The following is a 456,903-nucleotide window of genomic DNA, read 5'->3' as shown; positions in this document are numbered from 1 at the left end:
CCCCAAAGAGCCGAGGGTCCATTTCTGGGTTCTCTATTCTGTTCCATTGGTCGATGTGTCTGTTTTTGTGGCCACATCTTCTATATCAATTCATCTCTCAATGGACACTTGAGATGCTTCCATAATCTGGCTATTTTAAATAATGCTGCAATAAACATAGAGGTACATGTATCCCTTTGAACCAGTATTTTTGTATTTGAGGGGTAAATACCCAGTAGTGTGATTCCTGGATCATAGAATAGTTCTATTTTTAAACTTTTGAGGAACCTCCATACTGTTTTCCACAATGGCTGCACCAATTTGCATTCTCACCAACAGTACAAGTGGGTTCCTTTTTCTCCACATCCTCGCCAACACTTACTGTTTCTTATGTTTTTGATTTTAGCCATTCTGATAGATGTGAGGTGGTATCTCAGTGCAGTTTTGATTGCATTTCCCTGATGATGAGTGATACTGAGCATTTTTTCATGTGTCTGTTGTCCATCTAGATATCTTCTTTGGAGAAATATCTGTTCATGTCATCTGCCCATCTTTTAATTGGATTATTTGCTTTTTCAGTATTCAGTTGTATCAGAGTTCTTTATACATTTGGGATACTAACCCTTTATCAGATATGTCATTTGCAAATATCTTCTCCCATTCCACAGGCTGCCTTTTAGTTTGGATTATTTCCTTCACTGTGCAGAAACTTTTGACTCTGATATAATCCCAATAGTTTATTTTGTTTTTATTTCCCTTGCCTCAGGAGACATAGCTAGAGAAATGTTGCTACAGCTGATGTCAGAGAGATTACTGCCTGTGCTCACTTCAAGGAATTTTATGCTTTTGGATCTCACGCTAGATTTTTGTGTATGGTGAAAGAAAGTGATCCAGTTTCATTCTTTTGAGGTAGCTGTCCAGTTTTCTCAATACCATTTGTTGAAGAGACTGTCTTTTTCCCATTGTATATCCATTCCTCTTTTGTCAAAGATTAATAGACCATATAATTGTGGGTTTATTTCTAGGTTTTCTGTTATAATCCATTGATCTATGTGTCCATTTTTATGCCAGTACCATACTGTTTTAATTACTACTGCTTTGTAATATAACTTGAAATCTGGAATTGTTATACCTCCAGTTTTGTTTTTCTTCCTCATATCCTGTAGATTAAGGACAAGATTAGGGCCAGACTGAATGGTTCTTCTGTCCTTTTACCCCCCACGGCCCCACCACTATTTCTAATGGTAGAAGTCATGGAGAGAAGGACTAAAAGAAAGGAAAGTGATTCCCCAAAGGCCTAGAACAGAGTTGGCTAAGGTGATCACCCCATGTCTCCTCTCCCCAAATACCACACTGGTCCATGTAAGCCTTTTCAGATGAGAATGTCTTCCTAAGTAGAAGCAGTTGTCCGTTGTTGATCAAACAAATAGACAGTAAGTGCCTACTTACTATATATCAAGCACCAAAAAGGACAGATATGGCCCCACTTCCTTCAAAGGAAAATAGACTTTAAACACAGAATTGCAAAATTGTGTAACAGATGTCAAGAAGAGTTAAGAACTAGAGACACAGGGGAATTGACCAGCTCTAGGCTATCAGGGAAGGCCACCAGAAGAAATGAGGCTTCAGCTGAGAACTTAAAGATGAGCCAGAGTTAGTCAAAGAAAAGAAAAAAATCATACTCTAGGCAGAGACCAGACTATATGGTAAGCTTAGAACTGAGAGAGACCATGTTAACCTGGAGAAATTTGCCCTAGAGGGAAGAAAGAAATGAGGTCTTCCATCCAAAACAGAGTTGTTCCGCCTGGGGAGCGGATCAGTAAGAAGCAAAGAGGCAGTGTCAAGCTCCACTCCTGAACATTCAAATGTTTATCCAACAACGCCCCACCACAAGCTCAAGACTTCGTTATATTTTGAGTAAATGTAACTCAAAAATTTTTAACAGAAATTTTCTCCTGTTTTTTACATCTTAAAAATATCGAACAGTATTTATGCTAGTGAAGATGTCAGAATTGTTACCTATAACGTCTGTACCTCATCAGGAGAAGTGGTAAAACATAACACAACAAGTAAATGTTCTGGAAAAATAACAGACCAGATTCAAATCCTGACTCTAACTTCCTGAATGTATGACCTTAGATAATTTGCTTAATTTTTCTGAATTTCAGTTTCCTTATCCATAATATGAAGATACAATGCCTCTCTCAAAGGACTGTGAAGATGAACTAAAACAATATGTACATAAATTGCAACTGATATTACTATTGCTGTGGTTTACTATTGTACAAAAAGGAAAATGATACATTTTTTAAAGGTCAACAGAAACTGTTTTGTTTAACCCCACTATCATGCTTCATATAGCTTAGCGATCTGCTTTTGCCTGAGGGAAGTGTCAAAACGTGACCTTAAGGATTGACTGTCTTTTTAAAACAAAGATATAACACAGTTAATTTTCAAAATTTGATTAAGATTCATGTCTGTGACTTTTTGCTCTTCTTATTACACTAAAACTGCTAAAACCCTAGCCTCTAGGAGCCTTCAGTAATATTTTTTTAAATGACCGTTTCTTCATAATTCTTTCAGAAAAACAAAAGGAAGATCAGAGACCATAAGCTAACCCTAGCTACCTGAATGATGTCCTAATTCTACCTATATCACAAAGTAGTAAAATGGCTTCTAATCACATATCAATCTCCCTTTACTGGGTGGAAAATTCACATCCTTTTTTAGTGGATAAACTTTTTGGGAATTGGGTATGAATGCTGTCTCATCTAGAATATAGGATATTCCCCAAGAGCTAGGCTCTTATTAATTTTTGCTTCTCTGTTTGCTACTTAGCACACTTGTAGCATACAATTTTCTAAGTATTAAATAATAATAAGTCCCTAGAAATCCTGGAGAAGCACACCAGCAATATCCTTGCTGGGGCTGTAAGCAGTCCCTGTGCATACCATTATGACCTCTTATGGTAACTAATTTGTATTTAGACAGTTTCCTGCCGGCAAGAATTTGTAGTTGTGTTTATATCCAACAGGAACCATCTACTGCACAAGTTCCACCAAAATAGCTTTGCAGATTTTTCCATGGTTCCATCCCTCTTCACCAAGACTTGTATCACTTTGGCAGCTGTAACCAGTTTCTGAGTTACCATGGGAAAAAATTCAGAATGTGTGCACCAAGAAAAATAACTATTTTTATGCTTATGCTGCACCCTTAGGTACAGAAAAGCTAAGAACTGGATGGTACAAATCTCCAACTTACTGTTCTGAAGCCGTTGACAGACCTTTTGATGGGCAGGCTTTCATAGAACACCTTCCCACAAATTACAGGAAGGTTGTCTTTGCCCTACCCAATCCAGGGAGAGACCGATTGTTACTAACTTCCTGTAACCTTATTTTTCCGTGTATTTCAGATTAAGACAGGAATGTGTCCTTGGATAGCAAGGGGTACATACCAGTGTTCCTCAAAAGAATGGGCATGTAGTAGAGAAACTAACCAAATACTCCTTTTTCAAGAATCTATAAGGGGAAGAAAAGTGAGTCATGCCTCTACGTCTCAGATACTCTGTTCCTTGTTTTGTCGGGAGTCCCTGTTATCTAATTTGCCTGCATGTTTATAAAAAAGAAGTTGGATAGCACTATAAAAGGAACATATAAAAGTATAAAATAGTGTACATGCCTCTACATGTTGGAGCTGTAATGCAGTCCCTATTACATTAAGAGGCATTGTTTTAATCTCCTAGAATAGAAGCTCATTATTTAGTAATATTTGTAATATAGCTAAAGTAGTGCTTTGTCCTAAATCTAATAAAATCAAATAATCACAAGGCTGGAAAGGATAATTTGAGGTCAATCCCCCGCCTTCACACAAAAGTCAGCACCACATTTCAACCTCATTCTGATGTTCTTTTGCAACTTACTAGAGGCTACTTTTACTCCTGGCTGTCATCTTAAATTTAACAGGGTTTTGTTTGTTTGTTTGCTTCTTTGTCCTAATTAATGATGTAAAGGTTTAATAGTTAACATTGTAATAACTCTAACAGAATGCCTCATCTAACTACCAAACAAAACACTAATACCTACAAAGTCACTAATTCTCCTAAATAATGTGAATTTGAGGATTAGGTGCAGAGAAAGGATAGCAATATGCTGTGGAAGGTCTATTGCCCCCTCTACTCAGAGCCGGTTCCTGATAGATCAGAGCTGGCCATGGTTATGGTCTTAGATACAGCTGTCTATGGAAGATCTTGAGATTGTAGAATGCCTGGGAGCATTTAAGTGATGATTTCTTTACTCTGGGCACCCACTAACAAGCCATGTGACCGAGATGATATTGTACTCACTGACAATGAAAAATCTTGTTAAGGTGAAAGTAGATGTCATCTACCATTTCCTCTTGGAGTTTTAGTTTTGCCATTCAGCCAGAAAAGTTCATCCTTGTTACACATGATTTGTTCTTTCAAACTCACGATTTGGGAATATAGCTGTTTTCTTTAAGATTTTGGCCAGTCGATTTTTTTTGTTAAGGTTTTTGTTTTGCTTGTTTTGCTCTGATTTTTTTTTTGTTTTTAGTTTTTATAAATGTTATATTTGAAAATCATTTTCCTAAACTATCTATTTTAGGTGTTTCCTGGAGTTTATGAAGTTTATGGTAACCAGCAATTTCAGTTTAAATTTTTTTTCATAAACCTTGAAAGACAACTATGACCAAAGCCTACAGATTTGAGTCAAGTCACTGCATTTTAAAATTGAAAAGAACATATCATGCCAGCTAATCAAATGCCCCATTCTAAAAATTATAAAAGTAAGGCCCAGAGATTAAATGATTTTTCTGACGCCAACTTACAAGTTAAGCAAAACTCTGACCCCTGACCTTTTGATCCCTAATTCTGGATTCCTTCTATTTCTGCCCTATCCCCTAACAATCCAATTTGGGTGTTGGATATAATTATAGCACTTACTATAATCATTGTTATAGTAACAGTGCCTAACTGAAGCAGGCAGAATGGTGGTCCTGCCCAAAATGTCTACATCCAGAACACCTGAATATATCACATTACATGGCAAAAAAGAGTTAGGCTTGTAGATGGAATTAAGGTTGCTAAGCAACGGAACTTAAAATAGATAGATTGGGCTAGATTGTCCAGATAGGTCCAACATGATCACAGCGTCCTTACAAGTGGTGGCGGGAGGCAGAAGAGGGGGTCAGAGCGGTGTGGCGTGCAAAGGACTCGAGCTGCTGTTGCCGGCTTCAAAGTTAAAAGAGAAGGGCAAAGAGCCAAGGTATGTGAGCAGCCTCTAGCAACTGGAAAGGACAGGGAGTCAGATTCTCCCCTAGAGCTTCTAGAAAGAAGCACCTCCCTGCTGACACCTTGATTTGAGCCCAGTGAGACCCGTATTGGACTTCTAACCTACAGAACTATAAAATAATAAATTCATATTGTTTTACACCACCACATTTGTGGTAATTTACAGCAGCCATAGAAACTAATACACTAACAAAGTACTAATGGCTGCTCAAGGAGAAATTTTCTTTCTACGAGCTAAATTTTTAAATCTTCTCCTTTTCCCTTTTCTTTCTAATACCACCTTAAGACAGTTAAGACCTTAAGACAGTATTTGCCTCTTGCTAGGAGGAAAATATCATTTAGTATTAATTTATTGCATTTTCCATAAATAGACACAAGTTCATTCCCAAGTTAACCAAATGAAGGAGAGACGGGGAGGGAGGTTCAGAGGATGTCCCTGACATACTTCATCAGAATGCCCTTGGGGCAGCCAGAGGAGAAGTAGACTTTTTGATGTGTGGCTGCAATTCTCTGTGTGTCAGATAAAAACATTTCAAGGCTTGACTGTGGATAACAGAAGTTTCTCCAAACTAGTTTCTGCCCATAATATTCACAATGCTGTGATCAAGGACATTAATGTTCATAAAATTTTGTCCTTTTGGAACATATCTTTCACTCAACAATAGCAAAGACAAATGAAGTCACACATGTCCACACCTTCTGGCCTGCTTTTATAATAGAAACTTTCACCTGGTTCATTCCCCCTTCTGTTTACTCCCCCCTTTCTTCTTCCCTTTCTTCTCCTACCGATCTTCCTACTTCTTATGTTCCATAAATGGGGAATGAACCATGAGAGACTATGGACTCTGGGAAACAAACTGAAGGCATCAGAAGGGAGGGGGGTGGGGGAATGGGATAGGCTGGTGATGGGTAGTAAGGAAGGCACGTATTGCATGGTGCACTGGGTGTTATACGCAAGTAATGAATCATGGCACTTTACATCAAAAACTAGGGGTGTACTGTATGGTGACTAACATAATAAAAAAATAGTATTAAAAAAAATAATAATAATAAAAGAAACTTTCACCTGAACAATCATTTATAGAAATAAGCAGGCCTCGAAGGTCTATCACCAATTTTCATACTACCTTGCTTCAGAACAATTCTTTGGTTACTTTAAAACAACCAAAAGACAAGCAAGCAGAAACTAGTTCTTTAAACCCAGCATTTTTTGCCTAATAAATTTTTAGTTTATTAATATTTCTGAATTTCCACCTTTCAAGATATTTTTCTCAAAACCTAGAGAAAGGCTCTCAAGTGGCCAACTGTCCCAGTTTACCTGGGACCAACTGGTTCCTGGGACATGGGACATTTAGTGCTAAAACCAGGAGAGTCCTGAGGAAGAAAGTCCACAGATAGGGCTCAAGTGCATAACTTTTGTGTGGCAGCCCAAGGCCCTATTCCAGAAAGCCCCAGGTACCAGAGGAAATCACTTTCTGAATTTAGGGTCCAAGGACACCTAACTATGTCAAGTTTAGGCGGAGAAAGGTCCAGCCCTGCTTGCACTCTCCAGTGATATATTCACTCTTTGTGATGAGCAGCTCGGGTTGAAGGGCATCAGGAACACTCAGAGGACACATGTGACTCCGTGGAGAAAGTATTGCACAATTTACTAAAGCAGTGACTCTGGTTTTTTGCATATGTTCACTGGGAAATACTCTAATGTTCACAGGAGCACCTCCTTTGGTTTATTGCAGGGTATTGATAAGCAACCTGAGATCTGCGTTGGAAGGTCAGTTTGACAGCCAGGTCCGTGCAACTGGACACAGTTATAAGAAGTACAACAGATGGAAAACGGTATGATGTGCAAATGATATAGACAGACATTGCTGTGGGAATTGAACTAAGAATGGCACATTAATCTACAAATGGTTGCATTGGTAGATAGAGGCTTGGACTCAACAAGTCACCAGTGAGAATCCAGACCTCATCTCTCGCAGTGCCATTGGAACCACATTTGAAGGACGCACTATGTACCTCCTCAAGGTAATCATTTTTACCCATGACCTTGCCATCTCTGAAGGCTTTTAATCAATGAATTCTAACACATTAACATCTGTTTCACAGACATGCTTATCCCAAACATTGTTATAACTCTTTCCCTGCCTATATGCCCCAGGGAATCAAACAGATTCCCCAGCTTCTTTTATCATATGTGGATTTTTAAATCATTATTTTGATTTATTCAAAAGGAAAATGCAATAAAATAAGAGAAGTCCTATAAATTTACCCACATTCCTGTAAGCAATGTAAATGATCACCCACCTTGATGAAATTCTTCTCTCCCAGATGTTGTTTGCAAATCCATTTGCTAAAGAGGTTCATAAACTTCACGTCTATCAGACAACATTACAGAGCATATCAACGATTTGTTTCTGTCGTCCTCTAATGCCATTTTTGTCATGTAATTCTAATGAAGAAAATAAAAAGGCAAGAAGTAAGTGAGGGAGAAGGAAAAATTCTTACAAGATTAGCAACAATCATGATTACTTCTAATTACTCATCCAGTTGTCTTGGTCATGTCACCTAATAATAGCAGCTGAAAATAACCTCCACGTGAGTACAATTAAGCAGGGTAATCAGCATCTTCTGAAAATATGAGCTTGTCAAGCTTAATAAAAATAATAAACAGCCATGTAAGCCTTCAGCTCAAACATTGTGTCTAGAGGCAAGAACACACTGTGCTAGTATTATGTTTTAATTTAATCATGGGATATATCTCTTGCTGCTGTCAAGTTTCACCTGTTGAATCCAAAGCCCAGAAGGGTAGTGAATGTTAACCCCTGACTGTGATGAATCACAATTTCCCTTTTCCTTTTGTTTGCAATAGGTTGGCAAAGCTGGACCAAATAAGCCTGCCATTTTCATGGACTGTGGTTTCCATGCCAGAGAATGGATTTCCCCCGCATTTTGCCAATGGTTTGTGAGAGAGGTCAGTATGTAGAATCGTTTTTGGCCGAGGGAAGTAGAAAGTATTTTGTTTATTTAAATCAATTTCTTATAATCTAGCTATAATAAAAGAGAATAAAAACACAAAAAAACCTCACAATTCCAAGTTCCTGTTTTGGGATATTAGTTTCAACTTTCACCAAGAGACCTTTATAAGGTAAGATTTTAAAACAGTTACCAAATTGTATTTATTTATATTTAACTCATTTGAACTTTCTCACCCACCTTCAGTGGAGAGACTAACCAGTATTATAGTAGATAGGTCATTTAAAAGTTAAAGATTATGGATAAGCCACCAGCTTGATCATTATCTCCTGAACAATAATCATTGATTACTTCAGAAAAAAAAAGAAAACAATACATAGCAACCCTACTGTAAATGATACTTTTTGTCATTCCTTATAAGTCTAATGATAAGATATATATGAAAGCCCTCTAACTGAAGTTTTTAAAAATCCATGAGATTGATGGTATATAGATACATTATTGATATAGATACATTATTCAATAAATAAATAAAAGGGAGAGAAGGAACATCTCTTTCTTAAAGAAGAATTACAACTAATGGATGTACAAAGAATGAACAAACTAGAAAATTATCATTAGAACACCATAGTAATAATCATTTCATGAAAGCCTATGTGTGTATGCAAAAATTAGTAAAAGTTTCAAGACAAATAGGATATTTGCGGGGCACCTGGGTGGCACAGCGGTTAAGCGTCTGCCTTCGGCTCAGGGCGTGATCCTGACATTATGGGATCGAGCCCCACATCAGGCTCCTCCACTATGAGCCTGCTTCTTCCTCTCCCACTCCCCCTGCTTGTGTTCCCTCTCTCGCTGGCTGTCTGTATCTCTGTCGAATAAATAAATAAAATCTTTAAAAAAAAAAATAGGATATTTGCAGTCTCAAAGTATCCCCATCCCCCCCAATATATGTTATTACATAGGCAAAGTTTACCGTGGAGAAACTTAGCAGAAACTACTTAACCAAGTGATCAAGGTTAACATCACCCATAACATCACCAGCATTAAGACATAATCAGTATCATATACCCCCTGATACTATGTACTGAAAAGACACATCATCTGTATGGTATTCTTCCTCAAAATTCATAACCTTCCTCTAATCAAAGTATATATATAGAGAGAGAGAGAGACAAACCCAATATATATATAGAGAGAGAGAGAGAAACCCAAATTGAGGGACCTTCTGCAAAGTAACCAGATCAGTACTCTTCAACTTTGTCAAAGTCACAAGAGGCAAGGAAAGACGAGGAACTCATAGATAAGAGGAGACTAAGGAGATATGAAAACCGGTGCAATGTGGGATTGTATAATGGATACTAGAACAGAAAAAGGATAACAGTGGAAAAATTGGTGAACTCTAAATAAAACCTACAGTTTAACTTATATTATTGCACCAATGTTAATTCCTTCACTTTGATCATTGTACCACAGTTAAGTAAGACAATAACATTAGGGGAAGCTGAGTGAAGGGTATATGGGAACTCCTTGAATTTGCAACTCTTCTCTAAGTCTAAAATTACTTCAAAATTAGAAGTTTAAAATACTGAAGTGTGAAACACTTCTGTATCTATTTGTGATGGTTTTGGTTTCTAGACATGTTATGTATCCAATTAGAACCATTTAACTTCAATGGATATCTCACATCTGCCCTCTAGAAGGAAAAAAACTTATCACTACTTTGGTTATCTCCAAGATTAGAATGTGGTTCTATGGCTCCTTCAGCCTAAAAATCACTTATTTTATCATGTGTTATTGTAATAAATACACATGTATAGAGTCACAAAAAGTATAAAAAAACTATTAATATATAGAAGCCTTAAATATTTTAAAGTCTATTCAAGAAAACCTAGGAAAGAGTTGAATTTAAGTTTAATATGATCCTGGGGCTGAGGAACTATGACTAAGAGAACATAATAAATGAGTATGAAGTCCTTCATTCATGGAGAAACGTCCACATTACTTAGCAGGGAGAACTAGTCTCCTTACAGGATTCCCTACTTAATATAGAGGAGTAAGAAGGATACTTTCATTATTACGCAGCCTGGAGCCTAGGTGACAGCCATCCAAAATCCATCAGTGTGAGCTCACTTCATAATGGGAGGCTTTCTCACTCTTCTTCCTTACTGGACACTCTCTCTAGTGAGACCATCTACAGGAGGTTTCACAAAACTTAAATAAATTTCTAGATGATATTGGAAACATGCACAGCCATCCGTAGACATTCCTTACTTACTAAGAATAGGTCTTACCCTCATATCCTACTCACTTTGAAAAAAAAAATTATTGCAGTATTATTGCAAAATAAGTGAATATATGTATGTTTCTCAAAAGTCTATAATTTTATTAAATCTTTGTTAATCTTTAAAGTAAAAAGTCGAATAAATAGTTATGTGAGTTATATATGGATATAATGGAATATCCTGGAAACAGAGAAGAATTAAAAACAACTATTTTAGGGGCGCCTGGGTGACTCAGTCGTTAAGCATCTGCCTTTGGCTCAGGGTGTGATCCCAGCGTTCTGGGATCGAGCCCTGCATCAGGCTCCTCCACTGGGAGCCTGCTTCTTTCCCTCCCACTCCCCCTGCTTGTATTCCCTCTCTCACTGGCTGTCTCTCTCTCTGCTAAATAAATAAATAAAATCTTTAAAAAAAATTAAAAAATAAAAATAATAAAAAAATAAAAACAACTATTTTAACCAAAACTATGGGTAATAGTTTGCTAACTGCCTTTTAAATATTAATAATGTCTACCTCAATAGAGGACATGGCTTTCATTACCAAAGTCAATATTCATCCAGTCTATGTAAATTTTAGTAGCATCACACATTTCATACTTACATGAAATTCTCTTCCTAATTCATACATAGGCTATTCGCACCTATGGACAAGAGATCCAAATGACAGAACTTCTCGACAAGTTAGACTTTTATGTCTTGCCTGTGTTCAATATCGACGGCTACGTCTACACCTGGACCAAGGTATATGAACCAATACCGAGAGGGCCTGATGAAATTTAAACCAACCCACTTTCTATTATACTTGGCTAACCACATAATCCACTTTCAGAACCGAATGTGGAGAAAGACCCGCTCCACCCAGGCTGGAACTACCTGCATTGGCACAGACCCCAACAGAAATTTTGATGCTGGCTGGTGCGGTAAGTATCTGACTGACCATTTTGCAAGCATCTGTTGGAAAGCACAGGAGGAAAAATAACACAGGAAAACACAACAGTGTCTAAAATAAGAAAAAATGTAAAGTTTTATATTTTAGAATTCTAACTTTCTGAAAGCACAGACAATAAACAGTTTATTTATTCACTCAAAAAAATGTATTGTGTGCTCTATTGTGTTCCCAGCTGTGTTAGGTGCTGGAAACATAAGACTGAGCAATCCAGACATAATCCTACTACATCAAAATGTATAATCTAGAAGACATAGTCATTAAAGAATTATTTAAATGAAACTGTGATATAATCTTAATTTTGTAATTTAACTTTCAGAAAATGATTACAGTAGTAAGGAAATTTCTCATGGATATTAGTTTGTCCACTACTTATTAATTTTTTTACACTATATTGATCTCATTGTATATTACTACACAGGGACACACTGATGATTTCACATGCAACTTTTACCCCATTAGCTTAAAAACATACCACCCTAATCTTATGACTAAATGCATGCATGCTTTATAATATGTACATACATACATTATCACAAGGACTCCTGTGAAAACAGCTTATTTTTAACTTTCTAATTTGAAAGTTTGAAACATGCCTTGTGATAACTTCAGTAGGTGACCATTCCATTAAAAACCTATTTTTCTAGAACTCGGAGCTTCTCGAGACCCCTGTGATGAAATTTACTGTGGACCTGCTGCAGAGTCCGAAAAAGAGACAAAGGCCGTGGCTAATTTCATCCGCAGCAACCTCTCTTCCATCAAAGCATATCTGACAATCCACTCATACTCCCAAATGCTGCTCTACCCTTATTCCTATGATTATAAACTCACAACGAACAATGCTGAGTTGGTAAGTAGTCATGGTAGTAAGTATGGTATTTCACTGTTGAGATTTTTAAAATCCTATTCCTGAGTAAAAATTATAAGAACAATTTCTAATGATTCCATTATTAATTTTTGATAGTAGAAGCAAAAAAAAAAAACTTACTACAGATTTACAAGGAATCTGGAATTGGCTAGATAAATTAGCTAAAAGAGATAGGATTTTGATACAGGAAACAGTTCCCAACATGTTAAACCGGTTTAGTCATTGGTACAATTGGACAATTTAGACATGTGGTACATGTCATTTCAAAATGTGGTACATGTGGTATTGTCATTTACAATAGGTACACTTATTCCTTCACCACAATACTAACTCACATGATGATTTCAGATGCCTCTGGGATCAACAAAGTAGCTTCGTCTCACACACAATAAGAAAGTCAATTTTGTCAAGTTGCCTTGAGCTGGATTTGACATAGGCAGAAGCATGGCAGGTGTCACTAGGAATCTGGGACATTTGGTTGATACTAGGTTAAGTGATAAGATCTTAAAATTGCTTATATCACAATTTGATTAGGTGAGACACAGAAATAAAGCAATCAATGAACAAATGATATGAATGGGTCCTTACTATATACAGGAAACAATGCAAAAAATTTTAAGAATCCATGACTCAAAAGATTAGCAATCTTGTTAGAAAATCATGGTATAACCACATGAAAAATTAAATAAAATAAGAGTTTTATAACATTCACATTAACAAACATCACATATCAATGCATAATTTTTTTTAAATCAGTAGGTTTGAACCCTTCGAACAATATTTTTTTCCTAATTTATGAAACATCTGGCTGCCAGAAGTTGGGATTGGTAATCTAAAAGAACAAGTGTAAGATTTAAAGCATTTGAGTTATGCAAAAAAAAAAAAGTGTTCCACTTAGACAATGACATAGATATTTGGCTTACCTAAATGCATAAATTTGAAGACCCAGTTACTTTAACAACTGGAAATTGTTGCTTGTATTTTCAGTCTTTCAGGGACCAAATAAAACGTGTAATGCTATAAATATTTTGTGAAGAGCAAAACGGAAAAATGACTCAGCCTCTTAGAAAATTGATAGCTAATAGTTGGCCAGGTCCTTCTCCTTTAAAAAAAAAAAATGCTATTTTTCATAAAGCTTCCCATTTTCCTTATCCAGAGCCAAAAAAACAAAGGAAAACATCATTAGTTGGAACCTTTAACTATTTCAGTTTTCCAATTATGCTCCATCTGTTGAATGTTCCCAGTGGGTGCTCACAGTCCTGCTATCCCAGAGATGGGTGTGGTCAGCTCCTCATTTCAATCCCTGATTTCAGTCCCAGAGGAGAGAAGGTGGAGCTACGTTGTTTGCTTTATTCATGTGAATATGTTTAAATTGTACCACATCAGAAAAGAAAAAGACAGAGCCATAATAACTAAGCACTAAGGAGTTAAAAAGTAAAATATTAAAACTAAATATATAAACCATATTAAGTGTAACAGTAATATATCCAGTTTGCTTAATATAACTAGTTTTAAACACGAATTCTAGAAGACAAATGCTAACAGAAAAAAAGTGTTCTCTGGAAATGAGCTGCTTCACAAGTTTCAATACCTTTTCCTATTTGGGGAATAAGTTCATTCTAATTAGCAAAGAAGTGGAATAAACAGAATTATATCACAATAAAATATTCATAATCTATTCTCAACAAAAGCACAAACCATAAAATAATCTTATCTTGGATGTTTAATTTTATATTCACAAAACTAATAAATTCAAGAAATACATGCTACTTCTTATCCTTTCCAAGCATGATAAGATAGGTGGTTAAACTACAAAATTTAATTGCACTTATATCACGTTAATTGATTTAAAAGTTACATTAATTTCCAATAATTTTTTTCTATGATTAAGCTTTTGCTTAGCATCTTAAAAGAAATATTTAAATCCCACTAGTGAAATCTAAGGTGAATGTTAATTTGATTAGTTGATTCACTGGGAATCTGAATTTAGTTCAGCACCCCAAAGCAACTTAAATCTTTTGAGTAACTAGAGATCCTTTCAATCTTTTTCTTATTTTGCATAATTCCAATTCACTTACTTCCTAAGCACGTTTTGCTAGAACTCATAACCTTAGTGTTAATGAGTATGTGTGTGCGCGTGTGTGTGTGTATATATATATATACACACACACATAGCCAAAAGAGAATTTGAGTCTCTCATAAAGAAAAATATTGGCTTTTTCATGGTTTTTAGTAAAAGTCTCGATCTAGGCATGATAAATGTTCCATCCAAATCTAATGCTTCTATATGAATTTTCAGCTAGAAAATTGTGACCCTGCTGTAGAAAATTGAAGGTAGGAAAAGATTTAAGATGCATTCTTGGCACACCACATTATGGATAACTCAGAAGGTCTTAAAGTAATGCAAAGTGGGCTTTGTCTTATCCAGAATTCAGCGTATAGACACAGATATATTTCTTATTTATCTCTACACTTATAAAACTTTTAAGATTATATTTGTAGCAAAAAAAAATGCTTCAAGGAGACTAAGACTCTAAACTGAAGGAAATTATTCTGTACTTCTATTAGGATTCTCAGCCCAAATTTAGGACATACATAGCAATCTTTGATATCTGAGTCATGATAAAAATGTATGTGGCTTCATTTCTGAAAGATCTTACATGCAGACTGCCTGAAATTATTCATATCATGAGACAACCTTCAGAGGGAAGAAAGGCAGAGATGAGAATGCAAAAGACCAATGAAGTAAAAGAACAGGAGAAGTAATAGCATGGATTACAAAGAAAGCTACCAAAAAATCTACGGCAGATCAGTAAAAAATATGAAAGATCATAAATATACCTTACATATATAATGCTTTTCAGTTTGCTAACTGCTTTTACACATACTATATTATTTAAAGAAAAAAATACAAATTATACTGTGAGTTTCCAATGGCTTCATGCACCTTCCAGTTCCTCAGCGTTGACTTCTTCAATATGAAGCTATCACTATCTTCAAAGGAAGTTTTAAGGCCCACAAAAAGAATATACTTTACATTTTCAAAATTCTGAAGGATAATGAAATATTGAATTGTATGATCTCTTTATTGTCAGATAAATGATATATTTCATATATATATACGAAATATACATATATTTCAGGATAATGAAATATTGAATTTTATGATCTCTTTATTGTATCTCCTCTTATCAAGGAGACTTAATTGAAAAGGTTCCCAAACCTATCCATATCTTTGCATTTATTGAGCATGGAAGAAACTCCAAATCTTGGTCTGCCTTCCCCACCAAAAAAAAGGCCTACATGGCACTGTTAATAATTATTATCATTATTATCATAATACCATTTCTAAATCCAAAAGCAGGAATGCAGAATAATAGCTGGTCACCTAAGTATCTGGCCCCCTTCCCCAGAATGACCAAATTAGAAGCTGATATGCACTCCACAAAGGTGCTGATCCAGGGCACACATCTCACGCCACATTTCTACATTAGAAGCACAGAACTTTACAGCTGGAAATCTTGGAATTTCTCTGGTTCTGCTTTCTCATTTTCCAACTGAAACGATGAAGGCTCACCTAAGCCAACACAGTAATACAGCCAGCCTTGGGCCTAGACCAATGGATCCTGAAGAATTTTCTAGACTTCCCCAATTTCCAAAGACACCCACACATATTTGTGTGGCCATGTTTTATGTTGGTACCCCATGTAGCCGTTTTGCAGAACATTCACCAAATAGTTTTTTATCCCACAAATACCTTATTACCTCTGTGCCTGGATATTGCTAAGTATTTGCAGTGGTCAGCTGAGATGCCTAACTTCTAAGGGTACAGTCTTTATGATTCTGGCCCTATGCTCTCGTGGGCATATATTCACTAACCAGGAGAAAGATGATAGTCTTTCTGAAAAATTATTAAACTTGACCAAAAGATAAGAATCCATTTCTAAAATCTAATACCTTTCAGTCCAGAGGTACCTCCCTATCTCTTAATTAAAATTTGAGTTAATGAGCCACCAAGATAGAAATCCACTGCTCCACCCAAGCATGTGAGCATAAAGCAAGACCATGATTAGAGATAAACATAAAAATCAGAGGGAAAAAACGTTATGATTAGAAGGTGGATAATTGCAGGGCCATGTGCACACCCAATCACAGCTGTCCCCATGTCCCTGCCTAATAACAAGAATAACAAGGCCATAGTCCCGCTGTCAAGCAGGCTACCAGCAGCTAAGGCAGACAGGACCACAAAATATCCACATCACGTATTTTCTCAGAATTTTTAAATTTCACTTATAAAATTGCTTTAAAAATCAGAGGACAACTGCAGAATTTATTTAATTAGAGAAACTGGTTGTTGATTTATCACTATACATTTTAAGAGACTTCTTGACCTGTTAAAATTGTCCTACAGAGCGCCTGGTCAGAACACAGCTCATCAAACAATTACCAGAAATTTCACTGAGTACCTATTAAGTGCTCAGCATAAACCAGGGTTTAATTATTAAGAATGTAGGATCTTATTGAAATGGTAAGACTCAGATATCAGAAACCATACAAGGGAAGTACAAAATTCGGAGTTTCAAACTAAGCACAGTAGTAGGAATTTAGGGCAGGAAATGGTAATATGTAATGAGGCTAGTCAGTGAAGGTTATAGAAAGGAGAAATCCCATTTATTCTGGGCCTTGAAGGATGAGCAGGATTTGGGCAACATAGGACAGAAGAGTGCATTTTAGGCAGAGAAAAGAGCCAACACATGTCCAACAACAGCACTGAAAAATGGGGAGGGAAGAAGGATCAACCCATTTCCAGTGTTGTTGTGCAGGAAGAGTGCAAGTGAGGAAATGAGATTACCGAGAGACTTAAATGGCACGATGAGTCCGATGAGTCCATGAGTCCATGTGTCATAGCAGGCCCTGGAGCTAGTAACCTGGCAAATAGGATTGTCAAGTCAAATACAGGACTCCCAGTTAGATGTGAATTTCAGATAAATAATAAACAATATTTAGTGTGTTGTCCAAATATTGCAGACTTATACTGAAAAAGTGTTCACTGTTTATCTGAAATTTACATTTAACTGGGTATGCTATATTTTTGGCAAGCTCTGGCAACCCTGCTAGTACAGGGATATTTTAGCAGCATTGACCTAGCAGCAGTGTTTAATAGACACTTGTACTATCATCAGCAAAGAAGACAGGCATTCAGAGCACCTTCAAAACGAGTTGTCTTCCTTTTTAATTCTTTCTCCAAAATACACTCATGTGCACCATAATTATGTCTTTTATCTGATTTCTTTCAAACGACTTTTGCCCCCTCCCCTACATCCTAGGAGACATTTGGCAATGTTGGAGAGACATTTTTGGTTGTTATAACTGTGGGAGTACTATAGGCATCTAGTGGGTAGAGTACAGAGGATGCTGATAAACATTCTACAATGCACAGGACAGCCCCCACAACAAAGAATTCTCCAGCCCACAGGTCAAGAGTGCCAAGGTTGAGAAACCCTGCTTTAAGCTAAGATAAGAACAGAGTCACATTCCTGGCTAAAGGCCCCTGGCTTTCACCCTCCTTACAAATAGTTTACAGTGTTCCGCAAATCTGAAGTGCAAGAGATCCAGTACATTCCCATTATACAGCGTTTATTTTTTAGTATTTATTTGGAAGAAGTACCACCTCCACACACACGCACACACAAAAATTCTCTAGACTTTACAACTTCAGCTGACTCACGTTTCACATTTTCCCTGAATTTTAAAGAGTTTAAAAACATGCATGCAGATCAGCCAAAGAAAAAAATTGCTTTACATCAGTGAAAGCATTCCCACACTCCCCAAGGGCTCTGCCAAAATGGGCAGGCCCTGCTCTCCCAAGCCAAGCCTTTCCCTAACTCCTTGCCTTTCTCTAATCGCAGGCTTTGCAACCAGAGCCTGCACTTGTTTACCCTCCTGTTTTTCTCAGAAACATATTTGTTTTTTCAAATCCCAAAGGGTTTCTCCTCAGTGCCTGCTTGTAGGCCTTGCGGGCTTCTCCTCTCGCATCAAAATTATAAAAGTTAAATTCCTCATTGGTCCCTTGGTGTAAGTTACCCATTATCACAGAACAGAAGGAAGGAAACCGCAGTTAAAGATCATTTTGATGCTTCCATTATCACATGTATTCACCCAGAGGAATAATTAAACTCAGAACTTCAAGTTAGAAATAAAGTTCTGGAGAAAATTTCCTTCAAACTGGCTTATACCCCATAGTCAGTTTGGAACTTTTGTTTTCTTGTACCGTAATAAGGGACCAGTGGAAGATTAGAAGAGGCAGCCCCCCACCTCCCATGACACTGGCTTGCAATGAGGACCGTGAGCACAGTCATGAGACAAGGGCTTCCTGGTCACATGTTACCGGAAAGGCAGATCAGTGGAAAAGAACACCCTCACCCTATTCATCTTACCAGCCCCCTGGAGCTCAGAGCCTGGGAAACATTACACTAGTTGGTCTTTTGTCTCTTGGGCTTTGAGTTAGATGTGACATTTTAGACTCTCTCTGTCTTTTGCTCTATGACCAAGGCCTCTTTTTAAGAAAACAGGTGACAAAAGAGAACATGCATAAGACATGGTAGGAAACTCATATCTAAGGATTAATAAAGGCTGGCCATGTTTGGCCTTGACTGAAAGCAAAGTTTTCTCTGAGGCTGATTTATATTTAGCTTCCTTCTGTTCTTTACAATTGGTAAAACCAGCTCCAGCAACACTTCTTTTGAAGTATTCGAAGGCCACAAGGAGAAGTGAAAAAGAGCACAGGATTTAAAGCAAGAAGAACCTAGCTCAAGTCAGCCACTTATGGGGCTGCATGCCCTTGGGAAAGTTCTTTTATCCTCTCTGAGTTTCAGTTCTTTTATCCGTAAAATGGGGATAAAAATATCTAGCTCTTATCAAGAGCTCTTTGTAAAGTCTAAGGTTTTATGTAAATGTTAGTTCTTATTTTGAACCCATTGAGCAAGGATGTAAGATGTCCCTCAAATGACAGGTTGTATAGAGGTGTCTTTAATTGGAGTTTCAAGATGTGGATCACACTTTCTGATGTGCTATTGCTTCTGCGGGTCTTTCGTCAGCTGTCTTAGTCCCTTTTTACAGAAATGTACAAGGGAAAGGAGTTACCACTCTAACATTTTAGCAAATGCAGGAATTATCTTTTACCATTCCTGGCTGGGGTCAGTCACCCAGCTTGGTTGGAACATTCCCACTGAGCGTGCTGCCCCACGTGGCATTCCATTCTGCAAGAAAATTCTATGCCGATGAAATGTGGACAGATAGTGTTGGAAAGATAAATGAGTAACATTTGTGAAAGTATTTGAACTCTTCAAAAGAAAAGACCCACACTGATTCCAGGGATTTTTGTTAAGATCATTGGAATTTAAAATATGATATTTTGGTCAATTAATCTCTGTTCTGATTTTTTTGTTTCTTGGCCTCAGAGGGGCAGAGAGAAAGGGTCTACAGACTTCATTTTTAAAAAATTTAATGGAAATAAGTAAAATGCACAGCAGAGTCGTGTAAATGTGGCAACCCAGCAACCATCACTACATGGTACCACCACCCTCCCCACAAACATCCCCCATCTCCATTCACAGATGTCACAGCCTTTGCAGAGCTCAGCGTCCTGCACACCTAGCCAAATCAGGCCCATCTGTAATGCACCAGTCCTAGGATAAGACTCAATCAACCAACCATATGCTAGATGCTATACAATCTGTTGAGAATCCCTTCCCACAAGGAGCTTGCCTGGGAGGCAAATAAATGCAAAAACAACTGATTACAGAACAGAGTGACAGGAACTCTAACAGTGATTTTAGCCTTCACAAAAGAGGGGGGATCGATGCCCCCTAAGAGACTTAGGGGCAGCTTCACAAAGAAGGTGACACTAAAACTGAATCTGGAAGAACAACAGTAATTCTCCAAGTGAACAAAGACAAGAAGAGGATTCCAACAAAGGGAGAAGGATACCCAAAGCAAGGGCGGTAAGGAGGGGCAGGAACAGGTTTATAGGGACAAAGTTCAGGGAAACCTAGCTCAGATGGAACAGGGAATGCACAGCAAGTGAGGCAGACTGAAAGAGAAGGGAGCAGCTAGCTCACACCCTTGACGCCAAGAAAGGAAGCTGGACTTCAAGAGAAGGTGAGATAGCCACTGAAAGATGTGGTGATGAGGTGACACTCAGAAGATGAGTGATGAGGTTGACATCAAGAGGACAGAGCAACTGAGGACAAGGAGAGCAAAGGCTAACACAAACTAAATGTTCCTGCAATGTGCACCAGTACAGGAACATATTACCATCCTTTTTAAACTAACATCAATCTTAAATATTGCGGTTTGCACCAGAGGCAGAACAAGTGCTTCCAGAAGATGCCTATGAAGTCTTAGAAAGCACTTGGTTATCACTTTGAGGAAAGGCAAACTGAACATTTTTGTGTGGCCCCAACAGTAGTTATGACTAAAATGATAAGTTGATTAAGTCAGAAGAGATAACAGATCACAAGTAGGCCCCTTCAGTTTTGTCAGATAACTCATATGTTATGTCACACCAATAAACATATTAAGAGACTTGCAGGTCAACAGGCACAGAGGAGTTTAACAGATAACGACAATGACCTTCTTGTCTTAAATCTTCTCTAGTCTTCATAACTGTTTATGTTTGGAACTAATCCTAATGAATCATACTTCTTTTTTTTCCCCAGCTTTATTGAGATATAACTGACATATAACGCTGTGTAAGTTTAAGGGGTACAATGTGATGATTTGATGCAAATAAATATGGGGAAATGTTCACCACATTAGTTAACACAACCTTTACCTCACATAACTACCGTTTTGTTGTTGTTGCTGTTTTGTTGTTTTGTTATGGTGAGAACATCAAAGCTCTACTCTCAAAGCAACCTTCAAGTATATAGCACGGTACTGCTAACCATAGTCATAATGCTATACCTTAGATCTCCAGAACTTACTAGAATTGTATTTCTAACTAGAAGGAATAATTCAAGCTTGAAGGGGAAACCAGAACAGATGAAAAGCCTCAGAATGGTAACCAGGGGAAGAATAAGAGTTCTTTAGAATCAGAGGTTCTGCCTTACAGAAAAATAACTACAGATGTCCTCAGATGAATGGCAAGTTAAAGAAATTATAGAATAGTTGAAAAGGTACTATTTCCTTACCAAAAATTTAGTACCTCACCACGTTTCACATCTCCACAAGAAGTTTTAAATCTATTCTGAGCACTATGCAATTGTTAATTGATTATTCTCATTTCAATCTGCAATAGGCCCTATACTAAAGGGTAGAGAGAAGACCTAGCTCTAGTTTGTTGGTTAGAATAAGATTAAGCAACAGGAACTATACGTTTCGATCACAATAGTAAGGATTCCATGCAGTAAGAGAAAGCACATATTAGTTTACCAGATTGGAGAAAAAGGGAAATAAAATCCTAAAATTTTCAAGTTACTGTTCTAAAACTCTAAAAACAATAAATGAGTTCCAAGAAACTGGTTATACCATTTCAGTGCACCAGACCAGAAAATCATGACTTATATTTTATAATTCTTTTTAAATTTTCTAATTTTCCACTTGGTTGGTGAAGCATTAACAATTTGGGAGCTGGAACTTTGAAGTTTTATAGACGTGGCCTTGTCAATTTGACATAGACACTATTAAACTGGTTTCGATATTAGAACAAGGACTAAAGGAAGTTGCTACTTTGTAAAACGAGGAGTATTTTGATTTCATCATCAACCTCATCGCTTTCCAAGCATATGTACAACACATAATTATGATCCCAAAGTATGAAATATAGCTAGTTTCATAACCAGAATGAATTATGGCTAATTCTCCTGTAGTAAACAATCAGATTTTCAAATCTGTATTCCCAAGACAGCCAAGTCAGGCCTTACTTTTCGAGTGATTCATTTAAATATGCAGTATGTCAGTGGATGTTGGTAAGTTTACAGCACAGGGGGACTGGGGATACAGAGCCCTTGTCCTTGAAGAGTTGGGGGGCAGGGAGGCAGAAAAGCAATGGTTCTTTTGAAAAAATGAAGCTGCTTCATAAAGAAAAAAATACACGTAAGCTAATACTTCCCTTTTTAAATTCTGGAATTCAAATGTTCTTCATTTTGAAATAGAGTAGATGTTGTCTAATTCTTCAGTCTAAAAATCTTCCAAGCTGGAACCACCCTCATCTCTGGAACTGCCTAAGTATTTCTATGTTGGCAATGAACACTGCATTGAGTATCCAATCATTCATATGTGTAGTTGTTAATACTCCTGCCTCAGCTCATGTAATTCTACCTTATCCTGGCTTTATAACCTGCCACATTTCCAGGTAGTTTTTGTTTTGTTTTGTCGGGGGTTATTTTGCATGTATTTGATTTTTGTTTACCTGTATTAGGTAGACAACCTCTTTGTACAACCACAAAGACTTCCTTTTCTCCTGCTTTTCTCTTACAAGCTCTAGAGACAATATAGATTTGCCAAACCAATCCTTACACATAACCTAATTCTTAATACACAGTGACATTTTACTAAATCAATAAATGTAATATCTGGGACAGTTACAGATTGCTATAGCCTCATTTCTCTAGCCTAAACTAAGGTTTAAAAAAACAAGATGTTTAACAAGCCTAAGGAAGAATATCTGAGAAAAAAGACACACTAAGTTCTATGTAAATAAGAAAAGAAAAGAAAGAGAAAAGAAAAGATTGCGCTCCGACTAAAATAAAAGTTATTGCCAGGACCCATATCTTACTGCAACAATGACTTAAAATGAATGTAAAGACCTAATTCTCAAATAGGATAAGAAGAGTGCTAATTACCCACAGAGTTCCAACAAATAGGTGGACAACCACTAAGTGGTAAGCCTTGGCCTGGACCCTGAAGACATGGAGATAAAAGACAGAAAAAGTCACTGACAACTCAGAGGCCAGCAAATGGTGTTGCCACAATATGACACACTCAGAGGGAAGCTCAGAGTGAGTGCCTGGAGAGGGCATTAGGGAAGACATATTTTCACAGGAATCGCTTGGATCATATGACCAGGTTAGCTAGAAAAATTGGATGGGCACTGAGCAGGAAAAAAACTAACCCAGATTGTGTCTTATATCTCTTTGATGTCTTAAAAATAATGTACAGATGTTTGTTTGTTTGTTTGTTTGTTTGTTTGGCAGTGTGTGATTTTATTTACTCACGAACTGCTGGTTCTTTTGCAGAATGCCCTGGCTAAAGCTACAGTAAAAACACTTGCCAGCCTGCATGGCACCAAGTACACATATGGCCCAGGAGCTACAACAATCTGTGAGTCTTGGCTTCAGAACTGTGCAGAGACCACATGCCTAAAAAGGCGACAAATGGTTCCCAGAGCCTTTCCTTTCAGATCATTTAAAGCATGTGGTTTTTGCCTGACAGTGGATTTTTTATACATGTCATCAGTTCTCTGTTCAGAAAAAATATCCCTTCCAACCCAAGAAAACACCTGCACTCAGTAAACATCCATTGAGCAGCCACTACTATGTGCCAGGTCCTCACTAGGTGCTAGGGAAGAAAGAAAGGAAGGATGGAGAGAAGGCAAGAGAAAAGGAGAAAGGGAAGTTGAGGAACCAGCACAGTCTTCAAAGAACCCACAGTAGGGCAGCAGGAAAACTAAATATAGGGGTGCTAGATGTTATGACAGAGGGTGCACAAGGAAAGAGCACACGCCAGCACCAACCAGCACATCCCACAGTGTCCGGTATGACTGCCCACGATAATGACACAGAAGCTTTACCTGGAAGGGCAACTGCTGAAGAAAAGTGTAAGAAGGAGTGTTTTCCTGACTAAACAGATTGCAGGTGTGAGGGCTAATTCAGGCTCAAGCCACTTTCCAGGAGTAGATACCAGCCCCACGGACCAGTCACTCAGCATATTCGAGCAAGTGGCAAGAGACACACAGTAAGAGAGTTAGGGGCTAGACCCCAGATTTCACTTAGATGCTACAGAGTTTAAATTTCACTGGGAAGGCACATCCTGCAGGCCCTTTTAAATTTCTACTTATACTTCCCTTTCCCTTTGTATGACTTATTTTTGGCCCAGGTCTGAAAGGACTAGAAGTACAAGGGAAAAGGCCCAGTCCTGTCATCACAGGGCCTCCCATGAAGTTGGAGAGGCTCCAATCCTGGGTTTTGTTTTGTTTTGTTTTGTTTTAAGTTTTCTGTAGAATACAGTTTTTTTATATTCTCATCCTTTTTTAACCTGCTCTGAATCACACAGGATATAGTGTTTTCCTAAGGGGATTCTAGCAGAAGTAGCCCACCATAGACTGTGAACTTCTATGTTTTACTCAGACTAGTTTGGTGAGGGTTCTTTTTTCATTATACTGTAAACCCTGGAGGGCAGAAGTCACATCTTTCCTTTATTCTAGCATCTCCAGAGGAGAGCCCACGGCCTGCTGCTCCGTTAGGGCTGTACACTGTTGACTGAATAAATAGATGAAAGAATGAATTAATGAATGAGTGAACAAATGACCTAGTGACTGAACAGATACAAAATCTACCAGGCAGTGACATCGTAACTGTAATTGAATGAAGAACTGAATGAGTGCGGAACCTCAGCCACACCATCCGCTACGCCCTGGGGAAACACAAACAAGGCCCAGCCCCGCCCTCCACGTGCTCCAACTTCATCAGTCAGTGCTGTCTCCTTGGGGTTTGGAGTTCTCTCGCTACCACCAGTCATCATGCAGCTTTCCCTACTTTCCTAGGAAACATTCTTTTCCCAGAAAGTACCTGTATCTTGTAAACAAATTACGTATGACATAGTTTTCCACTGCATACAAGCACAGTGAGAAGTTTATATTATAAATTACATACTTTCTGGGTACTAAACACATCATTCCCATTAATTAGGTTTAGGGGTAAGATTGGACTGATTTTTTTTAAAACAGCCCCCCCATATCTTTTATAATCTAGTTTTCTAGAAAATTGGCCTACCTATAATATTTTGCCCAGTGAAACAGTTGTAATTATAAAAGAAAGTTAGCTTTTTTTTAATTTCCTTCCTGGATTTAAAGTTTTTGGGGTTTGTTTGTTTGTTTCTGCTCTTTGCACATTTCAGATCCTGCTGCTGGGGGCTCTGATGACTGGGCTTATGACCAAGGAATCAAATACTCCTTTACCTTTGAACTCCGGGACAAAGGCAGATACGGCTTTACCCTCCCTGAATCCCAGATTCAGCCAACCTGTGAGGAGACAATGCTGGCCATCAAGTACCTTGCCGAATATGTCCTGGAACATCTGTACTAGTAGAGAATGCTGACAGCCTTATTTCAAAGTGCTCACTCTATGTTTCTTTTCTATCCTGAATTCTTACTTTTGTCTGCCTGGATATTTTCTAGATCCCAATCTTTCTTTTAAGCTTCTAGTCTATTAAACTACGGATCTTTTAATACTGATCATAATGAAAATGAATCATTATAATTAGAAACCTGACAGACTGTCTACTTCTTTGGGGGAAAAAAAAGAAATGATGTGAACCAATGACTAAGCAAGCCATCCAAAGGTAATGATGTGGATCAGCTATATAGGAATTAAAGTCCTCAAGGTATTTGTCAACACTGGCAGAGTGCAGAGATGTACAGGTTATACTGGGGGCTTATGAGGAAGATGACATATAAGGGAAAATTTAGGAAAGTGTAGTCTAGGTGACATATAAGGGAAAATTTAGGAAAGTGTAGTCTAGGTGTAGTCCATCTTGCTTTAGGTTTCATCTCAGCTTATTTATTCTGTGAACTGTCTATTTCATGTCAAACAATTAGGGACAGAGCAATGAAAAAGAAAGACAGTTCTGCCTTCAGTGGACATTTGGGAAGACAGACATGAAATAAATAATCAGCTATTTCACTAATTATTTAATAATTCAGGATTTAATTTATATTAAGCAAGTAAGTGCTAGAAAAATTACATAAAAAGAACATATACAGGGTCAAGGTCTGCCTCCCTGATGTGGGAGAGAAGGCTCTCTCAGGGAATGCTGGAACCTGGAGAATAAGTCACAATCATCTGGACAAAGGGAGTGCCCCTTCCAAGCCCTGTGAGGGTGCAGAACCCATAGGAAGAAAGGTAGTTTTCTATATTCCCTGGGGGAATTCCCTGAGGGAAGAAGGGCTGAGGGGGGGGGACTATCAGGCAGAGTTTAGAGCTTAAGGGTTTGTTTGGAACATTGGTATAAGAACAAGGAAGCCATGGAAAAGATTCAGTTCCAAATGACATGATCAGAGTTTTTAAAACATCAACCAACTAAAGTAAAAAGCAGACTGGAAGTAAAACAAGAGGGTCTCAGGAGGGTGTTACAAGGAGATTGTTACAGGAGGGTGTTACAAAGCAGATCGGAAGTAAAACAAGAGGATATTAGGCCTTAAACAAAAGAGGCAAAAACTACTCCATGACTTGAAGTTTCCCAGAATTAGAAACGAACATGCTAATGTCAGAGAGTATTATGCACAAAGTTCAAATTTTAAAATATAAGAATAGGTATTTAGTTACAATTCGGGGGCATCTCTTAATTTAAAATGTAGTACTCTATTTACTTTAAAATATGAGCTCACTGTTTTCTATGTGGATCCAAGGAAAATAGGATTCCAAATCTAGCAAAACATGTTAAAATATCTATGATAGTGTTCTATTCAAAAGAATCCTTTGAAGTCACAGTGCTTTGAAAGTTGTCAAGCCAAAGAATGATTAATTTAATCAATTGTCCACTAGATGGTAGCAGTGCAGCTGCTACAATTTGTCAAGCAATCATCTTCAAAATAATTTAGTAATACATCATTTAAACAGATACACAGACAGACACCTAAGTGCAAAAAGAAATTCCCATGATTCTCAAGCAGTATTGACAGTAATAAAAAAAATAGATGTAATTTAGCTAAATTATCTTTCCTTGTTTTATTTAAATTATATCCATGTTGGGAATTGGAGAGCTACCTGAGTGAAGTTATCTTGCTGGACATACATCATTCAATCCACAGATAGTTCCACAAGACATTCCCATACTTCACCTCTAGCAGGTAACATTAACTTCTAACTAAGAAATGCTGTGTGTGACCCAAAGTTCAGAAGTCTTGTGTGTAAACCATAAAGAGCTTTCCAAAGTCTCTAAATGCTTTAAATTAGAAATTAGAAATGTCTAAAAATTCCAAGGAATTTTTAAGAAAAATAAGGACTAGTAAAGTAGATATGCAAATATTCTCATTTAAAATCCCATGTATCCAAGATTTCTTACACCAGAAACATTGTTGCTGTATCTCTGGCCCACTTAAAGGAATGCCACTTTCCTGAGCTAAACCGAGAAAAAAACAGAAAGAGATGCCTGCTTTAGTCCTTCCCAGCACAATAATACCATATGACCTCCTTCCAGGCAGACCATGGACTGCCAAGCATTCCTGCCCAGCCTTGCCCACCCTGGAGCCTCTGACTCTCTTCCTCTCTCCTTTAAATTACTCCACACTGAGATCCCAGGACAGGCTCTGAGCCCTTCCTCAGTCCCAACCCTCTTACCCCCCAAAGCCACTAATTAACCAACAGCATAGAAATGGCTCCCTGAATCTTTCCTATCTCAAACGGTGTTGCTACAACATAGCAAGACTGGTTTTCCAGTCTGGAATATGAGAGTTCCTCATATCTAGAATAACATCCCATGTATTCACTTGCTTGTGCCAGCTAACCTATAAGAATTGTTCAAAGAAAATTTCAGACACCAAAGAAAGACAGAAGGAACCATGACAGCAAATGAAGTTATTTGGGGGCCAAATGGGGTCTTGATGATCCTCTTAGATCATCTCATTTGAGCAGGCAGTCACTCCCCCTCTGGCCAGGTCTGACACTGCCTGAACCACACACCCACATCTTTGTCCGGAAATGCCACCTTTCCTCCAACTAATGAAGACAAGTTCCCTGCAGCATTTTGCAGAGCAGCTTCATTTAAATGTTAAGAATCCAATATCCACAACTAAAGGCAACAAATTTTTCTTTCAACATATCCATTATGAGATATCTAAAGGTACTCCAGAAGTTTATTGGATTTGATTTGAAGATGGAGAATTATTTGAAAGACTCTAGTAAAATCACAAGAGAATCTTCACTTTTATTTTCTAGAATATCTCTTTTATTTTCTAGAATACCTTTTATAGTGATAATGTTGAAATATGCATAAAAATACAGCTTAAAAAATAAAGCAATATTTTATATTATTTTTTTTAAGTTTTTATTTATTTATTTGAAAGAGAGTGAGAGAGAGAGCACGAGCAGGGGGTAGGGGGCAGAGGGAGAGAGAGAAGCAGCAGACTCCACACTGAGCAGGGAGCCCGATGTGGGACTCAATCTCAGGACCCTGAGACCATGACCTGAGCCGAAGGCAGACACCAAACCAAATGAGCCACGCAGGTGTCCCTAAAGCAATATTTTAAACTGTGCCTAGACATATACTACTGCGAAACTCCTAGGAGTACAAAGATCCAGAAGGATCTTTTCTTTTTAAAGAGATTACTTTGACCTATGAAACATCACACCACCTTACAAAGTCAATCCTAAAATGATATGTTGTCCAGTAGCTATTCCTCCTATTCTGTACATATGCCAAGATCTTTTACAAATTTCAATGCAATAATACAGAATTGTTCAGAACTATGCCTGCCAAGAAATCACACCTGTTCTGAGAAAAAGCTCCAGAATACTCTTGAAATCCATCTATTGTATCTATTCCTCAGAGGCTAAATAAATTGGGGAGGAGTGGGAAGTCTTAAAAGCACCACATGATGATGTCCTATTCCAGAAACAGAGAACTGAAATATGTAACAGATATTAAGAAGTCCAAGATTATTTATAATCAGAATCTTATCCTGAGAGATACCACGATCCTTCACACATTCACCTAGATCCCCAACTAAAACAGAAGTGTCCTTCCTAGTTGGCCTGAAAAACAGACATACAAGCCTTCTCCACAGTTCTAAAACTAGTCACACAGGCTTTAAGAAAACATACAGGAATGTTAGAATTAAGGGTTATTTCTATTTTCTTCTTTCAAACTTTCTGTTTTTGCTAAATTATTTTCAGTAGGCATTTATTGCTTGAAGAATCAGAAAATAAAACTCCAAAAACAAAAGCTGTAACACAAAAAATTTTTCCTGAAGGCCACATTTTAAAAAAAACAGAAAGACATTTCACCCCTAAAGGATACAGCCACCACTTTATTTATTTGTCAGAGAGAGAGAGAGAGAGAGAACAGGCACATAACAGGGGAGGGGCAGAGGGAGAAGCGGGCCTTTGCTTCTTCTTGCAGGGAGCCCAGTGCGGGACTCGATCCCAGCACCCTGGGATCATGACCTGAGCCGAAGGCAGAAGCTTTACCAACCGGGCCTCCCAGGCACCCCCGCGGCCACCGCTTTAATCTGCCACATGTTACATGCTGATAGTCCAGTTGACAGTGGCCAACTGTAAGTCTGTTTGTAGAACCTGGCAATTTTATCCACTGCTTGGAGGGCACGAGCATATTTTTTAGCACGTACCATCCACCAAGTCCTTCACATCTGCTATCTCAGTTAGCCTTCACAGCACTTGCCAGAGTTCAATTTGCATCTCCATTTTACAGATGAGGAACCCAAGGCCCAGAATGACTAGGCAGCCTGCTCAGGGTGAAGGGGCCGCTCTGAGGTTACATGTGTCTAACTGCAACATCAAGCTCTTCCTTTTCCTTTGTCCCCCTACCAAATACAACCTCAGAAGCAATGGAGCAAACATTTGCTTTGGGAGTTTCTAGTGCTGATGAGCTTGTCCAATGTCAAGAACGTGAAGGCATTTGTAAAACCCTCCTCTCCCTTACCTGCAGGATTAGGGCAAGGGGAGTTCCCTGGCGGATATGTTCCAACACACACCTAACAGAGGAATGAAGCTATTGCTGCTGTACATATAACGTGGGCATCTCCCCCAATACTATTATTTTGATAATAAAAATATATAACAACGATTCTGAGAAGTTTCCTATAGGACAATCTACATACATTTGTCAATGTGAAGAAGTAGTTTTTAAAAGGAAATTCTAGTAAGTTATCTGATTAGCTAAATTTACTCACTCCGTTAGATTACCTATAATTCTGAGTAGAGGTGTTGCCTTCTCCCAAATAATCCATGTTCAAAATTAAAGACCCCTCAAGAGACTTATTTATAAGGGTCTATAAATGACTTTCATTAATTCAACTTTCTGAAAGCATTTATTGAACCCTGCATCCAGACCCTAAAGAGAGTAGCCAATGAACAAACACTTAAGCAACCATTAATTGTGCCTTCTAGGAGTCCTCAAGTTGCTTTAAAAATAGGGGTTATCTCTGAGAACAGAGAGAGGAGAAGGAGAAAGGAGCAGGGATGTGATTGTTTTAGCTCTTTCTGTAACATTTACTTCTTTACAGACAGGTACAGAGAAAATAAGGCAAAAGTACAAAATATAGATAGTGAACACATCAATATTTTTGAGATTATAGTATTTTTAGTATATTCAAAATATTTTGTAATTTACCAAGTTACAATGTAGCTTCAAAACATATTTTATGTTATTAAGGACCACCCACTAAGGTTCTGCAGCCAGATACCAAATTCATCTCAGGTTCCAAATGCAAATTTAAAGTCATTTCTTCCATCATTCAATTCAAACCTATGGAAAAGCTGCATTTTAGCACAAAGAACTGGGCTCAAATTTCAACTCTGTGAACATACTAGCTCTGTTACTTTGGGCAAGTTATTTCCTAAAAAATGAATTTGCCTGCCATCTGTAAAATGGGTATTCCCGATTGCAAAAGGGTAGCGTGACATTGCATCTGCCACAAAATGGGCATTTAGTGTTAGTGTTGCCATTCTATCCCTCCCTCCCCAACTAGAAAACACAGAGAGAAAAACATTTCATCCACCAGAACCCTAAGAGGAAATCAGCTGCTCCTCCAGATAAGAGCTGAGGCATAAAACTGGCAGAGCGTCTTGCGTCAGGCAAAGAAGAACCATGAGGTTCATCCTGCCTGTGGGTTTGATCGCTACCACCCTTGCAATTGTTCCTGTCCGCTTTGACAGGTAAATCTCACCGCCCTGCGTTCCAGTCTCTATACAGGAAGAGGATGAAGGAATGTTTCTTAACAGTTCACATGTTTCATCTTCTTACATTCTTAAAGGGAGAAGGTGCTCCGCGTGAAGCCCCAGGATGAAAACCAAGCAAACATCATAAAGGACTTGGCCAAAACCAACCAGGTAAAGCATTTAGAGGGTTATTTTATCTTTTCTTTCTGTTCTCCAAAAGCTGCCTCTTTTCTATTTTATTTTTCATGCACATGGAGCTTCCAAAGACAAAGATGGGGGAACAAGTAGCAGAAGCTACTCAGATAATTTAGTCAATCATCACTTTGGTGCTCCCCTTGTTTTTGTTCATTTTTTCCCCAAATTACCATTCCTGTTCTCCCTCCCAAAAGCTTTGCAAACAATAGCTTTTTCTAGGTGAAACTGTGAAATAAGGAGGTGGGCATTCTTGACACCTTTCTGGGGGCCTCTTTCCCCTCTCTGCTAGTGCCTTGCCTGCTCCATTCTCCTCCCTCCCACCCTGATCTCCACCTGTGGCATAGTTTCTCTTAAAAAAATGGTAACATCAAGGTACTGGTTAACTGGTAACATCAAAGTAATGGTTTAAAATATCAATATGTGACCCTGCCCAAGAGTAAATCCATTTTAAAAGGAAACTCTTAAAGTTTGATTACTCTTTTATTTTTTTTTTAAGATTTTATTTATTCATTTAACAGAGAGATAGACAGCCAGCGAAAGAGGGAACACAGACAGGAGGAGTGGGAGAGGAAGAAGCAGGCTCCCAGTGGAAGAGCCTGATGTGGGGCTCAATCCCAGAATGCCGGGCTCACGCCCTGAGCCTGAGCCGAAGGCAAACGCCCAACGACTGAGCCACCCAGGCGCCCCCCAATCACTCTTTTAAAAACCAGTGAGCTAACATAATCATTTTATCATTTATTCAGCTGTTTCAACACACAAGGCACACTGTGCCAGCCACCTTATATGTATCATTTCAAATTCTCCAATAGATTTTCAGTGTCAGTGGCATAATTAAGCCCAGTTAAAACAAAAGACTCAAAGTTCAAAGACAATAAATTAAATGACCAAGATGACACAGCAGACTTAAATCCAGGACTGAATCAGATTTATTCTAGTCCCTCATCACTACATCAAACTAATGGCAAGTTCTGCTCTTCTAATTTCCCAAATGTTTTTCAAATCCATACTTTCCTCTTCATTCCCTTGCCACTGTCAAATTTATGTCTGCCTTACCTTTTACCAGGACTATTTCAATAGCCCCTTATCCAGGGTTCAGGTTCTAGCCCTGCCTCCCACAAAGCCACGTCTGCACTACAGCCTGACTGCTCTAAAACTTGATTATAATATTCCTACATTTGAAGGTTTTAGTGAGAGGCAGCCTGGTATGGAAAGAGCATGGTCTTCAAAGTTCAAATACTAGCTCTACACTAGCTCTGTGGACTAAAGCAAGTTACCTAACCTCTCTGGATCTCAGGTTCCTCCTCTATAAAGTGAAGATAATAATCCTACCTACTTCCTAAGGTTGTTAAAAGACTAAACTAATAATTGGGTGACGCTCAGAAGGACACCCGGTCATAATAAGCACTATAGAAGCATTTTCTGTTGGTGGTATTGGTGTGACATCTGAAGTCCTTCATGATCTGCCAAACTGCCAATCTCTACAGTCTCTGCTCCTCCACCCTCTTTCTCCCTGTTCAAGCTCTATGAGCACCAAAACGCCTTTAAATCACACTACATCTCTCATGTGTCCAATTTATGCTGTAGCTTTCTGATCAAAATAAACCAATAAACATTAGCTGGTCCACAGCAGCCTCATATTAGCACATAATGGACTGACGTAGAGGTAGAGTGCGATTCAACTACAAAATACCCAGGTGGACTTAGACATGTCTACAAGCTTGGAATGGTGGGTAGGAATCGAACATTTCCTTCACACTTCCCAGGCTGGGGAATTGTACTTCATTTGATTTTACGATGGAGTATGATTTTGAAGAACAATAAGAATTGGAATCTTCTAAAAGTTATTTTTACTTCAATGTTATCCTTTTGGACCCATTCACCAAATTTCTGAAATTTTCAGCTAGAGGAAGAAAAAGAGCAGGGAATCAGCAGCTGTTAAATGCTTGTAGGTCCCAGAGTTCATACCCATTTCACAGTCTTTACAACACTCCAAATGAAGTCTTCTTAACCCTTTTAGGGAAAAGGACTGAAACTCAAGGAGTTTTAGTATTGTCCAAGGACATACTGCTAAAAAAATTACAGGGCTGGAGATTACTATGCCTTCTGTTGGACACAAACCTTCCAGGAATTTCAGAGTTTACAGGGGCAACTGGTTTTGAGGCCTGACTCAAGGGCAGAGGTGGGGGGCATATTTTTAATCTATATTCCCAATTAGAAACAGATTCTATGGCTAAATGAATTGTGAAACAACTCCAATCAACCCCAAGATGGTAGAAGCAAACAGATTAACCAAAACTACTCTTTTTTTTTTTGCATTTATAGATACTATCTATGTCCTGAAAAAGTGATCAGTACAAATGCTCAGTACAAATGCTCTCTCCTACTCCCTAATATTCAACAGTATATTTGCACATTCTCATAAGCTTATTAAGAGAAGGGTCCATACCTTAGCCACATTGAACCCCAAATTCCTTTTGTAGTATATGACACATGCGTTTCTTAAGAAATATGTGTTGGGTGAACAACTAACTGTGACTAACTTTGAACTCATCTCTGCAGCTTGACTTCTGGTATCCAGATGCCACCCACCACATATCTGCTAATATGACGATAGATTTCCGAGTTAGTGAAAAGGAATCCCAGTCCATCCAGTCTGCCTTGGATCAAAATAAGATGCACTATGAGTAAGTCCTATGAAATATTCAAATGTGTTAGACACTCAAGGTTTGGGGTGTCTTGAAATTAAAAGGGAAGTACTATTTTTAAATTGGGCCAAAAAAAATGAAAGCTCTATGAGAAAAAAATTTACAGTTACTTCCAAATAGACTATTACAGAGGTGATGAGATCAAACTCGGCCACTCAACTTCCATCTTTTTTTGTTCTGATCTTCAAGAAGGGCAATTACCTATGTCTGTCCTCTCCAAAATTCAGCTCCTAGTAAGGACATTGTGCACTTGTGCAGGCATGGATGGGTTAGCCACACTCATCACCTCTGACAGGTAATCAACACAGAGTTCAAGCACTACTGGTGACTACCGGCACCGAATTCTTGAGAATTTGAATTCTCCTGCTACATAAAAGGACACCCAAATAACTATGCTTATCTTTGAGTCAGAGATGTGGGAATATAAGATACATAATAAATAATTCTTTGTGAAAGAAATTCTTCCTCAGAGAAAGCAAAAGCAATGCAATAGAGTAAGACTTAAATCCAACAGGAGAGAATTCTCAAATGGCCAAAGATGCACAAATGAGTCATTGTGGTCCCATAGAGAAATAAGGGAAAATTAGAACTCATTGAGCACTAACCATGGGCCATGCACCGTCTGGGCCCTGGGGCAGTGAACAAGGGAGCCCAGTGATATTACAAATCCACACATAACATAGAAAACAAAATGTGTTGGGGCACCTGGGTGGCACAGCGGTTAGGCGTCTGCCTTCGGCTCAGGGCGTGATCCCGGCATTATGGGATCGAGCCCCACGTCAGGCTCCTCTGCTGTGAGCCTGGTTCTTCCTCTCCCACTCCCCATGCTTGTGTTCCCTCTCTCGCTGGCTGTCTCTATCTCTGTCGAATAAATAAATAAAATAAAATCTTAAAAAAAAAAAAGAAAGAAAACAAAATGTGTTTGATGTAACGAGGGGTTCTGTTTTAACTCTACCAGCCCTTGTCATCCCAGCAGTTCCCTTTACTGAGACCCTCACCATTCGAAACACTGCTAAGCACTAGCTCTTTCTTTTTGACTTGCTATTTCATGCCTCTGCTATCCAACATAGAGGTGTAACTAAAAAAGCCTTCTTATTCTGGCTGAAACATATCATGTCATATTACAGAGCAGGATTTACTGCTGCTTATCACGACTTGATTATGTTCTTATTGCTAGAATATCCTTAATAAATATAAACTCTATTGAAATTAAGGAAGGACAAATATAAGACAAGTAAAAAAAATTCTTGCCCGTGGCTTAATGGCTTAAAAAGTAGCAGGCTATTATTTGTGGTTGTTGTTAATGATTGTCTTTGTTCTTGCTGTCATTTCAAGAGGGTTGTGAAACAAATTTAGAAATTAATAATTGAGAAGCACATATTCAGAATTAATTTCTATCAGCATTTAACCCTTTCTAATTAATATATCAATGTGTGCTTTTCTATGTTCTTATAAATTGTACCATTAAAATTAGAAAGACACTTTATAAATAGACTTCCAAGATCTCAGAAACTAGTAGTGCATTAGAGACTCTCTACTTACACTAACATTCAGATGGTCTTCTTTCATCTAAGAAATCCCTCCTCCCCCTATATATCCTCTGCTGCCTGTGTCTCTTGATTCACTTCACTGCCAGTCTTCTTAAATGTGTGCCTCAATTACTGCACTCTTTATTTTACTACCTTAGTACAGACCGGAGCCAAATTCCTGTGATCAACTAATTCTTACAAAGTATCCAGCCCAAGCTAAAATAAATGTTAGCTCGTCAATTTTGTTTAATTTGATTTGAACAGCAACAGAAAAATAAAGTATTAGGTTTTCCTTATATTCTGGTAATGCAGACAAAAAGCTAAGTTACTTGATGTGAGTGTGGACAACAGAATAGATCACTGTGACAGAAGATAGCTAGACAGGTGGCACCTCTCTCTCCTCTTTGGACCTCTAGGTCTCTCTTAGGCTGAAACAATTCTGACTTAAACAGAGGTCTAAATCCAGATCCTCACAAATATAGTGTGTTTTTCACTTTGTTTTATGCCAAAATACTTCCTTGCTATCTACCTCAAGAACCCAAGTGTTAAACTACCAATAAAAATTAGTTTTATCTAATTAGAACATGATTTCTAGAAATTGGTCCAAATTAGCCACAGTTGTGGGAAAGCCACATAATTAGATAGTTACCTTCCTCAGAAATATAAATATGTAAAGTGATCTGTGCAGACAAGGACTATTTAAATCTTGTCTCCAAGTACTAATTATATAGATAATTTTATTTGCATATTAATTATATGTGTTACTTGGCGTCAGTCAGTAACAGTCTTCTGCGCTCTAAGAACAGAAACATCTGGTGGACCCAGGCACCAGTCTGAACAAAACCACATTAAGAGGCTGGTTTGACACAATGATTTACTTAGACACCCTTCATTAGACAGTGCATATAGACCACTATTTAGTTTAAAGTATCTGTGTGTGAATTTTTTTTAATTTTTAGGAAATTAAATTACTAAGATTTGATTTTAAAGTAGCATGTTTGCTCCATTTTTACTTACACTTTTACAAAATCATAAAAGACCAAGTCTGCAAAACAAATTAATACCTACATACCAACAAACCTGAACAGACTGGTGAATAAATGTCTAAAGAAAAGCACACCCACGGGGTGCCTGGGTGGCTCACTTGGTTAAGTGACTGCGTTCAACTCAGGTCATGATCCCTGGGTCCTGGGATTGAGTCCCGCAACAGGCTCCCCCTGCTCTACAGGGAGCCTACTTCTCCCTCTCCCTCTGTCTGCCACTCCCCTTGCCACTCCCCTTGCTTGCGCACATGCGCTCTCTCTTTCTCTCTCTCACTCTGTCAAATAAATAAATAGAATCTTTTTTAAAAAAAAAAGAAGAAAGAAAAGCACGCCTATTAAACTGAGGCTATAGGAGCAGACGCCATATTTAGATTCAGTAGTTAAAAACCCTAGTGTCTTTACTAATTTTTTTAAATTTTAGATATTTGTATTTCAGATCAATTTTAGGTTATCTTTTCTTTGATCAAAAGTTAAAATCAGAAAATAAAGAATTGTTAATGAAAGGTAATTCAGAAAACAACTACTAACATATATGGTATAACACATACAAAGCAAAACAAATGATACAATTAAGTGAAATCTTAGTAAGATGCACATAAGATTATACGGGAAATGCAAAAGAAATCTACATCAAACTGACCAATCTATATCAAATTGACTCATCGACACTTCATATTAATGTCTTATTACCCTATAATGATCAGTCAGACACAAATTCATATCCGAGTATATATACTGTCCTATCAGATAAGTATTCCAATCAAATAAATGATTCTAATGTCTTATTCCATTCATTTTTCCTTTTGCTCTACATTTTTATATATCACTTGCCCAAGAGTAAAACAGGTATGCTGATTATCTGCTACAAACTGCAAAGAGATGCTGGTGATGGTGGAAAGCAGAACAGTGTGGTAAATAAGAATGTGGGTTCTCGGTGAGGTTGTCTGGGTCCAGTCCCATTTAAACTACAAGTTAGGTATTTAAACATTGAAAATTTATTTAACTTCTCTTCACCTCATTTTCTTCATCTCTAAAGTGGTGTTTTGTAGAGGTTTCATGAAGACTGACTGGAACCACAAAATCACCTGGCTCCTTTACTTCTACTAATGCAAGTGAGGGAAATACTTATACATGTGTTTACATGAGTGCACGCACACACATGCACGCATACACACTCTACAACAGAGGATAACTAAGGGCTATCATTAGATGCTCCCTTTTCCTCCTAGTGAATAAATTAGTGCCTTAAAGTTTATTATTCAACAAGGAAGTGTGCCTCAAATGTTGGGAAATCCATGTCAGTAAATGCCAAGTTGTATACATGGTAACCCAATTAGGGAGTTACTGGGGACAAATGGGATCTTGTGGAAACTTGAAATCATGCTTTTTGAGTAGCCCCTATCCTGCTGGAATGTGGGCACAGAGGAGGGGACGCAATCCAGACTTACAGTTTATAAGACACCATTAATAATGATTCTGAATCCCTGGAACATGCTTCCCCATCACACACACACACACACATACACACACACACACACACGTGCACGCACACGCACACGCACACACACACACACACACACACACATATATATATACCAGAGCCTATGGCAGTCACATACACTGGCCTACCATTCTCCATTTCTCTGTTACTCTTTAAAAGCAACAGATGGAGGGAGCCCTGAAATTGTCAAAAAAGTATTCATCTTGCCTCTTCTCTGAACTTCTTATCTACTTCCTGACTTTGGGACACAGCCTTCCAGGAGAGCTGGTTAACTGGGCGAACTCTGCACAATACTCAGTAGACTAAGAAGACTACAGGTCTGAGGGCAATATCCAAGGATTTCACTCCTTGTCATTGGAAGCACTGTTGTATAATGGCTCACAACTGGAATGCGGAAGTCAGACACCTCTAGGCTCAAGTCCCAACTTCTGTATCTTAACAGTTGTGTCAACTTTGGAAACTTCTACCTAACATTTTGGGGTGCTAACGGTACCCAATTAATAATGATGATGTGAAGATTAAATGACAAAATATAAATACCATGCTGAGCTGAATTCCTGGCACATAAGAAAGGTTCCATAAACATTAGCCATTTGCATCATTAAATCCTCAGCGATAATTATTTATCCTTTCATCTACATTTAGGATTTTCTTTAACAAATTAGACAAATCTTGGAGTGCTAAAATAATATTTGGGAGAAAATAATTTGGTTTCATCTGCTTAAGCCTGGCTGCTGGTTAGTGAAAGGGCTCATGAAAATAACATCTGGCCCTAGTTCTTAATTTCCAGCCTTAGGCTTAATTTCTAGTCCCTATCAGCAACAATCTGGCACTATTCTGATGTCCTCATGCAGCTGCTTTATGGAAAGGTCGTATTTTAGCTCACACGATTTTCTTTTGCTGCTGTTATCACAAGAGCTAAATTGATATGTGTAAGTCTAAAAATATTCTTAGATACGAGCTTCCTGTGACTAATTAATACTGCCTCATGTTACGAATCAACCTCTGGGACCATAAAATTGCTCTTTTGCTCTACTTTTATAAATGCAGGTAAAGCAAAAGCCTCATACCCTCTTTAGAACTTAAAACAATTAATTAAAGGAATTCATTATGTCTATAGTGACCACCCAAAATATAATTTCTAACCCTCGCAGGCCTCAAGAGTGTTAGTGCAACATACCACACCTGATTCCAAATCTGGTGTCATAATTCTTCTTCTGAGAAATCCCAGATTCATCGTAAGTCAAAAAGCTAAGCACACAGTGAATTAGATATAATGTGCATAATAATGTGTTTGTCAGTAATGTTAATGGGAATCAATATTCATGAGTAGTACTTGGTGTCATGTGCTAAATAAACTCTAATTAGAAGTACACCTCACTTATCTTCTGTCTCCAAACTCACATCAGTCAATCAGCAAGAAAAAAGAGAGACAAATAGAGTGGGTGCTACGGTGTCACAGTTCATTATTGCAAGAAATTGAAGATATCAGAGTCAAACAACTACATACCACCAAGGCCTGGGTCAAAGACATGTTAAGTCTATGAAGTTGTTGTCAATTTTGTGACTCAACTTCACTGTCATACTGAGCTTCACTGGGCACCTATGGCTTGCCAATCACTTCCCACATTTCAATTCATTTCATCTTCACCACAATGCTGGCTGACATGTTTGATTCCACTGTAAAAGTGAGTAGACTGAGGCTCAGAGAGGCGGTTAACCCACCCAAGATCACATAAAGTATTAAGCCAAAATGGGATTGGAATTCAAGAATGACCACAGAGCCTCTTCCCACCAGGTCACTACTTCCTTTTATGATTGGGTTCATGGAGGTGAAAGAGTGCATGATACTATCCTAAATGATTAGAATGCATGTTAAAAAACAGGCAGCATCTTCCTACATAGGACTTACCGCTAACAGAAGGAAAATACATATGCATTCCATCAACAATACTAATGCTTTTTTTTATAAAAAGTCAATTGGAACTATGATAATCCAAATAAGGAAACTATTCAGTACAACTTCAAACAGTTCTTGATTTTAAATATTTCACTGAAACATTTCCATTATAAGCCATCAATCTCTATCCTGAAAAATAAAGTATAGCGAATACTGTAGTTTAATTTGATTGAGGAATTACCATTACCAACACGAATTTTCACACTGTGCTATAAAAGAATGACATCCTCAAGGGTTATTCACATTTTTAAAATATGCTGGGTCATTTGGATTTACACCAAAGGACCACTGACCCTTGTCTGCTAAATCCCTCTGTTGATGTAGTTTATTTTCCTTTTTTTTTTTTTGCTGTTAGCTATCACCTACTGATAGTATGCTTGCTTTCTACAAGTCATTTTACCTATGTCCAATGTATTCCTCCTAGATTAAATAAGCCTTTTATAATCTTATCTAAGATAAGATGAATGAAGCATTTTGTGAGAGTGTTTGGTTTTGTTTTTTTTTTTTAAGATTTTATTTATTTATTTGACAGAGACAGAGACAGCCAGCGAGAGAGGGAACACAAGCAGGGGGAGTGGGAGAGGAAGAAGCAGGCTCATAGCAGAGGAGCCTGATGTGGGGCTCAATCCAATAACGCCGGGATCACGCCCTGAGCCGAAGGCAGATGCTTAACTGCTGTGCCACCCAGGCGCCCCTGTGAGAGTGTCTGTTAATCTCTGATGGCTGTAACATTATATTTAACATATTAAGGAATCTAATAATAAAATTCAATGCAACTAGACACAATGGACAATAATAATTTGATCATATCAATAGATACCACCATATTAATCTCAAGTGGCAATCAACATTATATGTAGTGGTGAAAGACAGGTTTTCTTGCTAAAAGCAGAAAAAAATAGAATGCCCTCTTTCACCACTACTATTTTCCATTGTTCAGAGTTTAACCAATGCAATAAAGCAAGGGGAAAAAAACAGTTATTGGAAACAAAGTAGAATGTATAATTTTTTACAGAAGAAATAACTACCCTAAAACCATAAAAAAAAAAACAAAAACAAAAATCCTAAAGGCATAACTAAAAAATCATTAGAAGTGAACAGATCATTTTTTAACTAATAAGGTACCTAAATAGATAAGTATAACCAAAGCAATAAGTTTTTTTAATATATGAATAACCAGTTCAAATGTTTAGTGAGAAAAAAGCCACTCACAAGACTAATAAAAATTTATGAATAAACAAAAGATACAAAATTTTACTGAAGAATCAAAAAGACAGCTTTATTATGGTCCATTATTAATTAGATTCTTCTCAAATTTATTCCTAACTTAGTACAATTATTTTTCTAATAATTCTAATAATTTCCAAAATGATTCTGACCAAATATTTATTAAGAACAGGTAAAATTACTCCAAAATTTGGAAACAAGAATAAGAAGACACTACATTAAATATTAAAATTCAATATTAAAACTATAATTAAATATGGCTTGGTTCTTACACAAGAGTAGGAAAACAGATCAGTGGAGCACAATAGAAAATCCCCAAACAGACAAAATATACAAAAATATTTGAGTACATATGAGATAATGGCATTTCCAAAACATAAATCTTAAAGTCAAGTAAAGTTGCATTCAAACTCCCAACCCCAACACACACAAATTATGGGTATTTAAGCTTTCTAAGCAACAATGTCCCCATCTCTTAAAAGGGGATAATATTAACAAGATAAAAATAAAATAACATATGTAAATCAGGACCTGGCCCATATGAAACAAATGGATGTTCAAGTGAAAATGTCAGTTAGGCAGCTGGATGAACAAGCCGCCACCGGAGAAGCAGGAGAAAATCTAGGGGTGTGGGAGGTTCAGGGGAGAGTTCACAACTGTAAATGCAAATGTGGGCAACCATTAGAGCCATGGAATTCATTGAGATGAGATGACTCAGGAATAGAGATGAGAACAGAGATGAAAATATAGAAGAGGGTAGAGGTACAAGAGCTCTGGGTCCCCAATTAGCCTCCTAACAATTCTTCCTGCCTCTTATTTCACTCTCTCCAAATCAGCCTAACCACTTTTTAGCTCTGTAACTATGGACAAGTTATTTAAACACTTTATGTCTCGGTTTTCTCATCTATAAAATGAGGATAATAATTTCATGTCAAGATTAAATGAGTTAATGTACATAAGGTGGTTTAGAGCAATGACTGGGACATGGTAAGTACTAAGTAAGTGCTTACTATCACTGTTATTCAAATTTCTCCCAACTCTTAAAGTATGAAGTGGTATGGGATGGTCAGTAAATTTGTATTTAAGAGTATCCACTATTGCTTGTGTTGTGTGTATGTGAACACGTATGTGTTTGAAGAAAGTTAGAGAATGACTATAGATCAATGCTGACCAAAGTAGTATTAATGCAAGCCCCATGTGCAATTTTAAAGATTCTAGTAGTCACATTTAAAAAGTTAAAAAGCAGGGGCGCCTGGGTGGCACAGCGGTTGAGCGTCTGCCTTCGGCTCAGGGCGTGATCCCGGCGTTATGGGATCGCCCCACATCAGGCTCCTCTGCTATGAGCCTGCTTCTTCCTATCCCGCTCCCCCTGCTTTGTGTTCCCTCTCTCGCTGGCTGTCTCTATCTCTGTCAAATAAATAAAAAATAAAATCTTTAAAAAAAAAAAAAAGTTAAAAAGCAACGGGCAAATTAATTTTAGCAATATAGTTTATTTAACCCAGTATTATTACTTCAAAATATTATTTCAAAATGTAATGAATATAAAACTCATTAGCGAGGTGTCTTACATAATTTTTTATACAAAGTCTTCATAATGTTGTGTATATTTGACATAACAGCAACCTCTTTTTTGGACAATCCCTATTTTAAATGCTCTATAGCCATGTATGGCTAGACTATCACATTGAACAGCACAGCTCTAGATAAATGGGAAGATTTGAAGCCAGACACATGACATTTCTAAAAGAGATGGTTAGAGAATAATGAAGAAACAGGGCAAACTTGATCTAAGATAGAGAAGAAGGAAGAGAAAATTTCTGTAAATGAAAGATAACTGTGGGGTTTTTTTTCTCCAGTAAATGTATATTTTATCATTCCCCTGTCAAACAGAATCTTGATTCATGATCTACAAGAAGAGATTGAGAAACAGTTTGATGTTAAAGAAGATATCCCAGGCAGGCACAGCTATGCAAAATACAATAACTGGGACAAGGTACAGTATAAAGTGCCTGTACTGCAAAAAAAACTATAAACCTGAACATTTGTTCTCATTTAGTTTTTTGTATTCTAATTCCTCAAAATTGGTTTTGTTCTTAAGATTGTTGCTTGGACTGAAAAAATGGTGCATAAGCATCCCGAAATGGTCTCTCGTATTAAAATTGGAACCACTGTTGAAGATAACCCACTATATGTTCTCAAGGTAAAAATAATTCAAGAACTACTGATTCTTATTATTTTGGAAAAATATAAATTTAAAACGTACTTTGTGACACAACTAGTGAATTTTGAGACAATAAAAAGTTTTATATTTTTTTTGAAGAATATATAAGCTCCAAATGTCCATTCAAAAATAGAAGTGACAGATGGTTTTGGGTGGAACCAAGAAAGCTCCTGAATAAACAATCTGTGGGACACAATGGACAAACTCAGATAAATATCTTATCCCATATCTTTATTATAAGAGTTTATGATGTCCCTGGCATATAAAACAGTTTTCCATCCATTAAAATTCAGTGAAGGGGCACCTGGGTGGCTCAGTCGTTAAGCATCTGCCTTTGGCTCAGGGCGTGATTCCAGGGTCCTGGGATCGAGCCCCGCATCGGGCTCCATGCTCTGCACTGGGAGCCTGCTTCTTCCTCTCCCACTCCCCGTGCTTGTGTTCCCTCTCTCCCTGGCTGTCTCTCTCTCTCTGTCAAATAAATAAATAAATAAATAAATAAATAAATAAATAAATAATCTTTAAAAAAAATTTTTTAAATAAAAAATAAAATAAAATAAAATTCAGTGAAGCTGGTGACTAAATGTCATGAAGAAAAGAGAAGTTTAAGTATCACAGAATCATAGGATCCCAGCACAGTACGTGAGGCATTTCAACCCTATGTTGATGGGGAAATTCCCTTCTATAATGGACCTGACAATTACCCATCAGCTGCTGCTGGATTTTTCTACATCCTAAAGACAGTGTTCCCTGAGACCTACCCTTAATAACCGGGAAGTCCTTCCTTACCCTGAATTCCCCCCATCCATTCAGTCTCTCCAACTACCCAAAACAAATCTAAATTCTCTTCAAAATGACAGCCCTTCAAACATCCAGCCACTGTTTCTCCTACCCACTGCAAACACAACTACAAAATTTTTTCCACCCAAAGCTAAACATCCCATTTATGAAGCCAGAAAAACAAGGAAATGGCAGAAACAGAAACAACATATAATCTATTTCTCAGACCAAAGGATGTTAACAATAAAATAAGAAAAACAATATAAGTGATTTTTTTTAAAACCCTAAAAGCAACTCTGACGTTAAGAAAAATTTTTGAAAAAAATAGACTATGTAACAGATTATGAATTATGTATAGATATTTAAGGATATGTGCCATGGTCCTACCTGAAAATAATATGTGCATATGCAATTATTCAACAGAAGACAGGGGAAAGAATTGCTTTGAGAGCATAGGAATGAGGTGTTGGACAACAAAGGATCAATGTGTGACCTCATGCAAAATAATACCTCAAGTTTATTTTTAAATAGATTGGGAAAAGGGATGAAGGAAGAAAGGCTATTTTTATGGATTGTGGCATTCATGCACGAGAATGGATCTCCCCAGCATTCTGCCAGTGGTTTGTCTATCAGGTAAGTGAATCGGAATGCTCATACAATTCTCCTTTAATTGTCAAATCTCCAGCACTTCACTGAGTGGCAACACTCCTTTCCAAATGAGTGCAGTTTCACTTAACCAGAAGGGCCCACATTTGGTGCTGTCAGGAAATAAATGCTCTGGATTTTACTCATTGTTGGGGTTTTTCTAAAATTGACACCTTCCTTCAAACTTCTTGAATTCCAGCTGACAGTTTATAAAACTTAAAGAATTTGGGGGGGTTATGATATGGCCTCCCCTATAGCAAGGTATGGACAATCTGCAACTGTCTTAACATTACAATCTACGATCTTGGCCTTTCTTCAGTGAGCTCAAAGCACAGACCTTGAGTTCCTGTTTAGATCTTTAATTGGCCTATCACGCACTTGGAATTTTCATACTTAATTTCCTTTCCAAAGGAAAAATAACTCACTGTTTTTAAAGGTCAATTCAGCTTATGAGTTGTTCTTCTCATTCTATTCTTTTTTTTTTTTTTTTTTTTTTTAAGATTTTACTTATTTACTCGACAGAGATAGAGACAGCCAGTGAGAGAGGGAACACAAGCAGGGGGAGTGGGAGAGGAAGAAGCAGGCTCATAGCGGAAGAGCCTGATGTGGGGTTCGATCCCATAACGCCAGGATCACGCCCTGAGCCAAAGGCAGACGCTTAACCGCTGTGCCACCCAGGCGCCCCTTCTCATTCTATTCTATTCCTACTCCTACTATCTTTTAACTTTCTCTTTTCTGCCAGCTTTTGCATACAACAAGCTGATATAATACGCATGACAATGGCTTTCTGAGCATGGATACTTTAACTAGGAATGAATCTGCCAGTAGAACTTATTTATCCCTGCAGTTGTTTTAGCTCTTCCAGTTCAGGGCCAAGAGCTCTCCTTATTCAACCTATAAAGGAATACATGTGACAGGGCTAAAAGAAATCCCTTGGCTCTGGAACAGATGTACCTGGAAGAGATTTTGCAAGAATGAGAGAGGTTCTAGGTAGCCACAGAAAGTATAGATAATTACAGAAATTTCAATCTGATGGGAGAAAAGGAATTGGTCAATCTAAATGCTTGAGCTTTTTATTAATACAGCATTTTTCTTTAATCCTATTTATAATTAATTTATGAATCCTCTCCAATATTTACATATTCTTATGCTTACAAACTCAATCTATATTTACCTAAAGGATGTGAAGGAAAGAATCCACTTAAAGCAAGGTGTACTGCTAATTTTTCACTTGGCCTCCATTCTTCCTATAAAACCTATCTTGCACACTGTATGTGGAATGCTACACTCTTGACAATTAAATGATCCTTTAAAGAATAGTCAGTTTAATTAATTTCACTAGTCTGAATAAGTAACATGCTATTTAGGGGAAATATGTTTGAAATCATGTGACCTTAGGCAAATGACCAAAGGAGTGGTAGCTATGACTATTATAGCCACAACTGTCCACATGGTGATAAACTTTACACCAATAGCTTCATTTTTTCCTACTCCTACAGGCAGCCAAAACTTACGGAAAAAATAAAATTATGACCAAACTCCTGGACCGAATGAATTTTTATGTTCTTCCTGTATTCAATATTGATGGATATATTTGGTCATGGACACGGGTAAGAGACCATAGTCTCTTGTTTGCATTTGGACAATATAGTATTTACTGACTTTAATGCACATTGATTGTTATGGATTAAGTTTAAGGTTTCAGTAACCAGTTAATTCTAACTCAGAAAAATATATTTTTAAGAATCTCATTTCAGACTAAGACAAGCATGATTTCCTGGTTGCATAGGTGTCCTTGAAATAATAGGAAATTTTTGCCACTGAAACTAGAAATGAAAAAAAATGAAACAGAGCAATAATTATAAAAGAAATGTATGTTATATGATACACAAAAAGCACATTCTACCTAAAACTAAAAGTCAATTAAAGACATTCTGAACACTGACCTCAAAGCAAAAGTCACTGTATTCCAATCTATCTCTAATAGAATTTGATGCGGAATAAATGTATCAAAAAATTAATAAATAAATGAGTTACACAGTTATCTGTGTATCTGTCCTTTAACAGCATCCTTTTCTGACACATTGTTGCTTAATACGATTAATACTGAACTTTCAGACAGATACTATCACATTCAGTTCTTTTCTGAAAATTATGCTCTAACAGTCACAATTTGACCTGTTTTATATCTGAAATATATAAATGGTGAAGGATGTAATGAAGTTATAATTTAAATTATAGGTAATTTCAGAACACTATTGATCATTTTCTAGTACTGAGAACTAATCAAACAGTTTTTAAAGCTAACTAAATTATTTTATCAAGACCTTAAAATATTAACATAAAAAACAATGTTTCTGAAAATATTAAAAGTTATAGGAAAACAATATATTTTTCTTTATAAAAAGGAGCCTCAGGTTAACTAGGTAGATTTCAAATAAAGCTGTAGACACCTGCAGAGAGGATCTGAAATGATCAAACTGAAAAATGCAAACTGATCTGGTGTAAACACCTCCATCATTCAATCCTGCAGAACCGCATGTGGAGGAAAAATCGTTCCAAGAACCAAAACTCCAAATGCATTGGCACTGACCTCAACAGGAACTTTAATGCCTCGTGGAACTGTGAGTAGTACACGCGATCTCAAGGAAAATAGCTATAAAAGAGTGTCTGACAACAAATTCAGTTAAACCACTGACTTATTTCAGTAAAAATATGTATCTCCTGAGTGTTAATTTTCTAATCTAAAAAATAAAAGATAATTATCCCTACCTTAGAGATATTATGAATGTTTTGTTATATAGGAGGAAGTAGGGGGTGGGGTTGTTTATCAAACCATCTCTTGCTTAATATATCTAGCTTACTAAAAATCAGGCACTATCCAGTTGCACATAAATTCAGATAATCTGAAGAGAGGTCTCAGGTCCCTCCTCTTCCTGGTCTGATAAAAGCTGAGAAATACCAGTGGTTAAAACTAGCATACAGATAGTTTTTTAGATGTTTAGTGAAAAGAAACAGCTGCGGCAAAGAAAGTGAAAAGGTTTAATGGAAATGCCATGATAAGCAGAGGCCTGCTACATCAGATGACACTGTAGTTGCTATACAAATACGAATTCATCATTACATATATTGAAGGAGAAATTACCACTACCCCAATTCATAAATTTTTCTTTACCTAACTTGGTTGAAAATACCACCTCAGCTTTTAATTTTATTCTACCATAGTAATTACGATAATAGTAGCTACCCCTAAGCGAGTGCTGCCTGCTTAAATGGGTTGAAGAAACTCAGACTCAAAAAAGGTAATTAACACCAGTCCCCAACAGGTTGGAGTGGGTTGAACTGGAACTTGGGTCTATCTGGCTCCAGGCTCTGAGCTGCTTCTGGTGTATTATTCCTATAACCCTGGGAAACAGAGACAAAATAAACAAGGTTAAGAATATTCCAGTGGGCTGGGTCTGTCACATTCTGAGTTGTGTGTACAAAGTTGGTCTGCAAAGACTATGTACTCCAGAGACACTGAGGCAGCCCTGAAAACCCGGGAGATGAAAATTTTTAAAACATTTTGTGAGCCCATGTCAGAAGAGGCAGGAGCTTTTCTGATGGGGAGCAGACTGTCATCTCATCCATCCATGTCCACTGCAGCTTTTCTGAACACCAAGAATCCATGTGCAGATATCTATCGGGGCCCAGAACCAGAGTCCGAAAAAGAGACCAAAGCTGTCACTGACTTCATTCGAAGCCATCTGAAATCAATCAAGGCCTATATCACCTTCCACTCCTATTCCCAGATGCTATTGTTTCCCTATGGATATACATCAAAACTGCCACCTAACCACAAGGACCTGGTATGTAGAAAAAAGCCTATGATTATGCACTGACAGACACCACCGCTGACTTTCACAAACAACTGTTCTTTATGAACAACTGCATAATGTTGAAAGAATTTCACATTTTAATACCAAAGGAAAGAACTAAAAAAGTTTACCTAAGAGTTAAAAGTCATAATTCCTAGATTAATTTTTCATGTGATAAAAAGATAGAGATAAAATCTTTCAGTGTGATTCTAAGATAAAGCCAGTAAGTAACAATATCTAGGCCATTCAGACTAGAATTCCATTACTACACAGACTGTTATATAAACATTTACCATAGACATACTGTAAAACCACATGCAGCAAAAGTCTAATAGAACAGAAAGGTATCTATTTACTTCCCTAAAACACCATATTTGAGAAGATCTATATTTTTATCCTCCTAATCAACTTGGAAATAATATTAATTCTACTACTATCCAAAGAAAGAACATTATGAATGTTTGTGAAGCTTCCTCACTGAGAACACACTGCCTTTCAAGAACTAAGATCCAACAAGCATCCTTTTCCTTTGTATGAAAACTAATTTGGCTTAAAACAAACAAACAAAACCTTTGCATATGGGTTCCAGTGCATCACAAGAACCTGTAGTGTGAATATCCATAAAAAGGGATATTTTTAATTGCTGTAAAAGAAAAGAAATAAAGCAGATAAAGTTCAGTGTCCCAGATCCCATGTGGGCCTGATAAATACAGCACATTCAGTAAAAACTATGGTTCCAAAACTGCCTCATATTTTTAAAAATATTTTTTTTGAAAAAGAAGTCACAATTGTCATTTTGATTTCCATCCACTGTATTCAGCACAACAGCATTTAATTTCAGTTGCAGCAGAGATTTGAACCAGTCATTAAAACCATCTGTATATATACAACAAAGAAAATATACAAGCAATATGTGGCCCATAGTCATTTATTTAGCCAATATAGTTGAGAATCTGAACCCATGAGTTTGATTAGTTCATGAAAAGCTACAGCAATGTAATTTCAGTCTGCCCTTAGGAAAATGGCATTACCGATTAAAAATACAAATACACACAACAAACCATATTGAGTAAAGAGTTCTTACACAGCAACTAAATTAATTAAGAAAAAACTTATCTTTTGGTTATATACATTACACATACAAACTAAAAATCTTCATTGAGGGTACAAATATGTTAGTGATTATATTCCATTAAAATTCATCCCAATAAGCATTCTCATAGCATGAAGCACTAATGTGTATTAAAGGTCATGAAATGCATTCACCCTGGAAGAGAAATACTAATTTAACAACTATTTTAAAGAAGAGTCAACCACATTTCTTCCCTCAGCATGCTAAAATCCAATGTGGAAAAGTCCTTTGGCAATGTGGTGCCCATAAAAACAAAGGAAGCAGGAACATGGGAGAAACGAACTTTGGAAGAGACAAGTTATCTGCAGCCAAAAAGTATCTGAGAGGAAGCAGGACGAATATGTTTTTTAGAAGGAAGGACAAAAGGAAGAAAGCAGGGAAGGGGTGGGGGGATGGGGGGAACAATGAGGGAGGGAGAAAGAAGAGAGAAAAGAAAGGGTAGAAATCCAAAATGAGATATGACATTTCTATTTATAACTGATTTCACATTTAGAATTCTTCACAATGACAATATATCTTACCAAAAATAAATTTTTCATTTAACCTTTGATTTTATTTTGATCTTCAATTGCCAAATAACCAGTAAAATTTCCTTTTTTTGATTCCCAACAAATTAATAGCATTTACATAGTTCCCTATCATTCCAATTCTAACTTCCCTTTTTCTTCAGGCTAAAGTTGCAAAGATCGGCACTGATGTTCTAGCAACTCGTTATGAAACCCGCTACATATATGGCCCAATAGCATCAACGATCTGTAAGTTTTTCCTATTATTTACTGTGTTATTTTCCCTCTTTTTTTAAATATTAAAGAAATTTTAGAATTGGTAAATTAGGATTATAACATCTAGAATTGCTCATTTAAACTTCAGTTTCAATGAATGATTCTGAATTACATGTGAATCTAGGGGATATACTCTGCCCTTTTGTGGGGATAAGATTTTTCTAGAAACAAATTATACAGGGTTTACAAGGTCAGCAGAAATTGTTAAATCAAGATTAAGTTTTGGTTTAATTCATCCACCCTCCCATTCCCCATGAGCAACATTTATCCTCACGGGAACTAACAAGAATTAGTTGGAGCAAACTCAACAGTTTTGTTGTTGTTATTGTTGTTTAATTGGACAGGATTCCCTAGCTCCTGGTAGGAAAATGGGCAGGCCAAAAGTTACAGCCACTTTCATCACGTAAAACCAATTTCTTGTCCTTCTCACCCCCCTTTCCTATTGTGTTAAACTGAAATGTCTATGGCGGATTAAGAAAGAGGATGTAAGGGTTCTAGTTCTGTTGCTTTTGTTTTATTGTCCAAGTACCACTTCTAACTCTTCACTATTTTTTTAGACTTTCTTTGTCTTTGTGCATTTCTTTAATTACTGACAGATTTCTGACAAGTCAGGCACTGTGCTTGGCCCTTGATTTCACAATCTCAGTTAATCATCACAACATCCTATGAGGTAGGCTGCACTTGTAACTGGCTAAACTGGGATTTAGTCCCAGGTTTCAACAAAACCAAAACCCATGATCTTGACCATGCACATAATGCTTTCTCACTTGGTTTCCATAGCTAAAAAACCAGGTTTTCTATTTTTAAGCAATGAAAAGAAATTCATTTGATTTTTCACCAAAGACCATTAATTCAGACCTTGGGAAGTGAAATCATTTTTTCTCTTATAGCAAGATCCCACTGATCTTAGTTTGGAAATACTTCAGTAAAAATTGCCTTTTCTCCAAATCATTTATCAGTTTCAATTCTTAGAACTAAAGAATGGAAAATTCCCAATGAACTGCCTACAAAATCTTAACTTCCTAACAAAATTTAATTTCTCAAAAGCAAGGATTATACTTCAGATCTCTTCTCAGACCACAAAATATCTGGCGCAGTGCAAGGCATAGAACAACAGCAGAATTAACTCATAAACTTGCTCAATTAAAACAGCACCCTGACTGATCCAAAAAGAGTGAACGTGGATTGAAACCACAAGACTAGACTCCATTTAGCCTGCATCACTCTCTAGAGCCATGACATCCAATACTCTTAGCATGAAGACTGCTGTTTAACCTTTAAACATTTTTTAAAAGAGTTTATGTATTTACTTGAGAAAGAGAGTGAGTGAGAGAGAGAGAAAGAGCATGAGTGGGGTGAGGGGCAGAAGAATAAGCAGACTCCCTGCTGATCAGGAAGCCTGACACAGGGCTCAATCCCGGGACTCCGGGATCATGACCTGAGCTGAAGGCAGATGCTTAACCAACTGAGCCACCCAGGTGCCCTTAATTTTTAAACATTTCATGAACAACCCACCACCACCAAACACATATACTTATTTCCATTACACTTTTTAAATTTGTGGATTGAAAAGAAGAAATATGTACCTGTGAATCCATGGATTTCTTGCAATAATTCTACTCAGCCACACCTTATAAACTACTTCCCCAACCCAAGCTAAAAATATAAACTTGGAATTAAAGTCTGTACCCTCAATAATTGCTAATTGCTCTGGAATTCAAAAATGCCTGAATCATCACATACAACTTCTAGAGCCAACTTACTGGAAGCTGCTTCAGTGGAATTAGAAAAATGAACAAAAAACCAGACAAGTCCCATTCCCAGAGAACATTCATCAGCAATCACCTATCAAGCAGTCGTTGTTAAAAGGCTGAAGAGAAAATACAATGACACAATCAATCGCCAGTTCCCAAACAGATCTTTTGCTACAACACAGCCAAGCTAGAGATTCATTACACATACAAGTGGATGAAAATGAGATTTCAAAAAAGATGATATACTCAGCTATGTAAGTGTACCAAAAGTGAGCAAAGAATGAGAGGACACGCTAGAACACCAGTTTAAAATGGCAGCCTACTTAGTGAATATCGAGAAACTGCAGGACCAAACAAGCTAGATATTCTTGGCATCAAAGAACAAAGGGTTCCAAACAGGAACACACTTCGCAAATGGCAACTAGAACATCAAAGTATTATTGCTCTCACACTTTCCACACATATATATGCAATTTACATATATATGCAAATTATGAGCATACTAAAGCTATGCATGGCATTGTATCACAGTCAATTTAATGAGCAAGAATTTATGGAATGCCCCCTCACAGCCCAGAACTTTGGAGCTTTGAGGGGTAGGTTAGGAGAATTAAAACACAGTAACATTTTAACTGGGAGAAAGAGATAGCCAAAAATACCATGGCTCCAAGCCATCATGTATCACTTTCAAAATGCGAGGATAGGATGAAGAGGAATTACTATTCTGTACAACTTTGTAGCAGTATCTTAAATTTTTTAAATTATATTAAAAGATTTTTTAAAGAAATGCAGATTTAGGGGCGCCTGGGTGGCGCAGTCATTAAGCGTCTGCCTTCGGCTCAGGGTGTGATCACGGCGTTCTGGGATCGAGCCCCACATCAGGCTCCTCTGCTATGAGCCTGCTTCTTCCTCTCCCACTCCCCCTGCGTGTTCCCTCTCTCTCTGGCTGTCTCTATCTCCGTCAAATAAATAAATAAAATCTTTGAAAAAAAAAAAAAAAGAAATGCAGATTTAGAAAGAATTGCCTCTTCCACACAGGGCTGCAGCAGCTTGATAGATGTTTAAAATTTTTAAGAGTGACTGCTTTAATAAAGCATCTGATTGAATTAATCAAACATTCATGAGAAGCTGGGGGTAACAAAGTGTCAATGACTTGGTAAGAATAGAAAATAAGAGCACCCCACAATTAAAGTTTAGTCATTCCAAGACCCTGGTTGTCCCAGGACACAGGGAAAGCATCTATAGCATTTGCTAGTGGTTTTCTTCCTTTGATTTGATGGAGACCAAAGAAAAGAGCTGAGGGAACATTTTTAAACCCAAATTATGGAGAGAGCTCTGACCTCCAGAAAAAGTAAGTTTGCAATCTGAACCTAAGAAGCAAATACAGCAAATAAATAAAAAATCATAAAATTTGAAACCAGGAGGAAATCTAGGAGATGATCTAATTCATGGTTCTCAAGCCTGACTTCCCATCAGAATCATCTGAGATTTTAAAATATGTGGATGATTAGGCCCCACCCCCAGGAATTCTGATTTCATTAGTTTGTGGTGGAGGCCAGTCACTTGTGTTTTTTTTAAGTACCCAAAGTAGGGACGCCTGTGTGGCGCAGTGGTTAAGCGTCTGCCTTCAGCTCAGGGCGTGATCCTAGCGTTCCGGGATCGGATCAAGTCCCACATCTAGCTCCTCTGCTGGGAGTCTGCTTCTTCCTCTCCCACTCCCCTGCTGTGTTCCCTCTTTCGCTGGCTCTCTGTCACATAAATAAATAAAATCTTTTTTAAAAAATAAATAAATAAATAAAGTATCCAAAGTGATTCAAAGATTAAACTAGGTTTGAGAACCACTGGTCTAAACTTAATCCCTTACTTATAGACTATAAAAATAAGATAAAGAAATATTTTATCAATTTAGGGAAAAATAGGAACAAAGATCAGCATTCCAGACCAGAGTCAAATGGTATACCAACTCTTTGCCACAAAGCAGCAATATTTAGATGGCACAAAAACTGATGTAAAAGATTGTGAAATGTTTACATTTGTATACTGCTGACCTATCCAATCCTTTACCATCTTAGAAATAACTGAACATAGTACCTAGTTAGTAAGAACAGTTCACTGAATTGACAGAAATAGATAGCTTGCATCATTAATATAATCCATCTGTGAGTCACACTGTAAATTAAAAAGTTAATTTCAGAGTGCCTTTCTTATTGCCTCCTCCACACACCAAATTGCTAGATCTGCTCCTGTCTCTTAATCCGATACTATTTTCCACACTGTGTACCACTCTACATTTTGAAAAAGAGAAAATCAAGACCTCACATTTGTAGCTCACAAAACCCAATCTCTATCTACTAAAATATTCAAGCTGAGATTATATTAAGGGGCAACAAAAATGCAGAGAAAATATTTCAATTTATGCCCACATACCTCTAGCTTAGCTCCTGCTTCAAATAGAACTTTAACTTAGTATTGACATAAAAGTGTCGGTTATTATGTTTAATGCATGTCAATAATACTTTTTTCAAAAAACACATGTTAAGCCATCAGCATCATGTTATGTAGATTCCTGTGGGCTAAAACCAGATTCCCAGTTTGGTTCAGTTTCATTTTGACTTGTTTTGATTTTATTACAGTAAGTTCCCTTGCACCTAATGTGCTTTGAAAGGTGTAGAATTTTTTTAATGACAACATATTAAGAAAATGTTGTCAACAATAAAAAAATTATCTTGTAGAACTCAAAGGAGAGTTTTTATTGGGAGGACTATAGATTGACATACAGTGGGTCATATAGTACAATAGTTAATAGCACAAACCCTAAAGACATGCTCTTAGGTTTGACTCCTGACTCAACCATGTACTAGCTAGTGTCTTTGAGCAAACTGTTCAATTCCTCCAGGCCTAAATTTCCTCTTCTGTAAAAGAGCAATCGGTACTTAAATCCTAAGGTTGTGATAGGAATTTACGAAATGAGTTAAGATACATTAAGCACTTAAAAGGGTACCTGATATTTAGCAAGTGGTTATTGTATTTTATAAATACACACACATATTTTAGTAGGTTTAGATGTAGATAAATAAAAGGCTAAGTATCATGTTCAAAAGATTAAGTTCTATAAAAATGTATTCTTACAAGTAAAAAGCTTTCAGTGTTGCATTTATTTTATGCCTTATATAGGTTTGTTTGCAAAGTTAAGGTTTTGAAGAAACAAAAACTGACGTCAAAAAAGAAAATGTATTATACTCAGTAACATCACACAATTATAAAGAAACACAAATTGCATATATTCTCAATAACCACTACTAATCTTAATGAGAAATTTCACATAAAGCAAATTTGTCAAAGTGAAATAGCCATACTCTTTAACTCTTAAATCACAATAGTTTACTTAACTGCAAACGGGGAGCTAGTACAGCTAAAAATTGGCCAAGTTTATTAAAATGCCTAGTACACTCTAAATCACCATACAAGACATAACTCCTACTTACCCTACCTCTATTGCTACCAAAGTCTTACTTTTTTAAGCTTTTTTCTAATGAACTTAAACCCAACTCTAGCTAAAAATGACAGCCTTCTTGATCAGTTATCTCAGCTCGCACGCTCCACAAACTCCCTACAACACTGGACCCTGTTGATATCCCTTCTTCTTGCCATTCCTTTGCCTTTCTTAACAATGAATTTTCCTGGATTGCCTCCTCCTCCTTCTTTCCTACTCTATCTCTGCAGACTACCTCTAAAAGAAGACATTTAAAAAAAAAAAAAAAAAAAAAAAAGNACACTACACACATACCACACAGGGTTCTCTCTTCAGTCCCCTCCTCCTCTTTCTGCTTCTTCCTCATCAGGGAAGTGCTCTACCTTGCAGGCTAGAGCCCTCATTTGCCACCTAGAGGCACCAGGTGGCCAAGCTAAGGGGATCACCTTTCATCCATGTAGCAGTCACCTGCAGCAATCAATGGGAAGCCAGCTGCACTAGGGGAACAAACCAGACTAAATAGCCATGCAAAGATTTTGAAAACCATCTTGTCATTGGAACCACAAGTCACAAAAGAAGACCAGGGCCTGCACACTAAATCTAAACAGGATGAATGACTGCTAAAACAGGTTTCAGTTAAGATTTAAGATTTAACGTAATAGACAAAATGTCCAGGATACAAGGAAAAATCATTTGTCACAGCAAATATGAAAAAATCATAGCATGAATGAAAAAAGAGAATCAACAGATGCCAACACTGAGATGATTTACATGTTGGAATTATCTGATAAGAATTTTGAAGTCACCATCATAAAAATCCTTCAACAAGTAATTAGACAGCCTTGAAACGAATGAAAACACAGAAAATCTCACCCAAAAAATGCAAGATATAGAAGGAACCAAACGGAAATCACAGAACTGGAAAATACAATAACTTAAATTCTTAAAAACTCACTGGAAGGGCTCAATAGCAGAATGAATATGAGAGAGAAGAAACAATTAATTTAAAGACAAAATAAAAATAAAAATTCAGCTAAGCTGAAGAGAGAAAACAAATTGAAAAAAAGATGAGCAAAGCTTCAGGCACCTGAGGTGTAGTAACAAAAGAGCCAGCATTCATATCATCAAAGTTCAGAACAGAAGGAGAGTGAGAATGGAAAAAATATATGAAAAAATATAGACTGAAATTCATAAAATTTCCTAAAAACATAAACCAACATACCAAAAAGCTGAGTGAATGCCAAATAGGATAAACTCAAAGAAAATCACATCAAGTACATAATTAAAATTCTGGAAACTAAAGACAAAGAAAAAACTCTTGAAAGCAACCAGAGAGAAACAATCTAGAGGGAAAAACAATTCAAATGACAGATTTCTCATTGAAACCATGAGAACCCAAAAGGAAATGACAATATTTTTCAAGTGCTAAAAGAAAAGATCAACCCTAAATTCTATATTCAGCAAAAATATCCTTCAGAAGTTAAGGGGAAATGAAGACCTTCTCGGACAAAGGAAAACTAAGAGAATTCATCACCCAAAGACCTACCCTTTAAAAATGGCTAAAGGAGGCTCTCCAAATCAGAAAGAAATGTAACAAGAGAAGCCTTAAAACCACACAAAGGAAGCAAGAACAGTGGATTAGGTAATTAATGAATGAATGAATGAGTGAATGAATGAACAGCTATCTCTTCATGACAGTGGAACCACAAAATATAACTCCATTTGATGTGATCCTCAATGCATGTACAGAAGCACTCAAGACAATTATGTTTTAAAAGCAGGAAGATAAAAAGACCTTAAATGCAAGTTAGATTTCTATATGTCACCTGACATGGTAAAACACTGATATCAGCAGATAGTGGTAAATTATATATGGATAATGTAATACATGGAGCAACCGCAAAGAAAACTACACAAAGTAATAGACTCAAACATGCTATTATAAATACATCAAAATGGGGGCACCTGGGTGGCTCAGTCAGTTAAGCATCTGCCTTTGGCTCAGGTCAGGATCCCAGAGTCCTGGGATGGAGCCCTGTGTCCAGCTCCCCACTCAGTGGGGAGCCTGCTTCTCCCTCTCCCTCTGCAGCTCCCCCTGCTTGTGCTCTCTTTCTTTCTGTCAAATAAAATCTTCTTTAAAAATAAAATAAAAATTAATAAATATATTAAAATGGAATCTTTAAAATGTTCATTTAAAAAGAAAAAGTAAATAAAACAGAAATAGAAGAATGAAAAACAGATAGAACAAATAAAAATCAAACAATAAGATGGCAGACTTAAGTCCTATCAATAATTTACCTAAAGATATTAAATAAAGACAGACTGGCAGAGTGGACTTAAAAAAATACAATTGAACAATACACTGTCTACAATAAACTCACTTTAAATATAACATAGACAGGTTGAAACTGAAAGGCCAGAAAGAGATATACCATGCAAATGTTAATCAAAGGAGAAGTAGCCATATTAAATATCAGATAAAGTATATTTCAGACCAAAGAAACTTGCTAGAAACAAAGAGGGACATTAATAAAGATAAAAGGATCAATCCCCCAAGAAAATATAACGATCCTGAATGTGCACAAGACAATTTCACCTATAATGTTTCTGCCAATACCTTCAAAATTCATTTTCACAAGCTCCTTCCTAAATGTGGTTGATGCTAAACATCGTTTTGTCTTCCCTCCTTTATCCTTTCTTTTCCCCATCGCTATCCTCTCTGAGTTCCCATTTCTATTAATAATGTGTTGATTGTTTTCAGCCACCCAGACTGAAATCTCAATCATTTTTGTCAGATTTTGTGACTCTTCCATTCCAATGTTTCTGACATAAAGCCCTCAATGCTATTCCCAGTGTGGTGACTCTACACAAGTTCAGGCTTTCATTTCACAATACCTCCTGACTGGTCTCTACTCTTCCTAGTCCAGCTTAACTGTCCTAAGTGCAACACTAAAATAACTATTATTGCCTCCCAAACAAAACACCTGTCCTGATTTATCAGGTCTTCTGAGCTTTGCCCACAAACTCTGACTGCTCCATCTGTTCCAGTCCAGCTGGATCACATTGGTCCCTAAAAAGGCGTTCATGCTTTTCCATCTTTGTAGCTCACTAATTAGAATGCCCTTCTTCCATTTCCATTCAGAAGGTGGTATTTAGTAGGCACTGAGCACGAAATGTCATCCTCCTCACCAGACATACATAATCTTTTTTTTAATCTTCATAAGAGATTGTACCTTCCTTATGGTACTGACATATTCTGCCTTGTCTCTATCGATTTGCATCTTTGACTTCTCTCACCTAAACAGTAAGTTCCCAAAGACACCAATATCGTCTTTATCTTTGTACCCTGCACAGCCACCCTCCCCAGTGCGAAGTAAAGTGCACTGTGCATATTAAAGCTTTAGCAAATATTTGTTGAATAGTTTAAGAGCCAACCCTCTTTCTACCAAAATATTTCTTCCTTCTTTCTTCATCACAGCTTTGAATTTTCATCATTCAAACCTAAAATATTATCAATGAAACTCATTACCTGTCCTAGAACATAAATGATTTTATGTACAAGAAAGTAGTTTTCTTACTGTGCAAAACAAAATATACATAAATGCACTTGTATAAACCTTACATGTACATAATTTATAGGTGTCTGTTTAGATTTTCAAATAACATTTTTAGTATACTCTCATAAAAATTGACATTGAAAAATTGGATTAAGGGATTAAATGCATCCTTAAAATAACTGACTTAAGCTTTCTTGGTCTTTTAACTATAAAAATAGTTTATCCATGAGTAGAAAGAGACCTGAACTATTAGAAAGAACATACTTTTGCCTCGCTTGTATGCATGATTTTTCTGTTCAGTTTTCAGTGACCAGAGACTCATTCTCGGTTGGTTTCCACAGCTGCTTGCACTTGCCCAGACCATCTCCATCTGCAACACTGTGTGCCCGGGAAACAAAATCAATTTAGAGTACTGACCCAAACAAAATATAATTCTGAAAATGCAGCACATATTTAAAATGTGTGGTGGATCCCCAAACCATGATTATGTTTTACTCTACACTCTATACTATGTTGACCACTACCGCCATTCATTACTGCAATTAACTGTACACATAATTATTTTTTACTGCTAATTTTACACCAGTGAATTTTTATTTCAAGAAAAACATTAGCATTTGCTTCTAATTAAATATTTATTGCTTATGTTTTACAGACCCGACATCAGGTTCTTCTTTAGACTGGGCTTACAACCTGGGCATCAAACACACATTTGCCTTTGAACTCCGAGATAAAGGCAAATTTGGTTTTCTCCTTCCAGAATCTCTGATAAAGCCAACATGTAAAGAGACCTTGCTAGCTGTTAAATTTATTGCCAAGTATATCCTCAAGCATACTTCCTAAAGTGGCCTTGGTTTGGAATAAGTGAATTAATCCTTCTGTCTTTTACCAGAAAGTCAATCTTCAATTATCCCAAGATATAGCTTCCACATTACCTGATAGGTCCCTCTCTTGCTCACTTAAGTCCTAAAGTTACTTCTTTTTGCTTTTATTTACTCTTAATAGCACCTTAACAAACAGCTTTAAGTGAAAGTTTTCAACTACCTTTCTTTGCTCCAAATAAAGTTCAAACCCGGCAAGAAGTATATTTTGAGTATTTTGAAACATGATATACAGTGGGTCACAGAAGAGTAATGAGAACCTTAGGTTTCTCCAGAATCAGATTTTCCATGTGGCTTCATCATTTCATGTACTAATATAATAAAATAACTTGTATTCCAAAATGCGTCTTCTGTTTTTGATAAACTATACTCTCTTCAATTCTCTATTAGCATTAATAATCAAGCATTAATGTGTCTCTTGCAGTCTCTTAATAAGAAATAATATCTTCAATTCAAAAACATATTTTGCCTGCATATATATTTCTTTTTAGTAGAAGTAAATATTGTTTATATCTTCACAACAGCAAAAGGATGTCCTAGCAGGAAATAAAGTGGTTCATACAGAGATGAATATCAGTGCTTCAAACAATCAATCCAGTTCTCATCAACATAACGTACACTAACTTCAAAACAGTTTAATTTAACCTGCCATAATCCAAGGAAACTACCTGCCAAAACACAGTTACTAACACAGCCAAGACAGTCTGGTCAGCTGTGAGCCCTGCTGTCATAATGGGTGGAAAAAAAGCCTGGAAATGTAGTACAAGTTTAAGAGAGAAAGTCACATTGACTGAGGACAATCGGAGTAACTTATACTTTTATACTGCTTTAATCCTATTTAAGACAGAGTTACAAAATGTCTCCCCCCACCCTGCCCCCCACACCATCATTTTTCAATGCCTCATCATGTGTCTACAGCAGTGTCTACATTCTAGAAACCCAGAACACAGATGCCTGACCAGAATTTGACGGACAAGTAAAGAGTTGCTTGACTTCCTATAAACTGACTTCTCATTAACACTCTGGACAAAATTTTTTAAGATCCTCAAAGATACTGAGAAACCAGGTAAACAATCTGGGACATTCCTCATTAATCCTTTAGGTGTCCATAAAAGAAAGAATGCCGTCAAATCTACAAGATGATGAGTATTTCCGATAGTTATTGATGAGGGAACAGAAGGCTGGCTGAGGACAAAGCAGAAACTGACACCCCGCACCCCCCTCCATGGGATGTACGTGACATTCCTCTGGCACTCCTGGCTGCCCTAAAGGGCAAAGAAATAGTTAAACCTATAGATACCACAATCCTGCAAGACTTTTAAGTCTCCCTCAGATTACAAATGTTTTAGCAGTTTACAAGAATGAAGCATTTCTATCAATAACCTAGCTTCTGGAAGGAAATGTAGATACAATTAAATGCCCTTATAATCTGCAGGCTCCAGGAACTTCCCAAACATCTCAATGTTAAGTCCTTGCTAGAGGGAAAAACAACCTTAACTTGACAATGGCAAGCCCTCTGGTATCTTGCGAGTCTTCTTTAACATATGAAAGTATTTTCTCAACCTCCCTTTTTCCTTACCTTCCCCCAACCCCATGGGGCAGCAGCTCTTTCTGCCCATGGGTCCTGTCCCCGTCCTTTAATAAACCACCAATTTTGCACCAAAGACGCCTCAAGAATTCTTTCTTGGTCGTCAGCTCCAGACTCCACCCCACTGAACCTCACCTATATTCTACAACCTCATCAGTTATGAAATACGTAAAAGTTTCCCATGCAAAATTGTCTAGAGGAAACCAATATAAACTAACAAAATTGCTTTACAGGTACAGGGCGGGGGGGGGGGGGGGGGGGGGGNGGGGGGGGGGGGAAGGTGACAGAGTGAAGAAAGTAAAAGGCAAATCAGTGGTTATGAGATTACATTGCCTTTTATTTAAAAAAAAAATATCTATACCTAAATATTCAGCATCCAAAACTGGCTCAGAAAATGGGAATGTAAATTCATTCCATCAAACATACCATATGGAAATTATTCACTCATTCACACTTACTCTACTGAGAAAGGACTGAAAGAAGTTTTAACCTTAAAATTTGCATAAATAGTTCTAATTCCAGTGCGTCCTTAGGTGGAGGAAGTAAGAAAGATAATCCCGATTGTTGACTATCTCCTGTGTTCGTCTATTACGCAGATTATAAGACACAAAAGTTTTATATACCATTTTATTTGAGCTCTTATGTAGTTTAATATTTCTTTTCTCAATCAGAGAAAAATTATGTGAGTGGCTAAAAATCAGAAATCCTGATTAGACCATTCTTTATCGTAATTGGATAGTTTTTGTATGACATTTCAGAGTATTTGCTTCTTTGACTTCATATGAATTGTAAAAATAAATATGTGAAGAAACATATATTAAAATTTTAAAACTAAAATGTCGTTTTATTTATGGGACAGTCTGAGTAGTCAGTACTGTGATTCTTCTCTTATCATTTCTCATTTATCAGTAAAAGGACTTTGTACCCAAGTTACAAGTTGTGCTATCCCTTACAATATTCTTGACAATATGTCTCACCAAAAAAATCTTCTAAATCCTCATTCCTTTTCTAGTTTTAACTCAAGAGACATTGTTTGGTATTTTAAAAATTTATTATTTTATGTCATTGGTCTAGTGGCTAAGACACACATCTCCATTAAATGAGAAAATGAAGCATCTTACTGATTATTTTCACTCATGCAAATAAATGAGTTTCCAGAGGGTGTGATGCCAAACTGCTTTTAAAATGTTTTATCAGAGGTTCCCTCCCCACGTCCTACACAGTGTATGTCTTCTATAACTACGTAAGTGCTCACCGGCTAGGGAAACATTAGGTTTACTGACAAGAGTTTCTGTTTTTCATTTAAGACAAACGTCTATGCCTGATCTTCTTTAGATAAAAAAATAATTCCCAAAAAACTTATAACACATCACTAAAAATACACAAGTTCTCGCCATTGTCAGACTCTCCCCTAGCACCTTGCTCTCATAAAAGAGTGTAAATTATTTTGGTCATTCCAAATGGATGGATATTGGGCTTTCCTGGACATGGGAAAAGATCACCGACAGAGAACTCTTCTCGATTCCACCTCATGGTTCTCTCAGTACTATAAACTAATCTTTTACCATTAATATAGAAAAGGTAAATGGGAGTTTTTCAAACAAAGAATATGTATTGGTTCCAAAAATCTGCAATGCAATGTGTTAGTGTTAAATTAATGTCGGTTTCCCAAGATACAAATAACACAAAGCTGCAGCAGTAAGCAATCTATAGCTGAACACTCCTTTATTTGAGCAGCTATAAAAAACAGTGGGGTCCAGAAACTGTGCCTGACTTTAAAAACTTCTAGTTGTCCCCTAAAATCTATTCTTCCCTTTTCCCTAGTAATGGTCTCCTAATTCTGAACTGGCACATGGCCATTCAAACAAAGTCTCAAATTCAAAACTTCCCTTTCAAAACAAGGTGGCTATTGAACTGTTTCGGCCAGTGAGTTGGAAGAGCAAACATCATGAGGGAAAGTCTAGGCAGCTTACTTCAAAGACCTCTGGCATATACACTTTGGTCCTTCTTCTCCATCCCTCTTTCTTTCAGACTGAAATACAATTGTGATGATTGATGCTTAGCAATCATCTTGAACTATAAAATGCCCTTGAGAACTGAAGCAAAAAGTATGATAGTAAAACCCTATGCTCATGACAATTAGCATAACAGTTCCAGATGTGTCCTGGGTAGAAATCCTTGGAGAGTGACGGTGTGTTATATAAAATCACAGGCCTAGAAATCAGAAAGTTTGGGTTAGAATCCTGAATCTACCACCAAATGTAAGTAAGACACAATCACCCTTTGCCTGCCCTGCTTATCTTCTAGACTTTTGTTAGTATTTGAAATAATAAATGCTCACCAAGGTAAGCCACTAATTTCCATTTTGTTTGTATTTGGGACAGAGCACACTTACCTTAGAGAGAGTTGGGTCAGGTGGTTTCTAATTGAGGTAGGTGTTGTGTGGCACAAAAACAGTGGCACAACTGCTGCTCTCATGTGTGGTTCTTCCTCAAGGCTCTGTTATGATGGGAAGCAAAGTGACATGCACATTTGCATATGTACATTTTTCTGTATGCAAAGCTTTCAACAAATTTTTTACAGTCTAAGGGTTACTGATCCTCAAACATTTAAGAACAACAGGAAACAAAATCCAACATACTTTGATGTATGCAAAGTATTAACTCCAACTCCAGAAACTCAGAGTTTGTGTAGTAATTTGCTTCTTTTTTGTTGTTGTTTGTTACTATGGATTTTTTTCTGTTTGCTTAGCAATATTCAGAAAAAATATATAAAATACCTATTACATTTCCAATTACCAAAACCAAGAAAATTAAATATCCTAAAATTTAACAAAATTATTAAAGCCTGCCAATTTATTTGTTATGTGGAAGCCCAGGAGTCTAGTGGGGAAGTTCCAGCACACCACTGGAGCAAAAATATTTGAGTCTAGACACATTGGAGAGGGTAAGAGGAACAGTTTTACCCTACCCACATCATCTCTCCTGCAAGGTAGCACAGCTCAACCCAAGAGGGCCCTCTTGGCCTGCAATTTTTCCCACAGAGGAAAGGGATACACTGTGTAGGAGCACCTGGCTTCCACAGCTATGTGGGATGCTGCCAAAGAGGCCCATTTATCTCCTGCCTCCAGAGGACTGTCACGAGCTGCATGACTGGAAAGCAATCAGCAGTTGGGAGGATAGCAGCCAGGATTTGGAACATATCTAAGGAACATGGATGCTACTAACCTTATCAGGAACTCCATCATAAGCCCACCCTTGAGGTCATTGAGACACCTCACCCACATATGTCCCATCTAGCCCACAAGCACCACAGTGCTACACACTCATCATACACAAACACCCACACCCCATGGCTGGCTCCCCGTGTGTGCTCCCAATAGCAGTGAGAACAAGCTTTGGCAGGCAGATAGTAAACACGGGCCAAAAGCTGGCCTGAATCTGCAGGCCAAGGAGAAACCACAAACTTGAACATTTAGCTCTGCCCTTGTTAAAGTAAAAGGGAGCTAACAGCACCCACCCTGGTGCATTGCAAGATCAAAACAAGGCACATAAGCTTAAGAATTCTGCCACAAGTGGGAGCAAGAAATGTGGAACAGGCATATCCACAGAAAATCCAAAAAAAAACCTCAGAATCCCTAGCAGGACTGACAGAGGGTATTTCTTCCCCAAAGTCAGTCAATAGAGACTAGAGGAAGTGATTGCTACTTCACATGTGGAGACAGCAACATAAGACTTCAAGGAACATGAAAAATCAAACATGTATAACACTACCAAAGGGTAACAATAATTTTCCAGTAACTAACCCCAAAGACATGGAGACCTGCAATTTACCAGATAATTCAAAATAGCTATTCTAAGGAAGCTCAATGAGCTATAAGAAAATTCAGAAAGATAATTCCACCTCCCCCCCAAAAAACCGGAAAACACCATATGAACAAAATGAGAAGTTTAACAAAGAGACAGAAATTATAAAAGCAGAAAGTAACAGAAATTCTGGAGCTGAAGAAAACAATGAATGAAATGAAAAATACAATAGAAAGCATCAATAGAATACATCAAGCAGAAGGAAAAAATCCATGAAATAAAAGCTAGGAACTTTGAAATTATCTAACCAGAAGAAAAAGATTTTTTAATGAATGAAAAGAGTGAAGAATGCGAATTATGGGATACCACCAAGAGAAGTAATTTGCAAATTACTGGAATCACAGAAGAGGAAAGGGAGAAAGAAACAGAAAGCTTATTTAAAGAAATAATGGCTGAGAATATCCCAAATCTGGGGAGAGATTTGCCCATCCAAGTTCATGAAGCTCATAGGTCCCTAAATAAATTCAACTGTAAAGGTCTTCTCCAAGACACATCATAATAAAACTGGCAAAAATGAAAGACAAACATAGAATCTAAAAAGCAGCAAGAGGAAAGAAGCTTATCATTTGTAAGGGAATCCTCATAAGTTTATCAGCAGACTTATCCACAGAAAACGTATAGGCCAGGAGAGAATAGGATGATATATTCAAAGTGCTGAAAGAAAAAACGCCAACTAACTTTATCCAATAAAGTTTTCCTCCAGAAACGAAGAAGAGATAAAAATTCCCCCAGAAAAACAAAAGCTCAGGGAGTTCATCACCACTAGATCTGCCTTACAGGAAGTGCTGAAAGGAGTTCTTGAAGTTGAAATGAAAGGACTCTATTAAGTAACATGAAAAAATACAAAAATATACAACACACTGGTAAAAGCATATAATCAAGTTCTTAATACTCTAATATGGTGTTATATTAACCACTTAACTCTAGCTTTTAAAAAAGGTTAAAGACAAAAGTATTAAAAATAACTACAGCTACAGTAATTTGTTAATGAATACACAATATAAAAAGAGGCAAATTGTGACATCAAAAGCATATAAGATGGGGAGAAAGTAAGTAGAATTTTTGTATGCTATTGAATTTGAATTGTTATCACTGTAAAAGAGACTGTTATAAGATATTTTATGTAAGCTTCCTGGTAACCACAAAGCAAAATCCTTCAGTATACATAAAAGATAAAGAGAAAGAGCCAAGGCGCACCACTATGGGAAATCATGAATTTGCAAAGGAAAACAGCAAGAAAGGAAGAAAGGAACAAGGGAACTATAATACAGCCAAAAAAAACAGTAAGATGGCCTCAGTAAATACTTACCTATCAACAATTACTCTAAATGTAAATGAAGTAAAGTCTCCAATCAAAAGACACAGAATGGACAAACAACAACAACAACAAAATTAATCATATGCTGCCCATAAGAGACTCACCTCCGCTTTAAGGAACACACACAAGTTCAAAGTGAAGGAATGGAAGAAGTTATTCCATGCAAATGGAAACCATTTAACTCAAAATGTATTAAAGACTTAAACATAAGACCTGCAACCATAAAATCCTGGAAGAAAACATAGGGTAAAGGCTCCCTGACATTCGTCTTGGCAATGATTTTTTGGATACAACACCAAAAACACTGCAACAAAAGCAAAATAAATAAGTGGAACTACATCAATCAAACTAGAAAACGTCTGTAGGCAGAGGAAAAGGAATAATCAACAAAGTGAAAAGACAACCTATGGAATGGGAGAAAATATTTACAAACCACCTATCTGATAAGGGGTTAATAACCAAATATATAAGGAACTCATTCACTCGATAGCAAAAAAAAAAAAAAAAAAAAAAAAAAAAAAAACNAAAAAAAAAAATCCAGTTAGACTGAGAACCTGCACAAACATTTTCCAAAGACATACAAATGACTAACTAGTACAAGAAAAGATGCTCAGTATCACCAATCATTAGGGAAATGCAAACTGAAACCACAGTGACATATCACTTCACACCTGCTACAATGTCTACTATGAAAAAGACAAGAGATAACAAGGGTTGGCGAGGGGTGCCTGGGTGGCACACCGGTTAAGTGTCTGCCTTCGGCTCAGGGCGTGATCCTGGCATTAAGGGATCGAGCCCCACATCAGGCTCTTCTGCTATGAGCCTGCTTCTTCCTCTCCCACTCCCCCTGCTTGTGTTCCCTATCTTGCTGGCTATCTCTATCTCTGTCGAATAAATAAAATAAAATCATTAAAAAAAAAGAAAACAAGGGTTGGCAAGGATATGGAAAAAAGGGAATCCTTGAGCAATACTTGTGGAAACTGGAGCAGCCACTATGGAGAATAGTATAGAGTCCTCAAAAAAATAAAAATAGAGCTACCATATGATCCAGTAATCCCACTTCTTGGTATATACCCAAAGGAAATGAAACCAAGACCTCAAAGAGATATTTGTAGTCCTGTGTTCACTATAGTATTATTCACAATAGCTGAGACATGGAAACAACCTAAGTGTCCATCTATGGATGAACAGATAAAGAAGATGTGAGATACATATAATGTGGATGTGTGTATAATATACTGTGTGTATATACGTGTGTAACATACATGCATATATGTACGTGTATGTATGTGTGTAACATATGAATATCATTGGAATAACATACATACATATACATTGGGATATCATTCAGCCTTGAGAAAGAAGGCAATCACTATTTGTGACAACCCAGATGATCCTTGAGGCAATTACGCTAAGTGAAATTGTCAGACAGAGAAAGACAAATATTGTATGATATTACTTACATGTGGAATCTAAAAAAGCCAAACTCACAGAAATAGCAGAATAGTGGCTGCCAGGCTCAGGGTGGAGGAAATGGGGAGATGTTGGTCAAAAGGTACAAACTTTCAGCTGAAAAATGAATAAATTCTGGGGATCTAACATAGCGCATGATGACAATAGTTACCAACACTGTATCATAATACTTGAAAGTTGCTAAGAGAGTAAATCTTAAATGTTCTCACCACAAAAAAAAAAAAAAGACAATTATGTGAGTTGATAGAGGTGTTAACTAACTATATTGTGGTAATCATTTCACAATATATACATGTATCAAATCAGCAGGGTGTAACCCTTAAACTTATACAATGTTTGTGTTATTATAACTCAATAAAACTAAAGGGAAAAAAGAAAAAACAATGTGGCCCTTATAGATGTTTTGGTATTCTCAACTGCATGTGTTACAGTATTTTGAGGCAACTTTACATAGTCTCCCAGAAAAAAATGAACCCACTGAAATGGGAGAAGTATCACTTCGGGAAGAAAGAATTTAAGGGAAATTATATGAAGTTCAGATTAAGTCTAATTACAGAAGACACCTCTTTTCACTCAAATAGTGACATGCAGAAAATTATGACTGGAAGTCAAATTAGGAGTAACAAATATGTGCAACCCTCCAAATTAAAAACCACAATAAGGGGAGCCTGGGTGGTAGTCGGTTAAGCATCCCACTCTTGGTTATGACGCAGGTCATGATCTCAGGGTCATGAGACTGAGCTCCGGGTTGGGCTCCACACTCTGCACGGAGTATGCTTAAAACACTCTCTCCCTTTCCTTCTCTCCCTCCCTCTGTTCATTCTCTCTCTCTCTCTCTCTCTCGCAAATAAATAAATCTTTTTTTAAAAATAAAAATAAAAACCACAATAAAAGCAATAACGTTTACTAAATGGTGCAGCTAATATGAATACATAGCAATATTTCAAAGATTATGTCTTTATACTTCTCTCTCCTCTTTGACACAACTGTATTTTCATGATTAAAATACTAAGCCATTTTTCTGTAATGAGTAGAAATGAGTCATAATAGCATCTTGAAAATTTTGGTAGCATACAGGCTACTGTCAGAAATTCCTTAGGCAAAGCTTTTGGGAGACTCTCTTACATTTCATTGTCACAAAATCCATTATATCAGGACAGATCTCAGCCTGCCTGAGTAACATCGATCTGAAGGTTATAATTTTGTCATAAAAATTTATTCTCATATGAACTTAGCATAAAAGGTCTCCGTCCAGAAAATAGGAATTGAAATGGATATATTATCACTTGAACGTCTTTTTTGCTCACTTATCCTTCAATTACAAGCCTTAAGTTCACTGGTGTCAAGAGAGGTTAAACCAGAAAAAAATGTAAAACAATTTTTGAAATATGTGAGGGAAATTTGACACTTAATGTTCCAAATGCATTATTATTGCTGTGGTATCACTGAAGTGTGCTATTGATTCATTTTACATTGTGGATTAAAGGCTTAAAAGACTATTCATGAAACAAAGAAAAAAATCCATATGTATCATTTCATATATAAAAGAAACTGCAAGAACTGGGTTTTTTCTTATTTAAAAAGTCTCCAATTTCTTTCTTTTTTTTTTAATCTCTGCTTTGCAAAACTTAAATTTCAAGAGGTAATTAAATTTTAATGGGGGAAAGACGGGGAGGTGAGAAGGGTAAGTTCTGAGAACTGCAATCATACTGGCAGTAATGATCATATGAAAAGTAACATTTGCACAGCACTGGATAATTTAAAAATTACCCTACATGCATGTCTGCATTTGATCACAGCAACTCTAGGAGACTGAGTTCTGGGGAGGCTATCATTATCCCCATTTTATATATTAGAAACCATGGCTCAAAGTACTTAAGTGATTTGCATACATAAAGTTGCAAACTGAAACCAGATCTTCACACTTCAAAATTCAAATTCTTTTCATTACACCACACTGTCCAATGGTCATCACTTCTCTCAAAGGCAAAGAGAAAAAGAGGTTATCTGATTTCTGAGTCATCAGTTTAGGTTCTAATTCTCAAACCTTGCTGAAGTTATATCATCCTAATAACCCATTGGACACTCTTCTGGATGATCTAGACCAGAGGTTCTCACACTTAAACATGCACAGGAATCACCTAAGGAAGATCAAAGTACAGACTGTTGGGTGCCTCCACCAGAGTTTCTGAAACAATAGGTCTGGAGTGGAACACAATTTTCATTTTTAACAAGTTCTCAAGTAATACTGATATTGCTGGTCCAGAAGCCACATTTTGATAACCACTGATAAAGAATCATTCTAAATTATCCTTCTATTTTTCAATGATTGGGGGTTTTTTTTCAGAAATTTTAGTGATCTTTATTGAACTGTGCAGTTTATTTGCTAAAGTAATTTACTCATGGGTTTTATCTTCAATTAAAATTGTAGGCAAATCCAACAGATAAAATTGGGATATTTCCATTTCAATTCTTATCTTCTACAAAAATGTTTGTAAATAGCAAAATCATGCATTTGAATACACTTACACATTTCAAATCCATTACACATTAAAACAGTTTACAAATACATACACATAAATAAATAACGAAGGGTCCCTACTTTCAAATTTTGTTGATTCTACAGATTTTAAGATAACCAGCACTAACTTATCCTGTATTATTTATATTTTATATTGATGTATTGAATTTTTTAATGTTTTCAGTTTTTATGTTAAATGTCATATCCAAGTCCATTTTTAGAACCAAAAAAAAAAAAAAGTGATTTCCCCTGAGGCCCAGGTTCACTAGAGCTAAATCCAACTAAGGAAACTCTGGTTTGGAAACCACTGTAAGAATTCTTTCAGCAATAAGCAGTAGTTTTCCTAATAGTAAAACTGAGCAAATTCTGTGAGAAGTATTTGTAGAAGTATTTTTGGAGCTAAGAGCATTTGTTTCATGAAGACTAAAGGAAGGATTCCAGCTGAAGTGGTTCTCTGGCTGTCACATGAAAAGCTTAGACAGGGTAATGGGATAATATGAGGACTTTCTTATATTCAGGCATCCCTTGATGCTGCCACTTGACAAAGTGCACTTGTGTCCACTCCAATTAATTTTTTACAAAGGCAGAGAAATGAAGAAAGGTAAGGATACCTGCCTGGTCGTTCTGGCAGAAGAGTAGAAAGAAAAGGGTCAAGAAGTAAAAAGTAATAAAATCAGATTTTCCCTAGCCCCTTCCACAAACTCCCATCCTCCACTAGAATTATATAAATATTCGGCCACTAAGCGTCATCTTAATCCAACTGTACCTTTCACTTAGTCTACAAAAAGCAGACTTTGAGATGAGAAAGCAAATCCTCAAGATGAGTCACCTTTCCTCAGACCTTAGACCAGGGCAGCCTCATGATTCTTGCATGTCCAGTATATTCCGAGTTACCTATTTTTTATGAACTTTATGGAGGTTGAATATCTTGTATTCTTTTATGTTATTCTAAACCAAATACACTTCTGATATACATTTTAAAAGACTACATAAGAATACAGCAACAACATTTGATTGTACAACAGATGTAATAGATCATCCAAGGACTATGAAGTCACTCGAAGGCAGATTTGAATAGAGGCTTCACTACTTACTAGCCATAGCCTATCTGGGAAATTCAGTTAATGTCACAAGATTATTGTGAATACTTAAAAAGAACTGTATAAAATATAAGGGTGACCAATTCTTCTGGTTTGCTCAGAAGTGAGGGGTTTCCCAGGACAAGAGACTTTCAGGACTAAAACCACTGAAAAACCCAGTCCTGGGAAAACTGGAATAATTGGTCACTGAGTTGCACTGAAATGTGGCTCAGGCAAAAATAAATATATATTAGGACTCCTCCTCTTCCCTTCCAACTTTCTGAAAGCTATTTTCACCAGATAAAATATATATTAAAATTTATTAGTAGTTATCACTTTGCTATTAGGCATTAAATACTTAATGTGGGCTGTATCTGTTATCCTTTAAATGAACTCTTAGAGCTAAATGCCATTTTAATCATTCCCATGTTGACAGATGCCAAAATAGAGACACAGAGCAGCTAAACGTCCTACGCAAGGTCATAGGGGTAATAAAGAATACAGCAGGCATTTGAACCCAAGCAGTCAGATTTTTCAAATGTGCACACTAAGCTCTTTCTACTCTGTGTGGTCCTCAGACCAGCAGCCTTAACATCACCTGATACTTAGTGAAGGAAAGTAAAGCTGAACTGGAGTAGAACTTGCATCTCTAGAGGTAAACTTAAATACACCAAGTAAACTTGAAACCGAAACTCAAACAATGCTTTCTTACAGCACAGGTTTAGGGCGGTTTTCCTCAAAAATACCTACTTAGAACACCACCAAGACTATATCTTTTTTGTAATACAAATGCATCACAAAGCAGGAAAGGCAAAGACCAAAATATCAAAGCATTTTGAAAGAAACTTTGAGCTGATTTACTTATTGTGCTGTTCAAGCTCCTGGCTTTCACATAAAACTGAAAATAGGAGGGAAATTCATAATTAGGAGACTTACTTATGTTTAGCACAGATTTAGAGTTTTGAATATAAATATAAATTAACAAGTATTTAATGTTCTTTTCAAAAACAGGATCTTAGCAGTGATAGTCTATCAAGCACTCTTACCGAAAGCTGAAAGCGCAGCAATAAAATCTCATTCCCGGCTGAAACCAGACACACAAAGTCAGAAGTGATGAAGTCATTATCGTTTGCTAGATTAAAAACACTCAGTCTCAATAACAACTGAGACCCAGTTCAAAATAACAGCTTCAGTCTATCAGAGTAAATATTTTATGTGCCAAAATATGTTGGGTACACAGTCTGTACCAAATTATGTGTTTAATTAGCTGCATTTCATCAGATGCCTTTATACCAAGCCTCTCTCTTCTATATGACATAATTTTTTCCATATAAAGTGAATAAAATAGTCACTGGAAACAAATGCATTTAGGAAATAAGACCATAATTCTACGTTCAAAATTTCTCAGTTTAAATCTAAAGATTTTTCTCACTTTGTGTTTTTTTTAAATAATGCATAAACATATTATTTTTTCATTAAATTTAAATTGAATCCTTAAGGCTTTAGCTTCAGGTATCACAACTGACGTATCAGGCTATATTAGAAGGAAACTACATTTCTGAAGCTCCATGCCAGGGACTTTAATCATTATTTTATTTAATCTCCCAATGATGCTATGAAACAAATACAATTAACCACCATATAAAGGAGGAAAGCAAGACTCAAAGAATCCAAGAGAATCACCCATGGTTTTTACCAGAGGGGCTGCATCAGGATTTGAACCCAGGTCTGAGACCCAAGCACAATGCCTTCCAAAGGTGACCATAAGTCCTTGTAGTATGTCATTCAAGGCCTCTAGAGCTGAGACTGACTGTTTCATATCTAACAAGTGAAGTCTGGGGACACGATAGACTCACATGGAATGAAAAAACAAAATGAAGTTTTAATATTCCACCCAGCCACCTTAGACCCCCATCACCAAGCCACCATAACCCATGGTAAAATGTAACCAAAGTAAATGGCACAAATCTCCCCTAGTGATGAAAGGTGTTGGGGGAGGTATGCAATGGCTCTTCAAAGTGCAAGTCCACCTAGGATCTGGTCAGCATCATCCAACAAGCAAGGGACAGCAATTCCCCCCAGCAATTCCCCAGCACAGGTGACACAATGGCTTGGATCCAAGTGCACAGACCTAAGTATGTCTGGCTGTCCCAAAGAGCAAGCCACCAGGTTCTCCTCTTTATGGGTTCCACTGCATCTATGGCTCTTATCCAGAGGTGCCAGGCATTCCAGAAACTGAGCTTAGTAAGCCGCCAAGCCTCTTCAAGGACATTGCTAAATGTCAGTCACCCTCCTCTTTGGCAAACAGCATTTGAACCTACATCCAATCTCATTCCCACAATCAAGTTGCCTGCTTTTAAGGTTTATATACTTCAAACCACTTCTTGGACATTTGGTGATCAAAGAGGAATAAGATCACATTTTAAAATGACTTTGCTTGGGAATTCCAGCCTCCAAAAAGAACGTGTTCTAGGAGCCCTTATCAAAATTGCTCCCCCAATTCAAATTTATTACTCAGAACTGGCCCTCTCTGGGGGCCTTTCCAAAAGATTCCAGTCCATGCAAGCTCTCCTCTGTCTTAACAGTTCTGAGTTTGAGTTACTGCCTTGTGGAGAGTTATTCCTGAACATGCATCTATACTCAGCCACTATTGCATGGACTTCTTGTTTATTCCCCACAGCACCTAACACATCTATGACATAGTAAAGGATAAAACTAGTCCTGGCAGGCTGCTTCAACAGGGCCTCCTGGGATGGCAACGCCTAGGTGGAGGGACCACAGTGCAGAATCTGATGTGCAGAAATGTAATGAGGAGTAAACAAGATCTGCTAAATGAACACATGTCAACAGATTCACTAGGGTCTGACTTCCACATAAGATTGCCAACCTTTTCATCTACTATGGGCTGATAGGGGTTTGGAAGGAAACGGAGAAAGCAGAGTAGATACACTTGGGGTACACAGATAGCATCCATCCCAAACAGTTGTTAAAGAGGCATAAATGAAAACAGGCTAAGAGAATAAATGTCATAAGATCACGCTATGTCTCAGCTTTATGCATTTTGGACTAGCAAGTAACATGGAAAAAACAAAACTGGCATATGATTCCCAATAGCCAACTCTCAGTTTTCATCACTGCTCTTTCCCTTTATTCAAAACAATACGGTGTCTCTGCTCTTCTATGGAAGAGAAGCCTGGCAATTGGAGTATGGGGACAGTAAATGGCCCAAGGGTGAAGTTAATGGCCCTAGAAGGTCACATGCTTTCAGAAAGCACTTCCCTTTTTTTTTAAAGATTTTATTTATTTATTTTATTTGAGAGAGAGTGAGTGTGCACACTTGAGCAGGGGGAGAGGCAAAGAGAGAGGGAAAAAGAGAGAGAAACTCAAGAAGACTCCATGCTGAGCACGGAGCCCAAGATGCAGGGCTCGATCTCACGACCGAGATCATGACCTGAGCCGAAACCAAGAGTTAAACACTTAACTGACTGAGCCACCCAGGCACCCCATTTTTTTAAAAGATTTATTTAATTTAGAGAGAGGGCAAGCAGGGGGAGGGGCAGAAGGAGAGGGAGAGAGAGAATCTCCAGCAGACTCCCTGCTGAGCTCAGAGCCCCAAAAGGGACTTTAATCTCACAACCCTGAGATCATGACGCTGAGATCATGACCTAAGTCAAAATCAAGAGTTGGGCCCTTAACCAATTGAGCCACCCAGGCACCCCCAGAAAGCACTTTCTAAATATGCTCTCTATGTACTCACATCCTTATCTCAGGCTCTGCTTTTAGGCAAACGCAAACTAAGAGGGAAATCAAGACAGGAGAAATTGCCAAATCATCCAGAAGAGCTGAAAAGAGGCTTCTGTGAATAATTTATGTACAACCCAAGATTATCCTTAAGGCCCTAGGTATCAATTCGTCAGAAACTTTTTGCTGACTATGAACAGAAGTTACTTAATTGCCAGTAACCTATGATTGAACTGAGTAAATTAATAAAACCATTTGTTTCGTCAAACAGAAAATGCTAAAGAAACTCCAGTGCTGATACCATCACTACTAAAGATAACAACATCATGACACAGGTTATAAAGTAGCCTAACCCTGTAAAGCTATGAATAATTACCAATAACAAGATTATTTTTATATTTAATATTTCAATAGACTTTTCTAGATTTTTTAAAATGGTTTTAGGTTCACAGCAAATTGCGCAGAAAATAGTTCCCATATACCCTTTGCCCCACAAATGCACAGCCTCCCCCACCAATATCTCACACCATGGTGGTATATTTATTACAATCAATGAATCAACAGTGACACATCTCTATCACTCAAAGTCCATATACACATTAACTTTCACTCTTGCTGTTGTACCTTCCATGGGTTTTAGATTTAATTTTAAATTGCAAAATGGTATACAAAAATGAGATCTTCCCCCAAGATGTCATAGTATGTGCTCAGAAAACAAATGCATACCCACTAAGCTAGCTAAAAGTCTTCAGAATAGATACCTAGGAACCCTACACAACCCACTGATCAGTTTTTGATGCATTGCAGAAACGTGTGTCAAGAATAAAGAATAAGCTCATAGAGAAGTGCAGAACTTATGCTCACTCTCACTGGTATGAGTCAACCACTGCAGATCCTTACACACTGAATTGACAAACTAAGTACTCTTTGTGAATGGAATAAGAGTTGACATAAAATTAAGACAACGCCAGCCAAATTGGCAGAATGTTTGTTAGCAGCTTGGAAGAAAAGACAGTAGGTATTGATGGAGTACTCTTTTAAGAAATGATCCATTAGCAATGCTCCCAGTGCCTCCTCATGAGTGGAAAAACTCACACCAAGGACTCTACGTGGAAAAAATGATTCAGAAGAGCAAAATTCAGAATACGAAGTTATTTCAGGAATAACAGTGAATTTATTGTGCTCATACTTGCATTTTTATGTATGTACAACTGTATGTGCAGGTGTTTTAAAACCTATCTAATTAAGTCTAAAAGAGCTTTTTCTAAAAATATGGAACAAAAATCTTAGGGCTAAAAAATTTTTAATCTAATTAGTAGCACTTTTTCCTTTCTTAGTGACACAACTGATGGCATCTTAAACTCAATAAAATATAACAAGTGCTTACAAAATTATGGGAAGCTCTGGGGGAGCCAAGGTAAGGGAAAACCACCACTAGCTTTTAGAGGTTAGAAGGTTTAAGGAATCACAGAAGACCTCTGATAATGATCTCAGCTGCTGGCAGCACCAAAGCAAGTGTTTTTATAAAGAATGCCTCATGTCTGCCATTGCCCTTTACTTGCCCACCTGCTGACAGGTAGAGTGGACCTCCATGACAGAATGCACTCTTAGAAGGCACTAGTGAGCTGGTTCCTTCTCTCTGCCTACCACATGAGGGCACAGTGAGAAGGCAGCCAGACAGAGAGCTCTCACTAGACCCCAATCATGCTGGCACCTTACTCTGAGTTTCTGTGTGAAATAAATTTCTGCTGTTTAAGCTACCCAGTTGATGAGATTTTGTTATGGCAGCCCAAGCTAACTAATACACTGGGCTTCTCTCCTAAAATGCAGTGCAATCAGCACCTTTAATATCATATAGGGGATAGGGATGATGATGAGTTAACAAGAGACAGTCTATACAATTGCTTTGAGAATTATGATACATGGGATTATTGTTCTCAGTTCTTCACTCACTCCTTAATAAAGTTACACATCTACACTCTTTCCCACATGACTTTGCAGTGCCTTCCACTGTGGGCAAAGTATATATCCCAACCTACTGCAGTTGCACTTAGCCATGTGATTTGCATGGGACAACGGAATTTTAGTAGATGTGATTCAAACAAAAGTTTTAAATACGTTTGTGTGGTTTAGCTTGCCTACATATACTTCGGTTGTTTGCAATAAGAAGACCATGCCCCAGACAGCCACTGGCACTGAAGAAGCAGACAGGAACCCAACCCACAGCCCAGAGCCAAGGCCAGGCAATCTTGGAACACAGGAGAACCACAGACAACCCACAGACTAATGAGGGAGAAAATCAGTGTTTATTATTGTAAACCCCCAAGATTTTGGCTTTGTTTATTATGCAGCAAAAATTACTGCAAGGATTAAAAATATATCTAAAACAGTGGTTGGCACATACTAACCATAATTATTTCAGGAATCTTGTAAATTATATAGCATGATGTAAGTAATATGTGTAAGCAATATATTCAGAGTTTTTGTTTAAAGATAATAGCAGGTATGAATAGCAGGGCTTCAAAATGTAAAAAAATGTTACATTTTTACATTTTCTATATCAAATTATATCTAGTTTGAGCACTAGACATTAGGGTTGGCAACAAGTCTAACAGAAGCCCTTTATCCATCCCCCATCCCTTTCCTGCATGATACAAAACCCCCAGGACTTATATGGTTCCAAACAGAGAAGGAGGGCCAGACTTTCAACCAACTTGTGGAAATAAATGGATTTCAAAAAATATTTTGTACCTTTCTAGGACACCTAAGACCTCAAACTATATAAGGAATACATGCTCTCTATATTGCTAGAATCTAAGGGAGTAAATGTCACCCATTGTCTTAATTTATATTTATATTCCTAATTACTTAAATTAGAATTAGAATTAAGAGGATTTTACAGGGCTATTTGGAAGTAATAGTGGTTTTAAAAAAAAAAGGAGATGGTCTATCACCATTTTAATTTAATGTATCCTTAAAAAATGTAATCAGAGTAGTGTAAAAAGACAGAAGAGGATTTGTCTTAAGTGATATACAACAAGTTTCTGCATATGCAATTAAGTATACATCAGAATAAGTATATAGAAAACCATTCAAAGAATAGCATCATTCTTTGAAGGGCAATTTGGCAATACTTATCAAGAGCCATAAAGTTTTTATATCCATGGACCTTGTAATCTCATTCTTAAAACAAATCTAAATCAAAAGACAAAAGATACATTTATAAAGATGTTATATTCACCTTTAACAGTGAAAAGTAAAAATAACGTAAACCTGAGATAGCCTTGGTAAGTTTTGGTATATAATTTTTAAGAATATTATGCAATATATTAAAAATAAACACTGTAGAATCATAAAAATCAACAAGAACAACAAATCAAAATAAATACATTCAAAGTAATGTAGAGTAAAAAAAAAACCTGCACATAAAAAAAATGTGATTGCATGTGGCAAAAAGTTTGGAAATGGAACACAGAGAATTTGGGTATAATATTTTATATTCTACATTTTTATTTACATTCTAAACACCTTTTATAAAAATAAAACCATGAGAAAAACTATAGGTTACTTTGTGCTGAAAAAAAAAATGATGACCCCCTAAAAATAGTAGCAAAGGGTGGGTGGATCCATTTCCAGATCCTACTAGGCTAGGAAGGTGAATAGGGGATTGTTCTTGACTCTCATTCCCAAGACCAACCAAAGACACCAAGAAAGGTATGAGAAATCCCTGAGATGAAGGCAGAGGGCTATTTTGAACTGATATGGGAGGAAAAGACTGGCTTCAGGAGCACAAGAGCCAGCCCAGTAGACTGTAAAGAAGATAGAAAATAGAATAAAATAGAAAAGGTACTGTTGGGATAAAGAACATCCACCCTATACCTATAGCAACTCAGACTTGGTCCAAGTGATCTCAAAAACAAAGGAAAATCAATGGCAGGAGCTACTGTGACATGGAGTGAAAAGCAAAGTAATGACTCCAGTTAAGCAGCTGTGCTTAAGGAAGATCCCCACCTAAAGCTGCTCTTTCCTGAGGGGCAAAGAGCAAAGCCCTACATTAAGTTCTTTTTTTAGGGTGAGGAGAAATTGACTCAGTTTTTCACTGCCTGAGCCTCTGGACACCAGGGCTCAGGCATATACCCCATTCCCACCCCCTGAGCTAACTGAGGTGACAGAAGCAGGGGTCTGACCTTCCCCTATATGCTCTGCTTGACAGAATAACCCCAGGAAAAACAAGTCCATAAATCAAAAGGATAAGATATTTGAGGAGTACAACGATCTGGATTTTTCATATTCCATCAGAAACAAAAATACACATACCAATAACTTTAAATCAGCTTAATGAAATGTTTTTTAAAGGAAAGAATGCATCAATAGGATTAAAAATTTATTAAAAAGAGTGAAGCAGATATTTTAAAGACAAGATTATAATAGTTGAAACAAAGAACACAAAAATGATATACTCCAAAAACAACACTGCTCAGAAAAGAAGGGCGAAGAAATGAGAAAAAAAAAATCGATACGTATAAGGAATAGAAAAAGGAGTGCTAAAATTCAAATCACAGAAAGAAAAAATTTGAAAAGGAGTAAATATCTGAAGAAGTAATGTAGATAAATATTCAATTTTTTAAAAAATAACAGGGCTAAGATGGAAAGAGTCTGTAGAGTGGCAAGAAAGAGAAGAAAAATCCACACATTATACTAAAACTGAAGAATAAGAAAGATAAAGAAAAAAATTCTAAAAGTTAACAAAAAGAGGAAAAGCATATCACCTCAAAGACAAAAAAAAAAAAATTATTCAGAAGCAACACTGCCCTAAAGACTATGGAAATAGAATTTCAAAAGTATTGAAGAAAAAGAACTTAGAATTTAGAACTGTATATCCAGCCCAAATATAAATCAAATCTCAAGGCTTGATAAACACATTATCAGAAATATAAGGCCTTGGAAGGTTTACCATCCAAAGATCAATGATGACGACAGGGTGGGGAGATGCTTAAATAAAAAGGACAAACAAGAGATGCTCTAAGTGATATGTGAGTCAAAGAGTAAGTACCTTGGTTGCTATGCTGGAGTTGGTTGCTATATTAAAGAGGGGGAGAGAAAGAAATCTATTTTCAAAATAAAAGAGGAAACATAATAACCCTATTTAAAAGCTTAGATGCTATCAGTACGTTGAGAGGTCCTCACAAGGTATGTAAGAACTCAAACTGTGGTCCACTAAGCTAACCAGTCTGAACTGTTTGTCAGTTCTTAACAAGTTTCTTTTTTTTTTTTTTTTAAAGATTTTATTTATTTATTTGACAGAGATAGAGACAGCCAGCGAGAGAGGGAACACAAGCAGGGGGAGTGGGAGAGGAAGAAGCAGGCTCACAGCGGAGGAGCCTGACCTGGGGCTCGATCCCACAACGCCGGGATCACACCCTGAGCCGAAGGCAGACGCTTAACCGTTGTGCCACCCAGNCTGGGGCTCGATCCCACAAGGCCGGGATCACACCCTGAGCCGAAGGCAGACGCTTAACCGTTGTGCCACCCAGGCTCCCCATCTTAACAAGTTTCTTGCACCAAAGTATGTATCAATCGCATCACTAAAAACACTGCTTAGTTCAGGTAATATGATTTTTACATAAAGACTTTCTCAATGAAGGGAGTGGTGCTTATTTTAAATTCTAGCAGGAGTTACTTATCTCATTATGGATGAGTAACAATTCCCAGATGAGTATTTTGAGTAGTCACAGCTATTAATTTAAAGGAGAGAAGAAGATGAAGTGGGTGAAAGGAAATAGAAATAGAGAAAAAAAAACACAGAAATAATAAGTTGAGATATTTTGAACCAGTCCAAATATATTAATAATTAGCATAAATAAATATTAACTAGATTTTAAGAGAGAAAGTCACAGTTTAGATTTTACAAAATCTAATATATGCTGTTTATAAAAGATATTCCTAAAGCATAAGAATATACAAAAGTTAAAAGTAAAATGATAGAAAATTAAGTATGAAGTAAATACAATCAAAACAAAGTTGCTACAGTTATCACTAACAATATATAAAATAAATATCAAAGTAAAACATATTCTTAAGGACGGAGAATTCAATTCACTACTTAATGCAATTATCCAAGAAGACATAGTAGTTTTAAATACAAGGTTACTAATAAAATTGCTTGAAAGTATATGAAGTAAATTTTATAGGAACCACAAGGACAGAGTAATAAATCCACCACAATAGTGAGGGATTTCAGCACACCTCTCTCAATTACTGAGAAGTCAAATAGAGAAAAAAAACAGCAGATATGCAACATCTGGATGACATAACTAAAAAATGTAACCTAATGAACATCTGACACTTTGAATAAAAATATTCTCAAGTACAGATGACTATAAAAATTTATCATGAATTAGGTGATAAAGCCTCAACAATTTTACTCAAAAAAGTATGCAATTAGACATTAATAATACAAATATAAATTTTTAATTCCCACTTATTCAAAATTTATTTTTCAAAGCCCTGATGAATGACTCATGGATTAAAATAAGGTCATAATGGAATTTTTAAAATACCTAGAACAGATTTAAATTTTTTTATTTTTTAATTTAATTTAATTTATTTATTATTTTTTTAGCAGAATAATCTCAAACACATTTTATTGACTGGAGTTCTTTTTTTTTTCATCCAAGTTTTTATTAAATTCTATTTAGGTAACATACAGTGTAATATTAGTTTATGGTGTGGGACTTAGTGATTTATCACTTAAATACATCACCCAGTGCTCATCACAAATCCCCTCCCTAATTCCCATCACCTATTTAACCCACCCCCTCACCCACCTCCCCTCTGGTAACCATCAGCGTGTTCTCTATCCTTAAGAGTCTGTTTTCTGTTTTGTCTCTTTTTTTCCCCTATGTTCATCATTTTGTTTCTTAAATTCCACATATGAGTGAAATATGGTATTTGTCTTTCTCTGACTTATTTCACTTAGCATAATACTCTCTAGCTCCATTCATAAGTATACTCTTTTTTTAATTATTTTTTTATTAAGTTCAATTAGCCAACATATACTATATCATTAGTTTTTGATGTACTATTCAATGACAGAATTGATTTAAAAATTTTTTAAATTATGGGGCGCCTGGGTGGCTTAGTCGGTAAGCATCTGCCTTCAGCTCAGGGCCTGATCCCAGGGTCCTAGGATTGAGCGAGCCCCACATCAGGCTCTTCTGCTGTGAGCCTGCTTCTTCCTCTCCCACTCCCCCTGCTTGTGTTCCCTCTCTCGCTGGCTGTCTCTCTCTCTGTCATATAAATAAATAAAATCTTTTTAAAAAATAAAAATAAAATAAAATTTTTAAAATTATATGTCAAAATTTATGTGATTCAAGAAAAGCAGCTATCAGAGGGAAATTTATAGCCTTAAACAGGACTATTGAGGGAAAAAATTGAAAGCCTCAAAATTAATGAATTAATTGTCCGTCTTAAGAGATCAGAAAAGGAACAACAGCATAAAACTAAAGAAAATACAAGATAAGAGATAAATGAAAACGAAGACTAGAGAAGACTAACAAAGATAAAATGCCAAAATATGGCTATTTGGAAAAACTAACAAAATAAATAAACTTTGGTAAAATTAATCAAGATGAGTAGAGAAGAAACATAAATGATCTTATAAATTTTTAAGAGACAACTATTACCGGAAAAATAGGAGTTAAAATGATTTTAAAAGACTTCTACTTCCAAACAAGACAGAGAATCAGGGACCAGATTGATTCATCTGCCAGAAACAACTAAAAAAAAAAAAAGAAAGAAAAAGCCAAAATACATGGAACAGCAGTTTTTAGATAGTGATCATTACACAACTGACAGTAAGTGATGCCAGAGAGACAGGAAATTTGAGGGGAGCCCCACAATCACCCAGCAGCTTACTGCTTGGGAGAGTTTTCAGACTTCAGCTCAGTAAAGATCTGTTGTATCTGTAACATACTGCTAGTGGGAATATAAATTAATGCAACCACTTTGTTAAAGAATTTAGCATTTTATTCTATAGTTGAAGATTTACATAGCCTGTAGCCTAGCAATTCATTCCACTCTTAGGTATGTATCAGAAGAAACTCTAGCACATGTAGGATAGGATACATGTAAAACACTGTTTATATCAGTGCAGTTCACAAGAGCAAAAACCTGAAAACATCACAAATATCTACCCACAGTAAACTTGGATGAATGAACCATGCTATACATACATAGCAGGCAGAACTAATTAACTACACGGGGACTTGTTGCCATAAGGATAACTCCTATCAATATGATATTAATGTGAAAAAAAAAAGTCCCAAAAGAATAGGTTGAACATGATACTCTTTTTGTAAAGTTAAGCACAAATAAAGGCTATATTAGAATAAGTAAAAAGAGGGGTGCCTGGGTGGCTTGGTGGGTTAAGCTTCCAACTCTTGGTTTCTGCTGAGGTCATGACCTCATGTGAGATGGAGCCCCAGCTGTCTGCTTGCTCAGGAGAGAGGGCTTGAAGAGTCTCTCCCTCTCCCCCTCTCCCTATGGGCAGGAGCACACAAGCAGGTGCGCACCTCTCCCTCTAAAACAAATAAATAAATCTTTTTTTTTTTTAAAGATTTTATTTACTTAGTTGTCAGAGAGAGAGAAAGAGAGCACACAAGCAGGGGGAGTGGCAGGCAGAGGGAGAAGCAGGCTCCCTGCTGAGCAAGGAGCTGGATATGGGACTGGATTCCAGAACCCTAGGATCATGACCCCAGCAGAAGGCAGGCACCCAACTGACTGAACCACCCAGGTGTCCCACCAAATAAGTAAATCTTAAATAAATAAATAAATAAATAAATAAATAAATAAATAAATACAATTTATCCATATAAAAAGGAAAGCAGCTCCACTTCTAGAAGCATAGATGTATTTTTCTTTATTCTTCCCACTAAGTATTACTAAAAACCCTGCATATAATATATAAGACAAACATGCACATTACCTCCCCTAACTTACTTAATTTATAACTTTGTTTGTACTTTTGACCCCCTTCGCCTATTTCACATACCCACGATATGCCTGGAGTATTGGTTACCCCAGCCAACAAAGCAGCACCCAGTAACCTCCACCTGCTGGTTCTTACTGGTTATCATAGAATTTTCTCTTCACCTACTCAATCATGTCTACTTACATAAGCAGTCAGCCAAAGAAGATTTGTCTTTTTCCAGAGACCGAGAGATACAGTTTTGCCTGCTACAGTTCCTTCAGCTCATCCAGTCACTAAACTCACATAGAAGCCACCACTGTACCCACTGGGGAGACAACACAGAAGTTAAGAATGAAGGTCAGATTCAGGGGCCTCATCAGGCTTGTCAGCTGACGACGAAACCTCCTCCTGGCTGCGAAGAGCTTAAACATTGACAAGACAACCGAAAAGATAGACACTCTTGTTCATTAGCAAATCAGAAGGCATGGCGCCTATCTCTCAATCTCTAGGCTACGGAGGTTTTTCAAAGTCTGTACCTCCTTAAACAAGATGCCATGTCATGGTATTCCTGGTATTCCATTCCTTCAGAATGGAGGTATGATTCACAGAGGTGGGGTCTCCTACAACAGCGGCCCTGGAGACACCTCTGAAACATTTTCGGCGGACAGTGGTGGACGAACGTTATAACAACTGCGTAGACGCTGCCGAGAGGCGTCGAGATGAAGCAACTGCAGCGTACAGAGCTGGGCTCCCTTGTCTGTAATGGCAAACACAATCAGCCACAGAACTCATCGGAACGGTTTGCAAGTCTGTCCACGATATGTGGGTCGCGCGGCAGGGAGGCCTGCAGGATGGATGGGGCCGGTCCTTCGCACGCAGCTGCCCCACGGGTCCCACGCGGCAGCGGCGGGCAGGGGTGGCAGAGGCCACTGACGGTGCCACGTCCAGGTCCTGGTCTGCACCCGACAGAAGCAAGCGGCTGTCCAACTTCTCCCACAGGCAGTCGCGCTCCACACACTCGGGGACCCGCTGCGTGCGCACCTACCGACTGGCTCGGCCGCAAGCTCTTCCGGTGCGAAGTTCCCGCGTTGCGCCTCGCTGGGGTCACGGGACCCCTCTGGGATCGCCTACCCGCAGCCGTAAAACACGCCCTCCAGGGCTGCTGCCGCGGGGTGCCTCCGTGTGGGAACTACTTTTCTGAGCACGAATAGCCGCCGCCTTGCATGGTTTCTTCGTCCTGGAGTTGAGGTGCAGAGATCTCCTGCCGCCGCCGCTTCACTGCCTGGTGCAAAAACGCCTCTACTTTCCTCTCGGGGAGGATATTGGAGTCCCAGAGTATCTGGCCTTCCATCTCAAAAATGTTCTTATTCTAACAGGTATGGAGAGATATCTCATTGTGGTTTTCATTTGCATTTCCCTGATGATGAGTGACATTGAGCATCTTTTCATGTGTCAGTTGGTCATCCCTATGCGTTCTTTGGAGCAATGTCTGTTCATGTCTTCCGCCCATCTTTTAATTGGATCATTTGTTTTCTGGGTGTTGAGTTGCATAAGTTCTTTATATATTTTATCACATATGTCATTTACAAATATCCTCTCCCATTGAGTAGGTTTTCTTTTAGTTTTGTTGGTTGTTTACTTGGCTGTGCAGAAGCTTTTTATTTTCACGTAGTCCCAATAGTTTAATTTTGCTTTTGTTTCCCTTGCCTCAGGAGACATATCTAGAAAGATGTTGCTATAGCCAATGTCTGAGAAATTACTGTTCTAAGATTTTTATGGTTTCAGGTCTCATGTTTAGGTCTTTAACCCATTTGAGTTTATTTTTGTGTATGGTGTAAGAAAGTGGTATGTTAGCTACACTGGAATTAAAATTTAAATAAATAGATAGATAGATAGATAGATAGATAGATAGATAGATCTTCATAGATTGAAACTTAAAAAACAAAATTTCTCACCATGGCGGTTCAAGTGCAGGTTGCTGAGATAAGCTTGGATAGCATGGTGTACAACATGGTGACTACAGTTAATAATACAGTATTGCATATTTTAAAGTTGCCAAATGAGTAGATCTTAAAAGTCTTCACATAAAAAAAAAGTTGTGCAACTATGTATGGTGACAGATGTTAACTAGACTTATTGAGATCATTTCACAATATATAGAGAGGGAATCATTATGTTGTAGCCTGAAACTAAAAAAAAGTTACATGTCAATATACCTCAATTTATTTAATAAATAAATAAATAAGACAATCATTAGAAGACCCAAAAAGTGAAGAGAAAAAATAGACCATCTAGGGATATGTTGAGACCCACCGAAGGATATGCTGGTGAGTTTTCTGGGTTTTCTTTTTGCCTTATATATATATATACCACATATAAAGCTGGAGAAGCCAGCAACATAGAAACACCAATGGACACAGAGGACAAAAGCCCCAATAAAAGCCTACTCTTCCTAGCCAATGAACCAGGAAAGGGACAGCCTAGCAAGACGGAAAACCTGTAGGCAAAAACTGCTGTATTCCAGAAAAACACCACAAAAAACTGAGGCCGAACCCATGCCAGCAAAGACCAAGTGAAGAGCCTACACTTCCACCCACCCCCACAATCCTCCCACCCCCCACCCATCCCATCAGGTGGTGATAAAGAACTCCAAACCACCAACAGAGTGGTGACAAAGACAGTAGAGTAGAGAGCCAGGACTTTCATCTGCACCATGCAGTATTGAGGTCCCCCATGGGTTCAGGGGAGACAAGATGCGGAACCTGGATTTTCCCTCCAACCTGAGAGTAACAGGGTACTCTTTCCTCTCCACTGTGGTGGTGTGAGAGGAAGCCCTGGGGAGATTCAGGACTTTCCTCACCACCTAGTAGTTACAAGGCTGACATGGGTACAGTGGAGACCACATGAGGAGCAGTGATGAGGTATGCATGCCCCTCTCTGCCAGGAAAGTATCACTGGAGGCCTAGTAAGGAGCCAGAACTCCCAATCCTGCCCAGCAGTAATGAGGAACCCCACCCTCAGGTATCAGCAAAGACCAGGTAGGGAACCTGGATGTCTGCACCTACATAGAAGGCAGGACCCTCCCTTATTTGACCAGAGAGGTGTCAGAGGAAGCCAAATAGAACAGAAGGTTTAAAAAAATCCAGAATCTCATAATGTAATGTTGGAAATGTCCAGGTTTTATTTGAAATATCACTCATCAGACCAAAAACGGTAAAGATCTAAAACTGAATTAAAAAGATAGTTAGTTGAAAAGACAGAGATGAAAGTAATGTTAGTATTATTTGATAAACATTTTAAAGTAGCCATAATATAAAATGCACGTGCACAATTATGAGCACTTTTGAAACAAATGAAAAAATAAAAAGTCTCAGCGGAAAAAAATAGTATCAACAAAGAAGGTAATAAAAACCAATGGAAATTTTAGAACTCAAAAAAAATTTTTTAACAAAATAAAAACCTCAGTGGATGGGATCAATAGCAAAATGGATGAAGAAATAAAAAATAGAATAAAATAAGTAGAAATTAACCAACCTAAACAATAGGAAAAAAGCAGACCAAAAAAATAAAATAAAATAACAGACCTTTAGATGCCAAGTCTACAAAATCTCTTCTAATGAGAAAGCATAGAATAGAAAGGGAAAGGATATTTTCCAATTCATTTATGAAGCCAGTATTAGCCTGATAAAACCACAGACATTACCAAAAAAAAGAAATCCACAGGCCAACATCCCTGATGAACATAGATGCAAAAATCCTTAATAAAATATTAGCAGATAGAATTCAACAGTATATTAAAAAATTTTTATTCCATGACCAAGTGGAGCCTTAAAATTCCCAGAAGAAAAATCCCAGGATTATGTCAATAGATACAGAGAAGACATTTGACAATTCAATACTCATTCATTACAAAAGATATCAGAAAAAATAAGGAGAGAGGGAGACTCCCTCAATCTGATAAAGATCATCTTTATTAAAAAAAAAAAAAAAGCCTTCCTACAGCTAATATTCTATTTATGGTGAAAGGCTGATGCTTTCCCCTTAAGACTAGGAACAAGACAAGGGTATCCAATCTCACCACTCTTATTCCACATAGTCCTGGAAGGTCTAGCTACTGCAATAATGTGAGAAAATGAAATGATAGCATACAGATCAGAAAGGAAGATATGAAAGTGTCCCCTATTGCAGAGGACATGATTTTCTACATAGAATATCCCAAGAAATTTCCAAAAAAAACCTCCTAGGACTAATAAGTGAATTCAGTAATGTTGCAGGATACAAGATAACAGAAATATCAGTTAAATTGCTATACACTAGCAATAAACACATGTGGACACTGAAATTAAAAATATATCATTAAAAACTGCACAAAAACAGGTGTAAATCTAATAACACTTGTACAGGGCTTGTACTACAAACTACAAAACCCTAATGGAGTAAAGATTTAAATAAAAGGAGAGTCACACCATGTTCATGGATTAGTAGACTTAACAGAGTAAAGCTGTCAGTTCCCCCAAATTGATGTACAAGTTTAACACAGTTTCTACCAAAATCCCAGTAAGATGTTTTGTAGAGGTAGACAAAGCTATTCTAGAGCTTATGTGGGAAGATGAGGGGACTATCATAACTAAAACATGAACTTCACCAGTTGCACTCCTGGCCATTTATCCCAGAGAAATGAAGGTTTATATTATTAAAAAAAAAAAAAGCTGTACACAAATATTCATAGGAACTTTATTTGTATAGCTTGAAACTAAAAACAATCCGGTTACCATTTGTTGGGTAAATGGTTAAACAACTGTAGTAAATCCATTCCATGGAATACTACTGAGCAATTAAAAGGAACGAACTATTGGTACATGCAACAATCTGGATGAGTTTCCAGAGAATTATGCTGGGAGAGGGAAAAAACAAAAAAACAAAAAAAAACCCAAGCCCAAAATGAAGTGTTTCCATTTGTATAACATTCTTGAAATGACAAAATTATAAAAGTGAGAACAATCTAGGGGATACCAGGGCTAAGGAGGGAAGTTGATGTGACTACAAAAGTGCAACATTTAACCGATCCTATTCCTGATGGAAATATTTTATGTCTTGACTGTATCAATGTTAACATCCTGGTTATAATGTTATAGTTTTTCAAGATGTTGCCACTGGGAGGATCTGGGTAAAGGGCACAAAGGATCTCTCTGTGTTCTTACTTACAACTGTGTGTGAATCTCAAATTATCTCAAGACAATGATTGATTTTTTTAAAGAAAGAAAAACAATGGAACAATCAGTACAGTTTCAGGATGATGGTAATCTTGTGTAGAGAGTCAGGGGAGAGAAGTGGGGAAAAGCATTTAGTTAGTTGTAGGATTTTGTCAAGGTCCTTGTTCATATTTAGGGTAGTGAGTTTGCAGGGGCTTATCACCAGATTGATGATAACTGAGTAAATAATTAAAAGTAAAAATTTAAGAAACAAAACATAATGGTTTTAAATTCTGTCTCAGAGTCTCATGTTCTCAATAAAATGTGGTGGCTGGACAATACTATAAATTCACCAAACTCCTTAATTTTCCTCTTAGGCTCAGAGAAAGCTACATTCCCTGGACCGCTTGTGACTGTGATAGGATTTGTGATAGATAGGACTGTGTGACTGAGTTCTGGCTGGTGGTATTGGCCAACAGTGAAGTATACCACATTCAGAACTGGCTGTCGGGCATCAGGCTCCTCCACTGAGCCTGCTTCTTCCTCTCCCACTCCCCCTGCTTGTGTTCCCTCTCTCTCTGGCTGTCTCTCTGTCAAATAAATATAAATAAAATCTTTAAAAAAAAAAAAAAAAGAACTGGCTGTTGACTGACCATCCTTAACAATCTATCACCATCTTTCTCCTCCATCCTTATGGCGATAGTGGCAGAGCTGTACAATATTAGAAGCCTAGATCCATGAGTACTCTGTTTGGAGAACCACCCAGAAAAGCCTCCTGACCAGGAATATCTGCATTGGATGCTGCAGGAGCTAGAATGAAACATGGACTAGTTTAAGCCACTGCGATTTGCATTTTTACTTATTACAGTATGGTCTAGCCTACTTTGACTAATACAGATGCTTAAAAAGCCCCCCAGTAAGTGATGAGAACTCACGGCAATGAAAACTAGAACTGGCACTTAATTGCCAAAATTTGGAGAAATGGCCACTATTTGTAAAGCCCTTAGAATTGGATCGAGAAGTAGAATTGGTGATCCATGAACGTGTTGGCACTGCATTGCAGAAAACCTGATGGCTGAAAAGAAGGTGGAAAGATGCTTTGCCCCTCCCCACTGTCTGCCCTGGCTCAAATTGAGAAAGGCACTGCCAACCAGACAATGGAGCAACCACTCCTCTACGACAGTGAAGCTTCCAACAAGCCTTCCTCCCTCTGCCACTTCTAGCCTGTCCTCACCCCATGTGTTTTAAGTAAAAAGACATGATAGGCATATTTAAAACTCCTTGCAGCCTCCCCAGATTCTTCATCTTTCTTATTCATCTGCTCCGCATATGTTGTCTGTTGTTTCTGTCCACATTTTTATACTTGTACCATGTATGTATTTGTCCCAAAGTAATATATAAGAATGTGGAATGTTTTTAAAAGATTTACTTCAATACTAGCCTAGCCTGTGAATTCTTCTGCAACTTGTTTTTTCATTTAGTACCATGTTTTCTATATTTATTCAAATTGACACAACAGTTTGTTCATGTTAACTGCTATGTATATTCAATATACCACAATTTTTATCCACTCCTCTATTAATATGTTGTATGTACATTTTGTTAGTATTAGAAGTAATACTCCAAAAAACATTTTTGTGTGTCTCATTATGCATATTTGTAAGCATTCTCTAGGGCATATATGTAAGAGTATAGGAATCTTCAGCTATACTAAATGTAGTGAAGTTGCTGTCACTGTAATATACCAAGTTATGCTGCCAGCAGAAGGGTGTAGGTTTCTATTTCCCCTCATCTTCAATAATACTTAATATTTTGAGACTTTTTTATTAAGTTTTTTTAAATTAGCCAACATATAGTACATCATTAGTTTTTGATGTAGTGTTCAATGATTCATTAGTTGCAAAAAACATTCAGTGCTCATCAGATCACGTGCGCTCCTTAATGCCCATCACCCTATTACCCCATCCCCCACCCACCTCCCTTTCCACAGCCCTCAGTTTGTTTCCCACATTCCAGAGTTTCTCATGGTTTGTCTCCCTCTCTGATGATTCCCCGTTCAGTTTTCCCTCCCTTCCCCTATGGTCCTCTGCCCTGTTCCTTATATTCCACATATGAGTGAAACCATGTGATAATTGTCTTTCTCTGCTTGACTTATTTCACTTAGCATAATACCCTCCAGTTCCATCCATATCGATGCAAATGGTAGGTATTCATCCTTTCTGATGGAATATTTTCAGACTTTTAATGAGTATGAAATGTTCATTCTGAGTAAACTCATTTTTAAATTTTCAGTTTCCTGATTATGTGAGTTTGAGCATTTTTTCATATGCTTATTGGCCACCAGGTTCTAATTCTATTAATCTCTTGTTCATATATCCTGACGATTTTCCAACTAAGCTTCTTTTTCTTACTGATTTATAGAAAATTTTCTGCATAATCAGAGTATCAATTCCTCTTCAGTTATATGCTTTGAAAATAATTTCTCTTGGTCTATGGCTTTTCTTTTCACCTCGCTAATGAAATCTACCATGTAAAACTTATATACCAAATTTAGCAGGTAAAAATCTTTTCTTTTATGATTTGAACTTTGTGGGTCTATCCTACTGCTTTATAATGTTAGCTCTTTCATTTACCAAACATCTATATACACATGACAATATTTCTGGCTCTCTATTCTGTTGTATTGTCTGTTTTATTCCAGTGTTAATTACCATACCACATTAATTACTGCAGCTTTATAAAAAGTCTTGATATATGCTAAAGATATTCCCCAGTCCATATTCTTAAATTGGTTTAGCTATTCCTGTCCTATTACTCTTTAAATAAAGTTTAGGATTGACTTGCTAATTTCCTTTAAAAAAAAACTTTTTAATATTTAGAGAACAAACAAAATTTTCTTCTATATAATTATCTTTTCAGAATTAGTAGTATAGAAGATACTGAAAATTAATGCATGTCAAGAAAATTTTTTAAATAATTATTTATGTTATTAAATAAGTGCCTGCAGTTATCAGAAAAAACATGTATTTTTTCTATATGAAGTTCTTGGTAGAGGGCATGGGGGACTGCTGGGTTCAGAAGACTAGATGTGACCTCGCTTTTGTGAATCCCAGAGATTAGCAACCTATGAAAATCCCATAATAATTAAAGCTGTCAATCCAGTGTGTTTCATTAAATTTTTAATGGAGGAAAGAGGTAAGATATTTACATTCCTCTGAGATGCTGTAGACAACACTTGGATATTGTACTCTATTGATCAGAATTGATATTTTTTCTGAGCCAAGTACATTTTCCATTGCAAAAAAAAAAATAATAAATTTCCTTTAATTCTCTGCTGTTCAAAGAATTTGGTTATTGTATTGGTTAGGGTTCTCCAGAGAAACAGAATAAGTAGAATGTGTGTATATATGAAGAGATTTACTTTAAGGAATTGGTTCACGTAATTATTGAGGCTGGCAAGTCCAAAATCTCTAGAGTAGGCAGGGAGGCTGAATATCCAGGGAAGAATTAATGTTGTAGTTTGGGTTCAAATGCAGTCTGCTGGTAAAATTCCCTCTTCTTCGGAGAGGTCAGTCTTTTTTCTTAAGACCTTCAATTCATTGGATGAGGCCTACCAACATCATGGAGAGCCGTCTGCTTTAATCAAAGTCTACTAATTTAAACATTTATCTTGTCTAAAAAATACCTTTACAGCAACATCCACAAATGTTTGGCCAAATACCTGAGTACCATGATCTAACCAAACTGACACACAAAAAATTAACTATCACACGTATTCTAAGTAAATTTCATAAAATATGAAACTGTAGTTAAAATATTTCAGGAAACACTTTAAGCAACAGAAAAATACTGACACTGACTGTAACGGTAAATTCTGTAGTATAGGCAAGTAAAGAAAAGATAGCCTTTGTGAATGAACATGTTTTCTCAACATTCTAGATTACATACAAAAAGGGAGAAACTGATGAAATTTCATATTGCATATTGTTCTAAAGTCTCAACATCGAGTTGGGTTTTTGTCTCCTGAGTTTTCAGGGATTTAAGAATTGACTTTTCACTATTTCTAATTTTGCTAAGAGGTTAGCAAGGTCATCCATACCAATATCTTTCCCAATTTTTTCCATTTGAGCTAAATTCTTTTTTATTTGAATCTCAACTGAAAAATGTTGGTTATCTAAAAATACTGTAAAAATTTTTTTAATTGGATATAGAATTGCTTGCTTGTTCTAGTACTTCAAGAACTGAAAGACTGTTGAACACAAAGCTAAACTCCACCATCTCATGTAAACTCAAATGGAATCATAGTTTTATTGATGTTTAGCAATTATAGCTATTTTATTGCTGTCATATTCTCCATGTATTTCTTCTTTAAAAGGAAATCGTTTGAAAAAAGGAATCCAGTGACTCCATGCTTTTCCTGCCAATTGTCTAATTGACTATAACGAGGCTCTATGGGCTGTATGCATAATACGCCAAATTTTCAGACAATAAAGAATTGGACAGGTACCTCTTGTGTGTGTGCTGGTGGAGGGAGATGAGTAACACTTTTCAAGTTTCCCAAGGATGAGAAGGCTAGGTTCCCCCCCCCAACCCCGCCACCCCCTGCCACTGTTTTGCTCTGTGTCAGTAATTAGCAGACATCCTTGTGTATTTACAGGTAACTCCTCAAGCTAAGAGCTTTCTGCTTTCTTGGCTCTTTGCCCCATGGAAGACATCCCATCAACAATTTTTTCAACGACCACCTTGAACTTTGTGTGGACTCTCGCTGATTTACTTTGGACTGAGCTTTGTTTTTTGTTTTTTTCTTCCTGTCTTTCTTTGTCTAATCTTTAATTTTTTTGTCTTCTTTCTTTTTTTTTTTTAGTATTTCTTTTTAATTTTTTATTTCTTTTCTTAATCTTTAATCTCCTTTACTTTGATAGTCTAAGCTTTTAAATCATAGGTTTTAGTCTTTTATGTTCATCTTTTCTCTCTTTTATTGTTATTTTTTTATTAGAGAGAGAGCATGCACGAGCTTGAGGCAGGAAGGGGCAGAGGGAGGAGAGAGAGACTCTCAAGCAAACCCCACTGAGCCCAGAGCCCGATATGGGGCTCAATCCCATGACCCTGAGATCATGACCTGAGCTGAAATCAAGAGTTAGACACTTAACCAACTGAGCCACCCCTTTTTTTAGAGTTATTGATATATTTTTAATCATTGATTGTTTATGTCCTTATTTTAAACCACCTATTATCTATAATTTTAGCTCCTAACCTTTTGTCTTTATTGCAATTTGTCATATTTAGATAACATTGTTTCTTTTAATTTCTTCCTACATCTCAATTTTTTGTTGTAATCTCTTCATAGTACTTTACAGTAACAGATAAAAATCCTTCTGTTGCATGGGACAGAAACCCTCACAACAAATAGCTGGAGCAAAATAAAGGTTTAGATGGAGAGGGTGGAACATATTAACCCACATTCCTGAAAATATCAACTTGCAGGCTAGATTTCAGGCTTAACTAAATTAGAAATCTCAAAAACTTTCCCTAGGACCTAGTCTCCATGCCTACTCTATATTGCTACTACGATCTGGACAGGCTTCACCACCACTACCCACAGGGTGGCAAGAGGTCTACAACAGTTTCAGCCTAATGACATCCTTCCTCATTCAGGTCCTTCTGATGAGAGAGAGCACCTCTACTCCCAATCAGCTTCCTGACATCTCACACCACCCAGGCCTTAAATAAACAAAAACATTTTCCATTTTAAAATTCAATAGAGAGAGAGTGTTTATGAGCCAAGAGGGGTTGGACTATGAGTGCTTCTTTGAGGAGACGCTCTTTGCAACATAAGAGGCCTGACATCATCAGAGCCAGTGGCTTCAGTAAACAACAAGCATCAAATTAAAGCCACTGTATTCTGTAAGCTCCAGGGAACTCCTTGGAGTGTGCTCCTCAACAGCAAAGACTCCTTCTAAAATAAGGCAGACACACAGCTTTTACTATTTATACTACCGTTTTACAGTTTTACCTCCTTTCGTGCTGTCAATAGCAGAGAAGGAACTATGGCAGGCATGCGTGTGGATGAGTTACATCTCTTGCATCAGTCCAGCATCCAGTTTTGCACCTCACTTCATCAGAGCTCCTGCCCGGCCCAAGTCAGTTCCAGGAAAATGATAGGGTTATCATCCCACTCTCAAGCCAATTTTTGAGATGATTTTACAATTTTTATTTACTCAACACAACCAAGAATTAATCACGTATGGGAAAATGAATGATACGTGCATAAACTTAATACATGTTTCTACCTAAATGACCTCTCTCTCTTTAGTTCCTATTTTGCTGGAATCCCTTCCTGATATTTTGGGGGTGATTTCTGTTGCTTCAATGTATGTGTGAGGAATTAGAGCAAATGTCATTCACCAAATCATTGTGCCTTGCCTCTTGACTTAATGCCTTTCACAATTATATAAATCCCAAACCCCAAGGTTCAGCCTGGAGCCAAAAACATGCCACATCTACGTGACACAAAGGAGCTTAACCTTGAAATGCATCATACCAAATGGAACCCCATTCCTTGCCAAAAGCTTTGGAGGCATCTGTCACAACGTTTATCTCCCTTCAAGCCAGCAGCAGCGTTCACATTGGTTTCCAACACTCAAGCCCTGGCCCAAGTCTCTTCCCCTCCATCTTCTTCAGACCGTGTTCCAAATGCGTAGAATAGGTTTTCTCCTCCGGCCCAGCATGCCTCACCTTCTTTCTATTATGAGCTTCCCTGGTTCATCCTACAACTATTGTTCTCACTGCTAAGAAACTCCTTTAACATATACAGAATTAGCATGTATCTTTCGGGGCTATTTCTGAACTCAGTCTTCTTTTCATTAGTACTGTACAATTTTCACTACTCTAGTTTTTAATTGTTTGAAGTGTTTTTAAATAATATATGCACATGATATTTATTTTAAAAGTTCAAAAGGGTATAGAGTGAAAAAGTACATTTTCTTCTCATATTGGCCTTCATCGTAAGCTCCCCTTTCCAAGATAACTACTAAAAACAAAAACAGTTTGTTGTGTTTTTCAAGACACGCTCCTTTGTTTATATAGAGAGATAGCAATCCAGTTTATTGAGAAATATCAAGTGGGTAGAGTTTAAATTGTGATAGCATTATTTTCTCAAGCACAACATTCAGCTGAGCTCCAAAGAATCTCCTTTCTTGCCTACTTGACTTCTTCAGCAGATCCTAGAACTTTCTTGCTATTGTCAGTTAAATTTCATTTTAATTTGTTTAAAATTCCCACCTCATATCCAGTTTTAATCTCATCTCCTCACTTCTCCCCAGTGAAGATTGGCACTTGCCTCAAAGGAGTTGGAGTTGGGGAAGATGCTCTTTCGTTGTGTGGAGGGAGAAGGAGGGGGTCTGGTTCCTTTTCTGGATCAGGCATTTTGGATTAGGGGAAGGACTGGAAGCAGAGACCTTCTTAGATCACTGGCAGCCTGTGGGTCCTTGGGAGTCTCCCCTAGTCTTGCTCTGGCTCCATCTAGCTCCACCTACTCCTAGTAGCCTCTGAAGATAAGGAGGTCTTTCCAGGGGTGGGATGATTTTCTTGGAATGGTGTCCAGCTTCTCCATGCCTTCCTCTGTTGTTGAGAGCCACCTCAGAAAGTGGCATCTGTGTCTCCTTTCAGTCTCAATAAAAAAACCTAGGCCCCTGTTATGAGCTGAATTGTGTCCTGCTAAATTCATTTCTTGAATTACAAAATTCCAGTATCTCAAAATGTGACTGGAGATAGGGTCTTTAAAGAGGTGATTAAGTTAAAATGAAGCTGTTAGGGTGGACCTTAATCCAATCTGACTGGTGTCCCTTTAAGAAAAAGAAATTTAAGCACACAAAGAGATATCGTGGCTGCAGACATACATAGGAAAGACCACATGAGGACACAGCAAAAAGGCAGCCATCTGCAAGCCAAGGAGAGAGGCCTCAGAAGAAACCAAAGTTGCTGACACCTTGATGTTGGATTTCTAGCCTTCATAACTATAAGGAAAAATAAATTTCTGTTGTTTAAGCCTCCCAATCTTGTATTTTATTATGGCAGCCATAGGAAACTGATACAGTCTCCAAATCCTGTACACCCACTTAGACCAGAGGTTGCCTGGACAACCTCATGGCTTGTATCTCCATTCTCTCCTTTATGCTCTTTTACAAGAAGATCCAGTACCCTGTAATTTCATCTTCCATTTTTCCAAAGGACATGGAGAGCTGCAAGTGGGGGCTGCCTACTTCCTTTTCCCAAGCAAACTCCCCCCATCCCGTCTCACTGCTCTGCAATAGATGGCCCCTGCAAGGCTCCTTGCAGGAATCTCCAGATAAGTAGTCTCTGGGTTCAGGTTACCTCCAAACCACCAGAGCACCTGTTAAGCTCTCTCGAGAGGTAAACTCAATTCCAATGATAACACCACAGTGACCCTCCACATGGAATTGCCTCCAGCCAGGAGAGGAAATGTCAGCCACCCTCAGCACCTTCTTCCAGCAGCCCCCATCCCTGTGACTAAGTCTTCTGAAGCCCCTTCATTCTATCTTGGGAGAAAGCACCTTAACCTCTGGACTTATTCCTTAATCTTTTTACGTAAGCATTTGGGGAAGAGGTGACAGTTGAGGCGACAGTACTCATTCGGCACCTCTCGGTAAGCCCAAGTGGAAGTGTCTGATCATAATTGTGGGCAGCTCTCTTTAGCATGTGGGAACTGAACACCTTTTTGTTCTCAACTTTGAGCCTTATTCACCAATTTGGGAGAAATAGGAAAAGTATACCACCACATACATGTACATATTCCAAGTTTTTACTCAGAGGGGTAGTTTGTTTTGACTGTAATTGATCTGTTCTTCAACAGCAGCCCCCACCTTTGAAGGGGTGGTGGAACACAAATAAACTTCAACCTCTCTGGTTTGACACTTTATCTAATCCCTTCAATAACCCCGCTGAGGAAGAGTTCAGTCTCTTGGGAGAAATGCTCAGTCTTTTGCTACAAAAAACTACATTCAATGACTGTCAGTGTTTATATTGCTTTGTGCACAGATTCTAGGGCCACGTTATGTAGGGCTCTATAGCCCATTATGGGAATTTTGGCTTTTGCTGTTAATAAAATGGGATACCAATGGAAGGATTTGAGCAAGACATGTGACGTAATCTGGCTTCTGTTTTAAAATCTTTACTCTGAAGGTGTGTTGAGAAGAGACGTCAAGGAGTGAAAGTGAAGCAGGAGGCCATTGCAGCACTCCAGGTGAGAGACGTGGTGGTGCAGACCTGGATGGCAGGAGTGGAGGTGCTAAAATGTGGTCAGAGTGTAGCTATATTTTGACTGTGTGTGACTGAGGTTGCCAAATTGTCCCTCCAAGTGTTTGCAGCAATTTCTCTTCCCACCAACAAAGGAGACTTCCTGTGTCCCCACACGCTGACCAACGCAACACAGTAACAAACTCCTGAGGTTTCACCACACTGGTAAGTAAAAAAGCAGCAGCTCAGTTTGGGTTTTCTTTCTTTTTTTTTTTAATTGAATTTGTGTTTTTCCATTTGTGAGTGGGATAGATAGTTTTACATGTTTATAAAGTATTTTTTCTTATTACCTGTTCATGCATTTCACCCATTTTTCTAGTGGGTTTGTAACCATACAAATTGATTAGTCCTAACTTTTTATATATTAAGGAAATTAGCTTTTTGTTTTGTCTGCCATCCTTTCTCAGTTTGTCATTTTCCCTCGACTTTTTCTATAATATTTTTCCCATGTGGATACTTTTAATTTTTATATACTTAAAATTACTGATCATTTCTTTTAAAATAACTCTTGAAGAAAGCATTTCTTGTCCACCAACACTCCCTTTCCCAAAGTCTCTTCAGAGTCCAGTGGTTCTCTAAGTTTCCAAAAGAATGACCCTTGTGCTGAAAAAAATCTAGAAATGATTGTAACCCTACTCCCTTCCTAGAGACTTACCATAGTAACAAAAATCAGTAAAGAAATGTAATTCCTTTGCTAACCCTCTTCCCAAACTTACTGAGTCACAAACCACAGTCACAAATTCAATGGAACTGGTTTTACTTAGAACATGATTTTAAAATGCTACATTAAATATTCTAAAATCTGTACCAGTGTCAATCCGGCCAAGAGCAGTGATCCTGGATTGCATTGTTGTGCCTACTCTCTCCCTGTCACCAGTGAATGTGCATGGCCTTACAGCACATGTATTGTGTACCAGCCTTACTTTTGATTTTATCTGACCTTCCCAAACTCTCTCAGTTTCCTTTTGCCCTGCTTTCCTTGTCCACTTATTTTTTAAATTTTATTTATCTTATTGTTTTGCATTTATACATGCATCTACTTGAGACCCTCTCTTACATCCTTCCTGGAATAAGGCAGGGAATAAGGAAATATAAAGAAAGAAATTCCATCTATATAGCAGGGATATTGGGCTGACATATGAAGTGCTAAGGATATAAAGATAAGTCGCTTAAAAAGGAGGAGCCTGCCACAGTGAGTCTGAAGGTTGAAGGAGAGTGAAAGTAAGGATTCCTGACTTCAGCAGCATATCAAGGCTCAGGAATTGCATGGTCCTCAATAGCAATTGCCCCCTCCTGTCCTCACCTGTCACAAAGTGGGCTGGGGTGGGAGGGTCCACCAAAAGGCATGCTGGATCCTCAGCTGTGGGTCAGCAGAAAACGGGGGGAAAATTGAAATTGGAGGGGACCAGGGCTTTGAGAATTGGTCCAAATTAGGGCTGGTCCTCAAGGAAGTCTAGCAAGCTGCCCCATGACAGTGCCAAGTGGAGATCTAATTGAGTGCCATTGTAAAGGTGGTGGATTTCCACTGTCTGGCAATGCATGACCAGAGCAGTTTAAATAGGACTAAGGGTCACAGGTTTCAGGGGGAAAAGACTAACTCAGGAGATGCAGGAGAGTAGAGTGGTTAAGAGCAGGAAATTTGGTGCCACGTTGCCCGGGTTCAAATCCTAGTTCAGCCATTGACTGGTTGTATGGCCACAGGAAAATTACTTATCTTCTCTGGGCCTTAGTTGCCTCATCCTTTAAAAAAAGGAGGGGGATGGTTGGTTAACACCATAAGACTCAATGAGCTAGCATCCATCAGGAGCTTAGAACAGCATTTGGCATAAAGTAAGGACTAAGGGGAAGAACCCAGCAAGAAGCACTTTAGGCTCAGGAGAAAGCAAATGGAAATGGGGGGACTGAAGAATGCAAATCCCCCATGCTTTGTTTTTTGTTTGCTTATTTGGAATGATCAGCAAGTTGGGAGGAAGATCCTGAGTTGAAGCACAGCAGGACACAACCAATCTAGACTAATCATTTCAATTCAGCTCCTAAGACCAAAGGAGCAAAAGTAAACTGTTCAAATATTCACTCCACATCAGGGCCACTGCTTTCCCAGATGGCACCTTTTCACAAATTGGAGAGTGGGGTCAGGGGAGGGGGTCACTTGCCCAAGACATTTCCATGCGATTAGTGTCACAAATCTATGATGGCTCTGATGTGAACGGAGTCCCCAGCGCCGTGCAGTGTGCATTCTACACAACCACATGCAGCCTTTGGCTCCAACTGAAAGTTTGTTTTCTTGTCTTTATGCAGTATGTTGCATAATCTTTATCATAAAAAGTTTTAAACAACAGGAAAAAAGGAGAGTGGTATGAACCATGTTAATCTTTCCTCCTGTATGGTAGACAGGAGTGTTTTAATCCTTCGAAAATCTATTTCACTTGAGATGTGACTACTTCCAAATGCAATTTTTTACAACAGAACTTAGTTCAAAATGTTCAAGTTCTTTAAAAGTAAAAAAAAATAAAAAAATGTTGAATATGATCTAATGTTGGAAAAGCTGTGTTAGTAACTCCTTCATTTTGAAAGAAAGTTCTGGAGAAGTTTAACAAAAGCCGAAAGGCTTTAAAAACATTTCTGCAACAATTGAGGTCCGCGGAAGTATATGACAGGGCTTGAAGCAGTTTGGCTGAAACAAACACAAATTCAACTTCTGGTTTGGGTAGAGTTCCCCCCACCACAAATAATTTTCCTTTCATCACAAACTAGAAAACCTCTCTGTTTCACATATCCAGCTGTGCACCCATGGGCATTCATTCTGGTTTGGTCTCGGCTAAATGCAGAGAAACACAGTGGACCTGTTTCAAGTCCACGCTGCCAAGTCGTCATGAATTCATCACTATCCTGTCACAAATGTCCTCCTACGGTGTTTTTCATTGCCTGTGGTACCAAAAGAAAGGAGCCAGTATTGTTTATGAAATGGCTGTGAAACAGATATTTGATTCTTTTTTTCCCTTAGAATCTGTTATAAGCCATGGAAGCAAAGGAAGGAGGAAGAAAAAAAGAAAGGCAGTCACTTCAGTCATGTCAAACAGAGAAGAAGGAAAAGGGGAGAAAGAAATAGAAGGAAAGAGTTGAAAGAGAAAAGAAGAAAGCTAGAGGAAAAGAAGGGAAGGAAAAAGGGGGGAAAAATCTCAGCTCTCTGGGCCGTGTACCTGGAATATACACAGAACCTAATTTGGAGGAAGATTTTTTTTTTCACTTTTTGTACCTTAAATGATAAATGTCTACATCTTATTAAGCTGTGATCTCTATCTTTACTATGTTGTATAAGCCTCATAATCGTCTGAGACTTTCCTTCCCAAAGGTGTGCTATTTAGATTTTTATCTGAACCTTTGGGTAACCAAAATAGGAGTTAAGTTTGAAACTGTGTCAGAGGAACCAGATGTCCCTCTATCCTCCTCTGTGCTGGGGCCTGGACTAGGATGAGCAAGCCACACCCCCATCCACAGTAAAAATTTAAGGAGGCACCCACTCTCAGGCTGTGACCAGGCACCCACACAAATCTGACAGTGGGTACCTCCTTAAAACATAGTGCCCCAGAGGGCTCACTTGCCTCACCCTCTTCCTGGCCTGCCACCTGCTCCCTGAACAAGTGCTCCTGGGCCCTGGCAGTCATCTCAGGGCTCTTTCTCTTACTTCTACCTTAAAGCCAGTTGCCGCGGCTCCTCCCCCATCTGAATCTCACCCTGCGCCCCCACTACCTTGCCACACCACTCCAAGCCTTGCTCCCACCTACCTCAACCAAGCTGCTCTGGCCTTAGGAATCTATGGCTGAGTTTTGAACAAGCCTCCAAGAATTTTGGAGGTTAATGAGTAGTTCTGGACTTCAAGAAGAAAAAATCAGCCAAAGAAATTTCCTTTGTTATGCTGTGAAACTATGAAATCCCGTTTAGTGACTTCATCCCTTAGAAACCATCCAAACTTCTATCCAAAACAGATTTTTATCTAAGGAAAAGATAATGTCTAACTAAGAATATGGGCCTTTCTAGTTAGTTATCGATTTGATTACTTTATTAGTAGTATAAACCCCTGGGGCACATGGGTGGCTCAGTTGGTTAAGCATCCGACTCTTGGTTTTGGCTCAGGTCATGATCTCAGAGTCCTGAGACTGAGCCCCAGGTCGGGCTCCACGCTCAGTGCAGAGCCTGTTTGTGATTCTTTCCCTTTTCCTCTCTCTCCCTCTCTTCACTACTCTCCCACCCCCTGCTCCTGTGTGCCCACTCTCGCTCCCTCTAAAATAAATAAATAAATAAAATAAATAAAATCTTAAAAAAAATTAACTCCTGACTGAGATTTTTCTAGAGGAAATTGTAATATCCCACTTTCCTGCTGAGGGCTTGCTTTAATCACCCAGAGATACTCCTTCTCCCCACCCACTCTACTTTCCTTCTCCTCTACAAACAATTACACACTGCGGTCTCTCTTAAGAGTGCATCCTATCCCTCAGGTGCACTGAAAAGCACGGCTTTTGCTGGAGAGAATCCAGTGACTCTGGGGAGAATAAGACAACCTATATCAAAGCAACGAGGTTCGGGTGAAGACCTGCAGGCCGCCCTGGTGGGTGAGCAGAGCGGCGTCTTGGTCAGCGGCTCTTCTTCAGCACCCACCCCATCACCACCGTGGGGCAGTCGGCACCTTCCCCACTTCCCCTAGAAGCAGCCTCTGGATCCTGAACACAATTCTTCCTTCGATTCTTTTGATGACAGAGCAACCACAAAATGCTGTGGCAATCAAAACTGCCTAGAAACGGCATATTAACCATTCGGAGTTTTAATTGAGTTAATCAAGGAACGTCAGCACATCTGCTCTGTGCAGTTCTTCTCATGTAGATGAACTCTGGATGCTGTGTCTTGAGACTTTGCTCCTTCTCGCTGAAGAGCCCCTCTCCCAGACGGGATGCTGGTGTTCACAGGAATGACTCCCACACGGGATGAGGGCTGAAATGAAGATGTGCCAGTTATTTACAAATGCCTTCTCATTTCTGTTGCCAAAGAACCCTGCCAGACACATCCCAGTGTCATCACCTTGCAACTGAAATTGATACTGAGAGAAGTTCAGTGCCTTTTCTGTGGTCACTCGGTTAAGAAAAGGTGGAGGGGCGCCTGGGTGGCACCGCGGTTGGGTGTCTGCCTTCGGCTCAGGGCGTGATCCCTGCGTTGTGGGATCGAGCCCCACATCAGGCTCTTCTGCTGTGAGCCTGCTTCTTCCTCTCCCACTCCCCCTGCTTGTGTTTCCCTCTCTCACTGGCTGTCTCTATCTCTGTTGAATAAATAAATAAAATCTTTAAAAAAAAAAAAAAGAAAAGGTGGAATTAGAATTGGAACTCATGTCTAATCTTGTTAGACTTTACACTCTGTCTCTCTTCAGCCCTCTCCTCCACTGTTTCCTCCCATAATGCAATGCTATCAGTACTCCTCTCCAGAGCACAGTGCTTGGTTGACAACGTGGTTTATTTATAAGACCTGGGTCTTGGCCTTTCTTATCTGAGCTCCAATCATAGGAAATTAATGCTGAACAAATCTTCTAAAGCTGCCTCATGCAATCCCTTTAAATTATGATAAGAAAACTAAAGTGCAGTCATTTAGTTACTCTGCCCCTAGTGAGCCATTAAGTCAGTGCTTGGAGCAGGACCAGCACTGACCATCGCAGTGCACTGGCACCTCACCGTGCTTCCTAGGTCTTACAAGGAGAAACCCTTGTCCTAGATGTGGGGAGTTGAGTTCTCTCAAGCCCCCAACCTTTCTGGAGATACACATTGATAAGTGGTGAGATCTGGTGTGGTGGTAAGGGGCAGCATCCGTACATGTCAATCATATTTGGCTCCAGAGTTGGCTGTTTGTTTTCGACGGAGCAGTTCTAGTCATCTAAACCCATAGGGAAGACGGGTATCAGAGTGAACAGGAAATAGGGTCGCCAGCAATTTTCCAGGTGGATTCCTGCATCATCATCTTCTAGGACTTCCTGATTCTCTCATTCTCAAGCACTTGAAGGGATCCCTACAGCAGTACCAGACCTAAACTACTCCTCGAGTCACCACTACAACCATTACCACCCTCAATTCCTTGTAACCTATTTTCCAACATGGCCCCTCGGGCTGAGTCAACCCAGTGTATGTATACCAGCCCCACGAGCAAAGCCTCTCTACACAACTTAGCTGTTCTCAGTTCTGGTCCCATATTCATGCCCCAGCTCCTGGATGTCTTCCTCCTCCCTCCTGTGTCCTCCTCCCCCAGTTCCTCTAAGATGGGGTTGTAATCACAAATGTTTTTGAGGGCCAGGAAGGTAAGGGAAATGTGTGAAGTGCTAGGTGCACGATGAAGGGAATGGTGGGAAGTACAGCAAACTAAAAAGTGCATGGCCCACCTAAAATACAATTCAAATTTTAAGAGATTTAAAGTATTCAGTTGTTAAAGTACTTCCGCAGCCTGGATTCAGTAGGCACCCATTTTCAACCCATTTGCTCTCTAATCTGCACGCGTTACTTTCTTCAAATCCTGACTCAGAGTCAAATGCATTTCTCTAGTATTGTCTTTACTCATCACCACTCCTTTAAACCTGTACCATCTTCTCTGGCTTTTGTATTCTATATACGTTAAGGGCAAGAACAATTCACCTTTGTTTCATACCTCAACTTTAGATCAGCCCTGCATCAAATTTAGCTAACCAGAACCTCCAACAATATATAGTGTATAGTGTGCAAGTCTTATAAAACACACACACACACACACACACACACACACACACAAATTTTATTTGGTTTAAGTCCTATTCTTAAGTGTGTAGATTTGTGACGTTGGCATCTTTGGAAACTCCCTAACAGTGGGGCAGAAGTTAATTTTCTGCATCTCCATAAGTCAGAAGAGAGGGAAACATTCTGTTCTTAATTTGCACCAATACAAATAAAACATACGGCTTTCTGAATGACAGAGTCACCAACTACGCCTGGACCATTTCTCACTCATCTTCCCGAAAGCTGTCAACACGGGGGTGAATCTTAATGGCCCGTGAGTCCTTCTGTCATCTTCTGCCCTCTAGTGGATAGAAGGGATATAGCGGAGAGTGTGGTCCGGAATCCCGAACTTCCCGAGGCCTATCTTCAGAAGACAGTTGACAGTCACGTAGAAAAATCATCCCTTCCTCTGTGATGTAGAGTTGGAGTGATTATAATAAAAACAGAAAAAATTTACAGAGGCATTGAGCTATGGTTTTCTATTATGGAAGACAAAGTTTGTGTTGAAGTAAAATAAGTAGGAATCAATAACTCTTTGGTGAGATATAAAAAAACCAATGAGGCTGAGAGGAAACCAGGATGTGGTCTTCACACCATGCAACAAACACCATTTTTTAAAAAAATATCTTTTAGTGGCTTTTTTTCCTATATTATAAAGTATATAAACTTTATTGTACATGTTTTTCTTTGTTACACATGTATGTGTTCCACTTAGGAAGTATGGATGTGCAAAAAAATCCAAATGAAGTCATTCAGAAACCACCTTCCACTAAAAGAATACCACTGTCAATATTATGAGATCATTCGAGATGTTATGGAATGCATATGTAAATAGATAGAGGATCACATTTTGCATCCACTTTCACAACCTGCTTCATTACTGCCATCTTCTGAGATCATCAGGGTGCATGTTTTCTGAAGTCATTCCTTACCTGTGCTGTGTGGGCCAGCCACTCAGAGTGGGGCTTGTGAGTGTGCTATACCAGGCAAAATTACCCGCACGTCTCACCTAGCGCCCCCTCTCATCTGACTTTGCCAGCTGGCTTAAGCATGTGACTAATCATAGCATATCATTTTCTTTTCCAGATGGTAGTTAAAATAATAAATCTGGGCATATGGAAGATAAATTAACATTAATACTATTTAATGTAGCTGTATTTATCATGGATTTAAACTGTGTGGATACGGCATTTTAGTCCTGCTTTAATAAACACATTTTTTAAACGACATCTCTGAAAGATTTTTCTCCCAAAATTATGGGAGATATTTAACGCACTTGAGAGAAAATTTCAAATGTAACCAATCTGTACTTAGAAGCGAAACACGATCATTGCTTCTCCAGGCATGTGTAGTTTGCCCCCATGCAATAAACACAACAAGGAAAAGAACGGCATGTATTTAAGAGGAAGCCGTGATGGTGGAGATGAGAGACAGCATGACCAGATTTAATGTTAAAGCAAAACTAAAAACTCCAGGATGGCACTTAAGTGAGCGTGATGGGAACGTATTGTTTCCTTATAATGATTTTAAATGGAAATTACAATTCAATCACAAATAAAAGTAAATTGTAGACAGTGAGCTGAACAAATCTGTTTCACTTGGATTCACGGTGGTTATCAAGTTAGCAGCTACTCATTCACCACTAACCATTTTCAGTCGTCTTGGCCTCTCTGACAGCCCTGAAGTGCCGCTTCGTGGTGACTGCAATGCTGGCAGCCCATCAGGGCTGTATTTTAGCTGCGCTTTTATCTTCCCTGTTTTTCCTTTTCATTGCTTGCCAAGGTAAAAGTAAAAAAAGATCATTAGAGGAGTGAAAACTTCTGCTTGCACCTGTTCTTGAAAGTTGTGCGGGCCTAACATCTGGCTCCAGGCTGTCTCCCAACCCACCTCCTAGCAGTCTCCCCTCATTAACTCCACTCCAGCCACCCCAGTCTCCTGACTCTTTCTCCACACACCAAGCGGCATTTCTGCCTCAGGGCCTTTACACCTGCTATTTCCTCTGCTAGAACATCCTTCCCACCTACATCTGCAAACTTCACCCCCCCCACTTCATTCAGGCCTAAGTTCAGCGTCCCCTCCTTAGAGAGATTGGCCTTCCCCAACTGACCCTTCCTAAATTAGCACCCCTGTCACACTCTACTTCCTCAGTCTGCTTTGTTTTTTCTTCCCAAAACATCTATCTCTACCTAATGTAATATTATATGCCTACTTTGTGTTTTGTTATTGAATGAACCCAATATCAGGGAATTCTGACAGAATGTCCGGCATGGGTCTGGGAGTACATATATTGAAATCACCAGGACATTTTGACGTACGCCTTGGTTAAGAACCCGCTTTAAGGGACTTTATAGCTTTAGGAATCAGATGGTCTGGATTAAAATTCCAGCTTGACAAGCATAGGACATCACAGCTGTAGGCCCAATTGGAAACACAGTAGTAATAATACCCGTTTCCCAAGATAACATCAGGTAACAGATTTGAGACAACCTCCTGAAACAGAAAGTGTTATATAAATATTAGTTACTAGTGCACTATTTCTTCTCCGAGGGTGATTTCCTTATATTTTGAAGAATAAACATTTTAAAATAAGAATAAGATACATTTTTAATTAGAACCCCAGACGGTCTTCTCTGAATCAAACTATTGCTTCTATGTAAACTCTAAATTGTACGTCCATTTCCATCCCTGAAGGCAGTGCAAATGAGAAATGAATCGAATTTAGCCAATACGTATAGATAATCCCAATAATTCCATATTCCGAAATTCAACACTGCCAGCAGCGATTTTGCCAGGACCGCCCTGGAGTGGCCACGGTGAAGGGCCCACCTCCCGGGGCTGCACTTCACCTTGCGGTTGAGGAGTCGGCTCGCAGCGAAAGGTGGGAGCAGAGGGCGGGAGCGCGCGGGGATCGAGGACAGGCGCGGCGGGTGAAGGTGCCTCCCGGGGAGACCCGCAGACAGCACTTCTGGGAGCAGCAAGCGGAAACGTGGCATTTTGGAAGCACTAGCTCTAATCACAGGAGATTCCAGTGTGATCCCCCAAGGGGCTGGGTCCTGTGACATAAAAAACAATCGGTGAATTGAGGCTCTGACTCCAGCGGCCCCGCCAAAGAGGTCTTACAACAGAAGGGGCTGCGACAGGAATTAGTGCTCCAGAGAACAGAGGTACGGTCGCCTTTTATGACACAGATCACCAGGAAAGGACTTCAGAACATACAGGTGGGGACATGTGGTTATTCACGCTTACGTAACCAAGGAAATAAATGTTTTATAGTTACACTTCTATTTATAAACACCGCTAGCGGGTTTAATTGGATCAAGAGTGACACCTAGTGGAAAAACTTTGCTAAGCTCTGTTTTCTATCTCCCCCCCACCAAAGTCAAATTAATTTAGTTTATAAAATTATTCCACAATGTCATCAATGGGTCATAATGCCAATGGCTTTGAAAATTGCGTCCAAAATCCTGTAACATCAGGCTCTGTAAGAACAACGCCAAAAGAGGATTGAAAGCCTGGAACTAGTTTTAAAACTATGTACATACAAAGAAACTGGTAACGAAAGGCAACAGTAAAAGAAGTAAGACAAATCTTTGTCCCCAGTTTCTTTAGCATAGTATGAACATTTTCCATTAGACAAAGAGAACAACTGGAATTTGACTAGGAATCTGTGAGTAGGACTTTCTGGATTGGAAGCAGGTGAAAAACAGTGGCTACTACTTCTGGAAACCCTGCTGAGTGGCCTGGCCTCCGGTAATTGGCCCCTTTGCTTGGGGCCCAGGAATCCATTCTTGCCTCTAGTCTATGAGCTTCTGCAATTCATATGTCCCAACTAACACGAGCACAGCCATCTGGATGGGCTTCTATCCCCAGATCCTTTTCCCATTTTTTCTCACCCTACAATCAGGACATGTGAACTAACACCCAGTTGGACCATAAAACAGAGCCATTGAACCAAGGACTGCTACAAGAAATCCAAGATATTCGCTCGCTGTAACAACATAGATGTGTATTTGCTCTTTTTAAAAAAACATTTTTTTAAAACTTATTTTAGAGAGAGAGAGAGCATGCACCTGTGAGCAGGGAGCGAGGGCAGAGGGAGAGAGAGAGAGAGAATCCCAAGCAGACACCCCACTGAGCACGGAGCTGATGAGGGGCTTGATCTCATAATGCTGAGATCAGGACCTGAGCCGAAATCAGTCAAGAGTCAAACACTTAAGGGACTGAGACACCCAGGCACCCAAGGTGTATTTACTTTTAATGATTTCATTTAAAAAATGCATTCTACTTCCTAAATGGCCTCTGGGATCATATTTTCCTCTCCCCCCACCCCACACAATTATTGGCAGCTCTTCGGGAGGACTTTACCAGGCTTTCAGTGAAGGCTCTGTGCCCTTCACGTCCTACCTGCTTTCTCTTAGCTTTTGGGCCCTGCTGGCCTGATTGCAGCATTCCAGTTTTTAACCCCTCCTCTTCCCCACTCCTCTTAATCGCTTTCTCACTGGACTCTGAGCTGGCCCCAATGCAGGGTTTCCATCGAGAGTACTCCCACCCAGAGCCTCTGTCCCAGCTGCCTCACAATGATTCCTCTGAAACTCACTGAGTGAACATCAATTTGCCATGAAACAGCTCCCACTCGAGCATCTCCTTTCCACTAGAAATGTGCACTTTATTACTCCCATGCCTGGTCTGCACCACGCGGTTGGTCTGCTCTGGCAGCCTTGTTGAGCCTAATGGCATAATTCACTCCTGTTTGTTTAATTGGTTAAATCAGATTAAAATGTGTTTTTGGCAAGGGTATAGTGTGCTCACTTGTGTGTATTTTAATTTTCACACGCGCTCTCAATGCTGAGACCCAGAGGCACAGTTTAAAAATTAAAAGTTTACAAAGCCATGCTGATGACAGTCAACGACAGTGAATAGGCTTCACAGCCAGCAAATACTTGAAATAAGTTTATCGTTAAGAACTACTGCTCTTCCAGGCCCAAAGAAGTATTGTTACCTTCTTCAAGGTCCCGAAACGGCTTTATCAGCACCACCAGGAAAGCTTCATGAAAAGACACAGTCCTGGGCCCCATCCCAGATCTCCTGAACTAAAATCTCCGGGCAGAGATCTGGAATGTCTTTCCACAAGCTCTCAGCCAGCCCACATACTTTCAGTCCAATGTTTGGAAGCACTGCTCTGAATCACTGCCCAAAGCTCACGTCTTTCAGAAAGGTCTAGTAAAGCAACTTTTGCCAGTATTTCCCAGTCTAAACACATGCATATTGTCTTGATTTTTGCCATATCCATGTACCACCTACTCTGCAATTGACCTAATATGTGTATATCACTCGGCTCGCATTTTTGTATGAATGGATTTCATTTTTTTTAAAGTTCTGTCACTACCATAAAATCATGACTTTGATGTGTAGTTTTTCTAGCACACAATATAATAAATATGCAATATGCATAGTTTGTGTACCAATGGGGTACAACCTACCATACCTGAGAAAACGTCGATGGAAAGAAATAATCTCTGGTCCCACCTTTCCTTACAAAGAGGGCCCTGAGGACAATTATGAATAGGAGAATTTTGTATTGTTCCATTCTTTACCCATTCTCTCCTTTCTTTAATCAGTAACCAACCAAATCACTGGAGGTGGGGTCCAGGGATCAGTCGTTCTAATATAAAACCAGGGGTAGAACCCATCATGCCATTTCCCCTTCAAAAGATGTTTCTCCCCGTTTGGGCTCCCAGTACACTCTACCACTTCCATGGGCTACCTTGTATTCCCTGATAAACAGAGGATGAAAAAGCCACTTAAAACATTCTCACAAGTACAAATCAGAGCCAAAAAGTTGATGCCTTGACTCCAGAATTCCAGGGAATACCAACCTCCAGGGCTGTCCTGTACTAATGCTAGGCTGACACTCTTGTACCTTCACGGCAGCAGGCCCGGGTTTCTTTCTTTTTGTTTCTTCTTATTCTCTGCTTTTTCCTTTCATTACTTAAAAATGAATGATATACTCTTTTTGTTCTTACTTTGAAAATAAATATTCATGTAAGAAAAATTAGAAAGAAAAGGTAAGATACATAAACATTTTTAAAGGTCCATAATACAACTGTACAGATACTTTTAACCCTTTAGAATATATATATTCAGAACACTTTCTAGAATGTGTGCCGGATATTATTCACAGACTGATGTGTGCTGAGCTCACTGCTAGGAAAGAAGGAGAGGTGCTTTCTTCTCCTTCATTCCTAAGCCAGCACTTGATACACTTGAGTTGCAGAGCTGGAATGGAAGCTAGAAGGCACTAGAAGGCGAAGGCTCGCCCACCGGGAAGGAGGCCAGTGCGGAGAAGGAGGAGGTCTGAACCAAGACCGGAGGTTCACTAGGGAGGGGGCCAGTAGCAGTGTGTTTTGTGAAAGGGGAAGACCCAATGCCCCACCCCACCCCCAGACAGCCCTCAAGTAGTGACTTGGCTTCTGCAGAAGGGGGACTGAATCCCAGATTTTTGGCCTTATCCTACAGCATCATGTCCTTGTACCCAGCTTGGCAAAGGAAATGAAGCTGACATCTTAGAAAAAGGATAATGAGCACCTCAATGGCTCCCACGGAGACATGAACATTGTAGCCTCTCTGTTTGCTGTACACCATGTAAAACTCAACTGAGATGGAATTTCCAGCCAGTTCCGGGGGGGCAATTTATCTCCTTTAGAACTGTTAATGCTCCTTGGCCAGAGACCCCAAAAAGGGAGTTGTGAGGGGCTTTTTAGGGCATTTGGGCTTTTTATGGATACGTTTAAGGAGACATTGGAGCAGCAGGGATCAAATCTGGACTGGATTCTGTCCAGAAGAAAGGGAATTTGGTGGTAACTATCTTAATATTCACCTTGAAAGGAAAAAACTGAAGTGGGGGAGAGTTGTCATCAGTTTAAAAAGAAAGAAAGTAGCAGTCATCAGTGTTAGAAAAGATCTTTTAGGTTGTAGAGTGGCTTTGTCTTTATCTTGTTCCAAACATGGTCAGACTGGCTTTGTACAGCATTGTTTATACTCTTTAAACATTGTTAATTTCCACTTGGCAGCATCATGATCCAGCTGCCAGCAGAGCCGTTTTTTACTTTCCTGAACAAAGGACTGTATCATTTCTTAGACCAGATTAATATCCATTACATATGTACACAGTTTTGTTTTTTTTTTACAAATGTAGGAGTATACTGTACATACTGTTTGAGAATGTATTTTACCTAATGATACATCCGCAAGAGTTGTTTGTGACAGTATTCAACTGTGTCGTTTTAAATGGGAATAATGGGGTGCCATTGTGCAGATAAGCCATACATATTTAACTAGTCCCATACTGCTCGACATGAGAATGTCTTCCTCTGTGCATACAAGCCTGTGTGTATGTGTGTGTGTGTGTGTGTGTGTGTGTGTGTGTGTATGCTTTTGTAATCAATGTAGTAATGGACATCTCTGTATCTAAGATTTTGTGTATATCCACAGTTAGTTCCTTAGGAGAAATTTCCAGAAGAGGGATTGCCAAATTGAAGTGGGACCACGGTTCTAAGGCTTTTGGTAATATTGTCAAGTTGCCCTTGAAAGCTGTTACAATGTACACTCGCACAAAGCAGTGTAGGAGAGTGATTTTAGCCCTGTTTCCTTCAATGTGCTTTGCAATTTTGCAATGTCTGCTTTTACTGGTTTCACGTTTGGTAGATATATCTACTTCCACATGAGTTCAGATGGTCTAAACATGTTAGCGAGACCAAAACTAACCACTTGATTGCTTCCTGAGTAAGAGTTGTTATCTCTAGTTAAGTAAACAAGTCAAAGGAAATGTCCTATTGAGAGTAAATCAGGACTGGTTTTCATACACAAAGGGCAGCCTGTTAAAGTTAAGGTTTTTGCTGCCAGAAATAGCTCCTTGATTTGTATCTCAAGCATTTACAGTTTGGTACTCTATGACATTTCAATAAACATTTGTTGACTATCTTTTAAACGCTATCTGATCCAATTAGATTCTTTTGGTTGCAAGTGACAGAAAAACTCAATTCTAAATGGCTTAAACCAAGAGCAGGGTGGAATTTACTGACTCGTGTAACTGAAAACCCTGGAAGACAGTACAGCCACAGGTGAGACTTCATCCTGAAATTAAAGGCTGCCACCAGGCAAAGCTGCCTTTGGGCTGGCTTGATGCCTAAGCTCTCTGCAGTGGCCTCCTGCAGCCTCAGGCTTTGTCATCATAGTCACAGGATGACTGCAGGAAAATCAGAAGGAAGTCATCATTGATACTGGGCTGGAAAACAACAAACACCACCATTCTGACTCTCCTAGAATTCTAGAGCTAGTAGGAAATTTGGAAATCATCTAGTCTAATGTTTTTCAAAAAGTGTTTGTTTTGCTTTGTTTAGTTTTGTTTTGATGGATCAAAGATCTTTTGCTTTCTTGGGGCACCTGGGTGGCTCAGTCAGTTAAGCGTCTGCCTTCGGCTCAGGTCACGATCTCAGGGTCTTGGGATTGAGCCACGAGTGGGGCTCCCTGCTCAGTGAGGAACTGGCTTGTTCCTCTCCCTCTGCCCCTCCTCCTGCTTGTGCTCTCTCTCTCTCTCTCTCAAATAAAATTTGGCTTTTGCTTTCTTTACACAAGAGCATATGATAAAGCCACATACTTGAAGAGTTGCTCATGTTGAAACAGGGGTGGGGACCGTAAACCCCAAGTATTTCACCCCCTCTCTTTTTCCTCATCCTCCCTGAACCTCCTACAAGAAGCACGGATCACTCTAGTGTAGAGAAAATGAGGCCCTGAGCACATCCATGGCTGGCTCTAGGACACGTAGCCCATGAGTGACAGAGCCAGGGGAACTCGAGTGCCCTCACCCTGTCCCACTGTCTTGCTGCTTCCCTCACATCTGTTTATTTCTCACTGCCATTTTGAGTATTGTGTTTCACTTCTATTTTTGACTTAGCACCTTCGCCCCCACCAAAAAGAGAGAGAAAGACAGACAGAGAAACAGAATTGAAAGACTCAGTTGCCCACCATGTGTGTCTATGCCCAGCCCTCATTCCTCCAGCCATAGTGGATCACCAAGACAGGCTCAGAACCAAGCAGATTCAAACGTACATTGAGCTTCTGTGTTCCTTGAAGTCCACCTGAGGTTTTTATTTTAAATCACCAAGATGATGCCAGAAATCAGTGTTTCTCAGGGTATCACTTAAGGACATTGTGGATACTTCTCTAAGATCCTCTTAGGAATTCTTGAGTTTAGAAGATATTTTTGGACAGAGTGCACGGTGAGCAACAGAAGCAAAGGGACCCCAAACAAGAGTCCTAGAGATAGCTGTCTTATGAGAAAGGAAGATTATCAGTTCGACTTTAAGGGATAGAAACATTTTCTTTAGTACACAATTGAAAGTTAAAGCCAATATTGAGAAAGAAATGAAAAAAGATGACCAAATTTACACAACTGCAAAAAGAATCCCAAGTGGTTACAATAAATAGAAATAAAATAATAAACAACACCATCTATGTCTGGTGAGAATCATACCCCAAAATATCACCGTTATGTTTCATATCACCGTAATGATTTTCATATCACCATGACCACCATATCACCATTATGTTTCATTTGCCTTTATAGCCAAGAAATAGATATGAGGAGCTAATGTAGTTCCCCAATATATTCTCTCTCTCTCCACCCCCATCCATCTCTTTCTCCCAGTTTTACTTAAAGCTTTTCTTATGCAGCAGAATTGGGGCATAGAAAAAAACCTCAGAAAACTACATTAATAAATTTCCCAACTAAAACAAAATAAAAGGGTAAAGGTCTTGGGACGCCAGGTAACATTCAGAGCTCGATATATACAAGATCATGGGTTAGAGCCAATGGATGAATGTCACAGGAGACCAGGAACGGGGCAAGCCTCTTCTTCTTAAAGAGCAAATTTTGGAGGATCTCATTAAAGATAACACTCCCTTTATACGGAGGGAAAGAATTTCTATCAAAACTGTGCTTTCTAGCAAAACCCACGCATAACCTTTTTCATTGTACGCTGGTATTTTGCAATTAAAAGCAATACTTAACTTGTTGAAGCTAGAGAGGTAAAGTCTCTCCAAACATTCAAGTTATAAAAGGAAATTTTTTTTCCGTTTAACATAGAAGAAAAAAATTAGGAGAAAACCGAGCATGTACGTATATATCCCTTTCAGATCCAAAATCACTTTGTGAGATCAGTAACATAGAAATACATTAAGCCGGGGCGCCTGGGTGGCACAGCGGTTAAGCGTCTGCCTTTGGCTCAGGGCGTGATCCTGGCGTTCTGGGATCGAGCCACATCAGGCTCTTCTGCTATGAGCCTGCTTCTTCCTCTCCCACTCCCCCTGCTTGTGTTCCCTCTCTCACTGGCTGTCTCTATCTCTGTCAAATAAATAAAAAATCTTTAAAAAAAAAAAAAGAAATACATTAAGCCTCTCATGATTTGTTTGTGGAATCTTGAGGTCTAGGGCACAGAGAAATGTGATTGTCAGGAGAAATAAGTTGGTCAAGGAGGAGAAATAAGTTGGTCAGGGAGGCATTCATTTTTTTCACCTTTGGGTTTGAATAATCAAAGAAATTAATTCATATTCCCCTGTGACCACCCACTTTATTGTTCACACCTCAGGTTTTGGTCACCTGGTGTTATAATTTTATGTTTACTCATCCATCTTTCCCACCACCAAACTCAGCAAAGGCAAGGACTGTATCTTACTCATTTAGGATCCTGAAGGTCCTAGGAGAATGCTTGTTCCTCAATAAATAATATAGAAACAGAGGCAGAAAAGCGATCAAATGAATTGTATCAACACCCCTTCCATGCTATGATTTGCTTCCATTTTTACCCTTTTTCCAAATTAATAAAAGGTTAAGAGTAAATTCCAAAGAATGATTGGGTCAGAAGATTCAGAAACCATGACCAAATAAGGGTTAGGACTGTGGAAGAAAGTTCTAGAAACACTGCGTAAAATTAATTTATCCCCTACAATGCCTTTTGCTTTTTTCCTTTGCCAATTGAATGAAAAAGATAATTAAGCCTAAAAATGCAGCGTTGTCAGGGAAATGACTGTTGAAGACAAATAGGGTGTACCAGAAGAGGGCACTCTTACCACGGATATTTGCGGTTCACATTTTTGAACGTTTGCCCCACAGCAAGGCCAACAGAGAACACACGGCATTCTTTCCTAAGGAGCTCATAATTCTCCCAGCCAAGCAAGGAAAAGGAAAAACAGCAAGGGTAAAAAATTAGAGAAGAATGCCAAAGGTGATGACCATGCTTCCTGGCCATTGCAATCTGGAAGCAGAGCTTTATATGGTTCTAAGAGGACTATTTACCTCCTCCTCACTAGAGCTAAAAAAAAAAAAAAAAAAAANNNAAAAAAAAAAAAAAAAAAAAAAAAAAAAAAAAAAAGGCCAAAGAGGAACTATACCACTACACTGACCAGCCCACATTCTGGCCTGCATTAACCCCTCCCTCTGTATTGCCTTTCAACTCTTTTTATTTACATGTATTAAAACAAGTCATTTCGTTCTAGGGCTAGACCAAACCACATTTGCCAGAAGTCTGTAGTGTTAAGTGATAGCACTGTACTTTTTAGGGGAAGAGCGGCCACATTCTCCCTGATGCCCCGTGGAGAGTCCTGGGCTTCTGAGCCATGGAGAAAATGAACCCTTTCTGTGCCATCACGCATCTTTGGGACACTTACAGACTATAGAACTTTTGGTTCTCCTCCTCCTCTGACCGTTGTCATTGTACACAACTGAGCCAGAGATTGGGAGGTAGGTACCCCATCTCATGCTGTCCCCAAAGCCCTGTCTTCCCCAAGGCCAGCCCTCTTTGGGGATTTCATTTGTGTACTGGTCTTCCCTTCCTAGAAAAGGAGCTGATGCTTGACTCCTTCAATCTCAATGCCCATCATTCTTCTCATTGCTTACTCCAGCCAGATTGGCCTCTATGTTGTTCCGTGAACATAACTGGGCTGCTGCCTCAGGGCCTTTGTACTTAGTGTTCTCTCTGTCTAGAATGATATTCTCCAGCACCCACATGATTCATTCTCTCACTTCATTCAGGGTTGTGCCCAAATATCATGCCTTCCCTGACCGTGAGCATCCAAAGCAGCTCTGTGCCATATTACACTCTTTCCTCTTACCGCTCCTTACCCTGCTTTATTTTCCTTTACAGCGTTCATCACTCCCTGATGGTGTGTTACATATCTGATTATTTCTGTCAGCTCCCTGAGGGCTGAGACTTAGTTCTATCTTGTCCACAACTATATTTGCAATACCTGGCACTTTGGATGTTCCCAATAAATATTTGCTGAATTAATTAATTAAACCATGCCTTTCATCCACTCAATTCCTTCCTCCATCCCCTCAGGGACTCCTCATTCATTCCAGAATTAAACCAAACCCTCTGGCATGGCATTCAGGGCTCATGATCTGACTCTCCCCTCCTTTTCTGGCCCTATTTCCTATCACACTTCCCCCACCTGCAATGGACCTTGAACTGTAGTCAAACCTAGTGATACGTCCTCCACTCTCGTGCCTGCTCACCTGTGCTGCTGCCTATGTCCCACCACCATTTGCTGAAATCCTCCTAATCTCTCAAAAACCTTCTGACATGCCATCTCCCCGCAGTGGAGACGTCATCTCTATTCTCTTTCCCATCCCAGCCATTGACAGTTCTGTCCTTGGTATCAGTTTGTACATCTCTTAAATTATGTCCTGTCTTAAACGTTATTTCTCCATTTAACTTTCTCTATCAGTAGACAAAATACCAGAACTGGATATTTTCTCTTAACTCCCAAGCACAGAGAGCAGGGGTCCTCAAACTCAAATGCCGGCAGAAGCTAGGCACAAAGTGAGGGACATGTGTGTATCAGTCTGCTTGGGCTTCCATAACAAAATACCACGGAGTGGGGGCTTTAAACAACAGAAACTTACTTTCTCACAGTTCTGGAGACTGGGAGTCCAAGATGGAGGTGCCATCAGGATTGGTTTCTAGTGAGAGCTCTCTTCCTGGCTTATGGATAGCTGCCTTCCTCTCCCCATGTTGGGGTCTTTCCTATTCCTCCATAGACATGTGGTGAGAGAGAGCGAGCCCTCTGGTGTCCCTTCCCCTAAGGACATGGGTCCTAACTGCTTTTTTCTCTCTTTTTTTTAAGATGTTATTTATTTGAGAGAGAGAGAGTGAGAGAGAGAGAAAGAGCAGAGGGAGAGGGAGAAGCAGGCTCCCCATTGAGCAGGGAGCCCCATGTGGGGCTCCATCCCAGGACTCCGGGGTCATGACCTGAGCTGAAGGCAGGCGCTTAACTGGCCGAGCCACCCAGGCGCCCTATCTCCCCATATAGTCACACTGGGGTTAAAGCTTCAAAACATGGATTTAAGGGGACACAGTTCAGTCCATAACAAAAGGCCAGAGAGGGTTTAGGGAAACTGGAAGCAGCTCCCCATTCCTCTGGGGCAGCTGCTCAGCTCTAGCACCGGGTCCCAGGCCTGACACGCAAGCCTCATATCCCCCAACCTTCAGGATTTAAAAGAAGCTAAAAATCTAGATAATTTTAGGTGAAAACTCTTCGTTTTAAGCTGTCAGTAACTAGTTAAAACATATATTTAAGCTATGAGACCAAAACAAATGCCATCCACAGGCAAGATCCTGCCTGGGGACCAAGGATTGGCAGTGTTCCAGATGCCGGTGAAAGTACTGGGCCCATAGCAACACCTTGTTCAGTGTTTTGTGAGGAAATGGTTCACTGATGTCTGTGTGTGCCACTGTTTGGAGAACTCTGAAATGAAGATGACATGGTAGGGGAAAGTCTGACTTCAAACTTCTGTAAAGACTGCCTACTCCTCCCCCCATTTTCCGTGGTGCTTGTCCCCTAGCAAGTTCCGCTGGCCCTGCCCGCCTCTCTGTTCCCATCTCCCCTACCCAGCCATGCAAACCCGGGCAGACCCTCCCTCAGGGCTGCAGTTAATGGGGGAGAGTGAGAAGCTGGAGTCGGTTCATAGATAGCCACCGAAGGGATAAGAGGTCTGAGAAATAAAGATCAGGAGAGGTGAAAGGAACCAAGGTAATTCCACTCAGAGGTGAGAGGGTTACAGGGTTAGCCAGCAATGGTTTTCAAGTATTTAAAAGGCTCGTGCCCAGGACAGTAATGAGCTGTTCTCCCTACTGAGAACAGAACAAACAGAAAACAGACTCCAAATGCAGCATGGGGATTTGGATGTTTCTTTCCCTAACATAAGCATTTGTAAGGACTTTTGTGTTTGAATGGACCTTTACAGTGGAAAAGTTCTTTTTTTCATTCATTATCTCCCTTCTGGCTATAACATTCTGTGATTTTAAGGAAGTCCTGTTAGAAAAGGTTGTTCATAATGAATGAGCCATAAGGTGAAAGAAAGACTTTCATCTAGATATGGTGGTGATGTGATGTTTTTCAATGAAGGATATAGTATTTCTGTACTTACCTCTGACAGTCACTTCATACAGAAAGCAACAAAAATCCCAATGAACTTGGTAACATGTTCAAGGTCACAGACGACTATACACAGCCACATTTCCCCTCATATACTTTCCAGGGACATACCAGGAAAGGCAGGTTCTCTCCAGTAAATGAGGAGGGGTAAAGAAGATACATAAATAAATAGACCCCATAAGCAAACAAGCAACCTGTTCCTTAAGAAGTGCAGAGTCATGATCCTCCGGGACAGAGACGCGCTGCCCTCACAGGACAGCTGGACCTTTCCTAGGAGCCACTGTAGTGACTTGTATTTTCTTAACTTGCTAAGTGAAAGGAATAGCAGGGTGAGCTTTCGTCTCTGGAAACCCTGGCGAACCTGGAGCTGCAGTCAACTGGCCTCCAAGGCAGCCCTCGGCAGAACAACAAAGTTGATGAGGTCTTGGATGTTTCCTCTGTGCCTCCTCTCCCCGGGGTGGCCCAAAGCCCCCCTGTCCCCGGACACCTCCACCAATAGCCAGCTCTTTTTGCCAGGTGCACCCACAGAGAAGGCTAGTCAGACCCCAAAACCAGCCTAGGATCTTTCCTCACAGGCTCCCTCAGACGAGGACTTCCAGCCAAAGTGATATGGCCTTAGTCCTCTTTCGAAGAATGACCATTGTCACGTAACTCACAGGAATGCATCTGGAGGACTTCCAGGGTTTCAGATGAATGCATGCCCTCACGCAGGTAAAACCTGCCTGGCTGGTTTGTGGCATTCGCTCAGTCCTGAACTCCTCTCTCCTCCTCTTTCTGCCACTTCCCAAGATTTATTTCTTTACCCCGATACTGCCCAACTCTATTTTTTTTCTTGGTAGACTTTTAAACGCACTTGGTATCCTATTTTAACAGGACTAGTTACTAGTTAACAAGAACAAGAACGCCAACATTAAATCAAAGAGAAGTGTTTTGTTTTGGTTTGTTTCACGAGATAGGACCCTATCTGAAGGGTACAATAAGGAGAGGGGGTCCTATTTAATTATAGGTCATAAATTGTCGCTGGACATCTGGAATCAAGGATGAGTACACCAGGAATTTGAAAGGCTGACAAGCACGAAGAAGGTATTTGAGACCATGAATTCAGAACAAGTGAAGGGCAGCTTATCTTGTTGCTGGTTGTTCCTTCCAAAGGGGTTATGCTCAGTGCCACTGTACCCTGCCTGGCTTACATAGCATACAGATGGGGCGATGAGGACGCTGAATCTATTTTTTACGAGGAGAGATTACGCATTTGAAATTCTGTCACATAAATTTGGAGCCAGACAACCTGGATTCAAATCCCAGACCTGCCATTTGCTGTGAGAACCTGGCCAAGAAATGTCATCTCTGAAATAAGGACAAGAATACCAATCTCTAAGCTTGCTGTAAAAATTAATTTATATAAGAGACACGATACCCATGGCAGTTGTCAGCACATATCTTTTGAAAAGCGGTAACTATTATTATCATTAAAAACAATAATAATAATAACAACAACAACAACAACAGCATTTTCACTCCTTGTAGCTTTCTGGAACACACCTCTCTAGCTTCCATTCAAACAAACTTACCTTGAAAGCAGACATCAGCAACCTGGAATATTGTGGCAAAGGCAGCTCTGATATTGGTTCAGAGCCAGCGTCTCCCACTGAGGTACAGGAATGTGCTCAGTGTAGCCTAGGCAACCTCCCTCTTTCTATCACCCTCCTTCCACCTTCCAGCAAACCCACCCACCTCTGTCCTGCCCCGAGGCTACTCCTCTTCTCATCCTCTCCTCTTTAATCAAAACTCCTTTTCCTTCAGGACTGTGATGTTCTGTACATGCTCAGACAAAGATATCATCGGTTTCCTCCTCGGCCAACTGAAAGAGTGAATAAAAATCTCCTAACTACACTAGGTACTCAAGAGGGCTTGATAAATGGGAGTTCTCATCCCTCATGTATGAAGTGAGAGAGCTAGACGAGGTTACCTCTTAATTCCTGGGATTCCACAGAAATTCAAAGCCAATTGTGAAGCTGGTGTATATTTGCATGCTGGCAAGAGAACTTTTTAAAACCACCCACACCCCTCCTAGTTGAGACTAATCTTTGGTTGGTAGGTTAAGTGATATTTAAGGATACCCAGAGAAACTGGATCACCCCCAGCCCACATACAAAGGCCAGAACAGTATTAAGTTCCTCACCACCCCACTTCTGAATGGTGGCTGGCCCTCACTCTGAACACGAACATGGCTAGAGAATTAAAATTAAGGTTGCCACCTATTAGGAATGTTTATGGACAGTCCACGGACACATAGGTCAACTTTATCCTAGAAGGACCCTTTGATCAGAAGCTGTGACCTCAGGTTATCAGAAGCATGACAGGCTTTTTGAGCAGACTCTAAGAACAGTCCAGGCACCCCAGGCTTCCAGTACCTTCTACTGGATTCAGGCTGGGGTGACCCGAACTGAAGATGGCACTTGACATTAAGTCAAGTTTGGAATTCGATGGCTGGTCTGTCCAGCAGAGGACCATCTATGGGACTGATGGCTCCATAAGAGCCCAGTAATGAAATTATGTGCCTAGGATACACAGCTGGCAATTATACTCTCTATGGATCACTTGAGGCAGCAATAAAGATAAAGTGCTTTATAATGTATTCATTCATTTCAATGGAGTCAGTAGTGATGTTAGAAAGTGGTTCGTATCAAGAAAAGGCTGAACTGCATTTGAAAAGGAGAAATGTGTTTTCTTAATGGGATTATTTTGGAGAACAAAATGAATGTACATGAGATGCTTCATTAAATCATAAGTCAGTTTGGCAGGTGATCCTAATATGCTCCTGGCAAAAGTGGGAATTGGAGCAATTGAAACGGTGGAAACAAATGAGCTACAGGTGTGCCTTGTTTTTGTTTTGGGTCTCATTTGGATTATTATGGGCTTCATCAAATATATTTCAAAAAGTTTGTAGCCGATCATCCCAACAAACAGATTTCGAGTTTCTAGGAAGCCTCAGACATTTATTTGATGGGCACACGAGGGACAAAATGTGGTTTCTAGGATGTCCTCTTGGAGACTCAACGGCTTCGGGATAAATCCCCCTATTCCAAGGCTGTTCTCTCCCACCTCTCTTTCAGGGAAAAGATAAGTCACACAGGAGAAAAACTGGACCCTTAAAGTGAGGTGGAAAACACTGAGATAACCACCAGAGAGGGGCACTCTCCTGGAAGAGGTTGTTCTGATCCTCAGAAAGAAAGTAACCCTGTAGAGTGCCCAGCTGGGTCCCTAGCCTTGAAATCCTGCCCATCACCATCTAATGCGTTGTTTCTTCAAAGCTGATCCAGGCTTAAAGCTAACTCATCATCTTCCTTTTCTTCCCCTCCCCAAATTAGTTCTTTTATGAACTTTCCTAGTTCATTGATTTCATTAACATATCTTTATTGAGAACCTACTATGTGCCAGGCACTGTGTGAAGGGCAGAGGTAAAAATGAGGGATAGTCTCTATCTGCCCTCTCATTTTAGTAACAAACAAACAAAACAGAAAATAACCAAATGAATGACTAAATACATAACATATTCTTAGATGATAAGAAAAATCAAGGAGAGTAAGGGGAAAGAGAGGGATGGGGTAAACAGAGAAGGCCTCTCTAATGCGGGTACAGTTTAACAATCTCTGTGAACCTGCAAGAACTTTGGGGGAGAGTAATATTTTCATGTTTTGCGTACTGGTTGAAAATTCCAATTTTCCAAACCACAAAGGTAAAATAAATGTGCAGAGAGGCAAGATAGGGACTGAAAGTGGGGGAGCAAGTCAGGTAGGTACCTGGTCTTGTTCCCCTCCAGCATGGAGACTACAGGCGCCTTTTACTCCTCCCACCCTTTCCTATAATTGGTTTTCTTTTCTAAAGGACGATTCTCTAAAATCACCCTCTCCCTGCTTCTCTCTGATCTCTCACCCGAATTCAGGCTCCACTCACTTCATGCCCGGATTACTGAAGAGCCTTCTAACTGGCTTTCCAAACTCAGGCTGCAGCAGCGTCTATTGCTCTAATCATTTTACTCTAAGCTTCTAGGTTAATCTTCCTAGAGCATGGCTTTCATCATGTCTCTCCCTCCCTTGCATAAAATGGCTTAGCGGTACCTATAGGATAAAGCAGAAGCTCCCTAGCATGCCCCTCCTCCACTCCTGCCTCAAGTCCGGCCTAAACCCCATCTTTCTGTATCTCTGTTCCCACCTTCCCACCTCCAGTGACCTGCACCCATCATGCCGTGTACTCGGAGTCCTCACCCTCAAGCCTTGAAGCCTGGCCTACAACCCACTTTAGCCTCCTCTGAGTAGCCCATCCCGAAAAAGATTGCCTCCTCTCTGGAACAGCTGGTATACTAAGTCATGAATATATCTCCAATTCACTGCTTAATATACAGCAGTATATAAGGCCCATAGCCTTCTTCTTTAGTCCTAGCCCCCAATTAGACTAAATTCATCCAGGGTGGGAACCATGTGTTCTACGTTCGTTACATCGTTAGAGTGCCATGAATGTACAAGCTGTATTGTATATTACGTGTGGACAAGAAATACAAAGAAAAAGCTCTGGGTTGTTAGGCACTGAATTGGGTAAGAAAAAATAAAATAAAATTATCCTATTTTATCAATGAACCCATCCTTTTCTGCAGACAAAAGGGGCTATTCAGGGCAAGGTCATCTTCTTCGTAATATGAAGGAAGGTAAGCTCAGCAGCATGATCACAAAAATTTTATTTTGTTCACCCCCTGTATTCGGTAACTAGCTAAGTCATCAGATAGTTCCCGTATTTGTGTTAAGCATTGAGTATACGTAACTACAAATTCTCTAGGGAAATGCTATCAGTGTGATTGAACCAAATGTAAAAACTGTACACACCTATGTGGACTTCTAGTAGGTAACGCTAGCAGGTCTGAGGAGCTTTATAAAAGTGAGAAGATACACTCCTTCAGTCCTCAATAGCAATGGCAAAGGCTGGACGAGAGCAATATTTTTCCCACACAGAAAGCTCACATGGGTGCCAGTAAAAACATAGGCAAAGTTTATAAATCTTGCATTGTGATGGAAAAAATGTAAAAATCTCATTCTTAAGTAGCAGGATTTCCAACAAGAAATTAAAGTAGAATTTACCTTTGTATTCTCTCTGAATGCCTGATGGCCTTGCAGAGCGTTGCCGGATGGAGCTGAACTGTCTGGACAGTGTTTTATATGTGGTCTTTGAAGTTAGCACCTGCCAGGGCCTTTGAAGTCCTATATTTCAAAATCATAATAATCATAATTAAGTTAAAATTAAGAGATGCCAGAATTCTGTACTCAAGTCATATTTCACCTGGTTTCAGCAAGATGAAGCCCTTGACGGGAAGGGCGGGTGTGTAGGTGGATGGGAGGGGATCGGTGGCAAATCATTAACGTTGCCTTTCCTCCTCCCTGTATTCCCGGAGAGCCTGCCGCTGTGGCTACACCATCTGTGGGGAGGCTCCGGACGAGACGGGCTCATAGTGACAGTAGGCAAAGGCCTTACCTGACACGGGACGCAGAGGCCCTGGGACCCTCCAGGTCTTCTCATCAGCTAAAGCCTGGAATTCCTTTATTATTGGCTTATTGGCACAGCTTTCTTCCTTCTCCCTGAACCTGCAGGAATTTTGAGGAAAGATAATCCTTGAAGCTGTCATGTATCTCTGAGGGCAAAGGTTGAAATTCCAGGTTTACAGGGCCAGGCAGGCCTAAGACGGGACTGAAGCCAACAGCTCCAGTGAACCCCAGCGGCGTGGAGCCCTGCAACGCGGGCCCGCTGCTACCAAGCCTTCTGACCTTTCAAAAGAAGCCAAGAAGCCCCATCTTTATGTGAAGTACCCCTCACCCCCCACTTTCTGACACGGACACCTAACTCCGGCTTGATGCAGACCAGACCAAACCCACCCGCAGGCCCGCAGTGAAACGTGTCAGCACGCTGGTCTCCGGACAGTGCAGGGGGGACGTGAGGAGTGAGGGGAGAGCCCGCAGCAGCCGCCTGGTAACAAAGGCAGAAAGGAGGGGCGGGGCTTCCGAGAGAATCCGAAGGTCTGAGCGTGAGCGGCTCAGCCAAAGGTGGGCTCTGCGGCCGCTTGCCCGGACACGGACCCGCACGGGAAAGGAAGGGACCACACACGGAGCCTCGGGAAGGGTTTCTGAGCAGCAGCTTGGGCCACAGCCTGTCTGCCTCTGCTCTACCCTTCGTCCAGGCCCACCTGGGATACTCCCGGGCACGCTGAAAAATGTATCAATTACGGCTATGCCAGTATAAAGACAAATAGGAACCAGGCTGGATTATTACTCATGTTTTGCTTCTGATTTTGAATGAAATTTAAAACTTTTCTTGGGCCCCTAAAAGTATTGTGGGTCTTAGGCCATGGCCTCTGGTGCCTAAGGGATAAAGTTGACCCTGCCTCCAGCCCAGCAGTCCTTGGACTAAATGCTGGATGAAAACTCTTTGTTACTGGTGCCTGTCGCTGTAAATATGACAAATCAGTAGTCCTGTTGGGAGGCGGCTAGATGATCGTGGACACAGCGTAAGCCATAAAAACGGACTGCATTGGTTCAAATCCCAGCCCTGCCATTTACAATTTAAATTATATTAGGCAAGTCATTTGACCCTCTCTGTACCTTGATCTCCTCATCCATGAAGCAAGAATAATAACAGTACCTACCTGAGAATTGCTGTGAGGGTTAAATGGGTCACTATATGGAAAAAGCTTAGGAAAGCACCCGGAAAAAGGAAGGAAGAAATGTTAGCTATTATTTTATTCTGTTGTCTTCCCACATCTGGCTGGCTTTATGGTTCTGGATATTGATGAAACTACCGAGTTAACAGGTAAAAACTCTTGAAGGACCAAGCATTCTCTGGTCATGAAGGCAACAGCTTTACATGATTTCCTAATGGTAATTTAACTGTATAAAATTCAAGAGATAGATGAGTATCTATGCAGGCTTGCCTTGGCTAATTTTTAATTGTATGTTGTCTTCCTTCTATCAGCTTCCTGATTTCCCCCATTTGTCTCTAAAAGAAGTTCAAAGTGGAGACTTGAACTTGAACTTAGACATGGATTGTGTTTGGTATCCTGAAGACATAGGTCTTTTAATAAATAAATTCGCCTTGCATTCATCAAGTGCCTAGCAACTTTCAAAGCACTCAAATACTATACAATGATAAATGATATACATTCGAAGCAACTAAAAACAAGGGAGAATTTTAGAAAATGTCATGCCACTGGGAGGACCCAGAGTGCCAGTCTCCCCTGTTGTCCTGGGATAATCATCGGCAGTGATTTCTGTTGTTGTCTGTAGGGTCGTAGGGCGAGAAGGAGCCTTGTAAGCTATCCGCCCATCCTTCATTTGGTGAGGACACTAAACAGACAGCTGTTTCCTCACGGTCATGTTGGTTGGTCTCAAGCTCTGTGTGTCTAGTCTTGCCACCTCTGTCATCATTTTGCATATATTGCTTATTCTGAGTCCTTTTGTATGAATTCGTACCTCTTAAATTTTTTTTTAAAGATTTTATTTATTTATTTGACAGAGATAGAGATAGCCAGTGAGAGGGGGAACACAAGAAGGGGGAGTGGGAGAGGAAAGCAGGCTCATAGCAGAGGAGCCTGATGTGGGGCTCGATCCCATAACGCCGGGATCACGCCCTGAGCCAAAGGCAGACGCTTAACCGCTGTGCCACCCAGGCGCCCCTGAATTCGTACCTCTAACACTAGAATTGTTGCAGCTGAAGACAGTTATAGACTTTTGTGCAGATTTTAAATTCCTTTGGTGGAAAAAGAAAATGGTACTCAAAATCCTTGCCAAATGAACGAATGAAAGTTCTTTAAGCTTTCATTTCATGTTATCTTGTGATCTCTTTGAATTCCTCACCATCTTATAAAGCAGGAGGAGGAAATAGAAACCCTCATGTATTATCTGTTCTCAGCCTACGTGTAGATATGGTTCATAACCACATGTGGAATGAAGTATTTCTATTTCCAAATGTTTATAGATACATTAACATGAGTGCTGTTTGATTTCAAAAGAGCTAACAACAGTGCATCCAAAGCCACATGATTTGGTGATTCCTGAAGACAAGAGTAAGGAAGGTCATGTGGAAATGTGAGCTAAGCTGTGGCTGTATCTCTTGCTCTCTCTACATAATATACCTTTAACTGCTCAAACTACAGAAAGTATTTATTCTCATCTAATCCGAAGGAATGGCACGACTTGGAATCTCTTACATCAGCCAAAAATTAATGCAATTTTAAAGATACATCTTTACTATAGTCTAAGAGTTCCCTTTCCAAAAATCCAATCAACAGAAACCTCTTGCACATTTGCAAAATACTTGAAAATCAGTAATTTCTCCCAATAGTATTATTGGCTCACTTTATAGTGAGGTGCTAAAGAAAGTTTGAGACGTATTATAGAATTTTATATAACTCACATTCTGTTCAATTGTTGAATCCAGTGAGCCATGCTGTGCTTCTAATGTTCAAATAGATGTCCAAATCTTTCTTTGGGCCAAAATAAACCAATTGGTTGCATCTGAAATAGCTGTTTTGTTAAAAACCAGAGTCATTTATAAACAGAATGGTGATTTCCTTATAGCAAAAGAACAAAACCCGTTACTAACCTATGCTCACATATGACGTTCAGCTCTGTGGGCCCAAATGCAATTCCTGCACATAAGCCATGTCAGCATTAAGTGCTGAATACGCGCTAATATATGGGCTCTTTTTAACTGGACTATTAAGTCCATTAACATTTAATGAAACAATTTTAACTTTGTCCACAAAAACACTCACAGTGCCTTTCCATCAACTCCCTAAAGGCAAAACAACATAAATTTAAAAGAAAAATAACCATGAAGCTTTGCTAAGTGCAGATGATTTCCATAAGACAGGTTAAATCCTGGGTTTCTGTCTCAATGCAGTCTACATTTGATTTTTACTACAAAGATAAACTCAAACTGGCAATTACCCTTCGCTAACCCAACCAAATAATCTCAGTATGAAAACGCTGGCATTTTTCTTACTACAGTGCAATGTATGGAGAATTAACTAAAGTAATTTCACCGAGAGTCTTAGTAATCCATTTCAAATTTATGCTATGAAACATTATCTTTAAAAATATCATGTTAATGACTTTCCCTTTACAGCAGGCTCAAAATAAAACTACATTCACTTTCACTTGAATGATGAAGACATAGAAACCAAAGTCCTTTACGAAGATCCACTGTCCTGTTGACCCAGAGATATACGTGGGACACGGGGAACTCAAGTTGTTCAGTCAGTTGTGCTTTTTCCCCTGTTACCTTCAACACATACATATGCTAGTTTAAACTTACGTTTGTTCTGAACCTAAGTCTGGATATTTTTACAAATATGTTTTTCCCCCAAAGCCTATTTTGAAACTTCTAAAGTAGAGAGAAGTGAAATTGGTCCCCTTATTAAGCTTTTAAAAAAAATCATTAACATACTCTTTTTCATGTTTCTTTGTGTGATGCTACTATCTGGCCAATGCTATAGACTTAACAATTCTATATCCACTCCTCCAAATCTGACCCCTTTGAAAACAGCTCTCCCTCAGTTAAAATAAAATAAAATAAAATAAACTACAAGCATCCATGACTTAGAGTCATATTTTTGGCAAACTTATTTAATAGTCTAATGATTTAAAAATAAATCATATTTTTTTCAAACACCTGTCTTGAAAGACCTCACATAGCAGCTTCGGGGATTTGAATACCTTTGAGAAACCTGAACATCTAAAGGAGTTAGTGGGACTGAGGCAGTTGAGGCATTGAACATTTGACATGGCAGTTGTAGGACTTGTAAATGTACCACAGTAGGAAGCAGCTTTCCATGGACTTCAAAGCAAACGGCAGTTAATTATCTAGCTTTCAGGAGCAGCGTGGACTTACCGTGACAGCTGTTAGGCGAGGACACATGGGCATCTCCGCAACTGAACATCAACGCGTGTCATTGTCTGGCTTGGATCTCAATGGAAAGAAATGCTTAAGGTCTCAGCTTGGTTCAATTCAAATTAGTCTAAGAGTTTTCCCAGATGGTTTCTCAGCACAAGCTTACTTCTCACCCCAGAGCCTGTGCTTCGCCCTCACCTCAGATCTGCTGTCGACATGCTGTTTGCATATGCTCAAGTTCCATTTTTAATGCCATGCATGGGATTTACCCATTTGAACTTTCTCCTGCCTGTTATTATTGTGAATTCAACCTGGGGGTCTTGTAACTTCGGTGAGAAAAGAAATGCTTCTGCTTTCGAATCTCTCTTTCTTTCTCCCTCTCTCTGTACCCTCCCCCTCATCCACCGTCCTCATTTTTTCACTGATGGAGAATATCGACTGTTTCTACCTGGTGCCTAGCAGGTGGGATGTCTTGGGGTGTTCTTCATGGCTGGCCAGATGTAGTGGGTCCAACCGTTACTTGACTTGCACGAATCCTAGCAGGGCCTGGCTTGTCCACCGTTTCCCAGAGCATCAGCTTCTATCTATGACCTGATCAGCCTTCAGATCAGCCATGACAAATGCCCAGAATAACCAAGCTCACTCTTGGCCTCTCCTAACACTGCCTCCCAGTCGAGGGCTGTGGTCACAATTGTGCACTTGCTGCAGCAAGTGTTTAGATCCACCGTATTTAGATCCAGACCTCATCCTTCTTGAACACTGTCAGGTCGTCCACAAACACAAGGGATGTGCCCTCAAGGAAAGATAGCAAAAAGAAAGTAAAGAACATATTCCTTTGATTAGACCTGCTGGAGATAGGGAAGAATAAAATGTGAAGGGGAAAAAGAGAGGGGCGGAGTTATTGGGATCAGAAGCTAATTAGGAAAGAGTTGAGAAAAGGAAACTTTTCAAAAAAAGGAGAAAAAAATGAAATACCAAACTGATAACTACCTAAACTCACTTCATCCTTTTTAGAAAAATGTCTCCCTTTAAGTACTCTAAGTTAGTGAGGTCTTGCTGTTAAACTTGAAAAGTAAAAAAATAGCACTTGAACAAAAATCCTCAGCAATTGCTGACCTCTCATTGCCATTCACTTCAATCAGCCCCATACTGTTTCTTGACATGTCCAAAGTCCCAAATGAGGCCTTGCTGATTTCAAGCAGTTGGTAACTATGTGCAATATATGCAGAATCATCTTCTGGGGACTCTGAAGACCTAGGACTCTTCCAGTTCCTCCACCTCCAGGAAACAAATATCAAATGCTTTCATCTTTCTAGTTTGCAAAATGTTTTCAAGCTGCCTGTAAAATGTGTGCTGTGAGTGATTTGACAAAAATATTATACAAATTTATTATCTTTAAACATGTTTCTTTGCAGTTTTCAGTTCATCTTATATTATTAAGTGCTGAGCAGAAACTGGCTTTGTTTCTTACAGTCAAGTTACACAAGATGCATAAATCTTTAATGTTCTCGGTTTCCTTTAGAGACTTTGCTTTCTTCTAAAAGTGTCTGAATACCTCTGAAATGCATGCTGGATAAATTCCCAAGATGCCAGGCTGCTGGCCAAAGTACTCCAAGGTGATAGGCTACAGCTGCTTCCTTCTTCCTAAGGAAAATGGTGCAAAGATGCGGGTCACTGGATACTTGACAAATGTGTGATTGCCAAGCATTCAGGCCCTGTCTTCTAAGGAGATGCTGAGTAGACCATGTGAAAGCAAACTGTTTTATGTGGAGAGTACATAGTTAACCAAACCTAGGTTTTCTAGTCTAAATAGGGTAATTGTGACCAGTGAATCATAAAAGTTGAGAATGGGAACGTACTTTAAAAATCACATGTTTCTGGGGTGGTAGGTAGGTGGCTCGTCGGTTAAGTGATTGATTCTGGATTTCTNTTTTTTTTTAAAGATTTTATTTATTTATTTGACAGAGATAGAGATAGCCAGTGAGAGGGGGAACACAAGAAGGGGGAGTGGGAGAGGAAGAAGCAGGCTCATAGCAGAGGAGCCTGATGTGGGGCTCGATCCCATAACGCCGGGATCACGCCCTGAGCCAAAGGCAGACGCTTAACCGCTGTGCCACCCAGGCGCCCCTGAATTCGTACCTCTAACACTAGAATTGTTGCAGCTGAAGACAGTTATAGACTTTTGTGCAGATTTTAAATTCCTTTGGTGGAAAAAGAAAATGGTACTCAAAATCCTTGCCAAATGAACGAATGAAAGTTCTTTAAGCTTTCATTTCATGTTATCTTGTGATCTCTTTGAATTCCTCACCATCTTATAAAGCAGGAGGAGGAAATAGAAACCCTCATGTATTATCTGTTCTCAGCCTACGTGTAGATATGGTTCATAACCACATGTGGAATGAAGTATTTCTATTTCCAAATGTTTATAGATACATTAACATGAGTGCTGTTTGATTTCAAAAGAGCTAACAACAGTGCATCCAAAGCCACATGATTTGGTGATTCCTGAAGACAAGAGTAAGGAAGGTCATGTGGAAATGTGAGCTAAGCTGTGGCTGTATCTCTTGCTCTCTCTACATAATATACCTTTAACTGCTCAAACTACAGAAAGTATTTATTCTCATCTAATCCGAAGGAATGGCATGACTTGGAATCTCTTACATCAGCCAAAAATTAATGCAATTTTAAAGATACATCTTTACTATAGTCTAAGAGTTCCCTTTCCAAAAATCCAATCAACAGAAACCTCTTGCACATTTGCAAAATACTTGAAAATCAGTAATTTCTCCCAATAGTATTATTGGCTCACTTTATAGTGAGGTGCTAAAGAAAGTTTGAGACGTATTATAGAATTTTATATAACTCACATTCTGTTCAATTGTTGAATCCAGTGAGCCATGCTGTGCTTCTAATGTTCAAATAGATGTCCAAATCTTTCTTTGGGCCAAAATAAACCAATTGGTTGCATCTGAAATAGCTGTTTTGTTAAAAACCAGAGTCATTTATAAACAGAATGGTGATTTCCTTATAGCAAAAGAACAAAACCCGTTACTAACCTATGCTCACATATGACGTTCAGCTCTGTGGGCCCAAATGCAATTCCTGCACATAAGCCATGTCAGCATTAAGTGCTGAATACGCGCTAATATATGGGCTCTTTTTAACTGGACTATTAAGTCCATTAACATTTAATGAAACAATTTTAACTTTGTCCACAAAAACACTCACAGTGCCTTTCCATCAACTCCCTAAAGGCAAAACAACATAAATTTAAAAGAAAAATAACCATGAAGCTTTGCTAAGTGCAGATGATTTCCATAAGACAGGTTAAATCCTGGGTTTCTGTCTCAATGCAGTCTACATTTGATTTTTACTACAAAGATAAACTCAAACTGGCAATTACCCTTCGCTAACCCAACCAAATAATCTCAGTATGAAAACGCTGGCATTTTTCTTACTACAGTGCAATGTATGGAGAATTAACTAAAGTAATTTCACCGAGAGTCTTAGTAATCCATTTCAAATTTATGCTATGAAACATTATCTTTAAAAATATCATGTTAATGACTTTCCCTTTACAGCAGGCTCAAAATAAAACTACATTCACTTTCACTTGAATGATGAAGACATAGAAACCAAAGTCCTTTACGAAGATCCACTGTCCTGTTGACCCAGAGATATACGTGGGACACGGGGAACTCAAGTTGTTCAGTCAGTTGTGCTTTTTCCCCTGTTACCTTCAACACATACATATGCTAGTTTAAACTTACGTTTGTTCTGAACCTAAGTCTGGATATTTTTACAAATATGTTTTTCCCCCAAAGCCTATTTTGAAACTTCTAAAGTAGAGAGAAGTGAAATTGGTCCCCTTATTAAGCTTTTAAAAAAAATCATTAACATACTCTTTTTCATGTTTCTTTGTGTGATGCTACTATCTGGCCAATGCTATAGACTTAACAATTCTATATCCACTCCTCCAAATCTGACCCCTTTGAAAACAGCTCTCCCTCAGTTAAAATAAAATAAAATAAAATAAACTACAAGCATCCATGACTTAGAGTCATATTTTTGGCAAACTTATTTAATAGTCTAATGATTTAAAAATAAATCATATTTTTTTCAAACACCTGTCTTGAAAGACCTCACATAGCAGCTTCGGGGATTTGAATACCTTTGAGAAACCTGAACATCTAAAGGAGTTAGTGGGACTGAGGCAGTTGAGGCATTGAACATTTGACATGGCAGTTGTAGGACTTGTAAATGTACCACAGTAGGAAGCAGCTTTCCATGGACTTCAAAGCAAACGGCAGTTAATTATCTAGCTTTCAGGAGCAGCGTGGACTTACCGTGACAGCTGTTAGGCGAGGACACATGGGCATCTCCGCAACTGAACATCAACGCGTGTCATTGTCTGGCTTGGATCTCAATGGAAAGAAATGCTTAAGGTCTCAGCTTGGTTCAATTCAAATTAGTCTAAGAGTTTTCCCAGATGGTTTCTCAGCACAAGCTTACTTCTCACCCCAGAGCCTGTGCTTCGCCCTCACCTCAGATCTGCTGTCGACATGCTGTTTGCATATGCTCAAGTTCCATTTTTAATGCCATGCATGGGATTTACCCATTTGAACTTTCTCCTGCCTGTTATTATTGTGAATTCAACCTGGGGGTCTTGTAACTTCGGTGAGAAAAGAAATGCTTCTGCTTTCGAATCTCTCTTTCTTTCTCCCTCTCTCTGTACCCTCCCCCTCATCCACCGTCCTCATTTTTTCACTGATGGAGAATATCGACTGTTTCTACCTGGTGCCTAGCAGGTGGGATGTCTTGGGGTGTTCTTCATGGCTGGCCAGATGTAGTGGGTCCAACCGTTACTTGACTTGCACGAATCCTAGCAGGGCCTGGCTTGTCCACCGTTTCCCAGAGCATCAGCTTCTATCTATGACCTGATCAGCCTTCAGATCAGCCATGACAAATGCCCAGAATAACCAAGCTCACTCTTGGCCTCTCCTAACACTGCCTCCCAGTCGAGGGCTGTGGTCACAATTGTGCACTTGCTGCAGCAAGTGTTTAGATCCACCGTATTTAGATCCAGACCTCATCCTTCTTGAACACTGTCAGGTCGTCCACAAACACAAGGGATGTGCCCTCAAGGAAAGATAGCAAAAAGAAAGTAAAGAACATATTCCTTTGATTAGACCTGCTGGAGATAGGGAAGAATAAAATGTGAAGGGGAAAAAGAGAGGGGCGGAGTTATTGGGATCAGAAGCTAATTAGGAAAGAGTTGAGAAAAGGAAACTTTTCAAAAAAAGGAGAAAAAAATGAAATACCAAACTGATAACTACCTAAACTCACTTCATCCTTTTTAGAAAAATGTCTCCCTTTAAGTACTCTAAGTTAGTGAGGTCTTGCTGTTAAACTTGAAAAGTAAAAAAATAGCACTTGAACAAAAATCCTCAGCAATTGCTGACCTCTCATTGCCATTCACTTCAATCAGCCCCATACTGTTTCTTGACATGTCCAAAGTCCCAAATGAGGCCTTGCTGATTTCAAGCAGTTGGTAACTATGTGCAATATATGCAGAATCATCTTCTGGGGACTCTGAAGACCTAGGACTCTTCCAGTTCCTCCACCTCCAGGAAACAAATATCAAATGCTTTCATCTTTCTAGTTTGCAAAATGTTTTCAAGCTGCCTGTAAAATGTGTGCTGTGAGTGATTTGACAAAAATATTATACAAATTTATTATCTTTAAACATGTTTCTTTGCAGTTTTCAGTTCATCTTATATTATTAAGTGCTGAGCAGAAACTGGCTTTGTTTCTTACAGTCAAGTTACACAAGATGCATAAATCTTTAATGTTCTCGGTTTCCTTTAGAGACTTTGCTTTCTTCTAAAAGTGTCTGAATACCTCTGAAATGCATGCTGGATAAATTTCCCAAGATGCCAGGCTGCTGGCCAAAGTACTCCAAGGTGATAGGCTACAGCTGCTTCCTTCTTCCTAAGGAAAATGGTGCAAAGATGCGGGTCACTGGATACTTGACGAATGTGTGATTGCCAAGCATTCAGGCCCGGTCTTCTAAGGAGATGCTGAGTAGACCATGTGAAAGCAAACTGTTTTATGTGGAGAGTACATAGTTAACCAAACCTAGGTTTTCTAGTCTAAATAGGGTAATTGTGACCAGTGAATCATAAAAGTTGAGAATGGGAACGTACTTTAAAAATCACATGTTTCTGGGGTGGTAGGTAGGTGGCTCGTCGGTTAAGTGATTGATTCTGGATTTCTGCTCAGGTCATGATTCCAGGGTCCTGGGATCGAGCCCCACATTGGGCTCTTTGCTTAATGGGGAATCTACTTGAGGATTCTCTCTTTCCTCTGCCCTTCCCCCTGCTCATGTTCTCCTTCTTTCAGGTAAATAAATAGATCTTTTTAAAAAAATCATATGGTCCAGAGATCTAATCCAAGAATACCTGCTATATAGTCCTACCAAGTGATCATATGTTTGAACACTCCTGGAACAGAGAATCCACTCTGTGTTAAAATAGTCTCTCTATATACACACAATCGTAATTCATATCAGACAAATGGATAATCTCCATAATATGTAAAGAGCTACAACACTTCACTAAGAAAAAGGCCTATAGTCCAATTAAAAAAAAAAAGCAAATGGGCAAAGGATATAGAAAGAAAAAGAAATAGAAATGATTATAAATTTAAAAAGAGATAGAAGAAGAAAGGCTGGGTGGCTCAGTTGGTTAAGTGTCTGCCTTCAGCTCAGGTTGTGATCTCAAGGTCCTGGGATCAAGCCCCATGTAGGGTTCCCTGCTCAGCAGGGAGTCTGCTTCTCCTTCTCCTTCTGTCCCACCACCCCCCACCCCATGCTTGAGCTCTCTCTCTCAAATAAATAATAAGATCTTTAAAATTTTTTTAATTAAAAAATAAAATAAAATAAGGAGAGAAGATATGCTCAACTTCACAAAATCAAAACCACACTGAAATACAACTTTTCAAATATTTCCTATATTCCTGATATAAGCATAAATTTGTATAATCTCTATAGAGTAAAATTTAGTCATAAAAGTAACAGATGCATATACATGCTTTTATTTCAACTTTTAGGAATTTTTAAATGTGTAGAATGGTTTACTTATATAGATAGCCACTGCACCATTATTGGTGCGAACAAAAGATGTGGAAATAACCTAATACCCATCAACAAAGATCCAGTTAATAGCATATCCATGCAATATCCATGCAGCTGTAGGTAATAATAATGATAATAAGGCAGCTCTTAATGTTCATAATAGAAAGGTCTCCAAACTTTATTGTTTAAAAAAAAAAACAAGGTACCCTCAGCAAACTAGGAATAGAGAACTTCCTCAACTTGATAACGAACCATTATAAAAAACAACAACAACAATCTAACATCATGCTTAGTGGTGAGAAACTTGAAGCTTTCCCACCAAAATCAGGAAGAAAGCAAAGCTGTCCCCTCTTACCAGTGCTTTTCAACTTTGCACTGGAAATCCTAGCTAATGCAATAAGACAGTAAAAGGAAATAAAGGTATATAGATTGGGAATAAAGAAATAAAACTATCTTTATTTACAGAGGACATGATTATCTATGTAGAAAATTTGAAAAATTGACAAGAAGAAACACTCCTGGAACTAATAAGCAATTATAACAAAGCTGCAGGGCACAAGGTTAATATACATTCCTATATACATCAATGAACAAGGGGAATTTGCTTAAAACACATAGCTGTTTACTTCTGCATCCCCCAAAATGAAATACTTAAGTATAAATCTAACAAAGTATGTACAAGATTTATATGAGGCAAACAAAACTCTGGTGGAAGATATCAAAGAACTAAATAAATGGAGAGATATTCCATGTTCATGGGTAAGAAGATTCAGTATTGTCAAGATGTCAATTCCTCGAAACTGATTTATAGATTCAATACAATACCACTCAAAATCCCAGAAAGTTCTTTTGTGGATGTTGGCAAACTGGTTATAAAGTTCATATGGAAAAGCAAAAGATCCAGATAACAAACTCAAGATTAAAGAAGAACAAAGTTGCAAGATTGACACCACCTGACTTCAAGATTTACTATTAAGTTACAATAATCAAGACAGTGTGGTATTGCATAAGTATAGACTAGTAGATCAATGGAATAGAAGAGTCCAGGAATAGACCCACCCAAATAAAATCCATTTATCTTTGACAAAGGGACAAAGGCCCTACAATGGAAAAAATTCGTCTTTGCCACAATCGGTGCCAGGTCAACTGGGCATCCACATGCAAAACAATTATTCTAGACACAAACTTTACAGTTTTCTCAAACATTAACTTAAAATGGATCACGGACCTAAATGTAAAACAGCAAACTATAAAATTCCTAGAAGATAACATAGGAGAAAATTTGGATGATCTTGGGTTTGGGAATAACTTTTTATTTTTATTATTATTTTAATATTTTATTTATTTATGTCACAGAGAAAGAGAACACAAGCTGGGGGAGACAGGCAGAGGGAGAGGGAGAAGCAGACTCCCTGCTGAGCAGGGAGCCTGATGTGGGGCTCGATCTCAAGACCCTGAGATCATGACCTGACCTGAAGGCAGACACTTAACCAACTGAGCCACCCAGGCACCCCTGGTAATAACTTTTTAAACACAACACCAAAGCACAGTTTGTGAAAGAAAGAATTGATAAGCTGGACTTCATTAAAATTAAACATTTCTGCTCTGTGAAAGACACTGTCAAGAGAATGAAAAGACAAGTCACAGACTGGAAGAAAATATTTGGGAAAGACATATTTGAAAAAAGACTGTTATCCAAAATATACAAAGAACATTTGAAAGTAAACAATAAGAAAACAAACAATCCAATTAATAAATAGGGCAATGGCCTTAACAGATCCCTCACCAAAGAAGATATACAGATGGCAAATAAGCATATGGAAAGATGTTCCACATCCTAGGTCATCAAGGAAATGTAAATTAAAACAATAATGAGATACCATTACCCATCTAGTAGAATGGCCAAAATTTAAAACACTGACAACAAATGCTGGTGAGCATATAGACAACATTTGTAGCGGGGATGCAAAATGGTACCTACACTTTGGAAAACAGTTTGATGATTTCTACGAAACTAAGCATATGGTAACATGACCCAGGAGTTATGCTCTTTGGCATTTACCCAACGGAACTGAAAACTTATGTCCACACAAAAACTGGCACATGGATGCTTACAGCAGCTTTATTCATAACTGCCAAAACTTGGAAGCACCAAGACGTCCCTCAGGAGATGAATGGACAAGTACTCTGTGGTACACAATGGCATATTATGCAGCGCGCAAAGGAAATGAGCTATCGAGCCACGGAATGACATGAAGGAATCTTAAAAGCATATTACTGAACGAAAGAAGCCAATCTGAAAGATTAGTGGCTGCCAGAGTTAGGAGGAAGGAGAGACGAATAGGCAGACGCAGAGGAACTTCAGAGCACTGGCGCTGCTCTGTACGATTCTGCCATGCTGGACACTTGTCGTTACACATACGTCCACGCCCACAGAATGCGCAGCACGGGCACTAATGGAAACTGGGGACTTCGGAGGATCATGATGTGTCTGTGTAAGGTTCCCTGGTTGTAACAAATGTGGCACCGTGGTGTGGGATGTTGGTGGGGGGAGGTTGTGGGTCTGTGAGGACAGGGGGTATATGGGAACTCTACTTTCTGTTCAGTTTTGCTATGGCCCTACAACCGCTCTAAAAAATAAAATTTGCTAATTAAAAAATAATAATAAGATACCACATAACAAGATATATAGGATGTTCCCTTTACATATAATTGGGGAAGGGATTACCTATATATTCATTTTTCTTATGCACAAAATTGTTATCTATGGAGAGCAGGACAGGAGTTGGAGGAAGGCTTTTCACCATTGACCTTTTTATACTTATTTTTGAACCATTAAAAAATTACTTTTCAAAAAATTAAATAACATAATTTAAAATATATGAAAATGGTCTGTTCTCTTTCAACTTTTAGCTGAAAACCAAAAAACAAAACAAAACAAAACCTCGGTATTGAAATACTGCCTCAAACAGTTAACTCTTTTTATAAATTTTTTTTAACTGACACCATCACACAATGGTCTATTTATTCTAGCCCTAAAAATTTGGACCCAATTTTCAATCTTCTTGAAACCAATAGAAGTATAAAGAAAACCTTATGAAATCTCCAAAAGAGAAAAATCAAATCTTAAAAGAATGTGGACTCCTGTGTGACCCTCCACCATTTTTTCTCTTATTCAAACTTAACCTTAAACATCAGCCATCAGGCTTGATTATTTACCTACCGTTTAAGGTCTTCACGTTTAAGCCTCCAATCTCAGCGGCCCTGCAGGCCGGGTGCGCACCGTGCTTTGTTCTGGGCGCGCGGCAACACTGGCCGTCCTCGGCAGCAAGCACGTTCTTCGGGAACCGCTAGTCGCAGGGCTTCTGGACCTTTAGGGAATTTTTCTCCTGACCTCAAAAAAACAACAAACAAACAAACAAACAAACAAACAAACAAACAAACAAAACCTTTTCTGGACAAATGCTATTTCTTTCAGAACTGATGTGTGAAGTGCCTGGGTGGCTCAGTTGGTTAAGCACCTGCCTCTGGCTCCGGGCATGATCTCAGGGTGGTGGGATCGAGTCCCACATCGGGCTCCCTGATCAGTGGGGAGCCTGCTTCTCCCACTGCTTGCAGCTCCCCCTGCTTGTGCTCTCTCTCTCCCCCTCTGAAAAATAAATAAATAAAATCTTGAAAAAAAAGAAAAGAAAAAAAACCGATTTGTGCAGGAGATCTGTCAAATTCCTGTAACCGGTATGTTTCATAAAAACTGTTCTGCTTGTCCCTCAGGTGATTAGTACCTTTCTTACAGACATGCCTTTATGAGATTCACATACAGTGGTCACAGACTTTCTTGAATTTGATTGTAGCAGGTGGCAGGCAGCTCCGCCTCGTTTTCCTTTGGGAGAACCCTCTTGCTTCCAGAAAGGGCTGCCCTCAGCTGACACTGACAGAACCTGCCAAAGAGTTCACATGCTGATTTTTGGATAGGCCTCGCAAGGTTAGATGCTATCACTGCTCTTAAGCTTTTGGCCAGGCCAGAAGCTGGGTGCATCCCAATGATGTACCATGACCAAACTGTTTGGGCTGGAGCACCCTGTTTGGCATAGAAGGGTGGGGTATCAAATTCTGGCCACAGCTTTCAGCTCTGTAGTATTCAAGGAAGATCCCGGGCTGCTGGAGGGATTTTCCTGATGCAAACTGGCAGTGAAAAATCTTCAGCTCAAGGTCAGTCCACACTGCACAGATTCAGCTTACCCACCAGCCCTTAAGCTATTGACTGCAAACCTGTTTCTGGAATATAGAGGTTAGCAGATGATAATTCCTCAATACTTGCCAATGACATTTAACGTGGTGGCTACTTTAGGACATTTTTAAAGCTATTTAAGTCCAAATAAAAAATTATCTCAATCATCCAACAGAACAAAACCTGAAATACTTTGGGAACCAAAGATTTATCCAGTTATCACACCAAAAATACCCAAACCCAAATAAAACAAAGCAAAAATGCAAAAATAAAGAACTTCAAACTTCATCAGAAGCAAAAGTGAAAACAGCCAGAAGCATATGTCTAAGAGCCATGTAACACAAAACAGAAGTGAGGAAGTATTTTAAAGCTCAAGGGCTACATTGATTCATGTGGAATGATAAAAAGTCTCTTCTCACCTTACTTTAAAAAAATACTTAAGGGGCACCTGGGTGGCTCATTTGGTTAAGACTCAGGTCCTGATCCCAGGGTGCTGGGATGCAGCCCCTCTCTTCTCAGGCCCCCTGCTTCTCCTTCTTCTCCCCTCTCTGGCGTTCTCTCTCTCTCTCTCTCTCTCGCGTGCGTGCTATCTTTGTCACTCTCTCTGTCTCTTTCTCAAATAAATAAACAAAATCTTCAAAAATAATTTTTAAAATGCTTAAAATACGTATTTGGGAAAAAACCTTAAATATTCCTTAAAAAATTTAAGTACCAGGACTGAGTAAATTTCTATTTCTACATAAACACCTCTTTCATTTATAAATGACCACGAAAGCACTAGGTATTCATGGTTCTAAGAATTATATGTTACTATAGTTGTTCTGTGTGCAAAACAGTGATACATCAACGAATGGATCTTCTGAAAATATGTTGCTTTATCTTAATAAAGTTTGGTTCGTTTTTTAAAAAAAGAAGTTTGTTTTCAAAAATCTTCAGTAATCATTTCAAGCAAAGCTGCACCCACAAACCGTATTCATGTATGACAAAAATACCCCTGGACACAGAACCTATTTACTGGCTCATGAAAGGCATATTCACACATTGAAGGTAAACGGTTTCTTAACCTCTCAGTCTCATCATTTTGTGTGCAAAATGGAGCAAATAATATTTCCGGCACAGGGCTGTCCAAAAGATTAAATGAGATTGTGTATGCAGTGCCTATTCCTTACTGTGCCTCATAAAACTAGCTCTCCAAATAAATGTATCTTCTTCAACTGGAACTTATTTTTTCTTTCTAATTATAGATGAAATATTTTGTCCTCTGTAAAAGGAATTTCAGACAGGTAAAGATATTTTAGGAGTTCCGGACACTCCAAGAAATCATTAAGCCTTTGTTCCGATGACCTCTCCCTGGAATGAGGGTAAGCAATAGGATCCATTTGAGAAGCTGCTTAGGAATTAGTAAGAGTGAAGTGACATATGTCCTTTGACTGCAGCTTTTTCAGGACCTTGGAGCCTTCTTGGCTCTTTTTCACTTGAACTCTGACTCCTTCTCTGCCTGCTTGTGGGCTAGAACCTCTCTCAGGCTGCTTCCAACATTCATCTCTCTCCTACTTTCTGCCCCTTTTTCTCTTCTTAGAGATTCTTCTTCAAAAATCCAATGCCTCATTCATTCCTCCATCTCCTCTGTTTCAAAAGCAGAAGCAGATGGGGAGAGATTATTGACATACTGACTACCAGAGTTGGCAATGAGTGTTTCCGAGGTCCCAAATTCTGAGGAATACTCTGATTCCCACTCAAATTCCAGGGAGGCAGAGCAGTTTAAGAAGACCGAGACACACCACTCTCTCGTCAAATGACCTTGAGCAATTTTCTAACTTCTCGGAGTTTCAGTTATATCATCTGTAATACAGGGAAAGTAATTCTGCATGAACCAAAGAAAGCCATTTTCACCTGGCGGAAAAGAAAAACAAAAACACTTTTTTGTTTCCAAACATTGTGATCAACAGACATCCCTCAACCTCACACTCACTTTGGAGGTTCAGGGCTGGGATCGGGCTCAGAGATCCTGAGGGACTGGCTGTAGTTCAGTAATGTAAGAGGGCTCAGGGCTCTGCAGGGTCACCTGTGACAGCCTTTAGTCTTGCTGTTAAGCCGGAAGTTGAATTCTTTAAAAAAAAAAAAAGAATAAAATTATTGCTAGAGTACCAGTGGCCTTGTGAAAATATCCTGTAACCAGCTAGATGACCTGATAGGCTGCTTTGAAGCTCAGGTGATACAATCCACGAGAGAGTATTTTCTATAATATATATTGGGCCCTAGAGGTTTGGTGACAGTGGTGTTCTCTCTTCAGGTAAAAGCTTGCAGTACACAGATCACTAAAACTCTGGATCGTAATGAATCTTGGGGTCATCTTTTCTAATCCTTCTCAAACTGAGCGTACACATGCTGGGCAGTTAGAAGCATATGGCATTGGCATGCTCAAGGGAAGTCATTCGTCAGTAATACATGTGGGGACTTTTGTCCCCTTCTCTATCAGCCTACTATGAATGGACATCAGATCATCTTAGGACATAACCAATTTTATATAAAAACAATAACTTAGTGATCTCATGCAGTTTTTGCAGTGAACTTTGGAAGTCAACTGCCATTCTCAGAAACTTAAATATACCATACCATACAATCCAGGAATCCTGCTCTTAGCACTTGAATATTCATGGAAGCTTTATTCATAAAACCCAAAGCAGAAGCAACTCAAATGTCCATCTGCTGGTGAATGGATAAATACATGTTGGTGTATGCATGCGAAAGAATTCCGCTCAGCAGTAAAATGGAATGAACCGCTGATACTCAGCAACATGAATAAACCTCAGAAGCCTCCTGCGAAAGGAGGCCAGACACAAAAGACTGCAGACCGTAGGATTGCATTTGCATGACATTCTACAAAAGGCAAATCTATATGCTCAGAAATCTGAGCTGTGTTGGCCAGGGACCAGGGTCGGGGGATGGGATTAACCACAAAGGCACTAGAGGGAAATTTGGGGGGGGGGATTGTGTTGATGATGGTTATATGATAGTATAAATTTGTCAAAGCTCATTGACTTGTACACTTTTATTTTTTTATTATTTATTTATTTGACAGAGAGAGAGAGAGACAGCCAGCGAGAGAGGGAACACAAGCGGGGGAGGGGTGGGAGAGGAAGAAACAGGCTTCCAGCAGAGGAGCCTGATGTAGGGCTCGATCCCAGATCGCCGGGATCACGCCCTGAGCCGAAGGCAGACGCTTAAGGACTGCGCCACCCAGGCACCCCTGAATTGTACACTTTTAAAAAGTAAATTTTATTGTATATAAATTATGCTACAATAAAGCTGATTTTAAAGAACAGATAACTAAGAGATTCTCTTAATTTTTAGTCTTATAACTCACTAATTTAAATGATTTAACCCACAAACTGAAAGGTAACAAATATGGTAACTCAAGTTTGAAAGGTGATATATATATTTGAAGTGTTCAAGGTTAGAGATCCTGGACAACTTTATTTTTGCTTTTTGATCACCAACATGTTGTTATCGTGTTACTGGTAGAATAAATAATAAAGTAAGATTGAAAGATCATTCAATTACTTTGTCTTTTTAACTAATCTTAAGCTAATTACAGAAGGTTATTCCCATGTCTGGGTCCGTAACCCTGCCTCTCTAATTTACGAAATTTTCATTTTACTGACAAACCACCACAAAAACCTCCAGAGTCACCCAAATTGAGCTGAAATTTCATTTTCTGTGCTCTACTCCCACTAGAAACCTCCGATCACTTAATTATTTACTAATTAATTCCACATGCCTCCCCCACTTCCAAAGGCTCTCACGCAACTTCATAAATCAGGCAAGCATGAGAATGAGGGTAAGTAATGCAAGTGGAGGCAGGGTGGAGAGGCTGAAGAACGACTGGAAGTAGCTGCCGATTTTGCCATAAGCTTCTCAGTGGACTGAAAAAGAGGGAAGCAGGTATAAGATTCAAAATGCCTATAGGATAAAGAAAAAAACTAAGGGTTAAGGAGATGCAACATTCTTTCTGATACTAAGACTAGGGTGAAAATTTTCCTGTGGATCCCCTGAAAGAAGAAATTGTGTGACACAGCAAATATCATCCACAGCACATTGGAAAAGCCACAGTGAGTTCTCTGTGGCATCCTTAGATCCACAGAAAAAGCTGAGAACATAATGCCACTTTACGCAGGGAACCATGGTGGCTGCAGGGAAAAGGTGGCCGGAGACTGCACACATCTCCTTTCGCAGCTTTTGTATATACACAACCTGCACACATAACCAAGCGCTGGTTATTGTACAGACTGGGAAGCACCTCCACAAATTACTAGCTGTATAGTGTTGGGTAAGCTCTGTGTCTCCCATCAATAGTGGGGATTAGAGACAACCCACTTCATTTGATTGTTGGTAAGGTTAAATGATTTAATATGAATAAGAAGCCTTGCATCAGGTAAGTGACAGCTATCACTAATGATAATGCCAAAGTGAAGTTTGTAAAGGTTGTCTTGTGATGGAACAAAACAATATTGTTCCTTGTATAAAGGTCAATGATAACCCTATTTTAGTCAAGAATATAAATTTAGAGTATCTACTAGATATGAAAATCAGATGCCTGTTGGTGGGAATGCAAACTGGTGCAGCCACTCTGGAAAACAGTATGGATGTTCCTCAAAAAGTTAAAAATAGAGCTACCCTATGATCCAGCAATTGCCCTACTAGGTATTTATCCAAAGGATACAAACATAATGATTCAAAGGAGCACATGTACCCCAGTGTTTATTGCACAATTGCCAAAATATGAAAAAATCCCAGATGTCTATCGACAGATGAATGGATTAAGAAGATGTGGTATATATCTACAATGGAATACTACTCAGCCATCAAAAAGAGTGGAATCTTACCATTGGCAATGACGTGGATGGAACTAGATGGTATTATGCTAAGCAAAATAAGTCAGTCAGAGAAAGACAAATACCATGTGATTTCACTCATACATGGAATTTAAGAAACAAAACACAGGGGAAGGGAAGGAAAAATAAAATAAGAGGAAAACAGAAAGGGAGGCAAACCACGAGAGACTCTTACTGTATGGAACAAACTGAGGGTTGCTGGAAGAGAAGAGGGTGGGGTGATGGGGTAACTGCGGGATGGGCATTAAGGAGGGAACTTGATGTAATGAGCACTGGGCGTTGTAAGCAACTGATGAAATCACTGAATTCTACCTCTGAAACTAATATACAGTATTATGTTAATTAAATTGAATTTAAATAAATAATTTAAATAAATAAATAAAAATGGAAACTACCCAAATGTTCATCAACATGTTTATTCATGAAATGGTAACTAAAATGTCATATATAATGAAATATTATTTGGCAATAAAATGACTGAAACGCCGATACATGCCCTAACATGGAAGAACCATGAAAACATTATGGTAGTAAATGAAAGAAGCCAGTTACAAAAGACCACATACAGGCAAATCCTTCTAGACAAATCTATAGAGACAGAAAGATTAGTAGCTGCTGAGGGCTGAGGGAAAGAGAGAAAGAGGAGTGACTGCTTATGGGTATAGTTTTCTTTTGGGTGATGAAATGTTCTAAAGCTAGATTGTGATGATATTTGTGCAATTCTGTGATACACTCAAAACCATCTAATTATATACTTTAAATGGCTGAATTTTATTATATGTGAATTACATCTTAAGAAAGCTGTTCGAGTTTTTTTAAAGGCATTGTGACAAGTCAACAGGCCCTTGCAACTTGTGGAGTCCAGCTTTCAAGTGAAGAATGAACAACTTTGGGCCTCCAAAGATAATATTTTTTGAATAAGCTTTCAATTGGAATTAGACAGGGTTGTGATCACTGGCAACAATTCCAGGTACAGATTTGGTGTGTTACCAATTAAGGGCAACATTTTAAGTATTTAGTTAACTAGTTAGTTCCTGTGTCTGGGCAGATGTGATATATCTATTTCATGGCCTGTCCGTGGGAACCGTTTGTCTTAGGCCAGCAGGTTGCCCTCTGCTCTGGAATATATTTCTAGGTCAGTGGCTCCCACCATCAATTAGTATGTGTGCTCAAGGGAATGCAAACTGATTTCAGCATTATCTTAAACAAAACATAATTAGGAAGGTAAGTATCCTGCCAAAAAATTACATAATGCATTCCAAAGCCAACTAAAAATGAATTTTGGACCAACCATGCTAAATATACACATTTAGCATAGGTTTAAATGGTTAATAGTCATGATAATACTAAGTTGGTAGTACCTGAGTAGCTTTTCTGTTTTAAACTTATTTAAATCTTTCTTTTAGGATTTAGAAATTCTGCTACACAAATTTCACTGGAAAAAATTTAATAAATGAAATTCTCAAACATCTGTCCCACTACAACATTGTATGTCTTTCCACTACGTCTAAATCCTGATAGAATGTTCAATCCAGAAGGTTCAGTCACTTTGCTATGCAAAATTGGTCCACAACCTGGACATCGCCAGGGAGATCCACTCCAAACTACTGAGTCGGAATCTGCATTTTTACAAGATTTCCCAGACAATTTGTGTGCACATTCAAGTTTGAGAGGCCTTGCTCTCATACCTCACTGAAACTCAATATAAAACAGCCTCAGGAAAACTGGGCAGTGCGTCACTATTAGTAATCTCAATTGAGACAATGTTGTAGCAACCTTAAAATGTCCCTATTTGATTAAGGTGGTGAAAGCTATAAACGTTCTCTTACTGTAAATGTGCACAAAACACAGGAAAGAAGGCTGTGGTGACCACTCTTACTTAAACATCCTAGAGGATGGAGCAGAGAGGAGCTTGTTCCTAAGGAACTTCTCCCTACTGTTCTAGTTGCCCCCAGATCTTCCTCCTGGCTTTGCCCTTTTGGGCCCAGCATCACCCTTTGTGAAAGCCCAGCCTGGACACTTTGCTGTGAAGCAGCAGTTGGTAAAGAATCATCAAGGGCAGGAGGGTTCCTGAGTGAAAGATGGAAACTTTATTCTTTCACCCACTTATCAGTATGGAAAGAAGCAGTTTAGACCTGGAGCACCACTGTTTTCCCTCTCCCAGGTAGGTACAATTCAAGCACACCCTTCATATCCCTTAAAGAGCATCACCTCTCCTAAACCCACAGGGTTTGAATACATGAAAACCCCTCCATTGTACGTTTGCCCCCACATTTCTACTTCCTACAAAGGAAGTTTATAAAGCCAAGTAACCAGGAGGTATTCCCAAGTGAATCAGTGATCTCCATGCCATGAAGGGGTGGGGGGAAGGGGAAGGGATCAAGAGAGTTGCCTGGAGAATGATAATTAAAATGCTGACTCTTGGGCTCCATCCTTAAGATTTTGATTCGGGAGGTCTGGACTTAGGACCAAAAATTAACATTTTAACAAGTGCCCGAAGCAATTTTAACATAGGTGGTCCAGGCCCACACTTGAGGAAACCGAGATAGTTGATTTAAGAATAGCAATCCCACCTTTGCAATAAAACACTTATTCTTACGCATCTATTTCATTTTTTGAACTGATGTTGTCAATTTCCTATTTGGCTTCCATTCAGCATTTACTGAGCAACTGTTGTTTGCAGAGAATTGAACTACCTGTTCCTTTCCTGGTATGTTTGGGCTGGGTGGAGGGGATGGGGAGAGAAGGGTGTGATCACAATACAGAGCTATTTCTCAACTTCCTAGCAAAATGACAAATTCACCTTTTCATGATTTGTGAAACAGATTAACCTAAACAACTGTATTACCCAACCACAGTTACCATAATTTGTTAACCTTTTCAGGGCACCAACGTGGCAGAGATGTCATGGCCTTACTGGTAGGAAGGTTAGTTCTATCAACCAAACTGCCTACCTTCTCCACTTGATGGTATGACCACAGGCAAGAAATTTCACCTTTCTGTAATTCAGTTTCTTCATCTGTAAAATGAGGCTAGAACACCTACTTCATGGAGCTGGTGTAAGGAATCAGTGAAACCCTGTCTAATGGATGCAGAGGGCTCCAAGAATCTAAATAATATAGTGCAGATTCATTTCATTTTTCAGTCAAAGCCACAAGACCATTGTGAGAATACTGAAAACTGTTTCCAGAGGCTGATCTGTAATTCTAGGTGAAAAGAGTGAAATTTAAACTTTATTTCAAACAGTTCAAGTGAATTATTGTCACTAGAGTGATCTGGGGTTTTTGTTTTTTAGGGTTCTCTAACTATTGGCTCTTCTTCGGGAGTTTGCCCTGCTGATGCCACGCTCGACCCCGAAGTTCTGTTCCAAATCCCCGGTTTAGGGGAGATGCGGAGGTGCGAGGTCCCGGCCAGGCGCCCCTCGGGGGCTGGACAGGAGCCCAGCCCCGGGGCTGGAGGGCTGGGAGGGGACGGGGGTCGGCCACCCCCGCCGGCCGCTCGGCGGGGAGGATGCCGCCGGGCGCCGGGAGCGTGCGCGGCCACGTGACGGCCGGTATAAGAGCGCTCCGGGCCCACGCTGGGCTCCCGCCGCGCCTCCTCCCTGGCCGCGCTCCCTCCCGGCACCCGGCTTCTCCCAGCCAGCAACCTGCGGCTGCGGCGGCCGCGCCCCCCGGCAGCACCATGACAGGTACGCGCCGCGCCGCCCACCGCCCCCCGGACCTCCGGCTCCTCGCCCCGCGCTGCCGTCCGCGGCTCCGCCGCCTCCCCGCCTCGCAGCCTCGGGGGAGTTCCTGGCAGGACGAGGACCGCCGCAAAGTTGCAGGCTGGCTGCAGTCGGGCGTGCCGCTTCCTGCGTCAGCCGCTGCCCCGCCGCCCCCGGCGCCGGAGCTGCGGCCGGGAACCCGGGACCCTGTCGTGGGGGGCAGCCTGGCGGCGCCTGGGCCCTCTGCCGAAGCCCCCGTTCCTGCTTCCGTCTCCGTGCCCTTCCTCCTGCTCTCACCGTGAAGGGCGGGCGGAGCAGCTGCGGCGGGGCCGGGTGGGGGCGGGGAGCCGGTTCCCGGGGGCGCCTGTCCTGCGCCCTGGAGCGCGGCGGGATCGCTCGGCGGCCGCCCCCGCCTCCCGCAAGAGGGAACACCTGGAAGGGCCGGCCTCGAGGCCGGGGCGCCGGCGGCCCTGGCCCGGCCCTTCTCTCGGCCGCCGGGGCGCTGGCCGCCACGCCGAGACTATTTTTAGGCCTTGGGAGCGGGGTTGCAGAAAGCTAGAGCTGGGCGAGCGCCCCAGGGGAGCGGGCCGCCTGCGGTGGGCGTGCGCCGGCTCACTTGTTACAGGGGTCGAATCTGCCCCGAGAAAGGGAAGTGCGGAGGTAACTGGTCCTTCCGATGTTGTTGAGGCTAATAGCGCGGTTGAGAGATCAGTTGAACTGCGGAAAGACTGCGGCTGTACCCGGAGTTGTTCTGTTTTACCCAGCTGTCATTGGTCTTTCCTGTTCACTTGTAATGTTTGCTAGGTGTTCCAGCTCATGTTCCTAAGCATTTGTCCAGTCCCTACTTCATCTTGGATAGCATCCATATCCTTGCTTCCTGAAATCCTTGCGTCCTCTTTACCTTACTAAACTTTTATCCGGGTTCCCCTGGAATCTGGACCTTTTTTGAGTTAAAACATTAGTTCTTTTCCCCCAGATTAAATACTCTTGGGGCAGACTGAAATGTTTCCATCTTATGATGGGTTGAGGGAACAAGTAAAGGCAGAGACTCATCGGCTTGTCAAATGACAGGTGGCCCTTTTCTGAGCTCTCCTAGAATGTGACTAGCTGGGAAGCCGGCGGCCCTTGAGGAGTGGGGAACACCAGTCTTTCTACAGCTTAATAGCGATCTTGTTCAGGAAGAGAGTCCAGCAGGGTGTGAAGATGCCCTCTGGTCAGAGGCTGGCACGTGTGCTAGCCCCCTTGACAGCCTACATCTTTCTCTGGCTTCTCAATGCAATTCACGCTGTCTCCAGCCTCCACATTGGAAAACCGGCAAAGGGAAAATGAGAAAGAGCGTGACTTCATGACAAAATGTCCCAACTCCTTGGTTGGGCAACAGTGCCCCCAAGTGACCCCTGCCAGTGTTTGATCTTAAGCATCCTGAACATTTGGATGCCCACTGCCTTGCTAAAATCCCCCTCAGAGATAGCGTGGACCTCAGACTCATTCCAGGGAAGAACTGGAGAAATCCTTGAGGCAGGGCTGGTGCTCTTGGGAGGGTGTGGCTTGTTCAGTAAGAAGAATAATCCGTGTGTTTGCCTTCCCTTCCAGCAACTGAGTGATTAGTGAGTGTGCTATGTGTGTGTGTTGAGGGGACCCAGGGTACAGGGTAGGGGGTACTGCTTGCTTCTCCAAGAAAGAGGAGGCAGGTTTGTTACTATTTTTGAAGTGGTCCCTAAATCCAATTAACACTGATTGGCTGCTGTTTAGATAGAAGCACTAAAGAGGGAAAGCCTGTCTATCAAGGTGATACTTGAGCAGACACTCAAAGTGACTGTTGAGATGTGGTGGGTGGAGTGGGTGCCTTTGCTCCAGGTTGAGGAAACGATGTATAAAGCCTGAGGTTTGGCAGAAGCCTAAGCATCAGAATGAAGAATCTGGCCTCTGCTTTCAGATGTTCTCGGTTGAGGTCATTAGTTGGATTTGTGCTTGGCTGAAAATACTTACAGGACACAAAGAGTACTTCTTCATTGCCACCTGTTAATTGCCTGAGGTCCACCTTCTGGTGTTAAGCTACTCTTTAGTCTGAGAATTTTGCGTGTTCAGACTCTAAATTGGGTTTAATTTTTAAAGCTTAATCCACCTGTTGGAGACTGCCAAAGATGTTTCTGCTTCAAAATGGTCTTGAATCATTCTTAAAGTGGGCACTTGGGTTCTTCCTCCACTCCCAGAGAGGCTGCTCCTTTATTGATAGAGCAGATTGATCTCAGAGGAGCTAATTTTGCCGAATTGGTCGCTGAAAAGGGTCCTGGAGTAGGTGTTTCCAGGTAGGATATTATAATGAGTGTGGTTTTTTTTCTTTCTCTTTGTATTAAGATCAGGCCTTTGTGACACTGACCACAAACGATGCCTATGCCAAAGGAGCTTTGGTCCTGGGCTCGTCTCTGAAACAGCACAGGACCACCAGGAAGCTGGCCGTGCTTGCCACCCCGCAGGTCTCAGACTCCATGAGGTGAGGACTTCCCTGCCTGTCTGTCATTTGGTGGGGTTCTGACATCCTTATCCCGTTTCTGGTATCACTGGGCATTGAGGCCATACACTTTCCAGGGGTTGAGCACTAGGTGGAGAAAGATCAGAACTGCTGAGTGAAGGATATCTGGATCTGAAACCTCTTCCCAGCTCTTGGGAGCTGTTCCAGCTGAGCTCCCTTCTGGAGGTGCTGTTCTGACCCAGCTCTTACTGGTTCCAGCTGTGAGAAGGACTCTCCTGTAAGCAAGCGCTCTAGGATGACCCGAGAGAACGTTTCAGTCCAGGCATTCCTTTTATGTGGTCACACTTCACTTGCATTCCTTTCCCAAAATGTGGCAGGGGCTACTTTGTTTCCTTTTTCCAATCAGGGAAAACTCAGGTGACTGAAAGTAGTTTTCTCCACTGTCAGCTGGCATTTGTAACCTAAAGATCTTTATCATTTAATAGACTACAATATTTGCCAGGGCTTTCTGAACTAGGGATTGTGCTAAGAGAGCACCCTGGGCGTGGGGGGAGGACACAAACTCCTTGTTGATCAGGTTAGTTCACTTTGATTTGTTGGTATTAAACTACCTAGATCCTAATATTACAAAAATATCTGGGCACACTAGCAGCTCTGTGTGGTGTTTGTGTTTTCCTACCCCTCTTAGAAACTGAAAATGCCCTTTCTGCAACTTTTTACAAGAACTGTGAGCACATGCCAAGGACCTCTGAAAAGGTTGCTATATATAGATAGAGATTTCTCACATACTAATAACCTTGTTTATAAAGGATAATTTAGGAAAATGCTAAAAAGACTGTTTCCCAATGTGTACATGCTAATTTGTAGTCTATTTAGTGAGGATGTGTGCAAGAAGACAGATGTAGTCTTAGATCCCCCTTTACTGTGGTGAATGGCTCCACTGACCATTTATTTTCAAAATGATCATGTTTACTGTGTGAATTGGAACATCTTTTTCTACAGCTTGGAGACCGATAATGTAATACCAGCTTTGTTCTGTATGTTTCACATTATAAACTTTCAGTGATGATGTCTTTATCATATGTGTTCCCGTACGGTGAGCTTAGGGTTTTACCTAAATATACCCCCATTAACCCACCTCAAGATTGCTTTCTAAAATAAACCTTGAGTTAATTTTGGGCCTGGAGAAGTATTGCACCTCACAAACCAAAGTGAGTCTCTCATTATGCCAGAAGTGCTAAGCATACTATAAGTGTTGGTTATATTCGATCCTAAAAATTGGCAACCGAATAACTGAGTCCTTTAACTTCCTTTGGGACACGTAGGTCTCTGTCAACTGCTTTAGCAAAAATGACAGTTATGGGCTTCATTGCAGGTGTTATATGCACTTAGCATCATTTGTAAAAGCATGCAGTAATCAGCAAGAATCAATTCTAATGAAATATTATTGTTAAATACATAGGTTGTTGTAAAGATGTGCTCTTTCCAAATGGGAGTCACATTTCAACAGGTGGTTTCTGTAATTTGCAGGTATTCAGTGATACAATAAAAAATAGAAAAGTTCTGCTATAATAATGTTTAACACGAGTCCTTCAACCTCACCAAAGCAATTTTTATTAGTGAATTTAGCTGCACATGCAAATTGATAGTTTGGCCTGAAGTAAATTAAGACCATCCATTTAAGAGATTGTACTATACCAAAGTAAGCAATTGCTCTGGTCCTTGATGGGTAGACTCATAAGAATACAATTTTACATTAGGTGGGTTACTTGTTACTTATTTGAAAGACACTAAGCTCTGTTTTCTGGATTTTATTTTGGCAGAAAAGTTTTAGAGACTGTCTTTGATGAAGTCATCACAGTAGACGTCTTGGACAGTGGCGATTCTGCTCATCTAACCTTAATGAAGAGGCCTGAGTTGGGTGTCACGTTAACTAAACTCCATTGCTGGTCACTTACACAGTATTCAAAATGTGTGTTCATGGATGCAGATACTCTGGTGAGTGTGGCTTTGACGACGGGAAAGATGTATATAGTAACTGAGACCAGTTAGGCATTTGAGGAATGCTCTCAAGACTTGACAGTCAAGTTCAGATAAAACCACTCATTGAAAGCATCAGGTGACGAAGGAGAGTAAGCCCAGGCTACCTTACAGCTGTCATCTGAATGGTTAGGATCAGCGGCAGATTGTATCTTTTGTGTTGGATAATTTAAGGAGAACTTAAGAATATGCTGGGGCAGAACATTTCTGTAACACTTTCCCTCCCACCCCACCCCCCTTTGAATTAGGTCCTAGCAAACATTGATGATCTTTTTGAGAGAGAAGAATTGTCGGCGGCACCAGACCCAGGGTGGCCTGACTGCTTCAATTCTGGAGTCTTTGTTTATCAGCCTTCAGTTGAAACGTACAATCGGCTGTTGCACCTTGCTTCTGAGCAAGGCAGTTTTGATGGTAGGTATCTGTTATCTTTATATTTGATAAGCTGTTAGTAACTTCTAGGGGCTGCTCTTCTCCGGGATCTAGTTGCTTTCATTCCTTGTGCCTGGAAGACAGCAATGAGTGATATGCAGCAAACATTTTCATTTGTGCTCTTGTTGGAAAGACTGTTGTGTGTCTTTGTGTGCATATGCATTTTTCTTCTATAAGTGCATAAGATTGAGCTAGGAGGCATTTTTATACACCTGCCTTTATCTCACTTTCTTGTGTCTAAATTAGAGTATGACAGATGAACCATGATTATTCAAGAATTCAAGAGACTATTATTAAACAAATCAAAACCTTTAACAACTCTCTTTAAATCTAAGTAAACTTAACTGCAGGAGCTAACAGGAGGACCAAGCATTGTTTCCATAGAAATTGGAGGAATAAACCTGGTACTTTGGCTCATTCTCTTGGGAAGCATTAAAAAAAAGATAGAAAATTAAATGATTAATCTCTGTCTCCAGATTCTCATTCCCTGTAAGGCTGCACATCAGAGTGGTATTTGCAAGGCCAAAGAGTAGAACACTGGCGAAGTTAGCATCCGTTTTCCATAACATAGAAGCAGCTCTGCAGCCACATGTATACGTAGAAAGGCTCTGACTACTCGTGGATTTAGGGCCCCACATCCTTTGGAGAAATTTGATCAAATGAATTAGGAGGTATGTTTCCATTTCAGGCCAGTCTCTGAAATAATAAATAATCCATTTTTTTTTTAACAACAAACTATCCCAAGAACTAGTAGTTAATGTGCAAAAGCAGCTTTTTCTAAAATTAATGTTGATGGATCTTTTGAATAAAGAAGAAAGCTAATTATATCAGAGAAGAAGGGTCCACTCTAAGAAGTGGCTCTCTCAGCAGGGACTTACTATCAGACACTTGACAATGTGGCAAAGAGCCCTGAGCTCTTTGCAGACCCTCAGCAGACCCTCAGCGCCAGGGGAGTCTCTTCCCCCTCTCCTCTGCAAGAGCAGGTCTGAGATTGCAGGGAGTAGATCTTCTGAAACGAGGGAAACGGCTTTCCTCAGTTGACCTAGGTTTGGCCCTTGGTGAATATAGGAAGATTCATTTCCATTAACTAGTTATCAAATTGAAAGTCATAATCTCAAATTTAAACGTTTTAAACTAAAAGATTAAAAGTTTGTCAGATTGCTGAAGTTAAAACCATTTCAGCTATATAGAAAACTGAGATTGGATTTTTGTTGTTGCTGTTCACAGGAAATAAATTCTGTTTGGTCACTTGACAAAGGATTTGGGATATGCAGCTATTGAAATATCATTGAAAAGAATAAGAACGTTTAAGTCTCCATCTTATGTCACTGTTTGGCTAGTGTAAACTCTGTCAGGAGCTCTCAACGTGGGGTTGATTTGGCTTCCTAGGGGACATTTGGAAACATCTGGAGACCAATTGGGTTGTCACAATTGAGAAGAAGGATGTTACTGGCATCCAGTAGGTAGAGGCTCGGGTTACTGCTGAACGTCCTACGATGCACGGGGACAGCTCCCACAGCAAAGGATTACCAGGCCCCAGTTGTCAATAGCACCAAGGTTGAGAATCTTTGCTCTATGCCAAGTCATGATATGCTCTAAAACATCAGAAATATCGGCACCATAATGGATGATGGCATCTGATATGAAGTACAGTCTTATTGTAGGCACCCTTAAATAGGAAATAATGTGTTGAGCGTTCACTGTGTTCAGGACCAAATGTAACTTCTTCACTTCACTGGCTTATTTTTTTTTAGCTCCATAGAAGAAAGGAAAGATGTATTAGTATTTGAGTTCAAAACACATACTCCTTATTTATACTACTATCCTAAAACCAAGACCTTTGCATAAAAGGAAGGTGAGAGTATTTTTAGCAGAAGTTCACTGTTTGTCTTAACCTTCCCGTCAAAATACAGCTTTCTTCACCTCCTCCGATCAAATTTGAAGGAAGTAGTGTCATGTGCCAGAAACACAGTGTAAATTGTCAACTCCAGTAAACAATTCATCCTAAAATAGACCCAGCAACCTGAAATCCAGATGACTGGAGTAGTGTAGAGAGAATCAATCCCAATTTCTAATCTAGAAGAGTACTAGATTTTATTGTTGAAAATTAAAAGTTTCGGTACCAAACAGTAGTATGCCGTGGCAAATTACCCAGGTTACAATTTTAGAATATAAAACTAATTGATTACCTAGTAGAGACCCCTCTGGATCATCTGCCTTGTTTGAGAATTAAGAGCTACTAGAGGAGTTGATGAATTCATTGTTAAGAAGCCAGGATGTGTGAAAAGTGCCCAACTAGAAAGCACTTTCTGCTTTTTCAGCCAGAATCGGAAACCACGGAGAGGTTCTCTGTGCCTGGTAGCACATTCCATGATTCAGCGGCAGGGTTTCCAGGAGCTGGTCTTTCTGTAAGGTGTTTGGTTTAACTGGCTTGTTGGTGGCGAAGGATTGAATTTTCTCCGTTAATAGAAATGCTTAATTGAAGGAGTTGAAAATTCAATTATGCGATGGGAGCTTATAGTTATTCTCAATATGTTGTTTAAATTCAACAGAAGAATAGATTAGCAGCTCCTGAATGAAAGGTAGTTTTCCCTTTGTGTTGATAAGCTTTACTTACCAAAGAAAGCTCACGACATACGGAAGGGAGCCTGTTCCACTCTGGAGAAGTTTACTCTCCTGTTGAATTAATACCAGCGTGACATAAAGACTTACTGGACTGACACTTAACATTTCGTCGTGAGCTACATCTTTTTTTCTGATGGCAGTAGTAACCTTGCTTTTACTTCAAGTTTTTGGTGCAGTGCACAATTTCGTTTAGATGTCCTGTTCTAGGCACTGAGATAGCAACATTTTCAAATGTTTCCTTTCACATTTTCTAATATCCAGATATTCGCCATCCCCCTTCACCCCCAGCTTTACTGAACAGAGGGCTTAGGTCCCAGTATTTTTAGATTGGTATTAAAGGAAACCCATTTGTAGATGATTTTATCTCAGTCTGAATATCTCGCAAGTCCTGCTTAATCTCTTGCATACGTCCTACAAAAATGAGGGGGCCGGGTGTCCACTGACAAGCCACACAGGCTGCTGGTGGCTGAGTGTTTGCAGCTGCATTTACAGCCCTTCTGCAGAGGAATGTGACTGGCAGGCCTGTAATCACCAGCCCTTTAGTTACTACCCCTCCCCATGCCTCTGGCCAAGAGAATAACCGTAGCATGGCCAGTCATGCTAGATACCTTGACTTCTCTCTTCCTTCCAAATATATGGAGTATTAGAATTTAGAACTAGTGCCTGGGCACCTCATTCATGGCTGAATTCTAATTTTCCGTAGTGAAGTATCTAAGTTCCTATACTGTTGGTGTTCGCAAACTGTCTTGACACTTACTTCATAACTGAAGTTACATGTTTCCTGAAAGTTGAACAATAGCTGTTGTGAAATATTTGCACACTAACATTTTACAGAATGTGACAAGATCAGGTTAATTCAGGGTTTGTTAGCAGTGAGAGGAAGAAGTCATATTAGATACCGATCATCGGTTTTGTGTCCACGAACTCATGTGCAACAAAGATGGTACACTTGGCCCTTGAGGAAATCAATCCGAATGCAAGTTGAGGTTTACTTTCTTTTCCTCTGTTACTCTAAAGTACCCTGAATTAAGGGTGCTGGTAGAGTTGAAGAGTTTAGTGTTCAGAATTGCTGTATGTTAAATTTTATCTATATGTGTTCGTTTCAAAAACCTAAGTCAAAAAGAGGAATTTGTATTTTCCAAATTTGGAGTGTTGGTTTTTTGTGGGGTTTTTTTTTTTGGTTTTTTTGTTTGTTTTGTTTTTAAGAATTTATTTATTTGTCAGAGCACAAGCAGGGGGAGCAGCAGGCAGAGGGAGAAGCAGGCTCAATCCCAGGACTCTGGGATCATGACCTGAGCTGAAGGCAGACGCTTAACTGACTGAGCCACCCAGGCATCCCTGGAGTCTTTTGTGGGTTTTTTTGTTTTTTTGTTTTTGTTTAATTGGGGATTTACTTTACTGTAACCTAATACCCTACAGTATTTACTGGAGTAGTGAAATTTTGGTCTGTGGTTGGATTTTCAGAAAAAATAGGCAATAATTGGTGATTGAATATTAGGTATGATTTTACTTTAAGCAGAATCCAGGACCTGCTGTGAGGTCCTTACACCTACGTGTTCCATATTCTAAGTGGTCACTGAGCCCCTTAAACCGTAAGATGTTTTTTCCTTGCTTGCAGATGTAGTAAACCGGGAGAGTGTAAGTTTTTAAAAGGATTTTTAACAGAAGAGATTTGGCTTTAAATTCTTGTAAAGTGTAAAGTTGACCCCACTGCTACCTCCTTTAATCTTTGTAGTTAATTAGGCTTCAGATCGGACCTGCCCAAGAAAGGAATGAAGGTGAGAGGTATTTCCAGATAACACTTGTCTTGTCCAACCCAAAAAGCTCAGAAATCCCAGTGCACCTCACTGGGTTCACTGACTTGGTGGCTTCTCCCTTGCTGGCTGCCTGTGGTGGGCTTGCCCCGGCGGCCTCAGCGGGAGGCTGCTTGTCAACTGCTTTGAAAATTACTCCGCTCTCTTGGATTTATATCACTTAGTTGATAGTACGAGTAGTAAGTATCTTGAATAAGTAAAAATGAAAAGCAAACGTCATAACATGTAACAGCAAGACAAATGAGCCCCCAGGTTTTTACCTCCTTGTACCCTTGAGTATTTAAGTTAGTCATCTGTTTGTCTCTAGCCTTGTAACCAGCAGAGATCATGAACCCCATAAGAAATGAAGAAGGGGGAAAGGGCCAACGTGTTGCATGTGTACAGGCTCTTAAACAGGTCCTCCTGCTTCCTCACTTCTTTCCCAACAGTCCTGGGTAGTCATCATTCACTCACTCGTTCACTCATTCACGTGTTCGTGTAGCGGGTCGTTCTTGGGGGCCTGCTGTATAACTGATACGAGGAGCCCCTGTCGTCACGTTCAGGATGGCAGCCTGGCCAGTGTTCCTTCGCTGGCGGCAGAGCCAGGGCTGAACGAGACAGCGTTTCTTGACCTTGTGGCTGGGTTGTGTGTGTGGTTTTTTCCTTCCCTCCCCATTAATCTATTCTGCAGCACTCACAAAAATGAATCCTGATCGTAATACAGGATGGAGGAGAATCTCTAGGACATGGCCCTCATTACAGATTAATTAAAATTCATTCCTCTGAGTAGAGAACAGCTGGTACGTTCCTCACCTTACAGATAGTAGACTTGGGCCTCCATTTCTCTATCTCTACAGCTTCCTGCTCTTCTGCCCGGAACCACGGTATCCAGAAGGCCTTTCCAAATCCGCTCCACAGTTAGGTCTTGCATTGTTTTCTGAGTCTGGAGATATTCTTGGAAATGTCATTCTCTACATTCTGTAGTCCATTTAGCATTTACTTAATTTTAGGTACTAACCTGGGCAAGATGCTAAGTTTAAAGGCCAGCAATAGACTGGTAAATAATTCGGATTTTTATACCTGCCTCTGTAAAGCTTATGAGACCTTACAGAAGTTTCATAAGTAACTATATAACTACTCATGTAATTGTGATTCTGATAAATTTAGAGTGCTAAGAGAAGCTAGACTAGGAGGACCTGCCTTAAATTGAGAAAGTGAAATTTAGGTCAAGAATAAATGTTCCCTTGCGTTTATATGTTATTTAATTAACATCTTAATGGTTAAAACCTTTTAAAAGAGAGATTCTTACCTATTTATTAGAGCACGCATGCACTGGTATGCACGAGTTGGGGGGAAGAGGGAGAAGCAGGCTCCCCACTGAGCTGGGAGCCCAACTTGAGGGAGGGATGGTGATATGCAGTGATAGTGAGACCCAAGCTCCAAGTGCCTAGATTTCCATGAGCCACCTGGGGTTCATCCAGTGATCCTTGGCAAACCTCATAGAAATATTCCCAAGATCTGAGCCATTCATAAACTGTAATCCTTGGCATGCTTGCTATAGACAGAAGCAATGGTACTAGTATATTGTGGAAGTCTAACAAAGCCAGACACATTTTCATTTCAGCACTTGCCTGTATCGCTATATAGTCTTAAGCATATTTTAAATTATTTGCTTGATATTTGCTGCTCTGTCCCTTTATTAGATTGAGAACCATTTGGTTAATCATATTAACCATAATGCCTATACCAAATTTATGTCACTTCAGACATCTTCTATAGAAATGACAGTGCAAGCTTCATTCTCTGGGGGGGGGGTGGAGTCATTCCCTTGAAGACTCTAAACCAGTGCTTCACATATTCTAATATGCAGAGAAACCACCTAGGGGTTAAAACGTGGATTCTGATTCTGTAGGTCTAGGTTGGGGCTTAATGTTCTGCATTTCTGTCAAGTTCCCAGGTGATGCCCATGGTGCTGAAACCTGGACCACTTCGAGTAGGACAATTCTAGAGGGAACATTCCTGTGGCTGAGCTATGAGGGTTCATGTGTAGCAGGGAGGGTGGGTCAATTCTGGTTTATTCACAGGAGGCAGGCCAACTGCCAACGAACTATGAGAGGGCACAAAAACAAATGCACGCATTTGAAAGACGGCACTCACCTCCATCTCTGTCTTATATCAGAAATTCAGTCTGTCTTGTAAAACACACCAAATTTCTGATGAGTGCTGTGATGTGTCTGTGGTTACCAGGTTCATGACCCTGCTCAGAAGACCTGGGAAATGCTGAGTGGTTGTAAGGTTCTTACTCGGGCAGCCAGGTGGAGGGATGATGCAGAATCTGATATTTGCTTTTGTTTGCAGAACAGGTGCCATGTGTCCCTTGTCCCATTTCCTTTCTGTCTCTCACCTGTGTTGCCACGCCCTGGCCTAATGGATCACAGCTGCTGGCCATGTCTCCTAATCATGTTTGTCGGTTCAGAGATGATTGCGATTAGAAGCGTCTTAACCTGTCAGAATAAATAAAGCTGCCTCCAGAAGTCTGGTTGAAATGTACTGGACTAAAAAGTGCTGGGAGTTTTGTAGTGAAAATTCAGCAGTCTTCATAGCATCCCTGTATGTTTCATGGCGCAGGCATGCTTAGATTTGTATTCTGCTTTGAATTGTGCTCTAATTTAGGGACTTCTAAAAAGACGGTATTGCTAACGTTACATATAGATTTTTCTGATGAAGTTAAAACATTTGCCTGACCTTGAAATGTGGAATTGTGCATTTGGAAAAAGATGTTTGAAACGCTAGACTTAAAAATTACGTAAAAAGCTACAGACTTTCAGGTGATGTTTAATTCTATTTTTAATCCACAATTTTGGCCTCAAAGTTGACCCTCGGTAGTCACATAATGAGGTTGGAGGCCATGGAACTTCTGTGCTCTGTGCTGTCCGCTCCAGAGGTCCAAGGATTTGCCGGTTGAATGTGTACGACTGACCCACAGGTCTTCCCTGCTCGTTTTACCTCTTGCTTGTTTCCTGTCCCACCAGTGCTGCTCAGCCCTGCTGTGGCACATGGCTGAGGGACCGAGGAGGTTTGTAGGGTACCTGAGGGTAGACGGAAACAGCCTTTGGTGGCCAGGGGCAGCTGGCCAGGGGCTTTGAGGGATCAACAGCTCTGACTCCTGTTTCCCGGGATCATCCTGTCTGATTGGGAAGTTCTGGTTTACAACTACTATTCTGACCTTCATGGAATTAGATTTCTTCATTGTCCTACATGTGATCCGTAGTCCTTTTCAGTGGAATTGCTGAATTTTGAAAAGGTCTTCTAATGTGGCACTAAAAAAAAATATATATAGAAAAATATATATAGCATGATGCCCAATTTTCCAAAGTTCAGAAACGAGTGAAACTATGCCTGTTGTCTGGGGATATGTGTGTGTGTGTGTGTGTGTGTGTGTGTGTGTGTATGTATGTGTGTATATATATATATACACACACATATATATGTGTGTGTATATATATATATATACACATATATATGGGAAAACCAAGAAATCAAGACCATTACAAACAAAATTTACCATTAATAGTTACTTTTGGGGGAGGAGCAGTGGGATTGGATGAGGGAGCCCACACAGAATTTAAACAGTGTTGGTAACATTTGAGTTCTTAAATTAGGTATTGGGTAGAGTTTTATAATTAATATGCTTTATAAACTACACATATATTTTTGTTTTGATAGTATATTTCATAATGAAAATTAACAGGTAAAGAATATTTAGAAAACATCTTGTCACAATGTCATTCTTGTTCCTCATCATTATTATTTTGAATTCTAAAAATAATTCAGCTGTACTAAGGAAAAGTCAGGGAGAGCACATCTGTAACACCAGTCTCCTTATACAATTACTGTCGTTTTGTTTATTTTCTTCCAGTATGAATGTTCATGTTTTTAGTTATGATAACGATGTCTGTCACTGTGTATCTTTATATTGCATGGCGGACTGATGGTCTTTATAGCTCTTAGTTTTAATGGCTAAATAATATTCCTACAAGTGGTTAGTATCATAATATACTAACCATTCCTCTGGTGGAATATTCACATTTTTTCACCTTTTCTGCTATTACAGAACATCTTCAAGTTTTTTGCATTCATTCTACAAGTAATTTATGTATGTGTAAGGCATTCTGCTGTGTGCTTAGAATTACAGTAGTAAGCAAAAAGCCATAGTCTCTGCCCTTGCAGAATTTAGAATCTCATGGCTAACAGTTCTTGATTATATTTTGCATTTTAAGCACATTAATCCTCAGACTTTCAAAATTTTTTATTTTTGAGAGAACAGTAGATACACACGCAGTTGTAAGAAACAATACAGAAAGTTCCCGTGTATCCTTCACCCAGTTTCCCCAGTGCTAACATCTCACATAGTTCTACAGACCAGAAATGGACGCTGATACAATCCATGAGCTTTATTCAGATTTCAGCCGTTTTAAGAGTTTTACGGTCATGTGTTTGTGTCTGCATGTGGGCTTTCTGTGCAGTGTTATTGCTTGTGTAGTTTGGTGTGACCATCACCACAGTCGAGACAAAACAGTTCCATCACGGGGACCCCTCATGCTACTCTTGTAGCTATGGCTGCTTCTCTCTGACTCGCTCCCCCTCCTTGACCCCTGACAACCACAGATCTCTTCTCTATCTTTATAACTTTGTAGTGTAAAGGATGTTATATAAATGGCGTAGTAGGACTGGATTGTTTTCACGTAGCATAATTCTCTTGAGATCCATCCCAGTTGCCGTGGGGAGGAGTAGTCTTTTCCTTTGTATTGTTGAGTGATGCTTCGTCGTATGGAGGTATCCCATTCCTACACCTGTTAAAGGACATTTGGACAGTTTCCAGTTTTGTGCTATAATGAATAAAGCTTCTGTGAACGTTTCCTCAACCTTTATTTTGATGATTATACGTGAAAGGAAATTAGTAAGACTTCGAGCCTCTATACCTCAGCCACCAGTGTTTATGCCCACATTTGGGGTGTCTTTGTAGAATCCAAAGTAAGCTACTGATGAATGGTACAGTGTTTTAGCTTTAATATTTAATATTTTGTCTGAAAATATGTTGTCAATATAGCTAAACTCTGTTTTTGTTCATGTAAGCAGTGGAGCACATCCTGCCACCGTCCTCATTGTCCTTTAGAGTTTATGAGGGTAGAATCTCAATTTTTTGTTGAGCTGTTTGTCCCTTGAGGAACGAGGACCCATCCTAGCCCCCTAATACAAAGAGGTTGCTCCGTAGACATTTGTTCAATGAATGCCTTTGATCCATGGGGTTGACTGAGGGTATTTAGAAAGGATGAGATACCCAGAGGATGGATAAAGTCCATTTGGACTTCAAACTGAATGCTTTGATCTTACTGCTTAGTTCCAAATATTAAATAATCTCCAGATTTTTAAAGTCTCTTTCAAAACCAATGAAAACCAAATAATAACGATAGCCAACTGGGCCTGTTGTGTATTTTGGAAGAAAACTGGGTCTTGAGGAAGAGGGAAGTAACTGCTCAGTATGTGTAAGCCTTACACTTGACAAGAGCAGGGTTCTCCCTACCTGCCATCTCCCATACACTGCGTGCGCGCGCCACACACACACACACACACACACACACCCTCCCAAGCTGCTGTTTTGCTGTGTGAAAGACTGGTTCTGTGCATGTTTTCTGAAATCTGATGAACCCAAAACAGAAAGGACATGGGTTATGGAGCACAGTATGTTTCTAGGTGGCTTATCGATCTGTTTGGTTACTTGTGTGTTTATGATTTAGGTTAGACACTTAGCTGTTTAGATTTTTATTTCTATTTTTTTTTTTAATTTCTTTTGAATGAATGGCCATGGCTGTCACTTTCCAAGGAAGGCCTAAAGATCAGGAACCCCAAGGGCTAAGCAAACACTGTGTTGTGTGGTTGTGTCTGACCTTGGTCCCAGTGATGACTGACCTGGACCTGCCCAGAGGCTTGGTCAGTGGTAGGAGAATGCACCAGGGTGATGTGTCTTTCTGGGCCTCTGTCGAGCCAACAGTTAGGGGCTCTGGCAAACTATTCCATTATCCCAGTTTGCTCTCTCATGCTTTTTACCACCCCCGCTCCTGCCCCTATAGCTTTTAACATAAAATCTAAAATCCTTAACTGGGGATAAAGCCTGTAGTCTGAACCCTGTGTGGTCTGGTCCATGCCCACCTCCCTAAGACCCACCCAGTGCCATGCAACCCCTTCCCCCATGCCACAGGCCGCGTTCACAGGCCTCCTTCCAGCTTCGTGTTCCTGCCCACCTCACATCTTTGGTACATGCTGTTTGTTCTGCCTGAAACGCCATCTGCCCTCCTCCTCTCCCCCTGTATTTGTCAAGCACTCCTGTATACCCCTCCAATCTTGGCTTCAGTACAGCTTCCTCATGGAAGCCTTCCCTGACACATCACGTGTTCTTGAGCCATTTCCATGTGCCTCGTAGCGCCCAGCCCTTCCCTGCTCTCCTCTCCATCTGTGACGATGCTTATTGACTTCTAATTTGCTGGTACCAGTGTATCCCCCTCCTCCTGCCCCGTCACTCATCAAGTGATGACTGTTTCTTAGCCCCCTGTTGACTCTTCGGTGCCTGGCGCAGTGTCTGAAACATAGCAGCTGCCCAGTAAACATTTGTTGAGTTCGCGAATTAACTCAGGAAAACGGCCACCCCCTAAAATGTCCTTGGTAGGGTTAACACAGAATTTTTTATTTTAAAAATGGAATCTGTACCTATTTTTAAAGATCCGGTTATGTGTTTCCATGAAAATTATTGACCTGTCTTTGAAGTCGATGACTGTAATTCTTTTTTTTTTTTTTTCCTTTCAGGTGGGGACCAGGGTTTACTAAACACATATTTTAACAGCTGGGCAACAACAGACATCAGAAAACACCTGCCATTTATTTATAACCTAAGCAGCGTTTCTATATACTCCTACCTCCCAGCATTTAAAGCGTAAGTGCAAATGGTTTAACTGTTGTGGGGGGTGGTTAGGGCAGGGAAGTGGGATTTAAAATTTGTGGGGGGTTTCCTCATTGTCATTCTGAGGTCAATAATAGGTGAGAACTTTGAGGGTAGTCTTTCTCTAATGAGAAACATGGCTATAGTCGGGAAAGGCCTTGATGTTATCAGTTACTTTGTTTGGAGTAACCCAGAAGGCACTCAGCCACCTTATAGAAAATGGTCCCCATTTGCTCCTGGGGTGCCACACCCTCTGATGAATCGTCCCTGTGTCATGGTCATGAATCCATAGTGGGCACAAACCCGCCTTCTGCTACACTTCAGTTCCCTTCCCTCCAAAATGATGTTAGCAGCTTTCCCCGTGGTTATTGTGGAGATGAAGCAAGGCGCTGGCCACAGTGTGCCGTCCCCGTCCGGAGCCGGGGCTGTGGAGTCGGACTACCTCAGTCCACAGTCTGGAGTAGCTTCTTCCTGGTTGGTTACTAGTCACTGAACTTCTAGTTCAGGAGGGGTTAGACTAGTTACTGAACTTCTCTGTCTCCATGTCTTCTAAAGCTCATTGTGATCATTAAGAGAGGTAATCCTATGAAGTGGGTGGAAGAGGGCCTGGCCTACCCTTAGCACTCAGTAAACGTCAGATTATTAGTCCTTTTTGTTTGAGAGGTGGTCTAGCAGTAAGCAGGGATCTCTGAAGCCAGAAAGGCAAGGTTTGTGTTCTCACTCCGCCATTTACCTACTCTGTGGCTTAGCCTCTGTGCCTCACTTTATTCATATGCAAAATGACAAGGAAAATCAGACCTACCTCGTAGAGTTGTCATGAGGATGAAGTGAGTTCAGACAGGCATAAAGCGCTCAGTGGACATCTTGTTTTTGGCAGTATTACTCGTTTGGCACTCCCGCTAGTGTGGTTCTAATTCAGCAATTAATACGACCTAGTTGCAGGGCTGGTCTCACTGAACAGGGCCCAGGCCCTGTTCTTTAGCCTCTGACTCATTTATGTTGAACGAAGATGATGATTCAGGTTTCTTGAACGGAGGCCAAGCTGTCAGGTTGATCCTGAGACACAGCCGTGAGCAGCAAAGCTCTTCATTGAGTTGGGCTCGGCTGCAGTCTCCCGCATGGGCATTCCTGAGAGAGCAGAAAACAAAGGGCCTTTCACTCCTCATATTTCATGTCTCCCACCACAATAATGAGCATGTCTGGCTTTTTGTGGCAGAAGTGTTTCCTTTTCTGTTCTTTTCTGGGCAAACTCTGTCAACATTCCCCCAGATAAGGATTATAAGTGTCTTGTGTTCTTTCCTCCCTAACTGTTCTCTTGGCATATGTCTCTGATGTATTATAGCCTCTTGAATGTCTTCCCTCTCTAGAATGAAACAGGCAAACTCTCAAATATACCAACTGTCGCCCGAGTAACACAAATAGAACAGGATTCACTATCAAGGGGTGGATTTAGAGAAACTTTTTTTTTTTTTTTTTTTTTTTTTTTTTTTTTTGGGCCTCTCTGTCCTTGGCCTTGTCAAGTACCAGCCTGTCTTGCTGGAGATGTGGGCCTGATTCTTTTCATTCTTATTGCCTCATAACTAACCCTGCAGCTTTGAACCGTGCTCCCACAGACCATGATAGTTTGATCCCCTGGAACTGAATTTGTGATAATAGGGCAGTTGGTTAATGTAATCGACTAGACTCCTTTGAGCAAGCAAAAAGATGGGAGGGAGAAGGAGAAAGAATGATTAGTAGTAGTGTGAGCAGTTCTCCCCACCCTTCCACTTAATTCTGCTCAGTGAGCACGTGTCCCGGGATGAATGTGCTGGGGAGACGTGAATCTGATCTCCTTCCAGTTGGTCTCAGTTCCCAAACAGAGTCAACCTAGTGTTCAGAGGTTTGTGTTTTTCATGTCATGTGGCCTCCAGTGCCTAGCAACTGTCTCGCCTCTGGTTCATTTAGACTCCATCTGATTTTCACCATAACACCAACATTGAACACACTGCACCTTTCAGTGATCGCCTGATTTGCGCAGACACTGCTTGCATTTATTTTGTTTGACAAAAGCAAGAAGCAGGTAGAGCCGAGTTCAGGTGTTTGGGGCGGGGCGGGGGGGAGATAGACTTCTTTGCCAGAACTAGGGCCTCCTCTCTCAGGAACCCAGTTTTTTATATTTTTATATCCTCTGAATGAATTTCCCAGAAAAACAGTTTGAGATTTGAATGACCAAAATGGTGAGGTTGGTTTCTTCTTCCCGGCTCAACAAATCAGTGCTAATTTTGGAAATCTCCTTGGTGTGCTGCCGTAACCGTAGAGTAGATGACGCACTGGGGAGGTCAGGAGCGGCCCCCTCCGTTGGCTGCCGTTGGCTGGCCCGGGGCCCCACAGGAGCTCCTGCTGCTTCTGGGCGGCCCGCCCTCAGGGGTGTCCGCTCCACGCTTCTGTGATAAGACTTTGCAGAGAGCTGCTTTGTCTCCCCCCCATCCCTGCCTGTCTGGGAATATTGAAACCCCATCAAAGAACTCCTTTTTCCTTTCCCTCTGCCAGAAAATGCTTTTGTTTTTCTTGCAGAGATCCATTTCTGGAGACATTTTTCATACAATTGGGAAGGGCTAAAAAGACAGTTCTATTCCTTTTTTGTTTCAAGTGAATGTAAAATTGTGACCCAGATCTTTTAAGCTGAAGTAGACGATCGTGGACATTTGGGCCGCCATAGCCACTCCACAGATTGCCCTGCGGACCCCTGGGAGCTCATCATGAATGTGGTGCTCCATTGCTGGGCTCAGAATCACCTTAGGGGTCTCCAGATCTCAGTGGCGTGCTGGCCTTCCCTAGGACAGCTTGTGGGGGGTGGCAGGTAGAGACCGTGGAGTGGTTCAGAGCAACTTGGGCTTGGCGGAACAAGTGAGAATGTGTCTTACCAGCTCCAAGCAACCACGTGCCACGAGGTCACCAAGGCAGTATTTAGATGCCGCAGAATCTTAGAACCGTGGATATCTTAAAACACATGCTGCACTTAGTGTAGCATTGCTGTTTTATGTGAAGATTTGCTGAAGGATGGCCTCAGATGAATCTTATGTGGCATGAATTTGAGCCATGAAGGCAGCATTTCTACTGTCTTTCTCTACGTACCATTTTGATAGAACAAAACCTTAAAGGAAACACTTAATAGTTCTGTCACTTTGAATGAATACTCAAACATTGCTTCTGAAAAACAAAATTAGTGCTGTTTTCTTTAATAGAAGAGCCTCTTTAACACAACCTAATTTGAGAGCTAAAATGCTTGGTTTAGTAACTTTTAAGGTAATTTGTGAATTGAGAAATTGGGAATTGAATTTAAGGTAATGTATGACTTGAGAAACAAGTTCATAAACGCATTTCTTAATGAAATAATATTCCTGAAAGTGCCTAGCATAATGTTTAGGAAATAGCAGGCTTTTAGTCAAACACTAGTTTCTTTTCGGTTTTCTTCGTCTAGAGGGCCTATTTTATTCACATAGCTTAGAATCTGGCTTGTGCGTAGTGCTAGGCAAAATCCCATCAGCCTTTTTTAAAATCAGTCATTTAGCTCCATTTTAGCTTTCTGTTCTACCTCCTGACTGAAAGCTGTGTACGGCGTTTAGCGCCATGTAAACTGGGCCCGAAGCAAAGAGAAAGAGTTCCGCAGTACCGCTTCAGATTGCCGTACAGACACTGAGTCCTGTTGATCGACAGCAGAGCTTGTTTTACCAAACAATTTCCAAATATTTTTACTTTATCGTTTCGCTTGAGTTCAGATATGGTCTGAGACCTGGCCTGGTCTAGTTTTAGAAAGTGGGTCTAGAAACCTAAAAGATGTGTCTCCATTTGCTTACTGCTTTAAATTCTTCTAAGGATATTTGTATCCACTGTTTCTTTTTCAGGAATGTGGCTTATTCACTAAGACCTTATCAAACCTCTTTAAAATCAATATTTTCCAAGAATGAAATGAGCCTTCCGCATCCTGAATTCTGTTGTTCTTGTGTGTTTCTGATTTGACTGACTTTTTTTTTTTTTCCTTGACCCCTGAGACGCCCTTGGGTCCAGCTCCCCACCGTGACTATTGTCACCAAAGCCATAGCCTGTGTTCATTACTGTCGCACTCTTGACATCTTCACCTAAAACCCTGAGGCCTTGTAGTTTGGATTCGTCTGATTTCCTCAGCCATCTGTTTGAACACTCACCCATTGGCTTGGTCGCAGGCCCACAGCACGCAGAGGGCGCACAGCTGAGTGAGGGAGCTCTAGTCTAATCAGTCCGTGACTTCCCACATGTGGAGGGTGGCCCGGATGTCACGTGGCACAGTCCATCGTGATTTGAGCGTGGGAGAAGAATCCAGCAGTGGTTGCCGGGCCATCTTGTTCTTCCTTCATGGGTGTCAGCAATGCCTGTTGGACCCCCGGGCCCCCAGTGGCCAGCATGGCCATCTGGTCGTTCCGACCTCCTCTCTCTTTATCAGGCAATGTGTCCTCTGTTCTGACTGCCACCTATCCCACTCCCTACCTCATCCTTTATCACCAAGGGGAAAGCTTCCGCGTCAGACCCAGCCCAGCCATTAGAGGCCGCCCTGACAATGGGCCAGAAGGGCACGGGGGTGTCTCAGGGCAGAGGTCTGAGTGATAGGTGCCCTCAAGAGGAGGTGGAGCTCGTGGGAGGGGAAAGGCGTGTGGGTTGAGTGGAAGACCTGCCTTCCTCTGGATCTCAGACGGGTGGGCTGCGGGCTCTATTTGCCCGCCACGTATGTTTTGTCTTCCTTACATAGTTTTCTTCTTTTTTCACTCAGGTGCCAATGCTTAAAAATCAGGGAATTACACGTGAAACCTAGATTTTCAACTTCTTTTGAAAAAAAATCAGATATTTGGAGAAAGATGTCCAGTGACTGTTACAGGTTTGGGACCTTAAGCAATTGGAGTAAAGGAGTTGCCATTTCCTAAGATGGGGAAAATGGGGGCAAGCAGGTTTGTGGGGGCAGGGTTTCACCAGAGATGGATTGAATGTATCCAGTTTGGGATGTGGTAAGTTTGAGGGGCCTGTGAAGCATCCAAGTGAAAATGGGGACTCGGTAAGTAGATGTGAGAGTGGGGAGTTGAGGAGAGAGGTCCGGGTGAGAGACCTATGGGAGCGTCAGCATGGAAGTGCTGTTTATAGCCATGAGACAGGATGATGTAACCCAGAGAGTGACTGTGATAGAAGAGTCCTGAAGACTAAGCCCTAAAACAGGAAAACGTGGAGCAGAGCCCCGAGACAGAACAGTAAGGCCAGAGGAGACCCGAGAAAGTGAGGTGCTGCACAAGCCAGCCAGAGAACACGTTCCCAGGGGGAGGGAGGGGCCCGTCTGTGTCAGAGGCTGTTGCGCATTGGCACCGACCTAGAGTGCGAGGTCACTGGGTGACCTTGACAAGAGCATGCCTGGTGGGGTGGTGGGAGCAAGCCTGATAGAAGTGGGTCCAGGGGAACGGAGAATCGGAGACCGTGAATGTAGACAGCGCTTCTGAAGCATTTTCTTTAGGAGGGAACAGAGAAACGGGCTGGGTTAGATAGGGATATAGGATCCAGAGAGGGTAGCGGAGGCAGTTTTTCCTAAGGTGGGAGAAGTTACAGCAATGGTATGTTGATGGGAATGATCGAGAAGCGCGAGGGCGAGCGCAGTAACAATGCAGAGAACTGGTCAGGCCGAGAGTAGCTGAAAGGGGACGTGTGCTGGTGCACAAGTAGAGGGGTTGCTGTCAGGTAAGAAGCAGGACAGTTCGTCTTGTCACGTGCAGGAAAGACACAGATGAAGGTAGCTGGGTGTATTTTTTGGTTGAGTGAATGAATGAGCAAGCAGTCAGCCAGGACGGACTGAGAGTGACAGGCTGTCCCCAGGAAAGTCTCCATGGTGGCCTGGAGACATGGGGTTTCCTTGGCCTCCTCTGTGAGGCCACCCTGGTAGGGGAAGCACTTGGCTAGGTCCTTGTCTAGGTGATTAAAGTCCATGTTTGAGTACCGATGTTGTTCTGATTTCCGGGGCATGATCGGGGAGGTTATTTAGCTTGAAAGGCAAAAATCAGGGGGGTCCCTGGTGGCCACCGTTCTTTGCTGCTGGGTAGCAGCTGCCTTCTGGTGATGCGACATGTACTCGCTTGTGCTCCGTGGTCCCGACCGCAGACCCACTCCTCCTCTGCGTGGCCAGCCCACCCCTTGGGCACTTGTGCTCGTGATCCTTAATGTAGACCGTGAGTGAGTGGGTAAGAGGAGGAATTTGGGGGGTGAGCTGGAAAAGGTGGCTGACTGGTGGTAGAGGAAGGGGCTGTGCAGGAGGTGAGGCCGAGGTGCAGGAGCGAGTGGCCATGCGCCAGAGAACATGAGTCACTGAGGTGGGGGAGGACGGTTGGCCACTGTGGCCGTGATTCCCAGAGAAAGGTCTCACAGGCCGTGCTGTGTTTCTTCTTGGTGCCTAATTGAACGTCACACACAAATTGCTTTGTGAGACGTAAAGTGGCTCCTGTGTGCGCTGTCACGGGGTCGTTCCCTTTCCATTCTGAGCACTTCTGTAGTCTTATCCACACGTTACCAGCTGCTGAGCTAGTCATGAAAATTCTATCTGATCTTTTGGTAACATCAGGTCACAGGGATTATTTTAACGGCTAACATAAGCAGTATTATTGCTGGCTCAGGTTCAAACTATGTCTTGTGATCTGGACGTCTCTTTTGAGATTCTATCAAGTTAAAATTAGAACACTTATTTTAAGAGATGTATGCAAGCTGAGACAAATCCCCATTACTGGGTCAGAATGAATGGCTCTTAGTAATTTAGAGACAATTGTAATATGTACCCAGTGTTGTTTTGTTTTTTGTTTTTTGTTTTTTTATTCCTGGCTGGTAATTTGGTGGATAAATCAGGCAGTGAGTCAGTGAATCTTCTCGTTATCCTTGTTCTGGGTCGAGGTCAGTTGAACTTTATCTTTTGACATCAGTATTTCCCTTTCTTATTTGTCTGCTAACTATTTTGCCTTTAGCCAGGCACAGCGTAAATTCTGGCTGGTACCTGTTTGTGGCCTTTGGTGAGAGAGAGCCAGAATGAGAATGATATCCCGAGTTTACCTTCTCTAAGGAATATCCCCGAATTTGCATTTAGGCTAAAATATTCTTTTAAGCAAAAAAGTAATTTCCCTTTTGTGACCTGTTCTCTTACTTATTTCGTTTTGATATGGTTATTTTGGATTTTCATAAATAACTGAGGAGTAGTTGGCGTGCCTGGGTGTGGCTCAGTTGGTTAAGCGTCCAACTCTTGATCTCTGCTCAGGTCTCGATCTTGGGGTCATGAGTTCAAGCCCTGTGTTGGGCTCCATGCTAGGCTTGGAGCCTACTTAATAAAAAAATAAATAAAATTTAATTTAAAAAAATTGAAGAGTAGAATTGATTAAAATAACAGAAAATGATTTTTAAAAACATTCCTCAGGGAGCAGGATTAAGACAAAAATAATTACATGAAATTCATATCTACATTAATTGAAATTGTACGTACAAAATCAGTGTTTGACACCTTTTGCTCATCTTTTTTGCAAACTGTTTTATTATGAAAGCTAATAGAGCAAGCCCTTCAGGCTGTTTTGCTGTGTAAATATATATTCTGTTTGTACAGTTAGAGTCTAGCTGCATAGTTTTACCCATATAACACACACATCTTCATAGAAGGTGGCCAGTGTTAGGCCCAACAGTACCCCTGTATCAAGCCAAGGGCAGCCCTAGGTGATTTCCAGAACTCATCGTGTATGACTACCTTATGCAAAACTGCAAGTCTGTCTTCTTTTCCCTCCCACCGTCCCATCAGAGTCCCATGTCTCCCACTTAGCAGCTGCCTTACTTTGCGCTCTGCCACCATCCTCCCAGCCTCAGAGGGCCTGTGGGCTGGCCAGAACCTTCCACGTTCAGTGACTCACCCAGGCCTGTGCTTCTCATAAAGAATCCTTGCTCTAAAACTTGTTTTTCTCCTACCCCGACTCATTTCCATAGATCGGTTTGGTGTGTGGCAGTTAGGTTAAAGCAACACCTTCATACCTTAAAGAAAAAAAAAAAAAGTTCCCATTCTTCACTGTGCAGAAGTAGGGCTAACCATGGCCTTGAACCCATGACCACTGAAGCCTGCGCATAACTACTGCATGGCCCATCTTTCCACTTCCTCTCCCCTGCATCTCTCTGCCCTCACACTCCTGAATCCTCATGAGCTCTTTCTGGCCTGCCCTCAGTACTCCAGCTGCAATAGAAACCTAGTCACATTATGCATTTGTTTTTGCTGAAATTTGGGTAGCTGTTGGGTGGTTACATCGCATCTCCACAATCCTGCCCACCCCTTGTCCCTCCCCTCATTTTGCACCAAGGAATTCCTCGACTTCGGGCACAAAGGGCAGGTCCATCCACATTTAGGAGCCCTTATGATCTCCGTTTCTACCCCAAACAGGCTTATCAAGGACTTTCTTCAAACTAAGACTGCCCTATCTACGAAAGGACTCTGCCGTGGACACAGTTTTTGTTATGATAGGATAGGTAAAGAAGGTAATCCTGAGGAACAAGGACCCGTCCTCTGGCCACAGAGGGGATCAATGATGTAGATTAAAGAGACACTCAGCGATCATGGCTTCACGAAGATGGAGCCCAGGCCTGAGCCACAGTGAAATGCAGGCTGTGGACTGTGACCAGATGGTGTTTCTGTTGACATGCAAGGGGAAGGTGTTGAGCCCCATGGGATGGTCTCTAACCGGAGGTTGCGGAGGCCCCTGAGCCACGTTGGGGCACAGACAGAACCAGAGGCCGAGGTGTCCACTCCTGCCGCCTGCAGAGATGGGCGGTCTGTGTCCCTGGGAGGTGTTTGCAGCTCTGCAGTGGGCTGGACCACTGTGCCCTCCCTCTGCTGAGCTTTAAAGGCCCAGTTCATGGAGTGAGGTGCTGGAGAGGAGCTGGGGTGGCCCTTAGACACTGTCTAGCACAGTCCACATAGGGGTCAGCCGCTGGTCCTAAGCACCACATTCCTTTTCTTGTTCTCCCCACCTTTCCCTTACCTTTGTGCAAGCTGAACCCTTCTGAACACAGTCTTTCTTAGGCAGTGCTAAGTCGCTTGCTTTGCAGCTTTCTTTCCTAATGGTGATTTTCTTGATCTGTCCTTGACTATATCTGGAGTATTTCCAGGGCTCATTAGACACATCCTTTCCACTTTTCAGACTGACCGTCTGTAGGCAGGGACTTAATCTCTGAAGTAACAGATGTCACTCTCAGGTGATGGCCTTCTAATTCTGGGAGTGTCTTTCAGTAACAGCCTAGTTGTGGTTAAGAACCTTGGCTCTGGAACCAGGCTGCCTCCGTGGAATCCCAGCCCTGTCACTCACCAGCCACGTGAACCTAGACAAGTTAGTGAACGACTTCATGCCTTGGTTTCCTCACATAGTTGTTTCGGAGATTAACTGGGTTATAAACCATGCAATTGTTAACCAGTGCCTGGTACATGTAAGTAGTAAATAGATGTCAGCTATTGCTGTGACTCCTGTTTAATCGTGTGCAAACTGTCGGGAAGCAGGTTAGAAAGGAAGAGACTTTATGCTGTATTCACATTTTAACGTATTGTAATTAGTACTGCTACCTCTCCTGTAACGACTGTAGGACATTCGTATTAGCTCTAGGCAGAATCATGGATTGAAGGTTACCGGCCAGTTCTCTTCTAGGAGGAGCGAGCAAGTAGTCTTGCTGCAGGCAAGATGAATCAGGGGGAGGGATGTCTGAGAAGGTGGAAGCATGTGCTCTGTTCCGCTCACAGGCACGTTTGTATTGCAGATGATGTAGTGCCTGCCACCCCCCAAAACTCACGCAAGTGTCCGGTCTCTAGGATGGGTTCCCCCATCACCACTAGAACGTTTGTCGAAGGCTGTTACCTTCACCTTGCCATCTTTCCCAGGTCCTCTGCCTGCCACCCCCCAAAACTCACGCAAGTGTCCGGTCTCTAGGATGGGTTCCCCCATCACCACTAGAGCGTTTGTCGAAGGCTGTTACCTTCACCTTGCCGTCTTTCCCAGGTCTTCTCTGCACCCCACTTCCTGCACAAAGCCTCTTCTGAAAATCCCCACCTGCACTAATTGCCTTGGCGTTTCCATAGCCCCTCGAGTCAGCATTGCCCTGGTAGCCTTGACTCCTTGCCCTGTTTGTGTTGCTGTTTCTTATTTTATGTTAGATGACTCCTTTCCCTGTTTGGGGGGAAATCTTTGGGGTCCTGCACTGACCATATGTAACAGTTGCTTATTTAATTAATAGCCCTGTCTGCACAAATCTTGAGCATTATCCTTTTAATGATGAAATTGGGAGTACTTGTGTGCATGCATGTGTGTGTGCGGGCGCGTAAAATATACAATGGAGAGTCCGCGTGGGGATATCCGGTGCCGACTTCATTTCCAGAAGAACGGCGCTGTGGTAGTGTCCATCGTCTTAGGAGGAAATTTACAGTAGGCTCTGTTTTTCTTGCATACTTTTGGAGTGGCAGCATGATAGGATTGGCAAGAGCGCAGGCTGCAGAGGGGCAGAACTGTGCCAAATCCCTTTTCTGCCGCCTCACAGCGATATGGCTCCGGTGACTCACTGGCCTCTAGGAGCCTCCATTAGTGTGTTAGTAAGATCTAACTTTGCCAGACCATTATTTTCCCAGTCACGTCCTTCAAATAGTTTGGGCTCAGGACGCCTGGGTGGCCCAGTCGGTTCAGCGTCTGCCTTCAGCTCAGGTCATGATCCTGAGGTCCTGGGATCGAGTCCTGCATCAGGCTCCCTGCTCAGCTCCTCTCCCTCTCCCCTGGCTTGTGCATGCTCTCGCTTGCTCACTCTTTCTCCCTGACAAATGAATAAAAAAAAAATCTTAAACAAAAAATTGGGGGTCCCAAATGTAGGAAGCTCTCAGATAATGATAGCTATGTAATAGGTCTCTGGCATTAAAACAAACAAACAAAAAAACCCTCCAAAAAACCCCAAAACTTCAAAAGATTGTTAAGGTTACGTGAATAGTTTGCATTATGTCAATCTGTACATCATGTTCAACTGCTTTGGTTGCCTATCGGATAAATCCACTAAAATCTAACACTCGAACCCAGCACCCAAAGATCTGTCCCACTTTTCCTTTCCCTATCAGAGTTTCCTCTTTGGCTGCAGTGGGAGTACCCTCGGTCTAACTCACATACACTCACCTGATACTTGCTCTCCCCCTGCTTAGAATTCTCTGTATCACCAGCTCGCCCGCTCCTGTCTGTTGTACAAGCTTTAAGTCTTTGCCCCATGGAACCTACCTTTCATGACCGCCCTGCCTTTGCATTCCCGGAGCACCCACTGTTCCCATCTTTCTTTTGGCATTTGTATTCACCTTTATTATTTGGTTTTATGTATATAGATTTCCTCCCAGCCAGAATGGGGCCACTCTTAACTTTTACTCTTTCTAAGACATTATTATGAAATATAGTATATATACAAAAGGGTAGATATAAAAAATGTGTTTTTTTTTTTTTAAATCCAGGTTAAGAAATGGAACATAACCAGTACCTTAGAAGCTGTCTTGTCTGTCCCTTCCTCATCATGGCTTCCCCTTTCCCCAGAGATAACCAACATCATGACACATGTTTTGATTACAGTTTTCTACCCTTTATTTTATTTTAAGATTTTATTCATTTGAGACAGAGAGAGCATGAGCAGGAGGAGAAGCAGAGGGAGAGCGAAAGGGAGAAACAGACTCCCCACTGAGTAGGGAACCCAGTGCAGGACTCGATCCCAGGACCCTGGGACCATGACCTGAACTGAAGGCAGACGCCCCACCCCGAGCCACCCAGGTGTCCCCAGTTTTCTACTCTTTAAACAGTACTTTTTTTGTTTTGCCCTATGTAAGTGGATTCATATATATGAATTTCTACCTCAAATTTTTCAGCATGTTTAAAAAATTCGTCCGTTTGCTACATGATGTGTGTGGGTATAGTTCATTTATTTTCACTGCTGTGATTGTATTCCATGATCTGAATATACCAGAAGTTGTCCTTTAAAAATGATAAAATGGACAAATGACCATAAAATCTCAGTGACATTCAACAGTAAGTATATATTTCTTGCTCATATGTTGGTGGATAGGCTGGAGCAGCTCTGATCATCTCAGCAAGGTTTGGAGCCGGGACACGGGTTTGATCCACATCTGCTCCGTGGGTCTCATCCATTCTTCTGCTGACAGAGATCCCTCAGAGAGAGGGACCAGAAACACGCAGGGCTTTTTATTTTATTTACTTATTTTTTAAGACACACTGTCACTTCCTCCCACGTTTCACCGGCAAAGGCAAGTTCTGTGAGCGTGCCCGATTATCAGTGAGGCCGGAACACGTACTCCTCCTGTGGAGATCGGGAGGAGTGACCGCTTGCTGAACAAGCTTAACCTACTAAGATACGGTCATTTGGGTGGTTTGTCGTTATGACCGTTTCAAACAGCGCCGCTGCCGTGAGCATTCTGATGAGCTCTCCCGTTGCACGTGTGTAAGGGTTTCCGTCGGATCTGTGCCTGGGAGCTGAGCTTCCAGGTCGGAGCTGTGAGCATTTGCAGTGTCGCTAGGTAATACCAAACGGTTTTCCAAGTGGCTGTGCCTTTCCTACCACCGTGGATTGGTGTTTTGGTTCTTGCACTGATCCACTGCTACTTTTGGATTTTTGTATATATTTAACATCCAACTGAATAATTTCAAAAATACGTCTAAAATTTTTTTCAGTGAGCTCAGGTTGTTTTCTAACCACTACTTCTCGTGGAAGGTGCATCGTTAGGGCTTCAGAACAAAGTGCCGCCGATCTTTTTGTCAGCGCTCAGAATCCACTAATGGTTTCAACTTGCGTTCTCTTGGCAGATTTGGTGCAAATGCCAAAGTTGTGCATTTCCTGGGGCGAATCAAACCATGGAATTATACTTATGATCCTAACACAAAAAGTGTCAAAAGTGAGTCCCATGATCCCACCATGACTCATCCAGAGTTTCTCCACCTGTGGTGGGACATCTTCACCACCAACGTTTTACCTGTGCTTCAACAATGTGGCCTTGTCAGAGACACCCACTCATGCCTAAATGTGGTAGGTTCTGTGTTCTTCTTTCAGGTAATTAGTGCTGTACTTTTTAAAACGTGGTTTACTGGCAGAAGTAGTATTTAGTGGTACTTTAAATGGAGATAAATAGAATTTGTAGGAAAAAAAATGTCCATCTTACAGGGAAGAAATACTGCCAGCAAAGACTAAAGCAGTAAATTTTGTGGCAGATTTCATTAGATCTGAGAGCATAAGGAAGGACTTTAGAGGGGTGGGTGTGTGTGTGTGTGTGTGTGTGTGTGTGTGTATACACACACACATATATATATCCATATGTAGTACGTATAGAATTCTTAGCCCATTGTCCTAAGATTCTGAGGTTATTCCTAAAGTAGAAAGAATGCCTTATTTCATGTTTTAGGAACTACAAACATTTAAATATACATATTTTTTTATTTTTGCCATCTGCTTAGAAGAATGTATTTTCAGCGAACATTATAATAACGTGCAAAATAAACACTTGCGAAAACAAATACTTTTCTAAGATTACTTTGGTTTGCCATGCTTGCACTCTTATGGTTACATAGAATCTTGAAAAAGAAATCTCCTCGTAAGAGGAGGATGACATTAACATTTACAACTTGCTTAGCCTCTTTCCTGACTTTAAATGTCTTCCTCTGAGGTTGGTTCTGTTGGAAGAACTGGAAGAGGATGAGTTGTACTTCTGTGCTACATGCTAATATATAAAGAAGAGAACCGAAGGGGTGAATTACAAGCAAGTCTAACTGATCAGTTAATTACCTTGTTATAATTATAAGAGGCTATAACGTTGTGAGAGATCCTTTTCTTTGCCATGGTAGAGATTTTAGCCATTTCACTTAGTAGCACTTGTACCAATATATAAAATGGAGAAAGGGAAAAATAACACTAACATTCTTTCTTTAATTGCTTTATATGGACCATGAAATAATACTTGTACAGTACTCAGAACATTGCCTGGCACATAGTAAGCGCATAAAGAAAGCTAGCTATTACTATGTAACCCTTACAACTACTCTGTCAATTAAGTGTTATTGTTAATATGCCCTTTTATATATAAAAATTAAGTGAGGCTTAAAGAAGTTAAGTAACTTCTCTTAGTTACATAACATACTCATCAAAAGCAGAACTGGGACTGAAATCTAGGTCTGCAAGACTGTTACCTTCTGAACAATATCGTGAAACAGAATTCTGGAAGAGCCTCCCTATATCATTGCTGTTGCAAGTGGAAGCAAAAGCAGGGGTAATCCAGGGTAAGGACTTATGTTGCTTCAGCTGTGAAACCACCCCATGGAATCTGCCCAATTAAGTGGAGTTCCAGTGTATTTGAACACCTACGTATACACAAATACTGACATACATAGCAACAAAAACCAGTAATCAAAAATTTTGTTCTCCCATTTTTCTGTTAAAAGCAATACCTGTATGCATTCACTCGCCTTCCTTTTTCTCTATTTCTAGTACCTTCTCACCACAGAGCTTTTTGAAGGATAGCTTTGATGTTCTTTTATGGTACAATTGAAGTTAATTGCCTTTCTAATAGTAATAGGATCCTATTTTAACATAGGGTAGGCTTGCTGTATTTCCTGCACATTTCCCTTCTTCCTTCCACGACCCAAGGACTGAGAATTACGAACCAAGGAAGGGTGATGGGAATTGAAACAATTGTTCAAGACTAAGCCAATTGACAGGAGCTACAAGAATAGATGATACTTGATAATAAGTTTGAACAGGCAGATGAGTTTGGTGCATAGTCTCAAACCATTTAGCCCTCGCTTTTATAACCTGACAACTTGTGTATGTGGTGTGGCTCTCTGGTTGGGTGCTTTCTGAAGCTTAGCCTCTGAGGTATCATTTTGTTTAAGTTCTCAACCTTTCAGAGCCCACACAGATGGAGAATTGATCGTGAGACTGTGTTCCCTTGTCCGTCCATCTTACACTTTCTAATGAACTGTTTGCAGCTTTCAGACTTGGTCTATACACTGGCTTTCTCTTGTGGCTTCTGTAGAAAGGTATGCAGAACTTAAACATTAACCCTAATTACTTTGTTCTCCCAATGTTTTCACTGAGTCAAGAAGTCTTCATTTTGTTAGGAATAAATCATATGACCCTTGTATTTCTGTGTCTTTTGTTTGTTTCATGTAATACTTTTCAGTTTTTGCTACTTTGCATGATAATTCATCCTGGCTTTTCTCACCTTCAACTTACTGCTTTTTTTTTTTTTAAACCGTCTGATTTTCAGCTCTCAAGAAGTCTCTGATTATGCTCTCCTTTTTAGGAAGGCGTCTCAGGAGCCATATCACATCTGTCCTTTGGGGAGATCACGGCTGCGGCACAGCCTTGTGTGTCCTCAGAAGAACGGAAGGAGCGGTGGGAACAGGGCCAGGCTGATTACATGGGAGCAGATTCCTTTGACAACATCAAGAGGAAACTTGACACTTACCTCCAGTAGAAACACTGCCATTTTCCCATGGACACATCCACTTCACAGGCACTTGTTTCTGATACTTAGTTATCTAGAGCTGGGTTAAGAAAGGTCTGTTACAGTTGCTAGAAGCTTTCCTAGAATTCATCAGATGAGGGGATTTTGCAGGACAACAGGTGAGAACTGGGCAAACGTTGTGAAGTAGCAATTCTGTTACGTGGACAGCGTTCTGCTTTTTAACCCTAGGCTTATTCATTATTCAGCTCATGTGTTGGAAATTCTTAATTTTGCTGATGGCCAACATATGTGGTAAGGGAAACTCAAGCTCATTAAAATGGCTGCCTCGACTCTAAAAATGTGCCAGTGCAGGCTCTAAATCAGTCTCCTTCAGACTGGGACAGGATCTCTCTCTCTTGCTTGCGTGTTGTACCTTTCACTAGACCTGCATTTTATTTAGAATTGCCCAGAGACTGCCAGAGTGATTCTAATTCTGCTTTCAGGTGAGGACAGCCTGTAACACTGCTGAGTGATTCATAAACCTATCAACAAATGGTGTTAACCCATTTTATTTCCTAATTGTAGTGTCTGAAATTGTTCACCAGTTTTCTGTGTACAGTAAAGCAGCATGCTAAAATGCTTTTGTTCGGTTCTGTGTATCTGTAAACAGCAGTATGTTCTCTGAAGGTTACCTGCGGGGGCACCTTGTATGAAAATAAAGACTTCATGCCGTATCTTGGTTGTCTGATTAAGGGATTCCCACTCCCCTTGAAAAAAATGTATTAGGTAGTTTTTCGTAATTTGTAGAATTTTTCAGTGTTTTAAAAACCATTGTAAAACTTGACACTTAGAATTGGTTTCTAGATACCTAGAAATATTTCCATCTAGTGTTGTCCAGTGACAGTGATGGATGTTGACGGAGGAAAGTGAGATCAAATTAATCTGTCACTTACATTATATCTCCATATCAAGTTGAGTATTCAGATTTTAGAAAATATTATAATGTTAAAATCATCATAGGTTCATTGTCAGTCTCTGGACATATTTGATAATCTTTTAGGATTGTTAGAATCAGTACTGGAACCAGTGACTTCTAGTGTTTTTATCCATGAATTGAAATGATGTTAAGTGTAAAGGATATTTATTAAATGTATAGATGATTGTAGGTTGCCAGGACGGCAAGCCAGGGAAGGGCAGGATCCAAAATGACCTTTTAAAACCAATGTGAGTAATCATTCTATTGGAGCGGGGGTGGGGGGGGCGGAAACAAACCAGGAGAGAAGACCATGACCAGAAACTCAAGAGGTTTAATTGGGCAGAAGCTGCAATGGCTTTTATGATCTAAGTAATCTTCAAGGTCGCCCTTCTTTATTTCCACGATATCCTACTGTTTACACAAGTCAGCCCTGTTCAACATGGGTGTGAATGAATACACAGGGATACAGAATCCTGGAGGCAAGAATGGTTAAGGGCCACCTTGGAGGCTGGTTACAGAAGAGCTCAAGAAGAACCTGAGGATTTACCTAAAATTGTAAAAGATCTAAGTGATTTCTGAAGATAAACTACAATTACTTGGGCTGGTGGAGGAGTTGCTATAATCTGCAAGTGCACAAAGCACTACTGGAGATTGGTGCCTCCATGTGTCAGGTGCTGTGGTGCCTCTTCTCAAAATACTCCTAAATCCAAGGATCTCCGCATTGGGGGGTTTATCAGGATGTAACCCTATCATAGGTCTCCTAAGTCAAGAGAGATGTGTATAAAATAAGGAGCTGGTTTCCTGCCATCCTCCAAAGGTAACCAAGGTGATTTGGGGAGATTGTTTTCTAAGCATTATGAATTAGTGAATTTTAATGTAGGTGGTTTCAATCCATTGCAGTTATTCTTAAAGATCTAATTGTTTTACCTTTGTGATTTACGTTTTAAGAACACTGCTTTTGCAGCTGGTGGAAAAGAGCTTGAATTGAGGACAAAAGAGTTGATGGGAAGGACAGTTAGTTTACACTGGTGGTCCTGGACAGAGACAGTGGTAATCTAGCACCAGGATGAAGGCAGTGAAGTTGCTGATGGATTGGATGTGAAGAGTGAGGAAAAAGGAGTAAGTGAAGATGAGGGGCTTGAGCAACTGAGTGAGTCTCCAACCTCGCTGCTCCCTAAAACATTGGAGACTTTAAGTAGTTTCTTATGCCTCATCACTTAAAAATTCTGACTCAGTAGGTCTTGGTTGAGGCCATAGGGTCTCTGCTCCAAGTAACTACCAGGCAATCCAAGACTCTGACCCAAGTAACACTTGTTACATTAAGGAGGTATTTGTACTGAATACAACAGGGAATGAGGTTTTTAGCGGAAGATGCCTGAGGAGGTAAGGTGGCTGTTGCATAGCAGGGGGCTCAACTTCTAATTAAAGTAAAGCCTTTCCAAAAGACAATCTCAGCTCTTTGAGTGATATAGAAAACATTACCATAAATAACATGTATAAATATATTTGTATAGTGTTTACCTTTTTAATGTCACTGAGACTTGAAGCATTAAGCTAAGTAACATTTGGCACATCCTTAAAATAGTCTGCTATGGTTTGCTTTTTTCTTTGCTTATTATTACAAATACACAAATGGATTATAGTCTTATTATACTTGGGTTATTTGATTAACTTATTTCTCTGGGTTTCAGACGCTGAAATTTGACCTCCTTTAAATAAAACTATGTAAGAAAGCATAAAGAAGAAAGTTTACTAGGCATTCACATCTCAGTTCTCCTGTCAATCCTATGATGTATATACAGTATACACATTTTTGCAGATGAGAATAAGGTAAATAATTTGCAGATTTTGATTCAAATTTTTGTACCCCAAAGCTATACTCTCTGCATTAAAAAGAATGTATGGTCAAAACAGACAATGAAATCAGAGAAACCTCTCTATATAACCAGAAATACAAATGCCAGAAATCTGGGGAGTAATACAATGTATGGTAAAACAAGAGCTTTCATTTTGCTATGAAGATACGGAACTTGGCTTGAAATAGGACTTGGGAGATACCTTTTACAAAGGCTTTCATTAAATAGGCTGCCTGAAATTATAATATAAAAATAAATGGATAAAACCCCAGGATAGAATTTGTTGTGAGTTTTGGCTGGGACTTGATTCAGCTCCTGAACATACACACATATCTTGTAAGAAGCTTCTATTATCCTGTTTCCTTTCAGTGGTTTTATTGGCCTAGAAGAGGTACAACTTCTATTATAGGACTGTGCTGTGATATTGTGATGTATTCAGGATTGACATACACCTATATGGGCAAAGGCTCCTTACACCTTATACAAAGCAGTTCAGTTCTTGTGATCTACTTACTCTGTATTCACTTGTTTCTTGATGTCCAGTCTATCAGCTATCATTTCTCACTACCGTTGGACTAGAATAAAAATAGGAAAAGAGTCAAATGTTCAGGAAAGGGCCTTTGAATGCTAGTCCTTTTCCACTGAGTCAAGTACAGCTGAACTTGAACACAGGTTGAACGGCGAGGGTACACTTACACATGGATTTTTTTTTTTTTATACAGTATAGTACTGTATTTTCTTGTCCTTACGATTTTAATTTTCTCCAGCTTTATTATAAAAATACAGTATATTTTATATTTATTTTTTTTTAAAGATTTTATTTATTTATTCGACAGAGATAGAGACAGCCAGCGAGAGAGGGAACACAAGCAGGGGGAGTGGGAGAGGAAGAAGCAGGCTCCCAGCAGAGGAGCCTGATGTGGGGCTCGATCCCACAACACCGGGATCACGCCCTGAGCCGAAGGCAGACGCTTAACTGCTGTGCCACCCAGGCGCCCCTAAAAAAATACAGTATATTTTATATATAAAGTATGTGTTGAGTTTTATCAGTAAGGCTTCTGGTTAGCAGCAGGCTATTAGTAGGTAAGTTTTGGAGGAGTCAAAAGTTGTATATGGATTTTCAAGAGCACAGGGGGGTAAGCACCCCTAACCCCCATGTAGTTCAAGGGTCGAATGTATAGGGATTTACTGAAGGCTACTATTTCAGGTGATCAAAGCTTTTTTGGCTCCTGGGTCCCTGGTTGAGATGAACAGAAATCCAGTCTTCAGACAACTAATACTGCCAGGCAGTATGTAATCTGAATAATTTAGTGTATTCTGAATTCTGTTATCAGAAGAGATCACAAAATTCATAGCCTTTTCTTTTTACAATTGAGAAAAGGTTATCAAAGCATCAAATTTGTGTGTGTGGGGGGAATCAAACATATCGACTTGGTGTTTTTTGTCTTAATACTTTTTGTTTCCCCCCCCTTTTTTTTTACATTGTATAAGCAATAAAGCTCTAAAGTGAAAAAGGTTACATAATTTAATATTCATTGAAGGCTATTAACTTTTGGAATCAAAAAGGATGACAAGTATACCATAGAAAATAGCATTTAATGTACAAAAAAGCATCCAGGTTAAGAGGCTGAGAAATCACTGAACTAGGCTAACAGATTTCTTTCCTTGATCTTTTCAAGGATATGCCTTAATTAAGGTGAAGTAATAACTTTTGCAACTATACCTCAAAATCTTTTCCAGGGAGTCTAAAATACCAAGGGTCAGCTAGTAATATGTGTAAAATGGCAATTTGTAGAAGTTCAATATATCATTTTTTTTAATCTTGTGAACAGTGGTGGATAGAATAGCCTTTTGCTGTTAAGACAAATTTGCCTACACAAAGGTCAGATCCATGCCTTTGGAGATTAACTCCATGCTTGATCAAGGTCTGTAATTCATGCCTAAAATGAATGTTTATCTTAACTCTCCTTCCTTACACCTGCAAGAAGCCTATTATGTCTCTTTCAGTAGAACATTTCTCATGAAATATTTAATTTATCTGTTCTTTACCAACATACTGATACCGGGGCAAATTTTCTTTAAAAACCTATTGTACTATTAGGGAATATCCCTTCCCTCCCCTAATAAAAAAGGTAAGTTAGGCATTCAGGAAGCTGTATCCCGGTTAGTTTTATCTGCTTTTATTCTTAATTAACCAGAATGCTGAAAAGACCACTAAGTTACTGAAAACCTTCCTGAAAGTGTTCATGTCTCTTCTTTAGTTAAGTGCAGCACAGACTTAATATTAATGGGGAAAGAAAACATCTGCTCACAAGGTTTCTAATCAACAGTTTCCCCTTTGAAATAAGCAATACTGCAGGGAAGCATCCCAGTCATTATTCACAGCTGCCAGTTTTCTGGCTCCTTTTATTCAGAAGTACCATACAAATAAGGTACCAAATTCCAGAATGTAGAACCTGGTTACTACATATTTACTAATGAATGAGGGAAATTTTTATTACACCTTTTGCAAGTATTTTAAATTTAATATGCTAAAAACTTAAGGTTAAACATCTGAGATATTTAGCCAAACATGATATTTGTCTGCATGTGTTTAATGAATCTTCCAAATCCTAATGAATGGAATTTTGGCAAGTACTATCAATAATGAAAAAATACATCAATGCCTTTGACTTCCCCAACAGAAAACATATGCTGCCTGAAGATAATTTCATTGGTACTTATTAGTAATAAACACAAGATATTTTCATGATTTAGTATTTCAATCCTAGATTAGGGCAAAATCTATGATACAGAGTGCTATTAATAGTATTATCACATCTCCTCTTTTTCCTGGCAGATGAGGAAAATAATTGGAACCAACGTTTTAGAAGATCAAGGCACTTAACTTTAAAAATATATACACTCTGATTTCTAAACAAATTCAAATTGAGCAAAATAAAAAAGATGGTAAAACTTGTTACTCACAGTACTTTTTATGTACTGTCAGTAAAAAATAATTGTGTAAAATGGGTATCTTCACAAGTGGGAGATTTATAAAAAAATTTTCTTCAAAGAAAAAGTCACAAAAATTATGGCACAGAAGAAGCTGATTTTTAAAACTTTTATTGATTTTAAAACAAAATCCAGTTTGAACCACAAAACTGTTTGAACCACAAGTGGGAATACAATGTCTTCAAGATACTAAAGCTGCTATTCTACATAATGATGAAACAGAATTAACAGGAGGATAATACGACCTTTTCATTCTGGTGGTTTATAGATTTTCTTAGGATGAATTAAATTTGTTTAACACCATGTAATAGGACTACAAACACGGTATTTTTTAAAATGCCTTGCCAAATTTATCATTATGAATGTTTAAAAACACAACTCTATAAATGGGTAAAGAAGCAAGCAGTCTTTTACAGTGAGTTTGCAAGGCTTTGCCTTTGTAAGCAAGAAAAGTACATATTTTTGTTGAAAATTCTTTTTGTATTTAATCTCACGGGAATATTGGTATATAGAAATCCACATACTATATTTCATGAGATTTTCATCAACCTGATTGTGTAATGCTAGTTCTACAGGGTAAAGAAATTCCCTATTGCTTCTAATGTTAGTTGACCAACCCCAAGTTGTTATTCCATGCTTATCCGTACAGAAAGGTCTACTGATCCTTTTAACCAGCCCTCCGCCTTACCTGCTGCCAAAGAGAAAAGGGGCTGGGAAGATTCTTGCTGTCTAATCCACTGTTCCCTTGGAGCAAAAGACCGCACAGGGAGGGGAGAATTTAGCTATTCATAGATCTAGCACACATCTAGGTGTATGCCCCAGAACACAACACTGCCTCCAAGCTCATCTTTAAGTCATTTCTTAACACTGTAAGTAAAATGAAAAGCGTTCTTAAGTCTGCATGGTCAAACAGGAAGCTTCTCCTGTTACAGTAATCTTTCTTTGGATTACAAAGTTCCCCTTAGGGAAAAACACCACTAACTAACGTGCTGGCCAAATGTAGAGCTTGTTTAAATGTGACTCAGAGTCATCTAGAATGCCATGGCAACCACTGTGAGTCTGATTATTAACAAAAAAGAAAAAGAGGACTAATTTTATAGATAAATGTAGGGTGAATTACTGAAGTTCCAAGATCAATGTCTGATTCTAAACACAGTAACAAAGAAATTTTTCCATTCAGGATTAAGATGTCTTTAAGAGTTGAAACGATTTTGGAGGTCATCCAGCCCAACTTCCATCCAGATATCACGCCTCTCACATATAGTAGTCTTCTGAATTATAAAAATTTATAAAGTTATTTTAAAAAAAAAGCTACATAAATAAAAATTATCTCTATATATAGAAATATCTATTCAGCAATTCCATAATTTAAATATTCAAATTAAACTGCGTAGAACTGGTTCCTTCTCACCACCACAAACTGTATTTACACACTAACACATCGAATTACATTTAATAGTACTACTTGACTAAAATGGAGAAAAATAGTATTCTAACACAGTCCCTATGTGAATTAGATCTCAAACTTAAAAAAAAAAAAAATTATAAGTTAACTTGGTAACCTGGACTTCAGTGTCTCATTTAAGGTTTGATTCTGGAATGCAAATACGGTTTTTCAAAGTAATAAAATCTCTTGTATATAGTCTATGTATTAATTGTTTACAAGGACTGTGAATCCATCACATCACAAATGGGAGGCTCTAGTGATTAACCAAATGTGTCCAACACAGAAAATAACTCTTTATTTGGTCAAAAGTATAAAAGGTTTGACCTTACTTGAAATATGAAAAAGCTGAGTATTTGAAAGATATATGAAAATACTCAGCAAAGACACTATGAAAAGCTGAATAACAAAGTAACTTTCTCAAAAAATTATTTTAGGCCACAGTATATAACAGAACTTATTGCTATTTGAAATATCATTAAAAATAGGTTCATATATAGAAGAGATTGTTTCAGTAATACTTTGCTAATATAAAATGATATGCTCCTTTTAAGAAGACATACTCTAGATCTCATTTCTAAAACTCTATTTTCTGATTTCCAAAATTTCCATATATATCTAATCAAACTGACCTTACCAAAATCCCACAAATTATAAATCAATTAAAGTTCTGATTTCATTAATTTTAGCTTGTTTCATTTCATTAGCATTTGTTTTTTTAGTTCCAAAGGCTCCAGCAGCAAGTTCTCTCTTTGTGTTTTGTATTTTCAGCATATTTTCTTCAACAGAATCCTTCACAATGAACTTGGGGGGAAAAAAAAGTACTTTTTTAGGTCACAATATTTAAAATCTTCAATGAAAAAAAAGAAAATTTAAGACATGTTGAAATGTTGGTCCACTATAAAGAAATCTGCTTTCTTACAGTATTACATAGATTATTGATTGATTTTGAAAGCTATTAGAAACTGGTTAGCTGTCCTTTTTTTCTCAATATGAAGTGAGCATATTTAGAATACGAGAGAATACCAGAGCTGAGTATTGCTTTCCCTCATCATTCAAAACCAATATATGGTTTTCTTGTATAAACAATATGGCTGTAAGGCCATAAGTTACATCTAAGAACAGCACCAAAACCAGCAAACTTTATAGGCAACTCGGTAAGTGGAATACTTGCAAAATAAATTTAGCATTATATTTAAGTAGCCAAATGAGATTTTCCCAGAAATGCAAGAATGTGCCTTTGTCTGGTTTAACTTATAACATGGATAAGTTAAAAAAAAAGACATCTTCTCAACAGATGCTTAAGAAGCATTTCTGATAAAAAACCTTGATTAAAAAAAAAAATCAACCTATAAATGTCCCTCAGTCTTACATGTATCCACTAGAAACTCACCAACAATGTACTCACAATGTAAAACAATAAAAGGAAGAGTTCAAGAATGATTACTATCACTACTAATAGTCAACATTGTGTAGAGGTCCAGTTACTGTCATAACTATGTAACATTACTGAAATACATAAAAGACCTAAATAAATGAAGAAACATACTAAATTCTTATATGGGAACACTCTTTATTTATAAGGTGTGTTTATATATTTATAAAGAAGACCATTCTCAAATTATTCATAACTTCAATAAATCCCAAACAAGATTTCTTAAATGGGATCTGGTAACCTAAATCCAAAAGTTCAAGAGTAAATAATTGTATTAGCGAATTTCCAAAAAGAGGGTAATGACAACACTGCCCTACTAGATATCAAAGCATACTTTAAAAAACCATAGTAATTATAAGAGTAATACTGTCCTGGGAATAGGAAAAGAAATCAATGAAACAAACACAGGAACAAAGTCTAGAAAGAGACTCATATTAATATATATAAATTACTTTATGATAAAGTGACATTTCAAATCAGAAAAAAATGATATAAATTTTCTGAAGCCTTTTCATGAAAAAAAGCACCTACGGTTCAAAGATAAGAGTTTGAAATAAGCCATTTCCAATATACATAACAATTTAAAATCAGAATGTATAAAGGAATCTTTTATATTATAAAACTATATTTGTACTTAAAACTGGACAAAAACAACCAATTCACAGAAAAAAATATTAACTCACAACAGCTAAGCGAAAAATAAGTATGCTCAAGGTCTTAGGTATACGTAAATTAAAAGAGCATTTTTCTGACCATCACATAAAAATTTACATCATTCTCATACATCATTAAGCCTATTTTGAAAACAACTTGAAACAGTTAAAAGAATCCTAAATCCAGAATTCTAGTTTTCTTTCTTTTTTTTTTTTAAAGATTTTACTTGAGAGAAAGAGAGCCCACAGAGGGCAGTGGGTGGGCAGAGAAAGGGAAGCACACTCCCCACTGAGCAGGAAGCCCAACATGGGGCTCTATGCCGGTACCCTGAGATCATGACCAGAGCTAAAGGCAGACACTTAACCAACTGAGCTACCCAGGCACCTCCAGAATTCTAGTATTCTTAATCCTAAAGAAGTACTTGTATGTAATATAATGCTCATTATGGCACTGTTTTTATTAGCAAAATATTAGACTGGCTAAATAATGGTTTATCTATATATGGATGTTAAAAAGAATGGGTTTGGAGAGTCATCAAATTCACAGAGAGAAAGTAGAAGGGTGGTTGCTGAGGGCTGAGTTTCAATTTGAGATGAAAAAGTTCTGGAGACGGATGATGCTGAAAATTGCACAACAGTGTGAAAGTATGTAATGCCACTTAAGTGTACACTTAAAAATAGATAAAATGATAAATATGTATTTTGCCACTATATAAAAACAAAAGAAAAGGTTTTATATGTACTTATATGGGTATAGTCCCCAAAATATACTGTTAAGAGGGCAAAGTATGTTGCAGAATAATAAAGTATGACCCCATTTACCTTAAAAGAAATTTTTTAAAGAAGAGATATGTACATACAAATGAATCTATGTAAACATCAAGAGAGACTTCAAATAACATGTAAAACTACTGATGGTGGTTTCCTCTAGAGGAGATTAAAGCTGACCTTCATATTTTGTTCTACACAATTCTACTGCAATCTTTCATAATATATTCATGCATTATTTGTATAATCTTAAAAACCTCATCAACCTAATTTTAAAATAGATGGCTTCAAAACTCACTTTTGTGATGATAACTTCTTGCTTCTGGCCAAGTCTATGGCATCTGTCAAAGCACTGATCTTCAGCAGCTGGATTCCAGGCCTAATAAGAATATGAATGCGTTGTTACCACCCTGATCTGTGAGTGTTCTGCACAAATCCTGTCATTTCAGTATTACTGATTTACCTTTTACTGACTCAAATTCTTCTGACGTAATTCAGATACTGACATAAATGCTCTGGGGAAAATAATTCACCCCACTCTGAACTATGACAGGCAGGTATTCTCCCCCATCATTTCACTGTACTGCTTCTAGTATCTAATACAGTACCTGATACATAGAAAGCACACAGCTAAGCGATTGTTAAGTAATCAAACAGTATCTTTTTCCATTTTAAAATTGACCTCTGTCTGCTTAACAAAGGAAAGTGTTACACATCCTCTTAAATGACCTAATTTATATCAGAAAAAATATGTCATTGGGTTCGTTTATGAAAAAGTTTTCTCCCCTTTTGCTGCTCTTTTGATTCTTTTTCTTTCACTTTCTTCCATTTGTTAAATAAAAGTACAAAAAAAGATTTCAGGAGTAATCAGAAGTCCTAAAACTTAAAGCCTTTGTTGATGCAATTTTCTCTATCTATATTTGAATCTGTTTAACTTCAAAGTTGAACTAAAATAACATTAACTCATTAAATACAGGCATTATCGTGGGGACTGTCTTAAAGTGAAGAATAAAACAATGAAGCACAGAAAAGAATAAGCAAAACAATAGAGAGTTCTTCAGTCTAGAAAGACAGGAGTCAAGTGGTTTGGAAATACTATCATGAACTATCAGGGTAGAGATCATTAAACTGTGGGATGATTCTTAAAGGGTGTTTAGAGAAAAGGAAACTATATATAAAAGTACGACCTGAAAATGCAACAAAATTGCAAATGCATATGTAGATGACAAGTTTATAGTATGATTCATACTCAGGCTATTATTTTCTTCTGAAGTTCCCTTGATGCGGTACCTGGGTGGCACAGCTGGTTAAGCATCGGACTTCTTGATATTCACTTGGGTCATGATCTTGGGGTCATGGGATTGGGCCCCACATCCTGCTCTGTGCTGAGCACTGAGTCCCCCCACCTCTGGCTCACACTCTTTTTCAAAATATAAATAAATAAATAAATAAATAAATAAATAAATAAATAAAATAAATAAATAAATAAATAAAGTTCCCGTGAAAAAGAGATTTTACTATGGTTGTAATTTGAGTACTGGGTGATTTTTCCTATAGAAGTCAGATTTTAAGAATATACTTAGCTTATCATTTTCTAAAACTGATAATCATATTTTGTGTATATTCTGTATTTCACAAATGGCTACATTTTGAAACCATTAAACCAAGAGCCCAGGTAAATAAATGTTCCTTTCTGTTGTCTCTGTTTTATCTAGGAACCTTCTAGTGAGCTGGCAATATACATCTAGTATGACTACCATGAGTCAATTTTTTTTTTTTTTTTTAAGTAGGCTCCATGCCCAGTGTGGAACCCAAAATGGGGCTTGAACTCACAACCCTGAGATCAAGACCTGAGCTGAGATCAAGAGTAGGATGCTTAACCAACTGAGCCACCTAGGTGCCCCTATCAGGTATCTAATTTATCTCATGATAATATAAAACTGATAGCTGCCATTTTCACCAGTACTGATGAAGGAAGGTAATTAGCTTTATCAAAAGCCAAAAATCAAACATTTAAAATACACCGTAACTCTAATGCAACATTCCATGAAAAGGTAAAATACTTTCATTAGTAAAGTTTTTTATTCAATCTTATTTTCCTGGGACCTGGCCTTCATTTTAAAGCTAGAAACATGTGAAATATTCAATGAAAAACAATTTACTATGAACTGCTAAAACATTCTAGAAGTTTTTTTAAACTACTAAAGAGTATAGTCTGTCATCAGCTTTATACTATATTTGGTATCAACATTTTCCTTATCAGATACTAAGATGAACAAAAGAAGCAAATAATTTGGGAATTTGTCCAAAAATCATCTTCTAAGATTATCATCAGGTTAGTTAATATGACTTAATATGCGGTTACAATGACTATTTTTTTATAATAACCATAAAATATTAAAACACTAGCAAAGATTTAAAACTTCATCCACATAACTAGGCAAGAAAATACAACAGACCACTGCCATCCATAACATTAATGAGAATCTGGGAATGTCAAAATACGGTTCTGGTTGTATTTTCTGGGGAGGTTACCCTCAGGTGAGGAAAAAGCCTTGGTAGCAGGTGTATGCATGAACTAGATAGCCTAACCAGAATAACTCAAATTTGTATCTCAGTGAACTTTGTTATGAAATTTTCTGAATTTCAGGTAACAAGCTAAAACTACAAATCTTAAATCTGTAAATCATAGAAATAGATAGGGTTGCCTCTAGCCCTGACAGTAACCTAGTGCAAATTAGAAACTGAATTAGTCCAGAGGGCCTACAGCTCCTTGTGTAATTAGAAAAAGGTGCTGCTCCTCTATGCATGCTTCTCTTAGGTCACAATTTGGTGAGTAAAGTTCAGAGTGAATTTTAGCTCCCACTCTACAGCTAGGTCTATATTGTACAACTACAAGTGACTGTACTGTATTAGATGCTAAAATTTATCCAAAATATTCCATTAACGGTATTAGTTCCTAAAACTGTGATGCTGGACCACCGCACCTGAATCACCTATGATCTATATAAAAATGCAGTTTCCTGGGTCTCATCCAGTAACTCCTTAGCTCTGAAGACAGAGATGAGAAATTACATTTTACCTAATTCTTTGCACATTAACACTTGAGACCATTAATATCACGATGGTAGCTACTTTCTCTACCTTGTTTATAGCCAGATTCCTGGTGCCTGTAAGACTCCCTGACACAACACAGAATCGCATTATTTGTTGGCCAAATAAATGAAGCCACTACACTAAAGCATTACAAGTTAATAGAAACTAATTCTATATATAGAAGTAGAAAACCACAGCACAGAAATTAAAAACATGGAATCCTGGTTTGCATATTATTGCATGATGTTGGGCAAGTTATTTTACATCTCTGTGCTTCAGTTTCCTACCTGTAAAATAAGGACAATAATAAAACCTCATAAGGATCCATCATAGGGATATCCTAGGGATGCTGTGAGAATTTCAGCTGATATATGTAAAGCACTTAAAAGAAAGCCCTCAATACACATTTACTAAGTTATTATCTATTTCTAAAGTCTGCCTAAGAATTTTCACAATCAGTTATAACTATGAAGGTATTTACCAAATAGTTTATTTTTTAAAAAAGTTTAATAACATACCAAAATGTTTACAGAACTACTTACTGGATCCATTAAGAACACTCGAGAAGCTGCAGAAAGATTCAAACCAACTCCCCCTGCTTTTAGGGATAGAAGCATTATAGTTGGAGATCCTGCTTCAGTGTTTTGAAAACACTGAATTGATTCAACTCTCTTCTTCTGTGCCATAGAACCATCCAAACGAGTAAACACAAATCCAGAGGCTCTAATGGAGGGACAAAAAAAGACAAGTAACACTTGTCCATACAATTTAAAAACAGGTTAAGTAATTACAAATCTCTTCATTCAACCAATTCTTCTACTCATTTATTTTGACAAATACTTACTAACCATCTACTAACATGTCATGCTCTGCAGTCGAATTTTTTTCTGATAAATTGCAGACTAAATCTTTAAAATCCTATGCTCCCAGGAAATATTCTTTGTGACTCTGTCATTTTAGATAGATGAAATGAATGTAACTGGTAAAACATAATTATTTTTTGCTATCCAAATCAAAACACATAAAATCCTTTTACTCAAAGTGAGAATCAATACTGAGTTTACCTGAGTGGTGTTTCTATTAAAGACAGGAATGTTGTAAACTGAGAAACAACTAAACTTTTTATGTTGGGGTTCTTCTTTCTTAAGTCAATCAGTGCATGCATTAGAGCATTAATCTGAAAAGGAAAAAAAAAATCAGGACATCCATTAGATTCCATTTTGAATGGGCAAAATACATGGAACTTTTTTTTATTAGGAAAAGAATGTTCCTGCCCCATTATTTCCCTAAAATGCAAAAGTAAAAGACAACTAATGTTTTTTAAAATTAGGACTGAAAGAATGCACTCATAAACTGAAGCTCCCTTCTTCTCAAATTCACTAGAAATAAAAATGTTAACACCAACAGAATTCAAATGATAGTATTAAATAGATAGATTTAGATAGAATTATTTTAAGACATGGTACCCTTATATAAACATAAAACAAATACTCAAATATTTGCCCATGTGTATTTTACCTTTGAACTGGATGTCCATTCCATATTAGACTTTTTCTCAGTGTCACACGCCAATTCTTCTGGAGGACATTCTAATAAATTGTCTCCATGTATATCATTTCTGCATAAAGGACATTTAGCATGTGGCTATACAAGAAAGAATAAGATATGAGTGAAGTTTATCAGGAAAAAATATAAATTTACCTAAAATCTTTAAAACGTATGGTAAATTCTGTATCCTTAATAGCTAGCATTTTATTAGACTTTTTATTAGATTCATCCATTTGAGATAAATCTGTACATGCTGAACTCCAGAGAGATGTAATGTTGTTATGTGTTAAGTAGGGCTGGGTACGAAAGGGAGCAAAAGTATGGTATGTGATCTTGACTACTAGCAGGAGCTTGAAACAAGTATTATAATACAATTTGCCCTTGAACATGGGTCTGAACTACAGAGTCCACGTATATAAAGATTTCTTCCCAATAAATACAATATAGTACCATAAATGGATATTCTCTTATTATTTTACTATTTTCTCTAGCTTACTTTACTGTAACAATACCACATACAGACACCCCAGGTGGGCTTAGTTGAAGGAGCATGCAATTCTTGATCTCGGGGTCATGAATATAAGCCCCACACTGGGTGCAGAGATAACTTAAATAAAAACTTTAAAAAGAATACCATATATAACACAAAATATTTGTTTAAGTTATCGGTAAGGCTTCTGGTTGACAGATTAGTAAATTAAGTTTTATAAGAGTCAGAAGTGATATTCACATTTTCAACTGCACAGGGGGTCAACACCCCTCACCCCTGCATTGTTCAAGGTGAACTATTTACAGACAACTTAAAGAAACCATGAATAACATTATCCTGAACCTAACTACAATACAGCACACTAGTTGGAACTGTTCATTAGAAGAAAAGAAAATTTCTTTCTTAATGGCTTATAAAGCTAGTCTAGACCTGTTAAATCCTATCAGGCTCATTCAAAGCAATATTTGTTGTGTCCATTTGTACCAAGACATGCTAATAAAATATCTCCTAAATAACTATATACCAAATACCATTACAAAAAAAAATTTCTGAAACTGAAATAATGTTAAAAAGTCAGTATAGTGGGGGGCGCCTGGGTGGCACAGCGGTTAAGCGTCTGCCTTTGGCTCAGGGCGTGATCCCGGCGTTGTGGGATGGAGCCCCACATCAGGCTCCTCCGCTATGAGCCTGCTTCTTCCTCTCCCACTCCCCCTGCTTGTGTTCCCTCTCTCGCTGGCTGTCTCTATCTCTGTCGAATAAATAAATAAAATCTTAAAAAAAAAAAAAAGTCAGTATAGTGGGGTTACCTTTAGGAAGGAGGGAGAGGGTAAAAGATTGGAAGCGGACACAAGGAGACCAGGGCACATGGATGTGTTTACTTCGTAATTCACTCAACTGTACAATCATGACCTATGCATTTTTTTCCTACATATATACCAATGAAAATGTTAAAAAAAAAAAAAACAAACAAACCTCTACCTCAGAAGAACTGCTCAAAGGATTATTCCACTTCAAAAAATTCTACCGAACGTAAGAACCAGACCTACCTTATCCAATAGCCAATAAACACACATGACAATTAAGCCCTTGAAATGTGTTGAAGCCAAACTGAGATACGCTGTATATGTACAATACCACCAAACTTTGAACACTTAAGTTAAAAAATCATGTAAATTATCTCAATAATTTTTATATGTTAGATATATTGGATAAATAAAAATGTCATTAACTTCATCTATTTCTACTAGAAAATTTAAAATTACCTTTGTGTCTCACATTATTGATCTGTTATTGGACAGCAATGATCTTAACAATAGAACTAGGATATTCTGATCATGCCTCTAAAAGTGTGCTGTCTTTTTATAAAGGCTTACTTATAAGAAATTTATCACTATGAAACACTGACATACATAATTAACCATAAAACGTGCACTAGTAAATCCAAGTGCAAAACTCTTTATAGTCTAACTGAGATTTCATTACACTCAAGACGGACCAGTATACCACTCCATCAAACACTGAATCCATACCTAGCATAAAACTAACCTGCTCATTTTGAATGACTTGGCAAATACAGGGTTTACAAAAGACATGTGCACAATGTGTTATGACAGGAACTGTTAAAGAATCCAAGCAAATTGCACATTCTTCATCAGAACCTGAGCTCAGAATTAACTTCATCTTCCTTATTAACTTCTTTCGTAGTTCTTCAGGTGTATCATTTCCTAAAGAAAAGGCTGAAAAATTAATTTCACAGCAAGATTTGTAATATGACTAGACAAGTTAATCTTCTTATATAGGGAAAAGTTTTGCTTGGGTATTCTTTATTTAGGCTTTTTCTATTACGAAAAGCATGATTTAAATTTAAAAATTCAGAAGCTAAAATAGTAGCTACCCCATATAATACACCTTACACAAAAGCAATATTACAATCTGCACATACTACCACAGAACAAAAGGCAGATCCAATGTGAAACAACTAGCTAAGAGTATCACTGGAAATCCTGGAAGACATCATTATTATTCCATTTCACTGGTAAGAATTTGTGAGTATATTCTACTTGTGTCCTATTCTAAAAACAATGTCCATTTGACAAATAAGACACTACAGGCCATATGAAAAATTTCTGATTCTGATTTAAATATCCCTAACAAATATAATTGTGTAAACAAATCACATCTACTTACCTGAGGGACCACTGGAAGACACCGCGTTTGTAAGAAGGTGAGTATGACAGCAAATCTGCCGCAATCTAAGCAAAAGACCCAGGACATCCGCATAATGTGCAAGGACAGTCCCTTCATTAAAATACCTAGAGGTAAAAAAATGTTCAACATTATGAAGGCCTCTAAACAATATTATTCCCTATTCTGAAACAGTGGGATAAAAATGGCATTGTTCTTTTCTTCTCTGGAAATCACTTCAAAACTACCTTTAATGAAACCACAAGAGATTTATAACCATAAAGCAAAATATATGAGAAATGGCTGCCAATTGCAATAGAAGTCGGATAGGAAGACGCTGAGAGGACTACAGATCTCAAACAGACCTGCCAGAGCACAATGCTTCAAAACAGATGGCAAGTCCTGAGGGGAAAATCAACATCTTTCATGTGCAAAAACAAAAAATAGGGTACATGGCTGTGGTCTGAACTTGCATGGACAAGTTTTACACTAAGAAGAGAAGGCAAGCTAAGTAAGGAAACACGACATACCTACTGTGTTTCCAGAAAAGATTATGGGCACAAGATTCCACATTATAAGGAACCCTACAGCTTCTGATCTTTGTTGTGTAAGCACAAATAAAACCTAAAACAACTGAGATATAACCCTGAAAATAATTAAATAGGGATACTTGCTACTGACCTGGGACAGAGCTATGCCCCATCCCCCCATTCATATTAATCTCTTGCAAATAGCTAGGCCAGAAAGAACATTCAAATATAAGTAATAATCAGCAAAGAGCAAGGGAGGAACAAAGGGCAGTGAAAGAAAACTCACCAAAAAAATGTTGCAATGGAGCAAATAAAAATTATGAGCAAGTTACTGCCATGATTTATCATCATGGCAAAACAACACAGAGATGAAAAATGAGGTGGTACAGCTCAGGAGTGTGAAAGAGAGAAGTGAACCATCAGAGAAATGAAAGCCACACTGAAACCAGCATAAAAGAGACAAACCACTGTGAAAAACATAGGAAAGAATGTGGGAAACATAAGAGATAAAAAGTAAAACAGACATAAAGGATTAGAATAATATGATACCTATGGAAAACAAAAAACATCCAACACATATAAAAATAAAATAATGGAAGAGAAAACAACATTTAAGGAACACTTTACAGGAAAAGGAGTCAAAAAAAGCCTGAAATCCACAGATTTAAATGGTACCATGTGTTCCAGAAAAAAAATCAACAGCCAGGTATTGGTCAAATTGTGAGACTTTAAAGAAAAACATTAAAATAAAATCAGGGGGGCGCCTGGGTGGCACAGCGGTTAAGCGTCTGCCTTCGGCTCAGGGCGTGATCCCGGCGTTATGGGATCGAGTCCCACATCAGGCTCTTCCGCTATGAGCCTGCTTCTTCCTCTCCCACTCCCCCTGCTTGTGTTCCCTCTCTCTCTGGCTGTCTCTATCTCTGTCAAATAAATAAATAAAATATTTAAAAATAAATAAATAAAATAAAATCAGGGTTTTCAATGGAAAGTATAGCAGAACAATGACAGTACAGGAAGAATGGATGATTCAAAAATTATACACTAAGTCTATCACATACTTAAGTATATTAAGGAAATAGAAAAATGATTAGGAACACAGACTCTACAGCTAGGAAACTTTGGGTAGGTTTCTTAACCTGCATCTTCAGCTTCTTCAGCTTTAACAGTGGCGTGGTAGTAATACATAGCTGTGTGACACAGTACAAGTTACTTAACTGCTCTGTGCCTCAGATTCATCTATGAAAATGTGGGTAATCATCGTACTGACTTAATAAGATTATTAATTAATACATACAAAGCACTTAGGGGGCGCCTGGGTGGCTCAGGTGGTTAAGCATCCGGACTCTTGGCTTAAGCTCAGGTCATGATCTCAGGGTCCTGAGATCCATCCCATATTGGGCTCTCCGCTCAGCACGGTATGTACTTGAGATCCTATCTCCCTCGCCCTCTGCCCTTCCCCCCACTCACACTTGCACTAAATAAATACAATTTTTTTTTTAATTTTTAAAGATTTTATTTATTTATTCGACAGAGATACAGACAGCCAGTGAGAGAGGGAACACAAGCAGAGGGAGTGGGAGAGGAAGAAGCAGGCTCATAGCGGAAGAGCCTGATGTGGGGCTTGATCCCATAACGCCGGGATCACGCCCTGAGCCAAAGGCAGATGCTTAACCGCTGTGCCACCCAGGCGCCCCCAATTTTTTTTCAAAAGATTGTATTCATTTATTTGAGAGAGCGAGCATAAGCAGGGGGAGCATCACGGAGATGGAGATGGAAAAGCAGGATCTCCGCAGAGCAAGGAGCCCAACGCAGGACTTGATCCCAAGACCCCAGGATCACAACAAGAGCCGAAGGCAGACACCTAACGACTGAGCCACCCAGGTGCCACTAAATAAATAAAATCTTTAAAAAATACATATAAAGCACTTAAATGAATGCATAACACCTAGTAAGTGCTCAATAAATGTTACTAAATGTGCTACATATTAAAAAGAATACTTTAAAAATAACCTATTTTCTAAGGTTTCAATAAAGTTATTCTTCTCAACCTTTTCAAACAGAATAATCTTTACAAACAGTCTATTCCCTGGCATGGTCACTTACTACACTAATAGTCAGCATTTCAGTTTAACAAATCTCTTTTGAGTACTAGATAATTAGAGTAGAAGCCTCCTCCAACCTCACTAGCCACTCTTCCTTGTTAGACCTGTTCTCTAACTTCACTCACTTTTGGTGATCTCATCCAGGCTCATGCTTTAATTACCAACTACACACAGGTGACTTTCAAATTTACATCAAGAACATTCCCGTGAATTCTAATCTTACATCTGACTACAAGACATCTCCACTTAGAAATCTCAGAGGCATCATGCAATCAATAGGTCCAAAACTGAACTTCTGATCTTCCCTGAAAAAACTCTGTTCCTCCCATAGACCTGTTTCTGCAAATGGTAATTCCAACCTTCTAGTCACACTCATGTGAAAAACCTTGGTGTTATTTTGACTCCTCTCTCTCTCTCTCCATACCATATCAATTAGCAAGTTCTGTTGGCTTTGCCTTCAAACTATAACAGAATCCAGCTATTTTTCACCCCCTTCATCACTACTACTACTGTAGTGAAAACCACCATGATCTCTTTGATTACTGCCACCGTTCTCCCTCATGCCCTTACTCCTAGAATATCAAACAACACAACAGCCAGTGATCCTTTTAAAATATAAAAAAGATTATGTCACTCTCCTGGGTCAAAACCGTTTCTTCAAGGTTTTCTAATCTAATAAGAAGTAAAAGCCAAAGTCCTTGAAATATGCCCAATGCCTTACGAAGCCATCATGTACTCCCAACTCCAATCTCTGACATCATGACATTTGCACGTATTATCCAGCCACACTTAACCTCTTTATTGTTCTTCAAGCTCACCAAATATGCTTTCAACTAAGGGGCTTTACATTTGCTACTTCCTCTGCCTGAAATGTCTCCCAACTCCATTCTTTTAGATCTTTTCCCACATAGAACATTCTCAGTAAGGTCTTCAGTGAATACCTTTCAGTTTCAGCACTCCCTATCCCCCAATTTTTTTCCATCCTATTTAATTTTTTAAAATTGTCTGTTCCCTCCATTAAAATATAAACTTCTTGAGAGTGGAGATTTTTGTCTATTTTATTATGCTATATATCCCAGTATATGTTACACAGGCACATATTAAATTTTGATTGAAAGAATATGAAGGAAATTTCAATCACAACTGCAAGATTTTGAACTCTGAAATCACTTGCTTAGTTAGAACAATCTTATTCAATCTAATTCCTGTTAAACCTCCTTTGTATTTCAGTGAAGTTCTTGAGTTTGAAGATTCCCCTATTTTCTCAGCCCTGTTCTGCCTTCACTTGTCTCCTACTCATTTTGGTTCCTTGGGCACTCACACCAAACATGTTCTTGCGTGGACTAGAATTTCTCACCTTCTACCAATCCCCGATCCCTTTATAATCTCCTTCAACAGTTCCTATTCCCAGATTTCACGTGTTGTTTGGAAAGTCATATTGACTTCTACATATATCCAATATTACATGAAACCTATCTACCACATTAAGAACCTTACAACTTTTTTTTTTTTTTTAAGATTTTATTTATTTATTTGACAGAGAGAGAGAGCCTGCGAGAGAGGGAACACAAACAGGGGGAGTGGGAGAGGAAGAAGCAGGCTCCCAGCAGAACAGGGAGCCTGATGCAGGGCTCGATCCCAGGACTCTGGGATCATGACCTGAGCCGAAGGCAGACGCTTAATGGCTGAGCCACCCAGGCGCCCCAGAACCTCACAACTTTTTATAATGGCTGTAAGTCCCGCTATCTTCCTCACATTCCCACCACCTTTCTCTGTAGATACCCTTGTCTCCTATTTCACTGACTATACTCTTTACCCTCCACTAGGCTTCATTTTTCTCTACCAATTTGCTTTATACTCTTCTCTATCTGTAGTCTTTTCCATGCTCTCTTCTAAAGGCAGTTAACCCAAATAAATGCAAAAACTGACAGAGCAACCAACTATCAATGTATCAGTCTTTCTTCTTCCTTTTGCAAACTTCATGAAAAATGATCTACCCCAACCTACAGCTGCTACCCCTTTGAAATTCCCTTACTCCTACAGTTTGGTACACACCTCAGTATTCTGGTGAAGCTATGCTAAGAGTTTACACCGGTAACTTTTTTTTTTTTTAACTTATTTATTTTTTTAAATTTATTTATGTGACAGACAGCCAGCGAGAGAGGGAACACAAGCAGGGGGAGTGGGAGAGGAAGAAGCAGGCTCCCAGCAGAGGAGCCCGATGTGGGACTCGATCCCGGAACGCCGGGATCACGCCCTGAGCCGAAGGCAGCCACTTAATGACTGCGCCACCCAGGTGCCCCTACACCGGTAACTTCTGAATCACCAAATTAAACAGCTTTTCTAAGTCTCTGCATCATGTGACACTACTGACCATTCCTTCTTTCTTGATTATGCTTTCACTGGATTCTCCAACAGTTTTCTTTACTTTTTTCCTAATCCTGCCCTTGACGGAATCTTCTACAGTAATTTCTCTTTATTCTCCTACTTCTTAAATGTGGACATTCCCCAAAGTTTTGTTCCTTAAATAGGTTTATTATCTCTTGCTATATATACTTCTCTCAATGTTTTTACCTACTCCCATGATAGAGAGCCAGGAATAGATGAAAACAAGGTCTTCTGACTAGCCACTCAGAACTTGCCATTTCAGGTAAACTTGTAATTTTTCCTAACTTAAGGAATTACTTACCTGTAAATTATAATACTATTTCATTTACTTCAACTAATTCGTAAAAAGGAATTTAAATAAAGCAGCAAATTATCTTTCAGTATACTTCAGATTTTACTAACATTTCTAAGAAATACTATTCAGTTAAATAGGAAAGAAAATAAAAATTATCTTCTAAAATGGCTTTCTTTTTTCCATACCTTCCAATAGTAGCTCTGCCTTCGTTTTTCACAGACTGATAAATTTTTCTCTCTTCATCTGAAAGTGTAATGTGCTGAATAAATACTTTACGTTCTGGTAACTCCAAAACAGGTTTTCCTTTAATTTTGCTTGTCTTTGTTCTTCTTAGGGTAATATTTTTAATTAGGGATTGTAAACGCCTAAGTCAAAATAAAACAAGTAATCACATAACTTTTTATTTCTATATAAGTTGATTCAACAAGAACAAAAAACATATTTCAATATATTACTGTTTTAGAACCTAAGTAAAGGTTTTTAAAAAAAAATCCCTTTGAGTCTTATCCAATCTGATAATCAGACACATATTCTACCAATAGAAAATTATAGCAATAATGCATTCATTGCCCTCAATTCAATACTTGCCAGTTTAATCTTCTTTTATCCTGTCTTTATTTTTCTTAACTTCTCCCCGTTTTTGTTCTATTCACTAACTTTTTTACTTCTTGCTTCTGTCAAATACATCATCCAATATTCAACATTCACACTCTTAAGTAGCTACACGAAGTGCAAGGCATTATACTATATATCATAAAACTATAAATATGAGGAAAGATTTTATCTTCAAAAAGATTTTTCAGTAATATGAAAATCAAGGTACAAAAGTAAGTAATTTTTACAAAGTGAAGATGCCAAAAAAATTAAAACATGATGTGACAATTCAGAAGAGAAACTCCTTCTACAACCTACAACCTTTATACTCCCTTCTCAATATCAGAAAAAAAGGAGGCACATCAATTCTTTAAGGAAAGAAAGGTTTTTAAGGAAAGGTTTTTCCTAACACTGAAATATAAATACCATTTCTTAAATCAGAATTTACATAATTGGTTCTGAAAATCAAGCCGTTTTGTAAACTAGGGTGGTGGCTTTTGAACCTTGTCACAGTAACCACAGTAAGAAACACATTTTATTCCATCCTGCAAACATATCTATAAAAACACATACACGTATAACAGAAACCTTTCACAAAACAATACTTACTATATGCAAAGATTTATATTTCTTTAAATCTTCTACTCTATTTCATTTTCTTTTATAATCCTAGCTGCCATCTTTATGATGATTTCACAACCTGCTAATGGATCCCAAACTCTGAAAACCACTGTTCTAGGCAAAAACCTTAAGCCACATATTAGCCTAGTAAGTACCCTGTGAAATGGCTATCACCAAACTGAATTTTATTATCTGTCTCCATGAGAAACAACTTTCTTCCTTAAACTCTTGTTGATACCAATGTATGTCATACCATTCAATTACCACTATATAGAGCTACATAAGGTAAACTGTGAAAATTTAATGCATATTAGATCCTCAGACCATACAGTTTTTCCTGCCATTGTTTAATCAATTAATGGTGATTTCAGGGGCAAAAGCAACACTCAAAGACCATAAAACTCTGTCTTTTCTTTCAGTTTGACTACAATCAAAGAAAGGGAAGGCTTATGTGTTTTAGTGATAGTTTGAAATCCTTGTCTCCCCAAACAACAATCACCAGATTCTAAGAGCCAAAGGCATTAAGCTATAAATGCTTTTGGAAGAAAGCCAACAGTGAAGTTAAACTAGTAATCAAAGTGACAATTGGTTCAAGCTGCTTACAGTTATTTGTTGCTAATATTAATCAGTTTTCATGAAATTACTTACCTAAGTCCTCCTTCATCTCCCATTGTGACAGGACGCTGTATTGTTCTATGCCACCATTCTCTATCAAGAAATGGTTTAAGTTTTAAAAAGGAAAGAAGAGACCACAAGTCCTTTAAAGAATTCTGAATCGGAGTACCTAAAAATAACAGAAAAGTGTTTTAACTCTATAAGTATATCCATTTAGAATATCCACCTAACCCAATCAGAGGAAACAATAGTTGAAAATGGGCATTCTGCACTGGGCACAGAGACTAACTATTAAGGTATAACTATAATCCATTAAACATAAACCCAATCTCAAAATATAGTTTTGCTCTAATTTTCAGCTCTCACTTGCCACACTAACAAAGAAAAAGACCGCAGGTCCAGTAAATTCAACTTTCTCCTTATCCAAGAACATGTGTTTATTTGGTTTTAAATTAGCAGTACTAGCAAGAAGGAAAAAGTGAATCTGAGTTTACATTCTCTTCCCCATTTTCTAGTAGAGGTGTCAAAAGTAGCAAACAGGCTTGGCTTCAATGTGAGAAATAGAGAAACAGAGATTCTGACTGGAGAATTAAAGTGTCTAATGAATCTCCGAAGTTTAAAAAAAAGCCTAGTGATTATTCCATAAATTGACTATAATTCAAATGTTGCCACAGCATGGGCAACTGTGAAAAACAAGTCAAAATATTTTATTAAATGACTTCTATGATTAATTACAGACAAACCTGAAGTTTACAAAGTTACCTCACTAAAACTTAATGATACGTATTTGAGAATTTTTAAAAAAATATAACATTTTTACCTGTTAATACCCATCTTCTTTCTGCTTCTAAATCAAGTACAGCTTTTGTCTGTTGAGCATTTGGATTTCGGATGGCATGTCCTTCATCCAGTATCACTCTTAGCCACCTTATGCTATGTAACGGACTATCACCTTTAGTCTGAAATAAATGTTTCATGTGAATTAAAAACACAGGCAAGTAAAAATGTTACCTCATGTAATTTGATAAATACAAGTTATTATTCTTTAATATTAACACTTACTATGTGGTAGACACTGCTTTAAGACTATATATATATTAAGTTATTGAACGCCGAAAAGCTTATGAAGTATTAGTATTTACTCCTATTTTACAGATGAGAAAACTGAAGCACCAAGGCTGGGAAGCATGTTGCTCAAAGTACCACAGCTAGGAAACAGCAGAGCTACCATTTAAACCTAGGTAGTCTAGCTCTCTACTGAGACTTTGGTTCAATACACTGAGCTAATTCTGCCTCAGATTAAAACTGTGTTAACAGAAAAATTTTCAGTTGTAGGAATTATTTGAATACAACCTAATTAGTTTTTCTTATGTTAAAGTTAATAATGTTCTTACCAGAAGACCAAAATTTTGACAATAAGGTATTCTGAAAAACATTTTAACAATTGGAATTACAGGCAAACAAACAACAATTAAACTTCTAAATTAACTGGGAAACTCATGAGCTTCAGCTATTAAAAAAAGGCTTATTTTTAAACTGAGATAATTATTAATCAAATCACTGTGATAGAAAATAGTATTCTAGGATACTAGAAAAAACAGAATTCACTTATAAACTGCTATATAAACTTAGTACAATTCCAATGTAAAACTGTAACTTCAAGTGTTCAAAATGGAAAATATTCATAATTAGCTGAAGAATGTTCAGACTTTTTTTTGCAGAATATTAGAAAACAATTTCCTATTTATTTCCTACATATTCTTTTTTTTTTTTTAAGATTTTATTTATTTATTGGACAGAGATAGAGACAGCCAGCGAGAGAGGGAACACAAGCAGGAGGAGTGGAAGAGGAAGAAGCAGGCTCATAGCGGAGGAGCCTGACGTGGGGCTCGATCCCATAACGCTGGGATCACGCCCTGAGCCGAAGGCAGACGCTTAACCGCTGTGCCACCCAGGCGCCCCTACTTCCTACATATTCTTAAGTATGTAGAAAGAAAGGAAGAGTATAAAGTCTGAATTTTAGAATGCTTTAGAAACCTGAAGCATATTTCTTAAATTCAACTTGTGAAATATGAGTCTCAGCATACTTACTCCATAGTCATGAGTTAAAATGTTGTATGTAGTCAAAACAATATCCTGTTTTGAAAGCAAGGCTGGGTCTCTTATACGATCAGGACCATAATAAACATAAAAATTCAAGTGCACATCTGATTTTATATGTTGTCCAAACTGGTCCTAGAAGAAAATTAGAAATATTTAAAATAATAAAACAGATTAGTGTCACGTTTGATATAAAAAACTACTGTCCTGTATACAAACCAGACTACTAAAATTACATAAAATCAAGTTTCCTGCAATCTAAACTACAATAAGGAATGATAATAACAATACTAATTATTTTACTGTCAGGAAAATGGATATATATTCAATAATAATAAATTATATAAATTTTGTTTGGCTCTACCAATGAGCAGACACTTCATTTTTAGGAGGAAAAATAACCAAATTTCTTTAAAACTGTAATTTTTAAAAAATTTTTCAATATTTTAACAGAAAGGATCTTTAATGCTTCCAGTTAAAGTTTGTAATATCAAAATTAAACCGTAAAAGAGCAACCAATATTTTCAAGAACATAGGCAGAGATTTAAGCATGGTATCTACTTTCATTCATTTATCATAGACCTACTATTTGCCAGGTTATCAACCAGAAAGGTAGTATAGCTAAAAAGAAAAATAAGACCTGGTCCCAGCCCTCTCTGAGGAAATGATCTGTTTAAAACAATTGATGTTTTCTCTCAAATCTGAGAGATTCTGAGCAGGAAAAAAAAAATCATGATTAGCCTGGGGGAGGAAAAAAAAGGATACCAGAGAGGGGCTCCTGGGTGGCTCAGTCAGTTAAGTGTCTGCCTTCAGGCTCAGGTCACAATCCTGGGGTCCTGGGATTGAGCCCTGCATCAGGTTCCCTGCTCAGCGAGGAATCTGCTTCTTCCTCTGCCCCTCCACCTTTCCTCCCTGCTTCTGTGCTTATTCTCTCTCTCTCAAATAAATAAAATCTTTACCAAACAAACAAACAAAAAAAGATACCAGAAAAACAAAGCTGAGAATCTATTAGGTGAGAGATGGTAAGGCCTTAAAGTATCAGAGGTAAGAACAGAACAGGAAGGACAGGTGTAAAAGAAAGATACTAAGAAAAAGGGACTGACAGGACTTGACTAATTAAATATAGGATATGAAAAAAAAGGGAGAAGACAAGCCTCTGATACGTAAAGCGAGTGCCTAGAAGAACTGTATGATAAAGATATAAGGAAGTTTAAAAAAAAGAAGGGAAAAATGGGTATAAAAATGAGAAAGAAATGGGGCACCTGGGTGGCTCAGTGAAGTGTTTGACTTTGGCTGGTTCAGGTCATGATCTCAGGGTCCTAGGATCAAGCCCCACGTTGGGGGTTTGTGCTCAACAGGGAATCTGCTTGATATTCTCTCTCTCCCTCCCTCTGTCCCCCTCCCCCAGCTCATGCTCTTGCTCTTTGAAATAAATAAAATCTTAAAATGAGAAAGAAATAGTATTATTTCAGACATTTAAAATTCCTGGACAGTACAGAATGTCTTACTGGAGACGTATATTAGGAATATTTATTTATTTACTTTATTTTTAAAGATTTGAGAGAGAGAGAAAACGTGCAAGTGGGGGGATAGGCAGAGAGGGAGGGGTTTAGGGAAAGAGGGAGAGAATGAATCCCAAGAAGGTTCTCCACCAAGTGTGGAGCCTGACACAGCTCAATCCCAGGACCCCGAGTTCATAACCTGACCGACATCAAGAATTGGACAGTCAACAGACGGAGTCACCCAGGTGCCCCTACTAGGAAAAATTAAGTATTGGTCTGTAATGCAATGCGGAGATGGACTTCACAAAATTATCATCAGATAGTACATGAAGCTGTAGGAATGTTCTAAGAACATGCATAATGAGAAAAGGAGGTTGGGGCAGAACCTACAGAATGGCAGTATTTAAACAGTGGGCTTGTTTTTACTGGGGTAGTTTAAAACAGCAAAGAAAAAAATAAAAATAAAGCAAATGTGGCAGACTTTTGAAATTCCTGAATCTTAAGTAAATGCAAATCTCATTAAAAATTTTCCCAATATTTCAAAAAAGATACCATGCTTTAGGGTTGGGGGGGAAGGAAGACTAAATAGAAACCACGGGAGAAAAACAGTAGTCAAAAAGTTGGGGAAGCAACAAAATTTGGGGGGGGGAAGAAGAGCAAAGTTTAAAAAAGGAATACAAGGTTGATTTTTTAAACTGATAATTTATGTTCATTCCCTCTTTCTACAAAAAGGTTTAAAGATGGCTTACAAAATAAGACATAACAAAATGCTATAAAAAGAAAAAGAGCAGAGGAAAAGAAAAAGGTAACTCACTGGACACGGCAACAATGAGGTCACTGAAGGCCGTCACAGTTTCTATAGAGGGTGGGACCAAAAACGAGACTACTAGGGGCTGAAGAGAGAATGATACCTGAAATAGTAAAGGCAAAAATACTAAGAAAGAGAATAAAACACTAAAGAGTAAAAGGTGAAAATGCAGAGAATTTTACTAAGAAATCTGGTGGAAAAGGAAAAGAGAAAGGATTCAATATGAGAAAACTGAATTAATGTGCTGCCTTGAAATGGAACAGATTTGTGGCAGGATTAGACCGGAAATAGAAAAAAATTACCTTTCCTAGAGAAAGAGAATGATAGTATTGAGTTTCTAGTCACTATGCTTCAGTTGTGTGTGTGTGTGTGTGTGTGTGTGTACGTGTGTGAAAAAAATATGTGTTACTTCATTTTCTCTTGGGAAGATAACTTGTCCAAATATCCAGAATAAGTATGTGGTGGAAGTGGGATTCATATCTTACACCTTTAACTGGACTCTCCCCTATCTGAAGACAAAAAAAGGATAAGGTAGTTCTAGCCTGCTCATTAGGGTGCCATGCCATTCACTAGGAGGCTATGAAGAGAGTAGCTTATTGAGAGACTGAAAATTCTAAATTTTTTTAAGATTGTATTTATTTACGCACACACGCACGCATGAGCAGAGGAAAGGGCAGAGGGAGAAGCAGACTCCCCAGATGAGCAGGGAGCTTCACTCAGGGTTCAATCCTGGACTCCAGGATCATGACCTGAGCCCAAGGCAGACGCTTAGCTGACTGAGCCACCCAGGCACCCCACAAAATTCGGATTCTTGATAAGGAATCCATATATGCCCAAACATCCCTCATTCCTTTAAAAATCATTTTTTTCCATAATCTCATTAGGCAAGACTTTGCCAAGGTTTCCTTTCTGAAGTTTTTATTATCTTACATTTTGTTTTTCACATATAAAGTTATATATGAAATACTGAGGACCCATTTTTAAAATACATATCCCTAACCCAAGCTCTTAAAGAACTGTGCAGAGTTCTACTTTTTATACCACCATTAATACTTGTAAACCTCACCCTGAAGCTATCATTCTGGTACCCATACACTGGCCTTCCCAAAATGCACTACATCTCAAAAGAGAGAGAATACTTTCATTGGAATAAAAAAAGAGCAAGAAAGAACCAAACCTCACTCTGGTCCTAAGAGGAAAAATGACACACTAATCAGAGGTTTAATTTTTAAAACATACACACACCAAAAATTTAAAAAGATGAGAATCAAAGAAGGCAAGAGTACATAAAAGTCAAAAACAAAGTAAAGAAGCATAGAATTTGACAATTAGACAATACTAATCTTTTCCAAAGCAATTTAGAGGAACAGGCTAGGTTATAAGTAGTAAGTAAAAGCACAAAGTGGAAATTAAACCCCAAAAGGTATGACAGCAAAGGAAAGGATAAGAGTAGCAACTTAAAGATGAGACATAATCAAGAGGAAGTATTTAAAAATGAAAAAGATCCAAGTATGTTTCATGAAAGAGCCAGTGGGAAAAGACTAACCAGACAAAGAGAAAAATAACAGATAAAATGCAAAGGTGGGAAGAGATGGAATCCAAAGTACAAACTAAGGTAATGGTCTTACAAAGACCAAGACCTCTTCCACCTCTGAGATTAGAGGAGGAAAGGTCAGGAGAGATGCAAATAACCTTGGACGTGGCAAGAACAGAAGTTCACATCCAGTGGTCTTTATGTTCACAATGCTTCTAATAGAGTCATTATTTCATTATAACATGCAGCTTGAAGCTCAAACTGGAAGGGAAACACAACCAAGCTGCTCTTTACAAATAATACATCAAGAGGTTCTATTCCAATGTAATGTTTTAGGATAGAAAAGCAATCTGGAAGGGAAAAAAAAAAAAAAAAAGACAAAATTTTCTGGTGGGTAGCCTTAAAAGTACAGGCTCTAGAATCAGAATGTTGGGAGACTTTATCCTAACTCCATTTATTAGCTGGATGATCTTAAGCAAGTTACCTGATTTCTGTGTATTTCAATTTGATCACCAGGAAAGTGAGAATAATGGTTGTGAGGACCAAATGCGAAAATCTATGAAAAGAGCTTAGAGGAAAAACTGAGCACATAGGAGCTCACTAAATGCTACAAGTTGTTATATACACGTAAGTTAGCATAGTTCTTAGAAAAGAGTTTCCAATAATTTGTAAATATAGCAGTCTTAAATTGTCTACCTTTCCCACCTTGTGGGACAGAAAGGGCAGAGGAAGAAGTACAAACTTATAACAATTACTGTTTCCTTCTCTACTATAAATCTTCAAAGAATTACTTCAATTCAGCAAATAAAACCCCAATTCACCCAACAATTATTTTAACTTAAACATAAAATGCTGACCAAGCATATCTTTCCCAATGAATGACTCTAACAGAATATTTTTTATCATACAAGACTAAAATACAAATTATGTCACATTTTTAAAAGGCTATGATGACTTACAATCCAGTTGCTTAACACAGAAAGTGGGCAGATGATCAGTGTTGTTCTTGGTCTCTCTTCAACATCAGTTTTCTTTGAACCCTCCACTGCAGATGCTCCTGAAATACATCAGTTGAAACAGTCTTAAGTTCTCTTCTCATATATATATGAAATCAATAAAGAAATGCCAATATGTGCTTTTATGAAAACAGGAAGAATTAAAATGAAGTAGATAGACTGTTGTTTCTAGCCATGATGGAAGTAACAGGAACTAGATTTTACCTTGTCACTTTATTATTTTTTACCTTGTCACTCTAAACAACTAAAATCCAGACAGCAATTACTTATGCGGTTAAGTAGAGAATTGTGATTGAGAGGGGACACCAAGGAAAAAGTGTGGAATATCTCCTGATATGTATTTAAGTTACTCATAGTTATTCATTAAGATAACATTTGTTTTATGCAATTTTTGGAATCTGTACTATAGTTAATATGGTAACCAGACTGCAAGATACCCACTTTCTGACAGTCACAACCTCATATAGTCTCCTCCCATACTCTTACTAGGGTGACAAATAGGATATGGAAAAAGTGGTGGTATTTAACTTCTGAGATTAAGTTATAAAGGATGCAGTTTCTGTCTTGGGTGCTCTCTCCCTCTCTGATCACTCCCTTTGGAGGAAGCCAGCTGCCATGTTGCAAGAATACTCGGGCAGCCTATGAAATGACATGCTGTAATTTTATTTTCCATTCCCCTATTGGACAGTAATTACTTCCAATATTTTTCTAAAATAACACAGGAGTGAAAACTACTTTTTCATGTGTCCTTCTACACATTTAGATGATATATCTATCTTCATTGTATTTGGCCTAGTTGCTGTTCACCATGGTAATTTATACTCCCATCCATAGTGCCTATGAGTTCCTGTTGCTGCACAACCTTGCCTATATATGGCACTGTGAAATTTTTAAATGTTTGTAAATATAACGGGTGAAATGGTATCTGTTCTTTAATTTGATTTTCCCAGTGACTGAATCTGTACAGCTTACCCTACATTTACTGGTTATTTATGTTTTCTTTCCTTAGAGTGTACATTTGTATTCTTAGTGGCTATTCTCTTGCTAGATTGTCTTTTTCCAAATGATTTGCAGAGGTTTCTTTTACACATTTTAAATATTAATCCTTCGTAAGTTACACTTACCAGAAATATCTTCTTCAGTCTTGTCATTTTGCACCTTGTATTTATGTTGCACTTTGATGCATGGTAATTTAAAAGGTAGTAGAATTTCATCTATCTTTTCCTTATGACTTTTTGTGTTTTATTTAAGATAGCACTATCATTTCTGTCCACACTCACTGATTTTTGTTTCTATTCTGCTTTTCTTCCAGAAATGAGCTTATTTTGTTTTTTTCACAGCTATGATTTTTTAGTTACTTTTCTTCTATTACGGCTATGTGCTGCAAGAAGGAACTTTTTGACCGTGAACTTAATTCTATCTAAATTCTATCTCAAAAGAAAATTCCATGTTTCTTAAAATTTCTAAAATTAGGGTCAAGAATATTCTATTTAAAATGCCTATATTTTCAATTCAATTAATTGTCTGATTCTTAGACCAAAAGTTAGCTCTTTTTTCATCATTCTGTGTTGGGTCAAATATCAACTCCTTTAAAAGGTCCCTTTCATCAATCTTTATTTCACTATCCTCCTTTATTTTATTCACAATGCTTATCATTTAAAATTATGTGTTCATTTGTTTATGTGTTCCCATCATTAGACCATAAGCTGCATGAAAACAGACTTCTGCCTGGTATATCCCCAACATGTAAGATAAAGGGGACTAAGTAACAGAGATAATTTGTCCCAGATCTCCTTAGAGTTCAAACTCTTTCATTCTCAAATATTTAGATTCTTACACAATGTTTTCCTCTGAACTACAAAATACAAAATTATAATAAATATCACTAACATTCATAAGTGAAAACAAATTCTACTCATACCAAAAACTGAATCTTTATTACAATTTAAATAACTTCAAATTAAATTAGGTTTTAAAGAGCCATCAATTACTAGAAGAAAACATTTCTGCTACTCAGATGAGTAAAGGACCTCTTTTCCATCATATTTTTGACCTAACTAAAATAAATAGAGTAAGAAAAGGTACTAGGAGAACACAAAAACATGCACCTCCAAGAAAAATGGGATTATCTTTTTCTTTACTTTTGAAACTTCTTATACCATGTTCTCATAACTTTTGTCATTAAAAACTTTTTACACTGAAAAAAAAAGCTAAAAAACCATGAGATTTACCGACCCTTTTTCAACATTCTCCTTTTTGTTGTAGGGGTAGATGAAATAAGTGCACATGCAAACTCTGCATCTTCTTTAACCTTAGAAGATCCTGCTGAAATAAAACCACAGAATCATTAAAATATTTGAAAACTAATTCTCTCCTATGCTTAGGTACAGGTGCCTCCTGGGGATAGGAAATAAAAATAACACTTCCATACTCCAAATCTTAAGAGTGTATATTATTCAATAAAAACAAAATATCTGGTGACCAAAATTGCCTGACACTGAGCATATCATTCCAGCTCAAAGAAGGAATGTAATCACTTGTCATAAATTGTTACTTCTTTTGAGGAAGAGATGTGAAAGCAGGGGCAGAAATATGCAAAGTGACCCGGCTTCCAGGTGGAAGAATATTTTTAAGGAAACAGGTGATTGACTTCTAATGATGAGACTGCCAAATTTTCATACCAGTTGGTGGTAATGAGTAATTTTCCAAATGCAATACAATTTCTCAAGTAATAAGGAATACAGTATGATCCAGTTTACAAGAAAAGAAAACAAAGAGTTATGTTTTAAAGATACAGGAAAAAGTAATGATACTCACTGGTTATCTTAACATCTGTATGACAATGGGACAGTAATATTACCAAGAAGGTGCTCCCACCCAACTTTTGTAATTGTAATTTATACATGAGGTTTTATTGGAGTCATTTTATTAGTAAAAATTACTTTGTTTCAAATTAGTTTAAATATCTCTCTTAGATTTTAATTTAAAACTAATCTTTCAATTTGCCTCATTCATTCAACACCCTTGATTAGTTCAAATGTAAATAGCAGTCAAGTGTAAGACCTATTACTAAAGAATTCCAAGCTAGAGCGATATAAACCTATGGAGTTTTACTTTAATAATCCTTAAGTGTAGATTATGGATACTGAGACTTATATACATACCTTTTACTCTTTTAGTCTCAGACTGTGTATTTTTCAGTTTGCCTACAACAAAACCAAATACAAAAATGGTCACACTAGGAAATTAGAATATAAGACACATTATCAAATCAAATTCATTTCCTATTATACCACCTTTCATTTTCTGTGGCAATTCACTTGTTTCATTTTCCTCTGAATCACTGCTTTCATTATACTGGACAGCAGCTTTTCTTCTAAAATAAAGTATACACAAATTTTTTATCAAACAAAAACAAAATGGGATATGAAAACATAGGTTTAATACATGCAGTACAAATGCTTCTGTGTTGCCTGTTTTTTAAAAAAATTTCAAGGGAAATTCGACAAATCGAAGTAAAATTTGCTAAAAGCATTTTTCCTTCATATGCAGATGCATTTACTATACAAAATACAGTACCATTATTAAATTTGAAAAAGTCAACCATCCTAAAGTAATATTTTTTAATACTGAGTTTACTATTTGGCAATTCAAACAAAACACCTATATAAAACTACAACTAAAAAGAAATAACTCTTATCAAAGAGAATACTTCTAATATAATGAAATGAGCAGCTAAGATGCAAAAATATAATTCTCTCACAATGAAAACTTTCATGTATTTTGTATAGCAACACTATATTACAGTGCTTAAGCACCTAAAAATAATGGTCTTTAGAGTCAGACTGCCTAGATTCAAATTTCCATTCCCCTACTTATTTGCTGTGTCACTTTAGGCTAGTCACTTAATAGTCTTCTATGCCTCAGTTTCCTCATTTGGAAAACAGGACTAAAAATACAATTCACTTCGTAAGATAAGATGTGTTACTATATGCAATGCCCCTAAAATAATGCCTGTTGCACAGTAAACATACATGTATTGACTATCATATGTGTGTTAATTAGTTTTTCCCCCACGTCCTCCTTACTATTTCCATGTCCTTTAATCTTATCTGGTCAACCTATCAGTGCTGTTCTCACACTCATGGTCAGTTCAAAGTTGTAAGATTGGAGATCTAGATGAGAAACTGAGGAGTCCTGGTTTTGTGCTCAATTTAGACAGGTATTGATAGAGAACAATTAACAAAGCCCCAGTTATGAGATATTTACTAGACTAGCTAATAGAGACTTAGATTTGAGATCACGCCTACAGATATTATGGGAGACAATACAACAAAAAGTATTTAGACCTACTTCTGAGGGTAAATGAAATTTGTAACGTAAACAGATTAAAGTTAAGATCAGACGAGCAGTATGTATTTTATTCAAATTCTCCCTCTAGTCTACATTAACAGAATACTCTCCATAAGTAACTTCATCACGTCTTATTTCTAAAGATGAAATGACAAAGAACTGAGATGAGCAATGAGTGCTTGTATCAAATCATCTAATAGTTGTCAGTTTTCATCTCCTCAAAATATAAAGAAAGCTCTTCTAAAATCAACAAAAACAAAAAACTCGGGAGCTAGATCTTAGTTCCTATGTGAAAGAAATAGAAAAAAAAAGTGGTAGAAAGATAGTGATTATTAAAAACTACCAATTAACTTCTTTTATAGATTAGTATTACTTTTCTTCACCTATAAAATGAGAACACCATCTGCCTAAGTCAGTGATTTTGGAAGTTTCAAGTAACAGAATGAATTTGAAAGAACTATATAACTGAGATAAATGGTCATATCTCTCTCCTATATATAAGAAAATGGAGAAAGAGTTTAAACAAACATTACATACAATCAAACCATAACAGAGTTTACCTTTTGGGGCGGGAGCTAGACAATTCTGACTTGGGATATTTATTCTTTCCCTTGACATCTGAAATACTGGGTTCTCCACTACATCTAGATCCTTTCATTTCAAAGAAAAGGACAAATATAGAGTTATTAGTAAATTGTCTTGACTAGCAGTACCCTTCTTAAAACCTTGGTTTTCCAAATCAATTTTTTAATTCTTCATTCTTGTTCTTTCAATCAGCCAGCTCCTCTCTCTACCCACTTACCACAAAGGTCTATACCATACTGGATCCTTTGCTTAGATTCTTAACTCCTTTGACTCCCAGATGATGATCTACTTTACTTCACAAAGAAAATCGAATGCTACCTAGTATAAACTCCCGATTTTCCTACCTTTTGTTCCCTCAATTATCTATATTTTCCATCAACCTTACCTCCTTTCCTTCTAATGCCAACTCACCTATCTATTCTCTTGATCTCACTGCCCCCACAGAGGGCCTACCTCTCTCTATGGTACCCAAAATCTCTACCTATCCATGGATTTCTTAACGCTCCCCTGTGCAAAAAGCCCCTCAATTCTGCCTTCATCTCCAACTATTTTTCTATTTCAAACTTGGCAAAATAAATAGCACACAACTGTTATTTCCAGTTCTTCACCTACTATTCTTATCTTAAAATATTTTGTTTTGCTCTGCTCTAACCAATCTTCAAAAATTAATTTTGTGAAGGTCATTAACTGCTAAGCCAGCTATGTAACTGCTAAAACCAAAGTTCTCTTCTCATTTCTCTTCTGACTTCAGAATTTGGCTCTAACCTATCTTTCTACCCTCATCTGCTGTTGTCCATGAACATTACATTATAATTACCATAAAATACTCTGAGGTCTCAGAACAAAATATGCTTTATATTGCTATTGTTTGTTGTACTGCCCTTTCATGTAATTTTTTTCTCAACCAAAAATGTTCCTCCTCAGCTTCTCTGACTGGTGTACGACCACCCAATTCCATCGTGACCTCCTTGATGAAATATTTCCTACCAGTTCTCATGAGATTCTTAGAAAAAGAGATCTTAAAATTTTTATATATACAAAGTCAGGGCTCGAATTACATCATCAAACTGGAAAATTTTAAATTAAACATGGGGTCATGTTCAAAAGTAAACTTTACCTTTGGTAAGTCCATCTGCCTTTTCACTGGTATTGTTTCCTCCAAGTTTCATAGATTGATCGTTAACATTACACTCCTGGATGAAAAGGCATATTTCTTACACAGCACTGCTGTCAGTTTTAAATAAACTTAAAATGCATCCTTTATATTGCTTTACTTTACAGAATAAAGATTACTTAGACTGGTACTCCATTCTGGAGCAATGTGGAGAGGTGCATTAAGTGATGAGGAAAAATAAACAAATAGATTAAAAAATTTTTTCACAGGTATCTCAAAAGAAAACTAATCGGTCTTTATCCGTTCAAAAGGAATACAAATAGCAAAACTGAATTATAAATGGAATATAATTACTGTAAGAAACACTGAACATGAAATGGAAATTTACTTTAGAATTAAAAGTTCTCAGACTACAAACTTTTAACCAAGAGTCCCTACTCAGTAAATAACTTATCTTTAATGAGGCTGCCATTGCCATCCTTGTTCTCCAGATTTCCCAGGCCAGGGTGGAAAGATGCAATAGTATAGGTTCCAGAGTACCTTCTACCATACTCTAGTAGGGATTTTCATGCCAAGCCTTCATGTATATCCCTTTGTTTCAAAATGCATCAATGTATATATATATACATGAATACCAAAACTTCTGTAAAAGTAAAAATTTATACTTCTTTGTTAACGTATTTTTAAATGAGTCTAATAGGGAAGGGTTCCTCTAATCTTTAATTCTTAACTTCATTCTGTAGGTACAAATGACAAATGCCAATTAGCTGAATTTAATTCTTCCCATTAAAAAAGAAAGGTAGGGGCGCCTGGGTGGCAGAGCGGTTAAGCGTCTGCCTTCGGCTCAGGGCGTGATCCCGGCGTTGTGGGATCGACCCACATCAGGCTCTTCTGCTATGAGCCTGCTTCTTCCTCTCCCACTCCCCCTGCTTGTGTTCCCTCTCTCGCTGGCTGTCTCTATCTCTGTCAAATAAATAAATAAAATCTTTAAAAAAAAATTAAAAAAAAAATAAAAAAGAAAGGTAGATGATTTAGCCATTATCGAGTGGAGATTAGGACTGGGGGTCAGAAGTACAAAGTAATTTTTGCTGAGATTGGGATAAGAAAGGATAATTTTAGTATTAAAAAAAAATAAAAAAGAAAGGTAGATGATTTAGCCATTATCGAGTGGAGATTAGGACCGGGGGTCAGAAGTACAAAGTAATTTTTGCTGAGATTGGGATAAGAAAGGATAATTTTAGTATTAAAAAAATACAATTTGAAACATAAAATCCCACCAGTTAAGTTTTACTGAAAATGTAGGTGAAAAGATCCATTCCCTTCTAATGGTATGAGTCTATATAAGCTGAAAATTTTAAATATAACAGATCTAGAAATACATAACTGGGAGTTATTTTAGGTAATTTTTTATTTGTGCTTTTTCAGAGCTCAGGATATTTTATTTTTATCAATGTAAAATATTTACATTATTTAAGACTGCACACCCACTACAAAATTATTAAATACACTGCAGTCCAAAGTTGCCATTTTTATTATAGCAGTATTAACACTTTTCTTTCCTTCGTTTTTTTTTTAACAAGCTAGACAAATGATTTTTTTTATTTTTTTTAAAGATTTTATTTATTTATGTGACAGAGAGACAGCCAGCGAGAGAGGGAACACAAGCAGGGGAAGTGGGAGAGGAAGAAGCAGGCTCTCAGCGGAGGAGCCCGATGTGGGGCTCGATCCCGGAACTCCGGGATCACGCCCTGAGCCGAAGGCAGACACTTAACGACTGCGCTACCCAGGCGCCCCAAATGATTTTATTTTTTTTCTCCAAGTTTTCATTTAAATTCCAGTTAGTTAACAGTATAATATTAGTTTCAGGTGTAGAATTTAAGTGATTCATCACTTATATACAATACCCGGTACAAGAAACTGATATTAAAAATGCTTTTCATCAAATGTTCTACCTAGTCTTCTTCAATAATTAGTACAACCATTTATATTAAACAACATGCAAAGAAGAACCTAAAAGTTTATCCACAAATAAAGGATGTCCATTACATTACTTTTATATGAAATGATTTTGCTCAGCAAGTTTTTTTCTTCAGAGTTCAAAATTAAACCTTCTACAAAGTCCAATCTATCAAGTCGTATTACACTCCAATCTAATGGAACTTAAATCAATGACATTTCACTCTGTAAGCTTGGAATATCTAAATCTATTTAAAACCGTGTAATATTTTTGTTGCAATAAATTCTAGCTGGAAATCACATTTTCAGCCTCAATTTCAATGAATGTGACGTACCAGATATACCAGATATACTAACACCTTCCTGCTATTTAAGGAACACTTAAATGCATGGCTGATTTTCAGGGGGTGGGAGGGAAGGCCTTACTGATAATAATTTTTTAAGCCGATAATTGCTACTGAAGCTGTAAGTAGTCTTAGGCAGTGTTCCTCTGTTTTAATAACAAAACGTAGGAAGAACAGGATGTAAAGTATCAAATTACTCATGGTAAGGAACTGAATCTCAGATATTTGACAACAGAGTTAAACTCCCAACAAAAGTACAAAGAAGGAAATGCAACCAAGGTGCATAAATTAATAAGACTCTTAATAAGCAGCCTCTTTGAAAACTAAAAAAAATCAGAATAGCAGTACAGAAAAGTCCAAAAAAGAGGTATTTTGCATATGCATTTTGCTCAGATATTTCCTACTTTAAGTTCTTGAATGTTAAGCTGAAAATGGAAAATAATCGTTTCATTCTAATAATTATTTTTCACATAAAACAAATTCATTTTTAATTCCTAGAAACTGAGTATAATAATGTTTATATGCCATATGTAAAGATATATATAAAGTATCAAGAAAGTCACCCACGTTATCATCACTAAGACATAATTATTACTATGTATGACTACATTCAGACTCAGACATACATAAATATGCCTTTCCAAAATGAGACTCAACTCTATTCACAAATGCATCCCTGGCCTTTTCTTTTAACTAAAAAATATCATAAAAATGTGTTCTTCAAAAATAGGATTTTATAGCTGCAATATATTAAATTTTAAGGCTATATAATAAATAACATAACTGTTACCTTATTGAGGCGTTTCTTCTTTGCCTTTAAATAATGCATAGGGGAAAAAGTTTGTACTTTTATCTCTGAAAAAAATGGATTTCTGATAACTTACTTATTTTTTTAAACAAACTTTTATTTTTAAATAGGCTCCACGCCCAGTGTGGAGTCCAACACAGGGCTTGTACTCACAATCCTGAGACCAAGACCTGAGCTAAAATCAAGAGTCGGACGCTTAACCAACTAAGCCGCCCAGGCACCCCTCTGATAACTTCTTTAGATAGTTTCTCTGAAATGGCATTACTGAGTCACAGAATACAAACATTTTTAAGATTCTTGATACATATATTACCTAATTACCCTCAAGAAAATAGTACCCAACTTTCACTCTTGTCACCAACACATAAGAGAGACCATTCATTTCTCTAAAAACACTTGTGTATTATCAATTTTCTGGCAAATTATTTTTTAATGACAAAATTAAAATGAACCAGAGACTTCGGAGAAAACACACTAATACTTTACCTTCTTCAGTTGACTTTTTTTAATTCTTTCAACAGGAAGAGGTTTGCCATCATGGAAGTTGGTAAGAATTACTGCAATGGCTGTCAGAGTTTTGCCCTTTAAAAATGGTTTTAAAAGACAAATGGTCAGATTCTGAAACCCAAATGACCAGAGAACATTCCAAAACCAATTTTAAAATCAAGTGGGCAAATATCATACAGCATTCAAGGCCACAGAAGCATACTACTATATTAAATAATCTATGTATTAATAAAAAGTATTTTGTTGATTAATGCTTTCCCACACTTTATTACTAAGAATTATTAAATGGTTTACTCCATAAAATACTATAAGCATCTGAGAAATGTCATTCTACTGAAAGATTGCTATTATAAGATTTTATGTTTAACCCTGAACTAATAACTTTATCATGAAACTACAACTATTTGCTTGCCATGTAGTTCAGAGCTAATTTAAAATGATTAGTAATTCCTGTATGCTCATGAGACAATCATTTTATTAAATTTCATTTAAAGATCACTGTAAGACTTAAAAGCTGTAACTTATCAACAAAGCATAAATGACATATTTCTTGTGCCTTTTTCTTAAATAGAAGCATGTAACTTTACTTAGTTGAATATATATTTAGCAACACAGAAATAACTCTTTGGCAATTTTAAAACAGAAAAGGCAGCAGTTTTCTAAGTGTAGCCCACAGGTCCTAGAGTTTCCCAGGACCCTCTCAGGAGTATGTACAAATGTATTTTCATAATATTGCTAAAGCCTTATTTATGTTGATATCTATAGTAATGCCACAAAAGGGAATTATGGGCAAAACTGCTGGTGCCTTAGAATGAAACAAAGCAGCTGGCACTACATCATACTAGTGGTCATTGTATTCTTGGCTGCCACATACTCACACGTTAAAAAAAAAAAATGCTAGTTTTAAGAATATTCTACAAGAATATTCTTGATGAAGGAGTACACATGAATTTTATTAAATCTTACCTCAAGTACACATGTAAATATTCTAAGTATAACAAGACGGGAAGAACACATAGAAATACTTTTGTTGCACACCAAAATATCAGTTATCTAGAGAAAAATTACTTGTGAGACAGAGGTTACAAGCTCAACTACCACCATGCATCACCATGCATCACCACTTTTACTTGAAAGAATAGCCAACCAGTTATTCATGACTGAGTGGCGGACTTTTTGAAAAATGAACAAAGTACAACTATCTTCAAGGGAAAATAACTGACAGATTTGTTGCAAATGATAAAATCTGAACTTTCATGCAAAAATTAGAATGTTGGAAAACGTGTATCTGACATCATGAGCACAGCAGCTGCCCAAAATGTAAATGCCTTTCAAATAAGATTAGCAGTAATATCAAAGAATATAAACTTTTGATACTATACAATGAAATGCATCAACATCTGGCAGATCTGTGTAACTCAATGAACTAATATTTTCCAAATAAGCAATGCCTGATGTTATAAAATCATGCATGAGTACAATATCCATTCAATGTGCAAGCTACACCAATGGATTTTAATGCAACACAGTACAAAAAGCTCATTGATACCATTTTTAAGTTCTACATTATAACTGTTAACCTTTAATAAAAACACTTGCTTAATTTTGTTGTTGTATCAAAGAATTATACACTGTTATCTAAAAAGACTATTAAAATACTCCTCCCATTTCCCAACTACATATCTATGTGAGAACTAATCCTTATGTACCTATACCAAAACACCTTATCACAATACACTGAATGAAAAATCAGTTATGAGGACTCAGAATTCATCTCTTAGGCCAATCATTAAAGAGATTTGCAAAAATGTAAAACAATGCCAGTCTTATCAAAATTACTTTTGTTTTGGAATAGTCCCTTTTCATTTAAAAATATGCCATGTATGTTAATAAGTAATGAGTTTATTAACTATTTTTAAATTACTAACTTAAAAATTTTTGTTTTAACACCTAATAGGATAAATATTGATATAACTCACAAATATAAAAAGCTCTTTGGGATTGTCAAAAATCTGTAAGTGTAAGGGTTACTGAGACCAAAAAGTATAAAAACAGCTGGTATAAGGAATCATAAATGTATTTTTAATACTCTGTATATCACAAGACTGTGACAGAATACAATTTTATGTAACATTGTTGTCTTTCCCTTTTTTTAAAAAGAAAACCCATGAAAAATAAGCTACCTTGAATTTCAAAAGAAAATTGAGAAATACGTTTATACATTATTGCTAATTAAATTGTACCTTAACCAAATAAACCAAAACAAAAAAAAATAACCTCATTTTAAGTGAAAGACACAGAGAAAACTGTTCTATACTGAAAGTGAAATCTAGTACCACACTGGCACCAACATATTCCTATCACTATCTACTTCAAAATTACTTTCTATAAAATCATAATTACAAAATAAAATTTTATTAACTCAAGGAAAAAAATAATTACCAAACCCATATCATCAGCTAAAATTCCTCCATGGACATTTTCTGGTCGGTCCTTCTCAGAAAAATTTGTTATTGTGTTATAGTATAAGTCACTTCGCTGTTCCCAAAATGGTGGAAGGTCTTTACTGTTTTCCCGTGAAACCATCCAAGCTAGAGCTTGTTTTTGATGTGGAAGCAGTGGTGTTTCAACAGCCTATAAATAAAAGGATTGTCTTAAATAGAAATAAAACCAGTCCTTTCTTTTTCTCCATGCAGATTCTGGAAAACACTTGATCTTATGGTAAAAACTGTACAAATTAACAGTGTGTTTTAAAACTCCAAATAGTTTTAAACAAAAAATACTGGGGGTGCCTGAGGGGCTCAGTCAGTTAAGCATCTGACTCTTGATTTCGGCTCAGGTCATGATCTTGGTGTCGTGGGATTGAGCCCTGGCTCTGCACTGAGTCTGCCTGAGATTCTCTCTCCTCATCCCCCACCTCTTCCCCTGTCTTGCACAAGCAAACTCTCTCCCTTTCAAAATAAATAAATATTTTTTAAAAATAAATAAATAGGGGCGCCTGGGTGGCACAGCGGTTAAGCGTCTGCCTTCGGCTCAGGGCGTGATCCCGGCGGGGGGATCGAGCCCCACATCAGGCTCCTCCGCTATGAGCCTGCTTCTTCCTCTCCCACTCCCCCTGCTTGTGTTCCCTCTCTCACTGGCTGTCTCTGTCTCTGTCAAATAAATAAATAAATAAATAGAAAATACTGGCTCAGTACCTCAGCTGGTTCCATTTCATGAGTTTTATCATCTTCTTTTAAATCTTCAAACAATTTGTCAAATTCTGTTTTAAGCTACAACAAATAGCAACAAGAAACACCATGAAACAAACCAATTAAAATAATTTCACTTAATTCAGAGTTTTCAAATCATTTAATTAACTAACACATTTGAATACCAAAAGGTACCTAACATATTCTTTGAGTTGCTACACTGCTCACTGAAGGCAGAATAGGTGCTTTGGGTATAAGAGGTAATTGTGTTAAAATCAAAAGAATACAGAAGAGATAAATCTGGGGTTTGTCACAGCTCTGTCACAAGTCTATATATAATACTGGGCAAGTGACTTAACCTTTACGGCCTTATACCTTATTCTTATAAAATGAAGGGGATAATTTAGATTTAGAATGTCTCTAAGGTTCCTTCTGCCATTGAAATTCTGTGATTCTATTAGTTGTATTTAAAACATTTTGTAAGATCCTACCAGGTAAATTTATTTGACTTTTTTTAATGTCGATGACCCTTCATTTACTATTTATTGCAAACAACCTGCTATGTGCTACAAAATATTGAGATGATTTTAATCTTACACTAATTTAGTTGGTTCTTTAAATTGATCTAATTTAATCCTATAGCAATATATATGTGTTACAATTACTTTTATAAATTAGCACATGAATACAAAGCAGTAGCCCAGAAGATATCAGGCCAAATCAAAAAAGTTAGAGAGGTAACCTGGGGTTTACCCACCAGACACAGGCTCAAGCCGTACTAATAATGAGCAGTAAGAGAAGAACCACAATTAGAAGACAAAAAGGCTAACAGAGATAGGTAGAGACAAAAAAATTGATGTATTTATAGACTGTCTCCATTAATTAATTTTACATCCCTTTTTTCCCCAAATTAACTCAGCCTAACAGTATCTTAGATTACAAATTAGACAAAGTTAAGAACTACACTAATGCCTAAGATTTGGAATTATTTTTGCATTCCACTTGCAACCTTATTAAAACAAAGAGTAGTTTCAAGTGTCAATTTTTTAAAATTAATATTTAGACATTAAAAAATCAAATAATAAAAAACATCAAAACATACTAAAACATCCCATGCATATACAACAATGCATGTGTTTTACTATATGTATGAATGTGTATGCATTCCTTATTACTGCTTTCTTTTCACATAAAAGTTTTTAATATAGGGGCATCTGGGTGGCTCAGTCAGCTAAGCATCTGCCTTCAGCTCAGGTCATGATCTCAGGGTCCTGGTACCAAGCCCCTTGATGGGTTCCTTGCTCAGCAGGGAGTCCGCTTCTCTCTCCCCTTCTGTCCCTCCCACCTGCTTGCGCTTGCTCTCTCAAAAAAATCTTCAAAAAAAAAAAAGTTTTTAATACATATTGTATAGCATGTTTCATAACTTAACATACCTGAAGATCACAAATACTAGCACACAATTATTTATCTTATTCTTTTAAACATCAATCGTCAACATTTAAAATTCACTTTTAGATTACAAAACAAAAAAGAAGCTTACCTGTTCAGTTGTCATCTGTACTGCAGCATGAACTGGCATACTATAGCTTGGTCCAGCTCTTCCAGAGCCCCAACTACTTTCTAAACTGAATCCTAAAGCTGTAATTTACAAAATGAAAAGAATAAAATCACCAAATGAATTACCTTTTAGTAACTTCTAGAACTTGTGTTCTAAATATATTTAAAAGATTTTTTTAAAAACTAAAAGTCATTAAAAAATACATTATTAAAATAATTCCACATTTTTTAACAAACTCTTGCCAAATAAATAATACTTCTTCATTCCCTATTGAAAATTCTTTTTGTCTATAATTTATCAAAGGCGAAGTTTAAAATCAGGGATTCCCAGATATTATCACTGGGGAAAGTTAGGGGAGGGAATACAGGACCTCTTCGTACGTATGTGTGCATGTGTATGTTCTCACAAACACTCACACCTCCTCCTATGAATCTATAATTATTTCAAAATAGAAAAAAAAAAATCAGGGGATTTCCTTAAAAAGATTCCTAAGAAAAGTTACAACTCAGAGCCTTCAACACAAATTAGTTTAGCTAAACAAACTCAAATTATTTCTCAAGAGGAGAAATGTTTTACAAATCTTGCATCTTACAATATCAAAATAATAGGAGTTTAAACTCAAACTTACTTTTTGGTGCAGGTCCCAATTTAAATCCATGTTTCTTCAACTGATCTAAAACCGCTTTTCTATTTTCTTCTTTTCCCCAAAAAGTCATATGGAGAGGCATGGTAAAGGCATTGTTTGCACCAAAAGGAACAACCCTATTATATTTAAGAAGGGAGGAAAAAAAAAAAGAGAGAGAGAGAGTGAAAATCAGAACTGTTATTTTTTACTTCCATTAAGAATGTGACTATTAAATCACATTAAATTATAAACATCACATTCAAATTTTGCAAGGAAGTGAAATAAGGAACTTTTTGGGCAAATCAGAAAGACAGAAAAAGTACAAGGAATAGGATCAACAACAATCAGTTTCTGTTACTCTGTTTTTGAAACAGAAAGCCAGAAGAAACTGAAAAGATGGAATAAAGCAGGATAGCCTATAACTGAGATTATAAGATAGGTACAACAGTAAGTTTAATTGAAAGGGTAGAGCTTTCACTAACAGAACCACTGAGAGTAGCAACCCATTCTGGGAGAATGGGGAATGATTTGCCAAGAACTACATCTGACCCTTAAACAACATGGGGTTTAGGGACATTGACCCCCTCTACAGTCAAAAATCCACATACAACTTTTGACACCCTAAAAACTTAACTACCAAAAGCCTATTGTTGGCCAGAAGCCTTACCAGTAACATAGTCAATTTACACGTATTTTGTAGGTTATATGCATGACAGACTGTTCTTAAAGTAAGCTAAAGAAAACATTAACAAAATCATAAAGAAGACAGAATACATTCACAGTACAATACTGCATTTATTTTTTTAAAAATCTGCATTTAAGTGGACCTGTGCAGGTCAAACCCACGTTGTTCAAGCATCAACTATATTTTTGATCCAGGATTCACTAAAAATTTATCCTCAATATCCAAAAAATTTAATGAACTGAGAATGGAGAAAACAAAGTGAGAGGACATTACTGAGCATTTATCATCCAACCTCACCTTTTCATATTCTAAACATTCCATACTTAAATTGACATCACAGACTAAATGCCTAATAGAGAAAAGCTAGTCAAGGAGACTGGGAGTTTTAAAAAAGGAAGAGGTGGGGGCGCCTGGGTGGCACAGCGGTTAAGCGTCTCCTTCGGCTCAGGGCGTGATCCCGGCGTTATGGGTTCGAGCCCCACATCAGGCTCCTCTGCTATGAGCCTGCTTCTTCCTCTCCCACTCCCCCTGNAAAAAATTTTAAAAAAAAAAAAAAAAAAAGGAAGAGGTGGTAGAACTAGGAGAGTTTAGGCCTTGCCTAAAGCAGCAGCTGCTACTCTGCTCTAGTCAACTGATGTCCTGTGAAAATGAAGGTCAGATCTTCCTCCTTTTGTCAAGAGAAATCTTCATAAATAATTTTTACATTAGGGAAAAAATTAACCTGTATAAAATGCAGAATATCCAGGTATTTGAATATTGGAAATAAATGAAAAATTATAAAACACTATGTAGGCAAAATGAAACTCACCTACATATGATCACAGGCTACCAGTTTACAACCTCTGATTTAAACAAACACTTCCAAACTCCCAAATCTATGCACTAAAAGGTTTGGACAGATGGTGTGGACTTCCTAATATTTGAGCCAAAGTCTATTTTTTCCATGGTAATAATTTAGTAGGAAAATAAGGGAATAGTTGTTCCACGGCTGGGGTAGTAGAGGCAGATGGGAAAAGAATTAACACATTATTGAACACATACTAAAGGCACAGTGATAAAAGTTGTCAGGACAACTATATAGCCTCTTAACAAATTCAAAGATCACAACTTAATATTATTAAAACTAAACTCTAAAAGTACATTACCCTTCAATCTGTGCCAATTTGTTGTCCATGATATAGGCCAAAGCAGCTGCAAGATCTTTCTTTAAATGGCCAACCTGATTTCCATTCACATTGTTTACTTTAATTGCATTCTTATCATAAGGGTTATTGGGCTCTCGTTGTAATGCAACCATTTCATTATTATTAACCTAATAAAATAATAAACATAATATTATAAATAACGTAATAGGAGCTTTCTTCATTAAACTTTATCTGGGATTTCCATTACACTTTTTTAGTACTTACTTAGTAACAGCATATAAGAAATGTATATTTTCTTGGACTCATATTTGTATAGTAACATAAAAAATATATTTTATAATGTTTTTTACAGTATTTTTTAAACTTACATTCACTGGGAAGTTAACAAATCCTTGATATCTGAAAGATACAATCAAAACTAAATAAAAGATTCACACTAAAATTTTCAACATCCTAACTTCCAAAAACAGGTGATCTTTATTGGATGCTTATTTGCCACTGTTTAAGTACATTACATAGATTTGACTTTTCAAATCTTCACAATTCTGTTGGTAGGTACTATCACTACCTCCATTTTACTGATGAAGACACTAAAGCACAGAAAAGTTAAGTAACTTGCCCAAGGTCATAAATCTATTAAGTAGCAGAGCTAGAATTTAAATCTAGACAGGCTGGTTCCTAAGTCTGATTTCTCCAGACTCTAAAGGGGGAAAAAGATATTAATTATAAGTCAGAAAGGAACGAAATTAAGAAAATATATCCAACCTTCAACTCATGCCATTCTGATTCTACTAGATTAAAAGCTGCCTGAGGGTGACATCACTGAAAATAGAAGAGTTAAGGACTTCTGAAATTCTCTCCTCTGTAATAGCAATGAAAAAAATGGCAGAAATTGTCAGAATCAATTTTTCCAGACATTTGGAAACCAACCAAAGGATTGCAGAAACCTGGAGGGTGTTAATTCAAGAAAAACAGCTGAATATCAGTGCCCTAGTCCCATCTCCAGCTTTTAGCTGCATGACAGCCTTTAAAAATAACCTGCTAAAATCCTTGGTGCAGTCTAGTAGTCACCAAAGGGAGTGCAATGGAACAGAATCTTTCAAAGATTCATTCCCAAAGAATTGTCATTATTTGACCTGTATGACGGTTCTCCAGAAGATCCCCACTTACAAAGTGATTTCTATTTGACCTCTGAGCTCACCCAATACAAAAAACCCTTCTCCCTTCGGTGGGTGTTTGTCAGAAACAATTTTATAGGCAGCAGGAAACAGCTGGGGCAAACAATACAATAACCAAAAGGATTAAAAGGAAAGCTGGGGACTAAGATGTCCATCAGGGCTTTGAAAAGCTCCAATATATTCCTGGGAATGTAGAAGGCCATATGCAAGCAGAGGGCTGTATGCATGCCTGGGGCTGTGCATATGATAAGGAAGACCTCAGAAGACCCTAAGCTCACAACTCTGGCTAAACTTGAGGCTCTGAACAAGCAGGACATGAAGGTTAAGGCAAGGCTGTCAACTGAAGGAGTGCCCCAAATGCATACAGATTCCCTCAGTAAAGACTGGTAGATTTACTGGTTCTGGTATAATCATAAGCTGACCGTTAAGCTAACCAAGTACAGACATCAGATTTTACAGGGTTAATTCAGGAAAATCACGAAACAAGCAACAATTACCAAAATCAGCAACAACAAACAACCCTGGAGAGGGAGAAGATTCTAATTTTTACAGCTGCCACATTATTTAAAAAGTCTACTTTTCAACAATAACAACAAAAGAGACATGAAAAGAAATGAGAAGGTATGGTTTACTCATAGGAAAAAAACCTATCAATTGAGGAAGCACAGATGTTTGACCCACTAGGAAAAAAATTTAAATTTTAAGTATGTTCAAAAACCTTAAGCAAACCATGTCTAAAAAACTAAAGGAAAGCACAAAACCATGTCTTATCAAATACAAAGTCTGTTGTCAAAAAGTATAGTAAAGTAAAAAAAATTCACTACAGAGGCTTTACAGCAGATATGCGGAGGCAGAAGTATCAAGGAAGTTGAAGATAGGTCAATTAGATAGAGTCTGAGAACAGTTACAGTCTGAGGAATAGAAAGAAAAAAAAATGAAGAAACATGAACAGGCCTCAGAGATCTGTGGGACAATAGCAACCATATCTAAGATACACATCAGTATCAGAAGGGGAGGAGAAAAAGGGGTAGAAAAAATAACTTGAAGAAATAATAGCTGAAAACTCCCCCAAATTTGATGAAAAACATTAATCTACATTCAGAGACTCAACAAACTCCAAATAAACTACACTTAAAGAGACCTAAACCCAGACACATCATAATCGAGCTGTAGAAAAAAAATGTTGAAAGCAGTAAGAAGAGCAACTCCTTATTTGTAAGGGTATCCTCAGTAAGATTAACATCTGATTTCTCATTAGAAAGCACAGAGGCCAGAAGACAGTGGAATACTTTTCAAAGTGATTCAAAAACAAAAAACAAAACAAAACAAAACAAACAAAAACCCACTAAAGCCAAGAATTCTGTATCTGATAAAACTACCCTTCAAAAGTATAAGAGAAATTAAGACAGTCCAGTTAAACAAAAACTGAGAAATCACCACCAGCAGACCTGTCCTACAAGAAATATTAGAAAGTCCTACAGGCTGAAATCAAAGGACTAGACAGTAACTTGAATCTACACAAAGAAATAAGGACTACAGGTAAAGGTAAGTAGATAGGTAAATATAAAAAGTATAATTTTTTTTGATAACTTTTTTCTCCTACCTGATTTAAAGGTGCATAAAACAATTATAAATCTGTGTTGATGAGCATACACTGTATATAAAGATGTAATTTGTATGCTAACAGCACAAAAGAATGGGAAAAGAGGGAAATGGAGCTATCTACAAGCAAAATTTTTGCATGCTATTGAAATTAAGTTGGCACTAATCCAAACTAGATTCTTATGAATTAAGATAAATTGTAATTCCCCAGAGCAACAACTAAGGAAACAACTCAAAATATATAGTAAAAGAAATGAGGAAATTAAAATGGCACACTAGAAAATGTTAACGCAAAAGATGGCAGTAATGAAGGCTACATCCAAGGGCCACATATTGTATGGTTCCATTCATATGCAATGTGTAGAGTAGACACATCCACAGAAATAGAAAATAAATGAGTAGATACCAGGGACTAAGGAGAGAGGGTAATGTGGAGTGATTTCTAATGTGTACAGCGTTCTTTCTGGACTGATGAAACATTCTGGAACCAGACAGTGGGGATGGTTGCACAACCTTGTGAGTAAAAACCACTCAAATGTATGTATACTTTAAAAATGGTGAATTTTGAGACACCTGGGTCACTCATTAGTTAAGCATCTGCCTTCAACTCAGGTCATGATCCCAGCGTCCTGGGATCATGTCCTGCATCAGTCTCCTTGCTTGGAAAGGAGTTTGCTTCTCCTCCCTCTGCCTGACCCTCCCCCTGCTTGTGTGCACACGTGCTGGCTCGCTCTCTAACAAATCAATAAATAAAATCTTTAAAAAATAAAAACAGTGAATTTTATGGTTGTAAATTATCACTTTTTTAGTTGCCTGAAAAAGACAAAGGACTGCTGCTTCAAACCACCACCAACATCTGTCTACTGATTCAAGATTCACTATAGCCTGACCAATCAGATTATCAAACAGATATTCCTCTCTAGCCCTTCGGAGATAACTCATAAGGCATAGCTCTGTTCTCTCCCAGTCCTATCCTCTTTGCCAATGCCTGCAAGCATGATCTTTTTTTAAACCAAATTATGCAAATCCCAGGAAACACATAACCCCAAAAAGTAAGGCAAAAAAAACTGTTATTTTTTTAGCATTTCATCTCAAACAAGAAAATTAGATAATTATCACTTATTAAAATTAGATAATGGTCATTTACTACAGATGATAGCTAATTACTGATAAATAGTAGATAGTAATTAATGATAGAATTTAAAATAGAATACATATAGGCCAAAATGCTAGAGACTATAAAAACAAAGAAACCAAGGTCCAAGTACCAAGACAAGAAAGGACGTATTAAAAAAAAGATTAAAACAAAAAAGAGACAATCACAACTAATTATAACAATATTTTTAGAATAGGAAAGAAATAATCTATCTTATTATAAAATACTTTTATGTGTCAAGAAATAAAAAATTTATCCATAAGCTTACCAAAAACACATTTAAAAAAAAAAAAAACATTTAAAAATTAGCAATGCCTGGGGGACCTGGATGGCTCAGTGGGTTAAGCCTCCGACTCTTGACTTTGGTTCAGGTCATGATCTCAGAGAGATCCAGCACCATACAGGGCTCCAGGCTCAGCAGGGAGTCTGCTTCTGTCCCGTGCTCTCTCTGCCCCTCCCTCTGTTCAGGTGCAGATGCTTGCACGCACTTCCCTCTCTAAAACAAATAAATAGGGGCACCTGGGTGGCTAAGTCGGTTAAGCTTCTGCCCTCAGCTCAGGTCATCATCTGGGAGTCCTGGGATGGAGCCCCACATTGGGCTCCCTGCTCCATGGGGAGTCTGCTTTTCCTTCTCCCTCTGCCCTCCCCCCCCACTGGTGCTCTCTCTCTCTCAACTAAAATAAAATCTTAAAAAATAAAATAAAAAATCTTAAAAAAAAAATAGCAACGCCAACTTTATATATCAAAACTTAGGAGATACAGCTAATACAGTACTTTGAAGAATGTTTAAAAGATTAAAAGCTATTATTATCAAGATAAAAATTAAGGGTTCAGATTGAAAATCTAAAAATAAAATAAAATAAACTTAAGGAAAATAGGATAACAAATATAAAACAGAAAACAATGATGAAAAATAACCACCATAAGAAAAATTCAAGAAAGTTTGCTTGAAAAGATGAAACATAAATTTCTACCAAGGCTAACTGATAAAAACTAGACAAAAATACATAACACAAAGAATGAACACAGTTAAAATATTTTCAAGTATAAATGTTATTAAGCAAAACTCTGTAGCAATAAATTTGAAAATTTAAATAGATGCTTTTCTTTAAAAATATAAATTGCCAGGGGCGCCCCGGTGGTGCAGTCGTTAAGCGTCTGCCTTTGGCTCAGGGCGAGATCCCGGCTTTCTGGGATCGAGCCCCACATCGGGCTTCTCCACTATGAGCCTGCTTCTTCCTCTCCCACTCCCCCTGCTTATGTTCCCTCTCTCGCTGGCTGTCTCTGTCAAATAAATAAAATCTTTAAAAAAAAAATATATATATATATATAAATTGCCAAAACTGACTCAATAAGTATTTGAATTATGCTGAATTTGAATGAAGCTAGAATTAAAATACATAGTGTATGATTTAATGCATATAAAACTCTAGAACAAGCTAAACTAATTGACAGCTACAGAAATTAGATTGTAGTTATTAGGGCAGGTACAGCAGAAATGACTGCAACAAGACACAACAGAACTTTCAGGGGTGATAGAAATAATTTATATCTTGACTAGAATGGTGTTTATCATGTATTTATCTTTGTCAAAACTCTTGGAATTATATACTTAAAAATGTGTACATTTTCTCACGTAAATCACATCTCAATAAAACAAAAAAGTTGAAAATAATAAGTATACAAAGATAAATACTTCAATTTTTTATTATATTTTCAACACAGTTATCAACTCCAAAATGCCCATCAATAAGGAAATTAAAAATACGATATACATTTGTACTGACCTGAAAAGATAGTCCTAATATTTTACCAGGAGAAAAAAGGGTGATCACTATAATATACATAATAATGATCTCATTTTTTAATACGTAATATGATTTCAATTTACATGCATATATTCACAAAGTAAAGTGTGAAAAAATAAAATGAGTAAGTTATGTTCCAGGATGATAAACTACAGGGAGATTAAATGTTTTTTCTTTTAGCCATTTTAAAATAATGAATATGTATTTCTTATAAAATAAATAATACGTATTTTGAAAAATAAAAAAATTAAGTGATGATTACTTTTAATGGGCTCAACATTTTTATTAGCTTATTAGTGTCACAGAAATTATTCTAAGCTCAACAAATATTAAATGTTCTAAGATCATTAACCATAATCTCTTATTTCACAATGGCTTAAAATAATTTAAGAAAACAATCTAAGTTTAGAAAAAAACAGCACAAATCATAAATAGGCAAGCTCAAAGATAGATATGAGAACTAAAGAAGAGATGGACAGGAGATAAAAACTGACAGATTTCAGGAAAAAATTAGAAATGAAAAACTATTTCAGAATTAAAAACTAGAAAGAACACAAAGTGCACAGACCTTGTGGAAAACATGGTAAGGGAATATAAATGATGAAAAAATAAAAAGTGAAAAAGTTGATAAAAAGGATTTCAGAGAAAGTAACAGGCATATATACAGGCACAGATATATGCAGAGGAGATCTAATACACAGATGGCAGAATGGAGTCCCTGGAAAAACAGCAAGATTTAAAACTGTAATTAAAGAAAAATTTTCTGAAGTAGAAGAAAATGAAGTTACAGGGCAATCATAAGACATACCCCAATAAAACTATCAGATTTTCAAGATAAGGAAAAATACCCTTTAGTTATGGAGGCAAACATTCCCAATTAAGTTATATGGGAGAGAAATCATATTGTCATCAGAATTCTCACCAACATTTTATGCAACATCAAAATATCATGGAGAGAAAAGATGGGTCAAGGACTTTATATTTAGCCAAACCGCCCTTCAATATAAATGTCACAATTAGAGACATAGAGAAACTCAGGAAATCTTGTTCTTTCCTAGGAAATCTCCTAGACAACACATTTCAGACAATTACAAAATAATCTAAGAAGCTCCAATATAAAGAAGATATGGGGGGGGTGCCTAGTTGGGGTGGCTCAGTCAGTTAAGTGTCCAACTCTTGATTTTGGCTCAGGTCATGATCTCAGGGTGGTGAGATCCAGCCCCTTGTGGGACTCCACACTTCATCCTGCTTAAGATTCTCTCTCTTCCTCGCCTTCTGCCCTTCCCCCCTCATGCTCTGGCTTGCTCTCTCTCAAAAAAAAGAACTATAAAAAGACATTTTTAAACAATCAAGAAAACTGATTATGGATTTAGTTATTAGCTGTAGTAAGTAATTACTAATTTTGTTAAGTGTGAAAATGACAAAGTCTGAATTTTTTGAGAGACATACTGAATTATATGGATGTAAACTGACACAGAAGAGATTTTTCGTCCTAAAGAACAAAAGAAAAAGTGATGAAAGAAATGTGAGAAAAACTTGTTAACCGCTGAATCATGGGTATATGGAAGTGTTATATTACTCTACTTTTATGCATCCTTAAAATATTTCATAATAAAGAATAAAACTAGTGACACATCATCCAAATAACACAGAAACATACTACATAACCATAACAAAGACAACTTCTCTCCAGATATAGTCATATACTATCTCTGTCTCTGCCACATACACACAATGCAAATAGAGATACAGAAAGACAGATGTAGGAAGAAAAACTGGGAGACAGGTAGTCTTACTACAAAAAGGGGGGGGGAAGGACCTAAAAATACACAATTCCTTTATTTAGTAGAAATTAATCTTCCTAAATTAAAAATACTGAAGTACAGAAATGTGCTAAGGGACAGAAGAGAAGAAAGCAAAAAACTGACTTGGATGTTATTCCACAAATGTACCCCTAGTATTTGCTTTTTGGAACAATCATCTAACCCTCCTAAGCTTCAGTTCTTCAGTTATAAAAAGGGGATAATAGACATTCTATCTACCTTAGAGTCATTATAGCCATCAAATGAAACCATATAGGAAAAAGCGCTTTGTATATTACAAGCTGTATATAAATGCAAAAGAAAATTAGTCATTAACTGTTATCTTTTACCCAGATACACTCTAATTATTTAAAGTAAAGTAAGTATTAATTGTACATATCACATTCAAATTCTTATCTTCTGGGCTAATAAAATAAATATATTTCAACTTAATATCTAATGTTATACTCACTACTCCTGTGTAATAGCGTAGTCCAACTACATGACCTCTCAAAGTTCCAAATAAAACTGAATCTAGCTCTTCATCACTAGTTAGGAAGTCGTCTGGAGGTATAATATCTTGGAATTCAAAACGAGGAAAGAAAGTTGGATATGAGAGGCGTGGAAAATTTCCATGGGCTCCATATTGCACAGTCTGCAAGTACTTCCAAACAGGATCTCTATTAAAAAAGAGAAAGCACAGGAAAATGATACAATATTTAACCAAAGGCCATATAATATTTACAGGCCGACTGTTTTCTCATTTTATTTCAACCTGTTAAATCTTTAGTGGGAACTGCTGTATAAAGATTGACAGAACGTTACTATGGGTAAACCAGGAATTGGAGTGAGTGGGGGAAGGTTTCCAGGAGCCCTACCTGTTCAATAATGCCTCTTCTACGCACCGAGTACTCAAAATAAAAACTCCAACAAGGGTTCACAAATCTTTCTCCTAGTGATGATGATCTATTTAAACTGAAATGTATACGATGTCTATAACTAATTACACACCGAATTTCAATAAAATTGAACTAGAAACTTGCAAATACAGAACTATTATTATATGTGAAGCCATTCATACGGTTACAGATAATACTTCCAGCATCCACTACTTTAATTCTCTCCAAACAGAACCCTTATTCAGGCATCCGAATCATGGCCATCATGGGAAGCTGACCTCAAGCCTCCCATTCCCGTTGGTTTAACGGTACCCTCAATCCTTTCATGGATAACTGTTCCAGGAACAGGCATGTACACCAAATTGGAAAATGAAAAATAAAGGGAAGCTTCCTCAAAGTTTCTACTCTCCTAAGAACAGATTGGAAGCTATTTCCCCGCGTCTTCCTTGTACGCCGCGCATACCTCTTTGGCTCCACTGCAAATACATATTTCCATGTCTGTGCATGCACCTAAACTGTGAGCTACTTGGGGACAAGGGATGTCGTAATTGGCCCTTTATTCCGAGCACACCGCCGAGCGCACAGTGAGCGCCTAACGGGTGTTCGCTGAATAAAGCTCAGATCAGGATCCCAGCTAAAGAGTGGAGCTTTGAACCCCAGGCCCCCCACAGCCCCTGAGAGAGATTTCCCCAAGGCCCTGGCATGAGGCTTGCCTGAGGAGCCTCCCCTCGCCAGCCAAGGCTATGCATTTATTATTTCTCCCGCGGTGATATTAGCCACCAGCAGGACGAATACAACCTGCACCGGGAACGCGAGGAGAACTCGAAGGGAATGCGGAGAAGGTCAGGTTCATTTGGGGACGCCGACAGACCGTTACCCCCTGCGCCCCACCCCCTACGCCCCCTTCACCTCTTGAACATCCAGGACATGGCGCTGAGCGGGTAACGAACGGAACGCTTGGGCGCCCCAGACAGCTCTCGAGCCGCCTCAATACGCCTCCCTCCAGGCCCCACAGCCGAGAAACACAGGATGGGTTCCGAGCGCCGGAGGAAAAGCACCCTACTAGAAGAGAGACGCCGCGAACCTAGTCAGACGTCGACGCCGTCGCCTTCTAGCTACAATCTGAGAGACCAGTGACGCTTTGTGACTGACACTGGCAAAGTCCAATCGCGAGGAGGGGGCCTACGGAAACGACCCAATCAGAGCATGGAAGGGAGGGCAACTCCGCCCCACGCAGGGATTCAAAGACTGTAGGGGGTCCAGGCTGCAGGGGCGGTTCCATCCGGGTTCTTCCCCGCCCCCGAGGCGAGCGCGCGGGAAAGCCACGCGGCCCTAAGAGTTCGAGCGGTGTGCAGGCGGTGTTTGCGTTTTCGGTTTGATTCCCAGCCTCAAACACAGGGAGACGACTCTCCTTCCCACTGTTTGCCCCAGGCCGTAAGTCTCAGCCCCATTTATCAGGCCCTACCTCATCCTTACCTCATCTGATGCGACACCTGTAACTGGATCTTCCACTGAATAAGCTCCGTGATTTTACGAGCCCTGGAGCTACCAACGAGTTACTTTCTTTAATTTCCTGGGGTGAACCTCGGGTGATTGCCCTCGAACTATTTATTTTATTTATTTATTTTTAAAGATTTTATTTATTTATGCGACAGAGATAGAGACAGCCAGCGAGAGAGGGAGCACAAGCAGGGGGAGTGGGAGAGGAAGAAGCAGGCTCATAGCGGAGGAGCCTGATATGGGGCTCGATCCCATAATGCCGGGATCACGCCCTGAGCCGAAGGCAGACGCTTAACCGCTGTGCCACCCAGGCGCCCCTCGAACTATTCATTTTAATCGTCACTAGCGAATCTGTGAGACACAACGAATTCGGAAGACTTTAATTGGAATTTAGATTTACAGAGCCCCCCCCCATATTCTTTTTTAAGGAAAAATTTCTAGCAGCTGGTGATTGCTGGAAGTGGTGAGCAGGACCAGCTTCACCTGAAGCACGAGGCTGCCCATGTGGGTAGGTGGGAAGAAGCTTGTTTTCTTTGGGGAACCGTAGGAGAAACAGAGCTCCACAGTTGATTTTTGAGTCTGAGGAGAATCAGAGAACTGTACTTTGGGTGGGTTGGCCTGTAGGCTGGCTGCAACCAAGGAGCTGGCGAGGCTGAGCTCTGCACCTTGGGAACCCAGAAGAAGCTTATTCAGCTGACCTTTTAACTAGTACTGCAGCAGCACCAGAGTAAGAATCTGTTGGTGGTTTTGAACCGCACTTAGGGCTCCGTGTAACTGTCAAAGGAGAATTGCAGGATCAAAGAGGAAATGTATTTGTGAACATGGTCAATATTGATGCTTGCCCTTCATAGAGTGGTCCATTTTACACTTACTTCAGCAGAGTATGAAGACTAGTCAATAAGACAGTTTTTCAAGAGGCATTTGTTCATTTTCTTAAGCTATCATCTGTAAGCATGAACCAGCAATGGAAAGAGAAATCGAATTTGCAGCAATTTATTACTTCATTTCACTAAACAGAAGGAAGATGATGAGGAAGATGAAAACATTTTAATTATTTTAATTTACTTTCTTCTGGAAGTATTAGACAAATGGCGATATAGTTTAATTTTTGGTGTGCTGGAGTCTAAATAAGTTCTTGGAAAATATGCCAGAAAATGCTCAGACTGAAAATGTTGTATGTGTAAAATAAAGAAGCCATGATTATTAGACTGAAAGATAAAATTGCAAATATGAAAATACAGGTAAACCTGACTCCTTAAGATCTGTCCCATTGTTAAAGAATGCAGATTAAGGTAAAAAATTGCTATTAAAAGTCAACCTTTTTGTCCACTTTGTCACTATTTTACATCTCAGATCTAGCAGTTGAACTTGAACACTCTTTAGTCATGGCACAAAGAGGATGGTGAAGAAGATAAGAGCCAGATTCCATAGAAATTTATGGTCTAGGATAGAGTTTGTATTTTATTTTAAATGCAGTAGACCCTCATTAATTGTTCTAAGCAAGATAATAACAATGTGAGTTAGGCTTTTAAAAATTCATTCTGGCCCCTCTGGAGATCATAGGGAAAAAAGAGAAGTAGACTACTTAGTTGATAATTAGGAAACAATTATGTCCTGCTAAGAGATGATGGTGGCTTGGAATGGGGGGATGATGAAGCTAAGAGAACCAACAGGGTGTGCTGATGGATTTGGGTGTGGATGCTGAGGGAGGGGAAGGAATAAAAAATTCCTCCAGCCACTTACCTCCCAGTCACAAACACCCTTTCTGATCATCCCCCCCTTTATGCACATTAATCATGTCACTCCCCTGTTTGATGCTGAGCTTGAAATCAAAGAATGGCAGGTGTGGCTCTTTATAATCTGTCCCCTACCTCCCACTCATATCACTTCCCAACCCAGCCTGCCTATAATGATTGCCTTCACTACTCTAAAAATTATGAATATTTTCATATAGAGCCACAAGGCCATTCTCACACCCAACAAAATTAATAATAAATCAATCTTCTAATAACTTGTAATAATATAATCAAATTTTCACAATTGTCTATAAAAATGGTTTTTTATAGTTTGTTAACAAAATAGAATTTTGAAGCCCTTGGCAAAGAAAATAACTTTAAGAATCTGAATTTCCAAAAGTCTGGCTGTAATACAAAAACTTCCAAGTTTATGTCATAACTAATAGGTTCTGAAAGAATGTATGATGTTCTGTGTTTGCTTGTTTGCTTGCTTTATTCGCCCATAAAGAGGTAGAGACAAAGTTCAACAGAAGAGGAGAATTTTCAGGAATTTTCAGGGTAAATCTCTTAAGTGGATCTCAGGGAAAGGGCCTGAATGCCATCACCCTAGACCAAGCACCAAAGAGGGAGGGATAATAGCTCGGTAATTCCTGGGGATCCCATTAAAAAAGAAAGCTGTGCTTCATTTTCCAGAGTGTGGCCTCAAGGTTCTGCAGATCTTAAGAGTTTTAAGAGATCAGAAATGTGCCAGAGTAATAAAGGAGTAAAAGCTAATAAGCTGGCTCCGTTAAGGAGCTCAAGGGCCGCCATTCAAAATTTTATCATAGTTCCCAGTGAGTGAGCCTCCAGCGCTGTAAAGGCTCAGTAGTCAGTACCTGCTGAAGGTGAATGGAGCCCAAACATAACCTACAGGGTAAGAGAAAAGGAGACTGAATCTGAAACCTGTATTTAAATGACTTTAAATCTTAAAATGACGGAGCTACCTGGAAGTGACTAAATTAAGTTACCTCCCATTAGGCCAACTGAAGGTCTAAGATAAATTAAGTTCAATAAAAAAATACAAAGTTTTCTCTTTGCAAATGGAGTCAGTGATCAAAATTAATACATAGTACACATCCATATACACACACCTTTCTGTGAATTTACACCTGCGTATTTATAGCAGATACCTCTAGCTGGTTGAATTAGGAGATTTTCATTTTCTTCTTTTTACTTACATGCATGTAAGATGTTCTCTGTATTGAACATGTATTGCTTTTCTGCCACAAGAAGATAATAAAGAATACAAACTAAATTGTAGTAAAGAAATTATGAAGTTTTTAAACTTTGTTTTTAATTAATGTTAGACTTACAGAAAAATTGCAAAACTACAAAAATTTCCCTCATATCTCTTACCCATTTATTTTAACATAGATACAGTACAATTATCAAAATAAAAAAATTAACATTGATACAATATTATTTCTGAACTTTTTTTTTTAATAAGAAGGCAGAGGAAATGATAGAAGATAAAATCTTTTGTAACTTAGTTATTTACAACAGATTTTTCTCAGGCTTAATCAGGACCCCAACAGATTCTGGGGCAGATTCCTGGGTACAACAGCTGGTAGAGCAGAAGAAGTAATATAAAATGCATGCCAAGGAAAAGTCTTAATAATATAATGAATATCAAGTGCCTGCCTTTAAATAATAAATGCTTATTGTCAATACTATTATTGTAATAGAATTATCTAATGAGTCCTGTTGCACTTAACAAGAAATATAGTTGATTGAAGGTTATTTCCTTGTGCTCAACAGCTGGGTAATTCCTAAATACCAGAATAACACTGTTTCCAGAAGCCAGTCATTTTCCCGGGTGTGTGTCCTTGATCTCACTGAATTGTTTCATCAAGAACCAGGAGACATTCTGATGCCAACTCCCATTCTGAGAAATCTGTGGTGTTCCAGATTACAGAGGACTTTCCCAGGAGATAGTAGTTTCCTCCTCCTTTAGGCCTTGACCCTCTTAAGTTCTCCTACTCGGCAGAAGACCAGAATTGCTGAAGAATCAGGCCTGCCTGGGATCTGTCCCTTCTTTTGTGTCCTGCACAGGATGCTTTTCCTAACTTCAAAAAAGCACAACTCTGAGCCATGGAATTATTTAGGGTTCTCGTCATGGTCATGGTGAAAGTTCTTATTTTAAGGATTGGTGAATGTTTTTCTGCCTTCTTTATTGCTAGAAAATTAAAAAACCAAAACTTCAACTCTAAATACACTTTGGACATTATCAAAAACACTTTTTAAATGTGAGAAACTTTATTGTATTAGCAAATCAGTTTAAATCATCAGTCATCATCACAGTTCACCAAACCATTGTATCCTACAACCATAGGATTATGGTTTGCTAGCCCAGAATTAAAGTTTAACTTGCCATTTCCAGAAGTCCTTTAGAAAGTTAAAAAAACTGCAAAATGTCAAACACATTTCTCAAATTTGAAGAAAAAGTGTATTTGCATAGATTTTTAGAGGAATTTAATCTCCTGACCTAATAGAATTAGAAATTCCAAGAGACTCAGGCTCATAAATATGAAATTTTAGGGTCAAAGTATATCAATATCCTGCTTGAATTGCTAATTTTGTAATATTTACAAATAAAATTTCCATTTCTCAAATATTTTTAGATAAGGTGTTGGGGTCAAAAAGAAATGAAGTCAGATGTACCCCCAGGGGAACATTAAAGCACTGATGACCTAGATTAACATACTAAAGTCAACACAGATGGCTTTAAATAGTCAGAAAATTGAGCTTATCAGTAAACAATAGTCTACATTATCAATTTGTGAAAAAGATAATTAAAAGGACAAGACATTTTTACCCATAAAATTAATACAGATTTTTTAAAAGGATCAGAAACAAAACTAGCCTGGTGTTCTAAGATATGCTTTTTCAAGATATTTCTGCGAAGAGATAAATCACTATAACCTTGTTTAAAATTACTATTTAAAAGAAAATTTGACTTTAGGAAAGAAGTGGCAATAATATAGATTTAAAATTTTTTTTTGACTGCTGTAAATTGTTTATTAAGTAAGAGTTTTACAAACATTACTTATATTAGCAGTACTAGTGGAGCTGGAGAGTACTGCCTCTTCTCCAAGTTGCTTGGCGTGGAACTTGTGACCCTTTCCAAGGCCCCGCCTCTGGGGCCTGCAGATTTCAGGTCTCAAACCTCCCTGGGCTTGAGGAATGGTTTGGTATCTACTGGATGTCACCATTTCTTCTGATCCTTATGTAAGGGATCAAGGAGGATAACCTCAAAGACTTTGTATGTGGAATCTTCACCAACCAATAAGAATTCAGGGCTTTCAGAGCCAGACAGTGGTGTCCAGCTCCCTCCTAGACAACAGATGGAAGGCTTCGGGCAACCTTTAGCTGTTAAACACCATGATGGACAGGCTTGCCATAGGTAGCACCCTTAGGAACTGGGCATTTGCAATCACCATGGTGCACATGAATCTGATGTAGGACATAACCTTGCTTGGTCTTGTATCCCAGTCTGTGCACTTTACCAGGCTACGTTAGGCGGGGTACCCTGGTAAGTGCAGAGAGTTGGCAGTACTGCCAGCATGCACTCTGAGAATAAAGCCCATTACATCTGACTGCTTCTTCCTCCACAGCCCAGGGATGTACCTGTAAGCACCCACCTTCGCGGACCTTTGAGCTAAATTGCTGCCAGCAGATTGAAAGGAAAGAGCTTTTCTCCCACTATCCCTTTTGGGCTCTTCTTAAAATGTTTTTGTACTAAGTACTAAATAGGATATAGTTCTCAATCTTTTCCCAAGAATCCCTTTGTTATTGAAAGATCACTTAGAACTTTATTCAGGTTTTTAATCAAGAGTTTTTAATGAGCTTTTAACAAACTTGAAATTATGTATTTTGAGTAAATATAATTTTTTTAAAAAATTTTAAACCTATACAATTTTGAGGAGATATGTTTACTCTTTTTTTTATGCCAAAAATAGGTGGATAAATATTATCATCTTTGCCAGGGGGTCCTGGCCTCGAGCTGGGAATTACAGAGGTCTATGTGCTAGACACTTGTATATACACGGGCAAAATGAATAGTACATAATTATTAGAAATAAAAGACAGCTGGGGGGGTGCCTGGGTGGCTCAGTCTGTTAAGCATCCAACTCTATCTCAGCTCAGGTCTTGATCTCAGGGTTATAAGTTCAAGCCCTGCATGGGGCTCCACACTGGGAGTGCAGCCTACTTAAAAAAAAGAATAAAAGATAATTAATATATGGTCTCTAAATACACAAAAGAAAATACTACATGTCTTGCATGGTTTTATAAAGCATCAAGGTAAACAAAATGAGATACAAATCACTAAACTGCAAGGGAAATTAACAAAGCAGAGTAATGGAGATAAAAATACTGTGCTCTGGTAACTAGGAAAGGGTGTTCAGAGGCTTCATGAACTAGGAAGCAGCTAAGCTGGAAGAAAATGACAATTTCATTTTTTTAAAAGATTTATTTAATGAGCTAGAGAGTGCACGCACAAGAGTAGGGGGCAGAGGGAGAGGGAAAGAGAATCCTCAAGCCAACTCCCCACTGAGGACCTGAGCCGGACACTTAACCAGCTGAGCCACCCACGCGCCCTGGGGAATGATAAATTCAATGGCTATGTTGCAAATGAGTCTTTAAAGCTGGAGGAAAGAAAACCCCACAAAGTCAGAGAAGCAGCCCATTTAAAATACGAGGAAGTGCTTATTGTGGGTAAAAGAATGTCTAAGAGACTGTATAAAACAGAGAAATGAAAATCTCATCCAACTAAATCCCAAAAGAATGCAGTTCTGTATTTTTCAATATCAATTTAATATAGAATTTGAGGTGGACTACAAAAATTACAAGAGACTAAATATTTTCCCAAACACTAAGACTTGGCATGCTTTTCGTTGATGTTAATTAGCCAAGTGATTGTCCTGCTGTCCACCACCTACCCCAGGAGTCCCTTGCAGTCAATACAACACTTAGCAAGAATCTTCCTGAATGGACATTGTCTCTGCCCAAAACAAACTATAGATCTTTCTCAACTTATGGGGTTATGTCCTGATAAACCCATCCAATGTTGAAAGTATCTTGAGTTGAAAATGCATAACACACTTACCACAGAACATCATCACTTAGCCTCGCCTACCTTAAACATGCTCAGATGATTTGTTAGCCCACAGTGGGGCTGCATCATCTAACACAAAGCTTATTTTATACTAATGTGTCAATTACCTCATATAATATATTGAATACTGTACTGAAAGTGAAAAACAAAATGGCTGTAAATCAATATCAGTTGATTACACTTGTGATCTCATGGCTGATTGTGAACTGTGGCTCACTCACTGCCACTCACTACTGCTGCCCAGTATCAGAAGAGATTGTCATACTGCTTATCAGCAGCCCAGAAAAAGATCTAAATTCAAAATTTCAAGTGCAGTTTCTACTGAATTATAGTATACTGCTTTTGCACTGCAGTAAAGAGAAAAAATTGTTAAGTCAAACTATTGTAAGTCAGGGATTGTCTGTAAAACTAAAACAGTACAAAACAAACACAAACCCAAAACAAAAGTAAGAGACCATTACAGGTCCCTTTAACCCCTAATAATTGACCTGTGCCCCAAAAGATTTCCTCTCTTACCCCCTCCACATTAAACAACAGGCAAACACTGAAAGTCCACATCAACCTAAAAATCTTAATGTACTACTACTGTAAAACCAGCTGTTGTTCTCCTTCCCCTCCTCCTTCTACCTATTTACAAAATATTCTCATTCAGAGAGCTAGGGAATCATTACAAATATTATTGCTTTAGGTTTCTATCCTTTGGGTAGTTCAAAGACCCAAAACAAACACAATAAAATTACATATTTTCCTTCATTACTGAGGATTAATTATCCCAAAGACCTACAATCTAAATGCTCATTTCTTTTTTTTTTTTTAAAGATTTTTTATTTGTTTATTTGACAGAGACAGCCAGCGAGAGAGGGAACACAAGCAGGGGGAGTGGAAGGAGGAAGAAGCAGGCTCATAGCAGAGGAGCCTGATGTGGGGCTCGATCCCAGAACGCTGGGATCAGGCCCTGAGCTGAAGGCAGACGCCTAACGATTGCGCCACCCAGGCGCCCCTAAATGCTAATTTCTTGATTCCAAGACTAGTGTAATGTGCTCCCTCACACCATACAACTTCAGGGAACAACTGAAAATACACACAAAGACATTAAAAGCCACACAAAAATCAATAGTAAAAAAAAAAAAAGCGCAACATAATCTATACGTGGCATCACACTAACAGGCTGAACTTAGCTAAAGACACAAAAATTTACTTGTTTTACTAAAACTATAGGCATCTTAGGAAGTACTTGAGAAATTAACAGTTTATGAAAATAGGGTAAAAATTTTGAGTGGGATCAGAAAACTAAAATCACTTTATACTCTACCAGAAGCCTTGGCCCTGAACGTACTCTTTGCTGGGCTCCTGCCTTAAGGTCAGTCCTTCACGTTTCAGCTCCAACTTTAGTCGCTCTGGGAAACCTTTCTCACCTACTCGCTTCTCAACACAGCAATTAAAATACATGCCCTTCTACTCATGCTATTTTGTCAGTCGGCTTGATAGCTCTTTCCAGATTGTGAGCTCTGGAATGAATAAACTCTATCCTGTAGGAAGGTCAGACAGAACCTCGATTAAGCAGCAGGGTACGAACAGCGGCCGCGCCCACGCTCCTTCAAGTAGCTCCAATCCAAACCCCAGGGAACACCCGGCACGTGCCTACTTCGCGCGAGAGCAAGCATCAAGCTCCAGAGCGCGATGCGCGTGCGGAGTTGGGCATGCGTAGTTGGAGACCAAAAACTACTAATCCCAGAATCCTGTGGAAATGCATCCTCCTTATCCAGGACTCTGTTTCCCAGAAAGCACTGCAGGGTTTCAGTCAGTGTCTGGAAGCTTTTCTTTTTTTCAGAATGCAAAGGGCAGGTTTAACTGGTTTGTTTCCTTATGCCCGAGCCGACGCAGTCCCTAGCTTTCCCGGGATGGAATCAGCGAAACCTCTTTTACACTTGTTACAGTTTGTTAGACCATGGTGTCACTAGAAGTTCCAAGAAATCGAGATTTTGGAAGGAGTGGAAGGGGGCGGGGAGACAGCTGCGCCCGACCTCACTTTGTGCCAAGCAACGGCAGATCGCTTGGGACCCCTAGGTCTTCTCCAACTCACACTGGCCGGGATGCTGTCTTGGTCCCCAGAAGCCCCGTGTCCTGGGAGTCACACTGTGGTGGCCACCAGGTGTTTGCTGCAGAAGTCTTGGTAAGGGCAGGGGGAGCCGCTGGCCGTTCTGTCTCAGTCTCAGCCTCCAGGGAAACTACCTAAATGGGACCCAGACCTCCCTTCTCTCCTGTTCCTGATCTCCAGTTCCACTCCATTTCTGCTTCAGAGACTCAGCTCTGGCAGTTACGTGAAAGGATCCACCCCCACCCCTCTCCCTACCCCCAGTCCCTAAATCTTCAGCCTCTACCCCCCAACACTGATTTCCTACTTTCTTTCAGACCCTACAGTCCCATACTTTTTGCTAGTATTGTGGCATCATTTATTGTTACCTCATATTGAACACGTACATCTCTCGTGCTCCTTTAGGCTGAGGCTCTAGGTTAGCCAGGGACTTTCAAATTGTGCCGGCGGGAACAGTTCTGTACTTAGGCTTCAGTTTCCCCACTTGATATGAAGCCCCTTGGATTCAGTACAGAGAGAAGAGATGTATGAAGATGAATCATCTCCTACTGATGATGGCAATACCTTACATTAGGCCTTATTCTCATTTGTAAAATGGAGACAGTTATTATCCTTAACCAGAAGGCCCAGTCACTTTCCTAGCCAGCAGTGCAACATTTGCCCTCTACCCCACAGAAGAAACAAAACCGTAGGCTATAGAAGAAAGAGATCATTAATCCTCTGGTGGTGCTCACACTGGGAAGTTGTGAAGATGAGGCCCCCCTGGGGAGGATGCCTTTGAGAGGAAGGGGAAGTTGGAGGACCAATTACATTTCAGTTCCACAGCTATCCATGATTTTTGTGTGCTCTTGGTTAGCTTGCTCCATAGACCTAAATTTCCCTTTTTAGATATATGTGTATGTGGTAGAGGGGCACAAAGGTGGGGGATAGTCCTCATTGACGCCTTTTCCCTGTGTTTAAAGCATTCTTATCCCAAGTAGATTATTTTAGGTTCTAATCACACCACCAGGGGGCATTATTGACCGTCTGAAGAGCAGTTTCGTTTACAAGTTGAACAGCCTTGTTACTGTTGTCATAGTTTTTACACACATTACTTACAAAAATGAAATAAGGTCCCAGATAAAGGCATTGATTTATTTATCACCCCAAACTCAGATGGAAAACCGGTCTTTTAGGCCAGAGGTTCCCAATTTTGTTTCAAATTGGAATCTTTAAAATGTACTGATTCCTGGGGCATCTAGGTGGCTCAGTTATGGTTAAGCATCTGCCTTTGGCTCAGGTCATGATCCCAGGGTTCTTGGATCAAACCCCATGTCGGCTCCTTGCTCAACAGGGAGCCTGCTACTCCCTTGCCTCCCCGCTGTGCTTTCACTATCTTTGTCCCTCTGTCTCAGTAAATAAAATCTTTAAAAAAAAAAAAAAGATACTGATTCCTGACCCCTGTCTCTAAACATTCTAAATTAACTGATAAGGGGCACTATGTGGGCATCAGTACTTTTAAAAGCTCTCCAGTGATTCTAATGTGCAGTAAAATTTGGGAACTGCAGCTTTAAGTCCTCTGCCCAGTTTTAAGAAGGGAGTGTGAACCTGATCTAAACTTTATATATTATCAACTTCAGAGGAGAAAAGCAGGAGTCCTCAGGAAAGCAATTCTGGGAATGCACTTGATGCAGCTTCAACTTGACACAATGCCAGCCTCTCTGTGCTATTTAGTATTCCTAAGAACAAGAGCCTTACTGGAGTGACCCAGGGAATTAAGTTGAAAATTGATAATAATAGCAGCTTTCACTTACTAAGCTTTTATAATGTGCCAAGCATGTCTTACCCTTAACAGATTTTAGCTCATTTAATCTTGAGAATTAAAGGCTAGGAGCTATCATTACTTCCATTTTACACATGAGGAAACTGAGTCACAGAATGGTTAAATAATTTGCCCAGGATCACACAATACAGCTAGTAAATTGCAAAGCCAGGTTCAAATCCAGGTAGTCTGTCTGCAAGAGCACAAACTCTTAATCACCATGCTATTCTACTTCCTAATCTAGAAATAGTGAATTTATTTTCCTTTTCTCCTCACTTTCCTCCCACTATGTTCCCTCCATTAGTGTTCACATCCATTTTCATCCCTCCTTCATTCTCCACTCTCATCTCCAAGGCCCACATTTCTGGCCATTGTTCATTTTCAAATTACTCAAGTTTCTAGCCCTACATAACACTGTGTACTCTGGGGAGATAAAAGGATATAAAATTTTCTCACTATGTGGCAGGCCCTTCACTAAAAACTTTATGTGTATTACCTCATATGAGGCTTACAATAACAGTGTTGAAGTTGAAGAAATCGGTTTAGTTACCACTGTAAGTAATTTTTGGTTGTATTAAGATTTCAGATTCATGCAGCCAAATAGTTTACTGAATGGTTCTCCAAGTTTGGTCTGGAGATCAGTAGCATTAACATTACCTAGGAATTTGTTAGAAATGCAGTTGCTCTGGCTCTACTGTAGACTTACTGAATTTGAAAGTGGGGGTGAGGCACAGCAAAAAGTGTTTTAACAAGCCCTCCAGGAATATTTGATGTATAGTCAGGTTTGTGAACCACTGGTTTAGTGTGAAGTGTCTGTTTGGTGTAAGAAATATATAACCATAGAGACTCTTAATCTTAGGAAACAAACTGAGGGTTGCTGGAGGGGAGGGGGTGAGAGAATGGGGTGGCTGGTGATGGACATCGGGGACAGTATGTGTTGTAATGAGCACTGGGTATTATATAAGACCGATGAATCACAGACCTGTACCCCTGAAACAAATAATACATTATATGTTAATTAATTGAATTTAAATTTAAAAAAAGAAATATGCAAACAATGAAATATCTCTAAACATTTTGTATAATGGGTTTTTTTAAATCAGATATTCTGTTTATATATTACCTTGATTAGGACTTGTCCAGCCCAGAAATAAGAAAATAGTCACTGGAAATATTTTGTCAACAACCTAGTTTTTACCATAAAATTATTCTCTAGAATAAATCTTCCTGAAAAGATATAGGATTAGATTCTCATGACAAAAGCAGTGCAAAGCCAGTAATTGCAAGTTTATGTATTTAACAGGTATATCTTCCTAAAAAAATTAATAGAGGTAGTTCACAGAAAATTCTGTTAGTTCGTAGTTCATAGAAAAATAATGTTAACTCATGAAATAGATATATTTATACTAGGTATAGTTAATTTATATATATTTGCCTGTGTGGGAAAAAGGGAATATGTACTTAGAATGTTTGAATCTGAGAGCTCTGTGATTATTTAGGAAACAATTTTCATACAATCTCAGCAATAAGGATGCTACCAATTCTTTCAAGCTAGGAGTCATTTTATATAAGGAAATTCCAGAAGGGGCCACTCTTGAATAAGATAGAAACTGAGTGAGCTAGGCATAACCCAGTCTGGAAGTCACCAGAAACATAAATTTGCCCTTTGAGCAAAGGAGGCATCTATTCTACTAGCCCTACTTTATTGAGTGAAAAGGTAGGGATGGAAATGTGTGTTTGTGTGTGCACGCATGCACACGTGTGGTATTGGGTATAAGGAGAAATTTACTTTAAGGAAATTGGGACCTGTAGCCCAGAGGACCATTCTGAGAACTATGTGAGAAACCGTAACCTTTGGAATTCACCCATTTTGTTATTTACTGTTACTGCCTATTTGTTTTGTTTTCCTAGCATTAGTTCAGAGCAAATATATTCAAAATTCAGAATACCTGAAGACCAATTTTAGAAGTAGTCTTGTGGGAGAAGGAATCCCAAGACCCAGAGTGGGTAGGGATAGGAGCTGCCAAAGGGAAGGATAGGGCAACACTGGCCTGGTTGGGCCTTCGTGAAGGCATTGGGGTGAACAAACCGAAGGGCCCATGTGGATGTGCTCTTGTGGCCGTGCATGACATTAGAAAAATGGGAGTAAAGGTTGGCTTTGGTGGTTACTTGGACATAGGAGCAGTTGCTGCTTGGCATTCTAAACCAAGTTATCATTCACCTTTTCTTTAGAGCCCAGACAAATCCTGGATACCATATACTTTGGGTTGCTGTAGAAATCCACACATTCTGCTTTAATAACATTTAGTATTTTGTACTTCTAGAATGGCTTGCCCACCCTGCCTTTTGCCTTAATGAATTGGTCTCTTTAAGTAAAAATCTTCAAAGAGACATGAGGTGATAAATCAGTAAGAAATTCTGAACTGGGATACTTTGTTTCTTTAGATAAGTTTTCCCTAGTGAGGATTCTCAAAGATGTTCTGGACATTCATGTTTTTAAAACATGAGCAGTATGTTTTGACTTCTATATTTTTAAATTGAGTGAATAAAATAACTATTGAAATAAAATGTCCCATTTAAGCAAAACAATGTGGAAGACCCTACACGTTTTTTCAGTAAGGAATTGGGACTTAGAGGAGATCGGATCTTAGAGGAGATCTCATCCCCTGCTCTCTTTCACGTGCTCTCTCTCTCCCCTTCTAAGACAAAATTGAAAAAATATGTCTTCTAGAGTTACATTTGTGATTATTAATCTTGCTTTCAGCAAGCCCGTTAAGAAGAAAAGTGAGTCTACATGGTCTGGACGGTATGTTACATGGAATGTCAGGGAAGTAGGATTAGAGAGGACCTAAAAAGAAGCAAGACAGTAAGTCATGGGAAGTAACTGGGAGCAAAGTCTAGGCACAGGGAACAGCAAGTGCTCAAGTCCTAAGAGAATGAGCAGGAGATTTTTAGAGAACACAGAGACGGCTTCTGTGTCTATGGCACAATGAAAGAGAGTGGTAGGAAATGAGGTTTGAGAGAGATAATGAGGTTGACCAGATAATATAGGGCCTTGCAGGCCAAGCCAGGAAATTTTAGTTTTGATCTGAATATCATGGAAAGCCATTGGAATGTTTTGAGTATGAAAGTGACACTGTTTCTCTTTCTCTTTTTTAAAAAAACTAAAAAGCATTTAGAATTTTTCAATATTTTCCTGAACATAGCAAATATCTTAGAACACATTATTTACCATTGAACTCCAATCCACATCACTCTTATTTTAAATTTTTTTGGATTGCATATTTTATTTTTTTATTAACTTATTTTACTTAAATTCAATTAGTTAACAAGAGTGTATCATTAGTTTCAGATTTATAGTTCAGTAATTCTCTTATTTTAAATTCTTGAAGAAATACTTCTGAAGTACCTTCTATATAACTGAGATTCATACAATGAGCTTTACTTTGCAATTAGCTAACTAGCAATATGATTTGGGGTAAGTCTCTTAGCTGTTACCTATCTTGTAGTCTTTAAAAAAAATTCCACATATTTAAAGTACACAGTCTGATAAGCTATGACATATGTATTCACACATAAACCCATTACAAAAATCAAGATAATGGACATATGCATCATTCCCAAAGTTTACTCATGCTCTTTTTTTTTTTTAAAGATTTATTTATTTATTTGACCGAGATAGAGACAGCCAGCCAGTGAGAGAGGGAACACAGGCAGGGGGAGTGGGAGAGGAAGAAGCAGGCTCCCAGCNTAAGATTTATTTATTTATTTGACCGAGATAGAGAGAGACAGCCAGTGAGAGAGGGAACACAGGCAGGGGGAGTGGGAGAGGAAGAAGCAGGCTCCCAGCAGAGGAGCCTGATGTGGGGCTTGATCCCAGGACTCTGGGATCATGACCTGAGATGAAGGCAGACGCTTAACTACTGAGCCACCCAGGCACCCCATACTCATGCTCTTTTTTAATCTGTCCTAACTCTGCCCCTCACTCAGACCCAGGCAACCACTGTTGTCTGTTACTATAGTTTGTATTTACTAGAATTTTATATAAATAGAATTATGTATATAAATAGTACATTCTATTTTTGTCTGGTTTCTTTCATTCACCGTAATTATTTTGAGATTTATCCATGTTGTTGTATGTGTCAATAGTTCATTCCTTTTTATTGCTGAGTAGTATTTCGTTGTATGGATAAAACAAAATTTGTTTATCCATTCATCTGTTGATAGATATTTGGGTTATTTTCGGTTTTTGATGATTACATGAGAATGTGTGTGCAAGTCCTTTTAAGGATATATGCCTCAGTTCTCTTGGATAAACACCTAGGTGTAGAGTGGTTGGACCATATGGTTGGTGTATGTCTAACTTTGTAAGAGACTGCCAAACTGTTTCAAAAGTTGTTATACCATTTGACAGCCACATCAGTTGCTCCATATCCTCACCAACACTTAATCAGTCTTTTAAATTTTCATTATAATAAACGCATAGTGATCTCTAATGGTAGTTTTGACTTGCATTTCCCTAAGGACTAATGCTGCTGAGCACATACAGGAATCTTAAGGCCAAGGTGATGGTGTTAAAAGGTAGGGCCTTTGGTAGGTAATTAGGTCATGAGGGTGGAGCCCTCATGGGTGGGATTAATGCTCTTAGATAAGAGATTCCACAGAGCTCCCTAGCCCTTTCCAGCAAGTGAAGACACAGCAAGAAGTCAGCAGTCTACAACCTCAAAGAGGACCCTAACCCTACTATATGCTGGCACCTTGATCTTAGAATTCCCAAACTCCGGGACTGTGAGAAGTAACATTCTGTTGTTTATAAGCTGCTTACTCTGTGGTATTTTGTTGTAACAGCTCAAATGGATTATAACAGTGGCTATCCACAAGTCAAGGAAAGAGGCCTTAGGAACAACCAGAACTGCAGACACCTTCATCTTGGACTTCTGACATCCAGAATTGTGGGGAAAAAAATTCTGTTTAAGCTATCCAGTCTGTGCTATTTTATTATGGCTACCCTAGCCGAGTAACACAGCCTCCCATACGGAAATTAGGGTGTGCCTACGGCTGCCCCTGCATTTGTAACAGGAATACAAGCAGGCAACTCCTCTTTATAGCTACTGACATACAAGGAAACCAGGCACATCCCCCACCTTCCCTTGGCTAGCATGTCTATCCCCTGAGAATCTTAAATGAGTCAGGTTTATATAAGGGAGAGGCGGTTATCTCTAGAAGGGATTGGGATTCCAGGCTGTAAGCAAATATCACTTCTTTCTCCAAAATAGACATTTTAAACGTAGGTGAAGTTACAATAAAACTGTAAGTTTAGTCTTGAAATTTTAATTTGGTACTGGAATTGTAATTTTCTGTCTTGAGGGAGGAAATAAAAAAAGGACACATATGGCATAGATTAGTGGAGAAAGGGGTGTTCATGTGTTGTATCTGAATGAGTTAGTTGTAAGCAGTTGTTAGGCTCTTTGTTTTCCATAGGAGCCTTCTATGAGTTTTCAACCCTACTTGCTGACTTCCTTGTCCAGTTCTTGGCCTCAGTTTGGTGAATGGTTGTATACCAAAAAGTCCCTATTGGTTGGGTTAGGTGAAGGGCAGCAGGATACTACTAAGGGGTACTTTATTCATCTAGATGGCAAAGGAAATTGAGGTAGGTTTAACTTCAACGCAATTGCACCTAATTTGTAAATTCTTCGAAGAAAGGATTCATGAGGGTGAGAACTAGAAACTAACCAAAGGAAAATCTGCTTTCTTTTTAGTTTTGTCCCTACGTAAGTAAGGGGACGCCGAAAGTAAGAACATCCCACGATTCGTACTTAACAAATACCTTATTTTCTGGATAAATTGTAAAAAAGTCGCTCTAATGCTCCCTTCATCTAAATGTGTGGTGGTTTGGTTTGGTTTTGTTCTGTTTTTTTAATCGGGATTGCAATCATGCGCTCCACCTACAGGCATCAGGAATAGATACAGGATACAGATTAGTTTTAGGAGCACTGGACTGAGAGCTAGTGGATTTCAGCCCTGGTCATTCCATCCTCTGGGGCTCAAACTAATCTTCTGCCAACTACCTGGAGTTCACTAGGTGATGTCCACAGTTCCTCAGCAAATATAAATATATATATTATATATACTATATATATAATATATATATATATATTTTTTTTTTCTTCCTTCCTTCCTTCCTCCCTCCCTCCCTTTTTGCTAAGCACATTCTAAGTGTTGTTCTTTCCAATGAAATCATTCTGGAATTTCCAATATTTTGGAACAACTCTTCAGTGTGTTTAGCCCGGCGTTGAGCCGTGTGCACTGCACTTCAACTTTCGCAGCCCTATCCTCCTGAAACTCTGAGGCTACTGGGGAGACAAGTGATGCCCCTGAAGTAGGTAGAAAATGGTACAAGGTAGCAGATAAAATGTTGAGACGTACTCAAGGGCCTAAACAGCTCGTCTAGCCCAAAGCAGTAACGTGAAATAACGAAAAAAAGGACACAGCGGTCTTTGTGCCCGTCAACCGCGGCGCGCGGAGCGGTGGCCAGCATCGAACCGCCGCGTCCAAGGCCCCCAAACAAGAGGCCCGTCGGATGCAGACGGACCCGGCCGAGGCCACTGCTCCCCGGACCCCTGCCTCGCCTCGTAACAGCCTCTTTAAGAAGGGGAGCCGCAGGCGCCCTGGTGACGCTCACGTGACTCGGCTCTGTGCAACTGCTGGCGGAAGTGGTCCAGCGTCTGCGACCGGAGCGGGGTCTCCGGACGCCCCGAGGGGCGTGCAGGCCTGAGCGGGCACGGACGGGCCGCCCCGGAGCCGGTGGTCAGGATGGTGCAGCTGTATAACCTGCACCCATTCGGGTCGCAGCAGGTGGTGCCCTGCAAGTTGGAGCCCGAGCGGTTCTGCGGCGGAGGACGCGACGCGCTCTTCGTGGCGGCAGGCTGCAAGGTGGAGGCATTCGCGGTGACCGGACAGGAGCTGTGCCAGCCGAGGTGCTCCTTCTCCACGTTAGGCAGAGTGTTGTGCCTGGCCTACAGCGAGGCCGGTGAGTAGCAGCGAGGGCAGGGGGGAGCCGGGGCCTCCCTCCTAGAGGACTGAGCGTCCCCCGCCGCACTCTGGGTGGGGAAGGAGACTTCCCGGAACTTGCTGGATGGTCTCGCGGGGTCTGGCTGCTGATTTCTGAAGGAGAGCAGAGCCGTGCGGTTGTCGTGGCAACCGCAGGTGCGCTCTCGCCTCTAGGGGGCGGGGGACGCTGTCTGCTCTTATCTCGCTCGCTCACCAGAAAGGCCTGTGGTTGGGTGCCTGGGTCCCACTCAGCCAAGACACTTAAAAACAAAGGATACAGCTCCAAAAAATTCAAACTTAAAAGCATAGAAAATCTCAAACACATACAAAATAGGGAGAATGGTATCTTGAACTCCAGATACTCCCAGCTTCAACAATAATGCCAACTCATGGCCAATCCTTTCACGTCTATACCTTTATCCACTTGTCGGTTTTTGAAAGCTCACGTTATATGCTGGTTTTTAAATCTATGCAAGTGGAACTCAAGTCATAAACTCCTCCCACCCACCCAAAACAGCGCAGCAGCATCCACTGCCTTTTTCCCACCGAAATGTGAAGCAGTACCAAGGAGGTACAATGTGGGTGTATCTCTATTTTAGAAAAATACAACATTTAAAAATAAGTGGTACTTAAGATTACGGAAGGATTTACCATAGGCTTCTTTTAACTGCTTAATAATGCACTTAAAGTTTGATTCCTGCTTCTCAAGAGGGTTGTAAATGTATAAATTGCAGTACTTATGGTAGAAAAGCTCAGGGGCTTACTTATGAAGTGCAGAGCATGAACTTGGAGGATTGGAGATCTCTTTCTAATTCCTATTCTGTCTGCTACTGGTTGGGTGTGCATTTACAGAAACTTTTGGATCTCAGGTTCTGTTTTCTTTTTAATTGAAATTGCTAGATCAGTGTTTTCCAGGCTTTAGGATTTTGTGGATCCATTAAAATCTGTGGGGCTATCATCATACTTAGTATCTGACTATTTATTTTGTCCAGTAAAAATATATACTTTTAAAAATGAAAAGCCGTGTTATTTACTGTAACCATAAGAGAAAAAAGCACTAAACCCTAAACATTGGATATCTTTGCTTTACGAGCAACTTACTATGCAGTTATTTTTTTCTTCTTGACTAGTAAAGATATCAATGGAAGCCTGCATTGGTTCACAGATAGTGTTTGAAGACCACTCATTAGATCTGTATGTTCTCTCTCTCTCTTTCTTTCTTTCTTTTTTTTTTTTTAAGATTATTTATTTATTTATTTGACGGAGAGAGACAGTGAAAGAAGGAAAATAAGCAGGGGGAGTGGGAGTGGGAGAAGCAGTCTTCCCGCTGAGCAGGGAGCCCGATGCGGGGCTCGATCCCAGGACCCTGGGATCATGACCTGAACTGAAGGCAGACGCTTAATGACTGAGCCACCTAGACATCCCTGTATGTTCTCTTTCAGCAGAAGATTCTGATTTTGGAATTTAGTAGAAATACCTCTCAACCATTTTTCAATATTAGTGGTTTCCCCATCTCACCCCCCTTTTAAAAAGGAAGTTCTTACCTTCAAGAGCTCTACTGAGTGGCACACTTACCACTCTCAAGGTGTGATGTGTGTGTGTGTGAGAGAGAGAGCGTGCGCGCGCGAGAGAGGCAGAAACAGACCAAACATATTTATAAGATCTGCCCCATTCTTCCAAACGGACATTTATTCTAGAATTGGAAGTGGCAGGCATTATGTAAACTTCTAGTTTTCTTCCCTGTCAGTAATGGTGATTCTTGGGATCCTTGGTGTCACTACTTGTGCTTCAGAATCACCTGGGGGAGCTTGAAAATATGCTGATGCCTGGACCACAGAGAAACTGTCAGTTTCCTGGGGTATGGCCCAGCTTTGGGGTGAGTCTGATATTTATCCAAAATTCAGAACCACTGACCTAGTGCCATACTAGCTGCTGTAGGCAGTGAGTGGCATGGTAACCTTATTAATGAGGCCTTGAAAAACAAAGACTTTTTATAATCCAGTTGGCTGTCCTAAAGAAAGTTCAGGAGTCATGTGCTATGGCATTAGCGTGGGTCAGATAGCTCAAGGGTAACTTTTAGTCCTCAGCTTGAAGACTGGATACAGCCCCTGGGTACAGCTTCTATTAACCCACACATAGCTGACTCCTAGCTCTGTTGATATCCAGATAACTTGTCTTCCACTTCTTAGCTTTTTCCTTTTGGTCTCTTTCTTCCCATTCACAGTAATTTAGACATGGGGATTCCTGCTCTACCTGCCTAGTGTCTTTCTCTATAGCAAATCTCCCGCTGTCAGAAACAAAATGAATCTTGTATCAGCCATTTATATTTATTAAAAGTGCTTTGCAGGTCTCTTACCCAAATAGAAAACATTTTCTTTTCTTTTCTTTTTTCTAAAAATTTTATCTATTTATCTGAGAGAGAGAGAGAGAGATTGAGAGAACAAGTGGCAGGAGGGTCAGAGGGAGAAGCAGACTCCCTGCAGAGCAGGGAGCCCAACGTGGGACTCGATCCCAGGACCCTGAGCCAAAGGCAGACGCTTAACCAACTGAGCTATGCAGGTGCCCAACATTTTCATTTTTTAAAATCTCTAATTAACAGAATGCTATTCTCCCTTTATAAAATTTGGGGGTGTTAGGGAGAAAGTAGGTCGAAATTTTGAAGGACAGAGGGCCCTAACATCATCATCAGTAATGGAAATTTAATTTAGTCTTTGTGTGTGAAGTGAGGAAAAGGAGACATGAGAATTTATTGCTCTCGAAGGAGAAAGACCTGGTGGCCAGGGTTGGGTGCTGTGTGGGGAGCTCTGGTGGAGGACATTTGTTTATGGGGTGTCTGAAGGTGGTGGGGCAGGGAGGACAAGACCACATGGCTCTCATTGACTGTTCTTTAGCACAAGTGTATTAAATGAGTCTGTCTATTACATCCCCCCCAAACCCTACCACCTCTTCACTTTTCTAGAGCCATAATACATATTTTGATGCATCGTATGTTATTTCTGCCTTCTGATGTCAATTTTGTCATAGGAGCAGCCTTTGCCTTAATCTGGTATTAGTGTTAACCAGGTTTGTGATCTTCCTATATAAAAGGAAGATTATTATTTTAAAAAATCAATAATCTCAGCTTAAGAATAAATATGAGAATGATTTTTTAATTTACTTAATGAAGACAGAAGCTGTTGTAAAGTAGAATAAAGCCCCTGACCATATACATAATACCTAAAAAAGATTTTTTAATTTACTTCATGAAGACAGAAGCTGTTGTAAAGTAAGTAGAGTAAAGCCCCCGACCATATACATAATACCTAAAAAAGTCAGTCAGGGGAAGACAAATACCATATGATTTTTTACATGTAAAATCTAAAAAATAAAAAACTTAAAAAAAAACAAAACTAATTGGTGGCTGCAAGAGCTGGGGTGGGGGCAGTGGGAGAAATCGGTGAACTGTGTTTTGTTGCTTGTTTAAATGTATTACATTTTTTAAAAAGTTTAGTTTCTTTCTTTCATACAGTGCTGTTAACCTCCACAGAATCCTCTAGACTTATATCTCCTTTTTAACATTTTGAGAAATAGCATAATTGGGAAATGAGCATCGACTTTTGAGCTAACCACATCCAGGTTTAAATCCCAGCTCTATCTTGTTGGCTGTGTTGCCTTAGACAAGTTACCTAGCTTATTTGAGCCTCAGATTCCTGATCTATAAAATGGAGAATGAGATAATACCTTGAAAGTTTTTTGTGAGGATTAACTGAGAGAACTCTAAATCTCTGATCATAATGCTTGTCAGGTAAACACACTTACTTAGCAAATTCTAGTTCATCATTGTAAAACTAGTCTGAAAACATACAAGACAGTATGGGCACTATCTACAGTTTGCAGATTATATACAAATGATATATAGACTTTATCAGTGAAATAGGTATATTTTTATAAATGTATGAATAAAACAATTTTATTTAACCAAACAAATATTCTTAGTTTTAAAATTCATTTACTAATTTGAATATGGCACCAAAGCATGGGCAACAAAAGAATAAAGTAAATTGGATGTCATAAAAATTAAAAACCTTCGTGCATCTATAAAAGACACTAAAAACACTAACAACAGATGGAAAAGGCAATCCACAGAATGGGAGAAAATACTTGCAAAGCATATATCCAAGAAGGGATTAATATCCAGAATATATAAAGAACTTCTGTAACTTAACAACAACAAAAGCCAATTCAAAAATGGGCAAATAGGCATTTCTTCAAATGGCCAACAAGCACATGAAAAGATGCCTAACATCATTAATCACAGGGAAATGCAAACCACACCCATACTGAGATACCATTTCACACCCATTAAAATGGTTACTATTTAAAAAAAGAAAGAAAACAGCAAACATTGGTGAGAATGTGGAGAAACTGGAACCCTTGCACACTGCAGGAATGTAAAATGGTAGAGCTGCTGTGGAAAACAGTGTGGTGTTCCTCAAAAAATTAATTACCGTATGATCCAGCAGTTTCACTCTTGGAAGTATATAAACAAAGTAATTGAAAGCAGGGACTTGGCAGATATTTATACATCAACGTTCATAGTGTTTTTTTCCTAAGATTTTATTTATTTATTTGACAGAGAGAGACAGCGAGAGAGGGAACACAAGCAGGGGGAGTGTGAGAGGGGGAAGCAGGCTTCCCGCCGAGCAGGGAGCCCGATGTGGGGCTCGATCCCAGGACCCTGGGATCATGACCTGAGCCGAAGGCAGACTCTTAACAGCTGAGCCACCCTGGCACCCCCATAGCATTTTTTAATGAGAGCCAAGAAGTGGAAGCACCCCAAATGTCCATCAACTGAAGAAAAGACAAACAAAATGTGGCATATGCATATCTCTACCTGCATGTTTGTTGAAGCATTATTTTTAATAGCCAAGACATGGAAACATTCTGAGTGTCCTTAAACAGATGAATAAATAAAATGTGGTATATACATAAAATCGAATATTACTCAGCCTTAAAAAGGAAGGGAATCCTGACACATGTTACAACACAAATGAACCTTGAAGACATTATGCCTAGTGAAATAAGCCAGAAGCAAAGACTAATATTGTATGATTCAGTTTATATGAGGTATCTAGAGTGGGCGAATTCATAGAGACAGAAAGTAGAATGGTCATGGCCAGAGTCTGGGGGTGGGGGAGAGGAGGAGTTATTGTTTAAGGGATACAGAGCTTTGAGGAAGATGAACAAGTTCTGGAGAGGGATGATGGTGATCGGGGCACAATGTGAATATACTTCATACCATTGAACTCCAGTCTCAAAAATGGTGAAAATGGTAAATTTTATGTTATGTATATTTTACCCCAACAAAAATTTTTTAAACATTCATTTACTGAGGAACTTCTAGAAAGATGGAGGGGACAAGTCATCCTTTGACCCAACTCCATCCAAACTGCTTCCCTGGAACTGAGTGAGCCAATATATGGAGCCTGTAGGTACAGTTAGGGATTATGCCAAGATGTCCAGGGAATGAAGAGGTGCAAGCTGCGTTTCTGTGGTATCAAAGGGACCAGCATCAAGAGAAGGCTCGCCTTTCTGGAAGGTTGGCTCATTTCTGACAAGGAGGGGACCCGGCCAACCCAGCGAGCATTTGCAGAGAGGGGCTGCTTGCTTGCTGCATGTGTATATGGGAAGTTGTGACGCTCACAGCAGTGTTTCAGTTTTAGTTCATTGGAAAAGGGCCTATCTACCAAATAACGTTAGTATATAATAGGCTCTACATTTGGGAAAACCTTGACTTCTCTTCCCCTCAAAGTTCTAAAGATTAAAAATTTAAATAAAAAAGCCACTAAAATAGAACATGTAAGACTATAGTTACGTAATTTGGTGGGCATAGGACTGTCTAAGCAAATTAGGAAACTCAGAGGCCAAGAAGAAAAGCATATAGATCTGACTATGTAGATATCTGACTACTTTTACTATGGTAACAGCTGCCATAAGTGAAATCAAATGTCAAAGAATAGACTACCAAAAACAATTTCCTATTCGTGACCAACCAAAGATTAATATCACCTTTACCCAGAGAGCTGCTATTTCTTAGTAAGAAAAACAAATCAAGCATCCTATTAAAGTAGATAACTTGCGGAAGAGAAGTCATACATGGTTGATAAAACACAGGAGAAGATGGCCAGCTTTAGTAATGGTCTGGGAAATTTACATATAATAACCATAAGAGTCCTTGTTTCTCCATCACATTGAGTCAGTGCTAGTGAGGATATGGGGAAACGGGCATGTTCAAACAGTGCTGCTGGCAACATGAGCTCTGATTATGTAATTGTGATAGAATCTGGCAATATCTTAAGATTTAAAGCATACCTGCCTTTTGGCCCAACATTCTCACTTTTGGGAATCTATGCCATTGAAGCAAACCCCTAGGAAATGAGTATATAGGTATAGATAGGCCTATTTATCACAGCATGAAGTATAGTGGCAGAAAAACTTGAATATATATCAATAGGGGAATTGTTGAATAAATCATGGCACATATATACATAGGATATACAGATAATTTTCAATAAAACGATGTTAGATACTGATGTATTGACATGGCGAGTAAGATTTATTGGTAATTTTTAGAAGTTGCAGATTGTTAAATATATTCAGTATGATTCCATTTTGGTGAAAAAAAAAGACAAAACACTAGTCTGTGGTCTATGTTTATATGAAAGAAAGGTGTAGAAGGCCACATACCAAGCTATGTGTGTTAACCCTGGCTCCTCACAGATTGGACTGCGGGGAAGAGATTATGCTTTTCATTTGGCATCTCTTTACTGCTTTGATTTCTTACAACAGAGAGTAACTATAAAATTACTTTATAATTCAAACAATATAATAAAATCAACGATGAAGGGAAAATTAATTTGGATTTAAGTTTTATTTAATATGTATAGCTTTTTCCTACTTCTCAGAGTTGACATGAAGGTGTCACCTGTGGGAAGGGGGTCTCAGAGCTACAGGAAACACTCAGAGCTAATATAAGGAATAAAATGTACAATTTCTATGTAAGCTACATAAATAATAAATGGATTATCTTTTTTTTTTTTTTTAAATTTTTTTAATTTATTTGACAGAGATAGAGACAGCCAGCGAGAGAGGGAACACAAGCAGGGGGAGCGGGAGAGGAAGAAGCAGGCTCATAGCGGAGGAGCCTGAATGTGGGGCTCAATCCCAGAACGCCGGGATCACGCCCTGAGCCGAAGGCAGACGCTTAACCGCTGTGCCACCCAGGAGCCCCAATAAATGGATTATCTTAAGACATAATGGGGAGAGATTTATTTCAGAACCTAAATGCCTAACATCAGTTAAAAATATACCTAAGATCCTATTAATTAGGGTTTTGTTCTCGTCAATCTTTAATTGAATACTAATTCACATTAGGATTCACTAATAGTTCCTTTTCATGGCATAAAGTAAGTGGTTGTTTCTAATTACAAATTCTAGGTATAATCTTATTTTCTTCTCAGGAGACTATTTGGCAGTAATTGAAGAGAAAAACAAAGCTACGTTTCTACGTGCATATGTGAACTGGAGAAGTAAAAGGACTGAAAACTGTCGCGTGTGTATCCGAATGCTTGGACATAATGTGGAGGCACCCTTTAACGAAACCTACAAAGACCAGATGTCTATTATTGAAATGCCGCTTTCTGAGGCCCCCTTGTGCATCTCCTGTTGCCCAGTGAAAGGAGACCTTCTTGTTGGTTGCACCAATAAGTTAGTCTTATTTAGTTTGAAGTATCAGATCATTAATGAAGAATTCTCAATATTGGACTTTGAACGTTCTTTAATTATACACATAGATAATATCATTCCTGTAGAAATTTCTTTTTGTATTGGTTATGTTGCTCTCATGTCAGACTTAGAAGTCTTAATCCTAAAACTGGAATCAGACCCTAAAAATGGAGAGAGTGTTAACCACCAGCCACCTAAGACCAACAATCCAATGAAACAGACAGAAGGTAAATTATGAATTTAGCTTGCTTTCTTATCTTAGGTGTAGAGAAAACCCTTACTTCTGGCAATCTCTGAAGCCACATTATTTACAGATTCAGTTTTTCCTGATACATGAGATTTGGGTTTGTGATCCGGCTGCCCAGATCTTACTCAGTAGCATGTCAGTGTGGTTCAGCATATACTTGTCAATAGAAATAATGGAAGAGCTAGAAGGAGTTTCTGACCCCAGTTCTCATAAGTTGAATGGCCTTGGGTTAGGAATGCCATCTCTGAGTTTCAATTTCCTTGGTAAAATTGGGATGATAATATCCTGTTGTACTTTATCTGTTGTGAGGAATAAATGAGGAAGTGCTAAGGCTTTTCAAAACCATAGTGCCTTGCAAATATAGGAAATGTCTGTGTGCATGAATAAATAAAATTACTATATTTCAATTTAATGGGTCTGGGGTTGTTGTGAAATTTAAACTTCATTCAACTAGTACTTGGGGTTACTAAACTCTTCTCAAATTTTATTTTTTAAGATGTCAGTAATGAAACTTTGCAGCTTGAGTCAGATGATTTTGTTATCTGTCAAAAGCCCATGGAACTTCTCGGTGAAAAAAGTAGCCAGTCTGGAATATCTGTTACACTGGAGTCAACGGGATTAGCTGATGAAAAAACAAAATATTACCACGTTCAGCACCTGCTCTATAAGTATTACAAAGCTTTTCATTCATCAGCATTTAATATATATTTACCTGCTTAGAAGTACATCGAAATTAGATCTCTTCCTCTTTCTTTCTCTTTTTAAACTCACAGACGTTTTGCTCCTGATATTTCGTCCTATGTCTTTTCTGATGACATCAAGTTACATTCACTTCAGTTGCTACCCATTTACCAAACAGGTAAGTATGGCAGTGCTGCAGTGCAGTGAGGTAAAAAGGCTCTGGGCTGGGAGGGGAGACCAAGGTGGGTAATATGTTAGGTTCTCTTACTGAGTCTCCCTGTGGCCCTGGACAAGTTCCTTACCAAATAATGGTAGAGCGTTCTTGTGAGCACTAGAAAGGGAAGTTGTGTCTGCTAGGAGGAGCCATGGAGAGAACATGACAGACAAAACGCATTTCCCTTTTTGAAATGGTTACTTGGCCCAAAAAGGGAAATTGGAACCTTGTCCTAGCTGGGGTTTTTTAGCTGGGTATGTGGCTAAGCTTCTTACGATGGCCTTGTGAGCAAGGTGGGAAAATGTTGACTGAATGGGAAATTCATTCAGAGTGGTGGTTTTCAACCTTGTTGCACATTGGGCTGACTTGGATGCTTTAAAGAATACTGATGCCCAGGCTCTGCATACTGGTGATTCTGACTTGATTAGTCAACTACGGTATGTGGACATCAGTAGCTTTTTAAATGCTCCCCCGGAACGTAATGGGCAGCCCAGACTGAGAATTCGCCATTGGGTTTTGTACTTAGTCCTGGCCTGCCTAACATCTTTAGATGTTGCCTAGAGACAATATAAGTATTATTCTGATTAAACGTGTTTATAAACCTCCCTTATTTTTTTCTTTCTTTTAGTAAACATTTATTGACTGCCTACTATGTTCGGTATTGTGCTGAATACTAGGGAACCAATAATGAGCAAAAGTAGGCAAAGTACTTGCATTCATGGAGCTTATTGTGTTGGGGGGGGAAGCAGACATTAATTGAATAATCATTCTATTATTATCAAGGAGTATACAATTACACACTGAAATGAGTGCTCTGCGGGAAAAGAATCCTACCTTGAGAGCTTCTAACAAAGATATTAACCCCATTTACGGGTCAAGAAAGGCATCCTAGGAAAGAGGATCTGAAGAGTGATTTGGGGCTGATTTGGAAATATGGTTGGTGCAGAGGAAGCAGCAAAGGTGTTGTAGTAGAGGGAGAATCTAATAAGTGAGGAACTGAAGCTAGAGCAAGGCAGAGAAGGTCGTGAGACAATGCTGGAGACCAGAGAGGGCCCAGAGCCATGTAAGGGGGTCAACTATCTAATGGCCTTTCCCTTTCTCTTTCTTTTCTTTGCAGTAGCAAGAAGCTGGGCTAATACCGTAGAATTTCCCATAATCTGAATTTTGCTAATTGAGCCCCCACAGTGTCATTTAACACGTTCCTATATCCCCTGTATTTCCCTGTGATTTGGTAGTTCAATCTGAAGCTGTACTGTTCACTATGGTGGCCGTTATCTACCTGCTGCTGTTCAGCACTTGAAATGTGACTAATCTAAATTGACATACACTGTTAAGTGTGAAATTCACACCATTATCTGAAAGAGTTAGTACAGAAATATATATATAAAGTATCTCATTACTTTTTTTGTTAACTGTTGGTTGACATGGTAATAGGGATATATTGGGTTAATACAATACACTATGAAAATTTTGCCTGTTTCTGTTTACTTTTTAAAATGTGATTACTAGAAAACTTTAAATTACATATGTGGCTCATGTTATATTTCCATCAACAATGCTGGTCTAGACTAAGTCTTGATTAGATGATGATAGTGGTTATGATTATGAAGATGATGATTTGGTACCACAAGTAGTGCTGACTTCTGTTGGAAGGTACATGGTATCTGGTGATGATTATTACCTAGATCTGTTAACTTATTAGGGGTTGGAAAATGGTGATATTTTAATTATATCAGCTCCCTTTTTGTTTCTTACTGGCATTCTTCTATAAAGAGCAGCTTTTCCTAAACAAATCTTTGGTTATCCACTGAGAATTTTTGCTTAGACAAGTTAAGATATCAATTTCCTTTATTTATTGGTTTCATGGGGTTTTCCCCCCATTTTTTTCATGCAGGTTCCCTAACTTCTGGTAGAAAAAATTTGTCTCAGGAAAAAGAGTTGCTGAGTCTCTTCTGTTTTTTCTCATTACCTCATGTGGGCTATCTGTACATGGTTGTCAAATCTGTTGAATTAATGTCAGTTTACCAGTATCCTGAGAAGTCTCAGCAGGCGGTGCTCACACCACAATTTTTGCATGTCATCGCAAGGTATGTTACAATGTTACTGCTGGACTTTGAGTCACTTATTCTTCTGCAAATTCTTGGGGGTGCTTCCTAAGTCTTTAAATGAGAATTGTGTGGGGGTGCCTGGGTGGCTCAGTCTGTTAAGCGTCTGCCTTTGGCTCAGGTCATGATCCCAGGGTCTGGGATCAAGTCTCACATTGGGCTCCCCGTTGAGCGGGGAGTCTGCTTCTCCCTCTGCCTGCCTGCTCTTTCTCTCTCTCTCTCTGACAAATAAATAAATAAATAAATAAATAAAATCTTTAAAAAAATAAATGAGAATTGTGTGAACCCATATATGGTATTGTAAATTAATGATGTGTATTTGTCTTTCGATGGCCTATACCTACCTTTTCAATGTCAAAGATTTAGATTCTCGTTTTGCCTTTGTTTTATTTTCTTAGATTGGATAGGGGTCTTTGTGAGAAAAAATTTTCACAGGGAATTTTAATGAAAAGTCAGTGGGGCCAGTCAGGACATCCCTGGATTTCTTTTTAGATTTCCTAATTTATTCCTCTGCTGTCCTATCCCTTCTGTATGAGTTGAATTATTTCATAATTTAGAACTGTGAAGGAGCAAGAAAGACTACCCTCTGATTAGTACAAATGGGGAAAAAATAATCCAGAGGTTGGGATTGGCGAGGTCATGTGGATAATTGGTGGCAGATGCCTTTTCAGTTGCCTTACCGTGAGAGGCTGGCATATAACCTGCGCTCCTGAGCAGGATTTTAATCTCATTTCCTTTTTATCTCAGCAGTAACGGATGCTTCTGGTTCTATTTCCTGTTTTTTTGAGCTTAGATTATGTGCAAGCCACTGCATTGGGCCCTCTTGCCAAGTAACCGTGAATAAACTACACCATCTGTTTTCTAAAGCAACAGCATGAAAGAAGGCAGAGACACGTACATGGGGCGCAAATACTAGGGGATTTGTGAAAAATATCTTTAGACTTTGTGAAAGTGAAAGTGAAAATAGGCAATGCGAGGAGAGAAATTTCTTCTGGCTGAGAAGAAAAAAACCTTTTTTTAAGGTTTTTTGTGCTTGAAGTGAGAAAAGCTAGTTAGAATCTACAGATGTAGATTAGAAGAGAAGGGCATTATAGATACAGGTAAGACTATAAAAAAAGGCTATGTCTAGTTTTGTAGGAGCATCTAATAATTGCATAGGATGGTGATTTTTAATTTTTTTCAACTGAATGGAAGGATCAGAAGCTACAGCAGGTGCTAGAGTATATTCAGACAGCGTAGAACTCATCTGAACATTCTGCCACTCACTCATAGTGTGGTTGCTTCCCTCTCCTCCCCATTGTCTGGTGTAAGGAGAAATTCTATTGTGTGTTTCCTAAGTGAACATTGTGGAAGCAGCTAGTCTCAATTTCCAACATGTTGTGCATAGTGATGTTCTTCAACCATGAAGAATCTGAAATGCAGAGAAGTGGTGCAAATAATGCTCGAGGGAGAGCTCAGGGCTTTGAAAATTAAGGACTTTTTTAAGGTTTTGATCAATAAAGTGATGTGATAAGAGCATTGCTTTAGGAAAATTAGTGGTGGCTGTTATGCAGGATAGATTGAACACAGGTAAATACGCTATTGAAATGGTTCGGGGAAAGATAACGAGGGGCTGTACCAGTGAGAGGATGAGGAAGAATGGATGGGAGAGGCTTCAGCAAGAGAATGACAAGACTTGGTGTCTGTTGGGATGGTGGGAATGGAGGAGGCACAAAAAACCCCACCAGAGTGTTGAGGCTGCTTTTATCAAAGAATAGAGGCTGGTGAAGGGTGGGGAAAGAGAAGTTTGGTTTAGGCATTTGAGTTTGAGGAGCTTAGGGAGTATCAAGGGGAAATGTTAAGTAGGCTTTTGGACACAGAACTGAAGATGAGAAAAGAAAGGAAAACATGGACGTTTTATTACCATCAAAAAAGAGCTGACTGTCGAAGTAGTGAGTATGGCCCCAAGAGTGTGTAGCAGAGAAAAGTAGTTGGAAAACTAAACTCTGGTGAAGGTCATGTTTGGGAAGGGAGAGAAAGAACAGAAGGATTTTCAAGAATGCAGAAGAATCTAGGAACTATAGCATCCTAGACACCAAGGAAAAACTAGAGGGAGAAAGAAAGAATAAAATATTTATTTCTGTCCCAAAATATTGATGTGAAAGACTATTAATCTTTTCTCTACCTGATTGCATAGATGTAAAGGACACTGAGAATTTAGTGATTTGATTCCCTAAATTTATTTCCCCTCTCTTTTAAATATAAGTCATGGATTAGTTTAGAATGCAGAGTCCTGAAAACACAGTTATGGGGATTTGAAAGGATTTAAAATGTGTGGGTCTTGCCTGTCTCCAGGTAAGAAATTATTGAAGCTTTTCTTAATATCAGCACCAAAATACACTCTTAAATCATTAATTTAACTGTGGAAGCGCTAGACGTTAGAATAGCAGCTGTGATATGTAAATTCAGATTCTTAATAAAGATCCCCACCCATATTTTTAAAGTTCTATATTTGTTGAACTTACTTTTACATATTATTTTACCCAGTAAATACATACTTTAGAAATATTGTGACCCATAATTTTGTCTTGAAAAGTTTCTTGAAGGATGGTATGTTTAAAAAAAAAAAAAGCAAAAAAAATTTTTTAAAAGAATCTAAGAACAATATAAAATCATGTAAAATGTCATCCTTATAGAAATACATAAATGGGAAAGCCCCCCCATAATCCTACTCCTCAGAGTCAACCATGTCAACAATTGATGTGTATTCAGGGCACCTGGCTGGCTCAGTAGGTTAAGCGTTTGCCTTTGGCTCAGGTCATGATCCTAGGGTCCTGGGATCCCAGCCCCACATTGGGATCCCTGTCTGCTTCTCCCTTTCCCTCTGCCCCTCCTCCTGCTTGTGCTCTCTCTCTCTCTCTCAAATAAATAAATAACATTTTTTAAAAATGGTGTATATTCATCCAACTTTTTAAAAAAACAATACATTTACTACTATGATTTGTTTTTTATGGAAGTGGATCATAAGATTTCCACTGTTCAGCAACTTGCTGCTTCACTTAGCAGCGTATCTTGGACAACTTTCCATGCCAACACATTTCAGTTCACTTTATTCTCTTATACTGCTGCTTAGTATTTCTACAATAGCCAGCTGCTGGATTGCTGTAGGTGGAGGTGAGTCAGAGGACCAGCCTTCTTATCTCTGGAAACTAAGAGTCGTTTATCATTTATGGTCATAGCTACTCTCACTTATCATTCTGGCCCCATCACAGGTGCTTTTTTGCTTTTCACTATCTCAAAGTCCCTTCTATTTGTTTTACTTCCTGGTGTTAACTCTCTATTCTAGATTTCTAAGTGGTGGTGCAAGTGTTCCAGCGATTATCCTGACTCCAGAGGTCATGTGCTAGGACTTTGTGGAAATGGACAGAGATGACAATGGGCTGGGGCTACAGTAGAAGCCCCCCAACACAGGGAGAATGCCAAGTGATACCTCTTACCTACATTGTGCAAAGTCTCCCAACTGTGAAAATGTCAGAATGCCTTCCTTATAACGAAGTATATCTTCTACTTTTTAAAAAGATTTTATTTATTGATTGATTTGAGAGAGAGAGAAAGAGCATGAGCCCACATGTACAATGGGGGGAGGGGCAGAGGGAGAAGGAGAAGCAGACTCCCTGCTGAGCACAGAGCCTGACCTGGGACCTCAATCCTAGGGTCCTGGGATCATGACCTGAGCTGAAGGCAGATTCTTTCTTTCTTTTTTTTTTTTTTTAAGATTTTTTATTTATTTATTCGACAGAGATAGAGACAGCCAGCGAGAGAGGGAACACAAAGGGGGAGTGGGAGAGGAAGAAGCAGGCTCATAGCAGAAGAGCCTGATGTGGGGCTCGATCCCATAACGCTGGGATCATGCCCTGAGCCGAAGGCAGACGCTTAACTGCTGTGCCACCCAGGTGCCCCTGAAGGCAGATTCTTAACTGACTGAGCCACCCACGTGCCCCAAGAAGTATTTCTTCTATTACAAGATCAATGCTAGGTTTGCTTTATTTTCAACATAGTTCATTTTTAATTCTCCTACTTTTTAATTTGTTTTTTAAAAATTTTCCTGTGGAAAAAAATAAAAATTATCGCTGTGAACCCACCGCAAGATGGGTTTTGTAGCAATTTCTAAGTTAACTGTTGTTAACGTCAGTACTGGAGTGTTGACTTCTCCCCTAGTCACCAGGCATTCGTTGTGCACTGACGTGGGGTCTCTAGGTCATTTTACAATGCAGAAGCAGCATGGGGTTGTGGAAAGAGCTAGAGGAGTGTGAGGAGTAAGAGGACCTGCGATCTAATTTGACTCCATCCTCCTGAGATGTCTTAGACCAGTCGTAAGACTTCCATGCCCTCATCTTTAAAACAAGCTTCTGGAGTAGATAATTCTCAAGATTCCTTCAGATAGCCTATAATTTTCAGTTCTACCATCAGATATGTGTTTGCATAATCTAAGTGTGTTGTCTATCCTAATCTAGGCTCAATTACATGCTGAGATGAGTGGGATAGAGATAGTAGTCAGGAAACTTGTGTTCTAATCTTGGCGTTGATAGTTACCTCTTTGTACCTTGGGCAGATACTAGGGACATCATTTTGTCTGTAAAATGAGATATTGACCCAGATCCATGGCTCTTAACTAGGAGTGTACAACAGAGCCACACGTGGAGCTTTGTAGAAATATACATGTCTAGATTCAGCTCTTAGAGATCATGGTTCGGTAGGGGTGAGGTGGGGACCAGTTGTATATTTTTACAAACACTCCATGGGGATTCTGAGGTGCTCTCTTTGTTAAGAAGCAGACTAATCATCAGCATTTGACAAATATTTTGAGTCTTCCCTCCCCACCATTGCTCTGTTTGCCTCTGTGAAATCCTCCCGTCTATGAGCATGTCGGTTATTGGCCTCTGCTCTGCTCAGTGGTGTCTCTCCTCTTCCTTAGCAACAACCTACAGTGTTTCACGGTGCGGTGCAGTGCGGCAGCAGCTCGTGAGGAGGACCCATACGTGGACACCACCCTGAAGGTTAGAACTGGTTTGTTTTATTTTTTTATTTTTATTTTTAAAGATTTTATTTATTTATTTAACAGAGAGAGACAGCCAGTGAGAGAGGGAACACAAGCAGGGGGAGTGGGAGAGAAAGAAGCAGGCTCCCAGCGGGAGAGCCTGACGTGGGGCTCGATCCCAGAACTCCGGGATCACGCCCTGAGCTGAAGGCAGACGCTTAACGACTGAGCCACTCAAGCGCCCCAGAACTGGTTTATGATGACAACAAAATCTTAGGATCAAAAAGGGATACATGAATGCTTCCAAATTTGCTCTTGGGTCTAAGTTGGTGAACATTAAAGGTCTTAAGATATTCTTTATCCAAATAGAGCTTTTGGACATGAAATAGTAAGCATTTTGTGATTCATGGTTTAGGTGACAGTTTTTAAGATTACTTTGAAAACATTTCACTCAGAATTTAGGTGTAGTGCATAGTTTTTAAAATTTGGTAAAGAATATGTGAGTGTAACTTCAGAGAAAGCACTTTACAACTATAGTATGCTACAATTTTATTCTTTTTTAATGGAAATATTGGTGGCAGAGAGCACATGATCAGGGGCAGAAGCAGAGACAGAGAGAGAGAAAGAGAAGTGGGGCTTGATCCCAGGACCCTGGGATCATGACCTGAGCCAGAGGCAGACACTTAACCGACTGAGCCACCCAGGCGTCCCATGATGGCCTATATTTTATAAGTTAGTTTATGTCTATCTGACACCTGGAGCACCTTTTCCTGGAAAAGTAAGTGTTCATTACTGATCGTTATGTTAACAAGCCAGCACTTTTGTGCTTAAGGTGTCTGAGGTCCTCTTCCACTATCATCGTCACCCAAATTGTGACATGTGACATTGTTTTACTCGATCTGAGTTCTCAGTAGCTCTTTCATGCAATGGCCTGCCTGTAGCTTTCTGTTGCTGACCAGGCATTCTGCCTACCTTCAGCCTCTTAGGAAACCCAACTCCCAGCTTCCCCATGCCTTTCTGTCTATGTTTAATATACACACATAGCCTTTTCAAGAGCATATTTTAGAAATAAAGATTATTTCGCTATTAAAATGGAAAGCCAACAGATTCTTTGTCCCTCTCTTCTCCTCACACCTCGCTTTGCTTTTTTGTTTTCTGTTTTTCAAACCTCAGAAAGACATAGGCTTATACAGGTGGTGATGCTGGAGTGAGGGGTGCATAATAGATTGAGGTAGGTTCAATCTGCATTTGAAATTAAATCACGTTGTAGGTCTTCTCAGAGTCTCCTAAAACCAGGGGGAAGGAACAAGGAAGAGAAGAAGGGAGATAAGAAGAGAGATGGGCAGCTAGCTGGTGGGGAATGCTGCCCTTGAGACCAGTCCTCCTGAAGGTGGCAGAGGGAAGGTCACACCTCATGGCTCCCCCTCTTCTGTGACTCTACCATTCTGAAATGCTAGATACCACCGGAACCAGCACACGTTTATCCCTCTTGCCGACTCAGACTTTGGGAGCTATGGCATCTGAGAAATATTTCACAACCTCAGAATTTGGTCCAAAGTGTACATCTTACGTCCCTCTCCTCTGAGATTCTGGCCCCTCAGCAGTAGCTAAGGCCATCTTATCTATTTTTAGAAATGAAAAAATAGATGACTGCATTGCCCCAGTCGCTTTGTACAAAAGGACAATGAAGATGACCGCAGAACCAAACCAGTGTTAATGGAAGAGAGGGCACAGGCCTGGCAGCATCATTTTGCAAGCTCCCAGAAACAGCTCTTCCATTATCTTATCCATTGTCCTTGAATTAGTGCCCCCTTACAGGGACAGGAGCCTGGCTGCTCATCCAGGGTTTCCTCCCATTTACCTGACACACCCAGCTGGTCATCCATTCCAGGCAATGTTCCCACCTAAGGAGCTAACAGTCAGGGGCCATCTGTACATGCAAGCATTTCTCTTCTACACGTCCATCCACCAAGAAACCATGTAAGTTCTCTCTGTGCAGTAGAATGACCATTTATAGTGTCTAATTTTTCCTAGAAACCACTTTGGGGCATATCCCTGAACCAGCTCACTGTCAGTGGGGATTTCTGTAGGTGCAGGTTACCAGCCCACAGCCGTGCTCGGAGAGCCACTCTGTAAGCCACACAGGAGTTCCCACAGCCGCAGTGGGCTCAAGAGCGCCTGCTGTCTGCATTCACTCAGTCAGCAGATGCCGAGTAGCTCTCCGGCAGGCACATATGTAATAGGTACTGGGTTATAGAACTTTAAACAGGATAACCTCCTCCTCTGATAAGATTAGGAATTCAGATTGGGTTTTTTGGAGGGGGGTGTGGAGGAGGGAGCAGGATTTTATCAAATAAACAGACTGATTTTTGAAGATTAAAGTTCATGTACCTTTGTTCCTCGGTTAAATTTGTGATTTTTCCTCTACTAGGCTTGCCCACCTGTCAGTATGGATGTCTGTGCTTTAAGAATACAGCTTTTCATAGGCTTGAAAGCCGTCTGTCACTTTAAAAACCACCTCATACTTTTGACCAAGGCAGACCCAGAGGCCATTCCAGAGAGAAGAGATTCACCCAAGAGGCTTCTGTAAGCATCTCCACACTTCTACACATTCATGCCAATGTTTCTGGAATGAGCTGTTACTGATATATTTCGTGTGTATGTCCTAGTTTATCTTTTTAAAAATCCGAACTTTGAATGATAAGGTGGTTTGTCTATGTTTTTTTTTTCCCCAGAGAAGGAAAAGAAGATTCTAGTGATCTCCATAATATCATTTAGAAGAAAATGAATTATAAAGTAGTTCCAATAAAAATCTGTGGTATTTTAGATAAGTTAAAGGACATGTTCTTCAGTATAATTAATGGGAAAGACAGAGCCTCTAACGCTAATCCAAACCACAAGACTCTTCACTAGTTTTTTTCTTTGACCTTTCAGTGGTTACATTTTTATCCAAGTATTATTTTCTGGGATCTCAATTCAAAAGAAATTAATAATGCATTTCTTACTTAAAGCACATTCACGATGTATAGATATGTGCTGATCTACCTTAAAATAAAATTGCATTTTGATAAGACTAATCTCTGGTTGCCTCTTGGATTTTCTGCTTTTACGCTGTTTGGACTAGAACACTTAGTTCTAGACTAGTTATGCTTCTGTTCAACATTTTCTGTTCTGTGACCTTAGTGGTAGGAATTAGATGATGATGATAATGATTTGTATGTTCGCCCATGAATAATTTAATCAGGAAAGAAATCCTTCTGGGGGAAGAGAAGCAGATAGTGTACAGATGGTCCCATACTTATGATAGTTTGACTTACAAGCTTTCACTTTATGATGGTATTGAAGGCAATGCCCGTTCACTAGAAACTGTACTTCGGGTTTGGGGTTCGGATCTTTCCCTGGCTGGCAACATGTGGTATGATATTCTTGGTGATGCCCTGCAATGGCAGCGGCAGCTCCCAGGCGGCCACGTGGTCATGAGGTGAACAACCAATACACTTACATCCATCCTGTACCCATACAGCAGTTCTGTTTTTCGCTGTGTACAGTATTCAATAAATCACATAAGATATTCAACACTTTATTATAAAATAGGCTTTGCGTTAGATGATTGCTAATGTAAATGTTCTGAGCCAGTTTAAGGTAGGCTAGGCTAAGCTATGATGTTTGGGAGGTTAGGTGTATTTGATTTATGGTATTTTCAATTTTTCGTGGGTTTATTGGGATGTAGCCTCATTGTAAGTCAAGGAAGAGCTGTATTTCTAGTCAAACATCGGTTTTTAGTTTTAACATAAGGTTTTGCTTTTTCAAATTTTTGTTTGTGCCTGTGCTTTGTCCCACCAACAGGAATAATCAGAGGTTGATTTGGGTAACTGGTCACTCTGAGTGTGCACAGAATGATCTGGGACTGACTGATTCTAAAAGCTTTCTGGCAAGAGGAAGAACAATTTGCAATCTTGCAAATTATTGACATTTTGGTCATTAGACATTTTTTAAAATTCCATTTTTAAATGATTTTTTTAAAAAATTCTCATTTGGAAGTTTCTTTGGTCAGAGGTGTACGTTTTAAAGATTGTATACTAAAGAAAATGCATCACATAGTGAAAGCAGGAGGTAAGATAGTACTTGAAGTGGACCCATGGGTATTTGTGTCTTCTGCATTTTTCCAGCAGCCCTGAGTGTTTTGCCTAGTGTTCTGTTGCAGCTTCTGCTTAGATTGGTGGCATAAGGCATGCTGGTCTCCTGAAGGCCATGTGCAGGAGAGGTAGTGGGCAGAGGCACTCACAGCCAAGGCTGTCTTCCTTTTGAGGGGTCTTGCCTAGTCTTTGAGCATTTTGCCCGTTTAAGAATTCCTGTGGAGTACATTGGAGGCAACTGGTTTATCAGTACGTGAAAGCTGTTGAATTTTAAATGCTGTAGGCCTATGTAGCATTGTGAACTAATGTTCTATAAAAATTGACTAGCACAGCGAGTCATTGAAGAAAATACTAAATGAAAATGATTGCATAGTTCTTTTTAGGTATCTAACATTTACCATTTAAGATTGCCATTTATTAATACTGTGTCTTATCTTGCAATTCTTGTCTTTTCTTTTGCTTTTAGTTCTAGAAAAGGAGCCAGTGGTAAGCTTAAAGCACCTTCTGTAGCTGAGGCTGGGTGGAATTTGTATATTGTGGATACGATCTCACCAGTGCAACTGTACAAAGAAATGGTACTCCTTTCAGACTTACAATTCTTATTTGTAGAAATTTAGGGTCAAAGTAATGACCAGATATTGATTCTAATCATCACACATTCAGAATGCCACAGCCAACCAGCTTTCAAGTTCCGTCTGACAGTAGAGCGTGTATCTTTCATCACCTGCTCATTTTCACAGCTCCTGACATTTGAGGAGCCAGTAGAAATTCCCTTCACTAAAATAAGACTTCCTTATTCATACCCACCCTCCAAAGAGGATCAATGAACCAGTCGAAACATAAACAACCTTTGACCTTTATTTTGAACCCTAGCCAAGAGTACCAGGAAATGGAGCTGAAAGAAATCTTAGATCATTTATCCCCATCTCAGTCTTTGAAATATTAGCAGATTGTCGCAGGGCCCAGCACACCTGCAGCATTGTCCTGTGGGCAGTGGCCCAGAGGGGGGCACCCACCTTCCTTTTTTAAGAGTGACAGCTGCCAACTCATCACTGGCAATTTTTTTTAAGTCTTCATTTTGAAATAATTTCAAACTTGCAGAAAAGTTGCAAGGATAAGAATAGTAGAAATAAAACCCTGTATATTCTCAACACAGATTCACCAGTAGTCAGCATTTTACCCCTTTTACTTCTCTCTTTCCCTCTCTTTTTTGTACTCCTGCACTTTCTTTTTTTTTTTTTTTTTTTTTTTAAAGATTTTATTTATTTATTTGACAGAGATAGAGACAGCCAGCGAGAGAGGGAACACAAGCAGGGGGAGTGGGAGAGGAAGAAGCAGGCTCATAGCGGAGGAGCCTGATGTGGGGCTCGATCCCATAACACCGGGATCACGCCCTGAGCTGAAGGCAGATGCTTAACCGCTGTGCCACCCAGGTGCCCCTACTCCTGCACTTTCTAAACACACATACACACACACACACACACACACACTCCCCCCAACTGACACACTGAGATCCACTGGAAGGTAATTTGCATGCATCAGAGCTGAATGCCCCTAAATACTTCATTGTATGTTTCCTAAGAATCCGAGTATTTGTTTACATCACTGCAGTACCGTCAAATGCTTAACATATTTAACATGACACATATTCCAATGTTGTTGGTTGATTCAGTAATGACCTACTAGTATCTTCCTTCTCCAGTATAGGGACCAGTCTAACATCAGGTAGTGCATTTAATTGTCATGTCTCTTTGGCCTCCTTTAATCCAGAGTAATTTCTTAGCCTTTGTTTTTTATGGCATAGACATTTTTTAAAAGATTTTATTTATTTATTTGACAGAGAGAGAGAGAGCACAAGCAAGGGAAGCGGCAGGCAGAGGGAGAAGCTGAGCAGGGAGCCCAATACGGGGCTCAATCCCAGGACCCTGGGATCATGAGCTGAGCCGAAGGCAGATGCTTCACTGACTGAGCCACCCAGACACCCGGCATGGACATTTTTGAAAATAAATTTTTGCCCCTCCACCTTTTAAAATTTTTTATTATTTATTTTTTTCCCTGTTTAGATTCAGGTTATGTGTGCTCATTCTCAGCCAGAATATTGCATGGGTAACGTTGTATCCTTCTCAGGGTGTTACATCAGGAGGCACGTGATACCTGTGCCCCTCATTGATGATGTTAATTTTGATCATCAGTTCAAGGTTTTGCCTGATTTGTCCCTGGCGTTTTAATGCTGATAATTGTATCAGCTTTGCCCTGTCCTTTTAATCTTGCTTAATTGCAAGTCTTAAGACTTCATCTAGATGATCTTCTTGCTGGAATCTGAAAATACTCATTGACTCAGATAAGCTAGTGATAATTTTAATAAGCCCACTGTGGGTGACAGAAATAGACCAGGTAGAAACTAAATTTGCCAAGCGAAACTTCAATAAAGGAAGGATGCTCAGTCTGAATTTAAGAAAGATTTAAATCACAGAACTTAAAAAAGTTAACTGTTTCACATATGTTTGTTAGCCTTATTGACATGTGATCAAATTATTGCTAAGTTAACAGTGTTATTAGTATTACAATGTTATATCTACCTTGTAGTGATTAGCACTGTTTAACAAGGGAATGCTTGTAGGTATTAATCACGTATGTATTAAACTGGCTCATGGATTGTGGGGGAAAAGAACACCTCAGCTAGGCCGTATCAGAATGCTAAATAACCAATTTTTAGTTTTTAGGATTCAATGTGTCTAAACATGAACTTTACTTACAAAATATATAGATATTGTTAAGAACCAGGAAAGTTTCGGGTGTCTTTCTGCAGCAGTATCAGCTGTTGGCCTTTTTTGTTTCAGGTAGACTACAGTAATACCTATAAGACGGCAAAAACCCAGAGCTGCATCCACCTGCTTAGCGAGGCTCATCTGTTAGTGAGGGCTGCCTTGATGGATGCCCATCAGCTGGAACCCGGAGAAAAAGCAGAGCTTTTGGAAGCATTTAAAGAAAGCTGTGGGCACCTTGGAGACTGCTACAGCAGGTTGGTGAGGCTTCTTGGGAACTTGTTAAAGAAGCCATCTCGAGCTTTGCGTGTAGGTACTAGCTTTCCATCTCTGGTAGCTAGCTGATGAATGGGGGAACGCATGAGGGGAGGTGGCTCATTTATTCATTTATTCCATAAGCATTTGTTGAGCACCTACTGTGTGCCAGGGACTGTGCTAAGCTTAGAGTCACAGAGATGAACATGACTGTTTCCTGCCTGCAAGGAGTTATTTTTTAGACGAACCATGAATCTCCAGTTCAGGAGTCTCCCTCCACTTAATTTAGGAATTAAATTTCTTTCAGGTCTTCTGGGCCTGCTCATGACCATGAAAATCTCAGAGACAGCCATTATTACTAGTTTATTGCCTGTTTTTTGTTTTGTTTTGTTTGTGTTTTTTTAAAAGGTTTCATTCATTTATTTGAGAGAGAGAGAGAGAGAGAGAACAAGGAGCGGGATGAGGGGTGCGGGACAGAGGGAGAAGCAGGCCCTCCACCGAGTGGGGAGCCAGACGCCAGCCTTGATCCCAGGACTCCGGGATCATGACCTGAGCCGAAGGCAGAGGCTTAGCTGACTGAGCCACCCAGGCACCCCTAGTTTTTTGCCTGTGAGTCTGAAGAGAGAGATACTGTTTGGATGGTCTGTGACTTTAATCTTAGTAGTCAGTGCTTTTATGATTTCAGAAAAGGCCTGGGATGAACAGTGGTTTTTATTTTTGAGAATGATCTCTACGGATTTTTTTGTGTATGATTATTTCAAAGGCTTACTTGACCCATAGGAATGATTATAAATCAATAAAACAGATTTTTCATGCCCATCAACACCATTATTTTAGAGCCACATTATAAATCCTAAAATTCACTTAATGAATTATTTTTATTTTTATTATGAGCAGGCAAAAAGAAACTGTATTACTGCGAAGGACTTTACAGAATAAAACTTAGGAACTTGTTTCAACTAATGGCTATAGAAGAGTATTTTGAGATTTATGTCACCCAGAAAGCATTATCTGTTTTATTATCAAATGTGTTAGATATCCGGGCTTAAACATGACAAATTTGAGGGTTGTGTTTTTTTTGTTTTTTTTTTTTTACTTCCTTCCCTTTAGGCTTGACACCCAGCATTCCCACCTTGCCTTGCCATACTATAAGATGTCTGGTCTATCTATGGCTGAAGTTCTAACCCGAGCGGACTGGGTACTAGAGGATGGATCGCAGAAATATGAGAGGGGGTTAATCTTTTACATTAATCATTCACTTTATGAAAATCTGGATGAAGAATTAAGTGAAGTGAATATAGTTTTCTATTTACTTATATTTAACCTTCCTAACTTTTCATTTTAGCAATTTATTTTATGTGATACTGTTTACAAGTCAGGTTCCAAATATTTTTCTTTGGTATTATTTTCTTCTTTTCCTAAAAAGGTAATGAATCTTCAATAATAATCCTAGAATTATAGCTTGGAAAAAATTATAATCACCTTCTCCTCCTTTCTCATTATATAGATGGGGGAATGTGGTCCATTGTGGTTGAGTGACCTGCCCGATGTAACAGGAGCGTATCTTTAGAAGAACGACACACACCCCAGGACCTTGATCTGCAGCCCTTTGCACAGCCCTAGTTCTCCCAAATTCCAAGTGTCTAAAGCTTCACTTATGAAATCCTGGCCCAGTGACCTTAAGACATTGTTGAGGCTTATTTTTAGCCCCTCATGTATTTTTAAAAAGAATTGACTGCAGATATGCAAAGCTGAACATTGTGAGACCAAATGTTTTAAGGTTTTGAGAGAAATGAATTTTTTCATATAAATTACCTCATTAAGTATATTTTGTACTAAGCTGTAATTTTTAAATGTACTTTTTTTTTTAAAGATTTTATTTATTTATTCGACAGAGATACAGACAGCCAGCGAGAGAGGGAACACAAGCAGGGGGAGTGGGAGAGGAAGAAGCAGGCTCATAGCAGAAGAGCCTGATGTGGGGCTCGATCCCATAACGTCGGGATCACGCCCTGAGCCGAAGGCAGACGCTTAACCGCTGTGCCACCCAGGCGCCCCTAAATGTACTTTTAAGTGTAATTCAGTCAAATATTTATTTTCTTCTTTTGAACTCTTGTTAAAATTAGAAATGCTAGCCATACCTCGGTACATATTTTCACTGCTTTTTCTTCATTATAACTCAGCAAAGAGATCACTTCAGGTCATCTCAGGTCTCCCACATTATCACCATGAACTCGGTCTTTTTTAATCCAAATGTAATACTTATAATTTTGTCATTTGGAAGTTTATGTCTTGGTTTTGTATCTCTTTTTTTCTTTTTTGCTGATTTTGTTGCTTTCCGTTGGTTAACTGACCTTTTATTTCTTATACATGTTCACCAAAGGAGTTAGCAGCAAAAGTGGTTCATATGTTCCATGCGGCTGAGCCAAAGCAACTGCCCCATATTCTCTGTAGTCCCTCTATGAAGAATATTAACCCTTTAACTGCCATGAGCTATCTAAGTAAGCTGGATACTTCTGGGTTTTCATCGATCTTGGTGACATTGACCAAAGCAGCAATGGCTCTGAAAATGGGAGATCTTGACATGCACAGAAATGAAATGAAAAGGCATCCAGAGGTACAGTGCCCTGCTTGGTTTTAATAGTAGGCTGAAATGGGACCTGGTAGTCCTAAGGCGTTTAGTTGTCTTCTGGCTTCTGTCTAAATCATTTCTTCGTAGTCATAAAGGAAAATAGACTTAATCTTAGAAAAGAATTGACCCAAAGTAGGAGTGCTTGGGCTTTGGATCTGGTAAATGAAAAAGAATAAGAATAATCACTGGTAGCAATGGGTATCCAAAGATCTCTCAACTTTGTGTCAGTTACTTTCAGAGCACAGTACTTGGGACTAAAGAATATACAATACAGGCTCTGCCCTGTGCTGACAGTCTAATCTAGCATGAGGGATATGGTATGTCCACAGAAACAGAACGGAGTGCTGTGTATTCAAGTACAGCAAGTGGGATGCTAACCAGGAGCCTTAGGAGGCTAGTAGTTGAGGAAATGGCCTGCACTTGAGAAAATCACAAATTACATTATGGAAGATTGGTATTTGAGTAATATATCAAAGAAAAGGTAGCTTTTCCTTCAAAGAGAGCCCATTTAGGGTCATGAGCCGAAGATGTTAATCATTAGAGGAGGAAATTAAAAGGTAATGTTAATTGAGCACTTATTACATCCCAGGTCTATTCTAAGCCCCTTGCATATGCTATCTTATATTTAATTCTTGCAACAATGCTGTAAGTTAGATACTATTACTATACCTATTATAAAGATGAGGGAACTAAGACAAAGAGAGGATCAATGAGTTGTCCAAGATCACATAGCTGGTGAGTGTTCGAGCCAGGGTTTGGAGCAGGCAATATGGCTTCTGATCCTGTGCTCCTATGCTGTTGTTTTGTTACCTGTGGTCAAATGCCCACAGTATGACTTTAGTTTCTAAAACAAGAGAGCAGAAGTGCTATATCGTTGTACAAATGACATGTGTTGTTATGATGAAGAGAGCAAGTCAACACTGAGGTGTCCTCTGCTTTGCAGAGAACAATTTTAGAAAGATGAATTTTCTTAAGGTATATTCCTTTTATATTCTTGAGGTATATTATTTTTAAACAAATAGACTTAAATATAAAGCTCTCTACAAAAATAAGATATCCTGATGCTTAATTAAATATTAACTTCTTCAAAGGCAATTAACAATGATGTCCTTCTTAGAGTGAGAGCTTTGTGGTTAAAGAAAAAATTGAGATTGAAGTATTAACAGCTTAACCAGGAACCTTGAATACACTGGCATGTATGTTCAAGATGAAAGCAACGTACATTTTGATCCAAATTTCTTGTGTGTCTGAAGATGAAGTTGGTATGCGGCTTCATTCTGGAACCTCGGCTGTTGATTCAACAGAGAAAGGGACACATTGTCCCCACTGATCTTGCAGCACACTTGAAGGACACTCAGCCCGGACTGCTCGTGGCTTCAGTTCTGGGCTTACAGAAGAACAACAAAATTGGAATCGAAGAAGCAGATTCCTTCTTTAAGGTTTGTCTCTTTCAAAATGCAGTGGTTCTGGATAGGCTGATAAAATTGGTGGGGGACAGGAAGCAGAATAAGAGACTGAGTTTGCATTTGTTTATTGAAAAAAAGGCTTACACATACCAAATTTATAAAAGGACACATTAAAAGACTGTATCTAGAAAAATTCCATTCATGCGACCTAGAATCTGTTTTCTGTTCAGATGTCTCAATCTACTTCGCTATGGCACGAATGCTAAGGATACATGTTTAAATGCATGGCCCATATGATGGAGTGCTACTCAGACTAGCTATAACTTGATTGATACTATATTGATCTGGGATACGGGGGCTTGTTTCACTGTTTTCAAGGTGCTTTGTGGTAAGGACGAAGATATCATTCCTCAGCTCTTGGTAGACCTTTGGGAAGCTCAGCTCATAGCAGGTCTCCCAGATGTGGTTCTCCAGGAACTCTTTTATAAGCTCACATCGCAGTACATCTGGAGATTATCCAAGAGGCAGCCCCCTGACACCATACCATTGCGAACATCAGAGGATCTGGTGAGAGAATAGAATAATATGTTAAATTAAACTTAGACACTACACACTACAGTAGTGTACCTTGTGATTTTTAATGGCTTAGAATCAAACCTAATTTATATTACCAGGTATCTTATAAGCAGGAATTAAAAATACACTTAAATCTTGTCCATGAGTAAAGTTCCTTGCATTTTGAGTAATTTTGTTTCGTAAAGAGTGTCTCCTGCTGCTCTTACATTACGTACTTGCAGTGGTACCTCGGTGGACAAAGCATAGGAGAGGGGCTTTCCCCAAAACATGTCTGTACTCCCTCAGGGGATAGTTACAAAGTAGAACACAAGAAAAGACTCATTTGCAGAACTCCCTGGTGGAAGAGGAACTGCAGAAGGCTTGTGGGAGGGAGACTTCCTTACTGGACTCATTTCCTGTCAGTTGCACGCATAAGAGCTCTTCTGTAGCCCTTGCAGGAGTCCTAACAACTCTGCTTTACCACTTTCTGTCCCCGTCTCCCCCTCGCTCTTTTTGCCTCTCATGGATGCCACGCCTAATGTGTGTTCCCTGGAAAAGTTACCGACTTCTTGACAAAGGGGGCTTTATGGGAATTGTCTTGAGAACTTATAGAAGAGATTTTGCCTAACAAGGAAAATAGTAGCAATAAAAATTCTAATATTACTGTTAACTTTTTTTGAGTAAAATTACCCAAAAAGCAATATTGCTTTTTTTTGCTACAAAGTGTTTCTTTGCCGTATTTTGAAATTTAAAAAGAAGGAACCATCGGGGCACTTGGGTGGCTCAGTCGGTTAAACATCTGACTTTGGCTCACATATGATCTCAGGGTCCTGGGATGGAGCCCCCTGTTGGGCTCTGTGCTCAGCAGGGAGTCTGGAGTTGGCTTGCCCCTCTTCCTCTGTGCCCACCCCCTTTGTGCACATGCTGTCTCTCTCTCTCAAATAAATAAAATCTTAAAAAAATAAATAAAAAATTAAAAAATATATAGCGAAATATTTAGTGCATTTGCTTTCCATTTTTGATACAGTTTCATTCAGGGAGAGGCAGCAAGGCTGAGACTTCTCCAGGGGCATATATTCTAAAAGACGTTTGCTCCCATTCCCAGGCAAGTGTATACCTAACTGTGTGACATGGCAGAAAATTAGCAATTGCTTGTCCTTTGTGGAATGGATGAAGAGACTCTTGTTTTGTTATATTTTGTTTATGATAAATTTCTTTTACATTTTAGATTAATGCCTGTAGTCATTATGGCTTAATCTATCCTTGGGTTAATGTCTTAATATCATCCGATTCCTTAGCGGATAAAAGTTATACAGAAGACCTTTCAAAATTACAGGTAAATCAAAATGCCTCTTTTTTAAATGTATATGCATATTACAATATAGTATCAGATTTAAATTTGGTAAAACCTCAGGTGTCCTGTTAATCTAGAGTGTATACTTTTTTTGGGGGGGGGGTAAAACCACAGTTAGGCATACTCAGGAGCCCTGGAGGACATTCCCGCCTCCGCCTGACACTACTGAGAGGAAGGCTGGCGGCTCCCGAAGGCTCGTTTTGTTGCCTAGAGAGAGTGAGTTCACCAGGTCACCTGACTGTCTTGCCTCATTTTCAGGGTGTGCTTGGAAACACTTGTGAAATGGAAGTATGGCAACTGTTTAGCGGTTTTTACTGATGGAATTTATCTTTTGTTTAGTGTTCATTCATATATGTTAGGCCTCTAGCCCAAGCCCACCACTGCTGTCTTACAGAAAGTAGGTTAAAGTAGCCAGTTTATCTGGCTCCCGAGGAGAGTTAAAAAAAAAAAAAAAAAGTATGATCAGAAAACGTAGATCATCCTGCAAGAATTCTGACTGTGACAGTGCTTTGACCGCAAACGAGAAATAAAGTCCATCTTTGACTTGGTGGCCCGAGCTGGGCTAGATGTGGAAATTATTTTATTTGACGTAGTCCTGTGGGCCAAGGACTGCATATAACCCTCACTCTGCTTTGTTTGGTCTGCCCAGTGTAGTGCCAACATATACAAATTGAAATTTCAAATGAATAATTCTGAGTTTCAAGTTTTTTCTTGAGAAATTCGGCAGAACTGGTAACCCTGAGCTTTCATTGCCTCTGAGACCTGAGAGTTGGAACGAACTAGTGGCTCCCCTCTGTGGTCAGTGCTCACGTTGTCCTGTGTGCCACCCTCTGGGTCTTCCTGGTCCAAGATACGGTGACTGGTGTCCATTTTCCTTATACCCAGCTGCCTTCATTCATTTCCATCATCTGTTTTGGCCTCTTTAGGCTTTGAGTTTGCAGCCCCTGATTTACACTGGGAACTGGTGTAAGCGTGGTTGCTGCTTATAGAAACCAAAATGTCACTTTGGGGATGGGGTCAGGAATGGAAGCTCCAGAGCCCATATGGCTTAGACTCAGCCTTTAGACAGGTCTGAGTTATAAATCCAGGGATGGGGTTATTTACATTCATAAAAAATTGCCAGAGAAAATTCTTGTTGGTTCATATCTCTAGCACCCTTATGGTACAGAGGCTTCTTAGGGCTTAGCCTCAGACACATTCATTCAACAAATATTCCTCAAGCATGTGCTATGAATGTGTTCTGTGGCGTTGGATAAGCCAGGCAGGGCCTTGCCCTCCCAGAATATGTGTATTAATTACATATTTAAAATCACAATTATAGCTAGTGCTGTTAAATCTCACCTGATAAAGCTTCAAAGCATATTTATAATCACTGCTTGAAAAAGTGTAATGAGTGATCTTTTAAAATTCATTTTAAAGTATTTAAAAAGAATACATTCTTCTGGGAATCTTTGCTGTTAAAGAATAGAAATGTAGTCAACCTATACTTTTAAAAATTGTTTTCCTAATTATATCTTTTTCTAGATTATTGGTGGGTTGAGTCATTAAGTAAAAAATAACCACCAAGAAATAAAAAGAATCTCATTTGTTTTCACCTAGAGGAAGAGGAGGTTCAGAATTACCTGGAGAACTTTCCCGAAATTGTGTGATTCCTCTCTGCCCCGCATCCCACCATCACCACACAGATTTGATATGAGTGTCTGTTTTGGTCCTCAATCACTGTAATAGTATATTTGTACCAAACTTAAAATAAAAACAACCTATAAATCATCTAATGTCAAAAAGCTGCTATTTGGAAAGACACCGTCACTAGTAAATGCCCTGCCTTTTGTCACAATCGTCCTGGTCCCCTCCCCCACTTCCTTGCCAACCACCTCTCCTTAGATTGTGTATGTAGAGGAGACAGTCTGTGGATTCCAGCCCGTCAGACTCGGCTGAGAATGAGGGATCTAGATGACAGAAGGAAATCAATGTGCATGTGTTGGGTGTGGAAAGGAGTCCGTTTCCAATACTGAAAACAAAGGGAGCACTCTGCTAAGAAGCAGACAACGTCAAGAGTAGTTTAAAGAGTAGTAGTAACCTTTGGAGCATTTTAAATTCAGTGAAGTATGTGTTGTCTGGTGTTTCTTATTTTTAAACTTTTTGATGATATGGATAAAACTGAGTAAAAGTTCATGGGTAATCAATTTTTACCAAGCTTTGAGTAGTTTCCTTTAACCACGGTTTGGGTTACCCATGCCTGGCTCCTCCCTACCCTGCCCATTATCCAAATTAACCAAAAGTTGAGTATAGAAATAATCTGTGTTTTCTTTCACGTGGGAGATCCTACCAGTGGTAGATTATCATGTTTGCTCTCTTGTTGTCAGGAAATGATTCAAACGAAGAGGACTGTTAAACTTGCAGGAAGGAAAGGGACCAACCTTACACTCCTAGCCATTCCCTGGTAGATATTTGGAATAAAATAATCACGCTGACTGTAAACGAGTAGATCACATTCCATATCCTCTTGTGCGTCTGAGGAGATGCTGTGGTAAAAAGGATACAGGAAGAAAAAAAATCAGGATACGACCATCTCATCTTTATCCAGAAGAAAGGGAAAGCAGGGATTCTTTTGGTGGTAGAATCAAAAGTAGTATTTATAGTTTAAATATTTAAAAGCAAAATACTGGTAAAGTTCTGAATACTCAAATACTACCTACACTGTGTCTTTCAGTGTGTGGCAATAGTATTGATACAAATTATTAGGTTATTAACAATTGCTTTAGTTTTCTTAAATGTTAAATTTTATTTTTGGTTTCTATGTAGTACATGCTTAGTATAGAACATTTGGAAGATACAGGTGTAAAAAAATAAAAAGTAGTCTTTGTCCTTCCATCCAGTGAGCTGATCTCTGTTTCAAATTTCATTGCTCTTCCAAGAACATTTCTGTATGTGCATATACCTGTGTAGATTTTACAAAATTGATCCTGCTCTGAATATAATTTTGTATTGACACTTTTTACTCATCATTCGGTTATGAACATTTTCTCATTAACTAGCCTTTGAAAATAATTTTGATGGCTATATAATATTCTACCATATGACTGTACCATAATTTACTTATCCCTTATTTAACATAGATCCTAGTTGTTCAATATTACAATTACTCCTGAAATGAAATGGACATAAATCTTTGACTACAGTGTTGATTATTTCCTTAGGATAGAGTCCTAAAATATTCCCATTGGTTTTAATTTGCAGTCTATCCAAAGCAACTAAAATCATGTTACTTTAGAAGTGATTCCTTTCTATTAAACAGATTTTTATTCTTTAAACTGGAGGTGGTTTCACGATTATTTAATACTTCAGTCAACTTAGACTTATAAATAAATACTGTATGCATGTGCTCTAAAACAGCATTCATCTTTTTGTTTCCTTTTTTTTTTTTTTTTTTTTTTTTTTTTTTTTTTTTTTTTTTTTTTTAACAAGCAACGTTTGGTCTTTTTTCAAAAAATTGTATTCTATGTATTGTGCTTTAGTTTTTTGGGTGCCTCATTTCGTAACATTTCACTTTTCTGTTCATAGTCTCTTCTTTGTGGTCCTTCATTTGACATAGCTTCCATTATTCCATTCCTGGAACCACTCTCAGAAGACTCTATAGCCGGCCTCAGTGTCCAAGTTCTGTGTCAGACACGTTTGAAAGAGTATGAACAGTGTATAGACACACTGTTAGAAAGATGCCCAGAGGCGATCATTCCATATGCTAATCATGAATTGAAAGAAGAAAATCGGGTACGCTTTTCAGCTTATGTCTTTAGGCTTGATCAGTGATAATCAGATTTGATAATCTTGTTGCCTTATCTGCAAAATGGGGACAAATTATATCAGTCCAACTTCACAGGTCTTGGTGGGTCAAAGGCAGAAATATGCTTAATATGTTATGTGCTTTGAGTACTTTTAGAGGGTATTAAAATGAATGGTGATTGTGTGTTATCGTCATTAAAAACCTCTTGTTTGGAAATCAAGTAAGATATTACCTGAAGATTTGGGAAGCAATGTATGAAGGAGAAATATTTTCTGGGCTATATGGTCTTTAGTTTAGAAATTAGAAGAGTGTAAACTTTAGTACTTCTTCCTCCCTCCCTCCCTTCTTTCCTCCCTTCCTTCCTTCTTGTCACGTAACAGATGATAATAGGACATGTCTATGTTTCTTCTTGAAAATAGCCAAGTACATATGTACAACATACGTATCATTAGATTTTCAAGTTACAAACCTGATTTATGTCACAGTTTAAACAGAAGACTGGCTGCTGATAAAACTTCTGTTGTAACAAAGTTGGGCGCCTTAACCAACATGATGTATTTTTGCCCTGTGCTTTCCTGCACACTCTTATTCTCATTAGAAATTTGAATGTAAAATGCACCAAACTTAAAATGTATTCATTTTTTCCTAAGATAGACTTTGTGGTGGAAAAAACTGCTGCCTGAACTTTGTCACAGAATAAAATGTGGAGAGAAAGGTCAGCTTTACCTGTCGTCATTAAAAGGTAAAATGATCTCTTTTGCTTGATTACAAATTTGATTCGTAATTTTAGTTTCCATAATTTGCTGAAGCCTTGCTTTCTCCAGTTTTTTCATGAGAATCTCAAATGAGGTGAAGAGGATCATAGCAGAATCATCTCAAGAGCTTACTTCAGCATTGATATGCTCCCCCATCACATTGGATATTCATTTATCTCTTCTAGCCATGGAGCTGATGTTTTTAAGTCAATCTTTTCAAACACTTAACAAATTATCATAGTAGAACTCACAACCTCGGTATTTTAGAAACTCACGACCTCAGTATCTTAAAAACTTCGATAGCCATTAATACAATTACATTTTTAAATGATCTGAGTGCTTAATCTATTTCATATAGGAAATTAAGATTATTATTATTATTAATTATAATTGTAAGCAAGTATTGAGGAATAACAAGGCTCCCCAGGATTTAAAAGTTGAGTATCTATAAATTATGCAGTGTTTTATAATATAGGTATTGTTTGATTTGCATAATTCATAGTCACTTATAAATCCTGATATATGGTTATCAATTGCTCTAGTCTTATGTGTTAATATCACTAGATAATTGTTGGCCTGATGACAAATTGTTGGTTATATTGATTTCAGTGTGCATAAAAGATTAGGAATTGCCAGAGCTGGAATTGTTTTCCAGCTGACGTGATCGGTTTTTAAAGTGTTAGGCGGAGCCAGTGGCCATTGGAGGGTGTTTTTCTGAAGATGCCCATCTAAGTAAAGTTGCATGCTTGTGACCGGGAAGATGTGGTGACTTGATACTGACTTTTTGTCCTACCCATCTCCCCGAGTGAATTTTTGGTTTTCAGAAGGTGGAAACATCAGCTATTTGATCGCCTGTCCCCCTTGTGTCATGTTTATCGCACAACTTGGAAGTGCTTATTTGTGTGGGTGGGTCACTTCGCAGAGCAGCTATCCTCCGTCTTCACAGCTCAGCAGCAGCATTATCTCAGTCAAAGGACTTCATCCTTTCCTCATGCACATCCAGTCCTCTCTACCCCTAACCTACCCATAATCATTCCTCCAAACGTTCCATTTTCCCGTATCACCAAAATATGTCGGTGCGTGTGCCTACACATGTTCATGCGTGTATGCGTGTGTGGCTCAGAAGACTAAGTGCTGCCTGGGATTTATGTTTGCTAGACTCCCAAACCTCAAGGGCTGGTAGAGCGTTTCATTCGCTTTTCCTGTTGTGCCCTCCTCACCAGCAACATGCGTCTCCCTGGGAAGCATTCTCTATTGATTTGAAGGGAAGACACCTGAGTCACTTCAGGTCCATGTTCAGAGGAGCTGTGGTGCACTGAGAGGAGACCAGGACTAGAGTTGCTGAGTGACCGGAAGCAAGCCAATGTTTGAGTATCGTGAGACTAATGAGAAGCTCAGGATTGACTCTAGAATAAACGTTAGGCAAAATAGTGAGATGGTAAGGCTGGAGATGGAGTTCAGGAATCTATATAATACGCTTAGGAGCTTGGATTTCTTATCTGACTAATAGCATTTCTCAGCCCTGGCACTATTTACATGTTAGACTGATAATGCTTTTGTGTATATGCATTTTAGGATGTTTAGCAGGATTCCTTGCTGCTAAATACCAGTAGCACTCCCCCAGTTATGATAAACAAAATGTCTGCAGACATTTCCAGATGACCCTGGGGAGCAAAATCATGCTGGTTGACAACCTTTGCACTAATGCAGAGCCACTGAAACTGCGGCTAGTGATTGGCTTGTTTCCAGGAAATATTTATTATTATTTTTGTGGTAATGAACTGTGCTTATTACTGAGAATTTTACTACTGTAGTAAATTACAAAAATGAAGTTTAGAAAGTCATTTAAAATCCCATCAGCCAGAAATAACTATTTTCAGCATCTGATGAATATTTTCTAGACACACTGGAGGATTTAAAGTCCTCTACATATTTAAGATATTGACCTTATACTTGGAGTTATAACCTATATTAGCCCCTCATTGGTTGGCAGAAGAGGAAAATCGGGCAGTGGCAAGATTTTTGTTGGCTCTATAACCTTGATATTGGCCCCAACTCAGTGTTTTTATACCTAGGATACTATTTATAGCCTCCACACTTAGGCAAAATAATCTGGTTTGATAGGGAACTATTGATAATTCATGTTTTTCCTATGGGTTTTGCAAACTAGTTAGTAGTCATTGTTTATTAAGTTTCTATTAATATTTTAGATATGCATCATTGTATTTTATTTAATTCTTAAAGGACTCTAGAAGATAGCAGATGGTACCACCTCATTATAGGTGAAGAAACTGGGACTCAGAAGCTTAAGTGACTTTCTTAAAGTCACAGAATCTGTCTGATTCCAGAGTTAAGGATCTTTCCCATCCATCACTGATCCATTCATTACCTTTTAGCAACATGAGCATGTCATTCCATGATTTAGGTTGCAGAATATTAGAGAGATGATTTTGGATGGATACACATCTGAGCATGAGATGTTATATTTTAGTCACTCTGCAGATAGAGTAAGTGGTGGGCCGGTGTGGATCACACAGGGAATGGCCCCGGTGTTTATCTCCAACACTGTTCTTAAGTGTCACCCCCTCTCTTCCCAGCAGAGGGCAGCATGTACGTATCAAGAAGCAATGGAATCCTAAAATTACATAGTCCTCTTTATAAAAATGTTTCCTAAATCCCTTAGTAATTGAAGATGTACACAAGAATACATTATTTTACAGTTTGGAAAAAAAAATGGTCATGAAGACAGATTTGTGCTTACTAATAACATGGAAATCTCATAATAGAGAAGAACTGATTTAGGAAAATATCATCCATCGATTAATAGCACTTCATGTAGCAGTCTTTATAAATTAGCTGTAATATAGCCCTAACATTAAAGACAGTAACCATATGCCTGCATTTTTCTTTAGAGGCTAATAGAAGTATATTGAAAAATAATGACATAATCCAGCAATGAAACAGTAAATCAAAATTGCACAGAACTAATATAAAATAAACTTCAAAGCATGTTACAAAGAATGAATAAGAAGTTGTTAAAACCATAAGCAGTCTGTGGATTTAAAAGACAGGTCTTTTTTTTCCCTTCCCTTTGTGGTTATAACATTTTGTTGCCTGAACTAGCTTCTAACTGGTTGAGTGATAAGAAAATTAGATGAAAGATAGACTTGCAGTTCTAACTCAGATACTCTGTCCTACCAACAGAAACGTTGTCAGTTGTTGCTGTGGAACTAGAACTAAGGGATTTCTTGAATGTCCTCCCAGAAGATGGCACTGCAGCATTTTTCTTGCCGTATCTTCTTTATTGTAGTCGGAAGAAATCATTGACTTGACGGTTTCATTTGAAAAATACCACAATGCCATAGAAGACTGACTTTTAAAAAAATTGAATGTCTGGTAAAAATGTAAATAAAAGATTTTCATATCAAATATATACATTTATTGTAGATGCTTTCAGGCTGCTTACCTTACCATGTACTGGTATTATTAGTTTGGTACTTTATAACTTGCATGCATTTAATTGTCCAGAATGTAAAAAAAGCTACAAAATTAAGAATTTTCTCATGTGTTTCTAAAACTAGACACTGACTTTTATTCCAAGGAACATCAAATCAGTGCTGTTGGAGAAGTGACAGTCTTTTTCACACCAAAAACACAAAGAAACATTTGGTAGGTCTGTTTGAAAGAATGTCACTTCAAGTGGCCCAGAATTTATTCTTCTTGATTTTTCCAGATTTCTCAATTAGGTCACTTCTTCTTCTTTTTTTTTTTTTTTTGAATAATTTTTTTTGGGAAAGAGGTTAATGTTTTCCCACAGTAAAAGATTTCAAACTTTACTTTTTTGTTACTTTTCAAACTCATGCTGTGGTTTCTCCCTGAATCAATGAAGTAGAAATTTACAAAGTTAACTGTCTTTTTGTCTGGACATTAACATAATTTGTTGGATGCATGTTTTTCCGGCCAAAGCCTTGTTTCTATTTTTTGTTGTTGTGTACTTTTGCTCTTTTAACTAGAGTATATGTGAAAATAAAGAAATGTATCATTGTATTTACAATTGTGTCTTCTTTTTTAACCTCTTGTTAAACAATTTTGAGTCCAAGTTCAGCTCATTGATAGTGTGCTTTGACTTTACTTAAGGCTGTGCAAAAATGCTACTCACCCAACGTCTGCCCCAACTGTATTTTGAAACTTTTCTCCTGATGTTAGTGTTCATTTTTACCAGGATTTAATCTGTAGAATTGTTTGTCAATTTTGCCTTTCTCCAGTTCCAGATTACTCTCTTTTTACCATCTCTTCAAGGGTTCACAAATCCAGAGATTGGCATTATTTTAATTTGTTATTTTACCTGGTTTTATCTTATTTCATTTTAAAAATTTATTTTATTTTAAAAAATTTAATTTTTAATTTATTTTAAAATAATTTTTTACTTTCTCTACACTTTTGCCCTCATGTCCGCTGATTCATTAAGAATGATATCAGTACCGTGTTATAGGGATTGATGGGAAGCCAATGGTTGGACACATTTCAATGAATCTTAATAGAGATCCTTTAAGAACCATCAAGGACAACATCTGGTTATAGATATTGGGGGTGGGGGTGGAGAATACAATTTTATAAAGTCCTGGTGGTGATATGAAGGACCTAAATAAATCAATTATAATTGTAGTAGAGTCAGTCATGTGTCTGGTGATCTTTTCATATGAAACAAAGTAACAGTTTCCCCAGCAATGCTTGAAAGTGTATGTTTTCAGTCTTTTTTTAATGCTTATAGCCATCCCAAGGTAAACTTTTTCTTCAGCACTTTCACGTACATTGTCATGAATCATTGTTTTTTCTTTTTTTTTTTTTCCACTTATCACCAATTTATTTCTTTCAGCCAGACTTGGTCTCTATAGAAAAAGAAATTTTAAAACCATTATTAAAAACAATACAGTAGTCCCCCCTTATCCATGGCTCCAGTTACCCACGGTCAATGTAGTCCAGAGGCAGATGTTCCTCAGAAGGTCAAAAGTAGCTTAACGCTATGTCGCAACGCCTACGTCGTTTACTTCACTTTATCTTACATGTCGGCATTTTATCATCTTACACCATAACAAGAACAAGAAAGATCAGTATATCCTGAAGGATCAGGATGAGATGTTTTGGGAGAGAGAGAGACCACATTCACATAACTTTTATTACAGTATATTATTAAAATTGTTCTATTTTATTATTGTTGTTCTTAATCTCATACTGTGCCTAATTTATAAATTAGACTTTATCATAGATATGTATATGTAGAAAAAAATAGTATATATGGGGTTCAGCGCTATCCGTGGTTTCAGGCATCCATTGGGGGTCTTGGAACATATCCCCTGTGGATAAGCGGGGGGACTACTGTATACATCATATGGTTTAAATATATTCTCATTTTTTAATGTTATTTTGTTTAATTATTCTTGATTCATTTCTATTTTTCCATTTTGTGTTTTCTTTTTTTGTTTAAAATCAATTAACATATTGTATATTATTAGTTTCAGAGGTAGAGTTTAGTGATTCATTAGTTGCATGTAACACCCAGTGCTCATTCCATAAGTGCCCTCCTTAATGCCCATCATCCAGTTACCCCTTACCCCACACTCTTCCCCTCTAGCAACCCTCAGTTTGTTTCCTATAGTTAAGAGTTGTCTTATGGTTTGTCTCCTCTGATTTCATCCCATTTTATTTTTCCTTCCCTTCCCCTCTGTTCATCTGTTTTGTTTCTTAAATTCCACATATGAGTGAAATCATATGATATTTGTCTTTCTCTGACTAATTTATTTCACTTAGCATAATACCCTCTAGTTCCATCCATGTCATTGCTAATGGCAAGGTTTCATTCTTTTTGATGGCTCAGTAATATTCCATTGTGCGGGCACATGCGTGTGTGTGTGTGTGTGTGTGTGTGTGTGTATCTCACATCTTCTTTATCCATTCATCTGTTGATGGACATCTGGCAGCAATGTCCATTTTTTAATATGTTTAAAATCATATCTCATTCTAGTACTGCTTTATTTAAAGAAAAATTACTTTGCTCCCTGCAAGATCTTCATTAATTATAAAGGGAAAAAATATACTCACACACACACACTTAACTTTATATATATTTACTATTGTATGTGTGTTAGAGAGGGTGGGGGGCAGATAGGAGAGAGAACAGGAAGGCAAATGTGGCTATGTAAAATGTTAACAGTTGGGGAATTTGGGTGAAGCGTTTATGGGATTTTTTTTGTACAGTTCTTGCAACTTTTTTGTAAGTCTGAAATTATGTCCAAAAAAGTTTAAAAATTCCTTTTCATTGAATTAACAGGAGGTTAGATATTTACCAAGCAGAGTATTAGATTGGATTGGGGAAATTACAAGAAATACAGAATATACAGTGCCTGCCTATAAGTAACTGAAAGCTAGGCAAGCTTTTTTCCTACAGATTCCTCTGAAAGGTTATCTGACTGTAGTAGAAATGTCACAGTCTAAAAAAAAATTACCTTTTATATTTATCAGAGGAGGTCTTTATTATGCTTCCTCTGGTAGGGGAAATGAAGCATTACATTAAGTATGTCAGGATATCTATGATTCTTTTCTAGTGATTTTTTTTCATTGTGGAGGAATTTGCCTGTCTCTTGGTACATAATATTGAAAAATTTTACTCTAACCTCATGTGCTCCCTTTTCTGTGTCAGGGTAGGCAGAAAATTTTCTAAGATTCAGAATTAATGTAGACTTACCCAAAGCTTTCTCGAACTTTCATTTAAAGATAATTTAGACTGGTAAACATGGCTCCCCATCTTTCTGTTTATAGTTCAAGCTATCTTTTTTGTTCATTATTGCTTCTTTCAGTCTACACGATACCTTTTCCTTTTGTAGAAGCCAGTGTCTCTTTAATCTTTTCCCCAAAGTGTGTTTTCGCTTCACATTTGTGATTCGTTCTACAGTTTTCTCTTAGGCTTTACAAACAATGTCCCCTCTCTTAACCAAGCAATCATCCCCGTCTCCTTCCAGGCTAATTCTATAGGAGAAATCTTTTCAGCGTCTGGGTTTGCAGGATTAGCCTGTAGCAGCCAGCATCTTCTGCACATCAGGCATTTGGACACATGAATTTCCAGAATGCCTGCCTCAGTGTTCCCTCAGAGCAGGACCATCGTTTTGTGTGGTGGCTTACGTGTGTTCTTAAAACACTAAAATTTTCTTTCTCATGTTTGACTCTCCACCTTGTTCAGTAGTTACTGGCATCGAACCTGGTGGTTTATTTGCCTGTTCCAGTCTTTGGTGTTCCAGTACTCTCAGTACCACTCTTCGTAATAAAGGCTTTTAAGAGGATCGTTTTTCATGTTACCAGGTGTTCGTGTAAAACCCGGGAGCAGACGTGAAAACTGTTGTTTGCCCTCACGGTTGATCTTTGAATGACTTTTAAATTTTGAGAGATTTATTTCTATATTTTCTTCCACTTAAATGTCCCCTTTAATGCCTGTTTTGAAGAGGAAACACAAGGTGTTGTTCTCTCTACATCATTTCCCCCTGTTGGATTGGCCATCGCCAATTCCAACAATTCTGAACTCAGAAGATCCAAGAAACACCAAAGCTTGCAACCACACAGCAGGAATTTCACTCTGTAGGACACATTTTGTGTGTTCTTTTTCTGTGTTTCCTGTGCTTCAGGAGGGAGTATTATTTCGGGGCTGGGGGAAACAGAAAATTTAGAATTTTTTTCCTGGATCTTTGCTATAGTCTGAACATTTGTGTCCCCCCAAATTCCTATGTTGAAAACCTAATGCCCATGGTTGACAGTAACTTGGTAGGGCCTTCGGGAGGTGATTAGGTCATGACGGTGGAGCCCTCGTGAATGGGGTTTGTGCCCTTGTCAAAGAGGCCCCAAAGAGCTAGCTTGTCCCTTCTACCATGTGAGGATAAAATAAGAAGTCTGTAACCTAGAAAAGGGCTCTCACCCAACCATGCTGGCAGCCCGATCTCTGGTTAACAGCCTCCAGAACTGTGAAAACCAACACATGCTGCTTAAAAGCTACCTAGTCCGGTATTTTGTTAGAGTAACCTGAAGGGACTAAGACAATCTCTGACAAACAATCATCAGTAATACATCCCCTCACCCCTAGAAGTGCAGAAAGATATGATTTCTGCCTGATTGACCATTTGAAATTATACTGATGGGGGGGAGGACTTTCTTGTGTACTAAGTACAACCTAGAAAAAAAGTTGAGTGCTTTCTATTAAGAAAGAAATTAAATTCTAAATGTGTCTTATGTTAGTCTTTTGATTAATAACATGACCACTCCCTTATATCAGTTTTAGGAATAATCGCACTGCTCCAAATAGGTGTCAGCTTGTATTAGCTGAGAGACTTCCAGTGCTGTTATCAATACCAGCTCTCAGAAGATCGGCAGTATCCCACACCATTAGCAGTAAAAAGAATTCATATTTGGAGGTAGAGATTGACGAAATCAGGGCAGCAAATTCAGAAATGATTCGTATTGGGGGAAGTATTTAGGCAACGTATGGCATCTTAATTGTACTCATGATGTATGACTTCTAGAATCACCAACCCGATATTCACCTTTGTTTGGTAGAACCGTATAAGTAGTCTCCATTCCAGCATGAATGTGGTCAGTCACATGGCAGTGGAGTAACCAGATTCCAGGTGTTCTTGGAAACATCTCTAGAGTTTGGTATGTCCCAGGGAAAACGTCAAAGACATCAGAACTGTAAATGCCCCTGTGCTTAATTAGAAAAATGACAAATATTACATAACGTTTATTACATGTGAGAGTTCGTTCAACTAATCTTTCATCGGCCAGCTCAGAGATACTAGAAAAGTGGATGCATCTGTTAAAGAAAGAAGAGAAAGAGAGAGACCCTGCACATTCGTGTGTCCCTTACAAACAGCGTGATATGTGGTCTTGGTCCTGCTAAATGCCTGGCAGTATGGGCCACGAAGTGGGTGTGAAGGGAAGATGTGAGGAGCATTGATTTATCCATTAGGACCACCTGGCACCTCTGATTCTTCAACTGCGGTTTGTCTTTTACACAAGGGACTTTAGCTGTGGCCTCATTTCAGTCTTAATCTCACTTTTGCTGAACCCGTTCTAGATTAGCTGGTCTGTGAAAATTTATGGCGGGGAGGGGAATGCAGGGAGAAGGAAAGGAGGCCAGTGGAGAAGCCAGAACCAGGTAGAGTCTGGGCTAGACACAGAGTACCCCGGGGGTATTTCTGCAAGGACGGGATCGAAAGTCCGCTAAGAATATAACATCTACGTAAAGCCAAATACAGATAACAAAATGGCCTTCTCTGCAATGGGCTTTGTGGTAGTTTCTGAATTTTCTACATTAACTCAAAGGTAAGAAAGAGCTCTTGACTCCTGCTGAAACTGGCACTGGGTGAGAAACAGAAGTAGGAGCTGCTCAGCTGCCCAACACCAAAATGATACTCTCGTTCACTTCAGGCCATTTAAGATTCAGAAGTCGGAACAGGTAAAGTTTATCGTTAACGTTATAATAAAGGTTATAATAAACTCTCGGCCCTCCTCTCTGATCCATCATTATGTGAACACGCCTAACCTCTCTGCTAACAATTCTATTCAAATGCCTTGCCCAGCAATATGTGAGCAGAACTCCATGAAAAACTGTAAAGTCAAGGAAGAGCCCAATGTGTAGCAAAGGCTGGTGACAGCAATTGAAATTGTTGGGTGGCACAGTCTTTGGAAATAATTTAGTTGTCTCTTGGAACTTTGTTTTCATAAGTCTCTCTGAGGAAATATTTTCTTCCTTTGTATTAAAACATTTTCCAAGAGAGCAAGCATAATGACCGTGGATCCCTCTTACCTGATACCTGAAGCTGTGGCCGTGAAAATGTACCGAGTGCAAGTCTATTTCATTGCCCATTCCCATCAGATACCAGTTGACTTCATCTCCCACATGCATCGTGAGGCCTTGCAGGTTCCCAAACATTCTTCCATTAATAGCTGGGAAAATCACATGGGTTTTTTTTGTTTTTGTTTTTTTTTACTTTTCAGGATATTTTAAATCAGTAGCTTCTTCACTGACAATATGATTACTAGGTTAATGTATGAGATCTTTTTGAGGTAATGGAAGTTATTTCCCTACAGATGGGGAAATGAATACTTTAAGGTCAATAATGTCACGCTGCTTTTCTAGTCATTTAGCACCAAAAGCCGTAATCCTAACTGTGATTTAAAAGGGAATGAGACTTTGGAATGGGGAGAGAAGTTAATAGATGGTTTTTGCTTTGAATAGAATTCTACCTCACATACGGAGTGAGGCAGAACTGGTTTACTGTAAAATGAATAGTCTCCAAACGAATTTTATTTGAAAGAAGAAAAGGGGGAACATAGGGTTAAAATAACATCTCATACCGTGCATTTTGTTGCTTTCTATGAATTCCTCATCATCTTTGTTTACTTTCTCAGGGTGTTCAGAGTATGTTTTGATGTTGTCATCTATGTACCAGGATTCATTTTCATCAAAAACGAAAAACAGAAGGGAAAATTCCAGTTTTGTTATGGGATTGAATACTTTTGTGTAAGATCTCCGGCACACAATCAGTGGGCCAATTAATCCACTATAGAGGTCCTGAAAACAAGCAAAAACTTCGGTCATACTTGTGATCAAAGTCAGCATTTCAGAGAACTGGGACCTCGGGAATTTTAGAAGGACCGATTTAAATCGTGGACTTTGCCTAATATGGTGCTGTCAGGTCAGTCACTTTCCATTTGTAGATAAGTTGGACTATTGGTGAGTAGGAGGTGGGTTGAATGGGTGATGCTGAAGTCAAGTCACAGAAGCGCATGCAGAGGCCAAACATTGGCTCAGGTAACGAGCAGCAATTTAAAAGAACCCCAGACGAGCAGTGTTGGTTGGCCTATTTCATAAATCAAGCCCTGTGCCAGTCTCTAAAAACCCAGAGATGAATCAAACAAAGCCCGGGCCCTCCAGGAACTCAGTCTGGTAGAGAAAGTAGAGGATGGAAGAAATGAATCACTTGTTGCTAAGGAGTACATAAAGTGCAACGAACACAGAGGAGGAAGACCACACATGACAAATCTACGAGAAGTTTGGTTTGGCGGGGGTCAGTAATGGCAGATTAGGTCTGGAAGGGCCTTTCAGCTCTACCAGGTTCAGAATTTTAGATTTTATCTTATGTGGGTCATAGGGAACCATTGAAAAATTGAACACAGCTTGGCAACATATTTGCATTTTAAACCAGTCATCCTAGTGGTGAGTGAAGGAAGATTGAAGGAGGAAGAGAATGGAGCCTGGGAGGCCATTGCAGTAGTTAGGCAAATCACAAGGACCTGATCTATGGAGGTAGAGAGAAGAATAGACTGAACTCTCTGTAGGGGGGTGAATTGCCTGTGTGGGCCAGGGGAAGAGCTAGATACCTCATACCCAGGGTTCTAGCTTCAACGAACGAGTAGATTTGGAACTCGTGGTGTTACTTATTGCAGTAGGAAATACGAGAGATAGAGGAGGGTCTCAATTCCATGTTAGAGTTACTGTCTTTCCAGTGCCGGTGGGACATGCTGGTGGAGATGTTCAGTAGGCTGGTATATAGACAGGTCTGGAGCTCGGGAGAGAGATTTGGACTTGAGATATAATTCTACAAAAGAATCTTGGAACAAGTTCTATTTTGTAGTTGTTGAGTGTTGTGTTGGCTTTCAGATATTCAATCAAATAGCATTATTGTGCTAGACTGACAACTGAAATCAACACTTTTATTTATCATTAATAGAGCTCTGAAATCATGTACCTCAGTTCTTTGGGTTTAATGTATTTTTACGTCGAAAGGGAAATAAAATACTGTATTGATTAACATTTGATTCTGCGTTACCCATAATCAGAAGTCATGGGATTAACACAGTTATAACTCTATCCTTAAAAAGAAACAAACCAAAAAATGAAACCAAAGTGAATTGTACAGAAGTTTCCTTTCCTGGGATTTTAAGATAAAATTGGATCACAGGAAAACTCTAATCTCATCTTCCTTCAACTGTGTGTCTATTTTGGGAATTTTCACAAAACACAAATGATCTAAAGCTTACCTTAACTTGATCCACAGTTGAATAGTAAGCCCACGGAATACAAGCCGAATCCTCTATTCCAGCTCCAGATCTTTCTGGGATCTCCCATATGTAAGTGTGAATTTCACCTAAATTAATCAAGTGTTAATGTATCTGGTTATATTTTGTATGTAGATTATATATATAGATTATTATATATTTTATATATATATCATATATAGATAGATATTATATATATAGATTAGATAGATATTATATACATATAATCTATATACAAAATATAAATACACTAAGTCTTAATAACCAGTGACCTAGAAACTGGAAATGTCTAGTTAATTAGTGTTAAAAAGTAATGGCACTCAAAATTGTTTTTAGGAATTAAGTTTTAAGACAAACTAAGACATACTTTCAGATCTTCTTTGTCAGTTATGAATTAATTAGCCGTGACACACATATACACACAATACCACCAGGCCAGGACGTGGCAATACCAATATCACAATTTGAAGGAACTTTGTAACGGATCTTTTTTTAGCTTGAAGTCTGTTCCTGTAAAATGCTGTTTTCAAACGTCAAGTGATTTCCCCCCATGCAAGCACCTTCCCCAAGCCTTCTCTGTGTTTGTGTCTATACTGCCCTCTGTCATTCCCTCAGCTTCACCTTGGCCTTCTTTTTCTCCTTTTTCACCATTATCTCTAGTGCTTCCACAATTTCTGGTGAGGAGCCATTAGCTCTTGGGGTCTCCTGGGTCACTGAGTTGTCACAATGACCTCTTCTCGGGTCTGTCCCACTCTGCCATACCATACGTTGTTCTGTCACAGCTCTGTCACATACAGGACACCGTCACACCCTTTGAAGGTAGCCAATTGCTCTAGCATCCTAACCTGCCAAAGCCTTGACCCTCTTCCATGTGCTCTGGGCTCTTCTCCAGTCTGATCTCTGCTTCCAGTCACCTCAGGGTTTCCTGTCCAGCTGCTCACCAGAATTTCGCTTTTAGCTGTGGCCACTCACCATCCCCTCCATTTATGTAGACCTCACTGTTACATATTCATGCTGTCAGGCTTTCATTAGCCAGAATCTGACAAACCTTTTCTAGGGAATCAAGGAGGACGGGAAGAATGGTCTCAAGGGATGTGATAGATTATTCTTTCTTCCCCAAGTCCTCCATTTTACCCACGCCTACATCGTCACCCTTTTTCTAAGCAGAACCTTTCGCAGAGAATATAAAGCTTAGATTCACCACCTGAACATATCATCTCTTCATCTACACTCTTAATCTCATAAGCCAAAAAAAAATAATGTTTCCTTCTCTTCTCCATTCCCCAACCTCTCTGCCACCCATGGGGGATGCCCAAAACCTTGGCATTGTCCTTGACTCCTCTTTCCCTAATGTTCCCTAATGTCTGATCTTTCGGGGGGGGGGGGTTAGCACCACCTTTAAAATACAACCAGAATATGACAACTTACCACTTCAGTGCTTCCACCCTGGTCCAAGTCTCTCTTTTTTTTTTTAACCCAGATTATTGCAATAGTCCTCTAACTGATCCTTGATTCCGCCCTTGTCCTCTGAGTCACTTACCCACATGTCAGCCAGAAGAGGCCTTTACAAAGTGTTCATCAGATCGTCACTCTCCAGCTCAAACCCTCACATGGTGAAGAGTATAAAATCTACGGTTCTAACCATGGCCTCTAAGGTTCCCCTTCCTCCTACTGCATTCAGCCCCCTGCCCTCCCTGGATCTCATCTCATATTCTATCCCCTGTTTGCTCTACGCTGACCTCCTTGCTATTCCCATCTGAGGGCCTGGAATGCTCTTCTCCCGTAACTCCCTGTGGCTCATGACTCACCAGTGGCGCCTCGTCCAAGAAGCCCTCCTGATTAGCCTACCTAAAACAGCACTCCTGTTACTTTCTCTCACTCTTTCTCGTCTGCTTTAATCTTTTTCATGCACGTTTATAAATTGGTACCATGTATATTTGTGTATCTCTTTTGGAAGATGTGAGAGTCACAAGGGCAGGGTTTTTATTTCTAATCCCCTGAATTGACACGAGCAACTTTATATTGTAATTTATTTTTTCTCATCCATTTTTTCTCACTTGCCAAATTTGGGAACTGCTAAATTACTAAGAAATAGTCCTTTTCTAGAAGCCAACTTTACAACTAATAGAAGAAAAATATAGTTTTTAATTAAAGGAAATACACACATGTATTTAACCTCTTCTAGCTTTTGCACTGTGTTAATTGAAGTTATTGAATTTTTAGTACATGCCAGATATTGTGCTAGAATTGGGGGATTTAAAATTCCATGGGTCTGCCCTTAGGACTCTGCCTTCAGATACAGGCATGGAAACATTCAACCACATAGTATGTGGTAAATGCTGTCTGGGCGAGGAAGAGATATCTCTGCTCACTCCACGTTGAGTATTTGTAGGTGTCCAGTACTTGCAGATGTTTTCCTTGAAGCTTTCCAGTGGATCTCCCTCTCTCTTTCTCTCTCTCTCTCCCTTTCCATTCCTCGTATGGGCATGGAGACATACATGCCGATACACCTCCCTGCATGCCCTCTTTTTCTTTAATTTTTTTATTTTTTAAGATTTTATTTATTTATTTGAGACAGTGAAAGAGAGAGAGCACAAGGTGGGGAGGGGGCTGAGAGGCAAAGAGAGAGGGTGAAGCAGACTCCCCACTGAGCAGGGAGCCCGACATGGGGGCTTGATCCCCGGACCCTGAGATCATGACCACAGCTGAAGGCAGACTCAACAGACTGAGCCACCCAGGCACCCCTCTGCACGCTGTCTTAACCACCTCTTTCTTCACTTCCTTAAGACTACCTCTCTGATACCAGTCATTTGTGGAAAGCCTGTAAAGTCTATTAAAATGCCACTCCCCACCCCTCCTTGGCCATGAGTACCTGGTAAAGTTGGAGTAACAGTAGAACTCTCTGTTTTCACTCCATGGGCATGTATTGAGTAGGGTCTTGTGGCCATGTTTTTAAAGATAATTTTAACTATGTCTCCAACATCTGCATGAAGCTGTGGACCTGGCAAGAGCAAAAAAGAAGAGTGGCTTATACACTTATCAGATGAAAAGTTCTAACTCAGTAATAGAAGCAAAGATCAGGTAACTTTCTTAGCATGAAGGCAGGAGTCTGTGTGGCTTCATACTATACTATTCCTGGATTTACCCCTGGGCTGAGAGGATTCAGAATAAAAATACTAGTAATGGTTGTCTCTATAAATGGAAATCAGGGATGTATCTCTCATCAAGAGTCCTGCAGAAGGTTTTTGGCCTGAAAGTCCCCTGCAGGGCAATGGCCTAATCCTGGTGAGTCAGCTATGACCCTGCCCTGGCCAAGAGTCATTGGGCAGCACTTGCTCTCATTTCTCAGCATTTGGACTTCCAGGCCTTCCTCAGTGTGAATTTGGGGCAGTAACGGCATTTGGAAGGGTGGGTGGGACCACCCCTCCCATTTCTACCTTCTTCTCTAGCCAATCTTATCTTGTCTGCTGCTAAGAATTTGTGTGACCCAGCAACGAGGCTATTCTCCTTCGGGTGTCTTATTTTTCGGGGGCTGAAGATAACACGCCCCAGGGTATTCTGTTAGTATGGGAATACGGTGAGATTGGGAGTGATGTCCCCAGCACTTGATGATTTTCAAGAAAATTCCCAAGACCACTGCTGGTCACGTTCTTAGACATTCTCTTTTAAAAGGATTCCTGAAAAATCGAAAGCAACTTCTTCCATGCCTTGTGTATGGTAACATTTTTTCCTTTCTTTATTTCCTTGTCTATGTGTACATTTTTTTCTCTTGGAGTTAATCACTAGATGGCAATTTTAAAAGCAAATAGCTATGATTTGGGAGCTGGGAGAGGGGTGAAATAACAGGGAGAATTTAGCAAAGATTTTCATTAGAACATAATTTCTAGGAACTTCACCAAAACGACAGGCATAAATTTGATGAACATCAAATACATACAATTTCATTAGTATAGGGGATAATACATTGTTTCTGAGAAAAATAAGCAATGTTTTTGTCATATTCTTTAGTAAATATAGGCTTCTCATTTTTATTGCATAACTTAATTTTTATTTGCATACCTTTGACTATGAACTGGGAAATTAAACCCACGGACACGTACTGTCACTGCATCTAATCCACATCGCTACCCCACACCCGATGATTAGAGTACCTAGAATTCCCAGATGTTCTCCTTCAGCGTTTCTCTCCACAGGAACTCTGAACGTGCTGTCGGTGTATTGCTGATACACAACTTTCTTGTACTTGGAGCCTATGTAAAACTCTTCCTTATCTAAAAACGGATTCGAAACACTTCAACAAAACACACAAACAACTAAGGTTAGTACATGTCTTAATGAAAGTGGAAGTTGAGTTTTCAATTTTGAATGAAAATATAGTTTTCATTTAAGTATTTATGCTAATTTTTAATAGCATTCTCCCAGTCCAGCAAGAAAGAATAAGACTTTAGAAATAGATAGGTGTGGTAGAAAGTGCTCCTTGCTGGGAGTGGAGCCATCCGAGACCTGGGCTCACTCTGCCGCTAACTAAAATGACCTTCAGCTGGTCATTGCCTGCTGGACCCTCAGTTTCCTCACCCCCAAAATGAGGTGTGAGATGAGATGATCTCTAACGTTTCTCTATAGCCCTGAAATTCTGAGCCCAGATTTCACCAATGAAGTGTTCCCTGGTTACTGCAGTATTTCTGGTTTATAAGAGCTGAAATGGCCCAGTGTTTTCAGCCACTCCCTTTATCTAAAGTTTGCACTGACTCCTCATGGCCCCTGTAGCCTTTTTTTTTTTTTAAAGATTTTTATGTATTTATTTTATTTATTTATTACTTTTTTAAAAGATTTTATTTATTTATTTGACAGAGATAGAGACAGCCAGCGAGAGAGGGAACACAAGCAGGGGGAGTGGGAGAGGAAGAAGCAGGCTCATAGCGGAGGAGCCTGATGTGGGGCTCGATCCCGTAACACCGGGATCACGCCCTGAGCCGAAGGCAGACGCTTACCTGCTGTGCCACCCAGGCGCCCCTATATATTTATTTTAGAGAGAGAGAGAGAGAGAATAAGTGGGGAAAGGGACAGAGAGAGAGGGAGAGAGAGAATCCCAAAGAGACTCCCCACTGAGCATGAAGCTTGAAGTGGGGCTTGATCCCTGGACCTGAGATCATCACCTGAGTTGAAATCAAGAGTCAGCTGCTCAACCAACTGAGCCACCCGGGTGCCCCAAGTCCTGTAGCCTTTTGACTATTTTACTGCCCTTCCCACCTGAAATAACCTTTTACCCCTGTACATTGCAAATCATACTCCCCATTGCAATCAAACTAACCAGCTAACCTTTGCTTAGCTACTGGTTACCAGAGATGCTGTACACCCAGATCTGAACACATGTCCATCCCGATCTCTCAAATCACATCGATGAAAGGTTAGTGCATGACATGTGAGATGACGGAGGGCAAAGTGGTTGGAAAAGTCTTCAAGAAGTGTCTGGTGATACTGCTCTACGTACAGTTTTTAAAGGTCCAATAGTGATGCTTTCCTTACATTTATTCACAATGAACTTATTTTTTTACATTTCCGTAACATATACATTATTGGTGGTTTTGCAGCATATTTTCCTATAAGTTCTTGGAGGACAGAGACCATATCTACTATACTGCCCTCAAGAATTTAAAATATTCTTCACACATAGCAGTTTTAAGAATGTAAAAGAACAGATTACTGAACTGATAAGGAAATCTCTGGAGGAAAAATAAGATAAGCAGCAAAGGTAGATAAGGAAAATAATACTTTAGCTTTGAATTTAGGCATTAATTTTTGTTTAAGTTGGGCAATTGAGAGCAAGATAAGGGCACATGGATATGAGAAGACAATCCAACAGAAAAGAAAGAAAGAGTGAGTACAAAGAATCAAATGAGATAGATGGAAATTTTCCTGTGAGAAAATTGCGAGAGGAGAAATTAAGGAGGAAAGGTTGCTGGGAAGCATTTTGTTACTGTTCTGATGTTACTGTTTAATGCAACTGTTTGTTTTTCTAAAATTTAGCATAATTCTTAATTTTCTGAAAGAAAAAAATGAAAAAACAAATTGGGACTCAGAGTCTGGAGAATTACTTTTGTTCTTGCAAGCGATGCAGCTCCCGTTCCCATTCCCTACTGGGGGAATAGTCCCATTCCACCTCCACCGCTGCGATGTAGTAGGTCCTCTCTGCCAGGTGGACGCTTGGATTGCCAGACATCCGCCTGCATTTGTTCACAGTGTATTTTTGCTTCATGCCTCCTGTGTAATGATCGGTTGTCAGGCATTCAAGATCAAAAGTCCCTGAAATGGTAAATAAGAAAGCGTGTCACTGCTTTGCTCAGCACCTTCAACTGAGCTCCTCAACTCACTCGGAATCAATACCCAAGTCCTAAACGTGGCTCAGCTGGATGATTACATCAGCCACCACTCACCGCTCCAGTCACAGAGGCTTCTTTGCTCTTCTTAGAAGAGGTCAAGCGTGTGCCTGCCTCAGGGCCTCTGCCCTTGCTGTTTCCTCTGCCGGGAACACTCCTCCCCAAAATAGCCACAGAGCTCATGTACTCACTTTATTCAAGCTTCTCATTAATTATCACCATCTCAGAGAATTGTTACCCACCTTCCCCCATCAGTCACCAGCCCCCTTTTCTGCCCTATTTTTCTTTTCTTTTTTTTTATAATAATATTTTTATTATATTATGTTAGTCACCATACAGTTCATCCCTGGTTTCTGATGTAAAGTTCGATGATTCATTAGTTGCGTATAACACCCAGTGCACCATGCAATTCGTGCCGCCCTTACTACCCATCACCAGTCTATCCCATTCCCCCACCCCCCTCCCCTCTGAAGCCCTCAGTTTGTTTTTCAGAGACTATGGACTCTGCCCTATTTTTCTTTATAGTGCTTACAACCACTAGCTTCTTGTCTCCCTGCATTAGAATTTCCACTTCACAAGGCAGACACTTTATGTCTTTTGTTGACTGTTGTGTTTACACTTATCTAGTGAATAAAGGGAGAGGTGACATTGGACTTGTCTTATGTCGTAGTAGCATATGATGAACCAGATAAAGCCTGAAGCAAGTTAGTGTGTTTCACGTTTTGGTTAAAGTTCTTTCTTTTTTGTTTCAGTTTGTTTTACTCATTCAGAACCAGGCCTGCAGATATCTCTGAGGTTGCATGGCTATCATTCTACCATAGGACCCTCGACTGCGAGCAGCCAAGCCAACGCTACATGTAGGCTACAGAGAGGACAAAAAGTTTAACTGCAGAGCTGTTATGGAAGTCATTCCCTTTCTAGTCTGATTTGCCAGCTGTCTTTAAAAGGAACATAACTTAAAAAGAAAGCATCTTGCGGATTCTATAGTGTGGAAATGGGAGAAACTACAGTCTACTCTTCACTTGTCACTATCCTCCCCTCAACAGGCAGGAAATGGACCTATTTGCCACACACTTAGCTAATAGTGACTCGACGTGCTCTTCAAGGGAAGGAAGGGCACACATTTGGGAGTTGGGGAAGGGAAGAGTTTATCACCCAACACAGGATGTTAAACCCAAATGACATGAATCCATTCAATGGAGACTTGTCTTGACTTTTAAAAAAATGCACCTTCAGTATCGGGCTCCATGAGGAGTGTAACACTTGTTTGAGGGAAGAGGTTTGCTGTGTCTCTTCTTTCTCCTTTTGACAGATACGTGTTTCCTGTAAAGTAAATCCCATGTACATCAGCCTCGTTTCCAGCACTGAATAAGTACCACATGACTGAATCTCCTTGGCACATGTTGAGACCAGGCTGATTCCCGTACATGAATCCATTCATGGCTGTAAAAGTTGGGAAATGGCATGTTGAAAGTGGTTTATCTCATGTCCTCCTACATGAAAACCTCCCATATTTTCCAGCGCCAACTTTGTTGATCTAATTTCTGAAAGACCCATTCATGTCTGCCCCACCGCTTTATGCATCAGGAGTGTGTCTGCAACTCCTAGTTGCACCCAGCAGCCCCAGGACAGTCCCTGGCTGGAAGGGGAAGAGCTGCAGGCAGGGTTCTTGACGTTCTGCCCTGTTCGTCCCAGCTAGCCATTTCCTAGTTCTCTCAAGAGTCAGATTTGCAAGCATCCAAATGTGTGAATAATAACAGCTATTCCTTGGCACTGTAGACTGAGAATGTGTTTGTTGCTCTGGATGGAAAATTCTCTGATTCATCATGAAGAACAGGGAAGAGTGAATGCGGAAAGTTTTCTCTCACTGCTGTTACTAATCAGTAATAGTCTTGAATTCTCCAAAATGTAAAAATGCACACTCGAAAGGAATATTATCATGATCGTGACTAATATTGATTCAATTAAAACAACATCAGTTTATAACACAAGTTAACATTTGTTTCTTCTTACTACAGTGATTTTCACATGTAGTCCATTAGCAATGTGGGCATTCTGAACAATTAGCTCACTGTCTCTAAACCTCTAGAATTACACTAGGAATGAAAAAGAAAACCTGATGCTAGCTTTCAATTAAATAAAAATTTCTGGAGGTTGCCCCGAGCATTTAAAAAAACAGTTTTAACAGTTTTAATAAAACTCCCAGGGGAATTCTAATTCGTAGTCAAGGGTGAGAATCACTGAAGTTCATTGACAACAGAGACCATATCTTTCTTCATTTTGAATAATAAAATGAGGCTATAGCTATTAAACCACAGATGAGAAAAGCATCTGATCCAGTTGTTCTCAAACTGACACATATATCACAATGACGTAGAGGGTTTGTTGAATAGGGATTGGTTGGCCCCACCCATAAAGTTTCTGATTCAGTAGGCAGGAGTTGGGGCCCAAGAATTTGCATTTCTAACAAGTCCCTGGGTCATGCTAAAGCTGCTGATCCAAGGACTACATTTTAAGGACCATGCATTTAATTGACATATTTTGTATGTTTTATTATCCTAGATTAAGCGAATTGAAGAATAATGGACTGATACCTTAAATATCAATATTACCCTCAGAGTTGTATTTAATCATCTGTTGAAAATTAATCAATGGGCAAAGCAATTAGCATTTTGGTTTCATTAAAGGCATTACATGTGCAGTACTGAAATCAGAATATTGGCAGATGGTGTGTACTTACAGTGCATCTTATTAGATTCCTGGAAGTCTTCATCTTCCTTATTCACCAGGTCCGGTGCAGTGGTGAACATTCTAATATTATCATCCAGGAGTAAACTTTCATTCTCATCAAACACTGTGGGAAACAGATAGAACTCCTTGTCTACATCTTTCTGTAAATCAAAACAAGAACAATGAAGTGAAGATAGGGCAAGTGCAGCAGAAAGACTTGCATGTACACAACACTATTTGGGCACAAACTCACCAAAGGAAGAAGAGGTTTCCATTCCTCTTTGTAGATGGGGCTCACGAAATTGTCCAGTTGACTACCAGAGTTTTCATTACTATCTGTGTAGTAGGCTTTTGGTTCAACATGATCTAAGTCTCTCTCTGCACCTACAAGTTCTGACTCCTCTCCCCATCTTCCTGCCAGCTCTGCCCACACCAACTGAACACACCAACAACAATTACTTAAAATAGGGGGAGTAGGTGGCTGTGCCAGAAATTAGAGAAAGTGTCATCTGCACTTATTCATGAAAACTTAAAGAATTTCTGTAAGGCAGAGCAGGAGAGGCAGATAGAGGGAGGAATCATCTTAAGTGAAGAAATAGCCTGCCAAATGAGGGGGGCCAGGAATTCACACAATCTCCAGTCATCTGGACAAGCATTCTCACTTCCTCTCCCCCTGTCCCTGCTGAAAAATAAGCAAGCAGAAATGCTATCTGGTCTATGAAATGTTTCAGTAGTTCAGAAGAAGGCAATCAGTCTAAGGAAGCAAAGCGTATGAACCCATAAAAACTAGATACTCCCTCAAAGAAGAGAAAACTTTAGAGATCATTACATGTCTTTTTTCTGAGATAGTTTTTTTTCAGATGAAAAATATGATTATCAAATTTTTAAAATCCAGCTAAAGCAGAGAGCTGAAAGATCCTATAGAAAACTAAATCAGAGATAGAGATAATTTTTTTAAAAAATTTATTTATTTAAGAGAGAGAGAGAGAGAGAGAGAGTGGAGGGAGGGGCAGAGGGAGAGAGAGTCTCAAGCAGACTCTGACCTGAGCATGGAGCCAGTTGCAGGACTCAATCCCATGACCCTGAGATAGTAACCTGAGCTGAATCCAAGAATCTAACAAGTAACAAGAATCTACAAGTAACCTTGTACCACCGAGGTGATGCCCCTGTGATGGAGATAATTTTAAGAAAGTTCTCATAAATCAGAAGAAAAGATTCAAAGATGAAAAATATATACGTAGTTACAATTTCAGAAAGAGAGGCATTATAAAAGGGGAAGACATAATGATAATAAATAATGGAAACGTTTACCACCATAAAGAGAAAATTCAGATTCAAAAGCTTGTCTGCAAACAAGGCAAAAGTAGTCATAGAGATCTATGCTTAAAAATATTCTGGTAAAATTTTTGAATTTCAGACATGGACAAATTTCTACAATAAGTCATTTTAAAGTGTTATTACAGGCGCCAGGCTGGCTCAGATGGTTGAGTGTCTGCCTTCAGCTCAGGTCATGATCTCCAGGTCCTGGGATCAGTCCCATATCAGGCTCCCAGCTCAGCGGGGAGCCTGCTTCTCCCTCTCCTTCTGCCTCTCCCCCTGCTTGTGCTCTCTTTCTCTCTCAAATGAATGAATAAAATCTTTAAAAACAAGTGTTATCACAAACATTGGACTTCTCTAGTACAATAAATATCAGAAAAAGATGGAGTAACATTTATGTTTCTGAGGGAAAAAGATTATGATACAAAAATTCTGTATCTAGCAAAGAACAACAAAAATATGTTCTCACATGTTTAGGGACTGTAATAGAAGACTGCTACAATCACTTTTATTCTGATTTATAGAGAAAACTTCAGTAAAAGTCTACAGGTCATATTTTCTGATCATAATGCAACAAAACTAAAAAATACTAATAAAGGGACAAAAAGTTAATAAAATTAAAAAGATCATATTTGATCCTAATAACTCTTAGATCAGAGAGGAAGCAAACGTGAATTACTAAGTATTTGGTAAACAACATCTATGAGAACAAGGCATAATGTATGGAATATACTAAACATATAAACTGAGAATCTGGGGCGCCTGGGTGGCACAGCGGTTGGGCGTCTGCCTTCGGCTCAGGGAGTGATCCCGGCGTTGTGGGATCGAGCCCCACATCACTCCTCTGCTATGAGCCTGCTTCTTCCTCTCCCACTCCCCCTGCTTGTGTTCCCTCTCTCGCTGGCTGTCTCTATCTCTGTCAAATAAATAAATAAATAAAAAATCTTAAAAAAAAAAAAAAAGAAAAATATAAACTGAGAATCTGAAATACTTTTATTTTTTTAGAGAGAGAGAGTGCACAGGGGTGGGGGGAGTGGAGCGGCAGAGGGAGAGAATCTTAATTAAGCAGACTGCACTCCCACTGTGGAGCCTGATGCAGGTCTCAATCTCACGACCCAGATATCATGACCTGAGTAGAAATCAAGAGTTGGACGCTTAGCTAACTGAGCCACCCAGACATCCCCGAAATACTTTTTATTTTAAGGAAAACCAAATATTTAAAAAACCACAGTGCTCATACCACCAGCATTTTTCACAGAGCCAGAACAAACAATCTTAAAATTTGTATGGAACCATAAAAGACCCCAAATAGCCAAAGCAATCCTGATCAAGGAAAGCAAAGCTGGAGGCATCACAATTCCAGACTTAAAGCTGTTATTACAAAGCTGTAATCATCAAGATGTACTGCATAAAAACAGACACGAAGATCAATGGAACAGAATAGAAAACCCATAAATGGACCCACAACTATACGGTCAACTAATCTTCAGCAAAGTAGGAAAGAATATATAATGGAGAAAACACAGTTTCTTCAACAAATGCTGTTGGAAAAACTGGACAGCCACATGTAGAAGAATGAAACTGGACCTCTTTCTTACATCATACACAATAATAAATTCAAAATGGTTGAAAGACCTAAATGTGAGACAGGAAACCATCAAAATCCTAGAGGAGAACACAGGCCGCAACCTCTTTGACATCAGCTACAGTGACTTCTTACTAGACACGTTGCTGGAGGCAAGGGAAACGAAAGTAAACGTAAACTATTGGGACTTCATCAAGATAAAAAGTTTCTGCACAGTAAAGGAAACAGTCAACCAAACTAAAAGGCAACCTACAGAATGGGAAAAGATATTTGCAAATGACACATTTAATAACTCTATAAAGAACTTATCAAATTCAACACCCAAAAAACAAATAATTCAGTTAAGAAATGAGCAGACAACATGAATAGACATTTTTCCAAAGAAGACATCCAGATGGCTAATAGACACTTGAAAAGATGCTCAAAATCACTCATCATCAGGGAAATACAGATCAAAACCACAAAGAGATATCACCTCACACCTGTCAGAATAGCTAAAGTCAACAACACAAGACACAACAGGTATTGGCGAGGATCCAGAGAAAAGGGAACCCTCTTACAGTACTGGTGGGAATGCAAACTAGTGCAACCACTCTGGAAAACAGTATGGAGGCTCCTCAGAAAGTTAAAAATAGAGCTACCTTATGACCCAGCAATTGCACTACTAGGTATTTATCCAAAGGTATTTATCCAAAGGTATTTATACAAAAATACAGATTCAAACGGGTACATGCAGCCTGATGTTTACAGCAACATTATCAATGATAGCCAAACTATGGAAAGAGCCCAAATGTCCATTGACTAATGAATGGATAAAGAATATTACTCGGCTGTTAAAAAGAATGGAATCTTGCCATTTGCAATGACATGGATGGAGCTAGAGTGTATTATGCTAAGTGAAATAAATCAGTCAGAGAAAGACAAATACCATATGACTTCCTCACATGTGGAATTTAAGAAACAAAACATATGAACATATGGGAGGGCGGGAAATAGAGAGGGAAACAAACAATAAGAGACTCTTTAGAACAAACTGAGAGCTGCTGGAGGGAGGGGATGGGGGTGAGCTAGATGGGTGATGGGTATTAAGGAGGGCTCTTGTTATGATGAGCACTGAGTGTTGTTTTAAGTGATGAACCACTGAATTCTACTCCTGAAACCAATATTGCCTTGTATGTTAACTAACTAGAATTTAAATAAAAATTTGAAAACAAACAAAAAAAGCCCACAGTGTTCAAGCAATGTTTTTCCCCAGAAGTGCAAGAGTGGTTCAACATTAGGAAATCCTTAATGTAGTTGGTCGTGCTTACAGGTCAAAGGAGAAAAGATACATAATAATTTTTTAAATAAAAATTTTTAAATAATATTACACATTTTGGCACTAGCTATATTCCCTCCACTTTCCCCCAGATCTTTGCAAGGCTTCCTTCTTGAAATTTAGATCTCACCTCAAATATTACATTCACTTTATCTGAACTAGGATTTCTGTTCACCATCACATTACCCTAAATAGAAATTCCATGTTCATGGCTAGGAAGACTCAATACCGCCAAGTTGTCAGTTCTTACCAATTTGATCTATAGATTTAATGCAATGCCAATAAAAATACCAGAAAACTATTTCTGGATGTAAACAAAGTGATTCTAAAGTTTATACAGAGAGGTAAACAAAGTGATTCTAAAGTTTATACAGAGAGGTGATTCTAAAGTTTATACAGAATAGCCAACATAATACTGAAGAAAAACAAGGTTGGAAGACTGACACTTCCCAACTTCAAAACTTACTACAACACTACAGCGATCAAGACACTAGGGCATTTGTGAAAGAATAGACCAATAGATCAATGGAAAGAATGGAGAGACCAGAAGCAGACTCACATAAATTTAGTCAACTGATTTCTGCCAAAGGAGCGAAGGCAATACAGTGGAACAAAGATAGTCTTTTCAATAAATGGTGACATAACAACTGGATGTTTACATGCAAAAAAAAAAAAAAAGAATATAGACACAGATCTTACATTCTTCATAAAAATTAACTCAAAATGGATTACAGACCCAAACAAAAAATAAATAAAATAAATGTAAAATAAATAAAGTTCCTAAATGATAACATAAGAGAAATCCAGATGACCTTGGCTGTAACTCTTTAGATATAACACCTAAACACACAACCTATAAAAGAAATAATTAATAAGCTGGACTTCTTTAAAATTATAGTTTATGCTCTATTCAAGATAATGTCCAGAGAAGTGAGAAGACAAGTCACAGACTGGGAGAAAATATTTGCAAAAGACACATTTGATAAAGAACTCTTATCTAAAATATCGAAGAACTTTTAAAACTCAACATTAAGAAAACAAACAACGCAATTAGCCAATAGGCAAAGACCTTAACAGACATGTTACCAAAGAAGAGACGGAGATGGAAAATAAGCGTATGAAAAGATGTTCTACTTCATTTATCATCAGGGAAATGCACGTTAAAACAACGGTGGGATACCACTACACACCTATTGGGACGACCAAAATCTGGAACACTGACCACACCAGATAGTGACAAAGATGTGGAACAACAGGAGCTCCTGTTCACTTCTAGTGGGAATACAAAATGGTATAGCCATTTTGGAAGACAGTTTGGTATTCTCTTAGAAAATGAAATACACTTCTATCATACAGTCCAGCAACCGGGCTCCTTGGTAGTTACCCAAAGGAGCTGAAAACGTATGTCTACACAGAAACCTGCACGTGAATATTTATGGCAGCTGTACGCATAATTGCCAAAACTTGGAAGTAACCAAAATGTTCTTTAGTAGGTGAATGGATAAACAATCTGGTACTTTCAGGCAATGGAACATGATTCAGCACTAAAAAGGAATGAACTATTGAGCCATGAATAAAAGACTTGGAGGAAACTTAAATGTGTATTACCAAGTGAAAGAGACCAGTCTGAAAAGGCTATATACTGTATGATTCTAACTATACAACATTCTGGAAAAAGGCAAAACTATGAAATATTAAAAAGGCCAGTGGTTACCAGGTGTTGGGGATTGGGAGTAAGGGATAAATAGGTGGAACACGGGATTTTTAGGGCAGTGAAAATATTCTATATGATACCATAATGGTGGATACTTACATTATACATTTGTCTACGCCCATAGAATGTAAACACCAAGAGTGAACTCTAATGTAAACCATGGACTTTGGATGATAACAATGTGTCAATGTAGATTCATCAATTGCAACACATGCACCCCTCTGTTGGAAATGTTGACATTGGGGAAGGCGGTGGGGGAGGGGGAGGGGATATATGGGAAATCTCTACTTTCTTCTTAATTTTGCTGTTACCCTTAAAGTGTTCTTTTTTTAAAAAAAAAATTTTATTTATTTATTTGACAGAGATAGAGACAGCCAGTGAGAGAGGGAACACAGGCAGGGGGAGTGGGAGANTAAAAAAAATTTTTATTTATTTATTTGACAGAGATAGAGACAGCCAGTGAGAGAGGGAACACAGGCAGGGGGAGTGGGAGAGGAAGAAGCAGGCTCATAGAGGAGGAGGCCTGATGTGGGGCTCGATTCCATAACGCCGGGATCACGCCCTGAGCCGAAGGCAGACGCTTAACCGTTGTGCCACCCAGGCGCCCCTACCCTTAAAGTGTTCTGAAAAATTAAGTTGACAAAAATAATAATGAAAAAAAAATAAACTCGAAAGCTAAAAAATAAAAGGTGCTGTAGTAAGGGGATGGGTGAGAGGGGAGAAAGGATAGGAGCTAGACTTCTTTGAATATGCCTCTTTTTGTAGATTTGATGTTGGAACCAGATAAATATTTTACATTATTATAAAATAATATTACAATTTTAAAGGCAATCCCTAAAAGAAATAGAAGTAAAATTAATTAAATAAACTTGTGTATCTGGTGGGTAGCAAAACTACACAGAGAGGAACTATTCCAAGTGACTTTAACTTTGTAATTTGACTGAACATCCCCAGTGGAATCTACTCTAAGGACAAAAAGGGCTGCAAATAAATCTAAATTGTTTTCAATAATTATATTGTTGGCTGTAGTGCTGTAATTGTGATTTTGAGGCTGTTGTATGTTTATTGTGGGGTGAATTGAGTGAATGTTTATGTTGGTATCATTGAGAACTAAAATTTTTCAGTGCAGCTGAAGGGAGATACAGATGTAAGATTAATAAAGTTAAGTAAAAAACAATAAGAATCCTTAGACCTGAATTTGAATAGAATCCTTAGACCTGAATTTGAATAGTTCAGTATGAACTCATGATGAATTCTATCTTAAAAAATTTCATTCTCCAGTTCTGCCCTTTGAAAAGGCCTAGAAACAATGATTAAGCCAATAGAAATGAGTGCCTGTGGTGCCCAGATTGTGATTCTAAAAATAACGTCTTACTGAAAAGAACTAGGGCATTTTGGGAGAAATGGCTAATTCCACGTCTGGCTCAGAAAGTGTGTAATATGAACCTAAAACAGCTTTTTATACTAAAAAAAATCAAGGAAGCTTCAAAGACTACCAAGGTCATGTAAAAATGAAGGAATCAACTTGAACAAATCCCCTCAGTGGCAAAAAATAGGATATTGGGGGCACCAATAGGGATAATGTCAATGAATTCAACACACCAAATTTTCTTAAATCCATGAGTTCACAACAGCACTTAACAAGAAAATAAATTCTTAAGAATCTTTGAAGTGTGTTAGAGAACCATTACTTTGAAAATTTGTAAACAAAAGGAAAGCATCAGCATTTGTCATTTCTTTCTTTCTCAGACTAACCAAATAATCCATTAAGGGAAGTTTCTGTTTATGGAAGTATACTGGCTAATAAATAAAGAAGAATGATGGGGTCAGGGTGTTACTATTGTGCAATCCCTGATTAGTTAACAATCTAGGAAATGGTCCTCAGTGGCTGACAACATCCCCAACTGTATAGTATATATTCCCTGATGGAGTACCCAGTACCACGCATGAAGCAGTATTGAAAAAAAAAAATCTAACCTGAATTTGATCAAACCTATAGATCTAGCCACTGATTATAGGAAATTGAGGGAAGGAGGAAGAAACATGCTGAATGACACCACAGGAATACGAGCAGTAAATCCAGGCATGGGAAACTTCCATAGAATAAATGACCCTTGCGACAGAAAAATGCAAGGAAATAACCTTGAGAAACACAACAACTGATTGCAAGGAGTGTCATTATTTGGCTACTGTTTCAAACAACAAACGAAACAATAAGAGGCAGCCGGAAAAATGGGAACATTGATTGGAAATGTGATGATAAAATTTGATTAAAAATTGATGATACTAATATTATTATGATGATGATTCCAAGGTATGATAATTGTATTGAAGGCATTTTTGAAAAAAGAGTCCTTATCTTTTAAATGTTCATATTACAATACTTAGAGATAAAAACATGATGGAGTTAGGTATTTCTCTTTCCTGGTCAAATGTTCATTTCCTCCTTTCTAAAAAATGCTTTAAGCAATACTTTCCCTAGTGAATGTTGAGTGAACAATTATCATTTTTTATTTGTGTGTGGGAAGTCTAAATGTATCATAAAAGACCTTGGGTTCCAAGGAAAGTCTGTTTCCCACTCATATTTAAATAATCACGTTAGCCAGAGAAACTCTACACAATAGAGCTCTTAAGAGCATGAGAAAAATTTGTAATAAACATTATGCGTTATATCCTCACTGTGTCAAAACCCAGAATTTTCTTTGTAATAATGATAATTCAGAAGGATTGAGAAGTCATTTTTATTTTTCCTCATTGGACTCACCAGTCTCCCATTTGCATGCAAACTTCCTTTCCTGCATATTTTCATTGGCCCGATAAGCCCAGTGAATATATCTTTGGTGGGATCCACAGCAGAATAATACATCTTAGATAGGCAGACAGGGTCTTTGTAAGTGGGTCCCACTTCTTTGGGGACAGTCCATTCGTAAGTGAATGTTTGTTTGGGTGCCACATGTGAAGCTGAAGGAGGAGGCACACCTGTGAGAAATGTCACCATGGAGAGTTAAGTATGCTTTCTAATGTGGTCATTTGAGCCACCACGTAGACTAGACTGGCTTTAGTCTAAGACAACCCACTTCTCGGTTCCTTATTACGAATTAGAATGAAACCCTACTTGAATGGTGTCTACTTGTGCTCCTGTGTCAGGTCACGTATGGGTGTGATTTCCTTCAGGAAGCCTCCTTCTAACCAGTGATTCAAACACACCAAATTGGTGTGATTTGGTGCCTGCTATGGTCTGAATGTTTGTGTACTCCTAAAATTCACATATTGGAATCCTAATGTCCAATGAGATAGTCCTAGAAGATGGGGCCTTTGGGGGGGGGTGATTAAACCATGAGAATGGAGCCCCCCTAAATGGGATTAATGCCCTTACAAGAGAGATCCCACAGAGCTCCCTAGCCCCTGCTACCACATGAGAATACAGCAAGAAGTCTGAGACCCAGAAAAGGGTCCTCATCCAACCATGCTGGCCCCCTGATCTTGGACTTCCAGTCTCGAACTGTGAGTAATAAATTTCTGTTGTTTATAAGCCGCCCAGTCTATGGCATTTCGTTACAGCAGTCTGGGCAGACTAAGACAGGGCTGCTCTCACAGCCCCTGATGATGTGCCCAGCACTTTTCATGTTAGATTATGTGTATTTCCCCCACGGATAGAATGCAACCTTCCTGAAGCAAGCATTGTCTCTATATTTCCCTTGCTAGAACAACACCTGAAAAGAGGGGGTAATCCATACATGTTCTATTGAACAAAACTGAACTGAAAATAATTTCAGAACTAAAAGATAACTGCAGATGATTCTGTTCAAATATCCTGATTTTATTCTTGGGGAAACTGAGGCCAGAAAGAATGAATAACTTGCCCACAGTCACACTGCAGGTGGTGGCAAAGGCCCTATTCTTCATCAGTCAGCCTGACGTATACAAATACCCAAATGCATGCATAAAATGGAATATTTGTGTCATTAAAGTTACATTAAAATGATTATAATGCTAAGGAAACAAACTCAGTACAAAAATACAATGACAAGTATTTATGTACTATGATCTCAACTACATTCAATATGTATATTATATGTACACAGATGGAAGAGTAGGGGATTATATAAGAATATAATAGTGGTTGTCTATAGAACTATAGATAATATTTTCGACTGTACCTTTTTATATTTTTCAAATATTCTAAAATGAGCATCTAATCTTATAATTGCAAGAACATTTTTCAAATCTAAAAATCACCCAAGCAAGACTCCAGAAATGTATTGATATAATCCCAGTAAGTTACTTGCAGCATTTTCAAAAATCATCCAATTAAGGCAGGACAAAATTCCAGACGCCTGTTGGAAATGGAAGGAGAAGAGATTTACTTGCTTCCTGGTATGATGCCTAAGAATGATAGATGAGCGGTATCCTCGGAAGTTCCTGCCTTCAGTTTTTGCAGGGCAGTTATCCCTGGCTGACCAGCACAGTGGGTTATTAAATGTTGTTTGGTTACAGAATGTTGTACTCACCTTCACTCAAGGGGTTGTGATGTGAGGTGTAGTATGTGCCCTCATTGTTCTTACTGACCCTCACTCCAATTGGCTCAATACTGAGCGGATATGCTCCTTTGTTATGGAAAGTGACTCTGATGGTATCTCCCACCTCTGCCCAAATGACAGGACCTAGAGACAAAGAGAGCATTGTTAGTCTTCCTTGGTATACAACATACAGAATACATTAAGAGTAATTTTCTTTGGCTTGTCCTCTGGCAGAAACTGCTGGAAGCAACATCTTATTTATGGCAAATGGAAAACCTGTTAGTTAGTTTGTTTGTTTGTTTTCAAGTTTATTATCAACTTAATTGGGTGAGGCTAGAAAGAGGTAAGAAGTGCTGTTTGATTTAACTTCAGGTTAAGGAAACTTGTTATCATTTTTATCCAAGTCAGTTTACCAGCTCTATACATCGACAAGAAACTATCCCATGTCTATACTCTCCTCATCCTAGTTTTCTGTTCGCCGGATATGTGATATTTTTCCCAAGATTCACAGAGCTGCTAGTTAAAACTTGACCATCCAAAAAGCGTAAATTAAATTGTCTTGGATGTGAAGAGTAACAATTTTGTGGATTTTCTGTCACCAAAATTAATATTGTTACCAAATATAGAATAAAAACATAGGTATATAGTACATATTTTATGTAATATATAAAATGATATTTATTGAGAGCTTCCCATGTGCTTTTCTGAGTGTTTATGTGTATTAACTCTTTTAATCCTTATAGCATCTTTATGAGGTAAGGACTGTTATTGTTATTTTTTTAAGATTTATTTATTTATTTGAGAGAGAGAGAGAGAACATGTGGTGGGGAAGCAGAGAGAGAAAGAAAGAGAAGCAGACTCCCCACTGAGCACGGACCTCCTGCCCCCGCCCATGTGGAGCTCGATCCCACAACCCTGAGATCATGACGTGAGCTGAAACCAAGAGTTGGACACTTAACCAACTGAGCCACCCAGGCGCCCCGGGACTGTTATTGTTATTATTGTTCCCGTTTTACAGAAAGAGAACAGGCATAGCAAACTGAGTGCTTTCAGAGGTCACACAGCTAATAGGTGAGGAGTGCGGATAGTCTGAATCCAGACTCTGTGGGCTCACCCACTACATTCTGTCTAAGGGCCTGAGAAAGAACAGGTATCTGGGCTGCGCACAAGGCTCTAAGACAGACCCGGCCTTTTTCGTTAATAGCCTGGATTTTATTTCTAGAGGAATGTAACTTCAGCTAAGAATAGAGGCTAATAGCTTTGTTGTCTGCTTAAACCAAGTCATAAATACACAATTCTCCTTACCTCTTGAAGAAAAAAAAATCATCGTTTGGAGTCAGGAGAGTTTTTAATGATGAAGATTTACTATTGGTAATTTACACTGGAAAAAGTAATTAGCTGCTACATTTAATTATTGAATGACCTTCCACATCCTTAGTTTATATGTAGAAATCATACTGAGGGTCCTGAAGTTTCTATTCTTTCTAAGTTTGGGTAGCCCAGGACAGGAGTACAGGGCGCCTGGGTGGCTTAGTCAGTTAAGTGTCTGCCTTTGGCTCAGGTCATGATCCCAGAGTCCTGGGATCAAGCCCCACATCGGGCTCCTTGCTCAGCAGGAACCTCCTTCTCCTTCTCCCTTTGCCTCTTCCCCAGCTCCTGCTTGTTCTCTCTCTCTCTCAAACAAATAAATAAAATCTTAAAAAAAAAAGAGAGAGAGTGTAACAGTCATAAATATTCTGCACGGACTCACCCAGGAGGCCAAGATGTTCCTCTTCAGGGCCTCTCTTCTTTCGATTTGTGAAGGAGGCATCTGTGTACTCACGATAAACCAGCTTTTTATAAGATCCTCCAATTCTTGTAGTACCCTGTTTAAAAAATACCTCTGAAGCACTGCCAAGAGAAAAAGGGTTTAACAATGGAGTTAAAAGCAGAACAGAAAGCAGGCATTCACATAGGAAAAATTGAAGAACAAAAGTCTAACCAGTGCTCAGAGGTAATTCTTATTTATGATTTGCCAAATACTCAAACAGAAGCAGATGGTACCAGGCACGTCATAGAAGGATGTTCAATTAATGAATGGGGTATCATGATATAGAGGTTTCACTTTTTCAAGTGAAGTGAAAAATTTTAAGATGGCCCATATCAATCCCTGAGAGTTATTAAGTGTTCTACAATAAAATCTTTTTAACAAATTATGAAATGTTTAAAAATACAGTAGCTACTCTTTATTGCATATCAGCACCAGCCCAGTACTTAGTAACTTTCATTTATTATCTGAAACTCATGTGATAAGGCAACCAAGTTGGCATTATTCTCCCCATTTTACAAATGAAGAAATTAAATTTCAGAAAGGCATTTGATTGCCAAAGCCATCCCATTCATCTCTTCTCCCATTTGATGAATATATCGGACACCTGCTTTTTGCCAGGAGCCTTGTTACTTGCTGAAGGCATAACCATAAGCAAGCTGGACCCATTCCTGTTCACAGGGACTTTACACCATTCAGAGAAGACGGACTAGGAACCAGTCAACATAATACGATGCAATAAGCACAGGGAGTTATGGAGCGGTTCTCCTGGGGCTGAGGGAAGTGGTGGAAAGAGGACCCAAAGGCTTTCCAAAGAAAGTGATTTTTAAAAATTATCTAGAGGAGAGTCAAGTTAAAAAAGATGAAATATATGTGTGGGGAGAATAGGGTGGGTGTTGACAAAGAGGAATACCCTGTGGAAGGCTCAGAGGAAAGAGCGAATAGGCATGTTTTACAAAGTATGACAGGAGCATAGCGTACGGGGCAGGGCAAAAGAGACAGAATGAGGCAGAACAGAGACAATGAGGCTTGGAGAGATGGGAGGTGGGCAGCAGGACCTAGTTAAAGTGTCAGCATTCTATCCCAGAGCAGTGGGAAAGCTTTGAAAGATGTGAGCATTCAGGAGTAGTGTTTTAAGAGGATCCCTCATGTGGGGAAAAAGTAGACAAGTGTTGGAGACATTGAGGATATAATGAGGCAGTACTTGAGGACAGAAGGAGGGAATGGTGAAGTGCGGAGTCAGGGATGGCACTCAGGTTTTGGGCTTGACTGATGGATGCATAGTGATACTCTTCACAGAGAGGAGGAAACTCATACACAGGGAAGACAATAGGTTCAGATTTGGACATACTGATTTGGAAGGGCCTCATCCAAGTGGTGCATATTTAAGCAATTTGAAATGCAAATCTACAATTTGCAAGAGCCTTCTGGGCTGAGATGCAGCTTTAGAGTCATTGTATCTGGATGTCAGTGTAGACTGGGACTTAAATCTCTGCTTCAGGAATCACAGACCTGGGAAGAGCCAGGCCCAGCTATTCACCTGTTGTGTGTCATTGAGTTACTTAACCTTTCCAAGTAGCTTGGTGGCAAATAAGACTTCCCTTAGGAGGTGATGTTTGAGCAGAGACTTGTAGCAGGGGTGTGGCATAAGCTCAACATTTTTGAAAGCTTACTTCGGGTGCTTTATGGAGGATGGACAGTAGGAAAGGAAGACTGAGCAGGGAGGAATGGCTGGGAGGCTCTGGAAGTCATTGAACATGGACAGGAGTAGTTTCTGTGAATCAAAGACACTATCAAGAGAGTGAAAAGAAAACTTACAGAATGGGAGAAAATATTTGCAAACCATATATCTGATAAGGGGTTAATATGCAGAATATATAAAGAAATCATAGACTTTAACAACCAGCGCCAACAAAAACAAAAACAAACAACCCAATTCATCAATGGGAAAAGAACTTGAACAGCTATTTTTCCAAATCACCAGCAAGAACATGAAAAGATGCTCAACATCACTTATCACCAGGAAAACACAAGTCAAAACCACAATAAGATCAACTTCACACCCAATAAGATGCCTATTATAAAAAAATGGAAATGAAATATTGGCAAGGATGTAGAGAAATTGGAACCCTTGCACATTACTGGTGGGAATGTAAACTGGTTACAGCCGTTCCTCAAAAAATTAAAAACACAATTGTCCTATGGTTGAGCAATTCCATTCCTAGGCATGTACACAAAAGAATTGAAAGCAGGGATGTAAACAATACTTGTCCTTCCATGTTCATCGTTGCATTATTCACAATAGCCAAAAAGTAGAAACAACCCAAATTTTCATCAACGGATGGATAAATGAAATACGATACATGCATGCAATGGAATATTACTGAACCTTCAAGAGGAACGAATGCTACAACATGGATAAACCGTGAAAACATTGTGTTAAGTGAAATAAGCCAGACAAAAAAGGACAAATACCGCATCATTTCACTTGCATGAAGTGCCCAGAATAGGCAAATTCATAGAGACAGAAAGTAGAAGTTATCAGAGATTGGAAAGCTGCTGTTTAGCGGATATAGACTTTCTATTTAGAATGATGACAAAGTTCTGGAAATGGATAGTGTGGATGATGGCACAACTTTGTGAATGTCCTTAACGCTGCTCTGTTTTCACAAAAGGAAAGATAATGCATTGATCAGTCTAATTGTATTCAGTATTTTCTGAGGAATTTGTGGAGCATTTGGTAATTTTTAAAACCATTTTCTTTCATGAACTCAAAAGTCATATTTCTTAAACTGGGACTCATACCAAACACCTTGGTAAATATTTAGCAAGCTAGTTACTCAGTTTCAGGTACTAATTAAAATGTTAATTGCTGAATCCATCTTTCTTTTTTTTTAGGGAGGCATATTTTGAAATAGTCCTTTTTCTGAATTACCTTCCAGGAGCTGTTAAGCTTTCTTTGGTGAAGATGTCTATTCCAGAAGGCGCATAGTTCCAGATGATTTCCTCAGCAGCGATGTAGTAATGTCTAACATGTTTTCCACGGATATTGTCCTCTGATGAAGGCTTGTTACAGTCTTGTACCTGGAAAAAGGCCTGGAGCCCAGCTGAAAACCACACAGAAGGAGACACTGGTTAATGAAGCCAATGGTTTTCCCCTCCTATTGCCTTGTAAACACTACTGGTGAAATAACAGATAGAAATTAAGAAATAGATAGCTAGAAACAATATTAAAAATGATAGTAAACAGGGTAAGTGATTTACTGATGGAAAAATCGAGCAGTAAAACTCCATATGGCCCAGAGAAGAGATATCATATACTAGTATTTTTTTAAAATACGGTACCAATCTCTGTGGAGTTTCACTTGGGAGGTCTTTTGATGAGAAAAAAAGGTTCATTAATAGATAATTATTGAAGAAAGGTTTGGCCGTATTTTAAGGGGCAGGGTGGAATGGAGGAAGAGGAATAGAATGAGCATATATGATTATGGTTCTCAGACAAAATAAAAATGGTTATGTATCCAGTGTGCTGGGTCTTCTGAGGCCAAGGTCATATTTAGTAGGTGAGGTTATGTTTGAAGGTCCAATTAACATACCGAAAGACCCAGATTAAAGTTAATTTCTTCAGGAGATCAATAGTACGAACTAATATTTTTTCAAGAACTAAGAATGTTCTTATATTGAAGAGATGGAAGAGGAATTTAGCAAATTAAACCAAGGAGTAGATGGACTCAAAGAACAAAGTTGGTTATATTTGATAGAACCAAGTAAAAAAGAAAAAAAAGAGCTACTTTTCAGCACCACATGCAAATCTTCTGGTGTTTACAATATTGTGTATTTTATAAAGCTGAGAAGTTATATACAGAACAATACTTTTAGGATAGAACTACCCATTCAGAACCAGTTGTTCTTTTCCCCAAATTAATATATTTTCAGATTTCATTACTTTATAAAATTCCAGTCTTTCAGTCTTTGTTATTACCTTATGATGCATACTGTCATAGGAATAAAATTAAGTTACCAGTTCAAAGCTCAGATTATTCCAAAGATATTTAACTTTTACATTAAGATTCCCAATAATCACCCCATTAGTGGTGTAACTGAGACATGACACTTATATCAGCTGACCGCTCATTTTACCTAAAGATGCCTTACCTTTCAGGTGGTTTAGATTATGACAGCTAAGCAACCATTCTCCAGGATTCTGGGCCACCATAAAAGCTTCGAAGAGGGTAGCAGGAAAGAGATTGACCGTATCAATCCGGTAGTTCTTATTAGTCAACACTTGGCCGTGGAAGAAAGCTGCGTGCACATCCACTTCATTACCCATACCAAAAAGATACCATCTGACTCTGTCCTCTGCACACATGGAGAGGCCTGGGAGACTTCCAAAAGTGTATCCGTTCACAGCTGTAAGCCAAGAGCAGAGGTTGTGCCTCACAGACATTGGTTCCTGGGATAGTAAAAGTCACCTCTATAGAAACAGAACGAATTTGGGATGGAAAATACCTGGCACACATCTTGCTGCTATTCCTCCGTCCTGTACCCACATCAGACATTGCTAATCAATCACAGTGCTCTTACCTTAGACCTGTATTCAGCCTCAGGAATTTTGTCAACACAGCATTAGCAGATGAACACGGCACTGAGGATGAAACCTGTTTTCCCTCTCCGTTAGAAGCTATACACATTAGTATGTGTATATGTGTGTGTATTTGTAAATGCAAATATGTGCATAGATACACACATACATACAAAATGTACACACATAAATTTTAAAAAGACTGAAAGTTATTTAGTAATCAATCATGTATCATGTTGATCGTGGTAATATGAATGATTTCAATGTTCTCTTTTTGCTTACAGAACTCTGCCAATTTTCTACAGTGAATATCATTTACTTTTGTAATAAGAACATGAGGAAAGGTTTTTTTTTTCTTTTTTAAAGATTGGAAGACAAAATTGGAAGAGATGTGAAGGAGGAAAGAAGAAATGCTGGGGAAGGATAGCAGGGACCGGTACCAGAGCCACAAAGCCCCAAAAGTTCAAAGGCAGGCTGACCTAAGACCCTTTGAAGAAACTTAGGCTCACTATTCACACCAGGTGGTCTTGGAAGTAAGGTGAGAATTGGTTCTGGGAAGCACGCTGAATGTGCCTGATACAACAGAGGTACAACCAGACCTACCCAGACTTTTTGAGTATCTTTTTCTAACATCTATTTTTTTTTTAAAGATTTTATTTTATTTATTCGACAGGGATAGAGACAGCCAACGAGGGAGGGAACACAAGCAGGGGGAGTGGGAGAGGAAGAAGCAGGCTCATAGCAGAAGAGCCTGATGCGGGGCTCTCCNGTGCCTGATACAACAGAGGTACAACCAGACCTACCCAGACTTTTTGAGTATCTTTTTCTAACATCTATTTTTGATTGGTGCGTAACAGAGGCAGGATTGTAGTATAGAAAGACACCTTCTAGCCAGAAATAAGCAAAAGTTCAGGAGAAAACTCTGTACTTCATTAGTTATGTTTCTGCTTTGGTAGTTATTTTTGTATTCTCAGTTTCTGAGTAAAGATTATTTTGAGGAAGCTACACACAAACAAAAATCTATACTCATTGGTCTAGTGGTGTTAAGAGATGTGATTTCTTATGCAAATTCTGAGGGATAGACAACCTTACTAAGCTTATTATTTTGTGTCTGGGGACACAGTTAAGAATTAAGGAGAAGCCTAGGCAGTAAAGAAAGCATTTCTAGAAGAAATAAAATTAATTGAAAGATAGAAAAAGAAATGATGCAGAGGAAAAATGTATATGTAAAAGAAATACCTTTTAGTACTAGTGGTTTGAACTATTTTCCTAAATACAGTTCAATGCTTTATGATATAAGTATAATTTTAAGCATTTCATTTAATAATTTTAAGCTGCCTCAAATAATTTTTGGAATGAGTTTGGAGGATAAACAAATATATAAATAAATATGACACACGTATACATTAACCATAATTGATGATGTTTTCTCCTTATTAGTTTGGGAACAATTTGGTGTATCCAGTTTTACTAGGCACAGAGATTTGATTTGATTTGTTTAGCTGTGTATGAAGTTGCATGTTTAATATGCCTTCTAATCAAGGCCAGACTAGAAACATGCTACTTAAGGATGCCCGGGTGGCTCCGTCGGTTAAGCATCTGCCTTCAGATCAGGTCATGATCCCAGCATCCTGGGATCAAGTCCCACATCAGGCTCCTTGCTCGGTGGGGAGCTGGCTTCTCCCTTTGCCTGCCACTCCCCCTGCTTGTGCTCTTTCACTCTCTCTCTGTCTCTGACAAGTAAATAAGTAAAAATCTTTAAAAAAAAATAAAGAAGCACACTACTTATTTCAGACTTAATGGATCTAGCAGACTTAATGGATCAAGATAAACCTAGCAGACTTGATGGATCAAGAAAAATAAGATAAAATTAACACAGCTTCTATAATCTTACAATACATCCTGTTACTCTCCTGGAAGTCTTCATTGTCTTTGTCGACTTTCTCCGGTTCAGAGCAATAGGCTTTAATGTTGTCATCTAGGTACCAGCTGAGATTTTCATCCACCACAGAAAACATCACCACAAATTCCTGGTCAATATTTTTTTCTTTTTCGTAATCCAGAGAATCTGAAGTGAAAATTACTATTTTAGTAGAAGTTAATCTTTAGCATGTATTTTTAGCAGGTGATTTATAGCTTTAAAGATTTATTTTTCTTATAAAGCACAAATCTGGATTAGCCACTTCCGTTTTACAGACATGGAAATACTAGGAAATTTTATGGTCGGTGTCCTGGGCTTGGAGATCCTCATATATCTGGATGTCCACTGACCACATAACTATTCAAGACTTTTTGGCAAATGAGAAGGTTGGAATTTAAAGTTGTGTGTATATGTTCTGGTGCATACAGCCGTACGGTGAGACACTAAGTCTTTGCAGGTAACTCATTATTCCAGGAAGAATTAGATTTCGAGCTCTTGAGCTATGTGGTGTTTTTCATGATGCTAGAAATAGATACTGTGATCTTACATTCACCAACACAACACAGATAACTACCGACCGAACACCATGGAGTGCTGCAAATGAGTCACACTCAGTAGTCCCACATCTCTTCAACACCACTGATGGAACTTGGCGACAGCAAACCTACCTTCCAGGAAAGCATGTTTCTTGCAGTTTAGCAATGTGTGGGAATGCTTGTTCCATTTATCTGTTCTTCTTTTCCTGCCCTGCTCTTTCTTTCCTTTTTTCCTAGAGTCACCCCCTCTCAACCTTATCCACTCAATCGTAACACAGAAGACTTGACTTACATTCAAAAGAAAAACCAAACTGCCCCGTCTCTTGCCTTTTGGTCATACATTATGATCAACAGTGAAAAAATGTACCTTTTTTACAGATTATTAAAGGTCCGATGAGTCCTGAGGCGATATCTTTCGGAGCGTCAATGTGGGAATGGTAAATCCTGGTCACACAATTACTGTCTTCCTCACCAGGACTTTGGTCTTGGTTGGCGTCCAATACGTATGTGTACTGCTTGCCTGGATACACTTTGTCATCTGCTTTGTAAAAATCTGTAGTGTTATCAGGATAGATGGCCCCTAGGAAGCAATACACGATAAAGTTACAAAGTGAATGTATTTGAACTTAAATGAGAGACTAGATGGTCCATTAATTTATTCAGCAAACATGTATTCTATTTCTGGTATGTGTCCCCTTGGGGATGTAGTGATATCCTGTTTGAACAGAGAGGAGAGAGAGGCTAATGACTAGGGGGTCTGGCAGCTTCACAGAAAATTTGGTTATTATTTTTGATACTTACTGAATCTTAAAGGAGTAGTAATAGATAGAGAATAGCGGCTTTTGGTTTGCAATTTAAAGAACCACTTTTGCTCTGGGGTCATGGTATGGAAGCATGAGCAAAATGGCTACTCTGTTTTATAATTTTAAACATCTTATATGATATAAGTTTTTGCCCATGAAGTAACTGCAGATTTTTAAAAATTTTGTACTTTCAATTTTGGAAATTTCCAAAAACGTGTAAAAGTTGAGAAAATAATAGGATGAACTTCTATGTACCCATCACCTGAACTTTAACAATGATCAACTCAAGGCCAATCCTGTTTCACCCTTACACCTACCTACTCTTATCTCCATCACCACCAAATTATTCTAAAGCAAATCCCAAGCATCATATCATTTCATCTGTAAATACTTGAATATGTGCCTCTGAAGGATAAGGACTCTTTTTTATTTTTTTAACAGAAACACAATGTAACTACCATACCTTAAAAATGAGTAATGCCCTAATATACCATGAAATTGTAAAAAAAAAAAATAATAATAAGATGGCAGTCAGCCTGTATGCTATGAGTGTATTTATTTGTTTCAGAAGAATAAACAAAAATATATGGTCAAAACAATCACCTTCTAAAGCAATACCTCTTTAAAAAAGAAAACGAATAATTTAAAAAAATCTAACTTTATCTTCATTTTTAGACTTAGTCCTTATAATTTCAATTAGCATGGCCTCTGCATTTTTGCTTATGATAATACCTGACATTGATTGAGCTATTACTATGTACTATTATTGTCCCTATTTTATATATGAGGACACTGAAGCACACAGAGAATTTAAGTAACTTGCCTAAGATCCTTCAGCCAATAAAAGGCAAGGCTGCACTTGAAACTTAGTCCATTACTTTCAGAGCCTTTGCTCTTCCCCACAACAAAATACCATCATCATCAAGTATTAAAAATGAGATCAGAGATACCAAACCTAATCTGTGTTCTTCCTGTACCATCTTTAAGGTTTCTAAGGCCTACATTCCAATGACCTCTAGGTTAATTGTATTTCAGCTGTGGCTCTTGGGTCATGCAGCCATGTGTACCATTTGGCTGATGTAGGAGACTATTCAGACTGCCTGAGCCGAAACAGAGTTGATCCCAAGTTAGGATGCGACGTGACAATGGCCACAATATGTTCACACGTAGGAACTTCAGAGGTGAGAAAATCCCTATGTCGAGTCCTGTTTCCTCCCTCTGGACGTTTGCCTTTTCTAGGCCTTAATGCCCATTGCCTAGTTCTCTCATTCTCTTTGGCTGGCGAGTTACGGGGCGCTGGGTGGGAAGTCCCAGTTCTCACTGACTCACTCTAGCAGTCTACCTGGAAGTCCCACGTTCACACTTCACACAAGCAAGTGCAACCAAGGGAAACTCAGCATTATTATGATGAACCAAAATACTTCTTAATAAAATCGCTTAGAGCTAAGTTATAGATCTTATCCAGGAGGGGAGGCCATAATCTTAGAAGTTAAAAAAGTGCTCCTACTGAAAATTAAGAGGAAATTCCAGCTAGAATATGAGCTGAACTTACCCTCATGTTCCTTATAGTAAGTTATTCCGTGTGGATGAAAAGTGTAGGGCCTAGAGGCAAAGTTTTTTAAGTGTACATAAACCTCATCTCCAGTTTCAGCTTTGATAATAGGGCCTAAAAACCCCAGCCAGATAGGTTTTTCTATAACTGTTGTAAAGGTTTTGTCTGTGTACTGAAGATAAAGGGCCTTCTTATATATCCTTCCAATTCTATCTGGGCCATTTTGAAGATAGATATCGGAATGTTCCCTGCAAAGGAAAGAAGACAACTCTATCAGAAGCCATCATTTTGGGGGATAACATTATAATTATAACATCTCATATAACTAAAGAGAGATTAATAATCACATCATATTAAATGTTTGCCTTTGTCGTATGGATGCTTCCAAAAAATGAAGAGGTGAGAGGGTACTTACCCTCGTATTTTAATTATGTGAGGCGTCTCACATCAGGTGTGTAGCAGAGAATCATGGTGTATCTTACCAGAGCATTTTTCTACAGGATTTTTATGTTAAAGCCCAGATGCATTATGAAATAGAATACAAAATTAAAGTGAAATATTAAGATAAATATTAAGACATTACTCACTTATGGTATACATTTCAGCTACTAGAAAAAAAATGAGTTTATAAGCAGTTAATCTGGATATTTGAGACTTCAACGTATGCATATATTTTTTTCTATGTAAATAAAATTAATGATGCTAAATTAATTTGTATTTCTTTTTAGCAGCACGAAACCAAGATTGGAATTGATGCATGCAATATATGTGGGTTTTAAAATTATCTTTGGATTCAAATTACCGTTATGTTCTTTTAATCCCTTGCTACTGAAAATACTTGAACGCTAAATGTTTACATTCTGCTTAGTGGCTGATTCATAGTTGCTCAAAACTTTTCTAAAAATATTAGCAAATTAAATTATTACCGGGTCAGGGGAGCAAGGCGAGGAGGAGAAAGACAAGAAAGGAAAAGAAAGAAAGTGAGTTTGGTATTCAAACTTTTAAAGTGCTTCTTATGTTGTCCTGAACAGAAGGCTCTGGATAGCTCAGGGAGATCAATTTGTGGGTAACACCATCTACCCATTTAGGAGAACACACTTAAAACCTAGACTTTGGTAAGCCCCGCCACAAATGGATCTCTTCCAATAGAACAAAAACTGTGAACGCTCAGGCTGATGATCTGAGGTTTGCATTTCTTCATGTGAGTGTGTGTGTGTGTGTGTGTGTGTTTTGCCAACCTTTCACCACAGTGACTTTGATGCCTTACGGTTTCTTCTCAATCTCCGTGGAGCCAGAAGATCTGACTGGAGAATAAACTTCATCATTTCCTCAGCTGTAAGCTCATCGGAAAGAGTGAGAGAGACTTTTCCTTCTTTTTTCAAAACAAGAGGAGGGCTTGTCTGGGAGCTCTGGACTAATGTTGTTGCAGAGTTTAAAGGCCTCGCTGTTCAAAAAATCTAGGGTTGCAGCCTAATATTGCCTGAGTTTTAGTGTGCCTGGGAATCCACTGCAGGCCTTGATGAAATGCAAGCCCCTGAGTGCCAGCCCCGTTGATTCCAATGGTGCGCATCTGGGCTGGGGCTCAGGCATTCATAGTTACTAACAAACACCCCGGTGTGTCCTGCTGCGGGCGGGCAGCTCTGGGCCACGGGCAACCTGAATACGGGAGACTCTGAAGTGAAGGGGAAGAGAGCTGCCTCATCCCAGTGGCAGTGGGCAGTGAGACAGAAAGGTGGCAGGTTCTGTTTCCAGACCATACCCTGGCAGTGGCCAGACCTCTGTGGGTACAGCTGCATGAGGACATCAGATTAAATCTGAGTGCTGGAGCCAATGAGCAACAGCTGTTCAGCTGTGGTTTTGGTGGCCGAGCGTGGGCAGCAGCAGTGGGTGCCGAAAATAGCAGAGCACCATGCCCTGGATTGACCAGGAGTATCTTATCGTTGTCACCATGAACCAAGGACGCCATCTTCCCTGGATTGCGTGAACCCCAGGCTTCTCAAATTGTTCACTGAGAAATGAACCCCGTTGATGGGAAGGGGGCCAAGCTGGAAGTTAGAAAACAAAGAAGTGACATCTTTTGCTTCATTTCTCCTAATTGTTTTCATTTTCTAATTGTGTGTTGGAGTTTCCATTTCATTAGAATAAAATAGAAAAACGAATTCAGAAAAACTCAGAGGGACTTCAAGGACATCAAAATGCATGGGAAAACAGCAGGACAGGGGGTGAATTCTTCCTCTAACACTGCAGCGTTTACATGAACAGGAGTCCTAGTAAGTAGATGTTTGAACAACAGCAAAATTCTGAGGCACTGAAGGCCATTGAGATTAAAAGCAAATTCATCCAGATGGGACTGCATGTGTTCATGAGAGCACAACGTGAGGCAGGCTCACAGTACAAAGATGGAGTTCCTCTCTGGTCGCCCCAGCAGACCCTGGCGCACTCAGTCTTACACAGGCCCATCCAAGTCTGAGGGGAAATGTTCTCCAGTGTCTCCTAGTGGGAGGAGATTGGTCCCGGTGATCTTTAAATTGAGATTCTAATCCGTGTTCGAAAATGCCCTCTTTTTTTTTTTAAGATTTTATTTATTTATTTGACAGAGTTTATTTGACAGAGAGAGAGGCAGCGAGAGAGGGAACACAAGCAGGGGGAGTGGGAGAGGGAGAAGCAGGCTTCCCGCTGAGCAGAGAGCCCCACGCAGGGCTCGATCCCAGAACGCTGGGATCATGACCTGAGCCGAAGGCAGACGCTTAATGATGGAGCCACCCAGGCACCCCGGAAAACGCCCTCTCGATACACATTTTACATGCCTCAAATTCTTAAGGCTTCACTCAAATATACTGTGTATATATATTTTCTGAATGTGACTCTGAAACACTTGAGAATATGTAACATCCCATTTCAATAAAATGCAGTGGATTTCGTTGGAATGCCTTTGTTGCTCAAAAGTTCCCCTGTGTCAATCACCTCCTCATACCAGAGGAGCATTGCCTAAGCCTCAGGATTCACTCTTTGTACACAGAGATTTGGGGGAGGCAAAAACTGCTTTTGAAATAATTGACCTGAAGTTATAACATATTCTGGGTTTTTAACATTTGGAATTCTTCTTACATACACAGCAATATGCAAAATATGTTTCCCATCTTTTTTCTTTTTTAATAAAATTAACTTAACCAAACTGGGAAATATTTCATATCATGTGATATTCTGAGGGAGGTCTATTTGATTATGTTCTGTCTCCAAAGGAACATCATAGGATCATTAGAAGATGTCTATCTAATTTCAAGAGCACATCTTGGGGACAAGGGTTAGTTACTGGAAACTTGCAGGAAGTTTGCCAGTCAGATATTCAGTCAAAAGAATCCATTATAGTTGATCTTTGAACCAGATAATTCATATTAATTGTAGTTCTTCCTGTTGACAATTGTTAACATGCTCTTTCTACTCATTATAATAGATACTGTCTCCCTCTCAGTAATCACATCCCTCTTTTTTATCCCCCCAACTTCTAGAATCCTATAGTCAACCCTTATAATTTCTGGTAGAGTCACACTCGGAAGTGAGTTTTTAATGGTAGTGGAATTAAAAAAAATTTTTTTATACTGCCTTAGTGAGATGATGATAATGCTACATCCTTCCATAAATTCAGAATGCACTTGAGTGGTCTTGGTTTATGTTTAGACATGGTTACTGAAATGTAGGTAATATATGGAAAAGTTTCTGGGTTCTTGGCTTCATCAGCTGAGACACAGAACATTAGTTTTCTATTGCCAAATAACAAATTATCACACAGCAGCTTCAAACAACACCAACTGATTATTTCACAGCTCTGGGGGTCGGAAGTCTGTCACAGCGTGACTGGCTTCGCTGCTCAGGTTATCACAGGGCTGACATCAAGGTGCTGGCTGGGCTGAGCACTTGTCTGGAGGCGCTGGAGAAATCCACTTCCAAACTCATTCAGGTTATCGGCAGAATTCAGCTCACTGTGGTTGTAGGATCGACATCCGCACTTCCTGGCTGGCTGGAAGCTGAGGACCTTACCCAGCTCCTCACGACCACCCGTATTCCTTCTCAAGCGGTCTCTTCCAAATGCAAGTCAGCAGTAGTTTGTTGAATCACCTCAAATCTCTTCTTCCTCTTCTTCCACTAGGAATTCTCTGGTTTAGATTAGGCACTCCCAGATCATCACCCCATTTTATTTTTATTTTAATTAATTAATTTAAATTCTTTATTTAAATTCAATGTTGTTTACATATACTGTATTATTAGTTTCAGGGNGTGCCTGATACAACAGAGGTACAACCAGACCTACCCAGACTTTTTGAGTATCTTTTTCTAACATCTATTTTTGATTGGTGCGTAACAGAGGCAGGATTGTAGTATAGAAAGACACCTTCTAGCCAGAAATAAGCAAAAGTTCAGGAGAAAACTCTGTACTTCATTAGTTATGTTTCTGCTTTGGTAGTTATTTTTGTATTCTCAGTTTCTGAGTAAAGATTATTTTGAGGAAGCTACACACAAACAAAAATCTATACTCATTGGTCTAGTGGTGTTAAGAGATGTGATTTCTTATGCAAATTCTGAGGGATAGACAACCTTACTAAGCTTATTATTTTGTGTCTGGGGACACAGTTAAGAATTAAGGAGAAGCCTAGGCAGTAAAGAAAGCATTTCTAGAAGAAATAAAATTAATTGAAAGATAGAAAAAGAAATGATGCAGAGGAAAAATGTATATGTAAAAGAAATACCTTTTTGTACTAGTGGTTTGAACTATTTTCCTAAATACAGTTCAATGCTTTATGATATAAGTATAATTTTAAGCATTTCATTTAATAATTTTAAGCTGCCTCAAATAATTTTTGGAATGAGTTTGGAGGATAAACAAATATATAAATAAATATGACACACGTATACATTAACCATAATTGATGATGTTTTCTCCTTATTAGTTTGGGAACAATTTGGTGTATCCAGTTTTACTAGGCACAGAGATTTGATTTGATTTGTTTAGCTGTGTATGAAGTTGCATGTTTAATATGCCTTCTAATCAAGGCCAGACTAGAAACATGCTACTTAAGGATGCCCGGGTGGCTCCGTCGGTTAAGCATCTGCCTTCAGATCAGGTCATGATCCCAGCATCCTGGGATCAAGTCCCACATCAGGCTCCTTGCTCGGTGGGGAGCTGGCTTCTCCCTTTGCCTGCCACTCCCCCTGCTTGTGCTCTTTCACTCTCTCTCTGTCTCTGACAAGTAAATAAGTAAAAATCTTTAAAAAAAAATAAAGAAGCACACTACTTATTTCAGACTTAATGGATCTAGCAGACTTAATGGATCAAGATAAACCTAGCAGACTTGATGGATCAAGAAAAATAAGATAAAATTAACACAGCTTCTATAATCTTACAATACATCCTGTTACTCTCCTGGAAGTCTTCATTGTCTTTGTCGACTTTCTCCGGTTCAGAGCAATAGGCTTTAATGTTGTCATCTAGGTACCAGCTGAGATTTTCATCCACCACAGAAAACATCACCACAAATTCCTGGTCAATATTTTTTTCTTTTTCGTAATCCAGAGAATCTGAAGTGAAAATTACTATTTTAGTAGAAGTTAATCTTTAGCATGTATTTTTAGCAGGTGATTTATAGCTTTAAAGATTTATTTTTCTTATAAAGCACAAATCTGGATTAGCCACTTCCGTTTTACAGACATGGAAATACTAGGAAATTTTATGGTCGGTGTCCTGGGCTTGGAGATCCTCATATATCTGGATGTCCACTGACCACATAACTATTCAAGACTTTTTGGCAAATGAGAAGGTTGGAATTTAAAGTTGTGTGTATATGTTCTGGTGCATACAGCCGTACGGTGAGACACTAAGTCTTTGCGGGTAACTCATTATTCCAGGAAGAATTAGATTTCGAGCTCTTGAGCTATGTGGTGTTTTTCATGATGCTAGAAATAGATACTGTGATCTTACATTCACCAACACAACACAGATAACTACCGACCGAACACCATGGAGTGCTGCAAATGAGTCACACTCAGTAGTCCCACATCTCTTCAACACCACTGATGGAACTTGGGGACAGCAAACCTACCTTCCAGGAAAGCATGTTTCTTGCAGTTTAGCAATGTGTGGGAATGCTTGTTCCATTTATCTGTTCTTCTTTTCCTGCCCTGCTCTTTCTTTCCTTTTTTTCTAGAGTCACCCCCTCTCAACCTTATCCACTCAATCGTAACACAGAAGACTTGACTTATATTCAAAAGAAAAACCNTAGCAATGTGTGGGAATGCTTGTTCCATTTATCTGTTCTTCTTTTCCTGCCCTGCTCTTTCTTTCCTTTTTTCCTAGAGTCACCCCCTCTCAACCTTATCCACTCAATCGTAACACAGAAGACTTGACTTACATTCAAAAGAAAAACCAAACTGCCCCGTCTCTTGCCTTTTGGTCATACATTATGATCAACAGTGAAAAAATGTACCTTTTTTACAGATTATTAAAGGTCCGATGAGTCCTGAGGCGATATCTTTCGGAGCGTCAATGTGGGAATGGTAAATCCTGGTCACACAATTACTGTCTTCCTCACCGGGACTTTGGTCTTGGTTGGCGTCCAATACGTATGTGTACTGCTTGCCTGGATACACTTTGTCATCTGCTTTGTAAAAATCTGTAGTGTTATCAGGATAGATGGCCCCTAGGAAGCAATACACGATAAAGTTACAAAGTGAATGTATTTGAACTTAAATGAGAGACTAGATGGTCCATTAATTTATTCAGCAAACATGTATTCTATTTCTGGTATGTGTCCCCTTGGGGATGTAGTGATATCCTGTTTGAACAGAGAGGAGAGAGAGGCTAATGACTAGGGGGTCTGGCAGCTTCACAGAAAATTTGGTTATTATTTTTGATACTTACTGAATCTTAAAGGAGTAGTAATAGATAGAGAATAGCGGCTTTTGGTTTGCAATTTAAAGAACCACTTTTGCTCTGGGGTCATGGTATGGAAGCATGAGCAAAATGGCTACTCTGTTTTATAATTTTAAACATCTTATATGATATAAGTTTTTGCCCATGAAGTAACTGCAGATTTTTAAAAATTTTGTACTTTCAATTTTGGAAATTTCCAAAAACGTGTAAAAGTTGAGAAAATAATAGGATGAACTTCTATGTACCCATCACCTGAACTTTAACAATGATCAACTCAAGGCCAATCCTGTTTCACCCTTACACCTACCTACTCTTATCTCCATCACCACCAAATTATTCTAAAGCAAATCCCAAGCATCATATCATTTCATCTGTAAATACTTGAATATGTGCCTCTGAAGGATAAGGACTCTTTTTTATTTTTTTAACAGAAACACAATGTAACTACCATACCTTAAAAATGAGTAATGCCCTAATATACCATGAAATTGTAAAAAAAAAAAATAATAATAAGATGGCAGTCAGCCTGTATGCTATGAGTGTATTTATTTGTTTCAGAAGAATAAACAAAAATATATGGTCAAAACAATCACCTTCTAAAGCAATACCTCTTTAAAAAAGAAAACGAATAATTTAAAAAAATCTAACTTTATCTTCATTTTTAGACTTAGTCCTTATAATTTCAATTAGCATGGCCTCTGCATTTTTGCTTATGATAATACCTGACATTGATTGAGCTATTACTATGTACTATTATTGTCCCTATTTTATATATGAGGACACTGAAGCACACAGAGAATTTAAGTAACTTGCCTAAGATCCTTCAGCCAATAAAAGGCAAGGCTGCACTTGAAACTTAGTCCATTACTTTCAGAGCCTTTGCTCTTCCCCACAACAAAATACCATCATCATCAAGTATTAAAAATGAGATCAGAGATACCAAACCTAATCTGTGTTCTTCCTGTACCATCTTTAAGGTTTCTAAGGCCTACATTCCAATGACCTCTAGGTTAATTGTATTTCAGCTGTGGCTCTTGGGTCATGCAGCCATGTGTACCATTTGGCTGATGTAGGAGACTATTCAGACTGCCTGAGCCGAAACAGAGTTGATCCCAAGTTAGGATGCGACGTGACAATGGCCACAATATGTTCACACGTAGGAACTTCAGAGGTGAGAAAATCCCTATGTCGAGTCCTGTTTCCTCCCTCTGGACGTTTGCCTTTTCTAGGCCTTAATGCCCATTGCCTAGTTCTCTCATTCTCTTTGGCTGGCGAGTTACGGGGCGCTGGGTGGGAAGTCCCAGTTCTCACTGACTCACTCTAGCAGTCTACCTGGAAGTCCCACGTTCACACTTCACACAAGCAAGTGCAACCAAGGGAAACTCAGCATTATTATGATGAACCAAAATACTTCTTAATAAAATCGCTTAGAGCTAAGTTATAGATCTTATCCAGGAGGGGAGGCCATAATCTTAGAAGTTAAAAAAGTGCTCCTACTGAAAATTAAGAGGAAATTCCAGCTAGAATATGAGCTGAACTTACCCTCATGTTCCTTATAGTAAGTTATTCCGTGTGGATGAAAAGTGTAGGGCCTAGAGGCAAAGTTTTTTAAGTGTACATAAACCTCATCTCCAGTTTCAGCTTTGATAATAGGGCCTAAAAACCCCAGCCAGATAGGTTTTTCTATAACTGTTGTAAAGGTTTTGTCTGTGTACTGAAGATAAAGGGCCTTCTTATATATCCTTCCAATTCTATCTGGGCCATTTTGAAGATAGATATCGGAATGTTCCCTGCAAAGGAAAGAAGACAACTCTATCAGAAGCCATCATTTTGGGGGATAACATTATAATTATAACATCTCATATAACTAAAGAGAGATTAATAATCACATCATATTAAATGTTTGCCTTTGTCGTATGGATGCTTCCAAAAAATGAAGAGGTGAGAGGGTACTTACCCTCGTATTTTAATTATGTGAGGCGTCTCACATCAGGTGTGTAGCAGAGAATCATGGTGTATCTTACCAGAGCATTTTTCTACAGGATTTTTATGTTAAAGCCCAGATGCATTATGAAATAGAATACAAAATTAAAGTGAAATATTAAGATAAATATTAAGACATTACTCACTTATGGTATACATTTCAGCTACTAGAAAAAAAATGAGTTTATAAGCAGTTAATCTGGATATTTGAGACTTCAACGTATGCATATATTTTTTTCTATGTAAATAAAATTAATGATGCTAAATTAATTTGTATTTCTTTTTAGCAGCACGAAACCAAGATTGGAATTGATGCATGCAATATATGTGGGTTTTAAAATTATCTTTGGATTCAAATTACCGTTATGTTCTTTTAATCCCTTGCTACTGAAAATACTTGAACGCTAAATGTTTACATTCTGCTTAGTGGCTGATTCATAGTTGCTCAAAACTTTTCTAAAAATATTAGCAAATTAAATTATTACCGGGTCAGGGGAGCAAGGCGAGGAGGAGAAAGACAAGAAAGGAAAAGAAAGAAAGTGAGTTTGGTATTCAAACTTTTAAAGTGCTTCTTATGTTGTCCTGAACAGAAGGCTCTGGATAGCTCAGGGAGATCAATTTGTGGGTAACACCATCTACCCATTTAGGAGAACACACTTAAAACCTAGACTTTGGTAAGCCCCGCCACAAATGGATCTCTTCCAATAGAACAAAAACTGTGAACGCTCAGGCTGATGATCTGAGGTTTGCGTTTCTTCATGTGAGTGTGTGTGTGTGTGTGTGTGTGTTTTGCCAACCTTTCACCACAGTGACTTTGATGCCTTACGGTTTCTTCTCAATCTCCGTGGAGCCAGAAGATCTGACTGGAGAATAAACTTCATCATTTCCTCAGCTGTAAGCTCATCGGAAAGAGTGAGAGAGACTTTTCCTTCTTTTTTCAAAACAAGAGGAGGGCTTGTCTGGGAGCTCTGGACTAATGTTGTTGCAGAGTTTAAAGGCCTCGCTGTTCAAAAAATCTAGGGTTGCAGCCTAATATTGCCTGAGTTTTAGTGTGCCTGGGAATCCACTGCAGGCCTTGATGAAATGCAAGCCCCTGAGTGCCAGCCCCGTTGATTCCAATGGTGCGCATCTGGGCTGGGGCTCAGGCATTCATAGTTACTAACAAACACCCCGGTGTGTCCTGCTGCGGGCGGGCAGCTCTGGGCCACGGGCAACCTGAATACGGGAGACTCTGAAGTGAAGGGGAAGAGAGCTGCCTCATCCCAGTGGCAGTGGGCAGTGAGACAGAAAGGTGGCAGGTTCTGTTTCCAGACCATACCCTGGCAGTGGCCAGACCTCTGTGGGTACAGCTGCATGAGGACATCAGATTAAATCTGAGTGCTGGAGCCAATGAGCAACAGCTGTTCAGCTGTGGTTTTGGTGGCCGAGCGTGGGCAGCAGCAGTGGGTGCCGAAAATAGCAGAGCACCATGCCCTGGATTGACCAGGAGTATCTTATCGTTGTCACCATGAACCAAGGACGCCATCTTCCCTGGATTGCGTGAACCCCAGGCTTCTCAAATTGTTCACTGAGAAATGAACCCCGTTGATGGGAAGGGGGCCAAGCTGGAAGTTAGAAAACAAAGAAGTGACATCTTTTGCTTCATTTCTCCTAATTGTTTTCATTTTCTAATTGTGTGTTGGAGTTTCCATTTCATTAGAATAAAATAGAAAAACGAATTCAGAAAAACTCAGAGGGACTTCAAGGACATCAAAATGCATGGGAAAACAGCAGGACAGGGGGTGAATTCTTCCTCTAACACTGCAGCGTTTACATGAACAGGAGTCCTAGTAAGTAGATGTTTGAACAACAGCAAAATTCTGAGGCACTGAAGGCCATTGAGATTAAAAGCAAATTCATCCAGATGGGACTGCATGTGTTCATGAGAGCACAACGTGAGGCAGGCTCACAGTACAAAGATGGAGTTCCTCTCTGGTCGCCCCAGCAGACCCTGGCGCACTCAGTCTTACACAGGCCCATCCAAGTCTGAGGGGAAATGTTCTCCAGTGTCTCCTAGTGGGAGGAGATTGGTCCCGGTGATCTTTAAATTGAGATTCTAATCCGTGTTCGAAAATGCCCTCTTTTTTTTTTTAAGATTTTATTTATTTATTTGACAGAGTTTATTTGACAGAGAGAGAGGCAGCGAGAGAGGGAACACAAGCAGGGGGAGTGGGAGAGGGAGAAGCAGGCTTCCCGCTGAGCAGAGAGCCCCACGCAGGGCTCGATCCCAGAACGCTGGGATCATGACCTGAGCCGAAGGCAGACGCTTAATGATGGAGCCACCCAGGCACCCCGGAAAACGCCCTCTCGATACACATTTTACATGCCTCAAATTCTTAAGGCTTCACTCAAATATACTGTGTATATATATTTTCTGAATGTGACTCTGAAACACTTGAGAATATGTAACATCCCATTTCAATAAAATGCAGTGGATTTCGTTGGAATGCCTTTGTTGCTCAAAAGTTCCCCTGTGTCAATCACCTCCTCATACCAGAGGAGCATTGCCTAAGCCTCAGGATTCACTCTTTGTACACAGAGATTTGGGGGAGGCAAAAACTGCTTTTGAAATAATTGACCTGAAGTTATAACATATTCTGGGTTTTTAACATTTGGAATTCTTCTTACATACACAGCAATATGCAAAATATGTTTCCCATCTTTTTTCTTTTTTAATAAAATTAACTTAACCAAACTGGGAAATATTTCATATCATGTGATATTCTGAGGGAGGTCTATTTGATTATGTTCTGTCTCCAAAGGAACATCATAGGATCATTAGAAGATGTCTATCTAATTTCAAGAGCACATCTTGGGGACAAGGGTTAGTTACTGGAAACTTGCAGGAAGTTTGCCAGTCAGATATTCAGTCAAAAGAATCCATTATAGTTGATCTTTGAACCAGATAATTCATATTAATTGTAGTTCTTCCTGTTGACAATTGTTAACATGCTCTTTCTACTCATTATAATAGATACTGTCTCCCTCTCAGTAATCACATCCCTCTTTTTTTATCCCCCCAACTTCTAGAATCCTATAGTCAACCCTTATAATTTCTGGTAGAGTCACACTCGGAAGTGAGTTTTTAATGGTAGTGGAATTAAAAAAAATTTTTTTATACTGCCTTAGTGAGATGATGATAATGCTACATCCTTCCATAAATTCAGAATGCACTTGAGTGGTCTTGGTTTATGTTTAGACATGGTTACTGAAATGTAGGTAATATATGGAAAAGTTTCTGGGTTCTTGGCTTCATCAGCTGAGACACAGAACATTAGTTTTCTATTGCCAAATAACAAATTATCACACAGCAGCTTCAAACAACACCAACTGATTATTTCACAGCTCTGGGGGTCGGAAGTCTGTCACAGCGTGACTGGCTTCGCTGCTCAGGTTATCACAGGGCTGACATCAAGGTGCTGGCTGGGCTGAGCACTTGTCTGGAGGCGCTGGAGAAATCCACTTCCAAACTCATTCAGGTTATCGGCAGAATTCAGCTCACTGTGGTTGTAGGATCGACATCCGCACTTCCTGGCTGGCTGGAAGCTGAGGACCTTACCCAGCTCCTCACGACCACCCGTATTCCTTCTCAAGCGGTCTCTTCCAAATGCAAGTCAGCAGTAGTTTGTTGAATCACCTCAAATCTCTTCTTCCTCTTCTTCCACTAGGAATTCTCTGGTTTAGATTAGGCACTCCCAGATCATCACCCCATTTTATTTTTATTTTAATTAATTAATTTAAATTCTTTATTTAAATTCAATGTTGTTTACATATACTGTATTATTAGTTTCAGGGGTAGAATTGAGTGATTCATCAGTTGCATACACCACCCACTGTTCATTACATCGAGTGTGCTTCTTAATGCCCGCTGCCCAGTTACCCCTTACCCCCACCTACCTCCCCTCCAGCAACTCTCAGTTTGCTTCCTAGAGTTAAGAGTCTCTTATGGTTTGCCTCCCTCTCTATTTTCATCTTATTTTATTTTTCCTTCCCTTCCCCTATGTTCGTCTGTTTTGTTTCTTAAACTCCACATATGAATGAAATCATATGGTATTTGTCTTTCTCTGACTGGCTTATTTCCCTTAGTGTAATACCCTCTTGCTCCATCTTGCAAATGGCAAGATTTCATTCTTTTTGATGGCTAAGTAATATTCATTCATCTGTCAATAGTCTTCCGGGCTCTTTCCATATTTTGGCTATTGTGGATATTGCTGCTATAAACATTGGGGTGCATGTGCCCCCTTTGAATCACTATGTTTGTATCCTTTGGATATATACCTAGTAGGGCAATTGCTGGGTCATAGGGTAGGGTCACTTGAGGAACCTCCATACTGTTTTCCTGAATGGCTGTACCAGCTTGCATTCCCACTAACAGTATAATAGGGTTCCCCTTTCTCCCCATCCTTGCCAACATCTGTTGTTTCCTGAGTTGTTAATTTCAGCCATTCTGCCTGGTGTGAGGTGATATCTCATTGTGGTTTTGATTTGTATTTCCCTGATGCTGAGTGATGTTGTGCATTTTTTCATGTGTCTTTTGGCCATTTGTATGTCTTCTTTGAAGAAATGTCTATTTATGTCTTCTGCCCATTTCTTGACTGAATTTTTTTGTGTTTTGGGTGTTGAGTTTGATAAGTTCTTTGTAGATTTTGGATACTAGCCCTTTATCTGAAAAGACATTTACAAATATCTTCTCCCATTCCTTAGGTTGCCTTTTAGTTTTGTTGACTGTTTCCTCTGCTGGGTCATCACCCTATTTTAAAGTCAACTGTGCCATTGAATATAATACAGACCATGAGAGTGATAGCTCATCGTATGTATGGGTTCTGGAGGTTTAGGGCCACCTCCAGTGTGCTGGATAAGGAGATGGGGCCTTTGGGATGTGCCTAGGTCATGAGAATGAAGCCCTCATAAATGGGATTAGTGCCTTATGAAAGAGGCTCCAGAGAGATTCGTAGCTTCTTCCACCATGTGAGGATGCAGTGAAAATGCTATGAACCAGGAAGAGAGATCTTACTAGAATGCGGCCATGCTGGCACCTTGCCTTTGAACTTCTCAGCCTCTAAAACTGAAAAATAAATTTCTGTTGTTAATAAGCTACCCAGTCTGTGATATTTTGCCATAGCGGCCTGAACAAACTAAGACTGCTGGACATGCTGGTAATCAGAGTCAGAGAAGAGAGAAACAAGTTACCTAAACTCATCTTTACAAAAAGTTTAGTATAATATGAGCGAAATCGCTAAAGCTCTATTTAATAGTCACAGTTCAGATATATTTTAAGAAAGATCACAGGCAGAGGGAGCAGTGCCATTTAGAGCTCACATGGCTCTAGGCTGTTGTTGAAGCCACGGATTGTCAAACCAATGTTGTGCAAACTCCCTAAGCACAGACAAGACACAAGAGTATTTAAAACTAAAGGTATTCTCTGTCCCCCAGTCTCCCTCCCTGGACATCCTTAATAAACTCCCTCTCTCTTCTCTCACTTCTGGCATTACAGACTTCTTTATTGAAGCATGCTTGGGTCAATGTCTTGCACTTAGTTTATGTCCAGTAAAGCTGATTTGGTTTTGGATCATGAATAATAGCAGAAGAATGGCAGATGGGGGCATGGAGTACAGCAGTACTTTTTTAAAAAATGTATTTTTTCCCTATAGAAACCATATATAATTTACATTGTATTTAATCAGAAAATATAGCATTCACAAAAAATAGTTTGGTGAAGTCATGAAAATAGGTCATATTCCTAAGAAGAGAATACAACCTCAAAACCAGCTTTTAAAAAAATTATTGCAAGATGTATTAGTTTTGTTTACAATCAGTTACTTTTAGGTCAGAAACTTTTCTTACTGTATATTACTAAATCAATAACTTAACAATTGGATATTATTATCAGCTATGCATTTATTTTTTACTGTGAAAAATTTCAAACATATATAAAATGAACAAGAATAGTAAATACCTGTCAGCAGAATCAACGGTTATAAAAATTGGCATACCTGCTTAAAGATATAATCTTAGCAGCTGATGGTCATTGAGTTCATTTGTGCTTTATCACCATTAAAATACATTTTTAAAAGTAGTGAGTATTGGGTGTGATGATAAATATTTAATTAGCATTATTAAAAATGATGACCTCCGTATAAACTTCCACTATAAAAATGTCAAGGAGAACTATACTCTTGCTTTTCTGTATGGTGACTATTGCTTGAAATAAGGGGGCTTTCACCTAAAACATGAAAACATTTAAGCTACACAGAGTTTTTTGGGGGACCATCACAATAGATATTTCATATTTTTTGTACATGTGTGATGGACCAAGCACTGTACTAAGAGCTTTACATGCGCCCACTCTTCAAAGAACCCCTTTAGGCATTCTTTATCTCCATTTTACAGATTAGCAAGCTGAAACTGAGAGAGACAAACTGAATTAACTGTGTGGAGTCATCCAACAAGTACTGGGGGCAGTCATGTTTGTTAAAATTGTGTTTGATTTCTATAAATGATGTTTTAAAGGATTAAAAAACATTTTATTCTTACCTACTAGTAATCAATAAATGGTATGATAAACATAACGTTTTACACTGTCATTATTTAACTTAAGGACCTTCTGCATAAACAGACCAGAAGATAGAACCCTGATGAGAGACAAAATAATAATCAGGGGAGGTAATAGGGAGTGCCTGCAGACCCCCCAGGACAGAAGGGAAAGGAGTAGGGTAGCCTTTCCCCCTCACCAAAAAATGCCCAGGAATTTAGAGGAGATTTATAAAACTCTCCTGGATTTCCAGTCCACATTTTGCAGTTTCTATATATAGCAAACTAATAAAATATTTTATCATATTGTCTTTATTTTTTAACTGATAATTTATAAATTTGGTCTGTAAACAATGAAAATAGTGACTTACGTGTCGACTGAGATAAGTTTCTTCTCGTTGTCAGAGGCATAGTCCCAAGTTGTTTCAATAATTCCGATGTAATAATGCTTCTCTTTCGCCCAGGCTGAGTTGCTATATAAAACTAGAAAAATACCCAGCCACAAAATCTTCATTTTTTTTCCTCTTGGAGCCTTAGAAGCAATGAAGTGAAATCAGAAGCAGGCAATTTTATACTTTCTTCCTTTATTTGCTTGATTGACACAACTTAACATTGCACAAAAGTAAATTGTTTCGTCAAAGCAAATAACGCTTTCTACCTCAGCTCAGTTCTCGTAAACCCAGAAAGAAAAGTTTCCTGTTGCCAGGCTTCTCTGATTACAAATAAAAAGTCAACAGTTATTGTTGGAGCCACTAGAGTGTGCATAACTCTGCTTTCTCTGGTTTATTGTGTAAATTCCAGGAGGGCAAGAATCATCTCTAAATGCTCCCTTTGTCGCTCAAACAATAAGCCACAGTATAATGCCCTGCATGCAATGAACTCTTAATAAATCAGGAGGAAATTATGCAAAGTGGCTTAAAACATATCACTCTTTACTTTTGAAACGGCTTACAATACTTAGTTGCAACTTGACGATACAGAACATGATATTTAGCACGCCAAATTTAAGTACCCCACAATAAGAATCTTATTTTGAAGGATGTATCTATTTTGCATGCTCTGCACACATCTGCATAGAAAGTTTACCATATTATTCTGATTGCTATATGCAAATAACTAACAGAGCGTACCAGGGGTTGATAACTCTGCTTTATCATCAAAGAAATCAGACATAAGTACATCTGTTTGCAAAGGCAAAGGTTGATCTTAGTAAACAGAAGTTTATTATCAGAAGTAAACAGAAGTTTATTAACAGAAAATCCTGGTTGTTAACACTACACATTTTGTGTTAACGTGACCTTTCCCCCTAGAATCCTTCAATGCATTATTATTTGCCCTTAAGCTGTTTATAGAAATAGACTGGTATAGGAGAAAGGACCCTGATGTTTGTACAATTCATCGGTTTAGTAAGTGCTGCCGAAGAGCTTGCTGTGCGCAGGTCCTGTTCTAAGCGCGGGGGCTACAGCAGACGTGAATCCCTACCTCCACCAGCCTGCATTCTAATTGCGAGAGACTGACAACGTACAAATGAAAGGTGAGAGAGCCCCTATTAGCAGCAAGTGGTAGGAAGAAAAACAAATCTGAGAAGGACAATAATGAATGCCAGGGAAGACAGCAGGATGAAGATGAAAACCCGATGGGACTATGTCACATCAGGCAAGATGCTTAACCCTGGCCTCTGTTTCCTCACCTGTAAAATCTCAGTCCAAACAGACTGTTGTCCAGGTGGTAATTGAATTGACCCAACACGTTAAGGCACGTAGTAGAGATGCTTCTCTCACCGAGTCATGATATTCTTAACTAATTGCCCTGATACAGAAAACTGAGTCACATTGCCCAGGATGTCCCAAGACCTCCTTCTAGAGCCCCTTTAGCTAATGTGCCCTCATGCCCACTGAGACGACCGCTGGCCAAAATCTGTGTCTTGCAAGATGCTGCTCCTTTTCAATATTGGAGCCCTAGAGGGGCCCCTATTTCCAAGTGGTCTACTCGGAGGGGACATCGTTTAGCCGTTCATTCTCCCAAAGGGAGAGTGGCACAAAGCCGCTACAGGAGCCAGCAGCTTTCCTGGCATTTCCTTCTTTCTCATTCTCTACTCCATGCTCAAACTCAGCCCTGAGGGATGTGAGGACAATGTCAGATCACAGCAACAATCCTGTCACTTCTTTCAGCTAGTCTACCCCATTCCCACCAAAAAACACCCCCAAACGAACAAAAACCGCTCAGGTAGTTACTGAGGGCTTCAGAATGTATACTGATCGCATCCCCTATATGGGGGCGAAATGAGATGGTTAAATAGTAACACCCCTGCCCAGTGGGAGTAAATATTTCATGTTGCAATGCAGGAAGGGTCTTGAAGTCCATATTTCTGTCCTGTTTTGTGACAGTTACCCTTCCCATTAAAAGGCATATGGCTGCTGAATGGCGGGAAGTAGGGAAAATGCTCTGAACCTCAGTACTGTCTAAATAAAAAGAGGCCATTGTGGGCTAATAAACAACCAGCCATTGACAGGGTCATTTACTGGAAACCCCCTTACAGGGACTCTAGGGGTGGACCTCAAAAGTGAACTTTGAATAATGTTGCAACTGAGAACATCTGTGCTCAAGAAATGTCACAGCAGCATAAACTGGGGTGAGCCAAGAAGAGCAGGGGGCCCACCAGGAGAGGCTCAGCAGGCTTAGAGCGTTGCAAGAAAAGAAGAGAGGAACCTGGATGGGACCAAGTAGCTCGTCCACTTAACTGCGTGTGTCAGAATGTTCTTACCTCAGAACCCTGGGGCACACATTTATAGTTTGTTATAAATAATTACTGCGCTCCAAGTTAACTGTTTAGTAACCGGAGTAGAGTCACATAGCACAAGTTTTAATAATTTTCCACAATTTCTTTTTTTGTTGTCTTAAAGATTTCTGGATTGGGTGAGTCTTATCTGCATTTAACAGTTAAGATCCTGGGGCTGGGGGCACCTGGGTGGCTCAGTCGGTGAAGCATCTGCCTTTGGCTCAGGTGATGGTCTCAGGGTCCTGGGATGGAGTCCCATGTAGCGGGGAGGGTCCCCGCTCAGCAGGGAGCCTGCTTCTCTCTCTGCCCCTCCCTTCCCAATTCGTGCTCTCTCACTCTCTCTTTCAAATAAATAAAATCTCTCAAAAAAAAAAAAAGATTAAAAAAAGAGATCCTGGGGCTGATAATGGCTAAAATCAAGGAAGCTTTAGTTTTACTTCTGTCTGGCAAGATTCAATATCTCCTTACCTCCACTATTCCTGCTTATACCCTCTAGTTTCTTTGTGGTTGATCCATGAAAACTGGCTTTTAATATAATATATCGGAATTACTGAGAAACAAACCGCCAAGGACAGTCTTTCAGTTTGTGACAGCAGAAAACAGTATGAAATCACAGGTCATCCTGTACATGACCAGTCAGACCAGCACGATGCTATCTTTTTCACAGGAAATTGTGCAACTCTGGAATGTTATCAGTGTGGTTACACACAGAACTCTGATAATGAGTGCCCTGGAACTAGTATAGTACAACCCTAGCTGATCCTCTTCTTTCCTGCTCACTAGGGAGTGAGCAGTAGGGAGTGATCACACAGATCGGTCTTTGGTTGCTCCATCCCCTTTGGCTGCCGATTAATGGGTCAAGGCTCTGTTCAGCACACACTGGCAGGTAGAGCTGTCACAGGCAGGGGAGGAGAAAAGCCTAGACTCTCATCTAGCAAAAGCCTTGATGGTGTTAAGGTCTGCATTACAACGGAGAAGGAGATTTGTTTTTTAATGGCATGAGGATTCCAATTACTCCATTCTTGTTTTCTTATGCTGTGAACAATGCAGAAATCAAAGCATGTGATTCATTAGCAATGAAAGGGAACCAAAATAGTAGAATTATTTTATAAAAGGTTAAAGAATAACTTATTCACAAGGTTTGATTACATACAACTTCAATGTGTGACTTTAAAAAAAAAAGATTTTATTTATTTATTTATTTGTTTGAAAGAGAGAGTGTGTGAGTGGGGTGGTGGGGGGTGGGGCAGAGGGAGAAGCAGAATCCCCACCTGGGCAGGGAGCCTGTCTGGGGGCCTAATCCCAGGACCCTGGGATCACGACCTGAGCAGAAGGCAGATGTTTAACCACTAACTGACTGAGCCCCCCAGGCGCCCCCAATTTGCAATGTTTTTGAAACATCTTCCTCTCTTGTTATGTTTAACCTCATTCCTTCTTGCTTCTATTCCATGTGGTGCAATACATTCTGTATAGCTCTTAACACTTTGATTTGTGCCTGTGTCTTAATTTATAAAAGATGACTCCGTGATGACACAAAGAGGCCAATTGAAAGAAAAGTTCCAAATTCCCCTAGACACAAGAAGCACCCATGTCACGCAGGGCCAGAGCTGTTCAGGAGGCAGAAGCCGATACTAGGGGAGGCACAGGCCACAGCCTTTGTTGGGGTGTGTGTAGGAAAGACAAGGCAGGGCAGAGTAAATAGCTTCTGATTGGCTAGTTTGAATACTCAGTGGGCTTTGGGGCATAAGAACAGTCTCTAGTTGTTTGGTACTTGGCTCCAGAATTACATAAACAAGGTGGTTGGGTGTATGGATTCAGGGATCAGTTGGTTTGCATATGAAAGTCTGGCTCACTGGCAAGCTGTTCACTATCTCTAGGAATTAACTAGGTCGGGGGCGCGGGCGGGGGCGGGGGGGGAGGCAGTCTTTTCCCAGCTAGCAAGGTCCCCAAAGATGTCAAAGCACGACAAAATATTGAAAAGGAAAAAGTAAAAGGAATGAAAAGTCTGGCTTTGGTTTCAACTCTCATGTTGAACACTTTTATTTAATTTCTGATTTCAAATATTCTTACTTATTGTCAAAGTCATAAGCTGTTTGTTAGCCAACCCACAAAACATTTGTATTCCCCTCTTCCTGTTATTTCTTCTCCAAAGGCTACAAAAACTCTTTCCTAGCCTTCCTTGCAGTTAGGAATAGCAGATAATAGAGGTTTGACCAATGAAACATAGGAAGAAGTTGTCTGGGTCTCCTCAGAAGACTTTTACTTTCCTGATCAGAGGAGAATATGTGGTTGGTGCTTCTCTTTTTTCCTTCTTCTCTGCCTTCAATGTGTATGCAATATCTGGAGTTGCAGCAACCATTTTGCAACCAGGAGGCAACAGTCATGAGGGAAAGGCCAAGGACATTAAAGACACCAGCCCTTGCACCGTCAAGTTGCTGAACCAACCCTAGCAGCCTCCTAAATTACTTAAAAATATGAGACAACATCATTGGTAATCCCCTTAGCTGGGTTTTCTGTTACTTGTAGCAGAACACATCCCAAATGTTAATATTGCTAGAGACAAAGTCAGAGCATGAGTACTTATTCTTGGTTTTGGAAAACTGGCACTTATACATCCTGTAACTTGCCATCTAATAATAATATATGGATTTGCATTATAAAGACTGATTCGAATTTTCACCCATGCTATGAGAATTTCTTTTTTCTTTTTCTTTTTTTTTTTTTGACGCTTGGTGATGGTGCAGTTTAGTCTTGGATTGTGTATTTTTTTCCCAACCGATCTAGACTTCAGATTGTATCTGCTCTCTTTGTTCCACCTGCCCACCCCCTTCACTATATGTTGAAAGCCTTGTTAACACCACTAGAAACTCTGCTCCAGAGGCACAGTTTACAGAAAGAGGAAGCAGCTCACACACAAAATTGACACACACACACACACACACACACACACAAAACCCAACAAAACAAAACGAAACAACCCCCCAAACACCACATTTATTTCAAGCTCATTTTCCTGATAGATTGCCGTGAATCTTCAGCCAGGGCCCCCTGGATTCCTTCATCCCTGGTGTTTCTTCTTCAGCAGCTTTAGCTCTGCTCATGGACTTGTCAACACTCATATCAGAAAGATATTTATGCTGTGGAAAAGAAAGTTTCATGATGTTCTAAGAAGTAACTGAGTCAAAATATTACAATCATATTAAGAGACCAAAGGGTAATGACTTCGGATAGCCTAAGTAAGGAACTGATGAAAATCTCAGAAACAAAGATAATATTTTTATCCTAAAGTTCTAGTAAAATGTGTTGGAGAAAGGGGAGATGGGAATCAGAAGAAATAAAGTGTCACTTGAATATGAAAAAATATGTAATTATTATTTAGTTTTTTCAAGTGTTGTGGAAACACTTTATACTTCTACCAGAGTATATGTAACGCACCCGTCTCACCACAGTGTTATTGATATTATCTTTGAAAAAAGAAATCTTTGCCAAATCAATAGCTTCCTTACTCAACAACTATATCTGACTGTTGTTTAAATACAATGTTTAAATGATTTGAATATTAGCAAGGTTAGATATCTTTATAGGCTCAGTAGTCATTTGTGTTTCATCTTCTATAAATTATTCAAATCCTTATGCATATATTATATGAATCTAGAAATAATGCATTTAATTATAGAGTATCTTTTAGCAGATCAGAAACAGTTATCTAAGGAGTGCCTCGGTGGCTCAGTCGTTAAGCGTCTGCCTTTGGCTCAGATCATGATCCCGGGCGTTCTGGGATCGAGCTCAGCGGAAAGCCTGCTTCTCCCTCTCCCACTCCCCCTGCTTGTGTTCCCTCTCTCGCTGCCTCTCTCTCTGTCAAATAAATAAATAAAATCTTAAAAAAAAAAAGTTATTTAAGTTTGAGAAAGAAGATAAAACCAGAGTTTCTTGGTCTTCTAAAAACAGTAATCTTTGGGTTTTTTTTTTTAAGATTTATTTATTTATTTGAGAGAGAGAGAATGAGAGAGAGTGTGGTGGGGGAGGGGCAACAGGAGCGGGGGAGAATGAATCTCAAGTAGAGCCCAATGTGGGGCTCCCCCTCATGATCTGAGATCATGACCTAAGCTGAAATCAAGAGTCGGACGCTTAACCAACTGAGCCACCCAGGTGCCCCTCAAAACAGTAATCTTTGAGTGAATGAGTTGTGTGTGGGATCATGTAAATGTTCAGTGGATCAGATATCTTTGTATAAACAGTGAATTTATTTAAATATGATTACTTCAAATCAATTTGGCTTACCTTTTCATTCGATTACAGTGTATGTGGCTTCCATTCCACCCTCAATGTGAACACTAACATGGCAATGAAACAACCAGGTCCCAACATCTCTTGCATACATTTTTACAGTCTGATATACTCCAGGAGGAAGGTCATAAACGTCAGAGCGATACAGTCCCGTATCCTCAATAAGGAGACAAAACATCATTAAATAACTTATAAAAGGTATTCGTCACTTATACAGCCTATCAATTCTAATATACTTTGTTAGATGACAATTAGAAAGCATTAGGTGCCACTGCACTTCTCCTCTGAGTACAACTGAGGGTTTTAGAGGAGGGGCAAGTCTGAGAACATTTCAGAGATAGGCCACAGAGAAACATCTCCCTCTAAAGGGATCTTGTGTCATTCTTGGTGTTAGATACCTTGTCAGTATCTCCTGCAGAAGAATGCTCTAGATTTCAGACAACATCTGGTCTTACATATCCCAAAAGTTTTAACTGAAGTATTTCTAAGGATGTGAGTGATGTGAAGATAACGTTTCTTGAGAGGTAGCTAATTAGGAAAAGTCATGGTTACAGGAAGGAGAGGAGCTCATCTGCCTTCCCGGGTTGGGACCAAAGACTGAGGGCCTTAAGGGCTATTTTCTCTCCTAAGCAGAGAACTGGATGTTCAGAAGACTACCTTCTCTGCAGGCTACTTTGATTTTGAAAGATGAAGCCCCAGGCCTGGCCTGGCTGGATTAGGACGGACTTGGAAGAGCATAGGAAGGAGACGAATTGCTCTGAGTAATGCAATGGGAGGTATTTGGAGGATGGGGGTGTGTTGAAGAGTGCAGCTCAAGATGGGATCTGGAATAATTTGAGGAGAGAACAGATATCAAGCAAGTCTAGAGAGGAAGAGTGTGAGGAAAGAAGTCCTGAGTGCGAGAGGAAAAGGCGGAGAGCCAGTGTTTTGTGGTGACGCATGGTAGAGGGATAACTGAATACAGGGGTGTCTACTGTCAAATGCTTTCACCGTGTAGTACTGGGTGGGGGGAAAGCCTTCATCTACCTCCAAACTTTCACTAAGAGTCTCTGACCCACAATGGCCTTGTTTTTGTGGTGGTTAAGGAGAGTCAAAGGAAATGGGGGTGTGTTCCATTCTGGAGATGCACAGAGATGAGAAAACACCAGTCATGGTAGGTGAGAGGTAAGGGAGGTGAGCAGAAACAGGAAGTGAGAGTGGGAGGTGACTAGAAACAGGCTCTCAAGATGCCCTGGAGATATTGGAGAGTAGAAGGCAGGGAGGCAGGGCTGTTTTCCACAGGCTGTAGACTGGAGCCTGAACCATTGTCATTTAGGAAGATTAATTTTGCATCTACAGGGACAACAAAACGGGTGGCATGGATTCATTTCTAAGATGTCAGAAAACGTAGAGAACAATACTGAACAATTTTAACTAAGAATTGACGATGTTTAAGGCACCAGTAAATGTGCACGGTGTGCCTGGAGCCCTGGCACCAAGGGAGACCATGGCCTTAGGGAACAGGTGACTGGCTGTTCCAAGACCAAGTGAATAACCCCAGAGGGCTGCTTTGCTGTACCCGGGAGTTCCAGAGAGTAAAACCTAGAGGCTGCATTAACCCTGGAGTAATTAATTTCCCCCTCAAGGGAGGGGAAGACTATTTGTGACCATCTGAAAGAGGTTAAGGATGAGAGGCGAGAGCTGACAGCTTCTGGTACTAGGAATAGGATTATTCTTGTTTTTAAATTCAAGTATAATTAACATACAGTGTTATATTAGTTTCAGGGGCACAATATAGCGATTCAACAATTCTATACCTTTCTCAGTGCTCCTCACGATCAGAGTAACTCTTCTTTTCCTTTATTTCACTCACCCTCCCACTCACCTCCCCTCTGGCAACCACCAGTTCTTCCCTGTGGTTAAGAGTCTGGTTTTCTGTTCATCTCTTTTTTTCTTTGCTCATTTTGTTTCTTAAATTTGATAGGATTGTTCTGAAAAGAGCAGTTTTGTGAAGCCGTTAAGAGTGAGGGACTCTAGAGCTGGGGGTTCAACTCCTACTTCTACCCCTTATTGTTATGGGAAAGTTCTCTGTCTTGTTAATCCCTCATTTTATTTCCTTATAAAACGGTGGTAAAATAGTGTCTATCTCTGGGAAGGCTCTATGAGAAACCCACGCAAAGAACTAAGCATAGCATTTGACACATAAGTACTTAATCAAGGTTAGCTTTAATTAACACTATAGAAATGTTACCACAAATTCCACTTAATTTGATGCCTTTATTATATAATATAATCGTCTGTGTAGAACGAGCCCCTGAGAGCTAACTCTTTGGATTTCCTCTCTTCTCCGCACAATGCTTGGCATGGTTCTAGGAATGTCGGAGGCATTTGTTGAAACGAAGTGATCTGAACTGAACATCAAACATACTGTAAAAAATTATAACCAGAGTCTAAATCTCTCTCTTTTGTTCTAATTTTTAAAGTCTAATGTAAACACTTATGAATATCAACCCTAATATCAAGGGTTTTCCTTCAAAAATACAGGGAATGTAGATGGAAGAACAGGAAGGTCATGGTTGTGGGCCCTGGGTGGTGGGTAACGGAGTTCGTTATATTATTCTGTCTAGTTTGTCATGTAAAATTCCCTAGAATAATAAAAAAAGTTTTTCAGCCAAAACAAATAGTTTGTTTCAGCCAAAACAAATAAGGAATCAATGTGTTCATTAAAGGACAGAAGAGAAAGCAGCACATCCAATAAAGCTTGTGCCCATAAGTCATGCACACTCACTGAATTTGTCTGAGATAGGCTCTGAGCATTACAGAAGCTATGAACATAATACATCTAGAATCCAGGAAAGCTGTCTGTGAAACTTTTATCAGAGCCCAAAGATGCACTGTATTATGCCAAGTGGCTGGACTAAATGAGGTGTCAAATGCATGAAACAGAATTGGTTCTCAATTGTACATTAATGTTTATAAAAGGGACTAGGATGAAGAGATAAAGACAATGCTCCTTAAGTAAATAAAAGACACTAACCTGGACACTGAAAAGGGGAAGGATAAAACTTAAAATTCTTGTAATAAATTAGAGAAAGGGCCAGGCAAAGATGGTCAGTAAAACAACAATGGTATAGAGCATGAAGCTGTGGTGGGGGAAAAGCAATTCAGACAGAGCTATAAAGAGACTAAGAATACAGAAAACAGAAAAAGATGAAAATAATTATCTTAAAAAGTTACCATAAAGCCAATCGTCACCTAAATCCACATTTTTATTTTATAACAAACGCTGAAGGAATGACAGAATTAGAAAGCTACCATTTATAACTCCCAGTGGAAAAATTGATTCTGGCAACAATCATCAATGAGTTCTTTTTATAACTACAAGGTGCAATATAGTTGGAGAATAAAATATGTTTTAAAAAAATCCCTTATTAATTGCTTATTAATTACAAGGGGAAGATGATCCTGTTACAAATGGAGAGAAATAGTAGGCATCACCTCAGTAAAGTTATCAAACAGCCCCGACAATGTCAGCACCTGTTGTCAGCCTGTACCCCTTGGTGTGATGCATGGGAAGCACGTAATATCACCTATGTGCTGTTCGTGTCAAGAACGTTTGACGTGGATCCGATCATGAGCAAACTATCAGACTAAGGCCGAACATGGGACATTCTACAAAGCAACTGGCCTGGACCCTTCAAAAATGAAATGTCATGAAGGATTGAGAAAAAAAAAGAAATCTCTTCTTTTAGGAGAGACATGACAATGACAACCAAATGCTATATATAAATGATTAGATCCTGGATTTAAAAAAAAAAGTTATAAAGAGCATTTTGGGGACAACTGGGGCTATTTGGATGGATTATATGATAGATTATATAATTTTTAAAAAATATTTTATTTATTTATTTGACACACAGAGAGAGAGAACACAAGCAGGGGGAGCAGCAGGCAGAGGGAGAGGGAGAAGCATGCTCTCCGGGAGCGCAGGGAGCCCAATGAGGGGCTCAATCCCAGGACCCTGGGATCATGACCTGAGCTGAAGGCAGACACTTAACCAGCTGAGCCACCCAGGCACCCTGACAGATTATATTATTGAATTAAAGTTATCATTGGGAGTGTGATAATGTTATCACGGTGGGGCAGAGATTCTCCTTAGTCTGAGGATGCACATGGCTTTAGTTTTTAGGGGTGAAGAACCATGATGTTTGCAATTTGCTTTAAATTAAGTCCAGAAAAATAGAGAAAGAATATGTGGCAAAATGTATGACTGTTCCAAGTGTTTTACTTTTATGTTACTAAGGGTTTGAAAAAAACAAGATGGGATAGAAAGGGTGAAACTCAAGATGAGTATAGAAGTCGTATTTACCTATCAAGTAACACCAGATTAGAGTGAGAAGTGCACTTCATGCTTTCACAAGCATTTACTGAATGTCCATGGGACACAAAGAGCCAAATGTATAATTACTTACATGTACCTGATATATTATAGACTGTACGTATTGAACGTCAGTTCTGGCTGGGTCATTTCCTTTCTAGTCCTGTTATCCTGCCATGCTGCCCTAACAAGACACGGCAATAATTAAATGAAGCTGTCCAAGGCTCTTACCGTATATTCAAAGCTGTGGCCGTGAAAGTGAACCGTGTGCAGGTCAAATTCACTCCCCATGCCAATCAGATACCAATTCACTTCATCCCCAACATGGAACGTCAGACCTTGGTTATTTCCAAACATTCTTCCATTAATTGCTGTGGAGGAACACAGTTTATTATATTCAACAAAGATTTAAAATAATGTATGTTTAAAAAAAAAACACCTAATAGAAAGTATCATAGATGTTTTCAGAGGCCATGAGGATGTTAAAGTCAGCCTAAGGAAGCTGTTGAACATGACCAAGCCATCCATTCATGTGAATGAGTCCAGTTCTAGAGAGATTTCCTTGCCTGAGGAAATGACACATTGACTTTGCTTTCAATAATTGGGTTGGACTAGAATATTTCACAACTACAGATACCTACATTGATGAATACTTAAGTGTGTCTACATATTTAAAGTATATTTAAAGTGATCACAAGAGGCATAGAAGTTGAGTGTGTTCCTCTTCAACTGTTCTAAGTCAGACCTTCATGATCTGTCACTGGTGTGACTAGAAAGGCCATTTAGCTGAGGTCTGGGCCTGTTGTCTTTTCCTCTCTCTTTCTAGTCCTCTGTAGGCATGGTTTCCAGAGGGTGATAGGAAGAAGATATTAATTCAATCACATGATTATATATAATTCAATTATTAATCATATGCAACCATATGTTAATATAATAATTACTAATAATCAATATATTTATTAATATATTATATAATTAATAATTTACATGACATATAAATTATTAATATATTCTGTATATTTATATAGTTATATATAATTAAATTATATTTTTGTATAGTTATATATCAATATATAACTATATATTAATTATTAATTAACATATTATTTATATATAATATTGATAATTAATATTAGTTAATATACAAATATAATATTCACATTAAATTTCAATATATAAATTTATATAAAAACAATATAAATTATACATATAACTATAAAAATTATATATAGCTTTATATATTAACTGTACAAATTATACATTATATAAATTATATAAAATATTAATTATATTATTATTAATTAATTTAATTATATAATTGTGGATCTATATATCCTCCTCTTCACTTTTCTTGTTTGTGTTCAACTTTTGAAAAACCAAAAATGCATTAATACAGTGGTACAGATATGTAATTTATAACCATATGTCTATGGAGGTTGGGTTCTAAGTTGTAGCTGATGGAGGGATATAATAGAACTAGGAGACTCTGCTTTAGACCGTGCTTCTCAGACTTTAATGTGCATGTGCCCTGAGAATCTTGTTCCAACGCAGATTATGATTTACTTGCTCTGTTTCACCTGAAATTCTGCATTTCCAACAAGCTCCCGAGTGATGCTGATGCTAAGACTACCCCCAGAGTGCAAAGGCCTAGCTGAGTGCCAGGGCTGTTCCTACAATACACACCTATTCCTACCGTTCCCTCCTTTGGTGTTCTTAGTGTCTTCAGCATAGAGGTTCTTAGCTGGATTTTGTCCCACAGGCGACATTTGGCAATGCCTGGAGACATCCTGAGCTGCACAACTTGGGGCAGGGTGTTACTGGCTTCCAGGGTCGGAGGGTAAGGATGCTGCTAACCATTTCATGATGCACAGGAGAGCCCCCCACAAGAGTTCCCAGGCCGAAAATACGAATAGTGGCAAGCTTGAGAAACCCCAACTTGGATCGAGTCTAAATTCTTAACAGGTTATTCAAGGTCTTGCACAATTCTCTGGGCTTTTCCTTTCTTTCTTTCTTAGGTCACATTCTTCCGTCTACATGGAATGTCATCCGCCTCCCTTTCTACTAGACAGACTTCCATGCATCCTTAAATACTCAGCTTAAATGTCCCCTCCCCTTCATGACGATTTTCTTCCAAATAAGAATTTAAAACACAGCACTGTGTTTATATTTCTGTTACAGCACACACACCCCCAAGTCAGCAGAAGCGGGCTGGCCCTGTGCTGTGAACACCCTGAGAGAAGATGCCTCATCCTATGGCCCTCGTATCCCCTCAGCACGAGGATAGTGCTCTGCGCCCTCCACGAGGCTTATTAAAAGACGATGGGTAGCGAGGATGCAGTCCTTGAATTAATTTCGAATTTACTATATGTATGGGAGGAAAAAATGAAGAAGTTGGAAAAGATCACATTTGGGTTGGCCTTACTTAAGGATCCCTTATCTAGTCGCATCCCCAAGCTTCCTCTGGTGCAAGGACTGGGACCAGAAGTCCGACTGAATGTGACTATGATTAAGTGAGATTATTCATGTGCTTTTTCTTCGAATAATTGTCTCATTATTATGATTCTAGATGGGAGGGGAGACACAAACAGGACGTGCCTAGGCACAAGCCACTTACAAAAGAATTTTGATTGATAAGCCTGGGGTTTTTGAAAGTTCTGCCTGGTGGGAAGATTGGTTGGGGCCGTGTGCTCTCCAGTTTGCCGTAAGCCCCACCTCTCCCTGTGTCCATCCAGGTAAAATACTTAGAAAAGCGTGTAAGAAAGTCCTCTAGAAGTGATAGCTGGCATTCTTGGTTTTGCATCCGCTGAGTGGTTCCAGAAGCTTTAGAATTTGCCCCATGCTAAGTCTACAGCCCTTAGGCCAGATCCACCCTCCCACTTCCTGTTTTTCTATGGCCCAGGAGTACAGGATGGTTTTTAAATGGTTCAAAAAACAAAAAACAAAAAAAAAGAATATTTCCCAACATGTGAAAACTATATGAAATACAAATTTCAATGTCCATAAAAGAAGTTTTACTGGCCTGTAGCCACCTCTATTTCTTTCGGTCTTGTCTGTGGGTGACTTTTGTGCCCCATGGCAGAGTAAAATACAGCCTCTGGCAAAGACTGGGTGGTTTACAAGTCTACACTCTTTGCTCTCTGGTCCTTTACAGAAGTTTGCCAGCCCCTGGTCCACGAGATCTACGTCACAGCCCCATGCGATTGCCTTCCATAAACTGCTGAGTGTGACAAGTGTGAACCTTCCTCTGTTCCCTTTGTGTGAAGCACCCCACAGGCTCCAGCCGTTGAGTCAGCTGGTGGACATTACCGTGCATCTGGTTGCTGAGGTCAAACAGTTCATCATTCCTGTCTATGTTGTTCGGATCTGAAGAATAGGTGTGGACATTTTCTTCAAAGTACCAGGACTTGTTCTCATTAAAAATCATGAAGTGGAGCACACGGTGAACTATGCCGGCTTTGGTGTTTTGGCGACACACGATCAGAGGGCCTACCAGTCCACTGTTAAGATCCTGGAAAAGCAAAGCGGGGTTATTAACTGTGCCCCAAACGAGAAATTCCCCCCAACCAGCGAAACGAGTAGAATCAAGGTGGAGTTCTAGTGAGGTCAGATCCTGAGTTTTTAGTTATTAGGATTCTAAGTCTGAGAGTAAGGAAGAAAATGTTTGACATGTTAAATCCCTGACTGAGGAAAAACGGTCATCTCACTCATTCGAGTTGAAGTCTGACGAGAACAACTAACTCCTGAGAGGGATTTTAGTCACATCCCTCAGTGGATTTAGCTCTATTTTTGAAATTGTAATTAAAAAAAAAAAAAAACAACCCAGAGCTTTGTTTTTAATTAGAATTTTTTGGCATTGGAGTTGGCTGGCAGCAACGTCTAAAGGTCTCGGATCCTTGGCCGTGCGATGTCCCTGCTCCCAGAGACACTTTCAGCCGGGAGCCTTGGTTTGTTTATACTCATTTTGGTTTGGGGTTGAATGTCTGTGTGGATTCTTGTTCTAGGCAGAGAGCAGACCAAAATAACCAAAGTTTGGAGATGAGACTTTTGTTGTTGTTAAGTGAAAATAAACTGAACTCCAGAGCTGATGGTTTTAAAAAATATATACCTCTGTATGTGTTTATTTCTCATTCATCAGAGACTTTTAACTCCATACTTTGTTTTCTGTAATCCAAATCCAACAAAACAAAGAAGAGGCTATTATTATACTTTCCAATTCACAGTGACATTTTGGAAAATATTTTGACTCGAAGTAAATAACGCCATGATTTTGCTCTTGGAAAACGCAAACATCTATAGACTTAAAAGCTGAGCAGAATTTAGGTTACTTAAAAGGAAGATTACATAGAACTATGATTTTTTTTAACACAAATAAATTCCTTCTTTCTTCCTTTATAATTTCTAAGAGGAGATAGGAGGAAAAGGACGACTTGATTTAAAATTTACCTTAATCATATCCACGGTCGAATAGTAAAACCAAGGTATGCACTCAAAGTCCTCTGAGGCAGGACCAGCTCTTTCAGGAATCTGCCAGATATATGTTTGGATCTCTCCTAAAATAGACAAATACAGTGCATAGAAACAGAATCTCTTAAAGCACATGTTTTTATGGGGAACCAGATAATGAGCAAACCCTAAAGCTATGCAATTAGTAGGCAGCACAGCCCTAGTTTTCCCTTCTGGCTCTTCCTCTCCTAGCCTTGTGGTCTTGGTCAATGTGTTTACAGTTTCGGAGCCTCTGTTTCCTCCTTCACATAAAATGGGAATTTAGGGATTAGACAAGATGGTCCAAATAAAGCATTTCTTGGGTCCCAGGGTGAAGTTGATGTAACTATCACTGCTGGCTCCCATGTTCTCAGGGTTACGGCATCAAAACCTTATAGTGATTTTGCCATTGAAAAATGTCAGTCATTACACATCTAACTCATTTGTTCAACAAATATTTATTGTAGTGTAGATAACACAGGCTTTGAAACGTGACAGACCTGTTTTGAATTCCAGCTCTGAACATTCCAATTTATAGATCACATGAGCCTCTTCCCTGCTTCCAGGGCATTTGCAGTAGCCCTGCTGAATTTAAGTCCTAAACTCTTGCTTATTTCAGAAAAGTTCTTTTGGACACCTCCTTCCACTCCTGCCCCTTGCTCTATAATCCTGCATCTTCCACTTCCAGAGGCTTAAATTAATTTTCCCAAACACCTCGGCTAACTGATCCTATCCCCAACTTCCCTGCTTCCAAATCTTTAACAATCAGTCTACTGAGTACCAGTCCTCCCCTTCCAGTGCACCACACAGTGCCTGGGCACAGCAGGTGCTCAGAAGTGTTTGTGGAATGTACGCAATGAGATCCTTCTCTGACTAATGAGGACAGAGCGCTGACTTGCAAACTCTCTTGATATGAGATCATGTTGGCACTACCATGGGACTGGCTCTTTTTTAAAATCAAAAGGGACTATTTCACCTGCCATCAAAACCTCTCATCCTTCTGCTCCACACATCTTTCCTTTCTGACTTTGGCTCTTTCCTTCATAACCCTTAATTCCCAGAACTACTTGTTTTGGTAGGCAGCTATGATAACATTCTCGATGCCCCTCTCAGGTTCCCCTTTAAGAATGAAGGAATCTTTGCTCCACAGGCTGTCCACCCTCTTCTGAGCTGACCTTGGTGGAAGAGAGCCACCTCACCCAAGCTTACATCCAATGACCGATGCAGGGACAGAAAGGCCCAGGTTTCTCACCCCAACTCAGGACAGCTGAGGACCACCCTTTCTTTAGAACTCTAGGGTGGCTGTGATTTCTTTTGAGGCTATATCTCTGCTTAAGCTCTCCCCCTGCCCACATCTGTCTTTGTCTTTCTCTCCATAGCCTTTGATCCCAAGGACACTACCTCAGACAAATTTTCATTTCAGGGTCTGCTCCCTAGACATTTATATTAAAAGGCATTTGTTTTTGTCTGAGGCATGTGGAATGGCATGCTGTATAGGGGTGATGCCATAGAAATGTTAATACAGGAGGTTACTTCCTCTTAGTGGCTCCCTCTCCCCTGCCCCCTTCTTCACACACTGCATCGTATACTCAACTCTTACTTTAGCACTTGAATTGGAGAGATGGACTACAGCTTAGGGATACCTGGCAGCTGGACAGGTGGAGAGATGGGAAGGAAGGTGGTTCTAGAAGAGAACTGTACACACGGGGGAGTTTTGCTCATAGTACCCACTCTAGAAGAAAACTCAAGACTTGCAAAAGGAACTTGTTCCCAAGCTCCTTCTTTAGACCCTTCCTACTAGTCCACTGGTGTCTCTCATCTAGAACTACACCAAACTTCAGAAAGAACATTAGCACATAGTCTTGCATAAACGCTTTGAAGCTTTTTTCTCTTCCAAAGCAGTTACCTGGCTGTGTTGGAGCAACAGTGGAACAGTTTGTTTTCACTCCATGGGCGTGAATCGAATATGGTCTTGAGGCTTTATTTTTAAAGATAATTCGGATTTTTTGACCAGGGGTGAGGAATATTAAAGGACCTAGGGGATATAAAAAGGAAAATGTGCGGAAATTGTTATTTATTTTAAATTATGAATCATCTGTCCTCTTAAGTATTTGTACAGCGACTTATTTTTATCCTTTTTCCTCAACATGCAGCCAAATAAAACACACTTTTAACCAGTGGATCATTGATGATTAATGAAATACAGTTTTTCCCTGGAAAATTTAAGTCTTTAGAAAACTTAATTTGATGAGCATCAGTTAATGCCTACGAAAACACACTATTTGGAAATGAAATATTTTATTTTCTTTCTTGACCAACATTATCACTTAAACCTTTTTTTTTTAAGGATTTTATTTATTTATGTGACAGAGAGACAGCCAGCAAGAGAGAGAACACAGCAGGGGAGTGGGAGAGGAAGAAGCAGGCTCCCAGCGGAGGAGTCTGATGTGGGGCTCAATCCCAGAACGCTGGGATCACGCCCTGAGCGTAAGGCAGACGCTTAACAACTGCACTACCCAGGCGCCCCTCACTTAAACCTTTTATCCTTTTCCCTTTTCACCTTAGTGGAGAGTTAGGAGGAGCTGGAAGGCCTTTTTATTGACCAAAGGTGATTTTTTTTTTCTCCAGACTGAAGACCCCTTCATTGTACTCTCTCTCCCTTTCATCCCAGGCCAAGAACTGGAGGTAAAAAATTTGTTTTAAATCTTCTTTCTATTTAGAAGCAGATTGTATCAGTGACTCTAAAAATTCTGAAATAGAGATGGCTTTGAGATGAACTAAGCAGTAAGAATTCCCTTCAAACTTGTACTATAATTACTGAAATCAGAGCCCTGAAGACACCTACTGGACATTAGATGCTAGCTTGGGACATCCTTTCTTTGTTCCCATGGCCATTTCATTTTCCCAAACACTAGAGAATTGTTTTCCCTTTTCCATAAAGTGGTTGGGTGTTTTTTTTTTTTTTTGGTATAAATAATAATGGAATCTAGAGGGTCATATTATGTTATTTACCTTGATGCATGCAGTCAGAATCCTAGCAAAAACTAACATCCTGCTGTTACTAAAGGTAGGAGCCCACCCAATAGCAGGGGGACCCGGACAGCACAGACCTCCTTCTGGGGGTTGCAAAGGGACAAGCTCAAGAGGCCAATGCGGAGCTAAGAAGAGTAAGCGTTTCTCCAACAGCATGTAAATCCATCTTGTCAGGGCCCCGCACCAGAAAATAGTCTCCAATAGACACTTAGATGTCTATCTCCAATAGAACACATAAAATGTGAGCATATGGAAATGCCACGTGACTTCTGGAAATATTATGCAACATACAGAAATGTCATTTGACCTATGAAAACATCATGTGACCTCTGCAAACGCTGTGGGAATTAGGAAAATGTTACATGTAGGTGCTGGGAGCGACTTGTGGTTTTCCTGGCTGACCTGTCACGGGTAGAAGAAAGGGCTGTAATTTTCCTCACTCTTAGAAGATGATACTAAATATTAACACTTTAAGTATTTAAATTGAACACTTAAATTTAAACAAAGAGGTCCCCCTCCTCACTATAGTAGGCCTTCTGGGCTTCATTTTAATATCAGTGAAATGATCTCTAAAAGCTACTTCTAAGGTCTCTCTAGAGTTCCTGAGTTCTAAGAAGCCAGGTAATCCAAAACTAATCACATTAAATTTCTATGGTCTCTTTAGTTTCCGTGAAACAACGCTTGAATCAATTTTCTTTTCCCAGTTAAAGTGTCTATTGGCAAACAAATTAGAATTAGCATTATTGGCACTCTTCTCTGTCCCAGTGGAGGTCAACAGTACCCTCAATGTGTGCAACAGTGCCTGGTGGCCGAGGACAAGAAGAAAAACCCGAAGACCAGTCCGATCGTATATCAGTACCTAGTATATCCAGATGTTTTTCATCTTCATTTCTTTTTGTTCGATTCTTGAATGTGATATCATCATACTGACGGTATATGACTTTCTTGTATTTGGACCCAAGATACGTCCTAATTCTATCCAAATATATGTTTGTTTTACTTTAAGGAAATAAAAACAAAACCAAAAAACCACAAAGTTAGTTAATTTAACCATTAAATTCGACAAATTCTCATATGGAAGAACTCCTTATCGAAACAACACAATTGATTAATGTCTAGAGGCTATTTTACCTGGAAAAGTGATTCTTCTTAAAAAAAATTGCTAATACTGGTAAGATTGCTGGATATTCATTCTGTATTTTAAAACATGTTTTCTGGATGAAATTTTAGTTTTGATAAATGAATAAATAGTAAAAGTGAAAATCGGAGAAAGAAAGCAAGTTTTACCAAAAGAAAAGCAAGGATCTTCAATTTGAGGTTCCCAGAAGAAGAGAGATTGACAGAAACGAAGACAAGAGGAAAATCTGACTGATGCCAGATGTTAAATATAGCTGAAAGAGGCTTATTACACCTCGGAGTGGCCAGGCTGGATGGTAATACACATCAGGAAGACTGGAGGCGAGAAGTGAAAAGAAAGACTGAGAAACAAAGCACAGAAGTAAGTGATGCAGCTATTTTGAAAGACTTGAAGTCATTTGTAATTGAAGGTAAGATACACAGATACATTGTGATTTGTAATGGATCCTATCCTAAGCACACACGTGCCTCACACGTACTGTGCACACACGCCCATCGCGCACATGTACACCATACACACACACCCACACACCGTAGCAAACAAATACACAACACGAGCACGCATATGTGAGACGGAAAAGGAAGGGCGGAGGACTCCAGAATGAACCCTTCTCGGTTAGAGATGGAAGTGATGGCCATACTTCTCTCCTTGTAAATGTTGCAGTTGTTTCTCCCACTTCCTGCTGGGAGAATAATCCCACACAACTTCCTCAGCAGCGATATAAATGGTTTTCTCTTCCTCATACTGTGTTTGATCAGGGTTTGGCTCCGCACACTGCCTCACGTGGTATTTATGTTTCATGCCTCCTAGATAGTGCTCTGTTGTCATACAAACCACATCAAAAGTTCCTGGAGGCAAGTAAGAAAAGCATGCATAAAACTTTGCATTCAGATTTCTTTTCTCTGTGAAGTCATCTAGAAGATATAAACCCCCAGGTGTAAGACAGTTTATTTTTTTTTCATTAATTTGACAGATACTTATTTATGCTTTATGCTGGGATTATTTCTAGGCACTTGGGAAACATCAGTTAACAAAATAGTTAAAAACCCATGCCCTTAGGGTTTCTATTGCAGGGTGGGTGTTGCCAAAATAAAGGTGGCAGGTAACATTTATGGATGTTGGAGGCTAATAAGCACTGTGGATTAAAGAGAAAGGCACACCGGTGTCAGAAGGATTGAGAATCCTGGTGGGGTGGGGTGGGGTGGGGCAGGCAGAGGGGAGCTTTAGGGAACAATGAGCAATATTTTATAGGATAATCAGGGTAGGCCTTGATGGGAGGGTGACACTTGGACAAAGATGAGAGGTGAGTGATGGATCCAGGGCCAGAGTAATCCAGGCAGAGGAAACACGCAGCAAAAGCCTCAAGCTGAAGGCCTGCTTGGTGTGTCTGCAGACCATTTGAGAGGCCTGTGTGTCTGGGATGGAGTGAGCAAGGGTGAGAGGAGACAAGCTTGGTGTGGGTTGGAGGGCTGGGTCCCAAGGGCTCTTAGGGGTCACTGAAAGCCTGTGGCTCTGTGCAATGGGGAGCCATTGTGGGATTTTGAGCTGGTGAGTGATGAGGACACTGCGGCTGTGCTGAGAACAGAAGGTAGTGGGCAAGCGTGGAAGGAAGGAGACCTGTTAGGGCGCTACGAAGTAACCCGCGAGAGATGGTGCGGCGTGGGTCAGAGTGGCCGAAGTGGAAGGCGATCAGACTCACACTTTCAAATCCCTAAACGATGACCACAACAACAGCAACAAAAAAACTCCAGCCTGGTTGAGACCAGTAAATTCCACCTGAATTCAGGTTGTCCTTCTTTGATTTTGGTAATTTTATGCTCATTGCCTGCCGACGCTGCTTCTCAAAGTTACCTTTGTCATCACCAATACTCTCTTCCGTCTCTGGACATGTTTCTGTTGTTGCTGTAACTTTTTGCAGGGGGTAAGATTCAGGAAGACTGACAAGGATCAAAACCTTCAGACTCAAGGATTTGGAAAGAAGTCATTGTTTAGAATGAACCGGCGCCCATGTAGCTCAGCGCTGGACACATAGCAGGTGTCTCCCATGTTTACTGCTGCTGATATCGTTAAGGAAAGAGATGAAGAACAAAGCAATTTTTTTTTTTAAGTCCAGGAAAACACCTCCTGGGAAAAGGAGAGGAAGAAGTAGGGTGGGCGGGGGCAGGAAATCACTTGACACCAAGTGAGTGCCCAGGGCAGAGAGGAGAGCGAGTATTGGAAAAGATTTCTTTTTTTCCTCCAAGTGGTCTTAATCACAGGTTCTATTTGTTTGAAAAGTAAAATAAAAAAATTTTAAACGTAGAATATGTAATCAAGTGAATCTGTGGTGTCACCAAGAGTTCGGATACCCATCCATGGCATTTACGGAGTAGCTAGCTTATTGTATAGCCAGCATTTGATTGGTGCCAGTAGTTTTTGACCAAGATGAATGGATTTTTATTTTATTTATTTATTTTATTTTGATGAAGGTGGATCTGCAGGATAAAGGAAGAAACTAATGTTTTACTGAACATCTAACATATGCCAGGCACTTTACTATGCTACCTCTATCTCACCTGGTCCTTGTCTATTCCTTTTTGTGGATTGTAAATTATTGCCATCCCTATTTTACAAATGAGGGTATTAGGTTCAGAGAAGAGGGGATATGTATATATATATATATATGATATATATAACAATATTCTGATTTTTAAAATTTTGCCAGCTATAATCGACCTCCCTGAAGTGAAAACATTTTCCTACAGAACAAAGCTAGCAAGGAGAGGAGTAGAAAGAAGGCCGAAGCAGAGGGCAGATCTGGGAAACAAAGAGATAGAAGAGTAAGAAATGGAGGGGATAATAGAATGAAAACAGGTGAAAATACTTCAAAGCATCTCACTGTGTTTGAGGAATGTGGATTGATTTAGAGTCTGGAGGCCAGGAAGAGAAAACCGAGGGGTGGATGTGATTTTTGTGATCTGGGAAATGATATATTACCGCTCCTGTAGATTACATGGGGCAGGGGAAAGGCTTTTTAAGCACTGTTTACATAAGTTCCTTTTTTTCCATACGAACAATATTCGGTGCATGTAAAGACACTGTTTTTCATAATTCGGACACATTTCAGTTTGAAAGAGAAGGTCTACAACTTACCTACAGAATCGGGTTTCATAAAAAGCGTCTGGGAGGTGTGGGGAAACACAGTTATGGTGTCATCCCTTGATCCTAAGGAAGTGAAGGTATTTCCTGAGAAATATATCCCATGTAAGTCTTTTTCAGATCCCACACTAAGAACGTGCCATGAAACGTTGTCTCCTAAGCACATATCCAGTCCAGGCAGATTTCCATACATGTATCCATTTATGGCTACAAGACATTGGCGACGAAGAAAAGAAAATTTAATGATAACTGGCATCTCTTCAAACTCAACAAAGGACTAATCATAAGGAAGCTCAATCATGTAAGAATCTCAAGATTATCTGAGTTAACCCCTTCCTTTTAGATTTGAGGAAACAAATGCCAAAGAGGCAATTACTTGTCCAGTGTTATTAAGCTAATATTTGAAACAGTTAAGATCAGAGTTCAAGTCTCTAGATTCTAGACCAGTCCTTTCCCCCTACACCTGCAGTCTTCAAAAACCAACCAACGAACCAACCAACCAACCAATCAGCTAACTAAACCAACTCAATAAACACTCCACCCACCTACACCACTAATTTGGCAATAAAAAAATACATGACTTTTCTATCTCACATCAGTAATAGCTAAACAATATAGTGCACCAACAAGGCATTGTTAAATATTAAATATATTGAATTTAACATAATCATCCTAGTAGATAATATTTTTGTTGAGAAATTATCTTTAAAAGAAACATGAAACATATTAGCCAACCCTTGGGGAAAAATGTATGTCTCTCTTAATCTGCAATTCTTCAGACATAATGAAATTAAACAAGTGCTTAATGCATTTATATTGTAAATTGTATGTTCCCTTACAATACATCTGGTTGGACTTTTGGAAATCTGGATCCTTTTTATCCACATTTTCAGGCTTTGTGGTAAATGTTCTTATATTTTCATCTAAAAGATGACTTTCATTTTCATCAAATATCGTGGCAAGCAGGTAAAACTCTTTGTCTTTTCCTTCCTGTGGATGAGAATAGAAAAAGAAATAGACATGAAATATATATATAGCTAGCTAGCTAGATATAGATAGATAGATACACACACACATACACAAAGTCTAGTCAAATAGTTGATCTGCATACAGGATTGCCTAAACAAAGTGTTTTGTATACTCCTGGAAAATCCAGGCATGGCTAAAGGCATGAATTGCAGTGAATGGATTTATCACACAACTAAGAAGTTAGGAGAATTATCTACAGCTATTTTCATATAAAGCTCTTACTCTAGGGACCCCTACAGCTGAACTTCATAAAACTAAACTGTATGATCATAGATGTTAATAGTAGCTTTTCATAGGATGCTTTGTAGAAAGTGAGTTAAATAAAATGTTTTCTAGTGCATTTTTAGCATTTATGAAGAAATTAAATATGTACACGTATCTATATTTTTGGATAAATAGAAAGATTACATGTAGTATAAGAATCACGAGACTTATAATGCTTGCATTATATGGATGCCTATTAATATATCATCTCATTTTTAAATAAAATATACATTCAATTATACTTTATTTGGGGAGAATTAGTAGGCTTTATTACCTTATAAATTATAGATGAAAAAAGAAATCGGATATTAGTTCACTTGTGAGTGAGGAACAAGGGAAATTCATTCCTCAAACATTTATTGAGCACCTACTACATGCCAGAGAGGGGTTGTGGTTGTTCCAAAAAATTAATAAAACCTCATGTATGGTTTCATTTCATAGTGGGACAGAAAGACCAATAAACACAATTGCATGGAGAAGTGCTCCTATGGAAACATACACAAGGAACTGTGGTAACTAGCAGAAACCACTATAGTTAGTGAATATTGTCTGAAGGGCAGGAAGGGACCTTCAGTTGGAGTTTTAGAAATGGCTCCAGTGAGGAAAGGCCATTCCAGAAAGAGAGAAGAGGGCACAATCAAAGAGATGGGAATTAGCCTTTCTTCCTCATGGACTAACAAGCCAATTCTGCAGTAGAACGAGAATTGCATGGCCAGGGCGGCAGGGAAGGAGCCATGAATCTGGAGGGATGGATAAGGGTCTGATGGGCTGACTTTTGAGCCGGCAGACTGCAGAGTGTGGAGAGTGCTATAGTTCGATTTGAAAGGAAGGGATGTGGAGCTGTACTGAGGCAGGGTGAGAGTGGAAAGTGGAGTCAGGAGGTTAAAGGAATTCAGAAAGAGGAGATGGGACCTTCGAGAAGGCAGTGGTATTGGGAGTTTGGTGACTAATGTTGGACGTGAGAAAGGAGTTGCTGATGAAGCCCTGGGCTGGGTGGTGTCATTAACAAAGAGACGGAGTGGAGGAGAGAGGGGCAGGTATGGTTGTCCAGAGGGAGATGAAGAGCTAAAACCATCAAGTGGAATTGGAGGTGTCTGGTACACGCTAGGGTGGGTGCTCATTGGGCAGAGGAAGATGCAGGTCTGGAGTACAGAAAAGGATAGAATTGAGAGAATCAGCGCACAGAAGAAATTGAAACTGCCGATTGCCATACTGCGTTTCCTCTGCAGTTCGTCTCAGGCAACCTCTCGTCAAGGCACATCTAGACGTAGGTCCATGACTCACCTGTTTGCCATCCTCTCCAAGACTTCCATTTCTGCACACGAGGAGAGGCCCTACAAGGCCACTGTTGATGTCTGTTGGCATATCTACTGAGGAATAGTATAACCAGGTCAGGCAGTCGGGATCCGCGGAGGTAGGACCCACGTATCTTGGAACTTCCCATGTATAGACAAATGTCTTGCCAGGATTTACATGTGAGGAGGGTGGAGGAGTACCTAGTAAGAAATAAATATTTGTAAAATAAGACCTAGAACCAGAAGTACCCTGGTCTAGGCTGTGAAATCTCTGAGAGCAAGGACCGTATCTTGCTCACCTTTTAGCACCTCGGGGGACAGTTGAAAGGGGCTGAGGGAATCACCGCCATAATGAGGACACAGTTGTTACTATGTCAAAAGTGGGCTGCGTCATGAATTGAGGAGGAATTTTATTTTCTAGCTGACATTATGTTGCAGTGTGGCTTGCTTGGGCCTCCCTTGAGCGTTACTTACTTCCTCCAGGTGTTTTGTAGAAGGAACCCTCGTTGCTCTTGTTGTAACGCAGTCCATGAGGCTGAATGCTGAGTGGCACGGAAGCGTTGTTATAAAAAGTGACCTTGATGATCTGTCCTACTTCTGCCTTAATAACAGGGCCTAGAAACCAACAGAATTAGAAATTGCCCTCGGTTTTCACAAGCAGTTGTCTGGTGTGTTACTTGGGTAAGTTTCTTCTAGGAACAAATTAAAGAGATAATGCCACGAACCGGGAACGCATCCGACTGCAAGAGCTCTAGATGATTCACGGTCACAGAAAGTCACTTTGAATCATATGAACGTATTAATCTCATTGGATGTGTAGGGACCAAAGAATGTACTTTAAAATTGGCTGAATCAGAATGAATTGTTTTCATAGATGACGGCTAAAATCTCTAAAACTGTGAGATGTGAATACTATTTTGATTGCATAGAAAATGTGTCAATGGTGTTTATAACCCTGCAGAGGTATGAAGAGAATTTTACCAAGGATTCCAAGGTGCTCATCTCTTGCCTTCTGTGTTCGGAAGGAAGCATCTGTATATTCACGGTAAACTAGTTTTTTGTAAGATCCTCCAATTCTGGTTGGGCTTTGTTCAAAATGTGTCTGGGATTCACTGTGCAGAGAAAATAGGTAACACAAAGAACCTTCAAATTAACAATGATCATGTGAAAAGAAAGCAAGAATCTACATACATCTGTTTTAAATTACTTGCAATTTATTTATAAAAGCAATGCATGTTCATTGTAGAAAAGTTGAAAAATAAAAGGAAAACTTACCCCCAAAATTAAAATCTTCATAATCCCATTATCTACATATAACCACTGTCAACATTTTCCATGGATTTCTTTTCAGTCTTTTATCTATGCATGCGTATATAAGTATCTGTGCCTGTCTACTTGGTGGTTTATCCACACACTTTCTTCTGAACAAAAGGTATTTTTTTCAGTCAGGTAGTAACAAACACCACTTCTAAAACTACTATGTGCCAAGATGTTAGAATAGTAAAATGAGCGATGTCATTCCTCTTTTTAAATTTTATTATGATAAAATTAAATGGGGTCCCCTGAGAAAAAGTGTTCCCTAGCAGTAAAGTAGTGACTTGTCATGCTAACACATCACAGAATTTCATAGGCAGGACAATTAAGCAAGTTGAAAAAAACATCTATTCATTCATACAAATTTGAGTCAATATAAAGTGAGAGTTGGACCTAATTCTGAATCTAATTTTTGCTCTAAGCCAGATAGCCTTCATATAAAATTTCCATCCCGCAGATTGAATAATTTATTGATGAGCTGATGTAAGAAGAGAAAATATTCACTCGATATAGCATTCTTAGTTTTCACAAATTTTCTGTGAGTAAATTAGAGAAAAATAATTACCATGGGAAACACTGCTTGGTGGTTTTAGAGCTTGATCTTTTCAGACATATAACTTTCATTCAATGGACCAGTAGGATTAAAATTCTTGTAATCTTTGAGTTGGTAAATATAATTATAGCAGACGGACTATCAAAAAAACTTTTTGTGTACTTTTAAATGCTGGTGTCATGGTAATGTATTTTGGTTGTAGGTTTTGGTCATTAAAATAGTAATTGGTAATATATTCTTAGAGGTTGTAATAAAAAATATTTATAAAATGTGATTTAAGAATGTCATAGGAAAGAACAAAGTAATAATAAATGTCATGGGCAATTATTTAATTATGCCTTCAGATCTTAGCAGGAAAATATAAATTATACAGGAAGAACGTTTTTGAATTTTTGTAAAATTGTTACTGATGAATCATCCACTATGTCTCATAATTACATAGGAAAGAACAAAGTAATAATAAATGTCATGGGCAATTATTTAATTATGCCTTCAGATCTTAGCAGGAAAGTATAAATTATACAGGAAGAACGTTTTTGAATTTTTGTAAAATTGTTACTGATGAATCATCCACTATGTCTCGTAATTTCATATAATAAATCTATTTTAAAATTTAGTGCTAGGGGAAAAAAATGAGCAGTATGTTTTATTTTGCGCTGGCTGCCAAGGCATTTAGAGAAAAATTTTGTGTGGTAATGATCCTTTGATTCAATATTTTCTAATTATTGATATAATTATTTTTCTACTTTTGTTTTATTGGTATCTTTTTATGATAAGATGCCTAAATCCTTTTTAGGAGTAGCTGGCTATGAAAAATTCCAGTTATTTTTATTTAACTATAAATATTTTAATCACCAAATTATTACCTTCCAGATGCTGTTAAATTTTTTTTAGTGAAGGAATCTACACCAGAGGGAGCATAGTTCCAAACAATTTTTTCAGCGGCAATATAGTAATGTACAACACGTGTCCCAGGAACGTCTGTTGAAGGTTTTTGGCAATTCCTTACATTGAAAAAGCCCTGCATACTATCTGAAAAACAATAAACCCAAGCAGAGAACATTACTACAACATTTTTCTTATTCCATATATATCTTATATTTTAGCCAATAATATTGCAACTTCTCCTTTTTGGAGAAATTTCACGGATTTTACTTACAGAATCTGTGTAAAAACCTAAAATGTATGAAACAAATACAGAAAGCAGGATGCAAAGATGAATGTTAGAGGAACACGTATGACCTCGGAGAATAATCACCACCATTGGACCAGTCCCTAGATGAAGATGGTGCCTATCTACCAGGTGCCTATCTACCAAGCAGATTTGAGAATCTCTTTGGCCCAAAACATCTTTCCTCGGGAGTATGAAATTACTACCATTAGTCACTAGTGAATTAGCTGATTTATTAGATTAACTAGTTGGCAAGCAGGAAGAAATCAAGGCAGGTTCCTCTCCATGAGGGCACCAGTCTGGTGATTTGATTTCGGAGCACTATTGGTGGGAGTGTAAATTAGGACAGATATTTTGGAAGGCAATCTAGCAGCATTTGTTTAAACTAAACACCTTCCATTACATAATTTCACTTCTTGGTAGTCAACCAAGAGAAATATTTTCACGTACATAAAAAGATACAAATAAAAAGATGTTAACTATAACATTGTTAATAAGTAAAAAATGTGGAAGCAATTTAAATGTCAGTAGGCAAATCGGTAAATAACTTAAGATACATCCCCAATGTGGAAAACTATACAACAGTGTAAGAGAATAAGTTAGGTGTATGGGGAATGTCAGGGAAAAGATTTCAAAACATTGATAAGTGAAGAAAACAACAGCAGAAAATCACATGCAGCATGACCTACTTCTGTAAAATAAAACCCCAAATATAGCAATGTGCTTTTTGTTTCTACATGTTCATATACATTGTGTGAGAATGCATAGTAAACAGGTTTTCAAGTATTCACACCCGGTGTTTATTCTCTGGGGAGGAATGAAGATGGCAACAGGAGGGTTGGACTAATGGTGTGTTCTTAAACCAGCTCTCTAAAGACAAAAAACACAATATTTGATTTATTTTGCTAATTTTTGTAGTCTAAGCACTTCCACTGTGACCAATTTGAAGTTACCAAGGGTTTACCAGTTGGCCGACTTAACTCTCCACCCTCTTGAGCTGATATGAGCAGGCTTCCATACGTCACATTAGATTTTCACTTTTTCTGCCTACTACCTCCCCACTGAAACCTCCCCCCACCTCCTTCCTTCCTCCTTCCATCCTTCCTTTCTTTCTGGCCAAAGTCTATGCATATATTCTTGTAATTACTAATAAAATAAAATAAAATTTTAAATAAAATTTAAATTAAAAATTTTTAAATGCAAATTTTAAAAAGAGTGGCAGTAAATTTTGAAAACCACACACAACTCTAGGACATGAGACACAGGAGAAAGCTCTGGAGTCAATCAAATCAGCCAAGGAACTCTCAAAAGCTTCTCAATTGTACCTAGGGCTGACCCTATCCTTTCCTAAGAGTTGAGGGCTAGCCCTGGCTTGAAGGCACTATCTGCAAAGTCAGTAAATGGGACGAGTGGGACTGAGTGTACATTTTCACCTGAAAATGATATTCCTTTCTAAGTGAGAAACTTTTTACCATTAAATTCAGTCCTCGAGTTGCAGTAGCTACGAGTGGTTCTCCTTTTTCCCAGAGCCCTACGAGGACCCCAGCACATAGAAAATCCTGATAAATATTTGCTGTATAGTTATTTCAGTAACTAGTGGAAGCATGATTCTAACCAAAGTATGGGACTTAGAAGACAGGCTTGAGCACAGAAATAAACCCCAGTTTTGTACAAAAGAAGAAAAGTTACATTCTTCAGTTCTAATAACCATGTTTTTTGATTGAAAGGTAAAACAAAACATTTATGTGATTATATGTAGAGTTTGGTCATACTTAAGTATAGAAAGGATCAATGACTTCATAACTGGCCATCGTATGATTCAATGGAGGGTGTGATTGAAGAGGGAAATAAATGGAAATACAGAGGTTTCCTGAGTCCTGGATTAGTATCATTTAGTCCCACAATATTCCTAGCAATTCCTATAGGGTTTTGGACAAGTGTTTCAACCTCGAAACTTATTTCCTCAACTAAAAAACAAACAGTAATAGTACCTTCTCTGACATTCAGGCTTTCTGCAAGGCTTGCTGGCTAAAAATATAAAAGTTTTTTGCACAAACAAAACAAAACATCCCGATACACCTAGAAGCATCCATTACTGTGGAGTTAGGTGTTAGACACCTGGGTTCCAGTTCTGACCTTGTCACTGCCTTTCAAAAAGGCAATCCCATCACCTCCCTAGAAATCAGTTTCTCCATTTGGAAGAGAAGGCATTTGTGAGGGGTTGCCATCTTGAAAGTTCTCTGACCCTGTATTATGTAAAGGTTACAAAACCCTACCGTGTATCTGACATCCCAGCTGCCACTCTCCAGGGCCCTTGGCTACCATGAAGGCATCTTCCAGCGAGGCAGGGAAGACCGTAATGGTGTCCTTTCTGTGATTCCGAGATATCAGGGTTTGTCCATGCAGATAGATGGGGTGTGTGTCCAACACACCACCCATGCCCACAAAATACCACCTGACCTTGTCCTCGGCACACATGGTGAGATTGGGCAGATTTCCATACATGTATCCGTTTATTGCTGAAAAAAAAGGCATGTTTTATTTATTTATTTATTTATTTGAGTAAACTCTAGCCCCAACGCAGGGCTTGAACCCATGGCCCTGATAGCAAGGGTTGCATGCTGTACTGACTGAGCCAAGAAAACAAACGTGTACTAATCTCTCATACACGGTAGATGAGGACCACATGCTATACATTCTGTGCATTTGCTCATTACACAAATCTCACAGTGTCAGCTTTATTCTCACGCATAATCTAACAGGGGATTTGATTGGTGTTTCACACAAAAAGGCCATAGATATTGTATATAATTAGAAGGGTCAGGAGAACCAAGAATTACAGGCAAGAGGAGGAAAAATGAGGTGAAGGGCAGGGGTCATTGGCGAGGGGAAAAGACTAAAAAGAAGCTAAGTCCTGGAAAGAAGAGAACCAGGATGGGTGACTGAGAGAATGAGAGTATCTTTTCTGAAAAATCTTATGTAGAAACACATTTTTTTTAAGAAACACATTTTCATAAAATATCTGGTCAGTTATGTTTTTGTTCTTCCATAATATTTTAATATCTTAACATTGTATCTTTCTCGTTCTTTACCATCTCCTTTTGATCAAGATAAGACTTTAGAAAACAAATGCATCTACCTAACTTCACATGCTAAGTAACTTTGCCAACCAGCAAGATTTACCAGATGCCTTGCATATCAACCAGCGTAGCTCAAGTGAAAACCTGGAAGATGTAAACTCAACAAAAAACTTGAACAGAAGGAAATCACGGAAGTTAGAATTATAGGGTATGATGAATCAGAAAGCTTTCTTTCTTACAGGGCATGAGATTGCTCTCCTGGAAGTCAGAATCGCTGGCATTAACTTTGCCGGGTTCAGTATATGTATTAATATTGTCATCGATATACCAGCTTTTGTTTTCATCAGTTATGAAAAACATCAAAACATAAGACCTGTCGATATTTTTTTCGGTGTCTCCATCCAGTGTGCCTGAAACATAAAGAACAACAATACTTGCTCTTTGCCATAATTATTTTTGCCATGAAATAAACTGGTGATTCTAATTGATTTAAGTTAATCTTGCACATCTACAGACAGAACTCTTAAGGAACAAAGCATGCAAGGAACAGACAGACAGCCCCTCATCTTCCTACTTTCTCCAACCCTGCTGATGGAACACTTCTCTATAGGAGAAAGGTGTCAAGTCATTTTGTGAAAAGGTGGGTAAAGTGAAGTTTACTGGGTTTGACTACCATCTAGTGACCAACCTGCATCACTGGACTTGAACTGCGGCATGGGACTCACCATCGCCATCTAGTGCTCGGAGTCTGAGAGGGCAACTTGACTTTCTTGACGGAACAATCAAGGTCAAGGCAGAAAAGGAGAGCTCGTTTGATAGAAAAATTCCACTAGGAGAGCGGCGGAGAGACGGCTTATTCTGGTTCTTTGGCTACAATGAGATTTTAAAAATACGATACCTCGTTTGCAAGTCAGAATTGGTCCAACAAGACCCGAAGCCACGTCTCTTGGAGTGTCTACATGGGAGTGGTAAATCCTTGTCACGCAGTTACTGTCGTTGGGGCCAGGCCCCTGCTTTTCTTCTACATACCACTTGTAAGTATATCGTGCCCCTGGCTGCAGACGGTCATCTTCCTTTTGCTTGTCCGTAGTATTATCAGGATAGAGAGCACCTTGGAAGACATAATCCACACTGCAGTCACAGTAACCACTGGGCAGCACTGTTTTGAATGTGACTCGTGCTTTCTCTAGTAAGCCATAAATGTATGTTAATTTCTATTTTTAGAATCAAGTGTGCATTTCTCCCCTCCTCTTTCATGCCTCCTGTCTCTTCTTCCTTAGCTGGCTTCCACTTGTATGTCCAGCTGGTCTAGTTTTTAAACTAAACTGGAATGAGAGAGGCAATATAATTGCAGATTATTATCACAATTATTGATGGATTCCGAAAATATTTACTGTGTATCTACTATATGCCTAGACCTCAGATACAGAAATCTAGGCTCCTGAGATGCCTTCCATATTTTCTTCAGAGTTGGGACCCAGGGCATCAAGAGACATCCATGTGTCCTCTAAGTAGACCACTGGAGCCCCAAAGAGGCCTTCTGCATAGCTTACATTACCCTGAGCTGTTAGTTCTGAATCTGCGGCTTTCTCTTCTTTCTTTCTTCTTTTCCTAGAATTCCTACCTCAGATCTCTATCTCTTGAGGCTGGAGTCCTCATAACTATGCAATAAGTTCCTACATTCAATAGAGGGCTTTGAAGCATGGCTAACCTCTCATATATACCCATCTTCCAGGAACCCCCTGTTTCATGGAGAACATAAAACCTTATTTGGTGGCTTTCTCTTCCCTTCCTTTCTCTAACACCACTAGGCAGCTGTGAGTGTGGATGTGTAGGAGACAAGATACTGTCTGGAAAATGATTTTTCTTGACACTGATGTTTTCAAGAGGCTAATCCTCGTCCATTAGGAAATGAAATGAGATGGGGGTAGAATAGTATTTCTGCCAACCTAACATTTGCTCATGAACATCTCCCACACAGAAAGAAAGAAAGAAAGAAAGAAAGAAAGAAAGAAAGAAAGAAAAAAAGAAAGAAAAAGAAAGAAAGAAAGAGACTCATGCTTTCTCTATTAAGCCATGAATGTACATTAGTTTGTATTATTATTACTATTGTGAGTGAAAAGTGTGTTTTCTTTCCTTGGAATTGCATAAGGGTGAGCACTTACTCAAGATGAGAAATTGAAAAAGGACTGTCTTGGGTATAAACATTAAAGACATCAAAAGTAAGTGTCTGCATTCACCCCAAACTACTCCCAGTTAATAATTACCCTGCTTTCCCTGAGGTCCTGGGCTCATACTTGCCATAAGCAACAGCTCAGGAATGTAAGGAAAAAGGATCCACTTACCTTCATTTTCTTTAGTGTAGGTGATTCCATGAGGATGGAAACTATACATTCTCGAAGCAAAATTTTTTACATGAACATAAACCATGTCTCCAGTCTCAGCCTTAATTATTGGCCCTAAAGATCCCAGCCAGGATGGTTTTCCAATGAGTGTTTGAAATGTGTCATTAGTATACTGAAAATACAAAGCCTTCTTATAAACAGATCCTATCCTGTCTTGGCTTCGTTGCAGATATTTATGGGACAGAAACTCCCTGTAAAAAATAAACAAAGAAACAAAAAGAGAGAACTTCAACAAAGTTTGACAGGAAAGAAAAAACATATTGAATCAACTGAAACGAGAAAAAAGAAGCTTTACAGACTAATTTTGATAGACAAAACTCAGACACTGGAGAAAATGTGAAGGGAATCAAAAAAGTGGTGTAGGCAAGGAGAACGTTGGAGTCTGTGATAAGGGATCAAACACAAATGTAGCAAGTAACATACGTGGCATTTTGGTTTACAAGACTTACCAAACTCTTCACACTGAGCCACAGGAAGGCTTCTAACCCCACTTGAAGGTCACTTTAGATCTCGAACATTACATTGATCCTGGTGACTTAGAATTGTTTACCCATTTCAGAGGATTTGTGGATTTGCTGGTAGACTTAGGGTCCTTTTGGCCAACAAACGTGGTAAATCCAAACCCCCATGGATAACCACTTGATTTCTCCCTCCCACTTACTTGTAAAGAGAAGCCAAGAACACAGCTGCAATTTTAGAATCTCTGCCATACCTTCCCTATCAGAAGGACTAGTGTCGTTTTATATCTTGAGGGCCACACACACAAAATTGATGATAAACACAGAATTAGAGGTGACTCCTGAAATACTGTGCCATGTTGGCAAGAGTGGTGACAATTCTAAGAAAGAATAATTTCTGATTTCTATCAGTATCTGTCTTTAACGCCATGCTTACAAGAAAACAAAGGAAGCAGTTCTAATAGCAAATGTGCCCTTAAAGGGTCGATGATGGGAAATTCTTCATCAGCATTTTCTCAGTGAATATCGATTACCAACTTTTGTTTCTGATAGTAACTTTTTCATTGCAAAGGTATTACTTACTGATCTTCTGAAAAAGGCTTCCCATTGATCATATTTTTGCCCGTAGGAGCATAGTTCCAAGTGGTTTCTTTAATGCCTATGCTGTAGTGCCTATCTATTGCCCCACCTGGAGAACTAATAAAAACCAGAAAGATTAATGGTAGAAGGGCCTTCATTTTCAGACCCTAAGCCTGGAGAGTCTAAGTGAGTGATGCCTGCCTTTCTTTTATAATCCAGGCTTTCTTCCTTTATTTGTGTCCATTTACATAAGTCAGAGTTGCATAAGAGCCTGTCATGTGTTTCATCTACACATACGTCATTTCCATTCTAAATACATTTAGCTGTCATTAGTCAGGCTGAGTGCAATGTTGCACAATCCACAGAGAATACTGGTGCTTGGCCAGTATCAGAGCTTGCTTGAATTACTGGATAGATGGGCTACCAGATCATCCATCATCTCCTGACAATTATTATCTGTTCCTAGATTATAGGAATCATCTCTAGTTTATTCTCTAACCTCTACGTTCTCACTGTTCCAGTCCGTCCTACTACATACCATTCCCAGATTCTTCATTACATGTTAATTTCAGTAATGCATTCCTCTAGATGTCAATTTATTTTTTTTAAAGATTTTATTTATTAATTTGACAGAGAGAGACACAGAGAGAGAGGGAACACAAGCAGGGGGAGTGGGAGAGGGAGAAGCAGGCTCCCAGCAGAGCAGGGAGCCCAACGCAGGGCTCAATCCCAGGACCCTGGGATCACGCCCTGGGCCAAAGCCTCAGTCACTTAACGACTGAGCCACCCAGGCACCCCTCTAGATGTTAATTTAAATTCCTTGTCATTTAATACTTAAAGTTATTCTCAAATTTCTTGAAATTTAAGACTGTCTGTAATCTAGCCCCCAGTCTGATATTCCACATTCATCTCCATAAGTCACTTACAGGACCCCTTCCCTCTGGGAAGTGGACTTATTAGGGACACGGCCTGGTGTGGGGCTGGTGGGAGGAAGCCTGAGCACTGGCATTAGACGGCTCTAAGTTTGCATCTTAACTCGGTAACTCTGTCACTTACCGGCTGTGTAACCTGTGTGTAATTGTGGAGCTCAATTTCTTCATTTATAAAATGATAATATTATTATCGGAAGTTGTGAAAATTAGACAAAAAGAGCACACACTGTAGAGGAGCTCGGGGACCCATAAGGAGCCTGGTACACAGTCAGCATTTAACAAACGTTATTCACCTCCTTTCTCCCCATTGTTAGAATGCACTTTCTGAATTCACCTGAACAAATGCACACCCAGTCCCCGCCTGATATTTCCTCCCTCTCCTTCTCCCTTCCTTGTCTTACCCAAATTGTCCCCATTTTTTCAAGCCTCCCGAAACTTTACCTCCTGAGTGAAGACCTCCCTGATTATTTCAGCCTATAGATACCTCTCTCTTTCTGAATTCACCAGCTGTGTCCTAGCCTGGCAATTAACTAACTACACAGCTTTGTACTGATGTTTAAATTTTCATGTATTTTCTCTACCCCCATTAGATTACAAATCCTTTTTATTCCATGTATCCTCTAGAAATGTCAAGGAATAAATGTTAAAATTTTTTAGAACAAATAAATAGAGTGTCTTGGCTGCACTTACAGTATGTAAGGAAAGGAACAGGGGTCTTTGTCATTGATTTGTGTCATCATATACTGGGATATCTATTGTCATTAGGTCTTGTATGAGACTTTACAATTGGAAAGCCACAATGTCTTCCAACAGTTAGAGCGGTATTCTGGTTTAGGTTTGAAAACCCACACTTAGAAATATTAAGACAGGGCAATCATATAGCATGTATCATTTTGTAGCTTGTATTATTGGAAAGCCCATTTAAGGAATCCCGCCCCCCTGCTTGATGGGTGGCGTCTTTCACAGCTGCTGGTCTAGACCACCGCAGTGACAGGGAAGGTCATAAGGTTCTTCATATAAAGAGCTAAATATGTGAGACTAAAGCTAAATATGTAGCTTGTATTATTTTGTAGCATGTATTATTCCTCAACTATCTGTCTTAGAGACCTCTATACATCACTGCTTAGAAGGCTACTTCCTTCATTGTAATTGCAGCATTTTTTCTATTATGAACGTAATGCATTTATTTTTTAAAACACACAAAATCAAAGTATATTTTCCCTGGTGTACATACAGATGTCTATACACACTTAAGAAGGTACCCCATAGGGTGCCTATCAAACTAAATACAGCTCTGAGAGGAGACAGGATTATTATATTTAAATCATTTTTTTACAAGGAGGATGCGTGTTCATATTACTTGATTTAAAAAATTGACAAAGTGTTTGCATTTTTTTCTTTCTTGGATTAAAAAATAACGAAGCTCTGAATCTTCCTTATAAGTCATGGTTGCTAAATTCTAAGAAATCAAAACTTCTAGGCTGTTGTATAACAAAAATTATTCACATTTGTGAATTCATAGGTGAGTTTTAAGAACAAGTTGGGTAAACATCCCACTGCTTTGGCAGGTTTTAATGTCACCGGCAGATGTTGGAAGGAATTCAGAAAAGCTAAGCGTGGAGGGACGTCAGTGTGTGGAAAGACTGCCCACAGGAAAATCAGGAAGAGAAAGAGTTTCCCCTTGGGGAAACAGTTGAAAGGATTGAAGAGAAGACCCAGATCAGACGCGATGGGTCTCACAAGAGAGAGAGGTTAGAAACTGGCTCTCTGGTCCCAGGGAGGAGACCCATGGGTTGGAATGGTTGGAAACTACAGTCTCACATATTTAGCTCTTTATATGAAGAACCTTATGACCTTCCCTGTCACTGCGGTGGTCTAGACCAGCAGCTGTGAAAGACGCCATCCATCAGGCAGGGGGGCGGGATTCCTTAAATGGGCTTTCCAATGTCCCTTTATCCTGAAATTCTGTGACTTCCTTCCTCATACTCCCAGAAGGAATTTTACTCTGCAATGGGGATAATAGAAGACCCATTCAGCTGACTTTTTTGTTTTTACTCAGTAAGTATCCCAAGAAATTCAAAGTCTAGTGTATTCAAATCAAACAAATGTATTCCCAGTTCCCAACTCCACCATATACTAGTTATGTGATGTAGGACGAATTGCATGATCATTCTGAACCCAGGTCCCCTTATCTGTGTAACACAATGGTAATAACAATTTAAGCTCACGGCTGCTGTGAGCCTACCAAAGAAAGTTAAGCATCCTCCCCCCAAGACAATAAAAATGGTGTTGGTGAACATGTGTTGTTTGTTTTTCTTCTCAAAAAAATGACTAAAAAACTGGTTTGGGATTTTTGTTGTTGTTTTGTTTGTTTGTTTTTGTGATGGGTGAGATTGGAAAGAAGCACTTTTTCTTAGGTGATGTTATATTTTATGGCTTGGCAAGATGACAATTTCTGTCCTTCCCTTCCTGCATAGACCTCAGTAGATCCATCATCTGGTATGGCAGTATTTGAAGTTCGCCACCATTGTTTGGCTATGTTCTTGGTTTGTAGCCCAAGGCAACTTACTTAGTTAAGCTTTGTTGAACTTGGCCCAAAAGTGTAAGCTCAAACACTTTGCAGGAAAATTTGGATTCCTTTCTGGTTTTTCCATTCCACAGCTGAAAATCATTTAAGAGGAAACAGAACATATGAAAATATACATAATGACACTAGCATCTTATGTTTGTAAAAAGCTTTACAATATATAAAAATACCTTTAAAAATTATTCTTCAAAATGTAATCTTCAAAACACTCTCCCTCATCCCAACTCTTACACCTGTTTAATACATGAAGTATCTAAAGCTGGGAAGGTCTAGTAACTTGCTGCAACATGCACATCCCAAGTTACAGTGTCAGAGTTCAAACAGAAATCACAGGATTCCAAGTCAAATATTTCTTGCATGTGACGTTATTAATTGGCTTCAATAGTTTAAGTGTATATACTTCTATATTACCAATAAATGCTAAGTTTCGCTCAAAATATATATTTCTAACTGTATCTTCCAACAAGGCAGACCAATAGGATATAAATGATGTGGGGGCAGGATGGGGAGTTTAAAGACAATGGGGAAGATGTTAGCAACGCTTACATCCATTTCCACTGTTTCTGTTTCTTCTGCCAATAACCACTATTTCTTGAAAGTCAGATCATCCTTAGCCACTTTCTGAACAGTAACCCTAAGTGTGTCAGCAAATCCTGAAAGGGAAGTTCATTAAGCTCTTTTTATAGTTGAGGAAACTAGAACTTGGGGGTTTTAAAGAACCAAAACCAGTAGGTGTTGTTGTCAAATTTAAACCCAAACCTTAGAGCCTGGTAGATGTTCTTACTACTAAACTCCCCACCTGCTACTCTGGGGAACTCCGGGCAGTTCTCAACCAGATCAGAAGAGTTTAAGTGGAACAACTGGCAGCTGGGACATGTAGGGACACTTAGGCCAGAGCCCTATGTCCTTCTCAGGTTGGAGCTATGTGCACTGCAAGCTTCTTCAGTATGGGCTAGACTCCATGAGAGACCAGATGCCCACAAAACAAGGCATAGGAGGAAATAGTGGGAAATGTTGAGGACCAAGAAGAAAGGGAAAAGCAGCCCCTGATATTTGGAGCTGGCCTGATCCTATGCTGGGCCTTGTCCTGGGACTCGCAGTTAGACCTCGGTGTTTTCCTCCTACTGGACATAAAATTTCCAGAACTCTAACATCAGACTACACCACTGTGACCACAATGTATTAAGACAAAAATAAGTCCACTCCAGAATAATATCTGAACACTTGGGAGGAACATGAACATTGTCTAAACCTTTAAAATAACCAAGCATTCCCTTTTCCTGGATACAACTGACTGATGTTTCTTCACCAATTAAAACGTTAGCTTTGCTTCGTTCCTCCTGACTTATAGATAAGATTTATTAAGACATCCAATCATAGAATCAGCCCTACTGCATCCAATCTAGAGCAAAGCCCTGCTTCCTTAAACATCCCTCAAATTACCTAACACAAGCACCAATCCCATAAGTCCTTTGTAAACCTTCTTTCCGAGATACTCCGTGGTTCTCCATGGTATGCGTTGTCTTTCATTGCAACAAGCAATAAACACAACTTATTCAATTACAGGTGCGTTCCTGTGGTTTGGTTAGGGTGCACTGACACTAATTTCCCCTAGGAAAAAAATCCATAACACGCTACTATTAAAATACTATCAACAAAAATTCAGAAGTTTATGTCTCCGACTTGGACCTCTCTGCCTAATTCCTGTATATACGGTGGTCTACTCACATCTTCACTTAGTTTTTTAGTACAGCACTTCACAAACATTTATGCGCAGATGAATCCCCAGAAAAAGCTGAGGATCTTTCGAAATGCAAATTCCGAGTCAGTAGGTCTGAGGTAGAGCCCGATATTCTGCATTTCTGGGCTGGCTCCCCAGTGGTGCCAATCCTACAGGTCCACAAGCCATACTTTCAGTAGCAGCAACCTAATCGACACCTCAAACGCAACATGCCCAAATACGAACTTCTAAGCCTCATTCTTAACTCCAACATATTAGAAGCTTGGAAGTCATCACTGCCATCCTTGCAACAAGAAACACTGGACAAACTGGAAATCAACAACTTTTCTTAAACCCATTAGAGAAGCAATGCAAGCAGGGAGATGAAAATTCTAAAAGCAAGAATCAGAAGAAAATGCCGGAAATCAAAACCACTGTAACAGGAATAAAGGTGCTTCTGATGCTTCATGAGACAGGACATAGCCAAGGAATCAATCGCTGAGTTTAAAGAGCAGTCAATAGAAACTTCCAAAAGTGAAATGCAAAGAGAAAAAAAGAATGGGAAACAAACAAACAAACAACACACACACAGAATATCCTGGAATTGTGCGATAATTTCAAAAGATAAAACAAAATTGGAATTCCAGAAGGAGAAGAACAAAAGAAATGGATGGAGTTACATAAATTTTTGGAGTAATAAGGACCGAGAACCTTCCAAAATTAGTGACAAATATCAAAGTACAAATTCGAGCAGCTCAGGGAGCAAATGTTAGGATAAATACAAAAAACAAAAACAAAACCCTGTACTTAAGCGTATCATATTCAAACGATGGAAGACCAAATCTAGAGGGAAAATCTTGAAAGACGCCAGGAAGAGGAAAGTATCTTGTTGTTGAGATTAAGTGAGTTACAGAGAAACAAGAATAAGAATTATAAAGTTGGGCAGACCTTGCTCATCCTCCTAGAGCTATTCATTCCGTTTATTGTCTTCTTCATTGCAGTTAATGGCACCTCCAGTCTTCTAAGAAAGCTTGGTCAAAAATGTTGGATTCATCCTTAGCTCCTTTCACTTTTCACATCCAGTCTGTCACCTGTTCAAAATAGAACCTAAAATCCATCCACTTCTTGCCACCTCTACTGGTACTTGCCTGATTCAAGCCACCAATGTATCCCTCTAGGGAACTGTAGGAGCTCCTAAATAGTTTCTCTGCTTCTACTCTTGCCTTCCTCCAGTCTGTTCTTAACACAGGAGCCTGAGTGTCCCTTTACAATATAAATTCCATCAGGTCACTCCCGTGCTCAAAGTCTTGCAATGGCTCCCCATTTCCTGCAGTATAAGATCCATAGTCTCTTCTACAGCTTTCAAAGCTCCTTAATGACTTCACTTCGCATAACCTCTCTTCTCCCATGTCCACTCTTCTCTCCTTCACTCGCTCTGCTCACACCAGGTTTGCCTTGCTGTGCTCCTCGGACCTGCCAGCCACACCTGCAACAGAAGGCTCTTGCACTGACTCTTTCCTCTGCCTGAACACTTGCCCTCCAGTATCTTCATGGCTCCCTTCTTCATCTCCACCAGGTCTTAATTTAAAAGTCACCCTCTCGATGAGGTCTACCCTGACTATATGATTTAATATCAGCACCTGCTCCACCTCTGTTCACCCCAGCACATGCGATTCCCCCCTACTTTTCCTTCTGTCCGCAGCATATATATTCCAACTTACTATGCAATCTTCTTTATCAGGTTTATTGTGTGTCTCTTTTTACTAAAATGTAAGCTCCTTAAGGGCACAAAATTTTGTTGTTTTTTTTTTTGTTGTTGATGTATCCCCAGCACCTAGAACAGTGTTTGGCACAAAGTATGTGCTTAATGAATATTTGTTGAATGAATGCATGGTAGGATACCGTGAAACTGGCTGTGTGACCTGGAAAAACAGTAGCAGCTACAATAATGACAATTTTAGAGTGCTTTCTATGTGTTAAGCACCTTAACTCACTTAATCTCTACAACCTCAAGAATGAGACAACCAAAGCAAGAAGAAGGTAAGACTCCTGCCCAGGGCTGCACAGCTGGTGAAAGATAGAGCCAGAATTTGAGCACCCAGGTATTCTGGCTCCAGAGCTCAAGTTCACCAGCAAAGTGCTATGCTGGGAAAGTGGATTGCCTTCTCCGAACTTCAAGCATTTTCCTCTTCGTTACAAACTGTTGTGCCATATTATTTTAAAGGATCCTTCCATATCCACAAACCTGAATGTCCCTTTACTTCACTATTTTATCTACTTTGCTGATGGTTTCAGACTAAGTTATGACGTAATGACTTGATGGAACCAGGAACTGGTGGCTCTGTGGACACAACATTGCAGATCCTTCAGAATGTTCCTACTTCCTATTTTCAGATGCAAATATCACACAACCGTGCATGAGTAAACTTTTTTTCCCTGCCTTGACTATACAATGCTGGCTAGTCCTGCCTATCCAAGTTCCCCTAGTATTTGTAAGAATGGACAAACAGTGATATTGTAAATCAAACTTCTTCAAAGAAAACAGAGCAATTTTAAATAGCCAGATTAACCAAAACTAGCAGAGACCCACTCCTGCTTTTAGGAGCAAACGGGGAATTTTGTGGGGGAGGGACTGAGGGAACCTGGTACAGCTCAGAGATATACAACTGGCCAGAAATACTGGGATGTAAAATGGTGGGATTAATAGAAACTGTATTGGAAAAAACCTTTTTTTGCCCCTTTTGCTTACCAACTATGAGCCATTTCTACTTCACTGTATATGTGAATGACACTCATAAACAGGAAGTCATGTCTTCACTCATTTATTCAACATTGAGCAGATGCTTATGAAAAGTTTTTATGTGCCCAGCCTTATGCCAATCGCTAAGGGGTAATGACATTTATAAAATAGGGCAGTATAATGAGTAAAGAGGGTCTGTGGCTGATGGTCAGACAAAAACACAAACCTCATTTCTTGTTTGTATTCTCAAGTATATTACCTGATTTATTTACTTACCACATTACTAAAATCAACCTATCTTCTGTGGATGAGAAGCTGCCATTTTAAAAGACATTAAAAAATTATTGTCACAGACTGCAAGCGTGGTTCAACATCCACAAATCGATCAATGTGATACACGACATTAATACAAGAAAGGACAAGAGCCATATGGTCCTCTCAATAGATGCAGAAAAAGCATTTGACAAAATACAGCATCTTTCTTAATTAAAACCCTCCACAATGTAGTGATAGAAGGAGCATACCTCAATATCATAAAAGCCATATATGAAAGACACACAGCAAATATCATCCTCAAAGAGGGAAAACTAAGAGATTTCCCCTAAGGTCAGGAACATGCAGGGATGTCCACTATCACCACTGTTGTTTAACATAGTACTGGAAGTCCTAGCCTCAGCAATCAGACAACAAAAAGAAATAAAAGGCATCCAAATCAATAAAGAAGAAGTCAAACTCTTGCTCTTCACAGATGACATGATACTCTATGTAGAAAACCCAGAAGACTCCACCAAAATATTGCTAGAACTGATACAGGAATTCAGCAGAGTCACAGGATATAAAATCAACGCACAGAAGTCAGTTGCATTTCTATACACTAACAATGAAGCAGAAGAAAGAGAAATCAAGGAATTGGTCCCATTTTCAATTGCACCCAAAACCACAGGATACCTAGGAATAAATCTAACCAAAGGGGTAAAGGATCTGTATTCAGAAAACTATGGAACACTCATGAAAGAAATTGAGGAAGACACAAAGAAATGGAAAAATGTTCCATGCTCATGGATGTACAGAACAAATATTGTTTAAATGCGTATGCTACCTAGAGCAATCTACACAATTAATGCAATCCCTATTTAATGCAATCCCTATTAAAATACCATCGACATTTTTCACAGAGCTGGAACAAACAATCCTAAAATTTGTATGGATCCAGAAAAGACCCCAAATAGTTGGAAGAATGTTGAAAAAGAAAACCAAAGCTGGGACATCACAATGTCTGACTTCATGCTGTATTACAAAGTGATCATCAAGACAGCATGGTACTGGCACAAAAACAGACACATAGATCAATGGAACAGAAAAGAGAGCCCAGAAATGGACCCTCAACTCTATGGTCAACTAATCTTTGACAAAGCAGGAAAAAATATCCAATAGAAAAAAGACAGTCTCTTCAACAAATGGTGTTGGGAAAATTGGGCAGCCACATGCAGAAGAATGAAACTTGACCATTTCCTTATCCCACACACAAAAATAAACTCAAAATGGATGAAAGACCTAAATGTGAGACAGGAATCCATCCAAATCCTAGAGGAGAACACAGGCAGTGACCTCTGTGACCTCAGCCACAGCAGCTTCTTGCTAGGCACGTCTCCAAAGGCAAGGGAAACAAAGGCAAAAATGAACTATTGGGACTTCATCAGGATAAAAGCTTTTGCACAGCCAAGGAAACAGTCAATAAAACCAAAAGACAACCGACCGAATGGGAGAAGATATTTGCAAATGACATAACAGATAAAGGGCTAGTATCCAAAATCTATAAAGAACTTATCAAACCCAACACCCAAAGAACAAATAATCAAATCAAGAAATGGGCAGAACACATGAACAGACAGTTCTCCAAAGAAGACACCAAACGGCCAACAGACACAATGCAAAGTGCTCAACATCACTAGCCATCAGGGAAATACAAATCAAAACCACAATGAGATACCACCTCACGCCAGTCAGAATGGTTAAAATTAACCACTCAGGAAACAACAGATGTTGGCAAGGATGCAGAGAGAGGAGAACCCTCTTACACTGGTGGGAATGCAAGCTAGTGTAGCTACTCTGGAAAACAGTACAGAGGTTCCTCAAAAAGTTGAGAACCTAGAACCTAGCAATTACACTAATGGGTATTTACCCCAAAGATCCAAGCAATTACACTAATGGGTAGAAACCTAGCAATTACACTAATGGGTATTTACCCCAAAGATACAAATGTAGTGATCCAAAGGGACACCTGCATTCCAATGTTTATAACAACAATGTCCACAATAGCCAAACTGTGGAAGGAGCTGAGATGTCTTTTGACAGATGAATGGATAAAGAAGATGTGGTGTATATACACAATGGAATACTACTCAGCCATCAAAAAATACTGCTTAGCCGTACTACAAGCCAATGGAATACTACTTGCCATTTGCAATGATGTGCATGGAACTCGAGGGTACTATGCTAAGTGAAATAAGTCAATCAGAGAAAGACAATTATCACATGATCTCACTCATATGTGGAACTTAAGAAACAAAAACAGGCTCAGAGGGGAATAGAGGAAAAAATAAAACAAGACGAAAACAGAGAGGGAGACAAATCATAAGTGACTCTTAATCATAGGAAACAAAGTGAGGGTTGCTGGAGAGGAGGGTGGTGGGAGAATGGGGTAACTGGATGGTGGACGTTAAGAAGGACACATGATGGGGCGCCTGGGTGGCACAGTGATTAAGCATCTGCCTTTGGCTCAGGGTGTGATCCCGGCATTATGGGATCGAGCCCCACGTCAGGCTCCTCCGCTATGAGCCTGCTTCTTCCTCTCCCACTCCCCCTGCTTGTGTTCCCTCTCTCGCTGGCTGTCTCTCTCTCTGTCAAATAAATAAATAAAATCTTTAAAAGAAAAAAAAAAGAAGAACACATGATGTAATGGGCACTGGGTGTTACATAAGACTGATGAATCACTGACCTCTACCTCTGAAACTAATAATACATTATATGTTAATTAATGGACTTTAACAAAATTAAAAATGAATAAATTTAAGTATAAAAAAAGATGACTGGCACAGAATTTCAGGGCAACCAGAAGAGAAGACCCAACAACTATTTGGAACCATGACCTTCTTGTGAAAATGTCTGTATAATCTCCCAGGTTGATGACTTTGAGAATATCTATATTTGCTAGAATTCGCACATTGCGGCGTGTTTCTTACTAAAACAGTTACACTATGTCACCTTTACAACTGTTTAGCTGCTATCGGCTAAAAAAAAGGGGGGGTTGATTGCAAAAATTAATTTGTACTTCATCGTTTGGACCTCAGGATGACTTTTCTCCCAATGAAGCAGTGTTCCAAGTGGTGGATGAATTCCACCTCTGCCCTCCCAATGACATTGTAAACCCAAATGTAGATACAATAACCAAAGATCGTTGTTACTGAAAAATGGCCGTGTAAAGTAAATCCATTTGAAACTGGTAATAAAATGCCTGATTAAGATTTTATTGTTAGAAATGAAAATTAAGAGAATAAGCTTATTTTATATCAGTTGAAATCTTAATTTCTTGATTTATAAAAACGAGTTTCACGTGGTTTCATCTAATATCTAACACAATTTTGATTAGGCCTGTAAGTCTGCACTAAATCTTAGGATGAAGCAAAAACAAATCGAGAGTTACTTGGATTTAAATGTTATTATTTTTGTTGACAAAGCTTTAAGAGAGCACAATACAGACTCCTTCATTTCACTTTTGGTATGTGTAGCACCTTCACAAAGAGTGTCATTTTGCCTAAATATCGAAGGAAATCCTAAGGGCATCTCTAAATCTATAATATTCAAATCATTCTTTTAACACATTTAACCTGTCATAATTCTTTGACTTTTCTTCAAACATTTGCTAACCTAGATCTGCCAGATCCTTATTTGTCAAGACCTTGTGTGTGATTTGAGCAGTTCCCCTTTACTTTCAATGACTTTAAAGTCCTGCAATATTTACATTTAATTGGCACTGGGAAGTGAAGCAGGGAAGGGAGAGAAGCCAAAAAGTGGGTGAGTTAATGCTGTGGGTAACTGGGGCTCGGTCAGGCTGGAGAGTCTTTGAGAGACTGAATAATAGCCCCTCAGAACTATCCTATTGAAGAGCAAGGAGGTTATGGAATTTACCCACCTGAAGGTCACTGCCTGGCTGTTGACCCCCAGGCACTTCTGGCCGCCCCGTGTTTTATACAAGCATGCTCCTACAGCCAGAGAATACATTCAGGTAGAGAAATGCAGAACGTCGTCTGCCTGTACTGGAACTGTCTGCAGAAGCCTTACAGGGTGAACCAAGGGGAAATGTGACAGGCACTGACATGTTTGCTACCCTCAGTTGCGTCACTTACAGAAGGTGACGTCAGATATCTCCATTCAAAAGGTATCTTTTCCCCTTCATAATCTATAAGTAATTTCAAAGGCGATCTTTGAGATCAACTAAACATCTTATTCCCCAGATACACTTTTACTCAATGATTTTACTATTATTCATTCATAACTCTCTCTCTCTCTTTTAAAGATTTTATTTATTTATTTGAGGGAGAGAGAGCAGGATTGGGACAGGGAGGAGCAGAGGGAGAAGCAGACTCCCCGCTGAGCAGGGATCCCGATGCGGGGCTCAATCCCAGGACCCTGGGACCATGACCTGAGCTGAAGGCCGACGCTTACCTGACTGAGCCGCCCAGGTGCCCTCACTTATAACTCTTATTAACATAAGGGATCAAACCCTGTCTCTGATCAGTGAGCTCCAAAAAACCTATAATTAATGAAAGTAACCTCACCTGGTCCCTGAACTCTTTGAACCTGCCTTAGTCTTCCCCCTGGCTATCCTTTTAGAAATTCAGATCCAAAGAACTCATCCTTAGGGGTTTATGGCATTATAGAAACTGACCCAAGATACCAGGAACTGCCTGCAGGATTCTTACAAATGTTTTTCTTCAATCTCCCTGCCCTTACCCCTAGGGCTGGTACTATTGCCTCTGCCAAAATCGGTGAAGAGTAGGCCCAGAACTCAGAGGCAGAGCAGGGAGACTTGCCCCGTCATACCCAAGAACACCAAAGGGCTCCTAGGAGCCTCATTTTCCAGTTTGGAGAAGCTAATGAAAGACTCTTCCATGACAGGCAGCATCTGTACTTCTAGAGATTTCCACCATGGTGGACCTGATTCCCCAGAGCTGAAGGACTCAGCCAGAGTACCTCTTCCTGCTCCCTGGAATGGAAGCTTCCACATTTTGCTCATTTCCCAGGGTTCTTTTTTCTAGACCCTTCAGAAATAGTTTTATCTGGATGTCCTGAGGCCAAAATTGCTCAGTGGTACCCATTCAGTAGGGTTCTATGTCCTTAGTCTGTGGAAGAAACCTTAGCTTCCCACGTAAATGAGTTCCAACTGCCATTGAGTATCTTCTGTTATATCTCTACATTAGACACAGTGGTTCTGAAAACAGAGAACTGGAGTCTCATGGAAAGTGAAAGGTAGGAGGGGGAGTCCAGAAGATATACTGAGTTGTTCTTTAAAGATCTCAGGCTCCCAAGTTTGTAAGTAAAAATAAATTTCTCTAAAAATCTTTAGAATAACTCGGATATATTAACCTTAGTGCCTAGAGTGACAAGTTATGAAATCTACCACAACCCGAGTTCCTATGGATGCCCAAACAGCTGAGGCCACATGGAGGGACATGGAAGACGAGATCTAGGTTGCACCAGGGCTTGCTTACAAATTTGAAGAACGTGGAAAAGGCCCCCAATCCTCAATATTTATGCAAGTTCCTGCACTGTTGTGCTTGAGACTTTCTTTGAGTTAGAATTCCTCAGGACTTCCAAAAAAGCATTTTGTATGAAATCCAGAACTGATCGTTAAAGACACAGACACAGCCATGGTGACATGGGAACTCGCCTTGGTGAACACAGTTCAATCCCTGGAAAATAAGTTCTTCTGTTTGACATCATTTGATCTAGGTATCGATCCTAAAACAATGTTATTTTCTTCTTCTGAAGAAAAAATAATAGCAAACATAAACCTGTCTGTGTTAGAAAAGTGGCAACTGTGCAAATGTTGGCTGCAGGCTCCTGGGAGAAGGAGTGGAACGATGGTCACAGTGGTCTCCGTGGCCTGCCAGCTCTCGGGAGAGGGTGGACGAGCATTCCCAGAGAGTGAAGTGAGTGTCCTCAGCCCATGCAAATGGTGGACAACAGAAGGGAAAGCAGGAACATCAGCAGCATGTGGCAAAGCCAGACCAAGTAGAGATAAAAATCTCACCCAGTCATGCCATCCTCAAGTTAAAAGGATAGCCCTTCGCAGCAGGGCCCTTGGTGACGACTGTCCTTGACCATCTGTCTCTCAAGTCTACTGCTCCAGGGGACTGGTTGTTCCAAACCTGGTGAACAGGTGTTATTCTGGGACACTCTTTTCCTTCTTTCTGGGAATTCCCCTAAGCTCTCCTCTGTGATCTATCTCCTGGTTCCTGAATCTTATTTCTTCCTCTTTGTGGAGGGGGAATTCTCTCATTTTGGTAGAGTGTGTTCTCCAGGAACTTCCTGGGAAGGTGCTATTTTGAGAACTTAATCATCAGAAAATGTCATGTGTCATGGAAATAATTTCCTTTAAAATATAAAAGGCATTGTTCCAGTCTTTCTCTAATTTAGCTGTTTAGACATTTAACCAGTATGATTCCCTATACTCTCTGTGGGACCTGTTTTGTTTTTTTTTTTACCCAGAAGTTTATGGGATATCCTCTTTCAGTCAGGGGTTCTTTTTTTTTTTTTAAAGATTTTATTTATTTATTTGACAGAGATAGAGACAGCCAGTGAGAGAGGGAACACAAGCAGGGGGAGTGGGAGAGGAAGAAGCAGGCTCCCAGCGGAGGAGCCTGATGTGGGGCTCGATCCCATAATGCCGGGATCACGCCCTGAGCCGAAGGCAGACACTTAACCACTGTGCCACCCAGGCATCCCTCAGTCAGGGGTTCTAAAACTTCATTTGGTATACCTTTTCTATCTGGATACTCATACTCTTCAGTTTCATGAAATTTTCTTGCATTAAAATCATTTCCGCCTGGGGGTACCTGGGTGGCTCAGTTGGTTAAGCATCCAACTCATGGTTTCAGCCCAGTCCGTGATCTCAGGGTCATGAGATCCAGCCCTAAGTCAGGCTCTATGCTCAGTGCATGAGGATTCTGCTCAAAATTCTCTTCCTCTCCCTCTGCCCCTCCCCCACTCACACACACTCTGTCACTCTCTCTAAAATAAATAAATAAAATCTTAAAATTATTTCTGTCTGCATTTTATCTGTTATCTCTTTCTAAAAATTCACATTATTTGGTGTTGACTTCCTAGACTCACTGGTTTTCTTATTTTCCTTATTTTTGCTCCTTTATAAAAAAAAATCTTTTATTCTTTTTGCTCTACTCTGAGTGATTCCTTGACTTCATTTTCCAAATCGTCTACTGAGTTTTTCATGTATGCAATCTCATTCTTAATTTCTAAGAGTTTTGTTGTTGTTGTTATTCTTTGAATGCTTCTTTTTAAATAGCATTCCTGTCTTTTTTCATGAACACAAAAGCTTATCTTTGCGAGGAATTCATGATATATGCATTTTTAAGGTTTTCTTCTTTCCAAGCTTGTTTCCTTCAAATCAGTGTTTATTTATATTTGCTTTAAGTCTCTATCTTTCATGTAAGAGGCATTCCTCAGGTCTATCTGCTCATGATTATGAATGAAGGGAAGAGCTGATTGCAAATTGAGTGTGTGTGTAGGGCTTATTGACCCTGAACTTCACTGTTGGGTAAACTGGGTGAGCCATTTGTTGAAGAATTGCACATGTCACTATATTAGTTTCCTATTGCTATGGTGACACGCAACTACAAACTTAGTGACAGAGAACAACACAAGTTTATTATCTTACAATAATAGGAGTGGAGAGTGGAAGCCCAAAATCAGTTTCACTGGACTAAAATCAAGATGTGGGTAAGCCTAAGTTCCTTCTGGAGGCTGTAGATGAGAATCCATTTCCTTGACTTTTCCAGGCTTCTGCAGTCTGCCTACATTCCTTGATTGATCCGTCCCCTCCATCTTCAGAGCCGGAAGTGTAGCCCCTTCTCTTCTCTCTGATTTCTGTTTCTGTCCTTGTCTCTTCTCTCTCGGAATGTGATATTCTTGTCTCCCTCCTATCACGACCTTTGTGATTACATTGGATTTGCCTGGATGATCCAGGATAATCCCCCATTTAAAAATCCTTAATTTAATCACATCTACAAAGTCCATTTCTAGGTAACATATTCACAGGCTCCCAGGATTAGGACATGGACATTTTGGGGTTATTATTCAGTCTACCACAATCAGTGTCTAAGTTTTCCCTCTTGCACTGTCCAGACTCCCTACAAGAGGCTCCAGCTTGGAAGGTAAAATTCTGGCTACCAGTATTCTGAGATCTGAGTGGATTAAAGGGGCTGGGGGGCAGGTGTGTCTCAGCATTCCTCATTAGGGATGTACCAGTCACTCAATGTCTTTGGTTTTGCTGCAGTGTCCATTATCTTTGGTGAGTCTAGTTCCCTCCAGTTCAGAGACCCTCTATTTTACCCTGTCCAGAGAATAAACTCTCAAATGTCTACCACTTTCCAGTGACATAGAGGGGAGAAGGGATACAGGGAGTCACTCAGTCCTTCTTGTTTTAGTGCTCTTCCTTTACTCCCAGTTCCAGATTAATCTGGTGCTATCTGTTTGGGAGTCTTTTGAAGATTCTGACATGTAAATTAAGCTGGCTCTCTGCTCCCCACCCCCACTCCCAGAGCTTGGATTTTTCATGCTTCACAAGTTGGTTTTGTCAGTTATGTTTTATCAGTATGCTTTGTAGCTTCCACAATTTTATTGCTGTTGTCTCCTCTCCTAATCTCCAGTTATGTATTGGTTTACGTCTTTAAAAAATATTTATTATAAATTTAGTGTGATTTTAGGCAGGAGTGAAATTAGATTTGTGTGTGTGCTTTCATATTAATGCAGAAAAAGCATTTCACTTGAATTGGTTATGTTCCTTGGGTCAGGCATCGGTTGTCTCTGACCAGGGTAACCAGGCACCACATCTAGTAAAAGGATTTTAGTGGCCAGGTTTTTGTGTCCTGCCCTACCTGCCCAATGACACACACTAAAGCTTGACTTCTTGCCTCAGTTTCCTACCAGATATCCCAGTTCCTCTGGGACTGGAATCTTGTCCCTAATTCCCAGCTTCATCTCACAAAGCAGGAAGTAGAACTGGCAGGAGTCATTTCGAATATAAATAGTTGGGGTTTTCATAATAGTACCCTTGAATTGCCTCCTTTCCTTGTAGCTTTTCAGTGGGATGGAAGTATATAAGCCAGAGGCTGAGGTTTTAGGAATCTGATTCTTTTTCTTTAATTTTTCTTTATTTATTTGACAGAGAGGGGGAGAGCGCACAAGCAGGGGGAGTGGCAGAGGGAGAGGGAGAAGCAGGCTCTCTGCTGAGCAGGGAGCCTAATCGGGGGCTCAATCCCAGGACCCCCAGGATCACGACCTGAGCCAAAGGCAGACAGTTAACCAACCGAGCCACCCAGGCATCCTAGGAACCTGATTCTGATGGCTATTATGTTTACACTCTCCAAACATGTGCCTAGAGGAAAATGCAGACCTGTCTTGCACTTTGTCTAGCCAAGCAATGCCTGCCTCTTACCTCTGCCTACTTTCCCTCCCCAGACTTCTGACTCTACGCTCTCCCTAGAACTGTAGGACATTCCTGTACTCTCTTCCCCTTTCATTATATTTGTGGTATTTCCAGGTCTCAGCCACCCCAAATCTGCTCCAACTACATTGGGTTCTGATTTCAGTCACTGGGTTCTAAGAACTTTATATGTACCAACTCACAATCTGCACAACACCTCTATTATTTTTTTAATATTTATTTTTTTAGAAGCGGATGGGGCCAGAGGGAGAGGGAGAGATAGAATCTTAAGCAGGCCCCACGCCCAGCACGGAGCCAGATGTGAGGCTTGCCCCACGGGGCTGCTCTCATGACCCTGAGATCATGATACGAGCCAAAATCTAGAGTTTGCTGCTTAACTGACTGAGCAACTCAGGTGACACACAACAACTCTATTATTATTCCTCCTTTGCAAATTTAGAAACTGAGGCACAGATACTGTAAGTAAATTGACCAGGATCGTATAGCTAATAAGGCAGAGTCCAGATTTGAATCTGAACATTCTGACTCCAGGGTACATCTTTAAACCATTACGTTATAGACTTAAAAATCACATCCATGTGCCAAACACTGTCTTCTGAGATAGAGAGATAGGTACATATATATAATATGTAAATAAGATTATACAATTTAGTATATATATATATACACCCATTTAATCTTCCTGGATGCTATTGATCAAGCAAACAAACAAAAGGAAAGATACTGAGAATCTGAACAACAAAATTAACATCTTCACCTAATAGACACTGTAGAATCTTGCACCCAATATTTGGAAAAATATATACTTTTAAAGTACATAAAATATTTACAAATAGTAACCATAAAACATGTTTTAAAATGCTCAAAGGATCAGAATCACTTTGTATAATCACAATACAATTAAGTTGGAAATCAATTTTTAAAAAAACCCAAACTCATATATTTGGGAATTTTAAAGCACATTTAAATACACATAGATGGAAAAATAAATCCTAAAGAAAAGTAGAACAATTTATAACTAAATAATGAGGGAAATACAACATTTTGACATTTAGGAGATGCAACCAAAGTGACACTTAAAGAAAAAGTGTATAGTCTTAAATGCTTATTTTAAGGAAAAAAAAGAAAGTTTGAAAATTAACGTGCTAGGCATTCAATTGAAGAAGTTAGGAAAATTACAATAAGATAGAAGCAAGGGAAATGAGAGAGAAATAGCAAATATAAAAACATAAACCCATAAAATAGAATCCATTCTCAATTAGAATTAGCTAGCAATATTCAGACTCTCTGAGAATGAGAAAATAAAAAAAAAACAAACAAACAAGAAAAAAGGCTATCACACACTTATCCTCATGTTTAGCGCTTTTCTATTTTAAGCTCCGTAAGTGGGTTTTACAGAAAGGATGAGAGACTACTTCTTTTATAAATGGTATTTATTTTTTCTCATTATTCAAGTAACACATTTTCAAATGAAAATTTGAAAATATAGAGCAATGTAGAGAAAAGAAGCATAAGTCACAATCCCACCATTAGGGGATAATTATTAACTATTAACATTTAGGTATTATTCCAGTCTTTTTTTATCTGTATCTGAAGGTTTGCACATGTCTACATGTAATCATATGGTTATTTAAAAATTTGGGCTCACAGTGCACATATAGATTTGTATCCAGCTTTTTTCCTTAAAACTACATCATTAGCAAATGTTCTTTAAATAAAACATGTGGGGTGGCTGTGTTAATATTTAATTTACTTATGCATATACTGTACTGCATTTGGCTGCAACCCTGTTTTTAGACAATGTTTCCAATTCTGAGGTGGAGTTGTTCAGCTGACATCTACTTAATGGTCCACTCAAGGTATGGCGCCATATTGAATTGAAAAAGGGTTGAGACAGCCTGAATGTGTCAGACAAACTGGTGGGGTTGACCTGCCAGAAGTGTGCTTACCAGAGGGTTAAGGAGTTATTAGGAGAACTAAGAAAAGTGGGTGACAGATATGAGAAGTTTATGGACTTGGTGGAATAATCAGATACTCTCTGTATGTTGGCGTTCTTTCTCGTGCTTTAATTATTTTCCTGACAGCAATGATTGGGTTACTTCATTCCTAGCCTCCTTGAGTTCAAATTCTCAAGCAAGAATGACCACTAATCTTATTTGGTTTTTTTTTTTTAAGATTTTATTTATTTATCTGACAGAGATAGAGACAGCCAGCGAGAGAGGGAACACAGCAGGGCGAGTGGGAGAGGAAGAAGCAGGCTCATAGCAGAGGAGCCCTGATGTGGGGCTTGATCCCATAACGCCGGGATCACGCCCTGAGCCGAAGGCAGACGCTTAACAGCTGTGCCACCCAGGCGCCCCGACCACTAATCTTATTTGGATGGTGTTTCTCTCTTGGCTAAGTCAAAGCTAATAGGGCAACAATAGGCTGCCCATGGCTTGCGTGTCCATCCCAATTCTTCTGGCTGGGTCCAGACATGGAGGTCATCTGATTACAACGTGGCTTTCTTTCAAGATACTTACACCAGCAAAGGCTACAGTCAGGGCCCTTCCCTGTAGAAGGAGAGGAGCATTTTCCCTCTTCCCCCAGGCTGTTGCACAGCTTTGGCACAGAGCAGGTATTGACAGAGCATTGTTGACAGTGTTCTTGGAGGAGACCAACAGGGAAGTGACAGAAGTGTTATGGCCCCGGTGGGCCTCTGATGAAGACAGGAGTTCAGCAGAGTAGCCATGAAAGGCAGACGGGCTTGGCATGAACATCCAACATTGGGTGTCTACTATGCCCACTTTGTGCTATGTCCTATGGAGGATGGGAAAATATATAACATAGCTGCTGTTCTCAAGGAGGTCATGATAAGTATTGGGTATAGATAGAAAGTTTCTAAATGCTTTACTAAAAATTTTTTTTCTATAAATACAAGTAGTGGTAACTCCCTATGACATAGGTATCAACTGGTCAATGTTCACTTTCTTTAACCCCTTGAGCATGTTCTCAACTGCTCATTTATTTCAAGGTTACTTCTTGTAGCCCATCACACTCATCATCAGGAGTAAGAAAATAAAGCTAAATGCTCAGCTGGATTATATAAATTTATATCACTTTTTTGTCTTTTCTATCTCAATACTTTCCTTATTGAATACTGATTGAAGTATTATTTTATGATGTTTACAGATGCTCAAGGTGGGAAAACGTGGAAAAAGCATATATCTTTAAAGGTTGGGTAAAAGCAAACATTTTTAAGAGTAAAAATGAGTTTTAAAATGTGTTTTAATTATAAAACATGATAAAGAAAACTTGGGAAATAGAGAAAAGTATAAAGGGTCACCTATCATCCAGATGAATGACAGTTGACATTTTTCTGTAAATTCTTCTAGATTGAGTTTTTCTTCTAAATTTTGATTATTTGGTGTTTGTCTTAGATCGATATGTTTTTACTGTAAACATAAATTTGTAATCTGCTTTTTTAATTAACAGTATTCATAATCTTTAAAATATAATTTGTAATGACTATATAATATTACGACTAATGTACTACCCTTGATTTAATCCTTCCCCTTAAGTTAGACTTTGGGGTACTTCTAATTTTCTAGAATTCTAAATAATATTGTATTATTTGTATTTGCGTGAAGTTTTATGTTATATTCTTATTTATTTCCATAGTACAGATTATTGGAAATGGATTTGTTTCACCAAAGAGTATGGACATTTCTGAAGATCTGGCACATATTCCTTAGAAAAAATTCCAAATGGAACGGTGACATAGTTTGCACTTTCGTGAGGACTACAAATTTTATAAGCAGACTCAAAAAAACACCAAATGGAGAAATCACCATCATTTGAATATTGCCTTAAGGTCTATACAGTAGATATAAGACAGATAGATGGCATTTCTTGATAATGGAAAATATTCTTGTTGTCATTCAAATGATTCCAGGCTATAAAAAAAGAAAAAGAAAGTAAATAAAGTTAATAAATTTGTCTTGATTAATGATCCATGATCCAGGGAGCAACTTAAATTTATAGTTATATATATAAATATAAATTTATATTCAAAACATGATGAATTAGGAAAATACCTACTTGAAACTACTAGGAAGAGTATACATTATTTGTTGTTAAATAAGACACAAGATAACTCGCTCATGGTTTCTCTTCACTCTGGACTTGCTGGGTAGTTTTAGCAATTTCAATCATAACTAAGTTTACATCAGTATTTTAGCAGATGAAGCAAAAACAATTTTGAAGGGATAAAAACAGATTTCTCTACTTTAAAACCAATTACTAATGATACAGTAAAGAAATGATTATTAGGTTACTGTAGCAGCATCCAGAAGAGAAATTATTTCAATGGGATAATGTGAGCCTTCTGTTATCTTATGAACAGGGAAATTCTCAATAAACAGTAAGAATTCTTTGTGCTTTGAGTTATTTCCACACAAAACACTGCACTGTGGCTCAAAAACACACTTGTGCTGTTTTCACCATTCAGGACTGAATGCAGATTTTATAATTATTCCATTGACTCGATCCACATAGGCAAGCCAACACACATTGGAATATTGAAAAAAAATGAGCTACTAGAGCTTGATGAAAGAAAAAGATGGGAGGCTAAAAACCTTTCAACAAGAGTCATTGAATCATGGGCAGTGGGGGGTAAAATGGAGGAGATGCAGGTATTACTGCTGAGCTATTACCTGGATGATGACCGAATAAGTTCCACAGAGTATCTTGGATAACTGAGCGACTACCCTGATGAGGCAAACAATCACTTGAAGCCCACTGAGAGCTATGAGAATGGAAAATAAAATGATGTTCCACTCCACAACATGCGCAGGTTCCAGGCACTTGGTCCATATGCTGGAATCTGTAAGGAAACTGAGAGAGAGGACGGAGACAGTCAACAAGACGTGTGGCCAAGCCTAAATACTTGGTCCAAGTAAGAAGGTTAGAGATGTCTGTATGTTTGGGAAATTAATATATGTGATTGAAATACATAATATTATTAAATGTGAATTAAAGCATTTAGAAAAATCATTTGGATACATATATTGAGTATATAGCATGCAGAAAGCATTGGCCTATGCTTATTTTAAACATGGTGCCTCCTCAGAGATGATTTTAATTCAGTTAGAAGACAAGACACATACTGAACAGTTCGCTAGTAAGAAAAAGCAGCACATATCAATACCAAGAAAGGTAAAGACTGCTCATTCCCTAAAAGTCCAGAAGGTAGCCTGGGCTGTCGGGGATAAGGCTGAGCTTGTGCTGGATATAAAAATCACACATGTGGCAAAGTAACAAAGGGAAATGCTGCTAGAAATTCATTGGGGCGCCTGGGTGGCACAGCGGTTGAGCGTCTGCCTTCGGCTCAGGGCATGATCCCAGCGTTATGGGATCAAGCCCCACATCAGGCTCTTCTGTTAGGAGCCTGCTTCTTCCTCTCCCACTCCCCCTGCTTGTGTTCCCTCTCTCGCTGGCTGTCTCTGTCTCTGTCAAATAAATAAATAAATAAATAAATCTTTAACAAAAAAAGAAATTCGTAGACTCGGGGCACCTGGATGGCTCAGTCGGTTAAACGTCTGCCTTCGACTCAGGTCATGATCCCAGAGTCATGGGACCGAGCCCCACATTGGGCTTTCTGCTTAGTAGGGAGTCTCCTTCTCCCTCTCCCTGTGCTGCTCCCTGTTTCTGCTCTCACTCTCTCTCTGTCAAATAAATAAATAAATAAATAAAATCTTAAAAAAAAATAAATCTCTTATAAGCACTATTTGTTTAAAAAAAAAAGAAAAGAAAAGAAAAAGAAACTCCTGGATTCTGTCACCAAGCCTTTTCGGACAGTAGTTCTCAACAAGCATATGTCAGGATTATCTGGAGGGCTTGTGAAAATGCAGATTGCAAAGACACCCCCCCACCCCTGCAATTTTCTGATTCAGAAGGTCTGGATGAGGCTTGAGAGTTTGCATCTCTAAGTTCCCCGTGTTGCTGCTGCGGCTGGTTTGGAGTCCACATTGTGAGGACCCCTGCTTTAGAACAGTACTGTGCTGCTGCCACTAAGATTTAAGTGGTGAGGTGCTAATGCAAAGTCAAAACGTTCCATCAACCTAATTTAGCACTGGGTTGTGAGATTTCAACAAGGTCCCAGGATAATCTTAAAACCACACTGAGTCTACCCAACTGACGTTTGCTCACTTCCAGGTACACCATGCCCAGCTACGCTTCTCCAAAGGGTGACACTCTGTTCAACAGAATCAAAATGGAAAACTGGTCTCTCAGAAAATTCTCCAAACAAAAATAATCAAAACTATTTATAGGGCACAGTTGTTTACAAATACCTCGTCAATAGCAATATGCTTTTTCTTTGAGACGGCAGCTAAGGCAAAAAGGCTACTGGACAAGTGGCCTGGAACGTTGGTGTCTGTGGTGGGACAGGGTGAATTCTGCAGTTTGGGGGACACCACCTCCATGACTTCCCTCTCCTCTTTGTTCATTCTTCTCCCTGCCCCCCACCCCGCCCCATTTCTCTCCTATTCTTTTCCTTTAGTTCTCTCTTTCCTCCCTTTCTTTAGTTCCTGCTCTATACTCCGGGACCCTCAGAAGCACTCCAAGAATTTCTTGATCTTGCTAAAGGCCCTTAGGTCTCAAGTGGCAAAGAGTATTCAGTAGGGAACTCTTGGTTCAGTAGAATCTCGGCCAAGAGACTTCACATGTCTGACCTTTAGAGTCTTATTTGGACAATGGGCTTAACATATGGAACCCTGGGGTTATTATGAATATTCAGCGAAAGGTGTGTAAGGATGCTTTGGAACCTGTAAAGCCTGCTCCAGATATAATTTCCTGTTACCATTTCCCTAGACCCATTCCCTACACCTTCACGCTCTGAACTCAGTCTCAGCCTCACTCTAGACTTGCCAGTACATGCTCTGCACAGATCACCTGACACCTGAAAGCAAGAGGACCTTCACGGTGTTGATTCTTCTCCTGGACCGTGGTGCTTATTTATTCTTCGTGTAAACCCCGGAGTAGTAAATGCACTAGCAGGGTCTGGAAGGAATGGAGACGCTAGTTCTGATCCTCCCTCCCTCCCTCCACAACCTCCATATAGAGCTCTATCACAGCATTTACTTCCTTATATCGTAAGTCTGTCTTATCTGTATCTGCCTCTGTTCCCTCACTAAGCTGTGTACTCTGAGAGCCCTCCCGTGATTTATACACCCCTGGATAGCCAAGCCTAACGTAAGGCAGTGCCTGNCTAAGCTGTGTACTCTGAGAGCCCTCCCGTGATTTATACACCCCTGGATAGCCAAGCCTAAGACCTAAAGGCAGTGCCTGTCGCATCGCAAAGGTCAACAAGTGCTCATTGAATGGAACTGATTCAGGATCCCCAGCAGTCACCGTGCCAGTGGCTGAGTTTACAGACGACCCAGCAGATGAAGGCGTGAAAGATTATGTCCGGTAATGATGGTAATCATAAAATCTGGCTTATCCTAAACATTTATTACATCTAATCTGTGCTTTGCTTCCACTTAATTGTCCATTCTATGAGGTAGACATGATTTACAGAGGCTCGGGGATATCTGTTTACGGTCGTACAGTTTGTAAGTAGCAGATGAAAGACGTGAACCCAGATGGGTAAACATTGAAGGCCTGGGCTAGGAGGGCAATGTTTATTCTGCAGCCTCGCTTTTAGCAGAACATTCCGTCAGGTCCGTGTGAGCTCCTGGAGGGAAGTGAAACTGTGTAATTTACCTTTGATTCTCCAGCACCTAATTCAAGTTGGGGACATAGTAGATGTTCAAGAAATATTTGTTGACTAAATGTGCAAACGCATAAGTGATTTGTGGAACTTTAACGTTAACACTTGTTCCACCCAGAATTTGCCAAGGCTTGGAAACTTCTCTAGGAGACCTGAGATTTAACTTCCCTTTATGGCTTCCAATGTTTGATCTCCAAACATTTGTATGTAGCTGGGGTCAGGTGAATACAAATATCAGGGGTAACTTTCAAGAGTAATGGAGAAGCGTGTGGACAGTCTGAGATTCTTGCACTGAAAGGGAAATCTTCTTTGGTTTGGGGGTCAGGGGCATTCAGGGAATGATGGGACAAAAAATGATTTTTTGCACCCAGTCGGACTCTCTTCATTAGGGTCCCCTTTCCTGAGCCCCTGAAGTTCCGCAGGAGTGCTCCGAAATGCCTGAGGTCATTTTCTAGGTTCTCCCGACCCGAGAGAGAGCTCTGCTCACCGCACGTGGCACTTGGTGGAACCTTCAGGACAAAGGCGGCCATGGGCACAGAAGCAGTTTTGCAATCCAGGCTTAGGTGAGCATGTAAGACTTCAAATAGACGTGGGCCTTGAACAACAGAGCCAGTCATAGGGAGCTGAGAAGAGACTATAACTTCCCTAGGGAGTGGTACAGACACTCCCTCCATTTATACCATTAGAATTCTGAGCATAGGACAAGCCCGGAGAGATTCCATGGGTTTCTCCTGCATCTCTGCCTGGGCCCTGCTACCTCCAGAGCTGTCTCTGCAGGTGCTGGCAGGTACAATGCCATTGTGAGGTATTCTGCCATCCAGGATTGGGTTCTTCAACAGCTAACTGAACCACTGGCCCTCTAAGTAAGGCTGCCTTCCTAGACTCTTCTTCAGTACACACTCGATCATCTCCTGGCTCTCCCCCACAAACCCCTGCACCTGGTCATGTCCCCGATCTCACTCTGCACTTTAATGCTCACACTGCCTGGTTCTATCTCTGTGTTGTCCCTGATGGTATAGCGTGGGTCACACCATCCAAGGGCACTGGGATTCTCTCCCAGTCAAGCTCCTTCCCACCTGTAACAGAGCACACATCTAAACTGGCCACACAACAAGACTGAGTTGTTAGAACCATTCAAGTCCCAGGCTCCAGCACTTGCCCGACCACAATAACGACAAAGCTTTGCTCTGAAGTTTGGGAGAAACACACCTTTCATTTGGATATCTCCACATCAGCCTCAAAATAGTGAATGCATATGGCATTAAAAGACTGGCAAAAAGAGAGAGAGACAGAGAGAGAGAGAGAGAGAAACAAAGATCTATGTAGGAAGAAATTGGTCTGAGTATTATTTAGCTAGTAGGAAAATTCTGCACTAACATACCCCCGTGGAACACCAAAGTGATCTTGGAAAATGAGCATGAGCATGAAGCCAGGTGTTTCTGGCTTTCTGAGCCTCTTGATTTGGAGAATTATTCCTTACCGTCCTGCAGTGCCTTCAAAGGCGTACTCCCAGCCATCGGGAGTGCGGCAGTATGGACCCTGAACGAGGCCCAGAGCAGATATGACCAGGCAGTATCCAGAGAAAGCAATTCCAAGGGCAGAAAAGATCATCGACAGCAGTGTCTAAATTAAACATAGAAGAAGGATGTTAGGGGAAAAAAAAAAAAGAAGGAAGAGGAAGAGGGGTCAGCGCCATAGAATGAAACAAGGGGGTATTGTGGATAAATGACCAGATAGGTATTTTCCCCTACTCATCCAAACTTACTGCATGCGGTCTGTGTAAATGTCCACAGAGAAACAGAAACATTTAATCCAAATCTACCTGATCTTTAAAATAAGTTTTTAAAACGACTTTTTGTTTGGGATTCCACAGAGGATACTGCTTAATTTACTGCATTTCTTCCTTTCTTCTGGAATTTCGGTATCAAAATAATGATCAAACATTAATGCAGTGAGGGGTGTGACTGATCAATCTGCCTTTACTAAAGACATTATTTTCTAGGTTGGGTGGATTCTCTAAGAATTAGAAGCTAGGACCTTGGCTTTTCTCATGTGAAGATGATGAATACCTTCACTTACAGGAATATGAGGGGAAATATCAGGTTTTAAGCCTACGGGGTCATATCAAGTGAGGATGAGATTGATGGGGAGGAGGGTGTTTTCCTTGGAGCAGAGAGGACGAGCAGTGTTCACAGGCATTTCAGTGCAAGCAGAGTTGTAAGGGTAAGTAGATTAGTGTGATCTAAGAGAGGGTTCCTACGGAGCGTTACGGAGAAGTTTATGAAGACCAGATTGACATGTTTGCTAATGCTGGGGAAACGGGGTTGGGACACAACCCAGCCCTCCAGTTGATTATAAAGTGAGTGCAACTTGGTATATGGGGCAGAAGGTGGCTTTGAACGCTGGATCAAGGAGGGCGGACTTCACCCTTCAGGGCAAGTAGCTTTTCCCCCCATAACCTTTCACTGCATTTTTTTTCAAATCTACCAAAAAGTTGAATATATAGTATAGTATCTTTGTATACTATTTATCTAGTCTCACCTTCCGTGGATATTTTATCATTTTTGCTTGCTCTGTGTGTGTATGTATATGTATATATCCATGCACGTGTATTTATTTATCTACACATTTTTGTTGCCTAACCACTTGAAAGTAGGTTGTAGATACTGTGTTATCTCACTCCTAAACAAATCAGCACATATCTTCCCAAAATAAAGATATCCTATTACTCTGCAACTGTGTTTTACTTTTTTGTACAGGGTCCAATCAGAGTTTATGCACAGGATTACATCTCCTTAGTTTCCTTTGATCTATATTAGTCTTACTGCCTTTTTGTTTTTTAGAATATTGTATTGTTTTTTAAGAATCCAAACCAGTTGTCTTATAGAATGTCCCCACTATCTGGGCTTTTCTGATTGTTTCCTCACACCTGAACTTGGGTTAAACATTTTGGCAAGAACACCTGGTGGGCACGAGAACATTAGGGGCCTCTCACTGCTACTGGTGGTGCTTTTGACCTCTTGGTTAAGGTGGTATCCTTCAGGTCTATAAACATATATTTTTTACTTTGCAGTTAGTAAATAAGTTGAGGTAATACTTTGAGGCTGTGTGATATCCTCTCCCCAAAGACATTTCAACTGATGGATTTGCCATCCACTGATGGTCCTCATATCCATTATCACCAATTATCACAATGACTGGTTGCAGGGTGCTGCTTATCTCATTCTATCATTTCTTCTGCATTTAAATCTTACTACTGTTCACAGAAGAACTTCCATTTCCCTTCTCTCTCTCTTTCTCTCTTACTGTAGATTCATGGATTTTCTAATTCAATGTGTTATAATTCATAACTGTTATTATTCTTTCAGATGCTTATTTGATCCAAATATGGCCAGTGAGAACATCCTGTCAAGTTAATTCCTCTGCCCTTTGAGATATCCTTATCATTCCTTGAACACCTCCTTGCTTCCTGGCACAAAATGTACCAAGTTCATTTTGAATTTATAAAGAACCAGAGTAGCTCTTTTTCCAACAAGCCACGTACTTGGTTTTTGAGCAAGGAAGTGACATGAACCAAAAGAGCACATGAATTTTGAAAGATGGCTGTGGCAGTAATGGCATGCCGGCCAGAAGTGAGAGAGCACAAAATAAGGATTTCATGTGGAGACAACCTCAACTTGCGGTGACAAAGACATGCCCTGGAGGACATGAACGGAAAGGACAGAAATAGGGATGCCAAGAAGGGTAGTTTGGTTTGGGAGACAATTCAATCTAGTTTTAGAAATGTTGCTTTCAAGTGAGAGTAGAACAGCCAAGTTAGTTGATAATAAATTCAAAAATGGAGACCAGAAAAACTGAGAACAACAAACCTGTGATTTGGGGAACAAAAGTGATCTCACATTATATATCTCGCAAATAACTCAACATTATTTTACTGATTATAACATTAATACATGCTCATTATGGAAAATCAGAAAAATATATTTTAAAAACCCAAAGAAGAAAAGAACAATTCTGCTTTTTTTCTTATTTGATATTATTTCATTGGCATCTTCACATACGATTAAAAGATCTTTCAAATTCTGTTTCTCCTATTGATTTTAATAGAATGTTGCCCATCATGGGATGAGACAAGCTACTTCTTTTTGTTTAACAGATTACTGTTCGTTACACTTTACAAAGGAAATTTACCTATTCACCAATGCCTTCTTCCAAAAAGGAAGAAGGGTTTTGAAAAGATTGAGCTCCTGGTTTACCAAATAAGCTCTTAAGCAGTTCACTGGGAGGATAAATGAAGACTTCCTCCATTGGTGAAATTGGCAACCATAGCACAGTACACATATTTGTATACATATACAAATTACAGTCTAATGAGTGGATACCATTGCACAACTGAGCTTCAAAATGAAGCAGGAATCAGAACCTGTCTGAGTCACAGTTTCATTTTCTATAAACTGTAAATGATGTCGATGATTACAGTACCACATAACAGGGATGTTTCAAAGATTAAAGGACACAGTGGATGTCAAAATAATTTCAAAAGTGTAAATATAATCACAATATTATCTATTATTCCAAGTGCCTCTATTTGGCTGATAATGGTTTTCCAGGGATAACAACCCACAGGATTTTGGCAGAAAATGAGACCCCACAGAAGAATGAATAGCAAACAAGTGAATGGGGTTCAGGTCACCCCCCAAAATATGGTACCTGAGCATACTGAATATGTTAAACTGAAGGAGTTTGAGAAAATGGCAGAAGCAGGATGGTCACTCTGACCCCTCCCAGCCCCTTCGCCCTTCTTCTCTGAAACAGGTCATAAAACTCCCATGTGCAAGTTACCCTCTCTGTACAAGGAGGAAGGAAGACATTCTTATCAGCAGAGACAGGGAATTTGGGGCCAAGAAACCTGTATAAACAAACTTCGTTAAATTAACCTTATCTTCCTAGTAACTTCTTCAACATTTACTACCCCTGGCCCAAACCCCTCACTCTTGCCAATTCTTTACATTCGCGGCTACTTCTTGCTACTCTGGTCACTGCTTCAGCTCTTCATTCTCTCATGAGGGCTCCCATGATACGTAAAAATTCAATAAAATGAGTATCCCTTTCTCTTGCTAATCTGTCTTCATCAATTTAATTTTCAGACTGAGCCAGGGACCCTTAAAGGGTAGAGTAAAACTTTTCCTCTGCTAGTTTCTGGCACCCAAAATGGGGCATTATTGGCTGGGGACACCTTGCTTGGTCCAGGAGCTACAGTTAGAGATCCTGGATCTGTGACAAAAGCCACAGAAGAATTCTTGCCATGTCAGTTTCTTGGATCTCTGCCTGTGGGGGACTAGTCCAGGGAAGGTGGTAAGAGTGTTTTCCTTTTCAGATTCAGATTGGTAGGGGGGCATAAAAACTAGTTCTTTGGTTTGTGACTCTGGTTAAAATGTGGTTTCGAGTTATCCATTGGGTATTGATCTTTTCTCTCCCGGGGACAGCTATCGATTTCCTGTTTGTCTCTTATTTGTGTTCTGAGAACTTGGCTTGGCTTTCTGCTTGTCAGGGCATGCAGGTGTCAGTTCTTGGAAGCAGCCAACTGTCAGGTTGTGGGCCCCCAAAAATCTAGGCTAGCATCCTACCAACTGTCGCCAGCTTTCAGGAGGACTTGTCTAAGTCTTTCTTTTGCTACCTTGGGAGTGGTTCTGGCTCTTGGGAAGGCTGCATCTTTTGCACCCCGTTTGGAGACATCTCTTGCATCCATGGTTAAGTTTTGGTTTTGGTTTCAAGTCATTTGGTTTAAGTATTTGAAACAATTTTTTTAAGGGGCTGTATGGTCAGAAGTTGGCCAAATTGAAGGTTGATATTCAGGTCCTGATAGAAACTTTTAAAATTAAGGCCTTTCTCCTAAGCTAAAATGGAACTCTGTACTCAGAGGGAAAGAAAACATGTGGAAGGGGGCGCCTGGGTGGCACAGCGGTTAAGCGTCTGCCTTCGGCTCAGGGCGTGATCCCGGCGTTATGGGATCGAGCCCCACATCAGGCTCTTCTGCTATGGGCCTGCTTCTTCCTCTCCCACTCCCCCTGCTTGTGTTCCCTCTCTCGCTGGCTGTCTCTATCTCTGTCAAATAAATAAATAAAATTAAAAAAAAAAAAAACATGTGGAAGGTTTTGTGAAATAATTATGAGAACGTTACAAAGACACACCACTGTAAATCTAGGACCCAGAAATTTTCTGATTTCCATCTTAGTTGGAAATTTTCTCCCTGATATAAAGAAGCAAGTTGAAAATAANCATGTGGAAGGTTTTGTGAAATAATTATGAGAACATTACAAAGACACACCACTGTAAATCTAGTACCCAGAAATTTTCTGATTTCCATCTTAGTTGGAAATTTTCTCCCTGATATAAAGAAGCAAGTTGAAAATAATGTAATTGAATGGGTTGATCAGGATCTTTCAGGCTGTGATCCAATCCTTTGAGGAATTAAAAAACAATTGCCCTTGTCTTACAAATCTAGTCTTCATCGAACTAGAAATGTGTCACTAAAAGCAATTCAAAGCTCACCTGCCTATCCTTACTGATCCCCAAGCCTCCCGTATTCATTTCAAAATGTTTGTAGATGTTGTAAAAGATAGGGGACACGGAAAGGGAACTGCCCTGCGCTTCAGAAAAAGAAGAAAAAATTAAATAGTAATTATTCTAGACCTCTTGATAATAGATAAATATGCCCCCAAATTCCTTCTAAAAGGAAACCTACATTCTTTATCTCCTCTTAGAGGTGACTCTTACTGTCTCTTTGAAATGTAAACATTCCAGGAGATAATTAAAAAACAGCCTACAATTGCCTGAAACTAAAAGGGAAAAAAAAAGGAGGTTGGGAGTTTTTTTTTTTTTTTTAAAGCCAACTGCTATAAAAACTCCTTTGCCAAAATCTATCCACAGCCTTCATAAGACTACTTGTCAAGGGCAAATACAAATCTTAAAAGTCTTCTCCACAACTATTAGTAAAAAGCTTTCGCCATCCAAGTGGGTAGCTGTAACTTGTTCCATCGGCCAGAAACATAATTTGGACTTTTTTATAAACTGGTGAGTTTCAATGTACCTGATACGTGGTGAAAATTTAAAAACAAAGGCTGTAAGATCTCTGTGTCATCTCTACGTTTATTTATATCTATATATGCGTGTTACAGACGGGCAATATTTTTCTTCCTCAGATGGTATTACCAAAATAATTTATAAAATCACTCAAAAGAGTTCTGTTCTAATTGACATAGAGATAAATAAGTACTCATATAAATTAAGTATTCTCAAATACTGAGACTAATCCAAAAAAAAATTTTTAAGTTCACACGATCTGGGATAATCTTTGGTAAATAAAGATAGTTTAAAAATTGTTGGGGAAAAAAAAGGTGGGGGGTGCCTGGGTGCCTCAGTCGGTTAGGCGTGTGCCTTCAGCTCAGGTCATGATCTCAGGGTCCTGGAATCAAGCCCTGTGTTGGGCTCCCTGCTCAGCGGGAAGCCTGCTTCTCCCTCCCCTTCTGTGCTAGCTCTCTCTCTCTCTCAAATAAATAAATAAAATTAAAAAAAAAAATTGCTGGGGTAAAAAAAACCCAACAAGCATATCTTTAGAGTTGTCAGCATTAAACATAACGTAGTCAGACAGCTTTTTCTACCGAGGATTACTAGTCAAGCAAACATATTATCTCTACTAGATGTTTAACAATTTAAAACTATAAATTCAACCTAAAAACAAAGCATACGCTAAAAAATAAATTGCTAAATGTATGTCAAGCACAACAGTTGAGAGAAAGAAAAAGTATGTCTAACTTTCTGGGTGCTTTGTTTCTATGATGTTTGATGCTTGCCTAATACATATGTCACAAAATTTGTCAACAAGAAAAATAACTTAAAATAATGGCTAACTTTGTCTATGGTGTCATGAAATTTTCATGAGTAATCTACACAGTTGTTAAGGGCAAGCGCGTTAGATACATGCGTGATAAAAGTTTATAAGTGAATTTTTCAACAATGATTAGGTTTTACAAAATACATTTATTTTAAAATACCTTCCAAAATCTTTTTGTTAACTTAAATTTAAAGTTATATAAGTTATACTAAGTGAAATTACATAATGGTAATTCATTGAATATGCAAGTCATTTCCAAATAAAATAAATTACTGCAACACAGATTAGTGAATCTAAGTTTACCTACTTTTGTCTCTCTATTAAAGAGGAACTAAAGATATTTGGGTCTATTAGTAGATACACTGAAAATTGTACTATGGAAATGTATGCTTTAGAAATTATGAAATAGCATATTCATGAATTTGCTGATCAACAGGATGTTGATATCTATAACATTCTGCAATTGCTTACTTCCTGGTTTTCACTAGAAATTAAAGTTTCTGAGAGTTAAGAATTCTAATATATGTAATTTAAACTGCTAAAAAAAAAAGAAAGTAAAACTACTAGAAATAATAAGGGAACAACTCTGTATACAAGAAATAAAAAGAAGCGTGTTGGTAAAAAAAAAAAGTATGAGTTATGGCGATGTGTTTTTGTTGAGGGAAAAGGAAATTTTGGGGGAAAACCTTTTCTGCTCTGTAAAGTGAATCTTGGATGACCTCAGTTTCCATTGCCGAGCTTTAGCAGTTCCAAACCTGGGCAGACTCACATTTAGCCTCGAAGGTGTGCTTTATCTAATTTAAGTGAGAATTAATTGCCAACATGTTACAACTGAGAAGTTGTACATTAAAGCTCAATATTTCTACTTTCTATTGAAAACTGAGAAACACTGTCCAGTTTTGTCATAACTAAATTGGCTGGACTGGAGTAGGAGATACCTCTCTTCCTTAAACAGAAATTTTGCTCCAACGCTTACCAGGCTCAGTTCTTTCATTTCCATCAGGTAATTGGCTCCTAGGGGCATATAAGCTGGAACCCCTATTCTAAAGCCCCACCTTGAAAGAACCAAGCAGGGAACCCAGAGAATCCTCTTTCCCTTCCTCCTGCTCTTCCCATTAAGACGCCAGTCATCTCATTGGATTTGATTATCAGACCCTGTCCAGGCTCCACACCGTCTCAGCATCCATTTGTGCTGGAGATGATCATAGTGAGTCAAGGCAAATTGAACACATTTATTTTGATTATGAACTGAGTGACACATACGTTTGTTTCGTTTGTTTTCTAGAGATTCCCTAAGTATCCTAGCTTAATGCTTCCCTGAATCTACCGCTTCACGTAGGCAATTTTGAAAGCTTTCCCCTAAGTATAACACCGGCAGCTACTGGGGGAGGTCTGAGTCAGTTGATTAAGAAAATACATACACCCACAACGCACATGCGCATGCACGTGCGCAGAGCAACTTTCAGTTCTTCAAATCTTCTGCACCAGGAGCACAGTTCTAAATTTAGCAGCTAATTTAGTCTTCCAACGCGTCTGTCAAAGAAAGCTGGACATGTCATCTCGACTGCACATTAAAATCTGGTTGCCCCTCGGACCAATGAGCTCAGGGTGTCTTGGGGGGTGGGGGGATTCCAACTCCAAGCTCTCAGATGATTGCAGCGGGCGGCCATGATGGGCAGCCACTGCTGCAAGATACGCGTACCAGGCCTCCGGGAAAGTCCTTTTAGTTAATACCGCACACGTTATCTTTGAGCCACAGGTAATTCATATAAGTATGAGTAACAACGATCTAATTCACTGCGTAAGTGTGAAGAAAACTATAAACTGCTATGCAAATATGATTAAAAGATGACGACCCTGAGGAGAAGGAGAACGACGGAAATGTAGGAGGCCAGCACCTGCCTGCTGAGCACAGGCTTAGAAAATCTGGTTGTATTATTCTCTCTTGATTCTATTTAAATTATTTTTAAAGCCCCAGTTTAAAAAAAATGTGCACCATGTATACCCAACACATGGATAAATCTAATCATTATGCTGAGTGACAGAAGCCAGACACAAAAGACAAATTCTGCATGATTCTATTTACATAGAATACAAGCTAATCTATAATGACATAAAGCAGATCAAAGATTAATCTTTCTGGGGTGATAGAAATGTTCTGTGTCTTGATTGTGATGGTGGTTGCCTGGGTGTATTTGGTTGTCAAAACTCGTGGAATTGTACAATTCTAATGGATGCCATTTACTGAATGTAAAGTAGTCCTCAATAAAACTGAAAAGGGAAAAAAAATAAACTCACAGAAACCTAGTTAGGAAAAGGTAGCATTATTTCCTAATTTCATGTATCTTTAAATCCTGAACTTCTGGAAGAACATTAGCAGGACAAAGGTGGAGGAAAGACAGTAAACAAAATGGAAGATAATTTTTTTTTTTTTTTGAGTAAACTCTTGGGCTCTGGATTGGAGGGATCATGGAAGGGGGACAATAGTGTCAATATTTTCACATTTCTGTGAGGAAAGAGAGCCAGAGCCCATTCAGCCATCCTCAAAGTACTATTGCTCTTACCATGTATTTTTTGCTGCAGTTTTCACTCTGGCAACATTTATAGTTGCTCTCATTCTCCAATACAAGAAGGACTGCTGCTACTATAAGCATCTGCAGTAGGGAAGAGAGGAAATATCAGCAATGGAATACCAGTCATAGTCAGAGCACACTGATTCAGAGCAGGGCTGGGTTCGAATCCCGTGCTGCCATTTCTAGCTATGTGAGCTTGACCGCCCTTCCCTGTACAGTGGTGTTGAGGACTCACCTCGCTGGGGTGTTAGGAGGTCATGTATGTAAAATTCTGAACGTAGTGCTTGATTTATAAAACAGTGATTGATAAATGTTAGCTATTATTGTATGGTTGTTAGTCATCAAAAGCTAATGATTAAGCAGTAAATGGTCGAACATGGGAATACCACCCCGTGCAGCAAACCTATTTCTCACTGGACTCAGGGGCAGAGGTCAAAGGAAAATCATTCACCAGACTTTGCTTTGTTTGCCAGCCTCTCTGCATTTACTGCCCCCTAGGAATGCAGATGAGAGGCACGGTTATTTTGAAACTACATGTCTTAATTCAAAGTAAAGTCAGTTTGACTTCCCCAAGCATTCAAATCATCTCAGGTTCAAATTTTCAAGTGTGCTTTGTCTCTATCAAGCCAACAGACTGGGAGAATTCAATGTATTCTACTTCCCTTTCTTGTATCTCAAGCAAAGGGCTCAAGTTCTGAAAAGAATGTGGATTTCTTTAATGTTATAGTTCCCGGTTTGGGCAGGTATGGACCGTGAATTGCTTCTGACAAATTCTCTACCTATCCTTGACTCCCGATATTCAGGACTGAATCTTGAAGCTGAATTCATTGTTATTTTGCTGTATATAGTCAACATTTCCAGTTTCCAAATTCCTTCAGCTTTCGTTTGTCTACTTATTTATCTATATTCCTCTTCTTTCTCCTATAAAGATTTGATGCAGGAACAATCATGTTTTTCAAGAATTCCTTGACAATGGAAAATAGAGAACTGGTTCTTTTCTAAGTTTTAAATTTTACACAGAATATAAGCCAAAGAGTCTTATATTCTCCTCCTTTAAACGCCGTTAGTTATCACAGATTTTAGTAGATTCTTATTTAATCTTATTAATGCCTTGCAACCCTTCTGTTGATTACAGTGACATACTGAGGGAGAAGGCACAGTACACCAGGTACAGTGATGGCTTCATTACAATATTAATAGAAATAATTAGACCTAGACCCTGGAGTCCTGTGTCAAAAGAGAAACACAGGCATCACTCGTGTTGAAAGAGAAACTGATTTCTTTTTTCATTGTAAAATTATAACTGGAATACAGGGCTCAAGCATAATGGAGGAACATTACCCCAAATGTCACCACCCTTATATGTTTTTATGTATTTACTCCCAGGGTATTACCACATGTGTATATTTCGCATAGTTGTAATCGTAACTTATTCACGATTTTTTGTATCTTTTCTTTTTTGCTTAACACAAAATAATATGCATTTTCCATGTTATTACATCTTCATAATTATCATTTTCATCACCATAGGAAGTGAATGTACCACAATTTTTTTGGCCAATTCTATGCTGGGGGCTTCCACTAATTACTTACTATTATAAATAAATATTTCTTACTATTATAAATATCTACGTATGCATCTCTTTCCTTATTATGGATTATTTCCTCAGAATGAATTCTCAGGTTTAGGATTACTGAGTCAAAAGACATAAGCATTTTCATGGATCTTAATAAAACATATCAAAATCTTCTCCAAAAGTTTGCATTCACTTCTAGTACAATCACCAAACATTCATTACGTACCTACCTATCACAAAGCAACTTGGACAGCGTTGGGTATCAATACCTTAAAGTTGACTCACTTCATATGCAAAATAGTAACTAAATGAAAACTGCTTTTCATTATAGTTATTCAAAAATTATAATAATTAAGCACCCATGAAGATGTAGAGATAAATTATAATGCATTTTCTTTTATGTCATTGGTGGTATAGTAAGCTTATAGTGTACAAAGCGCTGTTTTTAGAAATGATATAATCAGGAAAAGTGTTTTTTCCTCTGACTTGCCAACATGATTTATTATCAGCTTGTTTTAAAATAGCACAAAGTCATCAGGAAAACATTCATGGATTCTTACTGTAAATAATTTCATTTCATTTTCAAAAACACCCCAATTTATGAGGGTTATAATATCAGACTATTTAATGATGATCTGACCCATTCTTCAACAGGTATTTATAATCACAATATTCGTTGACTACCTAATACATGTCAGCCTCTGTCCTCGGGGCTTCCTTCATGGAATTTTATTGAAGCCCCACAATTACCCTACAATGTAAATGCCATCACTCCCATTTTTCAGATGAAGACCCTGAGGCTCCAAGACATTGAGTAATTTGCTCGAGGTCTCATGGCACAAATGGCAGAGCCTGTATTTGAACACAAATTTGTCTGAATCTCCAAATCTCTGCTTTTTCTACGAGGTCTGGATACCTCTCCAATCTAGAGAAATTGTAAGTTCAGATAGAAACTATTCTGGAAAAGAGCACTGCCACTGGACATTAAACAGCTGAAACCCACACACAGAGTTCATGAGGACATAATATTTCGACAGGCCAGTGTCCCACAGACTCATTAGGACTAATTTCCTGCACTGACGAAGTGACATAAATGGGCAGCTTACCGGAGACAAAGCTACCCTCCCAAACCTTCATGGACTACCTGCCCCTCTACCCCCACCCATCTTCCAAATCCCAAACCCAGGACTAGTCGCGTGATTTTTCCATTATTCATTATTTCTGCAAAGAACAAGACAATGCTTAGTAAAAACACCCCCTTCTGCAACCCCAAGTCTCCGAAGTCACACTTACCATGATACCTGAGAAACAGATTCCTTCAAAATACCACACGTAGTTGGTGAGTTTATTGCTGGATGCATAGGAAGTTTGCCCATTTGGGAAATACAATAATATATTCACAATTATGCTCCAAAGTGCAAGCGGAATCAGCAGACCACTTAGGCAGCTGCCACATTTCCGAGACCCCATTTTACCCTGCTCAGAACCTGCAGGAGATTTCAAGAGTATAGAATTACACGAAGCCTAATTTTCTTCCCACCTGTCTTTTTTTTTTTTTTTTTGAGATTACCTGCCACTTTCTGGGTCAGAGCCCTTCACTTCATATTCATGTGAAGCCCAGGGCTCGGACAGAACTGCAGCCCACAATCTCTGGTGAGAAATAGTGGTTTACTGTTTGGAGAACAATAGACAATGATCCAGGGTTGAAGAGCTGAGCTGGTCTTCATCCTGTGCCAAAGGAATGCGGTGTTTTTACTGCATTTTAAAATAAGTCATTTTCCTCTGGATTACAGCACGAAAGCCTTAACCCTGAGCATATTTTTAAGAAGGAAGTTGGGGTAGGGGGGTGAGGGTGGAATTAAATCTGGCAAATTTCATCCAATGGAGAACAGGGGGGTTAAAGAGGAAACTACCAAGGGAGTTTGTGCTGGAGCAGAGTATGTGGGGTATCCTGACTTTCCGTATCTGCCCTTCATTCAGTCTTCTTTATTTTGTGCTCACTATTCACCAAGCTTTGTTCCAACTGCAGGGGGCACAAAAAGGACAAAGACAGGGACAGCCTGGTGGGGGAGAAAACCAAGACATCCTGTGGGTGAGTTTACTGTTGCAACACGGGTACAGCTTTCCTTCCAAGAGTTCATCTCTGTGATTTCTACCTCTCTGAAAAGTAATAACGGGAATAAATTTGTATCTTTCTTACTGCTTAGGAAAATGGGTAAAAGAATTTGGGTAATTTGATTAAGACTTTATAAGTAATAAGTCTGAAACAAGGATTTAAGAATTCTCCCTTCCAAATGATTGCCCTGAATAAAAAGAGCCACACATTCTCTTTAATTAGGATGACATAGGAAAGGATTAAGGGAATGCATCCTGACACTGCTATGGGTTTTTTTTGTTTTTGTTTTTGTTTTTTTAAGATTTTATTTATTTATTTGAAAAAGAGAGAGACAGCATACGATCCAGGGGAAGGGGCAGAGGGAGAAGCAAACTTTCTGCTGAGCAGGGAGCCCAACGTGGGGCTCAATCTCAGGATCCTGTGATCATGACCCAAGCCGACAGCAAACACTTAACCCACTGAGTCACCCAGGCACCCCACCCCACTTTTTTTTGTTAAGATTTTATTTGTTTATTTGAGAGAGAGAGAGGGAGAGCTGATATTACTATGTTAAAGATTATGAGGACAATGGTAGTAAGGAATTCAAGGGTTGCCTGACCTCATTGCCACCCCTTTCTATTGGTAACATCAGAACCCTGTTCAACTTAACTTTCTTTTTTTAATTAATTACTTAATTACTTTATTAATTAATTATTTGACAGAGAGAGAGAGAGCACAAGCAGGGGGAACAGCAGAGGCAGAAGCAGGCTCCTCACTGATCAGGGACTCCAATGTACACTCGATCCCAGGACCCTGGGATCATGACCTGAGCCAAAGGCAGATACTTAATGACTGAGCCACTCAGGCGCCCCTCAACTTAATTTTCTTAAGTCTCAACTTCTTCATCTGTGAAATGAGAATTAAAAAAAAAATGATACCTTCCCTAGAAGAATAATGTCAGGGTTAAACAAGATTATGTGGGCAAACCACAGTGTCAGGTGATATAGAAGGGGTAAGAAATAAATGGGAGCCATCATTAACAATAAAAAGAGAAGGTATAGGGACAAAATTGTCAAAATAGTACAGAGAGCAGAAATAATGTCTGTTTATTTACTTCTTTTGGTACCCAAAGAGTTCTGTGTCACGACCTCCTAAAATCTTGATCCCAGAAGTATTTGCATTAATTTGTTAGTGTCCTCCAGAAAGTACTAATGTTCTGTAATATATATACCTTTAATTCAAGAGAATAAAAACTTATTTTATATAAATAATGTTAAATTGTATTATATTCATACTTTTTTTCAAGAAACTGAGATCCTTGGATCGACTTTTGGGTTCAAACAAAGCAAACTTAGAAACGAACAGTCTTATTCTATGATGGGTTCCAAAGAGATTTCTTGGCACCCCTGGTGAGTGTGATGTTTTTCCCCTAGTGTTTTTGAGCAAAGTGCATCACAAAGTCTGGTCACTAGATTTTTTTTTTTCCTGGGGATATAGAAGCAAACTAAAATCATATTTACTAGAACCCTTGGGATGATAGGGAGAACAGCAGTGTTGGCTGGATGTTTATTGAGCACCTCCTATGTGCCAGGCAACGTTCTAAGAGCTGGGGAGAGACGGATCCATGAAGGAGACAGTCCAAAATCCTTGCCCTTGTAAAGCTTATATTCCATTGTGGGGAAACTAACAATAAAAAAATATATAGCTTGTCAGGTAGTGATAAGTATGGCTAAAATAAATCAAGAAAAGGGCAAGTAGGAATGCCAGAGAATGGGAATGGGGATATAATTTCAAACAGGGTGGTCAGGAAAGATCTTAACGAGAAGATAACATCTGAGTAAAAATCTGAAGGAAGTGGAGAGTGTGAGCCATGTAGGGAACTTGGGGGCAAAGCATTGCAGGCAGAGAGAATGGCAAGTGTACAAAAGCCCTGATGTCGAAGTGAATCCTGGTGAGGAGACCACTGTGGCTAGAGCCAAGTGAAGGAGGGGAAAAGTAGGAACATCTGAAATTAGTTTTGAGTAGGAAAATGATTTATGTTAAATGGCTCACCATGGCTGCTGTGTTGTGAATTGGTTGTAAAGGATCTGGTTGAAAGAAAGAAGATGAGTTCTAAAGTCATTTCAACAATCCAGGTAAGAGTGGCTCAGGCTATGACAGTAGTAGCCAAGACGGTGAGAAAAGGCTGGATTCTGTGTGTGTGTGTGTGTTTAAGATTTTATTTTACATAATTTCTACACCTAACTTGGGGCTTGAACTCAAAACCTGGAGATCAAGAGTCACATGCTCTACTGACTGAGCTGGCCAGGTGCCCCTGTATGTATTTTTAAGACAGAATCAACAGTATGTGGTGACAGATTCCACTGAATATAAGAGAAAGAGAGGCATCAAAGATGACTACATGGTGCAGGGCCCAGGCAACTGGAATAATGAAGTTGTCATTAACTGAAATTAACAAAACAGCAGGTTGAACAGGTTTGGGAGGGGAAAGATGAGGTGGTAAGTTTCAGACATTCCAAGTTTTCAGATACCTGTTAAAATCCAAGTGGAGATGCCAAATAGGTAGTTGGATATACAAATATGAAGTGCAAGGGAGAAGTCTTGGGTGGAGAATATAAGAGCTGTCAGCGTTTTAATAGTATTTAAAGCCATGAAACACTATGAGAATAAGTGTAGACAGAAGAGAGGCCCAAGGACTAAATCCTGGGCAGTCCAATGGATTGAATTTGGAGACATGAGGGTGAGTCAGCAAAGGAGCTTGAGAAGTGGCCAGTGAGTTAGAAGAAAAACCAGAAGCTTACCCCAGAAGTTGAGTTTCTGGCTGGGGAGGAAGTAACCAACTGAGTCAAATGCTGCCTATAGGGCAAGTAATATGGGAAGACTGAGAGTTGGCTATTGGATTTAACAACATGGAGGTCACCAGTGACCTTGACAAGAGAAACTGGTGGTGCAATAGACTTGGGAGGCCAACTGGAGTGAGTTCATGAGAGAATGGAAAGAGAGGAGAGGAGCTCTTTTGGCGAATTTTGCGGTAAAGGAGAGCAGAAAAATGAAGCAGTAGCTGGAGGGAAAGTGGAGTCAAGGGAAGAAAGTTCATGGGAAAAATTGAAGCATGTCTGTACATTTGATGGGAATGTTCTTCTTGGGAGTGGGGAGGGGAGGTGGGAATTGATAATGCAAGAGAGAGAGGGAAAAATTGCCAGAACGTGTCCTCATTTACATGAGAAGGGGTGGGAGCATGTGCTCAGATGGAGGAGCTGGTCTTGGATACAGTGTGGGCCCCTCAGTCTTTGGCACAGAAAGGAAGACAGAACAGACGAGATTAGATTTGTTTTTTTGGTGAAACAGGAAGCAGGCTGATCAACCAAGAATGAGAATGGGGGGAGAATATTAAAGGTTTGGAGAGAGGAAAAAGTATGAAACAGTTGCCTAGGATGGTGAATGGTCTGGAGCAATGTGGCAGGATTGCCAGCAGGCACTGAGGGCCCAATGAGGTCATGAATTGACAGTGAGCCTAGGCAGCACGACTGAGCATTTTTCCTAGTGAAGTGCAGGTGCAGAGGTGTGGGCAGAGTAGTAAGGAAGCTGGAATCGCCAGGATTGGGACTTTGCCAGGCAAGTACCATGAAGAGAGAGGGGCAAGGGAGTCAAGAATGTAAGAGAGTGATTACAATGATGGACCATGAAACACAGTATGAGAAAGGCAAGTAAGGAGATGAGAGAATGTGAGGAGAGTGAAAAAGGTATTGGTTTTGGAGATTGTGTGTCCCAGTGTGGTTGAAGAGTTACTGGTTTGGGGTAGCAGAAAGAGAAAGAGCTGGAAAGATAGAATTTAGTGATTGAGAAGTGGGATGCTGGAATTTGAGATTGAAATGTTTCAGAAATTGATGAAGACAAAGTCTAACGGTGTATTATGGGCTGAATTGTGTCCCCTCAAAATTCATTATGTTGAAGCACTAATCCTTATAACCTCAGAATGTGACTATATTTAAAGTGGTAATGAAGTTAAAAAGGGGTGGTAGGGAGGGTCCTAATCCATTGACTGGTGCCCTTATAAGAAGAGGAAATTTGAACACTCAAAGAGATACCAAGTGCACCCAGAACACAGAGAAAAGCCTGAGTGAGGACACAAGAAGGCAGCCATCTGTAAGTCAAGGAGAGAGGTCTCAAGAGAAACCAAACCTGCTGACAACTTGATCTTGGACCTCGAGCTTCCATTACTCTGAGAAAATAAATTTCTGTTGTTTAAGCCCCCTAGTCTGTAGTATTTTGTTGTAGTAGCCCCACAGACTAACAAGGTGTGGTCATGAAAGTGAGAGGCGAGGTAGGACGGGAGGTAAGAGGATTGGAAAGAAGAATTGAGAGGGTTTCGTTGAAATTTTACAAAAGTTTTTATTTTTAATACTTTGTACTTGGAAGAAGAGTGACTAAATACTTTTTGTTAACACAGAGAGTGGAATCATTGAGGATTTTCCATCTTCTATCAGCTCTATGGCTTCCAGTAAATTTCAGTGTTGGTGAGATGAGTAGTCACTCCCAATAGGGGTGTCCCTCAAGGAATCATGATGAATTGACATCTAATATCCATTAGATATCTTTTTCATGCTAGAAACTGTGCAAAAACCTTCACATACATTAAAACAAAAAATGAGTTCGGTGACACTAAGGTGAAAGCATTATTAATCTCATTTTACATGTGGAAAAAAAAAATGGACCTCAGAAAAACAATTTTCAACTTGCCCAAGAACTAGAAGTTAAATCCAAGACTTTTGTATTCTTTGGACTCTTCAACTGCCCCTGCCTGATACACTGCTATGTATCAATCCCTTCTTCATTGCAAATTGGTTTCGAGTGTGGATATTCTGATTCTTTGGTAGTGGCTGCCTACAATGTTATTTTGAAGACACACTGGTGGGACGCCTGGGTGGCACAGCAGTTGGGCGTCTGCCTTCGGCTCAGGGCGTGGTCCTGGCGTTATGGGATCGAGCCCCACATCGGGCTCCTCCACTAGGAGCCTGCTTCTTCCTCTCCCACTCCCCCTGCTTGTGTTCCCTCTCTCGCTGGCTGTCTCTATCTCTGTCGAATGAATAAATAAAATCTTAAAAAAAAAATGAAGACACACTGGTAACCAGATAGGTTAGCTAGATACATGACTGCTGTCTGCTGTGGAGATTGGGTCAGGGAAGGGCAACATGCATGGCTAATACTCCCCAGTCCTAGTCAGCCCCAGAAAGATGTGTCTAGTGATGCTTTTATGTCACAGGTAGTTATGAAGACTTGAGGAGGTACAGGACCAATTGCCATTTGGAAGACCATTCAGTAAGGGTGACGGTGACAGAAGTAAATGAAAAGGATATGACAGGCTGGAAAATTTGATAAAATTTGTGGAAAGGGGAGTTGAAGTAATGTCCTAATTTTGGTGATCCCATTAATGAAAACATCTAATGAAGTCTCCCCAGACAAGCAAAAAACAACAACAACAACAACAAAAAACTTCATCTCATTTCTAAGAAGACTCTTTTTTAACCTGCCTCCTGAAAAAAATTTGTGTACTCATAAAGAAGATTCCTGAAGCCATTTGTCTCCAGTAAACTCCCAATTTTCTTGCCAACGAATTCTTACTAAATCAGGATTTTCTTGCTGGTCCTACAGGAACCGGGACGAGTCACTGGGCTGCTTTGCTTATTGGCTGCTTCTGGCCTTGGCTTCCTGTTCTCAACAGCAGAGCTGAGGAAATCCGCAGGATGCTTGCTACCAGGGGACGAGATGACTCAGGAGGAAACACTCCACCTAAAATAGTCTTGGTGTGCAGCCTCTGAGTCACTTTGGAATCAAAGTCAATGTGTGATACTGGAATTAATCCCACAGGTGATGGGAAGTGAAGAAGAAGGAAGCATCTGAAAGAAGTTTATCCAAAAGAAAAGTTTGCCACGACGATGAAAATTGAACTGCAGTAAAGGTTACTATTCAGGGAGAAATTTCATCCTGGAAGTTCAAAGTGGATGAATTGAGATTTTCGCCAGTGACCGTGGGCATGAAGTGTTCATGGAGGCCAAATCTAGGGACCCACCGGAAGTGGGTATTTCCTTAAAAACACATTAGGAAAGCAGCAGGACAGCTGTGTAAACAGAAATGGATCATTGGGTTGAAGCAGCCTTGATTTTTGTCTCTATAATTCTTTCTCAAGAATTATCTGGCCAAAATGTTTATGGTGCTGCTAGAGTCTTCGTTTATTTCTAATTCATGGTAAACATCTAGTGTTTTACCTACTGAGAGAGGGGAAGGAGTACACAATTCATACTCAAACAATATTCTGTATTTGGAAAAGCCTTTCAAACCTTTGTCTTTCCTGCCCTTTGCCCTCTTCATCCTGGCTCTAGCTCTCAGAGTCCACTCATTTATTACAGCTCTTCCCAATGAGGGGCCAAGGAACTGTATTCCATCACTTATTCTTTAAACGTGCATTGAGCGATTACCATCTAGCAGGAAGGCAAAACATTTTTGCCCTCAAGATGCTTAGAATCTAACTGGGGAAATAGAAAAGGTCACACTTGATCTTAACCAAAAGGCCAAGAAGCAATTGGATATAGAAAAGTTCAACAACAGGTTGAAGTTGTTCAACAAAATGTCAAATATCCAATAGATTAAAGCGTAAGCTTCTTGAAATTAAAGCAAGGCACAGGGAACTTGAATGAAGCTGGGGGTTCATGGGAGATTTCTTGGAAGGGCAGGGACACAACTGAGTCAGAAAGGTGAAGAAGCTGGTAGTGGGGCAAAGCGTGACTCAATCAAAGTTAAACATTCACTGGTAGATAAATGCAAAGTATGAAGCTTGATTGGATCTTGGCTTGGAAAACGAGGTGAAGCGTATTTTGAGGACAATAGCAAAATTATGAATACAGAGTGTATCAGACAATATTAGGTGTTTTAACATGCTGGGAATTCTTTTTTTTTTTTAAGATTTTATTTGTTTATTTGACATAGAGAGAGACAGCCAGCGAGAGAGGGAACACAAGCAGGGGGAGTGGGAGAGGAAGAAGCAGGCTCCCAGGGGAGCAGGAAGCCCAATGCAGGGTTCGATCCCAGGACCCTGGGATCATGCCCTGAGCTGAAGGCAGACACTTAATGACTGAGCCACCCAGGCATCCCTAACATGCTGGGAACTCAACATAGAAAATAAATGCTCTGCCAAAACAACCACATTAGGCTACAGAGAAGTACCGAGTTAGGAAAGAGGGGCCCAGTCTGCAACTTAGAGCCAGTGTCCAGCTGACTGAGGGGCAAAGAATGTGGTTGGGAGGGTGGGTGGAGAAGGAGCTCAGAGCTTGAAGAGTCTCGCGCGCGTCAAGCTGAAGACTGGACTTTATCCTGAGGAAGTCAGAGCTGCTTAAAAGTGGAGGGCATTTTAGAGGCTCGTTTGAGGGATGGATCAGAGTCTGGAAGGCATGCAGCTATGAGATCATTGCAGAGACAAGTGCAGTCATTCCATCAGAAATAAAGAAGGCCAGGGTGCCTGGATAGTGCAATCGGTTAAGTGACCAACTCTTGGTTTCAGCTCAGGTCCCTATCTCAGGGTCATGAGATCGAGCCCCATGTTGGCCTCTGTGCTTGAGATTCTTTCTCTCTTTCCCTCTGCCCTCCCACTCACGCTCTCTCTCTCAAATACATAAATGAAGCTTTAAAAAGAAAGAAGGAAAGAAAGAAAGAAAGAAAGAAAGAAAGAGAAAGAAAGAAAGAAAGAAAGAAAGAAAGAAAGAAAGAAAGAAAGAAAAAGAAAGAAAGAAAGCCAAATGTTGGGAAGAATGCAAATTAAGCTACTTTGGAAAAGAATTTGGCAGTCTCTTACAAAGTTAGATATATACGTACCACACACCCCAGCAATTTCACTACTAGGAATTTACTCAAGAAAACAAAAACCTTAAGTTACACAAAGACTTTGACAGGAATGTTTAGAGCAGCATTATTCATAATCACCGAAATTGGAAGTATTGATAAAGTATACATTCATAAATAGAAGAGCGTGCAATAAAAAGGAATGACCTACTGATACTACAACATGGATGAATTTCAAAAGCCTATGCTAAGTGAAAGAAGCCAAACTACACACTGTATGATTCGTGGATATGACATTCTGAAAAAAATAAAGTTAGTGGTACAGAAATCAGACAAGCGGTTACCAGGTACTGGGGTATGGGGGAGGATTTGCCTAAAAAGGGGCACATGGAACTTTCTGGGGTGATAATGAAATATTTAATATAGTATTTTTATCATGGTGGTGGTTACACAGCTGCAGACATTTATCAAAGCTATGTACCTACAAAGGGTGAATTTCACTGTATAGAAACTGGATATCTCAATATACCTCACTTCAAAGAAAAGAAAAAGAATAACAAGACATGAGGACTGAATGGATAGAGAATAGGAGAAGGAAAAGTGAAAGATGCTTTGGTAATCAAGAAAACAGATATACTAACACAGGAAATGTCAGAGGATAGCACGTGATACAGCCAGTTAACTGCTGCAAGAATAAAAAGATCAATCAAGTTATATCTAGGAGTAATTCAGAATGTATTAAAATATTTTCATCTATTTTTATGTTACTACTGTAGCAGCCAATTTGGCACAAGTATGAGGAATGTGTTACTAACTTTAAAAAGTGTATAATGGAGGGGCGCCTGGGTGGCACAGCGGTTAAGCGTCTGCCTTCGGCTCAGGGCGTGATCCCGGCGTTATGGGATCGAGCCATGTCAGGCTCTTCCGCTATGAGCCTGCTTTTCCTCTCCCACTCCCCCTGCTTGTGTTCCCTCTCTCACTGGCTGTCTCTATCTCTGTCGAATAAATAAATAAAATCTTTAAAAAAAAAAGTGTATAATGGATTCTCAAGAAGAAATTTATATTCTGGGAACATAGAAAATTTGTGTGTTTGTGTGTGTGTGTATGGACATTCCTGTCTCAAAATATTTGTCGATAATCTTCTTTGGGCTATGTTTTTCACTGATTTTACATGGTTTTTAAAATTTATTTATTTGCATGAGAGAGCTAGTGGTGGGGAGGAGCAGAGAGAGAGGGACAAGCAGACTCTGTGCTAAGCGCAGAGCCAGACATGGGGCTCGATCCCATGACCCTGAGATCATGACCTGAGCCAAAATCAAGAGTCAGAAGCTTAACCAACAGAGCCACCAGACACCCCTTATTTTACATGTTTTTTTTTTAAAGATTTTTATTTATTTATTTATTTGACAGAGATAGAGACAGCCAGCGAGAGAGGGAACATAAGCAGGGGGAGTGGGAGAGGAAGAAGCAGGCTCATAGCAGAGGAGCCTGATGTGGGGCTTGATCCCAGAACACTGGGATCACGCCCTGAGCTGAAGGCAGATGCTTAACCGCTGTGCCACCCAGGCGCCCCTACATGTTTTTTAAATAATTAAAATGTATACAAAATATTTACTTAATTAATTAATGTCTTAATTCCAGTTAATAAAAAACATTAAATCTTTTTAAGTGAGAAATGCCTATAATATGGTGGAAGCATTAAGCATGGAGATCATTTTGGAGAAAATTTAAGAAGGTAGAATCTTTTCCAGGAAGTGATTTTTCAGATAAGATAGGCTTGTACATGGGCTTATGGACCTCTCAAATAAGAATACGACTGTAGTATTTGTGGGGAGAAAAGAGTGGAAATAATCTAATTTTCCGTTAATAGAAAACTGATTAAATAAATTACGGTACATCTATACAACAGAATACTATGCAGCTGTTAAAAATGAGAAAAATCTACATGCACTGGTATGCAATAATGGTTGAATTTTAAAAAAACAACAGTACGCAGAGTATTACTAATTATACAACAAAAGAGATCACACACACACACACACACACACACACACACACACACACACATTGCATAGTCATAGGATATCTCTGGAAGACTATGACCAGAAGCAGTTTTATCTGTCAGGGTCCCTTCAGGAGACAGAAATGACACACTAATTTGGATAGTGAAGGCTTAGTATAAAGAGTGGTTACACTGGCTGGGCCACTGGCTGGGCCACTGTCCACTGCAGTGGATGGGCCTGCTGGCCACGTAGGGGCCGTGCTGCCTGGGCCCGGGCCTGTCCCGCTCCACAGCCTGGCCTCCACGTCCCGCATTCGAGCAGGCACCGTGAACCTGGCCACCGGGGTGCGGCGCTGGTCCTCCTCCTCTGGAAGAGGTGGCTGCTTGCCCTGCTCTCCGGGGTCTCGCTTGTCTACTTCCTCCTCAGCACCTTCAGGCAGGAGGAGAGGGCAGTGAAAGATCAGAATCTCCTCCAGGTTCCAGACCATGACCAGCCCATTCTGGGGAAAGCGAAATTTCACCTGGGCGAGAGCAGGCCGGCCTGGCCACCAGTGCCGGGACTCCATTCAAGGGAAGCACCTCGTCACCGACAGGCTGGGATGCATTTGTGAGAGGGAGGATTTGCTGGTGAATGGCCGCTGGGACGTCAACGTCCCTGGAACAAAGCAGTACCTCCGTGACGGCTGCTTGCCCCACGGCTGCTGCAGAGCTTCCAAGTACTGCATGTCCTGCTGCCTGCAGCCCAGCAAGTGACTTCTGGCACGCTTCCTCCCCTGGGCAGCCGTGGTGTTCCAGAACCTCTTCATGGATGTCGCAGATCACTTTGAATTGTATTTGGCCAAATGCAGGACCTCATCCCAGGTACCCAAGTAGTTGAAGCTGGCTGGTGACTTGATCTGTTCATCATGACAAGGATAAAAGAAAAATATTAAGTTACAGGAGTATCCAGCCCTCTCTCTGCCCACCACCTGCACAAAGAAGGACCAAGGGTCATTTCGTAGTCAGTTGAATGGTGGCTGTGCATAAAGGATATGTTCGCAGTCCGAGCCCTTGGAAACTGCGAATATGAGACTATTTAGAAAAAGTGTCTTTGCAGATGGAATTAAGTTCAGAATCTTTAAATGAGATCACCTTGGATTATCTGGGTGGGCCCTAAATCAATGACAGAAGTTCCCATGAAACACACAGAGGAGATACACACAGAGGAAGGCATGTGGAGACAGAGGCAGCCACAAACCCAGGGATGCTGACAGCCACCAGGAGCTTGAAGAGGCAAAGAACAAAGTCTCGCCTAGAGCTCTGCAAGGAGCACAACCCTACCAACACCTCGACTTTGGGCTTCCGGCCTCCAGAGATGTGAGAGAATAAATTCCTGTTGTGCTAAGCCACCAAGTTTGTGGCCATTTGTTTTGGTAACCCTGGAAAACTGATAGACATTTCTTCTTTCATTAATAGAAAAGGGGCCAAGTTAAAAAAAAAAAAAAGGATGTTGGAGAAGTCGGTAGGATTTAAATAGCAAGTTGCATTTATTGAGCACTATACCACATGCCAGGTACCGGCTTCAGAAATTCGAACCCAGCTAGACGAGCCCCAGAGCTTATGCTTTTAACCTGCTACCCTGTACTTCTAGGAAAGAATGGAAGCTCTATCTGGAAAGGAACATGGGAATGAGAAAAGTTAGGAAAATTGGGGGTAATTTGAGAGAGATTTGGGGGCCAGCTGCCATGGAGGTAAGATATGAGTTTATAAGTTTTGTTTTACATTATAATAGAATTTGGGGGAGTGGTCCTTGAGAAATTTGGCAAAGATTTAAAGTGCTCTCCCGTTAAATTATTATCATTATTTTTTTGACATGAGACTGTGCAGACTTGCACATTTGGTACTCTTGTTTATATGGGTTACATTTTCACAGAGTTGCCATTCATTCACTGCGCTCTGTTTGGCTTATGTGCTACCATCTGTGCTCAGTGCTGGGCAGACCTGGAGATGAGTGAGAACCAGACCCTGCCTTGGGAGGCTCAGCTTATCCTGGTTCGGTAGACAAAGACTATTGAGTTTGGACATCATTCTGTGGGCAGTGGGAGTTTTTATGCAGGACGGACAAAGCTGAGAGAGAGTGAGAACTGGTTCTGTGTTCCCCAGGCTGCTAAGCCTTCTGGATCTGTGAACCCCCACCCCCAACCCTTCAGCGGGCTGTTGGCTAAGGGGATAAGCTGATCCTTGCTAGTCTACAGAGGATTAAAGGGCTAACTCATTCAGGTAACACAGTCAGATTTAAAATGTTTTCTCTAGGGTTTTTTTTTTTAATGGGGGGCTGGGGTAGGTGAGTGTGTGTGGAAGGAATGGGAAATGGGGTGTAACATGGTTCATTGACTTTCCTTTAATCTTATCTCCGTGATGGCCCCTACTGAATCCAGTCGTAGAGTTAGTCTTGGCTTTCAGAAAATATGTGCTGTGACAATATGGACAAAACCAGGTTCTAGTCAGCTTTGAGACTCCAGGGAAGTCGTGTCTGACGTGGTAGGGCAACTCTGTAGTAACTGGAACTCCCGGGAGGAACACACATTCCTATGGTCAGAAATGACCCGTGAAAACCCTTCAAGAGACATTAAATTGGAGACTGTTGTGTTTTCTCTGTCAGTCCAGCGCAGCCAGGTAGCCTACGGTGTTGGGGAAGGTTGTTGATTGTTCAGTGGAGCACCAGATGAAGAAGCTGGCCGGCGTTTAGAGGCCATATTATACAAAAACAGTAGATATTTAAGCACTGGACTCATGCTTGGGGCAGAGAGGCACTCAGGAGCGGAGGAGACTGAATGGACTCCAGTTCCACACCGGGAGAAGAATGGCAGGTGAAAGTTTGCTTGGCACTTCATGTTCATTTGTCCTGTCTTTTCTCTCATTATTATGCTATTATTGTTATTTTTACTATTCTGTTGAGTGTCTATAATTGAATTTGCATAACACAATTGCATACATTATAAGACTAAAGTATAATGGAAGTTTTTCTTGAAACTACTTGCTTTTCAATATGAGAGTTACACCGTCCTGGCTTCTAAAACAGGACTTTAGGGAAATCAGAGCATTTTTGTCCTTTCTGAGAATAGAATTTAGCCAGCTGAGCTGTCCGCGTGGATCTGCCAAGGGATTGCATCTTCTAGCCAAGTTGGGTCTTGTCCACGGTGATCTGGAAGCCAATTCTCTGAATAAACCACAAAATTGTTCCTGAAAACAAAAACAAAAACAAGTTATTTACAGGGAATTTACTGAGAGAGAATAAGAGAACTCTGAAGAATACCTTAGGGGTGAGAAAGAGTACCCAAGAATGAACTTGAAAGGTGGAGCCTCAAGGCCAGACCAGACCGCCTTGGAGTGGGAGAAGCCCCCTCCCCACCACAGTTTAGCATTTTGCTGGGTTACCCCAAGTCAGAGCTAGTCCACAGTTGACAGGCAAGGGATGACAAGCTGGAAATACTTCCAGTGAGGAACCAGTAGTCTGAGACTGGTGGGAAAGAAATCACTTGCTGGGGGGTGCTGATGGAATTCTCGGGGAAACTGCCATGGAGAGTGCTGTTGAACTTGGGAAGCCAGCTAGGCCATTGGTTGGTCATAGTGGAAGCCTGCCAGGAATTGTTTACAGAGTGTTGCTGAGCTGGCCCTGGGGAAGCCAGGTGGGGCCCCCACCATCACTGAGTTTCCCACATACCTGCCTAGCACCACAAGTGCAAGAATAGAAAACCCACCAGAACTGGGAAGAGAAGCCCATCTTTCCTCCAGAGTCCCACCAGTGTCCTCTACTGGCAAAGCTTAACATTGTGGCAGGGAGCAAGGAAAGATGCTTCATTTATCAGAAGCAGAGAAATGAAGAGGAGATTGGGGGCTGGAAGGCAATAAATTCGTAAATGCCACAGCTGGTAACAGTCGTATCTGGGGAGAAAAACTGGTTGAGGAGGCTCGGATGTGAGAGAGAAACTCACTTTTCACTGTAAGTCTTTGTACTGCTTGATTTGGGGGAGGGACATTGAGAAATTTTTTTAATGCATTATCCTGAGTTTCATACTACAAAATAATAATGCTATTGATGATAGTGATATGCCAGCCATTGTTCTAAAGGCTTTAACAATGTTAACTCACATAATCTTTCCGCAGTTACTTATTATAAGACCCAATTTTTATACCTGAAGAAACTGAGGCACAAAGAGATTAAGTAACTTGCCCAAGATTAGCTAGCAAGTGATTGAGCTAGTAACTGGTAATCTGGCAGCAGAATCTGTGTTCTTAACCACTACATTATATTAACTTCTCACATTTATCAATGTTTAATGTGGCATGAAACATAGCGAACATGAGGTGATAATCATTAATAGTACTCAACAGATATTTCCCAATCTCTTATTCCCCTTAGGGTGAGCTGGATCATGTGATTAAAGAATTACACGTGTCATTTCTAGTCAGGCATTTTATTATTTGAAAGAGAACTTCCACAGCTCTCTTTCTCCTCTTGCACCAGACTGTGTTGACTGTGATGGGTAGCTAGTGCTATCTACCTTTGATTTTCTAAGACCTGGAGATTTTTGCTTCTGGTTCCTACTGAAGCAAAAATCCAGCTTATTTTTATTGATATGAATGATGTGTTTCTGACTAGAATTAATACCAAAACATGTGTTTTATAAAATGTCAAATAAGATATGTCATTTATTCTAAAATTTTTTATTGGAATTTTGAACTTAAGAAAAATTGATAAAATGTGAATTATACAAAGATCACTGTTTATTCTTCAGCTCGACTTATCAATTGCTCATATTTTGCTCCCTTTGCTTTGTTTCTCACATGCTTTTTTTTCTGAATCATTTAAAAGAAAGTTGCAGACATCATGAAACTTCGCTGGAAAAACTTCAATGGGCATCTTCTTTTTTTTCTTAAGAATCTTATTTATTTATTTATTTTAGAGAGATAGAGCACAAGCTGGGCAGGGGGCACAGGGAGATGGAGAGAATCCCAAGCAGACTCCACACACTGAGTGCAGAGCCTGACTCAACTCTTGATCTCATGACCCTGAGGTCATGACCTGAGCCAAAATCAAGAGTCAACTGACTGAGTCACCCAGGCGCCCCTCAATGTGCATCTACTAAGATCTAGAACATTCTACATGACCACTGTGAAAATCTCGGTTCCTAATAGCTGTCACATATTTACTTCTTGCTGCCTTCTACAATATCGTACACATAAAATAGCTTTAGAACCACAATTTTAATATTAATGCCAATCATATATCTATGATGTAGACTTTAAAAGTTTTGCAGTCTCCCTTTTCCTTTAGAATTAAGGACACCAAGGATGTGAAATGATGGTACAATGTATAGTACAGAACAGAGTAATTCAAATAACTTTGAACGTAGTCCTCTGTACATCCTTAGTGAGATATACTCAAGGACATAAAGGGACTGCCAAGAAATCTTGATAATAACTTGATAGAAATTCATTTGCTTCTTTTTATATTTGATTTTAGTTTTGATTTTTAAAATCTTTTTATTACATTTTATTGAATTGTTTTATGGATGACTTATTTGGTTGAAAAGTCAGAACAATATAAAAAAGTATATTCAAAGAAGTGCCACTCACTTCCCTTTCCTTCACTCTGTTCCCACCATCTCCAGAAGCAGATATTTTCATTAGTCTTTGTGTTATCCTACTCGTGTTCCCTTTTTATTTTGCAAAAATAAGCATATATATATATAAATGTAATATATATATATTCTTATGTTCTCTTATTTTTCACACTTCATTTTTTTCCATTTAATAATATAATCCTGGAAATCACTCCATGTCAGTTTATAGAAATATTTCATATTTTTTGCTGTGACTGTATAATACTCCATCGTATAGCTGTACCACAGTTTAATTTATTAGTGGCTGTTTGGGTTGTTTCCACTATCTTACTATTACAAGTGATATTGTAATGAATAATAATGTACATGCATTCGTTCATATTTGGGGAGGCTTACTTTCAAAGTAGTTTCCTAGAAGTGGTTTTCCTGGGTAAATGCATAATTATTATTGTTACATACTGCCCAATTTCCTTCATCAGGGATTGTATCATTTTGTATTCCTACTGGCATTGTATGACTGTGCTTATTTTCCCACAGCCTCGCCAACAGAGTATGTTGCCAAGCTTTTGAATTATTGTCAGTCTGATAGGTAAGAAATGATATCTTTGTATAGTTTTAATTTGCATATTTTTTATTCTATTATGAATAAATTTCAACACCTTCTTACATATTTAAGAGTCAACTCTTGGGGCGCCTGTGTGGTGCACTCAGTTGAGCGTCCGACTCTTGGTTTTGGCTCAGGTAGTGATCTTAGAGTTGTGGAATGGAGCTCCATATCAGGCTCTGCACCCAACAGGGAGTCTGCTTGAATTTCTCTCTCCTTCTCCCTATGCTCCTTCCCTCAAGCTGGCACACACTCTCTCTCTCTCTCTCTCAAATAAATAAATCTCAAAAAAAAAGAGAGAGAGAGAGAGAGAAGGATGAGTTAAGATGACAGAGGAGTAGGGGGACCCCAAGTTTGTTTCATCCCCAGATAGCTATCAAATCATTCTGAACACCTGAGAAATCAATTGGGACATTTGAGAAAAGAAATGCTGCAAGTCTACAAGTAGAAAAGCGACCACCATTTGGAAGGCAGGAGGTACGGATATAGGATGTCCGAACTAGAATTTAAAACGATTTTAATGATACTAGCTGGGCTTGAAAAAAGCACAGAAAACTCTAAAGAATCCATTACTTTGGAGATAAAAGAACTAAAATCTAGTCAGGCTGAAATTTAAAATGTTATTACTGAGATGCAGTCCCAAGTGGAGGCCAGGTAGATGAGGATGAACAAAGCAGAGGAGTGAATCAATGATATAGAAGATAAAATGATGGAAAATAAGGAAGCTGAAAAGTAGAAAGAAAACTATTATATCATGAAGGGAGACTTAGAGAACTCAGAGATTCCATAAAGGGAAATAATATCCATATTATAGGGATCCCAGAAGATGAGGAGGGGGAGAAAGAGATAGAAGGTTTATTTGAACAAATTACAGCTGAGAACTTCCCTAATCTGGGGAAGGCAACAGGCATTCAAGTCTAGGAGGCACAGAGACCTCGCTACTCCCAAAATCAACAGAAATAGGTCAACTCCTCAACATATTAGAGTGGAGCTTGCAAATTTCAAAGATAAAGAAGAAATCCTGAAAGCAGCACAGGACAAGAGGTCCTAACCCACAAGGATAGACATGTAAGTCTGGTAGCGACCTGTCCTCAGAGACCTGGCAGGCCAGAAAGGACTGATATGATATATGATTTATGGGAAAAATATGCAACCAAGAATGCTTTATCTAGTAAGTCTGTCACTCAGAATAGAAGGAGAAATAAAGAGTTTCCAGGACAAACAAAAACTAAAGGAATTTGTGAACACTCAACCAGCTCTGCAAGAAATATTAAAGGGGATCCTTTGAGTGGCGAGAAAGCCCAAAATAAATAAAGACCAGAAACGAACAGAGATAATCTACAGGAACGGTGACTTTACAGGTAATACAATGGCACTAAATTCATATCTTTCAATAATTACTCTGAATGTAAATGGACTAAATTCTCCAATCAAAAGACAGAGGGTATCAGAATGGATTTAAAAAAAAAAAAAAGCAAGATCCATCAATATGTTGCTTACAAGAGACTAATTTTAAACCCAAAGACACCTCCAAATTGAAAGTAGGGGGCAGAGAACAATTTATCATGCTAATGGACATCAAAAGAAAGCTGGAGTATCCATCCTTATACCAGACAAACTAGAATTTAAATCAAAGACTATAATAAGATATGAAGAAGGACACTATATCATCATAAAAGGGCCTATCCAACAAGAAGATCTAACAATTGTAAATATTTATGCCCCTAACTTGAGAGCAGACAAATATATAAGCCAATTAAAAACAAACTTAAAGAAACTCACTGATAATAATACAATAATAGTAGGGGACTTTAACACCCCACTCACTGCAATGGACAGATCATCTAAGTAGATCACCAAGGAAACAAAGGCTTTGAATGACACACTGGACTAGATGGACTTAACTGATATATTCAGAGCATTTCATCCTAAAGCAGCAGAATACACATCCTTTTTGAGTGCACATGGAATGTTCTCCAGAATAAATCACATACTGGGTCACAAATCAGGTCTCAACTGGTACAAAAAGATTGAGATCATACCATGCATATTTTTAGACCTCAACCCAGTGAAACTTGAAGTCAATCAGAAGAAAAAATTTGGAAGGACCACAAATACATGGAGGTTAAAGAACATACTACTAAAGAATGAATGGGTCAACCAGGAAATTAAAGAATAATTTTTTAAAATTCATGGAAACAAATGAAAATGGAAACACAACAGCTCAAAACCTTTGGAATGCAGCAAAGGAGATCCTAAGAGGGAAGTATATAGCATTCATTACAGGCCTTCCTCAAGAAACAAAAGAAGTCTCAAATACACAACCTACCCTTACACCTAAAGGAGCTGGAAAAAGAACAGCAAGTAAAGCCTAAATGCAGCAGGAGAAGAGAAATAATAAAGAGTAGAGAAAAATCAATGATATAGAAATTAAAAAAATGGTGGAACAAATCAATGAAACTAGGAACTGATTCTTTGGAACAATTAATAAGATCAATAAACCCCTAGCCAGATTTATCAAAAAGAAAACAGAAAGGACCCAAATAAAAAAATCATGATTAAAAGAGAAGAAATCACAACCAACACCAAAGGAATACAAGCAATTATAAGATGATATTATTAGCAATTACATGCCAACAAATTAGGCGGTCTGGAAGAAATGCATAAATTCCTAGAAACATACAAACTATAAAAACTGAAACAGGAAGAAACTTAAAAAACCTGAATAGACCCGTAACCAACAAAGATATTGAATTAGTAATCAAAGATCTCCCAACAAGCAAGAATCAAGAGCCGGATGGCTTCCCAGGGGAATTCTACCAAACACTTAAAGAAGAATTAATACCTATTCTTCTGAAACTGTTCCGAAAAATAGAATTGGAAGGAAAACTTCCAAACTCATTCTATGAGGCCAGCATTACCTTGATCCAAAACCAGACAAAGACCCAACCAAAAAGAAGAATTTCAGACCAATATCCCTGATGAACACAGATGCAAAAATTCTCACCAAGATAGCTAATAGGATCTAACAGTACATTAAAATGATTACTCACCACGACCAAGTGGGATTTATTCTCGGCCTGCAAGGGTGGTTCAACATCTGCAAAAAAATCAATGTGATACACCACATTAATAAAAGAAAGGTTAAGAACTATATGATCCCCTCAATAAGTGCCAAAAAAACATTTGACAAAATTTAGCATCCTTCCTTGATTAAAAACCTCCACCAGGTGGTGATAGAAGGAGCATACCTCAATATCATAAAAGTCATATATGAAAGACACACAGCAAATACCACTCTCAATGGGGAAAAACTAAGAGATTTCCCCCAAGGTCAGGAACATGCAGGGATGTCCACTATCATCACTGTTGTTTAACATAGTACTGGAAGTCCTAGCCTCAGCAATCAGACAACAAAAAGAAATAAAAGGCATCCAAATCAATAAAGAAGAAGTCAAACTCTTGCTCTTCACAGATGACATGATACTCTATGTAGAAAACCCAGAAGACTCCACCAAAATATTGCTAGAACTGATACAGGAATTCAGCAGAGTCACAGGATATAAAATCAACGCACAGAAGTCAGTTGCATTTCTATACACTAACAATGAAGCAGAAGAAAGAGAAATCAAGGAATTGGTCCCATTTTCAATTGCACCCAAAACCACAGGATACCTAGGAATAAATCTAACCAAAGGGGTAAAGGATCTGTATTCAGAAAACTATGGAACACTCATTAAAGAAACTCAGGAAGACACAAAGAAATGGAAAAATGTGGGGCGCCTGGGTGGCGCGGTCGTTAAGTGTCTGCCTTCGGATCAGGGCGTGATCCCAGCGTTCTGGGATTGAGTCCCACATCAGGCTCCTCTGCTGGGAGCCTGCTTCTTCCTCTCCCACTCCCCTGCTGTGTTTCCTCTCTCACTGGTTGTCTCTCTGTCAAATAAATAAATACAATCTTAAAAAAAAAAAAAGAAATGACAAAATGTTCCACACTCATGGATGTGCAGAACGAATATTGTTTAAATATCTATGCTACCCAAAACAATCTACACAGTCAATGCAATCCCTATCAAAATACCATTGACATTTTTCACAGAGCTGGAACAAACAATCCTAAAATTTGTATGGATCCAGAAAAGACCCCAAATAGTTGGAAGAATGTTGAAAAAGAAAACCAAAGCTGGGACATCACAATGTCTGACTTCATGCTCTATTACAAAGTCGTGATCCTCAAGGCAATATGGTAACTGGCACAAAAACAGACACATAGATCAATGGAACAGAAAAGAGAGCCCAGAAATGTACCCTCAACTCAATGGTCAACTAATCTTTGATAAAGAAGGAAAAAATATCCAATAGAAAAAAGACAGTCTCTTCAACAAATGGTGTTGGGAAAATTGGACAACCACATGCAGAAGAATGAAACTTGACCATTTCCTTATACCACACACACACAAAAAACTCAAAATGGATGAAAGGCCTAAATGTGAGACAGGAATCCATCAGAATCCTAGAGGAAAACACAGGCAGCGACCTCTGTGACCTCAGCCACAGCAACTTCTTGCTAGGCACGTCTCCAAAGGCAAGGGAAACAAAAGCAAAAATGAACTATTGGGACTTCATCAGGATAAAAAGCTTTTTCACAGCCAAGGAAATAGTCAACAAAATTAAAAGGTAACCAACAGAATGGGAGAAGATATTTGCAAACAACTTATCAGATAAAGGGCTAGTATCCAAAATCTATAAAGAACTTATCAAACTCAACATCCAAAACACAAAAAATCCAGTCAAGAAATGGGCAGAAGACACAAACAGACATTTCTCCAAAGAAGACATACAAATGGCCAACAGACACATGAAAAAATGCTCAACATCACTAGGCATCAGGGAAACACAAATCCAAACCCAATAAGACACCATCTCATACCAGTCAGAATGGCTAAAATCAACAACTCAAGAAACAACAGATGTTGGTGAGGACGTGGAGAAAGGGCAACCCTCTTATACTGTTGATGGGAATGCAAACTGGTGCACCACTCTGGAGAACAGTATGGAGGTTCCTCCAAAAGTTGAAAATAGAACTACCCTATGACCCAACAATTGCACTAACACATATTTATCCAAAGGATAAAAACATAGTGATTTGAAGGGGCGCATGCACCTCCAATGTTTATAGCATCAATGTCCACAATAGCCAAACTATGGAAAGAGCTCAGGTGTCAATCGAAAGATGAATAGATAAAAAAATATGTGGTAGATACATGCAATGGAATATTACTTAGCCATCAAAAAGAATGAAATCTTAACCATTTGCAATGACATGGATAGAACTAGAGGGTATTATGTTAACTGAATAAGTCAGTCAGAGAAAGACAAATACCATTTGATTTCACTCATATGTGGAATTTATTAAACAAAATAGATGAACAAAGGGGAAAGGAAGGAAAAATAAAATAAAAGGGAAACAGAAAGGGAGGCAAACCATAAGAAAATTTTAACTGTAGGAAATAAACTGAGGGGAGGTGGGTGGGGGGAAGAGGTAACTGGGTGAAGGTCATTAAGGAGGGCACTTGATGTAATGAGCACTGGGTGTTATATGCAACTAATAAATCACTAAATTCTACCCCTGAAACTAAAAATACAGTATATGTTAACTAAATTGAATTTAAATTAAAAAAATATTTTAAAGTCAACTGTATATCTCTTTCTCAAATTGTCTGTGATTTTGTCCATTTTTCTCTCAGGTCTTGAATTTTATTCTTTTTGATTTTTAGGCACTCTTTATGTATTAAAAAGATGAGTCCCAATATAAGTTGCAAATATTTTCCACCAGTTTATCATTTGCCTTTTGACTTTGCTTGTGATGTCTTACACCTTGCCAAAAAAATTATTTTTATGTAGTTAAATTTATCAAGATTTTCTATTTTTGCTTTGGGATCTTGTTTTATAGCTTTAAGAAGTTCTTTCCAAACTCAGTTATGATTTCTTAGTACTTTTATTCCTTTTCTTTTTTGCATTTAGATTACTGATCCATTTGAAATTTATTCTGATCTATGATATGAGATAAAGGTCTAATTTGTCTTTTTTTGAAATGGCTATCCAGTTGTCCCTACACCATTTTTTAAGGTAATATTTTTCTTAGTAACCATCTTTATTATTTACTAAATTTCCATATATACTTGGGTCTATTTTGGAATGTCTAGTCTGTTCCATTGGTCTGAGTATTTATCTATTCAAGCTATATCTTTTAAAATCATATGCAAGTATTACTCCCCTATTCTTCTTGAAAAATAATTTTTAAAAAGAGGGCAGTGTCAATGGGACTTGGTGACTAACTGAATGTGGAAGTTGAAATAGAGGAAAGTGCCCTGGCTAACTCCCAAATTTCTTTCCTATTTGCCTTGGGTAGTAGAGGGTAAGGTTGTTTGCCAATAGGTGCTGGGGAGAGACTGTAAGGAGAGAGTATCACAAGGATGGAACCCTTGGATCACACCAAGGGTATGCACTGGAAGAGGAAACCAAGAAAAGGACTGAGAATGCATAGTTGAAGAGATGTATATTAGTTTCCTAAGGCTGCCATAGCAAATTACCACAAACTGGGTGGCTTAAAACAACAAAAATTTAATGTTTCACAGTTCAGGAAACTAGAGGTCTGAATTCAAGGTGCCAGCAAGTTTGGTTCCTTGGAGGTTCTGAGGGCCACCTTGTTTCATGCCTCTATCCCAGCTTTGGTGGTTGTGGCAATCCTTGGCGTTCCTTGGCTTACGCTGCATCACGTCAGGCTTGGCTCTGTCATACCCTGGCTTTTATCCTCTGTGTGTCTTCACATGGCCTTCTTATAAGGACAGCCATCCTTGGTTTTAGAGCCTACTCTAATCCGTCTAACTATGTGCCTTATATCAGCGAAGACCCTATTTCCAAATAAGGTCATATTTGAAGTCTCTGAATAGATATGAATTTGGGGAACACTATTCAAATATTCACTATTTAAGATGGGAGAAAATCAAGAGGTGGAGGTAACATGGAAATTGAAGGAATACAATTTCAAGGTTCAAAAGGTAGATCAAGTGAAACATGCCCAGAAAGTCATCTGCTGCTTGCTATCCCATTTCCTTCCACTATCCAACCACCCAAGTTGCCTTTCAGTTGCCCAAACCTGTAGTGAGTCCTGCCCCCAGGTCCCATCCTTGCTGTTCCCACTGCTTGAACTCTATCCCCACCTGCTTTGGCTGGTGGGTGCCACCTCTTCCTTCAGATCTCACTTTGGAGCCCCACAGGGCAGGCTTCACATCCATCTTAGACAAATGTATATCTTGTGCCTCTCACTGTGTTTGGCACATAGTGGGTACTTAATAAATGTTTGTTGAATGAATAAATGTACTTTTATGTAAATGACACTGTTCAGAGAATATTACTCAACAAATTGCCTTTTTATTGTTACCATAATTTGCTATTCTTTCTTCTTAATAAATCAAATAGCTTACCTCCTGGTACAGATTTATCTAGCAATATCCGAAGTTCTGCTCTAATCATCCTTGGAAAATGGACTCTGAAATTGGGTATTTCATTTTTATTTCTCATCACTAAGATGTAGATTAAAATTAATTCCACTTGTCTATATCAATGTACTTTAAATTACAGATGCTATAACACTGGGTTAAAAAGTGTATTTTATTTCACACTTACATGGTGTTTACTATGTTCCAGCTACTGTTTTAAGCATTTTACCAATATTAACTCATTTAATCCTTATAACAACATGATGATGTAGTTACTACTATTACCTCCATCTAATGGAAGAGGAAACTGAGGCACAGAGAAGTTAAATTACTTGCATGAACTCACACAGTTGGTAAAAATTGAAGCTGGAGTTCAAACTGGGCCATTTGACTCCAGATGGAATCTGTGCTGTAGGTTACCTCTCAACATACTTTTAATCTTTCCTTACATGGGCAGTTGCCTTGTTCATATAACCCTTTTCTGCAGCATGAGCTGAAGAGATAAGCCTGCGGATTTCTCCAGTGGTCCCTACCTACAAGTTCCACACCTGCAACCAGCTGCCCACAACACAGCTCACACAGCTCTGTAAGAACATACAAGCGTGGACACGTGCTAGGCAGCCCAAGTCAGATTTAGGAAGATGTTAACTAACCAGATTGGGCCCAAATTGGAGTCACTCGTGCTAAGCCTCATATGAGCAAACCAAATCTTTTAACTAAGTTTCTATGCTCACTCTCCCAGGAAAGGAAGGCCCAGGTCAACCAATCAGTGCTTGTCTGCTCGGCACAGGTTACCCGACCCAGCTCCAAGACTTCCCTTTGCTAGAAGGAAGGTAACCTTGCAATAACCAATCCACTCTTGCCCAGCGTAACTCCTTGTTCCTGCTCACTTCAGCCTATAAACCCTCCCAATTTGTACAACTATTTGGGTCTCCTTTTTATTTGCTAGATTGAACGCTGCCAGATTCATGAATCTCTGCATAAAGTTAGTAAGATCTTTAAAGTTTACTCAGTTGAATTTTGTTTTTTAACAAGAATAAATCTTCTCTAAGTTCTCTATAACCTGAAAGAAAATAATTCTGCTAAAAACAGAAAACAAAACAAAACAAAAAAACCCATCATTTATATTGCTAACTTACAATCCTAATTAGAACCCTTAATATGAATTTTGGGAAATTTTTATCCTCCATAAAATTACATGGACCCAGGTGCTTTATATTTGCATATGTTAACTTTAAAAGTGAAACTGTCCGTTATTTTACCAGCAAAAATGGGTTTATTTGGGAATAGCAGAGAATTTTGATTCAGGACACGCAAGCTATGGCAAAACCCTAGGCAAGTTCAGAGAACAAAGGAGAGGAATGCTCTTTTACAGAGGAAAGTTGGGGGAGTTGGGAGAGACTATTAAAAACAAAAAGTCCACTGGAGTAAATTGGGAGTTCACAGTATAGTGGCTTCTCATTGGCTGAGTTGTGACAGTCTCTCATTGGCCTTGCTGTTGCTGGGTAAGGAGGAAATCTTTTTTCCTACAGGGGTTGTAAAGTATAGGCTTCTTCCTGTTGAGAATGCAAGGGCTGCAGCCAGTGGTTTGGTGTGAGAGCTCCATCTTCTGGCCTCTGACTCCATTTTGAATTAGGTTTCCTTTATTCAGTTCCACACATAACAAAAACTCATTGCAGTAATTATTTTTCCATGAAAAAGGAATCATTTTACCCTGTAGGCCCATACCCTAGATGGTGTTTTTCAAAAGGTTTATTATGATAAATTATTGAATAGGATAGAAAATAGAGTTCACTGCTGTACTGTTTTTTGTGAAACCTAGTACATAGAATCACTACAGAAAATGGTCTCAATCATCACAATTTGGTACAAGGTGTTTGAAAACTTAGCTCTGGACAGCAGAAATGATACAAAATAACAGTTTTTAGTTTAAAAAATGCAATATCGAATCTCTACTGGGTATTTTATTTTATTCATATAGTATTTTATGGTTTACAAAGTGCTTTACCAACATAACTCATTGACCTAAGAACAGGTCTGTGGGTCATGCAGGAAGAATATTCTCATCTCCCTACACACACACACAGATAACAAAACCAAGATGAGACAAACGGAATGACCTGCCAATAGTTTCTTGGCTGGGCTATGGTGGAGCTGTCCCTAGAATCCACCTTTCTAACTCCAGCTGTTCCAGACATCCCATGGCTGCTGGCAGAGCAACATGTCCTGCTACTACTAACAAATGCCTCATGGTGTTTGAGCTACAGGTGCCTCCATCGGTTTTTAGCACCAGGTGCTGGAGGCGACTTCCTCTCCCACTGGTTGTTTCCAGGACAACATCTAGCTCAGAATGCAGGTATATAAGGGAAACGTCATCAGTAACTAACTGCCTTGGTTGCCGGTGACTCAAGGACAGATCTGCTCACTCTCCATATTCAATTAGACAAGTGGGTCTCAACCTTGGCTGCACCATTAGTTCATGATTAAAAATCCTGAAGCCCAAGGCATACTCCAGACCAACTGCATCAGACTCTGGGGTTGAAGTCTAGGCATCAGCTTTAAGACTCCCCAGGTGATTCTGGCGTACAGCAAAGGCCAATATCCAGAAAATTAGAGAAATATGGTAAATCTCATCTGGTCTAAACCATCAACTCTTTATTAAATGGGTCAGTTCTTGATTTGAACATAAGAAAAATGAGCTGATGATCTGATTGGTCACAAATTTTTTTATTTATTGTCCTTATTAAAATAAATCTCAATTATAGAGCAATCCTGCTCAGCATTACACTTTGCCAATATTATCTAATTTCAACCTCTCCCAGGGTAGGTATTCTCTCCAATTCACAGGCAAAGAAGCTGGGGCACTTGGAGCTTAGTAACAATACTCAAGATTACACAGCTGCTAAGTGGTGGAACTGGGATTCAAACCCATGTAGTCTTGACTCCAACACTCAGCACACGGCTTCTGAGCAGCCCTGCCTGCATGTAATTACTAATTTCATGGGCTGGTTCCGTGCTTGGTTGTTGGCATTCATCTGTGCCTTATGCCCCTCAAAATCAGTGCTAGCAACTGAGACTGGCTCAGATCTTCTTCCTCTCTGCTCTTATAGCATCTTGTGATTCTTTCCAGCCAGGAAGGCTCTTTGCGGAAGATGCCATGTTCTGTTCTATATCTTTCTGTCTTCCATGACCTGAACAATGCTGACATAGTGGGGCTCACACACTACCTATTGTTTCAATGAACATGGACTATATCCATTTGACTGGTTTACACAGTCTTATTCCCAATACACTTACAAATAAATGTTTTGAGAAACCAATACTATGGTATTCAGCTGGAAATGAATGGAACATTTACTGAACTAGAAGTTCATAATGAGGGGCGCCTGGGTGGCACAGCGGTTAAGCGTCTGCCTTCGGCTCAGGGCGTGATCCTGGCGTTATGGGATCGAGCCCCATATCAGGCTTCTCCGCTATGAGCCTGCTTCTTCCTCTCCCACTCCCCCTGCCTGTGTTCCCTCTCTCCCTGGCTGTCTCTATCTCTGTCAAATAAATAAATAAAATCTTAAAAAAAAAAAGTTCATAATGAGTAGCATGAATAAGTTTTCCAGGAGATTCTTAAAACATGAAACAGTTCGATATAAAACCATAGACATTTGAGCTGAAAGATAACTTAGAGAAACATGTAATGACCCCAGTGTAATCTCATTTGAAATTCAAAAATTGGGTCCTCCCACTCTTCCTTCTTTCTTCTTTTCCAAAAACAGGTTGGCATACCATGCAGTGAAGGAGGAAACAAAACAATGCTTGTGTTCAGCGGTCTGGAGTTCGATGCTCGGGGCCTTCAGCAAAACCCGAAAAAGGCAAAACGATGTAGTTATATATTTTCAGAAAATCTATAGCCTATAACATTTATTTTAGAATGTATTTAATTAGTATGAACTGCTCCCAAAACTCAAAGTACCAATACCAAACAAAATAGCTGTCACCCCCCACCCAGCCTAGTAACAAAAAGGTCAGTCTTCCTCTTAACCTGCCCCCTCTCACATCCTTCTTTTGGGGGTAGGCTGGCCCCAGATTCTTCAATCCTAGTGCTGTCTTTACTTCCCTCGGCCACATGGTGTCACTGTTGAAGACCGGTTGGTTCACCTTAACCGGCTTCCTCTGCTGTGAGGAGCCCTCAGCATGACCGTGTCTGAAGGGACCACAGGGGCTTTGCAGGGGCAGTGCCCTCCTCCAGCACCGGACTTGTCAACGGCCCCCATGTGGCTTCCCTTTCAACCTAGCTCTTTTAGTCTCTACACTCAGAGCTGGCCCCTGAAACTCTGAGTAGGATGGGTTCCACTGTTTACAGAATTCTCTGCGTCCTTTCTTTCCAGTGGTCCCCAAGACGTGGGGTAGCAGCATTACCTCCACCACCCATCCCCCACCCCGCTCAACTCCCCAAACAAAAAGGGCCTCTCTGTATCATCTTTCCCTAGAGGATCTAGGCTGTACACCCTTTACTTACTTGTCTTCTGTGGTTTAAATTGGTATGTATTCTCTTAAGGGAAAACTACCCCCAGGAGTCCACAAAGCTATTTTCTATCCTGGCCCATAAGGAAAAGTAACTCGCACTTCTCTCACTAAAGATGTGAAGACAGGGTGCCTGGGTGACTTCAAGCCATGATCTCAGGGTGGTGGGATCGCGCCTTGCCCCCGTGGGCCTCCACACTCAGGCTCAAGTCCCGCTTGAGATTCTCTGCCCCTTCCCCTGCCCATGGACCCTCTGTCTTTATCTCTCAGATAATAAAATAAATAAATAAAAATCTTAAAAACAAAAAAAAAAGAAGTGCAGAAGTACAAGAGAAGATTAACTTATAGGGCTAAGATAAAATAATACCAAATATATTTTCATTCTATCATTTTTATTTTTCAAGGAAATTACAGATCTATAATATAATACCTTTGTGATACATATATCCAACCCCCTCGGGGGTGTTTTATCTTTCCAATTCTCCGCACTTCCAGCCCTGTGCATGTTTTTACCATAATCTGCTTATATACGGTCTGGTCTAAGGTCATGTCCATTGAGAAAGGAGTGAACTTCATCAAGTCAGGGACATATCTGGGACTGAGAGCCCTGCCTCCTAGGGCAGCCTTTTTTCTGCAACACTACCCTGCACCTCCATTTCTGGAGAGACTACCAGGCTGGAAAGGCCAAGGAATTACCCAGCAGCTAGATGGGAGACAGGATTGAGTCAAAGTGGATTGTTAAGGGAGACTCCTCAGTATCTGCTCCCACCACGGAACATACGTCTTTCTCCAAGAACTGCTGAATTCAAACGTCAGCCTGTCTTTGGATCCACCTCACTCTGCTCTCTACTTTCCATGTCCCTCTCTCCATGTTGGGTGCAAAGTAGAGATGTGGGGTTCCCATCAAATCTACTTATAGTGAAGCCAGCATCCATGTTTTCAGGTCATATCATCCCAGGCATGGTTGGACCAGCCAGGAAACACGTAGGTCTAGGCTCAGGAGATAGGAATGCTTGCTTATCATCCAAAGGAACGTATAGGAATGCAACCCCATGAGCTTACAAGTAGTTAATCAGCACTACCCTAAAGATATAATCACTAGATGCACCTAATGAAATTTCTAACGTATAGAACAAAGATATTTTTCAGATTCCAAGTCTCTTCTCATGGAATAGACCTCCAGGGGACCAGACATTAAGTAACATCTGCCAGCATGACCTCGTGCGCCTCCAATCAATGGAGTCCACCTTCTCAGGAGACCCCTGGTAGCATTTCCACATGGGCCTCTAATTAAAACATTCACTTTCTCAGGGGACTCCTCCCCCAAATTTTGCCCTTAAAAACTCTCACTTGCAAGTCATCAGGGAGTTCAGGACTTTTGAACATTAACTCCCCATTCTTGTGGGTGCTGCCATAATAAAAAATAGCCAATCTTTCTTCCCTGCAAAAACTCTGTGTCAGTTTTTTTATTGGGTTGCTACAGATGGGGTGAATGAACTTTCATTTGGTTTGGTGATAATAGCAGCCATGTATTATTGTTTGGCCACCTAGAATCCCTTTTTTCTTTCCTTGGGGAACTGTCCTGTAGCATTCCATGCGGTCTTGGTGTGTTTGGTCCATCCCAGCCATCCCTAACTACCCACTGGTGTAAACACATGGCCTATGCCCAGACAGTCAAAATCCCAACTTGGGGACCATGGCATATTGGTCTTGTGACCCAAGCAAGGCAATTAGGGTGCATCCCTGGAGTTTATTTATGGACATTGGGATAGACAAGCTCTCATTCCTCTGGGTTCACTAATCTAAGATGATAGATCATTTAAGTAAGGGATTATTTCACTCAATGTATTCTGCTCACACACTGCCATACAGCAGAAGCTCATCTGCAATAAGAGAAATGAGACCAACACACCAGGGCATGCAGAGGAATAGGAGACAGAGTGAGACTAAGAGAACAAGGGTGTAGGCAATACTGCTGGAGATCTGGAGTCCCTTGAACTCATTGGCATCAGAGTTGAGTTTCTGTCACATCTAACTGGGAAAGTTCTTTCTGACATATTGACCCTCTTGGATCCTTTTATTTTTTTTTTTCCTGTGTGGTATGATAAGAAATATATTTGGTCTTTGTCCCTGATTCCAGGCACAGGTCTTCTAAAACCCTTGGAATTTCATGAGTGATAGGCATGTCTTTTATTATTTATAATGAGCCTCTTTCTACCACACCTGAGTTTATGGGAATGAGGTCGCTTAGGATGAGGTCTCTACACAGCATCAGGATGGGGCTGTCATGGAAAAGACCAAGTGATTAGAGGGTGGGAAATTTTAGCCCCACTCACTGACCTTTAGGAAGTAGAAGGGAGGCTGCAGATTAAACTTTATAAAAACTCTTGAACAACAGACTTGATGAGTCTCCAGGTTGGTGAACATTAAGGTGCTAGGAAGGTGGGGTGCCCAGAGAGGGCATGGAAGTTTTGTGTTCCCACCCCCCATACCTTGGCCTGTATATCTTTTCCAGCTGGCTTTCCTGAGTTATATCCTAATAATAAACTGACAAACATAAGAGTTTCCCTGAGTTCTATGAGCCATTCTATGGCTCATAGTTCTATGATCCCAGGAGTGGAGGGTTGGGGAATGAGAATTCCTGAAGTACGAATGGCCCAGGACTTGAGACTAGAGTCTGAAGTGGGGGCAGTCTTATGGGACTGAACTCTTAAATCTGTGGAATCTGATACTAACTCCAGGTACTTAGTATCAAAATTAAATTGAATTTTTGGACACCTAGTTGGTGTCCAGAGTATTGGAAAATTGGTTGCTGGTGTTGGAAAACACCCTATATTTTGTCACAATATACT

General features: G+C 39.2%; 8 protein-coding genes, 3 long non-coding RNA genes and 3 pseudogenes across 30 annotated transcripts in view; 6 read left to right on the top strand and 8 right to left on the bottom strand.

Moving 5' to 3' along the window:
- CPB1 (carboxypeptidase B1) overlaps positions 1-27,285 on the top strand; it is a 35,157-nt gene extending 7,872 nt beyond the window's left edge. The window contains exons 4-11 of the mRNA XM_019807787.2: positions 7,024-7,123; positions 7,211-7,312; positions 8,157-8,258; positions 11,169-11,279; positions 11,368-11,458; positions 12,132-12,334; positions 23,593-23,677; positions 25,472-27,285. Coding sequence (XP_019663346.2) covers positions 7,024-7,123; positions 7,211-7,312; positions 8,157-8,258; positions 11,169-11,279; positions 11,368-11,458; positions 12,132-12,334; positions 23,593-23,677; positions 25,472-25,659 — 982 coding nt within the window. The 3' untranslated portion in view covers positions 25,660-27,285. The remainder of the gene's footprint in view (positions 1-7,023; positions 7,124-7,210; positions 7,313-8,156; positions 8,259-11,168; positions 11,280-11,367; positions 11,459-12,131; positions 12,335-23,592; positions 23,678-25,471) is intronic.
- Positions 7,273-73,652, bottom strand: LOC109490810. Its single transcript, XR_002144204.2, has 3 exons — positions 73,600-73,652; positions 64,692-64,795; positions 7,273-7,736 (listed from the first exon to the last, which is right to left on the bottom strand). It is a non-coding gene; the product is annotated as an uncharacterized LOC109490810 (long non-coding RNA).
- Positions 31,310-61,050, top strand: CPA3 (carboxypeptidase A3). The gene is made up of 11 exons (XM_011234520.3): positions 31,310-31,467; positions 31,566-31,641; positions 34,225-34,349; positions 43,521-43,623; positions 43,729-43,830; positions 45,160-45,261; positions 46,773-46,883; positions 47,807-47,897; positions 48,919-49,121; positions 50,933-51,017; positions 60,483-61,050. Exons 1-11 carry the CDS (start codon positions 31,400-31,402, stop codon positions 60,668-60,670), a joined length of 1,254 nt encoding a protein of 417 aa, XP_011232822.1. The 5' UTR covers positions 31,310-31,399; the 3' UTR covers positions 60,671-61,050.
- An 11,701-nt stretch (positions 73,653-85,353) lies between the features above and the next one.
- LOC109490807 lies at positions 85,354-86,329 on the top strand (annotated as a pseudogene).
- An 18,021-nt stretch (positions 86,330-104,350) lies between these two features.
- On the bottom strand, positions 104,351-132,865 carry LOC117802619. The gene is made up of 7 exons (XR_004625969.1): positions 130,978-132,865; positions 129,499-129,608; positions 126,568-126,677; positions 126,177-126,296; positions 109,398-109,604; positions 108,199-108,324; positions 104,351-104,758 (listed from the first exon to the last, which is right to left on the bottom strand). It is a non-coding gene; the product is annotated as an uncharacterized LOC117802619 (long non-coding RNA).
- Positions 132,866-133,842: 977 nt separating this feature from the next.
- Positions 133,843-151,074, bottom strand: LOC117802618. Its single transcript, XR_004625968.1, has 5 exons — positions 150,956-151,074; positions 144,313-144,448; positions 141,336-142,050; positions 135,324-135,399; positions 133,843-133,954 (listed from the first exon to the last, which is right to left on the bottom strand). It is a non-coding gene; the product is annotated as an uncharacterized LOC117802618 (long non-coding RNA).
- Positions 150,731-183,534, top strand: GYG1 (glycogenin 1). 2 transcript variants are annotated; one of them, XM_034661852.1, is made up of 7 exons: positions 150,731-150,923; positions 153,297-153,432; positions 155,235-155,409; positions 155,700-155,862; positions 167,160-167,286; positions 180,168-180,387; positions 182,657-183,534. In XM_034661852.1, the coding sequence occupies exons 1-7, from the start codon at positions 150,746-150,748 to the stop codon at positions 182,828-182,830; spliced, it is 1,173 nt and encodes a 390-aa protein (XP_034517743.1). In that variant the 5' UTR covers positions 150,731-150,745; the 3' UTR covers positions 182,831-183,534. The 2 variants fall into 2 exon arrangements, with proteins under 2 accessions (XP_034517743.1, XP_034517744.1); XM_034661853.1 differs by lacking the exon at positions 150,731-150,923 and adding an exon at positions 152,860-152,889 and having other exon boundaries at positions 153,302-153,432.
- Positions 183,535-188,720: 5,186 nt separating this feature from the next.
- Positions 188,721-240,797, bottom strand: HLTF (helicase like transcription factor). 7 transcript variants are annotated; one of them, XM_011234522.3, is made up of 26 exons: positions 240,575-240,797; positions 239,239-239,446; positions 231,221-231,387; positions 229,394-229,527; positions 228,748-228,845; positions 227,214-227,288; positions 226,459-226,650; positions 223,996-224,091; positions 220,405-220,480; positions 219,263-219,353; positions 217,646-217,725; positions 217,514-217,555; positions 216,585-216,674; positions 214,293-214,390; positions 209,481-209,624; positions 208,210-208,348; positions 207,423-207,558; positions 205,745-205,924; positions 200,248-200,372; positions 199,606-199,796; positions 197,541-197,666; positions 197,087-197,199; positions 196,565-196,745; positions 193,225-193,305; positions 190,703-190,874; positions 188,721-189,897 (listed from the first exon to the last, which is right to left on the bottom strand). In XM_011234522.3, exons 1-25 carry the CDS (start codon positions 240,592-240,594, stop codon positions 190,722-190,724), a joined length of 3,036 nt encoding a protein of 1,011 aa, XP_011232824.1. In that variant the 5' UTR covers positions 240,595-240,797; the 3' UTR covers positions 188,721-189,897; positions 190,703-190,721. The 7 variants fall into 7 exon arrangements, with proteins under 7 accessions (XP_011232824.1, XP_011232825.1, XP_034517739.1 ...); XM_011234523.3 differs by having other exon boundaries at positions 190,708-190,874; XM_034661848.1 differs by having other exon boundaries at positions 188,721-190,874.
- A 791-nt stretch (positions 240,798-241,588) lies between these two features.
- LOC109490808 lies at positions 241,589-249,505 on the bottom strand (annotated as a pseudogene).
- An 8,959-nt stretch (positions 249,506-258,464) lies between these two features.
- On the top strand, positions 258,465-296,723 carry HPS3 (HPS3 biogenesis of lysosomal organelles complex 2 subunit 1). Of its 12 annotated transcripts, none has more exons than XR_002144203.2 (18): positions 258,468-258,982; positions 266,502-266,993; positions 267,510-267,681; positions 267,787-267,872; positions 269,803-269,995; positions 274,968-275,049; positions 277,462-277,616; positions 279,633-279,741; positions 282,007-282,188; positions 283,297-283,477; positions 284,570-284,803; positions 286,072-286,257; positions 286,603-286,791; positions 287,807-287,884; positions 288,008-288,115; positions 291,698-291,904; positions 292,568-292,659; positions 295,877-296,013. XR_002144203.2 is itself a non-coding variant. In XM_019807783.2 (18 exons), the coding sequence occupies exons 1-18, from the start codon at positions 258,766-258,768 to the stop codon at positions 296,002-296,004; spliced, it is 3,087 nt and encodes a 1,028-aa protein (XP_019663342.1). In that variant the 5' UTR covers positions 258,472-258,765; the 3' UTR covers positions 296,005-296,723. The 12 variants fall into 12 exon arrangements, 11 of the variants coding, with proteins under 11 accessions (XP_034517732.1, XP_011232833.2, XP_034517736.1 ...); XM_019807783.2 differs by having other exon boundaries at positions 258,472-258,982; positions 292,572-292,659; positions 295,877-296,723; XM_034661845.1 differs by lacking the exon at positions 266,502-266,993 and having other exon boundaries at positions 258,467-258,982; positions 292,572-292,659; positions 295,877-296,723.
- LOC100472453 (ceruloplasmin) lies at positions 290,548-351,797 on the bottom strand. The gene is made up of 19 exons (XM_034661847.1): positions 351,386-351,797; positions 344,004-344,251; positions 342,016-342,228; positions 340,937-341,110; positions 330,298-330,552; positions 329,078-329,249; positions 326,086-326,225; positions 324,327-324,479; positions 322,580-322,794; positions 313,892-314,042; positions 312,382-312,594; positions 310,870-311,077; positions 308,926-309,065; positions 307,647-307,775; positions 304,757-304,863; positions 303,071-303,287; positions 302,520-302,659; positions 301,255-301,417; positions 290,548-290,658 (listed from the first exon to the last, which is right to left on the bottom strand). The coding sequence occupies exons 1-19, from the start codon at positions 351,526-351,528 to the stop codon at positions 290,555-290,557; spliced, it is 3,285 nt and encodes a 1,094-aa protein (XP_034517738.1). The 5' UTR covers positions 351,529-351,797; the 3' UTR covers positions 290,548-290,554.
- A 4,999-nt stretch (positions 351,798-356,796) lies between these two features.
- LOC100473729 (ceruloplasmin) lies at positions 356,797-386,534 on the bottom strand. Its single transcript, XM_002927043.4, has 19 exons — positions 386,380-386,534; positions 385,280-385,530; positions 383,833-384,045; positions 383,174-383,344; positions 382,131-382,373; positions 379,550-379,715; positions 377,798-377,928; positions 377,291-377,431; positions 376,806-377,017; positions 375,068-375,218; positions 374,223-374,435; positions 371,731-371,938; positions 370,812-370,951; positions 368,826-368,954; positions 366,881-366,987; positions 365,744-365,945; positions 362,669-362,808; positions 358,075-358,237; positions 356,797-356,930 (listed from the first exon to the last, which is right to left on the bottom strand). The coding sequence occupies exons 1-18, from the start codon at positions 386,532-386,534 to the stop codon at positions 358,079-358,081; spliced, it is 3,132 nt and encodes a 1,043-aa protein (XP_002927089.2). The 3' UTR covers positions 356,797-356,930; positions 358,075-358,078.
- A 19,016-nt stretch (positions 386,535-405,550) lies between these two features.
- Positions 405,551-425,636, bottom strand: TM4SF18 (transmembrane 4 L six family member 18). Of its 2 annotated transcripts, XM_002927040.4 has the most exons (6): positions 425,468-425,632; positions 425,191-425,384; positions 422,312-422,401; positions 413,334-413,476; positions 408,795-408,975; positions 405,554-408,035 (listed from the first exon to the last, which is right to left on the bottom strand). In XM_002927040.4, the coding sequence occupies exons 2-6, from the start codon at positions 425,365-425,367 to the stop codon at positions 408,021-408,023; spliced, it is 606 nt and encodes a 201-aa protein (XP_002927086.2). In that variant the 5' UTR covers positions 425,368-425,384; positions 425,468-425,632; the 3' UTR covers positions 405,554-408,020. The 2 variants fall into 2 exon arrangements, with proteins under 2 accessions (XP_034517730.1, XP_002927086.2); XM_034661839.1 differs by lacking the exon at positions 422,312-422,401 and having other exon boundaries at positions 405,551-408,035; positions 425,468-425,636.
- Positions 425,637-435,770: 10,134 nt separating this feature from the next.
- LOC100473978 lies at positions 435,771-436,700 on the top strand (annotated as a pseudogene).
- Positions 436,701-456,903: the final 20,203 nt, after the last annotated feature.

The sequence above is a fragment of the Ailuropoda melanoleuca genome, chromosome 6 (genome assembly GCF_002007445.2).
Source record: "Ailuropoda melanoleuca isolate Jingjing chromosome 6, ASM200744v2, whole genome shotgun sequence".
Classification (NCBI taxonomy): Eukaryota; Metazoa; Chordata; class Mammalia; order Carnivora; family Ursidae; genus Ailuropoda; species Ailuropoda melanoleuca.
Note: the sequence above shows the minus strand (reverse complement) of the source record. Positions and strands in the feature narration are given on the sequence as shown.

Bases quoted from the DNA above. Each gene is read 5' to 3' on its own strand.
- CPA3 (XM_011234520.3), top strand. From the start codon at position 31,400: ATGAGGTTCATCCTGCCTGTGGGTTTGATCGCTACCACCCTTGCAATT. The intron at 31,468-31,565 runs GTAAATCTCACC...ACATTCTTAAAG, and splicing joins GTTCCTGTCCGCTTTGACAG to GGAGAAGGTGCTCCGCGTGA. The intron at 43,624-43,728 runs GTACAGTATAAA...TTTGTTCTTAAG, and splicing joins AATACAATAACTGGGACAAG to ATTGTTGCTTGGACTGAAAA.
- GYG1 (XM_034661852.1), top strand. From the start codon at position 150,746: ATGCCGCCGGGCGCCGGGAGCGTGCGCGGCCACGTGACGGCCGGTATA. The intron at 153,433-155,234 runs GTGAGGACTTCC...TTATTTTGGCAG, and splicing joins CAGGTCTCAGACTCCATGAG to AAAAGTTTTAGAGACTGTCT. The intron at 167,287-180,167 runs GTAAGTGCAAAT...TTCTCTTGGCAG, and splicing joins TACCTCCCAGCATTTAAAGC to ATTTGGTGCAAATGCCAAAG.
- HLTF (XM_034661848.1), bottom strand. From the start codon at position 240,594: ATGTCCTGGATGTTCAAGAG. The intron at 219,354-220,404 runs GTAAAGTTTACT...TTGAAATGAAAG, and splicing joins GGCAGATGGACTTACCAAAG to GATCTAGATGTAGTGGAGAA. The intron at 214,391-216,584 runs GTCGGTAAATCT...GATGTATTTCAG, and splicing joins AAGGAGAATGTTGAAAAAGG to GAGCATCTGCAGTGGAGGGT.
- HPS3 (XM_019807783.2), top strand. From the start codon at position 258,766: ATGGTGCAGCTGTATAACCTGCACCCATTCGGGTCGCAGCAGGTGGTG. The intron at 286,258-286,602 runs GTTTGTCTCTTT...ACTGTTTTCAAG, and splicing joins AAGCAGATTCCTTCTTTAAG to GTGCTTTGTGGTAAGGACGA. The intron at 288,116-291,697 runs GTAAATCAAAAT...TTCTGTTCATAG, and splicing joins AAGACCTTTCAAAATTACAG to TCTCTTCTTTGTGGTCCTTC.
- LOC100472453 (XM_034661847.1), bottom strand. From the start codon at position 351,528: ATGAAGATTTTGTGGCTGGGTATTTTTCTAGTTTTATATAGCAACTCA. The intron at 330,553-340,936 runs GTAAGATTATAG...CTTGGCTTACAG, and splicing joins GGAGAGTAACAGGATGTATT to CTGTGAACGGATACACTTTT. The intron at 324,480-326,085 runs GTGAGTCCGTGC...CTTTGTCTCTAG, and splicing joins GGAACATCTTGGCCTCCTGG to GTCCTGTCATTTGGGCAGAG.
- LOC100473729 (XM_002927043.4), bottom strand. From the start codon at position 386,534: ATGAAGGCCCTTCTACCATTAATCTTTCTGGTTTTTATTAGTTCTCCA. The intron at 368,955-370,811 runs GTACTGATATAC...TATATCCCCTAG, and splicing joins AAAACATCTGGATATACTAG to GTCCTTTAATATTCCTCACC. The intron at 365,946-366,880 runs GTAAATTTTAAA...TTGCTTTTCCAG, and splicing joins CGACCGTGGATATGATTAAG to GATCTTAACAGTGGACTGGT.
- TM4SF18 (XM_002927040.4), bottom strand. From the start codon at position 425,367: ATGGGGTCTCGGAAATGTGGCAGCTGCCTAAGTGGTCTGCTGATTCCG. The intron at 413,477-422,311 runs GTAAGAGCAATA...TGTTTAATTTAG, and splicing joins ACTGCAGCAAAAAATACATG to ACACTGCTGTCGATGATCTT. The intron at 408,976-413,333 runs GTAAGGAATAAT...CCTCTCTCTCAG, and splicing joins TTTGAAGGCACTGCAGGACG to TTTCCTTACAGATTCCAGCA.